General features: G+C 34.4%; 14 protein-coding genes, 6 long non-coding RNA genes and 1 pseudogene across 38 annotated transcripts; 10 read left to right on the top strand and 11 right to left on the bottom strand.

The window, feature by feature from the left end:
• Positions 1–1,471: 1,471 nt before the first annotated feature.
• Positions 1,472–4,481, bottom strand: LOC126759488 (thymosin beta). The gene is made up of 4 exons (XM_050474323.1): positions 4,342–4,481; positions 2,478–2,615; positions 2,294–2,407; positions 1,472–1,769 (listed from the first exon to the last, which is right to left on the bottom strand). The coding sequence occupies exons 2-4, from the start codon at positions 2,605–2,607 to the stop codon at positions 1,630–1,632; spliced, it is 384 nt and encodes a 127-aa protein (XP_050330280.1). The 5' UTR covers positions 2,608–2,615; positions 4,342–4,481; the 3' UTR covers positions 1,472–1,629.
• Positions 4,482–8,923: 4,442 nt separating this feature from the next.
• Positions 8,924–15,589, top strand: LOC126759424 (heat shock protein 60A). The gene is made up of 4 exons (XM_050474215.1): positions 8,924–9,113; positions 13,347–14,717; positions 14,780–14,965; positions 15,027–15,589. The coding sequence occupies exons 2-4, from the start codon at positions 13,347–13,349 to the stop codon at positions 15,189–15,191; spliced, it is 1,722 nt and encodes a 573-aa protein (XP_050330172.1). The 5' UTR covers positions 8,924–9,113; the 3' UTR covers positions 15,192–15,589.
• Positions 15,590–19,052: 3,463 nt separating this feature from the next.
• On the bottom strand, positions 19,053–21,477 carry LOC126759406 (probable ATP-dependent RNA helicase DDX10). Its single transcript, XM_050474190.1, has 2 exons — positions 21,106–21,477; positions 19,053–21,049 (listed from the first exon to the last, which is right to left on the bottom strand). The coding sequence occupies exons 1-2, from the start codon at positions 21,388–21,390 to the stop codon at positions 19,190–19,192; spliced, it is 2,145 nt and encodes a 714-aa protein (XP_050330147.1). The 5' UTR covers positions 21,391–21,477; the 3' UTR covers positions 19,053–19,189.
• Positions 21,478–22,870: 1,393 nt separating this feature from the next.
• Positions 22,871–98,371, top strand: LOC126759396 (syntaxin-binding protein 5). 5 transcript variants are annotated; one of them, XM_050474167.1, is made up of 24 exons: positions 22,871–23,021; positions 33,610–33,789; positions 36,722–36,819; positions 36,878–37,066; positions 37,136–37,270; positions 42,521–42,584; positions 42,641–42,848; positions 43,367–43,442; positions 43,516–43,670; positions 44,985–45,166; positions 47,237–47,401; positions 47,459–47,767; positions 48,518–48,657; positions 52,359–52,536; positions 68,166–69,000; positions 90,740–90,856; positions 91,729–91,851; positions 91,916–92,029; positions 92,397–92,684; positions 92,876–92,984; positions 93,160–93,246; positions 97,596–97,691; positions 97,748–97,872; positions 97,968–98,371. In XM_050474167.1, exons 2-24 carry the CDS (start codon positions 33,667–33,669, stop codon positions 98,222–98,224), a joined length of 4,173 nt encoding a protein of 1,390 aa, XP_050330124.1. In that variant the 5' UTR covers positions 22,871–23,021; positions 33,610–33,666; the 3' UTR covers positions 98,225–98,371. The 5 variants fall into 5 exon arrangements, with proteins under 5 accessions (XP_050330124.1, XP_050330125.1, XP_050330123.1 ...); XM_050474168.1 differs by lacking the exon at positions 22,871–23,021 and adding an exon at positions 23,064–23,182; XM_050474166.1 differs by lacking the exon at positions 22,871–23,021 and adding an exon at positions 27,941–28,356.
• A 3,882-nt stretch (positions 98,372–102,253) lies between these two features.
• LOC126759500 (uncharacterized) lies at positions 102,254–104,483 on the top strand. The gene is made up of 2 exons (XR_007667003.1): positions 102,254–102,430; positions 102,484–104,483. It is a non-coding gene; the product is annotated as an uncharacterized LOC126759500 (long non-coding RNA).
• A 72-nt stretch (positions 104,484–104,555) lies between these two features.
• On the bottom strand, positions 104,556–131,082 carry LOC126759393 (rho GTPase-activating protein 190). 4 transcript variants are annotated; one of them, XM_050474154.1, is made up of 19 exons: positions 130,862–131,082; positions 128,914–129,070; positions 127,725–128,857; positions 127,237–127,530; positions 123,944–124,317; positions 119,484–120,066; positions 119,074–119,252; positions 118,765–119,007; positions 112,323–112,388; positions 111,408–111,533; positions 111,288–111,335; positions 109,913–110,070; positions 109,641–109,845; positions 109,365–109,583; positions 109,251–109,306; positions 108,811–109,195; positions 105,638–105,769; positions 105,425–105,569; positions 104,556–105,354 (listed from the first exon to the last, which is right to left on the bottom strand). In XM_050474154.1, the coding sequence occupies exons 2-19, from the start codon at positions 129,061–129,063 to the stop codon at positions 105,156–105,158; spliced, it is 4,695 nt and encodes a 1,564-aa protein (XP_050330111.1). In that variant the 5' UTR covers positions 129,064–129,070; positions 130,862–131,082; the 3' UTR covers positions 104,556–105,155. The 4 variants fall into 4 exon arrangements, with proteins under 4 accessions (XP_050330111.1, XP_050330113.1, XP_050330114.1 ...); XM_050474156.1 differs by having other exon boundaries at positions 111,288–111,332; XM_050474157.1 differs by lacking the exons at positions 111,288–111,335; positions 111,408–111,533.
• Positions 131,083–136,644: 5,562 nt separating this feature from the next.
• On the bottom strand, positions 136,645–321,537 carry LOC126759608 (uncharacterized). 5 transcript variants are annotated; one of them, XM_050474482.1, is made up of 11 exons: positions 321,478–321,537; positions 316,598–316,624; positions 314,175–315,561; positions 288,990–289,963; positions 188,254–191,895; positions 186,729–187,108; positions 146,400–148,983; positions 146,136–146,272; positions 145,498–146,062; positions 144,504–144,627; positions 136,645–144,434 (listed from the first exon to the last, which is right to left on the bottom strand). In XM_050474482.1, exons 4-11 carry the CDS (start codon positions 289,376–289,378, stop codon positions 142,866–142,868), a joined length of 9,390 nt encoding a protein of 3,129 aa, XP_050330439.1. In that variant the 5' UTR covers positions 289,379–289,963; positions 314,175–315,561; positions 316,598–316,624; positions 321,478–321,537; the 3' UTR covers positions 136,645–142,865. The 5 variants fall into 5 exon arrangements, with proteins under 5 accessions (XP_050330439.1, XP_050330442.1, XP_050330443.1 ...); XM_050474485.1 differs by lacking the exons at positions 288,990–289,963; positions 314,175–315,561; positions 316,598–316,624; positions 321,478–321,537 and adding exons at positions 210,036–210,146; positions 244,731–244,825; XM_050474486.1 differs by lacking the exons at positions 288,990–289,963; positions 314,175–315,561; positions 316,598–316,624; positions 321,478–321,537 and adding exons at positions 210,036–210,146; positions 210,394–210,483.
• Positions 175,401–178,038, top strand: LOC126759609 (uncharacterized). Its single transcript, XM_050474487.1, has 2 exons — positions 175,401–176,174; positions 176,267–178,038. Exons 1-2 carry the CDS (start codon positions 175,684–175,686, stop codon positions 177,801–177,803), a joined length of 2,028 nt encoding a protein of 675 aa, XP_050330444.1. The 5' UTR covers positions 175,401–175,683; the 3' UTR covers positions 177,804–178,038.
• Positions 197,209–199,927, bottom strand: LOC126759611 (uncharacterized). Its single transcript, XM_050474490.1, has 4 exons — positions 199,769–199,927; positions 199,599–199,678; positions 198,505–199,543; positions 197,209–198,444 (listed from the first exon to the last, which is right to left on the bottom strand). The coding sequence occupies exons 3-4, from the start codon at positions 199,431–199,433 to the stop codon at positions 198,288–198,290; spliced, it is 1,086 nt and encodes a 361-aa protein (XP_050330447.1). The 5' UTR covers positions 199,434–199,543; positions 199,599–199,678; positions 199,769–199,927; the 3' UTR covers positions 197,209–198,287.
• LOC126759610 (jerky protein homolog-like) lies at positions 318,736–320,816 on the top strand. 2 transcript variants are annotated; one of them, XM_050474489.1, is made up of 4 exons: positions 318,736–318,802; positions 318,885–319,005; positions 319,060–319,265; positions 319,338–320,816. In XM_050474489.1, the coding sequence occupies exons 2-4, from the start codon at positions 318,994–318,996 to the stop codon at positions 320,761–320,763; spliced, it is 1,644 nt and encodes a 547-aa protein (XP_050330446.1). In that variant the 5' UTR covers positions 318,736–318,802; positions 318,885–318,993; the 3' UTR covers positions 320,764–320,816. The 2 variants fall into 2 exon arrangements, with proteins under 2 accessions (XP_050330446.1, XP_050330445.1); XM_050474488.1 differs by having other exon boundaries at positions 318,741–319,005.
• Positions 321,538–321,984: 447 nt separating the features above from the next.
• On the top strand, positions 321,985–323,031 carry LOC126759612 (uncharacterized). Its single transcript, XR_007667031.1, has 2 exons — positions 321,985–322,316; positions 322,371–323,031. It is a non-coding gene; the product is annotated as an uncharacterized LOC126759612 (long non-coding RNA).
• Positions 323,032–353,742: 30,711 nt separating this feature from the next.
• On the bottom strand, positions 353,743–357,736 carry LOC126758261 (uncharacterized). Its single transcript, XR_007666838.1, has 2 exons — positions 357,235–357,736; positions 353,743–354,144 (listed from the first exon to the last, which is right to left on the bottom strand). It is a non-coding gene; the product is annotated as an uncharacterized LOC126758261 (long non-coding RNA).
• A 7,602-nt stretch (positions 357,737–365,338) lies between these two features.
• On the top strand, positions 365,339–371,303 carry LOC126760777 (uncharacterized). 4 transcript variants are annotated; one of them, XR_007667247.1, is made up of 7 exons: positions 365,339–365,798; positions 366,070–366,245; positions 368,722–369,231; positions 369,286–369,786; positions 369,843–370,386; positions 370,646–370,972; positions 371,062–371,303. It is a non-coding gene; the product is annotated as an uncharacterized LOC126760777 (long non-coding RNA). The 4 variants fall into 4 exon arrangements; XR_007667249.1 differs by having other exon boundaries at positions 365,339–365,697; positions 370,646–371,303; XR_007667246.1 differs by having other exon boundaries at positions 370,646–371,303.
• An 11,324-nt stretch (positions 371,304–382,627) lies between these two features.
• LOC126760667 (uncharacterized) lies at positions 382,628–401,287 on the bottom strand. The gene is made up of 3 exons (XM_050476485.1): positions 401,140–401,287; positions 389,000–389,167; positions 382,628–384,424 (listed from the first exon to the last, which is right to left on the bottom strand). Exons 2-3 carry the CDS (start codon positions 389,145–389,147, stop codon positions 383,862–383,864), a joined length of 711 nt encoding a protein of 236 aa, XP_050332442.1. The 5' UTR covers positions 389,148–389,167; positions 401,140–401,287; the 3' UTR covers positions 382,628–383,861.
• LOC126760668 (uncharacterized) lies at positions 391,144–401,891 on the top strand. 2 transcript variants are annotated; one of them, XR_007667235.1, is made up of 3 exons: positions 391,144–391,325; positions 401,497–401,658; positions 401,732–401,891. It is a non-coding gene; the product is annotated as an uncharacterized LOC126760668 (long non-coding RNA). The 2 variants fall into 2 exon arrangements; XR_007667234.1 differs by lacking the exon at positions 391,144–391,325 and adding an exon at positions 401,345–401,430.
• Positions 393,597–401,144, bottom strand: LOC126760666 (uncharacterized). 3 transcript variants are annotated; one of them, XM_050476481.1, is made up of 2 exons: positions 400,962–401,144; positions 393,597–394,542 (listed from the first exon to the last, which is right to left on the bottom strand). In XM_050476481.1, exons 1-2 carry the CDS (start codon positions 401,113–401,115, stop codon positions 393,899–393,901), a joined length of 798 nt encoding a protein of 265 aa, XP_050332438.1. In that variant the 5' UTR covers positions 401,116–401,144; the 3' UTR covers positions 393,597–393,898. The 3 variants fall into 3 exon arrangements, with proteins under 3 accessions (XP_050332438.1, XP_050332439.1, XP_050332441.1); XM_050476482.1 differs by lacking the exon at positions 400,962–401,144 and adding an exon at positions 398,714–399,116; XM_050476484.1 differs by lacking the exon at positions 400,962–401,144 and adding an exon at positions 398,333–398,697.
• An 8,202-nt stretch (positions 401,892–410,093) lies between the features above and the next one.
• Positions 410,094–410,654, top strand: LOC126759335 (uncharacterized). The gene is made up of 4 exons (XM_050474068.1): positions 410,094–410,168; positions 410,219–410,317; positions 410,383–410,450; positions 410,517–410,654. Exons 1-4 carry the CDS (start codon positions 410,096–410,098, stop codon positions 410,652–410,654), a joined length of 378 nt encoding a protein of 125 aa, XP_050330025.1. The 5' UTR covers positions 410,094–410,095.
• Positions 410,655–412,044: 1,390 nt separating this feature from the next.
• LOC126758657 (bifunctional phosphoribosylaminoimidazole carboxylase/phosphoribosylaminoimidazole succinocarboxamide synthetase) lies at positions 412,045–414,694 on the bottom strand. Its single transcript, XM_050473009.1, has 6 exons — positions 414,455–414,694; positions 414,188–414,391; positions 413,981–414,125; positions 413,136–413,248; positions 412,940–413,065; positions 412,045–412,836 (listed from the first exon to the last, which is right to left on the bottom strand). Exons 1-6 carry the CDS (start codon positions 414,465–414,467, stop codon positions 412,160–412,162), a joined length of 1,278 nt encoding a protein of 425 aa, XP_050328966.1. The 5' UTR covers positions 414,468–414,694; the 3' UTR covers positions 412,045–412,159.
• A 5,594-nt stretch (positions 414,695–420,288) lies between these two features.
• LOC126758658 (uncharacterized) lies at positions 420,289–422,361 on the top strand. Its single transcript, XR_007666869.1, has 3 exons — positions 420,289–420,442; positions 422,073–422,144; positions 422,196–422,361. It is a non-coding gene; the product is annotated as an uncharacterized LOC126758658 (long non-coding RNA).
• Positions 422,362–435,204: 12,843 nt separating this feature from the next.
• On the bottom strand, positions 435,205–437,076 carry LOC126759222 (jerky protein homolog-like). Its single transcript, XM_050473927.1, has 3 exons — positions 436,205–437,076; positions 435,669–436,145; positions 435,205–435,612 (listed from the first exon to the last, which is right to left on the bottom strand). Exons 1-3 carry the CDS (start codon positions 437,006–437,008, stop codon positions 435,313–435,315), a joined length of 1,581 nt encoding a protein of 526 aa, XP_050329884.1. The 5' UTR covers positions 437,009–437,076; the 3' UTR covers positions 435,205–435,312.
• A 2,220-nt stretch (positions 437,077–439,296) lies between these two features.
• On the bottom strand, positions 439,297–439,394 carry LOC126760839 (small nucleolar RNA U3; annotated as a pseudogene).
• Positions 439,395–469,463: the final 30,069 nt, after the last annotated feature.

Below are 469,463 nucleotides of genomic sequence, written 5' to 3'. Positions count from 1 at the left end.
ATAGTAAGAATTCCCAAAAAACATCCATTTAAAAAACACGGCAGTCGGTAAATCCACCCTCTACGGGGAAACATCCCCCAAAGGGGTTGAGCTGATCGATTTCGCCGGGTGCGGAAAAAATTTTTTCGGGATAGATTCCGCACAAGAAAATACATAAAGTACCGGGCTTTTCTGGATCGAAAATCGACCAACCAGATCGATTTTTTGATAGACGGAAGATCAGTCAGAGAATTTAAAAACATAGAGAAGGTGCAAATTGAATTCTGTATGATGTTCGATTACGGAAAGAGCTAAAATTGTGACACGGAATTTCACCATTCCCCAGTTTAGCAGAATTGAGAGGGCAAGGCAGAAATATGGGGCGTCTGAATTAGGGAGAATGAATAAAGAGAAATGTTTTGAAGAAAAATATGAAAGTCAACAAAGAATGTAGAGAAGCATTCTCTAACACATGGGGATTTGTACATATAAACCCTTTTTTTTCGAAAAATTGAAAAATTATAGTATTTTTCTATGTCAAAAAATGGTTAAATCGGACCAATACTTCCCCTAGTCCTCATATAACAGGTGGCGCAAAAATTACCTTCCGATGTTTTTTGGAAAAAGAAAAACTTTTTTAAAAATTTAAAAACTTTGATCTGCTTATGGATTAGTTTCACTTACGTTTTTTAAATATTTTTAATCAAGTCAAGAATATAATGTCATGTAAATGGCCGCCGCCACAGTTGTCATTTGAGCCCTTTTCCATCACTTTGGCCAGAACTTCCGGCGACAGGTCCTCCCACTCTTGACGGATATTGTCTTTAAGAGCTGCAAGAGTCTGAGGCTTGTTGATATAAACCCGCGACTTCAAAAAGGCTACAAAAAAAGTCTGGAGCGGACAACTCAGGCGATCTTGCTGGCCAGAGCAAATCGTAAAAACGGGAGATTAGGCGCCGATGAAATACATCCTTCAGCATATCGATTGTGGCACGCAGTGTAGCGTACCATTGTTTATTTACGTGTATTTCGCATGTGTTAACCACACAAATGTCAAAACAGAACTGACATTAGAGGTCAATTGCAAAATTTATAGCATCTTCTGATCATTTTCTGACTTTTTCGCCACCCTGTACGGAGTGACCTCGTACCGCAAAGCGAGTTACCCCCATGAAAATAAGAAAGCGTGTTTTATTCTTAACAGTTTATCTTTGTACATAAAATAGATAATTTTTTTACGAAAACTTGCTCTAGCCTCTATATAACTAATATCAGGATTTTCGAACACCCAGCATACTTTACTCAATATGATAGATTTTACCCCTTAAAGTAGTTCCCTGGCTTTGATTCTTGCAAGTTGCAAAAGTATAAAATGTTCGGTTGCACCTGAATTTAGCCCTTCCTTTATTGTTCTAAATATATAATTATTTGAAAGTATGTAATATTCTACAGATAACCATTAACCCTTGTTAACCATTCATACACAGATGAATGTTTTTTTTATTATTTTTATCTTTTATTATAAATATGCAAAAATTATAAAATTCTTCTCACAAGGAAGTGTCTCTTTCAATAATATTTTATATTAGGAATGAGTAATAAAATAAGCATTCAATATAAAGTTATATGAATGCTTCATCGGATATTCTTTTAAGCCTTCTTTTCTTCTTCAATGACTTCCTTCGTTGGTAATGGATTTTTCTCGCACGTTTCAGTGTGTTTCAACTTTTTAGAATCAAAATTTTCAATGCCAGCAATGAGTTGATTCTTTTCCTTTTCTTGATCGATTGCTGAAAAGGTTACATCAGATTGTTTGTTATTAATAAATAATAAGTATAAGTAGAATATCAAACACTTGTGTGTTAATTTATGCAATAGTGGAATGTATAAATAAAAAAACTGATTTGTATAAAATAATACTATAAATACTTATAACGCCTTTTTTCGTTCAAACCTAATTCTTCTTCTTTATTGACGTAGACAACGCTAGTCACGAAAAAATTAGAAGTTACAAAACTTGTAAGTCTGAAAACGAATAATTATCAAATCTTTACGAAATAAATAAGAATTGCGACCAACACAACTCATTTACGAGCACTAAACTAATTACATTTTTCGTAATAAAGCAGCCGCAGCCAACAGAAATTATAAAAGTGCTTTGTTTTAACACATTATTTTGAAGGATTGTTACATAATATAAGAATACTAAACTTGCCTTTACCTGCAACATAATTTGTAACCTATGTGCATATGCAAGTGTTATATGATCAACAATTGTAATTAAAATATTTTATGAACCACTTAAATAACTTACCTTCCTTATCCGGTAGGGGGTTCTTTTCATTAGTTTCAGTGTGCTTTAAATTTGATGGATCAAAAGTTGCAATGCCAGAAATTAAAGATTGTTGAGTTTTCTCGGCGGCCACATCTAATAAAAGTGGGACAAAGCAGAAACATAATTAATTTTTCGATTATATATTTGTTTATTAATATTTTACCTTCGGCAGTAGGAAGCACAATTTTTTCATGAGTACTAGCATTCTTTAGTTTATCAGTATTAAAGCCTTCAAGTTGACTTTTTAAATTCTCAGCTACTTTTGGGAGGTCTTTAAGTGCAGGCGATGCCATTTTTTAATCTAAAAATATCAAATTATTCGAGTTGTTTAAGTCTTTAATTCATATTTAAAAATATCGTAATAGAGATTTCAGTATTAACTAGTTATATTCCAGTTAACTGTTATTAATTAAAAACCTATATGGCAGTATACTTTCATTTGATTCTATGATGGAAATAAATTGCTAATGATAAAGTTAAGGTCAAGCAAATAGCACACTTGGTCATAAGCAACAATGAGCGCTTATACAATAGACAAAAATCTTGAACTCCCTCTAAAATGGCTTGGTCGCCCAAATAGCACATTTTTAGAAAGTTAAGATTTGTTTGCATAAAAATTATAAGGAGTGAATTTTTATTCCTAATTAAGGTTGTCTATGATAAAGTGATTTATTTCGAGTGGAAATGGGCAGCGGTAATCACTGTAGTCGGGAAAGACTACTTGAAGACGTTTAAATGAGGCACATTTTAGAGGGAGTTCAAGTTTTTCAAATAATACTAATTATTCGTGAATTTCTATTTGCTATTTTTTTACTTAAATGGATAAATTAATAAACAAGTAATCATATTTCAATCTCTTTTTACTCTTTTAAAGATCTTTGTCATTTATGTACTTATATTAGCGCTTATTGCTTCTTATGAATAAGTGTACTATTTATTTGCGTGACCATGGCTGTATAGTAAATTCCGTTCAATTTTCAAAACTAATTAGCAACTTTTTATTTGAGTTAAATTATATAATTCAGTATTTTTGGCAAACATAATGTCATAAAAAAAGTCTAGGTATAAAACTACCTATTTACAAACTTAGGATACATTTTTCTTAATTCGAGATGAAATTTATAAAAACTAATTATACTGTATATATTTCAACCGAATATTAAAAAAAAATTACGATCCACCATACGAATATGTAATCACCGACTGTTATCAGCATCAACTTCGATAATACGTGCAATTGTGTTTTTCTTCATATTAAATATTGATGACTAAGAATAAGTCACTGCATTTATTTTGCCTTTTACAACAAAACACATACCTAATTATGTATGCATATTTAGTATATACGTATCTACATATGCATGCTGATAGATACATACCTTTTACATACATACATATGAATATGGTAAGCAATAAAAGTTTAGTTATATTTATTTTTCAATTTACTTGATATTTCTGTTTTTTTAAATTACAATAAATGTAACAGTAAAATATAATCTTCAAACTGTTAAGCTGCTTAATACCATGATTATTCGATTTCCTTTGTTTCGAAGAACGTCCGTCCTTCTCTTGAGCTCAACGATTTTTTACACTTTATGAGAAAAAAAAAACACAACAAAGCATATAATTTAATAGACTGTTTCCGTGGTCCAATTGCAATTCCAATTAAATTCTAATTTCGTCGTGATATATGTACATACATACATTTTTGGTAATACTTTGTTTGCGGCTACATATAGCAGATGTACATTTGTATGTAAATACAAATATTTCATAAAAGTACGCTAACAATATAAATGTATGTATGAAGTTTGAATGTATATAACTCAACCTTTGTAATAAATTTTATAAATGAAAATAAAATAATAAATATATTCACTATAAACGTACATTATATATGTATGTAATTCAAGTTACTTATGTTTATACAAAAGCGTTTGTCATTTTAAAGAGAAACTAAAACGCCGGCAATAACTAATTTCTACCTATTTTAAATTACATGAAATATGCTTAATGTAATTACTTACAAATATAATTCACTTGCTGTTTCAAATACTATGACAAATTTGAACAAGTTGTTAACTTTTTGGCCACTCCTTTATTAAAGATTGATTACTCACGTCTCAATACTCCAACTTCAAATTGTACTTTATGAAGAAATTCAAAAAAAAAAAAGCGAAAGCATAAATGGTACTCTTCCTAATGGTAAGGAAACATTCCCCTTCGTCTTATCGGAAAGGCGGCGAAACCCATCACACGCATTTATACAAAACATTTGCATATCTTCTGTGGACATAAGAATTGTATTTGAAATGGAGAGCACTGGCGTCTTTAAAAAGTAATTCTGAAATTACTGTGCTTTTGAAATTTTATTCTCGACAACTTTTCTCTGTGTAGTATAAATTATTAAAATAATTGAATACAGATATAACAAGAAATAACATATAAATTATTTGTATTTTAACCTGTGCTTAGGCAGTTGTTATTGATGACAACTTATTCAGCAAGTTGGGACTAAAACAATGGCATTGAAAAAATATTCTAAATAATAAAAGAATATAAAAAAATATATATAATTTCCGACAACTTAGGGTTTTTGAGATATTTGCATTTAAAGCTCAAAAATTCAACTATTTGAAGTGCGTGTCTCATTTTACACTTGTATTTTTATCTTTTATATTCACTAATACTTCACTAATTCGTTTCTACCCATTTATTTTATATTTAATAGGGCAAAAATAGCTTTTATTTAATATTTAACTTTTGTTCAATTCTTTTTGTTCACACAATAACAAAAGGGTTGCATTCAAACAAATAATCAGTGTTACCTTATCTATATTTTACAAAGGAACCAAAAGAAATTATATACTACCCCAATGGCAGGAAATAATTTACATATTATTAGTTTCCCGCGTAGATTTTCCTCCTGCTTGGAGGCTTTCGACCGCCATTCAAAGAAATAATCCTGGTCGGTTGAACACAGGGATGCCTTCGGTCTTTTCGCATAGAACTCCCTCTTGCGTTGGCGGTCTAAAAAAATAAGCCTGGTCGGCCCACCACCGAGGCGTCTTCAGTTCTTTCGCGCACAAATCCTTTCTGCGTTGGCGGTGCTTTAAAAACAAAACCCTGATTGATCCCTGGAATTATCAAGTGAAAGGAAATTCTGAAAGATTTTGAGTTACTCATAACACGATAATGAATATTGTATCTTCTTATTCTTCTTCTTTATTGCCTCTGCTTCCCTCGGCGGGTACTCCGTCGAATACTTTCAGAGCTGGAGTGTTTTCGTCCATTCGGGCAACATGACCTAGACAGTAGCCGCTGTCTTTTAATTCGCTGAACTATGTCAATATCGTCATATATCTCATACAGCTAATCGTTCCATCGAATGCGATATTCGCCGTGGCCAACGCGCAAAGGACCATAAAACTTTCGCAGAACAAGGCAAGAGTTACCCTGCGTTGGATTTCCAGGCTGGCATTGTTTCCGGTATTTACGCTGGTTCCAAGATAGACGAAATTATCTACGACTTCAAAGTTATGACTGTCAATAATGACGTGAGAGCCAATACGCGAGTGCGACGACTGTTTGTTTGATGATAGGAGCTATTTCGTCTTGCCCTCGTTCACTGCCAGACCCATTTGCTTTGCTTCCTTGTCCAGTCTGGAGAAAGCAGAACTAACGACGCGGGTGTTCAGGCCGATGATATCAATATCATTTGTTGACACACAATACGCTCTATAGAACCTTATACGCGATGTTTAGGAGGCTTATCCCACGCAGATTGTGGGATCTCCCTTTTTGTGGATTGGACAGAGCACACTTAAATTCCAATCGTTTCAGACGGGTATTTGCTATTCGAACTTCTTCATGGTCGGGCATCAACGTCTGCTCCATCGTCACCGATTGTGCACAGTATTCTTCGGTCTTGTAGCCTTCTGTTAGCCGCCGCATTTTTTCGTCGTTGTCAAGCTCTTCATACTCACGCATTTCGGCCTCTCTCTTTTTCTGTTTGCAAATGCGGCTCGCTTCCCTCTTCAACTATCGGTATCGGATAGATCTGATCCTGCACGTGTTGTGGTTGATCGTAACGTTGCGAGATAAGCAGTCTGTTTTCTCTCCGCTGCGACACGGCACTCCTCGACGTACCAGCTGTTCTTTTACATTCTCCGAAAACCAATGGTTTCGGTTGCAGCTGTACGTAAGGAGCCATCCCACAGTTCTCTCGTTCTGAGAAGAACAAGAGTGAAAAACTGTCAAATGGCTTGCAAATTGTAAACAGAAAAGTAAACACTTTTGTAAATTCGCAAAATATTATTAATTCTTTCGATTTTAATGAAAAATTTTAGTGAAGCGATTGAATATTGTTGAGTGAAAAGATTTGAATCATTTCTAAATAAATATATCGGCCTATTGATAATAAAATTGTCTATTAAGTTGTGATTCAAATGGAGAAGACGTTTCTTGTGTTGTATATAAATATATACATATATTATAAATTCAGATGAATCAGATTTATGAAATTATGATAAAAGAATTGTGAAATTATTAATTTAGTATTAAATATATCAATTCTTTTGCAAAATAACACCCATTTTTTGGCAACTTTTAAAATAATTATAACAACAAGCCACTGCACATTTCATTTTAAAAAATTAATATATTTATGCTAAGAAATTTAAATAAATACAACAGTACACTTACACTGGTTTTCTTCATTTGAACAATTTCCACACATGCTACTCTATTTATTGTGGATGTGCCTAAAACTAATTATGTACATATTTTCTCGCAACAATATTCTAAACATTCCACTGAAATTTTTCCTGCAAAGACGAATGAATTAATATTATTTTGGGAATTTCAAAATTTCTGTTTTTCTGTTTACAATTTGTATGCATTTCTATGCTTTTTCTTCTCAACGCAAAACTGTTACGTCACGAAATTGTTGAGCAATGTATTTGTTTTTGTAAGAATTGTCAAGAGCTAAACCGAAAAAAACTAACTGTAAACTAGTGCCGTAATCTTGTATTCTATCATTCTTGGTATCAGGTTATCTATGAAGAAAAGAATTTGTTCAGCTTCATGTACTGAACACATGGAGAGCGACAGACTTCAAGCGACATCTCTTAAATATTAAAATACACACGTTCCTATGGACATAGTTATTTAGACAGCCGCACGACTACGCGACAGCAGGCTCTCAGTTGTCGCTCTCGCTAATTTAAAAATATTTTTAATGGAGAGAGGAGAGAATGCCACTAATATGTAAAATGTAAAATTATTCAAAGCTCTAACAAACCTGACGATAGCTCTGTTTTATCATTTGTAATAACAATTAATAATTTAAAACAAATAAATTTACCTATTACTTATTTTTTGCTTAAAAAATTTCACTTTGAACAAAATATTAAAATTTCATTGAAGTTAGTATGGTTAGTACGATATTGTGTACATACAAAATGGGCAGCTGTGTTGTTTTGTGTACATGCCGGCCATTGTTATGTCGCTGCCCTCTTACAAATGTTTATGTTCTTGCATTCTTCACGACGCCATTTACAGTTCAATGTCGTACAGTCATGTCGTGTCGCTCTCTAAGTGTTCAGCACATCACGATCGAGTAAACGGTATGGTTCAAATCGTATCATGTCAGTTCATCGCCTTGCGACGATTGATTGAATCGAACGAATATGTAACTGTTGGTAAGCTACGAGTACAGTAAATTTTCTGCTGGATTGATTTGAATAATGTGTGGCAAAACATGTATAAAATTTCAATCATTGAAGTATGAGTATGAATCATTTACAGGTGTTTTCTCCTAATGCGAAAAATTCATAATGCGAACATTCATAAGCTGATCGCTAGTGATTCAAAGTTGTTCTCTATAGCTGATTTGTAGACAAACGGTTCGATTCGTGTACATGAATACTCGATTATGAACAAAAATTTATTACTCGTTGCAGATCTCTGATAGATATGTATGTATATTATATCTCATCCGATACAAGGGAAAGCCACATAACGTGACTGGAGTAATGAAGGTAAGTGTATTCATAGCGGATGCGTCTCCCTGGTAAGTAGACTTCTTCTTCGCGGAACCGACAGATACCTTATCGCTGCTATTTTAGCCAGATTGTGATCCTTATCGTTTCCCTCAATACCCTTGCACCAACGGATTTGTTCTGGATTGCAGTACCTTGTAGCTGCAGCATTAAAATTTTCTGTGCACTCCAGTATCATTGCCGATTACATTTAAAGCGATACCTGGAGTGCAGATTGACTGTCGTTATAAATAACAATTCGTTCTCTTAAAAGTTTTAAGCAAATTTTTTAACTCTGCCGATATTGATTAATGACTTCCATAAATACATAATTTTATTTTCACGGTGCTTAAATATTAGCGATTAAAAAAATATATGAGAATTAGCGAACAAAAAATGTGTAAATTAACTCAATTTCATTCATTCTAATATCTTTGGTAATTTGAGTAAATTCCTATAATTAGCAAAAACTGTATTGTATAAGCTCCTTGTAATTGTAAATTTCCATTTTTTATGTTAAGCGAGAGGGTTAAAGTCGATTATTAGTATATAAAGAGTGTGGTTATCTCTAAAAAACTTTACTCCATTCGTCGTACTTTTAATTCGAACGTGGTGTGCTCAGATTTTTCTGGTTGTCTTAGAATTTTAAAGCATTTATTGAGTTTTTGTGTTTTGCACGTTTTAGTGTACTGACATTGGCATTTAATACTTCTTAATAAATACTTTGAAAGCTTATTTACGACAGAAAACAAAACAACGTAAGTAAAATTATCTTATAAGAATTACATAATGTGGACCGGTATTAGCCGGCGAATATCTGGAATATTCTAATTAGTTTATATTCACATGGAAAATATGTATGCATAAGTATATTGTTTATTTAGGAGAAAATATCTTCCATCCATTTAGTGCCGCAAGTTGTAATAAAAATTAAAATTTTTAAACTTGTAATGAAAATAACAAAAAAAAAGAAAAGAAATTGCATATGAGTTGACCTTTGGAAATTTAAAAGATATCGAAATTTTAAATGCATTAGTAAATAACATTCATCTAGTTTCAAAAGTGGGGAGCAAATATGGAAATGTTCAAACTATGTTGTGAAAATATATGTTAGTCATGATTGTAAAAGCACGTGCATATACTTGTTAAACTAGTTGGTCTTAATATATATTATTAGCTTGCGTAAAAATTCTGGCAGAATTTTATATAATTTAAAGTCGGATTTATGGTCAATAAACCAATACATTAGAGAAATAAAATCATAACTATAAATCCGACTGTCTTAACCTCAAAAAATATTGCTTAGATCTTAATTTTCTAGAAAGATTTATTGAATGTATGTGCGTATAATCCTATACTAATATAGAAGGCATAGTTGGTTTCATAATATTTAGTATAAATTTCATTAATTAAAATAATTTTTGGGCATTTAAATTGGCTGCGATTTAGAATAGCATCCCCCTATTTCAGGGTTGAAATGGGTATGTAATTAAAGTTATTTTTGCTGATTGAATATGAGAAATGCACCGCGACCTTTGGTCTATTGTGCCCTCTCCTAACTCTCATAGACTCACCTAGCTCCAGCGCATTGATGAAGTTCAATACACTTCCGGGCGCTAATGAGGCTATGCGATCCCTATCCGGAAACATTGATCCGAGGGCCTTAGTCCTGTGTCTACAGACTGCTGTGCAGTCGATCAGCAGGTGCTCCGGGGTTTCAGGCTCCAAGTCGCAGAACCGGCAGTTAACGCAAGAGAATAGGCCCATGTTGTACAGATGCCTATTCAACCTGCAGTGGCCGGTATACCATGCGACCAGTAGCCTGAGTTTGTTCTTGGGGAGGTTTATTACAACCTTGATTGTGGATATAAAAGTTAAAAATATAACTATAACATTCATTATAAATGGGATAAACACGCATTTTAAATAGTTGAATTTTTGAACTTTAAATGCAAATATTTCAAAATTCTAAAAACAGCGGCAACTATATATGTATATTTTCTAAATCTGGAGGACCTCCTCTATATATACATACCAATTTTAACCCCGAAATCGGATCTAGTGCTAGTATGCAGCTCTAAAGAAATCTAGTACTAATTTTTAATAAATTTTTTCAATAAAATGCGAATATGGCAAACCTGGTTTTGCGAAGAAACATCAAATAAACAATTGTTTCTTGAAGGAAATTCAAAGTAATCGTTAAGCTCATCCCAAAATAGTTAAAACCACCATTATGAAGTATATGCTTAGTATCCAGCTCTCAAGAAATGTAAAAACTTCATATAAAAAACGCTTAAGAAACGGTCAAGAAACTTTTCTGCGATAAATTTACTTGTGCTAGTATGCAGCTCTAAAGAAATTTAGTAGTAATTTTTAATACTTTTTTTTCAATAAAATGCGAATATTACAAACCTGGTTTTGCGAAGAAACATGAAATCAACAATTGTTACTTGAAGGAAATTCAAAGTAATCGTTAAATTCATCCTAAATTAGTTAAAATCATTATGAAGTATATTTCATTTTGAAATGTTGTATAAAACTTACCAATCATCAACAACATTCCTTAAATCGCAATGAAAATATGTATGTTATACAAATACATACATACATACACTAGGCGTCAAATGAAAGTATAAATGTAGTATATATACTGGCAACCTCAGATCATTAATTTACTTCCTACATTTTTGCTTAAGAATAAATTCATAAAGCATTTTATGTAGAAGAACCGTTATGTAAATAAACAGTTGGAGTAATATTTACACGGCTGGGATTTAGAATAGCATCCCCGGATTTCGGGAATAAAATGGGTATCATTGGAAAGTTGCCGCTGACTTATAGTTTTAAAGATATTTGCATTTAAAGTTGAAAAATTTACAACGTTTACATTGATAATTTGTATATTGTGAGTAACTTTTTCACTTATATTATGCACTTTTCACTTACTAACACTTCACTATAACGTTTCTGTATATTAATTTTTTAAATTTTTGTTGTAAATAAAGCTTTATTTTAATTATTTTATTTAAGTTACAATTCTCTGCATTTGCACAATAAGAAAAGGGTTGCCATGGTTATTTTTTTTGGAGCGCGGCGCGAAAAAATTACAAATTATCAATGTAAAAGTTGTCAATTTTTCAACTTTAAAAATGCAAATATCTTTAAAACTATAAGTCAGCGGCAACTATATATATATTTTCGGGATCTGGAGAACGTCACCTTTCCAGTGATACCCATTTTATCCCCGAAATCCGGGGATGCTATTCTAAATTTTAACCATTTACACTTATTATTTAGACGAAAAAAATATTTACTGCATCGGGGGTGATTAGTCTTCGCTGGTGAGACTATGAGTGCGCGTCAAATGAAAGTATAATTTTAGTTTTGGTTAATTTTTTTCAAGGTAAAACGGAATTTTACTATATATTTAATACATTTGTATTTATTAAGGGAATTTATGTTATGGTGGAAAAAATTTTTTTTTCTGTTCTTAGTAAAAAATATAAAAAAATTGAAGAGAATCTGATCTTAATTGTAGAAGATGGGAAGAGGGGTGAAACGTATCAAAAAAATTTATGAAAAAGATTCCATTTCGATCAGAGAGGAAAGAAGAAAGATTTTTGAATAATCCAAGAGAAGAAAGAAGAAGCAAGACTCAATACGGTGGAGGTCCAAAGTCCAAAATTTCTATACACGCTGAGCGACTTGTACGAGAAAAGCTCCTGAAAACCCTGAAATTTTATCACGGCAGTTGATTAAAAGTTTGGGTTTGGATGTTTCCATTAGTACATGAAAAGAAAATTACAAACATCTGGTTTTAAAAACTATATCGCAAACAAATGACCTATGTTGCCCATTTCGAGTAGGAAAAAAGGACTAGAGTTTGCAAAACAATATCCAAATATGCCAACCATATTTTGAGATAAAGTAATTTGGTCCGATTAATTCAAATTCGAGCTAAGGTGTTAAAAAACACGTAAGGGAGTGTGGTGTAAACCTTCAGATCGTTTAAAACCACAGTGCATACAATCATCAGTGAAGCATGGAGGATGTTCTCTCATGGTTTGGGGCTGTTTCTCAAACTTTGGTGTATGTAGTGTACTTAAATTCGATGGACGAATGATAGTTGCTTCATATGTTGACATTCTTAGCGAAAATTTTGAAATAAATGCGGAAAAAGTTAACTTGGGGTCGTTTATCTTCCAATAAGATAAACGCACATCTCGCCTGACTACTCGCTTTTTTGAAGAAGGCTTAAAGAAAAACTGGCCTGGCCAACTCAGTCACCGGATTTAAATCCAATTAAGCATTGTGGTTAATTTTTGATTCAAAAATACCAAAAAGCAGCCGTACAAACTTGGAAGAATTTTTCTTAGAGACGAAGCGTCAACTTGACATTATTCCAATAAAAATATTAAAAAATTTGGTTCGAGGCATGCCAAAACGTCTTCCTGCAGTAATTCAGAATAATAAAGGCAATATTAATTACTAAATTTACTTTTAAACCAAACGTTTCGTATTTTTTCAAAATTTATACTTTCATTTGACCACTTTTATATAAGAGTCCCTTTTTTAAAGTGGAACAAAATTTTTTCCTTTCTATTCCGGAAAAAATTTTTTTTAATATATAATTTCTGAAAGCTAAGCGTTCATTCTGCGCTTCGTTGTTTCAGAATGAATTGTCACGGAAAGCGAGGAAAGTTTTGTGTGAATGGGCTTTTACTCTTTCAATTCAAGTGTCAGGATAGTTGTGCATCTCTATATCTCTGATACCAATCGCCAAAATTAGAGTCGTACTAAATCATTTGTATATTATTGACTTACATTATAAAAATAAAAATATAAAATAAATTGCCAAAAATTTTTTACACAAAATGTAATTTTTATTCATTTCTGTCTTGATTATTTTAAAAGAGTACTGTTAACTGTGTATAGCTAACAAAATGTATGTATATGTATAAATGTTATTGGCTTTTCTTTGTTTTTTTTAGATGCTTCGCTTACCACTCAGACTTGCTCGCGCAAACATTCAGCGGCAATTGTTTGTCCGCAGCTATGCAAAGGATGTGAAATTCGGACCCGAGGTGCGTGCATTGATGTTGCAAGGTGTTGATGTTCTTGCTGATGCTGTGGCTGTTACTATGGGTCCAAAAGGACGTAATGTTATTATTGAGCAATCTTGGGGTTCACCAAAAATAACCAAGGATGGTGTAACTGTTGCTAAATCTATTGAGTTAAAGGATAAATTCCAAAATATTGGTGCAAAGCTGGTTCAAGATGTTGCTAATAATACAAATGAGGAAGCTGGTGATGGTACAACCACAGCTACAGTTTTAGCGCGGGCAATTGCTAAAGAAGGTTTTGAAAAAATCTCCAAGGGAGCTAATCCTGTTGAAATCCGCCGTGGTGTTATGCTGGCTGTAGACAATGTTAAAGATCATTTAAAGGCAATGTCCCGCCCAGTTAGTACACCAGAAGAGATTGCGCAAGTCGCAACTATTTCTGCGAATGGAGACCAAGATGTTGGAAATCTGATTAGCGAGGCTATGAAAAGAGTTGGTCGCGACGGTGTTATCACAGTTAAAGATGGCAAAACATTATCGGATGAATTAGAAGTAATTGAGGGCATGAAATTTGACAGAGGATATATTTCTCCATATTTCATCAACTCCTCTAAGGGAGCTAAAGTAGAATTTCAAGATGCTTTAATTTTGTTGTCTGAAAAGAAAATTTCTTCAGTGCAAAGCATTATCCCCGCACTTGAATTGGCTAATTCTCAACGTAAACCGTTGGTCATAATTGCTGAAGATATTGATGGTGAAGCCTTAAGCACACTTGTTGTGAATCGACTTAAGATTGGTTTGCAAGTAGCTGCCGTCAAAGCACCAGGTTTCGGTGATAACCGCAAATCTACACTTACTGATATGGCAATTGCATCTGGTGGCATCGTTTTTGGTGACGACGCAAATTTGGTTAAACTTGAAGATGTGCAGATAAATGATCTTGGCAAAGTTGGTGAAGTTGTCATAACCAAGGATGACACCCTACTGCTTAAGGGAAAAGGCAAGAAGGAAGACATTAGTCGCCGTGTTGAACAAATTAAGGATCAAATTAATGAAACTACATCTGAATATGAAAAGGAGAAATTGCAGGAACGTTTGGCGCGTCTAGCTTCTGGAGTAGCATTGTTGCGTGTCGGTGGATCAAGTGAAGTAGAAGTAAACGAAAAGAAGGATCGTGTAAATGATGCCCTCAATGCTACTCGCGCTGCTGTAGAAGAAGGTATAGTTCCTGGAGGTGGTACTGCTCTATTGAGATGTATTCCAATTTTGGAGGGACTAAAGGGATCTAACGAAGATCAGGTTAGTAACATATGAAATAATATTATATTTTTAAATTTAAACTAGTATATATAATACCATAGAATATGGGTATCGAGATTGTGCGTCGCGCTCTTCGAATGCCTTGCATGACAATTGCTAAAAACGCTGGCGTTGATGGTGCAATGGTTGTAGCTAAGGTTGAAACAAAAGAAGGAGACTTTGGATATGATGCACTTAAGGCTGAATACGGAAACTTAATCGAGAAGGGCATTATTGATCCAACGAAGGTGTGCCACATATTATAAGTAAAAACTATAAAAAAGTATTTTACACTCTCTCATTTTAAAGGTTGTTCGCACTGCTATCACTGACGCTTCTGGTGTAGCTTCTCTTTTGACCACAGCTGAAGCGGTTGTTACCGAAATTCCAAAGGAAGACGCTGCCCCCGGTCTTGGTGGAATGGGCGGTATGGGCGGCATGGGTGGTATGGGTGGAATGGGAGGAATGATGTAAAATCCCTTCTATTATAATTGATTTCCATTGTTAAATATGTTTACATGTTATATATGTAAAATAATTATAAACTAGTTTTAAATACTGACCAATTATAAATTAGTGTCATCGAATTGCTACTGTTTGTTTATAAGTTGTTCTGAAAATTTATTAAAGGATTTAGAGTGGAAGCAAAGCTGACTAAAATTCCATATGCCTCATATATTGTCGGTAATAAAATGCTTACTTAAGTAGAAGATAAGGTTTTGCGTCTCACCAAAGAAAAATTGAGAAATCGTGTAAATTAAAAATTTTTTTATTGCATTTGGAACCGGCTGATTAATAACTACAAACAAGAATACAACTTGAATTCAATTAAAATAGAGAAAAATAAATAAGAATTGTGAAAATAAATTTAATTCAAGAGTTTTAATATAATACGTATCTACCAGAGAGCTGCAACGAGTATGATTAAATCAGAACAAACAGTCGTGCCAAAAACAATCAAATCAATTCAATTCAAAAACATATTTGATCAACTCGAGTACCCGCCAGCGTCAACTGATTTGATGCAAAATGAACAATCTGTTCTTCGGCAATCACGATCGAGTGGACGGTATGGCTGGCTTCGGTTCAAATCGTATCATGTCTGTTCATAGCATTGCGACGATTGTTTGAATCAATGTGAAACTGCGAGTAAACTACGAGTACAGCAAATTTTCTGCTGGATTGATTTAAATCATGTGTGGCAAAAACTGCTTTCAGCTTTGAAAATATGCGTACGAGTACGTACATACATTTTGTACATATATACATATATTTCAAATCATAAGAATTTGTTCAAAATTCATGTTTATAAGTATCATTTAAATATTTCTTACTTAAAAAAATAATATTAATAATAACAACATATACATAGCTACTGTACAAGTATAGCAATTTGCGTATACATGGATTATACTGATTGTTGCTACTGCACGAAGCGGACGCACCATGTGAAACCGGTAAGGTTTAATATCCCAACAAAAAATCGCATTGACAATTGCATCGTCAAGGAATCGCGGCTACTTTGCAAGCATTCTTAACAAACCAAAACGGTACATTCAACATAAATAGAGGAATAGCTGCAGTGTTGTTAAAAAGTTCAATTATAATTTGAGATGAGTGCAGAACAATGCAAAATTTAAACGGCTATGATGAAATTTTTGGTGGTGCTGTCTTACCGCATCTGATCCAGTCTCAGATATAATACAGTTTCTATAAATTGGGAATGATAGAATAGAACTGCAACCAAATACCCAGTGCATCACGAAAAAATACTTGATTAAGGGAGTATATTCCTGGCTCAATAATCGGGCTAAATTAATATTGGCTAAAAATATAGAAGGTGACGGCATTAATTAATAATTAACAGTTGTCCTCAGGCAAATACTGTTGATGAAAATGAAAATTATGTAGATATATTTCGAAAAGACATCATATAATCATTGGTTGAGAATTGTTCAACTACTATTGTTTAGTGTAATTTCAATACATCTCAATTATGCTACGGCCCAGGTTAAGTAATCAAAAAGATTGAAGTAAATTCTATTTGTTGCAACTATTCTGACTGGAAGTTTTAATGTAGAAATTGTCTCTTTTGCCTCTTAAATTGAATTTGAAAATGATTATAATTAAACTATAAAATATTATCTATAAAATTAAGAAAGATTTACCCTCCGTCATTAAAGTAAGTAATATCAACTAAAAAATTTGAAAATTAATAATTTCTTACAAGTTGAATATGGAATTAATAAAACAAAAAAATCAAAATATATGGCAATATATTTTATGTTTATTTGTGCTCAATCACATATCGAAGAAAATTAGTATAAATTGTTTTCAAATTTGGAAGTAATTCACGGGATTATTCTTACATCGGGCCACACCTGGTTCGGCTGCTGAGGGAGAGCCTCGCAGTGGCGCATATCCCTGTGTTATGGAGGACGGCTGAGGCGATCTTCATACCCAAAGTAGGAAGGAAGGACTATTCTCTGGCCAAATCTTTCAGGCCAATTAGCCTAACTTCCTTCCTATTAAAAAATATGGAAAAGATCATAGACTATGAGATAAGATCGAAGGCGCTGAAGATTGCACGACTGCATGCTGCTCAGAATGCATACAAAGCGGGAAGATCCACCAATACGGCTCTGTACCAGTTAACTTCGGAGATAGAGAGTTCACTGGAAAGTGGGAAAGTGATGCTATGCGCCTTCCTGGACATCGAAGGTGCTTTTGACAACACATCTCACAGGAGTGTAGCCAGGGCACTGGAGAGAAGGAATGTGGTAGCACTAACGGACAATGAAATCCGCTGCCAAGGGTATGCGGACGACATTGTAATTATAGCCAGAGGTAAATTTGAAGACACTCTGCGACCTGGTACAACGAGGTCTAAACTTGGCAAAGGGGTGGTGTAGAGGAGTTGAATTGAGTATCAACCCCTCAAAGACGATCGTAGTTCCGTTTACGAGACGCAGGTCCCTACCCGGTCTCAGGAATCTCACACTTGGTGGTAGAGAGGTCGAGATGACTAGCAGGGTCAAATATCTTGGTCTTACGCTGGATTCAACTTTGCGGTGGAAGCAGCATGTGAACCAGACCCTGGTAAAAGCAACAAAAGCATTAATGGTGTGCAATCGGCTGGCGGGAAAATCCTGGGGCTGTAAGCCAAGGATCGTAAGGTGGTTGCACACCATTATTGTGCGACCGATAATCACGTATGGGGCGGTGTCCTGGGCCTCAATAGCGTCGCAAGCTTCGGTAGGAACCCAACTATCGAAGTTGCAGCCGCTATCTTGTGTCTGTATGACGGGCGCAATGCGTCCTTGCCCAACGGCAGCTCTGGAGGTCCTGATGGAACTCACACCGCTTCATTTGGTGATCGGTCAAGTAGCCAAGCACTCACTTCTGCAAATGACAGCAGAGGGGTGTGGCAAAGGTAAGGTAATCTCGTCCCAGAGGATGGAGGTGATAAGTGGTAATATTCCAATAGCCCTCCTCCCGAAGGACAGCATTACCAAAACAATTAACTTCACGAAGAAGTTCAAGGTTACCCTCGGCAACAAGAATGAGTGGAACGACTCCACTCTTGAGCTAACGCTGAGGGAAAGCACGTTGAAGTGATACACCGACGGCTCGAAAACGTCGGAAGGAGAGGGGCAGGGATCGCGGGTCCACGCACCAAACTCTCCATACCGATGGGTAGCTTTCCGAGCATTTTTCAGCCAGAGGTCTTTGCCATAAGTCGATGTAAAGAGTGGGCAGGGAAAGGAATTGGCAACGAGCGCATGGTATGCGACATGCTAAGTTACTAATTGGGGGATACAACCAGAATAGGTTTAAATCAATAATTAAACTCCCAAGGGGTAAACTCGGGCTACTGGTCGCATTCTACACCGGCCACTGCAAGTTGAATAGACATTTATTTAACATGGGCCTATCATCTTGCGCCAACTGCAGGTTTTGCGACAGGGAGCCTGAAACCCCGGAACACCTGCTAACCGACTGCACAGCAGTATGTAGACGCAGGTTTAAAGGCGCCATGTTTCCGAATAGGGATCACATCGCCTCACTAGCACCCAGTAGGATATTGGACTTTATCAATATACAGGGGCTTAGTGAGTCCCTGTGAGTTAGTAGAGGGTACAATAGACCTAAGGTCGCCGTGCATTCCTCAATTATTTATCTACACCGGGAATAAAGTTTTCGTTTTTATTCATAAATACAATTTTACTGCATTTAGTTGATAGTTCAAGTATACCTTAGCCACAGCAAAGCGTGGACGGGGTAAAAATATATAAAACTTAATAAAAAACGTTCTTTGAAAACAAAACATTTGAGTTGTGGTCTTAATGCAGTTGTTAACAAAATTATATATTTTTTTCATTTGCAGTGGACCATTAATATATTTACAGAAATGTTACGTAAATATGGGTTCATACACATTAAGAGTACTACAATGAAAATGTTTATGCAAATTATACTGTATTTGATAAAAGTTGGGCAACGATTGATTCGGCGTCATTCAAAGTGAGTTTGGAAGTAAATTTTGCTTTTTTACTAGATGGCTCTTCCGAATCATCATCATCACTTAAACTCATTTCAGTTGTTTCGGTTTCGTCTGCCTTACGATTCGAATCATATATTTTATCTGGATCAGGCAACCAGGATAAGTCGACGTCGTCTTCGCTTTCACTTTCAGCGGAATTGCTTTGTAAATTTTCATCTGTATGTTTTTTCAACTTTTCCTTCTGTAATTTGTGGCGTTGCTTAACAAGTTGTCTAAATCTTTCTTTGTCGTATTTATCTTCTTGTGATATAACTTTTTTCGCTATCTCAATGTTTATTCCACCTTCTTTGTTTTCATATTCTTCGGGAAGTTCAGAACGCAACTGTTTCATATTATCAATTATGACGTTTCCATCATCATCGAAATTCATTTTCTCATTTGGAGCTATTTTTTTTCTTATCGCTTTTTTTGCAGCCGCAGCTTTCGTCAAGATTTTGTTTTTCTTGGGCAGTTCCAGAGTAACATCGTCCAAATTGTTACCCAGATCATGGTCGACTCGTTTAACTTTAAGGAAATCGTCATCGTTGTCTGAATCTTCGTGTACAAAATCATTTGATTCATTTACCATTTCAGTCTCCGAACCTTTTTTCTTTAATAGACGCTCCAAAAACCGAACACGGGGCGTAACAATGAGTCCTAATGATTTGGCATAGTTTTCAAGATTTAACTGAAATACATTAAAAATCTGTTTATTCTTCATTAGGAATATGGATTTAATATAGGATACAAAAGCTCGCTGTGCTGATGCTTTTAATTCAGTGTTTTGGGCCAATGCGGCTTCTATCTTCAGTCTGGGCGAAAATAGCTTTTTCGGATCTATATGTATTTTTTTAATATGTATATTCTTGTCCTCCAATTCTTTTATCATACCTTGTTCTTCAGACGGTGTTAGGACCAGGAGACTTTCTCCACGTGCTTTATTTCTAGCAGTTCTTCCCGCTCTATGAATATATTGAACTGAGTCTTCTGGGCAATCCATTTGCACAACCCAATTGACTGTAGGAAAATCTAGCCCTCGCGATGCGATATCAGTGGCAAATAGTACAACATTACTTTTTCGTGTAAAATCATTATATATTGCAATTCTTCGATCCTGATGTAGGGTTCCGTAAAGTGCAAGTAAGCTTGTACCCGGTCGTAGTTTACAAAAAATTTCGAAAACGTATTTTACCTGTTTGCAACTGGTAAAAAAAACGATAATTTTTTGTTTGAGATGATTTTTTATAAATGACCATAACATCGTAATTTTATCCTCCAATTCCATCACAACGTAGTTTTGCTGTAACAACTCTGGGATTATGTCTTCAGATTTTGACTTTTCTCCGATAAAAATTGGATCCAGCAAATTGAGTCTTGCAATATCTTTTACGTTATTTGTTTGTGTGGCAGAAAATAATAAAGTTTGACGGTCGGTTGGAAAATGTTCGATTATTGCATTAATAGTTTCTTCAAATCCCATATCCAAGCATCTATCTGCTTCGTCTAACACTAACATTTCAATGGTAGTTGCATTAAATAAGGGATTTTCATCCATATGCTGCAGCAGTCTACCAGGTGTACATATCAATATATTGCATTGATCCATTCTACTTCGTTCAAACTTCAAGTTCTTTCCACCAATTATCAAGCCAGCCGAGAAATCATGATATCTTCCTATTCGTTTCAATGTCTCGAATATTTGATACGCTAGTTCACGAGTGGGAGAAATAACAATCGCGCATACTCCATCGGTGCGTGACCATTTGTTTAGATATAAGTGTTCGATAACCTGAAGATTTAAATTTGTAATTAAGCCAATTAAAAAATATATATATATTTACTTACTGGTATCAAGAAGGCAAGAGTCTTCCCACTTCCAGTAATCGCAGTTCCCATTAAATCTTTTCCAATTAATGCTGTCAATATACTTTTCCTTTGAATCTCTGTCGGGACAACATATTTGGAGTCCAGTAAGCCCTTTAGTGTTTTTTGAGATAAAGGCATATCCACAAATTTTTTTATTTCATTTTCAAGCGGCATCGATTCATACTTTTGCTTCAATTCTTGTATTTCCCTATCAGTGCGAGCCACGCTGGTAGAACCATCATGCTTTTTAGCTTTGATTTTCATTCTATGTGATTATAGAACTGAAATAGAAGTTACATACGAAATAAACAAAACACCAGAATTATACATAAGTATGTCAACTACATGTGCTTAATGATAACATACTACTTATATCGATTGCAATATACGCTTAATATCGACTCTTAACGATTCCAATACGACATTAACTGCTGAACACATAGAGCGCAACAGACTGCAAGCGACATCTGTTAAATATTAAAATACACACGTTCTTAAGGGCACAGTTATTTAGACAGCAGCACGACTACACGACTGCAGGCCGTCAGTTGTCGCTCTCGCTAACTTGAAATTATTCTTAAATTTGCCGACGACAGTAGGACGACATTAGAGTTGACAGTGGAGAGGAGTGATGCCACTAATATGTAAAATTATTCAAAGTTCTAATAAACCTGACGTTATTTTACAAATAAAAGCATAAAATAGCTCTGTTATATCATTTGTAATAAAAATTTATAATTTAAAACAAAAAATTTACCTATTTACTTATGTTTTGCATAAAAAATTTCACTTTGAACAAAATATTAAAATTTCATTGAAGTGAAAGGTATTAGTAAGGCCACAACGAAATTGTGTACATGCTAAATGAACAGCTGTGTTGTCTTGTGTACAAGCCGGCCATTGTTAGGTCGCTGCCTTCTTACAAATGTTCATGTAGAAGGATTCATGACGTCATTTACAGTTCACTGTCGTGTTGCCATGTCCTGTCGCACTCTATGTGTTCAGCACTTTAATCTATAACTCACCTATCGGCTAATAGGGTCCATACACGACACACATGTGCGTTCGATCTGTGTGAATTCGTTCGTGCGCACTGATCGTAAAAAATCAAACATTTTCGCGAACGTGGATCGGTACGCGCAAAAGTCCATACACGAGTAAACCGCATGCGCACACATACCGATCGAACGCACTTGTGTGTTGTGTATGGGCACTTTAAGTCATCGGTTAGTTACCCAACTACTACAACTGCGTTCCTAGAGATTTACCATGCGATTCTGTACTGTGATACAGTCGCAACTCTCTAAATTTGAGATTTTAAGTTAGAGACAATTTTTGTGACTTGAGATGATTTTTCTATTCTGTAAGTGACAGTCACAAAATCTCTTACATTTCATTATTCAGAGATGTTTTTACACTTGAATGAAAATAAATATGTCGCTAACATATATTAAATTTTTTAACCTGCTAACTATCAAACCTCAAATTTGAGTTAATATTTTGAGACTAACGCTAGAGACTGTTTAGTGAATACCTCAAAGTGTCTCATATAGTGACCAGCGGCTCCTTACAGAATCGCGCTATTACTTTCTAATATATTGATGAAACGTTATATTGCAGTTTTGGTGCGATATGTTCCTTTGTGTGAACTAAACATTGCAATTGGTTATCTGAATACATAGAGTGTGTATTTTTATTGTGAGTGGGTAACTCTGGTAGAGAATATAATTTGACATCATTTTGCAAAAATTAAAAACATTTTTATTAAGAGTTGAATATGTAATTTATTCAAACAAACGTGTTTACAACGTCGAAAACAATAGTTTAAAACAAAATAAATAAGTGCGAAATTAAATTGTATATATGTTCAATATAAAGAAATTTTCGCGAACAAGGTATATGACAAATTAATAAGTTTTCAACAGAATTAATTACAACATACCCCTTTTAATGGCATTATAAATAATATGATTGGTACATACTAGGTTTTTGCCATTTACGAATGACAATGTGTGTTGTAATTTTTGTTATTGGCTTCGGGGCACTAACAAAGCGTGTAAGTTGTAACTATTCCGTCCACGTAAGATTGATTTAAGTAAATAAAAAAGTGGGTGTACTTTTTAAATACAATATGTATGGTGGATAAATGAGATTCTGCAGATTAATAATTTATATATGTACATATTATTACCCGCGCTGACTTAAGGTTTTTAAGATATTTGCATTTACATATATATGAAAAATTCAAGAATTTAAGTAAGTAATTTTTCGATTTATAATGAATATTGTTCACTTTTATATCCACTAACACCTAATCAAATTGTTTATAAATTTATTTCAAATTAAATTGAGCTGAAATAACTTTAAATCATAAATAGACTGCCAGTCAAACGCTAACTTTTCAAATTAAATACAACTGAAATACCTCTAAATCATAATTCGGTTGCTAGTCAAACGTTAACTTTTCCTCTCGTCCCAGCCGGAAGAGTTAAGTGGTGCTCGACTGCTCCGCAGCTTCCGTTAATATGGTAGAACCTGAACCCTTCATAAAAGTCCCCATACCATAAAGGAAGAAGGAGTAGGCAGGGAGAAGCATTGGCATCAACTACATGGCTTGCGGCATGTAAAGTTGCTAATGGGGGGAGATACAATCTCAGCAGGTTTAGATACGCAACTAACCTCCCTAAGGATAAAAACTGACTACTGATCGCATTTTACGCTGTCCACTGCAATCTCAGCAGGTTTAGATACGCAATTAACCTCCCCAAGGATAAAATCTGACTACTGACCGCATTTTACGCTGGCCACTGCAAGCTGAGGAAGCATTTATTAAACATGGGTCTAGCTTCTCGCGTAAATTGCCGGTTCTGCGACAGGGAGCCTGAAACACCGATCACCTACTAATCGACTGCACAGCAGTCTCTAGACGCAGGATTAAGGCCATTGGACCCATGTTTTCAAATAAAGACATCATTGCTTCGCTAGCACCCAGCAGAATATTGGACTTTATCAATATTATCGCGGTGCAATTCTCGTGTAAAAATAAATCATACAATACCAAAAGCTCCCTCAGGATGGGGAAGGACCCATGCGTTCTATACCAAACGAGGTTTCAGACAAGGCGAATTCCCTTTCGTGTGACTTCTTCATTCTACTCTTCGAGAAAATAATTCGAGCTGCAGGACTAAACAGAGAAGGTACCATCTTCTATAAGAGCGTACAACTGCTGGTGTACGCCGATGATATTGATATCATTGGTCTTAACAACATCGCTTTCTGCTTCCTCCAGAATGGATAATGATCGAAGCAAATGGGTATAAACAGTCGCGCGCCGTTGTAAACTCGGCTGTAACCGTAATTCCATTTGGCACGATTCCGATTACTTTGGCGGCGGGGTAAAAAAAACGAATTTCCATATAAATGGGGTATGTGCGGATAGGGTAGCTTCTCCAGAGGAGGAATATCCAAAAATAATGTAAAAATAACTAATATTTTTTGAAATATTCACGTTTAAAAATTCAAAAATTTGCACTAAGAAAACATGTTATTTCTCTATGTTTCTCTAAATTTTTTCACATTTTCCTCTTGTTATATTTAAATATACACTTTAAAGATTGAAATAAGTTCACATTTCACTTTTGATTTGTAATATTTTACCTATATTTATTAATTTAAAAAAAAATATCATCGTTATAAAGTAGCTAATTGTTTACACCCATCTTGCAAATATTCAAACGAGTTTAGATTGTTTTATTATATATAATATTATTATATAATGTATTATGTATACATATATAATATACATATGTATGTATATATAATATGCGATTTATGTTTAATAAAAATAAATAAGCGTTGCCTATAATCTCAAAACCAAATTTGGGAATTGACTTAAGGCTTTCGCGATTTTTCTTTGTTTGTTCTTTTGCGTGATTCTTTTTTCTATACTAAAAAAATAACCCTGGTCGAGCGAATACCCGGGGTGTGACTGAAGTGGCGGCTTTTGCGTTTAATAACTCCGGGGTTGAAGTACTTTCGCGTAAAATACTTGTTTCTGCGTTTTGGCCTTTTTAAAAATAACCCTGGTTAAGGTCGGCCGGGGTTCGGCCGCGCGTTGGCGGCCTTTTTAAAAATAACCCTGGTCGAGCGAATACCCGGGGTGACTGAAGTACTTTCGCATAATACTCCTTTCTGCGTTAAAATAAAAAAATATATTGAGTTTGCGTTATAATATTGAGGTTAAATATTTTTTGGTTATCTTGCACTAATATTCAAACAAAGTTTGAGTTTTCATTATAAAATGGTTAAATATTATTATATAATATTATTATATAATATTAGTATATAATATTACATATTTGTTTATTAAATTAAATAAAGAACATATCCATATGAATGGATAGAGGAATTTTTGGGAAAAAAGGCATTTCAGCGAATTTCCTTATTATCACATGGCAGCGCTCCATTTCGTCGTAATTTTAGCACACACATGATGTTCACTACGAGTGTAAAATGTAATTTTTAAAATAAAGATTTCTTCGGTAAAAAAACTGTTAAAAGTGTAAAATGTGGATTTATTTAAAAGTTTATAGTTTAAATTAATTAATTTGAAGTGAAAAATGTGAGTAAAGTGTGTTTAATGCGGTAAAATAGCTTGTTGAAATGCTCGATTTTTGGGAATTTTTGAACTTTAAGGTCTAATATCTCGTAAACTAAGCGTTTGCGGTACCTATAACCCTATATATTTTTTAATCAGGAGGACTTCCTCTTTCCAACGGTACCTTCAAATCGCGGCGCCAAAGAAATCGGAATTGTGCCTTCCATTTAAGCAAAATGTGAGGCTAACATGAAAATGAAGCAAGGAACACGCTCTAAGTGTCGCGTAGCCGCGCACCTCTGCAAAAATTTTGTGAAAAGGAAGACAGAAAAACTTTAATCGTGTGAACGCACAGAGTAACACCAAAAGAGAAACTGCCGATAATGAGCAACAAAAGAGTCCCCATGTAAACGCCATTTAACTGTTAACTATTTCTAGTCAACAAAGTACTTCTGTAAAAGCGTTACTTAACTCAAAATAACAGAAGAAGAGAGAGTAAAAAGCTGAGATAGCTTCTGGTTTCTGATAGTGAAATTTCTTCTAACTGAAAATAGCTACTGCCATATGAAGAGGCAGCTGTTAAAGCACACGTGTATACAAGCGATGTTTGATGTCGTCGACGTAGTTGAGGAATGATCTCTTGATGTTTCTAGGTGGCGGCTCCAATCCAAGCAGGTGACTGCAGGGATGCTTTCTGCGAAAACACCCCGACAGGAAGAGGAGAAGAGTTCATTATGTTCATTAACTGGGAGCATACAGGCCTCACTATGCAGGTATTCGATAGGAGACATTAAGAGGCATCCTGTGCAGTGTTCTGGAGCTTCCTTGTCTGCGTTCCACTGCATCCAGGCGACCTTATTGGTGCAGCGTAGTTAAGGACCGGTCGGCCGATTGCCTTGTAAGTTGCCAACAATGTTTCTTTGTCCTTTCCCCATGTGCTGCCGGCGAGCGAATTGAGGATTTTGTTGCGACTCTGTTCTTTGGCGATAATCGCGGTCATTCCCGACGCCAATATCGTGCAATTATTAGCGTACGAGGTGGTAGAAATTCCCTCTGGTGGTTGTGGGAGTTTCGCGTTGTGTGATTGATTGTGCCAAAGGCTTTTAACAAGGACGCTAGCTACGAGGATCGTTTTCTCGCAGGGTTGTGTCCATCAAAATCTTCTCTGAAAATATGAATGCATTGAAAGTCAAAGATAATTCCGCTCGGTTATATATTACATAATTCATTACACTTTCCGATAATAATTCTGGAGAGATTTGAGTAAAGTTGCGAAAACTCTTCCTTTAACAACATCAAGATTATCACGTTATTTGTATGTGTTCCTGAAGTTTTTGCTGCCTACAAATTTTTAACTAGTGAATAATACACTGGTAAATTTAAGATTTCACCAAATATCTGAAGTAGATGTTGAAGTAAGCAAATCTCACTTAAAAAAATTCTAGTTTTTTCCTAGCTTCATTAATTCTTAATTTTTTGCATTTGCTTTGTTATTATGTTATGTATATTAGTTAAAAGAAGAAGAAAAAATACAAATCGTAAATAGATGTAAATTGTCCTATTATTATTAAAATCGGTTCAGTAGTTTAGGAGTTTAACCCGGTGAAAACCTGTCACATAATAATATGTACTTATATGTGCATACATATATGTATGTATCCTTATTTATTATTTTTTTATTTTTGAATATTTGCAAAAATTGATTAAAATGTGTTTAAGTTTATACTATATATAATTTTTGTTTTTTGTTTTTCAGTCGGGTATAGCAATTTTAAAACTAAAAAAAATAGTTTTCTAACTTTAGATTGCAGTTAGTCTTTAGTAACAGGAAGTAATAACATTTTCTAGCGCAAAATGCATACTAAAATTTGTAGCTTAAAAATAAACAAAATTTCACATAAAAAACTTAAGTTTGGTTTATATAAATTTCGTATGCATTTAGATATGTACACATTTTATTCAGCAATTCAGTTGGATTAGGAATAACGTTTGAGTTGAAATTTCATATGAAAGCCGAAATAATGCGTCGTAATATTTAGGAAAGCTTTCAGTATTATAAAATCTAAATGTGAATTGGTGGCGATGAAAACGTTGATATACCCCGACGAAGCTATCATGTGACCATAAGCTTACACCACCACGAGAGCTTTTACTCTAAGTCTTCTTGTATATTATTCAACCCCGGACAGTGCCAAGTTGTAAACATGCGCATTCGCTAACACATTCAGCTCCCGTTTTGCAATTGTCCTACAACAGACTTATCCACATTTTCCTACCAGAAGTGTTAATCTAAAAAAATGAAAAATATAGAATTAAATTATTATAACACATACAAATTATGATAGCATGATATTGAAATTAAATGTGCTTGTAAAAAAACAAATACTCACTAAAATAGGAAAGTGTGGTCATTTTCGGAATTTGTTCAGTGCAAAAAAAGATTGCAAGTTATATATTTAGGGGGAAAAATCAATTGAGTATTTGCAAATACTTCATTAACTTTAACCTTGTGCTGTAACTGAAGTTAAGTTTTAAAGTAGATTCGACATTTAAGTTTAAAGTTTTATTACATCGTGACCTAATAATTAAAATCGTTGGGAAAAGTGTTTAGTTTCTTCAATATGTTGCGAAACGTAAGTGCTAAATATAAGATTACAAAACTTGTGTACAAATTTAGGTTCTGCTAGGAATATGTTGATGTAGTTCTTCAGAAAGCGTTAATTCTTCTGAGGATTTCTATGATTGTATGGATGCTAGTACTTTGTAAAGCTATTTCTCAATCAAATTTGTTTACATGTATTCCATGCAGATTTGGCATCTTACTTCGTAATGTCTACAAAATCTGTCAAAAAATCAATAAATTTAAACTAATATATAATATGTTGTGCACTTTTTTACTCTTTTTGTACCTTTTCGCAGGTCGCGTAAAGCAATGTAAAGCTTTGTGCTATTTATACCAAAAATGTTTGAAGTTATAGTTATGTGTTTGTGTATGTATATTAAGGTGTTCGTTATTTCGTAAGAATTTTTTTCAGAAAAGTTTTGAAGTTTAGTTTTTGCTCTAAAAAAGAATCCAACGTAAACATTTTATTTATTTCAATTTAATCTGTGTCTAAATCATTTTACTTTTCAAAAATATTTTATATGTGATTTTTTGATCTTCTGAGATAAATAATTTATCTGCAAAAAAAAATAAACCTCCAATTTTGAAGTAGAAAAGCAGTATTCTAGTATTACATTTTCTTACCAAGTCTTTTGTTTTATAAAAAAATTAGATTAAAAGTTATACGCAATTAAACTTATGCATCAAATGTACTGAGGATTCAGACAAGTGCCTTATCCGTTCTGTATTGTTCATACGACGTGTCAGCTACTGAATTACTGAGCATCCATGTATTTGATGTATAACTTTAACTGCGTATAACTTTTAAAGGAGTGAACAATTTGGTTAAAATATAATTTTTTCATTTTTCATTTTCAAAATATCAGAAAATTATGTGATGTATTGTAACTTATAACCTATATTATATGCATTAAAAGATAAGTATGGTTAAGCCGCGGTTTAAATTTAAAATTAATATTCAATTTACGTTGAATACTTTTTCATTGTAAAAATGAGTATGACAAAAATAAAATTCTTTTGGAAAATAACGGACACCCTAATGTATATAATCACACAAGAAAAAGTATGTATGTTGTGCCCGCATCAGAAATATCCTTGCAGTATCCATCTTTACCTATAGTAATAGTAGTTCAAAACACAATAAATATTCCTTATTTTTAAGTAAGCTCCGTGATAATTCTCGCCAAATAATATCTACTAGCTTTCATACATTATACAGAAAACCAAACAATACTAGAGTGTGGATATGATGTCGATATACACACAAGGTTTTATACGTAAAATAAAATATAGCGAAGCCGTTATATGTACTCTCTTACTAAATCTTTGGTGAACATTCACATGAACTCTTCTTGATTTTTATGTAACCTGTTGTCAGTTAGCACCATCTCAAATATGTACCTTTTGCGATATAAATATTTCTAAATAGTGTTACATATTGGAGGTTTGAGAATTTTCTGTTTTTATAAGCCGATCTAATCGGTGGACTAAATTTATGATAGAAAGGCCTTAGATGCCTTCGGTTTGATTTTGAAAGATAAACATCATATATGAAGCGATTACACAGGTAGTGTTAAAAATATAATATTGCACATAATTACTGTTAATACATTGTTACATTCCTGCAAAAGTCGAACAACACATATTTAACAAAGATAATACCGATAATGAATGAATTCTTTCCAAAGGGACGCTTATAAAACTTTCGCTTGTTTTTTAATAATACTAAATTGTAAAATATGTACCTGAGTATGAAGTAATAGCTCATGTCAGTTATTACACTTCGATTTAAATTTAAAGTTAGTTAGCTGCATTAAAATTTGTTTCACAAAGAATAAGAGTACGCTTTGCAAAATGTAATTTCGGTTATTCATTTAATCCTTTTAGATACATTTTGGTGTAACAAAACTTATTGTTGATAGAGCTATCTCCATAACCATTTCGGTTGTCGAATTATCCGGTAAGAAATGCTGCTTTTACTCAAAATCAATATTTTGTTCTCTCAACAAAAATATTTTCTGTAGTATTGCCAGCCCAAACAATAGTTTTGGGTAAATTTTAGAATAGCATCCCCGGATTTCGGGGTTAAAATGGGTATGTATGTAGGTCCTCCAGATTAAGAAAATATATACATACATATAGTTGCCGCTGACTTATGGTTTTGAGATATTTGCATTCAAAGTTCAAAAATTCAACTATTTAAAATGCGTGTTTCTCCCATTTATAATTTTATAGTTATATTTTTAACCTTTATATCCACTAACACTTCACTAATTCCTTTTTAACTATTTATTTTATATTAAATAATGCAAAAATAACTTTTTTTCAACATTTAACTTTTGTTCAATTATTTTTGTTCAAACAATAACAAAAGGGTTGCATTCTAACTAATAATCAGTGCTACCTTACGTTCATATTTTACAGAAGAACCAAAAGAAATAAAGAAAACAAATAATACCCCAATGACAGGAAATATATAACACATTAGCGCTTCAAAAAAATAACCCCCGGTCGAACCAACACTTGGGCTTGGTCAGTTCTTTTGCGTTGAACTCCTTTTGCGTTGGCTTCAAGAAAAAAATAACCCTGGCCGATCCAACACCGGGATTTATCAAGATAATGAGAATTCTGAAAGGTTTTACATTACGATAATAAATTATGATAATGAATTTAGTTATGACGTCATAATCTTTCTTTTTTCTTATTTTTATTCCATTGCAACATATGGTAACACCAATTTTTTGCTTTTTTACAACCATTTTCTTATTTTATGAATAAATGGATTTTAACTAAAGTTTGATATGGAATTAAAGTTATTTTTGCACTATTTATTATAAAATAAATGATTAGAAACGTATTACTGAAGTGTTAGGGGATATAAAAGTTAAAAATATAAGTGTAAAATGCATTATAATTCGGAGAAGCACGCATTTTAAGTAGTTGATTTTTTGAACTTTAAATGCAATTATCTCAAAAACCATAAGTCAGCGGCAACTGTATATATATATTCTTGATCTGAAAGGCCTCCCCTATCCGTACATACCCATTTTAACCCCGAAATCGAGGGATGCTATTCTAAATCGCAGCCATAGTTTTAATTTACAATTAATTATAATCCCAATTTCTAGATCTTAGGCATCTGAAACTATATTATCACAAAGATGTAACGATTCTATGTTGATAATATTTGATGTGTATAATGGGTATTAATAAGTTTTCGTCAATTTGAAATATAGTCCTTATAGTAAGCAACTGGCACATCCCAAATAAGTGGAGAACTGTCAAACCGATTCGATCAGATTCGATCAGACCGATTAACCTAACTTTTTCATATTTAAAGACTTGGAGAAGCTTGTTGATAACGACATCAGAACAACTGGTTAGCGAAATCGAGAATCTTTTTGTGAGAAGAACAAAGTTTGGAATTTTAATTTCGAAATAGTTCGGATGATTGAATACCGTGTGAATAATACGACTCAGTTAATTCTGGACGAAGCGTATATTTTCCAATGTCTTCTAGTATTCTTGTATGATTGACTGCGTCAAAAACTGTTGACAAGTCCAACGATACCAGAACTGTCGTTTTACAGTGTGGTTTGTGTTGAAATTATCTTGGCGTTTATGACGCGAAATGTTGTACTGTGCGCTTTACGGATTGTACTACAGATGTGGTGTGCTAACGATTAGTTGAGAAAACCTGGGCCTGCAAACCAAACATACTACGCTGGATAATGAAATTCAACCAATATGCAAATATTGAACGGTATATTGGGTCTAAAGGGTTTTTCTTGGAACAGTTGAAAAACAACTGACAACAACTGCATGTGCATTTGCAGGTGTCCCAGCACTGCACTAGAAGTAATTTGGGATCACTACTCTTCCCTGAAGACGATATAACCAAGATGGTATAATTTGAATTAAGCTTCAATATATCTCTGGGCAGTAAAAGTGACAGGGACTCTGAACGATAATATACACAGGACTTACACACTAAACTCTTGATGTCCTTGAGTGGTTTTCCAAGTACGTATGAAGAGATTATATTGCAAAAACTTTCACGGAGAGCGTATCTCGTCCTTTGAATCAAATCAACAATAGTACTGGAGTAATACACTAAGCTTAATAGAGCTTCCGTGAATAAGCAAATATCATTGTCATAGATCCCTTGATATAAAGGCTTTAAGGGTAACGAACCAGCATTAACACCACCAATAATGTCAGTCTGGAAATCCAACGCAGGATTGCTCTTGCCAACAGGTGCTACTTCGGACTGAGTAGGCAATTGAAAAGTAAAGTCCTCTCTCGACGAACGAAAGCTAAACTCTATAAGTCGCTCATAATTCCCGTCCTGCTATATGGTGTAGAGGCTTGGGCGATGACAGCAACCGATGAGTCGACGTTACGAGTTTTCGAGAGAAAAATTCTGCGAAAGATTTATGGTCCTTTGCGCATTGGCCACGACGAATATCGCATCCGATGGAACGATGAGCTGTACGAGATATATGACGACATTGACATAGTTCAGCGAATTAAAAGACAGCGGCTACGCTGGCTAGGTAATGTTGTCCGAATGGATGAAAACACTCCAGCTCTGAAAGTATTCGACGCAGTACCCGCCGGGGGAAGCAGAGGAAGAGGAAGACCTCCACTCCGTTGGAAGGACCAAGTGGAGAAGGACCTGGCTTCGCTTGGAATATCCAAATTGGCGCCACGTAGCGAAAAGAAGAAACGACTGGCGCGCTGTTGTTAACTCGGCTATAATCGCGTAAGCGGTGTCGACGCCAATTAAGAAGAAGGGTAACGAACTTGTCGACCTTCTAGCAAAAGAATCTGCGGCAACCAAGTCAATGGAACAGGATCCTTTCTTCACTGTATGGCCTCATTTATATAGGGAAATACGTACCAATTTTAGAACCCAAAGTATGCTACTTTACTGCAGATATTTTCTTTTTCTTGAGATTGACCTATATAATTTTCTTTACTACTATATTTAAGCTAAGTTTCCGATATGATGTCAACAGTAATTTATTATTCTCGTTTACGAACGTTCAATGCTACAGTTCATTCGTTGAACTGTTTTATCTTATGTAAGTAGTTGATCTGCTATAAACAACATCTCTTAAACTATAAGCTTTCCAAGTGTTCTTATGTTATCGCGGGGTCTTCGGAAAACTTAAGATGATGATTTTCTTATGTGTTGATATATTTAAACATCTGCATGTTTATTTTTAAATTATTTAAGACTTAATTTTTTTTTTTACAGAACTCGAAAATCAAACGGGTCGTTAAAGTTTCGAAGTAAAATTGTACTCACACGAAAATGAAAAAATTCACATTCAAGGGAGTCCTTGATGGTTTTCGACAAAGCGTGCAACCACAGGTTTACCGACAGGAGCAGGAAATACCGGAACATTTAAAGGCGGAACATTTTTCACTTAAAAGGGTAATTATAGTTCTTATATTTTTTGTAAGCATAATCTAAAACTTGGGTTGCAATTGAAAGAATTATATAATGAAATGTTGTAGCTGGCGTTTGTTTTATTTGGTAGCAGTGATTGAAACTATCATAAGACACACGCGGCTATTACATTTTTTTGTTATCAACGCAATTGTAGATTGTTTGTGTTTGTTTGCAAATAACGATAGTTCGCTTAAAACAATTTGTAATTATTTTAATTAAAATAATTATTGAACAGATATGAATGCTAAAAGAAAAGTTAATCAATGTGTCAGAAAAAATAATTTTGAAAAAAGAAATAAATACTTATTTTAGTGAAATTTATATAGTTATATACTAAACTTAATTTATTTGTTCATCCGAGGTTTACATACATACACCACATTACCTCATTCGCCAATTTCCAGCACCAAGTGCAGCCAAGTCCCTTTTCATATACCGTGAAAATGTTACCTATATTCGTTGATTCTTATACATATGGTCTTTATTTCTTACTTGCTTATACGTATTCAGTCCAAAGTACATATATAGCACTTGCTTGGCAAATCTTGATTTTAAACTAGCTTTCAAGTTATCCTTGACTTTTTTCGGTGATTGATACACTCATTTGTCTTATCCTTGCTCACGCAATATATTACTGTTGTAACCAATTAGGATAAATAGTTGTTTAAGCAACGATGCTGTAGTACCCTTCTGTGAAATATTGTAGTTGAGCGGTTTACTTGAAAAAATATTGCTCATATGGATAGCTTGAAATAATATACAAGTAGTACATATCGTCATCTAAAATGCAAAATAATATAAAATATAAAAATATTCAAAATTAAGTTTTTAGTTTATTCCGATTACCTACATTATATTTCATATAGGGTTAAGCTTCTGCTATCAGATAACGGGGTTTTCAATGGCTACGCTACAAAAGTTGACCAATAGGGAGAGCAAACCACGTCATATTTTTTCCACTCTTTCGACATTTCACTTCAGTAAGGTTTGTCATTTCATCATGGAAAGATATACGACCCAACAACGAGTCGAAATATTAAAATTTAGTACCGAAATCCAATGTCAGTGGCCTCAACTTTAAAGAACGGGTTTTTCAATAAGGGCGATACAAAAGAATTTTTTTAATAAAAGAAAAGGATGGCGGCACAAGCTAAGCTGTTCAATACGTAATGGCATTGAATGTACTTTCACAGGAATAAAGAATTTCATTGATATCTCAAACCGTTTTCGTTTTATTAAAAAAAAAAATTTGTAGCGCTCTTATTGAAAAACCCGTTATAACCAAGTTATATTCAAAATAACTTTTTTTTTCAAAATGAGTGAGCAAATTCAGTGAGCTTATGAAACGGATGAACATGTTTCAGCCCGAAAGTATGTATATAAATAAAAAGTTTGCAAAATCTATGGCAAAATTATTTTTATATTAAGGGGTTAGGGGTAGTCAGAGGCACGAAAAAATGAGAGTTTTCAGTATTTTTTTGCTTTAAATCATGTTATTTTACAATAGTAGTAATATGGCATTATTATAGGATGTGTTGACTTGAAGTCACGAAAATTTCAAAAAAAAAAAAATAATAATAATTTCCAAAGTTATAGTTGTTTGTGTTGACCATGTTCCAAAAAAAGGTACTTGCGGTGACAAGCATAAGTCCTTGGAGATTCATCTAAAATCAATCGGACAAAAAAAAATAGTTTTATAAATAGATAATCCTGGGCCTGATCTAAGGATTTTTTTTTTCAAAATTAACAAAATGGCGGCCTCAGGAAATTTTTTTCTAAATTTTTGCGAAAAAATCAACAGTTAATTGGTCTTAAAAAATCGAAATTTTCGAAAAAATAAAAATCCTTCGATCAGGCCCGAGCTTATTATGTATTCTAAAAGCTGCATAAATTTCATTAAAATCTACTGAACGGTTTTCGTGTTGCAGTTGTCACCGGTTCAAAAATAATAGTTTTGAGAAAAACGCGTTTAAAGTTTCACACTAGCGCTTTGAAGTGCACGAGCTCTCTTTGTTATTTGTCGAATAACTTAAAAACTAATTATCGGATCAACGTGAAATTTTCAGGGAATATTTTTAAGATATTACACTTAACGAAAATGCAAAAAATATATATTTTTTTTTGAAAATTCCAACTACCCCTAATACCATGTTCAGACCGAAAATTTAAAAGATTAGATTACATTTAAGCATTTCATAACCCAACAGTGTTCTTACTGCCGTTGAAAAGATTAAAAACAGCTGTTTTTGTCATTCAAGAATTCACATCGCTCAATATTTATCAAAAGAAAACATTGTGATATAGTATTTTGTAATAAAAGCTGTATTCTTTTAAATATTTTCCATATAATGGAAATGATGGACGCATTTTTTCATTTGGGAAGTCGATTTCCAGCAGAAATTAGATTCATTGCTCTAATAAAAATTTGTTTGTTTGCATTTTTTCCTTTTTGTAGTGTCTAAATCAGCTGTGATAATGTAATAGATTTCCAATGCTGCCAAGTAGATGGCGCAAAATCAGAGTCGCACAGAGAGATTTAGCGTGGATCAGTTTCAAATCACTCCGATGAAGTGATTTTGAACTGTCATTTTTGTATAGCGAAATCTTGATAAATTTATAAGATTAGTGGGATAAACCACTCAACAGCCGAAATCGTGTGATTAAGTGTCGGTCTGAACATGGTATAACCCCTTAAGCACCCCTTAAACGGACTCTGTGGTTTAAAGTTTAACAGGCACACTAGATTTTAAGAATCTTGTGTCTTGATTGTTTTAATTTACATACGGCTTATGACTGACAGATATTTTCTTGTTGTTATAGAGAAAACCTCAATATCTTCGAACAACTTCAATCTCATTTTTTATATAATTTCTCTAGTCAGATATAATTATATAATGAAAAAAATTGATTTCAGACTTTTCGGCACGGATTTCCCTACTCCCCAACTGCATTCGCTTTTGACCCCGTGCAGAGACTCCTAGTGATTGGAGATAAATCTGGGTTCATTCGAATGTATGTGGATTTGGTTATGCACTTTAGATTTTTGATAATTATCTATTACTCAAAATAGACTTGGACGTCCAGGTGTAGATGCTCATGCGAAACACGAAGGCGAGTCGGATTGTGCAGTAATATTTGTAGAATTTCTGATCAATGAGGGTGCTTTTGTAACGGTTACAGCGGATGACACATTACATTTGTGGAGTATACGACAGAAAACACCTCAAGTAGTTCAGAGTCTCAAATTTCAAAGAGAGAGGTTAGATTACTAATTTATGATACAAAGAATTATGTTGATATATATTTTTGGAATTTTTAATATTTTCAGGGTAACATGCCTTCACTTACCTGTTGGAAGCAAATGGCTATACGTTGGAACAGAAAGGGGCAATATACATGTGGTACATGTAGAAACATTTAGCCTTAGTGGCTACATAATAAATTGGAACAAGGCTATTGAAGTGTAAGACTCATTAAGTTGTATATTTTGTGCATTATTTTATCACTTATTCAAAAATATTTGCATTTATAATTATGCATCGTTAAGGGGTCCCGGTGGTCTAGAACGCTGAAATTAAGGGTGTTTTCTGAATTTTTTTAAGGCTTAAAAAAAGAGCAATCGATTTAAAATTTTTACAGTTAATTTATACACTTATGAAAAGTACAAAAATATTTTTTTGTTAAATAAAAAAATGTTTTAACAAGATTAAAAATGGCGTCCAAAAAAGCTATCTTAAAAAATGACTCCCGATGCCGTTGTTGATTTTGACTCTTCAGAACATCTGAAACATAAAAACCAAGTAAATTATTATTCACTAGGAGTGCAGCTTTGCTGGAACTACAACAAAAAAAAATTGAAAATTAAAAAAATTTCGCGCTTTTGAAATTCAGATTCTGAAAACAGCTAATTTTGGACCAGTTTTAGATTAAAAAAAAACGAAGTTCTTAAAATTAAAATTTGATCGTAGTCCCGGCGATAGATATTGATCTTATAAACACCATATTAAAATTTTAAGTGATTTGGATGCATAGTTTTTTTTTTCATCAACGGCACGCCGAAAAAAGTACTTTTGAGATAAATGACGTACAAATCATCCATTCATTGAGCCTCTCGACCGCGCGCTACCTGCTAAAACGGCTGTAGAAGCTAAAATAATGTGAATATCCTTCCAAAAATCTTACAGTATATTCTTAAAGGACTATACTTTCGAACTACCAAATAAAAAAAAATCGATTTTTTAACCCTCATCGCGACCCTCGCGTCTGGCCAGGCATATTTTGTTTTAAAATGTTATTTAAATATATTTAGCGTGTAGCAAACGACTTGCGCTTCCAGGTAGCTTCCTTGAATTTTATTGTCTATAGAATTCAGAAAAAAATTCAAGGATATCCTATCGAAAAGGACGAAAAAAGGATATTATAATATTACACCTTAGTGCACCAATGGTGCTTGGCTAGAAACCATATATTTTGTATGAAAATATATGAACTTTGGTATGTTTCTATCACTTCGCACGGTTGATTTATCTGTTTTCATGTTCGTTACATGTCCAAATTGGTTTGTATGTTTATCTGGGTCAAATACCTTAGCCGCTAGAGCTTTTTAAAGGTTAAGAAAAATGTAATTTTTCTCAAAATGTTACATTTTTTGCGAACGCTATTGCCACGCCAAGCATGAACAAGGCAGTCAATTTGATTTCAAGCAAATCGAGAGGTAAGAAATTTCAAAAATGTATCTATATTGTACATATATGAGCGTAAATACCATACGTATTTCCATACAAATGTATGTAAACTAGCCTAGGCCTAGCCAAGCACCATTGGTCTCGACCAGGGTTAAAAATTCTAGACCGCCGGGACCCCTTAAGGGCTTCCTAAGATAACGTCGATGACTTAAGTATTTAAAAATATTAGCTTCAACTTAAATATATATTATTATATTTAAATATCAAAACATACATTTTTCCGTAATATTTTGCATTAAACTAAACTCTAACGCTATAATTTTTTTTTGAATAATTAACGGTCTCATCTAGTGTGAAATATTTTTTTTTTATTTTATATCTTATATACATACATCAAAAAATAACATACATACTAAAATTTTGAATTGAAATCTCAAATAGTACTTCCCTTCTAACGTGTAGCCATTTAGGTCAAGCAGCTCCGTTAGATTATATTTGATTTTCTCAAAACTATATTTTTCAAATATGTTTGGTTGATTACATTAATTTTTTTTACCCTGGATATCTTAGCAAAATCTTATGTTTTTAATCTCCCGACGAATTCATTTATGAAAATCTTGAATGTGCTTTTGTTTTTTTATTTATTGCATTTTCACATATTTTCCCCTTCCCGATCCTGACGGATCTTTTCGTGGCCATGCTTTCGTCCGACTATATTTTACAAAGAAGCTGATGTATGCTCCTTATCAGTTCTTCGCTGCCGTGTTTGAATAGCTCGGTCGGCAATCCATCGGCCCCCGCCGCTTTGTTTTTCAGGCGGGTAATTGGTATGCTCTGGGCATCGGTCACTAGATCACCTTTGGGTGTTCTACAAGAGTATGCTCCGGTCTTGAATCCTTCTGTTAGCCGCCGTATCTTTTCGTAGAATTTTCGAGCATTACCCTGTCGGCCAGCTTATCAAGCTCTTTATACTCAAGCATATTTTTATCCGTTATTTAAATATCAATTATCAATCATAGTTAGTAATGAAATTTATTTTTCCAATCTTGATAAGGATTAATTACTTTAAATTAAAACTTACGAAAGGAAAGGAAAAATGGTAGATTATTTAAAGGTTCTCAAATGCGGCAATTAATGAGATACTTGGAGAGATTGTACAACTGGAAAATCATAAAAGGAATGCTCATTAAAAGAATTTTATTGAAATAGAACATATGTTTTCGACATTTTTTTTTCATTATTCTACTTACTTTGATGAATAATTTTTTTTTTTCAAAACAAAACTGACATAAATATTTCTGTTATTTGGTTGTATGTTTTAAGAATTTTTTTTTTTTATTATATAATTTAAATGAACATTTAAAAATTAAACAAAATTATTAATAGTTTCATGAATTGTTAAAACAAATATACCAAAATCGATCTTTTATCTACTACATGTTCTGTATTCATTTCTCTATACAATGACCTACCAGTTTTTTGAACTTTTCTTTCTTCTAACTGGAAGTTTTAGGCCTGCGTTGAATTTTCAGGCTGACATTGTTGGTTGTTCCAAGATAGACGAAATTATCTACGACTTCAAAGTTATGATTGTCAACAGTGATGGAGAGCCAAGTCGCGAGTGCGACGACTGTTTGTTTAATGACAAGAGATATTTCGTCTTGCCCTCGTTCACTGCCAGACTAATTTGCTTTGCTTCCTTGTCCAGTCTGGAGAAAGCAGAACAAACGGCGCAGGAGTTGAGGTCGATGATATCAATATCAGTCTCATCGGCATACGCCAACAGCTGTACACTCTTATAAAATATTGTACCTGCTCGATTAAGTTCTGCAGCTCGCATTATTTTCTCCAGTAGCAGATTGAAGAAGTCGCACGACAGAGAGTCGCCTTGTCTGAAACCTCGTATCGAACGGCTCGAAGGGGTCCTTCTAGATCCTGACGGAGCTTTTGGTGTTGCTCAACGTCAGTTTACACAGCCGTGTTAGTTTAGCGGGGATACCAAATTCAGGCATCGCGGTATAAAGGCAGCTCCTTTTCGTGCTGTCGAAAGCAGCTTTGAAATCGACGAAGAGGTGGTGGTTGTCGATTTCCATTTCACGGTTGTTTTCCAAAATTTGGCGCATGGTGAATATCTGGTCGGTTGTTGATTTTCCAGGTCTAAAGCCACATTGATAAGGTCCAATCAGTTTGTTAACGGTGGGCTTTAATCTTTCACACAATGCGCTCTATAGAACCTTATACGCGATGTTGAGGAGGCTTATCCCACGGTAGTTGGCGCAGATTGTGGGGCCTCCTTTTTTGTGGATTGGGCAGGACACACTTAAATTCCAATCGTTGGGCATTATTCGGAATTATTGGAATGTCTGCTCCATCGTCATCGATTGGGGAATCGGGTTCGCCTTCTTCTGGCGTTGTACTTTCACTGCCATTCAGCAGGCTGGAGAAGTGTTCCCTCCATAATTTTAGTATGCTCTGGTCTTGAAACCTTCTGTTAGCCGCCGCATCTTTTCGTAGAGTTTTCGAGCATTACCCCTGTCGGCCAGCTTTGTCAAGCTCTTTATACTCACGCATTTCGGCCTCTTTCTTTTTCTGTCTACAAATGCGTCTCGTTTCTCTCTTCAGCTCTCAGTATCTATCCTATCCCACACGTGTTGTGGTCGATCGTAACGTTGCGAGGTAGGCAGTCTGTTTTCTCTCCGCTGCGACACGGCACTCCTCGCCGTACCAGCTGTTCTTTTGGATTTTTCGAAAACCAATGGTTTCGGTTGCAGCTGTAAGTAAGGAGTTTGAAATACCGTCCCACAGTTCCCTTATACCGAGTTGTTGACGAGTACTCTCAGAGAGCAGGAGTGCAAGTCGAGTAGAAAATCGTTCTGCTGTCTTTTGTGGTTGCAGCTTCTCGACGTCGAACCTTCCTTGTGTTTGTTGACTTGCGTTTTTTACTGGACAGAGGCGGGTGCGAATCTTGGCTGCAACAAGGTAGTGGTCCGAGTCGATGTTAGGACCTCGGAGCGCACGCACATCTAAAACACTGGAGACGTGTCTTCCGTTTATCACAACATTATCAATCTGGTTGGTGGTTTTTCGATCCGGAGACAGCCAGGTGGCTTGATGAATTTTCTTATGCTGGAATCTAATACTACAGATAACCATATTTCGGGCCCCGGCGAAGTCGATCAGCCTCGATCCTGATTATTTAGTGATGTTTCGTTGTGGAGGCTGAATTTACCGACCCTAGTGCCAAAAATACCTACTTTGCCCACCCTGGCGTTAAATTGAACACATCGTCCTTCTCTTCCGTCGGGGCGTGGGCGCAAATCAGCGATATGTGGAATAGCCTCGCTTTGATACGAGTTGTGGCTAGACGTTCATCCACCGGGGTGAATGACATTACTCGGCGACGGAGTCTCTCCCACCAAATTTGCGCTCCTTTATATGGCCACTGTTAGTAAATGCCACAAGGACCTACTCGCCTCAGTCCTTGTTCCGTCCATCGCATTTCTGGACGGCGGTGATGTCAGCCTTTATTTTCACGAGGACATCAACCAGCTGGGCAGCGGCACCTTCTCAATTAAGGGACCGGACATTCCAGGTGCATGCCCTCAATTCGTAGTCCTTATTTCGTTTGCCATGGTCGTCATCAAAAGGGGGGTCTCTCATTCGAGGCTGGTTGTTTTTTTTCATTGGGGGTGTTTTTTTTACGTGGCGGGTCCCAAGCTCAGCGCACAACCCGTAGTAGGGATGGTTTACCTTCTCACTTTAACTCGCCTTCAAACGGATGTTCTTATTCTACCCAGAGGATACTTGGTCAAAGACCGGAAGTCGTGGGCTGCTTGAGCCATATGTAAAATAATCGTTTTTAGCCACTTCCAATTGAATGGCGATCAGAGAACTTTTCTCACTCCTCCTCTTACAGCTCTCCAAAATTAACGTTTTGTATTTTTTGCTAGGGGGTATTAAAATAAAATTCGGTATAAGTATGCAAAAAAATTGAATTAAATAATTTATTTGGGTTTAAATATTTTTAGGGTTCGAACTAGTCATCCTGGTGCTGTGATTGCGTTATGTGATAATCCCATAGATGCAAACAAGGTGCGTTAAACAAATTTATATATGAGTGGAAACAATTATTTTTGTTTTGCTTACAGCTACTTATTGCTTTTGAATGTGGTCTTCTTGTGCTGTGGGACTTAAAAAGTAAATGTGCGGAATTTCGTTGGCAAGCTGCCGAACCAGTTAAATCGGTAGCTTGGCACTATGAAGGCAAATACTTTGTTTCCTCTCATACGGATGGTTCCATATGTACATGGCCAACCAAACCTGTAGCAAAACCTCAATCGGTTATTTGCCCTCACGGTAAGTAAACTTATTGTGCTATTCAAGATGATTGAAATATTCTTTATATAATCTCATAACTAAATACATCAACAATATGCGATCAATTTTTATGCAATAGTGAGGTATCAGCGCAATTCATAACTTTTCTAAGGATGCAGTTTTAGTTTTAAACGTTTTTTAATATACAGCTTCCCAGTTTTCAAGAACTACTTTTTTCGGCATCTGACTAATGGAAGCTTATTCGATTTTCTTTTATTACTATTTTACGATTCGAATAAATTCGATACAGCTTTTGTTAAAATATTTTCAGTTAAAAGTTCCAAATTTCCAAGGACACTACTAAATAACATCATTTCCAAAATATAAGTAATACAATTGTAAACTCGAAAAATTAGAGTACTTTTTAAAAATAAATTTCGGAAAACTAAAACGAAACAACAATTATCTTATCATTTTCGAAAGGTTTTAGGTTCAGGTTACATATATACAATTATATGTGTATTTGACTGCTTATTATTAATCGTTTTTTTACACAGCTAAAGTTTCTAAGGAAGGCACACTAGAAAAATGTAAACCTATTTATAAAGTTGATTTAAAAACTTCTCAAATGGGGTGAGTGCTTTTTAATAAAATACTTGATAAAATTTAATATACGTTACAAATGTACATATGCCATTTTTTTCAGTGATACATTTACAATATTTTCTGGTGGAATGCCTACTGAGAAAAGTTCTAAATCAAACTGTATAACCGTTATGGTGGGGAAATCAACAACTGTCTTGGAAATGGAACACGCTGTCGTAGACTTTATTATTCTTTGCGAGAATCCTTGGTTATGCGGTAAGTGGTTTATATGAATTAGGTACCTTATTTACCAGGATTAAAATAACCTTAACAAATAACAATAACCTTTATTACTTTTAACATTTTCGTTATTGTTGCATATTTTGAAAAAAAATAAAAAAATTTCGTCTCTTACTATAGAAATTTAATTTCGTATAATTTTAATATCTGTATAAGAGTTAGTAAGGGTAGAGATTTTGAAAACTAAATACATTTTAATACTCGTAGTATGTATAATCCAAAACTTGCAGGATAAAAAGATCGTCTAAGTATCTAACTAAAAATCTTCTGGTTATCCCATTTGTACGCCGAAAATATCTCTTTCTTTATATATCTTTATATATGTATATCCTAATTCGTATTAATTCGGGAACGGGAATGTGAATGAATAATTATATTCCCTAAAATATGTTCTTTTTCCCCTAGAAGTTAATCAACTTGATTCTTTGTTATCCCGGAACTGTACGTAGTTAACTAAAAAGTACAATATCACTACAACCCTTAGAATTATAAGTGCCATCGCAGCGCCTTTAAAAACTACAGCACATGTATGTATGTACACCTGCGGCCAAGCGTAACTTACCATTAAGTTATTACAAGAATTAGTAATAATGAAATCAAAGACTTGTGTGCAAATAAAAAAAGTTTTCTCAATTTAATTTTACAAATGGGCCAGATTAAAGTCACAGTTAACCAAATATATTCGAGCCATCTATATATTCCCCGTATTCTATTAAATCCATAAAGAAGTTACCCAAAGAACGAAAAAATTGAAAATAGTGAAAAAAATCAAGTGGTAAGTTACGCTTGGCCGCAGGTGTATATAGACAATTGGAACCATTATTACCACCAATTGGTTCGAGAAATTTTATTTACGTTAGAACAACTTCTTCGTTCTGGATATTATAATAGGTTAAAGTCTTACTTAGCCAGATTGATCTCCCCTTCTTTCTATACCAACTTCGCTTTGAGTTTTATTTCTTAAAACTAAAAGGGTGTGCTTGGCCATTAAAAATACAGGTACAATAATAAGTTTATTTCTAATTCTAGGGATTATATAATTAATTAAAATTAACTATATCGAAAATGTCTGCTTTTACAGCTGATTGTAAATACTTATGTATAAACTTAGCAGCTATGGCTTTTATTTAAGTATTTTATAACACCAAAGCAGATGTAATATATTTTCTGATATTTAGAAAATATTGAAATTTTTTTGGTTAATTACAGTATTATAGAAAATTATATAAAACTGAATTATATGCCTATTTAGTCTAAATAAGAGTTGCGTTTTATTGCTTGATTTCCTAGAAACCCAAGAGCCCTATGCGATAGCAGTACTTCTACAATATGACTTAGTTTTAATAGACTTACTCACGCCCGGTTTTCCATGTTTCGAATCGCCTTATCCCATGGACTTACATGAATCACCTGTTACATGTTGCACCTATTTAACTGATTGTCCTTCGGATTTGGTTCCTGCTTTTTATTCCGTAAGAATGACATTTACTGTAACTACTTAGATGATGTACCAGTATTTATAAAAGCGGCTTTTAGACAGAAAGTTGAATGGATTTTAATGACACATTGTCTCATTGCTTTTGGGCAGATAATAAAAAAATCACTGCAGTAAAGTTAAAGCTACGAAATGTCTTAATTTTGTAAACATGAGTTGTCTATAGACAGTGCTAATGAAATTGAATAAAATTAGTGTTAAACAAGTAAGGAAGGGAACGTTTTATACTCTTGCAACTTGCTAGAATTAAAAGCAGGGAAATATTTAAAGTGTAAATCGTCAACCAGAGTATCGAAATCATATAAATTTTATATGTACATATACTTCATATAATAACTCTGAAAATAAATGACCACAATAAGATTTGGTTAATTGAGCCCCAGAAAAACTTTGAAATCGTACCAAATGAGCTTCTTAGACAGATGAGGATGAAAACTTGCAATCGAACAAAAATTATGTAATCAATCAAAGGAAAGAATCTGTAGATTGGTAAACTCTTTGCACGGTGACATCAAATCAGCCAGGATGTTTTAAAATCCTAGCATACGAACTAGGCTACGAGTTTAATTCCTAATTTTATATGTTTAAGCCTGTTGTCTTATTTAGAATTATAATTGTTATTAGTTGTATAGTGCCGATTGGCGTTGAATAAATAAATAAATAAATAACTCATACACAATAAGATTTGTTAGAAAAACGAAAGTACCTCACATACAATCAAGTATACAAGTAAATACAATCATATGGAGTAAAATCAGCCGGATGTTTGAAAATCCTGGTAGTGATTATAAGGAGGCTAGGTCAAGTTTTCGCTCAAATTTCCATTTTAGGCACAAAGATACCCTGTCACGAATAAAACACGTTCTCCCAAATTCATTTAGATAACTAAAATATTGGCTGATATATTCAGCATAAAGCCACCTGGAAGTTCGAAAATCTTTATATTAGGTATATGGGGGCTCCGGAAGTATTGGCTCAATTTTTGACATATAGACATACCATTGTGAGAGGAGGATTATCCCAGAATTTTAATTATAATCTCACACATTGATCGATATTTTTGGTCGAAAGTCAACTATAGATACTGGGGTCCACGTGGTTGGATTTGGACAATTTTTGGTCAAAAGGTGCCATACTTTAAAAGTATTACTGCAAAATTTTATTCCGTTATATTAATTACTTCTTGATTTGTGTACTGGAAAGTGAAAGAATCAAATTGAATTTCAAATTGTGTAATATGGGAAGTAGGCGTGGTTGTAGTCCGATTTTGCATATTTTCACAGCGTAACATAGGGATGTTAGAAAAATGATACTTACTAAATTTAGTCGAAATCGGTTGGTCGGCTCCCGACATATAGGATATTACCAAAAAGTGGGCAGTGCCACGCCCATTGTCCAATTTTAACACCGGCTCTCATAAAGCCTTCTCATACCATCTCGGAGGTAAAATTTAATGTCTCTGGCGTAATTACTTAGTTCTGTATTTATTGGGCTTTTAGTAGTTTTGAACTGTACCGTTATATGGGGAGTGAGCGGGGTTATCTTCCGATTTCATTCATTTTCACACTAAATATTTGAGGAAATATGTACATTAAACATATAAGAGGGCGTGCCCACTCCCACTTTTCCAAAAAATTTTACCCGCAGGTGCCCGTTGCTACTGCAATCCCCTGTGCCAAATTACAATTTTATATCTTAATTTAGAGCATAGTTTTGGCACTTTATATGTTTTCAGTTAATGGTGATTTATGGGTGTGGCAGTGATTTCATTAAGGAACATACATACCAAGTTTCATCGAGATATCTCGATGGACGTCCGGACGGACGGACGGATGGACAGACAGTCAACCGGATTTCAACTTTTCTCGTCATCCTGATCATTTATATATGTATATATAACGCTATATCTATCTCGTTTAGTTTTAAAACAATAATACTCTGTAGCAACAGGTTGCAAGAGTATAAAAAGTGTCGTTATTATACGCTGGTACATCTTGTGTTTTGCACAATAACTTTTTTAGTAACAAAAACGAAAATATTTCAATAGGTTGGTCGCACAACAACTAGTAAGAAAACTGGTTTTTCTGAACGAGAGTGGCCAATTAGTGGCGGGGAATGGTTTCCCGCATCGTGCAGTTATTCGGAAATCGTAATCACAGGACATCAAGATGGCACATTAAAATTTTGGGATTCGGGTGCAGGAACTCTGCAAGTATGTATAATTGTAGACATTTTTAATATGATTTCTTTTATATAATTATAATTCTAGATCCTGTATAAGTTGAAAACTGCAAAAGTTTTTGAAAAGCCGAAAAATTCGCACTCAGATAGTGGTAACGATAATCCACTTGCCATACAGCACATATATCTATGTTCCGAATCACGTCGATTATGTGTAGCTGGTGCTATGGGACAAGTTATGTTGTTTAAATTTCGAAAAGTCGAATCAACGTCTGAGGTTTTGACGTTAGAGATTCCTATACTTTATGAAAATTTCGACGATATTTATGGTACGAGTCCAGAGTGTGATTTTATACCACATCAAGTTCAAAAAACTGAATCAAGTGATTCTGATAAGGTAAATTTTATGTGTGCGTAATTCTTATTATTATTATGGAAATAAATAAGATATATACCAAATGTATAATAATTTTCGATACATTTAAATTTATAAATATATTTTATTATGATTTTAGGGGATCATTTTTGTTTCTGCAATATGTTTTTATACATTATTTACATTTAAATTTTTCTTGGTGAGAAAATTTTTTTTGTATTATTTGATGCAAACTATTGGAATTTTTAAAATTAAATAAAAGTACCTTTAAACATTTGCGTAGACGAATAAAAACATTTTATTATAAAAATAACCAGTAAGCCTAAAGTTTATGATTTTTTCTCAGCTTTCCAATGGGATATTCGTTAAACTAATTCAACTAATTTTTAAAACAAAATGTACAACTTTATAAACAAATAATTTGGAACTATTTTTAATCTGTCCGTCCGTCCCTGCGTTCATATGAAAACATTTATTTATTTGTGGAGATAACCAAATAAATTCCTGTATGGACTCTTATGTAATTGTGATTATTTCGGTGCAGTTTTTTCTTGTTTTTTTCTTTAAAAATGTCAAAAATAAACACTTTATTTTAGTTTTTTATAGTTCTCTATGTTTTATTGTTTGTGTGAAAAATTTAAATAAAAAAAAAATATGTAAGTAAACTGTAAGATTTAGAAAGATTATCAAAACATAACGTTCTAAATAAGTTATTTGTATTTATAATTGAATTAACTTAACTAATTTGTATGTATTTTTAATTACTTGCAGGCCGACTGTTTGTTGAAAGTTAAAATAGGCTCACAACGAAAACCCCCCGGGTTTCAATCGCAACTGGTTTGTCTGACTACTGGTCCAAACAGAAGAAATGTCCAAGTCACATCCTTATGCATTAACTCCAGTTATGGACTGTAAGTGATAATTTTGAAATACAAAATGTTAGTAATTGCTTATTTATAATAGTTGCCGTTCGGCAAGCATATACCATAATATTATAAACTAAACTATATAATTCCTTAAAAATATCATATACGAAGAAGGGCGAAAAGGGAATTCAAGGAATTGTACTTCATTTACTACTCCGTCTGCGAAATTTATAGAATTATATATATATTGCTACCGCTCTCACTTTGACGTGAGCCGTAGCAGAGTCATAGCAGAACAACGAAAAAATATGTGCTCTGCTCCGAGTTTTGCCAGGTGAAAAACTACAGCAGTAGCAATTGCCAAAAATGAAATGCTGGCTCTGCGTAGCTGTAGCAGTAGCAAAAAATTGAGAGCGATATGAGAGCAGAGCTAATTAAATTTTTCATGTGCTAAAACTTTCGCCTGTGTTTGTTGTTTTTTCTGCTATTTTTGCTATTTTCTGCCATATTTATTGTTTCTGAATAAAACAACGCTTTATGCATATTTAAATTATAAATTTAAATACATATGGATATTCATACAAGGTGTGTTCCAAAGTAAACAGGACTTTTTGAATGTAGTGCCCCCTGGGGGCGCCATCTGTATGACGACTGATTCGTTAGAATCTGCTATCCTTATCGATTGTCCAGTGAGAATTTCATGACATTTCATCGATTGGAAGCGAAGTTATTGCGTTATAAGTGTCAGTATGTTTGTGTTATCGGTGCGAAAATGAGCTTCGAACAAAGAGCCGACATTAAATTTTGTTTTAAAATTGGTAAAACTTTTACAGAAACGTTTCAATTGATGAAACAAGTTTATGGCGATGATTGCGTATCCCGTAGCAGAGTACACGAGTGGTTTCAACGTTTTCAAAGTGGTCGTGAGGACATAAATGACACTCAACATGTGGGCCAATCAAAATCCGTGATCAGCGGAAATTCCATCGCTACTGTGCATGAATTCATCAAAAATCAGCCGAAATCATCATTGAAATTCATGGAAATGGAATTTAACATTTCCAAAACATCAATTTATCGCATTTTGACCGAACATTTGTGCTTACGAAAGGTGTGTGCAAGGTTTGTTCCGCACAAATTGACTGACGACAAAATATTACTCAAAATCCAACAATCGAAAGACATCATTGTGACTGATTATTTGACCAAAAATCAAATTTTAACCATTAACCACTCCCCGTATTCACCTGATATGGCACCGTGCGACTTCTTCCTTTTCGGAAAAATGCATTTGCAGACAGAAAATTTGGATGAGGTCAATAAAAGAAGAAAAATGGTGCGTCGTCATTTTTACAACGATACAAATAATTCATCCGAGGCTGTTTTTGACTGTTCATTGGGGCGTTTTTTGCGGGTACCAAACCCAGCACACAACCCTGTGGAGGGGAAGTCGTGAATTGCTTGAGCCATTTGTAAAATAATCGTTTCTCCATCCATCCTCCAACGATTGAAATGTAAGTGTGCTCTTCCCAAGCCACAAAAAGGGAGACGGTAAAATCTGCGACAACTACCGTGAGATACGCCTCCTCAACATCGCGTATAAGGTTCTATAGAGCGTATTGTGTGAAAGGTTAAAGCCCATCGTCAACAAACTGATTGGACCTTATCAGTGTGGCTTTAGATCTGCCAAATCAATAACTGACCAGATATTGACCATGCGCCAAATCTTGTAAAAGACCCGTGAAAAGGGAATCGACCGCACCACCTCTTCGTCGATTTCAAAGCTGCTTTTGACAGCACGAAAAGGAGCTGCCTTTATGCCACGATGTCTGAATTTGGTATCTCCGTAAAACTAATACGGCTGTGTAAACTGACGTTGAGCAACACCAAAGACTCCGTCAGAATCGGGAAGGACGTCTCCGAGCCGTTAGACACCAAACGAAGTTTCAGACAAGGCGACTCCCTGTCGTGAGACTTCTTCAATCTGCTGCTGGAGAAAATAATTCGAGCTGCAGAACTTAATCGAGCAGGTACAATATTTTATAAGAGTGTACAGCTGCTGGCGTATGCCGATGAGATTGATATTGATATCATCGGCCTCAATTCCCGCGCCGTTAGTTCTGCTTTCTCCATACTGGACAAGGAAGCAAAGCAAATGGGTCTGGCAGTGAACGAGGGCAAGACGAAATATCTCCTGTCATCAAACAAAACAGTCGTCGCACTCGCGACTTGGCTTTCACGTCACTGTTGACAGTCATAACTTCGAAGTCGTAGATAATTTCGTCTATCTTGGAACCAGAATCAACACCAACAATAACGTCAGCCTCGAAATCCAACGCAGAATATCACTTTTCAACAGGTGCTACTTCGGTCTAAGTAGGCAATTGATAAGTATAGTACATATTACACGAGTTTTCAAGGGAAAGGTTCTGCGAAAGACTTATAGTCCTTTGAGCCTTGGCCACGGCGAATATTACATTCGATGGAACGATTACCTGTATGAGATATACAACGACATTGACATAGTTCAGCGAATTAAAAGACAGCGACTACGCTGGCTAGGTCATGTCGTTCGAATAGACGAAAACACTCCAGCTCTGAAAGTATTCGACGCAGTATACTCCGGTGTAAGCAGAGGAAGGAAAAGACCTCCACTCCGTTGGAAAGACCAGATGGAGAAGAACCTGGCTTCGTTTGGAATCTCTAATTGGCGCCACATTACGAAAAGAAGAAACGCTGGCACGCTGTTGTTAAGGGGGTATTCTGGTTTAGAAGCCCGAATTTTAGGTTTTTTTTTTGACGCGAAAAAAAAAACAAAAATTATTTTGATTATCCATTTTTTTACATGCTCTTTATTGATATTCTAAGAATACAAAACATAAATAATATAAGAAAAAAATTTAATTTTAAAAAACTGCAGGTCGGCGAAGTAGAGACTGATCAAACAATGGCTTGTCCTGGTATGCAGGATATAAATCCTTGTCGTGACTTAAAATGAAAATTTATGCGAAATCCGTGAAGAGTAAAAGTTATCGCACTACGAAACGTTTTTTGAAAAAAAAAAATTTTACAAAATGGTGGAGGTTTGAAAAAAAAAGTTTCGTATTTTCCCTATTTTTTTGTGGTTCGGAATTTTTTAAAAATAAAAAAATTCTTTCCAATGGGATATTCGTTAAACTAATTCAACTAATTTTTAAAACAAAATGTACAACTTTATAAAGAAATAATTTGGAACTATTTTTAATCTGTCCGTCCGTCCCTGCGTCCATATGAAAACATTTATTTATTTGTGGAGATAACCACGAGATTTGACACGGATGAAATAAATTCCTGTATGGACTCTTATGTAATTGTGATTATTTCGGTGCAGTTTTTTCTTGTTTTTTTCCTTAAAAATGTCAAAAATAAACACTTTATTTTATTTTTTTATAGTTCTCTGTGTCGCCAGAAAAAAAAGAAGACAAACATTTCATAAACCAAGCTCGTACTTTGGAAATATAAAATTTCGTTTTTCGAAGATCCAACTTTGACTTCTTTTATATCAAACTATTCAAGTAGGAGGCAAGGGTAGATTAAAAGAAGTTTAATTTCAAAGGCAATAGTATATAGAATTTAAAGAGTAACTAAAAAATAACTTTTTAACTCATGACTCAATTTATCTAAAAAATTGTTTGGTCCAATACTATATAATATAATAAGCTATAAAATAAGTACTTATTGTAATATATATATTTACTTAATTTCAGTATGGCATATGGAACTGAATATGGGCTTGTTGTTATTGACATTGTACAAAAAATTTGTTTGTTGAGTGTGGCGTGCCCTGACCTGTATGGCGCTAATGATCCTTACTCCAGAAATCCTAAAAGTCCAAAGAAAATTGAAAGTAAGGAAGAGCAAAGTCGGTCGCCTAGTTCAGATCAGGTAAGTGATATCCGTATCTCTAATTGATCATAAATTACAAAGTTATATTCTGTTTCCTAGTATAATAGTATAATTTTAAATTTTGTTTTTTTTTTCACATAACATTGCTTATTAACGCGCAGTTAACGTATTTGTAGTTTAATATTATATGTTTTTTTGTTATTATTTGTTCGCAAACGATATTTTTATGGAAGAGTGTTGTAACCCTGATACATTTTTGAATTTTAGATTGTTTAGTGAATGTGGGAACGTATAAATCATAATTTCAGTCATTCAATATTTGGTCGCATGCACACAGAGAATCGTAGAGTATTAATGTTATGAGTATAGGTAGGATATTTAATCAGCATTCACAATGGTGACGACTACTTGGCGTAATTATTCAAGTGAAATTATTTAATTTTTTTTTAATAATTTAACAAAATTCTGTACAAGTACAAAAATACATTTGCAATTTAACACAATAGGCGTAATTGATACACAGATTAAATCAATGAATATATTTTATTTGCTGGCTGGTCAGTAATTTGTGAAATCTGAGGGTATAAGCAGAAACAATCCGAACAGCTAAGATTAACTAAAATATTAAAATGTTTGAATATCGAGTTGAGTTTTTTTATTCGTGTTTGATTTGTTGTGAAACAACTTTTTTGTAGATAGCTACATCAATGAAATCGGTTTAAATTCAGAACTATAAAAAAACAAAAAATATGCTTTCCTTTGTAACGAATCTTGTTATACGAAAGAGGGAGGCAGGAAGTAGGGAGAAGGAGAAATAAAACATTTACAGTTAAATCGTCTAAACATTTGACGTTTTTTATATTATGTAGGTACCATTACATTGAAAAATTGGCAAATTTTTATTTAGTCTCATCGCGCCCTTACCAAAAGTTACAGTACTGAGGTAAAGTATGGGTGTCTTCATAATAATCACCGCAATGCTGCAATCCTGTTGCCAACTTGATACTCTGTTGCTGATGCTCAGCTGATAGTCCGCTGCAATATTGCAGCTTTTATTTCACGCAGAAAAAGAAAGATATTTATTATATCTGTTTTGCTAGTGATGAGTAGCAGAGTAACAACAATTTACCGCTAGAAGGAATGACGTTGGCAGTGTTGCTAGAAAAAGAGCAGGATGTTTTTTTCATTAAAGGTAATACTGCTGCAATAAAATCATAACGAATACGATGCCCCATATTTTTCATGTAAAGATGTATTTTATGTTTGCATATTAATAACGAAACAAAAAAATCGTTGAAACTAATGTATTGTAGCTTCTTTCGATTTAGAAGAGAAATCCAACATTTTGCTTGGGGCAAAAGTCAAGAGGGTATGTTATGTTCACAGCAAATAACACTTTTAAGGACTTAATTTTTTTAAGCCAGTAATTGTTTACAACAATTTTCTAGCATTTTGAAGTGAATAAAGTAAATATTCGGTAATGCTTCAAACGAAAGAGTAACCATGATAATAATTGGAAATTATGGTATAAATTACATTTGTTCTTCGAAGTTCTTCGTGAGCAAAGGTAAAGTATAAAGTTGTAGTTTTTACTTTACTTATTCATGAATTACAACAAAAAATGTCAAATAAGTGAGATACTTTAGAAAAAAATAATACATACATACACTGCAATCTACTTTAATGGGTAGGTGTAAAGAACAAAAAATGGCAATAATTTCTTTATTTAATTCCATTTTTGTTTTAAATGAATTAAAACTGAAGCACTCCATAAACTCTCATTTAGTATAAATATAATATAAGTAACTGGTGTCCAACATGCTTGGCTAACTCCTTTGTTAACCACCGCCACAAAATCGCTACTACAATTTTGAAATAACAAACACTTACTAAATACTTTAAGCGCTTCAAGTGACGAATGTAATTTAAGCTTAAGGTAACTTCTTCATTTGCATGTAAACATAGCGTTGTAGTTGCGAGAAATAGACTGTAGGAAAAAATCAAATATGAGTATTTTTATACTCTGCAACATGTTACAAAGTATAATTCTTTTGTACATCTAACCTAAAACTAATCTAGACAGAGTTATACAAGGTGCGTTCCAAAGTAAACAGAACTTTTTTTCAAAAAATCGCGCATAGCGAAGTCAAAAGTGAAGACAATGCCGATTTGTTTTTATGATTCCAAGGGTATTGTCCACAAAGAATTTGTTCCACCCGGCCAAAACGTTAATGCGGTATTCTACCTTGGAGTTTTGAAGCGTTTGGTGCGCCGTATTCGACGTGTTCGGCCCGAATATCGCGAAGATGAAAGTTGGCGTTTGTTGCACGATAATGCGCTGTCTCATCGATCGACGTTTGTGACCGATTATTTGAGCAAAAATCACATTTTAACCATTAACCCGGATTTACCTGATATGGCACTGTGCGACTTCTTCCTTTTCGGAAGAATGCATTTGCCCATGAATGAAAAGCGTTATGCAGACGTAGAGGCCATTCAAAAGGCTTGCACCGGCATACTGACGGCCAGGCCAACGAGCTAAAACAGTCGTTCGACATGCTTTTGGACCGTGCAAAAGTTGTATTAAAGCAGAAGGAAACTATTTTGAATAAAATGAATTGATTTTGTCGAAAAAACCATTTGTTCTTTTTTTTAAAGTCCTGTTTACTTTGGAAACCACCTTGTATATATTTAAATGATCAAGATGACGAGAGGTGTTGGAATCCGAGTGACTGTCTGTCGGTCCGTCTGTGCAAGCTGTAACTTGAGTAAAAATTAAGATATCTTGATTACTAACTTAGTACACATATGCCTTGGCATCATAGGAAGTTTGGTATTATAGTTGGGCGTAATCGGATCACTGTCACGCCCATTAATAGTGAACCTATATTTTGTCATAACTTAGTCCTGAATTAAAACTGATATTAAAACTGTAATTTGGTAAAAATAATCGCATTAACGATGGGCAATTGTGGTTGGAAAATATTTAAAAAGTGGGTGTGGCCCGCCCCTGAATAGGTTTGATGTATATATCCTAAATATTTTCATGATATCTTTGACCACTCCCCATATAACAATAACTAAACGCATCTGATAAAAAAAAAAAAAAATTACCCCCGACATGTTACGAAAAGGCTTTATAGGAGTCGGTGTAAAATTTGGATGATGGGCGTGTCACCGCCCACATTTAGGTGAAAACCCATATCTCCGGACCTACTCGACCGATTTCAACCAAATTCGGTTGTCAATAATTCCCTGATATTCCTACATTACCGTGTGAAAATAGGAGAATTGGACTACAACCAGCGTGTACACAATTTATTCCCAATTATTCTTTGACTTTCAAGTATACAAATCAAGACTCAATCAGTCTGGTTTAAAAAGCTATATAAAGTCTCAGAAACCGAATATATGGACCCCAGTTCTTATTGCGAACTTTTTACCAAAAATATCGGTCAGATATAAGTACTACTGCAATTAAAAAAAAAAATGTTCGCGGCTTTGAGCATTGCAAGTTGCAAGAGTTTGAAATGCTCGGTTACACCCGAACTAAGCCCTTCCTGTTTCTCTGTTATTTTCTTAATTCAAAAAAAAAAAAATACTTGATTTGCTTACGCATAGTTGTAATAGGAACAAATAAATCATACCTACGAAATTCAAAGTTTTGTACATCCCTCTCTTTTTTGTAACGTTTTTTTTTTCAAATAAAACCGTGAAAGAACGTAAGAATAAGACAAAACTGTGATTGACATTGTACCCATGTTGTAAACTGGTGAACTGGAATCCTTGAAAATATGTGATTCCTTCTGAAATATGTGATACCACTGGAAATTGCAAACTATACTGTATGTATGAGCACACATGCATACATAATGTGATATTATAGAATTGTTTGGTTCTGACCTTTCTAATTAAGCAGAAAAAGCTTACTAAATATTTGAATCAGAAATATTATTTTGTATGTATTCTAAAAACTTTTAAATTTGACGACAAATTTCTTATAGTTTTTGAGTTCCATATAAAGTTATTCATGTTACAGGGGCAAGCGACAAAAAAATTTCTCAAATAATAATTATGTCTCATCATCAGTTTTGGTCGGATAAAAATCCGGGTATATTGTGGCCACGTAGACACGACTATCGTGAGAACGAATAAAGTTATTCCAACTTTATAATGATATATTTATTATTATACGAAAAATGCTTATGATAAACAAGTCAAGTAATAAGTTCGTAGTATTAGTGAGAAACAATTTATGCAAAAGATTATAGGAATAGTCGCCGTTGATGGTGGTTTCTTTTTGGCGATAGTCCATGAATATTATTCTGTTTACATATCGACGATAGAATTGGATTTTTTTACGGTTTAACAGTGCCAAACACTCCTCTAAAGCTACAATTCGTTATTATTTTTCGTCGACTGCTATGTAGCTCACTCGACAGCCACCCAAACGTTGCGTCAAAATGCAATAACTGAAGAATTAATAGTCAGATTGCTTTATACACTTAGTTTGAAGGTCAGTACTAAATAAAAATCATGTGCAAAATTCGTGCTTAAAATTTCTCATTAAAAATATAAACATGTTTATTAAACTCAACTGGATCATGATCTCTCTATTGATTTCTTTGTACTTGTATTATCATTAGTTGCGTTTCAAATACGTTGGCAATCAGATGAATGTGTGCCCTTCCACAACAGTAGGAATGATCGATTAAATGGATCGAAATGGAATCCATCGAAATGAAATATTCTCGATAATAAGTATTGTTACTTGCTTTTGTGGTTGTGACAATGGTATTATTATGTGAGGTTGTTTCCATTTCTTTGGAATTACGATGTGCAAAGACGTAAAAAAAATACTTCTGAGTGCAAAAAATTGTAAGACTTTTTAATTTAAATTTCGGAATCTGTGGCAAATGTCACATAAAAATAATTATCATTTAGTATACGTTTGTCTTTCTGAAGTACAGGGTGGCTGATGAATTTTGCTACATTAAGAAACTCAAATAATTTTTTTTTTCAGTGTATGGAATTCATTTTTCTTTTATTCATGTTAAAGCTCATTCAATTTTATTTAATATAGCTTAATTAGTTTTAAAAATAATGGAATTTAAATGCCCTCCCTGCTCGTTGATGCATCTTACCAAAAACTTGTTCATTACTGCTTGGAGAGTTGAGACAGGAATAGCCGCAATTGTTTCTCGAATGGATTGCCTTAGTTCATTCAAATTTGTTGGTTTTGCTTTGTAGACTTCCTGTTTGCAATAACCCCACAAGAAAAAGTCAGGTGCAGTAAGGGAGGCGACCTGGGTGGCCAACGGAATGTGGAGTTTCTGGATATCAGCTTATTGGTAAATTTTCGTCGCAATTCTGTCATAACAGGTTGGGCTATGTGAGGAGCTGCACCATCTTGCTGAAACCACACAGAGTTGAAAGAAATTCTCATTCGGCGTAATTCTGGATAGAAAAACTCTCTCAACATGCTCAAGTAACGGTCTCCAGTAACCGTAACAGTGTGACCGTTTTCTTCGAAGAAGTAGGACCCGACAATGCAGCGTGATGAAACTGCACACAGCACTGTGACACGAAGTGGATGCAATTCCGTCTCATGGAGTATCTGTGGGTTGGAAGCACTCCATATTCGACAATTTTGTTTGTTTATGTTGCCGTTTAAATCGAAATGGGCCTCGTCAGACATAAAAAGACAGTTCAACATGTTTCCATCCTCTCCCACCATTTGAAGCATCTTCTGGCAAAATTCCAACCGAATCGGCAAGTCTGCAGCGTTCAGTTTCTTGGCCATTTGAATTTTATATGGGAATAAGTCCAAATCATTGTGCATAATTGACTGTAATGACTGTCTGCTTACACCCATTTGAGCAGATAAGCTTCTTGTCGAAACACGTGGATTGTTTTGTATGGCAGCAGCTACAGCAGCGATTGTTTCCTCCGTTCGAACTGAAGGGTTTCGATGGTACGGTCTTCTGTTGACTGTCCCATGCTCGGTAAAATTGGTCCATCTGCTCTGAGGATTGCCGCCAAACGTGCGCCTATACTCTCTTTGAACCGAAACTACGGACTCCAGTGCGTGATGGCGGCGGACAATCCAAATTTTTGTTTCAGTGTCCCAGTTATCCATTTTTGTTAAATATAAAAGTCAATCTGCAAAATAAAAAAAAAATTCATTAAATAGAAAAAAAGTTATTTAATTTTTTTTTGGTAGCAGCTTTCATCAGACACCCTGTACGATTAGTGAAATTATTCAACAAAGAAGTTCCATTAAATTTTGGGTGCCGAAACGTTCAGAATGTTGCACGATTGGTTCCAAAATCACTCAATTTTTTTCGAACATCTATGAAGCAATGCCGACTACCAGGATGGATGTCATAAAACGTACGACCCGGAAACGGACTATCAATCGGCCTCGTCAAAGCAGGTCAAAAATCAAGTTCTGTTGACAGTTTTCTATCGATTATCGAGTTGTTGTGTATTCCGAATTACTTTCGACCGTCCAAACTGTCAACAAGGAATACTATTTGAAAGTCTTGCGTCGAAAGAAAGCCGGTATTATGGGCCGACAACTCTTGGGGTTTGCACCACGATAATGCACCGTCGCATATTGCATTGATTCTTCGTGAGTTTCAACCAATATCGTGCCGCATACACCGTATTCGCCTGATTTAGCTCCTTGTGACTTATGGCTATTTAGCAAACTCAGACACACTAAACATGAATCGCCACGCGCATTGATTCCGATAATTGACTTTAACAACTGTCTCGAGAATTGGAAAAAACGTTGGCACAAGTATATTGAAGAATAAAGTAAGAATTTTAAAATTATGAACAATATTTGGATTTCTTATTCATATTAGAAATAAGAGGAAATTTAAATTGGTTTGGATCTTCAAAATTTTTGTAATTATTTTATTTTTGCTATTAACTATTTTTCGTTCATAACTAAGGAATTTATTTTGACGACATACACTTCAAAAACAAAAGTAATTGGCTTTATGGTTGTTGCACTAAGTAATGCAATTCTAAACATTTAAAATTATATTTATTTTGTAAGCTTACGTAGTGATTCAGACATTGTCTATAAAGAGTGCGACTTAAAAAATAGGCGTCACGAATTAGTCAAGTATAAAACAAAGTTAGCGATGCACGCTACGAAAATGCGGGAGCCTTAAATGTAGCTTTGTATTACCATCAGAAATATGAAATGCGATTAACAAATTATGATAAATACAATATTAAATAGATTTTGAAGAAGAAATATATTTAATAATGATCTGATAGTTTTAAAAAGTATTAAAACTGAGGCTTAACTCGAAAAATGCCGTGCTAAAAAATTTCGAATGAGATCGATCCTATAAAATCACCCCAACTAACAGAAGTTAGTGCATTTCCATTTCGTGCACTCTAACTGCTTTATAATTCCTTTGATACATACATACATATATGCCAAATCTTGACGGGGAACGTATTGATATTTTGCACTAGAGTTTAAAAAAATATTTTTTTTTTATTCACCGAGCTTTCGTCATATATCAAAGCATGGAGCTAGATTTGGAAGGTACATGCTCTACCGACTGTTTTAGACAAATGCTGTTCATTTCATTTATGCACATTGAACTATGACTACACAGAATTGAGTCCATTTTCATTTACATATTTTTGAAGTGAATTACTTATTTTATTATTACTTATTTCAAACATTAAGTGAATTTGAAAAGAATTGTGACGCTAGTCTTCGACTGTTTTAGGTAAGTAGCTTTCAAATCTTTCAAATAATATTAGTGTGCAGTTATTATATAGGTAATAAATTTCTTAAATAATTAATGATGTGCTGTGGTCAGATTTCCGTAAATAGTTTTTTCCATCACTTTATCAAAATAATCATACAAAAAGCTATTATTTAGCGATACCATAAAATGATTACGCGTAATTGCTGTAAACCCAAAAAAACGTTAACTTCGTCTGCGTCGAAGCTATAATACCCTTCACAAATAAAAAAGTTTCCAAACAAGAACTTGTCTCTTGGACAATAATCTATGCCAAATTTTGTTATATATATATATAGTTATTCGATCTGAACAATTTTTTCAGAAACTATATCGTGGTTTTGGATAGTAACGTATGCCAAATTTCGTGAAAATATCTCACCTAATAAAAAAGTTTTATCAATTTTTAGTTCTATTTCGAAGATAGACGATGAATCTAAATCTAAATTGTTAATTTATATAATAAAATGATCGAAGATAGATAACGGGTTCTGACTAGTAGATTTGGATTTATACTAAATTTTATAAAATTACCAATTTAGATATTAAAGTGATGAAAAATTAAATGATAATACATTTTCTATTGTAATTTATGGTATGCAGTGAAGGTTGGTTTTCAATGATTAATCACACAATTCTCTTTTTTCGGAAACTTGCCAATAATCCACTTTTAGATTATTAATGAATAACACCTATTGACTATTTGGAAATATACATTTATACTATCTCAGAGTGAGAGAAGAATAGTTTGTGAATTGTAGAATATCGATAGGGATGGGTCCAGTTTTCCCTCAGTATATTGCCATTTGGATCCTTGGATTTTTCTCCCATTAATTTCGATTGAGTCAGAACAGGAAATATTGGTTTTGAAACTTCGCAGTTTTGTTGACTATTAATTTGTTTAATGTTTACTAAATAAAAATCTTTGACTTCTGAGATCTTCTAGTTGCTTTCAGAAAATGTATGTAAAGTTTTATTTTGTTTTCTCGCCACAATATACTTGTATGGAACGCAACCTCATTTCCTTCTTAGGTAATACTGATATGTAGAAAAGTCAATACTGAAATGTTAATAGTCGTACACGTGACGATTGTTATTTGAGAATTAATGAATTGTTACGTGGCAAATGAAATAATTTGGAAACTCAAATATTTTTCGGAGACTTTACTGAATAGCAGACTACTTGTATAATCATTTTCTGTATCACCTCTTGATCTCATTGTCTAATTGCAACTCTTTTTATATTCATGCAACTAATTGCTACAGAGTATTACAGTTTTGTTCACCTAACGTATCACCTAAACTAAGAGAGATAGATATAGGGTTATACAGTTACGTACAATAAAATAGAATCAAAGGTTTTGCTTTAAAACAATGGTACAATTTTTTTTTGAAAATTTTCATTTATGTAGTAACTTTTCTGCATAATAACAAAAGCAATAATATGTTCTTTAAAAAAAGAGGAAAATATAGCATTATCAAGTTTTACAGTTAACTGTAATTTAAAAAGTGTAAATAGCGTGCCTTGCGCTTAGTGACAAAATAATAGAATCAATATCGAAATGGTTTCATAAACGAAAATTATTGAATTTAATTAGATCTGTGGATTAAATAATTATATCAATTAAGAATTTATTAAAAAAAATGGGTCAAACAAAACATTGTTCAGAGGAGGAAAGATTGTGCGCCTAAAATTTGCAAGGAATGGGTCATACGTACAGGCAAATTGCAAATATGTATATGGAATATGTCTCAAACATTTGTGTTTGATGCCTTAAAATTTCCGAAAAAAGGTTGAAAAAATAGGCCGACCACAAAAAAATGATTGCGGAAGTCGTCCCGAAACGTGCCAATGCTGAGAAAACGGCATAGATGCAATCGGATTCAGTATGGAAAACGACACGTTAATCAGGGCGGAGATGAAAATTAAAAAAAAATGGTTCGACATTTTATGGTCTGAATGCAAAATTAATATGATAGACAATGATAGGTTGGGGTGAGTCCGACATCCAAAAAACCAAGAAATGTGCGTCCGCGGCAATATAAAAGTTTAGATTTGTTTCTTATATTGAGGTGCGGGACCTATTTTTTTGGATACAAGAAAACATAGACCGCCATATATACATTAAGGATTTAGATAAGGTCATACTCCCATATGCTGAAAGGAAGTCGCTTTGCATTTCGGCATTTCCAACAAAAGAGCGACCTGAAACATACTTCGGGTCTTGCAAAAAATGGTTTTAGATCTTGGTGTTAGCGTAATGGCTTGGCCAGAGTAATCACCAGATCTGAATCCCATCAAAAACTTACGGTAAATTGTTAAGGAAAATATTGCACCCGTTAAACCGAAAAATAAAGCAGAATTCTGAGAGAAGGTACAAAGGTCTGGTGTTCTGTTCCACAGAACGCTTTCTGTAACCTAATTAATTGTATTAGACGATAAAGAATACACTATAATGTACTAACCATTTTTTCTATTAGTTTCCTTAAAATAATAATTTTTTTTAATGTAAAAAATTTTGAATATATTTTTTTGTCCTTAGAATTGTTTAAATATACTTTTTACCTTTGTTTTTGCAATATTTGTGAATTGTTTTTTTTTTTCAAATATTTTTACTGCAACCAATAGCACAAAAGCAATATGAAATACATAATAAAAATATAACTTAGTTGAATTTAAATCAAATTGATATTTTTTTTAGAACGGAAAATTAGTATCATAGGTGATTCTATTTTATTGTCCGTAACTGTATATACATATATATAAATGATGTTCATATGATCATAAGTTAAAGTCCGGTTGACTGTCTGTCCGTCCGTGCAAGCTGTAACTTGAGTAAAAATTGAGATATCTCGATGAAACTTGGAACGTAAGTTCCTTAGGACAAAAAAATTACGAGTTCGTAGATAGGCGTAATCGGATTAAGATATAAAACGTAAGTTTAATGTAAATATCACCTAAACCACTTAAGCTACTATAACCAAATTTGGTGAGTACAAATTTTATAAAAACTTTTAGCGACAGTAACATAACACCCCCACCCACTCCCTATATAATGGTACTGTTAACAAGTAAGGAAGCGCTAAGTTCGGGTGTCACCGAACATTTTATACTCTCGCATGATAAAGTGATAATCGAGATTTCATTATCCGTCATTTACATATTTTTCAAATACCGTATTTGTGTAAAGTTTTATTCCGCTATCATCATTGGTTCCTAATGTATATATTATACAGAGAAGGCATCAGATGGAATTCAAAATAGCGTTATATTGGGAGAAGGTTAGGTTGTAAACCGATTTCAGCCATATTTCGTACATGTCATCAGGGTATTAAGAAAATATTATATACCGAATTTCATTGAAATCGGTAGAGTAGTTCCTGAGATATAGTTTTTGGTCCATAAGTGGGCTACGCCACGCTTATTTTCAATTTTTAAAAAAGCCTGGGTGCAGCTTCCTTCAACCATTTCTTCCGTAAATTTTAGTGTTTCTGACGTCTTTTTTTAATCGGTTAACGCACTTTTAGTGATTTTCAACATAACCTTTGTATGGGAGGTGGGCGTGGTTATTATCCGATTTCTTCCATTTTTGAACTGTATATGGAAATGCCTGAAGGAAACGACTCTATAGAGTTTGGTTGACATAGCTATAGTAGTTTCCGAGATATGTACAAAAAACTTAGTAGGGGGCGGGGTCACGCCCACTTTTCCAAAAAAATTACGTCCAAAAATGCCCCTCCCTAATGCGATCCTTTGTGCCAAATTTCACTTTAATATCTTTATTTATGGCTTAGTTATGACACTTTATAGGTTTTCGGTTTCGCCATTTTGTGGGCGTGGCAGTGGGCCGATTTTGCCCATCTTCGAACTTAACCTTCTTATGGAGCCAAGAAATACGTGTACCAAGTTTCATCATGATATCTCAATTTTTACTCAAATTACAGCTTGCACGGACGGACGGACGGACAGATATCCGGATTTCAACTCTACTCGTCACCCAGATCACTTTGGTATATATAACCCTATATCTGACTCTTTTAGTTTTAGAACTTACAAACAACCGTTATGTGAGCAAAACTATAATACTCTCCTTAGCAACTTTGTTGCGAGAGTATAAAAACTACTAAAAGTGTGATAAATCAATTACTAAATACGCCAGAGACATTAAATTTTACCACCAAGATATGAGAGACCTTTATGAGAGCCAGGCTGAAAATTGGATGATTGGCGTGGGACCGCCCACTTTGTGGTAAAATCCCATATCTCGTGACCCGACTATATCAAGAAGTAATTAATATAAATTGTGACTAAAAACTGTTTAAATCCACTAAAAACTGTTCACGCCCCTAGATACCGAATATTTGGACCCCGGAAGCTATAGTTAACTTTTGAAGGAAAATGTCGGTCAATGTGTGATATATGTATATATGTAACTGAAATTAAGGGATAATCCTCTTATAATGGTATGTCTGTATATTAAAAATGGGTTGAATCGAACCAATACTTCTCTTAGCCGCCATATACTTAATATTCAAGCTTCCGGGTGACATTGTACCGCTTATATCGGTCAATATGTGAGTTATCAAAAAAAAAAACTAAGAAAACGTGTTTCACTCATAATAGTGTATCTTTGTGCCTAAAAGATACAGTTGAGCAAAAACTTGACCTAGCCCCTATACAAGGTGCGTTCCAAAGTAAACAGGACTTTTTGAATCTAGCGCCCTCTGGTGGCGCCATCTATATCTAGACTAGTGCGTTAGAATCTGTTGATCTGATTGAATCTGATTGTACAGTGAGAATTGCATGACATTTCATAGATTGGAAATGAAGTTATTGCGTTTTAAGTATCAGTATGTTTGTGTTATCGGTGCGAAAATGAGCTTCGAACAAAGAGCCAACATTAAATTTTGTTTTAAAATTGGTAAAACTTTTACCGAAACCTTTCTATTAATGAAATAAGTTTATGGCGATGATTGCCTATCCCGTAGCAGAGTGCACGAGTGGTTTCAACGTTTTCAAAGTGGTCGTGAGGACATAAATGACGATCAACATGTGGGCCAATCAAAATTCGTGATCACCGGAAATTCCATCGAAACTGTGCGTGTATTCATCAAAAATCAGCCGAAATCATCATTGAAATTCATGGAAATGGAATTGAACATCTCCAAAACATTAATTTATCGCATTTTGACCGAACATTTGTGCTTACGAAAGGTGTGTGCACGGTTTATTTCGCACAAATTGACTGACGACCAAAAATTGCTCAGAATCCAACATTCGAAGGACATCATTGTGACCGATTATTTGGCCAAAAATCAAATTTTAACCATTAACCACTCCCCATATTCACTTGATATAGCACCGTGCGACTTCTTCCTTTTCGGAAAAATGCATTTGCCCATGAAAGGATAGCGTTATGCAGAGGCCATTCAAAAGGCTTGCATCGGCATACCGGTCAACGAGCTAAAACACTCGTTCGGCATGCTTTTGGACCGTGCAAAAAGCTGTATTGAAGCAGAAGGTGACTATTTTGGATAAAATAAATTGATTTTGCCCAAAAACCATTTGTTCTGTTTTTTGTTTTTTAAAGTTCTGTTTACTTTGGAACGCACCTTGTATAACTAATATTAGGATTTTCGGACTTCCGGCTGACTTTGACTCTATGATTGGTTTTACACCTTAAAGTATTTCCCTGGGTTTGTAAGTTGCAAGAGTATAAAATGTTCGGTTGCTCCTGAACTTAGCCCTTCCTTATTTGTTAAAAATTGGGTTCCGTGGAAAAGTGCGACTAATACTTTTCAATATTTTTCAGTGGTTAAGTGATCTTTTGCAGTAGGAAACGTTGCCATATTCAAAACATCCGTTATTTAAAATCTGGCAGATTACTTACATATAATTGAAATTATTATACAGTTTAGACCTTTTGGTAAGATTAGACCATGCACCATTAAAAATATTCAACTAATTGATATCTTTCCAAATTTGTTTCATTTGTTAAAAAAAAAACTTTTATTGAATGCATGCTATAACCAGCGCATGGAACGAAAGTATGTTGCAAAGATGTAATGCACGTTATTTCCTTGTAATCTACCATTTACAAAGAACTTCGTTCAAACATTTTCCATAGTTTTTAATTTATAAACATTGCTTTTAATATCAACAATTAAACGTTCGTTGTTCATCGGATTTCCTTTAAGAAACTTGGTGTGCATTGTTCAAATCTGAATAACTTATGCGTTTCGGTTTTCTTTGTCAAAGACACGTTTCGTGTTTCTTGAATTTTGTTGTTGCATATCGCAATTAGGACTCAAATTGTTTATGGACTTGGGAAAGTTTTGTTTACAATTGGACCTTTGGTATCATTTATGACGTAGAGTATCACAATATTTTCTATCAGTCTTGAATTGTACCATCTTTTGAATTTCCTAAATCTTTTCTCGGTTTTTTAAGACACATGAAAAAAGGTTAGAAATAATGTTTTGTGAAGTAAGCTGTGGTCACAAAGTTTTCTCTAGTGCTCATTCATAACAATTCAATTATTTTACATTACAACACTCCCTCAAGTCAGATATTCTTTTACCCACCCAGACTCAATTGACTTATTGCTCATTTACTATTATTTTTGGAGCTCCGCAATATTACAGGTTCAATAATAATACTATCTTAAACAAATAAAGAGATTTTATAGGAATTTTGGATCTTAGTAGGCTCCGCTCAGATCATTATAATTAACACAGCATAAGTCTAATAGCAGAAACAGTGGAGAACGTAGAATCGTGGCTCGTGTCAGCTGCCACGACCTATCTTATGGGCGCGCAATGTAACTGCACAGTGAAAAACGCTATTCCCTTCTCTCTTTGACGTGGGATGACGTGAGAATTTGGATTTTTGCCGTGGAAACTTGTAGGCTGATTGCTCTCTCACAACGCAGGGTTGCCAATATCGATACACTGTAGTAATTATCAACTTTTATAATTCAATCTGTTCAATATGTTTCAATATGTTTGAAATTTTCATAAAATAACTCAAAATCAGAGTCGAATGCTATTATTTATAAATATGTAAACTATTTTTAATAGTTTGTTTTCAGTTTTGATATTTTATATTGTAAAAATTTTAATTGAAAACAAAGATGTTCTCAAAACTATATACTTATGCGTATTGGGCAATGGCAACATTGTTCAAATGTAAACAAACAAAGATGGCTGATTTCTGCGTTTTTACCACGTTTTTCACTATGCACACATTTTGCTCGATAAGGAAGGAAAAGGAAGGAAGGGAGTAGCGTTTTTGAATGTTTCTGCTATAATACTAAAATATTTTGTTTACGTAGCGAAACGCATGTATTATATTTTGAACACTTTCTTGAATGAAGTCTTAGTAGACTTAGAGGTAAATTACAATGCCAATAATGCTTTAATGATCCTAAAACACGATTACATAATACATACCCGGATGAAAGTTTATGCCAAAGCCGACCTAAAATAAGCATTAACTGAAACTATTAAGGTCTAAAGAAATACATTTTTTTTGTTTAGTTTTTTCTATGAATTCCTAAAAGAGCTATATAATTATATGTGTTGTAATTTTGTATATAGTTTTTTTACTGAATGTCCTTGCGTAAACCTTTGCTAATAATGTAATAATAATTGTAGTTATTTTTTTCGGGGTTTAATGTTGCCAAACATCTCTGCATTTTTACAATAAAAAACGAACCTTAAGTCTCATCTCCCTAATGCTTATGTTTTAAATATGTCCAACTTGTACCGCACTAAACTACATGAAAAGGACACACAACTTTTCACAAACGCTATATGTTCGTTGTTGAATCCAAAGTATGCAAAATTATCCTCATTTTTTGCTTAAATTATTATAAATTACTATAGCTGAACGACACCACTAGCCCTGACAGCCCATCCATTGAATTTATTCCCGAAACAAATGAGCCTTTTTCATCTTACCAAAATCAGTCAAATTCATCGCGACCTACATCTCCGGAAAATGAAGTTACATCAACGAATGTTGTGACAAAGAGTCCACTTCGCGAGGAAACCGCCGTAGCGCCAAAAGAACTGCAGGACAGAAGAAAGTCAATGTCATGGAAAACTTTTAACCTTAAACGTCAATTATCTAAAGTCAATATGAAAATTGGAATCAATGTGAATACAGAAATCGATTCTATGAAAAACAATTCGGTGTTTTACATGCAAAAAGAATCATCGCCAATTGAAAGTAGTGGTGAAAGTGTATCACCAAAAGACAAAAACATTAGAAGTGAGAGTAAAGATAATACCTATGATTTCAGCAGGGAACCTGATTCCGAACAACGTGATTGTGAAGGCCAACAAATAAGTACTTTTGCTACAAAAGGTAGCATCAATGCAAATTCACATTCAAACGATGATATGACAGATGACGGTGATATTTTTGACATTACAAATGAATTTCAAACAAGCATGAAAAAAGTGGAGTTCGAAAAAGAGACAACTGAGGGTTCACAAACTTCACGACCTAGTGATTTGCCTCTTTCTGCTGCAAGTGATACCAATCAGGGAGATAATGTGTGTGCCAAAACAGCGCGCCAAAATTTTAAAGAAAAGCAAAGAGATCAGCGTCTACTATCTGTTCCGAATATTAAATATCAAACCAGAGATATTCGAGCAAGGACAAGTAAAATTGACTCCTCGCCGTCTCTAAGCGGAAATGTTTCAAAAAAGATATGTAAGTACTTTGCTACCTAAGAAAACCAAACAACACAATTGTACACTTTCACATCTTGAAAATATAAGATTTGTATATGTATATGTAAATAGTAATAAGCTTAGTTAACCAACGTTACCAAAAATCAAGTAAAATAAATATTTGAATCGTGGCATATTTTGAAATAAAAATCCCAGTACTTAAGTTCGTTCTTGACGACGCTTGCCGCTTATCACAAGATAGGAATGAATTGCAATTTTTATTTCTGCTCCAACATTGAAAAAATGATTATGGTGGTTGAAACATTTTATTGTTTTTCAACGTAGTTTCTACGGCAATCAATATACCAATGAAAAAATTCGAAATGGTCGATTAATTTCTCGTTTTGGTCGGAATAAGAATCATTTTGGCAGAGTTAGAACTATTTTGCTGAAGAATCACTCATTTCATCTTATTTCACTCATACTTGTCAGGTTTAAGGTTGCAATAATTTATACGTATAAAAATAGGCGATCATTAATAAATAGCCCCTGAGCCTGATCTTGGGGTCTATTCTTAAGTATGAGGGGATGCAAATATCTCAAAACGTCGGAGAACATTTACAGCAATACATGTAATTTGAAATCAAAGGGGGTTCTAAACGTGCAAAAATATAAAGTTTAAAGTTTGCAATCTACATATATATTCTTATCTTAATTCCAAATTTCTTGGCCTTAATAGCGCATGTCATGTTGTCGGTGGACTGAACTTACGTAAGCTATTTAGGAAGGATTTGCTAGCTTGAATTTAGTTTAGTGAATAATATATTGAAAATAAATTATGTACTTAAGGGTTGAGTAGGGTTAAATCGTATAAAACTATTTGTATGATTTTTTGATGAAACGCTTGAAATCTATTTTTAAAAACCAATGGTACATTATACTATGATATTTAAAGAATATTCTGTTGAATTTTGAAAAATAAGCTAATGGTAGCAATTGTTCTGGAGCGTCTCGGAAAAATGTCGAATTGCGGTGTCTCTCATAACTTGGTGCTGGTTTATTACCATAATATGGAAAGAAATAGCGTTTAAAATTTCAAAAGGATCGGTGCAGTTGTTTGAAAGGGCCGCCCTTTTCCTATCGAAGCACAGAAAGAGAATTCTACTGACTAAGGGTTATGATCCTGAGCGTGTTTGCTGGCCGGAGGGCCTCGAACGAACAACGCCACCTTTGGGATACACTTAAAATACCGAAATTCAAAATGCCAACACATCAAAATACCGACAAAATTTAAATATGCAGCTAAATCAAAATACCGACAAATCAAAACAGCGACAAATCAGAACACCGACAAATCAAAACACCGACAAACCAAAATGCCGAAATGTGAAAAATATTTTATCTTGTCCGCCCTTATTTCTATCGAACCACAGAAAAAGAATTCTACTGACTAAGGGTTATGATTCTGAGCATGTTTGTGGCCGGAGACCGAAGGCCGCAGGGCCTCGAACGAACAACGCCACCTTTCCTTGATTTGTCGGTATTGCGATTTGTCGGGTATTTTGATTTGTCGGTGTTTTGATTTGTCGTTGTTTTGATTTGTCGGTGTTTTGATTTGTCGTTGTTTTGATTTGTCCGGATTCTAAATTTCGAGATTTTGATTGTCGGCATTACGTTATACACCTGCCACCTTTTCTTGATTTGTCGGTGTTTTGATTTTCGGTAATCTAAATTTGATGGGAATCTAAATTTCGAGATTTTGATTGTGTTATTTTTAAGAATGTATTTGTTTAAATATTATGTTATACCAGAAAAACTGAAATTTAAACGTGTAAACTTTTGACACCTAGATAAGAAATTGTTTGTACTTCGTAGGTTGCCTTTCTATTTCGGGATTTGAGAACAAAAACAAATTTTAATCATCGTAAATATGTAACTTTATTGTTTTTCAAAACATTTTTGATTAATATCATAATTTGCTATTGCATGCGTTTGAAGCAATTCGCAAAGCATCAACTGCAACTTTAAGCGTCGAAAAACGTTAACCTATTATTTTAACTTATACGTCTGAAAATGAAAAGAACTCATTCGGTCCCAATCCAGGACTATACGTTGGATGATTCATCAAATTGATGTTTTGAGTACTCAAAAATGCAGTTGTTTCAGTCAATATGTGACAATTGGCATTGTCGTGGTGAAGAGTGATTCGTCTTCTGGCAAACAGATGGTTGTGTATCACTAAGAATTTATTGTTCTGCGTTGTTCCAAAAAAAAACAGGCAACCATTTGCTTAGAAGTGCTTGGTGCGTGAACAACTTTTGTTGGATTCGGCGCATCATGAAACATCCATGGTCTCACGATTTCATAGGCGTAGTATTTCGAAACATAACTATCGTACTTTTATTTCTGACATATAAAAGGAGGGTTTCATTTATATATTCTCAAATGTGTTCTCTTTCATTAATTGAAAAAAAAAACCTAGACTGAAGTATAAGAAATTAATGAATAAATAGAAATAGAATATCTAAAGTAAAATCCTACTAGTTCTGATGATGACATTCATTGGTTGCAATACTGCCACATTTATTACTCATCTCACACGTTGTCAAATTCTATTATTTGAATTATTTTTCTGCCCGGGCTTATGCTAAGGTTTTATTTTCTTGATAATTTTGAAGCTATGAAACACATCATTTTAATCTTATATATAAAAAGAAAACGCTTTTTCGTTATGTACGTCAGCACCACAGCGAGGAAGTCGTGAAAGTTGGCATAGTTATTCGTTTATTCCTTCAGAAGGTCTTAACGGAGCCCTTTTTTGCAAAATCATCGTCGAATTTGCAATTACGTTCGATGAAATAAGTCTCAATTCAACAAATTAATACACAATTTCTGTTTGTAAAGTAAATTTCAAAACTGAAAACATTTATTTCCGCAAAAATTATTGTTTGTCGAAAAGTTTAAAAATTTAGCAAAAAGAAATGCATCAAAAGCGTTAATTAGAAAAAATGTGGATTAACACTACCAACACGAAGATGATCATCGGGGTATAGTATACGCGCACATACTTTATATTTAGAAATTTAGTATTGTAAATAATTTTTGATTTTGACTATCCATTTTTTACATGCTTTTTATTGATATTCTAAGAATACAAAACATTAATAATATAAGAAACAAAATTAAATTTAAAAAAACTGCAGGCGAAGTAGAGACTGATGAAACAATGGCTTGTCCTGGTGTGCAGGATATAAATCCTTTCCGTGACCTAAAATGAAAATTTATGCGAAATCCGTGAAGAGTAAAAGTGTAGTTATCGCACTACGAAACGTTTTTGAAAAAAAAAAAAATTTTACAAAATGGTGGAGGTTTGAAAAAAAATTTCGTATTTTACCTGTTTTTTTGTGGTTCGGAATTAAAAAAAAAAAATCCTTTGAAAGCTCTTCGTAGTGCGATACTATAATGTATAAGAAAGCTTTGTGTAAAATTTCATGTGAATCGGTTGAGTAGAACTTGAGATATCATGCACACCGTTTCTAGAAAAGTAGTTATGAGAAAAACGAGTTAAAAGTTTGAGAACTAGTTGCGCACAGTCGGAGTCGTAGTCGGAGTCACAAAATGAGCTGTAACTCGGAAAATAATTTGAATTTCGAAAAATCCTCTTAGGGACATTTTCTTGAAGGGTTATACTATAAAAATATGCAAAAAAAAAAAATCGATTTTTTCGAATTTCTAAACCAGAATACCCCCTTAATAAAAAAAATTATCTCTAATGAAGTTCTTTATCTTAATGTTGACCTCACAGTTTGTATGGCAGCTACTTATGTATATGTTATAGTAGTTCGATCTGAACAATTTGTTCGCAAATTGAACTGCTTCTTTTTAACAATAATTCGTGTCAAATTTCGTGAAGATAAAAAAGTTTTCCATACAATAACTTAATTGTGATCATACAATTTGTATGACTGCTGTATGCTATAGTAGTTCGATATCGGCGATTCCGGCAAATTGGCAGCTTCTTGTGGAGAAAAAAGTGTTTCTAAAATTTTCGATCGATATTTCAAAACTAAAGGATCGCGTAAAAACAGATGGACACAATTTAATCGACACAGCTCGTCAAGCTGATCATTTACGTATATGCAATGGGTGTTTGCTTTGTAGAAAACTTAATATACCTTTTTCGGGGTATAAAAATGAAAGATACTTGAATATCTTTAATTGAGTCCCAATTAATAAAAGCTTGTTTAAAGTTTTTTGGTAAAAAATTATTTCATTTGAGAAGATTTAATTTGTACAACATTTATTGTGTAAAATATTACTAAATACGAATATAATAAAACTTATAAAATCAAATGCAAATAAAATCAATATTGCAATGGGGGCAACACTCAGTATTAAAAGGCATTTAAATTGGACTGTGAGAAAACTGTTATCTTTCTTGTAGGCTGTAGTTTATCCACCATTTTGTTCTTTTTATCAATTATGGCATGCTTCCGGTCTAACTTATATATTCTTTCAAAAAATATCGCGCGCATATTAAAAAAAAAATATTTTAACAACTTTTTATTTGCTCACAACCTTTCTTCCAACTTCCTTAACACAAAATTCTCCTTCCTACGAAAATATGAAGAAAACATGGCCAAAATTATAGTGCTTCAAATACTTTTTTTACAATTTATTTTACTTCCCAGAGAGCGACACAATCAATGCCAAAGCATTCGATTACTCGTAAAAATGCCTTCCCTCAATTTTGGTATCATGTTATGAAAATTGGATTTCTATCTGGTCTTTGCAGTTTTATTTTGTACCTATGTTGGCAAAAAATGTAAAATTATTTAAGTCGAATGCTTTTACAACAATTGCTTAATTAGTAAAAGACACTCATAATACATTCAATATTGTGATTAAATGTAATTTAGACAGTAGTGTTATTCGCACTTACCTTCACACCAGCAAACATCTGCATACAATTCTATCGCTAAGTAGAGAAACTTTTTCTAATCTGAAACTCTTCTGCTTTCTCTTTCTGGAACTAGGATTCTGATGCAGATCAGTACAACTGTCTTTATGTCATTGTGTGGAGGCTGTTTGGTAATTCATTTATTTCTTTCTAATTTTAGAAGCTTAGTGCTAATTGAATGGTCTGTAAACAAAAAACCTTATGCACTATGCAAACAATTATTGTATACGAATTTGTTAACGTAGTAGTTGCCAATTCACTTAAATACTCGTATTAATGCAAACACCTTTTAGCGGGTGTATTATTGGATAAGCCTTCCACATATCCCGCTTTAAACCTATACCTACTAATCCGTCTTTTGTTTTGTCATATTCCTTAATGGATATGTGTGTATGTTTTTAAGTATGTATGTATATAAATGTTACGTTGCACTCTCCTTTAAATGCAGCAATAGAAATGACAACCCAGTTAGAATTTCATATTTGTGTTGGAATCAACACAGAAAATAGATAAAACAAGATAATTTTAAAAATCAAAATAGTTTGTTTCAATATGGCTTGATAAATAATATAATAGTTATAAATATACATGGACGCTTTCGTTGTATAACGTTTTCGGAAAGAACTATTTTTAATAACACCTAATTTTATTTACTTTTATAACATTAAAATATACAAATTATATTATTTTTAATTAACATATCAATAGTTTAGGAATATGCTTTTATCATTTTACGCAATTCTATTCAACTGTAAACTACAATAACACCAAATTGGATTTAATTTTTATAAGATTAAGAATTTTAATAAGAGCTTAATTTTTATTTTTAATCTTATAATATTTCCATACGGAATATTTCGATGAAAAAAAAAAGTTGAGCTCTTAACTAGCTAAAAAATACTAAATTTCTTCAAATTATTAGTATCAGTAAGGATAATTTATTTTATTTATATATTTGAGCTTCGGCTCCTCACATAATTTTGCTTTTTTAATAATATTGTTAAATGAGCTACATATGTCTACTACTGTGGACAAAAAATAGTAAGACTTTTTAATTTAAATTTCGCGTGAAAACGCATTAGTCGAAATATTTTCTTTTTCTAAGTTGGAATGACTGTCAGTGACATCTGTGCCAAATGCCACATAAAAGTAATCATTATGTTTAGTATACGCTTGTCTTTCGGAAGTACATAAATTTTTCAACATTAAATTTTGGAATCAAATTTCTGGTGCCTAAGCGTTCAGAATGTTGGAAAAGGCTTTCGGGGATAATTATTTGTCGCGAGCAAGTGTTTTTGATTGGTACAAATTATTCAAAGAGAGTCGAGAACGCGTTCAAAACCGCTACAAACATTAGCTGATGATCAACACGTCAATAAAATAAGGAATTTTGTGCTTGAGAGTCGGTGGTTGACAGTCAGAGATCTTAATGGCATCGTTGGAATATCGGAAGGATCACTGAAAACCATTTTGAAAGATCATTTGAACCCAGAAAAGTGAAAGCACCATTGGTTCCAAAATCACTCAAGTTTTTGTCACGTTAACGTCTTTGAAATAATACTCTCCGACTACCAGGATGTCATGAAGCGTATTATTTGCTGGCGATGAGTCTTGAATCTATGCATGCGATCTGGAATCAGACCATCAAACGGCCGAATATCGTGGCAAAGGTGAGCCGAATTCGAAAAAACCACGTCAAAGCAGATCAAAAATCAAGGTTATTTTGACAGTTTTCTTCGATTATTGAGGTGTGGTGCACTCCGAATTCCTTCCGACATATTTGAGAGTTTTGCGGCGTTTGCTATTTGTAAAAAGAGGACGGGATTATGGGCCGACATGTCTTGGTTTTCCTCCTCGATAATGCACCGTCGCATACTGCGCTGATTCTTCGTAAGTTTTCCGCCTAATTTTCAAGCAATATCGTGCCACAACCACCGTATTCGCCTGATTTAGCTTTTTTTTGGCTATTCAGCAAACTCAAACGACCGCTCCAGGGAAACCTCAATTGAAGATATTAAACGTGAATCGTTTCTCGTATTGAAGGCTACTCCGGAAATTGACTTTAACAAGTGTATTGGCGCCAAAGGGAATCACTTTGAGAGGGACGACATATATTTTGAAGAATATAACATTGTATGTGTGAACTAGTGTAGCATATTGCTACATTGCTGGCAACGCATGGGTGGCCTATCTTCCTGATAATAAACGCTGCTAAGCTACCCAAAGCGTTTTAATAGAATATATACACTGATAGGTTAGTGAAAGAGCAATAAAACGGTTTCGGATCCATGGAATTTGGAAATAGAAATACATGAAAAAGCATTCGCATACTCTACATTCCGCCGGTTGTATTTTGCCAAGTTTCTGAAAGTGCGATTGTAAAGAGAGAGAGTCCTTTGATAACCCCTACAACGTTACTTAGACCCCCCTTACCTAAGAGTAGAAGCTTTCTGTTCGCAATCAAAACTATCCCAAAGTAATTTTCTATTTCTATAAAATTAAACGATATTAAACAGCTGTCAGATATCACAGGTACTTAACTTTGCTTTATTTTCCTTTTTATCAAATGTGAAATCACGAGAATTTTTATTTACATTCAACATCATTTGTAGGTAGGTAGAGTGGTTTTCTGACGACGAGCCTAGGCCTTTTGTGGATCTATTGTTAAACCACAGGGACTAAAATACCCTCACTCGCAGTTACCCTCTCTGAAAAACCCAGTGCTTCTGATGATGTTATATACAAGATTTTATTTATGCAACCTCGGATACATCGTCAATAAACCCTAGACCGGTAGTTGCGATTCTTTTCTTATACAAAGCCTTGCATTCATAAAGAAGATAGAGATTCTTCTATCTGCTGACAGCATCGACAATTATCATTGTATGGTGTTCCCAGTACAGGGATGATCGGCATGGACTTTATGACTGCTTGTTGAGCAAGTAAGGGATTGACTCCACCGAGACTCAGCTCTTTTTTACAACATGTTTGTCGTTTAAATATCCACAAGGACATATGAATTCCTTCTTTTTCGGGTTCTAGTTGTGGGATGGTGCCTGCTCTGGCTAGTCTATCTATTTCATCAGGGATATCACTATGTCTGAGACCCATCGAATGTTTATTGTGAAATAAGATGTTAGATTCACCAAAAGATTTTGGCATTATATCACTATCTTTGATGAAACTCTAAAGGGGTTTAGTGATTTCAAAGCCGCTTAGCTATCTGTATATATATATATTTCTTAAGACTTTCTTTAATTGCTGTGATTTCAGTTTGGGAGACGCTGGCCTTGTCTGGTAATTGGAAGCAGATTTTGTTATTTAATTTTGCTGAAAAGAAACCACTTCCTACGTGAATATCTGGACCTATTTCTTTAAACTCTTTTCTGAAAGGCAATATTGCGGACCGAATATAAGTTTAATACTACAGGATTTCGAAATTCGTGATATTGGAAAAGGGAACTCACTTAGTATCTTAAACTACAGACGACTAATAGCAAGGATTCCTTCAGTAACTCAGCTTATCATGACATAGGTGAAACATTGCCATTAAAACTGTTTTAACGGCAGGATAAATTGACTAGTTTAGAGAAACCAGACGTAAATATACATATTCCATTACTTCTGTAGAATTTTATTGATATTTTTAAATTAAATTTTAAATTCCGATTTATTGTAAAGGGTAGTATTTTCGCTAGGTTTATTGAAGAAAAAGTTACGCCATTGTCACCTTGGGAAGTAGTTGAAACAATTCAGATACAAGAAAATAAAATATGTGTAAAAATTCAATAAAACTATTTCAGTTGGTAAAAGTTTTAATTAGTACTAAAACTCGGTAAATGGCAACTACTCTTTTACTTCCGTTCTACAGGACCAACCAATTAAAGCACAGTTCGAAAATAAGTAAATGGAATGCAAGCTATTTTTGGCATTTAGGTTGCGGAAACTCTTTGCTATTTACAATTTCGATTCTGTACAATTGATTTTTTCAAAACAAACGATTCTTCAATGATTGAACGAATGACACACAGAACCGCTTAGCACTTCCTACGAAGAACAAATCATCGAATCATTGGGCTCTCTTGTCTTTTCTTGTTTTTAGTCGTTTTTGTGTTTAATAAACGAGAGCATAGAGAGATCGTTGGATGATAAAATAGTCAAATAAAAACATAATTAGTTCAGTTTTTTCCTTAAACAATAAAATTTAATGAATTCAATGTTTGCCACAGTTGTTGTCTGGCGACTTTCATGGTATCTCTTTTAAAGTATTGAAACATGTCATATACAAGTGGGAACGTGGTTAAATCAAAACTGTTTGCAGAGTGGTTTTCTGGGCTATGTGTTAATCATACTGTTGATCACTGATAACAATACTATCGCTACAATAATGTATTACATAAAATTACTTTCTAAAACATGTTTTAAAGAATTTAGCATTGCCTTAAGTGACTAGTATTAGTTAGTTATTACCCTGATGACCTCTTTCAAAATTTAAAAAAAAAAAAACAAGAAAAAACGTTAACTTCGGCTGCACCGAAGCTAATATAACCTTCACAGGTACATTTCTTTTAATAACTACATATGTATGTGTTTAAGTAAATCTAAAGACGTAACCGGCCAGTGGTTTTCATCCAAAGGAAAACATTTTACTAGTTCTTTTTAGCCAGGTATAACATTGAGGTTATTTAATAAAGAAAATGGATCTTTTATACGTTTATAGTTATTTAAAATTTTAAGAAGATTTATTATTAACGTCAACTTAATGGAAAAAAATTATAATATTTATATATTATTATATATATGTATATGCATATATTTACAGTTGGCTTTATAAAAACACAGAGCAGAGGAGGTTACATTATTTCTATGAACAATAACTCATACCAAATTTCGTGAAGATATATCGTCAAATGACGAAGAAAAAAAAAATTTTCCTTATTTTTGTTTCCCAAAAATCGTGTTGCCCTGTGTTATTTCTATGAACAATAACTCAAGCGTGAAGATATATTTGATTCCGAGCATTCAGTTTGTATGGCAGCTATATGCTATAGTTAACCGATCTGAACAATTTCTTCGGAGATTATATTGTTGCCTTAGAAAATAATCTAACCCAAATTTCGTGAAGATACATTGTCAAATTTGAAGAACTTGATTCCGATCGTTCAGTTTGTATGGCAGCTATAGTGGTCCAATATCGGCAGTTCCAACAAATGAGCAGCTTCTTGAAGACAAAATGACGATTATAAAATTTCTAGTTCGTATATATACAGACAGACAGACAGACGGAAATGGCAAAATCGACTCAGCTCAACATACTGATCATTTAAATACAGTGGCTCACAGCTTATTTCATGCAGAGCTTTTTTTGAACTTTACAGAGTCCTAACACCACAATTGAGTGTTATAAAAAATAAAATTAAATGCTATTTTATTCATATGTAAATTAGTTATTTTTAAAGGGGAATTCAATTGTATTATTTACATATATTTAAACATAAATTTGATATTTAGTGTGGTAGCCTTTGGCTTTAATCACATCATTCAGTCTTTTTGGCATCGAATCTACCAATTTTTGAGTGGTTTCTGGAGGAATTTCATTCCACTCTTCTACAAGGGCTATTTTCAACTGCTCCTTGCTAGATATTTGATGTTTTCTAATGTTATTATCCAAAAGCGCCCATAAATTCTCTATCACGTTCATATCAGGACTCTGTGCTGGCGGCGCCATTAAGTGTGGACAGTTCCAAATTAGCCAAGACTGCACAACTACCGACTTGTGTTTGGGGTCATTATCCTGATAAAAACGGAAGTTATGTCGTATTCCCAATTTTTCGGCGCTTTGAAGCAAATTGTTTTTCAATATGTCCAGGTATACAGACTTATTCATCGTTTCTTCAATAAAAATCAAATTTCCAACGATAGCTGCGGACATACAGGCCCAAACCATGACGCTTCCTCCACCATGCTTTACCGTAGCTTTAAGATTTTGCTTTTGGAACTCGGTATTTGGTTTTCGCCAGACGTAGCTCATTCCATCTGAACCAAAAATATTAAATTTTGACTCGTCTGCTATTCCAGAAGCCCGTTGTGGCGAAGGTGATTCTACTTAGCTGATTTTTTTTGAAGCCATTTACTTTCTAGCAACTCGACCATGCAAATCACGTTGACGTAGCACTCGACGGACAATTTCAGCACAACACGGTTTACCCAAGTAATTCGCAATTTCGCTGGTCAGCTTTGGTATCGATAATTTGGGATTTGCCTCTACTTTACGGACTATATAGCGCTCGTCGGTAGCATTAAAAATTTTGTTGGGAGCAGTTCTGCCTTTATTTTCGATCCGATTTTCTTGAATGAAGCGCTCAATAATTTTTTGGACAGTCGATGCATTTAAATTGACTACTTCAGCAATTTTTCGCTGCGACATTTCACGTTTAAAGTGATGAATTACAAGCTCGCGCTGCTCAATCGTTGTGCGACGACCCATTTCGTAAAAACACGATTATTGACACTTTCACGTGCGCGATAAAATTAATTATTAACGAATAACAATTCCAGGAACACTGTCGCGCACATAGAAATGCAAAAAAAGAACAATAAAAAGAAGAGAAAAAGAAAAGAATTGCGTGCATAAAATAAGCTGTGAGCATTATTCTGTTACTTTGTTTGCTTTTTATCTTCTGGCAGTGAGGGAGTTGAGTTTTTTCCTTTATTTTTTGTTTAACCCTTTTGCTACACATATGTCTTAAAATCTGCATTGAAAATTTTACCGTTTTCATTTTATTTTTTTTTGTTACAGCACTTTAAACACATAAATTCATAGTGCATGAAATAAGCTGTGAGGCACTGTATATACTTTATAGGGTCTCCGACGCTTCCTTCTGGGTGTTACAAACTTCGTGACAAACTTCATATACCCTGTTCAGGGTATAAAAATTAAACTAAAGTAAGCTTTCGTGCAGAATTGTTCCCTTCCTTGTACTTATCTTGTCGAATAAAATCGTTTATTATGCACTTTTACCGATTAATTAAATTTTTTTATGGCTCATCAAGTGACAAATAATGTCTTTGAATTATGCCAATTATTGTTATTGACATTTTGAGCATTTTGATATTACGCTTGGTCGAAATAGAACCATTGTCACTTCTACAAATCGGTGTGCTATTTCGAATATGTAAAAGCATATTAACTTGGCTACCAATTAGGCTTTTACAATTCGTTCTGGCACAGGGGTAATGGTGGAATAAAGATTGTGTTTCGCAGTGTGTTTTACTTATACATTATGTATATATTGAGATATCTGTCTTTCGCAACGTTACGCTAGCACTTGTAACATCTAAGCCTACCTCCCATATACCAGCATGATAGTCTAATGGAATCGATTTGTACGATGTTCTAATATAATTAATGGAAATTCATGATCGAGCCTTTTTACAACATCAACTAATTCCTCCTTAGAGTAAAACTGCCGGCCATATTCGAAAACTTTGCGAGCCAATAGCTACAATACAAAAAATTTGTTGTCTATACGTATTCAAGCAAAACAAAAAAAAAAAAAAAAACAGAAAATAGCAAAAGCCTCACGATAGTACATTTTTTCGCATGATTTCTTTGCCATACAAAGTTGAGAAAATCAGAAAACAATATAGTAGCTGTAAGTTAATAATACAATTTTTAACAAAGTTTTTCAGATTTTTTTATTTTTTGATCTCAAAAACCTCTTACCAGCCTTATTTTCATCGTGACGCTAGCTACCGAAAGGTATCGCTTTGATGATTTGATTTTGAAAATATATTCCTTATGGGAACATGATTTTGAACAGTTAGTTAGTGTAGCAGCTATATGCTATAGGGGTCCGTTATCTGCGGTTCCGACAAATAAGAAGCTTGGGAAGAAAAAAACGTGAATAAAACTTCAGATCGATATCTCAAAAACTAAAGAACTAGTTCTCGCATATACAGACATATGGACATGGCATGGCTCGTCATGTTGATCATTTGTATACATACAAATATACACATATTTTATAGACTTAATTCTGGGTGTTACTAACATCGGAAAACTTAATGTAACCCTGTTCATGGTTTAAAGAAAATTAAACTACCATAACTCTAAATTCATAATATAAAATCAAATAAAAGTCGAGTTAAAATTTTTTAAATTGGATGTGATGCGGGTTGTCTCTTGCCTACTGACTCTTCTGAGGATTACTTCACAAACATACTTCTTTATTAGTGTGCGATATTTACTTGTAATTAAACTGGTTAATATTTAATCGAAAGTCGGCAATTACAAATTTGATATGTTGAAATGAAATATTTGTGTTTATAGCTATAATTAGATTTGTTACGTTTTTAATTTCAAAAATGTGTGTAATTGTTTGTAAAGCGATGCTTCTGAGGAGCTTTGTGTTTTGGAACAATGCATTGAATATAAGAATCTTGTAATTACGCCTTCAAAGATATAAAATTGCTTTTCTGTCTTCAAAGTGACAAAGTTAGGATTTTTACGTTTGGCAATGTTTTGATGAAATAGACGAAAATTTTTTTCAAGTTTACATAAGTTATTTATTATTTAGAAAAAATATAAACATCAAAAGTTTTTCATCAAGATAATAAAATGTTCATTAGTATTCAGGTTGAGCAATCGAAATAAGTGTAGGGATTTTTCTCTTTTCAATATGTTTATTTTTTCATAATTATTTATATGGTATAAATTCGTTACGAGTATATTACATTTTTTAACTCTTATGTTTTGCATCAATTCAAAATGTATCTTAAATAAAGGCCAGCCCATTGTCATATCCATTTATTGTTACCTTCATATTTACCCCAGATAAACGGAGCAGCTGCATCTGTAGCCGGAACTTCGGCATCGTGTCCATCGAGTTATGGTAGCAAAATTGTTGTTTCAGGTAGTTCAAGTGAACGCCGTGCTAACGATGCCTCTGAAGCGGGACCAATCAGTAATATTGATGGCTCATGTGGTGGTGATGTGATTGGCAATACTGTCGCTTCCAAATCATCTATTCACGAACAATTACCATCATCATTACCTGCTGAAAATACTGAAGCAGCTGTTACACAGAGTTGCAGCGAAGTTGGAGCCTCTGCACAACCATCACTTCAGCAACCTGTTCAGCAACAAGTATCAATTCAATCTGAAACTTTAAGAAAGTCAAGATCGCAAGGTGGGACATCTTAAATTGCCTTTTACCATTCACAAATCATACAACTAAAAAAAATCGAGGTTGTGGCACCAACCAACTAACTAATTCAAGGATATATTATAACACTTAAGAAACTATTTATTGCACCGCATTTTACTCATCTTTAATTCATTTTGCTAAATACTCTGTGTCATGTAACATGTATACATATGTACATATATGTATATATTCGCTTTGAAATTGAGTTGAATATCCTCAATGTTTTAAATGTTAAACACACATAAGTTTGAATTGTTATTCAAAGGCTCCGGAACTTTTGGCCGTTCAAATAGGGAGTTTCAAATTAGATTGCACCCTAATTTGAAATTATCATAAGGATAAAAATGTTAATGGCCTCTTTCGTACAAATTGGTAAAAGAGGGTTCAAGTTCGGGTGTACAAACAATTTATACTCTTGCAATTTGCAAAATTCAAAAGCGGTAATTTTTAGGTGTTAACAAGTCTTTATGCTAAAAAATGTACATATTGTTCGATGACAACGTTAATTATTCGACGAAATTATTAGATTACAATAATATTATTGGATGAAGGTTTGAGCAGATAGTATTTAGTTTTAGCATTAACTTTGCAACACCATTAGACTCTAATATAATAACGATAATCATTATGTGTACATAGTACATAAGGTTTATACGTACATACAAGTTTATACGTTAACTTAATTTTGCTAAAGTCGTAAATCGGTCAATATGCATAAGATGGTATAAAGTCAACTGGAAGTGTAAAAAAGTAGTGCAAGGTATGTACATACAAGGTCTGTCGCAAAAGAAACAGAACTTTTTAAATATAACTGTTTCTGGTGGCGCCACCTATTGGTGGGTATATAAAATAAAAAGTTTGATCTCTGGTTGACATTTCGTAAAAATTTAAAGACAATTGGATAACTATAATCGATGTTATCGATCAAAAAGTGACAGCAGCTTTTGGTCATCGGTCGTAAAATGCAAAGAGCAAATATTAAATTTTGTTTTAAACTTGGGAAAACGTTTACTGAAACATTTCAAATTATGAAAAAAGTTTATGGTGATCAATGCCTATCCCGTAGTAATATGCATGAGTGGTTTAAGCGATTCCAAGAAGGGTTTAAGCGATTCCAAGAAGGTCGTGAGGACCTCTGTGACGTTTAGAAGTCGGTCGTCTTCAGAAGTCAAAAATAAAGACAATGCTGATTTGTTTTTACGATTCCGAGGGTATTGTACACCGAGAGTTCGTCCCACCTGGCCAAATGATTAATGCTGCGTTTTACCTTGGTGTTATGAAGCGTCTTTTGTCACGCATTCGTCGTGCTCGACCACAATACCGTGAGGCAGGGTCCTGGCGCCTGTTGCACGATAATGCGCCGTGTCATCGGTCGACGCTTGTCACTGATTTTTTTGACAAAAAACTCCATATTAACCATTAATCACTCAGCCTACTCACCTGATCTGGCATCCTGTGATTTTTACCCATTTGGAAAACTTCATTTGCCCATGAAAGGACACTGGTTTCAGGACATTTCAGCTATCCAAAAGGCGACGACCGATATTGTCAAGAGCATTCCGAAAAATGACCTTAAACACTCATTTGAAATGCTAATTGACCGGGCTAAACGCTGTATCGAAGCACAAGGAAACTAATTTGAATAAAAAAATATAACTTTTGAAAAATACTAATTTTTTGTTGTTTTTTAACAATCCTGTTTCTTTTGCGACAGACCTTGTATATGGGGTCTAGGAGAAGTATGAACGTAATATACTGTAACCAGGGTTGCAAATTTTTTATTCCAAAAATGTTTGGATTAAAAATGAAAACCATAAATTTTAGATTCCTGATATTGGGGTAAAAAAATTCTCAATATTCCCGATGTTGAGGTTAAAAATTGGATTTTCAGTTTTTAATCCAGGTGTTGGAAATAAACATTAAATTTTAATATTTTAATCCAAGTTGTTTGGGATTAAAAAATGAAAACATTGTTTTTTGATGAAGTATACAAGATGTTAATTCTAAAACAAATTATATTTTAATTCATAATTATATGTGTGGGATTAAAAAGATCAGGTTTTTAGGATTAAAATGTTTTTATATTTTATATTATGAATTGTTTTTTGTTTTATATTTTTAATCCCGATTTGTTCGATATCTTCGATGTGGCATTAGTTTTTTATGTTTTCAAACAAAAAAATCTCTGTAAATGTCATAGAAATATACCCAGGGTTTAAAGCTAGAGTGGTCACCACTTCAAAAAAAAAAAAAACATAGTTTTGAGAAACACACATTTGAAGTTTTGCAAACAATTTATGCAAAGCTTGTAGCAGCTGCTAGCTATCCGCTTTCATGCTTTTGTTCATTTATTGTATCGATTACAGCTTTGCTTTAAAATTTATGTAAGTACTTTTCACATAGTCTTTCTTTGAGGCTACGTGATTCTCAATTAATTTCACGCTTTGGTATTTTAGTAGTACACCGATTCTCCGTATAATTGTTCGCTTAAGAGAATTTTGTGGGAGTAGTGTCCGATTTCGACCACCTGCATTACCAACCTCCTAAGGGTACCGAGAAGTACGTATACCACCTTTCATCAATATATATCAACTTTTAGTTAAGCTATCGCTGATACAGATTTCTGAATGGTCGCACAGACTGGTATCCGGAACTCAACTTGTTTCTTCATCCGAATCATATCGGTATATACATATGTACATCACGATTAGTCTTAGATGTTACAAATAACTGTCAGTTGAAAAAATTATCATACTCTGCAACATATTGCGAAAGTATAAATAGATAGCACGGAAATCTTGAAACATAGACATTAGCAAAAGTATTAGATTATTAAGTTTCAATTTTAATTTTTTTAGACTACCAACTATAGAAAACGGTGAGCATAAATAATACCTAATTACGATGTTATATATACTCCTAATTCTATTTTACACGGTCTTTAAAAATAAAACAGTTTTAAATTTTTTCGAAATAATGGAAAAAAGTCTTGCGGTATTTTTATTGAATTTTTTTTTTTTTGTATTGAAATTGAAATGAATTTTTGATGACTCATGCCCAGCTCTTGACCGATGCTACGGCTGCTCCTATGCCGGTCTCTTTCGACCAATTCAGCGATTTTACTGCAATTTTCGACGACAGGCCTTCCGGGGCGGGTCCATAAACTGCACAAATTTTATTGGCGGGTTGAGATGCATTTTTTCCTTTATCGTAGTAGTACTGTAAAATATGCCGTATTTTCTCTTTATTTTGCTCCATGTTTGCGACGCTATAACTCACGAACGACTTAAAAGAAACGACAATCAATCACACACGTGTTAGCGCGTGAAATGAGCTTTCCGAAAAGGTATAGCATGACCCGATGCAACGAATAAAACTAGAACTACGCGCTTTCAGCGCCAACTAGCGAAAATACCGCAAGACTTTTTTGACAACCTATTATGTTCATATCGCAAATTTAGAAGAATTTCATCTAAGGGAATGATCAATTTCTTTTTATACAGTTTTTTCTGGAACCAAAACCAATCTACCGAGTAGAAACAGATTAGGTGCACACGGTTCTCTGAAGCGTTTGATTAAGTCTGTCACTCATTACTTTTTTAACATTCATTCTGCAGTGGATTTCTTCTTGCATGAAATATCTCAAAGTGTAAAACTTAAAAATACATTTTAGGATGCGATCGAGTTCAAAAGTACTCCAAGCTCAACAAATTTCAGTTCTGGTCTCCTTTTTATAAATAATATATCAACTGGCTTTTGACTACCTAAATAACAATGTTTACTCGCGTAAAGTTGATTTAATGCCTCTAACTTGAATAAAATGTAAATTTTGTCGATTTTGGTTTTTGAATTAGATTCCGTGTAGAAGTCAAATTTATTTAGACAGGCTAAAACCTGTTACATTTTTTTTCTTCTTTATCGGGATTCTCTTTACAAGCTTCCTCCTTATACTAGTCCTCTGCTTTTTAGACTTCGTACAGGTGCCAGTTGTAGGTAAACGCTTGACCAAATTCAATCTATACAATCGTTCTGAAGTTTAATTTAGTTCTTAGAGTATCTAGACACTTTTACCCACTAGTAAAACTGATTTGAATATACTTAGATGATAAACAAGAAAGGAAACGGCAATTATTTCAAATTGAATTTAATTATCAACTAATGATCTTATTTCCTTAACTGAACATTTTAGATATCGATACTTAGAATACTACAAGGATTGAATAAGTCTTTGGCCTAACAATTTCGCCTAATTTTGTTTTCAAAGTACAATCGATTCCATAACTAACATTAATACTGTTCATTGTTTGGTTTATCATGTTCGAAGTAGTCGATACAAATAACTCTATGACACCCCAAAAAAGAAAAACAAATACGGGCGAGAACCTTTTTTGTTGTCTTTTTGAGAGCTTTTGACGATTTTCACCGGTCTACGGTCAGAGTATCAGTCGGTTTTAGTTTTATAATGGTGATTTTATGCCTCATCTATCGCCAGAAATCGGCGCAGAAACTCACGGACATTTGAATAGTGATCGTGACATCACCTCTTGTCAATCAAATCCCAAATTTCGTTAGAGATGTGTAATATAATACATATTACGAACATTATATATATATTTTTAATTTATTCTTACAACGCGGTCACTTCTGATCGAACACAACTTCGAAGATGTAAGCGCTTGTTAAAAAATGGTGTTAACCCACTTTTGTAGAGTTTGACAAAATAAAAAACATCGCTACAATTAGTGTGCATATAGTACCTACAGTGGACCAATAAAGTTTACATACACCTAATTCCATTAAATTCCGACACGTTTATTTGTTTCAAAATTAATAAATTTTGTGGTTTTTTTTCTATCCATTTCATGATATGTATATTTAGCATTAAATATAGCATATCAAAATATTTTTTTTTTTACACAAATAAAAAAAATTAAAGTTAAAGCTTAAAATGAGCATAATTTATATCAAAAAAGTTTACGTACACTTATGAATGTTTACATAAAACAAAAGTAATTACAATACTTTTAACGGTTTTTGGCCTACATTTTGTTGCTATTACTGTCCCTAGACATCGTTGTATGCTCCTCACTCAATTTCTAGAATTATTTCCGGATATTTTGACCCACTAAGTCCACGATCCAGCTTTTTGGCCTTATTTTGATGAAATTCGATGTTTTCGAATACGGTTTTCCAAAAAGTTCCAGATATTTTGAATAGGATTAATGTCTAGTGATTGCGGGACCTATGGAGTTCTTTTTATTTCCATAACAACCAAGATAACACATGATAAGACATGTATTTTGGGTCGGTATCCTGTTGGAATTTGGTTTTGCTGCTATGAACAGCCGATTTAAGCACACTTAAAATTTAAATTTTTGTCCTAAAATGTTCAGATACATATGCTTATCCATGTTTTCACTAATAAAGTCCAAATGTCCAACTCTAGATGCAACCATACACCCGCAAACCATAACATTACCCCCACAGTGCTCTACCATTGGCAATACATTTTGTCCTTGCGACTCTTCATTGATCTTTCTCCACACTTTTCGTGATCTTTTCGAACCAAATTTATTAAATTTTGAATCGTCGGTGAACACAATGTTTTCCCCAACCAACACGGTTTGTTTAAATATTGTTTAGCAAACGCCGACATTTTCTTTTTATTAACCTTATGTATGTATGGCTTACGACGCGCGACTCGTCTATGATAACCAGCACTCTTCAACAAATTCCTTACTGTTTGGGGATTTATTTTTTTGTGTACATTTCAAAAATGTATAAGCATATGTATCTGAGCATTTTAAGAAAAAGATTTAAATTTTAAGTGTGCTTAAATCGGCTGTTAATAGCAGCCATTTCTATTTACCACAGGATAACGACCCAAAACACACAACTTATCTTGTACGTGAATGGTTGTTATGGAAATAAAAATAACTCCATAGGTCCCGCAATCGCTAGACATTAATCCTATTCAAAATATCTGGATCTTTTTGGAAAACCGTATTCGAAAACATCGAATTTCATCAAAATAAGGCCAAAAAGCTGGATCGTGGACTTAGTGGGTCAAAATATCCGGAAATAATTCTAGAAATTGAGTGAGGAGCATACAACGATGTCTAGGGACAGTAATAGCAACAAAATGTAGGCCAAAAACCGTTAAAAGTATTGTAATTACTTTTGTTTTATGTAAACATTCATAAGTGTACGTAAACTTTTTTGATATAAATTATGCTCATTTTAAGCTTTAACTTTAATTTTTTTTTATTTGTGTAAAAAAAAAATATTTTGATATGCTATATTTAATGCTAAATATACATATCATAAAGTGGATAGAAAAAAACCACAAAATTTATCCATTTTGAAACAAATAAACGTGTCGAAATTTAATAGAACTAGGTGTATGTAAACTTTATTGGTCCACTGTATGTACGAGGGTTTGCTTTTATATTTCTGAATTTGAGATCAAAAACCAATATTACCCATCGAAAATCGCTTTATTGTTTTTCAAAATATACTCCTTTAAGATCTATACACTTTGCATGCTTTTGAACCAATGTCGAAAAACTTTTGACACTCTGATTGAAGTATGTCCAAAACCCCTCTTCAGGTGTCGAAAAACGTTGACTTCTTAGTTTCATTTTTACGTATTGTGTTTGGAGTGCTCGAAATGCAGTTCTTACAGTCGAAGTGTAAGAGTTCGCATTGCCGTGGTGAAAAGTGATCCGTTTTCTGCGGTTGGTTTTTCCGATCTCAAGAAAGACAAGTGGCTAACAAGTAGTTGTGTACCACTTAGAATTTACTGTGTTGTTATAGTGGCTTGGTTGCCACATAAAAAAATGTAAGATTTGCTAGGAAGTGCTTAGTACTTTTGTTGGATTCGGCTCATCTTGAAACACTCAAACAGTCGAATGCTCTCTACTTTCGGGTTCATATGTGTAAATCCACGATTCATGATCTTTCACGATGATTTAGACGTGTTTCGAAGCACCGCTTTCGTCTTTTTTTTAACATTTCTCTCAACCAATCAAGACGAGCCTTTTTTTACAGTCAAATGTTCATGCAATATTGAATGTTTCCTGGTCGCACTAATGCCTATAATTGTCTCACTATCACGATAGATCTCTTGACGATCTCCAAATAGTTTCCGGCAGAACAACTAATTTTGGACGGCCTTCACAAAACTCGTCTTGTAGTGATCTACGACTGGAATTTGATGGCGTTCCATCGCCAAAAATTGAATTAGGTTCATCGATGAACTGTTGCTGCGTTAATCCACGTCGAAAGTTGTAAAAAATACTCGAGAGAAAATGTTCGCAATTTAATTTCAGTTTTTGACCGAGGTGAATATTTTAAGTAACTGTAAACAACCCAAATAGAGCTTGAGTTCTGAGTATGTACTTATAACAGCACAAACGTCAAACTTTACGAAACAGTTGAGAGTTGCCAGATTCCGAAATATAAAAAGCAACCTAAGTACTATGTATAATTTTTTTTTGTATTATTGTTAGAGTAACGATATTTTCACACCAATATTTATAAGCAAAATACTACACTAAAATTTTATAATGTATGTAAGGAAATTGTTAACGTCAAATTATGTTTCGCAGATAAATTGGACGGCTCATTTTCCAGATCCAGATCATCATCTATGTCCAGCATTGATATGTCTTCCTCTGAATCTGTTACTAGTTTAGCTTTTATTGAAAGTTATGGAAAGAAAAGTGGTATGTAATTTTTCTTATTTTAATATAAATTACACTTATGTCCGAACGTCAAGCTAAAATATGTCTCAGTTCATAGACATTTTAAAGAAAAATGAGGATTTAATATATGTGTTATGTTACGCCAAACAAAAGGTGAACTAATATAAACAATTTCAAAAAATTAAATATCCAACTTTTTCAATATGTTTTCTACATTTTGAACAGTTTCTGAACACTTTAATGTTATAGGGTAACACCTTACCATATGTTTACTAAAACTGTTTGCCATTAGGGCATTTCGTTTATTGGACATTTGCCATTTTCATTATGTCAAATTTACAGTTAAGCAAATTTTGCGAAGTTTTTCGAAATTTTTTGTCAATTAGTGAAATAAATAAAATTTTACTTTTCAATCAATTGTATTTGACAGTTTGTTGAATTGGATATTTTTACTCCGTACTGTGGAAGCACATGTCATCGATTGTTCTATAGTCAACTTATAGCGCAATTCAGTAAGCAGTCTCTAGTCACTATTTGAGACATTTTGAAGTAAAGTCTGAATTTGTCACAAAATGTTGTCTCAAATTTGTCACCTGATTGTCAGCAGGGCACAAATCTAAAATGAACTCTTGTTTGCCATTTTGAATATAATGCCAATTCACTTACAGAGATCATAATAGATATTAATCGATTGTTTGTTTTTTTATATTTTTTAAGCAACTAAAACAACTCTACTCACAAAAATTGTCTCTAATTTAAAATCTCAAATTTAGAGACTTGTAACTGCATCACAGTACAGAATTCCGGAATTAGTCTCTTTAAGTCTTACACTTATTTTAACTGTATATGCCTTTTATGGTTTACTAAGGTAAATATACATTTTAATTTAACAGATAATTTAACACTCGTTCCTACACTTTGGATCGGAACTAGTTTCGGTTCTATTTTAACTCTTCTGATATCTTTACCTGAGAGAGAATCACGGAAAACGCAACCTGTGTTAGTGACAATTAACGGTAAGTTAGTCTTGCACATTTAATATAACTTTTATGAATTGATATCATATGAAATTTCTTGAAGGAGGCCCACTGGTGCGATTAAAGGGTTCAATTACATCAATGTCATTTTTAGACTCATTTGGTTCTTTAATTCCTTATTCGTTTGAAGCTTGGCGTGATGATGGAAAAAAGGACCGTAAGTATTAGTTGTAGGAGTAGGGATTTAATAATTACTTTTTTTTTAAATATCAAAAAATCTCGGGCACTGAATAGATTAATTACTTATCTCTACCCTACTTCAAAAATGTAGAAAATCGTGTTTCGATTTGCTTGCGTATTCACACATTTTATCTCCAAATGATTCTTTTGTTTGAAACGGTTGGAATTTTACGCGAACAACACGAAAACCCTTATTAAAATCGGTTTCATCTTCATTCTCCGCTATGTGGAGCCGGAGCGGAACGCAACCAAAATTTTGTTTGATTTTTCGACGTATGATATTTATAATACTACATTAAAATACATAATATACCTTCATTCAAATCTATTTATATATTTTCAAGGAACCCCAACAAAAAGTAGTAGTAAAACGAGCCCAACTTTTACACCAACAACTGCCAACACAATATCAAGTATTCCGGGTGGAAATAGCAGCAGCGGTAACGCCAGCAGTAGCGGTATAAGTGGAAGCCTTAGCACTGGGCTAGATTCTTTAACAGATAGACAATATATAGTAATCACAAGTGAAAAGCAAACAAAAGTCTTCGATATTGCAAATCAAAGTTGTATTTATCGCATTAATTTATCAGAAATGGATTTTGCAGTCAAAGCGGAAACTATTTCAATGAAAGGTAATCGTAAAGTTTCAATTACTTTAATTACATTTTGAAAAGTTTTTATATTTCTTTGTATACTAAAATTTAAATTACAATGTTAGCACTTTATTAAAAAAACTGATTTGTTTTAAATTCATTAAATATTTACATTTACTTTGATTATTTTTATTTTGAATTATCATTTACAATTTAATATATTTTTCCAGATGGTTCGTGCTTAGCGACGTATCTATCCAATGGACATTTGATGGTTCATAGTCTTCCTAGTCTAAGATTACTAATGGATACCGATTTTTTACCCTTGATGGAATTAAGGTATATACATACATACATATATACCATACATATGTGTACATTTATTTACTAATAATATTACCGTGTAATACTCAAAGCAGAAAATAATATTTCTAAAAAATATTTTATTCAATATACATATTACGTCTAAACAGTAAATTTAATCACAATCACATCTTTGTCATGTCTTGTCTAGTTTTCAAACAAAGTGCAAGCAAGGAATTGTGGATCCAATGCTGTCTATTTGGGGTCAGCAAATTATTGTACACGAAGACACAACTCAGTAAGTAATGGAAAAACTCATTTTTTATTAAACGTGAAATATAAATCTTTTATTCTTCTGATAACACATCCTAATAGTTCCTCAGGCCTGAATATTGTCCTTCTTCTTAACAATCTTAGAGACTCTACTTTTGCGAATTATAGTAAAAAAGGGGGAAGGTCAAAGGCCAGGAAATTGAATATACGAAATATGGATGGAGCCATTGTAAGACCTGTTCAGGCCTTAAGACACATAAGAAGTGGACCACGAGTTACGTGGCCCCATGTTGCCAACGCGCCACTGCGAGATTAGCCTCTACGGCTGTGCAATCTGCACCCAGTTCGCGCACTACGCCGCCACTCACCCCGAGTGGCCAACAGAGGACCTCCACGGTCCCCAGTAGCTCAAACACCTACGCCTTACAGGCAACATAGCTCCCGTTCTGACTTGTCACGTCACGTCAGTCAAGTGAAATTCTTGCACTGGCTGGTGTCACTTCCCGACGTGTTCCGGCCTGCGCACCACGCGTGAGTGATGTTTGGATGTTTGCAACGGACTCCAGAGTAAGATCGAGGAGATATTTGCACTGACGAACCGGGAACGCGTATCGATAGCTGCAGTCCAAGAAACCAAGATAAACAGCCGCCCTGATCTTTTGAGTTGTGCCGGTTTCAACGTTTTACGTAAAGATCGCGAGCGAGATAATGGTGGATAATGAATGACGAAGCCCCCACCAATGTTATGGGCACCTGTAATAGCTCGCCCGATATTACCATTGCTAGTGGTGGTCTGATAAATAGCATCAGACCATCTGCCTATAATTAACTCGATCGAGAAACCTTCCGATTTTGTTTCTGTAGACAACCGTACCTTCGTTAACTTTAGCAAAGCTAACTGGGTCGGCTTCACAGAATTTACTGAGAACACCTTCAACGCTTTACCCATTCCGACGGAAGTATCCGTTGGCGAACGTCGATTCCGCAAGGTGATCGCAGCAGCTACCGCTCGCTTCATCCCGGCTGGAAGATTTGTAGAACTCCGCCCAAATTTCCCAGCCGAAGCAGCCGTTTGAGCAAATGAGCGCGACGCCTTACGCCATGCTGATCCCGGGGATGCCCGATTAAGGGATCTCAATTTGGAGATTCGTCGATTGGTAAACGGACGAAATGGATAGAGCACCGGAAGTCCTGCAACCTCTCCACCATTGTGAGAAAGCTTTGGTCTACTGTCAAAGCTTCGTCTAACCCGAAGAGACACTATGATCGAAGTGAAGTTCAATTCAATGGTCATGCCTCTTCGGACCCGAAGAAATGCGTTTTAGCCGGCAATTCACACTACACCCTTCAAAGGACAAAACCAAGTGATGTGTTACCCGACGGCTGCGCAAAATGCCAAAAGACTGCGCACCACTTACTTTCAACTATGAGGAGGTTCAGAATGCCATCAACAAATCGAAATCATCTAAATCCATTGGCCCTGGTGGAATCAACATGCTAATGCTAAATCATCTAGGCTCGACGGGAGTAAGCTACCTCAGCAAGGTCCTCAACCTGGCGCTGACCACTCTCAAATACCCGATGTGCGGAAAGTCGGAAGAGTGGTCTCACTACTGAAACATGGGAAACCCGCCAACAAAGAGGACTCTCCTATCATCCGATAACTCTCGTCTCCCCAGTAGTAAAGACACTTGAGGCCTTGCCACTCTCGATCTTCACTCACCACCTGAGCCTAGCCAACCACCAGCATGGATTCCGAAAAGTGCACAGTACCACCACAACACTTAGCGTTATAAACGCCGAGATAGTTCGTGGCCTCAACCAGAATCCACCCTGTGTGAGAACGATCCGCGTAGCGTTGGACTTGTCAAAAGCTCTTGACACAGTCAACCACACAACGCTACTGCAGGACATCGAATAAGCTACGCTCCCCCCAGGACTGAAGAGATGGACCATGAATTACCTGAGCGATTGTCAATCATCCGTACTGTTTCGAGAAGAAAATCTAAACTGAGAAGAATTAAACAGGGGATTCCGCAGGGAGGTGTCCTCTCCCCGCTACTGTTTAACTTCTACATCTCGAAACGCCCACAGCCACCAGAGGGAGTTTCCATAACCTCGTACGCTGATTATTGCACGATATGTGTTTAAAAGTAAACAGCTATCTCCGACCTTTCTCGCTTCTTCTCTGCACGGAACCTAATACTCTCCCCCACCAAATTCACAGCGACCATATTGCTTGCAGCGGAACCGCCTCCTAAGAGCAACAAGTGGTCTTTTCTCAATTACGTCGCCGATATCGAACAATACGGCGACCAGACTTCGGACAAGTGCTGACTGCCATTCACCGCGGAGCTATCAACACCTTCACCGACTCTCTGCCAGTGAATGGCGTTCTTGGAGTTAAATCACCCCCATTGAATACGAAGAGCTCGAGTTACCGTGAGAAACGAGAGTGACCCTTGCGCAGCTTACTTCTGGATATTGTAGCAGGTTAAACTCTTACTTGTCCACAATAGACCAGGACATGCGTGTAATGTAATGTAAAGTCTCCGCATGACACTGGCCAACTCTTTGCATGCCCGCCAACCCCACTCATCTAACACCCTTTCCCTTTGGTCCGACCCCGTCGAAACAGCACGTTTCTTGCGCCTCCCAACAGATGACGTCTGGGTGATACGGACTTCATGACAAATTTAACATATCCTTCTCATGGAATAATTAAAGCATTTGGTGAGGGATTGTTTTTTTTCTCGACAAATATCATTTTAATAACCGCTACGTTTCATAAGCATCCATGCAAAACATTTTCTATACAAAATACATTTTCTATCGAGTCCTTATTTACCATAGTCAATAATAAAACTAATTTATTTTCTTAGGTAATTTTAGGATTTATATTTTTTAAAAACAAAATTATTTTTCACGAGGTATAGTTGAGCTCAAGATTTTATGACGTTCATATCCTCATACACTCCATGATATTATATTAGGTTGTCAAATATCTCCCTTCCGCCTTTTTGTCTTTTGAATTTCGCGGCTATGTATAAAGCGCTACAGAGCTCGTATCTGGCAATACTATACATCTTTGAAAGGTCTTGACATAACCTACAAAACGACGCTATGCATGATTAGTTTGGATATTGCTTTCAACAGTTATAGACGTGTAAACACGGAGTTCACTAACGCCGAAATTCGCGCTATTTTAAAGTTTTCCTTCGTTAAAGGCAAATCCGCTAGAGAAACGTTCCGTGAGATTAATGGTGTTTTGGGGGATGGTACTTTATCACTTCGAACTGCGGAGGAATGGTTTCGACGATTCAGAGCGGGTGAAAACGACACCATGCCTGCCGGCGGAAGATCTGTGACGACGAATACCGATCAAATCATGGAAAACATCGAGTTAGACCGGCATGTGGTATCTGTGACATCGCCCAGAAGATGTGAGGTACTCACCAAACCATTTTAAACCATCTGCAGAAGGCTGGATACACAAAAAAGCTTGATGTTTGGATGCCGCAAGATTTGACGCAAAAAAACCTTCTGAACCGAATCAACGCCTGCGATATGCTGCTGAAACGGATGGTGACTGGCGACGAAAAATGGATCACATACGACAATATCAAGCAAAATCGGTCTTGGTCGAAGGCCGGTAAATCGTCGCAAACAGTGGCCAAACCGGGATTGACGGCCAGGAAAGTTTTGCTGTGTGTTTGGTGAGATTGGAAGGAAGTCATCCACCATGAGCTGCTCCCATATGGCCAGACGCTTAATTCTATCATCTACTGCGAACAACTGGACCGCTTGCAGTAGGCGATCGACCAGAAGCGTCCAGAATTGGCCAACAGGAAGGGTGTAGTGTTTCACCAGGACAACGCCAGACCACACATTTCGTTGATGACTCGTCAGAAGCTACGGGAGCTCGAATGGGAGGTTTTATCGCATCCACCATATAGCCCGGACATAGCGCCAAGTGATTACCACCTGTTCTTGTCCATGGCGAACGCCCTTGTTGGTGTAAAGTTGAACTCAAAAGAGACTTGTGAAAAGTGGCTGTCCGAGTTCTTCGCAAATAAGGAGGGGGCTTCTACGAGGGGGTATTATGAAGTTGCCGTCTAGATGGAAACAGATTATCGAACGAAACTGCGCATATTTGAACTAAATCCGATCACTGTAACACTTTTTATAAAGCATTGAATAAAGAGCAAAAGAGCGGAAGGGAGATATTTGACAACCTTATATAAAATTTTGATTTCTTAATTATATACAGAAAATATGTTTTATTCTGATAAAGATAAACCAATTACTAAATTATTAATTAATTTATAAAAAGTATAATAATAATTTATTGACATAATAAATTTTTTATTACAGAATTTCAAAGATATTTTGCTTTAGTCACAAAGGGCATGGATTGTACATGGCAACACCCACCGAAGTTCAGAAATTCACAATATCATCAGAATTCTGGTAAAATCACATAATTTTTCTCAATAAAATGTGCTTGATTGTTAATATAATTTCAGTCAATTTATTTTGGAGATGATGGGTGAATTATACACGTCACATGAAATGCCTGAGCAACCAAAGGAGAGCTTTTTCAAAGGCTTATTTGGAGGAGGAGCGAAAAGTTTGGATAGAGAAGAACTTTGTAAGTGTAGTCAAATTAATCATGAAAATGTTATAATGTATAATATTTTTTACCCCTGTTTATCCTTTTAATTTGATCGGTAATTTCTGTTTTAGTTGGCGAACAAAGTGGGAAAGCAAATAGATCAGTTGCCAAACATATACCAGGTCCGAATTTGGATCAATTAGGACAGCGAGCTTCTACTGCAGCCTCTGAGATAAGTAGAGCGCATCAGTTGGCAATGGAAAGAGGCGAGAAGCTTAACTTACTGGAGGAGAGGGCGGAACGCATGGCCAACACAGCTCAAGACTTCAGTGGAACAGCACATCAATTAATGCTTAAATATAAAGATAAAAAATGGTATCAGTTGTAAAAATCTATTTTAAGATCTAATTCTACCACAGTTATTGTAATATTGCTTTTATAACACTTTCTACTACATCAAGTACACTTATTTAATTTCTGTTTTCAAATAGTAATGTTATTTATAAACTGTTTTTAATAAAAATTTAGACAAACATTTGCTTTTGTCAATTGGATACTGCTATTTCAGATGCCATATTCGAACAATGTTCCGAGAAAAATATCCTTTTCATTTATCGCAATATGGTGAAAGGTTTTGGATTTTTGGTGAATTCGGGTGTTTCATATTTTTGCTCATGCGCTGCTCCGGCTAAAATACTTTATATGATATTTGCTAACTGTTCACGTTAGTTATGAAGTCAACGACACAAAATTGACCCGTTTTGTAATTGTTGTAATGATATAATCATTTCTTCGAGAAATTAAGTGTTTAGTTTGCAAGACAAAATAAAAAAATAAGGGATTAATTTTCAAACTGTATAACTGTACTGCTATCGCCCACGATCGATTCGAACGTGTAGATCTGCGACTACGAGATCATTTGGCTCAGAAAGTAAGAAGTCCTCCGAGCTACTTGCTCTTAGCAAAGTCAATCTCGCTGCAGTTGTAGTATTTGTGGTAAGCTAAAAAAGAGTCGTCGTTTAAATTGCCGCTAAACATAACTCTAGCGCGTAATGATAAAAATTTATGAAATCTGCTCCCTATCGGATTACATTAAACTCAGTTTTTGAAAAAGGTCTATGTAAGTACATCTGTGATTCTTACATTCTGATTACATTTTTGAAGCTCTAGAGTTCTGCAATTCCGTTACAATTTTTACTTTTCAGCCATGGAAATTAAAATATCTATGGGCAGCTGAGCGACGTTATTCCGTAGAATAAATATTGCTCTTTAAATTATATTATATAGAAGTTAACTAAATCCATATCCCATTATAGCACATATGGTTCGTGGTTCTATGTACTTCGACAATCATCGCTCACGCGGACGGCGCCAAAGATCCTGCGAAGAACCTTTCTCTGGAATGCTGCAAGTGCTTTGTCGCCATCGTCCATGTTTCTGCGCCATAAAATAGGACGGAAATAATGAGAGACTTACAGAGCGTAATTTTGGTTCTTAAATGCCTACCAAGCCCTAGTAACACCTGTTGGCCAGAGTTATTCTGCGCTTGATCTCCAGGCTTAGGTTATTGGTGGAATTTATGTTGGTTCCGAGACATACAAAGGCCTTAATTTTTTCAAATTTATAGCTGTCAACAGTGACTTAGTTCCCAAGACGAGAGGAATCTTTGTATGTATCCTCCAGGTAATTTGTCTTGCCCTCGTTCACTACAAGACCAACCTCTTTCGCTTCTTTTTCTAGGCTTGAAAAGGCTGCAATTATGGCTCTGTTGTTAAGGCGTGTGATGTCTATATCATATGCGTACCCCAGTAGCATTGTACTTTTAGAGTAGATAGTGCCACTGCGGTTCAGATTAGCGGCAAAGTCTTACTTTTGAAATTATATTGAAAAATATGCAAGAGAGAGAATCACCATGTCGAAAATTTCGTTTGGCGTAGCGAAGATGCTTCCCGATTTTAATGCTGATGGTTGTGCTCAACGTCATTCTGTATAGCCGTATGAATTTCGAAGGGATACCAAGTTTAGACATTGTGTCGAATAGGCAGCTCCTATCAGTACTGTCAAATGCGGCTTTTGAATTGACAAAAAGCTGATAGATTTCTATCTGGTTGTCAAGAGTCTTCTCTATGATTTGACCTATTGTGAAAATATCGTCTGTGGTGGCCAGGTTTATACCTGGTTTCCCACATTAATAAGGTCCGATCAGTTTATCCATGGTAATGGTCTTAAGTCTTCATAATAAAAATTCTAATTCTGATGGATAGGGTCGAGTACACTGGTATTCCAATCATTGGACGTGTATTCCGACCAAATCATGCTTAGTAGCTGAAACATGCGCCATTCCAGTGCCTCGATACCGCCTTTAAATATCTCAGCCAGTAATCTATCAGCGCATGGGGCTTTGCTGTTCTTAAGTCGCCTTATAGTTGCTTACTGCAGTTTGAGCTGCACATCAGTTTTGTCCTAACATTTTTGTCATAGTAATATTAACCGGAGGATGGAGCCATGTGTAGAAGTTCGCGTAAGTGAGGAAAGTTCTCTGATTGTCATTCACTTGGGAGTAGCCAGAAAAGATTCTTTTACATATGGCTCAAACAGCTCACGACTTCCGATCTTTGACCAAGTATCCTCTGCTTAGCCAGAAAACATTCGTTTGAAGACAAGCTAAAGTGAGAAGGCGAAACATCCCCTCCACAGGGTTGTGCGCTGGGTTTATAACCCGTAAAAAACACTACCAAGGAAAAGAAGAAAATAGCCTCGGATGAGATACCCACGCCCCGACGGAAGAGAAGGACGATGTGAACAAAGATGCCTTCTATGAGCGCTTGGAGCGTACCTATGAGAGCTGTCCCCGCCACAATGTCAAAATCGTGCTTGGTGACTTTAACGACAGGGTGGGCAAGGAATGTATCTTTGGCGCAACAGTCGGTAAATTCATTCTCCTCGAGGAAACATCCCCAAATGATTTGAGGCTGGTCCACTTCGTCGGGTCCCGAAATATGGTTTCCTGTAGTACTAGATTCCAGCATAGAAAAATGCACCAAGCTACCTGGCTGTCTCCGAATCGAAAAGTCAACAACCCGATCGATCATGTTGTGATAGACGGAAGAGATATCTCCAATGTTATAGACATGCGTACGCTCTAAGGTCCTAACATCGACTCGGACCACTATCTTGTTGCAGCCAAGATACGCACCCGCCTCTGTGCAGCAAACGCACATCAACAAACACATGGAAGGTTCGACGTCGAGAAGCTGCAATCACAACAGACAGCCGAACGGTTTTCTTCTGAGAGTACTCATCAGCAACTCGGTATAAGGAAACTGTGGCACGGAATTCCAAGCTCCTTACGTACAGGAGAGAGAAAACAGACCTCGCAACGTTACGATCGACCACAATACGTGTGGGATGGGATAGATAGCGAGAGTTGAAAAGGGAATCGAGACGCATTTGCAGACATAAAAAGAGAGAGGCCGAAATGCGTGAGTTTGAAGAGCTTGACAAGCTGGCTGACAGGGGTAATGCTCGAAAATTCTACGAAAAGATGCGACAACTAACAGAATATTCTTAGACCGGTGCATACTCTTGTAGAACCCAAGGAAGTGATATAGTAACCGATACCCAGAGCATACTAAAATTAAAGAGGTAAAACTTCTCCACCCTGCTGAATGGCAGTGAAAGTATAACGCCAGGAGATTCCCCAATCGGTGACGATGGGGCAGACGTTTTATTGCCCGACCATGAAGAAGTTCGAATAGCAATTACCCATCTGAAGAACAACAAAGCGGCTGGGGCCGATGGGTTGCCGGCCGAGCTATCCAAACACGATGGCGAAAAACTGATAAGGAGCATGCATCAGCTTCTTTGTAAAATATGGTCGGACGAAAGCATGCCCAACGATTGGAATTTAAGTGTGCTAAACCCAATCCACAAAAAGGAAGACCCCACAATCTGTACCAAATACCTTTGGATAATCTCCTAAACATCGCAAATAAGGTTCTATAGATTAAAGCCCAAAGTCAATAAGCTGGGGTCGAATCGTTACATCCGTTAACGTATCACTCGTCACGTAAAAGCCTGTATTTCGTATGACATACGTGATCGCAACGCTTCTATCGTAATCTGGTATGATGACATACGTGAACGAATACCCTGCAAGACGGAGGTAACAAATTGCACAAACACATTGAAACATTTTCAGCTGTTCACTAACGCTGTTACATTTTTTGGAATTTTCAATTGGGTAAAAAACCAGGGGTCGAATCGTTACATCCGTGCACGGATCGGCAAACATACGAAAGAAAATTACGTGATACGTTAATCGTATGCGGTGATTGGCATTATGACATACGATAGCAAACGGATCATAATGTATTTTCAATTCACAATAGTTTTTAAATAGCTTTGCATCGTATTTTTAGGTCACAATAGATGTGGAACTGTCAAAACTGTTGCGAAATTTTCAATAAACTAACAAAAGCTAATTAAATATCAAAATGGATCCAACTTTCTTTTATTATTTGAGCTCTAGTGAAGGTGATGGGGATAAAAAAAATAGTGCGGAGATAGCTAAGAGATCGTAGCAATAGCGTAGGTATAAAAAAAAAAACAAATTATGAATCCTCAATAACAAAATTTTCTTTGTAGATGAATGGTTGAACAAAGCATTGGAATCTTAAAAAGACGGTGGACAATTTTAGGATATAGCAAGAGAGGAAGGAATTACTCCACAAAAGTGGAAGATTTGCTAACGTTTGTGAGGCATTACATAACATCTGCATAAAATATATAATAAGTTAAGACCCTTAAAAAAGCGATTCTTAACACACACAAGAAATGGACACCGGGGTAGCGAACCTCTTCACCGCAATCGACCAAACGATAAGAGATCAAATAAAGTATTATTTAATAAATTTAATTCAAAAATGTATGTGTATGTCCTTAACCTTGTAAATAATTTTATTTTTATTGTCAACTAAAATACAAATAATTTGTTTATATAAATAATTTTTTTTTTTTTTTAATGAGATATTCCATTCATTGGTTTCTTGTTTATGTTCTTTATTACTAAAAATTATAGAACACTTCAAATTTAAAGAAATTTTGCTCACATTTCCATAAATTTGCCTATTACGATTGGTAGTTCGCGTTCGAACGACGATTCAAACGAACGGATACGTTTATATACTCGTTCACGTATGTCGTCATGCCAGATTACGATAGAAGCGCTACGATCACGTATGTCATAATACGAAATACAGGCTTTTACGTGACGAGTGATACGTTCACGGATGTAACGATTCGACCCCAGGTACAATCTTTTATAAGAGTGTACAGCTGCTGGCGTATGCTGATGATATGGATATCATTGGCCTCAACACCCGCGCCGTTAGTCCTGCTTTCTCCACAGGTGCTATTTTGGACTGAGTAGGCAATTGAGAAGTAAAGTCCTCTCTCGACGAACAAAAACCAAACACTATAAGTCACTCATTATTCCCGCCCTGCTATATGGTGCAGAGGCATGGACGATAACGACATCTGATGAGTTGACGTTACGAGTTTTCGAGAGAAAGGTTCTGCGAAAGATTTATGGTCCTTTGCGCATTGGTCACGGTGAATATCGCATTCGATGGAACGATGAGCTGTATGAGATATACGACGACATTGACATAGTTCAGCGAATTAAAAGACAGCGGCTACGCTTGCTAGGTCATGTTGTCCGAATGGACGAAAAAACTCCAGCTCTGAAAGTGTTCGACGCAGTATCCGTCGGGGGAAGCAGGGGAAGAGGAAGACCTCCACTGCGTTGGAAAAACCAGGTGGAGAAGGACCTGCTTTCGTTTGGAATCTCCAATTGGCGTCATGTTGCGAAAAGAAAAACGATTGGCGATTGATTGATCTGAAGTTGAATTGTTTTAATTTCAATTCAACTGAGTGGAGTTGAAGACTGTAATACATGCACGTATGCAGGAATAAAATGTATTCGGATATAAGTGCTAATATTCTCTGGTGATAGATTGGTTTGAAGTATTTGCAGGCATTGTCTATAAGAGAGCAGTACCCCAGATTATAATTAAAAAAAAATGTTTTGCTAGCTCTCGAGTAGAGTATTTTGGAAATCATGATCATGGATAACTTTAAATGAAATTTTTAAAGCTTTTCTAGAAAAAAATTTCCATAGGCCGTCAGTTTTCTTATTTAAAAAAGCGTTATCTATTAATAAAACTATTTTTTTATGATTACCCCATGGAGTTTCGGTTGAAATTGAATCAACACTAATAGCCATTACTTTAAATACTATAATTATTTTTAAATTTATGTCTAGTTGAAACCTAATTTAATGATGTTGTGTTTTTACATTTATAAACTAAAATAATTTACTTAGAAGAAACATATAAAATTGTAATGGTTCATGTCTCGTACACCTCAATCGCTTTATACCATTGTACATTTCATGTAAATAGTTTCCAATCATAAATACTTTCTTAAGCTCTTTCGAGGTTTGTTAAAAGTGTATTTTCCCATTGCAGAATTTATAAAGCAGTTCCACAATTTGACTTACGTTGATTAAATAAGTGATCTAACATAAGCATTAACCGGATACATACAAAGAATTTCAGAAATAAAAAAGCTTTTGAACAGCTACACTGAATTTTGTTTTCTTTTTTCTTTCTTACCTTTTTAAATTATATCCGCAATTTAACCACTAAACAGAAGTGTCGAGTTTGTTTGGAATTATTTTATTTGTTTTTATAATGTTTGTGCTTTAGATTATGACGGATATCCGTATGGATTTCCGTAAATATCATAATTTTAAAAAATATAATTACACCAAATCGCGTTGATTACGAATGCATAATTTTATAAGGTATATCATGAAATAGACACACATTTATACAAATCTTTCCATTATCTATTTTTTTAGGTATATATATGAATGAATTGTTTTTTACATTCACATTGTTAGTACTTGTCAGAAGTGTTCCTTTTGTTCCTTTGATAAAGTTTTTTCAGCCCAATTTATAAGAACAACATCTACAATAATAATACATCCAAATTTAAAAAATATATATATAAGCATACATACACATGGCATAGATATTACTACACAACTCGTTAAACATACATACAAGACATTTAAAACATTTATAGCTTAAATATAATTTAACACATAATATAAATTATTATTTTAGACGCATATTCGAATATTCTTAATTAAACATCACTTCACACAACAAATCCATTAAAACACAGTTTCTTTATATTCTTCCACATAATAACATCTAAAATTAAGCTTTTACGCTGGAATATATGAGTATTTAAACCATAACAAAAGCATCTTTTCCGCAAAACAAATATGGAAACTGGTCAATCATCGTCTGCACAATATCTTCTAAATATGGCCGCAATTGCTCAAAATGGCTCATATCCGTAAAGTCAATAGGAATCAGAGTTGGCCACCAACAAATTGCCAAATTTTTGCTATCCATGCTATTTAGTTTCGAATTCTCGGATACACTACAATAATACAAAAATTGTGCCACATGACCTCCTGCAACTCATTTTGATGAAATAGTTTTATACTTACTGAACAAAGTGCTCGAATATGTACTTCAGGATCATAAAATTCATGGGCGGTAATTTCTGTAATAAAGTCTTCAATAATATCAAACGACAACTCCGATCCGTTTTTACTTCCACATTGATTTTAGATGAACCAATACCTCGAGAACCTTTTAAATGAAAAGTGTAAGTAAATTTGTTAAACTCCACAAAGAAAGAATATGTCAATACACATTACCTGCAATATCTTCAAGCTCCTTAATAATATCTTTGCTAAATAAAGGAGGTAAACGCTTGGAAAAGAAGTCTTTTAATGCTGTTGCTACGGCATTAACTGGAATATCAAGCACATCGATTACAGTGTGTGGATCTGAAAGATAGAAAAGCACAAAATACGACAACGTTTACCAATTCATATAATTTTAATTACAAGAGTTTTATGTTTTGAAACAACCAAAGTATTGCTGAATACAATTTGGAAACAACCCGGAGTTCTTTCAAAAAGAAATCAAAATATTAGTATATCAGTGCAGGAGTAAATTTGCACAAGTGCTTTTTAAGCAACAAGTCGCATATAATTTAACGTTATGACCAATTTTATTATGCTTTAATATACTAAGTGTTTGCCATTATGTTTTAAAAATGATTTCGGGCCAGTCTTTGTCGCGACTAGCAACTGGGACAATATTTCAAAATAATGAATATTCGAGCATCAATCGTTCCGGGCTTATCTGCGTAGACAATCGGCTTCACAATGATTCACTCTACCTATAGAGTACACCAAACAGTGACTTTTTGAAGATGTAACGGCGTCTCAATAATGGCTTTTTGATTACCATCACTCCGAATGCCACAGTTTTGTTTATTAACGTACCCAGCCAACGATTAATGAGCTTCATCGCTGACCAAATGCTCTTCGAGAACCGAACCGGTATTTCCGTAATCAATTTGCAACACTGATCTGGAGTAAGACTGTTCATTAAGAAATGGAACCAAACTGTGTATAAATCAAGTAACAGCTGTCTGAAAAAAGACCAAAGCCTCATTGAAAATCATACGTCTATAAAAAAAACCAACAACTTTATATTAAACAAGTACATTCGGGTATTGCGCAAGTTTTTACCCGATCTTAATCATTCTAAGTACAAATATGCTCTCTCAATTTTATTAAAATAACTCACATATTGGCCGATATATGCGGTTTAAGTCACCCGGAAGTTCGAAAATCGTTGTATTAGGTACATGGGGGCTAAGGGTAGTATTGAGTAATTGTTCTAGGCGAATTTGTTTGTTGTAGCTTTAGCGGTTGAGGAGATATCCCAAGCGATCCCCTGCGCAAAATTACAGTTCTATATCTTAATTTAGTGCTTAGTTATGGTATTTTATAGGGTTTCATTTAATGGCGTTTGGTGGGCGTGGCAGTTGTCCGATTACGCCCATATTTATAACCTAACGTACAAATGTCGAAAAAATGTTATGTACCGTATTTGGTTGAAATAATTCGATTATTTCTTGAGATATAGTATTTCTTCTAAAAGTGTGCGGTGCCACTTACTATTTCTTCTTCTTCTTTATTGGCGTGGACACCGCTTACGCGATTATAGCCGAGTTAACAACAGCGCGCCAGTCGTTTCTTCTTTTCGCTACGTGGCGCCAATTGGATATTCCAAGCGTAGCCAGGTCCTTCCACTTGGTCCATCCAACGGAGTGGAGGTATTCCTCTTCCTCTGCTTTCCCGGCGGGTACTGCGTCGAATACTTTCAGAGCTGGAGTGTTTTCGTCCATTCGAACAACATGACCTAGCCAGCGTAGTCGCTGTCTTTTAATTCGGTGAACTTTGTCAATGTCGTCGTATAACTCATACAGCTCATCGTTTCATCGAATGCGATATTCACCGTGGCCAACGCGCAAAGGACCATAAATCTTTCGCAGAACCTTTCCCTCGAAAACTCGTAACGTCGACTCATCAGATGTTGTCATCGTCCATGCCTCTGCACCATATAGCAGAACGGGAATAATGAGTGACTTATAGAGTTTGGCTTTTGTTCGTCGAGAGAGGACTTTACTTCCCAATTGCCGACTGAGTCGTTGGATTTCGGGTTTGAAATTAAATGTTTCTGACGCAATTATTTGTTGAGTTATCGTCCGTTTTAGCAATTTTCAACATAATCGGTATATGCGGACTGGGCGTGATTGTCATTTGATTTAACCCATTGTTACAGTACATAAAGAAATGGTCAAATGGTTTCCTTTCAGCAAATTTGGTTTTAATAGCTCTAGTGGTTTGTGAAAAATGCTCATTGAACCTATTAAAGTTTAAAGTTTTCAGCCACAAATGCTCCTTTCCACTGCGATACGTTGTATCGATTGATGGTTTTGTATCTTAAGTTGGAGCTTTTTGATGACTTTATTTTGCTACATCTATCTCGATTAGTTTTAGGTGTTACATAACCGGACACCTTCCATAACCGGACACCTCCCATAACCGGACAAATTTCAAATTTCCGGGCGATACCAATTCCCATAACCGGAAATGAAAACATTCCAATGACCGGACACGGACACTATTCTGGTAGTATTTCGTTCAAATTATTTCTATTAACCGAACAAAAACACTGAGACGGTGGGTGTCCGATTATGAGGAATTAATTTATTTTAAAAAGTAGTTATTCGATGTTACGTACGCTTTAAGATTATCGAAGTAAATTAGGCCATAATAAGCAAGAACTTCTGTAAAGATTAAAATTTTACTTTTAATTTATACTTTAGTGAAAAACTATGAATACTATATGACTATGATATGGTTTTATTTTCCAAATTTATCTGTGATTTGAGCCAGTCTCAGGCTCGGTTCTTCAAAACCGAGTAGATTTGTTTTTTGTTGAATCCAGTTTGCGTCATTATTTTATAGGGATCTTTTTCCAATCCCCAAGATTATGGAGCTATGGTCTGACTTGGCTTATTTCGGAAATAAACTGGACATAGTCTTTTAGAACTCGAATTCGAAACATCTCCAATTGCACAAATACGCAGAAGTCAAAGACTTATCCTCAATGAATTTTTTTCTCTTAGGGTTCTTAAAATTCCATTAGAGTAAAAAGGAACTACACATCATTCTCGTCTTAAGGGTGACAGTGAATCCGACAGTTTAGTTTTTTTTGTAATAAATATAAAGGCATATGGGCTCAATTCTAGATCTTGTGCTAAAAATAATGAAACAAAATTAGGGATTTCTATGTTTAGAAATTATTGACCTTATCGTCACTAAAACCGCTAATCTCTTAGGTCAACTCGCCCAAACGCAAATGAAATCGAGTTGAGTTGTAATAGGGTCAAAACATTATGTTGAAAATCCTTAATGCAATGACTCAACACACTCAACATTTTTGTGTTTTGTCCATATTCACTTACCTTCTTCGAATTTTTGGAAAAGCAAGTCAACATGACCTCGACTTCCGGGTACTCTATATATTCCTTCCGAGTCAAGACCCTCTTTCTCAATAAATTCGACACATCTTATAAGGAATGTTGGGATTTCATCTTTGTCCGATATTAGTAATTTTCCAAAATGAGATTCAGTATTGTCTGTTAAGCCTTTGCAAGCTTGCTTCAACTTTCGCTTGTGTTTTTTCTCTTGTTCCTTTTCCTTTTCTTGCAATTTACGTAGTCTTGCATTGTCTTCTTTCAACCGACGTTTTTCCGTCTTTTCGAACTCCTTCAGAGATTTCGGATTAATATTAAATTCTGTCAAATTGTCTGTTCCAAACAAATTGATACTTTCAGGAACCATGGAATACTATACAAACAACTTTAATTAAAAAGAAACTACGTAAAAATTAATATATGCTTACATCTGGTGATTTATCGTTCTTTACAAGCTCATTGGTGCAATGTTCGGCCGATTTTTCTATGGAAAAGTAGATATGTGAATCTATGCATAAATAACTAACAAAAATTTGCCTTACTAGCATCTGACACAGCTCGATGATAATGTTGAGGAATCTCTGGTGGGCTAACATAGGAGCCAAAGAGTGGAACCCTTGGTGTTTGTACGGGGATGGCAACTTTCTTTTTCTTGGTTTTCTTGTTGGTCTGAGGTTTTTTATTAATCTTGTAGTATGAGCTATTCTGCTGACGCACTTTACGTTCGGTTGAACTTGCACAGCTATCCGACTCGGTACAGTCTTAAAAAACACATATTTATTAAAAGTTTAAAGGCACTTTGGAGTCATAGTACAAACCTTCATTTTCATAAATCTGTTCGTATTCAGCCAATTCCTCTGAATCATCTTCGTCACAATCAAGTTGAGTATGATTAAAATGCTGATATCGTTTTGAGCATTTATCAGCATCAGAAACTGGCAAAAATGTGTCACCTCCAAAATTCATTTTAGCTACTGCTTCACTTACGAGTTGAAAGTTTTTCATATTTAATTTACCGGGTTGCTACAATTCAAAATCATAAGCATATTAATTATTGCTCTTTTTGAGTATATATGAAAACACTGCGTACCTTTAATGTTTGACTGGGGCCTTTTGGACGAATTTTATTTAAATTAGAATCAATGTGACGACGACCAGTTGTATAAGCATGGGTGGAACCACTAAAGTTGTTCCAAATGGAATTTTTGTTTAAATTTCTTCGTGGTTCATTTTTATCCTCCAGCCACTCTGCAAAAAAGTAAGTAAATTTATAATATCACAACATTAGAACTATAATAATCGATAGAGAGAGTTTTAAAACTATGACAATAATGTAATATTAAAGAAATAATAATAAAGAACAAACTAAGATCTAAGATATAAAACAGGGTAAATAAATGAAAACATCACAAAAAGTATAATATAAGAAATGAAATCAAATAAATACCGAAATCATTTGCATATAAATTGTAAATTTTTATATTTGATTGTTGCTATTTGGAAATCGTATCTGTCAAAACGTTTCAAGTGAAATAGATAAATTTTAGTGAAATACGATATTGTACATTATAAAGGAAGCAGTGTTCGCAGTGCGTGATTCAGGCGGAATTATTTTTTTTTTATAAGTATAGTTTTACAGTCAAAGCATAAGTTGTAAATACTCAAATTATTTGATAAGATAAAATATGATTGAACATACTCAGTTTGTTTCTCAAGAAGTTAAATTTCTGTAGATGCTGTTGCTTTGATCTTACTCTAAAATTTGTGGCGTAAAAGGAGTTTTATGTTTTATATTTGCTGTTTGTGCTAATCAAAGACGAATCTTTTGAGAAAGCATTCCAAAAATTCCTCCCTCTAATTAACTGATTTTACAGCAATTTTCATAAGAAATGTGAATAATTTTAAGTATTTTGTAAACTATTTTTAAAAGTCCGCTTCTAAAAATATATAAATATATTAAAAATATTTTTATGCCTACATCGATATTTCCAAACATGAAAACCATATTTTACAAATTAAACATACTTTTTTTAATTAAAATTTAATGTTTACTGTATTACCTAACAGTTTAATTATATGAATTTCATTCACAAAAATACCTTTTCGACGAATTTGTATGCTATTATATTTGGGTTTATATTAGAAATTCGCTATATGGTACTTGAAATCAGGATGTTGAAAATAAAATACGAAGTAAATTTGCTTGACGATCAGTGAACTCGAATTTTGGGCACGAAATATTAAATTATCTAGCTTATGGAAATTTTATTTTATCTCTTACAAGAGTATGTATTTTGTGATATCCTCGTTTATATGATTGTGTATGGAGCAAAACTATTTAAACAGTGAAAAACAAAATAGATAAAGGAAAAAATTGTATGAAAAACGGTGAATAAAAACTTTTAAAATTCGCAAAATTATAAGAATCTTTACAACAATGTACAATAAAACAAGCTTAAATCAACCTGCTTCATGTGTGGCCAATGAATCCTTTGATCCACTTACATCAGCTGCTTAATGAAGGCATGAAAAAATAATTAAGAGCATTAAATTTGCACAACTTTCAAATTAATAAAATAGATTACATGTTATTTCTTCCAAACTAGACTCGGAAGCCGATACGAATTGACTCTTATATGTACACGTAATGAGTTGATGATCAGGTGGAGCTGGCTCTGGAGGAGTTGTTGGAGGTGGGAAAATCTGAAACCCTTAATAGCAATTTAATAGTTTACTGAGTTTTCTAAATTACTCATTTTGATTGAATATAAACAGTATAGACTAACATATCGATGAACTTAATATAAAAAAACTAAAACATGTAACTTAAATTAACTAACAGAGACTTCGACATAAACATACATATTTAAATTGATTAATAAGCAAAGTTAGCCACAAATCACAAGATCAGTAATCAGTATGCGTCATTAAAAGTTTTTATTTATTTAAACCAAGTTACATATTGTGGATGGAAATGATTAGCGGATTAAATATAACTATGAATATCAGAATAAAGTGTCATATTTCTTGTGGTTCAGAAAATATTTTCTTATCAAATTAAAAAAGCTGACCGATCATTGGTACATAGCTCGAAATAGTCCCAGCCAAACTGTGTTTTGTTTTAAATAGACACAACACTACACTAATTACTATTAAACACAATTCCAATGTAATGTAATTTTTTTTTTGAAATATTTAAATAAATCATGATGGTTTCAAACAAGAAACCAATGATCCAAATTATGATAATGGTTTACATCTCTCGAAAAAAATAAAACGATATAATTATAGAACATATGGGCACAACTAAAAATTAGTTTTAATATTGAATTCTAATTTTGTATAAATTGGCCATAATACTGAATAATAAATAAAATAAAATTAAATGAAATTATTATAATTTATATGTCTGATATATTCATTGACTTCGATAGTTTTGTGATTTGTGGTGAGCTTTTACTTATCAAATTAATCAAACATATATTCTCAACATCACTTACTTTGGTGATGGTGTTTCGGCTTTTCGTTGTCGTCGTAAATTTCATCTAAAGATATGTCCCTTTCCTCTGTATTAGTAAAAAGAAATATGCAAATCTTATCAATTACGGTAAAACTCAAAAAGTATATTATGTGTACATATTGCTAAAAAAAGATTGTAAAATTTTTTACAGATAAAAATTGCGCCAACGAAATTAATGTCATAATCCATATATGTATCTTTCGAAGAATATTTAACTTCAAAAAAAGAAACGCATACAATTTCAATGTCTGGGGATGTTCGAGTCTCAATCACTGCGGCAATATTGCAAAGCATCATATTCGACGCAAAAATGTAGCGACTTTTGCAAATGTCAAACGTTCGAGCAACTCAAATTTTGACATTTCTTGCGCGCAAATGTGAAAAAAACCGGCATCATCAAAATTTATGATGGAAAAAATGAGGCAACCGAAATCGCTCTTTATTTTTGTTTATAATTAATTATTATCATTAATTGTGTTTCACGAGACATTGAAAATGTGATAAATATACATACATATATCTGGAGGATAAAATCGAATTGTTTTAAAGAAGTTTTGCGATTTTACTATTGCCCTCTTCTTTAAAATTTCGGTCATAAGCCACTTTTTTACGCAGAAAACTTTGTTTCCTTGCTTTTTTGTATTTAAGATAATTATACACCAAGTTATCCACTGTTAAATTGATTAAAAATTCAGTTTTAAGACTTCTTAAACTTCACTTCTTCAATGCACCTGCACACCGCGCAAAATATTTGTTTAAGTATCAGCTGCGCATCTGCAAAAAAAACATCAGTGTTGCAATATTGCCGCAGTTATTTGCTTGCTCGAACATCCCCTCTCTCTTATGTATATTACCAGGCTTTTAAAATACATTTCTGTTCCATATTTAATTTTTTAATATTAACAAATTTGAATTATACGTATATTTCGTGATTTGGCAAACCCAGTGTAACAATCTGGCGACTCACAAGTGAAGTTTGACATTTTTGATACATTTTGACAGTTACTTAAAATATTCATTCCGGCCAAAAAATAGAATTAATTCGAAAAGAATTTTATTGATATGGTTAATCTAATCGAGGCGTTGTGCCATTTTTATTGTTTTTCAAGAAATTAAGGCAACCAAACACCGAACACGTTCACTCTTTAGCACGACAATGCGAGCTCTCACACATCGACTGAAACAACTGCATTTTTGAGCATTTAAAACATTTTTTTGGTGAGTAATCTATCTTAAAATCTTGACTTGGCACCTCAATAACTTAATCCCTTGCAAAAACGAAATAAACTAATACTATGTTTCCACCAAAAATTTTCAGTGATTAGATTACATTTAATCTCTTCACTAATCTAGTTGTTCTAACTGCCATTAAACAGATGTTTTCGCCATTCAAGAATTCACATCGCTTAACATTTATTAAAAGAAAACATTGTTATATAGTATTTTGTTATAAAAGCCGTCTTCTTTTAAATATTTTCTTTATAATGGAAATAATGGACGCGTTATTCAGATGAATTCAGATTCATTGCGTTTAATTCATTTGTTTGCTTAAATTTTTTTCTCCTTGGAGTGTCTAAATCAGCTGTGATAATGGAATAGATTTCCATAGCTGACAAGTATATGGCGGAAAATCAGCGTCGCACCGAGAAATTTAGAGTGGATCAGTTTCAAATCACTTCGATGAAGTGGTTTTGAAGTGTCATTTTTGTATGGCGAAACTTTGTTAAACAGCCGAAATCGTGTGGTTAAGTGTCGGTCTGAACATGGTATAAGAAGTCAAGGTTTTTCCACACCTGAAGAGACGATTAATGCGTTCAGAACGCATATTGTGGAGATATATCAATCAGATTGGAAAAAGTGCTTTATTTCTAACGCTTGTAAAAGTGTAAAGATCGTAATGGAGGATATTTTGACAAAACCGATTATCGAACATATCTTTATATACAAATCATATAACATGCAGCATTAATAAAATACTTTCATCTTCTTTCAAACGCACCTAAATTAATGTAAATCGGCCATAAATTTACAGCCACTTCCAATAAAAGAGATAGTGTAGAATTATTCCATTTTTATAAATAGCAAATAAAAAATTTTGTGTTAAACTTGAAAAAATAATTCTCTGAGACATATGATGAATAAAGGAAACTGGAAATATCGATTTGAAAGAGGTCGTCTAGAAGATAGTAATCGTGCTGAATTGATGGAAAAAGTCCGTGTAATTATTGGTATTAATGCGAACTTTACTACGAGGTTGGTTGTGAGAGATCCTAACTTATTTTCGATTAAATAAGGAATTTTTTTTTTGCTATGAAAGAAGGAATATTTTCACAAACACAATTAACAAACACATTTTGCACAATTCTCCGTTTCCTTGCTGATAGTAGTTATCAAAAATGCAATGGAAATGATTTTTAACTTTGATATGGCACCAAAGAGCATTTGTTGTCGTTAGGAAAGTTCTTATTATTTTTCAACAATGTGTTTATGTGCAATAGATTAAATTCTAAATGACTGAAAAAGACTATAATGCTTCAAAGGTTTCATTGTAAGCGAAAAGAGCATTTCCAGGATTGGTTGATTGTATCGATGGGACTCATATTCGCATCATTTGCTACAATACTTTAATTTTATATTTCTATTTTCAGATTTTGGCTTGATTTCTCTTCAAAAATGTTTTCTTTTTATACATATATACTATATATTTTTCCAAAACCACTATTTAAAATAGTTTATTTACCCATTTCCGAATTCTTTTATTTTTTTTCGTAATAAACTACACGCATTTTCAACTATAACTGCTACGAAATAGTTAACCCAACTGGCACAGGATTGAAAAGCGTAATGTTCATATCGACAATACTAAATTTCAAAACTTCAAATAAACCGCAGTTGAGTTGATAATCTGAATAGGGACTTTTTTAACTGACAAATTCAGAGACTTTCAAGTTTATAATGCGTCGACCGCTTTGGAAAATGAAAAAAATTGTATTTAGGTCGGAATAGTTAAAGAATTCTAGTTCAGTGTCAAAGAGGACACCAAGTATTGCCTCATTTAACAAATACCGTTATTATTGCTTTACGCGGCAGTGCGATGTGAAAATATTATTGCGTCGGTTGGCACTTAGCAGCTGTTATTCATAATATTTGCAAAAAATTATCTGTGACGAGGGCTGTTTGAGAAGTCAGTGGTGAATTGTGGAAAGTATATGAGTTTTACGAAAAAATGATATTCGCTAATTCTTCGAGGTTACGTTTTTCTAATGGGGAATCTTATGTTAGGTTGATGACAATTGGGTCCTAATCCTTCCTAACAGCACGAAGAACTGAAAAAATCAATCCGAAGGTTATTTGTCCTCATGTTTCTAACCTATAAATAAGTACGGAAGGTTCAAGTTCGGGTGTTACCGAACATTTCATTCGAAAATTGCATCTTCCAAGGATCTAAGGGGCTGAAATACCTTCAGGTGCATAAGTTTTGTTAGTTTTATGAAGTCTAGGGTAAGTAACTCATATATTTGCAGTTATATGCGGTATAAAGTCATCCGGAAGTTCGGAAATATTTTTATGAGGCATACGAGGACGCATAATGGAAGTATTAACCCGATTCACACACATATATACCACTATCAAGAAATTATTCTCTCTGAATTTCAATTTTAAATCCGACACTGGAGTCAAATATTCAGTACCTATGGGCTTCAAAGATGGAGAAGTTCTCGCAAGTGAGGAAAATTCTCTGAACGTTATTCACTTAAGAGTGGCCAGAAACGATTCTTTTTCATATATCTCAAGCAGCTCACGACTTATAGTTTTATACCTGGGTAGCCAGAAAAACATACGTTTGAAGGCGAGCTAATGTGAAAAGGCGAAACATCCCTCCATAGAGTTGTGTGCTGGCTTTGGGACCCGCCACGTAAAAAAACCCTTCAATGAAAAGATTTTCTTCTTTCAGCTTCGGATGAGAGAAGATACAATCTTCTATAAGAGTATACAGCTGCTGGCGTACGTCGATGATGTTGACATCATTGGCCTCAACAACCGCGTCGTTAGTTCTGATTTCTCCAGACTGGATAAGGAAACGAAGCAAATGGGTCTGATAGTGAACGGGAGAGCAATGAAATATCTCTTGTAATCAAAAAAAAAAAAGTTATCGCATTCGCGACTAGGCTCCCACTACACTGTTAACAGTCAAAAATTCGAAGTCGTAGATGATTTCGTTTATCTTGGAGCCAGTACCAACAACAATCTCAGCCGCGTAATCCAACGCAGAATCACTCCAGCTCTGAAAGTATTCGACGCAGTATCCGCCGGGGAAGCAAAAAAAGAGGAAGACCTCCACTCTTTTGGAAAGACCAGATGGGAAGGACCTGACTACACTTTGAATTTCTAATTGGCGCCAAACAGCGGAAAAAGAAGAATTGTTGGCGCGCTGTTATAAACTCCGCTATAACCGCGTAAGCGGTGTCTACGCTAATAACGAAAAAGAAGGCGCTTCAATAGTTTTTTTTTGGATTTGGACAATTTTTGGTCATATGGTGGTATACTCTAAAGGAATTATTGGTGCAAAGTTTTATCCAGTTATATTAAAGCACCTTAATGTGTACATCCGAAAGGAAAGTATCGCATGGAATATAAAATTGTGTTATACGGGAAGTAGGGTGGATGTAGTCGGATTTCGCCCATTTTAACACTATAACATATTAGACGGGTCTAAAAAAATGTATTTTCAACTGAGTGTTGGGAGTGCCACGCCCATCCTCAAATTTTTCTCTCGGCTTCATTAAAGCCCTATCATATCATATCGGGGATACAATTTAATGTCTCTAGCGTATTTAGTTATTGATTTATCGCCTGTTTAGTAGTTTTTAACAGTACCGTTTAAGGGGGTATTCTTGTCTAGGATTTTGAAAAAAATCGATTTTTTTTTGCATATCTTGAAAGTTTAGACTTTCAAAAATATGACCCTGGAAGGATTTTTCAAAATTCGACTTATTTTCGGAGATACAGCCGATTTTGTGACGTGGCGTCCGTTTTCACTAGAATTGTCTCCTAACCCACGATTTCTCAGGTTCTACTGGACCGATTTACTTGAAATTTTTATAGAGTCTTCTTTATAGGCTTGTCTATGGTTGGAACTAGCCCCATCCCCAAATTTTTATTTTTACTATTTTTAAAAAATTCGAAATAGTCAGAAAAAGTGATCCAAAAAAACTTTTTTTCAGGCAGTCGCCATTTTGTGAAAAAATTTTTTTTCCACTTTTCCGTAGTTCCGGCCATTGCGACATTATTCCAGATTAATAATCTTTTTTTTTGGTTTCAGATAACTAGGAGGGTTGAAATCATGGGTACGGTCACGTGGAAATTTTTAGAGACCCCCACTTCGTCAGCTCATAATTTTTGAAATTTTTTACTTTTTTTAGTTTTTAATTTTTTTCTGTACTCTTCTAAAATTAACAAATAGCTAATAAAAAAATGGACAGTAAAAATATTAATTTCCTTCTTTTTACGACACTTTAAAAATTACCTAAAAATCATGCTTCTAGACCAGAATATCCCCTTAAAGACGTTGGACAAGGGGAGTCCGATTATATCGATTTTTTGGATTGTAGATGGGAGTGCTAATGGAATTTTCTGATCAATACGTCCCTTAACCACAATATACCTAATTTCGCACTACCAGTTGACTTTTTGTCACATATATCGGCTAATGTGCAGGTTTAATATAAAGTTTTACCAACATCTATATATAAGTACTTCGCGGTTTTGATCCGTACATGTTGCAAGAACATAAAATGTTCGGTTGCACCCGAACGTTGGTCTTCTTGCTTGTTTATCTACCGATTTGGTCTTATCTTAGTTCATCGAAGCACCTTTGTTTAGAGGAGTGGGTCATTGAAAGTTTAGGATGATGTTTCGTTCAGTAATTTAAATGTCTCTTCAGTATAATGGTCCTTACTAATCGATTTAGACCAGGATGAAAGCATTGCTTGATAATTGTTAAAAAATTATTTACGAAATGGTTTACTGCTTAATGCTCAAATTAAAACCGGCAAAAATTAAGATTTAATAATACTATCAATGAATAATGAATGACAAAAATATTTTCGTCTGTTAAGGCGAATAATAAAATTATATTTGGGACGAAGACCTAAGCAGCCTGTTTCCCTTTGTTTTCTAGTCAGCATGAATATTTATTTACAGGTCACATTTAAATAAATTATATTATTTATAAAGCTGGTTATATGAATATATAATAACTCCAGCTTTTATTTTCTCTTATGCCAAATAAACTACTTCAGTCGTATATTAACTAATATAGTTAAATATGTCTTTTGCATGTACTGTTAAAGTTTTAGATTTTTGTTAAAGTTTGTTTATGCCACAATTTTTATATCGCATTCAGGAAAGGAAAGGCTTACCGTTTAGTGAATTCAAAGATCTAGTTGGTAACATTTCATAGTTTTCACTTCCAGATCCATCCGTACCCATAGTGCTAGATAACATATAACTTTCATGTCGTGGTGGTGGTCGTGGAAGCTGATTGACTGAATTCTCTAGCGTGCCTTCTCCAGAATCCAATGTTATTGACTCTTCCACATGCAAATTTTCAACTTCATATTTATTTTCCCAAACATTTTTCAAAAATGGAGTATAGAAAGCGACTAAAATAATAAGCAAATTATTATTAAAAAATACACAAAACCTATATCAGAGCATAATACACTTACACTTAACATACTGATCGGCAGAAAATGTCATGAAATTGCCCTTACACCTGTCAGCTAATGAATTTCCTTCCGTTATTAGAAATTGACAAATTTCACTATTGAAAAATGCATTTGCACCTCCACTTTCCGTTACGGCAATTATTTGTAATGGAATATTCGAGTTTTGTACAGCTAAAACACTAGAAATGCATAGAAGTAGCTATATCAATAATTATAGTAAACATAAAATTCGAAAAAACTTGTTAGCTGAGAAAATGTAATCAAATGTTGTTTACATAGTATTAGTCTTTCTCCAAGAAACACATATTGTTTGTAGTTATTATTATATATATATATTTTTTAATACCATGTTGCATAATTACATTCTTCAGAAAATCACTTTTATTAATTTTGATTAACGAAAAAAGTACCTTAAATTTGAAAGTGATGATCGACGTTTTCCAGAATAAAAATAAATATATCCATGAATTAATTCCTCACGATATTGGTTTATTCCGTGATAAGATGAAAGGATGAATTCAATTCGCTTTTTTGAATCTCCTATAAATACGTCAATCAAAATGGAATGTTCTGACGATTTACAGTTTGTCGATTCGGCTATTAGCGGGTTTATAATATTTTCAATATCATATTGATCTCCACAAAACATACAAACAAGTATTCTTAAATCAATATGATTTGAAGAATACGAATCGAAATTTTTCATCTCTGAAAGTCTTAAGGATAGAATAACAATGTTAAGAATGTCGTAGACATATTTTTGTTGATTTTGTTGATGATCAATAAAATCGCAGTGTAGCATTTCGGATAATCGTAATCCTTCATTACGCAGGTACTCAACTTCGTTTTCTTTCAGATCCTGAGGTTGATACACCAAAACGATAGGCAAGTTCTCAAATTTGTCCTCTAATTCCAAGTTACATAATAAAGTGCGCTCCAAGTTATCTTTCAGCGTTTCAAACGACTGTTGATTTGAGTATACACAAATTAACCCTAAAATCGAAAATAATATATTTATACATACATACATAATGTTACGGACAATAAAATAGAATCATCCATGGTTTTAATTTTCCGTTCAAAAAAAAATATTGATTTAAATTCAGAAATAATATATTTTTATTATTTACTTCATGTCAAGTGATATTGGTAGTAGTAAAAATATTGGAAAAGAACAATTCATAAATATTACAAAAACAAAGGTAAAATACATATTTTAAAAATTCGGAGGAGAAAAAAATAGAATTAAAATATCTTACATTACAAAAAGTATTTTTTTACGAACTAATAGAAAAATTGTTAGTACTTTGTGGTGTACGCTTTATCGTCTAATACAGATGCACATCTTCTATGTATAGACCTAATTAGGCTACGGAAAGTGTGGAACAGAATACCAGACGTCAAAGACCTTTTCTCAGAGTTCCGCCGTATTTTTCGGTTTAACGGGTCTAATATTTTCCATAATTTTTCGATTGGATTCACATCTGATGATTGCGCTGGATAACCCTAACACCAAATTGTCAAAATGCAAGGCGAATTCAATTCAGCGTATGGAAGTATGACCTTATCTAAAATTTTAACGTATACGTATATGGCGTTCATGTTTTCAAATATCCAAAAAATAGGTCCCACGCCACAATATGAGAAAGAGCTGCAAACCATTATATTGGTGCCACGGCGCTTGATGAAAATAATTTTTCATTCAAACCATAGAATGCCGAACCATTTTTATACAGTTGCTACAGAGTATTATAAGTTTTTTCACTTATAGGGTTATACAAAGTGCGTTCCAAAGTAAACAGGACTTTTTGAATCTAGCGGGCCCCCGGATGGCGCCATCTATGTATATGTCGATTGGTGCGTTAGAATCTGCTATCTTTATCGATTGTCCAGTGAGAATTTCATGACATTTCATAGATTGGAAGTGAAGTTATTGCGTTTTAAGTGTCAGTATGTTTGTGTTATCGGTGCGAAAATGAGCTTTGAACAAAGAACCAATAGTAAATTTTGTTTTAAAATTGGTAAAACTTTTACCGAAACGTTTCAATTGATGAAACAAGTTTATGGCGATGATTGCGTATCCCGTAGCAGAGTGCACGAATCAAAATCCGTGATCAGCGGAAATTCCATTGAAACTGTGGGTGAATTCATCAAAAATCAGCCGAAATCATCATTGAAATTCATGGAAATGGAATTTAACATTTCCAAAACATCAATTTATCGCATTTTGACCGAACATTTGTGCTTACGAAAGGTGTGTGCACGGTTTGTTCCGCACAAATTGACTGACGACCAAAAATTGCTCAAAATCCAACATTCGAAGGACGATTATTTGACCAAAAATCACATTTTAACCATTAACCGGTGATCACTCCCCGTATTCACTTGATACAGCACCGTACAACTTCTTCCTTTTCGGAAAAATGCATTTGCCCATGAAAGGAAAGCGTTATGCAGACGTAGAGGCCATTCAAAAGGCTTGCACCGGCATACCGGCGGCCATACCGGCCAACGAGCTAAAACACTCGTTCGACATGCCTTTGGACCGTGCAAAAAGCTGCATTGAAGCAGAAGGAGACTATTTTGAATAAAATTAATTGATTTTGCCGAAAAACCATTTGTTCTGTTTTTTTTTTGTTTTTAAAGTCCTGTTTACTTTGGAAAGCACCTTGTATACATATAAATGATCAGGGTGACGAAAAAAGTTGAAATCCGGTTGAATGCCTGTTTGTCCGTCCTTGCTAGCTGTAACTTGAGTAAAAATTGAGATATCTTGTTGAAACTTAATATGCAGGTTTCTTAGTGCAAAAAAAGTTCGGGTTCGTAGATGGGCGTAATCGGATCACTGCCACGCTTACAAATCGCCATTAACGGAAAACCTATAAACTAAGCACCTAATTAAGGCATAAAACTCATATTTGGCACAGGGGATCACAATGGGAAAGGGCAGCTGTGGGAAACAAGTTTTGGAAAAGTGGGCGTGGCTCCGCCCTCTAATAAGTTTAATGTGTATATCTCCTAAGCCGCTTTAGCTACAACAACCAAACTCCCTCAGCGCAAATACTACAAAAACTTCTACCTATAGTGTGAAAATGGTGGAAATCGGATGAAAATCCCGTTCTCTCCCCATATAACGGTACTGTTCTACTACTACTAAAGGCGCGATAAATCAATAACTATAAGCATCAGAGACGTAAAAATTTCCCGCCGGGATGGTCTGAGGAAGTTTATTAGAGCCGGTATGGAAATTGGACGATGGGCGTGACACCACCGATTTCAACAGAATTTGGTGCGTGGCATTTTTTTATAGTATTATGTCACGTTGTGAAAATAAGCGAAATCGGACAATAACCACTGCACATATAGCCCAATTTTAAATTCCATTTGATTCGTTCAGTTTCCAGTACGCAAATCAAGAAGCAATTAATATAACGCGATTAAACTTGGCACCAAAAATTGTTCAAAGCCAACAAAAACTCCCCTAGGTACCGAATATTTAGAACCCAGTACCTAGAGTTGACTTTTGTTAGAAAATATCGATCAATGTCTGAGATATATAATTGAAATTCAAGGATAGTACTTCTCTGACAATGATATGCCTGTATGTCAAAAATAGGTTAAATCGGATCAATACTTCCCTTAGTCCCAATATATCTAATATAAAGATAATCGAACTTCCGGGTGACTTTGTACCGCATATATCGGCCAATATGTGAGTTATCTCAATGAAAACGAGCTAGCGTGTTTTACTCATAACAGTGTGCCAAAAATAAAAAATAAATTTGACCGAAAACTTGACTTACCAACCATATAACTAATATCCGACTGACTTTACTCTATATGATTAGTTTCTGAGTAAGTGACCTGTTATTAGTATGTGATATTGGGAAAAATAGATAAAATTTGTTTGATAGTACCCCAACTTTAATATACTAAATATAATGGTTTTCGTTTTTCTAACAAACTTTATGTGTCTGTCAGCATATTATATTATTACATATAGTATGTATGTATATGTATATAAAATGCTTGGATTTCGATCCCCAGGTTGACGTTTTACATCTTAAGGTATTTCCCTTGTTTTGATTCCTGAAATTTGTAAGAGTATAAAATGTTCGGTTGCACCCGAAGTTAGACCGTCCTTATTTGTTTTTTCTTTTAGTTTTCAGCTCGAACCTAATTGAAGTGTCGTTTTGCAAACTGAATACTATTTTATCTATGCAGCTGTCTCAGCATGGGCACATTTTTGGGGACACCTAATTCTTATTAAATGCCTGCAGCGGCCTTCAACGGATCGCACATCGACAATTTTGCAACACTTGTATTTGTATCGAGATTTTTTCGGAAATTTTAAGACATGAAACACAGATTTTTGGGACATATTCAATATGTTTGCAATTTCCCTTTACGTGTGACCCATTCCCTGCAAATTTTGGACAATGATTACCTCGATCTATTTTTCTACATAAACTCATAAAGAACACACATATTCATTGCACAGATCTAATTAAGTTAATATAACGCTTTTTAAATTAAGTTTTTCGTTTATGAAACCGTTTCGCTATTGATTCTATTATTTTATCATTAAGCACAAGGCACGCTATTTACACTTTTTAAATTACAGTTAACTGTAAAACTCGACAATGCTATCCTTTTCTATTTTTTAAAAGTACATATGATTGCTTCTGTTATTTTGCAGAAAAGTTGCTTATTTCAAAAAATTGTACCATTGTTCCTAAACAAAACTTTGATTCTATTTTATTGTCCGTAACTGTATATACATTTATATATATCCGTAACTGTATATATATATATATAATTATATAGTGATATATAATACAAGCTAAATATATTTTTTAAGAAGACTTACCACTCGAATGTACATCAATTGACTTAAATGCTTCCATATCTCCATTGGCAATGCGATAATTTAGGTAATAGGTTTGGTTCTCATAAACATATTCCCCTTTAGATCCCGTGCACATTCGAATATCATTGAGCAAATCACTTGCAAGATGTTCGGATCCTACTATTAATAAATTTAAAGTTCTGTCGGAGCTCGAAGACTTCCAGTTGCTGGAATTCTTCTGATTTGGCGACTTATCGACCAAGCATTCATCAACTAAACTATCAACGCAATTATGGAAGAAAGGACAATGCTCGCGTATGGGGCAGTGTATAAAGCCCAAATGTTGAAATAGAATCACCCGTCTCTCCTGATCAAGTCTGTCTAATATTTTATACCTGAAAAATTTGTATATTGAGTAGAAATTTGCAATTATAATTGTGTCAAACCACGTCAAGTGGTCCATGAAAACTTCGCAAAATCTCCGATTTTGAAAATTAGCAGTTCATTATGAAGGGGATCAGACGCATACCCCGTGATATAAATATTTCGTCAAAATTCTTTTTTTTGTTAAAGTTATTGAAGGTTGAAATTTAGTGCTCAATAATATTTAAAAATTATTTTCTCATAAACTATTGGAAATAAATCGATGAAAAGTCAAAGAAAAATGTTCGTGCTACATTAAAGATATTTTTTCACGATCCATTTGTTTAGATAATATTTTACATAATTTTTTGCTAAACAATTTTTCATGTGTTCTTCACGTTAAAATAAACTGAATAGTATGTATGCAGATTATTAAAGGTGAACGCGGCACAACGCGGTGTCACATTCTTCAATAACTTTAACAAAAAAAAAAGAATTATTTATATCACGGGGTATGCGTCTGATAACTCTTCGTAATGAACTGCTAATTTTCAAAATCGGTGATTTTGGGAAATTTTCATGAACCACTTGACTTGGTTTGACCCAATTTATATCAATAATCAATGTAATAAAGTGCTACTAATGACACACAGATACGTATGTATGTATATCTCGTATTGAAAAATGAACTGTAAACCAATATTATTAAATTATTTAAAGCCGAGGTTATATATGTAATAATACAAATGAATTTATTTATATATATATACATATATATAATCTCGAAAATGTTGTTATTATATTTTCTTATTTTTCGCCTTGAAATTGTCATTATTTGGTGAGAAAATAAAAACGTAACAACTAAATATTCATACACACTAATATAATTACATAATTTTATTTTTATGTACTAGTTTTGCATTACATATATGAAATCAATCAGTATTCCTGATTATTAACTAAAATTCACTCATCAATGGCTGTATGGTGCCCGAATGACCCGGATTTTATCAGGCTCTTATTCGAAGATCTAACTCTGCTTGCATCGGTAAATAATAAATTCAATTTGTCAACACCCTATTCTACCAGTGGAATATCCTTCTTATTCAAGCTAGTATTGAATTGAAAAGCCCGGAAGAAATTTTCTGCAATACATGCAGAGAATGGAGCCATCATATAGGGTGTGAATCACAACTATTCAGTCTGATTCGATAAAAAAAAATTAAAGCAACTACGTTTCAGACACTGTAGTAGGTTAAACCACTAACTATCCGGAAAGGGCATACAAAACATATATTCTACAAACATGACACTAATCACCTCTTTGCATACCCTATCAAACCAAGCCACCTAAAACAACTCTATCTAGTGTCGAATCCCATCAAAATATCTCTTTTCCTATAACTTTTGTAAGGTGACTGCGTTGACAGTTAATTTTGAATCTTCTCCCAAGCAAGGCCTAGACATTCGGAGACCACAAAAACAACATTGATCTTTAGCCAAATAACGAAACTGTTCTTTATAATTTAAATATGAATTTATTTCGTTTATGCGGTCTGCACGCCCACATTTGATGAATACTGTGCAAAGTTAAAGTAGACTACGCGAGTATTTCGATAATTATTACCATACAGTAAGGGACTAAACTATTCATGAAATATGAATATGTGTTATAAAAATAATATTGTATGAATATTTTTGTGCTGTCTATGGTGCATGTTATTATTATTAATTAATATTACTCTGACAATCATTTTTCTAGTAATGGCACTTTATAATTTTCGTTGAAGCGAAAATGTGAGGAAATTTGTGTGAAAAATATTATTATTAAGTAAATATTATCTTTCTAGTTCTTTTAAAGAAAATATATACAAAAATTTTTAATTTTTTATTTACGTTTAATGGGAAAAGCTATAAAATCTTCTATCAGGCAGAAGACATTGAAAATGATGTTTCATATGGAAAATTTTTTTCAAAATATAAAATATGACTCGGCTTAATTTACAAAATGAAAAAACAATGTAATTTTTTAGTTCCCTAGAAGACTGGTGGTCGTCCAAAAAGATTATCTCCGACAATAGCAATAGCCAGGCGCCTAATCGTGTCTGGGGGCCTATTCTGTAACTCGATTCGAAAATCAATTTACTCGAATTCGGATTTTTTATATTCTGTAACTCGATTTTCGGATTTTCAACCCAATTTTCGAATAAAATATTCGTTAGCTTTTGAGTTGTAGAAAGCAAAAACGAATATTGTATGTACGTATTTTTTCTGGCACAGGGTGGTACAACTTTCGCATAATGATAAAGTAGATCCGAATTTCGAATAGAATACATTTTCGAATGGAGTTACAGAATAGGCCCCCTGGTGCTCTGCGGTAGATACTAATAAAGTTATTAAGGATGTTCATGAGGTTGATTTCTGTCACAAAACAATTTGAAAATAAATAAACATAATCTGAGTGGCAAGAGTGTTAATAAATGAGCAATTCTTAAGTCAAAAATATCGTAAAGCTGATTTAAAATTCGCTAAAAATTATGAACATTTTACCGTTGATGACTCGATGAAAATCACTTGGTCGGATAGAACTAAAATTAAACGCATAGGGTTAGATGAACGCTGAATCCCAACATATGTCAATCGTTGAAATTTGGTGGAGGATCACCCTTGGCGTGTGGATGTTTTCACGGCAGTGAGCTAGGTCTACCATCCTAGAGGAATAATACTTTCCAAGTCTTGACATATTTTGGTTCGAGCGTGGACAAGGCCATATATTCTTGTAGGCAATGACCTCAAGCGTCCCGCAACATAACTAAATAGTTTTCATGCAATGCGATTTAAACAGCATTATTGGTCTACCGCACGTTAGAGCCTTGTTTGAGATTTTGTGACCGGTTTGGTGCTGTATTTCTATACATATTCTATAACTAGAAGTAATATATATAATTTACCTGGAATCGTCTTGTATAAGATCTGTAATTGCCCGAACATCTTCTTGAGTAATAATATCAACATTTTTAAACTGCTGGAAGAATTGTGCGTTTTCTAACAATAGTTCTATAAAGTTTTGCTTGCTTTTCTCGATAATTTCATCTTGATGAATGTCATAAATTTGTTGGCAATCATGTTCTGATAAAGCTTCAAAGCATTCACGACCCATGAAAAGCACGCGCACCTCTGATAGCTGTTTACCTGGAGTCACAAAGCCAGATTCTTCCAATAATAGTTTAAATTGATGCTTCCATCTAGGACATTAAAAACAAGAGTTTAATATTTAATTAATATATAATAAAAGATAAAATAAAATTAATAATATTACAGATATGGAATATGTACACAATTGTAAATTATCGTTGGAATTGTTGTAAGTAGAATGGAAGCGATCGAAATATTTTGAATATTTCATATTATTTACAATAAACAGTCTTAACGCACTTACCCAATTTTTTTCTTATCTTGCTGCACCGCATTAACATAATTTCGAAATATTGTTTCCGCTTCCGGAGTATCCAATACATCGAATGGAACACGAACTTCGTCTTCGGTTTCTTCCATATCAACTAATTCAGTCCATGAAGCTTGAGGGCACTCAAAAAAATGCCGATCAAAATCAGGATGGCTTCTCAATATGCCTTTGGCATTTCCCCATATATTTTCATCTACTGTACCCAAAGAACTTATGTCGGGTAAAAGATACTCCAATACACTGGCAAACTTATCAATATACTCATTGAGTTTCTTATTTAAATGATCATCACGAAGCTTTTTCATATGACGTCTGAAGAGCTTTTGACCAGCTTCTACACCAAAAATATTTAAGAACTCTGTCCATTCTCTGTACTGTGCTAATATTTTGGATCCCTGCGACCAAAGCACATGGTAATCAATTATTTGGTTACGAATTAGTCTCGTGACAGCTTCAGAACGTGTGTCCAATAGTTCTTTTCGTGATTTCGCAGCCTCATAGTATGAAGTAATTTTTACACGACTTTTTACTTTATCTATAGTTTGAGCAAGAAGTATAAAAGCTAAATCTATATTTATAGATTCATGAGAGGATGTTTCGACCAATTGAACCAAACCCTTATATTCCTTACGCTGGCAAATTTTTTCGGCCTCTCGTATATAAATTTCATTGGAATCGTCATTTTTAGTTGTAACGAGCACAACTGGTTTCTTATTTTTCAATATATTTACTATGACATTGTGAACAAAGTCAACTTGCTTTTCAACCGGTCGATTTGGCACAGGACTCACATCAAATACCACAATGAAACCATCTATACTCAGTCGGCCTTCGGGCATTATTTTTTGTTCATACTCCTTCTCGATCCCCAACTGGTTTTTACATATGTACATAAGCTTTTCCGCTGAAAACACCTTAGTGGCAATACAACGCTTGTAATATGGTTCCATTTTCCCAACCTTAAACGGTTGGAATGTGGAATCATCCATAAACTCCGTCTGTTCAATTATTTGGAAATTATAATCCACTCCATCTTCCGTGGTTTTTCGCACATCTCCCCAATATAAGAAGTGATCATTGTTAACAATTCGTCCACTAAAGTCACTCTACAAATGAAACACATTTATAACATATTTTTATATGCCTTCTTTTGGTTAGCTACCTGACTCAACACTGATATGTGATCAATAAAGTAATCATCGGCCATCGGACGAATGAATCTGTTGCAGAGACATGATTTTCCAACACCAACTTGACCCCTATCCTTTTCAGTCCCCGAAAGACCTATTACGGACACATTAATCTGTTTCATGATTCACCTGTTTAAGAATTATACAACAAATATTTTTAAAAAAATTACGAAATAAATCCGGTTTAAAATAATTTCTATGATGTATACTTATATATTACATATATGTATGTATTTATTAATAAGTAATAATTAGTAATTAATTCATATAAATATTTAGACATTCGAGGAATATTTTGAACTGCATCTGCTTCTTCTATTGCAGTAAAATAGTATATTTTTATAAAAATACATATCTATATATGTATGTGTCCATTCCCACAACCAGCCGAAACAATCCCGAACTCTTTTGGGCCTTAAATTCGACAGTATTTCTCAAAATTATTCGGAAAAATTTTTTGCAGGTGCAAAACAAAAAATAAATAATATAAAGTAAATAAAAATCTTGTGCATTAATGACACGTATGCGACTTTGTATTATTCCTGGTAATTTTTATAAGCATATAAATTTATCCTGCTTTCCACGCCCGCTATCTTCGGCTCAGGCACTAGCAATCATATGGATAATAAAAAAACAAACACTCTAAACCGAATGTTTGGATGTTAAAGTATTTTGCCGACCACTGTTTCATCGATTTATTTTCAAAACCAACATATGTAAAGTTTAAACTCAGATATTTTTAAACTTTTTAAAATCAATGATTACATAGATATGAACAAAACAAAAGCATATGATTTTTGTTTCGTATTAATATAATTTTATAAGCTTATGCTGTCACGCAACATTGTGTTGTATATGGAAAACGTTTTTTGTTATTGAAACTATAAAAGGTTGTATCATTCTTCTACCATTGGGAAATAAAAGCCAATTTAGAACCGAGGCAGGAAAGGGTTGATAATCGCGTTCGTTATCTGGTTTTTAAGAGTAACAAGTAGAAAAATATAAACATAACTGTATTTGTGGCAAAATTGAATAACACCTTTTGAAAATATTAAAGGAAGATCAACATAAAAAAAAATTGCATAAAACCCGGCGTTAACTGTAAGAATATTTTATCCATTAAATGCTCCCAAAATAAAACATAACAAAACAATAAAATTTTGAAAATTTGTTAATAAGTCATATTAGAACCATCAAAATGTTTATGCAAGTAGTTTTATATAATGTCGTAGTTGACGTATTAATAGAGAAAACAATATTTGAAGTGAAGGAATTGAATTGACTTTCGTACTCTAGTATAAAGCAATCCAGCATCCAATTTTTATTACATACATAAGTACTTCGCATATGATAACGAATGGAAGAGCCAGAAGTTGGGCAGAATAAATTGTAGATGGTAAAATAGAAATGCTTTTAATTTCATCAGTATCAAAATCACTGAATTGAAAAGGAGTTTTAGAAAACTACAAATGCCATTGTAGTTGATACATTCGCTAAGAAATTTAATGGTAATTGAAAAAATAAATTTTAATTTATATATATTCATCCATTGTGTACATTAAGCTCAGTTATTAATTGTCTGAAGTACATAATTTTTAATGCTTGTGTGAATAACCATTTATTTCCGAAAAATTCAACAAATATACCAAAAGGAAGTATGCTACAGGTAAATTTATTAAGAGTACATACAAACGAGACCTAATGTGACACCACAGGACAGCCTTTAGCTCAAAGTGAACAATGCATTTTTTTACAAACCCGTTCTTGCGCACAAGTCACAGGTCTTGAACATCCAGACACCAATATCTTTTGCAGATATTTTCCAAGTAATTTTTACTAATTTTCTTCGGCTTACTCAAAGATATATAATTATTGTAATTTTTATCGTTTATATACATAGATTTAAGTATTACTGCTTACACTTATTATAAATTAAATTGCACTATTTACGACTGCTCTCCTTGGACACAGCCTATATAATTACAAATATTTAACACCGCCACTTTTAAAGTATTATTTATAGTAAAATAGACTTTGAGAAATGTTTATAAAATTTTATAAAACCTTCTACCGAACTAATACTCAATTGATGGCATTACAGAATTTTTCACTCTTCATCACATTTACGCCGCCCAGTGAAAACAAATATGTCCGAATTTAATCCGAATAAAAGTACCTGTAAGAGACTTGCCACATTTTTAAACCAATAAAATGTTTAATAAATTTCCACATAGAGATGGCGCCGTACGAGGTAAGTTAACAAAGAGAATGTTAACGAATGGAGCAAAAAATGTTAAATGAGGAATGTTAGCTGTACCAGAGAACTTAAAACATAATCTTATTATGTGTACGCATGTGCGCATTCAGAAATTCAAATCATGTTTTTATCACTTATCAATATATTACATGCGCGCGCATTGATCTGCATGTTCATACATTCATATATATGTATGTACATACTTCCATGAACATATATTTGTATACACTTCCGAACAAATAATGCACAAGCATACAAACATACATATGCGTACAAATGTGAATATGTCACCAACAAAAAATTGAAGCATTGTTCTACAAAAACAACAATTGTCTAAATAGCAGAAGCGTCACAAGTCAATATGGCAGCCAAATTGGCGAAGCTCAAATGTAGTAAATTTTACAACAAAAACAATTTCATTCATAAACGCAGGAGCAAATTCCACAAGCATAAATTCATAAAAACAGCCGCCGTAACATCTCCCCGAGCATGCCTTTGCCCACAAGCGTCTTTTCGCGACGATGGCAAAAGCTAAAAATCATAAATTGAACAACTTTCTGATGCTTCTTCACAGAAAGAAGTGACAAAAGTGGCAACATAGCCGTTGTCGATTTATAATGTTTGTATAAAATATTTTTCCGTGACTCGCAAAAATCTGCGTCGATATGTATGTACGCTCATACATCTTCATACAAATTTACGCTGGTTTGTAGGCGGAGCTGTACAGCGGCAAGGGAAGCGGTGACAAATGGCGGCCATTCGTTTATTTTTTTCGGCACAGCTTGGATTTTCTATCATCACACAAGTGCTGAACACAATGAGCGCGACAGACTGCAAGCGAAATTTGTCAAATACTAGAATACACACGTTCTTAGGGACACATTTATTGAGGCAGCTTCACAACTATATAACTGTGTCCTTAAGAACGTGTGTATTCGCGGTCAATGTGTTCAGCACTTGACTCTTTGACAGTTCTCTGCATATACAGACTTATCATCTGATCATTCTCCCGTACTAATAAAGTTATACGAACTTCCCATGATATTTGAGTCAAAATTTTCTCTAACATCTCATAAAACTAAGTGGTTGAAGTATAGAAAATATATTAGCAGCCATCTCAATATTGATTGTAAAATAAATACAGGAAGAGACATTGATGTAAGACAATTTAATGATGTAATAACTAATGCAGCTGTATTGGCAACACCAAAAAGAAACAAGAAACCAGTTGGTTTTAGAAAGATCACAAATAATGAAATAGAGAAGTTTGTAAATGAGAAAAGGCGAGCTAGACGTGAATGGCAGTTAAGTCGCTCCTCTTCAACTCTGCTTCAACTAAAATTTGCTGTACGTAAGTTAAAGAAAGCGCTTAAACGCGAGGAAGAACACAACCCTGAAAATTGTATAAAGAAACGCTGTCCAAATTCTAGCATTAACTAGAAAAGGTTTTTCAACCTAATTGCCCAAAGAACAAATTTAAGTTGCCAACTTGGCCCAATACCGCTAACGAGTCGCTTGTGTCTATTAGGACTTCTACTTCTGAAGTTACTAGAATCATAAAAGAGCTAAATCCGAAAAAGGCATCAGAACACGATAACATTACTCTCAAAAATGATAATTCAGTTACCAAATATTGCTATAACGGTGCTCTCCTTGCTCTTTATAGCAATTCTTGTTTTCAATTACAATCCAATTTCGTGGAAAAAGTCGCAGATCATCATTATAGATAAACCTCGGAAAGACTTAACACATCCGTCTTCCTATAGACCACCCTGTATTTCTAAGATATAATATTTCAGTACTGCTATTTTTCTAGATGTAGCTTAGGCGTTCGATAAGGTCTGGCATGAAAGCCTTTTATGGAAAATCAAAAACGTAGATAGAGAACTTTACTTCACAATTGCCTACTTAATCCGAAGTAGCACCTGTAGGCAAGAGATATTCTGCGTTAGTTGTCGAGGCTGACGTTGTTGTTTGGTTCCAAGATAGATGAAATTATCTACCACTTCGAAGTTATGACTGTTAACAGTGACATGGGAGCCTAGTGGCGAGTGCGACGACTGTTTGTTTGATAACAGGAGATATTTCGTCTTGACCTCGTTCACTACCAGACCCATTTGCTTCACTTCCTTATCCATTCTGGAAAAAGCAGAACTAACGGCGCGGTTGTTAAGGCCAATAATATCAATATCATCAGCATACGCCAGCAGCTGTACAATCTTATAGAAGATGTCACCTTCTCTGTTTAGTTCTGCAGCTCGAATTATTTTCCCCAAGAGTAAATTGAAGAAGTCACATCAAAGAGTGTTGCCTTTTATGAAACCTCGTTTGGTATCGAACGGCTCGGTAGGTTCTTTCCGATCCTGACGGAGCTTTTGGTGTTGTTCAACGTCAGTTTACACAGCCGTATTAGTTTTGCGAGGATACCAAATTTAGACATCGCAGCTTTGAAATTGACGAAGAGATGGGCGTGTCGAATCTCTTTTCATGGGTCTTTTCGAAGATTTGGCGCATGGCGAATATCTGGTCAGTTGTTGATTTTAAAGGGCTAAAGCCACACTGATCCATGTCCAATCAGTTTGTTGACGGTGGACTTTTGTCTTTCACACAATACGGTCGATGGAACCTTATACGCGATGTTGAGGAGGCGTGATGTCTCCCTTTTTAAATTCCAAATGTCGGGCATGCTTTCGTCCAACCATATTCGACAAAGGAGCTGATGCATGCTCCTTATCTGTTCTTCCCGCCGTGTTTGAATAGCTTGGTTAGCAATCCATCTGTCCCCGCCGCTTCGTTGTTCTTCAGACGAACTTTTTATGGTCGTGCAATGGAACGTCTGCTCCATCGTCATCGATTGGGGAATCGGGTTCGCCATCTCCTGATGTTATGCCTTCACTGCCATTCAGCAGACTGGAGGAGTGTTCCCTCCATAATTTTAGTATGCTCTAGGCATCAGCCGCTAGATCACCTCTGGGAACTTTACAAGAAGCCTTCTGTTAGTCGCCGCATCTTTTCGTAGAATTTTCGAGTATTACTCCTGTCGGCCAGCCTGTCAAGCGTTTCATACTCACGCATTTCGGATTCTCTCTGTTTTGTCTGCAAATGCGTCTAAACACTAAAGACGTGTCTTCCGTCTATCACAACAGGATCGATCTGGTAGCTTCATGACTTTTCTTATACTGGAATCTAGTACTACAGATAACTAATAATCGATTTTGATATCGTGGCGGGGGCAGCTCTCATAGGTGCGCTCCAAGCGCTCATAGGAGGCATCTTTAGTCACAATATCCTTCTTTTCCGTCGGGGCGTGCGCGAAAATCAGCGATATGTTGAAGAACTTCGCTTTGATTTGGTTTGTGGCTAGACGTTCATCTACCGTGATGAATGCCAGTCCAATTAAGGGACCGGACATTCCAGGTGCATGCCCTCTAATCGTAATCCTTAATGCGTTTCCATGGTCGTCATCAAAAGGAGGTCTCTCATCCGGGGCCGTTGATTAGTTTTCATTGGTGGCGTTTTTTCCTTGGCGGGTCCAAAATCTAGCGCGCAACCCTAAGTAGGAATGGAGTATTCTTTGGCTACCCAGAAGATACTTGGTGTAATACCGGAAGTCGTGAGCTACTTCAGCCATATGTGAAAGAATCGTTTCTGGCCACTCATAAGTAAATGTGGATCAGAGAACTTTCCTCATTTGCGTGAATGACTCCATCCTTAATCTTATTCAAATGCTTCTTCAGAAAGAAAATATGTATGATTTTCCAGGAAGCAATTCCAGTAAATACCGCATTACGTGGTAATAAAAGTAAACTTCCAGTAGAATTTCCTTGTTTAGCTTCTGAATGGTTGCTTTCCAATAGACTATAATGGAAAGTGGATACTCCTGATTATAAAAGGATTGCTGTATTCAATGGGTTGAGGGGAGGTCTAATGTATATTAAAAATTGCTTCGTAAGAAAAGATTAGTTTTAATCACTATGTACGTTAGATGACGGCTTTTCACGGCATTTCTTAAGATGACATTTTCTGAAGCTGTTTTTGAATTTCATCCAACCATATCTGACAAAAAAAATTATCTCGTAGAACTTAAACTGAAACTTCTTCGCCATTACCTTTAAAACGACCCTAATGAAGCGGATGTGGTTTCAAAGTTGAGGCATAAACCATTTGTAAAGGGCCTTTCTATAAGATTCACTTTGTTTAAGGGAATGATTTCGTGCGTTGCGTTTTTAAACGTATTCATTAATTTTAGATTTTATTTCCTGTTGTACATAACGACCAAAAAAATAGAACTAACCGTACGAAAATAATGTTTTGAATAACTGACTCGCGTTTAATTAACGAAATCTTTGTTTTTGCAAAGAATGGGAAGCTTAAGTTAAAAATATAACAGCGTTCGCAATATCGAATAATTAAAAATATTTGAGTTCGTAAAACAGAAAAAGCTATAAGATAATCTTAATATTTCGTTAAAATACGCAAAAAATTCAAAAACTGAAGTGATTGAGTGTACAAACAATACATAGGTTAATCACTTAAGCAACGACGGGCTGGTGAAACCAAATAAAAACTAACGGTTGAAAAATATCAACATGACTTTTTACTTTTTCTATAACTTCTGAAGATAAGAATAAATAAAAAATATTCATGTAGCTTATCACTTGAAATATTAGTAAACAAGTAATTTAGTTAAAATTTTTATTCATAAATAAATTTCAAATATTTGGTATGGGCAATTAGCGTCCCATAAGAACTGATGTGAATGTAGACATATATCTGGAGACGCATAAGTAGATACGTATGTATGTACATCCCCTGACTCTGAGGGAATATTTTTTAAGACAAAAGCAGTACCATGCCTTCTCCCAGGTAGTAGTACACACGTTAAAAGTATAGCATATATTTTTATCAGAAGTACCTTTATCGTACCGTATGCTCGTCTAAATGAGTATAGTTTAAGAAAATACATACATATCTTTTTTAACATGTTAGGAGTCCATCAGCATGCATAATAGCGGAGACTTAAAATATCGTGTCACTTGATTCCGATCGTTCAGTTAGTATAACATCTATATGGTATGGTGAACCGATCTGAACAATTTCTCCGGAGATTGCATCATTGCCTTAAACAATAACAAATTTCTCAAAGATATCTCAGCAAATGAAAAAGCTTTCCTTTCCAGCACTTTATTTCGATCGTTTTTCCACATATCAGATCGATATCTGTAAAACTGAATATCTACTTCGCATATATATAGACAGACGGATAGAAAAATATGGCTAAATCGACTCAGCTCGTCATGCTGATCATTTACATAAATATTTTGTAGGGTCTCCTACGTTTTCTTCTGGGTGTTACAAACTTCTTGGCAACATTAATCTTACCTTTTCCAGGGTATAAAAACCTTCTCCCAGACCACTAAATATCACAAACGTACCCCAAAGAATATAAAGTAAAAAAACGTATATGTTTTTATTTTTGTAATTATTTTTCCTTTTAATTTATTTTCTAAATTTATTCTCATTTAAATTTCGCTTTCATCCTGGTTGTCTATATTGTTGTTTTGGTAATAAGTTTAGTTTGGAATCATTAGTTTTATTGTGTTAAGACATCACACATTTGCAAACTTCATTGTGATGGTATTATCTTACATTTCTCATTTATAATTAAATGTTTTACATTAATTAATTTTATATAATCTAGTTAGTTATAATAAATTCAATATATATTATAATTTTATACAATAATATTTTTATCATTACTTCTTCACATATACACTTTTTTGTATGGGCATTTGGATTAATGTAACTGTGAATGTATGCATGCGCACACAAACAGAGAAATTTTATACAGTTTATTCATTAACTAATAAGTGACAGAAAGAAATACATACACAGTACATATTCAAAATAGGTTATAATATATAATTTGGCGTAAATATATACGATTTTTATATTCTGTTTTAGTCTTTTAATGGGTTTTAATAAACACTTGTGATGAAGTTAAGTGATAAATAGTAATAAAAGAAACGCGTACTTTTTAAGAAATGCGATAAAATTTGATTTCTTTATATTGTAACAGAGACATACATACGTAAGTAGCTTGTGCTTGTATATATGTCACGTATATATGTACGTATACATACATGTAATATAATAATCAATGAATTTTTAAAATTAAAATTAACGTATTTAAGTATTTTTTAATAAACATAAATATCCCCAACCCTCTATAGGACCTTACGTTTCAATCTTTGTGTTACCATCTTTTTTCGAACTTAAAATATTACAATCTTATTCAGAAAATTAATATGATAGTGCTGAAATAATTTTGGTAATTGCATTCTAACAATGTTTACGTATAATTTGCTATAATCTTGTCCATAAGTCCGGGCTTTTGCGGTTAATACTGGTAACACTGCGAAGTTTGCAATGTAGATTTTATGATGGCTGATGTCCTTGCATGGAACTACTAAAAACTGCGCATGTGAACAATATGTTTTATTAATACTCTCACAGACAAGTTAGATAGTAAAAATGATCGTGGAAAAAAGAAATTTATTAATTTCGAATAGCTTTAAAGTAAACGGGTTATTCCAAAAATAACTGACGCAATCTCATTAATATAAAATATAGTAAAATATAATAAAATTAATATATAAAGAATCAACAAATATAATATAGTTTTATTTAACATAAATCACTTATAATGACACATTAGCTAGACAAGTGGGTTTTGTTGTTATATTTTGCGCAATAGCTGCGTCAGTGATGCTCTTTCGACCTTTTAATTTTAGCAAAGATGTCAGATTTGTTTTTTCGAACAGTTTACATTACGGAAAACACCCTCATTCTTTATGTATGAATTTATGTCTGCCAAAAGACAAACAAAAGTTTTTCTGACAACACTCAATTTTGAATAAATAAGTCTTTTATTTACTAGATGTAGTGGGTGTCTCCTTTTCGTATTTAACTAAGAAGTCATTCCACAATTATATGATAAAATGTAATTTAAAAAAAAATTACTGTTAAAATATTTGCATAAAGCAAAATTCAGCGCACACAAGAGACAATATTCTGCATTAGGAAGCAAACAGCCAACTCTTGCTTGCCTTCAACTCACTTTAGACTGTTCAGATTCCAAAATTGAAAATCGATTGCAGAACCACTGCTCTTAAATTGTAAGAATATCAATCATTCCTAATTAAATTAACCAAAGCTTTAATCACTGGCACCTATTTAAAAACAAGATTAAACTTACAACGGTGAACATATGCAAAGTCTTTATAAAAACTTGTAGGGGCTACGTGGAGAAAATAGTTTCCCGAAATGAATAAGGACAGAAAATTACACATTTTTAAAGGACACAAAAAACAGAAGTAGAAAAACATGTACAATTAAATCGAAAGAAATAAAAGGCTGAATTTACTTAATATAACACCGTATTTTGTTTTTATTTTTAATATGTTCATTTATTTATTTTATATTTTAGCATTAAAAATTATCATTTCATTGTTTTATTTTTTTTGTTTCCATATATTTTTTTTTTTGCTGTTTTTAATCAATTATAAAATAAAAAGCAAAATGATAATTATAATTATTAATTTAAAAATAAAAATTTAATCTTTTAATAATTCACACAATTGCTAACTAAATTTAATCGATTTAAAATAAATTACAAAATTAATCATAGTAAATTAATTATGTTTAATATAGGTTTTACATTTAAGAACGTTTTAACATTTAATATATAATCATACATAATAATTAAATTTTTTAGAGGTTTATATTTATTTTTGTTTCTAATTTTACATTTTAGTTATAATTAAATATGTATGTTTGTAATTGGTACAAAAAATAAAGAAAACAAAACTCAACGCAAGTTTTCTGTTGCAATTAAATACTAACATTCTTCCATATACCTACACATATACATGTAATATTTATACATATGTACTTTATATATAATGTTAAACCTTAGATACACAAATAAAAAATAATTAAATTATTTTGTAAAAAGACAAAAGTAAACCGGGTTTTCCCAATTGCATGTCTTCATTGTGTTGTTCATTATTGTACAAAGTATTTTGAAATGTTTTTAAATTATTTTCCATGCCTTGATTACTTTGAATTAAGGGATATAAATTTAACAATGAATAATTTAAAAGACGATCGCAATTTGCTGTAAGAAATGCAATAGATAATTTATAATTCACTTTCATGAACAACCAATAGATTAAAAAAGAAATAAAAATAATTGTTTTAGTGCTCACCTAAATATATGGCTCTATGTTATGATTTACAATCCCCCATTGGCAGCAATAAATATGTAAATAATCAGTGACAATTTTGCATTTTACTCACTGCCTGCAAAGATGTAGGTATATTGATTTAACAAATGAAAAAAAATTAAATTCCTTTTTCGTTTTACATATTTTTAAATTAACCAATTTTTCTTTAATAAGCCACCGTTACTTTGAATTTTTGCAAATTGCATGAAAGTAAGATTAAGGAAAACTAATTATAGTATACTATAGTAATTATATTAGCGTAAAAACTTAACATTTTTCAAAAATTTCAGTTCACACTATTTTCATTAATAGGTTTTTTACAGATTGGTTTTAATTATTACATGAGATGTGGTATGGGCGGGCCTGGGGTATATTGATGAATGTGTATTTGTAATGCTAACATTTTACGCCAGTTATGATTTTTATAGTGTTTTTGTTTATAAACTAAATAACTAGTGGCTAATTTTATTTTGCCTTTTTAGAAATTGGTGATTTTTGTGTAAGAAGGGTGTGTATTTCTTAATCTTTGTAAATATTTTTTTTTATATATTTATAGGTTTCATTAATTGTGTTCATTTTTTAGTTATATTTTACCCATATGATTTTTGTTACACAATTTATTTATGGTTTATTTTTTTGTTAATAATATTTATATACCTTTACTTTACTGTGTTTATAATAACGATACATCATTTTATAATTATTATTTATACTCTTACCAATTTTGAATTTAATGTATATTTTCATCATTCACATTTCTTTGTTATTTTTTTTATTTTCTTTTACACGCTGCTTTACTTGTATTATATTCAGCATATTTCCGTAAGCTTACAACTTAAGGCATAATTACAAACTAAATATAATTTAGTCACAAAACTTTTTTATTTTCATTTTATTATTGTAATATTCCTCAAACTTTTTTTCCATTTTTTGCCATACCCTAACGTGATTGGCTATATTTTATGCAGTTCTGCTGGAAACTCATTTTTGTGAATTTCAAGATAACAGACACATATTTATATTCACAATTTCCTTCCTCCTCCAACTTTTTTTTCTTATTTCACTTTCGCTTTGTTTGCTCCTCCGTAAACTAAATATATGAGTCAAAAATTTCAACTTTCACAGCTTTTTTCTCCCTCTCACTCTTTCTGACTACTAATTTGATTCATAAATTCTTTACTTCACGTGGTCAATTTCCGACTTTATTTCAAATTTTTGAATTCTTTACAATCATGCTTTATGCAACACTCATTATATTTTCTTTAACTAAGTAGTATATGTAAATTTTAAATATAATTATTTATTGTATTCTCTTTTTTGTTTTGTATGAATAGCAAAAACTTAAGCGTTTCGTCGTCTCTCATTGTTATTTTTTTATAAATTTATATATACAAATATATATCTTCATTTTCATGTTTACATAATTTAAATTAGATTTACATTTGTATAATTTTTCTTTTATTTAAATATATTGTAGAATAGAAAAGCTTAAATGGTTTATATATATATATATATATGTATGTATATATTTTTAACTCCGCGCAACCACAGCAACGTGCTTTTACTCAAAACCATTTGTTCTCATTTAAATAAGTTAGTTATACTTTATTCTTAAATCAGGCTTATAACTGTAACTCGTTCTTTTTATTTAATCAGCAGTTTTTGCATTCTATTTTTATATTTCTTTACTCTATTTGTTTGTTTTGTTGCATAAGTCTTAGCGTTTTTATAAATAGTTTTTTCATCTCACATACTGTCAATGTTATGTCGAAAATAGCATAAATTAGTCTTGACTGAACATATTTATAAACAAAATGCACATTAATTTTGAGCTAAAGCTATTTAATGATTGATTCTTCACTTTTATCTAATGAGTCTTACAATTTGTAATTCGCCCTCTTTATTCCATGCCAGATCACAATATTTTTTTTTTCGAAAATAAGCAAAAAAACGTCAACATAAAAAATTAAGAGTGCTAAAAATAATGATTTGTTTTTAAACATCGTTACCATCAAAACTGATTTGTATTCTGATGATTTGTATGTGGTGAGTTTAGAGCGTTGATTGTATTATTGCATTTCAATTTGCCGTGCTTTCTAACGTTAAGCATTTTCACAGGATTCCAAATTTATTAGAGCTGGTTAAAGAAGTACACTAAAAATATTTTGTAAACGATTAATATTACCATACGTAACAAAATATCTACTAAATAAACCAAAGTAAAGCGTGATTTTTGGTAACAGCGAACTTATGTGTATTTGAACCGTAAAACAATTTGATTGTTCGTATTACTCTCAAAACTGTGAATTCATTTCGATGTTGTTTTTTAATTTTTGTTCTATTTATAATGACATTTGCAGTATCAAAAGAAAATAAAAGGGATTACAATTCGCTACTCACATAAAATAAATAAAAAAATAAAAAATCCAATTAATTAAATATTTCCAAGTTGCGTCATTTCATGACTGTAAAGAATTGTACTTAACTTTCGTGTTCATTTAACCAGCTCCTTTTTAATCCATAAATTTATACAGTTGTTACGTGTTTAGTTTAATTTTCACATTTATATATTTATATATCGTTTAGTGAATTTGCATTGGTTTGTTAAAATTTCAGGCTCATGTTCATGGGTGTATGTACATACACCCATATAACGGAATGCTACGGTATACAAATTATTTTTATAATACAAAGTTTGTGAGCTCTTGAAAATTTGGTGCTTGTGCAAAAGTATTCCTTGAAACTTTGCTATTATTTTTATGTTGGAACGGTTTAAGAAATTTCAAAACAAAAATATTTGCTTTCTATTTTAGTTCTTATACTTCGGAGTTACAACTGCCTAAAACTGCTAAACGTTTACAATTACTGTTGCCCATTAACCGTAATGTACCGTCTGTATAAAATTAAAATATACTGGTAAAGGCTATTTAATTCTATAATTTCAAATTTTTTCCTGCAGGCGATTACTGGACTATTAAATTGAATTATGCCAAGACAACTGGTATTACATCAGTTACGGCGCTTAGTTTTTAATGCAAATTGAAGTTGGATGACAATGTAGCGTGGACCTGGGCAGACGGCAGAATCTTAGCTGCATACATATATAGTACATTACATTTTTCTCACAATATATCTCTTGCACACTCTCACTCAGTAGGTTTTTCACTTAGTAATAGTGGTTGTTGTTGCTGTTACCATTATTGCAATTGCTCTTGTTGTAATTATTTTGCAACTGGTAATGTTGTTGTTGCAAGTGTTGTTGCTGCTGTCGTATGCGTTCGTGTTCACAATGCCAAATTTGTGGAGCAGGTGGTTGCTGCTGCTGATGTTTCTGTATCGGTTGTTGTTGTGGCGTTCTTCCAGACGCCTGCAGTCACAACTAATCTTCGTCGCTGAGTGCTTCATATTGCGCCGACAACAGCGGCTTCGGCTCAACCACTGGCGCACCACCTGATGCTGCGGCGCCGCTAGAAACTGTCATGGCAACACCTCCACTGCCAGTGATACCTATCGAATGGCTGGATGTTTGTTTGCCAATGTGTGATGTTGGTACCTGATGTCCCAACGATGATAATTGCGATGTTGTCATTTGTGAAGGAGGTGCTAAAGTCGCTACTGAACTCGGAACATTAAGCGCGCTGTACGGATATGCGTACGTCGTTGGGGCAAATGTTGTGACCGGCGGTTGAGGCTGATACGCACCTAATGGTGGCGGCTGCGAAGATACTATGCTGTGATGTGTATCGTTGTTGATGTTACCACTACCAGCGCTATTACCACTGGAGGATACTGTCGACACTCGTCTATTATCGCGCCCATCATCGTACTGATTGGGTGTTTTGCGCATTGTGTTACTAACTGGGCCATCGTGCAGGTCCTTGCCTCCGCGATGATCGTTGTGCGCATGCTGATGCTGCATTTCTTCATCCTCGGTGCGCATCACTTCCACAATGCGATTTTTTACATAATTCATTGTGTCGAATGGATGATTTTGTGTCACTGAACCGCTAGATGGGATAATACCAACACCACTTCCACTACCACTATTGCCCCCTGTCATACGTTGATCATGAGGTGATGGTATCGACGACGAACCACCGCTACCCGCGCTACTGCTACGTGCGTGCATACTCATAGGTGGTGCTACGCTAGACGGTGGGGTTGGACCATGCGAGTGGTAATAATGACTGGCAGCAACTGCAGCTGCATTCTGATCATGTGGTGGCTTCATCATCAGATCATATTTCCGTGGACTCACAGTTTGCTGCATTCGAATAATGTTGCGCTCATCAGCTGGTGTATTGGAACGGCCACTGCCGGTCGCCGACATGCCACTATTACCTTGAAGACCAGAAGCACCACTGGTGCTGACCGTGACTCCACTACTGTTGTTTTGTGTGGTAGCTGCCTTATTTCGTTCGGTAACCGCGGCCACAGCGGCCGCTTCTGCTTCTTTCTGCTGCAGCCGTCTATTATATTTTGTCCAATGTTCAGTCATCACCATCGGTTGCTGTTCCTGAAGGTAGGGCATATAGTTAACATGTGGTCTTAACTGCATCGGGTTCGGACAATAATCATTCGCTATAATAGAATCCGCCAACTCGCCGAATGTGATATTCGTCTTCAGTATTTGCGGCTGCTTTTGTGCCTGGACCTGTGCTTGGGATGTTGGGGGCAATAATGAAACACCTGGTTGAGTAGATAAACTACCAGAGGGACCACCACTCTGAAGACCGCCACGGTTTATATGAGAAACATTACTACCACGCGAATTCACTACACTAACACTTGGCGATTCATGTTGATTACTACTACTGCTGCCACGATCGTTGTCCAAATCGATGTTGATGACACTCGGCGAGTTCGCCTTGCCATTATTCTCTGCTGCGGCCAGTGAGGTAGCACCAGGATGTTGCCGTACTGATGGAGGCAATTCACGCGAATTATACTGTCAAATAAATATTTGCATTGAAATCATTCTAACACTTTTTCAATTTATAGATAATAAAATACTCACATATGATGCTCGATTCATATTGGCTGGATTCGGTTCCGAGCTGCCCTGTATGATCGATTGCTTTATGATTGCATCGATTAAGACCTGTGCTGACAATGTACTGTCCTGTGGTGTCCTATGATATCTGCGCGTTAGTAAGATTACAAACACGTACACAAACACACAGATGAAGATGCCAACGTATGGTCGAGACAGTCATGCGGTCAACGGTGAATGAACGATGGTTTGATGGTTAGCAGTTGATGAATGGGCGAAACATGTTGGTGATGATACATATTCACAAATATTGAAAGAGAAAAAGAAAGAACCATGAGAATATGAGCCGAAGGTTGTTGATGCGAAATATATGTATATGTATGTATTAATAATTTATTAGTATCTAATTGTCTTGCAGAAATATGTATGTAAGCAGCGCAATTAACATAAATCCGTAATAAATCCAAAAAAAATCCTCCGAAACTAGTAAGACCTTCGATTTCATTATATACATATGTATGTATTAGTTATGCAAACACATGTGGGAATGACATAAGACATATTATATGGATGCAATAAAATGAAATTGTTTGAAATATTGTGACCCCACAAAACCTCTCCATCTATCATTGAATTTCAGACGTCGAATATAATTTTCCTAAGTCGAGTCAATGAAACCAAAACCACCCAAATGTGTATAAAAGAAGCACTGACAAAAAAAATTATTTTAACTGACACAATTCTTATTTTTTAATTGCAATATTAATTTGCGGTCCCTTAGCATTATGGATTATTTGCCAATTATTTAAAAGTACTGAAATCATCAGTTTTGCTTCGAGTACATTACATTTGAGTGTAGCTTGTAGCTTTATAGCTTTTATTGAACTGTGTCAATGTTCAAATACCTAGGTGATACTTTTTGCTTCATCCTCCTTGAGTTAGTGATGTTTAATGTACTATGTACTGTTATTATATTATGCTTTATAGTTTCCGTTTGAGGCTTATTGCATTCACTTACATATCTCTTTCTCGATCCGGTATAGCACGCGGTGGTCCGGTTTCGGGACCCCCTCGCATATAATGCTGAGCCGCTGCAACTGCACTCATGCGCTCTGTCATGCGTCGACCCGCTGCATCGCGCTCGTTTGCAGCAATGCATTCCGCCATGCGTTCCCGTTCTCGTTCACGATCACGGTCGCGTTCCCTCTCACGTTCTCTCTGTTCACGTTCTTTTTCACGCTCACGGTCGCGTTTCTGCTGTAAATCACGATCCCGCTCGATAGCATGTATCCTACGCTGGAGATCAGCATTAGCAGCAACGCTCGCCGCAGCCTGTTGTTGGCGATATTGGTGATGCTGTTGAGCCGCTGCGCGTTGCTGCTGATGATAGCTCAACTGCATCATTTGGTACCGTATTTCCTGTTGAGTGGGAGGCGGTTGGTTCGGAGACGAATGTTGTTGATGAGGTGGTGGCTGTGGCGCTTCATGTCGCAGTTGTTTCTCCTCCTTCTGTTGTGATGGCACTGGTAATTGTGGCTGTTGTACGGCAACATCCACAAACGAGGAAAATGCATCATGGCCAGCTAAAGGATGACAGGAAAAAACATTCATAAAATGTTTGAATGGGAAGCGGAAACGTCTTAATAAAGTACTGACCTGGCGGATAGTTATGTGGCATCACATGTAAACGGCTTTGAGGCATTGTTGCAGGTGAGGGTGGCTTTGAACCAGTATTATGGCGTTGTATTACACCTTGTCGTGGGGGAGGCGGTGTGCGATGAGGGCTGGGAGTGCTGTAAGTTAAAAACGTAGATAAATTCCAGGTAAATTCAAATTTGTCAATTCAACTTAATAAAAGCATGTTACAACATGTCAACAATTTATGGTTTATTTAAAATTAAATGTTATACTATTTCTTACCTGTTCACATGTTCAGCGGGTGAGGCACGACTTGAGTACTCAGTTCTTCCACGGTCCTTGTCGTAGAATACCAGTGCGCTGGCTGGACCACTAACACTATTGCGAGGCGATGGAGACTCTTTGTCCGAGCCACCACCTCCTCCACCGGCACTGTTACTGCTGCCACGTGATACGTTTCGCTGTTGACCCTGCATTTGTTGTGACGTTATATAGTCATGCAACACTATCTGACGAGTGCTCAGTACTGACGACTGGTCAACGGAATATGGTGAACGCGCATAAGGCGAGCTGCCACCATAGCCCTGCGGCTGTGGTGCTTGTGGCGATGACTGCTGCGGAGGTGGCAACACACCGGGATGGCCAACCACTGGAATTTGCTGTTGTTGTGCTGGACTTTGACGCTGCGAAGTTTTATAATATTCGTATGAACGTTTGCTCTCCATGTGATGTGAAGGCAAGTGAATAGGTGTGCCCTGGGTTATAGAGCCAATTTTATTGTTTGCATCGACACCAGAAGGAGGAGTCTGTCTCAATATACTCTCAAACTTAGGGCTCAGCGTCGCAGGCGAAGGATGTACTATAATTTGTTGGGCACTATTAACTGGCGTACCATGTGTAATGGAACCTTTCGGACCAACCATTATTTGTTGTTGTTGCTGTTGTTGTGATGGTGATGCTGTTGTTGTGTGGGAAGATGGACCATGTATCAGCTGGGGACTTAATTTGGGCGCCATTTTACCACCCCCTTTGCTACTATTACCTACTACTCCCGATGGTAACTGCATGTGGGTCTGGTGCGTGGACAGAGGCGGCTGTTGCGGTGGCGGTTGTCCGCCGCCCGCTTGAGATCGTGCGCTCACGACACCTTGTGTTATGGGACCAGGTACTTGAGGCATGTAGACGGAACCATGTGGTCCCTTACCCACTGTTGCCGGATGTGGATGATATAAATACGTTGGATTTGAAGGGCCTAGATCTGGGCCACGATATATGGATGCCGCGTTGCCGACATGCTTAACAGCACCTGGTGGTGGTTGATGGCGAGGCCCATTATCAGTGCTCAAAGAACTGGTACCGCTGTTCAATGTATGAGGTGATGGACCATCTCGAGCAGGTTTCTTTATTGAGAGGTCAAGAGTCTGAGGTTCTGGTTCGTTGTTCCGAAGTTGTTGAGCACCAACGCTGGACATTGCATATCGAATTGCATCTGGTGGCTGCTGTTGTGTTGAGGATAGAGTCTTTCCAGATTTCACCACCGGTGTTATAGTGGCCTTGATTTCATGTTGATGTAACATACCATGTGGTGGAAGATGTTGGTGAGACAAATGAGAGTTTACAACAGATATTGTTGCTAAATTTTCGGGGTGCATAATGCCACTAGGAGGGCCTTGGCTACCCGGTGGACCCTGCCCAGCATTTGAAGTCGATGCATTTGATTGACGTGCATTCAGACCTATTGGTTGCCCATGAGCTTGCTGCTTTACTATAGCTCCTTCATTACGGAATTCGCCAACTATTGTAACATCATTATTAGAATTGTTATTATTATTATTACTGAGATCTCCCCGACTGCGTATGGGTTCCATAATCGGTTTCACGCTATGCATAGGCGCCGCATTCGGGATTTGTGTAGGCATTTTCACTGGTGGCGGGCCTTTGGTTTTAAGCGACAGCTCGATTACTGAATATAAAACATCTTGCACATTCGCACCAGTTTGTTCGCGTGGAGGCATTCCCATGACCGGCTGTGGTGGTCCGTTCAGTTGAACAGCGTGAATTTGTTGGGCATTTGCTATTGGCGGTGCGAGTCCAACGTTGCCTTGACTACCCAACCCACTGCTATTTAATATTACTTTGGGACTTTGACGGTTCGCTGGCGAATTCTCGTTTTCCTCGTCTGCAGTCTCAGTAGCTGACGAATCATACTCTTCGGATGTCTTCTGCTTTTTTGGCGCTTGTCCCAGTGGTGGTAGCAAACGTTCATCGGCTTTAATCCCAGCAGATGTTATAGTTACGGTTGTAGTATCCGCCGCATTAGTGGCAACACTAGCTGCAGTCGGCGTCTGTGGCTTTTGTACATCCTTTGTCATCGAGTTATGTCGTTGTGATTCTGGGCTCTCCACAGAAGCAGTATCACTTCCACCAACTTCCCGTTCATCGCACGACGAAGTACTTACATCAGATTCATCACCATCCATTCGACGGTCTTCGTCTGTAAGGTTTATTTGCGGATCAAGATCCAATTTACGCCGTATACGCATTAGACAAGCCGAACAACAACGTGTTGCCTGCGGTGGTATTTGGAACTCTTGAAAGATGGGATCTCGTATATCGGACGCCAAATCGAACAAACGTGCCGGAATGTTGTGTAGACGTTTAGCGCGATCTTTCGGATTCGGACACGTCGGAATGGGGCAATTCGTATAACGATTACGTACCGATTTACATTGACACGAGTTACAGACTCGCGCTCCCACCGGTATTGTGTCATCTGGAATGCCATACTGTTGGCCGCGACCCTTTTTAAGAGGACGTGTACGAGGACAAGCCTCTGCCTTGCAAACGAAGCATGTAGCCAATTTATCTGCATAAAGAGAAAAAACAGTTATTAGTAATGATAACGAAGCTTGTAAATACAAAAAAATGAAAGTGAGTTCGAAATAAGAGAAACTAATATATTTTATTATCTTTATGGTAAGAATAAGAAAATATGGCGACATCAATCAATCGTCTTAAACCTGAATTTCATGGTTTATGCAATTATTTTGTTGTCAACTCAAAAAAAAAAATTAAACTGAAAACTATGACGTGACTTGTAAGTAATTAAGGACTTTAAAAGTGAATAATAATTAATATATAGTACATATTTATGTGCAAAAAATTTTGTAAGTAAGAAATACACAATTCATTAAATATTTCACTATTACATTTACGTATATATACATATGTATATACATACATAAAGTAAAAAGAAACAAAAGAAAATTTGAGTAAATAATGGAACAACTCGAAGAGCCGCATTTAATGCAAAATGAAAACAAAAGAAACTTATGTGAACAGCGCAAACAAGCGAAGATATTAAAAATTTTAAGTTAATTAATTGCATGCCCACCACCTTCATTCTCCTCATTAGCAGTAATATGTTAAGGGCAACAAACAGATGCTCTGCAAAACCAGCCTGAGTTTGCAAAAGCACTTATGCAAAGGTACCAAAAACCAAGGCAAGTAGACATGAAGACTTTTGGATGTAAATTGATATACATAAAGATATTGTTCATGAGAATAAATATGACCGTGACGAATTTCACTACGTGAAAGTTTTACTATTATACTTCTTCCGATTTTTTTTTGTGAATTAGAAGTCGCTAATATGTTAGACTCGCTGCAAGACGGAGGCAAACTATTGCTTTTCAGTAATCCACTCCGTATACAATTTAATTAAAATCGCAAATTCAGTTCAGTTGCACAATTTTTTCGTAAATTTGTAAAACATTTTCAGCGTCAATGTGTCAATTATTTTTTTCAAGAGTTTTATTGTTCCCATTATAGTTATTACTTAAAAATTTTTAATTCTAAACAAACATAACTAATTGAAATATTTTTCTTCCAATTAACTATATCAAAGAAACATAAATATTCGTACCCGTATGTACTCTTGCCGACAATTTGTCTTCAATGGATATCAAGGAGACTTTAGTAAATAATGACTGCCCCTTAGGGACTGTATGGTTTGTGAACATTTAAGGAATTAAATGGAATTACTTTTCGACTTAAAAATAAAAATAAGCAAAATACCAAAGTTATTTAGAGACATAATGGGTTGTCAAAAAAGTCTTGCGGTATTTTTATTGATTTTTTTTTATTGAAATTGAAATGAATTTTTGATGACTCATGCCCAGCTCTTGACCGATGCTACGGCTGCTACTATGCCGGTCTCTTTCGACCAATTCAGCGATTTTATCGCAATTTTCGACGACAGGCCTTCCGTAGGGTGGCGCATCTTCGACCACCTCTACACCAGAACGAAAACGTTGAAACCATCGTTGTGCAGTGGAAATGGAAACTGCGTCGGGTCCATAAACTACACAAATTTTATTGGCGGCTTGAGATGCATTTTTGCCTTTATCGTATTAGTACTGTAAAATATGCCGTATTTTCTCTTTATTTTGCTCCATGTTTGCGAAGCAATAACTCACGAACGACTTAAAAGAAACGACAATCAATCAAACAATCAAATAGCGCGTGAAATGAGCTTTCCAAAAAGGTATAGCATGATCCGATGCGACGAACAAAACTAGAACTACGCGCTAATATGTATATATGCAACAAGATTCATAGAAACAGACAGAGTAATTAAAGTTCGTCACAAAGTTTGTAACAGTCTGAAGGAAAAGTCGGAGATCTTATAAAATATACATAAATGTAAATAAATGATCAGTTCGTACGTCTATCTGCATATACGCGAACTAGCCCCTCATTTTTAGAAATATGGATCTGAAATAAGACTATGGCATTTGCAAATACTTTATGAAATCAAGCATTAAACCGTATGTTGGCACACACAAAATCTAAATCTTTGACAAGAACGAATTAAAATTATTTACCGCTGTCCTATCCTCTCTAATCTGAAATACATTATTAAATTTTTAATACACCCAACGCTCACATTTGTCAATTTGCCAAAACATAGAAGCTGTAAATAATCATTGTTACTTTATAACCAACCATCACTGATCTCTCATGCTCACTCACACTTTCGGCTCATTTCCGTACGCTCAATGCTTATGCAAAAATAGAAGAAAAATCCGACCACTTTAGCTTTGTTTGGCGGGTGTGTGCATTCACCCAAGTGCCAGTTAATTTGCTAATTTGGTGGTTAAATTTTAATAAGCCAACGCAAAAAAGATATAGATGAGGCAGTGTATATTCTCTCGCATATTCATTCATACACAACAGAGAGAAATACAACTGAACCGACAATACTATTGCGAAGTTGAGTGTTGAAAGGTTTTTCCTTTTAAATTCTTCTTCGTCTTTTTATGAGTTCGTAAAATTTTTGTTTTTGCTTTGGACTCACTATGATAGCAGCAAATTATGTACAATTATTTTAATGAAATGTAAAGAAGAGTATGTGGAGCAGTAGCAGACAAGCGTCAAGCGGCAGTGCGTCATTGGGGTGGGGTATTGATGGCGAAGGGGTGAAAATTTTAATTGCATTTAAGAGAAATGCTGATTGCGTTTATTCATTGTGAGGGCGTTGATTTTTAATAATAAATGAGCGGCGGAAAGGATACTAAAGTGACACTAAATGTTTGGGTGAGGGAGGAGTTGAATGAAGAATGAGCACAAAGGCAGTTGAGTCACCATGAAATGTGTTTAACGGGTAGTTAAATTTGGTCTCTAATGCGAACAACTCTGCTCATTTTTTAACGTTTTGCATGGTTGCTTAAATAAAAAGAAATTTTATAAATGTTATATATGTAAGTACATATGTATGTATGTATGTATAATAGGTACATATATAAATCAATAAAAAATGTATAAAATACTTAAAACCAATGTTCATGTGCATATATTTTCGTCCGATTATACAAATTTATATTGTCGGTAATAATATGAAATTATTTTTTGGTTTTATTTACAAAATATCCTTTGAGTACTAGTGCTGCCAGCAAATTTTGCAATAAATTATTTTTATTCCCATAATTTTTCCAAATTGATTCAATCTTGTAAGTGAATATATGCAATATTTATGTTCTCATAATACATATGTATGTATCTTCATACATATGTATGTATGTATGTATGTGTGAAGCACAGGCACATTATGGTAATATGATTAAATATTATTTTTTTATTAAATAATTTTTTGTAAACTCGTACAAAAACTGCTGATTGCTATTTAATTAATTTTATATTTTTTACAAAAAATTAAAATGGCAAGCTAATTACAAAATTATTCAAACCCAAGCAAGAAAATATATGCAAACAAATGCAAGCGCTGATAAACCAGATATGTACATATGTACATTCATCTTATCACCCTTGTTTCAGAAATGGTTGCTGCATTAAAAATTCAGTTGGCATACAATACCCCAAAATCAAACTCTTTACCTATGCACCAGCTTTACCTACATATGTACATGCATCCCACTTCCCTACATTTACTCATCCATCTGCCCATAAGTACATTGGCCATCAATCATGCATTGGTTGGCATTTGTACAATTATCAATGAATTGATTGCATGTTGGGTATTAAATGCTGATATCGGCATAATTGTTTATTCGTATAAATTTACAAATATTAGCTCATGTGTAATTAATTCGCATTAATGGAAAATTGTGTTAATTAAATGTTGTTTAATCGTATTATAGAAAAAATATATTTAAATATGTAAAAAAGTAAACAGAAGCCCATGAACGTATATACATACATATGTATGTAGTTTCATACATATGTATATCAATTCCCGTAAAAATACTGATACATTAATACATACAGATGATGGCGCGCATGATAAAAATGATATTAAAACTGCCCAAACGTTCATCGAAATTGTCCATCGAGCTGCCACCAACCATCGCACACCTCACTTATCTCTCTGCGCATAAATTCATCAATGCCGTCAACGTCACCGCTTACGCCGCACAATTGTAATTAATTACTCGATTTTATTTTAATTCATTACAATATCGCTCTTCGACGTTTTTGTGCGCTTTATTTTATCATCGTTTTGTTTCATGATATTGATGCTTATACACACTTATGTATGTATGTCTTGTTGGCCAAAACTCGAAGCGACCAGTAACAGTTTCAGCTGCACCAGTCGCATTACTAGTTTCTGCCGCAGAGAATAAACATACTAACTATAATATGTTACATTACATTTAAGCTGGAAATATAATTTTATTTTTCTAAGCCACTTCAAATTTTGCTGCAACTACACTCTAGTAAATTAGTGAAAGCTTAGTTGAAAGTGAGTAGTTGCCACACAAGACTTCTAGATTAATGGGACTAGTTGAGACGGGAAATGAACTAGTAGTTTGCTTATAAAAAATGAAAACTTCGCAATTTTGTCTGCCAGGTTCTTGAGAACGCGTGTGTGTCGTTCATTCGCTGACTTCGCTTTGTACGTCAGTATCGAAAAACGGGATTCCGTTGCTGTCAATTGTGATTGTTGGTGTCAATGCAAGTACTCTCACCAATCGGATTGTCGCTGGCGCTCTTTTATCATACTATTTGTTTTTGGTAATAAAAGAATATGGAATTGTGCGGCAGCGATTGCGACACCTTAATGCAACGAGTGGAAAATATCAATTCGAATTATTTACACTTTGCTACATATTTGTATTCGATTTTATATGGGTTTTAACTGTCACTGTTTGCCAGCAAACGGGCGGCAAGCAAAGCGATAGCGGTTGGTTTCTTTAACGATTGAAATGTGAGTTGGAATTAATTGGATAGATTTGGGAACGTTCATATATATATACATATGTATAGGGTATGTCCGGAAAGTAATAGGACTAATTTTCTTCCACCGAGACTGTACTTCGGAGCGTGCGCGCACCGACTTGATTCGGTAGAGGGCGTTCCTAGCTAAAGAACGAGTGGTTGGTCAGTTGACTCCGTGCACCTGGAGAGTCAGAACACACATTTTCGCGCGACGTGTTTCTGCGATAAAATTCTGAGCGAAACTCGGTAAATCTACAACAGAGACGTTTGATATGATCAAGCAGGCTTACAAAGATCTTATTTTAGCAAGAAGTCGTGTGTTTCAATGGCACCAGGCCTTTTTGGAGGGTCGGGCGTCTTCTCACCCAAAAAAGAGAGGAATGAACAAATCCAAAGTGAAAACGATGCTCATTGTCTTTTTTAACATCAAAGGCGTTTTCCACCAAAAATTTGTTCCTCCTGGACAAACCGTCACCCAAGTTTTTCGTGGAAGTCCTCAAGAGACTCAAACGAAGCCGATCGGAAGTTGCACCACGACAACGCCCCGGCTCACATTGCCTTTCTTGTGAACAGCTACATATAGAAATGGGAGTCAGAATTAATTGCACCAATTTCACCTAACTTCATGTAAATCGAATGCAAAACGTTAAAGTTACAGCTATTTCAATCAAATAAGACTATGCAATTATTCTATTTTTACAAAGAGCAAATATAAAATTTTGTGTTAGACTTGAAACAAAAAAACAAGTATGGAAGCATTAAGTTCAGGTGCCAGTAACCAGAGGATCGGAATCTTAGCAAATTTAAAAATACATACTATATGTATATTATACATGGCTCATACACTGACCGACAAACTCGGCATAAGATTTGTTAGAAAAACGAAAATTATTACATGGAGTAAATGGGAGTAGGGGCAGTATCGACCCGTTTTTATCTATGAACTTTTATCATGCCACATACTAAAAAACTTTTCCCTGGGTTTCATTAAGGTACCTCACATGCAACGAACAAGCATATGGAACGAAGTCAGCGGGATGTTCGAAAATCCTGGTAAGAGTTATATGGGGGCTAAGTCAAGTTTTCGCCCAATTGTTTCTATTTTAGGAACAAAGATTTAATATTATGAGTAAAAAATTTTCTGTAATTTTCATTTGGATAACTCAAATATTGGCCTATATAGGCGGTACAAAGTCACTTGGCTTGAACAGTTTTGGCTGGACTTGGCCAGAATGCTACGTACTAAATTTAGTCGAAATCGGTCGGTCGGGTCCCGAGATATCGAATTCCACCAAAAAGTGGGCGGTGCCACGCCCATTGTCTAATTTTCACACCGGCTTTCATAAAGCCCTCTTATACCATCTTGGAGGTAAAATTTAATGTCTCTGGCGTGTTTAGTTATTGAGTTATTGCGCTTTTAGTAGTTTTAAACAGTACCGTTATATGGGGAGTGAACGGGCTTATCCTCTAATTTCATCCATTTTCACACCTTCAGTAGTAGTTCTCATAATATTCGAGTTTAACAAATTTGGTTGTTGTAGCTGTAGTGGTTTATGTGATATATACAATAGACATGCAAATATTAGAGAGCGAAGCCGCAGCCATTTTTTCAAAATTTGTTGCACAAAGGTGTCTCTTGCTACTGCAATCCCTTGTGCAGTTTATAGGTTTTCGGTTCGTGACAGCGGTCCTATTACGCCCATCGTCCCATTTTTACTAAGTTACAGGTTGCACGGGCGGACAGACAGACAGTCACCAGGATTTTAACTTTTCTCGTCATCCTAATCATTTATATAAATACAGGTTGCAAGAGAATAAAAATTCACTGAGAAACGCAAATTTATGCAAAAAGTTAATGGTGATTATTGTATGAGTCATACTTAAGATAATACGTGACTTAAACTATTTAAAAATGGTCGTGGGGACTCAAATGACGACCAGAGAACTGCAACGAGTAATAAATTGTTGTTCATAATCGAGTATTGATCCGTTACTCTGTCTGATTCTGTCAGTTCAATTCATGTACACGAATCGAACGGTTTGTCTTCAAATCAGCGATAGAGAACAACTTTGAATCACTTGCGATCAGCTTATACATGATTTGTTTATGAACGTTCGCATTAGCAGAAAATACCCGTAAATGATTCATAGTCATATTTCAATGATTGAATTGATCCACAGCGTTCGGTTTGTATATCATCCCCTAAACACTGAATTACTCGTGCACTTCTGTTCTATTTCAAATACATATGGAAATATATACTATACATACTTTTGGCCACACATGATTCAAATCAATCCAGAAAGAATGGATTGTTCATGTTGCATCAAATCAGTTGACGCTGGCGGGTACTCGAATTGATCAACAATGTTGTCTATGATGAATTGAATAGATTTGATTGTGTTTTTGGCACGACTGTTTGTTCTGATTTAATCATACTCGTTGCGAATGAATTTAATGAAGAAGCTTTTTATTTCCAATGTAAACATAAATCATTTTACTTTATATGGGACTTTTGGATCTTTTGCTCCTATCTTCAAAGCAAATAAATTAACATAAAGTGACATTCTATTACAAAATTTTCTCTCTAAAAAAATATTCATCAATTGTGTTGTATTCATATGATACACCATGTGATATGTGCAACATAACGAACACCCTAATACATACACATATAGTATGCATGCAAAATCCAGGCGGGGGCAAATGCATGTCAATTGTGAAGGCTAGTATAAATGAGGATGCACACGAATAGATACATACATATGTACATATGATTGCGCCAATTGATTTTGTATACATCACTCAACAGCAAATCTACAATATTTGATTGACTGCAGATCAGATGGACAAACATTTACAGCAAATAGCACATAAATAAACAAACATGAATGTGGAATGCACTATAATATGCGTACAAACACTTAAACATACATATGTAAGCACACAAAATATGAAATGTAAATCCATATTTACACTCATACATACTTATACTCGTACATATATAAGTAATTATGGGCATAGGGAAAGTGTTTTATCACTTAAAGGAGGCTAATTTAATTTCACGCGTTCGAACACACATAACCGGACTTACATACCCAAAAATATGTACATGGATAAGCACATACATTTAATTATATGCTTGTGATTGCGTTAAATAATCGGCTTTCGTTGGTTATACAAATGTGGCAAAATATTAGTGAGGTTATATTAGCTGTGCTCGATATGAAGCCTCCAATTTAGCTAAAAAAATTTAACTTTTAATTGGCATTATTATAATTAATTGTATGTATCATTATACATATATCAACGGAAAACTACCTGCTTGAATTTAAAATAAATATAACTTATTGATGTAATATGTGTCAGATAAGATATATTTGTATATTTTTATAATGAAAAATACTGTTGTGGTACTTAAACTTCTGTGGCATTCGATAAAAGTTTACTAAACCAATTTTTGGCACCTTCGTGTGTCCACTTTTATTGTCATCACAATTTTGATTAAAATTATGCTAATTACAAGAATATTCGACTTATTAAAAAGTCAATTGTCAATCAACATTATAGTATTCAATGTAAAATGACCGTAATCAGAGGACTGCGAAGTCGCATCATTATAAATTCACAAATAGGCAATGAAGTAAGTGGAAGATAAATTATTTAAAAGGTACTCAATACCAAACAGCGCACCAAAGTATGTACGTTTGTTTACTTTACTGGCAACAGACAGTACAAAAAAATTATCTGACCAATATTTTCGATTAACTTTTCCTTAGGAACTAAGGCACGCCCGAGAGACAGCTACACAAGAAACTCGCGGTAAATGTTCTAGCTTTGCATCCCGCACTTCGTCTACCTTCCTACTGTGTTTTGACTCGCATCGCATTGTTTATATTGGATGCGGCCGGTGTTATTTTCATCAATCAAATTCAATCGAAATATCGTCAACTAAAGTCGCAGTTGCAGTCTTTTACTTTCTACTGATTTTATTAATAATTCAATCAGCGAAAATCGTAGCACGCCAAGCGATACCAGTCGGCTGAAGCGTGAGTATAAAGAAAATATGACTTTCGTTTACTTTATATTGTACTTCGAATTAAAATGTGGGTGAGGTTACAGTGGCAAACTAGACCGCCTACTACCTGGGTGCCTGTCCCTTAACTTTGTGTGTTTTATATGTTTCTCTCATTTTTCGACTCTCTTCCTTGATGGCAACGCAGCAGCGCTTCATATTTACACAAGGGAAAAAATTATATAATTCCATTAGTGCGATTTCTTTTTCATCGACAAGGAGTAAATATTAAGTACGCAGCGCCGCGCAAATAATCACCCCGCTGCTACGCGCTCCAAACCAGTGGAGAGTTCCGAATAAAAACACCGTAGAAATAAAAATAAAAGAATTTATGTTTTTGATCTACTTGAAAGAGCTTCGGCCGCCATAGTAGCATCGTAGTCTGCTTCATTTCATCGGCGGCAAACATTTTTATTTCGATGATTTCTGAATTTCGTCTTTTTTTACATATTTTATGTCGTTCTTTCAAAGTTTTGTGCGCACAAGTGCAAGAAAAACCGCAAATAATAAATCATTTGTATCGACATAACCACACAAACGTAAACATAAACTTTTCGAAAATGCTTCAGAAATATTGATAATTGACATGGAAAACTTATCTCACGTTCCGAAATAGAAAAGGCTACTCTAAGGTTTCATACACACTTCACATATTTAGATCAAATTTGCCAGCAGCAACCATTTATAACAAGCAATTAAAAAAAATAGTAAAAATTAAAATTATAGAATAATGAATATTCAAAAGGCATGAGATATCAAATTAACCACCCACTATAATTTCCGGTACGAAATTTAATAGCATATGAAATATAAAATCACAAAGCAAAACTGGCTTCTAAATATTTTCGCAAAAGAAATCACATCAAAATCACATTTCACATTTACAGTGCAAATCGGAACTAATAAGTTAACCGACTACACCTAATCAAATGCAACTAAGTAAGCTTCCCTGCAGGGTTGCTTTTTAATATTTATAGTAACAGCTTATCCTATGTTTGATGCTTGTGCAGTATATGTGTTCCTTTCAACCACACCACCAATTAATTTCTCTAACTTTTGCATAAACAACACTAATTAGCACCGTTGGGAATTGTGCAGTTTAAAAGAGTCTCAGTTAGTGGATGCATGCGTAAACGATGCAGGGGGTGAGGAGTGAGTTTGTTGGATTGTTAAATAGCGCACACCAAGCCAAGCACGTGCAAAACGTAAACTTTGATTAGTCCAAGGACAAACCGTACTAACACCACGATCGTTGCCGTAAAAATTTTAAGGGAGTAAATTTCAATAAAAATGTACAAAATATTAAAACAAAAAGATTTGAAAACAATATTGCTGACATTTATTTAATAACTATTTAATTATGTAGCAATGAGTTATAATTACAAAATCTATTAACTTCAAATACAAGTAATCTTTTTTTTGGGGATAAACGAATATTGTATACTCTTGGAATTTTTGTGGGTGAAAAGTGGTGAAAGATTGTCAAAGATTGTGTTGAAACCAATTAAACAAGAAACCCCGTGAACTTACGTTGCGCCGCAGCTATTATATCTTTCACAAATACAAAAGATACCATACAAGAACTTGAATTTGATCGGTCAGTTTGTATATCAGCTATGTATATGCTATAGTGGTCTCATCTGAACTATTTCGGAGATTGTACCGTTGCTTTGGACAACAATCGATGTCATTCATCACATACTTAAATAAAAAAAAAATTTTCCCTACAAGGACTTAATCTCGTTCGTTCAGTTCTTTGCCAAGTGGTCCGATATCGGCGATAACGACAAATGTTTAGCTTCTTTGTGAGAAAAGGCCATGCAAAAAAATTTCAGATCAATATCTCAAGTTCGTTTAAGGACGGACGGACAAGGCCAAACCGACTCAGCACGTCATGCAATCATTTATATTCAGACTTATTCATATATTTTATAGGGTCTCCGACGCCTCCTTCTGGGTGTTGAAAATCCTTATATTAGGTATAGGGGGCTAGAAGATGCATTTACCCGTTTTGATTCACTTCAGGCACAAGCTTCAATAAGACAACCCACATATCAATATGTGAAATATTTACTATATAGGAGGTATGTATATAGAGAGAGCTAGGAGTAGTTTTGGCCTGATTTTATTCCTTTTTGACTCAAGGTCACACTATTATCATGAAAAAATGCTCTATGTTTCATTAATACATCTCAGAATTTTTATCCTAAGTTTTAAGTAACCTAGCAGTGCTTATACTGATGTCGACGTATACGGTAACGTCATCCTTAATAGTTTTATATATACATATAATATGTATTATCCCGAATTGTTTTAAGTGGTAAAAACACATGTTACACGAACCAAAGTAGTTTTTTTTGTTCAACTAAAGTCCAAAATAGAGCAACTAATTTGTACACAATATTTGCCAATGAAACAGACTTTTTAACTATATGATTGAAGCTAGCGGTTTTACCGAATTGTTACAGTCAATGTTCTTGCTGCTTTCGTTGAGCCGCGATAATCAAAAGGGTGTGCAATTTTAATTGGCCAATTTAATTACCAGTGTAAGCAATATGGCGCAGCAAAATGCCACCAAAAGCGAACTAAGGAGGAGAGCAACAATAAAACGACAGAGAAGAGTACAACAACGAGCAGGAGTTGAGAAATATGTATGTATGTAGTTAAATTCGCCCATATAGTACGCGTGTAGCAAGCAAGAGCAAGCCACGCAGCCACATGTTGACTTGGTAAAAATGTGCACCAACACAATTTCGCCAGCTTCGCGCTACAACGGGGCGACCGACTATGGATAAAGGTGCACTCTCGCGTGGAGTTTGTAATTAGTTGAGTCTGAAACGAAATGCGTTGGTTAGTTTGGGTGTATAGGAGTTGAGGGAGGAGGTGCTGGTAGTTGCGAGATGTTGATTGTAGCGATCCCACACTACTGCAACAAAGCTTGCGTTGCTAGCATTTGCTTACTAAGTAAAATTACAAATATTTTCACAAAGATTAATGGAATGTACTAATGTTTATACAGGCAAACATGCAGTGGGACGTCCTATAAGACTAGTGACAGACACAGCTGGAAAAATTGTGTCAGCGCGTAGAACAAAAATTCGATAATTTCTTAAGGGAAGTGAAGAAATGATATAAACAACTGTATGCGAGTAAGCAGCTTACAACTCTCTTCAAACCGGCATTTGTAATTGATTAACTATAGTTCATACAACTCGCACTGAGATATCGGTCTGAAAATTTGCACACATCTACTTACTACCCAAGAAACTGCTTAATTGTCGGAATTGACGATATCGGACAACTATAGCAAATTGCTGCCATACAAAATGAACGATCAATCAATCAGGTGCTTGTATGGAAAGCTCTTTAATTTAAGGGTATATCTACAAAAACAAATTGTATGGATTATTGTCTAAAACAATATATGAAGGAATTGTACAGATCGGATCACTATAGCATATAACTCCCATAAAAATTAAACGACCAAGACCTTGTGAGGAGTTTTTTATATTTGTGAAGAATATTACAGCTTCGGTGCAACCAATGTTAATGTTTTTTCATTACATTTGTACATATTTAAAGTAATAGTAAGCTTTTGACTTTATGCTTCTCCTCCTATATCCTTTTAATAAGCCTAGTGAAGGTCAATTAATTGCTAACGCAACTAATGTGTATTGGTGAACCCATCAGCAGTTTCTTGTAGGGATGCATCTCGAACCTCATACATACATACATATGAAATAGCGTTGCGGGCTATGCTACGTAATATGCGAGCATATCGTACGTTATACATTTGTTGGCTTTACTGTAATATTTTAATTGCTTAACTTATTTGAGATTTGATTGAGCGTAAGCATAGAGTTTGCATTCATATCAAATATGCGCTGGAGTACAAAACATATAGACAAACGTACGTATTTGAATGCTACACACAAGGGGGAAGTTAAGATATCCTTTGGTTTGTGAAAAGCGTTCTTGTGATTGTAATTAAACTAAAAAAGTTTACTCTCTAGCTGTGTGCAAGAGCAGAGATACATATCTACATATGTAAGTACATACATATACGTTTATGGTGTTTATAGCTAGTTAAAATTAATCAATAATTGTTTGAAGATCATACCGTTTTTATGACGACTTTAGGTTATTGTCAGTGAGTTATAGTTTGTGTCAGTGAGAAGCGCGTAATTAATATCGGGTAGCATAAAATAAGTAACACGTGTTTAATTGATTGTCGATGAGTTCGCAAACATGGAGCAAAATAAAGAAAAGGGGTACGATAAAGGCAAAAATGAATATTTGTGCAGTTTAAATCGTTTCCATTTCGATGGTTTCAACGTTTTCGTTCTGGTGTAGAGGTGGTCGGAGATCGCCACGCTCCGGAAGGCCTGTCGTCGAAAATTGCGATAAAATCGCTGAATTGGTCGAAAAAGACCGGCATAGTAGCAGCCGTAGCATCGGTCAAGCATCGAGATGAGTCATCAAAAATTCATTTCAATTTCTCAATAAAAAACAAGACTTTTTTGACAACCCATTATTAGCATAAAATAAGTATAATTGGATGTTAGTTGAAAAGGGGTTCGAATACAAATCGTTCTTTGTAGTTTCGCCAACCATCGAGTATTGTAGTACCATGTTTAATTAGTAATTTTTTTTTTTTTTGTGTTAAAAACATTGCAATAGCCCTTTATTTTATTTTATCTATAAATGACTATAATTGGTTTTAAGTCTTAAGTTTAAAAATTAAGAAACAAGAAATGTGTATTATCATTTGTCATTTGAACTATTCACAATACTAAAATTGATCTAAAATATGCAAAAAAAATTTGGTAGCATTGAAGATAGCGGCTATATGGCTTTAATTAGCAATGCACAAGCGAGCAGAGAAATGATGAATAGAAAACACCTATTCTCACCTAATTTATAATAAAGAATATTTATACCATAAAATACCAGCAATATAGAAATACTACACAATTTAGAGTTCTTTATTTCGTTACCAAAAAATTTGTGCTAACAATAATACAGCAATGACATATTGTGTCATTGACACATGACACTAATAAATAGTATGAGCACTGACAAAAAAATTTCGTTCTACCCACTCTACTCTCATTTTTCGTTTTTACCTTCCAACGCTCACACTGTCACATCCACTGCACAAAGGACCTGTCCCACTAATCCGTTGAGTGCCTAATTTCGTGATGTTTTACGAAATGACCTCCTCTTCCAACCGCCCACTGCGACCATGCAGGACGGCGATCCTTGTTGTAAAGTTCAGAGTATCCCCCACTCGTTGGCAGCGTCAGTGAAGAGCTGTGTTGGTACTGTGTAAGCGACAACCGCAATACAATCAACTGCTGCTGCGGCACCGCCCCCATGCGCTTTCCGAATTAGTGCACAATCAGCACAAATTCACACGCGTAACGAGCTTGGCGGGAAAACGTTGCTGCTGAGTAGAGAAATACACACGTACGTACATATGTATGACGTTGCACGTAACATGTGCATGTGCAAACTTTATTAATTAGTGCACTTTTCCGCGCGAAACTTACAGCGCTCACATGCAAACAGACATGCATACAAATAAGCAGCGTAATGGAACCAGAAATCCGACAATGCAATAGCACCAAGTCTTGTTTGTCACAATGCTTAGTAGATTGGGAGAAGGTGTGCGCAAGTTGTCAAAAGTGATATTGTTGCACATACTCGCAGCAGCAGCATTGTATTAGCTTGGTAGCAACACAGCATACCATGTAAAGGGTCTAACTCCTTCTTTATGGTTAGATGTTGTTGTATGAATTATAATGCCTGCTTACATACATATGTGTGTCTATGTGGGTGTCATTGCGGCAAACAATTAGCGTAATTTCAATTTTGCTAAAAATTTCATAAACCACACGCCAGCCGAACAAACAATCGAATCCCGCACATACATACAAACATTGGTATGTTGTTATGGATACACTCTCTGACTGCTATACCACCTGCTCGCGGTCAATGAAGTTCTGTGCGAGTGTATAAATTTTTGACTTTCCGCCAAATTTTGCGAAACAAACAGCATAGGAAAGCAAAATATGCTATTGCATATTTTAACAATGTGTGTGTGTGTTTGCATGCCAGAATGTTTGGTCATGCGATTAGCGGTAATTCCCTATATTGTTAGCAAGGATTTGACGACACATGCCGAAGTGTAAATTTTGGTTCCAATAGCAAAAGCTGGCATTTGCCTCAAACCATTGTTTTAGCTTTGGCCATCCAATCAACTTAAAAAGCAATAAACAAATTAATGCCACGAATAGGATGATGTGCCTTACCGAATGTAAAACCTTTGTACAACATATAAGCGAAAATATAAGAATGAATGCAAAACTAATGCCCTATGTGTTAAAAACACCATAAGTGTGTTCGTATGTGGGTATGCATTTACCGAGGCATGAGCAAATTGGATTGTTTATAGTACGAGCAGCAGAGTGCCCGCAAAAAACGGGAGAAACACAATACTTTAACGTCGCAGTGAATAACACTTTGATGGTGTCGGAGATGATGTGAGTTTAGATGAAATTGTGCTGATTTTCACAGCGCAAATAGAATTTTTGAGTAACCTAAATGGATGATACTTTAGGCATTTTTTTTTTGGTTTTAAGTCTGTTAAATTTAGATAAAATAACAGACTTTTATAAAAAAAAACAGTAAACAAATAAAGCATATCGGTTAGTAGGTTGACTTTAATTATATACATATGTATATGCAGGGTTGCGAATTTTTTAATTCAAAATTGTAGGGATTAATGAAAATATAATTTTTGATCCCAATATCTTGGATTAAAAATTAAATTTTTATTTTCATGGATTAAAATTTCAATTTTCATATTTTAATTCCGTCGTTGAGAATCTAAGATGTTCGGTTAAAAAATTAAAAACTGATCCAGTATTCTAGAGCATTGAAGATGATGGCTCAGTGCAAGCTCTAGTTTAAAATAGTAGTACGCATGCGCGAACAATTTCGTTTTTAAACCTTAGTTTATGCTTGGGATCAACATTTTTTTAATTTTAATAACGTATTTGTGTTAAAAATATCTTTTGTTTTCAACCCGGTATTTAAGATAAATATTTTTTTAATTTTTTTAAATCGTGTTTGGGATTACAAAATAAAAAAAAAAATAATTTAAATAATTTTCTATACATTATTTGCAAACCTTCTATGGAGCTTATCAGTGTGGCTTTAGACCTGGCAAATCAACAACTGACCAGATATTCACCATGCGCCAAATCTTGGAAAAGACCCGTGAAAAGAGAATCGACACGCACCACCTCTTCGTCGAATTCAAAGCTGCTTTTGACAGCACGAAAAGGAGCTGCCTTTATGCCGCAATGTCTGAATTTGGTATCCCCGTGAAACTTCTGCGGCTGTGTAAACTGACGTTGAGCAACACTAAAAGCTCCGTCAGGATCGGGAAGGACCTCTCTCTTTCGTGTGACTTTTTCAACCTACTTCTGGAGAAAATAATTCCAGCTGCAGAACTTAATCGAACAGGTACAATCTTTTATAAGAGTGTACAGCTGCTGGCGTAGGTCGATGATATTGACCTTAACAACCGCGCCGTTAGTTCTGCTTTATCCAGAATGGATAAGGAATCGAAGCAGATAGGTATGGCAATGAACGAGGGCAGGACGAAATATCTGCTGTCATCAAAGAAACAGTCATCGCACTCGCGACTTAGGCTCCCACGTCACTGTTTACGGTCATAACTTCTAAGTCATAGATAGCATAAGCAGCAACAAAAATATCAGCCACGAAATCCAACGCAGGATACCTCTTGCCAACAGGTGCTACTTCGGACTCAGTACGCAATTGAGAAGTAAAGTCCTCTCTCGACGAACAAAAGCCAAACTCTATAAGTCACTCATTATTCCCGTCCTGCTATATGGTGCAGAGGCATGGACGATGACAACATCTGATGAGTCGACGTTACGAGTTTTCGAGTGAAATGTTTTGCGAAAGATTTATGGCCCTTTGCGCGTTGTCCACGGCGAATATTGCATTCGACGGAACGATGAGCTGCATGAGATATACGACGACATTGACATAGTTCAGCGAATTAAAGGACAGCGGCTACGCTGGGTAGGTTATGTTGTCCGAATGGACGAAAACACTCCAGCTTTAAACGTATTCGACGCAATACCCACCGGGAGAAGCTGAGGAAGAGGAAGACCTCCACTTCGTTGGAAAGACCAGGTGGAGAAGGACCAGACTTCGCTTGGAATCTCCAATTGGCGCCACCTTGCGAAAAGAAGAAACGACTGGCGCGCTGTTGTTAACTCGGCTATAACCGTGTAAGCGGTTTCTAGGCCAGTAAAGAAGAAAAAGAATTTGCAAATCTGCTTATCAATATTTTTATTAATATGCCACGCTAAATGTTTTCGCGAAATCAACGAAATACCGATATTTTAGAAAGCTCACAGCAGCATTTATTGAAATGATATATATATGTATGTAAATATTCTTCCTCAGCTTAGCCGTAATACAAGTTTTTCGAAATACCCTATGCAACCATTTGTTATGAAAATTACGATAGAGTATTTCGATCTACATAAGTTTACTTTCGACACAATTTTAAGTTATTCTCACGTTATACGTCTTAAATGTTCCCGAAAATACTACTAGGACTATTATACAAAGTGCGTTCCAAAGTAAACAGGACATTTTGAATCTAGCGCCCCCCGGTGGCGCCATCTATATGTCGACTGGTGCGTTAGAATCTGATCTTTATCGACTGTCCAGTGAGAATTTCATGACATTTTATCGATTGGAAGTGAAGTTTTTGCGTTTTAAGTGTCAGTATGTTTGTGTTATCGGTGCGAAAATGAGCTTCGAACAAAGAGCCAACTTTCAATTTCGTTTTAAAATTGGTAAAACTTTTACCGAAACGTTTCAATTGATGAAACAAGTTTATGGCGATGATTGCCTATCCGGTAGCAGAGTGCACGAATCAAAATCCGTGATCAGCGGAAATTCCATCGAAACTGTGCGTGAATTCATCAAAAATCAGCCGAAATCATCATTGAAATTCATGGAAATGGAATTGAACATCTCTAAAACATCGATTTATCGCATTTTGACCGAACATTTGGGCTTACGAAAGGTGTCTGCACGGTTTGTTCCGCACAAATTGACTGACGACCAAAAATTGCTCAGAATCCAACATTCGAAGGACATCATTAAATAGGTCAAAAAGGACAAAACCTTCCTTTACAGTATTGTGACTGGTGATGAAGCGTGGTGTTTTCAATATGATCCCGAAACGAGACGCCAGAGTGCTGAACGGAAGCCACCGGACGAGCCGAAACCCAAAAATTCGCGCATGGAGAAGTAAAAAGTGAAAACAATGTTGTTTTTATGATTCCAAGGGTATTGTCCACAAAGAATTTGTTCCACCCGGCCAAATGGTAATGCGGTATTCTACCTTGTAGGTTTGAAGCGTTTGGTGCGCCGTATTCGACGTATTCGACGTGTTCGGTCCGAATATCGCGAAGATGAAAGTTGGCGTTTGTTGCACGATAATGCGTCGATCGACGCATGTGACCGATTACTTGACCAAAAATCACATTTTAACCATTAACCCCCGCATTCACCTGATATGGCACCGTGCGACTTCTTCCTTTCCGGATAAATGCATTTGCCCATGAAAGGAAAGAGTTATGGTAAAGGCTTGCAGCGGCCATACCGGCCAACTAGCTAAAGCACTCGTTCGACATGCTTTTGGACCGTGCAAAAAGCTGTATTGAAGCAGAAGGCGACTATTTTATATAAAATAAATTGATTTTGCCGAAAAAACCATTTGTTCTGTGTTTTTTTTTAAAGTCCTGTTTACTTTGGAACGCACCTTGTACTATACGTCTAATTCAATTCAAACTTAATTTTTGTTTTATACATGACTTTTTAGACAGACTGTTTTTTGCCTGATGTTTTAACTAACAATTAAGTATTATTCATACGCCGTGTTTCACAAAAAACTTTTGAAAATAAATCCAAAACATTGGACAGCAAATAGATTAGAATTCATACTTCTTGTCAAAATTGGCATATAAAATGTTTAAAAATATTTATTTTCTTACACAGTTTTTAGAATTCGTCAGGATGCATTTATTGTATAACCGACCAACTTCGAGGTTGGTGAAACATTAATTACTTATTTTGGCTATCAAATATAGGCAAAAGCTCACTCAACACCCAGTATTAGCGGCACTTATTTGTTTTTTTTTTTTACATACATATATGATTGTATTGTAGTACCGTAAGAACAGTTTATTTAGAATACATGTTGGGAACACACCACATTGGTTATTAATGTTAACCGTCAATTATATTTTAATTGTCATAAAAGCTTTCACCTCAGCGACGCAACAATATAAAGTTACATACAAACACTAGTGACAATACATATAGATACATATTACATAAACCAGATAAATAATTTTTCAGCTAGATTGATCCACCAGAAGCATCTAGCAACACATTCATATTCAATACTTTGTATACATGTTCTCATATACATATCATACATACCATATTCACACACAAGTAAAATGCCGAGCATGACTGACTGCGAACCTCTCTCCAACGTCCAACAATTTGCACTTTAACCGAAAACGTATGCTATGCCCCCAGCATGAAGCAGAAGCCTGTTGCCGTGCTTGTTTAGCCTTTTGGAAAATGAAAAGTATACTGCATATGTGGAGCGGGTAAGTGCAGGGTTTTTGTTGTCAGCGGATAGTACAAACATTTAAATCCAATGGGATGAACCAATTCTGTGTTGCGTTGTTTTGCAGAGCATGTGTGTATGGTTTGTTGTATTTAATGTTGTAAATATGTAAGGTTTGTACGAATATATTGGTGTTTTTATATTAGGACTGACAGAGGAGTCATAAAAAATGCAAAATATTTCAGCAATTATTAATAAAGTGGACAATATTTGGAAATCGTCATGAAAATGTGAACGCAGTCTGTTATATAATATTACATAACACATTATGCGCCTTATGAGTGTGTGAGTAAAGTAAAAAATATACAAGAAAAAGCATTAACTTCCTTGCACCGATGCTGTGATACCCCTCACAAATACCAAAGATTCAAGCACTTGAATTAGTTTGTTCAGTTTGTTTGGCAGAAATTTGCTTTAGTGATTCGTTCTGTAAAATTTCTTCAGGATAGCAGCGTTGTCTCAGATAATAACTAATGCCGAATTTTGTGAAGATATATTTTCAAGTAAAAAATCTTTCATAAAAGAACTTAATTTTGATAGTTTAGTGTGTATTCCCCAAATGGGGTTGGCTGGTCGACTTCGCCGGGGCCCGAAATGTGGTTATCTGCAGTACTAGATTTCAGCATAAGAAAATACATCAAGCTACCTGGCTGTCTCCCGATCGAAAAGCCACCAACCAGATCGATCATGTTGTGATAGATAGAAGACAAGTCTCCAGTGTTCTAGACGTGCGTACGCTTCGAGGTCCTAACATCGACTCGGACCACTATCTTGTTGCAGCCAAGATTCGAACCTGCCTCTGTGCAGCAAAAACGAACATCAACCAACACAACGTTCGACGTCGAGAAGCTGCAATCACAACCAAGGAGGTGAACTAGCGGCTGATACCTAGAGCATACTAAAATTATGGAGGGAACACTTCTCCAGCCCACTGAATGACAGTGACAGCATAACGTTAGGAGAAGGCGAACCCGACTCCCCAATCGATGACGATGGAGCAAACGTTCCATTGCCCGAGCATGAAGAAGTTCGAATAGCAATTACCCGTCCGATGGATTGCCGGCGAGTTATTCAAACACGGCAGCGAAGAACTGATAAGGAGCATGCATCAGCTTCTTTGTAAAATATGGTCGGACGAAAGCATGTCCAACGATTGGAATTAAAGTGTGCTCTGCCCAATCCACAAAAAGGGAGACCCCACAATCTGCGCCAATTACCGTGGGATTATCAGTGTGGCTTTAGACCTGGCAAATCAACAACTGACCAGATATTCACCTGCGCCAAATTTTGGAAAAGAGAATCGACACTCACCACCTCTTCGTCGATTTCAAAGCTGCTTTTGACAGCACGAAAAGGAGCTGCCTTTATGCCGCGATGTCTGAATTTGGAATGCCCGCAAAACTAATACGGCTGTGTAAACTGACGTTGAGCACATTTGAAACGTTTCGGTAAAAGTTTTACCAATTTTAAAACGAAATTGAATGTTGGCTCTTTGTTCGAAGCTCATTTTCGCACCGATAACACAAACATACTGACACTTAAAACGCAATAACTTCACTTCCGATCGATGAAATGTCATGAAATTCTCACAAGATAGCAAATTCTTACGAACCAGTCGACATATAGATGACGCCACCGGGGGGCGCTAGATTCAAAAAGTCCTGTTTACTTTGGAACGCGCCTTGTATGTAACTTGTTTGCGAGTGTCAAATGCCGTAATTTAGATATTTTTGCAGCGGACGTAAAAATATATACAAATTATTATAGTATAATACTCTGTTGAAATATATTTTAATTTTTGTTGTAGAAAAATATTTCAATATATCTATATATTTTTTCATATATGTAGTCATTTTAAAAAACTATTTTTTTTTAATGTAATGAAGGGATTCATTGCGAGCGAAGCCGCGGATTATACTAGTTTAATATTAGCGGATTCATATAGTCTCACAAAGTTATAACGATCCGAAAACATAACGTTGAGAATTTTAATTGAGTAAACTAATTTTTGTATGTCCTCCAACAAAAAACTTATTCAAAAAGTTTAAAAATTCATTGAAAGAGTGTAAAAATGTATGATTAAGTATAACTATATATTACACCATAGAAAGACTTTATAAAATTTTTTATTCATGCATAATTGTTATGCAAGTTTTATGAAAAACTCTGCAACCGCTTGGGTCAGACCAATATTTGTCTTTGAAAGCTAAAAAATGTCACCCAAAGAGAATGACCTCGTATGCCACAAACCAACAACATGTTAAAGTTGCGACAGTAAGAGTATCATAGTTGCAATTATACTGGCCATGGTTGACAGACGAACCGACGTTGCCGGATGTTGCAACTGCAATCACATTTTTCACAGAATTCACTCAACCTCAATCCGACTACTTCCTGCCACTTCTTGGTGCAACTGGCACTTCGCTACAGCCTTGCTCTTGGTCACCTACCCGAAAACTCACGGGTTGTTTCGCCATGAGCAATATTTTTGCATTTTGTATGCGAGCTTATTATTTATTAAAAGCACCAGTGTTGCCGTTATGTAGAGCGGTGCCCGCGCAATAATTCACTTGAGTGATGGGGCGGTAAGAGGACGCTGAGAGCCGCCAAGGCTGAGCGCAGTAGCGCAGTTAACTCCACTGATTGCTTCAATTAACCAAGCAGCCAAGCAAACAACCGACAAGCCGAACACTAACGACCGCGCATGACAATTGTAAAATATTAAAACTTGTGTTCAATATATAATTTACGAATATTGGCAATTTTAATTAATTTTCACACATGATTGAAATTAAATTAAATAAATAAAAACAATAACAGAAATGCTGGTCCCGCAGTCTGGCGCACAGGACGAAGAATTTGTGATAATACACATAGTATGTATGCCCAAAGAGCGGCAAGTGGGGCAGCCAAACGAAAAAAATTAATGAATGCAGCAATATGAAAAAACACAACACTTTCGCACATAAGAATTATTATCCTATACATATACTCACATATTTGTGTACATATACATACATACATATGTACGATATATACTGTGTTGTTTGTGCAACATGTTAATGGAATTTTGAGGTTTTTCGTCATTTGAATATTATTAACCGTATTTCCCTACGATTACATATATGTAACTGCGAATAATCAGGTCACACATGAACACATGTTCAGAAGACATATTAATTCGCTCGTTTTATACCAATAAAGTCTGTGCTTAAATGTATGCTTTGGCATTTTGGTTGCATTTTCTGCTGACTTGGCGAAATACACGGGCAGTTTTGATTGAATATTATTCATAATCGATTTAATTAAACCCGATTGACAGCGAAAAGCCATTAAAACTGACAACAGACAACAGTGGAGCAGAGTTTGACGACAAAATTATATTGCAGATTTTTTGTTTGTTGCAAAATTTTTAATAAAAACTGTGCATAATAGGAAACAAGAATTCAAATTCAAACATTTAATAAATGTTAATTTAAAAACATATAGCTAAATGTTGTTTTATTGAAAACTAGATGGTTTACTAATGAATCGTTATTTTACTTAAGACAAGGCAGGTCTTTATCAGAGGCATGTCTTAATAACATAATTTTTAGAGTTTTTCAAAAGAAAGTTTTTAAAATAAGAATTCCATAATTGATTAAGGGGTCAGAAGGGTAATCTGGCCTGTTTTTTGACTTTTTTCATAGAAATTTTTATTCTACAATAGAACTTTTTTCACATATCAAAATGTATATCGTGGAGTGTATAAACAAATTTTTTCGGAATTTTTTGATGACATCTTCTCATGTTTGGATCATCTGAAACACAAAAACCCAATTTATTCTTAAAAAGTACGTGAATGGTTATATCGTCCCTACTAGAATCATGAAAAAATGTTGATAAATAAAAAAGTAATTAACATTTTTTTTTTAATTTTTCCCTATTTTTTTACATAAATTTTGTCGTAACATTGTCAATAAATTATAAAAAATATAGGGACAATAGCCAGACGTTTTGTGAATATTAAAAAAAAAATTATGCAAATCGGTTGAGTAGTTCGACCAGAATCAGGTCCGCCAATTTAAAACAGTGTGTTTTGAGAAAAACGCGTTTAAAGTTTGAGGTGTGCACGCCGAGCGCTCCGAACGTCGAGCGGTATTATTATTTTTGAGCCTTTTTCGAAATCTTCCAATGGTAAAGTGGGTTTCTACATTAATTCTACGGGTATAAGGGAAAAGAAAAAATATTTATAAAAAAAACCCTGTACGGACTATTTTGGTTTTGAACATGTTTTTTTCCAATTATTTGAATCGAATTTTAGGTTGAGCAGAGCAGACAACAAACACTACCAATTTTGGTCATGCTAATGGTAAATTAGTTGAATAAAAGCCATAATATTTATACACATGTAGATAACTAAACCAGATAAGACTATTTGAGCTGTCAAATGGGCATGTAAAAGACTAATTTACAAAATATCAAGGATATGTGCATATGACAGTTTTTAAACTCACTGAAACCAACAAATAAAACGTAAACCAACCGTTGAAGAGAAGAAATTCGCTCACATTCTGTCAAGCAATACAAACAAACCAAACCTCAGGCCACAGCAAACGGTAATTAATCAACTCAAATTGATACAAATCACTTGTAAACACAACAAGGAACGAAGGTAAATAGGAATGATGAAAAAATGCGCACACATACATTCATACATAAGTAATAGAACTAGATTTATTTTGAAAAAGAAATAGTAAGTTCCGCAAGGAACCCACAAAGGTTGCGTTAGTCGCAATCGAAAATGCATAAGCATATACCCACTCATACGAGCATAAACGAAAACAAAAAATAAATTTACAACAAATCCAATCACACAGACTATGCAAGCCTGGTATCGTGCCATCAAACTACTTCGATAAGCCGTTTTAGACATTGACACCGATAAACATACAAGCACATTTGCAGCTTGGCTCGATAAGCGATTTTCGATTGCGCACAACAATTCAATTAAGGCAATTGAAAAGCATATCCTCGCCATAGCACTAAGAAACAAGCGCCACACAGAAAGAATCGAAGTGGCAGCAAAAATCTATGTATGTTGCATGACCCACGGCGTTTAACGCACGCTACGAAAAAAATTGCGCGCTCACGCTAATTGGCCAAATGAAAGCACGACACAACACAACAGAGGGCAACAAGGGAGCATAAAAATCTTTGTTGACAAGAGCCGAAAAGTATGCGTTGCAGAAGTTCAGACAAAAATAAGGTGTATGCACACAACCTTCTATTTGTATATACGACGATATACAGCAAAATAGTAAGCTGCGCTAGTGATGTATGGGAAGGTTGGGGTAGAAATCGACAAATCGTCACATCACAGATTGCAGTTGAATGATTATATGCAAATTGGATTAAAGTGATGCAGTTATTTAAGGCAATTAAAAGTAAACAAACTAACTCTGCGTACGTAGTGCGCACTCGAACGAGGAGAAAGCATGCATACTAAATGGTGGTGGATGCAGCGAGAGCTCAGTGCACATGCTCAGCCCTAAGCGATAGCAAAAAATGAGAACACTTAAAATAAACAGAGAGAGAAGAGTATATTTTGGTGCAAAAGCATGGGTAACAAAAAATGGTTGGGTATTCACGAAATCAAAAGAATTAATCACAATAAAGTCAAAGAAGGAAAAAGCTTGTTTTGTGTTAGCAAAAATTTAAAAATCCATTTCAATAAATGTTTTGTTTAAGGTGCAATAACCTAGCCTAAAAAATTCTCCTTTAAGTAATTTTTATGTTTAAGATTCAATATCATTCAAAAATGTATGACATTGTTATGTGTAAGGTTTAATATCATTCAAAAATTCGTCTCAAAGTCAAAGTAAACTCTCTAAATAATTTATAATAAATTAATTTGCACACATTTCAGTGAAAATTATTAAAAAAAAAACTTGTAAGTATTTGTAGTTTCACTTTTACTGTTTCCTTCAAACTGACACTTTCTCTATTTTCATTTGACGACGGCACTTTTCCAAGAACCATTACGGCTTTTCTTACAACTAAAACAGTTTTGAATTATAAAGTTTCTATACATTCAGGTAATAGATTTATATTAGTACTTAACTTTAAGAAGGAAACATTTAAACATAAAATAACCGACCGATTCCGACCACCCCATAGTCAAATATTCTCTCATAAACTCAGCTTGGAATCACTCAACAGACGCTTTCCAATGCCACTCATTCGGCAACGGCTCTCTGTTTACATAGAAGAAACATTGCTCACCCGCAGGCACATTGCCGCACTTGTGTGTACATATGTATGTATATCTTTAGCGATAGACTGCAGTTAATCCCACAAATTGGTCGAAAATATTGAAATCTGCATTCGCGCAAATATATACTTTTGGGAATGAAATGAGTCGTGGCTGCTGAGCAGAAGGTTTGTGAGTAAAAGTCGTGTGCTTATACCTACGTAAATGTGTTTGTGTGCTGTCGTCGCTTAGCATTGTGGAAACCAAAAGAGACACCAATTATAACAGTAAAATATGCGTACTGGCACTGCTACACAAGCACACACACATATTTACAAACACGCACACAACACAAAAGGACGAAAGACTGCACGAATGACTACCGACAGACCGACCAACAGCTGAACGACTGCATGCATGATGATGATCAACTACACTGCCGGTCAAACAGCCCGCCATATGGGCAGGAAGCTTCTTTGTACGCCTGAATGTATGCTTCACTCCATGGGCTATAAATACGCGCGCGCAATTACGGTCATAAATCAGTTTAAAAGAAATTTCGAACGCGTGAGGTACTAGAGTAATAGAGACAGCTGAGACAGAAGAAACAATTTAACTTCAACTAATTGCTCAATTAAAATTTGCATAAATAACATTATAAGCACTGAAGGATTAAAAAACATGTTTTAAATATATTTTTCCTGCACTCATATTTCTCCACGACACACAAAGGGATTACGTGTGCTTGTTGATGAGAATATGTTCACTAATTGGTTAACGGGAACGACTGGTTCAAAAAGTGGCACTGGTAACGGCGGCACACCAACGGCTAGCAGCAACGTTAGTAATGACAATACAGTTTCGGTAAATGCAGAGCCTGTTATGCTGCCGATTGGTACTGTCGCTGCAGCTGCTGGATCTGTGGCGTCTAGCATTATGTCCACGCCGCCTGATGTAGTGCTCGAAGTAGGTCCAGCCGGTCCGACCAGCGTACGCTTTGTAGCACACAGTATAGTGTTGGGCATGCACAGCGGTTATTTGCGCTCTGCAATTCGTCTGGAGGAGAATGCGGCCATTGTTGGCGCGGGCAATGAGTTAGTTTTATATCTGGGCAATGTGACCGCAGAGCAATTCGGCCCATTGCTCACCTATATGTATACCGGATATTTAGATTTGAGTGTGGAAAATATATTTGGTGTGCTTCTGGCTACACATGTACTTCATATGCCACGTGCATTAGAAATTTGTCGGTAAGTAGTGCAACGATGGGTTACCTTATGCGAAAAAAGCTACCAGTTAGAAAATTAAGTGTTTAATGCAATATTTATTTTTTATTTTATAGTTCCTTTTTAGCACGAGCTCAATCCGAAGGCTATTTAGCGAGCAATCCTTTGGCCGCCCAATTATCAAGTGCTGCAAACTCAAGTTCCAAGGTCATACGCCCCATACCCAGTAAGGCTACTCTCCCGAATTTCGGTTTCGTACCCCTCGTCGCGACACATCAGCTTCAACAGTCCCAAACTGCCATAGCATCCAATAACAGCCAAAACTTCAAGCAGTTACCACAAGTATACGAGAACTCTCCCGCACTGGCTGTACGCAACCGTTGTGGTATATTACGTCCACCGAGCAGCATAGAAATTGACATTGACCAAACATCGCCTATGCAACAAGCGGATGTTGACGACGATGACGAAGACGTTGAAGTCTTCATCGACAACAACACAGAGTCTGATGCAGACGGTGAACTGGACTGCACCATTTCAGTGACTTCGCACTCTTCTCAGCGCGATAAAGACACGGCTGACAGAAAGCACGAGTCTAGCGACAACAAAGTGGAGCATGAAATTATCTTAACAGTTGCTGAAGCGCCAGTTACGCTAGCTAAAGCGCGTACCGAACGCGACAAGGAAATAGCGCGTAACAAGTCAAATGCATCGCTTAACGATGGAATAACCGCAAACAACACAAACAAACGTGATCGACGCAAGCACACACGTACATATCACAAGTCAGGAAGCTCTCGCGTGTCTGGTCTACAAGTTGCCAACGCTCCCATACCCGCTTCTCAACTTGATAACAACGAAAGCTCGAAAGTAATCATTGATGTCGCGAGCTGTGATGGCCCAGTGCGTTTCAGACGCATACTCAACACAGCATACGGTCACAAGCCGGAGGACTATGCGGTAATGCCAGAGCGAACTCAACAAAGCGTTTCTCTTTCCTTTCACCAACAAATGGCAAAAGCGATCAGTCAGCACAGACAACTCGCCACGGCCAATGAAGAATCCGAAAATAGTGAATCCAGCGGCGGTGCTGGAAATATCGCGAGTGTTAGTGTTGCTGGTACTGGCAATGGGAAGCACAATAAGAACGCTAACAACGAGATTTATGTGTGTGTCTATTGTAAACACACGTTTAAATCACAATATTGCTACCAGAAGCACGCGAAGCGGCATCTCAATCCGCTCAGTCTCAATTGTGCGGCAGCCGCTTCAGCTGCCACCAATCTCGGAGCCGCAACAGATACCGGTGACAAAGCAACACCATCAGCTAAGTCTACACCATGTGCTGGTGCTGGTTACGATTTAACTGGTGGCGCTGGTATTCCAGTACGGATTGCGACAAATAAACAAGGCGCATGCGAGTTGCTACGCCGCGAAGTGCGTCCGCTAGACATGAATGTGCAATACTACCCATGTAAAACATGTGGCAGCAAATTTCCCAGCTATTATTTCGTCCACAAACACCGGAAGATGTGTCATGCCGAAGAGGAGGCCGCAGCCGCGGCAGAGGCCACGAGCAAACGCGAAAACGGTAATGGGAATGGCGGAGGTGAGAGTAAGCGTGAAAAATCGCCAGAGGTCCCTATGGATTAATATCAACATGTATACAAAGATTCGGGAAAAATATTTCATAATGTAAATATCTGCTGACTAAAAATCAATCAAAATAGCAACGAAATTGGTTGTTGCAGTTATTTATAAGACTATAATAAATGCTAAGCAAAGATCTAAAAAAGGGCAATGTACGAATTTAATTAGCAATTTAAGTAATTAACAAAAAGTGTAATTAAACTTAATTTAGCACAAGTTAAATAAAATATGAAAAATATGTGGAAAAAGGCACTTACAAATGGAATAATACGAACAAAGTAGTTAAACAGCTTAAAAAAAAGTAGTACATTTGCGTTCAAGAGAGGACGCTAATGAATATTGCAATAATATTTGAAATTAATTAAATACTTATTTGCGCTATGCAAATAATTAATGGTGAAAAAGAGTGTGAAAAGAAAAGCATACAATTTGGATAAGAAGACCCTAGCGAAGGTGAAGGGATCAGATATTAGTCAATTGTTCAAATAAGCTTGAAATAAGAGCTAAATGAACCTGAATCAACGAAAAATATTTGCTCTTGTACTCCTTACACAGCGCTCCTATATAATTAATACTCATTACCGCGCCACAATGTGCATGAAAGGCCAATGAAGCAGCATACGGAACATAAATATTTGCATAAATTATGGCATCATAAAAATTGTATCCGTTAATTGGGGATTATTGAGCAGTTGAATGAAAAGAAGAAAAAAGGTGAGCTTCGGTTGCACCGAACTTAAATTACGCTTCACAAAAAAAATTATACATACAAGAAAATGATTTTTATAGTTCAGTTTGTATGGCAGTTATATGCTACAGTGGTCCGATCTGAAAATTTTCTTCAAAATTGATGTGGCGCTGCCTTGAACAATAATTCATGCCAAATTTCGTAGATATCTTTACAAACATAAACGTTTTCCATACAAGAACTTGCTTAGTGATCGCAATTTGTAGGCGACTTATTTTGTAGTAATCGATTATCGGCAGTTCCCACAAATAAGTAGCTTCTTGGGGAGAAAAAGATGTGCGCAAAATTTCAGATCGATATCTCAAAAACTGAGGGACTACTTCACGTAATCAACTCAATTCGTCACGCTGATCATTTATATATTAAATTATATTAAAAATATTAAATTTTTGTTTTCGTTCGTAATTTATTGGACAGGTACTGTACATTGTGTTAAAAAAAAGCACCCGGAAATTGTAATTAAATTTCCCGGGTAAATAATATTTCAAAAAAAATCTATTTTGCTAAGTTGGTAGGACTGCCCTTAATTGTTATGCCAAATATGAGCGCGATCTGTCAACCAGTTTGATTACAGCAGCTGCTTAACTTGCGTTGCAGTTTTTACGATGGATAACAATATCGAACCAAGAATTTGTCTCAAATTTTGTATTTCTAACCAAATATCGTGTGCGGAATCGTTGCGAATGATAGAATTACGAATTGTTAGCCTTACGATGACTCAGTTTTAACAAAAACACAAGCCCACAAGCCTTCAAAGACGGTCGAGAGATCGTTGAAACGCGTTCTTGCTCGACTCGTCCCGTTAAAGCTGAATCATTTTTTTCAAAAAGAGTACGGTTGTGACCAAAAAGTGTTTCGAGGACTAGAAAAATCGTTGGCATAAGTGTATCTGGTTGGGATTACTTTGAAGGCGACAGAATAAATATTGATGCATAATTAAATATTTTGAATTTTATTTACAATTTTTTGTCACAATGTACATCTGTATATGTAATACTATGATCGGACCGACATTGCAAACACATTTGTATGTTGTGGAATCTAAGTCGTTCGGACCGACAATGTGTGTTTTCGATGAGTTTTCACTGACAACTATCAATAGCGGCATTCTTTCTCTTGCTCTTGAAAGATTGCACGATGACACAAAATGCAAAAATCCTATACCGAAATATGCAAGGCCAAGAGAGCACCCATTGTAGAATCTAGTGATATATGACGGCACGAAAATAAACGTGGGGTTTGGTCTGACATATTTATAGCCATAGCAAATAATTTTCTGCGTGTGTTTGTTGTTGTGCCGTTGCACCAAGTCGAAAATTCTGCAATTTCTGCACCGTGCAAGGTTTTGCAAGAGCAAGAGAATCCCCCTAATATGAGAATATCAAGCGACAGCTGTTTTTGTATATGTAAAGTAAGCAAATATCACGTGACAATTTAGGGCCGGCAAAATATGCCTTCCAAAAACATCGATTAAACTAGATCAGGCACCGATTATAATGAGTGAAATGTAAGTTTTCAAGTAGATTTCAGCGAAAACTGTGTTTTCGTTTGACAAATTTTACATGGACGAAAACACAAGTTTTCGTGCGAAAACCAGTTTTTCCCACGAAAACATGTTTTCGTTGTCGGTCCGAACATGGTATAAGCTATAATATTATATATTGAAAACATTTTCATTTAAGACATCTTCTAAAGATACTTGCTTCAATTATTATAAACTTTTGTTTATATCATTTTAATATTATTTATAAAAAGTCCTAATTAATCTATTGTTTGAGCTAAGCTGCATTTCAGTAAAATATTTCAAATATATTATTTTATTTCTCATTAAAATTTAATTTACTATCTTTAACTCTATTTTTTCCAAAAAGCACTGATCCCTTTATTGCAATTACTAAAAATAATTAATTTACCGTAAAGAATGCAGTACATGCAAAAATTATATAATTAAGTTTCAGAGAAAATTAAATTTTGCATTGTTTTCAATTTTCAGCAGTTAAGAACCCACATACAAAAAAGCTAATCAATAAAAATAAAAAATAACACTGGTAAACACTGTTTTTGTCACATGAACTTTGTTATGATTTTTATTTATGTTGGTGTACCCTCATTAAAATATATAACAGTTTTGTTTCTATCACATCCAGTTTTCTTGTGACAGCTACATATTCATTTCTGACCTCAAATACGCTTCTTTGCAACTGCATTTAGTCGACTATGTAACTATTGTGTTTGCTAAATTACATTTTATTTAGATTAGTTAGATCGTAAATATGCCACGAAAGTGTTTGAACAACCCGGACAATTTTTGTTATGGGTGTGGAGAATTAACTCTTACATCTCAGCGTCGAAATTTCACATCACTAATTGAACAGTGCTATTTAGACTATTTTGGTTTTCCTGTGTGGAATCAAGACAAATCCTGGGTTCCACATAAATGTTGTGTAACGTGTGTGAGGCTCCTTTTAGGTTGGACTAAACAAGAACCTAGACATTTGTCATTTGCTATACCAATGATTTGGACGGAACCAAAGGATCTACCATATCCAAACACACTATCCAGTATCCAAACTTATTTTCGGCCGATGCCTCCAAATCGATCAAAAAGTGAGAATTCTAGTCCGGAATTTGTTCTCAGTCAGCATAATAAGGTATCTGAAGATAGTGACTCAAGTTATGAACCGTCAACTTCAAAAGAACCGCACTTATTGCAACAACGTGATTTAAACGATTTTGTACGTGATTTCAATCTGTCTAAAAAACAGACTGAGCTTTTGGGGTCTAGATTAAACGACTGGAATTTACTTTCTCGTGGTACAAAGATTTCTTATTTTCGACGTCGTGACGATGAACCTTAAAAAAAACCTTACTTTTCTGAAGGAGGTGATTTAGTCTATTGTAATAACGTTCCTGTTGTGATGAATTTATTAAATTTCGAATATGATCCAAGTCACTGGCGACTGTTTATTGACTCTTCAAAAACTAGTTTGAAAGCAGTGTTACTGCATAACGGAAACAAACTTCCTTCAGTGCCGATTGCTCATGGTTCTAATATGAAAGAGACTTACGAAAATATGAGATTTATACTTGAAAAAATTGAATACAGTAAACACGCTTGGAAAATTTGTGGTGATTTTAAAGTCATTGCACTTTTACTTGGACTACAGCTTGGTTATACGAAATTTTGCTGTTTTATTTGTGAATAGGACAGTAGAGACAGAAAGTCACTATGCAAAGAAAGCGTGGCCCAAGCGTGAATCACTAACTCCAGGCCATAAAAATGTTAAAAATGATCCTCTAGTGAACCCTGATGACATACTTTTACCACCGTTGCACATAAAGCTTGGCCTGATAAAAAGTTTTGTAAAAGCTGTGCCTAAAGATGGAGATGGATTTTTATATCTTCATTCCCCCAACTCAGCGAGGCGAAAATCAAAGAGGGAATATTTGTAGGCCCACAAATACGGCAATTGATGAAGGATAAGAGCTTTGAAGAAAAACTGAATGATCAGGAAAAACTCGCCTGGAAATGTTTTGTGAATGTTGTTCAAAATTTTCTAGGTAACCATAAAGCGGAAAATTACAAAGATTTAATAAATGAACTTATGATCTCATTTAAAGCTTTGGGGTGTAATATGTCCTTGAAAATACATATGCTGGACTCTCATCTGGATTTCTTTCCGGCAAATTTGGGTGCTGTGAGTGACGAACAAGGTGAGAGGTTCCATCAAGACATTTCCTTAATGGAGAAGCGTTATCAAGGGAAATGGAGTCCAGGAATGCTAGCAGACTATTGTTGGAGACTTAAAAGGGACCTACCGGAAGCCAAATATTCAAGAAAATCATAAGTATCTATTGATATTACGAAATAATTCTGTAAGTGTGGCTGAATTTTGTACTTTTTACGAAAATATATGTTTTGATGTCACAAGAAAACATGATGTGTACATTTTTTTTCATTGATATATTATTATTTGGTGGCCCTAGTATATTCAAAATTTGATATAAATTTTCATGTGACTAAAAAAAATTACAAATTTGTTGACCAGTGTAACTAGCACAGAAAATTTAAGCGGAAATAATAAATTTATTATTCTGAAAAAAAAAAAAAAATATCCAATTAGAATTATAAAAACGCTGATTTTTGCGCAAATTGATATTAAAACTCATTAGCGCCAATAAAAAAAATTCAAATGCCGCACAATACAAGCGAAAAAATATTATTGTGTAAAAACATAGCAATTCAATTGTGGGGGAGTCGTGACACAACAAAAAAAACGCTGAATAATTATGTAAGTAATGCGCTGGCAAAAAATATAATTTTACAAAAAAGCACTTTTTTATGTATACAGATTAAGGTTTGTGCATTTTGGCGTCCAAAAGCGGCAATATGCTGCCGTTTGTAAGGTAAGGCGGAAAGCGAAGAGAGGGGAGCAGCACTTTGGGCCAACGAATACATTTTTAACGAGCGCGGCAAGGCATGCACAAATAGAGTGCAAAATTGATAAAAATTCTAACGGGCCACAGTGAGAATCCCACATTGCTCAGTGCCAGTGTCAGGGCAAAAACAGTCATGAAAAAAAGTCAGTGCGTCGGCGTTTTGCTGCAATACAAACAGTATTAGAAACAGCGCGAGTGTGACAAAATGTTGCAGGCGACAGCAATTAAGCTTGACGCGGGTTTTGATTGTTTGCTGCTGCATTTTATCTTTTTGCTATCGTTGCACTAGAGTAGAATCTGTTAATTAAAATAGTTTTGCCAGCTGGCATGCGCAATATTTTTTGAGGGGGATGATGTGCCTGAAAGTATGTTGCGTTTTTTCGCGCGCTGTTACCGCGCTACCTTCAGTTGTGCATTTATTTTTTATTTAAAGAGGCAATTTAAATTCACTGTTTCCGGTATTGCCTCTAGGCGGCAGCTCCACCAAAGGGGCATATGGGAAATACAGAATGGGGGCGAACTTTTTGCTTCCCTTTTAAAAATATATAAAAGTTTGTCATACTTTTTTCACCTGTGCTGCTACAAGTAGGGAAAGTGAGCTAATTGGTATTTTATATATATACACATACGTATATACATACATATGGATATTTACACCTATATATGTATGTATGTACATTTGTATGTAAGCAAGTGTATATACGAAAGGGTTTTACACTATGCCTTTTTCAGCTTACCAAAACCGCACATACATATACTTGTATGTATAGGTGAATGCATTGTACATGAAGATGTTCATATGTGTTAATGGATAAATTGAATAAAAGCAAGAGCCGCTGGACAATCCCCGCTTACGCTGAGCACGATGCCAAGGGTGAGAAAGATATGACAGCATTTACATCCATACATACATACATATGTACATAGGAATAGGATCTAAAGCAGCACTAACATTTCAAGGATAGTCAATGATAAATTAACCTGAGCGGATAAACTTAAAAAAAAATATACATAGGTGAAAAAATTAAAATCTTAAAAAATATGAAAGTAATCAGTGTGTTTTGGAATCTGATAGTTGTCGGAATCAGAATTGAAACGGACCAAAAAAAGTAGTAGGTGTCATGAATTCAGTTATTATTGGTTTGATATTCGAAACAGAATTTGTATCGGTTTTGGGTGTCACGGAAACCAATTTTATCGGTTTTGCTATCAAAAACAAAGCAAGAATATAGTCGCTCACAGATTTGAAATGTAAGTTAAGAAATCAAGTTATTTTACTATTTCGAATTAATTTTTCTTTATTTCTATAGGAGAAAACATACGTATAAAACACGAAATGTCTTAATTATTGGGTTTTTGGGGGGAAAAATACGGATATTTAAAAATATTAGATTTAAAAAACGTAATAAACGTCATTTAACACCCAAATGCGTCTTTATTCATTCGATAAATGTTATCTCTTAAACTCTTTCTTTAATTCAGAACTCATTAAAAACTTTAATAGGATTGCTACCAAATGTATTCATTCGCAAGTTTTGTCACATTAGTAAACAGCTGATTCGAATATTGGTTTTGCGTATGTGCGAAAAGACGAAAATCCAAACAGATTCTGTGACACCACTGAAAATCAGAATTGGTTTGCAACTCGGACAGCTAAGCAATTCTGCCTTGGATTCCACAACACTCCTGAATATAATCGAAGAGAATCACAGTCACAGCCAAAACGAATAACAAGAAAAAACGTTAACTTCGTCATAACCGTAGCTAAAGTACCCTTCACTGATACATTTTTCATAACAAAAAAGGGTATAATAAAAGACGAATATCCTGATTTCGATGGGTCAATTATCGCATTATATCGCAGCTATGTATGTATATGTTACTGTGTGCCGAACTGGACAATTTCTTCGGAGATTGTACTGTTGTGTTGGTGAATAATCTAAGACAATATTCGTGCATATAACTCGTCAAGTAAACAAAGTTTGAATACAAGGTCTGGATTTAGACCGATCAGTTTGTGACAATAATGTTACGATTTAAATGTTTTCTTTGGAGATTGTACTTTTGTCTTGGTGAATAATCCAAGCCGAATTTCGTGCAGATACCTCACCTCGTCAAATAAAACAGCATATAGTTTAGCCTTCTTTTAGAGAAAAGGACGTGTGCAAGATTCAGATCGATATCTGAAAAACTGAGAGTTTAGTTCGTGTATATACAAACAGGTGGACACGGCTAAATCGACTCAACTCGTCACGGTGCAACTTAATATAACCTTTTAGGGCAAAAAATTAGCGATTATAATAATTTCGAATGGAAAGACTAATGGAAATTATGCTATGAAGTTAAGCTTATAAGGACACTGACTGTCTTTCGATTCTTTAATAGTATCAGCGGCTCTGAGGTATTCGTCTCTTAAATACTTATACTTTATATGTAGTTTTTAGCCCAAAGTTTTTAGGAGCAGCATTTGCAGACAAAAGAAAAAAAAATGTCATTTGTTTATATTTAAGTGTGCATCATGTTTTCATGAGTATTCTTTAAAATGTTAAGCTAAGGAACAAAGTTATGCATGAGCACTTTCATACATATGCGCATGTATGTATATATTTGTACATGTATAAGTAAATCAGCGGCGATCAAAGCACAATTCAACAAAATAAGGCCACATTATTGAGCGGCAAGAAAATGTAAAAAGAGAATAAATTCTCGGTTAATACAAACAAGTGTGTCTGACTGTGTGTGTGGGAGTGGGAACGAGCAGGTCAACAAAGGACCAAAACCATTAGCTTTCGTACATTGCGGTCGAGGTAGAGAGAAAAGCTGCCGTATGCGAGAGTGGGTAATGAGACTGATCGCTTGGCTTGCTGTCAAAAAGTGTCTTTTTAATTAAAAATTTTGTTTAAGTTCGTCACACAAAAGCACGACCACTCACACGCAGACAAACATACATGCACCCTGCAATTAAGCAGTAAACTAGTTACATGCATACGTACATATGCCAGTTCAGGACTAGAAATTTCTGTTTTGAGTTTTATAAGTTAAGAAAAAATCAGCGGAATCGATATATAAATTATTTAATTACTATCTAATGGACCCTTTGCATCTAAATTTCGACAATTATGGTATGACTGGTCATATTTCAAACGAAGTTAGGCAATGATTTTCTTAAACATCAACACGTACAAAATGTCAGTTGCTTGTATGGAAGCAAGACAGTCGACTATCTAGTTCCGCTTGTGATTTATACTAGTCGAAAAGTACCGTAATTTATAACTTGTTGATTTAACTTTAGGGTATATAAGCATATATGTACATACATACATATGTATGTATATGCGATTGACAAACATGAGCATGCACACATGCATACAAACTCGTGTGTCGTTACAAAGCGCTGCTTTATCACAGCACACCCTTGCAGCAGTTTGCTGCTTGTCCTTTTGCTGCACTGTATCCTCGGCAAATTTATCTTTTAACCATGCGCTGTTTTATGAAGCTTCTTAAATATTCACTTTTGGCAATATACATACATAGCTGCTGCGGTTTTGCGTCAATTCAATCGTTTCAAGGTATTTTTCATTACATTTGTATTAATACCATCACATTATAATGCACTTTACTGTTAATTCCATTAATTACAAAAAATCACGATATCAGCTTTTCTTATTTCGCTCACGTTCTTTACTTTTAAAAATAGCTAAGTATAAGGATAAATATGTCAACTTTGCTGTGCCACTTACCTTTGCCGTCGATGGCATTGTTGCCTTCAGTCGTTGTGAATGTTATTGATGTTGCAGTTGCCGGTGTGGCGTTGAGGGTCACACCGCTGCCATTGGAAGCCGGCGTCGCCACAACATTCGTAGTCAATGTTGTTGTGAGCGAAACACCGACGAGTGGTGTGGATATCACCACGCCAGCTCCAGCTAGAACATCCATAGAATTGTTATTGTTATTTGCAGGATTACCGCTAAGAGCGTGTAGATTCGTAGTGGAGTTGGTTAGTGTGGAGGAGGAGGAAGTGTTGTTACTGTTGCTTTTCGTAGTTGTGGAGGAGGAGGAGGAATTTATGGCGGAGCCATCTACGTTCGTCGTGACGTCGAGACGCTTCCGTTTTGGATCACTGTGATGAAAAGAGAGGAATATTAGTAATTTTCTAGAAAGCATGTATTACACATATCTGCAGAAAAACAGATTAAGTCCCGACTTCGGTGACAATTGATAAAACATATTCATTCAATAATATGATCATGTCTAAAACGGAATTATAATTAAAATTTCTCTTAATGTCTATACATATCTTAATCTCACATGGAATACTTTGTGTGGATCTTTTAAACTTTAACACAGCAACGAAGTCTACGAAAATTAAGGCACTAAAATCTCAACTTGAAATAATGGGTTGTCAAAAAAGTCTTGCGGTATTTTTATTGAATTTTTTTTTATTTTTATTGAAATTGAAATGAATTTTTGATGACTCATGCTCAGCTCTTGACCGATGCTACGGCTGCTACTACAATTTTCGACGACAGGCCTTCCGGAGCGTGGCACATCTTCGACCACCTCTACACCAGAACGAAAACGTTGAAACCATCGTTGTGCGGTGGAAATGGAAACTGTATCGGGTCCATAAAACCTCACAAATTTTATTGGCGGCTTGAGATGCATTTTTGCCTTTATCGTAGTAGTACTGTAAAATATGCCGTATTTTCTCTTTATTTTGCTCCATGTTTGCGACGCTATAACTCACGAACGACTTAAAAGAAACGACAATCAATCAAACACGTGTTGAGCTTTCCAAAAAGGTATAGCATGACTCGATGCGACGAATAAAACTAGAACTACGCGCTTTCAGCGCCAACTAGCGAAAATACCGCAATACTTTTTTGACAACCTAATATGTTAAATTACTTAAATTGACTTATGTATATCTGAAATTCATAAAAAACTATTATTGGAAAGTTTAGCTAGTAGATATAAATTGTTTTCAACGATATTTTCCAAATATTAAACCTTGTTCCTTAAATTATTCCTTAAGGGTTTTTGAAAAGAGAGTTAAAACAACTCTTAGTTGTGGACTTTAGAAGGTGAATCGCTAAATTAATATTGTAGCTTTATAAGATTTTTGAAGAACATTATCATATATACGTTATATATAGAAGATCTGCCTTTTTTCACCCTAGTCTAACCTTATTGACCATTACCTACCTTTTTTGCAAATTTTAATAGAAAATATTTCAATGGGTACTTATTTTAGTTGATACTCACCTAACATCTGAGTTGACATCATTACCGGCACCAACGCCTTCCACTTGCGCCGCTTTGAGTTTTTGCCCAAGAAAATTGCCAGCGGTTGTTGAGGTAGTGGGCGTGGCCACACTATTGCCAGCGCTCACCTTAATACCGCTGGCAGCATCTAAGGTGTTTACAGCCGCGACCGTTGCTTCTGTTGCTGCTGCGCCGATCTTATCGGCCACAGCAATCATTTTGACATCTTCATTGGCGCTAGCTGCAGCCACCGCCTGAGCCATTGTGGTAGCATAAATAGTTTTGATGCCATTCGGAACGACACCAGGCGGATGATGTACCATGCCAGGCACGACATTTGTGACGCTGAAGGTGTTCGTGTCCGCTGGTGGAACATTAGTACCACTACCACTGCTGCGAACAACGACACTCTTTTCGTCCATCAGTTTTTTACTATCCACATCCATTTCGCTATTCGCCGCAATTGGTACGAAAGCTGCTAGCGACTTTCTACTATTTTCATCCACATTTGAGGCATTGCTGCTTGCATTGGTGGCTGTGGTAGCTGGCGCCGATGTTGAAATTGTACTTTTTGAATTTGCTTCGCTGGCATTCGTGTCGTCGCTTTTCGCTTTCGCCGCAGTGCCACTCTGTGCGGCATCTGTCGTTGCGGTTATTGCATGTTGACCAGCTGCTGAGCTTTCAGAAGCTTTATCAACCTCGCCAGCTTTTGTAGACGCCGTTGGCGTGGCGGTAGTTACAGTTATGCTGTTGCTGTTATTGGACGTGTTGTTAGATTTTTGAGCTGCAGTGGATGTAGCGTTCGCCTTGCCTTTGGCTACTTCAGTCGAGTCTGCGACGATGGTGGTTTCGGATGCTGCCGCAGTAGCATTGTTACCATTGTCTCCCTTATTAGTGGACTTTGCATGAGCAGTTGCTGCAGCTTTTGCAGCATCCGCTGCTGCGCGTTCCGCGGCACGCTCTGCTCGTTCAACGCGTTCTCGCTCCGCTGCAGCCGAACGCCCGCCTGTCTTCTGTTGCTGTTCACGTTGCAAGCGAGTTGTTACGCCTGTTGTCAGTGAATCAATAATGCACTGTGTCTGTTGCTGTTGTGCCTTTTGCGGGTTTCGTGACGATCGCGTACGTTGCCGTGACTTACGCAGCAGCTGCTTGTAATTCTCCGTTTTCTTGCTGAGGTAGTAGTAGCGTACGCAATCCTGTGCTGACTTGCGATCCAAACTGGCCGCTATGGCGCCAAAATTCTTCGGATGTTGTAAGAATTTTTCTTTAAAAATCTCTTTTTCCCCTGCAGTCCACACATTCAGTGTCTGTCGCTCCTTATGAACCACAACCATATCCTCAATAAAGCCGTTTTCATTGTGGTAGACGCAACGACGTTGGCGAGCATCAAACATCAGTGGTGGTATGACGGCATATGAACGCATCTTTTTATCCTCCATGGCCTGCTCTTGCAGACCGTCCATGATTTCCTCCAAGTCGGCCTCAGATTTGATACGTGAACCAACGCGATTGAATCGCTCCTTATCCTCACGTTGCTTACGCAGCTCCGTGAAGACTTTCTCAAAGAACTCGCGATTCTTAGCCTCCCGTGCCTTTCGCTTCGCACTGCCTTCCGACTTTTCGACGCGTTTTTGCCATTCACTGGACATTTGCGCATATGTTTCCACCAACCCGTTATTGTGCTCCCAACGCTCATGTTTCAGTTTACATATGTGCTCCAGCAGTGGCGTGCGCACTATCGTTTGATGCCGTTTAATTAACGTCGTCAGTAGCTCTACATCCAACGGCTGATTATACAACGGCAATGTGATGCGGTTACCGCAATGGTTGAGTATGGAATGTTGCGCGGCAGCCGTTTTACGGTTCGCCTCGTATATTTTTTGCGCTAATGTTTGCAATCTCCAGGTATGCTCCATTTTTACTGCATCATCGTTCTCAGCAGCAAGTATTTCCTGCTCACGCTTTTGTTTGCTCAGTATGGCCTTGTCATTGAGGCCTTTTTCCTGCTTACGCAACGTCTCCATCGTATTTTCTGCACTCTGTATATCTGCGTCCACCTTCTGTATTTGCGTTAGCAGATCCTCCGTGACGGCGCTGCCACGCTCCTCGACGTTGTCGTTTGGCAGTGTAGGTGAGATGGCTTCAACTTGCGGATGGTATCCCTCAGATGAGGACGAAGATTTCACGGGAGGTGCAACTGTGCCACTACTTGCTATCAAAAAGGATTCGTTTGGCAGAGCATTTAAGACGCCGACACTACCGCCAATGCCAACTCCTCCAATACCACTGCTTCCACCCATCACTGTACTTGTAATACTGCGATTAGTAGGTGGTGTGCCCGCTGATGTTAACATCGGTGGTTGGGTATCCACTTTCAACTGTTGCATCGCTGAGGGCGGTGGTTGGGTATTAACCACGTGGCTGCTTGAAACTACGGTCAAATGCGAATGTGGAACAGACTGGTGCAATATTTGTGATGCACTGTTACGAAAATTACCCCCAGCTATGATCTTCTGCTGTTGTTGTTGCTGCTGTTGGTGCTGATGTTGCTGTTGCGCGACTGCCAGCGATGCAGCAGATGGTGATGTTTGACGTGGCTGTGGTTGCGCGGCGTTCATTACTTTGGGTGGCAGGTGGTTTGAGTTGCTGACTGTATTTGCCGTCGTTTCTGTCAGTCGCATTTTCTTGTAAGGCTGTCCCCCCGGATCGGGTGGAGCCTGTGGCAACTGTTGATGTTGTTGTTGCTGCTGCTGTTGTTGATGTTGCTGCTGGCTGCGCGCATTCGCTGCCGCTACAGCATTAGCGTTCGCCAGATATTCACTGGAATAGTGATGCGCTGGCAGTATTATTCGCTGGCGTATTAAGTTAGCATTGCCTGCTGCGTTGTTTGCATTTAGAGGCGATGCTGCACTACCGCCTCCGCCTCCAACGTTCGCACCGCTGAGCACATGCGCTGCATTGACCGCTTGTTGTCCTGAAGATGGCTGTTGGTGCGCGAAATGTAAAGCTTCAAGGTGGGATCCACTGCCAACACTAGGTGGTGGTGGCTGTAGTCCACCTCCCGGTACTTGCACAACGCTGGTGGGCACTTGCGCGCCGCCACCCGCTGCGGCAACTGCTGCTGCTCGTTGAAAATCGGGTGCCATCTGAGGTATTCGCGTGTAGGGGTTGTCACGATATTGAGCGCCTGGTGGACCAATGCCGTACGAAGTTTGCTGAATGTAGGGATGCGGCGCTTCCCGCACTGCACCGAGTTCCGCAAACTTGGCGTACGTGTTGGCGGCGGCCGCTGAGCCTGGACCGGGTCGTGGTGGTGACAGAGGACTAGCTGCAGAACGGGCGGTCTGCTGTTGCTGTTGCTGCTGATGATGGTGGAGATGATGCTGCTGCTGTTGTTGTTGAGCGGCTTGCTGCTGCTGGTGCTGCTGAGCAGCTTGCTGCTGCTGTTGCTGTTGCTGCTGCTGTTGCTGTTGCTGTTGCTGATGCTGCTGTTGCTGATGTTGCTGATGCATTTGATGCATTTGCTGATGTAGTTGTTGCTGGGCGGCGGCAGCGACTGCAGCTGCTGTTGCGGCCGAGTGAGTAGATTGCTGACCAAGTGCGCCGCCGCCCTTCGTGTACGACTGCGACCCATCGATTGGCCTGTAGAATCAAAATAGGGACGAAAACCAACCGATTATTAGATTTATTTGTAATGAATAAATATAACTAATGCAAATAGATAGAAAACAGATTAAAATTAATAAGGACAAAAGAACATACATATACATATGGGACATATTGGATACTGCGAGTTAAAGCAGCAATTTTTAAAAAAATTATCGGCATCATACCAGAGGCAACTTCATATTTTTATTGGAAAAGTGCTGACTAGCAACTGCACAAATAATTCGGCATTATAGTAGTGTCACTGACATTAAACATGTCTTGAATTATTTTAATTTTTCAAACACTTACACAAATAACACAACGCCAATATTTAAAGTGTGTTGATAATATTGATAGAAACAACATAAATGCCAGCAATAAAATCATAACCTTTAAATACATATGGTAGGTATTTACATAGAAAACCACATTTTTTTTAACAACAAACACAAAAATTTTACCTTGTCTGCTTAACACTATTTGGAACGCTGTAAATGTGTGGAGAGCAAAATAACTTGAGCAAACCCTTACAATACCTAGTCCGATAAATGTTTTAATCACTCTTTTGAATGCCGTCTCTACTAATGAAATGTATTTTAATGATAATAGTATTTTCTTTTCGAGTTTACGAAATAGTAAAATTTTAAAGTAATAAGGATACGCCTTTCTTTGAGATTATATTCATTTGTGATTTGCAAAAAGGTGAATTTTATTTTGCCTATGTATCGAATATAAGTATGTACATATGAATGTATGTATATTTGAAAGTATTCTTTATTTACTTTAAATATTTTGTTCTTTTGTATTTTCAATTTCAGATAATTTTAAACAGCCAAACAATTTTTTTCGGAGCAGTTCCTGGAGATCGGCTTTGGAATCAAGAAAATCCATAATATATGTACATATATTAAAGTTTGTGAATGTATATTATTATAATTTTTATTTAACAAATTCTTCGTGTTTTTCTGACTTGAAAGTGAATAAAAAAAGTCCTTAAAATATACTTAAAATAGGTACCACTAATTTTTCTTTTAAATAACCGAGTTGTTACAAAAATAATTAGGAGATATTTAATTGTATACATTTTTATTTGATATATTAAAAAATCAAACATAAATGTCAAATCAAATGGCATATATAACGTAAATTAATAATAATACGGATAAAAATCTCAAATTCATGTCGTCATTAAAGTATGTACATATAATTATATATTATATAATTATTAATAGAAAATAAAGAAAATTTTTTACAGAAACGTAAAAAATTGGTTGAATTTCATTAAAAACCATTGTTTCTATCATGATTATCAATCACTTCTTGCACTCGGTTTGGCATAGAATTAATAATCCTACGGCAGGTTTCTATGGGAGTGCCATACCGTGTCACATACATATGTACTTGTGTTTGTAGGTTTGCTTCCCGATTCTCTTTTTCCAGTTTATCCAAAGATTTTCAATTGATTTCAGGTGTTGTGATTGGCTTGACTAATCCATAATGTTGTTATGATGAAACCCATTATTTTCTTGCTTTGAGGAGTGTTTGGGGTTGTTATGTTGCATAAATCGCCAACGAAGTGGCATATCCTCCTTAGCAAATGGTGATGGTTACTTCTTCCGGTATGTTTTTGTAATTATACTTGTCCATTTTAGCATTAATAAGATGAATAGGGTCGACTTCATATTAGGAGAAATAACCCCAAACCATTATATTGCCACCCCTATGCTTAACACGTTCTACCCGGGGCATTTTTTGCGGGTTCGTATACAGCGCGTGTACGAGAAAACAGATTGTTCGTTCAACGGAACTCTTCTACTGCGCAATATGCACGCAAAACCAACTTGTTCGTTCGCGGAACTCTTCTACTGCGCAATAGTTTTCGTCATTGTGAGCTGACAATTTTGCGAATTTTGAAGAAGGTATTCGGTTAGTTGAATAGCGATTTCTAAAATATTTTAATAACCACTCTAACTTTTGGATATTTATTCTATTAAAATTTACCAGAGGAATTATGAATTCAGACGATTACTTAGAGAATATACAAAATTCTCGAAGAAAAATTCGTAGAATATATTCATCATCGGAGTCGGAAGATGAGGATTCAGACAAAATTCAGCAAGATTGGAGTCGTGTTATAACAGATTCTGCGCTCTTTGAAGAATACAGTGAAGAAGAACACATCATACTTTTTAAATGCTCATTTTCATTTTAGATACTAAGTTTCAAGAATTATTATTTTTACTTTACTAAATTTTGTTTTGCTTCAGAAAGAACTGCAAAAATAATTTTTTTTTATGTTCAAAACGCCTACAATAAATATAAATTTATAATTTCCAATCTATTTTGTTTTATTTCTTTCTAGTATGGTTCGTCTAGTATGGTTCTTCTAGTATGGTTTTTGAATTAAAAGTATAAACATTTGTGTACCACCGGTGATACACACCGCCAGATAAATGAATTTGCCTGTGTACCACCGGTGGTATACACCGGATAAAACGTGTTAACTGTTTTTACGCATAACGCGATACGAATTCTTATCCTTTTGGTCGTCTGACATTTCTTTATTATCGCATTTTGTTGACAATACTAAGTTTAGAATACGCATTTAAAATCCAGTTAAATTTTGCTGCTCTTTTTTAAAGCTAGTTATTTTTTTATATTTGTTTTCTCCCCAAATACATACAGTCATAGACAGTGGAATAGCACACGTTTAAAATAAATATTCAAATCAGTTTTTCTTCTTCTTCTTTACTGGCCTAAACGCCGCTAACGCGGTTATAGCCGATTTAACAACAGCGCGCCAGCGTTTCTTCTTTTCGTAATGTGGCGCCAATTAGAGATTCCAAACGAAGCCAGGTCCTTCTCCATCTGGTCTTTCCAACGGAGTGGAGGTCTTCCTCTTCCTCTGTTTCCCCCGTCGGGTACTGCATCGAATACTTTCACAGCTGAGGTGTTTTCGTCCATTCGGATGACATGACCTAACCAGCATTCGATCGAACGATGAGCTGTGTGAGAAATACGACGGCATTGACATAGTTCAATGAATTAAAAGACAATGACTTCGCTTGGCTAGGTCAAATCAATCTTTAGTTTTATAAAATAAGTGCATCGTAATAATTTTATATGTTAGTATGTACATGTCTTGAATTTTACAACTTACAACATACTTATATTTTGGTAAAAGTTATCTTAAATTGCTGCAAAATATAATAATCCGCAAAGCTTTTGCACGTAAAACAATGGATAGAGCTAAAATCAGAAAAACAAGACTGCTCCGTTTCAACCTTCGCGATAAATTATGGCTGCAATAAATGAGGAATTTGGGTTTAGTGTGTCCAGTAAACTTGTACGAAGGCATCTCAATGATGCTCAGTTGCTTCAATGAATGAGTCGAAAACCATGGCTGTCCAAAATAAACAAAAGTGCACAGCTGCACATTTAGAAAAGTACGTTAAAATTTTGGGAAAATAGTACTTTGTACCAATCAATCAAAAGTGAATCGTATCCGATAGCAAACCATTTTTCCATCACCCCGGGTGTCAGGCATATAACTCCAGATACACCACAAAAACTGTTAAGCACGACGGTGGTAGCCAGACCATCAATGGAAGGGACGAATTTTTATACTTCAACATTCTCTAAAATACTAAACCATGGAACCTTTCGCGTTTGAATTGATGACTGTGAATTGGATTTTTATGCATGACAACGATCCAAACACGCAGCTTAAAATGTGATAAATTGACTTGCTGCAGAAAGTATTAAAAGCAAAGTCCCAATGCAAACCCCATTAAAAATTTATGGAGCGATGTTAAGGTGCAGATTCCCAAGAAAAAAATTCTGACGAACTTTGGACTGCGATCGAAGAAGCTTGGTACGCAATTCCATAAAGTAGACGCCAGAAGTTAGTGGAGAGTTTGCCCGACGATACCTAGCAAATAGTGGAGAAACTAAAGTATTAACGTTGTGAGTGACTAAAGGCAATAACACTTAAAATATTTCCAGCAAATTTTCTTATATTCCGCAGAAGCCGACTCCTGTGTTATTTATATGTCCAGACCAAAATACGCAATGGAAAATCAATAATCTTTTTAAACAGAATTATTGAAAACAAATTTTTAATTTTTTATACATAACTTAATTATTCCTCAAGTATTGCTGCGCTAATGAATAAATTCAATTTGTTTTATTTTTCTATTAATAATAAATGTCGTTTTATTACATGCTCAAAATGTGCGATTTCTCTTTCCACGGTTGTATGCTTTGCATTATTTCAAGTACCTGTTAGAAATCTATGTATGTCCTAGATTATAAAAAAAAAAGAGTTTTTTAAACTTTTGCATTTCGTGCAATTGTGTAATATTGCAAAAGCAACCGCCCTGGAGTGAATTGTATGATTGTAGCTTTTCCCCTCCTAGAATTATCTTTTAAAATTTCAAATTTAATTTTTTTTTTTCACATGAAGCTGGCTTTCCAAATAAGACTAAGAAAACAACTGCTAGAAAAGCAAATGTTACCAGGAATACCTTGCCGCGTGTTGTTAAAGCGTACAGCAAAGACCTGACTTTCAATAGAAAGCAAGGAAGTGGTAGAACGAAAGGTTTTAAGAACCCTGACGTTGTCATGAATGTAATAGCGCTTTTTACGAAAAATCCCAACACATCCGAGAGAACAATAGCGGAAAAATTAGAGTTCTGAAACTTCCAGAAAGTTCCAAACAGGTATTCTAAAAAAGAGAATATGGCAAAAGAGCAAGCTACCTTGATATCTTTAAAAATATTGACTGCTGCATTATGGATGATGAGACTTGTATGCTTGGGGACTTTTCTCAGCTTCAAGGTGTGAATTTTATGTTGAAGATCAAAGAGGGAAAGTCCAAGAGTAGTTTAAAACACAAAAAAAACAGAGTTTCCAAAGAAATTTTTGGTTTGGGAAGCAATTTGTAGCTGTTGGTTAAAAAAAAAAACAGCTCTTTTGTTAAAACTAGAACTATCAACACTGATTTATACATACAGGAATGCAATTCAACCGCAATTGCTTGGTGATAATTGCAATTTTTTTTGAAATTCCAATCAACCTCATTGGCAGAGTTGAAACCCCTAATACCACAAAATAAATGAAGCTTGACAAACACATCAACGGAAACGTTTTTTGATGGATTGAGTTGATATTGATAATACCGGAAAACATGGGCTTTGGAGCAAAACAAAAAAATAAAATAATTCGCTATTGAAATAAGATATTCCAGTGTTTTCCTTTCTTCTGCAACAATTTGTGGTGTACAAATTATTAATGATAAACCAGTAATGTTTTTAAAATGCACATAAAATATATTTATAATACAAAATGTTTCGTGCTTTTTTCACATGCTTTAACCATCTGATCAATTAGAAAAGATATTAATTTAATTTTGAATTAAGAATTAAATATGATAATACGTCATTTAATTATACATTTTTACATCTGACTATTACTGTGTCCCGTTTTCCTTATATTCTGCAACTTTTTTATTCTAAAATACTATCTTGACTTCTAATAGCTTCATAGCAATGAACTATAAATTAAGCATAATCTTAAAAAACATTTCATAATTAATATAATTAAGAGGATAAAGGCGGTCAGAATTTTCAAAATAAAATCGATTTTTTTTTTTTTTTAAATATTCTTAGAAAATTATAGGTAAATTCGACAAAAGCTTTTTGAATTATTCCATAATTAGTAAACGGTAAAACTTCAAATGAGTTTTTTCAAAACTTGTGACCACTATAACACGAAAACCGCTCAGTAGATATCAATACAATTTATACAATTATACACGAAAAACTAGAGCCTTATCGGGGATTTCTTGTTTAATTCCGATTTTTTTATACACCTAATTTTGTTTTTACTTAAAACACCGTGTAAAAAACATTGATCATTTTGTGCTATTTACAATTACCAGTACTGTATCCACAAAAAGAGGATTCCTCTTAATTTGTGATATGTAAATCTGACAAATAAAATTTATGGCCAAGAAATTTTCAATTGTGCTAAATGAAATAAAATCTTGTAGAAAATTAAAAATTGTTTTATTCTCAGACCGTATTAAACCAAAATCGTGTTAAAAAAGAAATTTAAGTGTAAGAGCTGGTTTTCTGAAAATCAGGAAAAAAAAACAAATTTTTCCGAGGACACAATTTTATAAATTATGATGTATAACGCTCTTTTCGGCTAGTAGCTTTTTTCGCTCTCAACAAGTCCTTTCTTCTGCTAATTTTTGTATTAATAACCGCTTTTCCAGTATAAACTTTGCTAGGTAGTGATAGCAAGCATTTATGAAACAAATTTTGGTGCTATGTGTTTATACTTTTATAAAAGAAAATATATTACTGATTACATCTAACCCCTTAATTTATGCGCTGCCTTTTCACGGCAACACCACGTTGTTGAGTTGTTTGTTGGAGTGCTTTCTGAGCTTGAGGATTCATGGGCATAGCCTCGGCCAACATAGCAACAGTGCGACGCAATTCCGCAAGTTCTGCTTGCATTTTATCAATATTTGATCTATGTGAATAAGAAAATACATTTTAATATATTAAAGTTGGCATTCCAATTAAAACTTACTTATCCGCTGGTTGTGTAGAAATAGAAGGAGCAGGCGAACTCTGCAAATTCGCCAATGGTATGGGCGTGATTAATGGAACAGTAGGTGGAACAGCTGATGAAGCCACTTGTATAGACTGCTGTGTACCAGTATTTGGTTCTACCAATTGTCCAATTGTGTCTCTACTTACCACAGCAGTTATCTTCAAGTTTGGATGCATTCGCATAGGTAATTGTATGGCTGATGACTTTGCAGAGCCATTGGGTGCAGTATTTCCTGTAACTGGTGTAACATTTGTTCGAATATTTGCATTTGTTGCGTTACTGGTCGTAGTTGTTGCAGTTGTCGAAAATGTGTTCGCAGTTACCACACTACGTGCGTTTGACGATGTCGCAGAAGATACTGAGTTCACGCTTGTTGACGCAGGCGAAGCGCTACAGACAATAGGAACGCTAGGACCATGACCTGCCATAAGCTTCTTCAACATTTGATCGGCACTCACCTTTTGCGACTCAAGCAATTTTCGCATTGTAGCCGGATCACCCTCGTTGATTTTACGCAAAGAATCGCCATCAGCATCGACCACAACATAATTCACTATGTGAGCATGTGTATTCGGTACGATACGAAAAATACTTTTCGGTTGGGGTGATGCGGTTGGATTGGGATTTTTCAAATCACTTAATTTTGCAGAACTTCCTTCCACTTGAAAAACAGTTGTAAAACCATTTATAAGCATGGGTTTCTCCATAACAGAAGGCTCTGTTACAAATTGTGTAATTTTGCGTTTCGGCACCATTGACACCAGCTTAATAACATTACAGTCAGCATTTTCACATCGTCGCTCAACATTGTTGTTGTTCCCAGCCCCTGCTGTTGATGAACTACCTCCTACAGTATTGGCAGAATCATTACCGGCTGGGTTGGATAATGTGGCCAATGTAGTCATATTAACAAAACTGTTGTTAGAAGTGCAGAAAAATAAGTATTTGCAGGCTGTCCACTTAATTTGTACACAACGGTTAATGTCCAACTACAAATGTCGATTCAGTGAAATATCTACGATAAAAGATGTTTAGAATATTTTAAATAGAATTTCAACTATTTTATTTACCATTTCATTGATTTAGCAGTGTATACAAATTTTTTAGTTGCACTGTAGTAATGGTCGTTTCTTTAATAATTGTGAAGCCACTAGAAATCATGTCAAATTGCGCCGAACAAATGCATTAACAGCTTGAATAATTCCAAATTATATACTTTTAGAATAGTATATGTAGTCACCTTTATTTTTGTTTTTGTTTTGCGGTTCAACGTTTTTGAGTTAATAATATATTTGTGTTAATGCAATTAATTATTGAATAATTCCAAGCAAAATTATTAACATCTACTTTGCACATCTAAGCCCTCTGCCAAATCGCTTGATACTGATAATGCCGCAACCAACGAGTTGATCAGTGTTGACGCTACTAGTTAAGTATGGTGAATATTTATAAAACGTTTTAACCACATTGGAGTAAAAAAGCAAACCATAGTTTCTATCTTCAAATTGCAAACCGATTCATAAGAGTTCATGAAGCGGCCATTGAATTCCGTCTGTCATCCACAACAAAGCGGCAGAAAGAGAAGTAATGAGTACATTTCTTACATTTGTACTGCTCAGATTCGTGCCAGAGTTAAATTTGTGTGCGAAATCCATGATGGCCGCACAAAACGCCATAGCAACGAAACGGTTCGAAATTGTATGACATACATGCTGGAGTTGTAACTGGTTCTCACTGTTCGAATACAACATGTGTTCAACTTGGAACAAACTGAATCTGAACGCACATGTTTTATAATTTCAAGCACACATGTTTGAAGATTTTATGATTGCAAAATAGGAAATTTTAGATAAATTTGCCTATACATTCATATGAACGTGGTTTTGAAAGCATTTTGTTGAGTTTGGCCTTTAGTACAATAAAGAAATTAAACAAAAACGTTCATCACATACTATAATACAAACTAATTTTATCGACATTTTGCATAAATTTAATACATTATCCTCCTTCCTTTCTCTTTTTATGTTGTTATTTTATCTTTCGTTTCCAAAAGGTTGAAACCAACTTTGAATTTCTTTAACTTTTTACCAATTTCAAAGGCTTCTGCATTGGTCTATATGAACATACATACATATGTACATACATACATACGTATGTATATGTACCTTCCTCCATGTAATGTTTATAATGAAACCTAAATTTATTGCTGAAGCTTTTGTAGATTTGGTAAACGCTATAGGCTATAATATAGATCTAACTATATAATATAGATCTAACTATATAACTCGAGTTTCACTTCATAAATGTACATATGTACATACATACATATGTACATAAATGTGAGTCCGTTCTAAATTCATAAATTCGACTCTCTTGAGTAATCCGAAGTTGATCGGTCATTTCCAAACATGCACTTACATATGTACATACATACATACATACATACGTACATACATATGTAACAAATTTTTGGTCATAATATCCCAATTCAATGCAAAATTGGTACCTATACATTATTAAAAAAAATTATAAGAAATCTTATAAATTTGACTCCGCCATCGTTGTACATATGTACATACTTACATACTTACATACATATGTATGTCAAATTTATAAGATTTCTTATAATTTTTTTTAATAGTTTATACCAATTTTGCATTAAAATTGATATATTATTACCAAAAATTTACTTATGATGGCAAGAATATAACACATTTTCCTCATTTTTATACGCTTTCAAAAATAAAACAATTGCGATATTTAACTTTGCAGAAAAGTGTTCTATAACGTCAAATTATACAACGCATCGTTTTGTCATGTTGTTTGACGTTGCATACCGATACTTGTTAGAATTTGAAAACAATCGTTATGAATATGCAATGCATATGAAATTTACTCTCTCATCCGCATAATATAAAAACATGCTCTAGGACACTTATGCTAGTTATATGCATGTAAACACCACATATGTATGTATGTATGTGTGTAAATAGTTGTTGATAACAGTCGTAGCATGTGTATGTACATATGTGTGGACGGACATCAGCAGCACAATAATGACATATGTATACTATATAAATGTAGATAGATATGTATGTATGTACATATGTATATGCATTAGTACATATTTGCATAAGTGCAGTTCAACGGAAAACAAAAAAGCAACAACAGTGAAGCCTTCCAACAACAAAGCCAGCAGTAGCCATCACAATAAAAAATATATACATACATACTTATGTACATATGTATGTAAATTAAAAGAAAAATGTACTGAACTGAACAAAATCAGCAACGAATTCAATGCAGTGCACTGAAGTGTAGCGGTCGGTAGCAGCAGCAAGCGGATTGTAATAATAGCAACAACAATAACAAATTCATAATGCAGTCACAGAAAAAGTTTGACAGCGACGCAAGCTAGTCTGAAGCCGGCGGCACTTCCCCCCTTTCGAACGTTTTCCCTTGACAATCAACATTATTGTTGTTGTTGTACTGTTTTTAATTTCTCTTTGGTTTTTTCCGTTTTCATGCTATCGGGTACCTGCTCATTTGTACACCCCCTCTCCAATCATGTGTCCAACAACGAACAACAGCAATATAACGACCGCAAAAACGTATGCCCAGAATATAATAATTATAAAAACAACGACAAAAGGTACATATTCGATCACACATATACATATGTATGTATAAGATATGTACTTATATATTATAATTGAACGTGTTCGTATGCGTGCGCTTGTGTTGGTGCATGCGACTACCGACGAAGCAAGAAATGAGAAACACCTCACATTCATACAAACGAATGAGTGAAATAAAATACCCGACAGCTGCTAACTGCAGCAAAAACAATACAGTGAAGGAATACGAACGACGTCAACTTCGCAACAATTTGAAGCGCTGTTTCACAGAGAGAAGAATGTGACGAGCGCCCGAGCAGCCTCAACAACGACGTCAGCACAGGCAGCGAACTTGTTATTACGGCATTTTTTGCCTGACTCTGCTCTCCCGTCCCTACTTTGCTGCTGTTTTATTTGCACATAAAAGATTTATCAACGTACATGCATATACAGACCTCAATAAATATACATACGTCGCGCACGCAGAGGTCGTTCGTTTGTTTGTTCGAACATTCGTCGGTTGGTCTGACATTTCGTCGCTCAACTCGTCTGACCGCTGTTGAGTCGATTTATTTCTATTTTTGCTTGTTCATTATAATTCTACTACAGCGCCGACTCGCAATAACAATAATCTTGTATAATTTGTGTGTGTGTGTGTACGTATGCCCACTGCTATTGCTGTTACTTATGTTGGTCGTCAGCTATACAACCAACAACAACATTACCAAGGGTGCCCACATTCACTCAGCAACTCGAAGAAAATTCCAAATAACTGTGGGCAGTAACACAGCTAAGTACGATACAATACAACGTTGCCAGTTTTCATCACGTTTCTGTTTGGCGCATTTACCCGTAGAATGAGAAGCAAACAACAGAAATGAAAAACACACATACTCAGCACAACTGAATAATACAAAAACAATAAAGAAAAAAAGAATAAATGAGTCAAACAAGAATTGTTTGCATTTAGTTGAGAACACAGAAAAGAAAAGGAATATATGTACATACATATGTATGTATGTGTGTATATGTTAAACTTTTCAACGCGAATACCAAATGAATTTGGCAGCGGAAAAATTAACTTACATATATACCTACATACATACATTTGTATTTCTAGATACTTTGTAGGTGCGTAAACGGAAAAAATTAGTTTTGTTAACCAAAAAATATTAACTTTTAATTTTTATTCTAAATGATAGTTGGGATAGATACTTACATACATATGTACATACATACTTAAGTATGTAAATATTTACCGTATTTGCCTTAATTTAATTTTTGATTCATTTGAATATGTATGTGAAAATAATTATTATTTTATCTCATACAAACATACTCAAAGCCCTGACGTGGAACATACATACATACATATGTATGTATGTACATATGTATGTAAATTCGATAGAAGAACTTTGAACCTTCCTCAAGGATAGACGCCGTAACGCAAAAGCTTTCCTAACAGTCACCTCAAAAGATAATTTTAACGGAAGTTCATGCTTGGAAGCTATAATATTTAGCATTTTATCCCTTAACAGAGATCATACATACATACATATGTATGTACTTATGTATATGTATTCAATTACAAAATATCAGTGTAAGCCATTGTAAAAATCATAAGTGATTTGGTTTGCCATTTGTATGAATACCTAATGATCTTTTTGCAGTTGTATGAGCATGGCTTTTGACAAATGCAGCTGTTAGTAACTGGCCGTTTCGTTCGAGATTTGTAATCCTAACTTCCACTCTTGGTATAGTTAAAAGACTATATCTCCATCTAGATGTATACATTTTACATACATACATACAGTAGCGGACCGTGAAATCCGGACAACCTGTGGGTTTGTATTTAAAACACGATTGTAACCGATAAGTGTAAATTTCTGCCGAAAGGATTATTCTTTTCACATAAATTTGTGTTCTGTAGACGTTTTATAACAACTTTTAGTTTTTATTCAATAGTTTCAAAATTTATTCCGTGCTCGTGCTTCTTTAAAGCTTAAATATGCCAAAATTTAAAACAATGTCCCAATTGCAAAAAAGTTATATTTTGATAAACTAAAAGAAAATCTAACCATTCGGGGAATTAGTGATAGAGTTGGCTTCAGCAAATCTTCCATGGGAGAATTTCTAAAAAAGTTCGATGAAACCAGGTCTTTTAAGAGAAAAATTGGCTCTGGAGCAAAGAAGAAGACAAGTTCTAGCGAAAATCGGGTGATAGAACTGCAAAACTGCTGAGGACATTAAAGTGGAGTTATTTGAAGATGTCGGTACGGAAGTTAGCGCAAGAACTGTTCATCGAAGGCTTCAAGAGGTTGGTTTGAACGCTCGTCGAGCCGCCAAAAAACCACTTTTAACCTCAAAAATGCGTCAAAACCGTTAACCATGGACAAAAGGACATTAAAATTGGACTCAACTTGATTGGCAAAATGAAATCTTCTCAGACGAGTCCCAATTTAAATTTTTTTCAGCGACGGTATGTCCTACGTGACAAAAAGAACTGGTGAGTGGTTCAAAGACGAATGTGTTTAAAGAACTGTTAAGCAGGGAGGCAGCCGAATAGTCTGGGGTTGCTTTTCCTACTATGGCCTTGGGCAACAGGCCCTAATAGAAGGAACCGTCAATGGGTATCAGGAGATACTTGAGACAGATTTAATACCTTCAATGGAAAACCATTTTTCACAAGCGGATGTCCTTATTTTTCAGGATGACTCTGCGCCCTGCCATCGTGCCAAAAAGTAGATATCAATTTTTTTTTATACAACTAGACTTTATTACTACAATTTTAATTACAAATTTTATTCTTGTCCTTTTTTCTTTCTTTAAGGCGAAGAATTTTGTATCAAAAATCGGAGTCGCGACTTTGGAGTGGCCAGGTAACAGTCCGGATCTCAATCCCATTGACAACCTTTGGATTATAATGAAGGCTCAGGTATCACAGAAGATACCCAAGAATTTAGCAGAATTGGATGAAATTCTCGAAGAAGCGTGGTATAACGGTATTGGAGCAGGAACAATAAAAAAAACATGATAAATTCAATTCCCGAGCGTATATGTATAATTACGTTCTAAAATACCTAGCTTACCCCGGGAATTGGTTCGATCAAGATTTTTTTTAAAAGAGTACTACGCGAAAGTACTTCAGTCACCCCAAGTATGGGCTCGATCAGCGTAATTTTTTTAGAGCGCGGCCGAAGGCCGCCAACGCAGAAAGGAGTACTTCGCGAAAGTACTTCAGACACCCCGGGTATTGGTGGGTATTATTCTGCCGAAATTCGTTTTTTTTTACAAGACCGCCAAAGTAATCGGAATGTTGCCAAGAAAATATATACAGTATGCAAAATCTATATTCGTACACCACGTATTTTATAGCAATTTTGCACATAAAAAAATATTGTCAATTAAGTATAAAAAAAGTTGTGTGTTATTTTAAGTATAAACGTATATATACATACATATTTCATTTTATTAAATTAATTAATTTTCCTGAAAAAAATTCACATTTTAAGCAAATTTAACATTTTCTATAAAGCAAAGTTCATATTCGTACATTATTTTAAATACAAAATAAATTGATATTATGTAAAAATTAATATTTGGTTGGATACCCTTTTTGTTTTAAAACAGAATGTAAGCGACGTGACATCGATTTTACCAATTTTCTGGTGAGTTTTGAACATATTTTTCCCATTCTTTTCGTAAAGCTCGTTTAAGGTCCTGAAGATTTCTAATGCTATAATTTTTTAATGAATTTTTCAAAATAGACCATAAGTTCTCAATGGGGTTTATGTCAGGGCTCTGAGGTGAAGTTTTCAGGTATTTTGGACAGTTATATAATATCCAAAGTCTTGTGTCTAATGCCGTATGTTTGGGGTTATTATCCTGCTGGAAAATGAAGCGACTTCCCAAACCCAATTTTTATGCACTTTGGTGTAGATTTCGTTTTAGTATGTCTATGTACTTCTTAGCATTCATTATCCCATCAATAAAGTGCAAATTTCCTACTCCCGAAGCCCTAAAAAATCCCCAAACCTTCACAGATGATACGCCGTGTTTAAACGCGGGCATAAGGTTTTGTTTATACAAGCTAGTTGAAGCTTGAGCATCCTCAAGTTGAATTTTCATTCATCACTGAAAATCACCCTTTTCCAGAAAGGATATTATATATTTCCTTATTTTTATATATTTTTGCAAAAATTATACGTTTTCTTCGATTGATTGCATTGATAACTAGTTTTCTTCGCGTGAGTCTGCTCCGAAATCCGATTTTTTTTGTTATTTCGTACTGTTTGTGCTGTTAAACTTATACCAAAGTTTGAATTCAAAAGAGCAGAAAGCTTCACCGCACTAATATGTAGTCACATCTTTTCTTATTTCTCGTAGAATAAAAGATTGTTGGCGCCTATTTAAAATGCATCTGTTTTGTTTTCTGACCTTTTTATTGATTCTTCCACTTTCTTTATATATTTTAATAATGGATTGAGTAGTGGAGCAGCTCCGTTTCGTAATTTTTCCGATTTCTCGAAGATATTTGACATCTTTATTTAAATTTATAACTAAATTTCTCATTTCATTTGTTAATTCACTTGATTTCCGTCCCATTTTTTACGCTTTTTACTTTTTTCACACAAAATAAAGCACACTTCAAGAAATAGAGCAAACACAAGAAACTTCTTATCGGGAATTCCCAAATTTCGAAGTAACGGTAAATTCTCAGCTTTGTTATTGGGGGATGCCATGCTGTACGAATACGAATTTTGCTTAGAAATTTCGTAATGATTGCCCTAAACTAGAAATTACGTTTTAAATTTTAGAAAACTTTAGGCACTCAGAGAAGTACTTGTAATGTATAATATATTAACACAAAACTAAGTAAATCTTTCAATTAAATGTAGAAGCAGTGGTGATAATATAAAAAACCAGTGGTGTACGCATATGGATTTTGCACATCGTATGTACATATGTATGTGGTATGTAGTTATAAAGGGAAACTTATAGTTTTCGAGATATTTGCGTTTAAATTGAAAATTACCACTATTTCAAGCACGTACTTTTTGATTAAAAATTAATTTTACACTTACTTACATATATGTATGTATTTTGCAACTTTTATATCCACTAACTCTTCACTAATTAGTTTGCACATTTATTTTACATTAGATAGGGCAAAAATAGTTTTAATTCAATATTTAACTTATTGTTCAATTCTATTTATTTAACAGTGTTAGTTTAACATAAATAAAAGAGAAAGTAAGATTAACAAAATGGAGTTTTATGCGAAAAAAACTTGACACACTCCAGTGGCAGAAAGATTTTTTGCAATACTGCGATACTGAAAAAATCCTTTTTTGGGTATAATCTATTTTCTTTATTTCTTTTAGTTCATTTACAAAAGATGTCGATAAAGTAATACCGATTATTTGACAGATTGAAACCTTTAATTGTTGTTAAATAAATAGAATTGAACAATAAGTTTTAATATTGATATAAAACTATTTTTGCGCTATATAATGTAAAATAAATGTGTACAAACTAATTAGTGAAGAGTTAGTGGATATAAAAGTGCAAAATATAAGTGTGAAATTAATTTTTAATCGAAACAAATAAGGAGGGGCTACGTTTGGGTACAACCGAACATATTATACTCAAGCAACTTGCAAGAATCAAAGCTCGGGAAATACTTTAAGGTGTAAAACCAATCATATAGTGTAAGGTCAGCCGGATGTTCGAAAATTCTGATATTAGTTGTATAGGGGCTAGGTCAAGTTTTCGCTCAAATTTATCTATTTTAGGCACAAAGATACACTGTTATGAGTAAAACACGCTCTATTATTTCATTTGGATAATTCACAAATTGGCTGATATATACGGTACAAGGTCACCCCGAAGTTCGAAATTCTTTATATTAAGAAAAGGGGGCTAAAGGAAGTATTGGCCCGATTTTTTTGACATACAGACATACATTATAAGAGAAGGATTATCCCTTAATTTCAGTTATATATATCACATAGTGACAAACATTTTCGATCAAAAGTAAACTTAAAGTACTGGTGTCTAAATATTCGGTACCTAGGGGCTTGAACGGTTTTTATTGGATTTAAACAATTTTTGGTCATAAGGTGGCACACACTGAAGACATTATTCATGTAGAGTTTTATCCCGTTATATTAATTGCTTCTTGATTTGTGCACTGGAAATTGAATGAATCAAGTGGAGTTTAATGTTTATTTTGCTATATGGGAAGTAGGCGGTAGTTGTTATCCGATTTCGTTCATTTTCAGAATGTGACATAAGAATGTAAGAAGACAAAAAGTGGGCGGTGCCATGCCCATCGTCCAATTTTCACACCGGCTTCCATAAAGCATTCTCATACCATCTCGGTGATAAAATTGTATGTCTCTGGCGTATTTAGTTATAGATTTATCGCGCTTTTAGTGGTTTTTAACAGTACCGTTATATAGGCAGTGAGCAAGGTTATCCTTCGATTTCATCCATTTTGAGACTGTCGGTAGAAGTTCTTATAAGATTTGTACTCAGCAAATTTGGTGGGTAAATTTTAGAATAACTACGCCAGATTTCGGAATTAAAATGGATATGTATGGATAAAGGAGGTCTACCAGATATGTATGTACATATACGCGTGTTTCTCCTATTTGAAATGAATTTTACACTTATATTTTTAATTTTTTATATCCACATCACTAACTCGTTTCTACCTTTTATTTTAACTTAAATTGAGCAAAATAACTTTTATTCAATATTTAACTTTTGTTTAACTCTTTTTTTCACACAATAACAAAAGGGTTGCACTCTTATTATTAATCAGTTCAATTACGTACGTACATACATATGTACATATTTTACAAAAGAACCAAAAAATAAAGAAAACAAATAATACCTCAATGACGGGAAATAAATAAATAAGGGGTATTCGTTTTTCGCATAAATCCCTTTCTGAAGTCTGAACTCTGGCCGGGATTTATCAAGATTATCAAAATTCTGAAATGAATTTTGTATCGACGGTATAATCTTTCTTTTTTATTTATTTTTATTCGATTACAAATTTTTTGTTTGTTCGCAACCATTTTCTTATTATAAGAATAAATGGATTTCAACGAAAGTTAAATATGGAATTAAAGGTATTTTTGCACTATTTCATACAAAACAAATTTATAGAACCGAATTATTGAAGTGTTAGTGGATATAAAAGTTAAAGATATTAGTATGAAATGCATTATAAATAGGAGAAACACGCATTTTAAATAGTTGAATTTTTGAACTTTAAATGTAAATATGTAAAACCATAAGTCAGCGGCAATTACATATGTATACATATATGTACATACATATGTATATTTTCTTGATCTGGAGGACCTCACTATCCGTACATTACCCATTTTATTCCCGAAATCCTGGGACAGTATACTAAAGCTTTCCATCTTTTGAAGTCAAATGTAAAAGAAAGTGCTTGAGGGTTGGGAATAGAAGACTAACGACAACAAGCACAAAGCTAACGGCGTCAGCTGTCGGCTCCGGATTTGAACATGATTCAGAACGACTGGAATTATTTGCAACAAAAATTAAATAACCAACAAAACGCACTTGATAACTGTCTTAAAAGAAGAGTGGAACAATATATGTACATACAATATAAAATAAACAATCTCTTTCTGCTGTAAGTTGGTGGACTCAATGCCAAATCGTTTGAGAGTTGTTTTGTGACAAAAACGACTGCCAAGAAAATACTAAAAAAATAATTAAATTTTTTCTGATTTGACTTTTACTTTGAATTCCGTTCCGTCTCGCTCCTATTCTCACTGTTTCATTACTTTAAGCCACTGCAAACTGATTTTATTTAGTTATTAATAAATTGCACAAGAAACTTACAATAAATCTCTTTCAATCAGATTTGAAATATATGAGTCCTTAATAGTGAACTGTTTGCAATATTGTGCAACATCCATACTCTCCGAAAATAAGTTGAAGAAAATGTCTTACCTGCAAATAATGAAAATTAGTTGTAAATTAGATGTAAATAACTTTTAAACTATAAATAATAGCTGTACAAATATATTCTGTATGTTTGCACATACATACATACATACATATGTATATACTACATGTATTTAAATATGTATATTTGGCTGTTTGCACGCATGTACATATGTACATAAGTATGTATGCAAAATTATGTTTAAATAAGTTTCAATAATTACATATTTATATGTACGTACTATATACATACATAGGTATTTTATTTAATTGCGCCTTGTATGATCATAGCTCGTTATCACTATTCACATTTATTTACTAACTACAAAATAAAGTAAAACATTTTACCCTTGTGAATAATCTCGCGTTAGTAGGCCAAATATAGTGATTGTGAGAAGAGTTGATTGAGCGCGCGCAAACCAAATGAAAGAACAGACAATCGACAAATGTCAAAATCAATACTGATAACATGACATGACAAATACAGTTGCTTTTCATATACATATGTATGTATGTCCGTACGCTTATATGAAGTAAGTGGTTGGAAACGAAACTTTTATGTACTATTTGTTGAAAAAAAAATTACAAAGTGACTTAATGCCACAAGAAAGTTACAATATTAAGAATTAAGAGCACTCCACCGCTCATACGTTATAATTGTTGGTGGAATATTTCTAATAATTATAAGGTATGCGCAATCATAAAGGGAGTAAATTAGAAAGTGTACTACATGTGGTATTGTATATATTGTGGCAAAAAAGTACCCCGAAATTGTAAATAAAACGCAAAATATTTTACTATATATATTTATTTTGCCGCCTTAAAAGTAATCCCCACCAGATGTTATACACATATGCGGACGATTTTTCCAGCCCTCGAAACACTTTTCATAAGCATTTTTCGGCATAGCCTTCAGTTTCTCCAGGGAATTTTGTTTTATCTCTTCGGTCAACTGAAAACGGGTTCCATTCCGATGCTTGTTGACTTGTTTGCATGCCAGACTCATAACTCATCGTCAGTTATAATGTTCTCCATGAATGTGGAACAAATTTCTTGTTCGATATTTTTAACCAATATAAAAATCGCAACACACTTCTGTGGTGTACCGACTTAAGCAGCTGTTGTAAACAAACTGGTTGACAGATGCTCATATGTGGCATAGTAATTAAGGACTGTAATGCCAACTTATCAAAATACATTTTTTCGAAATATCATTTACCGTGCGATTCTGTACAGTGATACAGTCTCAAGTCTCTAAATTTGAGATTTTAAGTTAGAGACAATTTTTGAGACTTAGAGGATTTTAACTAAGATTTTAACTACTTGCTAACTATCAGGTCTCAAATTTGAGGCAATATTTTGAGACTAACGCTAAAGACGAGACTAACGCTAGAGACTGTTTAGTGAATAGTAACTAGTCACAAATTGAGACTTTACCACAAAATGTCTCAAATAGAGACTAGAGACTGGTTACAGAATCCCACTATTAACTACAATTCCGGGATGGGTTGTCAAAAAAGTCTTGCGGTATTTTTATTTAATTTTTTTTTTTTTTATTGAAATTGAAATGAATTTTTGATGACTCATGCCCAGCTCTTGACCGATGCGACGGCTGCTACTATGCCGGTCTCTTTCGACCAATTCAGCGATTTTATCGCAATTTTCGACGACAGGCCTTCCGGAGCGTGGCTCATCTTCGACCACCTCTACACCAGAACGAAAACGTTGAAACCATCGTTGTGTGGTGGAAATGGAAACTGTATCGGGTCCATAAACTGCACAAATTTTATTGGCGGCTTGAGATGCATTTTTGCCTTTATCGTAGTAGTACTGTAAAATATGTCGTATTTTCTCTTTATTTTGCTCCATGTTTGCGACGCTATAACTCACGAACGACTTAAAAGAAACGACAATCAATCAAACACGTGAGCGCGTGAAAAGAGCTTTCCAAAAAGGTATAGCATGACCCGATGCGACGAATAAAACTAGAACTACGCGCTTTCAGCGCCAACTAGCGAAACTACCGCAAGACTTTTTTGACAACCTATTATAACTTATATTTAAGTAAAAGTTAAATTGATTTGTTTTAAGTCTTCTTGCAGTGAAATTTTTTTGATTTGTTACAATCAACTAATTAGATGATACTAGATTATATAGGAGTGTTTTTTGTAATTAATTGTGTGCGCCAAGAAGATGATGACCCACGACGGATTCCTGTAAAACTCGCAAAATATGTGGAAAATGATTTTGCAATATCATTCAATGCAAACACTTTACTCCTCTGTTTGTTCTGCAGATATAACTAAGGAATGTAAACAGAACCAAACGTTTGGAATATTCAACTACATGTGAGAAATTCGTAGTGTTCCTGGATGAATATAAATTTAATAATTTCGGAGATGATGCCCACAGAAGTCTGCAAAAATGTTTTTTGAAACGTAAAACTCGTAGTTGTTGTAACGGTATCGTGCTTGGATTTAATACCAGCACGTATCAGGAGAATCCAGGGGTAACAGTGCTGTTAGGTGTTTGTTGCTCCAATAACGACAAACTTAACCTTAAATTTACCGATCGAAACAGGATTAGACCGCCGAAATAACAGCCCATGACCAGATATTAGAGTGAATCCCGCTAACGTAGAGCCGAATCAGTGAGAGGGGGAGGAGTGGGTTCCATGACAGCAACTGGTGTTGGCATGCTACCGTTCAGTGAAGGAATAATGGTTAAGACCATGTCTATAAAGATTTTAAAGGTCAATTATTTTCCAAGTGTACAAAAACTTAATCTAGAGTTAAATCGAACTAAAGATCACCCTCAGCTGTGGCTAGATTTAAATCTCTTGTTTTTTTGTAGGTCAAACTTCGATACTTTACTTCAATAACCACGTTTAAAACAGTTTTACTTGAGGAAGAAACCACTATAGTCTTGGCTCCTTCAATGTCATTGCGACTGCGTGCTTAATTTTTATTTATATTTAAAGCGTATATATCCTTTTATGTGTAAAATCTAATATTTCGTTAATTTGAATTTAATTTATTTAAGTAGGAAAATAGTCTTTCAGATTTTGTTTCATATTACGCATTCCTTAACCCTTTCGCTACAAGTTTTTACTCAGTTGCAAAAAAAATCCAATTATTTGAGTGTTTACTATAGTTGGCCCTAACAACAACAATCAATGCTCGATTTGAAAAAAAAATTTTCACAAATGTGTTTTTTGGACTGTATCCATATGGATACATACTTCGCTTATGGTAAAGAAAAATGCTTATTATATATTCAGAAGTAAAAATGCTAGTGTGTTTTTTGTAAGTTTTTATTTATTTCAGAAGTTATAAAACTTAAAATTCATTTATTACAATAAAAGCAAATACTGAGAAAGCTTACATATGTACTTAAATTATTACAATATAAAAAGAGGCTAAAAGTTACAAGAATATTTTTGAAAATTAGTTCTAATGAAACCCTTTCTAAAACCCGGTTGCATTGAACAGGTTCTGGAAAAGATTCTATTGGAGTTAATTGAAAAATCTTTCTTAATCTTAATATCTTACTAATAATTCATATATTTCATAAATAATGATATTCTTTGAAGCAATTTCTTGATCCGTTGGGAATGCACAGCAAAACATTACACTTTGAGCATCTGTATCTTGTTTGACCCTTACATCCTTTCATTTTGCATCTTCCCTTGTCTGTTGTGTGTTCCGGCCAATGTTGATTTCCGTCATATCGTGAAGAAGTTGAGGCAGTAGTAATACGGTTTTTGTTTGTGGTCGTGGGAGTAATAGGAATATCTTGATTTAGGCTTGACGTTGGGCGTCCTCTTTTACGGGAACATGCATGTTGATTGGACCGAGCTAAAAGCCCATTTGCTATATCGTTGCGAAAGCTCAATAGGTCCATATACTTATTCTTCGGGTTGTTATTTTCGTGGTCCATTCGATACTCTAACCACGAGTTACACACCGCCAAATCAATGAAATGTTCAAAAATCTTAAGAGTCCACTTCCTAGATCTTATCGAAATTCTGTATAAAGAAAGGAGGAAATCCATTTTATCTACTCCTCCCATATTGATATTGTACTCTGATACAATACTTGGTTGTATTATTTCAATATTTTTCTTTTTTTCAGAAGAAAATCGGGAGACTTTACTCACGGGTTCATAGCCATGGATTGATGACACAAGTTGTACAAGGCCCCCATCTAACCATCTGAGAAGAAAAATATTATCTGCTCTTTCGACACGATAGTCAAAACTTCCACGGCCTTCTTTCTTCAGTTCTTTTTCAGATTTTAAATTAATTTTTCCGAATCTATTTCCTCTTATAGTACCTGTAGCCCAAATTCCTTTTTGTCTTAAATGTAATACTAAATTCAAAGTAGTAAAATAATTATCAAAAAATAGCTTATGATTTTTTTCCTCAGGAATAGTTTTTGCTATATGAATCACTATATCAGAACAAAATCCCAGCTTTGAGCCACTCAAAATTGTCCCTTTTCCCTGATATATTTCAAAATCGTAAACTATGCCTTTTGAGCTGCAAAGACAAAATATCTTCATTCCCCATTTGATGGGCTTGTTGGGCATATACTGTCTCAGACAGGTTCTACCTTTAAAGGGGACCATCATTTCATCCACACAAAGATTTTCATCTTTTGGAATAACGCACGCTTTTTTTTAAACATGTTTATAATAGGGCGAATTTTGTAAAGTTTGTCTCCCTCTTGTGGGTCTGTTGTAAACTTTAAATTATTTCGTACAAAATGGAATCTTTGCCTGGACATATTTTCCGGGAATGACGGTATTACGGTACCAATTGTCCAATACATTTCCAAACGCGGATAACTAATGGTACCAATCATTATTTGTAGACCTAGATATTTCAGAAATTCTTCTTTAGTTAAATTAACGCCTTTTCCATTTTTAATAATTGAAGCCTGGTTTGTTGAAAATACCACTTGTTGAAGAAATTCTTCTGTAAAGTACTCTAAAAAATACTCCATAGGTAATTTTGTATTTTTCTTTGGGTATGTTCCAGAAAAAGATGTCTCTGGACTAGTCCAGGATGCTCTTTTCCAACGAAATTCTTGAACTTTTTTAAATGGAACCTGTGGAGTGTTAAAAATTATTGGACTCTTCTGAACTGCCCCATCAACTACGTTACTGTCTACTATATCAAAAATCCTATCATCTTCATCGTTATTGTCTACATCAATATCTTCTATGTTGATCTCATATGGATCTTCCCTAGAAAGTTCTTCTAATATAAAGCTGTTATTTCTATCGAGTGCACCAAATAAATTGTTAATAACTTCAGATTCTTCTGGTTCGTCCAAATCAGAAACATCGGAATTGACAAAATTAGTTAAAATTTTTTCAATTTCAGCGTCCTTTAATTTTCTTGGCATTTTTTAATTAAATAGATGATAACAGAGCTAAAACAAGAACGTCTGTATCATAGCAGCATCATACGTAAAATGATTTTATTTGTATTGTGTGGTATCATTTGCAACCACAACTTGTGTTTGTATCCATATGTTGAGTGTATTTTTCTTTTAAAAATATGCAATTATATGAATGTTATTTGTAAAATAAAAACACATCTTTCCCAAAAAAAAAAAAAAAAATAAGTCAATTTTTAAAAATGCTATATTATTCTCAGTTTTATAAATATCCCAATGTTTTTTATGTAGAATGATTCATAAGTTCTAAAAAAACGGTATAATGTCGAAATGTAAGTCAATTCTTTGACTTGGCGTATTTTTAAATGCTTGCAAAGTTGAGTGTATCCATATGGATACAATATAGCGAAAGGGTTAAACAAAAAAACATAGTTTTCTGCTATTTTCTACACACATCTTCAAAAAATGCGTGGCGTATGCATGCACACATACTTACTTTAGTGAGCCTGTATATATGTATGTGCATATGTTTGTATATGCATATATGTACATACATATGTATGTATAAACAAGTAACGTATGTATGAATGTGCATACTTAAGTATGTACCATAAGTGAGCAAGTTCAATAAATAAAATTAGTAATAAATTGCAATAATAAAATGCGTTTTATACATGTGCTCAACAAACATACATACGTATGTATGTATGTGAACAATTTAGCATGTAAATATAAGCTCACATATTCATACGTATGTTTGCCGTGTCCACAGGTATTTAAATACATACATACATACATATATACTTATGTATGTATGTATGTATAATCATATTTACAAATTCATTTCAGCTATACGGTGTAGGCGTTTCTCGCATGTCTACTTAACCAGCTCTGATCGGTGCGGCACACAAAACAGTCATAGTTTATACAAACTTAAAAAGTGGACAAATAACAACAAAAAACACATATTGAAGCAATAAAACACGCGAAGAAGCATTCACTTACTCACTATTCACTTTGGCTCGGCGTAGCTAAAGCTTTGTTGCCATGTTTCGCGCTTTTTACCGATTAGCGGCTGAACGTTAATGACGTATACACGGAAATGCGACAACGTTGCTTGTGACGACCGCTCACCATGTGGGTTTAATAATTTGTTTGATGATGGAAAAAAATTACAACTTTCGCGCGCACTCGCGCCATTTCCGACCTCAAAAGCAATGTACTAGAGCACATGGTTAAGTGTGAGCGTATTGTGAACAACATTGAAAAATATAATATACAAACATACAAATGTTGTTGGTAGATGTGTGTGTGTAACTATTTTATGACTGTCTCAGAATAAGCGAATATTACATATTACTAAGAAAGCTGCACAATATACATACATACATATATACATACTTATGTACATACATATGTATATGCATGTAAATTATGTTTTGCGCGAACGCGGGGTAGTTTTTAAAAAGATCACGAAAAACGGTTAAGGTACTAAACAGAAATATCTTTATTTCATATTCTTTTATACAATTATTTTCTTAAGTCTGGATACAAAGTTTCATCTTACATTTTAAAAAGCGCAGAGTTTGTGTCCCAGATGATGTGCTCTCTAATTCTGCTTAAAGCGTGCCATAAGTTAAGAAATATTTGACACATTCGTTTAATAAAGAAACTATATACATACATACATACATACATATTTATTGCTTATTTTATACAAATGTACATATGTATGTATGTAAGTGCTGTTATAGCCTTGACAGACGGCAGTGTTAATTTGCGTTAACTGCGCATTTAATCAGATCCAAATTTGTAGGTCACAGACGGCAGCTTTGCGAGTTTGAAACTCTCGTAAACTGCTGATTGTAATTTTTATAATATTTTCAATAAATATGGATAGAAGATAAACATTGCAGTTGTTAGCCGACCAATTTTTACAAAAACATATCAACATGTCATTTTTAAAACTGCATCATAACAAATATCATAACATACAATTTCTTGTTTTATTATTGAAAATTTGAAAAACAGCTGTCAGTGTTGCTTGTTTTTCATTCACAATAGATTAAAATTGACCATTTCAACAATGTTGCCAACGAAAATGCAGCTAACTCTCTAAAATTTTGATGAGTTAGCAACGGAGTTATCTTCACTAACCCCTGAATTAATTCGGATTAATACATTTAATCTGGATTGACGCTGCCGTCTGTCAATGCTATTTATTAGCTATTGGTGGCGTTAACTTGTACATACATACATACATATGTATGTACTTATGCATAGAAAATGGTTATCCAACGCTTTGAAGGGCATATTTGAAAATCGGCATAGTTTCAATGAATGGCAATTTTAATTGCATTCGTTTTAGGGTTTTTAAAATTTTTCGAATAACCTCAAAACCCATTATTCGAATAGACATTTTGTAACCGTTCGTATGAACATTAACCAATTACGAATAGTCCTTTTACTGCGACGACGACGACGACGATATTGATAATTTTGAAAGCACAGACATGGACTTTTTATTTGCTATCAAATGGTTTTATATAGTATATGGCCGAATTACAAATTGACCATAATATACATAAGTCATTAATATGACGGAAATATCGGAATAGGATATTTCCCATCTTAACCTTTGCATTGCAGTCACCTCATCTGAATCAGAGAGCACTTAAAAATGTTAACCTTTTAACTTAAATTAAAAATACTGATTTAATACGATGTTTAAACGTTCTTCCGTCATTTTTCCATTTTGTTAGTTGCGTCTTATTACTCAATGGCTCCAATGAAATTCATGTTATTTGTAAATTTTTATTTTTGTTTTTGCTAGATTTCCCTTTTAAAGACACATGTGAATTTTATTTGGAGTTCCGACATGTTTCCCTTTATTGAAAAAATGTTTCATTCATAGTACCTGCTTGGATTTGATTAGGTAGTAATGCAAATTGAATTATGATTGATTAGTAGGTATGGATTAATTTTGTATATGCAGATTTTGGCTTTATGCAGCTTATAACAAAGTAAACTAAAGTTAGATTTCATTATTACATAATAAAAAATATGGAATCGTTGTATTTAAGTGTGATAATTTAGTTAACATTAATGCTTTTACATTTCTAAAACGTTTTATGCATAATTCCATAAGTTCATTCAAATAATTAAAAATTCTGCGTTGTAATTAATTAAACTACAAAGAAATTTATCGAATTATGAAAAATTTAGTTTTTTAGTATTTTCTTTAGTAGAACTTACGCGAATGACGAGAGTGTTTTGAATATGATCATCGCAAATACTACTAACTTTCGTTAAAATTAGTATGGTGACTATTATTTGAGTAAAATATTCTATTAAACTCATGCTTGCAATATTTCTGTGTTAATATAAGTACATTGAACAGGGTAGAATAAAACTCAATTCTGAAAGCAGTCTATAGTCACTATTGGAGACATTTCGAAGTAAAGTCTCCAACTTACTATTCACAAAACAGTCTTTAGTTTTTAGTCACACATTATTGTCTCAAATTTGTCACCTGATAGTTGGCAGGTCACAAAACTAAAAAATCCATGTTTGCCATTTTGAATATACTGATACTTCACTAACAGCCATCATGGTATGAATGTGAAAGAATGCATTTGCACCGAATATTAAGCTGGCTACACTTTGCTAAAATATAATTTCTGATGTATGAGCAGACCTATTATTTATTCCACTTTTACCCAGTTTTTCAACCCCTTTTTCACAGAAGTGAAGACGTTTCTTTCCTTTATAGGAGGCTCTCCCCCAAAACATTACAGCAGCTGGATGGTGACCACGTTGAACCCTTTTTGCGTCTTTGAAGGTTTTTACTTAGATAAACTTTTTTTAAATTTTGACTATGATATACATAGCTATAATACTCTTCAGAGATGCAATTTTTATTGCTTAAAGGGCATAAAAAATCTTTATCTTTTGATAGGTCAGTTTAAATTTCAGCTATACGCTATAGTGATATCTCAAGAACTGAGGGACTAGACTGCATATACTTACTTATGTACATATACAAGTATAGAGAGGCTCAGCTAGACACGCTGATCATTTACATATATGCACTATATGTATACTTTATAGGTTCTACCGACGTTTCTTTTTGGAGATATAAAACCAGGGAATAAAAATAGATTTCCCATTCATTGTTAAAGGTGCAGTATGCACCTGGTGCGTTTATATGATTGCTGCTTTATGATTGCTGTGCATCTGAAGTGTGATCAACGACAGATGGACGATGTACATGTGAAAGCTTAGAAGCTCGCTCTGCTTGCGAGCTCAAGGCGTGGGCATAGCTGACGTACACACATATGTATGAACATATGTATGTACATACATATATAAGTACGCATACATGTGATGCATTAAAACATTTTTAACTCTTCCTCTATCTCTTTGTTTGAACTTTTTCGCTGAAAGAAAAGCATACATATTTGCAACACCAAAGCGACGCTGCCCTCTGTCCTATGTTTTCTATATGTATGTACTAAGTATGTCTAAAAAATAGTACTTTTATCTAACAAATACATAGCGAGTTAAATGCGGCAATAGCGTGTCTCAGTGTGCTGCACATCGGCTGTTATTCTACCGTGGCATAAATATACTCGTATGCCTTTTACAAATGCAATGCACTAGCGGCCTTACATTCGTTGCCCTGCTGCAACCAACAACATTGTGGAAATGAAAGCCGCTTTAGAATTGCAGTAAAATAAGGCGAATTATGAAAAAAATTCCAAACAATCTACAATCCATATAATTTTACACTTTTTTGCTAGTCCTCTAGCGCCGTTGTTTTTAGACTTCCACAATTTAATGGCATTGAGCGCCAAGTGGGAGACAGCTAGAGGCCGCATTCATTTTATGCAAACGGATAGTATAGTTTTGTTTTATTTGTAAAAAAACGGATATAGCAAATAAAGGTATATAACAGTTACATGAATTGTTAAATAAAATAAAATATATTAAATAGAAATGCGAGAGAGAAAATATATAACTTGCAGCCTAATGATGTCTTACAAAATAACTTGGTATTTGTAGTTCCCTAATAGTTATCGAATAATTCCGTCCGTCTTGCTTATATTTAATTAATTTCAGACGTCATTCCAAAATGTGTATGTTACATTTTAATATCGGAAACCAATAATAACCACGGAATAGAATTAAATGGAAGTCTAACCTTATTCGTGACATCTCATTGGTTACCGGGACTGAAATCATCTGTACTTATAAGATTGTATTTGTTTTACAAATTCCTAACTTATACTGAGAAAAATATTAAGATTCTAAACGAACTCTTTGCAGAAGAGATACTACTACTAGATGAAGTAGAAATGTATATGTTTCAATATAAAATTGAGTTTATGTCCGGACCACGGCTCTCTTACAATTTAGCACAAATATCTGTACACATGGAGGACTGTAAATTTAGTGAGCTAAGAATAAAATTGTAGCCACTAATTTAAGAATATTGGAATGCCAAATGTCAAAGGTGGAGCAGCAAAGGTGCGATTTAGAGCTCATTGAAGCAAATTGCGGTTACGACCGTGCAATTTAAGCAATTTCATTAAATAAACTAGAACGTCAATGAGGATTAACTTGGAACATGTATGGTCAACAGTAAATAAGGCGCTTTCGAGGGCGTTTTCTTGCGAGAATATGCCAAAAAAATACATACTGAGTAATGAAAATAAGAGCACGCCCTGATTTAGGCATAAAAAATGTGGGTGTAAAGTTGAAAGAGCAAAAATGTAACAACGTTGTAAGTATATACTACTTGTATGTACATACCCAGGAATGTAACACTCTTATAGAGCAAGAAGCAATGAAAGTGCGCTACTTACAAAAATAATGCGTGTGAGAAGCCTAAAAAATTATCTAAAAATATGCAGTTAAAACGACGAATGTGTTAAGAGCAAGAGTAACAAGAAAAAACGTTAACTTTGGTTGCGCCTTAGCTAAGTACAATATACTTCACAAATACAAGAGATTACCATATATGCAAGAACTTCTTTTGGTCGTTGCGCTGACTAAAACAATAATTCGTGTAAAATTTCCAATGAAAAAGTTGTCATCTAGTTTGGTTAGCAACTATAAAATTTCAAATCGATATCTCGAAAATTGAGGGATTTTCTCGCGCTTATACAGACATGGCTAAATCGACTCAGCTCATCTTGCTTGTCATTTACGTGCCTATATATTATACAATATAGGACCGACGTCCTTCTAGGTGTTACAAATATCATGGCAAACTGTTCAGGGTATAAAAATTATAACTCATGTATTGACATAATTTGTACAAAAAATATCGCGAATTTTGACTTTTCGCGGGCTACGGATATTCGATTTTCGATTGTTTTGTTGCATTATGTTGGTACTCATATTCCTTACATATGCTGACAAGGTCGGCCATTTTGAATGTTTAGTTAATTTTTGACAGCTGTTTTTTTTCTTGGTCCATTTGGTTGTTTTTCGATTTTTATATAGTCCAAAAATGGATCTAAAAATCTGTCTAACATTTTGTGTGAAAAACAAAATTAAATGCGAGGAGGCATTCAGAAAGTTGACTGTATCAATAGAGAGAAGCTACCTTGGACAAACGCAATGTTTATCGTCTCACGAGGGTCGAGAAGATATGAACGACGAAAAGCGTGCCGGACGTGACCGAGCATGTCAAGAAAAGATAAAAACATTAATTAAATTAAGAAAAAAAAAGTGAGCGCGAAATCTGGGAAAAGTTCGCTTTGTCAAGAACATTTTATACTTCGCACGATAAAGTGATAAAAGATTTCAATATTAGTCATTTACATATATACACGTATTTGTGTAAAGTTTTATTCCGCTATCATCATTGGTTCCTAAAATATATATTAAGAGAAATAAATAAACGTTATATTGGAAGAATACAAAATTTGCGATTTACATCTTTTGTACATATCATCAGGGTGTTAAGAGAATATTACATACCGAATTTCATTGAATTCGGTCGAGTAGTTCCCGAGATATGGTTTTTGGTCCATAAGTGGGCAACGCCACGCCCATTTTCAATTTTTAAAAAAAGCCTGGGTGCAGCTTCCTTCTGCCATTTCTTCCGTAAAATTTAGTGTTTCTGACGTTTTTTGCTAGTCGGTTAACGCACTTTTAGTGATTTTCAACATAACCTTTGTATGGGAGGTGGGCGAGGTTATTATCCGATTTCTTCCATTTTTGAACTGTATGGAAGGAAACGACTCTATATTGATTTGGTTGACATAGCTATAGTAGTTTCCGAGATATGTACAAAAAACTTAGTAAACGGGGTGTAAAGACTTTTATAAAAATACGCAAATATGGCCCTCCCTAATGCGATCCTTTGTGCCAAATTTCACTTTAATATCTTTATTTATGGCTTAGTTATGACACTTTATAGGTTTTCGGTTTCCGCCATTTTGTGGGCGTAGCAGTGGGCCGATTTTGCCCATCTTCGAGCTTAACCTTCTTATAGAGCCAAGAAATACGTGTACCAAGTTTCATCATGATATCTCAATTTTTACTCAAGTTACAGCTTGCACGGACGGACAGACGTACGGACAGACGGACGGACGGACGGACAGACGGACAGACGGACGGACGGACGGACAGACAGACATCCGGATTTCAACTCTACTCGTCATCCTGATCACTTTGGTATATATAACTCCTATATCTGACTCTTTTAGTTTTAGGACTTACAAACAACCGTTATGTGAACAAAACTATAATACTCTCCTTAGCAACTTTTTTGCGAGAGTATAAAAATTGGGTATGAGCGCGAAGTAATCTGTCGGAAAAGCCCCGCTTTGTGGAAGAACATAAATTGACCATGATAACGGTCCTGAAAAAAAGGTCAATAAACATATGTACATACATACACATATTAATGTGGGAGTGATTACTTATAAAGCCAAAAAAATATATTAATGAATAAATAAACACTTTGCTAAGGAATACAAAATTTGCGATACTTTTTGAACAAACCTCGTAAATCGAAAGTAAATAATAAATATTTCAAACTAAGACATACAAGAACATTCAAACAATACCGGAATTGCTAAACAAAAGTGGACATAACAACTGCGATTTCTAGTCACAGTTGTTGTTATCAATACACTTGTACATACACTGCCCAGGCAAAAGTTCTGAGCACAGCTTGGATAATTGTTCAACATTTAAAAACTTTTTGAAGAGTAAATTGATTATTTTTACTGCAACTTTTGCTAAGACTTCATGAAAGTTTATAGTTGTTGTTGGTTTTTTACATTGAGTCAAACTTGAATTTAAACACAAAACTTCGCTTAAAATTTCAAACGAAACAAACGTAAACGGGGTGTAAAGACTTTTAGGGGAGAGCAAAGCTTTTTTCAAAAATCAATAACTTTTTACTGCGCCAACCTGCAGACAGACAACATGTATCCACGTACATGCGCCACTTATTTGTATGTGTTTGCAATACACAAGCTCATTTGCCACTTGCGTTTATTTGCAGCAATGTCAGCGAAGGGAATCAGCAATAAATGTTCGCTATGTACTCGTGAGTACATACTATATATACATACTTATGTACGAGCATATACGCATGTGCTATATGTGCATGTAATCAATAATGCCGGCATGTGGCAACAATGTATGTACATACATATGTATATGCTCTATATTCGCTGTATAAAAAGGTTGTATATAATATAAAACGGCACGTAAAAATTAGTGTATATGTACATACGCACATATGTATATATTACATATGTAAATATGTATATGGACATCTTTACTGGGTATTATATTTACCTCCGAGTTATCAAAATACAATTTCATGCTTTATTCACTTCGCCAACTCGGCTTCTTTTTTCGGTCTCTCGCTAACGATCTACAAAAGTTTGTTGTTGGCGGCTGACACTGTCGTTTTACTCGTATTTAGCCCGTTTTCGTGCATTATAGATTTCCACACCCTTCCACAACTTTTTGCCGAGTCGTGTTATAAGTATATCTATCTGAGTACATAGTATGTACATTTTTTTTACGAAGTAGTAGTGATAACAACAACAGAAACGAGGACGGGATGGTTGGATACAAAGTGTAGCATGCATGTATGTATGTACTATATAATAAAGGGACAACGACGTCTTGGAAACACAATGACTGTCTGCTAGGGGGCTATATCATTCACAATCAGACATTGCTATCAGATCTAATATACATATGTATGCACATATACATATGTATGTATGTATGTATATGTAATATATGTATTATATGCAAAGAAGCAAAACAAGTCTTTATACATACATATGTATGTATGTACATTATTTATTAGAACAAGTTACAAACGTCAATACACTTGTACATACACTGCCCAGGCAAAAGTAAATCTGAGCACAGCTGAGCTTAAATATAGAGTTGTTAAACCGAAGAGACTGTCAAATTGTCAGAGAGTAAAATCTCATAACTGCCGAATGAAGATTGGATGTTGGATGGAGCAAACAGTATTGCAAGTGCAATAAAAAATTAAGTTGTAGATTTTAGAGCTGACTTTAATCCAAAGAAGGAACAAAATTTATAAATTACATACATAGTATGTATGTACATATATAGGCTGGCATAATCAAATAGATATAGAATAGACAACGGTTATTACCCTTTAATAATGAATCGACAGACTTGTAATGAAACCAACTGGAAAATATGGTTCTCCACGTGTCAATTTAATATCAGCACATTTCAATATTCTGACCAAATAAATATTTTCTTATTTAAGTCCAAGATGGATTGTTAAGTCAGAGGTTCCAAATAAGGGTATTTTCACTACTTTGTATTTAAAAATATACAATCTTTTATATATATACATATGTACATATTTTATTTAAACACTTCAACATATCAAAGACCCTTATTTAAACAGTACTTTCTTTTCTTTTTTTAGTTCCGAAAACTTAAGACGTTGGTGCCTCATCATACTTGACACTTAAAAAACTGCTTACACTGCGGACAGCATAAATCATTATTGGTTTTTTGAAAATGATAAATTAGTTCGCTATTAGACGTTGGAAAAAAAAAAACACGAAAAAACGTTAACTTCGGCTGCACCGAAGCTAATATACCCTTCACAGGTGCATTTGTTTTAGTAACTATGTGTTCAGTTTGTATGGCAGCTATATGCTATAGTTAGCCGATCTGAACATTTTCTTCGGAGATTACATTGTTGCCTTAGAAAATAAACTGTGCCAACTTTTGTGAAGATACATTGTCAAATGTGAAAGTTTTCCATACAAGAACTTGTTTCCGATCGTTCAGTTTGTATGGCAGCTATATGTTATAGTGGTCTGATATCGGCCGTTCCGACAAATGAGCAACTTCTTGAAGAGAAAATGACGTTTGCAAAATTTCAAAAGGATATCTTAAAAACTGAGGGACTAGTTCGTATATATACAGACAGACGGACGGACAGACAGCCAGACGGACATGGCTAAACTGACTCAGCTCAACATACTGATCATTTATATATATACATACATACATACATATACATATGTATGTATATTCTTTATAGGGTCTCCGAAGCTTCCTTCTGGGTGTTACAAACTTCGTGACAAACTTAATATACCCTGTTTAGGGTATAATAAAGTTGAATTTTTGACAGACATTGAACACATTCTTTTTGTAAAATTTTCGTCCCGTAATGGCTCTAAAACACTAGTTGTAATAATAAAATCCTGCATTCAATAACAATGGAGTGGGGAGCAAGTGGCCATCATTTTAAGCTTTAGGATTAATTTTTTTTATTTGTGTAAAAAAAAGTATTTTCATATGCGACATTTAATGCTAAATACATATAGTACATATTTTGAAATAGATAGAAAAAAAAAAACAAAAAATATATTAATTTTAAAACAAATAAATGTGTCGTAGATTAATGGAACTAGATGTACATATGTAAACTTTATTAATTGTATTTGAAATTTTAAAAAAAAATTTTGTACAATGGGAATTTTGCTTTTATATATAGGAACATATGTATATGCATGTACATATACATACATATGTATATATGTATATTCGAACATACATTCATACATACAGAATACTCTTCTATCATCATTAGTTTGTATAAGATAACTGAGAGCAAAACAATTTCGTGATATAATGAAATAGTAGACGACGTTCACGACCCGGAAAGCATTGCTCCACCGTCCTCTACCATTTCTATTTTATTGTATTTGCTTTTATATTTTGTTTTATTGTTGACTTGGATGGAATTTGCACTGTTTACCCTAAAGTTCTGCTCGCTGCTGGGCGGCTCCACCCCAGAGAGTAAACGATGAATTACGCAAGTAAACTAACGGAAATTCAATATGCACGCACAGTGACCTAAAGTGATGATATACATATATGTAACTATTTAAAAAAAAGATATGTATGTAATAAAAGATGAATTGAAAATATTTTAATTCATAGTCCACTTAAGGTTTCTAAGTTTACAGGATACTCCTAGAGAAATAAGAAAATATTATTTTTCGATATTGTAGTTGAAGTCATTAAATTTGTTCGAAAATTGCAAAAAAAAAATGTGTGATTGTTTTCATCATCTGACCTGTGGTTTGCAGAATAGTGACATCCGATTCGTTTTGTTTATTGTTTTCTCATACGTTTGAAGCTCATACTCATGATGAAAACCTCAAAGTGGTTGATTACGCGGAAGTTAATCTAAGTTAATAATCCAAAGTGGTATTAAAAAATATTACAGATAATATACATACATAAGTTAAACTCCACCATATCAATTTTTTTCTTATATTTTATTCTAAGTCTTCTTAATATTTTATTCTGAGAGAAATTTTTGTCTATTAAGACAATTGATTGAGACACTGTATGTATATTCAAACGAAGTTCAGTGCATGTGAGTGCTCGACAAACTCATCCGTCTCATTTCTACGTCTTCCAACAACACGTTAGTTAGCATTAATACGTAAACAAAGTAAAAACTTAGCATTGGGAAGTTGCTATCATTAATTGGTATCAGACCGGCCACACGATAGATATTTAACAAATCTAAAGAACAAAGCTATAAAAATAGAACATTTAAGTAAACCCCCAAGTCTCACTACAAAATTCCACCGGAAGCCGGTACATAGTCGTTCCTCCACCATTAGCAATTCTCTCGTCGCTCTCAGTTAGCTTTATGTACCAATATATAAAATACATATGCATATACAAAAAGTTGTGTCTTCCTGGCACTCTTTTCGCTTGTATGTATTATATTTTGCTGTTATTGTTACACAGTGTTGTTGCAAGGTTTCTGCTTTGTGCTTTTGTTTGCCTAACGAGGGCCATTCATTTTGTTGATGCCTTTATATTTTTGTAAAATAGTTTCGTAATTTATTGCGCATTTTGTTTTCTGTTCCATTCTATGTCTTATTACTATTTTCCACCCATCTCTGTAGCAGCCCTTCTGTTCCATCAATATTGTCGTACAATTTAAGCTTTGTTAATGGCCTGAACGCATACAGACTGTATTTATTGCTCAGGATATCAAAAAGTTTGAATCGAACTTGTAGAAATTCTTAGAATTCACAAACAGAATCATTTTGAATTTGCTATTCTCTTTTTTAGTTAGTTGGAAAATAATCAGATTCCATATTTATTTATAGAAGTTCTTCGGTTAAGCTCAGTTTTAGTTTTGCTTTAAACTTCTTTCCATCTTTGGCAACCAAAAATGTTTCACTTCACTTCACTTGTGAATTTTGTGTTCGCATTTAACTTGATATGTATTTAGAGTAACTACAACATAATAATAAAAATAAAATATTAATTACTTTTCGGAACAAATATGCAAAGATAAATAGATTTTCCCGAGATATAGCGGCATTAACGTAGGTAAAAGAATGATTTTTTTCGCTTGGTACTCTAAAAAGTAGTTTCATAGACACCCCTCAGAAAGTCTCTCCAAGTATAACCTCTTAATTGGAAAGGCAAGGCCCTCCACCTTACGGTTTTCTTTTTTTATTATCAGATAAAAAATTTCAAATCTCGCAATATTTATTATGCATGCTGTCAGTTCACAATGGTAGTAGGTGGAACGTCGGAAGCAAAAAAAAATATATATTAAAAAAAAACAACCTTGACTGTATACATAGGAGTTGTGACTAAATGTTAGTAAAGTTGCACTACGAAGAAAACAATAAAAGGTAAATAAAAATTAATAAAGGATGAAACTTCTCGACCGCAGCAGCTGGAGGACTGCAGAGCAGACCTACAACATGAAAAGCACCCTCAAACAAGAGAGGAGAACAACAGGGGACATACAGTAGTCAGCCAGGCACATTATATGTATGCATATGTACCGTTGTTGAGAGTTGAGCCTTCGAGAAGACTACACTCACTCACTCACGAGAGCGGAGCTGAGCGCGATATTGATGTCACGGTATAAACAACACACCCTGTGGTGCTGAGGGGTTGATGTGCATATGTAAATATAATTATACATATACATAAGTACATACCTACCTACATGAGTTTTAAAAAATATGGATATGTACATATGTAACGAGCACAAACCCTTCGACCAACCTGTCGCATTCGCTGCACACATTCGCCACATTTAATCAATAAAGGATCTTTAGAACATTTCTGAATTGCCTGTAAAAGAAGGCACCCCGCATAGAACACATATGTATGTACATATAGTATATACACATAAAAAGGTGTGGTTGTGTGTTCACAATGGCTGGAATAGGCTACGGTTGACGTTGGTTAGTAAGGAGTTAAGCAACCTTATTGCTTTCAACGTCCTTTAAATGTCAAAAGTTCTTTTCTATGCAAAACCTGGTGGCCAACACAAAACGCCAACGCCAACGTCAACTTTAGCGTGCGTAGCTAAGGCTGGTGGTATTTTATTGCTGCAGTAAAGGGCTGGTTTTGACTTGTTAATGACTCGGTAGCTGTGTTTGTAGATCTGTTTTGGCTTTATTTTTTACGGTAACCAAGTTGCTATTTTTGTAGAAGCTGTCTGCAGCCACGTTTTGAGTGACTACCGCTGGGCGCTGCCTGAAACCTTCCTTTGTGCTTGGCTTTTTAAATTTAACTTCAGCTGAAATGGGGTGACACGACAGGCAACAACAAAATTCGTAATGTAGTAAGGTTGTTCTGCAATGAAACCATATGCGACGCTGTTGCAACATTTCATTTTTCATTAGGCATTTTCAATTAGGCATAACATGCTGATGAAGATGTCGGGGATTGTTTGTGTTGATCACGAAAATATATACATTTTTTTTCAAACCCTTTTCATGAACTAAAATAAAATAATTAAAATAAAGCTTTATTTACAACAAATATTAAAAAAATTATACCGAAACAATACATACGAGTCATTCACAATTTAAAAGCTCCTGGAAATTGGCAACAAAGAAAACTTTTTCAAACTTAATTTCTAATTCTATGAAAAAAGAAATAGGTTGATATGTATGAAATGAAACTGAAGGAGAGAGAGAGAGAGTATAAGTTGTGAAACAAGAAGTTATTGAATTAATGTTACACCTGCCCTTGTAAATAGAAAATCAAAAAGTAAGTTTCTACCTTTATCAGTAGTACAATACAGCAAAGAAAATAATCACTGTTAGAACTGCGGGTGACAAACACCAATTGAGAATATTCATTAAACGAGCTTGTGTGTGCAAAAAGCTTTACTGAAACTGAAAAGACTGTAAAGAAAATAAAGAGCGGCCAAAAATTGCGAAGAGGCAATGGAAAAAACAGAGCCTAAATATATCGGTACAACGGTATTAAATAATATTTAAAAATAATATAATATTTAAAATAAAACTTTAAAAGTATTAGAAAACCCGTTTTTGTGGGCAAAAGTAGCAAGAAAAAAGTGCATCGAGGCTATAATACACCTTTAAAGGGGCATTTCTTATAGCAACATACATATGTATGTAGAACAAAGTCGTAAACGCAATCCGATTTCAACAAATCGTTCGGGGACTGTAGTCTTGTTTTGGACAATAAACTTTTCCCACTTTCGTAAAGATATCTTGTCAAAAACAGGTTTCCAATAAGGACTTGATTTTGATGGGTCAGTATGATATACATATATACAAATGTTTATGGTATGCTAAAGAGGTTCGATCAAAAAAATATGTTCGGAGATTGTAGCATTGCTTTGGACAATGTTCCATACCAAATTTTGTTAAGATTTATTGTCAAATAAAAAGAGTTTCCATACAAAGACTTGATTTTTATTGATCTGCTAGTATGTCATCTAATATGAAAAGGACGTAGTATCGATATCTTTAACACTGAGGGATCAGTTATGTTTTCTTCTGGGGGTTACAAACTTCAAGGGTATAAAAATTGCAGCAATCTAACAAAAACACAAATAAATCGATATTGAAATTAGAATAGAAAAACAACAAATATAAAAGTTGACAATTTTAAAAATAGGGCTAAAATGAAAATAAAAGTGTGTGTAAAATAATTGCGTTGCGACATAATTATTTGACTAAGAATATCAAGAAGAGTAAGGAAAAGCAGAATGTTAACTGAAACTTGGGTTAAAATAAAATTTCAAGGACTTCAAAACAAAATCCTAAAAGAATGTAATCCAATAATCAGAGCTCTCAAGAAAAAATGATGGTTTAAGTAATGAAAAATGCAAATATCTAGTATTACCTAAGAACATAGCAACACTTCCATAGCTTACAACAGAGAATTAAAATAACTGGGCGTTAAGAATTCAACGAATAGTTAAAATCAGCGCGTGGGCCGTTCACCATTCCGATAACAATGAAATTTTATGATTTGATCGAGGTTGGAGAAGTACATACATAAGTATGTACAAAGGTGCTTACTCACTTTGCACTTCTGCGCGCCACATCTGAAACTTGCATTCTAGACACCTTTGAATGTTTGTATAAGTATAAATGTAGAGGGTATGCGTATGTGGTGTAGAAATGCGCCGGTGGAAAATTTCCTACTAAATATTTGCCGTAATACAAAATTTGAAAAGGGAAAATATTGGTATAAAATAGTTTTAGAATGTCATGCTGGAACTTATGTGTGCCTACAAATGTGGGGCAATACGGGTGCTACAAAAGTGATGGCAAATAAGTAGAAACGGAAGGTATGTAAATTGAAAGCACTGGCTGTGCTATTCGGTGTGGTGTACAAGCAGTCAAAAATAATTGGACACTGCTGAATGTGTTTGTGTGCAATTTATTACGCATGAAATACAAAGTGCGTTCCAAAGTAAACTGGACTTTTTGCATCTAGCGCCCCCTGGTGGCGCCATCTACATATACATATGTATGCCGATTGGTGCGTTAGAATCTGCTATTTTTATCGATTGCTCAGTCAGACATTCCATGACATTGCATCGATTGGAAGTGAAGTTATTGCGTTTTAAGTGTCAGTATGTTTGTGTTATCGGTGCGAAAATGAGCTTCGAACAAAGAGCCAACATTCAATTTCGTTTTAAAATTGGTAAAACTTTAACCGAAACGTTTCAATTGATGAAACAAGTTTTCGGCGATGATTGCCTTTCCCGTAGCAGAGTGCACGAGTGGTTTCGACGTTTTCAAACTGGTCGTGAGGACATAAATGAGGATGAACATGTGGGCCAATCAAAATCCGTGCTCACCGGAAATTCCATCGAAACTGTGCGTGAATTCATCAAAAACCAGCCGAAATCATTATTGAAATTCATGGAAATGGAATTGAACATCTCCAAAACATTTATTTATCGCATTTTGATCGAACATTTGGGCTTACGAAAGGTGTGTGCACGGTTTGTTCCGCACAAATTGGCTGACGACCAAAAATTGCTCAGAATCCAACATTCGAAGGACGATTATTTGACTAAAAATCACATTTTAACCATTAACCACTCCCCTGAAAGGAAAGCGTTATGCAGACGTAGAGGCCATTCAAAAGGCTTGCACCGGCATACTGGCGGCCATACCGGTCAATGAGCTAAAACCCTCGTTCGACATTTGGACCGTGCAAAAATCTGTATTGAAGAAGAAGGAGACTATTTTGAATAAAATAAATTGATTTTGCCGAAAAAACCATTTGTTCTGTTTTTTTTTAAGTCCTGTGTACTTTGGAACACACCTTGTATAAGTATATAAATTTAGCTACATGTTGAATAATTAAGCGTGAATGATTTGGCAAATACAAAGAGGCGAAACAACACTTGTGTTGAGCTGAGTGACAAATGCACATTCTAATTGCTATGGAAAATAGCACGTTAAAGATATATGTATAATATATAAGTTCTTTTCTACAACTTTTCATTAAGAATCTTATGACTTCGCAAATATATGTCAGTGTATGTTCGAGGGAGCGAATAAATAAATGTATTAAGATATATTATTAAAAAAAAATATACATCTTACTTAAAATGTCGCTGACAAAAATGGTTTAAAAACTATTATAAATTTAAATCATTTAGAATAGTGTATGCAAACATTTCTTTGTTCAATTACAAAGCAAAAATATTGATTTGATTTTTTTTATTTTATGGTGAATAAACAGGATTAGAATAAACGATTTTACTTTTACATCACAACTATAGAAAACCGGATTTGAGCTCGTCAGACATAACAGTCACTATAAATATTTCTTGAAGGCTAGAACGCATTAACTTAATAAGTTTTCATAGATCTCAAACTTTTGTAATCAATAGTCAATTACAATGTCATTTGTTAAGTAGGTGGACACGAAAAGTTATAAAGTTATTTTGTCTAAATTTTACACACAAGTGATTTCATTTTGAAATAACAGTATCTAGTCATTGAACAAAGGAATTTTATTTTTTTATTGCATTATTAGCAAAACCTACAAACATTCAATAATTCTTCCCGTACCTCTTCAAAACATAGTAGACTTTTCAAACTCTTGCTATGAAGTGAAATTTGTTTGTTCACCTAACGGTCGAGACCATTCGACTTTTTTTTTGTATAGTAGGGGGAAGCATCGAAAGCCGGAGTGCGGAACTTTAATCCGCTAAACCTAACCTACTCCCAACTCAAGACTCTCCCACGGAACCACCGGTTAAGTATTACTTCGTGGGAACCATTCGACTGACTATCTGTCCGTCTGTGCAAGCCAAAATTTGACTAAAGACATCATTTAAGTGGGGAGCCTGATTTAGAAGCTTCAAAAAGTAGATTTTTTTTACTTAAATCTTTTTAAAAATTATCTAAGAACATGTCTCCAAAGCTATAGATGGGCATTCGAAGTATTGTCGAAGCTTGATGGGATATAGTGGGCGCGCGTTTCGCAGATATATGAGCGCTTGTACAGAAAGCGAAAACTTTGACGCGCGATTTTTCGGTTTTTAATTTTTAAGATTTTTTTAATTGGCGGCCAGGATAGAAAAAAACTAAACGTCGTATGGAATTGGGGCACAGTTTATTATCTTTGGCATTAAATTATTTTCTATTTTAACTAAAAAAAACTAGGAAAAGTCAAGTTTGATTATATTTTTAAACAACATAAAGAAAATTTTTTGTGGTCAAAACACTTTTTTTATTCTTTTTAAATTTTAGAGTTTTTCTGGAATTTTCTTAGTTTAACTAGAAGATAAGTTATTAACAAATTTGAATTTTTTGTTGCCGTCCGACAAATGCACATGCGAGATGCGTAGGGCAATTGCTTGCCAAATGTAGAATATCAAAGATTTCGTATCCAAAAAATTTACGGATGGTATTTAAATATATAACTAGAAATTTCGTTTCTTTAATAATAATAACGGCTCACTTTACTTCATATAGATTGGTGTTGGTATGTGCGGTACGTAACTTAATGAAACTCAGGGAGCATTATTTTATTTGTATGTGGTATGTTAATAGCACTATGTATTGGCAAAAAGAGATAAAATCGTGTCAATACTACCCTAAACTCCCATCTAATGATTTTGGATTTTCCAACAAGTTTAATGCTGAATATGTCATTCAGTGTGTGAGTTACATATCGTCACCTGAAATGCAAAATAACGTAATAACATTTTCGGAAATTTACAGTGGCATGAATGAAACACGCAATAAAATGGAACATATGAAACAAAATTTGATATTGGTTAAAATAGCTTATATCTATCGCAGAGATAAAATGTTGTCATGTATTATTATGTATGTAATTTGAAGTAGTGAATCGTAATCAATAAGACACTCAATTTCGAATTTTTTGATGATACGTTATTTTGCATTTCAGGTGACGATATATATTTAAAAAATTGCGCGAAAATAAAGCAATAAAACTAAGTTTAATTTAATAGCCTTTAATATAATTAAGTAGACATCAAATTTGATGTAATTCATAATAATTTTTAACATAAAGTTTTACCAGCACCTGGGATTTGATTCTTGTAAGTTGTAAGGGTATAAAACGTTCGCTTACACCCGAACTTAGTCCTTCTTTACTTGTTTCACCATATGTTTACCGCATATATTATCTTTCCTCGATAACAAAATGCACAATGTGTCATTAGTGTATATTATTAATTACTATTCCAATTCATCACTTGACAAATATTCTTCCTCAATTTATAGTTATACTATATAACTATAGTTACAAACAGACGAATTGTTAATTGTTTCGATAAAAATTATTTGCGCAGAGTGTATATGAAAAGCAGCTATTAATTTCATGATGTCAGACTTTTTATTGGCACACAAAAACTTTTTCAATATTAGCTAAATGATTAACACTATACATCAGCTGATAACGGAGTGCTTTACTTCTGCTGCGTGACTCAGGAAATAGTTTGTAATGCATTATAAAAAAGACATTTGTAGATAAATATGTTTTGCTGCTGCATTTCTCTTTTTATACCCTGAACAGGGTATATTAAGTTTGTCACGAAGTTTGTAACACCCATAAGGAATCGTCGGAGACCCTATAAAGTATATATATAAATGATCAGTATGTCGAGCTGATTCCATTTAGCCATGTCCGTCTGTCCGTCTGTCTGTATATATACGAACTAGTCTCTCAGTTTTTAAGATATCGTTTTGAAATTTTGCAAACGTCATTTTCTCTTCAAGAAGCTGCTCATTTGTCGGAACGGCCGATATCGGACCACTATAACATATAGCTGCCATACAAACTGAACGATCGGAATCAAGTTCTTGTATGGACAACTTTCACATTTGACAAGATATATTCAAGAAATTTGGATATATGTTATTTTCTAAGGCAACAATGTAATCTCCGAAGAAATTGTTCAGATCGGTTAGCTATAGCATATAGCTGCCATACAAACTGAACGCTCGGAATCAAGTTCTTGTATGGACAACTTTCACATTTGACAAGATATATTCACGAAATTTGGTATATGTTATTTTTTAAAAAACTTGTTTAGAACGGATTACTATAGCATATAGCTTCCATACAAACTGAACACATAGTTACTAAAAGAAATGCACCTGTGAAGGGTATTTAGCTTTCTTGTTTCTGAAAAATCTCATCAGCTAGAGTATTTATTATTAGTATTTTTTGTTTAATTATTCTGATATCTTACCCTAAGATGTCATTAAAATATTTTGAATGCTAATCTTATTATCGTGTGAAACTTTTGCTTTGTTCTTGGCCTTGAATGACACCGCGTCATTTATTAAAAGATGGTGATACTTTTACCGCAAGGGCTCGAAATTTAAGTTAATGTCAACGAGATAAACATTGGTAAAAGAAGGCTAAAATTAATGTTAAAGCTTCAATATATGTTTTAAGTAACAGTTGAACTATATTTGTTACTCTGAAGCGAACAGCTGTTGTCAAATAACATAAAATAGCGTAAAGGAACATATTTTCGCTGAAAACTTTTATCAGTTTTTTGATCAATGCAGAATATACTATTCTTTTATTTAGCGATTTCACCCTGAGCTGGAATTAAGACTTATAAGGCTATTATGTCTCTTCTAAGCTTCTACAGATAGATACAAGGTCTAACAGATATACTCGACTTTGAGGACTGGGCTGTGTCTGGTACCTAAACTTGTTTTTTTTTAATTCTATAAACAAATATTATCTAAATTACCACTTTACTAACGCAAATCATAGTCCACAAAAGCACTAACATTCAGTACAGTTAGAGGTAATGAAAAATCCTTTTTTATAGCCACTTTTAGGGTACAGTGCAAAAAACTGACGGTAAGACCATTACGATGATGAATGTATTCAAATAAATGCGTGAATGCATGGAGTTTGACGATATTTGCACGAAATCTGAGTATTTGGATGTTATCTCTATATACATATGTATATGTATATGTTTGTACCCGCACTGCACTGTGGCTTGCAAGTTGTGAGAAATGGAAACAGCTAAAGCTAAAGGACATTACCTGACAAGTGAGGAACAGAATTAATAGCATTAATGCATTTGCAATGTTGCCAACAAAACTAGTCAGACAAGCGTGGTCACACCAACTAGTAACTGCGTCAAAAACACGAATGACAGTGAGACGTCGTCAACGTTAAGCATACAGACAACATGTGGACCATAGTTTCGTGTGTTCTACCTACTGTCGCCAGCGGCATTAACCACATCAGCAACGACAAGACAACTTTACATGCATACAAGCACGAGTATGACAGTAACAACATAAAGAACGTGTTAAACCAGAAAACAAGTGCAGCTTCTTTGAATTTATGGGGTAATACGTAAATATATACCTGTTTGTAGGTATGTATGTACTCGTCACTTGAATATTGTTGATGATGTCGATCATGATAGTCACAGCAACGTCGGATGTCGATGATTAACCAACAACGGGCCACTGCCGTCAACCAACGCTCACGGACATTAGATCTACATATGTACATACGCAGATGAGTCGCGATATGTCTGCGACGTCTGTGAGCTTTAACTACGTTTTGATAGGAGCGGAGTTGCGTCGAAGCAGTGGGGGGGGGGATTCTTTGAGAAAAAATAAAGCTTCAGCGACAGCGTAAATATATATAAATAAATTCAAAGAAAGAAAAAAAGACTTAAAAGCAGCAAAAATAAGATAATGTATTCCTCAACCGGTTTTATTGCTGCTTTATCTGTAAAAATGTATTTCTTTCATTTTCATTTTTATTTAATTTACAGGCTTGGTTTGGCTTGGTTTTTTCCTTCAACATTTAATCAGCTTAAAACGTGTGTGCAGCTCGAGAAATACGGAGCAGACGTAATGAGAAGAAAAACCAAATAAAGCAAAGTCAAAATGTAACAAGCCACTACCTCGTATGGGTCAAACAAAGTCTCCGCACTAAATACATATGTAAACATATATGTATGTGTGCATATGTATGTACTTATATAGGGTATTACGAATCAAGCTGGTCTCTGCTTTAGTCGTTCGATATATCTTGTCGAACTTGTGTTTTTCACGTAAGCCGATTTGTAATCAAATCACATGAATTTCTACTCTTAAAACCTTTGCTTTGCGCACAGCGCATGTAACGTTTGAAATTAAGGGGCTATACCAGTGGAACGCATGAAAAATTAGGCGATTTTCGTGAATTTTTTTAACAGAAAGTACGCGATTGAGCCTTTGGAATTTCTTTGAACGCAAAGGTGCAAAAAAAAAAGTAGCTGAAACAAATAAATTCAAAATGTTTTTTAAACTTAAATTTATTTTCTATGCAATGAACTACGATCTTTGTAAAACATCAAAAATGAACCAAATGGCGTATTTTTGAAAAAAAAAATCGTTTTTTTAGGTAAAAAATGATAGTTTTTTTCATGTCAAATTGACAATTTTAAACCAATCAAAAAGATCGTCCGTCATTGTATAGTAAATGCACTCAATAATACTCAGTAGTCATTTGAAGTAGATCGGTTAATTTCTCGTTGAGATATGATGTCAGCAATTTTGAAAAAGTCGTTTCGAGAAAAACGCGTTTAAAGTTTCACTCTTATATGATTATATATGTACATGCGAGCGGTCGCTTTTTAGAACGCTGCCAACCAAAAACTATTCAAGATACGACCTTGCCGATTTCTCAGGATATTTTTGGAAATATAAACTATCGAAAAAGCAAATAAAACAATTTTTTTTTTTGAAAGTGTCACACTGGTATAGCCACTTAAGAATGTGTACAATTGTTTTTTTTTTTTTTGCAAACTCCCCAAGTTAAATTTTTTGTCACAAAAACAATGTTTCAATGTACGCAAGTTCTTTATTTTCAATTTAAACTGTCGAAATATTTGGATTTTTGACATTTTGCGTTAAGCAAGTAATTCTACTACTTTGAGAAAGTGATATTCTAATATAAAAAAGATCGTTCTGTAAAAATATATATAAATCTTAATGATTTTTTCCCATAAAAATATTCCTTAATTAAATTATTCATACATATGTACATAAGTATATGTGATTCCTTCTGAAAGTTGATGGTTGTCGATTTTCTTAAGACCATTTTCAGGTTAGAGAGATTTAACAGTAAAAATAAATTATAAACAAAAATATAAAAACAAAACAGAAACAATTCTCCATATTTTCTGACAAATACAAACAAAAATTTTGCTTTGAATCATTTTAATTAGTTATAGCCTTAAGAAATGCTAATGCGCATTCAAATTTTATGGTGCGAAAAAGTTAAGAATATTGGAAAAATGGATAGCAAAGTGTGCGTTGTTAATTTTCTGTCATCTAAAAATATTAAAATTTGTTCTTGTTAATATACTTGCAAAAACTGTTTACCTCTGATGCAGTAAACACAAAAAAGGCGGCAGACTTCAAGTGACATCTGTCAAACATTAGCAAAAACTGGCCATTTTTGGGCATTGTTGCCTACTCAAATTTGGTAAATTCAGCTAAATGCACGAAATTTTTGTGCATTACTAATTTGCATTAACAAGGGTCAAATGAGCAAGCTAATGCAAATTAAGCCCGCTAAAGCAAATTAGCGCTGTCGTCTGTCAGGGCTATTATTTATTTGACATGAGGAAGACATGAATTACAGCTATTTAAAATGAAAACTCTCTTCTTACAATTAGCTTTATTATACTCTGATCAGGGTATATTCAGTTTGTCAGAACATAAGCAAACATCGGAGAAAATATAAAATATATATATAAATCATCAGCATGATAAGCTGAGTCGATTTATTTATGTCTGTCCGTCTTTCTTGTATATGCGAACTAGTCTCTCAGTTTTTAAGATATATTTTTTATTTTATTTTGAGATCTGAAATTTTTCACACGTCCTTCTCTCTTCAAGAAGCTGCTCATTTGTCGGAATCGCCGAAATGGGACCTCCATAGGATATAGCTACTATAAAAACTCACCAAAATCAAGTCTTTGCATGGCCAAATTGTCACCATACAAAAATTCCACAATATTATGTATAAATGTGCTAATTTACCCTATAAAAGTAGTTTATAAATAACGAATGTTATAAAGAATTACTTTAGAAGATAACAAGTACACTAGAGCCTATAATGACTCGCAACTAACCTCAATAACACATATTAAATAGTATAATGGCTTATTATTGGGGTTAGTGTGTTTGCGGAAGTGAAGAGTGGTTAATGAGTTCCAAGCATTAAAATATGTAACCAACTATTTAAAACTTTATTACTTCAATATTTATAATAACTAATTACTTTATGTCGAACATTTAATCAGTTAAGCCATTGGACACGCCGCGCCACGTCAGTACATAAAGATTTTCCACAACAACCAAAAACATACTTTGAATAGCAATTTGGGATGTGTGTGCTTCGATACACACACTCTACACTAAATGTAATAAAGATATATAGTAGTATGTATGTACATGTATATACATGGGTGAGTTATGGTATATAATAATCAGTTTTTTTGCGACGCAAAATAAATAGAATGCCAGTAAACGATTCAGAGTGCGATAAGAGTAACGTGTATATAGGAGGAAAAGTGTCATTATCTAGAGTGGCAAACAAGTAATTGTTATGAAAAAATAGTTGATAAAACAACAATTCTGAATCACGCATCTTGTATATTTATATAACCTAAATAAGAATATAAATAAGCCTTATCTACGTAAGTTATGATAAACCAGAATATTATATGAGGATAGCTTAATATATTTAACTAAAATTTAAATGCTATTTATATAATGGCAGCAGCTGCTCTGATTGGCGCTTTTCCCCAATATGTAACTAATAATTAAAATCATTCTTATTGACAAAAATCGTATTTGTTACACTGTATCACATTTCAAATTACGATATGGACGTAAAAATTGTTATTTCTTGTGGTTATTATAGTTAAATACTCATTAAAGCAGCTTGTTAAAACTTAAAATTTATTTTGATTTCATTTATTTTTAATATTTGTACAATTTCTTTAAATTCCACATTTTTACAGTTTTTTTATAAAAAAAAATAATAATAATCTACTACGGCACAAAGCAAATTCTACTTTTTTTTCATTTCTTATTATATCTCTTCCTCTTCACTATGTGAAGCAATTAATCACAATTTTATCGCAATGTTCTTGAACTTCAGCATTTTTGCACATTTATACTTGAATAAAATTCAATGAAGGCTGTAGATTAGATAGCCAACGTGCTGAAGTTGTTTAAGATTACTTACTGCTTAAAACAACAAACAAGTGCAATTCTATTTCAATCCGCAAGTATTATTACAACTACTTGGACATTTAAAATGTATGTACTTATGTACATACATAAACATACTATATGGGTATTCAAAATTTTCTCATTGAGATTATCAATAGCGCCAACAAACAAAGCTGAAATAAAACAGTGAATATTTAGGTTATCACCAACATATTTCATAATTCTTTTCTTACGAAATAAATGCATCAGAAAGCACTAATAAGTCATGTGATAGTTCAGTTACTCAAATATCGCATTAGCGTTATTTAATGCTTCTAGCAAGAAAAATACATACATATGTATCTGAAAATAGTCGTGTAATGCTATGAGAGAGATAGAGGTACTAATTTCAATAGCCTTTTTTTTGGCAGATCGCGCGCGAGTCGTGTCAAGCTGTTCTGATATTTTTGATTCAGTATTGTTTGATTTTCATCACTGGAAGACTAAGACTTGAACAACGTTTACAAATCGTTCAACTTTATTACGAAAATTCACGTTCTGTAAAGACTGTTTTTCGCGCGCTTCACTCAACTTATGGTCAACATAATCGGTGTACTATTTACACCACCATCACCCATCCTGAGACTCAGCATTCATTATTGGATAATATTCGACCGAATAGGCCACGTGAAGAGCAAACTGAAAAGACTCAAGAGCTGTTATTTCATCCAGAAAAAATAACTGTTTGGTGTGGTTTGTGAGCCGGTGGAATCATCGGTCACGCGTGTCATTCGCCAGTTACCAGTCGAAATTCAAATGCTTGACTATTTGACGAAATAATGTAAATATTTACTTATAAATTTTATTTCATCAACTTATATTTGTTGTTTACATATTGTATTGTAACGTTTTTCATGTACTTACTTGATTGTAAATATGAACGCAGTAGAATTTAGCCGCAAATCTTACTTTTATGCATACCCTAGTATCGAAGAATTCTACATACAATTTTCTTCGGAGCATTCTTCAAAGAAAAATGTAAGCGGTGAACCATTATCCCGCTGGGAACTATCAGTATCATCCTTACACATATGCAAACAAAAATTACTGTACCCACCCAGTACCTGTTTTAAGAAAAACGCGTTTAAAGTTTCGCGTGGGGCAAATAAACAAGCGAAGACAATGTTAACTCAATGTTTAGTACGTAGGCGTATTGGTCTCTGTATTAGCGGCCAATACGAATCGTGCATACCGTCCGGAAAAATGACGGTATCTTTTGAAGATTCCTCCTCCAATATCAAAAAAAAAACCCAGTACCTGTGTGATGTTATTATTTGTTTTTTGAAGCAAAAAGAATTCGAATGATTCTTACATGAGAATTGAACACATGCTTTATGATTTGTATGTATAGTATATTAATTTTTGTGTCTTTGAATGCCCGTTCCGAGGTCCCAAGCTACCTCCTCCCCAATTTTCCATAATATGGGTTGATTTGTAATAGTTGAACCGTTGTTCGGTTATAATTTCTCTAATGGAAATTTTTATTTTTGCAAGTAAATACCACGGTAATGAACTGTGAGAAATCAGTGAGAGAGGAATGTACAAAGGAAATTAATATACATATGTACATACATACATATGTATTACAGCTTAAGGGGGTATTCTGGTCTAGAAGCATGAATTTCAGGTAATTTGTAAAGTGTCGGAAAAAAAAGGCAATTAATACTTTTACCATCCATTTTTTTATTAGTTATTTGTTAATTTTAGAAGAGTACAGAAAAAAATTAAAAACTAAAAAAGGAAAAAAATTTCAAAAATTATGAGCTGACGAAGTGGGTGGTCCCTAAAAATTCCCACGTGACAATACCCATGGTTTCAACCCTCCTAGTTATCTGAAACCAAAAAAAAAAGATTATTAATCTCGAATAATGTCGCAATGGCCGGAACTACGGAAAAGTGGGAAATTTTTTTTTTCACAAAATGGCGACTGCCTGAAAAAAAGTTTTTTTGGATCACTTTTTCTGACTATTTCGAATTTTTTTAAATAATAAAAATAAAAATTTGGGGATGGGGCTAGTTCCAACCATAGACAAGCCTATAAAGAAGACTCTATAAAAATTTCAAGTAAATCGCTCCAGTAGAACCTGAGAAATCGTGGGTATCGTTCAGAAAAAGTCAGTTTAGAGAAAAACGCGTTTAAAGTTTCGCGTAATGTCTTTTGTTCGATTAGTTCCGGCCGAACCAGTTTGGATGCCGGGTCAGAAAAATGCCTATAACTCCGAAAATAATTTGAATTTTGAAAAATCCCCTTGTACACATATTCTTGAATAGTTAAACTTTGAAAATGTAAAAAAAAAAAATTTGGATTTTTTTAAATTTCTAGACCACCTACCTACTTTTTAAGTCTAGTTTCTTTATTTTGTTATTCCTATACCCCCTTAAAAAGTTGTTATTCCTTAAGGGGTATAGGAATAACAAAATAAAGAAACTAGACTTAAAAAGTAGGTGCCGTTGAGTGATTAGGCAGGAGGTAGGACGGGAGAATAAGACGATTCAAACTCGAGTTTCTCTTTTTTCGAGTTACTTTTCATATTTCAATTTACATGTCGTTAATACATTTTGGCATTTGTGCCAAAACATGTAAGTATTCATAAAACTACACACTGACAACACCATATTCATGTAAATTAAAACAGCTGATCTTTACAAAGCCGTTAGACTGCAGTAAACGTCTAGGCTGACTAATTACACCATTCATTACACCTAAATATTCAACACTGCAGCAATGTACTTGTAAGTAGAGAGGGGTGTGTAGCAGTGTTGTAGTCGTTAAACTCACAAAAAAAAAAAAAAAAAAACAAATAAATAATAATAATGATTACCATTAATTTATTACAGACGACGAGTCAAGTGTAGTGTTATATGGTAAAGTATGTTATTTAGATTTCAAGGTTAAAGGCACCACTAACTCTAAAGCTACATAGCAGCTGATAGTTTGTATGCTAACCGGTTCAGTCTAAAAGCAAAACTTGGCTGCAGAGTTTACATGCAAGAACAATTCAAAAATATTTGAATTAAAATAAACATAACGAGAAACAAACGTAGTTAGGTGAACGGTATATTCTTATACTACTATAAGGAGTATAATATATACACGTTCGATTTTAATAATAAAACATTTTAAGAAAGCGCAAGAATATATGTATCTAAGACATATCTAATGCACACAATTATTTACATATAAATATGTTTAGAACAATTCAGAAAAAAAATATTTATTACACTACTCAACAAATCTGAGAGAGAATTTGCGACAGATATTCTAAGAGGTTTGTGGGCTATTTGATTTGTCCTAATTACTAATTTGAGTTTAAAAAATTTTCCATTACTTACAGATATTTTTTATTCATATTCAGTTAAGTAAATGGTTGTGGTTTGACTCCTACAACCTTTGACTGCAACACAATTCTTTCGTGTTATGAAATTTTTACTATTTAGTTTTTATCAACTCAAAATTAGCTATAAACAACCTCTCACATCATAGTCGCAAAATGAGTATAAACTAGTGTTACAGTGTAGTATAGTATAGGTTATTAATAAATACGTACACATATACTTACAAATCTAAGTCTTCAATGGCCGGCAATTACTTTTGTGGTGTATCACCGGCCAAATGACCACTGTTGGCAGCCAGTAGAATAATGTGGTTTGGACAAGAGTGCTTACCTGGAATTATACGTAAAAAAAAGGTTGGTTAAAGTGGTTTCGCTATATAATTATAGCTAACATTTAATGCTTCGATGTTAACAAGCAAAAGTACATAACCTTAAAATAAATATACAGTATACATAAAGTTAACATATTTTATCTATACTGTTCGCAAGGCATGCTGATAACTTCCTTGGGAACCAGAACAGATTTTGTAGTTAATTGAACTCTAACATTTATTCATAAGTATTAAATGCAACAAGACATGTATTATTTTGTCAGCTGTAATGCTGCGATGTTGACAGTAGCATATTTCACAAAATGCAAAAGATCACCTAGAAACTCCTGTGAAAGAAAAGCATGTGTGAAAGTTTTCCATAAAAAAACTTGATTCCGATCGTTATGTTTGTATGGCAGCTATACGCTGTAATGCTGCGATGTTGACGGTTCCGACAGCTCCTTGAGAAGAAAAGCATGTGTGACTTCCGCCCATCTTTAGATACTGACAAACCCTTGAACTGAATGGATGTGGAGAAACAACTTCACAAAGAAGGCATATTTCGGAACCCTTAACTAAAAACATTTCTTCTTCTTTATCGGCGTAGACACCGCTTACAGCTTTTAGTCGAGTTTACAACAGTGCGCCAGTCGTTTCTTCTTGTGGCAAGTTTGCGCCAATTCGAGATATTAAGTGCAGCCAGGTCCTTCTCCACTTAATCTCTCCAATGGAGTGGAAGTCTTCCTCTTCCTCTGCTTCCTCCGGCCTTATACCTTATAATTTATATATATTTGAATATCAGAAGCCACTTCGGTGATATCGTAGACAGTTATTATAAGAAGAAATGTGAAAACAGTTTGCATATGCATAAACCTATTTACTTGTATGTATGAGCAAGAATGGAGAACGTGTTTACATATGTTTACATACATATGTATGTCTATGCAAACAGTGTGAGAATTACGTCAATGAGCCAAAACGAAAAGCGAAAATTTCGTTAAAATTTTCAATGATGTTACTTGTCGATCTGCCTGTTGGAGTTTACATTTGACACAACGGGAATAAAAAAAACAACATGACTGAAAAGGCAAAATGCATGCTTCCATACAACGAGTAGTACGTATGTATGTACTATGTGGTGCAGTTGTTTGTCAATAAGTGCAAATAAGTATTTAAAATGCACAGCGGCAGCGGTTAGTGAATGAGCAAGTACTCTGCTGCCTATTAGGTACAATGACTCATTCAAGCATATTACAATAGGTTCAGAGCAACAACTTTATTTTTATTGTATATAACATATTCATGTGCACATACATATGTACATACATATACTTATTCATAGCTAGGTACGGCAAACGCCATTTTCCGTGTTTATAATTTAGCAGCACACCGCATTAGGTAATTAAAGCCAAGTAATAACTACTGTCTAAAAAAGAAAGTACGGGCAGTTGCTGTATATTTATAATGTAGGTATGTACATGCCATACTGTATCTAAACACAAAGCTCGTTTATGATTAAAACGTGAATGCAAAATCTTTTGCAAAAAAAAAAAACAAATGTTGCAAGTATACAATGTAATATAGACTTCTATTTCTATACCCTGTACAGCTTTATTTATGGAAAATAATGGATATAATGACTCATTTTGCATCGAAATAGATATGGAAATAATTTTTAGCTTTACCACAAAAGAAACCTGTTTTTTTAATAGTTATTTGTTCTTCAAGTAGACGAATTGCTTTTGCTTTGTGAGTCTTGTCTGAGAGTTAAATTAATTTTGAATTTGAGGCTGTTGCAGGTATCATATCAGAAATTCTTGTTGCAGTTAGTGGTGTACATCCCAAAGTTCGAATGCCTTTTAATCCCTCAACTTTTATATATAGAGGTAAAGTATAACGCTGCATTCTTTTCAATGGAACTTTTAATTACTTGTTTAAGGTATCCATCATCTATTCCAGAAATCACTTATTTTTTAAATCGATCCAAACCTATAAGGTAATGAAAATGTGTTCTTTATGAAAATCTCTTAGCTATGTCTGGGTAGAACTTCATTATGTTCACAAGTACCTCAAATGAATTTTTGTCGGTGCAGTTTTGCCAGTTGGCTCTAAAATTCACCTTTATAACCGAATTTAGTGCTCAATCGCATTTTTGTTTAGTGCTAAATTTATCCACTTAATTTCATTTAAATATCACACATTTTGAACAACCTATACAGTTTAAATTCGTCAATATATGAGGTATATTGGGAACAGAGAAAGTTCTGGGCATTAACCTTTGACATTTCTCAGGTATATTTAAGAACATATGTATTTATTTATATAACTCGCACACTGATCGAAATATTCTGCATAAGCGCTTTAAAAAAAATATATAAAAAATTCATTATATACCAGCTGACCCCGCAGCCGTTGTCCTGCGTGAAATTATGTGTTTTGAAATCAAAAGAAAGATGAATTTATATTGTGTTGACAATCATTAATTTGCGATTTTTCTACATTTTTTTAATGTAGTTTGATAAAAAAACATTTTTTGGTTTCTGTTCTGGTGCGTAAATGTACAGAGAAGATGGGTTTCCAGCTCGTGAACACGCCTCGTATATCTGGCCGTGTGAAAAACATAGCATTTCCAGATTTATGCCACACTCTTCCTGTTGTGATGAATTTATTGAATTTCGAATATGATTCAAGTCACTGGCGACTGTTTATTGACTCTTCAAAAACTAGTTTGAAAGCAGTGTTACTGCATAACGGAAACAAACTTCCTTCAGTGCCGATTGCTCATGGTTCTAATATGAAAGAGACTTACGAAAATATGAGATTTATACTTGAAATAATTGAATAGAGTAAACACGCTTGGAAAATTTGTGGTGATTTTAAAGTCATTGCACTTTTACTTGGACTACAGCTTGGTTATACGAAATTTTGCTGTTAATTTTTGTGAATGTGACAGTAGAGACAGAAAAAGATCCTCTAATGAACCCTGATGACATACCACCGTTGCACATAAAGATTGGCCTGATAAAAAAATTTTGTAAAAGCTATGCCTAAAGAGAGAGATGGATTTTTATATCTAAAAGAGAAATTCCCTAAACTCAGCGAGGCGGAAATCAAAGAGGGAATATTTGTAGGCCCACAAATACGGCAATTGATGAAGGATAAGAGCTTTGAAGAAAAACTGAATGATCAGGAAAAACTCGCCTGGAAATGTTTTGTGAATGTTGTTCAAAATTTTCTAGGTAATCATAAAGCGGAAAATTACAAAGATTTAATAAATGAACTTATGATATCATTTAAAGCTTTGAAAATACATATGCTGGACTCTCATCTGGATTTCTTTCCGGCAAATTTGGGTGCTGTGAGTGACGAACAAGGTGAGAGGTTCCATCAAGACATTTCCTTAATGGAGAAGCGTTATCAAGGGAAATGGAGTCCAGGAATGCTAGCAGACTATTGTTGGAGACTTAAAAGGGACCTACGGAAGCCAAATATTCAAGAAAATCATTATCACAATATTATAATTGGTATAATAGAGATAGTGTAGTACTAACTTAGTACCATATTTATTTATTTTAGGCACAAAGATACTCTGTTGTTAGTAAAACATGCTCTATTAATTTCAATAAGATAACTCAAATATTGGCTATTATATGAAGCAATTAATTACATTTTCCATTAACTGCTACAAACTCTACTTCTTGTGTTTTCAATCAATACCAAACTTAACACACCAAGTAACTGGTGATTGCGTATTGCTTACATAATATAACAATTTCCATAATATATGTATGTATGCATAGGTAAAGGCAAGTGTAAAAATTAGTTAAATAAATTTTACACGTGTAAGCTTGCTTGCAAAAATTACGACACCTGTTTAATTTTTCATAGAAATTGGTGGGTCTTTTGCTGATTCATTGTACTGAGAGTATTCACCCTTTCTGCGGTTCCCAAAGGTATAGTTAAAAACGTTAGAATAGTTGAACGTGGCACGTGGCAGCAGATGTAGTTTTTCGCTCAGTGGACCCAATCTTTAATTTGTTAAATGACTGTTTGTGAATACTCGGCCTTGCTATTTCGACGCGTGTTGGATTGCTCACAGTGTTGTGTTTATTTTCAACTTATCTTGGAGTTGATGATTTTGTTTTTGTGAGTGATTGGAATTTATAAATTTTTCATTCAAATTGCAGATACGTATATTTCAGCTTTTTATTCTGAAGTAAAAAAATAAAGCCATTATAAGAACCAGTTATATATTTAGATGTACATATGTATAGAAATATACCGGGTATTTCACACTGCCTCTACTTAAATAGCATATTAAGATCAAAATACATAAAATAAAAATCGCAACTATCCGTAGAGGGCTTCTTTACGGTGTCGCGGAGGTTGTGCAAATAAAACTTTTTTGTATTGACGAACTTTATTAACAGCAAATTGTTTTTCAAACAGAGCATAATAAAGTGAGGGCATTTTAATTTCGGTAGTTTCATAACATGACTTTGAAAAGCTCAGCTGCTTCGTCGGACATCTGTCTACCTAAGTACAATGCCCCAAGCAAAAAATGTAAAAATTAATTTAATTAATTAAAATCTATTACGACGAGTTTATAATAAGTAAAGTGTAGCAATTGCTAAATAGAAATTTCGTAAAAGAGAATTATTTGAATTTTGTACAACTTCACTAGTAATTTTAAGTAAAATTCGTTTGTCGTTGTTCATGCTTTCATGCGAGCATCCCACGCTATTTTCACAATAATACACGAATTTTTGGTTCATTATTAGTGTTAGCTTATACTAAGAATTATTTTTCACTTTTTAGTTTCACGGGCTTAAAATCATGTTTTTTTAGTTTTTTAAGCTATATTTATTTTTTGTTTAAAAAGGAGCAAAAATATGTGATGAATGGCAGTTAACTTTGTATCAGCTAATATATCAATTCATCACAAGTTTTCGTATTAGCAATTACGAAAACGCCAAAACCTCTTAAACTTTAATAATTTTGTGAAAAATGAGATATACTACATATACAAACATAAAAGAGGAAACCCAAGAAATGGGAAATTTGCGTACGAAAGATGCAAACAGAAAAATTATTCAAAAAAAAGGCACCAAAGAATGGTAGACATAGGAAATGAATGCGTGGGTGCAGCTGCGGAACAGGAGTACTCATTTTGTAAAGTTTTCGGAGCTGCTTTTGACATGCATGCATGCTTAAGTACCTTAGAAAGTGTGAATACTTAAGGGGCGGGTGCGTTTGAGTGTGCTGCTATGTAAGCCCACCTACTGCTCCACTTTTAGAGCATTCACTTGAGGCAGCTGCATAACTCAGAAAATGTGGCTGGTGGAAACTTCTGCTGTTGGCTGTGGTTGCTACATATGTACATACATAGCAAAATACAAACAGTACGGCACTAGGCTGCGGTCGGTCGGAACTAAGCCAATGCGTTTACTGCCATTTTATGGCATCTAAATACTGAGTTATTTAGTAAAAGCATTGGTTAGGAACTCTTTGGTTTGCGTTTTTATTTAAATAGATCTTTATAAAAGCAGCTGCATGACAGGCAGTGAATGTATGTGAGCATGTACAAAAATATGTTGCCAATAGTGGTGTAATTTGCGAATATTTCTAATCCTAATTGAAAGTAGAACAAATTAAAAAGAAAACCAGCATTGTAAAAGGTTAAGCTAGTTAGGAAGTGGGTTAACGACAAAACTGAAATGAAAACATAGAGATAATTGTATACAGCAATATAATGCTGGTATAGATATTGACGAGAATTAAAATTAAATTTAGAAATTCAATAAATATTTGTATTTTTAAATGGATTGTCCTGATTTTCAATAACTTAACTCAAACTAATTAGCAGAAGGAAACTGTAATATTTATTTTACAGACCAGGCTTGCAAATAATTAAAAAATAATTGAATTTAATGAATTAATTTTTTTTCTTTTGTAATCCCGAAAATCTTAATAAAATATAAATATCACATATCACAGACTGAAAAAAGGTAATGCAAATTTATATCCAAATACATGATTAAAATAAAATTTAATAGCAAATGCCGTATTAAAAACCCAATCAGAAAGAACCAAAATAATTAAAAAAGAAATTGTTCTAGAATTGACATTTTCGCATTTGCGTACTTAGTGTTCTAGCATTTTGAACTCGCACAGACTTCTTTATCACTTTTAATATCCTAGAATACTCACTGGTCAATAAGCTTACACGAAATATACATATATTAACAATTTTTAATTCTTTTTTTAGGATTAAAAATTAAATTTTTGTCAATAAATTCAAAACTAAATTCGTTTATTTTTTATTCCCATACAAAATCGGAAAGTTAATTTTTAAAGCTACTATCTTGTATTAAAAATTGAATCAAATGGAATTAAAATTTTAATTTCTAATCCAAAAATTTTTCAATTGTTAATCTTGCTTTAGACGTATACTGGCATATAGTATGAACGTGTGTATGTTACATAAGGTTAAAATGAAACATTTTCACTTCCTTTTTGCAAATAAAAATAGTTCACACACCTTTAAATTTATAACTTTTCAATTGGTTTAGTTTTTATATGCGGAATATGACTAACATTTATTTATAAAATATGTAAATGTTTTTATTATGAACTTGGCTTTTCCGCCAAAACGACGCAAATAATAAGTCGGTTAAAATAATAAAAAATAAATAAACATTCTTTTAAACTCTTTTAATTTGGCAATGAGTTCAAGTTATTAAAAAGCAAATCAAATATATGTATTTTGCTTATATATTTGAGAGTGGGTGTATGTGCTATTTCAAGACTCAAAAATAATTTAGAAAAAATCACTTAATAGCATAAAATATGTAATATACATACGCTTTTAGGCTATTACGTACGTTAAGCTAAAAAATAACAACAAATTAATATTTGAAATTACTTTTTCCACTCTACAACAAGTCTGTTCTATATATTTCTTTTTTAAATGCCACAAATATTTTATTTAATTTTCGCTTAATTTTTTTTTTCTGTTGCTACCGACGTTCAACACATGTATCTACATGGGTACATACATCAGTATTTGTTGTTGGCGACAAGGTCACTCAATGACGTTGTTTGCGCGGTAGTAGTAGCTAGTGTCACATACATATGCATTTTGAACAAGATTTGTATATTTTTTGTTTTTCATTATTATTTAATTGTTCTATCGTACTTTATTGTATATGTTGATTTTATTTTATTTGCATTGTTTTATAGCTATCGTTCTGTGGTATTTTTACGGTTGTTGTTGTTGTTGCTGCTGATTTTATTATTACTATTGAACACTTAATTATGCATACAAGTGTTTATCTTGTCGCATTTGTTTTGATTTTTATACACTTTTTTGTTATGTTTTTTTTTTTTTGCACTTGATCACGCCGTTTTAGTTTTTTCTTGGAAAAAAGTTGTCTAAACTTTTATATTTTCTTTTTAATTTCCTTAGAGGAAAGAAATGCAAAATCTTAACACGTTTCAATTAAATGTTGCTACGTTAAAAATTCTGTTTCAAACTTCCAAAATTTAGTTAAAACCGATTAAACACTTCGTTTTTCCTTCTTCTAGTTTCGGATTTTTTTACGTGATGAAATGATATTAATTATTTCCTTTATAATTTTCTTCTTTTTTACTATCATAAAAACCGCGACATAAAGGCAGCTCTTTTTCGTGCTGTCAAAAGTGGTGTGTGTCGATTCTCTTTTCACGGGTCCAAGATTTGGCACATGGTGAATATCTGGTCGATTGTTGATTTTCCAGGTACAAATATGTATATTTTAATCAGTTTGTTGACGGTGGGCTGTAATCTTTCACACAATACGCTTGATAGAACCTTATATGCCATGACTTATCCCACGGTAGTTGGCGCAGATTTTATGTGTGTGCCTCCTTTTTTGTGGCTTGGGCAGAGCGTACTTAAATTCCAATCGTTCGACCATATTTTACAAAGAGCTGCTCCTTATCAGTTCTTCGCCGCCCTGTTTGGCTGGCAATCCATCGGCCCCCGCCGCTTTGTTGTTTTTCAGGCGGGTAATTGCTATTCGAACTTCTTCATGGTCGGGCAATGGACCGTCTGCTCCATTTATAATTTTCACTTAGTATATTTTAACATCATTCGCGTTTCAAAAGCGTTACAATACGCGACTCATATTTTACTTTCCTTAAATTTTTCTTAAATTACAGCTCAAGATTATTATTTGTTATTAATGTATCCAAATTATTTACAGAAAATGCAATAACCACAAAGTATTGTTATCAAGCCTGCGTAGTGCCTAGTTATTCAACACAATCTTAATAAAAGGTTTATTTGGGGCCACCAGTGGTCAGCTGACTGATGTATGCTGCATTTTCAAATTGAAAACTGTGAATGGTACTTGCTGACTTGCTGTACATTGCCGATACGAGAAGAATGAAAAACTTGATCAATACACATGCTTAAGTGAACTGCGTCAACTGCTGCAGCTGCCATGCATACAAATGAGTGATGGCGGCGTAGAGAAATGTGCAAGAATAGGATTGAAGGATACAGGAAACTCAATGACATGCTGTGAGAAAAAAATTATTTTACAATGCATATAGAAATACTTGGAAAACTTTTAACCGACAAATCCAAATCACGTCCGATAATCACAGCACGTTTTAGCTTCGAATTTATACAACACTTTTGCATTTTCATCGAAAAAAAAAAAAACAAAAGAGAAGAAACGTTAACTTCGGTTGTACCAAATCTATAATACCCTTCACAATTTCAATTTCACAATAATCTATGAAAAATTTCTTGACGTTATAAGTACTTGAAGCTGATCGCAGCAGCTTCTTTGAAAGAAAAATCGTGTCCCAAATTTCAGATCGATATCTCAAGAACTAAGGAACTAGTTCGCGTATATACAGACCGACAGACGTGGCAAGCTCGTCATGCTCCCAGTTTTCTTCTGGGTGTTGCAAACATCGTGGCGAACTTAATATAGTACTTTGCTCAAAATAGTATATAATAAAATGAAAGTAAATGGAATTCACCAAATTTGGTATCATTACATGTTTTGTTCTCTAGAAAAAAATTAAGATACAAATAAGTAATTTTGTAAACTTAAACTTTCCAATTTTTTGTATGAAACCCCCACTTTTGAATCCTAAATTGTGCTGGAAATTTGTTAAACTTGATTTTTTTAACATCTCACTAATACATGATTTGTAGGTATAGCACATCTCTAATTAATCGCGTTGTTGTTTGTACATTCATTAAATTCTATTAACTTGTCTCTAATTATTATAGGCGTTGCATTAAAATTCCCCGAAATTCGAGTGAAAAATTAGCATGTGAAAATTGTATAGAGAATTCTGAGAAATCAGTGATAATTATCATCAAATGGTTCACAGAACCTTTATTTAGAAAGTTACAGCTCCGTTGCAGGTAATCCTATTACAATAAAATAGTAAACAGAAGCTGTTATTACAATACTATTATTTTTAACTAAACAAATACAGAACAAATTATAAACTAAATAAATATTGTCTTATAAGCTATTCTATAGAAACCTATAAGTGTTGCGAAAGTTTTTATAAACACATTATTTACAGCCACAATCGACTCTCAATACATAGCGAAATGCACAAAGTCATCCGCCTGACATCAAAATTAGTTATCACGAAACTGGCCTAGCGCATTTTAAACCTACATATATGTATATATAGTATATACCCGTATTATGTACATTTGTCAATGGCGTTGTATAGTAATTTATATACATTTTGTAATAAATTTGTCAAAACTCGTACTAAATTATTGTACCCTGAACAAGTAACAGTTTGCCTTCCTTGATGCTTGTAAACGTTGGAAACATAAAAACAAATAAGGAAAGGCTAAGTTCGGGTGCAAGTGAACATTTTATAATCTTGCAACTTGCAGGAAACAAAGCCAGGGAAATATGTACCTTAAGGTGTAAACCAATCACATAGAATAAAGTCAGCCGTATGTTCGAAAATCTTAATATTAGTTATATGTATACAGGCTAGGCAGAGTTTTCGCTCAAATTTATCTATTTAGGTACAAAGATACACTGTTATGAATAAAACACGCTCTTTTTTTTCATTGGGATAACTCACTTATTGGCCGATATATACGATACGAAGTCACCCCGAATTTCGAAAATCTTTATAATAAGTATATGGGGGCTATGGGAAGTATGGGTTCAATTCAACCCATTTTGACATATAAACATATCATTATAAGAGGAGGATTATCCTTTAATTTCAGTTACATATATCACACATTGACCGACATTTTCGATCAAAAGTCAACTATAGGTTCCGGGGTCTAAATATTCGGTACCAGGAGCTTGAACAGTTTTTATTGGATTTAAACAATTTTTGATCATAAAATGACACACACTAAAGACATTATTTGTGCAAAGTTGTATCCCTTTAAATTAATTGCTTCTTGATTTGTGTACTGGAGACTGACCTAATCTATATCATATCTATATGGGAAGTAGGAGTGGTTGTTGTCCGATTTCGTACATTTTCACAATGTGACATAACAATATAAGAAAAATGCCACGTACTAAAATTTGGTTGGGTCCCGAGATATGGGATTTCTCCTAAATGTGGGCCCATCGTCCGATTTTCACACCGGCTCCCATTAAGCTCACTCATGCCATCTCGGTGGTAAAATTTAATGTGTCTGGCATAGACATGGAGTCATGTGTAGAAGTTCACGCATGTGAGGAAAGTTCTCTGATTACCATTCACTTGGAAGTGGTCAGAAACGATTCTTTTACATATGGTTCAAGCAGCACACGACTTCCGGTCCTAGAACAAGTATCCTCTGGGTAGCCAAAGAACATCCGTTTGAAGGCGAGCTAAAGTGAGAAGGCGAAACATCCTCTCCACAGGGTTGTGCGCTGAGTTTGGGACCCGCCACGTCAAAACCGCTTCCAATGAAAAGTTAATTCGGCTATAACCACGTGAGCGGTTTCCACGCCAGTGAAGAAGAAGATAATTAGTTATTGATTTATTTCGCTTTTAGTAGTTTTTAACAGTACCTTTACATGGGGAGTCATCCATTTTCACAGTGTCGGTAGAAGTTCTTATTGATATGTACTCAGCAAATTTTCTTGTTGTAGCTTGAGGGGTTTAGGAGATATGTACATTAAACTTGTTAGAGGGTGGGGCCACGCCCACTTAAAAAAAAATTGCCTACATTTGCTCCTTGCTACTATGATCCTCTGTACCAAATAACAGCTTTATAACTTACTTTAGTGCTTAGTTATAGCACTTTATATGCAGTGGTCCGATTACGCCCATCTACGAACTCGACATTTTTTTGTACTAACGAACCCACATGGCAAGACGGACAGACGGACAGTCACCCGGATTTCAACTTTTTTCGTCATCCTGATCATTTATATATACATAACCAAATAGCTATCTCGCTTAGGTTTCGTTAAAGCCGTTAGAAGAACAAAACTAAAAACAAAACTATAATACTTTGTAGCAACTGGTTGCAAGAGTATATACATATATATAAGATTAAATGATCAGGATGACGAGCTGAATCGATTTAGCCATGTCTGGCTGTCTGTAGGCATACGCGCACTATTCCGTCAGTTTTTGAAATATCGGTCTGAAATTCGTCACACGTCGTTTTCTATTCAAGAAGCTGTTCATTTGTCGAAACAGCCTTTATCGGAGGACTATTGCCTATAGCTCCCATATAAACTAAACGATCAAGTGCAATTCCTTGTATGGAAAACTACTTATTTTGACGACATAACATCACGAAATTGAGCATGGATTATTATCTATTCAGATTAGGCCACTATAGCATATAGCTGACATACAAACGCGATTCAAATTCAGTTCTTCTATCAAAAACCATTCACAATCGGGATATAGAAGATCTTCATATTCGAAGTAAACAAATTTATTGAACCGATCGTTACAATTCTTTAAAAACTTTCAAAACAGGCTCCTTCTGCGTCGATGCAGCGCTGCCAGCGCGATTTCCGAGCATTGAAGGCGTCACGGAAAGCATTCTCCGGAATAGCTTTGAAGGCCGAGATGCATGCTCTGCTTGGATCCCCTCTGTCATCTAAAAATGCTTGCTCTCTCTTGTCAGGTGACTCGTCACTTGTGATTACGTTATTCAAAAATTGTGGGTCACTTTCACACCTGTTCAAATTTTCTTGGCACACTTCCACTCGCCTCAATTCCTGGTCGTCAGTGAGCACTTTTGGGACCATCTTTGCGCACACCTTGCGCATGTTCAAGTGCTCCATCACAATGTCATGAGCCACAGATTTTGATAAATTTAACCGCACGGTCTTCATCAGCGACCTCTTCCCGGCCCTCCAAAAAGGCCTGGTGCCTTCGAGACACATCACTTCTTGCAAAAGCAACATCTTGGTAAGCCTGCTTGATCATATCAAGCATCTCTGTCGCAGATTTAATCGCGTACCTCTGTATCAGACCTATTACTTTCCGGGCAAACCATGTACTCTGAAGTTCCGCTCTGTAAAAAAATATTAACATTTTACATATTAAATTGTGAATAATGATCAACGGCGTCCAGTCGCTGTGAGTGCCTCAACTGAAGCACCTCCTACATTTGACAAATACGACAGCGGCGTATATAACATCCCACTTACGGCGTCAAATTTATTTAAATTGAGGTGCAGCTGCTAACTATACACATTGCAATATATAGTATTTATGCATTATACTATTATTTTATTTTATATAATTTATATTATACGAGTACCATATGCATATGCCATAAAATAAAACGAATCAACTTTGCACAAGCAATTGGTTGTAGTCCAGTGTCATCAATTATTGCATAGTTTTAATACTCTTGAAACATTTTCCCCCAGAGTATAATAAATTTGTTCACCTAACGGTTGTTTGTAACATCTATAACTAATCGCGATAGATATAGGGTTAAATATATAAATGACGAAGTTGAAAACCGGGAAACCTTCTGACTGTCCGTGAAAGTTGTAACTTGAGTAAAAATTAAGATATATTTCCGAAATTTGGCACACATGGTCTTTGGAAGAGTTCCTAGATGACCGAACTAGAACTAGAGAACTCAAATTTAGCACAACGAATCACACCTCTAATAAGTTTAATGTATATATCTGCCAAACTAATAAAGCAGTATCAACCAAATTTGAACAGGAAATTTTTTTCAACCCTTCTAATGATGAAAGAAAATCGGTGAAACCCTGCCTACTCTCTATAAATAAGTTTTGTTAAAAACTACTAAAAGTGCGATAAATTAATTAAACTTAATGTGTCAGAGACAATAAATTTAACATTCAGGATGGCACAACAGGGAGCAGGTGTCAAAACTGGACGATGGGCGTGGCACGGTTCACTTTTAGGGGAATTCACGTGTATATCTCGGGACCTACCCGGCTGATACAAATTCGGTACATAATATTCTAATTGGTGAAATCCCATATCTTGGGATCCGCCCTACCTATTTCGTCTAATTTAGTACGTAGCATTATTTTCACATTCCTGTGTCACAGCGCGCAGATGGGGATTTACAACCACGCCAACTTCATAATATAACACAATTTTCAAATTCCATCTGATTCTCTCACATTCCAGAATATAAAGCAACAATTAATATAAAGGCATAAAACTTGAACCTCATGACCAAAAATGGTACTAATCGAGCCAAAACTGTTCAAACCCCTAGGTACCGAATATGTGGACCCCAGTTGACCTTTTACTGAAACTGTATACGATTGAATAGGATCAATACTTCCATTACCCCCATATACCTAGTATACAGATTTCCGAACTTCTGGGTGACTTTATACCTCCTATAACGGTTTACTAATCGTATTAACGTAATTGTGAGAGCTTGTTTTTCTAATACATAGCAGTGCATCTTTGTGTCTAAAACGGATAAATCGAACATTTTATCCAACTAATATTAGAATTTTCGATCCGGCTTACTTTACCCCGCATAGATTTGTGATGGTACCTCACATACATACCTTAATGAATTCAGGGAGTACTTTATTAGAAATAAATAAAATTGAGTCAATACTACTCCCAAATCCCATATACTACATATACAAGTAATAATTTTCGTTTTTATAAGAAATTTTATGCCAATCTTCGGGCATCTTCAGTCGGGCATCTCATTATATTTAGCCTCTTCGAGTTTGTATCACATTTCAGGATGATTTTAATATAATTTTAGCTGATATTTATGAATTCAAATATAGCAATAAAATTAAAGCTAAGTTAATGACCTTCAATATGAAACAAAAATATATCAAATTTGAATAATGATCGTTGAATTTTTTCGCAACATTTTTAAAGGGTTTACATGGGTTTTCTCGGGTTAAAAACAGCCTTCTCAACAATTTTTTTTCTCATATAAAAATTAAATATTTTATTACAATTTTTTATTGGTACAAACAAACACTATTATAACAAAGAAATTCTGAAACTTTTGAAAAAAAAATTATTTTAAACTCGGCCATTACGCCACCATGCGCTCGCGTTGACAGGATAACTCCTTACAGGATTATCTAAACTGAAAAAAATATGTTTTGGTTAAAACCTTAACTTAAAACTTGGACAAAGGAAAAAAAAAAAAAAAATAAAATTTCGCGACATTTTTTTCAAATAGTTGTAATCGAAAAAAATCGTTCGTCCAAATCGTTAAGAATTGTATCTCAAAGACCTGTGTAAAATTTCATGAAGATCGGTTGAGTAGTTCTCGAGAAATCTTACCAATCGACTTCAAAAACACAGATTCGAGAAAAAAACACGTTAAAGACGACGCAGTTAGCCTATCTAGCCTCGAGCTCACAAGTTCTCAAGGCTTTATCTCCGAAACTATTACTCGGATCAACTTGAATTTAGGCCAATATTGTAGAGCTGTTGTAGAATTAAATAAGACAATAAAAAAATAGATTTTTTGAAACCCGTAAACCCATGTAACCCCTAAATATAAAGCAATTATAGGAATTTCACGGACTTTTATTGCAAGAGTATAAAATGTTTGGTTTCATCCGAACTTAGCCCTTCCTTTCTTGTTAATTTCATTTTTTGCTCTATTGCCAGAATATATTTTTACTGCCACGTTTGATTGTATTAAATTAAGCATACAAAATTTCATATAAATTTTTCACATATGTATGTATATTTGTGCAGGTTTGCATTGTAGTCAAATAATTTCATCTGTGCTTCCAGTCCATATCCACCGCCAATTGCATCACAAGTGAATAAGTACGGATGGTTTTATGACATTGTTAACAATTTTATTTGACGACGCTGTTGGTATGTTTGTAATTCACTTTTATTTAGTTATGTTTAACTTTTTTGTTTCTCACAATTCACTTTTATTCGTGTGCTTATTTTTTGCTACAATTTTCCAATCTCAGTACAATGCAAAATTTGCATAATATTTGTGCCGCTGCTTTTTGGTGTTCATTATTCTTGTTGTAGTGGTTGTCAAATTTTCATAGCACAGCAACAATTCTACAATCTTACAGTTTCTAATTTATAAATTGTAATCTAAACATTGCGTTGTGTTTGCACCTTTTTATTGCTGTTGTTTTTATACTCAGAACAGGATAGATTAAATTTGCCACGACGTTTGTAACACCCAAAAAGAAAGGTCGTAATAAAAAGCAAATAGACTTTTTTCAAACATTTCGTCTTTTCTTAAAAAGCCATCCTTTAAACTATTAAAAAGCTCTAGAAGATTTAGTTAAGCTTGTGATACAGTTGTGGTAGCTGGAGCTTATTTTTGAGCACCACTTGATAAATTGTTGGACAATTTCGTAAAAGCAGGTCTCCTCACCGTAATGATACTTTTGATAAATGTGGTAACATTTCGGTTATGGCCGCGATCGGCACTCGAAGAGTTTAGCACTGACATGCTTGATACCCGAAACTTAACCAAAATGTTTCGTTGACTTCACGATCTTCCACTGAATATTTTGTGCCACTCAAACGATTGTATTCGTCATAAAGTAGACTGCCCAAAAACACTTCTGCACATTTTCAACAACTCTGTGTCCGTGATTCCACTGGAAACACAAATTTTCAAGTTTTTTAAAACGTTTCAAAATTTTTGGTAGTAATATTATTTTCATAACTTTCTAAAACTGTTTTAAAATGACGATGAAGTCAGTCAACGATGATTGAAAGTTTGCGATAGAATCAACGAAACATAGAAACATAGCATCAAACGAATAAGTAGGCCATAGTGCTTACACTGAACTATGTACAACATCTTCACACCTCAGACTAGACAGTTTGACAACGATATTTAAATGATGATATAATCAAGTCCAATTAGAACAGATAGGCTGTTCACGGTAAGGTGGTTATCGGGGTATGTGATTATTAGATTAAAAATAACCACTATGCTTCGTGAATATCCTATATATGGTTATTTGCTTATTTTTACACAAACAGCTGTGCATTGTTTACAATTTTAGTTCAATGAATTCCTACTTATAAAATGCCTAAACAAAGTTTAAAAAGCAAAATAATCGAATTTAAAATAAGTTCTGCTATTCAGGAAATGGACTTTATTGAAGGTGTGTGCTTATTAAATAATCCGAATTTTAAGGGTTCAAAAAATTCTTTGTATAAATAATAATTTTTGATAATTATTGATGATTTTTGATGCTTTGTGATGCTTTTTATTTCGGTTTTAATTTGCTGATTGTACACACAAAGCAGCTGTTAATAGCAGATTTTCCAATAAGAAAATCTAAATGGAAATGCATTCGCTTAGTTTTATTTATTTTTTGTGCCGCCATTTGGTAAAATTCCAACGACTTTCTAACACTAGAAATAAGCAAACAACCACATAATCTGTAAACAAGGGCCTAGGTTGGTCAAAGTAGGTTATTTTGTCATACCGCATTTTGTTGTTGTTTACTTAATCACATAACCACATAACCCGATAACCACCTTATCGTGAACAGCCTAAGAGTGTTTAAAGATCTCGAAAAAATATGCCAAAGTCAGTTAAGAAAACTACTGAGGTAAAGGAAACTCCCCAAACGGAGAATCAATTCCCTCCATTGCATGACCGCAGCAGCGAATTATTAATTGCAATCAAGTGCGCCAAATTCGCTTTATTTTCACTTGGATTCGTCATGGATATGGGCATAGCGGAACAATCTGAACAAAATAGGCTAACAAATAAAAGCCAAATAATAAATTTGAATTTCAGTAATCAAATGCACCGACTTATAAAAGAGCTGCTTTTAGACAGCGGATGTACAATAACAATAGAAAACATGTAGTGACGATAAAAAATACAATAATTGAATCGATAATAAAATGTAAAGAGTGCAAGTACGGAAGGGTTAAGTTCAAGTCTAACAGAACATTTAATGCAATTGCAAAGGGGTTACTTTTGAGAAGAAGCTGCGAAATAGCTTCCAAAGAGATGGTCATAAAGGCTAGAGGAAATAGCCCAAACCCAATAAAATGATAGACCTCATAGAGCAGGCAATTGAAAAAAGAGCGGAAAAAATTCGATTTATAATTGCAGAGGCAAATATAAATATAAATACTGGAGACGAAACTGAAATAGAATTTTACCAAGACCGTCTCAAGAATTTATGGAGCTACATGGAAAGAAATATCCATGGAATGTCAACCATTAGAACAATTCTTATTTTAATGTTGAGATAGAAGATTTATCCTGTGATGTTACGCACATTATGAAAAGACTAAAAAAACAAAAAAGCTGTTTTTTAATTTAAAAAATAGAAAAGTCAATTTGCGCGTAGAAGATATATGTAATATGTACATATGAATTAATTTTTTCGAAACTCTTCAGTCTTTGGATTTGTCTTATATCTTTTGGCTTAAATAGTGATAGAACTTAAAGATGCACTTTTCTAGCTTTGATCGCTGCAAAATCACATATCATATCATTGCAATTTAAAGTGGAAGCAGTTTCACATTCTATTGAGAGAATCCCAAGATTGGACAGTCTACTCTGACTCATGGTCGATCTCAAGTAAGATTTGAAAAAGTTTACTAAAAGCTCTTTTACAACTACAGGTATAGCTAGTATTCTTAAAGCTGTTGCTAACGTCTTGTATATTTCATAATTGAAGAAATGTATAATAAAACTTTTTTAACCAAATAGATATTTTGTAAAAATCACTTATTTCGAACCACCTCATGAAACTTGAGGAGGTAAATAAAACCAGAGAAGCCATTCATTATAATATTATATATTGTGCTGAAGCCAACATAAAGGTCAGACAGCTGGAAAATTGAAAATCACTTATCGGGTATAAACTTTTAGCATTATACTCAACAATATGTGCCTACGAAATTTTATAAAGGTAACTACACACTAAATAATAATATTTGGCGATTTCAATTCTTATATCTAATTATAGTATAATAAATGAAACTATCATACACACACACACATATACATTTGTTCACAGTAAATACTTATGAGAAATCATTCCCTCCAAACACGTTATATGTCCATTTTTCCGTTGGTTCATTGTTAAGACTTGCTTTTGCATTGAATGACAGCCAACTAAAAAACTAACACAAATAACCACAATTACCTACTATGCGCGCATCAGCGAGCACTGTCAACGCCAGCAGCACCGCTGTCGGGTCGTTGTAGTGTGGCGCACTAGTTGAAGGTGATTTCATAATGAGTGCAACGGCACAATTGCATGTACCACCATGCCCCCCTTAGCGGCCCCACCAAAAGCTAAGAGTATTGTGCCCTCTTTTCGGTTTAGTTTTGTTTTTCGTAATAAACAAAACGAAAACTACATTCGTTGCATTGATGAGTTGGTAAGACGTTCAACGAACAGCAGATTTTTAAAAATAGCGTAATTATATCTTATTGTCTGAGCTGTAAAAATGTATATGCCTGCATGTATGTAGCAGCATTCGCATATTTATGTACTCTTCCGCGCGCTTTTCTACACTTTTTAATTGCAGTTACTGAAAAACTCTTTATTTTCTTTGTTTCGCTTAAATTTTAATCTTAATCTATTGAAATCACCGCAAAGAACAGTAGTTTGCTTCCTTTGATGACAACAAATCTGCTGATTGATACAGTGAATCAATAATGTTTACATACACCTAGTTCTATTAAATTACGACACGTTTATTTGATATAAAATGAATAAATTTTCTTTCCATTTCAAAAGTTGTATATTTAACATTAAATATAGCATATCAAAGTATTTTTTTTGTTTACACAAATAAAAAAAAATTAATGTAAAGCTTAAAATGCGTCTAATTCATATCGAAAAAGTTTACACACACTAATGATTATTTATATAAGTACATCAAAAGTAATTACAATAGTTTTAGATGTATAAAGAAAGGAGGGGACGGACTTAGATCAGTATACAAATGCTATTATAAAGCTTAGTAATATCGTTAAGCGACCATGGCAAACGAAAGAAGGGCTATGATTTAAGGGCAAGCACCTGGAATGTCCACTCTCTTAATTGGGAAGGTGTCGCTGCCCAGCTGGTTGATGTCCTCGTTAGAGTGAAGGCTGACATTACCGCCGTCCAAGAAATGCGATAGACGGGTCAAGGAGTGAGGCGAGTAGGTCTTTGTGGTATTTACTACAGTGGCCATATAAAGGAGCGCAAATTAGGATTGGGATTGGTGGTGGGAGAGAGACTCCGTCGCCGAGTACTGTTCGGTGGATTCTAGCCACTTCCGCATCAAAGCGAGGTTATTCAACATATCGCTGATTTGCGCCCACGCCCCGACGGAAGAGAAGGACGATATGACCAAAGATGCCTTCTATGAGCGCTTGGAGCGCACCTATGAGAGCTGCCCCCGCCACGATATCAAAATCGTGCTTGGCGACTTTAACGGCAGGGTGGGCAAAGAAAGTATCTTTGGCACGACGGTCGGTAATTAATGGATCGAGGCTGATCGACTTCGCCCGAAATATGATTATCTGTAACACTAGATTCCAACATAAGAAAATTCATCAAGCCACCTGGCTGTCTCCGGATCGAAGAACCACCAACTAGATCGATCTTGTTGTGATAGACGGAAGACACGTCTCCACTGTTTTAGATGTGCGAGCGCTCCGAGGTCCTAACATCGACTCCGTCTCTGTGCAGCAAAAAACGCACGTCAACAAACACAAGGAAGGTTCGACGTCGAGAAGCTGCAATCACAACAGACAGCGGAACGATTTTCTACTCGACTTGCACTCCTGCTCTCTGAGGGCACAGGTCAAGAACTCGGTATAAGGGAACTGTGGGACGGCATCTCAAACTCCTTACGTACAGCTGCAACCGAAACCATTGGTTTTCGGAAAGCGCAAAAGAACAGCTGGTACGACGAGGAGTGCCGTGTCGTAGCAGAGAGAAAACAGACTGCCTACTTCACAACGTTACGATCGACCACAACACGTGCGCGATGAGATACTGAGAGTTGAAGAGGGATGCGAGACGCATTTCCAGACAGAAAAAGAAAGAGGCCAAAATGCGTGAGTATGAAGAGCTTGATAAGCTGGCCGACAGGGGTAATGCTTGAAATTTCTAAGAAAAAATGCGGCGGCTAACCGAAGGTTTCAAGACCGGAGCATACTTTTGTAGAACCCCCAAAGGTAATCTAGTGACCCATGCCCAGAGCATACTTAAATTATGGGGGGAACACTTCTCCAGCCTGCTGAATGGCAGTGAACGTACATCGCCACAAGGCGAACCCGATTCCCCAATCGATGACGATGACGCAGACGTTCCATTGCCTGACCATGAGGAAGTTCGAATAGCAATTACCCATCTGAAGAACAACAAAGCAGCGGGGGCCGATGGATTGCCGGCCGAGCTATTCAAACACGGCGGCGAAGAACTGATAAGTAGCATGCATTAGCTTCTTTGTAAAATATGGTCGAATGAAAGAATGCCCAACGATTGGAATTTAAGTGTGCTCTGCCCAATTCATAAAAAGGGAGACCCCACAATCTGCGCTAACTACCGTGGGATAAGCCGTCTCAACATCGCGTATAAGGTTCTATCGAGCGTATTGTGTGAAAGATTAAAACCCACCGTCAACAAACTGATTGGACCTTATCAATGTGGCTTTAGACCTGGCAAATCAACAACCGACCAGATATTCACCATACGCCAAATTTTGGAAAATACCCGTGAAAGGAGAATCGACACACACCACCTCGTCGTCGATTTCAAAACTGCTTTCGACAGCACGAAAATGAGCTGCCTTTATGCCGCGATTTCTGAATTTGGTATCCCCACAAAACTAATACGGCTGTGTAAACTGACGTTGAGCAACACCACAAGCTCCGTCAGTATCGGGAAGGACCACTCCGAGCCGTTCGATACCAAACGAGCTTTCAGACAAGACATCGTTTTATCAAATGCGATATTCGTCGTGGCCAATGCCCAAAAGACCATAGATCTTCCGAGAACATTCATCAGATGTTGCCATCGTCCATGCCTCTGCACCATATAGCAGGACGGGAATAATGAGTGATTTATAGAGTTCGGTGTTTGTTTGTCGAGAGGATTTTACTTATCAATTGCCTACTCATTCCGAAGTAGCCCCTCTTGGCAAGAGTTATTCTGCGTTTGATTTCAAAGCTGACATTGTTGTTGTTGTCAATATTGGTTCAACGATAGACGAAATTATCTACGTCTTCGACGTTATGACATGTCAGCAGTGACAAAGGAGCCAGTTGCGAGTGCGACGACTTGTGACTGATAAAATATAATGTGATAACACCGAAATGTGTAACCCTTTACATTTTTGTCTGAAGTTGAATTCGATGTAATTGAGAAAAACCTCTTGATGTTCCTAGAAGGCGGTTCCGGCCATAATTGTGCGGCGTAGTTGAGGACCGGCCGGCCGATTGCCTTGTTGCCAACATCGTTTTTTTGTCTTTTCTTTTCCCCATGCCGGCTGCTGGCTTTCGACTTGAGGATTTTGTTGCGGCTCTGTACCTTGGCGATAATCGTGCTCGTATGAGGTGCAAAGGAGCATAGACTATCAAATGTTACACCTAAAATCTTAGGGTCGAGTCTATATGATCGCTGTGGATTTGGTGGGGGAGAGTGTTAGGTTCCGTGCAGAGAAGAGGCGAGAAAGGTCGGAGATAAATAGCTGTTTACCTTTGAACACATACCATCGGTTCCATTGCCCGACGTCAACATCGTGCAATCATTAGCGTACGAGGTTATGGAAACTCCCTCTGGTGGCTGTTTAATTTTTCCCAGTTTAGATTTTTCTCCTCGAAATAGTCCACCTTTTCAGTCCTGGAGGGAACGTAGTTTGTTCGATGTTCTGCAGTAGCGTTGTGTGATTGACAGTGTCAAGAGCTTTTGACAAGTTTATGACGCTAACTGCTGTGGTGGTGCTGTGCTCTTTTCGGAATCCATGCTGGTGGTGGGCTAGGCTCAGCTGGTGAGCGAAGGTCGGGAGAAGCAAGGCCTCAAGTATCTTCACTACTGGGTAGAGGAGAGTTATCGAGCGATAGAACACCCCTTTGTTGGCGGGTTTCCCAGGTTTCAGTAGTGGGACCACTCTTCCGATTTTCCGCATATCGGGTATTTGAAGAGTGATCAGCGACAGGTTGAGGACTTTGGTGAGATATTTTACTCCCGTCGAACCCAGACGCTTTAGCATGAGCATGTTGTTTCCATCAGGGCCAAAGGATTTAGGTGATTTCGATTTGTTGATGACATTTTGAACCTTCTCATCGGTGAAAGTAAGTGGCGCGGAGTCTTTTTTCATTTTGCGCAGCCATCGTGTAACACATTGCTTGGTTTTGTCCTTTGAAGGGTGCGGTGTGAATTGCCGACTAAAGTAGTTCCCGCATTACTTCGGGTCCGAAGAGGCATGACCAATTAATTGAACTTCAATTCGGTCATCATGCCTCTTCGGGTTAGACAAAGCCTTGACAATAGACCAAAGCTTACTCACACCGGTGGAAAGGTTGCAGGACTTCAGGTGCTAAGTCTATTTCTTCCGCTTATGTTGGTTTACCAATCGCCGAATCTTCAAATTGAGATCCCTTATTCGGGGATGCCCGTGATCGTCATGGTGAAAGTTTCCGCTTTTCTTCCAACCCGTTTCTATTATTAATCTCTGCCTCTTCATTTAATTTTGAAAATTTTCGTTGTTCAATATAATATGAGTTAAAAAAAATGTACTAATACATAGCTGACAGTATCAATTTATAATAACAGTGTGAATTATTTAATACTTAGCCAAAGTGAGCTTAATACACTACTAAGCCGCCGATAACTATAGATTGAAATGTTTTATTATCTCAAATCTGTAAACTTTTGCTTTCAAATAAATATTTTGCAATAAATTTAATACTTACATGGACAAATGTGCATACAGTGGAAGAAAAGTTGAGTGAACAATATTTACCTGAAAAGAAAAAAATATATTAGTGTTTTCATGTACAGAAAGTATATAGTATAAACTTAATTCATATTAATAAACACTAATCTACCTACTTTTATTTCAGAGCAGTGTCGACCGATTGGCAAAAATTAAGGAATAATTCCATGCACCACTGCCGATAACATTTGCTGTGAACCTCCGATAGGTACGAGTGCGAACAATTGGTAAGTGAGCGATTCTCATATTTGGCAATTAATCGATGGCAGAACATCACAGGCATTAAACATTTGCATATTTCAATATTTGTAGCAATAACGACAACAAGATCAATACTGCCAATAACACACACGCTTATTCATTTAGCTAATAGACGCTTCAAAGGCAACAAAGTAGCAACCTTGACCGTGGGAAGACGATTATTTTTGTCGAATAACACAGACGTTTGCCTGGCCGAGTAGATGAATGGGACGTAAAACAGGGCGAGATAAGAAAGCAGACAGGAAAATAAATAACTACGTATAGCCTCGCAACGCAGAATGAAATTTTTACTAATTTTTATACCCTGAACAGGGAAACGTCGCAGACTCTATAAAATATATTCAAAAATATACAAATTAAATAAAGCGTGTCCTATTGAGTCGACGCCTGTCTGTCCGTCTGTTTGTATATAAGCGAATAGTCCCTTAGCAACACATCCGTCTCTCCTCAAGGAGCTGTTTATTTGCCGAATTTACCGATATCGGACCACGATAGAACATAGCTGCCATTCAAAATGACCGTTCAGAATCATGATACAGATGTTCATAATTTTTTTCCTTATTAAGTACAGTCGAACTTCGCTATTATAAACTTTTGTGCAAGTTTACCTTATAACGAATTAATTTCCAGAAACGCAAATATGTTTGCATATGTATTTTAAACCTTTAACAAAGGCTAATTTTGTTTATCCAACTGTGCTTAAAAGTTTTGCTACGAACAAGCATTTGGTAAAGTCAACCTTAATCTCGGTTGTTCGCGCAGTGTCAGTCATACGAGTACAACCATCATTGTACGTTGTAGAGATATTTTGTGTCAATATTTGTAAAGCAAACACTAAATGTAAACCAAACAAATAGACGTGATCTGCTTTGTGGTACCTAACAATGTAAAGCAAAATGAAAACTATTAACACCATACGTCAATGTGTGCGAATTAACCGCAACCGTCCGGAGATTTTGTATATAATCTTGGAATTAGCAATATACTGCACGATCATTTCGTTCGTTAGTTTTATTTCTAGCTTTTTATGCTTCCTCTACACACCAATCGTGATGCGAAATCTGGTAAAGTCATTCAGAAACCAAAAAAAATACAGTCAAAAATACAGTCGTATTTAAGTAAATATTTTTTCTAAAATCGACAAAAACTCGCAACGTCGACTCATCAGTTGTTAAAATTTTTTAAAACGCTGGTTCCAATAAGCATTATCTACGACCTCGTTTGGTTCAAAGTTATGACTGTCAACAAGTGACGAAATTAAGATTTTGTAACTCTTGAGTAAAAATTAAGAATCATGATACTTGATAGACATGGCAAAAAAGTAAAGACGAGTTCAAAGATAGGCGTATTCGGATCACTGTCACGCTAACAAAAGGCATCACGTAGCACTTAAATTATAACTGTAATTTGTCACAAGAGATCGCAGTAGCAAGGGGCACCTGTAGGTTAAAGATTTTGAAAAAATTACCGTGGCTCGCCCTCTAATTGGTTTAATCTACATATCTAGAATTAGAGCGTACAAAATGTTCTGTTTTACTCAATGAAAATCTTGCTTTCCTTACTATTACTCAGAAACAAGGGTGAAGCAGCTACAGCAAGCAAAGTTATTTTCTCAAAATGAACTCAGCGATTTAATACATGATGAACAAATTAGGAATAATAAAATGAAGGAAGTATATTATATTGGTGATATTAGTAAGGCAAAGTTGAAAGGTAGTACATTTGATGATCCTCAAATACGGAAAGATACAGATTATGTCTTGCATTGATAGTCCAAAATATTCTTGGCAACCACTAAGTACCAAATTATAAAGAAGTTGTGCAAAATATGCTGACGAACTGTAGCTACATAAGTATGTATATCTAGGAACAAATTTAGGAATCAAGTAAGACAATCTCCATAATTATCTGGAGACATTTTCCGATAATTTTAGAAATTATTGTAAACAAAGGGGTTCAACATATGCATGTATGTATGTACATACATATATGTATACATTTTTTTTAAATCGGAAGAGCGCAATAACATCAATTATGGTTGCTAACAGCACAAAAGCAAAATAAGTCAGACGGTAACAAACCCAGAATTCACACAAAACACAGAGCAAAGGAGAAACATATAGAATGTACCTACATATGTATATACAGGAATCTATGAGAAGTGAGTAAAGTGCACAAGTAAGCACAGTCATCTACAATGAGGTCGCAAATATTATTTCGCAAACTTATTTGCATGTGTACGTTTATATAATACACATACATATGTACATATTTTGTATAATGTTATGAACAAGAAAAAAAATGCTGAAACTTGCAAGTAATAGAAGTAAAGTGAAGTCGTCTATAAATTTTCATATTTTAGCTGTCAAAAATGCTTTTTCAGCAATTCTCTGGTGAACTTTGCATTACCGCGAGCTGGCAACATGCCAATTGACTTACAATGAACAAAATAAAATACTAAAAAATATGTACATGCACATATACAAACAAAAATCACAAAGTATGCATTTCCAGCATGAAGATGTAAGTTCATGGTGATCCAAACTACTTCACCTTATTCTTTCTTTCTCTGTCACTTCGAATTGTACGTGGCTTGTACGTTTGCCTCCTTTGGAATTTAATAGTCATTTTCGGTCTTGGGCGCAGTCAAGTGGAAAATGCTGCTGGTTGAAAGAGGAGGCATACGATTTTTGCAGCAGTCATAAGTGAAAAAATATGGGATCTTTGTATAATTAATTTCTGTGCTGTCAAGACTACGAGCAGAATTTATATTTTCAGACGCACCGTACTTTTGTGTTCATGTACAAATACAAATTTTTGGCAACTTAAGGGGCTATACCAGTGTGACGCATGAAAAATTAGGCGATTTTCGTGAATTTTTTTAAAAGAAAGTACTAGATTGAATGTTTCGACATTCTATGGACGTAAAAAAGTTTATTTTTATCTATATTAAAATTTTTTTTTTTTTACAAAAATATTGAAAAATAAAGGAGTTATGTGCAGTCTGCGGAAGTGCCGAAAAAAAGGTGCTTCAACTGCTGGCATGATTCCGGTCGAATGAGTAGTTGAAACAAAAAAATTCAAAATGTTGATAAACTTAAATATATTTTCTATACAATCAACTACGATCTTTGAAAAATATCAAAAATTAAGAAAATGGCGTAATTTTGAAAAAAAAAATAGTTTTTTTACGAAAAAAATGGTCGTTTTTTTAATGCCAAATTGACAATTTTCAACCAATCAAAAAGATCGTAGTCCATTGTATAGCAAATGTAATCAACTATACCCAGTTTTAATTTGAAGTCGATCGGTCAATTTCTCGTTGAGTTATGATGTCAGCAATTTTGAAAAATGTTCGAGAAAAACGGGTTAAAATTTCACTTAAATATGTTTGCACCTCTGAGCGGTCGCTGACACGCTCCGATTTCACAGGATATTTTTGAATATATAAACTATCGAAAAAGCAAGAAAAAAATTTTTTTTTGAAAGTGTCACACTGGTATAGCCCCTTAGGGGTTATATACTTTGCGATCGGTCAAAAAATCGAACATTTTTTTATTGTTCCATCAGAATGTATAAGTCGTAGAGAATGTTCTCCCAAATTTTCATAAAGATACAGTCATGTGAAAAATAATAGGGACACTTGCTTGAAAATAGGTAAAAAATAAAATCTGATTAATTTTAAAAAAATTATCAAAAATGTAACATGCAATTTTTTGCTGGGATGTCAGTGAAGTAAAGAACCGTTATGAAAGAAAAAATATTTGGCCTCGTTTCGCAGTTATTGATCATTTTGTGAAGTAAGATCGTTTTTGAGTGTGCGAAATAATAGGGGCGGGAATATTAAATTGGTGTTAGTTTTGAAATATTGGGATTCTTAAAAATTTTTAAGCAATAAAGGTATTGTATATGAGATTTTATATAATCATAAATTGGGAAAGTTAACATATAATTTAATTTAGTAATTTAAAATGGGCAGAGGACAACACTGAGCTGAGCTGCGTATCCTGTGGTCAGATGAGACCAAATGCAATCTTTTTCACCCTGACTGCGGTACTCAACATATGCGCAGGCCAGTGAACACAGCTTTTAACCCGCAATATACAGTTAAAACTGTAAAACACGGAGGAGGATCAATTATGATGTGGGGATGCTTCTCTTACCAAGGAGTTGTTCCAATATATCGAATTGAGGACACAATGACAGCGGTGACTTATTGCAATATATTAAATGAGGTTATGCTGCCTTATGCTGAGGAAAACATGCCCCTTCGATGGGTGTTCCAGCAAGACAACGACCCAAAACACACATCGGAGCTAGCAAAAAAATGGTTCTCGGATAACAATATAAACGTGTTAACTGGCCTGCTCAATCACCGGACTTAAATCCCATCGAGAACTTATGGCAACAAGTGAAAGTAGCTTTGAAGGGTAAAAAAGCAACAAACAAAGATGCACTTTGGCTACTGATAGAGGAAGCGTGGAAAGCTATTCCCCGGGCCAGGTGCCAAAAAATAATTGACTCATTACCTCGCTGATGTCTGGCTGTCATTCAAAATAAAGGATTTGCAACGAAGTATTGAAGAATCAAATTCTAAAAGTCAAAAGAATTTTGTAAAAAAAATTAATTGAACATTTTTACGATTAACGATTTTGAAAATTAGCAGTTCATTAGGAAGGGGACCAGATGCATACCCCGTGTTATAAATATTTCGTTAAAATTCTTTACTTTTGTTAAAGAAAAATGTTCGTGCTATATTATAAATATTTTTTCATGATCCATTTGTTTAAATAACAATATTTTACATAATTTTTTGTTAAACAATTGAAATTTTTTAAAATAATTGAAACGTATGTAACACAACGCGGAAAATATTCACCTTTAATAATCTGCAAAAAAAAAATGTTTGTTCATTCATACCATTCCAAAGATATTGAATTTTTTGTCCCCCTACCGCTCTTAAAACGTATAGAGCATCGATCGTTGCATAGTGCGCTCGTAAGCTCCCGACATCTGTGCCGCAAGAAAAGCATAAGCGCTGTGATCAAGTTACATATATACAAGTGATGCAAATTGCTCATTTGCTTTTACACATTTCTTTTTCAAATTATCTATTAATATATTTACTACTTTATTTTTCCTAGGCAATTATTTAATTATCTATTTTTTAAACTAAAATTTTATATTAACAGCTGGATCAACACAAGTTATACTTTCGAATGTGTTATATACACCTTAATATTTTGAACTCAAAACTCAATTTTACATTTTTAAACCCAGATACTGAATTAGGAAACTATAACATACATATTTTATACCGCAATCTTGGATTTAATAAGTAAATTTTTAACTCAAAACGTTGAAATTTTAAGTAAATTTTTTTAATTTTTGAATAAAAATTGAAAACTGAAATTTTTTAATTTGAATGTGTAAGTTTGCCGATCATATAGGCACACTATATGTAGTATTGAAGATGGCTACGTGCGAACTTCAAAGTAGTAGAACACGAAATGCGCAAACGTGAAAAAATGTTAATTCCAAAACGATTTCTCTTTTTAATTCTTAATTATATATTTCCCATTTTTAATTTTTTTTCAACGGTACTTATTTTTAATATTTATCCGGTTTGTATTATTAATATTTTTTAATCCGGTTTGAAGAATTATTTTTTATTGTTGAACCCCGTATATGCAGTCAGTAGGGTAATCTTTAAAATTGTTTTTTTGGTTTTTGCATTTTCTGTTCCCTTATACCCATAGAATTAATGTAGAAACCAGCTTTACCATAGGAAGGTTTCGAAAAAGGCCCAAAAATAATAATACCGCTCGACGTTCGGAGCGCTCGGAGTGCACTCCTCAAACTTTAAACGCGTTTTTCTCAAAACACACTTTTTAAACTGGCGGACATGATTCCGGTCGAACTACTCAACCGCTTTGCTTAAATTTTTTTTTTTTTGTTAATGTTCACAAAACGCCTAGCTATCGTCCCTACTAGATTCATAATTTTTTATAATTTATTGACAATGTTATGACAAAATTTATATAAAAAAAACATGGAAAGAAATAAAAAAAAAACGTTAATTACTTTTTTATTTATCAACATTTTTTCATGAGTATATTTTAAGCATAAATTGGGTTTTTGTGTTTCAGATGATCCAAACATGAGAAATCGTGTCCGCCCGTGAAAAAATGCGTCTCATTCATCCAGCCATTTCTCCGATAGATGTCATCAAGAAATTCCGAAAAAATTTGTTTATACGCTCATATTTATAAGTACATACTTTTGTACACATTTTACTTCGCCATTTATCACTCCCCATAATTTGGGTGCAGCGTATGAAACCTAAACTATTAGTATTGCGGCCAAAAATTACTGCCAAACAGAGAGCGCCACATCACGACCAACGGTGAGGTGAGGCGCTGTTTTTAATTGTTTTTGTATTTATTAATAGCTTCGTTACTTCATGATACACACAAGCTGGCCAAATAAGTGTGTGTGCGCATTATTTTTTTCCTGTTAAAGAGACCACCACAATCTGCACCGATATACTACGCTTTCCATTCCAATTAGTATTCGTCGTACATTCGCTTATGAGCATACTATAGTATAGTCTTGTATACATATACGCAGGAATTTAAATGTGGCTCTGGCTAACCAGCCTGACGTGGACGTAAAATAAATTTTTGTGAAATTTTAATAGTTGTCTAACGGTAGCAATTTTTGCATATAAATAAGTGATGAGTAAACTTCACCGAGGATATTATCGCATTTAATTTATTATTCAACAATAAATGGCACATTTTCATTTAATATGCGTGTGCACCACCATACCGTCACTATACACACGTATAATTTCGATTAATTGTACGTATGTTTGTTCTGTTTAGTACATACAAACATAACTATAGGTAGTTTGGACACACAAATCATGGGCACAGCGAACTCGGCAAAAACAAAATGAACAATAATTGTTGTTTTATGTCATTTAAAGACAAGCAGCTTGTGTGTTTTTTGTTATTTGTATACAAAGCGACCAAAAGGCAATGAACCATTTTTCACATTGAGCATTTAAAATTATTATGAATATTTGAAATAAGACACGCACAAACAAAAAATATTGTGTCAAAAGCTTCGGAAACTATAAAAGTTAAAATATTTGGCCATGACAACTATTCGAGCTAATTTAAAAATTTAGAGGTCAAAAAATAATACGTACAACAAAATAATTTAATTTTTGACTTTTTTTTTTGAATAAAATACAAACCAGACTTTGATGATGAGCGAAAGAAATTGGGCTTAAGACGTTCTTTAGCTCAAGATCTTAAAGAAACAAGAACAAAGAAAAACTGATAATTTTTATTGATTAAATTTATTTAAAATGTGTCTAACACATTGACTGCCCAGCCAAATTTGTTAAATCCATAGTTTTTATCATAAAACCTTACCACTTTTTTTTTGCAGCGATTTAACTTATAAAACATTTTTAATAATTAAAATATGTATATACAGAATAGGATATAATACTCAATAAATGAGTAGTTTCGTGACGAAATAATTTTAATTTTTATACTATTTGTTATAAGGAAGCTATGAAAATAATTTTTCTCTTTCTTTTTCATGGCATGCCAAAGATTCTCGAACGGGAGAATTTCCTAGCCATATTTTCTTGATTAAAAGCGGTTTAGCTCCTGGTTTAGGCGCATTCTCCTCTAAGTGCCGTCTTACCGCTATAGAGTTTTTAAAGCGATCATTTAAAGATGGTCTATGGATAACACCATCTGTTCGAAGAGATGTCTTCCTCCTAGTCCCAACTCTACTGTAACACTCCAAACCATGGTCCTGGTTCATTTTTTAATAAATTGATTGTTGTTGAATGGCTACATCCTTTTTTCTCATTTCTTTTCTTTAACGTAAAAGTAATCAATTTTTTATCACGCGTTAATTGCTTATATTTAGCGCACATTTTGAAAAACGTTCTATTTACTGTAATATTTTCCACAAACTATTCAAATATATTTGTCAACATTTTACTATCAAATAACGGTTCTTGCCCAGATAACAACAAAATTTATTCAATTTTCAACATAACATACAATACACTTTTCATATACCATATATGAACAGGATATACAGTCGAACTTCCATAACTCGAATCACTATTATCCCAAAAAAAACTTCGACTTAGGGAGACTTCGAGTTATAGAAAAATTTTTTTTTTTTTAAAGAAACTCAATTGCTACTTTAGAGTATATTAAATGATGAATATGTATTTGTTGTTTAAAACACACATTACAGAAAACTGTAATAAGTTACAGTGAAGTGAAGTATTCAGAAATTAGTGACTGAAAATTTTCTTTTTTTTTGTATTTTCAGTAAAAAATGACTCTAATTTGTTTAAAGCCGTATAGTGCTCATCAGTTGTAGTGTCATTTGTTTGCAAATATAAACTCAATGTTCGGAAAGCATTTGGAGGCTGGTGAATAGTTTCTTCTACCGATCCCTCGCCGTCACTCTCCGTTCCGCTTAATATTGGATCATCTAATTCAGGGCAGTAATTCTCAACAATATCAGCATCTGTAGGAAAGCCAGTTGTGCAAAGGTCATTATCTACTGCAATATAATCCTGAAGAGTAGCACTGCAAGTTATTTTGTTTGCTTTTAACCATGCTTCGTAATCAGCTTCAATTACATTTCGATATTCATCAGTAGTACTTAAAAACTCAGAGGTATGTCATCTTCCTCTTCCCATTCAGAGTATTGACCAAATCCAGCTTTTTTGAAGCAATTCGCTATGGTTTGATTTTTGACGTCAATATCCCAAGCTTTTGTTACATGATTGATGCAATCCGTAAGTGTAATATCTTGTTTTTCGTTTGCCTCTATACGCTTTAGTGCTTCTTTTACTATTCTGGTACGATAAAAAACTTTCAAGTTTTGAATTACTCCCTGATCCAACGGTTGTAATTTAGAGGTCATATTCGGTGGAAAAAATGCCAGTTCAATGGCTTTCAGTTTACTTTGTACGTCTTTAGAATGTGCTGGGCAATTTTCAATAAACAATAAAATTTTTCGGCCAGTACTTTGAAAGCGCTTATCCAAATTTAGAACCCATTCTTCAAAAATTTGGCCAGTCATCCAGGCCTTGGAGTTATAGGCCAGGATACTGCGAGTTGTAGAATAAGAGTTATAGAAGTCATAATTATGTATTTTCGTTCGAGTTATGGAGAACTTCGAGTTATGGAAGTTCGAGTTACGGAAGGAAATTTATATGTTAATTACTCTCTTAATGCTACTGCCAACCCATTTAGTTCGAGTTAGAGAAAATTCGAGTTAAAGAAGTTCGAGTTATGGAAGTTCGACTGTATTTGCTAGTTTATAAGATAGTACATACTAAGTGTTCAAACCTACATTTACCAAATAAGGAAGCGTTAATTTCAGGTGCAACCGAACGTTTTATACTCTTGCAATCAAAGCCAGGTAAATACCTTAACAGGTTGTACCAGTGTGACACTTTCAAAACATTTTTTTTTACTTCTTCAATAGCTTATATATCCAAAAATATCCTGTGAAATCGGCAAGATCGTATCTTGGAAAGGTTTTTTAATGGCAGCGTATATAAACATATAAGTGAAAAATTAAACGCGTTTTTCTCGAAATGACATTTTTCAAAATTGCTCACATCACAAAAAATTTAGCGATCAAATTAAAACTGCGTAATGTAGAATAAATTTACTATAAAATGACCTATGATCTTTTTGATTGGTTAAAATTTGTCAATTTGGCATTAAAAAAACGAAAATTGTTTACCTAAAAATATATAAAATATACCTTATTATGTCCCCAAAGAACTTCGAAATAATCGATCGGGTACCATCTTTGCGCATATCTTGCGCATGTTCAAGTGCTCCGTCGCAATAGCATGAACCACAGATTTTATAAATTTAACATCTGGGCAATTAAACGAATACTTAGTCGACGGTTTAAGTTCAAAACTTTGCGCACACGAGTCACATTGTCGGTGTTTGTCAAAGGTCGTTATATGTATGAGGGCTGGATCAAGTTTTCGCCCAATTTTCGCAATTGACCGATATACATATGCAGTATAAAGTCACCTGGAAGTTTTTCTTGCAAAGTTTTATACTGTTATAATAAGTGCTTCTTGATTTGTGTACTGGAAACTGAACGAATAAAGTGGTATTAGTCGGAATCGGGTCCCGAGATATGGAATTTCTAACTCATACCATCTCGGTGCTAAAATTTAATGTCTCTGGCGTATTTAGGAGGGGGGTAGGGTTTTCACTTTCGAAAAATCGATATTTTTTTGTCTTATCTTATTTTTTAACATTTCAAGAATATGTCCTTAAAATTTTAAGTCGATAGAAGTAATATTCTTTGAGTTATCGTCTTATTAGTCTCCTGGCATTTAACGCTCAAACTCTAACAGCTGAGGGCGGTCGGGATAGAAGTGCATAAACTTTAGACGCGTTTTTCTCAAAACTACTTTTTCAAAGTCTGTGTTCACTGTCATTTCAAAACTACTTGATCGATTCATTTCAAACTTTGAACACATTTTTAACATATAAAATACCGCCCCCAACGTATATTAAATAATGTTTTTTTTTTCATTAAGGGTGTTTTCCACCCACAAAATGGCGGAATTTTTAGTGGAAAATAACAGTTTACACTTTAGATGGCCGCCAAAATTTTTGAATGCAAAAAAAATTATCAGAGAACGTTGGGGGGAAGATTTGATTATAGTTTAAATAATTTTTCTTTATTTTTTATTTTCAGTTACTTTCCGGCCGAGTTATAGTGAACACCGCAAATTCTTTTTTCTCAAGACGTTCTGGGGAAAGCACTGTTACCGGCTTATGCCTCAATATTCCTGCATGAAAAAATTATCTTACATTGTCAAAAGTGTGCTCTAATGTACAAAAGGTCCGAATAAAATCACTCAATTCAGATTTGAGGAATAAATTCACAAACAAAGTATTTTTTTACCTTGAAACAAAAAGTTACCTCCTATTCAAGCATGTAACTTCCTATTTTTGGGCAACGTTTAAGAAAGGCATATAATAATTAATTGAATCGCAACTAGCCATAATAATTAGAAAATAAATAAACACATTCGCTCAAAAATATAAATTCGCTCGCAATCAAATTGGGTCATCGAAACATACGTCGACATATTTGAACATTCCACAAATTTGAAAATTTGTAAAAGTTTTCGAACATTCCTGCTTATTTCGAACAGCAAATAAATGAAAATGTTTTAAACAGAATACCGAAATTTAATATATAAAAATAAATTTAACGAGTGCCAAGAAATCGCGTCATTAAGTTTTCTTTAATACGAAATTCTAAGAGCAACAAAAGAAAAAGTTACGAGATTTCAGTGTGATTATTTTTAGAAGACAGAAACGCAATTCTACGAAATACATAAAGGTGCAGGCAAACAAAAAGAAACACAGAGAAAAGAAAGAAAACGTTTAATTTGCATCTTGTTTTTACTGCATTAAAGAGGAAGAAACCCAAAAACAAAGCAGGTGCCCGGCCACGTATTTTTGGAAATAAAAAGTAAATCCGACGTTGAAATAAGATAAGCAACACAGACACAGGAAGGTTCAGGTAGGAGCAAAGGCTTTTAACGAAACGTCATATGAAATATTGCCAAAACAAAGGCGAAAGCGATGTATTCTCCGATTTACTCAATTTTCACACTGCTAGTAGTCTTTATAATATTCGAGCATAACAAATTTGGTTGTTGGAGCTTTAGTGTTTTAGAAGATGTGCACATTAATTATATTAGAAGGCGGGCCACGCCCACTATTTTTTAATTTTATTCGAAGGTGAAACGTACAACCGTTAGGTGAACAAAACTATAATACTCTGTAGCAACAGTTTGCAAGAGTATAAAAAAAACTAAAAAAGGAAGAACGAATGCGTGTGTTATGTTTAAAAATTAATATAACAGTAGGTCCGTAAATGTATGCGCAAGAGTCGTGCAAAGGTGACACGAAACGGCGAAGAGTGCAGTAACAATATGTTAAATGCATTTCTAGCCACTGCGCAAAACTACAACCGCTGCCAGCTCATAAAAATATTACATGAATGAGGATAAAAAAACCTTTCATATTTAACCTCACGTTGCTGAACCTGAAAATTTTGTTTGAATGACCTTATTTTGTATTGTTTCACCAGATGTGTCTTAGCTTCGCAAGTTTGCAATTTGAAACATTAAGGGGGTGTTCTGGTTTAGAAGCCCGAATTTTAGGTATTTTTTTGACGCGATAAAAAAAATCAAAAATTATTTTGACTATCCATTTTTTTACATGCTTTTTATTGATATTCTAAGAATACAAAACATAAATAATATAAGAAAAAAAATTAAATTTAAAAAAACTGCAGGTCGGCGAAGTAGAGACTGATGAAACAATGGCTTGTCCTGGTGTGCAGGATATAAATCCTTTCCGTGACCTAAAATGAAAATTTATGCGAAATCCGTGAAGAGTAAAAGTATAGTTATCGCACTACGAAACGTTTTTGGCAAAAAAAAATTTTACAAAATGGTGGAGATTTGAAAAAAAAGTTTCGTCTTTTCCCTGTTTTTTTGTGGTTCGGAATTTTTTAAAAATAAAAAAAAATCTTTCGAAAACTCTTCGTAGTGCGATACTATAATGTATAAGAAAGCTCTGTGTAAAATTTCATGTGAATCGGTTGAGTAGAACTTGTGATATGATGCACACCGTTTCTAGAAAAGTAGTTATGAGAAAAACGAGTTTAAAGCTCCGAGCCGGCTGCGAAACGGTTTTGTCGGCGCGTCACAAAATGAGCTGTAACTCGGAAAATAATTTGAATTTCGAAAAATCCTCTTAGGGACATTTTCTTGAAGGGTTATACTATAAAAATATGCAAAAAAATCGATTTTTTCGAATTTCTAAACCAGAATTCCCCCTTAAGTATACCCTATTTCTTTTACTTTTAGCTGTTCTTCTAACTGGTAGCTGAATAAATACATTCATAATTCAATAAATCTTCCGCACATCCCAACTTTAAAGATTAGTTTAAATTTAAGGCTTAGGTGTTATAAAGAAACACATACAAAAAAAAACAAAAACAAAAACAAATAAAAAAAGGAAGTTGGCGCTCTCAAGAATTTTTTTTTCAAGTTTGGGGGGAACGCAACAATTGTTTATTAAAACTCTAAATTAAAAACAGCCTTGGATCATGTTTTCAAAGGCTGTATATGTTTATTCCATTACAATCTTCTGAGCTCATTTCAAGCTGCAGTGGTCACCAGTTCAGAAAACATAGATTTGGAAAACGAATTTGTAGTTTTCCAGAACGAACGAGAATAAATAACCCCACTTCTGGTTAATTCCCTTCTTGGAAAGTAAGTAATAGAACATGATAATAAACAGCAGAAGCTCCGGCAGCTGAAGGAAAAGATTAAATATTGTGTCCGTTCCTACGACAGTCGGATCTACGTAACCGGGACGGACCCGGATTTGTATACTGTGGTAGTTTTCACACAATCGGCTTTGCTCGGAAGTAGAAGGATGACAGATCTCAGATATTTCAAAAGTCACAAGGTCTACACATATGTAAATACAAACGGTGGAAGAAATTGCTGCTACGTCTCTTGGAAATGGAGAAAATGTGGCATACCGAAATTAGGCAAAAATCTGAAAAAGAATAGTATGGAAGAAGTAATTTGGCAAGAATGCAAAATAAAGAAAGTATACAAAAAAAACTAAATCTGAGGAAATACAAGCGCGCGGAGAGCGGATATGCAATAGCACCACAAACAAACAGCGCAGGTAGGATTTCAGCCATAAAGCTATAGATTATTTTATTACACTGGTAAACAAAAGTCCACTTGTTTTTTGTGACATGAACAGAACAAAGTGTTTATTATGTAAAAATTGCCACAAAATGCAGGAAATAACTACAGATTTCTTCTATCACCTATAGTTTTTTTGCTATGAGGATTTTTGATAGATATATTAATGTTATATTATTTTATTAACCAAAGAGTTCCTTAAAATGTTACTGTCGAAGCTTTTCGGCGATATTTTGTTTTTGGACTATCCCTTAACATTGTCCAGCAGTAATCGGCAAGCAAACTGACACTCCACTTCCCTTGATACCGTTTCTCCACAGCAGAAAAGTCTTTTTGAAACCGTTCCTTATGTTCGTCACTTACGGTCCCTAAATTTTCGGCGAAAAAATCCAAATGGGAGTCCAGAAAGTAAAATTTAAGGAACATGTTGCAACCCATTTTTTTATAGGCAGTAAGTAGTTCAGTCACAAGATCTTTGTAATCTTGTCAGCTTTCACATTTGTAAGAAATTTTTAACAACGCTTTTAAAGGCACACCAGGCTCTTATTTCAGTTTCATTTAGCATTTCCTCAAATGTTTCTCTTTCATTAGTTCTCTTATTTGCGAACCCACAAATATGCCCTCTTTAATTTTTGCTTAACTGACTCTTGGATATTTTTTTCAGATACAAGAGCCCTCTTCGATTTCTGTCCATTGCCTTAACAAAATTTTTCATTAAACCCAATTTATAATACCTTTTTGGGATCAACTAGAGCCTGTCGTACTGGCCACTGCTTCTGTACATAATGAGAGTCTCTATCAATAGTCTATATTTTGTATATCCTATTTGCATCCCAAAAAGAAGGGCTAGTACTTTTAGGTCTCCACATATTGCCCAACCATAATCATGATAACGGATGTGCTCTACAGGAACTCTCATATTCTAATATGATACCTTCATATGAACCGCATGAGTTAAGGGCACAGATGGATATTTGTTACCGTTATGAACCAATACCGCCTTTAAACCAAGTTTAGAGGAATCAAGGAATAAACGCCAATCACGTGGATCATGTTTCTGTCCTAGTGCATTATACAAAAGGTTAACTTCTGAACAGTATTCTAGATCCCCTTCTTGAAGAAAGAAATTTGTGAGGTCTTTCTGCCTTTTTCTATAAAAAGTAATATTTACATCACTTTGGAGAAGGTTTCAACCTTTTAGTCTGACTGCGATTTTGAAAGGCTTAGATCTCGAACTAAGTCATTAAGTTCACCCTGTGAAATTAGATGCGGCACTGTTGAACATTCTGGTAAATCAAATAAAGGATCGGTTGTCATTTCCTTTGCGGTTTCTGTAACATCATTTGAAGAGCTAGTCGATTCTAGTTCCTCATCGAGACTCCAAGATTCTGGTGCTTTTGAAATAGGAAGTTATTCACTATGTTTGACAGGTCTTAAAGCTTATGGTAAATTACAGTACTTAACCGTATGTTTAGACTTCGGTCCAATACCTTTAATATTCGTGAGGCAAAAATAGCAGTCTGTAACATGGTCTTTAGGTTCTCTCCAAACCATTGGCACTGCAAAGGGCATTTTACGATTTAGACCTTTTAACCAAGCTGTTAACATTGTTACACAAGTTTTACAACAGATGTGAGAAAGCCATGCTTTGTCTTGGTCTCCAACTTTAACACCAAAACTTTTAGCACGAGCGGAGTAAAATTACGTGTTTGCGATTTAAAAGTTAGTTCTCCGCACACATAACAAAAATTGTTGGCACTATTTACGCATTGCCTAGGCATTGTACCTAAAAATCTCAAACACAGTAATTTCAAAAACGTAAAAGAATGTGAACTCAAAAACGTTTTGCTATCCAAACCTAGAACACATAACCGATTCGGACACTGTTGTTCTACTGATAAATTTTGTAAAACAAAATGATCGTAAAATACGCTATTTACTTCAATCAAGCCGGCAGAACCGGTCTAACCGGATCGTATGAAAATATGAGATGATGCAATATAATTAGAGGTTTCGCATACTCTCATAAAGTTATAAGTTATAACGATCAGATTTGTATTTGCGTAAACTTATTTTAGTTTTTTTTTTTTAAAAACACCATTCTGAGAAAAACGCGCTTAACGATTGGAGTCACCATGTTCCCCACACTGTTCCCTTTCTACAAGAAACGCTGTAGCGATCTTAATAATTTGAATTTCGATTTCAAAATTTGATAGAATGTTTTTTACAGTGTATACTACCCGATAATGCAACAAAAGATATAGATTTTTCGAAAATTTCACACTGAGACGATTCCTTAAAACTGATTGATCAAAATCAGAATAAAGCTCTTTTTATACCCTTTTATACTATAAAAAACAACTTAAGTACAGCCAAGTTAAAGTTTTTTCTTGTTGTTTATTAAAAAAAAAGATAAACAACCTTATCATTATTACATGATATGTACTATGCGTCAAATCTTTACGATATTGTCCTAATTTTTAGTTAAAAATTCGAAAACGATTTTCAGAGGCTTTCCTTTTCAAAAATATATTATTTAACAACATGCTTAATTCTATCACACAGTAACCTTCTCGATGACTTTTTATTTCTCTGTTATCCATATGTACAGTACGTTTGTATAAGTTGGTGCTTTGACGCTTTAAATTTTCCACTTACAATTATTAACTACAGCCTGAGCATGTGTTTTGGGTCGACTATCTTGGCATCCATTTCAATCTACAGTTTCTTCAGAGTAAACGCTTTTTCTGCGCTCTCTTTTCACTTATCAAAATTTTAGTATTTCGATATTTTGCTGCCGTCTGTCCTGCTCGCTTTGCTTTGATACTTCTCGCATTCACTGCCGTTATGTCAGCAAAATTATGTCGTTACTGAGTTTCAGTTTTGTATAAAAAATTTGAGAAATTACCATAAGCTCCAGTCAGCGGTTAGTAACATACAACCAAAGCTCCAACAACGTCGACCGCCTAACCACAATCAAATTTAACACCCAACAAAGAACGCAACCAAAGTTCCGTGCGCCCGCCTCCATCACATTGTGAGTTAAATTGCTGGTACGTCATGGCAAGCAATTTTCAACTTTGCCATCATCCATTTACATAATTTCTCGGGATTCATAGTGAGCTTATCTTCTTCGTTTACTTTTCACCAGCTGCCTGGCTTGTCGCCGTTGGATATTAAATGGATGTGGAAAAAATCGTATGTGAGTATAAATTTATATATGTACACACACATATGTACATATATTAAATTTTATATAATATTTTATAAAACACGCACAGTCACATTTAGTTATTACTTGAGGAGCGAGGTAATAGCAGCATCGCGGATTAGCTTACACATTGTATTAAATGGTCTGAAGTAAGAAAGCAGAAGAAGCGGAAAAATTGTACTAGAATTGAAATTCTTGAAATCTCTGTGATTTTATCACGATTTCGTAAATTGTTACGATTCTGAGTTGTTTTGCTTATTCTTTGACTTTAATGGCGGATGAAGCAATAAAAGCTCAGGCTATTGTATTAAGCCGGTTTGCACTGCTTTGCTAAGCTTCGCCTTTTCTTTTCTTTTCTTTTTTTTACACCACACTTTTGTTATAACGTATGATTTTATTTTCGATGTCCATGTCAAATGATTTTTTACGCTTGCACAGATGTAGATAAGTAGGTACAACGAACAAATATCGACAATAAAAAGACGTCGTCAACTCTAATTTCGACTTCAGCTCAACTTTTTTGATTTGGATTTTCGCCTTATTCATTTAAGGGGGTATTCTGGTTTAGAAGCACGAATTTTAGGTATTTTTTTGACGTGATAAAAAAAATTAAAAATTATTTTGACTATCCATTTTTTACATGCTTTTTATTGATATTCTAAGGATACAAAACATAAATAATATAAGAAAAAAATTAAATTTAAAAAAACTGCAGGTCGGCGAAGTAGAGACTGATTAAACAATGGCTTGTACTGGTGTGCAGGATATAAATCCTTTCCGTGACCTGAAATGAAAATTTATGCGAAATTCGTGAAGAGTAAAAGTGTAGTTATCGCACTACGAAACGTTTTTGAAAAAAAAAATTTTTACAAAATGGTGGAGGTTTGAAAAAAAAAGTTTCGTATTTTCCCTGTTTTTTTTTTGTGGTTCGGAATTTTTTAAAAATAAAAAAAAATCTTTCGAAAGCTCTTCGTAGTGCGATACTATAATGTATAAGAAAGCTCTGTGTAAAATTTCATGTGAATCGGTTGAGTAGAACTTGTGATATCATGCACACCGTTTCTAGAAAAGTAGTTATGAGAAAAACGAGTTTAAAGTTTGAGAACTAGTCGCGCGCAGTTGGAGTCGGAGTCACAAAGTGAGCTGTAACTCGGAAAATAATTTGAATTTCGAAAAATTCTCTTAGGGACATTTTCTTGAAGGGTTATACTATAAAAATATGCAAAAAAAATTGATTTTTTTTTTCGAATTTCTAAACCAGAATACACCCTTAATTAAATGAAAGACTCGATATGTCAGTATCTCCCTATATATAGTAAGATGTTAAGATGCTTACCTTAAAATTTAACACAAGGAGGAACGTTAGAATAACCTTCTCAAATGAAAAGTTTCCACCAAGAACTTGATATTATCGTTCATTTTGTAGGCTATAGCAGCTATATAGTACGATACAGCGGTCCGATATTGGTAGTTCCGACGTTCAGCTTCTTGGAGAAAAGAACATATCGATATCTCAAAAACTAAGGAACGAATACGAACTAGTATACATATAGACAGACGGACATAGCTAAATATACTCCGCTAGTCACGCTGATCATTTATATATACATTTAATAAGGTCTCTGACGTTGCCTTCTGCATGTTACAAACTACGTAGGAAACTTAAAATACCGTGTTAAAGGTATAAACTCTACAACTTGGGCCATTTTGAATCCAATTGTTTATTTTTAACTATGATTTTACTCATAAGTATGTAAATGTAGTTATATTTTTTTTGGTTTCTTTGACTTGTTTTTGTAATGATAAAATATGCAAAGTAAGTTTGATTTAAATTTCCAAAATTGGTTTCATTGTCTTTGAAGAAAATATTTCTCATTTACTTGAGGCTATGGGCTGCTAAATCACAATCTCGCAAATGGAGGATGGTGAGGTGAGGATGGGATCATGTGTAGAAGTTCACGCAAGTGAGGAAAGTTCTCTGATCGCCATTCACTTGGGAGTGGCCAGAAACGATTCTTTACATATGGCTCAAGCAGCACACGACTTCCGGTTTTTGACCAAGTATCCTCTGGGTAGCCTAAGAACATCCGTTTGAAGGCGAGCTAAAGTGAGAAAGCGAAACATCCCCTACATAGGGTTGTGCGCTGGGTTTGGGACCCGCCACGTAAAAAAAACACCCCAATGAAAAGACGCAACAAGCCTCGGATGATGACCGCCCTTTTGATGACGACCATGGCAAACGAAATAAGGACTACGGTACCTCTTGCCAACAGGCGCTACTTCGGACTGAGTAGGCAATTGAGAAGCAAAGTCCTCTCTCGACGAACAAAAACCAAACTCTATAAGTCACTCATAATTCCCGTCCTGCTATATGGTGCAGAGGCCTGGACGATGATGAGTCGACGTTGCGAGTTTTCGAGAGAAAAGTTCTGCGAAAGATTTATGGTCCTTTGCGCATTGGCCACGGCGAATATCGCATTCGATTTAACGATGAGCTGTACGAGATATACGATTTGCACTGGCCAGCAAGACCGCCTGATTTCACCGCTCCAGACTTCTTTTTGTGCGGCTTTTTGAAATCGCGCGTTTATGTCAACAAGCCTCAGACTCTTGCAGCTCTTAAAGACAATATCCGTTAAGAATGTGAGGACCTATCGCCGGAAGTTCTGGCCAAAGTGATGGAAAATGCCATGAAAAGGGCTCAAATGACAATCAACTGTGGCGGCGGCCATTTACATCATATCATATTCTCGACTTGATGTAAAGCAAATTTAAAAGTTCAAATAAAAATAATCCAAAAGCAGAATCAAAGTTTTTCATTTTTTAAAAAAGTTTTTAATTTTCCCAAAAACATCGGAAGGTAATTTTTGCGCCACCTGTTACAAGAGATACAGATCCTCTTATTATTTGGAAAGTAAGTATATTTCATGTTTTACAGAAACTAAGATTGAGATTAATGAATATACCCTCTTTCTTTCACAGATTTCAGCAGACGACTTAAAAACCACTACGGAAGATGATGACAAGGTATTTCTGCACGCCATCGACGTCAGTATATTCCGAGAGGATGTTCAGCAATATTGGACCGCAGGTCAAGATTAAAACCTAAGTATGTGGATATGATGCTATTTTTAAATAAAAAGTGCTTTTTATTATAAATATGTTTGTGTTTGCATTATCGAAAACTATCGATAGTCAATCGATGTTTGCCAAATACTATCGCACACTATCGATAGTTTCAGACCTCTAGGTCTATTCATACATATACAGTTTATAAAGGAGGTAATTTTTGCACAATGTTACCAGTACTAATTTTTTGCGTTTTCGTATTAGAAAAAAATGTTTTTACTGAGGGAAGGAGTCGTGGTTAAATTAACCAGAACTTAACTAACAGATGGCTGCTAATCAGACATTGAGAAAACGGCCTTAACATATATTAAACGTTCACTCACCTGTGAATCTGCGACGGACCAGACGCCATGCGCTGTTGATAAGCTGACATATTAGCCTGTTGTTGATGCTGCTGTTGTGTACTGTTACTACCGTTATTGCTATTTTGTTGTTGTTGCTGTGCAGCTGATTGCTGCGCTTGCGGTAGTTGGTGATGTTGATGATGGTGTGTGGGTAGATTGCTAAGTTGTTGATGATACTGCTGCTGCTGCTGATGCTGTTGTTGTTGTGGCGATGGTCCATTATCATGCAAGTGCAATTGTTGCTGGGGATTACCGCCACGTTGCTGCGGCTGCTGCTGCTGTTGTTGGTGGTGGTGCTGTTGCTGTTGACCACCTGATGTGGGTGGTGGACCACCAACCTGCACTGATGAGCGTATGGCCGCTTCCATTTCATGCCGAACTTCTGCTCCCGCTACTTCTGCTGCTGCCGGTTTCGGTGCTGCTGCTGCTTGTGCTGCCGCAAACAAAGGCACACCTCATTACGGCGATAGCGGGAAATGTATGAATTCGATGGCACTCACTAAAATAGCTCGTTATGGATTTCAAAATCAACAATCACACACAAACACAAACGATTTTTTTATGGGGACCAAGGCAATTCCACGGCGCTTATTAAAGGACTCAAACGTCGTAACAACCTGAATAAACTATATCAAGTTGATTAGAACGGAAACGACGCGATTAAACTATATCGGAGCGACGGAACACTCTTCTACCTGCGCAGTACAGACCGCTGTATACACTCACGAATATCGGACACGCATGCGCCAAAGCCTCTGCCCCGAAGCCCCCAATTGCTGGTAACTTGCACAATTCTAAAATTAATTTTTGTACAACATCATTGCCATATTATAAGAAATTTTGTATTTTTAACACTTATAATTTGTTTACTCAAACTGCAAACTTTTAACCACACCTTATAAGAAGCTATGCACTTTTTCAAACTGACCAGATCTTGATGCTTGCTGTGGCTGCTAAAGACAATTATTTATAATTATGTATTTCTCAAAATTTTATTTTATTACTAAAGCTTTGAGCTTAGCCACTATATTATAATTTTCGTATGATATTTGAAATTCACTTTAACTTTTCCATAAAACCACTTGCGATTAAAATTGATATTATTAAATTTTAATTTTTATAAATAATATAATAGAATAATTTACTCTTTATAGCTTATTTATTTTTATATTATCGGAATATTTTTTATGGATTTTGAATTAAGTTTTATTTTTAGATTTTATTATGAATTATTTTTGCAAGAACACAAGTTTTCTCCAAAAATATGTATGATATTTTTTAAATATATATTTAAGCGGAGAAAAACATTTTATTTTATTTCCTCACATCCTGTAGAAAAAAAGAAAAAATATAAATTAAAATTTGGTTTATTAATATTAAAATAATACGTGATGGGATTTTAATAATAACGATTTTTAATTTTTCATTTAATTCTACGCAAACGGAAATCGCCTGGTGAAAAGGCGGATACGAGGCCAAGTGCGTAAATTAGGCCCATTGTCTTTAGCTGATTGCGTTTGTTGGTACACCGGCGACACGTTAAAGGGTAGGATGTCTATGACAGTTACACATAACGAAGTTTAAATATTAAATCGTTGAACAAACTTTCAAACACACACAAGCCATAATTTATATCAATTTTATCATTCGCATTTAATTCGTATCCTTATTTTATTCGTATGTACTTTGTGATTTCACATTATATTAAATTTCACATTTTACTGGTTATTGGACACCCAAAGTCTAAATTGCTACAGCGCTGAAAAAGAAGAAGTAAGACATAATTAGTAAGTAATATATTATATTGTTAACAAAATCATTATTTATTTAATATAAATAGTAATTACTGGTAAGAATATCATAATGTTAACAATTATTAATATTTATTTTTATACCTACATATGTATAAAAAAAATTCATATTAAAAATCATACTCTCGAATTTATAACGAGCCTTTCACAAGCGATTGACAGTATTTTAATATTTTACCATAGAAAGTTATGTTTTAGAAATTATATGTTAATTTTAGTGAGAAGTGACAATTTTTTAAGAAAATAATTCTAATAAAAAAAATCATAAAAACAAACACTAAATAAATTTAAATAAGCACTTTAGATATTTGTAGATTATAGAACTAACGCAAAAGCAATGATGTTCACAATGCAGAGAAAGTTGTTTTATTATATATAATATATTATCAATAAACAGCTAAGAACTTCAGTCGCACGCTAGTATTTCGAAGAAACGCTCGCTTAAATTAAGTGTTTCTACAAAATGTATAGTGAATGTAACGATGCCTCTTGACACTTAAGTAACAACATACATATACATATGTAACTCGTGTTGAGAAATATAAAATGAAGTTTGGCTATTAAAAAGTTCAGATACGAACCATGGTAAGCTAAATATGTGCACGAAAAAAACTGGTCACATAGAAATCCGCACAACTTAGAAATTTCTAACGTCAAAAACAAAATTCAAATTTACACGCAAAGTTTACTATATTATTTACATAATTGCATTATACTATTTTTTACAAAAATATGGTTAGTGTAAAATTTGTCAGCAATGTATATACACGTTCGGGAATCGCTTTTGCGCAAGAAGCTGGAAAATCCAGGCATGTCTCACAGCGACATCGCCAAAAAATTAAAAATTGCAAAATCTTCGGTATCTTTCGTACTTAAGAGATACAGTAACTCCTGATCATTGAATAGAAAGGCCGTAGTGGCAAAAAACAAGGATTTGAATCTCCACTTATAGCAAAAAAAGTGTTGACCTATTTGATCTTGGACTTTCAGTACAAGATGTCGCCAAAAAAGTGCAAGTGTCAGCTTCATACTTATGTACAGAAAGTACGCAAACGAATTGGATGACGTTCGTTCAAAGTGAATGCAGCACGAAACCGCAATGACAACCAACATGTTTTGGCAAAACGACGTGCTCGACAATTATTGAAAAGTTAATGCCTAATTTTAGCTGCGTTGTAATAGACGATGAATCCTGTGTAAAAGCGGACTTTAAACCAATTCGAAGGCGACAATGATTTACTTGACAAATTCCCAAAAAAATGTCTAGTATGGCAGGCCATTTGCCAGTGTGGCTTTAAAAGTGAACCTTTTAGAGGTTATGAAACAATAAATCAAGAAATTTATGTTAATGAGTGCTTACAGAAACGTTTTTTGCCTTTAATTAAGCTTCATAAGGATGCAGTACTCTTTTGGCCGGATCTTGCGACATGTCATTACGGAAAAACCGCTTTAAAGTTGTACCAAGACAATAGAGTGGTTGGTGTTCCCAAAGAGGTGAACCCTCCGAATTGCCCAGAGCTCAGGCCGATTGAGACTTATTGGGCCATTATTAAAGCGAAACTGCTAAAGACGCAATATACAGTGAAAAATGAGAGGGAATTTAGGAATAAGTGGCGAAACGTCACTAAAGACTTCAATAAGGATTCTGTGCAAGCGCTTATGAAGGATGTTAAGTCTAAATTACGTTTATTCGCTTATAAAAAAATATCCTGAACATTAAACATTGAATTCATATAAATCTATATATAAACTATAAATTGTATAAATATTTCTGAAATTGAATAATAAACATAAGTTTTATAACGTTATATGTTCGACCAATTTTTTTCGTGCACATACTTTAGATAAATTGAAATTTACTTATTTAGTATAAATAAGTATGTAAATACATTCACTTAGTTTTTAATTCAAATAGTTTATTAATACACAACAATATTACTTAAGTTGTGAAAGCAATATTTCGTTAAATTCAGAAATACAGGGTGGCGCACGAATCGTGCTACAAAAACAAACCGTAATAACTTTTTTACTGTGGTAGTAATCGACTAACTTTTTTATTTGACAGGTTATTATTTAAATTTTTAAAAAGTATCGCAGACCGTACCATAGAGATCCGTATGTTGGTATTCAAGAAAATAACGTGGCCGTTGCATCGTCAATTCAGGCAATTCCAAGAGTTTTGCTTACAACTTGGCAGTTAGCAGACGGTCATTACAACAGATGGCCGGCCAGTTAAACCTTCTAGAATTGCCTATTCGTCTGGGATTTGCCAAAATTATTGAAATAGCCGAAGAAGACAATAATTGATAAATTGCTTGTTTATGTTTGATTTTGGTTAAACGGAAATGTAAACAAGCAAAATTGCCATATATGGAGTAAATCAAATCCGGGAATAATCCAGGAGACGGAACTTTACCACTGCGTGGTGCGTAATTTCATCAAGGTTTATTGTCGGGTCATACTTCTAATGCCAAAAAAGCTTTTCGAATTTTAAATTTTGTATTTTTTTTAACTTTTTGAACGAAAAAATCGGCTATTTTGTTAAGTTATGTAAAACACTCATAAGTGAACCAAATTTACGATTCGACGTACTCAATACACTTTCATAAGTTTACTGGCAGCGACGATATTATATGAATATGTACATAATATTATGTACAATAACGAAATAATTCTGAAAGTATGGAAATGACATGAAGCGGGAAGCTTTCACAACATTTGTCGACAATGTATATACCTAAATATTTATGTTTAAACGTACATATTATATACATACATATATGTATACATATCAATGTGCTTACTTGTCAACGAGTGTTGAATTATATTCCACTCCAGTCAACTGATCTCAATGCATTGAATTGAATGTGAAAATTAAATTGGTTTGAATTGAAGCGAAACTGAAACTGTAATTGTAGACGAAATATATGAGTGTAGCACAACGATGACAGCGAAACGAAAAATGAAAATAACACTGAGAAATACTGAAGCAAATTAATTTAATTGGCAACTGTAGGTTTTTTTTCATTTTCTTTAATATTTTCCCTTTTTGATTCTTATGGCCTAAACTTCTATTTTTTTCTTACTTCTGTTTTTATGGCGTCTCTAATTAGACAACGCCGAGTGCCAGTTAAGCTTTTGAAATTAAATTGAACTTGTGAACTTTTGGCAAAAAAAATATGTTTACCTATATTAAACCAAATAAGAAAACCCGTTAACTTTGGTTGCATATCTTCTTTACAGACGTAGAAACCGCTTACGCGGTTATAGTTAACAACAGCGCGCCAGTCCTTCCTTCTTTTTGCAATGTGGCGCCAATGGGAGATTCCAAGCGAAGCCAGGTCCTTCTCCACCTGGTCTTTCCAATGGAGTGGAGGTCTTCCTCTTCCTCTGCTTCCCCCGGCGGGTACTGCGTCGAATACATGACCTAGCCCGGGTAGCCGCTTTCTTTAAATTCGCTGAACTATGTCAATGTCGTCGTATATCTCATCGTTCCATCGAATGCAATATTCGCCGTGGCCAACGCGCAAGGGACCATACATCGTTCGCAGAACCTTTCTTTCGTCAGTTGTTGATTTTCTAGGTCTAATGCCATAATCTTTCACACAGTGCGCTCGATAGACCCTTATATGCGATGTTGAAGAGGCTTATCCCACGGTAGATGGCGCAGATTGTGGCATTTCCCTTTTTGTGGATTGGGCAAAGCACACTTAAATTCCAATCGTGGGAAATGCTTTCGTCCGAACATAATCTACAAAGAAGCTGATGCATGCTCCTTGTCAGTTCTCCGCCGCCGTGATTGCCGTATTTCGGTTACAACAACCCTTCACAAAAACAAAAAGTTCCCTACCAAAACCTTATTTTTATCGGTCAGTTTGCACGTTGTTTGTACAAAATGTGTTGAGAATTTTTAAATAACACGATGTTCGACTTTTGAATGTCATATCCTTTACTTACGCTGACAAGGTCCGTAGGTCTGTTAAGGTTCGTCTTCGATTTTTGCTTATTCCAAAAATTAATCAAATAATCTGTGTAAAACTTTGTGTGAAAAATAAAACTAAGTGCACGGACGCAATACGAATTTTGAGTGTGACATATGTGAACGACGAAGAGCGTGCCGGACACCCGCACACGTCAAAAAAAGGCAAAAGCATTCATGAAGTGAATCAAATTTGCCCGCAATTCGATTTTAACCAATGATTTGGGAATGAGCTAGAAGCAATCCGTCAGAAATACTGGGATTTGTGGGGAAAAAAATTACTTTTGAATATTTGAATTTTGCGAATAATTGACCAAAAACAACACATTAATGGTGCCAAAGTCACCGTATTTCGCAGACCTGGCCCCCCTTTTTTTATTCAGAAAACTGAAGACGCCCATGAAAGAACGACTCTATGCTACGATTGAGGAGATAAAAACTGCATCGAAGTATGTAGCTCCTTCTCCAAGATCATAAAAAATATTTTTTAAGAGCTCTAAGGATTAGAAAAAACGCTGGCAGAAGTGCAATATACATATGTATGTATCTAGATTACATTACTTTGAAGGGGACAAAATAGAGATTCAGGAATAAACACTTTCTTATGAAATACAAAATTCGCAAGTCCCGATATATGTGTCACCTTATTTCCCCCGTCTTTCAAAAAGCGGTCTCAAACTATCTCGGAGGTAAAACTTAATACCTCTGACGTATTTACTTATTGATTTATCGCGCTTTTAGTAATTTTTAACAGTACCGTTATGTGGGGAGTAAGAGAGGTTATAATCCGATTTCAGATATCATCACACTTTCGTTAGGAATTGTTGTAGGATTTTTTGAGCGAATAAAATATCCTTTTAAAATTATATTGTCAACGGGAACACTTAACAGATTGTGAAATTTAACCAGAGAACTGCAACGAGTAATAAATTGTTGTTCATAATCGAGTATTGATCCGTTACTCTGTCTGATTCTGTCAGTTCGATTGATGTACACGAATCGAACCCTTTGTCTTCAGCGATAGAGAACAACTTTGATTAACTAGCGATCAGCTTATACATGATTTGTTTATGAACGTTCGCATTAGCAGAAAATACCCGAAATGATCCCTACTCATATTTCAACGTTTGAAATGATCGACAGCGTTCATTTTGTATATTTATCATCATCTAAACACTGATTTTAACAGTTTGTTCATGTTGCATCAAAGCAGTTGACGCTGGCGGGTACTCGAATTGATCAACTATGTTGTCTATGATGAACTGAATTGACTTGATTTGATTTGATTTTAACTTAACTCAAATTTTTCGAAAATATAGACGAATAATTATTATACACATTCATATGTATGTACATACAATTATGGACAAAATAATAGGGTCCCCATCTTAGTCTTCATTAAAAACGTAAAAGAAACTTTAAATTAAAACTCCAAAAGGAACATCTGACCTATTTGGAATTTGATTGGGTACAAAATAAGGTCAAAACCAAAACTTATTTTTATAAAAAAAAACAAATTTCAAAATTAGATTGAATATTTTAAAGCAATTATGTCCATAAAACGTTCGGCAACAGAATCTACTAACTCCTGGCATTTCTTTTACAAGATCGAGTACCGTCCAGACTTTACTTTTTTGAAAACTTCAGCCTTGGTTTTTACTTTTCATTGGACCTCTGCGCTTCATCACTACTTTTCACAAATTTTTTATGTAATTTAAGTCTGCAGGTTGCGCAGCCCAATTCATACCTTCAACTGTACTATCAGAAAGACGTGTGTGGGATCAATGTTTCGCTGATATACCAATTTTAAAAGCATTTCTCACTGAACAAAAGATGGCTTAAATTCTTTAAGCATTTGGACGTTAATTTCTTCCACACTTACGACAATACTGACCCAACGCCAGGCAAGGAAAAACAACCCACACTCCAATGCTCTCATCTCTCTCAATTTTCTAAAAGAAATAATTGGAATTATAGCTCAGATGCTCTTGCATCATACTTATCTTTTAAGATGATAAGCGTTAAAGCTATTTTTTTATAATCAACAAACATACTTATATTTCTGCAGTTTTTCGTGACCATTCTTTTCGGAATGCTTGATATATTCACTTCTAAGTTACAATAAAATAATCAAAATGTGCTTTAATTTAGTTTCGCATCTTGTATATACAGTATCGGACAAAACGTTTGCAACTAGAGCGAAGCCCTAGATTTTTTTGTTACAATGCTACTTTTCCTTCGAATTGCCTTTTGTTTCTTGTTTTTAAATTTACAGCTTTGAAGTTAGATATTTTGCAATGTTTGTCGTGATCTTTTTTTATTTTGCTAGTTATATTTAAAATGTATGGCAATCCGCCGCGACAAAACAATTGCAACTCTGTTTTGTTCGTTTCATTTCTCCTTTGTTCGATTCTTTTTCTAATTAAATTGATTAGAACTTTTACTGAGCATAATTCTGCGCTAATTTTTTTGCAAAAACACGTTTTTATTTTAAATTTTTTACAAAAAAAAGTAATGGCTGCAAATAAATTCGGTGAAGGACTTCGAGCAGGTGTTATTGATGATTATAATAACGGAACTTCTCAAAAAGAAATTTCTATAAAGTACAAAACACACAAGTCATAAATCTCACGAATAATTTCGAACTTTATTAGGAACAAAACTGTCGCAGTAGGTCATCGTGGAGGTTGACAAAGATAAACTGATGAAAAAACTGACAGCTCCGCAATTGCTAAAGAAGCTTGGGTTACCAAGCGCTGATTTACGCAGTTACCGATCAGCGAAGAAACCGCTTATTAGCTAACGTAACCAACTAGAACAATTTCAGCTCGCTAAAAATCATATAGAATGGCCGACATGCAAGTGGAAAACTGTTCTTTTTAGTGATGAGTCCAAATTTAATTTGGTATGAAGTGATGGCGACAGTCAATCATAGTTGCTATGTTAGGGTCTGGGGAAGCTTTTCTGCTTATCTTTTGGAGCTACCTCATCGTATTAATGATACCATGGATAGGTACTTTTAGAGAGACATTATGGAATTCGTAATGTTGCCACATGCTGAGTGGGAAATGCCACTTAAATGGATCTTCCAACAGGACAACGACACGAGTCATACGGTAAAGGTCCTAAAATTATGGTTCCACAGGAATAAAGTGGATGTAATGGAGTGGCCTCCACACTCCCCTGACCTTAATCACATAGAAAATTTATGGGAAATTGTAAAAAAAAAAATTGATCGCAGTAATGTGGCAAATACAGATCGGAGGCATGGAGAAATAGACCCCAAACCTTATAGATTCAATGCAGTGGCGTTGCAAAGTAGTTATTGAGAGTAATGGGTTTGCAACAAAATACTTAGTTTTTCTTTCATTTTATTAAAAATAATGTACCGTTTTCTTTGAGTTGCATTTGTTGAGTTTAGTCTTATTGAATATAGATGTTATATCGTTCTTTTATATACATTAAACAAATAAGCTAAAAATATTTAAAATAAAATTAGAATAGTAGGTCTCCGGCAATTATTATCTGTGTAATGGATTTCAGTTGCAAATGATTTGTCAGTAAGTACACACCTGGTCAAAATAAATTCTCTTTTATTCATGTTTAAAGAGAAATAATATCATATTTCATTTAATTCATATATGACTTATATAACAAAAAAAAGATATTTGTAGTAATAGTTGATATAGGACCTTAAATTTCTAGCAAATAATTAAAAGACTAAACAAAATTGCTGGACAAAATGTACTTATTATTTTGTATCAGGTACACATATGCATGTGAATGAAAAAATGTATTAGATTAAGTTTTCTGTCTCCTATTTGATTTTTATTTACTTATTTCATCTCTAGTTTAGCCGCCATTATTTTCAATTCCTTTTGAAAATCGTGTTGGCATACTGAAGATAATTGGAATCTCTTACAAGGTTTTTTCAACAAAATTCCCTACCTGGTCCTTATTTTGAAACGATTGCTTCCCAATCCGTTGCCTTAGCTCCCCCCAATTTCAATTAGATTTAAGTCGGGAGATTGACATGGCCATATAAGAGAACTAACATCATTGTCCTGGATCCAATCTTTTACCAACCTCGAAGTGTGCATAGGATCATTATCTTTCAGAAATTTCCATATTAGTGGCATACTTTCCTCAATATATGGCAGCATCGTGTTTTCCAAAATATCTTTATATTGGAACCTATTCATTATGCCTGAAATACGATGTATTGATCCTACGCCATACCACGAAAAGCAGCCACAGACCATTATGCTGCCACCACCGTGTTTAACGTTCTTTGTTGTAGACTGTGAATGCAATTATTTGCCTTTCGGACGACGAACATTCCATCAGGCACCATTTCCGCACCAATTAATTTTTGTTTCGTCGCTCCACAAGACGTTGCGCCTACTTTTTCTCACCATTTGGGTCGGACAAATTTGCATGATTTTTCGCGCATTGTAATCTTATCTTTACATTTTTTTTGCAACAATGGTATTCTTCTGGCTATTCTGCCATGTAACGATGTAACCTGCGTCGGTCCATTCGGAAAGATATTATGCTACTAATATCGGCTGATATTATTATTGAAGATATAAATGGGTCCTTTTTACCAAGAGTGACGATACGGTTGTCCATTATTGTTGATATATTTTTTGCTCGACCGCGATTTCATGCAATGAACGGCCTAATGTTTTAGGTATGTATGTTCGTAAGACTAATGTTTTAGCGATATTCGTAAGACTTTGGCCTTCTTTTCTGAGGTTTAAAACGATTTCCTTCTTCTCCGCACTGCAATGCATTTTTCTACCCATCTATACAATTTTTTAGTTTTTAATGGGTTTTAAACATGGATGCAACCGAAAAAGCAAACCAATACAATAAATAGTCCGATTTGCTGAAAATCTTAAAATAATTAAATTGCCACGCCCACTTCAAAGAGGGGATTCAGCATTTTTTTTTTTTCACTATAAAAGGTAATACCATATCGAATTTAATAAAACCAACCCGTAGTTGCATTCGTGTACTTCACCAAACATTTAAAATTCAATCATGACTGCAGCCTAAAGCAATGTACTTATTATTTTTACCATACATACATATGAACATATGTATGTACGTATGCATTCACCTTCTTTTAACTTTTTTCTATATTTTTTTAATGCAAAGCGACACAAATATTTTCCAACTTGACCTACATATGTACATGCAAATTATTTGATTTTTCGCAAAGAATGCCTTTCTTGATATTTCACAATTTTCCAAAAATTGGGTTTTGGAAACATTGATAGAAAGAATGATCTTCATACTTATAGTATTTATGGCAAACATAAGCATATTAATTTTCTTTTAATTAAATATTAATCAACGTACATATACAGTGTCTGACAAAACATATTGGACTCATACTTACGAATTACATTATCGTTCCCTATTCTCGCAATTATCATTTTAAATATAAACAAATCACTCATATATGAAGAATAACTATTTATTTTATGAAAACATACAAAACCGTAGAAATTATTTGACTCCATGCCATTTTATACGAAAAAAATTAAGCATATTCAATATTCAGTGCGACAAAACATATTGGAATAATTATTGTTATTTAATATTTTGTAGCATAACCATTATTTTTAATTACTTCTCTGCATCTATTTGGCATAGAAGCTATTAGATTGTTAATAACTTCTTGTGGAGTGCTTAACCAGGCTTGTTTTGCAACTTCGAAGAATTTGTTTATATCTCCATTCACTCCTTCTCTGTCTATCCTCTATTTATTATCTCCCAAAGATTCTCAATAGGATTGAGATCCGGCGATTGAGCTGGCCACTTTAGGACATTAATATTTTGAGCTACGGTCCAATTTCCAACTAGTTTCTACGTGTGCTTTGGGTCTTTGTCGTGTTGAAACGACCGTGAAAGTGGCATATACCAATCGGCATGGGGAAGCATCACGTTCTCAAGGATATCCTTGTACATGAATCGATCCATAATACCATTGATTCGATGAAGAGGTCCAATACCAAACCCGGAAAAACATCCCCATACCATAATGCCACCTCCTCCATGCTTAACCGTGCCTTGACAGTATCGGGGATCCAACCTCTTATTTTTTGGTCGGCGAACTCTTCTCATTCCGTCTGAATATTTCATATTAAATTTTGATTCATCTGAGAAAAGTATTGTTTTGGCACAATTCCGATTTCTTTGGCGCCGCGATTTGAAGGTACCGTTGGAAAGAGGAAGTCCTCCTGATTAAAAAATATATAGGGTTATAGGTACCGCAAACGCTTAGTTTACGAGATATTCGACCTTAAAGTTCAAAAATTGCCAAAATTCGAGCATTTCAACAAGCTATTTTACCGCATTAAACACACTTTACTCACATTTTTCACTTCAAATTAATTAATTTAAACTATAAACTTTTAAATAAATCCACATTTTACACTTTTAACAGTTTTTTTACCGAAGAAATCTTTATTTTAAAAATTACATTTTACACTCGTAGTGAACATCATGTGTGTGCTAAAATTACGACGAAATGGAGCGCTGCCATGTGATAATAAGGAAATTCGCTGAAATGCCTTTTTTCCCAAAAATTCCTCTATCCATTCATATGGATATGTTCTTTATTTAATTTAATAAACAAATATGTAATATTATATACTAATATTATATAATAATATTTAACCATTTTGTAATGAAAACTCAAACTTTGTTTGAATTTATTTTGGGTTATTTTTTTAAAGCGCGGCCGAAGGCCGCCAACGCAGAAAGGAGTACTACGCGAAAGTACTTCAGTCACCCCGATATGATATAAATTTTACAATATTATTATAGATTTTTACTTATTTATTTTTATTAAACATAAATCGCATATTATACATATACATACATATGTATATATACATATGTATATAAACAAAGAAAAATCGTTAAGAATCCTATAAATTTGGTGTTTGAGATGTGGCAACGCTCGTTTTCCTCATAATTGTAAACAATCTAGCCTTTGCAACGATGAGTGTTCTAAGTGATTTTTAAATTAATAAATATAGGTAAAATATTACAAAATAAAAGTGAAATGTGAACTTATTTCAATCTCTAAAGTGTATATTTAAATATAACAAGACAAAAATGTGAAAAAATTTAGAGAAACATAGAGACATAACATGTTTTCTTAGTGCAAATTTTTGAATTTTTAAACGTGAATATTTCAAAAAATATTAGTTATTTTTACATTATTTTCGGATATTCCTCCTCTGGAGAAGCTACCCTATCCGCACATACCCCATTTATATGGAAATTCGTTTTTTTTACCCCGCCGCCAAAGTAATCGGAATCGTGCCATTGTTTTCCATCGTTTCACTGACCAGTTTATGTGTTCCCGAGCAAATTGTAATCGTTTTATTCGATTTTTTTTTTATATAAAAGGTTTTTTAGCTGCCCTATAACTTGTCAGCCCACCTGCACACGCTCTTCTTTGTACTGTACGGCTGCTAACTTCCAAATTTAAGGCTTTAACCACACTCGCTGCCGACTTATCAGGAAACTTTTTTAGTTCTCTAAGTATTCTAGAATCGTCATATCGTGTTGTAGCTTTGGGTCGTCCTCCACGATTGGAAGTTTTCACAGATCCACTGTCCCTAAATTTCTTTGTAATAAAGCTCACTGTTGATTTATTCACATCAAATTTGTTACAAATGTTTTTTTTGTGATAATCCATTCTTGTAGTCTTTAATAATTAATTGTTTTAATTGAATTGAATGTTTATTTCCAGCCATGGCCACTTTTTGTTATTAATTTCTTCGAAGAAAGTAAAATTTTTATCGCGTCACAACCTTTTATGTGAATATACTTGGTACAACTAAAATCATGTTGAATTTTTATGTCGTTGTTTAATTTGCGCAAAGAATGCAAAATCGTCAGAAAATAACGGGATTTTCGACAGTCATCACGAAAAACTGCGACTAGTCCAATATGTTTTGTCGCGGTGAATATTGGGTACTTGTAATTTTTTTCGTATAAAATGTAAAATATTAAAAAAATTTACAAGGTTTTTCATGGTTTCACTAAATAAACAATATCCCTTTATATTTAAGTACTTTTTTTTATATCTAAAATTGTAATTTGGAGTATACGTCAAGTTTTAAGCAATAATAGCCATCACTCCAATATGTTTTGTCCGACACTGTATATGTACATACATATGTATGTATGTGTGTACATACATATTTGTGTTGCGAACGAATTTTCATTGAAAATGTTGCAGAAGACTTTTGACGAATCTGCTCCATCAAAAACGCGCACTTATGTACGAATGGATACCGTCGAAGACATGCCTCGTTCTGAACGGCCTTCAACGAGTGTTACCGATGATAACGTTGAAAAATTTAAGGAAATTGTTGCCGAAAATAGCTTTGTGAGCTTGAGAGATATTGCCGATAAATTGGAGATGTCACACGAGAGCGTACGTACGATTATGCATGAAAAATTGGGCATGCACGCGTTGCTGCAAGACTTCTTTCGATTGAGCTGAATTTCCTTCAAAAAACGTATCGAGAGCAAGTACTTAGCTGCAGACATGCTGGATCGAGCCAGTTCGGATCCCACCTTCATGGAACGCATAATTACTGGTGACGAGACATGGGTCTACGAATATGTCACACTTACGAAACAGCAATCATTCGAATAGCGGCACAAAAGGCGCGCCAAAGCCGAAAAAACCACCACCAACCATGCTCACTGTTTTCTTCGATATTCGTGGTGTCGTCCACTATGAATACGTTCCAACTGGTCAAACCGTCAACAAAGAGTATCTTGGTGTTAAGAGGCGCTTACGAGACGCTATCCATCGTAAACGTCATCATGATAACGCACCATCGCACAAAGCCATCATTGTGAATGAATTTTTGGCCAAACATTCAAAAAATATCATTGAGCAATCACCCTATTCACCTGATATGGCCCCCTGCGACTTTTTCTTATTCTACACACTGAAATATCCACTTCGGGGAACACGCTTCGACTCAATTGAAGACATCAAATGGATGCTACTTTGAAGGCGATAAAATAAATTTGGATGATTGAAACATTTTCGTTTTATTTATAAATTCCCAATATTTTCTTGACAGAGTGTAATAACAATTTATTTTATTTTTTTTAAGCATTAATTACAATTTTCTAAGCACACAGGCTTACTTAAGTTTGTATACAAATATGTACATACATATGTATGTATGTATGTACATATGTATATAAGCATTTGCTCTTACTTGTCAATAAAAACGCAAAATGGAATAGTAAAACTTTCAAAAAGGAAGAAAGTGGAATTTAATTAATTACGATTAAAATACAGGAAGAACAAGAGAACAAATAAAACAGCGCCGGAATCAATTGTTTAGAGAAAATGAAAATAAAACACTGGAAATGCAAAAAAAGAACCACATGAAACCGTTCATTCAGCTGTTGGCGATGACTTTGAGAGGGGCAACAGTTGATGCACAGACAAAACAACAACGCCAAGAGCAGCAATGTGTGTCGAATGACTAAATCGGAATTAAATCAACGAACAAAAAATTAATACTGAACAAAATATACAAATATAAAATAATACATACATACATGCATACATAAAACAAGTATAATCTAAATACAGAATAAAAAATGAGAACAAAAAATATATGTACAAGTATCAGTAGCAGCAGCAAGAAAAAAATTACATGAAATCAAAATATCAATCGCAACGTTGCCAAGTTTACATCCAACACTCATGCGAACACCCATACAACGCGCAATAGTGAAAAGATAATGACATATAGACGCGTGCTTTAAAGGGAACGAGTGAACGTAAACGAGTGCGGCAGAAACGTATAAACATACGAACATGTATGCATAACAATTCATAGATACCCGTTTAAACATATACGCAAATATACATATAACCGTAACAACTCATGCTGGCATGCAAGCAGTCCGGCAATCGACGTCATACCCAACGTTGCCACATTTCACCACACGACTACCAACGGCAACAGACATCGGCAGCTCAGTGAAGTAGGCGCATAAACTTTGAGAACAACGAGCGTGCTTGTGCCAACAAATACACAATCGTAATATGTATAAACAAGCACATAGCATACACTCACGAATAGACATTGCCATGTGTGCAAGCGATGTAGGTACTCGAATGTGCTTATATACCGATATGCATGAATGTACGTACATATATAGAAAAAACAACCACAATAAAAGACAACAGACAGTGAGCGAGTATATGGCGGCAAAAATATACGATTTAATGATAGCACAGCAACATAAAAACAAGACACAACCAAACTGAACGTCCAAACCGGCAGCGACAACAAAATCAAAGAATACAAAAAAAGCAAGTTCACAATTCAAAAGAACAAATAGAAAGATATAAAAGAAGTAGGATATAGAGAAATAAAAAAATAGAAGAGAAAAATGTTGCCGGGCCACATGTTTAAATAATGGCATGTCCACTGATGTGGAGACGCGATGGGACGGGCCGGTACGGCATGCGTTAAGCACACATATACATAATATACATATGTATATACATTTAAGTATATATGTGTGTACATATTTACAAACCCCTATAAACTCACTGAGAAACTTGACCGGGATGAGAAAGGTGAAGACAAGTTAAGGTAAAAACAGAAATAAAAAAAACTGAATCAAGGCAAGCGGACAACACGGCAGAAGTGAAGATGCAGGAAAAATCAGCGCCACATGACGATAGACATAATAACTATGTGATGACGATGAAGCCGACGACGGCAGTGACTATTGTGACGATAAATGCTAACGGACGGACAATAGAACGAAGGCGAAATGTGGCAACGTGGCTACTGACACTGGATAAAATGACAGGAGGAAGGAATGTAACGAACGACAGGCAAAACAAGTATAAGCGAGAGACTGAGGCTTTCGATAGGAAGCGGGCGGTAGTGTACAGCAAGTGTATCTACACAGATGCTGTATTTGCACTATCGAGCCAAGACCATAGGATGTGAATGCATGTGGTGCAGCAGGCAAGAACGACAACGACTGGCCCTAAAACGGGTAAAATACAAAAATAAAAAACAAATAAGACTTGAAAGGGGTAAATAAATGTGAACTGTTTGAGAATTAACAAACAGGCGACTGCCAGGCAGTCAGACGCACCATACAAAGAGAAGTAAATGTTTTGAAAAGCTGTCAGGTCAGAAATTAATAGGGAAACGTAAAGTTGCGTACTATGTATGTACATATGTATGCGTGTATACATCAGCAGACATCTCCAATTTTTCACGATATAAGTATATATTTATTTATATACATCAAAAGTAATTACAGTAATTTTAGATGTATTTATTATTTAGTCGATGAGGCAGCTTTTAGGCACTATTTTGATGAAATTCGATTAATGTCTGGTTATTGCGAGGGCGTATGGAGTTGTTTGCAATTATACATACATATAACAACCATTCACGTACAAGATAAGATCTATATTTTGGTTCGTTATCCTGTTGGAAATAGAAGTGGCTACTATAACGACCCAATTTAAGGTAAATAAATGGAAATAAATTATTTTTTAAAATGTTCAAATACGTATGTACATGTGCTTATACATTTTTGAAATGTATACAGAAAAAATAAATCCCCAAACGGTAAAAAAACCGTATTCGAAAACTTGAATTTCATCAAAAGAGTGCCTAAAAACTGGCTTATCAACTTAATGGGTCAAAATGTCCGGAAATAATACGAGAAATCGGGGAGCAAGCGTCCACATGGGACAATAATTGCAACAAAATAAAGACCAAAAAAGTATAAATACATCTAAAACTATTGTAATTACTTTTGATTTATATAAATAATCATTAGTGTGTGTAAAGTTTTTGATATGAATTAGGAGCTTTTTAAACTTTAGCATTAATTTTTCTTATTTATGTAAAAAAAATATTTTCATATGTTATATTTAATTTTAAATACATATATTTTGAAGAAGATAGAAAAACAAAATACATAAGTATATTCATTTTAAAACAAATAAACGTGTCGATGAGGAATAGAACTATGTGTATGTAAACTTTATTGATTTACTTTATATAGTTTCTGACAGACGCGACCTCAATATCCGTGAAAAGAAGCAACAACCGTAGCCACAACCAACCAAAGTAATACTTTTTATGTGTACGCCTTTATTTTTTGTACATCTGCAAATAACAGAGAAAATTCCCAGAGAATCGTGATGGATGCACAATAAGGCCTGGGTGATTTTGCAGTTTTGGGGGCCTTCCGCAAGCGAAAACATAACAAATACGTATGATACAAATGTGCAGATACTTACATATGTATGTATACACACAGAATGTAAGTTCTCCCAAGTAGAAGATACTGGTTAACTCTATAACTCATATAATTATATTGCTTTAATGTAAAATTAAGAAAAAATACTAGGAAACAAGAAACTACTTTCATTTCAGAACTGCTAAAACATATATTTTTTGAAGAACAAATTTTCGTGAAACAGTTTACTTCAAACCACTGGTTTAATCACCAGACCATCGACTTCCATCTCTATTTAAGTAATTATGAATTATGGATACATATTTGAAATAGTTCGTTTTATATGTATGATCCGTAATTACGCACTGAGTTCATTCCGTCTATATAACATTTTATCCTACAAGGGCTGAATTTTGACAAACTCGGCGGCGATCCTTTATCTCTAATTACGTTATATTAATCGTGATCGACTGATAATAATGTGGCGGAGAAATCATTGATTTTGGATGCAAAATTTCAATTTAAAAAATTCGTTCCACGAACAATGTTTTCCACTTTTTAAACTTTAAATAATGCTGATTTATGAATGTATGCAGTATTTTTTGTCCGGATCGATTTTAGCTTTTAATGATAGAAATCTCGAAATTTAGACCCACGTATCGTACTTGGACGGTTCTATTTGTATGCATACCTATTGAACTCCGATTCAGAAACCGAAAATTTATTAGATTATGTATATAAATAGCATTTAACAACTTATTTAGTTTAGCAGTTGAAATATACTAACTTCAGAAACTTTTATTTTGTACTAACACAACTCAGACCACTTTTCTATTAAGGGGTCAGTAGGGTAATCTGGGCTGTTTTTTTGACATTTTTTTCATAAAAATTTTTATTCTACAATAGAAATTTTTTCAGATATCATGAAGTACATATGTATGTATATCGTGGAGTGTATACATAAATTTTTTCGGAATTTTTTGTTGACATCTGTCGGAGAAATAGCTGGGTAACTGAGATGCGTTTTTTCACTGGCGGACACGATTTCTCATGTTTGGATCATCTGAAACACAAAACCCCAATTTTTCTTAAGATATACGTGAATGGTTATCGTCCCTGCCAGATTCATGAAAAAATTTTGAAAAATAAAAAAGTAATTCACGTTCTTTTTTTAATTTTTTCCCATGTTTTTTACATACATATATTTTGTCATAACATTGTCGGCAATATTACGATTCTTGCGACGGTATTTGTCATGACATGTAAAGGAAAACAAAACAAAACAAAATAAGAGTGAATTGCATGTAAAATTGTGGAACTTTAACTGAGGACGTGTATATATTTTTTAATCCTGAGGACCTCCTCTATCCATCGGTACCATCAAATCGCGGCGCCGCAAGAATCGTAATCGTGCCACATTGTCAATAAATTACAAAAAATTATGAATCTAGTAGGGACGAACGAACTTGGAATGTTTTGTGAACATTAAAAAAAAATTAAGCAAATCGGTTGAGTAGTTCGACCGGAATCATGTCCGTCAGTTTAAAAAAGTGTGTTTTGAGAAAAACGCGTTTAAAGTTTGAGGTGTGCACTACGAGCGCTCCGAACGTCGAGCGATATTATTATTTTTGGGCCTTTTACGAAACCTTCCAATGGTAAAGTGGGTTTCAATATTAATTCTAAGAGTATAAGGGAACAGAAAATGCAAAAAAAAAATTAAAGAATACCCTACTGACCCCTTAACGTTAATGAGAATGCAGCAAAAACCGATAAGACTTCAACATCACTCAATTAGCGTGAGAGCGTGGAATTCATCAACCAACAATTTTAGCATAATGTTAATATTAATATGATAGGCATTTAGTTTTATATTTTCAGTTTACCAATTTCATGGATAGAAGTTTTATGATACGCTATGAATAAATACATTTTTACTTTTATCTCTCCCTAAAACATACTTGTTTTTTATTAAGAGCGCTTCAAAAGTTTTTTAAATAAAATAAATTTGAGATATCAAAGAACTTCTTTATTCCTGTGGAAGTACATTCGATGCCATTATGTATGGAACTCGATTTCTTTTGCATGGCTACCACGGGCACGGTTGCAGAAGTCCAAACTCTGAACCAAATTTTCGATGGTTTTCAAGCATACATAAATCGGCCAGTATTGCTGCAAACTCTTAATATACATATGTATATACTACTAGACTAAACGGATTTTTATCTACTTATCTTTTAACGACTGTCAATGTAATTTTGAAAGTAGTCGCACAATTGTTGAGTAATGCTCCATAGTTGACAATCCACGGGTTGCTAAAAGCCCAGGTCTGTTCCGGTTATGCAAATTCAATTATAGCACGTTAAACTTACTTACGAATGAAATTTTCATTTTGATTTCACATACATAAGTATGTACATAAATCTTTCAGATTTTAATTGAGAACGGCGGCATTTTGAAGCAAATTAATTAATAATTGATTATTTTGTTAAAATTAATTTAAAATAATTACATAGAACTCGTTTCACATTAGTCTGACTAAATTTAGATTTGACCACAAGAGACAAATAAAAAAATTTAACAAAACAAATACTCAGTTAATATATTTTAATTTTTGAAACTAAACTCACTTGAGAACACCTATTAAAATATATTATCTTTGTAAATTGTAGAAACATATTTGTGTTTTGATAAACTTTCAAAACAATGTCCAAAGATTCTTTTTGGCGATTTGAATAACCATATCCATAATCCATACAAAAAAATATGTTCATTTATTTCTTATTATTATTTTTTATTTTGAAAATAGCTAATGTACATACTTACTATTAAATAATAATAAAATTAATGGGTAAAATTCTTTTCAAAAATAGCTTCATCTGACCATAGGATATTGCACCTTTCTCCACTGGCCAATTGGCATGCTCCTGACGAAAGAGTAGATTTTAGAAACATTTTGTTTTGACAGACAAGCTACTTTTCTCTCTTTTTCGATTTTAAATCTTCTGTAAAAAGCTTTTTTCTCGAATGGTGAAAGTATCAACGTTTAAAAAAAATCGTTTTTTTTTCCTTTGTAGTTGCAAAAGCGTTTTATCACAAATTTCCTATATCCTTTCCAATAGTGGTGAAATTTCTAGTTTTCGTTCACGTGCTTCCCTGCTGCAATTTATATATTATTATACTTTCTACCATTTTCTTATTTTATTTCTTCTCGTAGCTGAACGCTATTTTATTGCGGTCTTCCTCCCAGTTTGAATCACTAAACCATAATATTTCCTTAATCGTTTAATGTATAATTATTTTTCATAATAGCTTTAATACTTTTACCGATTATGAAAAATTAAAATCCAAAATATATAAAAAAAAATATTTAGTCTTAGTTCTTTGATAACGGGTTTTTCGACATTCCAGCGGAAAATAAGTATTTAATTTCTAAGCAGTTTTTTCATTTCTACCCAGAGTAGGGTTTTAAAATGTTTTAATATAATTTTCGCTATTAATTTTCACATGTCTGTATGTATAACATATTATTAAATAATATATAATCCATATGTATGATACATTTGTTATTTTTGAGGCACGATTCTGATTACTTTGGCGGTCGGGAAAAAAACACGAATTTTGGTATAAATGGGTATGTACGGATAGGGGAGCTTCTCCAGAGGAGGAATAAGCAAAAATAACGTTGCTAACACTTATATAATTTAAAATATTCCCGATTAAAAATTCAAAAATTTGTATTAATAACACTTAGTATTTCACAATGTTTCACTTTGTTTATTTAAATATACTTTCTAAACATTGAAATAAGTTAACATTTCACTTTTATTTTCTTATATTTTAGCTAAATTTATTAATTTAAAAATCATTTAGAACACTCATCGTTGAAAAGATTAGATTGTTTACAATTATGAAGAAACACATCTTAAACACCAAATATGTAGGATTTTCAACGTTTTTTCTTTGTTTGTATTTTCGCGCCATTCTTCTTTCTATATTAACTATAATAAAAAATTCTTTCCAATTTTTCAAGTTACAATTTAGTTAACACTTTTTCCATATACATATATAGGTATGTATTTGTATAATAACGACTTTCACTTTTATTTTTCTTATATTTTAGCTAAATTTATTAATTTAAAATCTAATTTTAGAACACTCATCGTTAATCTTTCACGAAGGAAACACATCTTATGTGTTTTATATTTAATAAACACAAATAAGTTATATCAAATCGGTGTGACTAAAGTACTTTCGCGTAGTACTCCTTTTTGCTTTGGCGGCCTTCGGACGCACTTTAAAAAAATAACCCTGGTCGAGTTTTTGATAATATGTACGTTGTTTTGTATTTTAGGTGACAATATACATATATAATATTATTATATAATATGACTATATAATATTATTTATTTGTTTATTAAATTAAATAAAGAACATATACATACATATGTACATGTGCATGGAAAGAGTGTTTATACTGCATACTTTACACTTAATTAGCCAATACCCGGGGTAAACTAAGATTTTTATTATTTTATTACGTAATATTATTATATAATATTACCTAGTAGTTTATTAAATTCAAATAAGAAAAAATTCTTATGCATGGAAAGATTGTTTATACTCATTTCAATTTGAAATATAATTTATAGACACAGTTGTTTTTATTGGAACTAAGATTGCTAAATAAAGAAACAGGAATTATATCGAAATGGATATGGCAGCGCTCCATATCCTCATAATTGTTAGCACATCCATATGTAAATGATGCTCACTACGAGTGTAAAAACTAATTTTTAAAATAAAAATTTCTTAGGGAAAAAACCTGCAAAAGGTGAAAAATGTGGATGTATTAAATGTTTACACTTTATTTTAATTAATTTGAAGTAAAAAATGTGCGAAAAGTGTGGTGAAATAGCTTGTTGAAATGTTCGAATTTTGGGAATTTTTGAACTTTGAAGTTGAATATCTCGTAAACTAAGCGTTTGCGGTACCTATAACCCTTATATTTTTTAATCAGGGGGACTTCCTCTTTCCAACGGTATCGCGGTGCAAAATCGGTATTGCGCCATTTTTGAACCATTGTCTCTTTATTCGGAAAACATAACATTTTTATAATTTTTTTATAAGAAATACATATTTCTGATTTCATATAATTAGAAGGATGTCAATTGAGTTGTTGGTTTTTTTTCTTTTCTCTCATATTTTCTAATAATAATTGTTTAATTTTTATCTTTTGTTTTTCTGAACTTGGAAATAACTGCACTTTATCAAAAACATATGTATGTATATACATATATATAAAAAATTGCATCAATTAAGGTAAAATATTGATCTTAAAAAATTGGTCTTTTGAATTTATGCATGGGTTATTTTTTTGAATCGACAAAATTTTAATTTTCTTTATTTATAATAATAATAGTCGAATTAAATGTATCTTTATTTTAAATAAAAACAAACCATAAAAAATGCGTTTGCATTTTGTATTATTTTTGACATGTTTCGAAACAAGATTAAATTTTTGAAGGTTCTTTCGATACGGAGACTACCTCTTACGAGGTAGTGAATTTCTATACATAATGTTAAAATCAGCTGTTTTTTATTTAACTCATAAATTTTCGGTATAAATTTAGATGATTCTGTGTTACTTATAATCTATTCGTATTCAGTTATTACTCAAAAAACGCATTTGCATTAGTCGAAATATTTGAAAGTTTTATTTCTGAATTATAAAAACAAAACAACACGAAAACTGTCTTTGACCTGGAAACTGGAAGCTGGAAATAGCTTGTTTCTTCAACTTGTCAATATAAGAGGCATAGATTAATTCACAATTAATTCTTAAAATTTTAAAAACTGTGTGATAACTGAACTTGAAGTTATATGTTTCATATAGTATATAACTAGAAACACATATTATTCAGAAACTATAAAATACTACTCACCTTTACATGTAGAAGTAACCTAAATTAAACTTATAACATCTTCTGCATTCCCGTAAGTTCGGAGTATTAAACAAAACGTATTTAATATACGTTCATTGAACATTGCACTTTTAAAATTTTTTTATAACATTTTATTATTTAAGGCACCGAGTTACACCTTTTTTTTATCAAAGCACAAACACATAAGTGTGTTACTTTTAAGTTAATTTCATTTTTTACAATTTATTTCTTTACGTTTTAAGAATATCATATAGTTAACCATTCATGTAGAGAATGAGCTTACTATATCTATAAATTATTAATAACTTTCTGTTAGTTTTTATTTAAAACTGTAGACTTTCAAATAGCAGTACTTCGATTTTTTTTAATGTACATATCTGAAATACTGTATACACAAATGATTAGATAGGTTTTTAAAGCTTCAGGACTTTTCCAAAAGTCTGCCTCTTATGCTATATAAAATACATATACTAAGTAGTGATAAGATTGCTTTCAAATTATGAGTTACTATTCATTTAATCACTTGACCTTAAGCTCATTTTCCGTATTTACTCATTCTATTACTTTTTAGACTTTGTTTTTTGCGTTTTACTTTATTAGACACAACCATTACACAATTGATTTTATGCCTCGCTTTCGACATTAGCTCTTTTATTTGGCATTTCTTTAAGCACTTTCACAACTTTTCACTAAACCATCAATATTTTGGAGGCTATATTTCACATAAAAAGATTTTCATATATTATACATATTTAAACTTGCACATCTCCATTCCATTTACTTATTTACACCACACCGACCATTCAGTCACTCACTTCACGATTTATTGCATCAATCTTCATACATATATTCACAAACACGTATGTACTTATACAAGAAAATCTCCGAAATATATTGAATATAACAAATTAAATAATTTTTGAATTTTAGAAACATTGTTCCAAAAAGCCAGGCTCAGCTGGCTGTTCTTCATATAAAAAGGGAATGCCGACATGCGGAGTTCAGTGTGGGGGGCGTGCCGTTAGATGACGTAGTAGTGAAATTCAGAAAAAAAAACACTTTAAATCGTCAATGAGGGGTACCAGCCAAACGCAACCACCTCCCGTTGATTCATATACACTTTAGATTTATCTATTTTTACCTTTTTACAATAAATTCTGCAATTTTTACGAAATTTTCGCAATTTCTTCATCCGGATCACAAAACGCACCGCCGACGAAGAAACTTGCTAAAAAATTTTATTCCACATCTTCTATGTTGCTTCTTCTTCTTCTACATTGCTCACACGCTCGCTCACTCACGAGACCAGAGCGAACGAGAGAACTTCAAAATACAAGACTGAACGACATCGAACATCCAACAAATAGGTCGAACGTGCCCTTGTTCGATTGCGCACAATACAACATAAAATAACATAAAACATTAAAAATATACCCGCATATTTACAAATTTGTTGAAAATATTTTTATCCTATGTGAGTACTAAGTTTTGATTTCACATAACCAACCAATAAACTGGAAAATAGTCTTTTTTGTGTTCTCACAGCAGTTGGACGGACATCACACACATTTTGTAACATATTTACAGAGTTCGAAAGAAAAATTCTTTGGTTTACACCACAGTTCACCACAACGAACATTCCTTTCTCTGCATTCTTTTTGAGTTCTGCGATAGACCGACCAAAGACCACTTCTGGTGTTGCCATTCAAGCGTGTTTATACATTTTGTTTGAGTAGTTTTTGCATTCTGCATCTCCTTTACTTCGTGTCTTTTACTTTACTTTACTTTACTTTATCATGCGCAGCCAAGGATTTATCAGCGCTGCTGTTCTCTTTCGACCCGACTTATTGAGGCATATACGCTCATTAACAAGCTCAGGTACAAATATTTGTGTATACGCATGTGTAAGCATGAAACTTTGTGCTCGCCTGCCCCTTCGCAATCTCCTTCGTTAATAAAATTCTCTTTCTTGGTTTTGTGTTTGATTGTGTAGCCGTAGCCGCGGTCGCTGCCAACGCCGCTGTCGCTGCCGGCGCAGGATGAGTTTTCAGTTTTTATTTCCTTCGCTCTGCCACTATGTTGATTCTTCTCCAACAATGTCTTTTTCTTCCATCATATCAGGGGATATTTATGTACGTACGTAGCATATATGTAAGTATACATGTGCGTATACTCCCTGTTATTTTTCGAGTACAGTGGTTTGCGTTATATTACCCCATAGTCTTCAGTATGTATACATATCCATACATATGTACATACATGAAGATATAATATTTTGTGTGTATGTGTTATTTTCGTTATATTTTGGCTTTGCTTCTTGTTTCTTTATTCATTTATTTTGGCCATTTTAATGGATGTGAAATAAATTTCGCTAATGCAGCTTTTGCAACTTTTTATTTTTCCATTCACATTCGTTGGCTCCTCTCCATGTCAGCTCCCTGGTGTGCTAGTTGGGCATATCCGATGTTGCCGAGTTTCCCACGTTGAAAATATGTATGTAAGTATAACCGAAATTTAAGCTTCAAGTTCTGCAAAAAATCAGCAATTTTGCATAATATTCTTCAATATTGTGTAAAGTAAGAAATACATTTTGTATATAATTTTAGGTCTACCGGACATTTATGGCATATTTATCTTCATATGTGTATGTATGTATGTACATATATACATAAAATTAATATCTTCTGGTATAAAGTTGTTTATACTACATACTATGTATATACACACATACATATGTAAGTATGTATAAATTTAAATTAGTTAGATATCGTGGCAATTTGGTACTATTACATTTTTATTGTGAGACACATACTTATGTATGTATGTACATATGTACATACATCATAGTTGTAATAGATTCTTTTGTATATATATTTACATGTGTGTATGTAGATACATACATATGTACATATGTATTTATTTATGCTTGAGCTTCCAAAAAATCGTTTATCATAAGTATTTCGTCACAATTTTCATTGATTCTGTTTTCTAAAACAGTTTTCAAGATGACTTTCCAAAGCTTTGGCGTACTGGAATCAGTGACGATTTTTTTTAATCTTTCGGAATATGATTCAATTTGACTCACATTCTGGTTACATACTCCTTCATTTATGTCTTCGGTTTCTCAATCATTGTAATTCCTCAGTATTTCAGACCACAAAGTCAATTTCAATTTTACGTCTTCTGAATTTCATTTAAAGGCTTTATCCAAGCCGATAACATCGATACCTCTACATTTATTTCAATTATTGATCTTCGTTGTCCGCAAATAAGAGTTTCGCTTCAGTTTATCATACATATGTATGTATGCACATACATACTTATGTACATATAGTCATATTAAAAATGATTCATTCTTAAATTCTAGTTTAGAAGCTTAAATGTCAAGAAGTTTTCGAAGTGTCGTAAAAAGGAACTTCATATTTTTCCATCTATTTTCTTAGTTAGCTCATTACTTATTTATTAACAATACAAGAATACAAAAAAAATAAAAAAGTTAAAAATTTTAAAAACTTGAAACTGATGTAGTAGGGGTCTCGTAAAATTGACAGTTACTATACTTACGATTTCAAACATCCTAGCAATCTGAAACTAAAAAACAAAACAAATTATTAATCTATAATAATATGGTAATGTTCTGGAGCTACGAAAAAGTTAAAAACAAAAATTTCATGAAATAGTGACTGCCTGAAAAATAAGTTTTATTACTGTTTCGAAATTTTTAAAAATAGTAAAACTTGATATTTGAGAATATGGCTTGTTCCCGATATAGACAAGTCTATAGGAAGACTCTCTTAAAATTTCAGGTAAATCGGTTCAGTAGAACCTGGAAAATCGTTTTTAAAAAGACAGTTTCGAGAAACAAGCGCTTAAAGTTTTAAGTTAAAATTAAACCAAGCAAGTCGAACTACACTAAAACTAAATAAGTAATTTGAATTTAAAAAAATCGTTTCAGAAAGATATTTTTCAATATATATATGTAAACTATTAAAATATGTGAGAAAAAAATTAAAATTTCCGGAATAGAATACCTCCTGATTTTACTCGAAAAACTATTTTTATATCTTCAATGTCACAAAAGAATATTAAATAAATAAACTCGGAGCATCTGATTTGAGCATACCAAACGGTAGAGAGTAAGTAGTCAAACAATGAGCCGAATTTAGTGAGGGTGAAAAGTAAATTGGAGGTTGGAGTCATGAGAAGTTTACGCAAGTAAAAAAAGTTCTCTGATTGTCATTCACTTGGGAGTGTCTTTTACATATGGCTCAAGCAGTTCACTTCTTCCGGTTCTAGACAAAGTATCCTCTGGGTAGCCAAAGAACTTCAGTTTGAAAGCAAAACATCCCCTCCACAGGGTTGCCCGCTTGGTTTGAGATCCGCCACTTGAATACATATGGAACGCCAATGATGTAAAACACAAACAGCCTTGGATGAGAAACCCCCCTTTTGATGACGACTACGGCAAATGCATTTAGGATAACGATTTGAGAGCATGCACCTATAAAGTCCGGTCCCTTAATTTGGTAGTTGCCCAGCTGGTTGATGTCCTCGGTAGAGTAAAGGCTGACATCACCGCCGTCCAAGAAATGCGATGGACGGGACAAGGACTGAGGCGATATAAAGGAGCGCAAATTCGGTGTGAGATTCGTTCACTCCGGTGGATGAACCTCTAGCCACAATTCGCATCAAAGCGAAGTTCCTCAATTTATCGCTGATTTGCGCTTACGCCCCGACGGAAGAGAAGGACGATGTTACCAAAGATGCCTTCTATGATGCCACCTAACAGAGCTACCCCGCCACGATGTCAAAATCATGCTTGGCGACTTTACAGGGTGAGCAAGGAAATTATCTTTGGCACAACACGGGGAAACATGACTGAAATATAGTTATCGGTAGAACTAGATTCCAGCATAGAAAAATTCACCACGCTACCTGGTTGTCTCCGTACCGAAAAGCCATTAACCCGACGGGTACTGCGTCGAATGCTTTCAGAGCTGGAGTGTTTTCGTCCATTCGGACGACATGACCTAGTCAGCGTAACCGCTATCTTTTAATTCGCTGAACTATGTCAATGTCGTCGTATATCTCATAGAGCTCATCGTTCCATCGAATGCGATATTCGCCGTGGCCAACGCGCAAAGGGCCATAAAACTTTCGCAGAACTTCTCTCTCCAAAACCATCCATCGTCCATGCCTCTGCACAATGTAGCAGGACTTATAGAGTTTGGTTTTTGTTCGTCGACAGAGGACTTTACTTCTCAATTTCCTACTTAGTCCGAAGTAGCACCTGTTGGCAAGAGATATCCTGCGTTGGATTTCGAGGCTGACGTTGTTGTTGGTCTTGTTGCTGGTTTCTAAATAGACGAAATTATCTACAACTTCGAAGTTATGATTGTCAACAGTGATGTGGGTGCCTAGTCGTGAGTGCGACGACAGTTTGTGTGATTACAGGAGATATTTCGTCTTGCGCTCGTTCACCACCAGACCCATTTGATTCGCTCTTATAAAAGATTGTACCTTCTCGGTTTAGTTCTGCACCTCGAATTATAAGCTTAATAGGTATTAATATATGTAAAAACTATCTTAACTTTAAAAATAATTCGAATTATTTTTATAATTCAATTTAATTTATTTTATATCATGCAAAAAACAAGTTTAACTTAATTTGCTGTTTGATTGTTTGCAAAACAATTTTTTTATACAGTGAAAGCTCGCTAATCCGAACGGTGTGTAATCCGAATTATCCAGTAATCCGAATTGAATAAAGTACGCGTTGCATACTCTATAGTCCGCATTGATTGCCGCTCTCTAATCCGAATTTTAATTTTTCTATCCTTTTGTAGCGTAGGTGCACATATTTGTTTTGACATACATAAGTGCAAACAACGTAGAAAGCCTGTTTCAACGTGTTCTCGAAGTGTGAATGGAATTTTACAACTAACGGGACATCATTTGATATGCATACACATGTATGTATGTACAAATGAATGCATATTCAATGATTTATTTTGTTATTATTTTAGTTCTGGAATAGCATTACACGCGACGACATCAATTTAAATTCCAATATGGCAAAAAGACGTGCACATAAAACATTATCACTAGCTGATAAAATTAAAATAATACAAGAGATAAACCGCGGACAATCTGGAAAACTTTTAGCAGATAAATATGGTGTAGGAACTTCTACAATTTGTGACATAAAAAAAAATTCCGAAAATATTAGGAGGTATAGAATCCGTATTATGTACTAAAGTATTTTACAAAAATGAGTTAATTGTATACATACCTATTTTATAAGATTTGCTGAGAATTCTGATGAAAAACTTTTGAAGCAGCGCAAGACACTCAAAACGGGTGAGTACGAAGAGTTTGAGCAAAAATTATATGCTTGGTTTGAAGAGAAGCGGTCACGACATCAAACCATTTCAGCGGGAGTTTTACGACAAAAGGCAAAATCACTTTATCAGAAAATGTATAACAATGAATCGTTTAAAGCTAGCGATGGATGGTTTCAAAAGTTTAAGAAACGATTTTCTGTGCGAAACTTAAAAATATGCGGAGAGTCTTTATCTGCTAAACCAGATCTTGTTCCTGCTTTTCAAAATGAGCTCTACAATGTAATTGAAGCTGAAAATTTGTTGGACGACCAAATTTATAATGCTGATGAGTCTGGACTTTTTTGGAAAATGTTTCCAGACAAAACTTTAGTGCATTTTAAAGAAAAATCAGCTCCAGGCACCAAAATGAGCAAAGAGAGAATCACCTTCTTATGTTGTGCTAACAAGACTGGAAGTCACAAGCTACAGATTGCAGTGGTTGGTAAATCAAAAAACCCTCGGTCATTTAAAAAACAAAGGGTGATTGAATATTACTCATCAAAAAATGCATGGATGACAACATACATTTTTACTGAATGGTTTTTCAAATCGTTTATACCACAGGTAAAAAACTATCAGACTGAAAATAATTTGCCGAAAAAAGGTCTATTGATATTGGATAATGCAACATGTCATGGGGAGCCGTTGGCATCTGAATGTGGAAAATATAGAATTATGTTTCTCCCTCCAAATTGTACAAGCATTATCCAACCTATGGATCAAAATGTGATACGCCTGACTAAACTTTATTACAAAAAATACCGCTTGTGTGAATTGGTCAATTCTGAATCAGACAGTACTGACATTTTTTTGAAACAATTCAGTATGTACGACGCTTGTGAATTGCTTAAGCGATCTTGGAACAGGGTATCGGATTCCACTCTAAAGTCCTGTTGGAAAAACATTCATACCCAGAGATGGGCTTCAGAAGATAACATTCCATTGTCAGTCTTACAACAAGAACTACCGGAGAGTGACTTTTCGGCTCGTTTTGAAGAAAGTGAAGAATTTCGTGCAATCACAAATTTATTTCGCCGCAATACTGACGTGGAACTTTCTGAAGATGAAGTTCTTGCCTGGATTAATGACTCTGGCAGTAGTGTGGTTGCATGTAGTAGCTCAGAATTGGTTACAGAAGACGAAGAAGCAGAATCTAATATGATTAAGCGCGTTAAAAATCGTGAAGCTGTACAAGCTTTAAATATAAGTATAGATTGGGCAAAGCAACGAGGCATAGACACTGATCAAATATTAGTACTCAAGGAAATGCGTAATAAAGCTTTAGAAGCATGTGTATTGAATCAGAAACAAACTTGCATCACAAATTTCGTTAAAAAAACATCATAATAAATAAGGTGTAAGCAATATTCTTTCTTAAAAATATAATAATAAATAAAATACTTTCCCGAGTTTTATTTTCGAATGGCGTCATCTTATGTGAAATAAAATACATAAATATAGCCTATCCACTAATCCGAATATTTCGCTAATCCGAACTGGGGTGTGCAATCATTAATTCGGATTAGCGAGCTTTCACTGTATTATACTTTCAGTAAAAGTGATGCCAAGTCAAGTATCTCCGCTATGTTTCTATGAATAAAAAATTTATGTTTTTTTAAATGTGCATCCATACCCTAAGTTTTCAAGTTTGGTCTCATTAATATCCATTTCGATTTATTAAGAACAATAAATTTAGATGCAATACTCAAAAATACATGAATGTATAATGTTTCTATCAAATTTGAATAGACTTAAGAGCATACTTACAAATGTATTATGTACTTAAGTACATACATATGTACATACTTACAAGTACATACATACATACATATGTATGTACATATATACATATAAGTACCAACTTGTTCTGTACTTCTAATTATAGTGTTTATATAACTTTATTTTTTTTTATCTATGGTTGAGTTTTGTGTACATCTAATGCATACATACATATGTATGTATGTAAAATCTTTCCGTTTGTTAAACATTCAAACTATTTATCATATTAAAGTATCTTAATCTCAACCAGCCCAAAAATAAAGTTTTATTTTAAGACCTCACCCATCGGCCACTGATAGTCAAAAGCAAATCCGCTATATTTTTGATGGAACACAACTTTTTGCTTGACACGTGCAAAATCGTTGGCGAATTAGTGTACAAATTTCCAACAATATTTAATTCAATTCAAGTATAAAATGAATTTCGGCTACTCGAAGTAGAAAAGCCGAAGCAAAAAGGTTATAAAAATTATGTTAAAAGAGTAAAGTTTGCCAACTACGCGCCACATAAAAATGTATATAGTTTGTATGTACATATGTATGTATGTACATGTATTTACATCCGCATGTATCTACAATGTTTAAACATAATAGCGACGACTGCTCTTCAGAAAATTTGTTCCAGCCATGCGAGTGGGCCAGCAACTCAGTCAGCAGGTAAGTAAAATAATAAGTAAGAGAGCAACGTGGCGTGAGGGTCGCTGAGCGAAACATAAGCAGAAATGAAGTCGATGGCAACGTAGTCGACGCAGTTGAAATTTGGCAACATGGTGCAATTTATTTTATTCACCTCATCTGCAATTTATATTAAATAAAAATAAAAACCGACATTGCAAGCAACGGCGTTGTGAGCTGGGGCAGTGGCGACAAAGTAAGCGGTGGCAGCGCCAAAGCCCGCCATCCCGTCGCAAAAACAACTGGCACTAACTTGTTTCACCGGCAAAACGAGCCACACACAAATCTGAGTACATAAATATACAATTCGTGCGCATATACATATGTATCTGTAACTTTGAAGTGTTTAGATGAATGTATATACATAAGTACATAAGCAAATCTTCACACAAATGGCTATGCAAGAGGGTAGACACATGTATCTATGACGGAATGATTGTTACGAAGGTATATACATACTTATGTACATACATATATATGTATTTTTAATTTGTACTTAAGACCACATGCACCCGTCCGCAGCAGCAGAGAGCCGAGCGAGTCAGTGCGACGAACTGTCTGAGAGAGTGACGCAGAAATGAAATAAAAAAACTCTGAAGTAAAAAAAACAGCCAAATATTCAAAAGAGAGGAAAAGAAAGACAGAGAAAAAACAACAACGCAACTTATCAAGAATACGTATCGTAGCTATCTGCGTTAAGACTGTTTATTGTTTTTGGTTGGTGCATTATGTGCTGAACACATAGAGAGCGACAGACTTCAAGCCCCCAACTGTCAAATATTACAATACGCACGTTCTTATGGACATAGTTATTTAGACAGCTGCACGACTACATAACTGTGACCATCAGAAAGTGTGTATTTTAACATTTGACAGATTTTGCTTGAAGTCTTTCGCTTTCTATCTGTTCAGCACATTTTATAGCAAATTTTTGCCAACAAGAGCATCGTTACCGCGCAGCGGACAGTGCCGACATCGGCAGCGGTGCAAATGAGTTTCGAATAAAATCATAGCATTCGCATAACCCAGTGAGTGGTGAGTTGTCTATGAGAAACGATTCTCTCGAGCAGTGTTGAGAGGGGAAAAAGTGGGAAATATACATCCATACACACATACAATATAAATATATTGCTTTGTCAAAACGCTTAAGGAACAAAAACAACTAGTAACCTCTCATTTAACCGGTTTGTGAGTTTGTATGTTTGTAGTATGTATGCTTGTACGTCTGTAAAAGGTTTGCTAAATTTGAAACTTTTCTTTATTCTATGGATCTTCCACGTTACGATACGTGTACATGCGTTTGTACATGTGAATATTTTTTTATAGTAATTTATTTACACATACTTATGTACATACATATTTATCTAGCATTTTGTACATATGTACATAATTTATAATACGTTTTCGCAATATAGCACAGTGGTGGACCACTAAATATAAACAAAAACAAATATTTTTAAGGCAGCTACTGATCGACCAACTAAATGCGTTCCATATGTACATAGGTGAGCACAAAAGTTAAATGTTATGCTTTAAATCTGTTTACGTTCTCTTAAAAATCGGGTCTAGCAAAAGCTACATTTATGTATATACGTACATATATGTACATACATACATATATTTACATATGTACTAGAGCAGGTCCCAATTAAATCAGAAGACAGTGCATTTTTGTTCTAATTTGAAGTAGATTTAGATTTTCCAAAGGCATGTACGTCAATTATTTAAAAATAATATAGAACTATGCTATATTTCAATATTTAAATTTTATATTATAAAGTTGATCGTTCTTTCTAAATTATTTTAACCTTTATTAATTATATAATTACATACTTAAATTCCAAACTCGAAGATTCATAAGAAAGTACTTACTTAAAAAAGAAAACTTTACGGAAAACATTTCCCAACAATATCCCACAGTGTTGTTGGCTTTGTGGCGTTTTGTATATTATTTTATTTTTATTTTTTATTGCCAGCTACTGTAGTACTGGAAAGATATTAACTCTGCTCACGTCTTTTGTGCCTCTCCATTGCTTATCTTAGCGACAGTTATTTTGTTGCTACAGTGGTCCGCCAGATATTATTATTTTTTTGAGAATAACTTTTACTCCACCTTATAATGGTTTTTCGATGTTTGGACGCAGTTCACACACGAACTCTTTTGTCGCTCAACCTGGGTTTTCGTAGGCGAGAGGAGGGCGAGAAGAAACGAAAGGACCGTGCCGCTCGTGCTCGGGACACGCTTTGTGTTCTTGTTCGTAAAAGTTCGCTTCTACGCAATTTTCATTTTAAAATTAAGTCCTTTGTTACATTGACGATCGGTTTCAAATTAGTATTTGCAATCTGACATATTTTGTTAATGTAATGATAAATCTAGTAATTAATTGAAGAATAAGCAATAAAAAAATGTTGATAACGATTTTTGACTAAAATTTCGGACTTAAATTGTTTATAAAAAAATTGATTGGTTTAAACAATTTTTTATATTCTTCTTCTTCTTAATTGGCGTAGACACCGCTTACGCGATTATAGCCGAGTTAACAACAGCGCGCCAATCGTTTCTTCTTTTCGCTACGTGGCGCCAATTGGATATTCCAAGCGTAGCCAGGTCTTTCTCCACCTGGTCCTTCCAACGGAGTGGAGGTCTTCCTCTTCCTCTGCTTCCCCCGGCGGGTCGAATACTTTCAGAGCTGGAGTGTTTTCGTCCATGCGGACAACATGACCGAGCCAGCGTAGCCGCTGTCTTTTAATTCGCTGAACTATGTCAAAGTCGTCATATAGCTCATCCGAGGCTGGTTGCTACTTTTCATTGGGGGTGTTTTTTTACGTGGCGGGTCCCAAACCCAGCGCACAACCCTATGTAGGGGATGTTTCGCCTTCTCACTTTAGCTCGTCTTCAAACGGATGTTCTTAGGCTACCCAGAGGATACTTGGTCAAAGACCGGAAGTCGTGAGCTGCTTGAGTCATATGTAAAAGAATCGTTTCTGGGCACTCCCAAGTGAATGGCGATCAGAGAACTTTCCTCACTTGCGTGAACTTCTACACATGACTCCATCCTTATCTTATATTAATTACTAAAAAATATATTTAAAAGCTCGTGTTAAAATTTGAGACTAATCGGTTTGGCCGATTTCGAGTAGTGCTGGCCACCGATTTAGAAAGCACTATTTTGAGTAAAACGCGTTTAAATTTTGGTCTGAAACGCCTTTCCAAATTTATGTGCAACTTCGAAAATATTCACCGAAAAGAAGATCAAATTTTCTATGTGTATTCTGAAATATGTGTACATTAGAAAACTGATTTTTGAAATTTTTAACTGTATATAACCCCTTAATATAATAGAAATATTTTAGATAAGGGGGAATAAGGTAATCAAATATCGGGTGATTTTTTAAGAGCTTGATAACTTTTTAAAAAAAAAAAAAAACGCATAAAATTTGCAAAATCTCATCGGTTCTTTATTTGAAACGTTAGATTGGTTCATGACATTTACTTTTTGAAGATAATTTCATTTAAATGTTGACTCATGTGGTTTCAACAAGATGGCGCTACATGCCACACAGCTCGCGATTCTATGGCCATTTTGAGGGAAAACTTCGGAGAACAATTCATCTCAAGAAATGGACCCGTAAGTTGGCCACCAAGATCATGCGATTTAACGCCTTTAGACTATTTTTTGTGGGGCTACGTCAAGTCTAAAGTCTACAGAAATAAGCCAGCAACTATTCCAGCTTTGGAAGACAACATTTCCGAAGAAATTCGGGCTATTCCGGCCGAAATGCTCGAAAAAGTTGCCCAAAATTGGACTTTCCGAATGGACCACCTAAGACGCAGCCGCGGTCAACATTTAAATGAAATTATCTTCAAAAAGTAAATGTCATTAACCAATCTAACGTTTCAAATAAAGAACCGATGAGATTTTGCAAATTTTATGCGTTTTTTTTTTAAAAAAGTTATCAAGCTCTTAAAAAATCACCCGATATAATATTTTTTCTCACCACGTAATGAGCGGCGCCAAAAGAGAATTTGCCGATAATGAGCTACGAAAGAGTGTGTAGTATGTGAACCGGCCGAATGTGTTGCTCTTTATTTTTAATTACCCCTTCACACCCTTCACGAAAGTTGTGTTACGTACATTGGTACCAGTATTAATGTACATACAGAAATGAATATAGTACAAGTCACAAGCAGTCCGTCGTTATTATCTGTCTGCCCCTCTGTTCTTCGTACATACATATGTATGCCGTATGTACATACATACATAGTATGTAGATATCAATTTATACGGCCGAGTGTTTGTCTATATGACTGACTGTTCGTCTTTATGGTTTGATGCAAATACATATGTACATACTACAATACTACATGCAATGTATGTCCAGTTATGTGAAAAATAATAAGGACAGTGGCCTGCTGTTAATGAAGTGAATGTGCATCCAGAAATGTGGGGAAATAAACAGCAAATAACTAATCAAATTTATTGAGAACAAATTAAAAATAAGTTTTTTTTTCAGCATTTTCATTATTTTGCAAAGTTTTGCATTTTCGTGATAGTAGTACTATAAAATATACAATATCAAATAAAAAAGTAACTAGTTTTCATTCAGATGTGATAATATTAATTTCTAATTTGTTTAATATTTTGTTGAAAACACCTCGTTATTTAAAATTGATCAACACTGCTTTGGCAAAGAATCAACTAGGTTTTGGCAGACGGAAACTGGAATTGCATTCCATGAATTTTGAAGTTAAAAAAAGCTCTACATTATTACTTCGGCACTTTTCTCTTAACGACGCTTTCACTCTATTCCACAAATTTACAATGGATTTTAGATCTGGGGACTCCATTGCTCCACTCTATTGCTAACTCTATATCACTCTTTTGTATACTTAGCCGTGTTTTTAGGGTCGTTGTCCTGCATAAATATCCACCTAGGTGGCATATTGTCTTCAGGGTACCGTAGTATAAATTCTTGTTGTATTGCCACATAATTGGTAGCCTTCATAGTCCCCTGTATCGTATGCAGTGAGCCTAGACCATTGTATTAAAACTATCCCCAAACCATAATGTTTCCGTTACCATTTTTAATGGTCTTCATCGACTTAAAGTTATAGGTTGCATTCTTCGGTCTTCTTACATAATGAATACCTCGATCAGAATTAAATAAGTCGACTTTGGTTCGTCAATGTTACGCCATTGCTCTTTAGGCCAAAGAACATGTCCTTCAGCAAATTTAAGCCTTTGTTGCACCTTCAACATAGGCACTTTTCTCGGACTTCGGCTCTTCAGATTTTCTTTTATAAGTACTTTGCAGATATTTGATGGATCAAACTTAATATTCAAATCACATTTTTAAGTATATTTTTTTGACAGACATTGTTATTTTTGACAGTGCTGGGAAGAATAATAATGCAATGTGATGCGGAAAATCATTATACATATTTACATATGTATGTACATATGTACATATGCATTTATACAAGTTAACACCAAAGATGTTAGTAACCCCACAGCCAACTTCCGGCACGTGTCTTAAGAATAGTTAACATTCAAATTCCCGGAATTAATTGCAATATTGGTTGTGCCAATTTTTATGCAACGGAAATCAATAATATTGCATTATTGCAGAAATATTAACTTTCCAAAGAATAGCTTGGGCAAAGCGCAAGCTGAAACAATATTGCTATTGCAGCAGTCTGCTCAGTACAATAAACTGGTGATGCAAATAATTAAGTGCATAGCCCTAGCTTTAATATAAATATAAGTACTTGTAAACTAGATCAGTTGGGCAGTTGTTAATTTAAACTCAATAAACGCGGAATCGCTGTCCGCCTAAAACTAAAATTGTATTTTTTTCGCTCTCACGAAAGTGATTGCGTAACTGGCGCCCGAGCTAAATACAAAACGTAAAGTTTTGTATAATATACCGCGTAAAGCGTGAAATCAAAAAAAAAAAAAAAATTTTTTTGTAACGCGTAAAGCATAGAACGTCGTATACCTAAAAGTACCGGTAGTGCGCGAGTGGCAAAATCTGTGGTAAAATCAAGTGAAATACAGTAAAAACGTTAACTTTGTGCTGTGACCTTTAAGTGATAAACTAGTGACAGTGTGCTAGTGCCACCCTGCAGCAAATTACCCAAAACTGAAGAAGCAAAAAACCGCAGTTGTGAAGGCCCCTTAGTAGCTTCGGCAAAAAGGTGGTATTATGTACCAGCCTACACTCTAGGAAAAAAAAAAATTAAAACTGATAGTTAAAATAACGAAGATAACTAATTAAATTTATCGTCACCATAAAAAAAAAAAAAAAAAAAAAGCCTGAAAAGCGACAAGCAAAGTAACAATATAAACAATTAAAATACATTCTAAAACAAACCATTTAAAGCTAAAAAAGGCTTCAAAATCAAACTCCTAAGGGAAACAGTGAGAAAAAATTAGTACAATAAAAAGTACTAAAATCACCTATAGCCAACAATTGTACTATCCCCAGCGACTACAACCGTTATATCTATACCAAGAATTGCATCAATCAACATCTCAAGAGGACACCAGCCCTGAGAAGAACATCAGCATCCAGGAAGCAGGATCAATATTAAAGTAAGAAAAATTTTAAAGTAACAATATTATATTAACAATTATAAGATGGCAAATCCAGACAATCTTGTTCGCCCCTCAATTCTCCAAAATAATGCAACACCTACTCCTCAGGCGGCGCGAAACGCTCAATTGAGCATTGACGACTTAACGACTCTCATAGGAAACATAGCAACAGACATTTTTAGGCAACAAGGACCACAAATAGTACAGTCAGCTCTTAACCCAAATGCTAGTTTGTCTTTAGCAACTGACCAAACTATAGAAGAAACCCACAGGACAAATTTAATAGACTTAGATAGGATACCCGACGTCGTTAAATGTTTGAAAGAATTTTCCGGTCACGCAGGCGAATTTAATTCATGGAGGAAAAGCGTAGATCGGATCCTAAAAATATACGAACCCCTAAGAGGAACCCCAAAGTATTACGGTATTCTTAGCGTGGTTAGGAATAAAATAGTGGGCAACGCAGACATGGCGCTAGAATCTTATAACACGCCTCTCGACTGGTCTGCTATAACAAAATGTCTTTCCATGCATTACGCCGACAAACGCGACCTGTCCACACTAGAATACCAAATGACCACTCTTATACAGGGACGAAATACAGTCGCAGAATTTTACCAGCTAGTTTACAAACATCTGTCCTTAATTTTAGATAAAGTAGGTTGTCTCGAAATGAGTAATGAATCCTTGCGGATGATGACACAATCCTACAGGGACAGAGCATTAGATACCTTCATAAGAGGGCTGAATGGCGACCTCCCAAGGCTGCTAGGAATAAGGGAACCTGTTGACCTGCCCCAGGCCCTTCACCTATGTCTTAAGTTGGACAACCAAAATTTCCGCACGACTCATGCGCATACCTTAAAAAGAACGTACCAAAATAATCAAACCTTTTCAAGAAGGTACCCAATACAAGCTCAAAGGCAAGAGTTTTACCCTCAATTGGCACATATGCCACAAATATACCAATTGGACAGGCAACAACCGCCTGTACAAATCCCAAATATAAACGCTCCCCCCAGGCCACCTAAGCCTCAACCAAGGCCAGAGCCTATGGAAGTTGACCAGAGTATACACTCGCGTAGAATTAATTATATGAATAGGTCACATCGGAACCAACTCCAAGGCAAGAGACCGCCATCGGTCACTAATTATCAGCCAAACAAAAATCAGAGGACTTTCCACATAGATACAACGGCGGTCGAGCAAAGCGAAGATGGAAGTGTTCAATACGGGGAACCAAGTGACATCCATTTTTTAGCATGAGTAGCTCTTCGCTCCCTTATTTCGAAGTGAAGACGGAGAGCGGTAACATTCTGAAGTTTTTAGTCGATACAGGATCTTCTAAAAATTATGTTAAGCCCGAATTAGTAAAAAAACGCATAGAAAACGAGAGTCCCTTCTATGCTAGATCTATTATTGGTGATATAAAAATCAGCGAGCATACATACGTGAAACTTTTCAAAATCGAGGATAAAATAAGATTTTATCTAATGCCTTCATTGAAAACATTTGATGGTATTTTAGGGAACGATACGCTTAGAGCACTAAAAGCAATAATACACACCGACAAAAATTATATGGTATTAAGAAACGGTTTTACTGTTAGCCTTAAACAGCTTCCTTCGCAAAGTGTCAACGTTATTAACATAAAAGAAGAAAATTTGTCTCCTAAACAGAGAGATGTTATGAGAAAAATCGTGAATACACATCCCAAGCTCTTCTCCGAGCCCGACGAGAAACTTACTTATACGACTAAAGTCGTTGGACAAATCCGGACTATCAATGACTCTCCTGTTTACACGAGATTCTATCCCTATCCAGCATCATTAAAAAGTGAGGTAGAATCGCAAGTAGAAAAACTTTTAAAGGATGGTATTATAAGACCCTCTAGGTCACCGTACAACTCCCCTGTGTGGATTGTACCTAAGAAAGCAGATTCAGCGGGAAACAAACAGTACCGCATGGTCATAGATTTTAGGAAACTAAATGCTGTCACAACCGCGGACAGATATCCAATACCTGAGATATCAGAAGTTATATCTCAACTGGGAAACAGCAATTTCTTTACTGTTCTCGACTTAAAAAGTGGTTTTCACCAGATTCCACTAAAAAAATCTGATATAGAGAAAACTGCATTCTCTATTAACAATGGCAAATATGAGTTTACAAGGTTACCATTTGGCTTAAAAAACGCCCCATCTATCTTCCAACGAGCGCTGGATGATATACTCCGAGAACACATTGGAAAATGTTGTTATGTCTATATCGACGACATCATCATTTTTAGTAAAACCCAAGAAGAACACTTTAATCACATAAAAATAATATTTAAAACCTTGGAAGAAGCCAACATGAAGGTCCAGTTGGACAAGTGTAATTTTTTAAAAAAGAAGCAGAATTTCTTGGCGGATGGAGTAAAAATCAATCCTGCAAAAGTTGCGGCAATTGACAAATTCCCACAGCCCACAACTTTGAAAGATCTTCGTAGTTTCCTCGGTATGTCAGGATACTACCGAAAGTTTATCAAGGATTATGCGAAATTAGCGAAACCCCTAACAACCCTTTTAAGAGGGGAAGAGGGTAGAATTTCAAAAAACAAATCCTCGCAAGTAAAAATAAATTTGAGCAAAGAAGCGATACAAGCCTTTAATAATATCAAGCGCTCACTTACTTCAAAGGATGTTGTACTCGCATACCCCGATTACAATAAAAAATTTGAGCTGGTAACAGATGCTTCCAATTTCGCTATTGGAGCTGTTCTATCCCAAGATTCGAAGCCCCTGGCATTTATCTCAAGGACATTAAATAAAGCCGAAGAGCACTATGCAGCCAACGAAAAGGAAATGCTAGCCATAATTTGGGCTTTAAATTCATTCAGAAACTATTTGTATGGATCTGCCAAGGTCCAAATCTTTACTGATCACCAGCCGCTAACATATGCGCTGAGCAATAAAAATAATAATTCAAAAATGAAGAGGTGGAAAGCCACTTTGGAGGAATACTCATATGAACTTTTTTACAAACCGGGCAATCAAAACGTAGTGGCGGACGCATTATCGAGGATTCCACCAAATGAGGTGCACATTAACACTTTGTCTATAGCAACAAATTCGGATGATAGCTCATTCCATAATTTAATATATAGTATCGAAGCCCCTATTAACGCTTTCAAAAATCAAATCTTCTTAAAGAGATGCGAAACCTCTACTTACCAATTTAAAATAGTATTCCCAACGTATCATCGCCATATAATAACGGAACCAGAATATTCTCAAGCAAATCTGATTTCAATCCTAAAAAGATACCTCAACCCTTCGGTAATAAATTGTATTAAAACAGAAGAATCCACAATGGGGAAAATACAGGAACTATACCCCTTGCACTTTAGTAAGTATCGCATTAGATTCACTCAAGCAGAAGTCGAAGATGTAACTAGTGAACAAGAACAGGAGGAACTCATAATTAGAACACATAACAGAGCTCATAGAAACAGCAAAGAGAATAGGACACAGATTTTGGAAAAATACTACTTTCCCGGAATGGCAAATAAAATCAAGAAAATTATTAAAATATGCGCCACTTGTAAAGAGAACAAATACGAACGACACCCACCCAAACCCCAACTACAAAATACGCCCATCCCAAAATTTCCAGGACAAATAGTCCACATAGACATATTCTTGGTCGGTAAAGAACTAATTTTAACTGCTGTAGACAAATTTTCGAAATATGCAGTAGCAAAACCCATTCGGTCTAGAGCAGCAGAAGATATCAGACAACCAATGAGGGATATTCTTTTCACTTTAGTACCGGAAACAATAGTAATGGACAACGAAAAATCCTTTAACTCAGAGACACTAAATTTTATGATTGAAAATGAGTTTGGTATTGAAATACATCGAACACCCCCATATACGAGTTGTTCAAATGGACAGGTAGAGCGGTTTCACTCAACCCTTCAAGAAATAATGCGTTGCCTTCAGGTCGAAAAAACGCATCGAACATTTTATGAACTTTTAGAAAAATCGGTAAAAGAATATAATAATTCTATACACTCTACCACTGGAATAGGAAACCGATAGAAATATTTTTCGGAAGACGCGTTAGTAGCGATCCCAAACTGCTAGATATTGATAGGCAAGAAATAATTAAAAAACTAAAAGACAAGCAAACCGCCGACCTTTCTTTCCATAATAAAAACAGATTGACACCGAAACAATATTCGGAAGGCGATGAGATTTTCGTAAAGATAAATCGTAGATTAGGAAATAAATTATCAGCTAGATACAAGAAAGAAATCGTAGTACAAAATTATAACACTACAGTCAAAACAAAGTCAGGGAGAATAATTCATAAAAATAATATTTTCAAGCAAACTCGGAATAATTCCCACCGATATTTTAACAGAGACAGAACTCAACTTGATTAATGACTTTGACAGCTACTCTAACATCAAAGTTTCCGTCGCCGTACAAGAACAGAATATTATCATAATCCTTAAAATTCCTAACTATTCACGAGATATCCTATCCAAAATCCTGTTCGAGCCTATCCCTAATGCCAAAAATAAAACAATCATATTGAAAAATTATGAAATACTAGTGGATAATATGAACAATATTTTTAATGTAAATGTAAAGGAAAATCTGAAACAAAATTTGAAAAAAATTGTAGATGATTGTTTAAAGAATATACTAAACTTCGAAGAAGCATACTGCGATATGCAAACCTTTGAAGAAACCGTTGTAAACGAAATTTTACCTGGTATACTAATATTTAAGAATTTCTATTCTGAAATTGTACACAATTGTAATAAAATGAAAATAAAAATTAAAGGAAATTTTCTTATTAAATTTGAGAACTGTGAAATTAGAGTAATGAATAAAACCTTTTCTAATGTAAAAATGAAAGCATTCGATCAATTTATTTTGCCAAATATGATAACAAAAATTAAATACCAAAATACATCTTTTCCAAATCTAAAGTTGAAATCTTTGTACTTAAAACAATTAAATCAAGATGATCACATTAAACTCTTAGTGAATGAAAACTATAAAACGCATATAATTAGTCTAAGCACTGATGTCGCACTAGTATTTATTATAGTACTAGTGGTATTCATTTTGGTATTCATAATTAAGCACAAGCACAAGCTATATGTATCACCAGTATCGCAAGGAAAAACTGAAGACGTTTCAAATTTAAAAAACGGTCCATTTTTACAAGTCGCAATATCTTAGAATATTTTACAAAAACACCGATTGGGGACAATCGATTTAAGAGGGGAAGAGTTAACACCAAAGATGTTAGTAACCCCACAGCCAACTTCCGGCACGTGTCTTAAGAATAGTTAACATTCAAATTCCCGGAATTAATTGCAATATTGGTTGTGCCAATTTTTATGCAACGGAAATCAATAATATTGCATTATTGCAGAAATATTAACTTTCCAAAGAATAGCTTGCGCAAAGCGCAAGCTGAAACAATATTGCTATTGCAGCAGTCTGCTCAGTACAATAAACTGGTGATGCAAATAATTAAGTGCATAGCCCTAGCTTTAATATAAATATAAGTACTTGTAAACTAGATCAGTTGGGCAGTTGTTAATTTAAACTCAATAAACGCGGAATCGCTGTCCGCCTAAAACTAAAATTGTATTTTTTTTCGCTCTCACGAAAGTGATTGCGTAACTTACATATGTAGGTAAAAGGTGATATTTTATATACATACATACGTGGCTTTTAAGAAGAAATAAAATACATATGTACATATGTATGTAAATAATTTCGGGCAAGTGACCGGCGCGGTTGGCTCGAATAAACTCCAACCAATTCTACTTTTTGCAGCAACTGGGGCCGTACGTCAAAGTGCCTTATATTCCCATTCAAGGTGTCAATCTTCTCGGGCATATCTGTGTAGAAAAGCAACTTAACATAACTCCACCAAAATAGTCTAGCGGTGTTAAATCGCACCATCTTGGAGGCCACGCCACAAGTCCACGGCGAGAAATAATCGGTTCGCCAAAAGTTCCCGACAATAAATTGATGGTTTCGATGGCTTCATTATTACCGAAATATAGACCAATAATTCCCTCTGCCCTGAGAGCACGTGGTCACTGTCAGACTTCTTGTGACAATTTTGTTTGTGAAGATACCATTCAACCAAAAGTGAGTTTGATATGTATATGTGCATACATATGTACATATGTATGTAGTTAGTTAGATTATTAATAAATTCTATGATTTTGAAGTTTTACACATTCATGAGCCAAGGTCATTAGAGCACAATATGATTATAACCGATTGCATTCATTATTACTGCAGGTGTTTCAGGTTTTTACTTCTTAATAAAGGTGAAAGTAAGTGAAGAATGATTACTGTAGGTCCTCGCCAATTTTCTCTTATTGTTTACATGAGCAGATGCCCGCATAACTGGAAATGTTAATTTTGTTGCTGGCGGTGTTTCCACTGGCTGTACTGTATTCTCTGCGTTGAAAAACACACACAGGGCGACCTCTTCATGACTTCGTAACAAATTTCAATCTGCAATTGATCTCTTTGTGTGAAACACACGTTAAGTTTTCACTGAATAATTTTCAATAATATTTCTTTGAATAGCCGGAATAAAAAAGCAAGCGACCGAAATAGAACGATTCAAATAATTTACAAATCAAAATATTGAAAAACAAAACAAACAAAAGTTGAAAAAAAATTTTATGGGGAAATGTTACTTTTTGGAACTATCCAATTTTCCGACTTTTCCACATGAAAAGTATAAGGTATTTTAATTTCGAAACCTTCCTTGATCCACAACGAACAACCTCTGAAATTTTGATCAAGATTGGTGTAGCCGTTCTCTTAGCGTTACTAACAAACAAACATTCGTTCGTTTGTATGGAAAAAAAGGGCTGTTTTTAGGGTTTTCCGGCAATTATTCGAAAAAGCAAAAAAAAAAAAAATTTGTTTTGAAAGTGTCACACTGGTATAGCCCCTTAAATGTTAATTTAGAAACTAATATTACTCCTAAATACTTCAGCTGCGGCTGTGAAGTAATATCGACATACAGAAACATGATTTTTTGCTCTGGGTAATTGCCGACTTCAGGATTCTTCTCTAAAGCGATTTCCGTTCGTTTCACCCTTGTTACGCTGTGGACGCCGTCTAGTGAGTGACAAACCTTTTTAACGGGGAAATTTCTTCATTCCACCAATATACAGGCCTCCGTTTGTTGTGATGTGTTATTGTATCGCATACTGCGATCAGTTCCTTTTGCACTGCCGATACCAAATAAGCGGTGTCGTTACCTTATGCTTTTGATGTTCTCCAGACTAGCTCAAACAGGTCTGAGTCAAACTCCTGTTGCTTCCAGCTTCGCTTTCGGAAAGTGTTTCTGCTAAGGAGTTCCGGCTCTCGGGAGCACGAAATTTGAGCTATAATCGCCATATGGAAATTCCCGCGAAAAAATTATTATTCTCAGAAACTTTTTTTATTTTTATTGAAAACATTCCAAATTTCAAATCACTATGTTTAATCGCGATGAATGGGAACCGTTTGTCAATAACTAACATTTGAGGGGGTAAGAGTTGAAAAAAAAATTCAACTTTTTTTTTTTGAAGCACCCTAATGTACATATACTTATGTATATTGATGCATCTCCCGCTTTCCTTAGTTGCAATTTTTCAGATTCGATTTAAATTATTTTATAAATTTTATGCTCTCTGCTTTGTCTTTCTTAAAATTTACATTTTTTTCTTCTGAGAACATCTCCAATACTTAAGTCACTAATAAAATCACAATTGCCGCTTAGAAAGTCTAACCAGGTCCTTGTTTTTTTTGCTGCACCATGCATAATAATGAATAGTTGGATAACGGACTCGAGGTACGAATGTTTTTTTGTTTAGCTATTCGTTTTCTATAAGTTGACTACACATAACAGTGGCGTAGCTACAACTTCGGGCACCCGGGGCCAAGGATGTTCTGCCGCCCCCTTTATCTACCTACCTACAAGTTTCATGAGGTGGTTCGAACAAAAGTGAATTTTTACAAAATATCTTCGATATTAAGTATATAAAATTTAGGAACTAGAAGCCACGCTAATTCTGAAGTTCCACAATTTTCACAATACGGTTTGTTTTTACAAGACATCTTATTAAAAGCCATAGAAAAAACTCATTTTCTCCCTATATCTTGAACACTTCTGACACAATTTGCAGGAATTTTTGCCCGAATTGGAGTTTTTAAATACCATTTTGCCGCCCATAGGAGTCGAAAGTGGCAGCGGAGTTTTTATATCGCACTATCGAAAGTTATATTAAGGGGTTAGAGGTAGTCAGAATTTTCAAAAAATTGCATTTTGCATTTTCGTTAAGTGTAATATCCTAAAAATATTTCTGAAAATTTCACGTTGATCCGATAATTAGTTTTTGAGTTACTCGACATATAACAAAGAGAGCTCGGGCACTTCAAAGCGCTAGTGTGAAACTTGAAACGCGTTTTTCTCAAAACAATGTTTTTTGAACTGGTGACAACTGTAACTCGAAAACCGCAAAAAAATAAAAACCGCTCAGTAGATTTTAATGAAATTTATACAGCTTTTAGAATAACACATTCTATAATAATGTCATATTACTACTTCTGTAAGTAAAATAACACGATTTAATAGCAAAAAAAAAATACAGAAAATTCTCATTTTTTCGTGCCTCTGACCACCCCTAGCCTCTTAAAGTATCTCAACTTTATTCGCTGGGATGTCTATGGATGTAAAATATTAATATTTATTTCGGAAAATGTAAATATGGTTTTCAGTGTGCAGACGTTATCCGAGAAGTAGAACCTTAAGGTCGCCGAGAAAACTTGTTTTTTAAGTTAACCGAGAATTTAAGTGTTTGTGCTGTGTAGTTTTATGACTCACATTCATTTATTCCAAAAGGTCCAGGTTTGCTGGCTCTGTTTACATTTTCGATCCGACATTGATTTGTGACTTGCATTTCATAAAATAAATTTTAGCTCCTTATCTGGGCATTTCAGGAGTTTAGTTGGTGTTAGTCGCTGAATTCGATATAGGATGGTTGAGTCAACTGTGTTGTGGCATAGCACAGATACTTATGTATTTATGTAAGTAAAAGACCTTATAAAATATGTACATTGAAGCACCGGGAATCAAGAATACAGAGCCAATTAGGAAAAACATATAAAGTAGTTACATACATACATATGTACTACTGTGCCCAAAAAATAAGGTGACATTTTATTTATTTTGAAAATTCTTTATTTATTCTTCCAAATCAATTTCATCCCCTTCAAAGTAATCCCCTCCCGATGCAAAGCACTTATGCCAACGGATTTTCCAATTTTCGAAACACTGGTTGTAGTCACTTTCCGGGATGGCCTTCAGTTCCGTGTTCGCTGCGGCTTGAATCTCCTCTATCGTATAAAAACGGTGTCCCCGGAGCGGTCTTTTGAGCTTGGTGAACAGCCAAAAGTCGCACGGCGCCAGATCAGTTGAATACGGTGGTTGCGGAACGATATGGGTTGAGTTTTTGGCGAAATGATCACGAATTACGAGGGCAGTATGGGATTGTGCATTATTTGTGGTGTAAAAACAAAGAATTGTCTTTCCACAATTCCGGCCTTTTTAGGCGGATAGCGTTACGCAAACGACGCATAACGTTCAAATAATATTCCTTGTTGACTGTTTGAACGGTTGGAAGGAATTCATAATGCACACGATAATCAAAGAAAACAGTCAACATGACCTTGATTTTTGGCGCGATTATTTTGGTCACGGCTCTCTTTTGGCACGATATTCGCTCGATTGATCGGTTGTTTCGGGGTCGTAAGCATAGATCCAAGTCGCCTCGCCAGTTATAATGCGTTTCATGACACCCTGGTAGTCGGAAAGCATCGTTTCACACACTTCAACGCGACGCCTTTTTTTCCAAAAAATTCAATGTTTTCGGTACCAGTCGAGATTTGACGCGCTTGAGGCCCAAAACATCCTTCAAAATGGTATTGGCTGAGCCTTTCGATATGCCAACTTCATCAGCAAGGTCTCTAATTGTTAATCGACGGTTTTTCAACACCAAATCTTTGATTTGTTGAACGTGAGCTTCGTCGGTTGAGGTTGATGGTCGCCCTGGACGCTCTTCGTCTTCGACACGTTCACGGCCGGCTTGGAACTCACTATACCACTTGTAAACATTTTTTTTAGACATACTTAGCCTCATCACCAAAGGCTTTCTGCACCATCCTCAACGTATCCGCAGCAGAAAATTGATTCCGTAAACAAAATTTAATGCAAATTCTTTGCTCAACAAATTTCGACATCGCAAAAAACGAAAAACTCACTTTTAGCAGCTCACAAAACGACACGTATCTCAAACACTAATGAATATTTTGACATAAATGTGACTGATAGTACTACTCGTATTAACCTAAAAAAAATAATAATTCTCCAAATCCTTCGACGCGCGCAGTTTAAATTAAGATATTTATATATATTTAATTATATTTATTTATTTTTTGGGCACAGTAGTATATTTATATACTTACGTATTAATATTAATTTAATTTTCTTTTAAAAGCAATGTACAAAATATATGCACATACATACATATGTATTGTAACAAATTTTTTTTTTGATGCCGATACGAGCATTGTGTTCACTTGTCTTTCTTTGACCCCTTATGTACGTAAATATGTATGTACATAGTATGTTTTCGTAAGTTTGTGCTTTCGTTTCCATGCATAGATTAAGCCATATACATACATACATATGTATGTACATACTTGCACGTTAACTTGAATGCTTGAGAATAAATTTATGTGCTTACGTGTTATTTACGCAACATTGTATGCAGAGAGATAATGTATATTAGGGTGCCCGTTATTTCTGAATTTGATTTACACAGTTTCAGTTTTTGCCCTAAAAAGATCCAACGTAAAAGAATTCTTTATTTTAACTTTTATTGATGCCTAAATCATCTTTTTTACCATATACATATGTACATATGTATGTATATAACATGGTATTTTTTGCATTAAAGAAGTAAATATACAGACTTACATATATTCCTGTTCAAATATTTTTTCATATACATACATATGAACAAATGGGAAAACTAAAATGACTTATGCACAGTTTAAATTAAAACAAAAAAAACGTTAACTTCGGCCGCACCGAAGCTAATTTACCCTTCACAGTTGCATTTCTTTTAGTAACTATGTGTTCAGTTTGTATGGAAGCTATATGCTATAGTCAACCGATCTGAACAATTTTTTCCGATATTACCTTAAGATATATCGTCAAATGATTAAGTTTCCCATACCAGCACTAGTTTCCGATCATTCAGTTTGTATGGCAGCTATATCCTATAGTTAACCGATCTGAACAATTTCTTCGTATATTACATTATTATCTTAGAAAACAACCTGTGCCAACTTTTGTGAAGATACATTGTCAAATGCGAAAGTTTTCCATACAACCCCTTGATTCCGATCGTTCAGTTTGTATGGCAGCTATATGTTATAGTGGTCCGATATCGGTCCTTCCGACAAATGAGCAGCTTCTTTAAGGGAAAATGACGTTTGCAAAATTTCAAAACGATATCCTAAAAACTGAGGGACTAGTTTGTATATATACAGACAGACAGACGGACATGGCTAAATCGACTCAACTCAACATACTGCTCATTTATATATGTATGTATATACATATGTATGTTCTTTATAGGGTCTCCGACGCTTCCTTCTAAGTGTTACAAACTTCGTTGCAAACTTAATATACCCTGTTCAGGGTATAAATATAATTCAACGTTTGCAAAAAATTTTGATATAATGAATGCCCTAATATATATATATATGTATATATACATACATTCGTGTTTATTTCCTTTGTTTGTACGCCAACCACCCACTCGTCCCCAACACCCTTACCAGAAATGAGCTGAGTTGTTGGACTGGTTTTGTATAAAAGTACACACATACATATGTACATATATAGTGTAGCGTTGCCAATTGACTGTTTTAAAACGCGAAATTCCTCAAAAAACACCGCGTTATTTTATCATTTTCAAAATAAGTTCTTTTTTGAAATATTCACTACGCTTATGTAAGAGCTGCGTTTAGCATAAAAAAGTTCGATAGGTAATAGCAATTGACCGAGGAAAATATTTCTGATGTAAAAATTTCGATCAAATTGATTAATTCAATTAAAACATGTAGACAACTAATCCATTAACAAAGCAGCAATTGTGTTTGATATTATTGAGTTCGATTAAAGAAAGATGTTCATTCAAAGGAAATCACTGCTTTGTTCAATGGTACTAGGTTTTAGTACTTTTAAAAACTCAAATATCAAAAAATATTAATAATAACAATTCAGAGTGTTTTATTAAAAAATTGTATTACATTTTTTATTTAAACAACTTTTAAAAGTTGAATTAAAATATAATTTCGAAACTGATGCTTTTGTAATCCCAAAAACGGGATTTAAAAAAAAATTAATCACACAAAATTAAAAATAAATTCTAATTCCAATTGAAAAAAATTTTAATCCTAAATTAAAAATACAATTTTCAATTGTTTTCCCAAACATCTTGGACGGCAAAGTAAAAATTGTTGAATTAAAAAAATCGAAATTCTGATTTTCATAGTTTTTGAAATTTATATCAAAATAGTATTCACATTATGGTCTTTATATGGCTACCCACAAGCATAAATCCCACTCGCCCTTATGTGTATGGATATAATATCAGCCACTCCGTAAGGGTGGGGGTATAGCATTAATTATTGTTGTTACTTTATTGGTATGACGTTATATTCAAAGGAGTGGCGTCTGGCGACGCTGACGTGCTCAGCGTACGGCGTTCTTTGCATGGGAGTGAACAGTGTGGGACACACGTGCGTGTTGTAACAGCAGCGCAGCGTCAGCTGTAACAGCGAAAGCAACAGCGACAAAAAAATGGAATGTTCTATTATATCATGCCTCCAATAACAAGAAATAGAAAATAGCCATTATAACAAGCAAAGTGCTGAACACAATGAGCGCGACAGACTGCAAACGACATCTGTCAAATCTTAAAATACACACGTTCTTATGGACACAGTTATTTTGACAGCTGCACCACTACACGACTACACGACTGCAGGCCGACAGTTGTCGCTCTCGCTAACTTTAATATATCTTTATATTTGCCAACGGCAGTCTGACGACAGTAGAGTTGACAGTAGAGAGATGAGGTAGAGTGGTGATGCCACTAATAAGTAAAATGTAAAATTATTTAAAGCTTTAACAAACCTGACGTTATTATACAAATAAAAGCATAAAATAGCTATATTATAGCTCTATTATATCATTTGTAATAACAATTGATAACTTAAAGCAAATAAATTTACCTATTTACTTATTTTTTGCATAAAAAATTTCAGTTTGAACAAAATATTAAAATTTCATTGAAGTGAAGGGTATTAGTATGGCCACAACGAAATTGTGTACATGCAAAATGGAGAGCTGTGTTGTCTTGTCTACATGCCGGCCATTGCTATGTCGCTGCCTTCTTACAAATGTTCATGTAGTAGGATTCACGACGCCATTTTCAGTTCACTGTCGTGCTGCTGCAGTCTGTCGCGCTCATTGTGTTCAGCACTCAAAGCGTCGTTTTGGGCCACGTTGTGGCAGTCAGTCGTTTGTCATCGTCGGCGATGGTGGCCGATTTTTGAACTTTACTATTACTATTTTCAGCCTTTTCAGCCTTTTCTCCAGACTTTTGCTTTCTCTGCCATGGTGTTGTGTACGCGAAACGTTTACGAACGTATACATACATACTTATGTACGTGCATACACTATTGTTATTAATTCTTTTGCTGTAATTATTTAGCTTTGCATTTCTTTCCTGTACCGGCTTTCTTGATCGTTTTGTGGTCGCGCCTTTTTGTTGGTTAGGTCGCGTTTCAACAATTACATTTTTGTAATAATTATGTATGTATGTATGTATTTATACTAGCAGAGTGAAATCTTCAAATGATTTTCGGAATGTTGCTAATTACTAGATATTATGTATAAGGATACTGCATAATGCAGTAAATACTGGCAAAACTTCGCAGTTTGTACTGCTGATTTTATGCTGTGACTTGTAATTGCATGAAACAGCTGAAAACTTCGCATTTAAAAATTTCCTTTTTAAACTGAGAATGTGCGAAATATTTCTTATTAATACTCTCACTGAAGGACAAATAGCAAAAACGATCGACTTCTATTTGAAAGGCACAAAAAGAAAATGAATCGTGTCAAAAATTTGCAAATGGCTTTAAATCAAACGGATTATTCCAAAAGTGATAGCTGTAATGCACTTGACGCAATCTCTTCCTACTTGATCCTATAAAATAAAAAAAAAATCGCAAATATAATGAAATTTTTTTCTAAATATCGATATATTAGAAACATAATGAAACACAATGAGGATGGATTATAATAAGATGACATCAAATAAATTAAAACAAGAAAAAACGTTAACTTCGGTTGCACCGAAGCTAAATACCCTTCACAGGTGCATTTCTGTTAGTAACTATGTGTTCAGTTTGTATGGAAGCTACATATATACATATATGCTATAATAATCTGAACTGTGAATTTTTTCGGAGATTATATTATTACCTACCTTAAGCAGTAATTCATGTCACATTTCGTGAAGATACCACGGTAAATGCGAAAGTTTCCCATACAAGCCCTTGAGATCGTTCGGTTTTATGGCAGCTATATGCTATAGTTAACCGATCTGAACAATTTCTTCCGATATTACCTTATTTCTATGAACAATAACTCATACCAAATTTCGTGAAGATATATCATCAAATGAGAAAGTTTCCCATACGAGCACTACTTTCCGATCGTTCTTCGTATATTACATTGCTATCTTAGAAAACAACCTGTGCCAACTTTTGTGAAGATATGTACATTGTCAAATGCGAAAGTTTTCCATACAACCCCTTGATTCCGATCGTTCAGTTTGTATGGCAGCTATGTACATATATATACGTACTATAGGGGTCCGATATCGGTTCCGACAAATGAGCAGCTTTAAGAGAAAATGACGTTTGCAAAATTTCAAAACGATATCTTAAGAACTGAGGGACTAGTTCGTATATATACAGACAGACAGACAGATGGACATCGCTAAATAGACTCAGCTCGACATACTGATCATTTATATATATACTTTATTAGGAGCGAAAAAAAATGTATATCAACGTTTAAGGCACTAATAACAAATATTTTTTGTAGGAAAGAAAATATATTAAAAAATTGGAAATTATTAAAGAAAAACATAATAATAAGCGGGGAAAAAGTCTACATACAGCAACTCTTAACATCAAACAGAAAATTAAAAGGAAAGAAAGCCTAATAACAGTCATCATTGATCTCCATATTTTAAATTACATGCAATGCAATTATTTAAGTGGACAAAGCGATAATTATAGTGGAGTTTATTTTACTTTCGTCAATGAAAATAGATAATCGAATAGAAATACACGTTTCAGTTAGAAATATTGGGGTTAATCTCCGAAAAGAAATCAAATCGTATGGAGAAATGCTAAGCCCGTGAGATTAAGTCGTGCTACTGTGCAAACGATCATTAAGAAATTATAATAATACCAATAGTACCGAAAATAAGTCCCGAACTGGTAGACCTAAGAAACCTTCAAGACTCGACTACTAACAGTATTATTAAAGTAGTCAACCAGGATCCAAAAATAAGTGCCCCAAAATTAGCGGAACACATCGAAAATTGTTCCAATATAACTGTTATTCCTCGAACAATAAGAAATGTACTACATGACAATGTAGAGTAGCACGAAGAAAACCACAAATTTCTGCCAAGAATCGTAAACTTCGCCTTGAGTTTACTAAACCAAAATATTTTTGGTTATCAATACAAAACCATATTGGAACAAAATCTGAAGCTATCTGTTGATAACTTGAGTTGGGGAAAACAATGGATTTTCCAACAAGATAACGACCCGAAGCATACTGCTCACGTTGTTTGAGACTGGCTTCTATACTATGCTCCAAGACAGCTGAAGTCACCACCCCAGTCACCAGATTTAAGCCCAATAGAACACATTTGGGACGTTTTGGAAAAATCAATTAGGGTTTTCAGAAGTCTTATAAAGTTATAAGTTATAACGATTCGAAAACATAGCATTGAGAATTGTAAATGTGTAAACTCATTTTTGTATGAAATCCAACAACAATTTTTTTAAACAAGTGTAAAAATTTATAATTTTACGATTTTACGATGCTTTTGTTGTGAGGTTGTGAGTACCCCAAATACGAAAATTTGCTATTAGTAGCCGCGAAAACTAAGTTTTTTGTGGCTGTATGTACACTTTTTTCCCATAAATTTGTAATGTTTTTGTTATTGTTGGCTTTATTATGTAAGTGAATTCCTTTCTTATTTTATAAATAAACTAACTTAAAAGTGCCTTAAATATTGCCATAATTTTTTTTTATTTTTTTCGCAAACTTCATAAAACTCATGAATTAAGGGGTGTATATAGACTTTTGACTGTATATTTTCATGATGCTCCAAACGGAACGTCTGTTAAATTCTTCGATTGTTTCCTGTACCGTAAACAACTTTAGATTCCAGTGGAGGACATCGTTTCTCTATGGTGCGCAGAACTTTATTTTGAAAAGCTTAAATTACATTTAAATTTGAAATCGCTGCACTACCCCAGATTTTAATGCCAGACAGCCGGATCGGCTCATGTAAAACTTTTTAATTAGTAACTTATTCTTCAGACTAAGGCGGGATCTTGACGGGACCAAGTGCCCCAAATATTTTCGCATGTATTTGTTTGCAACAACTGACCATATAAAGCCATTTGAGGGCAATTTTTGTGCTGGAGGTATATTACTTTTACAGACTTTTCGGTGTTGATGCCAATGTTCCATTTGGTGATCACGGTTCCAGAGCATTCAATTGTATCTGCATTTTTCGCCATCAGCTGATGTTGCCGTATAAAGTATATAAAGTACAGGGGTGAATACATTACCTTGGGGCACGCCAATACAAACAGATCTCAAATTCGACGCTAATGATGCTAAATCACGGCATTTAAAGTAGATCGTCCGATTGTGCAAATAAGACTTTAGCAGCAAATGATATGGCATTGGTAGAATTTCATTTAATTTGAATAATAGGCCTAGTTGCCAGTTGCCATATCAATATACACAGCAAAGCAGTATTTCTTATTTTCCATAGCATCAGTTATAAAGTGTTCTACCCTATTACATTGTTCAATTGTGCCATGAAATTTTCTGAAGCCAAACTGATCATTCGGAATAACCTCTTTGTCTTCCAACACCGGCAAAAGCCTGCATAAAAATATTTTTTCGAATATTTTCGAGATAATTACCAATAGGCTTATTGGTCGATAAGAATTAACCAGATATTCAGGTTATTCGGGCTTATGAATTAAAATAACCTCAGCACATTTCCACTGCGAAGGCAAATGACAAAGTGTGAGCATTCGTTAAAAAGCTTGGCGATCATGGTGATTACGTTTTTGGTTAACGCTTTAAGTGCAAACTCATTAATTCTATAATGACCTGGTAACTTTTTGTTTGCTAATGCTTTGATCTTCTTTTGTACTTTTACATTGATTCTATTTCAGTAATACGAAATTCGATTTAAGAAGAAACATCAAAAAAGTTGCTGACTGCCCTATTGCTAGATGCATCATTAAACTCATTATAGTTCAGTTATTTAAGCTTAAATTAGGTAAGAATCTCGGAATTCGATATACCCATTTATATGTCTGTAAATACTTGTATATTGACACCCTAAAGTTGTCTCAAAACCTACATATGGTAGGTATAATCATTTAGATTAAAACACCTAACATTTAGTACGAATAAAAAGTACTATATAGTGGTTATTTATTATATGGAGAAATTATTTAAATCTTTGTCGAGTATATTAGAACAACTGACTTTTGACCTTTCATTTAAGCTTGTTAGCTCTCAATCATTAAATATTTTGAATCATTTTCCATTGAAAATAAAACTATGATGCTTCAAATTACAAAACGTTTCATCAAATACCTTTAAAACCTTTAAATTTCACAAATTTATTTAATTTTCATTGTTTTACTTTTTTTATAAGTGGTCTTGAACGATGCAACAAATCCCTCCGTTTACATATTTCTTTGGTAAGATTTCAATCTGGCAATCGCTCGTTTCCAATTGATAAACGTCAAAACCTACTGAACTCGATTAGCTGTCAAATTGCTCTCTCACTTCCAGTGGTTATTAAGTTGTTCCAAATATGGTATTATCTGGAATATTGTACTTTTAGGAATGTTGATAGCAGAGATAAAGAGATGTTTAACTCCTCTCTCACTGGAAGTGAGTAGCAATTGCTAAACGTCAAAACCACCTAAACTTTGACAGTTGATCGAGTTCAGAAGGTTTTGACGTTTAGCAATTGGAAACGAGCGATGGCCAGATTGAAATCTTACCAAAAAAATATGTAAACGGAGGGATTTGTTGCATCGTTCAAGACCACTTATAAAAATGAAAATTAAATAAATTTGTAAAATTTAAAGATATTTGATGAAACGTTTTGTAATTTGAAGCATCATAGTTTTATTTTCAATGAAAAATGATTAAAAACGTTTAATGATTGAGAGCTAACAAGCTTAAATCCAATTATTGGGCATTGAAAGGACAAAAGTCAGTTGTTATAATATTATTTCAAAAGATTTAAATAGTTTCTCCATATAATAAATAACCGCTATATAGTAATTTTTATTCATACTAAATGTTGGGTGTTTGAATTTAAATGCCCAAAAATTGTAATTTTGTTCAATCTGGCCATAATGGAAAATGTTATAAAAAACGCTAATTTTGAGGCGCTCTCACACTGGAATAAGTTTAACAACCCTTTATTCCTGGCTATGGTATAATCACATTCGATGGTTTAGTTATATTTTTGATTTTTTGTGCTCCTTTTTTCATTTAACTTATTTGAATACGAGTGGAAATCATGAATACGCTTTATATTTCATTAATTTCTAAAATTTCCTAGTCGCTTAAAATCTAAAATTAGTACAAAAGACATGAAATGCAAAACGAATTAATTTATTAATTCTTCAACTTTACTCCTTAACGCGTTTATTTAGGTTTGTACCACACAAAATCTATGGACATAAGGAGTTTTTAGACTATTTTGCCTCTTTCCAAAAGTACCTTCAACTCAAATAGGTTGTCAAAAAAGTCTTGCGGTATTTTCGCTAGTTGACGCTGAAAGCGCGTAGTTCTAGTTTTATTCGTCGCATCGGGTCATGCTATACCTTTTTGGAAAGCTCATTTCACGCGCTAACACGTGTTTGATTGATTGTCGTTTCTTTTGTCTCTATTTGTCGTTCGTGAGTTATAGCGTCGCAAACATGGAGCAAAATAAAGAGAAAATACGGCATATTTTACAGTACTACTACGATAAAGGCAAAAATGCATCTCAAGCCGCCAATAAAATTTGTGTAGTTTATGGACCCGATACAGTTTCCATTTCCACCGCACAACGATGTTTCAACGTTTGCGTTCTGGTGTAGAGGTAGTCGAAGATGCACCACGCTCCGAAGGCCTGTCGTCGAAAATTGCGATAAATTCGCTGAATTGGTCGAAAGAGACCGGCATAGTAGCAGCCGTAGCATCGGTCAAGAGCTGGGCATGAGTCATCAAAAATTCATTTCAATTTCAATAAAAAAAAAATTCAATAAAAATACCGCAAGACTTTTTTGACAACCCATTATATAATTTGAATTTAATGGTCATGGAAAGTACACCTGATCCACATGAATTAATCCAGAAATGAATTTGAAGTATACGATGCACAAACCTAAGATCATGCTTAAAACAAATAAAGGACGCGCTGAGCCTGAATCCAAATATCCAACTTATTAGCCGACTGTTAACGGATAATAATTAAATAGCATACAACGAGAAAAATCCTTTACATACAAATAAAAACCTAGTACCACGGATTCAATTTCCAAATCGACACTAAACTTTGAAAGACGGTGAGACAGTTCCCCCACAAAGATATCAAAAAAGTGTGGAATCAAAGCCAAGGCGCAAAGCTGAAGTTTTATGTCACAAAATATGAATTTATTCTTATTAAGACATTTTCGCCTAAAACTAATATATTAAAAGAACCGTTGACAATTTTTTTTTTAATTTTCAAATTTTAATAATTTTCTAGGGCATAATAGGAGTGCCCTAGGAAGCTATATCCTGAAGTTGCTCATATTTTTGCTAACACTAATTATGTAAGATAAAAATAGATTCGAAACATTTTGCATTATTTTATTTGTATTATATTTTAAGCCAATGTTGCAAGCTGTTTTTAAACAAATGTACAGATGTGTTCACGAAAATAATAGTGCCGGTGGCTACTACCTATTTAACAGTCAAATCACATGATAAGAACAATATTCAATCAAAAAGTTATAAAAAAGACTAATTTTTAATTAATGTATGATGAATTTACAGTTTTATCCACCAAAAAATTTTTTAGTTTACATACAGTTATTAGAAAATAGTTTTAATAGCCACAACTATTTTCTAATAACTAAAGGCGATAAAACTGAGAATATGAAAGTAAAAGTAAATATTTCATATTTAATATGTTTTCCTTAGGTCTAATATTTTGATGTAAATCCGTTGTTGTTTATAACGGCTAGGCATCGGCGTGGCATGGAATCAATAAGATCCCTACAATGCTTTACAGAGATTTGAACCCATGCTTCCTTAAACACTTGCCAAAGCTCTGTACTTTTCGATGGTTTTGCTGTTGTTTAAGTTTTCGATGGGTTTAGGTCCGGATATTGTGCTGGCCATGGTATCACGTTGATGTTTTCAGATGCAAACCACTGATCAGCTAGTTTGCTCGTATGTTTAGGATCATTATCCTGCTGAAATGTCCATTTTAACGAGATTTTCCAACTAGCATACGGTAGCATTACATCTTTCAATGTATTAATGTGATCCATAATGCCACTGATCAAAGAGATTGGACCAACGCCAGCATACGAGAAACAAGCCCACACCATAGTCTTTACCCCGCCATACTTGAGTGTCTTTGTGGTGCACCTTGGCTGGTATTCTGTGTTTGGGGGACAACGAACACACTGCCTGGAGCCTATACCACTAAACAAAACAATTTTGATCTCATCTGTAAATAAAATATTGCGCCACTTTTCGGCGGGCCAATACATATGGTCTTTCGCATTTTTTATTCTTGCATTGACGTGCTTCTTCGTCAAAAGGGGTACTTTTCTCGGACTCTTTGTACATAATTTAGCTTCTATTAGCCTTCGGCTAACTGTAACAGCATTGACCATTAGATTCAATTCATTATACCCTGAACAGGGTATATTAAGTTTGTCACGATGTTTGTATATATGTAAATATATAAATAATAATATATTTGTTATATATATAAATGATCAGTATGTTGAGCTGAGTCGATTTAACCATGTCCGTCCGTCCGTCTGTATATATACGAACTAGTCCCTCAGTTTTAAGATATCCTTTTGAAATTTTGCAAACGTCATTTTCTCTTAAAGAAGCTGCTCATTTGTCGGAACGGCCGATATTGGACCACTATAACATATAGCTGCCATACAAACTGAACGATCGGAATCAAGGGCGTGTATGAAAAATTTCGCATTTGTCAAGATATATTCACTAAATTTGGTATAGATTATTTTCTAAGGCAACAATGTAATATCGGAAAAAATTGTTCAGATCGGATTACTATAGCATATAGCTTCCATACAAACTGAACACATAGTTACTAAAAGAAATGCACCTGTGAAGGGTATATTAGCTTCGGTGCAGCCGAAGTTAACGTTTGTTTTTAATTAGTTTTGATGACACCGAAGGCTTCGCTTTGCTGTATCGCACAATTCAACGGTTCTCTAGAAATGTAGTCTTGCGCTTACCACCACGAGTTTCCGGCTTAATAGTATGATGAATAGAATTAAATATCATCGGAGCAGTGCAACCAACCATTTCTTCGATCTTAACTATTAACTCTCGCTTTTCGATTGAGCAATGCTTTCAACCCACTAAACAAGAAATAAAAAGCGATTTCAATAAATGTATGTATATCACACAATTACTACATTATTTGAATACACTTACTGATGGCAGTTAAAATTAAATTTTTTTTTTTTTTTTTTCAACTATTCCCGTCAAGCACTACTATTTTAGCAATAAGTTTGGAGTGTTATGTGCTGTCGCACTATTATTTTCGTGAACACAACTGTATGTAGTATAGATATTATAATTAACCTTTAATTGTCTCCTGAATAATTTCACATTCTAATGATTATCAGCTCGCACATACAAGTCACAAAAGAATTATATGGTGGTAAATATTTTCCCATAGTTGGGATCACCTGACTGAAAATTGCGTTTTTTCGGGATGGAGCTTTAAATAAAAGCTTTTCTTGTTTGCATGTACTTTTAATCGCTCATATTAATGTAAAATTAATTCTACTTTGAAAATTTAAAAGACCTCTTCTAAACTATGAAAACATAGTGGCAAAATATATGAAAATTACCAAACACATACTTTTTTACTTACATACAGTAAAAATTCCTATACCGGGAATGGAACGGAACAAAATATTTTTTTTATTAACTCGTATTCACCAGAATATTTCAATATTTATAAAAATGAAATGTATCGCGTTTCTTCGGTAATGAATTTGGACGTCAATTCGGGAAACGATGTAAAAAAATATCAATCGATATCAGTCGAAAGAGCTCATACTTTTCCTGTTATACAAGCATTTTTTAAGTTTTGTGTGTCATTAATAGCAAAGGCAATTGGCGTGAAGTATTTAGAAGGGTTTTCAGCACCATCAAGTTTGAACACGCTATTTGCAAAAATTCGGAATACAAAAAAGCTCGGAAATTGTTAAAAAACTGATGCGAATTGATTACTTCTTTTGTTAAAAATAAAAAAGTTTTAAAATTTTGTTATCGTTATATTAATTTATATATGTATACATAGGGTTACCATATTGGACTCAGTCAAAGTCGGTGCATGTTGTCCTCTGATATTTCTCGGTCCTCTTTTTTCGATTTCAAGAAATTTGCCAACTGATCGATCAATTTGTTGTCGTCAATATGAACATTTTTCGAGTCTTAAAACCGAATCGTCTCAACAACTTGTTCATATTTCACTTTTGATTCAGGTTCAGATGAAAATTGCAACCAAAGAAATTCGGAAAGTGATGCAGTCCACTTCAGGAAATAGCCCAACGATTCTCGATAAACCATGAAAACATTTTCTGGAAAGTTCGCACATTCTTCACATTTCCCTTAGCATTCAAAGCATTGAGTTTGGTGGTTAAAGTGAAAAGAATGAAATTTTGTTCAATTCTCTCTTGCAAAGCGTTGACAGCTTTATTAATTATAGAATTGATTTTCAAAATGCTATTTTTTTCTTTCTTGATCTATGCCAAGTAGACCAAAATGCTGTGAAGCTCACTTTTTTCACGCACTCGCTCAAAAATTATAATAATTAAAAAAAATCGCCGATTCAGGAGGAAACCAGGGAATCACAAAATTTACAAACATCAGTGATAGTGTAAATACAATGGCTACGACAGACTGCAAACTACATCTGTCAAATATTAAAATACACACGTTCTTATGGGCAGTGTTATTTTGACAGCTGCACAACTACACGACTGCAGGCCGACAGTTGTCGTTCTCGCTAACTTCAATTTGCTCCTATTTTTGCCAACGACAGTAGGACGACAGTAGAGTTGACAGTAGAATGGAAGACAGAAAGAGGAGGTAGAGTGGTGATGCCACTAATATGTAAAATGTAAAATTATTCACAGCTTCAACAAACTTGACGTTATTTTACAAATAAAAGCATAAAATAGCTATATTATAGCTCTATTATATCATTTGTAATAACAATTGATAATTTAAAGCAAAAATATTGACCTATTTACTTTTTTTTTGCATAAAAAATTTCACTTTGAACAAAATATTAAAATTTCATTGAAGTGAAAGGAATTAGTATGGCCACAACGAAATTGTGTACATACAAAATGGACAACTGCGTTGTTTTGTGTACATGCCGGCCATTGTGTTGTTGTTGCTTCTCAAAATGTACATGTAGTAATATGAACAACGACGTTTTCAGTTCACTGTCGTGCCGCTGCAGTCTGTCGTAGCCATTGTGTTTACACTATGAATCAGTGCTGAACTTCAAAATTTCCTGACAAATCAGGGAATATGGTAACCCTATGTATACAGTACATCATAAATATAAGTATTCACTATGTTTATATTCAATTAATCATTTCTCAAATTTGGGAAAAAAAATTTTAAATTGCTAAATATTACATCACTAAAGTACATACATATGTACGTATGAACTAAGAATACGTTCCAAAAAATTGCAAAGGGTTTATTTTTGAGCTTTTTTAATTGCACTCTATTTGGATGGCAAGTACTTTGCAATTTTTGGTCACTGAAGGTGAGTTTTGCCCCATTCTTCGATTAAAGCAGCTTCCAAAGAATCTTTGCTGGTTATTTGGTGTATTCTGATTTTTCTCCCTAAATAATCCCACAAATGTTTGATAGGGTTCACAGCAGGAGATTGTGCCGGTGTTTTTAAATGTTTGGGTGTCTTGTAATGTAGCCATTCCATAACAATGTGAACGGTGTGTTTTGGATCATTGTAGTGTTGGAAGACAAATGCTTCTTCAAGTACCAATTTGGGCGCATTTTTGTTTAAATTCGATTTTAAAATATTAAGGTAATAATTTTTGTTCATTGTATGCTCAATGAATACATACGACTGCCTACTCCAATTGGTGTCATACACCCCCATAGCATGAGCGATCGACTACCATGTTTTACCGTGTCAGTCATATTCCGAGGATCAAGCTCTTAATTACTTTTTTCTATAATTTTTTATGTCCATCTGAACCAAAAATATTATATTTACTTTCATCCGAGAATATAACAGAATTCCAGAAATGTTCACCTTTACTTTCTCATTTCTGTACGCACTTTTGATACCCTTTTCTTCGGGTTAGCCTGTATCTTGTGTGATAATACGCCGCTCCTTAAAATAAAATATTTTTGGCCGTCTAATTTTCTGTGCTCCTCTCTTTTTTTGTATTTTTATTCTGTTTTTTGAATAGTAGAATAACAAAAAAAAACAACAACAATTCTTTGTTATACATGAACACTGTGTATTAATCGAAAACATATTGAAATGGTAAATTGCATACAGGGTTTGTCCGAAAAGTAATAGGACTGAGTCGATTTAAAAAAAAAGTATTGAACCAATCGTAATAATTCTCTAAAAACTTTCAAAATAGGCTCCTTCTACGTCGATGCAGCATTGAAGGCGTCACGGAAGGCATTAGCCTTGAGAGCCGGGGTGCATGCTGCTTGGATTCTGTTGTCTCAAAATGCCTCTTTGTCTCGGTATTATACTCAAAGATCTATGACTCGCCACCTGTGATTACGTTATTCAATTGGGGACCACTTTCGCACCTGTTCAAATTTTCTTGGCATACTTCCACTCGCCGCAATTTCTGGTCGTCAAATTGAACGTTCTAATTTCTCTGAAATTAAAAAAAAAAATCAAAATATTTTTTGCATACATATATATTTGCAAAAATTAAAATATTTTTTTTCGAAATATATTTTTTTTTAGTCAGTCAGTGATATCTGTGTCAAATTTCACATCAAAAACTTTCAACTTTGACGGCAGTAATTTTTTTGAAAAATATCAGAGAAACTTTTTGTAGAACGTTCAATTTCCTACAAAAATAATTCGGTGCCGCAGCAATGTATCAATTGGTTTCGCAAAGAAAAAATTAATTGCAAAAAGTACGAAAACCCCATGTTATTTAAATGGGAAATAAATCGTCGCTGCGGCACGGGTTTTTATCAATATTAAGAGCTCATATGGGTTTCATAGTTTTTTTAGGGCATTTACTAAAAATTTTGAGGGCGCTGCAGACTCAAAAATAAATTTGGGAAATAACGGACACCCTAATGTATATGTACTTGTAACACACAAACCCTGCGCGTCATCAAAAGCAATTTGGAAAGCTGGAGTATTCTGCGAAATAAAGATATATAGGAAAAGAACTTCAAGGACGGCAATAATAGCAGACTGGTCGTTCATACCCAGAGAAGCTTCCAATTCCCACGACTGTTGGTATTAAAACTAGTAAATCAACTGAAGGGTGAATATTTAAAAAAGCAAGTTGCAAAAATGAATTCGCCTAAATTTTCCCAAAATTAAAATTATTAAGATTCACTCTTAGTATTAAGAAATGACGTTAGAATAGAGGGCCCAATTTTTTGTTCGCAAATTTTTGTAATCTTTTCGATCTCAGGTAGCCACTGGCTGTCTCCAGATCGAAAAGTCACTAACCAGATCGATCATGTTGTGATAGACGGAAGACATGTCTATAGTGTTTTAGACGAGCGTAAGCTCCGAGGTCCTAACATTGACTCGGTCTACTATTTTGTTGCGACTAAGATACGCACCCGTCTCTGTGCAGCAAAAAACACATGTCAAGAAACACAAGGAACGATTTTATACTCGGCTTGCACTCTTGCTCTCTGAGAGCACTCATCAGCAAATCGGTATAAGGGAACTGTGGGACGGCATTTCAAGCTATTTACGTACAGCTGCAAACGAAACCATTGGTTTTCGGAAAAGACAAAAGAACAGCTGGTCCAATGAGGAGTGTCGTGTCGCAGCGGAGAAAAAACAGACTGCCTACCTCGCAACGTTATGATCGACCACAATACGTGCGGGATGGGATAGATACCGAGACTTGAAGAGGGAAGCGAGACAGAAAAAGTGAGAAGTCAAAATGCGCGAGTATGAAGAGCATAACATACTCTTGTAGAACCCCCAGAGGTGATCTAGTAACCGATGCTCAGAGCATACTAAAATTGTGGAGGGACCACTTCTCCAGCCTACTGAATGGCAGTGAAGTATAACGTCAGGAGGAAATGAACTCGATTCCCCAATCGATTACGATGGAGCAGATCTCCCATTGTCCGACCATGAAGAAGTTTGAATAGCAATTACTCGTCTGAAGAATAACAAAGTGGCGGGGGTCGAGGGATTACCGGCAGAGCTTTTCAAACACAGCGGCGAAGAACTGATAAGAAGCATGAATCCGATTCTTTGTAAAATATGTGCCCAGCCCAATCCACAAAAACGGAGACCCCACAATCTGCGCCAACTACCGTGAGAAAAGTCTTCTAAACATCGCATATAGGGTTCTATTAAGTGTATTGTCTGAAAGATTAAAACCCAACGGCAACATACTGATTGGACCTTACCAGTGTGGTCTTAGACCTGGAAAAGCAACAACCGACCAGATATTCACCATGCGCCAAATCTTGGAAAAAAACCCTGAGAAGAGAATCGACACACACCATCTCTTCATCTGCCTTTATGCCGGTTTTGGCAGTGAACGAGAGCAAGACGAAATATCTCCTGTCATCAAGTTACAGTCGTCGCACCCGCGACAGTCACTGTTCACAGTTATAACTTCGAAGTTGTAGATAATTTCGTGAAACCAGCATTAATAACAACAACAATGTCAGCCTCGAAATCCAACGCAGAATAATTCTTACCAACAGGTACTACTTTGGACTCAGTAGGCAATTGAGAAGTAAAGTCCTCTTTCGACGCACATAAACCAAACTCTGTAAGTCACTCATTATTCGCGTCCTGCTAAATGGTGCAAAGGCATGGACGATGACAACATCTGATGAGTCCACGTTACGAGTTTTCGAGAGAAAACCAGGTGGAGAAGGATCTGGCTTCGCTTGGATTTTCCAATTGTCGCCAAAACAAATGGCGCGCTGTTGCTAACTCAGATGTAATCGCGTAAGCAGTGTCTATGCCAGTAAAGAAGAAGAAGAAATGGTTGTAATGTTTTGCTTTTTAATACAATATAGTATTATCTATAGCTTATTTTGAGGAAAATTGGTTAAATAAAGTAAAAAAAAATGGCTCTAATATTATGATTATTGTTCAAAATTGAACATGTTCATTGCTTCAAAGAGGCGGAATGTATTATGTTTGACATCATCCAAGCAAGCTAGGGTATGATGACGCGCAGTGTATGTATATTATACATCTACATACATATGTATGTACATATATATTTATGAATATTTCAATTGATGGATGTGTTTTTGCATGTGCCTAAGAAATTGTTTTCTTTGCCACCGAAGTAAACAACACAAAAGTAGTGACCCCATGCAGTGGCGCCATTATTAGTTTACTTGTTTACTTGAGTTTGTTATTGTTTCCACAGCAATTTCTCAATTTCTCGAATTCGTCGAGGAAATACATACATAAGTATCTGCGAATATTCCCACACATTTGTCTACATTGCCATGCTTATATACTTACGGATGTTGCCAACACATATTTATGTACATACGCCTTTTATACTTATGTAAATATATACCTATACGTTTGAATGTACTAACCCTAATACCCTACAAGAAAGACCTCCCCAAAAGAACAGTGACAATCACTTACTCGTGCGTTTATCTTGATATGGTACATACATAAATAAGTATTCATTAAAGCTGAAAATTGCCAGTTGTGTAAAATTATAGTAAGCATTTGTAAGTCGCAGGTGTTTCTTTTCATAATCACCACTGACCTGTGAGTATAGTATATGATATATTTCTTATTAAGGAGAAACAGCCGATTCCGCTCCTCCCTTCCACAGTTGCCGACCGTAGCATGGATAATATCATGGATAATATGATACGAGACTCTCGCATTGGCTCTCATTTTTCCCTCAAACGCGTTCCCTGATTATTTGACAGCCAAGGAGATCAGGGAATTTTTGACAGTTGATTTCAGAAAAGGCGGGATGCCAGAAGTAAAGCGTTATAATTACTTGACGATATTAGTGTGAAATGAAATTTCATTGAACTGTGCGAACATATTTTGGCAAAATAAATGTTTATGTAAATTTATTAATGATTTTGCATTTTAGCTTTTATATACTTATGTATGCATTTTCAAAGTGTTTTATTTAGTGTTTTGTATAATTTATTACATACTCAATATAATGTTTTTCAGCAGTGGCATCATTGACAAATATTAGGTTGGGCATTCTATAAATAACTTTTGAGCATTTTGCAATTTGCACTACCGCTGAGTGTTTATTTTTTTTTTCTTAGTTACCATGAAAATCTCATCCGACATGACTAAAAACAGGTTCTGGTAAGGCCTGAGCTCTTAATATTAATATTAAGAGGTGCCTCATCGACATTTTCGATTTCCCATATAAATAACACAGGAAATTTTATTTTTTTTGTTTGGAGTTTTAATGTACACAAACAAATAATTGGTAAGCGAGAATCAACACTTATTCTTATAGGAAATTTAACGACCTACAAAAAAGATCTAGAACATTTTTTGGCTGAGTCAACTCATTCAAAGCTATTCGTAGCTAAAGTCCAACAAAAAATTATAAAAAATGATTTCCACAATTTTTCATCTTATATTACAAATTTATGGCTAAGAAACATAACAAATCATATTTTTTCGATTTATCTCATTTTTATTTAATTAATTCATAAAAGAAATTCATGCAATCTTGTCATGCTGAACTTAATTGTTAATTTTCATTACTATTTTTGTGCGGTAAAATCTTAAGTCATTGTAATTATCGATCCTAGCGACACCTATATGGCAATATAAGTAAATATTATTCAAGGTTACGTCAATCTCTCCAACTTTGTTTATAGCAGGAACAGCCAAAAACGCTACTCCCTTCCCTCCTTTGTTTTCAAGCTTTGTATAAAAAAGAAATAAACACTGATCCAGAAAAAACAAGTAAGGAAGGGCTAAGTTCGGGTGTCACCGAACATTTTATACTCTCGCACGATAAGTGATAATCGAGATTTCATTATCTGTCATTTACATATTTTTCAAATACCGTATTTGTGTAAACTTTTATTCCGTTATCATCATTGGTTCCTCATCTATATATACAGAGAAGGCATCAGATGGAATTCAAAATAGCGTTATATTGGAAGAAGGCCATTGGTTGTTAACCGATTTCACCCATATTTCGTACATGTTATCAAGGTGTTAAGAAAATATTATATACCGAATTGCATTGAAATCGGTCTAGTAGTTTTTGAGATATGGTTTTTGGTCCATAAGTGGGTGACGCCACGCCCATTTTCAATTTTTAAAAAAAGCCTGGGTGCGACTTCCTTCTGCAATTTCTTCCGTAAAATTTAGTGTTTCTGACGTTTTTCGTTTAGTCGGTTAACGCACTTAACTTTTCAACATAACCTTTGTATGGGAGGTGGGCGTGGTTATTATCCGATTTCTTCCATTTTTGAACTGTATATGGAAATACCTGAAGAAAACGACTTTGTAGAGTTTGGTTGACATATCTATAGTAGTTTCCGAGATATGTACAAAAAATTTTCGGGGCCACTATTTTTGTACGTCCAACTTTACCCCTCCCTAATGCGATCCTTTGTGCCAAATTTTACTTTAATATCTTTATTTATGGCTTAGTTATGACACTTTATATGTTTCCGCCATTTTGTGGGCCGATTTTGCCCATCTTCGACCTTAACCTTCTTATGGAGCCAAGGAATACGTGTACAAGTTTCATCGATATCTCAATTTTTACTCAAGTTTACGGACGGACAGACGGACGGACGGGCAGAGCCAGAAAAACGCTGTCTCCCTTCACTTTGGTATATATAACCCTATATCTGGCTCTTTTAGTTTTAGGACTTACAAACAACCGTTATGTGAACAAAACTATAATACTCTCCTTAGCAACATTGTTGCGAGAGTAAAAAAAAAATGAAATTGAGCCAGGAAATTCAGACCAATTCTTATCAGTAGATCTGAGTGACTTTATTTCGAAAAAGTACTTTATTTCAAACATTCGATTTACCTACTGACTTCTTTGACAAAAATGTGGAATCTTGGTCACAGGATGAAAGCTATCAAGAGAATCAGGAGAATCAGAATTAAGCGTCTCAGCGTGTGGTGCTCAAATAGAGGAGTACAATGTCTTACTAAAAATTAAGAACAATTGCGATTTTTATTGCAAGTTGTTAAAAATCACCGACAAAAATTTCCCGATTGTAACAAAAAAGACTTTAGTTTAATTTTGAAATAAACAATATGTGAGAGATATGAAATAAAAAGTTAATGAATAAGTAATGCAATCGAAAAATTACTGAAAAATGGCTATTATTAATTTACATTTCCCGAGAGTCAGGAGCAAATAGGACACATTATTTTTTCAGGCAACGATTAAGGTTTCTAAGTCATCACTCACACAGAGTAGAGTTCAAAGTTTTTGTTTAAATTAAGTACTTAAAAAATTGATTTTATTACACGATTATCGATATTTTGTGAAAATTCTATGGTTACATCGCTAAACACTAGATAAGTTTTACGAAAAATATGATTTGTTATATTTCTTAGCCATCAATTTGTAATATAAGATGAAAAATTGTGGAAATCATTTTTTTTAAACTTTAAATGAGTTGACTGAGTTGACTCAGCCAAAAAATCTTCTAGACCTTTTTTGTAGATCGTTAAATTTCCTAAGGGAATAAGTGTTGATTCTCAAAAAAACAAAATTTCATGTATTATTTCAGGAAATCGAAAATCGATGAGGCACCTCTAATATTAATATTAAGAGCTCAGGCCTTACCAAAACTTATTTTTAGTCATGTCGGATGAGATTTTCATGGTAACTAAGAAAAAAAATAAAAATTTTTTTTTAAATATATACATATATATATAAAAAATGGCTGATACATAGATTATACAACTACTACATATATGTTTTCTATTAGTTAGTTAATAAGATATAGCATTTTTGTGAATCAACTTGTGTTAGTTTATAAAAAAAATGGATCATAAAGCATTTCGTGTGTTAATAAAGCATTGTTTTTTTGGGGAAAATACTGTTGAATTTGGGCTCAGGGAAATCCACGGTTGAAAAGATATTTGCTAAGCTGGAAACATGTGAAATGAGCAAATCTATTTTTTTGTAGAGCATTCAATTTCCCACAAAATCTAAGAAACAAGATATTTTTTTTAAGTAGTTGGAAGCGAGATATAAATGTTTCTATCTGATAATAAGAAAAAATAGAAAATATAAGGATGTTACAATTAAAAATTGTTTGAGAGGCTTTCTTAGAGGTGTCTAGGAACCTATTTTTCCGAGTACGAAACGAAAAAAAAAAATTTTTTTTTTTGAATCACTCTAATGTACTTAGATTAGTAAATTACATATTTTTAAGAACTACTGTATTAACTCTATAAATTATCATGCACAAAGTTTACTTTTGGCATTTTCACTAAATTCTACAAAAATACTAAATTAATCGCTTTTAAAATGCATACATATGTATATAAATATTAAAATGCAAAATCATTAATACACTTAATACAAAAAAATTTCTTTACCATATACATACATATGCACACACTTCAATGAAATTCACACTGATTTTGTCAGTTAATTATAGCGGTTTATTTCTGGCATCCCGCCTTTTCTGAAATCAGCTAATAGAAATTCCCTGATCTCCATCGCTGTCAAATAATCAGAGAACGCGTTTGAGAGAAAAAGAGAGCCAATGCTAAAGTTCGTATCATCTTATCCATGGTTAAATTATAAGCAGCGATGCTATCAGCGGCCAATGACATTCAGCGAACGACTGCTGATCATTGTAGAAACATACAAGTAACAAAAGAATCATATGGTCGTCAACAGCTGAGATCACCTCATCGAAATAGTTGATTTTTCGGCACAGAGATTTAAATAAAAGGACTTAAAAATAGTAAAGAGGTTGCGGTATAGGCGCGTTACCGATATTCTTTGGCTGTTAGGTTCCCCCGGAGGTCTGTTTTCACCCATATAATATATACAATACTAAACAAAACTATTTGTAATAATTTAAACAAAAAAATATATATTTTTTAAATATTTTTAATAAAATAGAAAAGATTTACCAATATTTTGATACAATAAATAAAATTTTAATCAAAACTGGGTAAATTTAATCTTTATGAATTTGAATAATCGAATTATATTTCAAAATTGAACAAAAACGTACTTAAAGTAATAAATTGTATAGCATAACACGGCAACACACATTTGCCTTTTTTAAGGCATTTGGCCGTTTTAGTAGTAGAATATTTAGGAAACCCTAATGAACTGCCTGGCCTTTTGCCCTGAGTCTCCCTCATTCTATAGCATTCTTAATGTAATTTCTGTCATTCTATAAGCTTTCGCTTGCGTATGTATGGGTGAAAATGATAGGATTTGTTACTTGTAGGTTTATACAATGCTGCTGATGACGAACCGACTGCCACAAATAAAGGCCAGTAGAGCGATATTATTCAACACCCAGAGAAGAATGATAACGTATATAAGTATGTACCTACATACATATGTATATATTCATTCACATATGTAAGTATGTATGTATGTAGTTTTAATTATCGCACAAGTCATAAGAAGTGTAAAAAAGAAGCTATAAGAATCACGTCAGTTATAAATTGCTGAGAATAAGAAATCATGAGTATAAAAACAAGAAAAAACGTGAACTTCGGTTGCACCGATACTATACACAAATAAGGAAGTTTCCATACAGGTACTGGATTTTCATCTTTCAGTTTGTTTGGCAGCTATGTACATACATACTTACATATGTACATATATGATGTAGTGGTCCGTTATGAAAAATTCCTTCAAATGTTGTAGCAGTTTAAATACAAGAACTTCTGATGGATCAGTTGTATGACAGCTTTGTATGTACTACTGTGATCAAATTGAAAGAAAACTATGTCCATTCTCCTTCAAAGTAATCCCCTCCCGCTGCATTACACTTATACCAACGAAATTTCCAGTCATCAGAGCACTTGGAAAAAACCTCCGTCGTGATGGCCATCAGAGCCTTCTTCGATTCAGCTTTTATATTATACGTAAGTATATCCTCAATTAACGGTGTCCTCTGAGTGGTCCTGTGAATTTGCTGAAAACCAGAAGTTACACGAAGATAAATTAGGCGAATGCGGTGGTACTAACAGTACTACCAACTACAGAAAAAAATTTACCTTTCAATTTGATCTTTAAGTCTTTTCGTATTTTGTCAATAAATTTCTTTGCAGTCATACATATACATATCTGCAGTGCTGCCAATCACTTTGTGTCATACCATATAGTATTGGAAAGGTGAGATATTAAGCTTCATTAAATTCTGGGAAGTTAAAAAAAAGTTACAGCTATTCAAAAATGAGTGAAAATAATGAAGAAATTCGCTACATTTTGAAAATTTTTGTGTAAAAAAATGAAGAACAGCAAGGCACCAATGAAATTTGGCAAGTTTACGGAGACGATGCTGTATCAGTTCGTGTAGCACAACAAAGGTTCGGCAGCTTCCGTTCTGGAAATTTCGATTTACACTGATGGAAATATATGTAGATGAAAAATGACAAAAAGAAATCGAACAAAATGATACATACATAAGTACATATGCATTTGTTTATTTTATTTATTACTAGCTGACCCGGCGAACTTCTTACCGCCCTATAATCAAGAAATATCTGTTACCTTTTTATCCGAATGAAGTTAATTTCTTTATTTAGTATATCTGACCCGAAAGACAATGTTCTGCCTTCTTAACTGTGATTATTGAATTCTAATTGGTATATTAATAAATCAAAATTATTCCAAAAACAAAGTGTTTATTATTCTAATGCTTTATGATACACAATATTCTTAGTTTTATTTTCTGGTGCGTATGTACATACTATAAATAGTGTTGTTGGTATTCCGATACGGGAACAGACGACATACTTATAACATGTGAAAACATGAATTTTCAAGATTAATGCCACAAACACTTAGCGACAGCCCTTGTGATTTATTTATCGACATTGCAAATGCTAGCCGCACTGGAAATTGTAACCGTTTAAAGTCGAACGGCATGTCGTTCGGAATTAGATGAATCCGTGGAATTAACACGTTTTCGCCTTTGTACTTCCCTTTCAAAATTGTGACTTCTATCACGTTATTCATTAATCTCTTCACCGCAATTCGGGTGCCATTGCAAATACGTGGCTGATTTATGTATATTCCGCAACATGATTACTTCCGATCCGATTTTTAATTGCAGATTATGAGGTTTTAATCCGGGTAATTCCAGCGAATTTAAGAATTCCGTTGGATAGTTAACAATGTCATCTTGGTTAGTGACTGAATCAATCGATTTGTATATAATCAATTGACCAGTTATCTTCTTTTGAATTTGAAAATTCATTCATTGACGTTTTTATTTCATTAATGTTCTATATAATTTTGTGCAATATTTGGGAAAACCGTTTCAATCAGTTCTATCTTAGATTTGTATATAATCAATTGACCAGTTATCTTCTTTTGAATTTGAAAATATGAAATATCGAGCAATTGGTTTGAAAAAGTTTCTCCAGATTGGTCATCCTGCAGTTCGACTCGCATGTTCATACTTAATTTGAGTGTTTTAACATATTTCCATAAAATGGATGACTTTAAGCATGCATTAAGTTCATCGGCTGGCGTTGATCGTTGTATTACTGGTAATGTTTGTCGAAAATCACCTGTCAATAATAACACTTCACTACCAAACCGGTTTTGGTTCTTTCGCAAATCTTGCAAAGTATGGTCTAATGCTTCTAAAGATTTTTTGTGTGCCATTGTGCACTCATCCCAAACTATTAATCTGCATTGCTGCAACACTTTGGCCATTGCTGAATTTCTCGAAAGGTTGCAGGTTGGAGTGTCATTTATTTGCATGTTCAAGGGCAACTTGAGTGCGGAATGAGCTCTCCGACTGCCTTCCTACAACTTGTCTGCAATACCTGACGAAGCAAGTGCAAGTGCAATACCATTTTGGGATCTAATCGTTGCCAAAATCAGTGGTATCAAAAATGTTTTTCCAGTCCCACCAGGAGCATCTAAAAAAAAAATCCACCTGTTCCATTGTTCAAAGAGTATCGTGGGCATATTTTTGTTGCGGTTTTTTTTATGCCTCGGAATCATATTGAGTTTCGCATTAAATACCTCATGCATCGAGCGATTGGGCGTTGTCATTCCTAATTGTATTATTAATTTTTAGACTTAAATGCCTTGCAAACAGCGTTTGATGGTTATTTTTGAGAAACGAAAATTATTTGGTGAAATTTTAGTTTGAATGAAAAAACGTAAATTCCTATGGTAAATGTATGGGAATCTAAAAAAAAAATAGCGACCTCTTAGAGTTAAGCTACAGCGCCTGGCTTGAGGGAGGATTTTTTGTTTGTCAATCACTAACATTTGAGGGGGCAAGAGTTGAAAAAAAAATTAAAATATTTTTTTTGAAGCACTCTACTGACCACAGACCAACTCCGACCGGTATGTTTGCAAAGAGCATGAAAACTACGTTTCTTTGTTTTAATGTGTAACGTGGCTTTTACCACCTTACAATAATTTACGTCAACTTCGCTCCACAGTACATCATGTACCCTCACCATACCTCAACATAGAGCTTTCCACCATACGTACTAAACTTCACCGCATTGACTACGCACATAACTTACCTCACTACGATGATGAAAGCTACTAGAGCTTTCCACCATACGTACTAACGCACCATACGTATACAACTTACCTCGCTACGGTGACGAAAGCTGCGCTATGCTGCTATAAAAGCAAGCACTTCACACCAAATGTGATCATTTGCTCCAGCTCGCCGAACAGGACGGTCGCCCAGCAAATAATAGCAGTAAGCAGGGGTAAGTGCACACCATAGAAATAGGTATTCCGCAGCCATTGCGCAGAAAAGGCATCACACTTCGGTGTGATGCCAGTGCTCGCAATGACTCTGCCGTAGAAGTGTAGTGCATACCGTAGAAGTAGGTATTCCGCAGGCATTGCGCAGAAAAGGCGTCACACTTCGGTGTGATGCCAGTGCTCGCAATGACTGCCTATACCGTAGAGGGTACTTCGCAGGCATTGCGCAGAAAAGGCGTCACACTTCGGTGTGATGCCAGTGCTCGCAATGACTCTGCCGTAGAAGTGTAGTGCATACCGTAGAAGTAGGTATTCCGCAGGCATTGCGCAGAAAAGGCGTCACACTTCGGTGTGATGCCAGTGCTCGCAATGACTCTGCCGTAGAAGTGTAGTGCATACCGTAGAAGTAGGTATTCCGCAGGCATTGCGCAGAAAAGGCGTCACACTTCGGTGTGATGCCAGTGCTCGCAATGACTGCCTATACCGTAGAGGGTACTTCGCAGGCATTGCGCAGAAAAGGCATCACATTTCGGTGTGGTGCCAGTGCTCGCAATGACTGCCATACTTCGCAGGCATTGGGGTACTTCGCAGGCATTGCGCAGAAAAGGCATCACATTTCGGTGTGGTGCCAGTGCTCGCAATGACTCTGCCGTAGAAGTGTAGTGCATACCGTAGAAGTAGGTATTCCGCTGGCATTGCGCAGAAAAGGCATCACACTTCGGTGTGATGCCAGTGCTCCCAATGACTGCCATAGAGTGGGGTACTTCGCAGGCATTGCGCAGAAAAGGCATCACATTTCAGTGTGGTGCCAGTGCTCGCAATGACTCTGCCGTAGAAGTGTAGTGCATACCGTAGAAGTAGGTATTCCGCAGGCATTGCGCAGAAAAGGCATCACACTTCGGTGTGGTGCCAGTGCTCGCAATGACTGCCTATACCGTAGAGGGTACTTCGCAGGCATTGCGCAGAAAAGGCATCACACTTCGGTGTGATGCCAGTGCTCGCAATGACTGGCATATAATGGGGTACTTCGCAGGCATTGCGCAGAAAAGGCATCACATTTCGGTGTGGTGCCAGTGCTCGCAATGACTGCCATAGAATGGGGTACTTCGCAGGCATTGCGCAGAAAAGGCATCACACTTCGGTGTGGTGCCAGTGCTCCAATGACTGCCATAGAATGGGGTACTTCGCAGGCATTGCGCAGAAAAGGCATCACATTTCGGTGTGGTGCCAGTGCTCGCTATGACTGCCTATACCGTAGAGGGTACTTCGCAGGCATTGCGCAGAAAAGGCATCACACTTCGGTGTGATGCGAGTGCTCGCAATGACTGCCTATACTGTAGAGGGTACTTCGCAGGCATTGCGCAGAAAAGGCATCACACTTCGGTGTGGTGCCAGTGCTCGCAATGACTGCCATAGAATGGGGTACTTCGCAGGCATTGCGCAGAAAAGGCATCACATTTCGGTGTGGTGCCAGTGCTCGCAATGACTGCCATATAATGGGGTACTTCGCAGGCATTGCGCAGAAAAGGCATCACACTTCGGTGTGGTGCCAGTGCTCGCAATGACTGCCATATAATGGGGTACTTCGCAGGCATTGCGCAGAAAAGGCATCACATTTCGGTGTGGTGGCAGTGCTCGCTATGACTGCCTATACCGTAGAGGGTACTTCGCAGGCATTGCGCAGAAAAGGCATCACACTTCGGTGTGGTGCCAGTGCTCGCAATGACTGCCATAGAATGGGGTACTTCGCAGGCATTGCGCAGAAAAGGCATCACACTTCGGTGTGGTGCCAGTGCTGCTAGAATGGCATCACACTTGTGTGCAAGGCATTGCGCAGAAAAGGCATCACACTTCGGTGTGGTGCCAGTGCTCGCAATGACTGCCATAGAATGGGGTTCTTCGCAGGCATTGCGCAGAAAAGGCATCACACTTCGGTGTGCTCATCACACTTCGGTGTGATGCCAGTGCTCGAAATGACTCTGCCGTAGAAAAGGGTACTTCGCAGGCATTGCGCAGAAAAGGCATCACACTTCGGTGTGATGCCAGTGCTCCCAATGACTGCCATAGAATGGGGTACTTCGCAGGCATTGCGCAGAAAAGGCATCACATTTCAGTGTGGTGCCAGTGCTCGCAATGACTGCCATAGAATGGGGTTCTTCGCAGGCATTGCGCAGAAAAGGCATCACATTTCGGTGTGGTGCCAGTGCTCGCAATGACTGCCATAGAATGGGGTACTTCGCAGGCATTGCGCAGAAAAGGCATCACACTTCGGTGTGGTGCCAGTGCTCGCAATGACTGCCATAGAATGGGGTACTTCGCAGGCATTGCGCAGAAAAGGCATCACATTTCGGTGTGGTGCCAGTGCTCGCAATGACTGCCTATACCGTAGAGGGTACTTCGCAGGCATTGCGCAGAAAAGGCATCACACTTCGGTGTGGTGCCAGTGCTCGCAATGACTGCCATAGAATGGGGTACTTCGCAGGCATTGCGCAGAAAAGGCATCACATTTCGGTGTGATGCCAGTGCTCGCAATGACTCTGCCTTATACCGTAGAAGTGGGTACTTCGCAGGCATTGCGCAGAAAAGGCATCACACTTCGGTGTGATGCCAGTGCTCGCAATGACTGCCAGTGCTCGCAATGACTGCCATATAATGGGGTACTTCGCAGGCATTGCGCAGAAAAGGCATCACACTTCGGTGTGGTGCCAGTGCTCGCAATGACTGCCTATACCGTAGAGGGTACTTCGCAGGCATTGCGCAGAAAAGGCATCACACTTCGGTGTGATGCAGTGCTCGCAATGACTGCCTATACCGTAGAGGGTACTTCGCAGGCATTGCGCAGAAAAGGCATCACACTTCGGTGTGATGCCAGTGCTCGCAATGACTCTGCCGTAGAAGTGTAGTGCATACCGTAGAAGTAGGTATTCCGCAGGCATTGCGCAGAAAAGGCGTCACACTTCGGTGTGATGCCAGTGCTCGCAATGACTGCCATATAATGGGGTACTTCGCAGGCATTGCGCAGAAAAGGCATCACATTTCGGTGTGATGCCAGTGCTCGCAAGGACTGCCATATAATGGGGTACTGCGCAGGCATTGCGCAGAAAAGCCATCACACTTCGGTGTGATGCGAGTGCTCGCAATGACTGCCTATACCGTAGAGGGTACTTCGCAGGCATTGCGCAGAAAAGGCATCACATTTCGGTGTGATGCCAGTGCTCGCAATGACTGCCATATAATGGGGTACTTCGCAGGCATTGCGCAGAAAAGGCATCACATTTCGGTGTGGTGCCAGTGCTCGCAATGACTGCCTATACAGTAGAGGGTGCTTCGCAGGCATTGCGCAGAAAAGGCATCACGCTTCGGTGTGGTGCCAGTGCTCGCAATGATTGAATACTCTCCTCACTGAAAACGCGGCAGTATTCTCGACGATCACCGGCCCCAGCACAGTCACCGAACACATAATTCGCCTTAAACACGACCGGCCATTAAAGCAGAGGTATTATCCACGCAACCCAGCGATGCAAGAAGTAATCAATCAAGAGGTGAACGAATTGATTGCAACCGGCCGCATCGAAGCACGTTCTCATAGCACGTTCACATATAAGCAGGTTATGGTTAACAAAAATTAACCTCGAAGCTAACCTTGTTGCGTTCACATATACACACAATAAATATCTAGCTGCATTAAATTCCTGTAGCCGAGAATATAAAGTTGCTATCCAACAAAGTGAGCAGGAATTACGGATACGAAGAGCTCGAGTAATATCGATTTATTATGAAATATTAATGTTGACAACAATACCTCTTTGTAAGGAAATAAACCCAAGAAGTATTTGGGCATACGTAAGTAAAAAAAGCACAATAAATTATAAACACATTTAAATACATATACTTTAGAAGCGACATGGGAACTTCTGGGAAAAGGATGTTCCATCAATGAACGACCGCGTTTTTAAGGAAACCTTTCGCATGAGCAGGGCAACCTTTGAAATATTGTGTGAATATGTCAAAGGTATTACCAAACAGGATTCATGCTATAGGAAGTGCATCCCATTGCAGAAAATGGTAGCTGTTGCCGTCTACACATTAAAATCTTCGGCGGAGTATGAAACTGTTGCACGACTATTCGGTGTTTCGAAAGCAATCGTCAGCGAAATATTTCTTGCTTTTTGCCAAGAAGTGTGGCAATCATTGCGTCCCATTTATTTGACAGAACAATTAAGGAACAGTGAAAACGTGGATGAGTGTGTTCATGGGTTTGAGAAGCTTGGCTTTCCGCAATGTCTTGGTGCCATAGACGGTTGCCACATTAAAGTTCGGCCAAGGATTGGATTGCACGGCCTATTACAATTCTAAGGGGTGGTACTCCACAGTTTTATTTGCCCTTGTAGATTATAGGTTAGAGGTATAATGAATTTTCACTTGATATTTTCATTAATTTCTTTTTTATCCAGATATCGCTTCCTCTACATTAATGTTGGCTGCCCAGGTCGATGCAATGACTCAAAAATTTTTCAATGTAGCAAACTAAATACTGCATTGAAGGACCCAATCTTCACTGCAAAAAGCAAAACTATTAATGGCGTGTATGTTCCTGTGGGCGTTATGGGTGATTCGGCTTTCCGATTTGCCAACAATCTAATGAAGCCCTATCCATTCCAAGTACATCCTCCAGAGCATGAAAAAATTTTTAATTACCAATTGTCCAAATGCCGAAGAGTGGTGGAAAATGCGTTTGAACACCTAAAGGCTCGTTTTAGGAGAATAGGAAAAGGAGTCGACAACCACATCAAAAATGTTCCTCTTATAATTAAAGCAGCCTGTACATTGCATAACTTTTTAAATTGTCATAATGATGTCATCAATCACAAATGGATAGAAGAACAAACCACTTACGAAAGTAATGTACGCCTGGAACAGCCCGAGCAGCAACAGATGCTGTAGCAGATTTTGAAGCAGAACCTGAAACAATTAGAAGAGCGATTGCGAATTCATTTTGTAAGTTTGTTCTACATTTGTAATTATTTTTATTTTTCATTTAACAAATTAATAAGGTCTTTATACAAATTTTTCGTATTTTCACTCATTTCTTTTAAAATATCATTCCTTTTCTCTTCCGAAAGAACTGCTTTTTCGGTTAGTTCCACCATTCTTTCTTGCACCCCTCTCATGGACTCCATTTCTTTCTCAAACATATCTGAAGTTTTTTCCAAATTCTCTATTAAACGCTCATGGGTTAATTTCCTTCTTTTTGCAGACTCCGGAGTCGTCGAAAGTCCTGCAAGCTCATCGCTTGAAATGAATTGGGATTGGCTGCTCGTCGAAGGGTAGATAGCAGCGCAACCAATGTTGTCTTCTGGTTCCACATCTTGAATTAAAATAAAATAATAAATAAAAGAGCAAACAAAAGTTTCATTTTTATATTACCTATACTCTCTTGCATGAGTTCTTTGAAATTTACTGCCTTATTACCACTGAGTATTTCTTCCACCTCCTTGTTGTGGATCCAAGAGGAAGGCGAACCACCAGTCATACCCACCGCATTCTTTTCTAATCTATAAAATAAAATACATATTATAATGCTGTGAGTATGCAGCAAAATATACTTTTTTAATTTTAAATGTACTTACTTGTATCGATTGGTAAAAATATGCACTTTTTCCTTTATTTCAGCTGCACTGTAGTTCATCTGCCTTTTTGAAAATTCCTTTTCCAAACGCGCAAAGATATGAACATTCTTTTTCGCGCTTCGTAATTCTTCTATACTATCTGCCCAGTGCAATAGCAGCAATTTCTCTGCATCTACTGTCCATCTGGCACGGTTTTTCCTTTTCTTAATTACAATTTAATAAAATTATTATATATAAGTATATTTGAATGCATAAAAAATAAAAATATATAAATTAAAATTTATACTTACCGGCTTATTTGATCCATTTTTTAAATTCCTGCGAATTTTTTGTCAGTTGCTGTCAAATTTAAGCAAAAATATAAACAATAGATACTGAAGTGTCGCAATTTCGAGTATATTTCGACTGCTTTCCAATGCAACAATGCATATTTTAGTAGGTTATAAAATAACCGCGTTGGTTATAGAGCAGACCGAGGTTATCTTTTCATACAAATTATATGGCTAGCCTCGCATTTTATGGGTAGGTTACAAGATAACCTAGTTAACCTAGCTAACCTGGCTAACCTGCTTATATGTGAACATAGTATAACAGCGCATATAGCTCGCCCATTGGCCTAGTGCGAAAGAAACAAGGAAGTTGGCGAATGTGTATAGACTACCGGCAACTTAACGCAGCGAGCATACCAGACGCATACCCACTTCCGCAAATAAACACAATCCTAGACCAACTCAAGGAAGCTCGATTCATTTCAACCATCGACCTGAAAAACGGTTACTGGCAAATCCCGCTACACCCCCGCTCACGCCAGTATACCGAATTTACCGTACCGGGGAGAGGTTTATTCCAATGCCTTTTGGGCTGCATTCGGCGCCGGCAACATTCCAGCGAGCCCTAGACATCGTTCTGGGATCAGAACTACAGCCGAAGGTCTTTGCCTACCTAGACGACATCATTGTATTGGGAACCACTTTTGAAGAGCACTTAGACAACTTGCGAACGGTGTTCACGCGCCTCCAGCAAAACCAAATGCAGATCAACTTTGAAAAGGGTAAGTTCGTTCAGCAACGCCTCCATTACTTGGGCCACGTAGTCAGCACCGAGGGTATTCACACAGACCCGGCTAAAGTCGCAGCCATTAGCGATATGGCCGCACCAACCACCATCAGAGAATTACGCGGCTTACTAGAAGCAGCCTCGTGGTACCGACGTTTCCTTGCAGACTTTGCCACAATATCAGCACCGCTGAACCGCTTATTAAAGAAGAACCAGCGTTGGATATGGGGTTCCGAACAAGATGAAGCATTCCAAGTGTTAAAGGAAAAACTAACTAGTGCACCCACCCTGGGTTGCCCCGACTTCGAGATGCCCTTCCTTCTGCAGACCGACGCCAGCTGAGAAGGACTAGGCGTAGTGTTATTTCAGCGCCATTCTGACCAAGAACGGGTCGTAGCATACGCCAGTCGCAGCTTGACGGAGTTGGAGAAGCGGTACTCTGCCACCGAACAGGAGTGCCTAGCCGTATTGTGGGGTATAAGGAAAATGCGACTATACCTGTAGGGCTATCATTTCACCGTAATCACCGACCATCATTCACTAAAATGGCTTCACACCCTGCAGAACCCATCCGGAAGACTTGCAAGGTGGGCACTAGAGCTACAGCAGTTTGACTTCGAAATAGAGTATCGTAAAGGTACCCTCAACGTAGTCGCCGATGCGCTATCCAGATGCCCACTGAAAGACCAAGGAGGCGATGCGGAACTTTTGCATGCCGTCCATGATCAACCGGATAGATGGTATGAAAGACGTATGCGCCAGGTACGCGATCAACCGAAGAAACACCCCGATTACCAACTTATCGATGGCCGGCTCTTTCGACACCATGCTGGAAACTATGCGTACCAGAGCACCGTCGACTCGAGGTCCTGAGAGAAAATCACGACGCTAGTACCGGCGGTCACATGGGTGTACACAAAACACTCAAACGCACACAAGAAGGGTATTATTGGCCTGGGATGCCACTGAACAACAAGAAGAGACTCGCCAACTATGAAGAATGCAACCCTTCGACTTACCATTAAGATTTTAAGTTCAACTTGAATGATAAAATTGTACAGTGCAATTATGCGAATTGTATTACCATATACAGTGGACCAATAAAGTTTACATACACCAAGTTCTATTAAATTACGACATGTTTGTTTGTTATAAAATGAATAAATTTTGTGTTTTTTTTCTATCCATTTCAAAAGATGTATATTTAACCTTAAATTTAGCATATCAAAAAAAAAATTTTTACACAAATAAAAAAAATTAATGTTAAAGCTTAAAATGAGCATAATTTACATAAAAAAAGTTTACGTACACTATTATTTATAGAAATCAAAAATAATTACAATAGTTTTAGCGGTTTTTGGCCTACATTTTGTTGCTATTATTGTCCCTAGACATCGATGTATGCTCCCCACTCCATTTCTAGTATTATTTATGGATATTTTAACCCGCTAAGTCCATGATCCAGCTTTTTGGCCTTATTTTGATGAAATTCGATGTTTTCGAATACGATTTTCCAAAAAGTTCCAGATGTTTTAAATAGGATTAATGTCTAGTGATTGCAGAACCTATGGAGCTATTTTTATTTCCATAACAACCCTGCACGCACAAGATAATATGGGTGTTTTGGGTCGTTATCCTGTTGTAAATAGAAGTGGCCACTATTAACAGCCGATTTAGGCACACTTAAAATTAATTTTTTTTTCTTAAAATGTTCAGATATTCATAAAGTTGGCTTTTCAAACTTAGAAAATTCTCCCGATAAAATTATTAATCTCAGAAACTTTTTTTATTTTTATTGAAAAAATTCCAAATTTCAATCACTATGTTCAATCGTCTAATTGAGATAATCAAACTTTGTCGCGGGAATTTTTAAAGTTTGAAAAGTGAACTTTCTGAATATGTGATGGTTATTTTTGAGAAACGAAAATTAGTCGGTGATATTTTAGTTTGACTGAAAAAACCAAAATTTCTATATTAAATGTATGGGAACCTAAAGAAAAAAATAGCGACCCCTTAGAGTTAAGGGGCTATACCAGTGTGACGCATGAAAAATTAGGCGATTTTCGTGAATTTTTTTAAAAGAAAGTACTAGATTGAATGTTTCGACGTTCTATGGACGTAATAAAGTATATTTTTAGCTATATTAAAAAAAAAAAATTTTACAAAAATATTGAAAAATAACGGAGTAATGTGCTGTCTGCGGAAGTGCCAAAAAAAAAAGTTCCTCAACTGCTGGCATGATTCCGGTCGATTGAGTAGCTGAAACAAAAAAATTCAAAATGTTTATTAAACTTAAATATATTTTCTATACAATGGACTACGATCTTTGAAAAATATCAAAAATTAAGAAAATGGCGCCATTTTGAAAAAAAAATCGTTTTTTTACGAAAAAAATTGTCGTTTTTTTAATGCCAAATTGACAATTTTCAGCCAATTAAAAAGATCGTAGTCTATTGTATAGCAAATGTATTCAACTATATCCAGTTTTAATTTGAAGTCGATCGGTTAATTTCTCGTTGAGTTATAAGGTCAGCAAATTTGAAAAATGTCGTTTCGAAAAAAACGCGTTTAAAGTTTCACTTATATATGTTTGCACCTCTGAGCGGTCGCTATTTAGAACGCTGCCATTCAAAAACTATTTAAAATACGACCTCGCCGATTTCACAGGATATTTTTGAATATATAAGCTATCGAAAAAGCAAAAAAAAAAATTTTTTTTTTGAAAGTGTCACACTGGTATAGCCCCTTAAGCTACAGCGCCGGGCTGGAGGGAGGATTTTTTGTTTGTCAATCACTAACATTTGAGGGGGTAAGAGTTGAAAAAAAATCTCAAAAATTTTTTTGAAGCGCCCTAATGCACATATTACATACATACATATTAATGAATTACATCTTTTGTTCATCAGCTGTCTCAGAGTTCCCTGATTTGATATTGGCTGCACTTAGACAGAAGTAGCGTACATTTTAATTAATTTAAAAAGTAAAGTAAAGGAAAAATTTATTACTGATTCATTAAGTAATTATATCTACCTTTATGTTAAAAAGTTACAAAAAATTCATTCGTGTTAAAAATATGACAAATCATATAATATTTGCAACGATGTTTTAAAATATAAAATTATATATGTATGTATATATATACATACATATATTAAGTTTTTTATCATACATATAATATTTCATATTTTTATTACGATGTTTTAATAAAGTGACCGTCACTGTAGTATACATAGCATACCTTTATGGAAGGCATACACACAACAATTAGTTGGTTGATTGAGTTGGGCTAGAAATTGCCCTTGTCGCTACATACGACACAACTTTTAATACAATTTTGAGGCCAACTTCATTTTGAATATTCACTTCGTTGCTTAAACATGAGTTCGGAAGTTGTTGCTTTACTTATTATATATGACGCACTCTCTTCGACAGTCGAAATAAAATGGCGAAATCGTTTGAAATCGCACGACCAACCCAAACACGATCCAACTAACACAACCAACTTGACAAAATATCAAAAAATTTTGATTTTTATCCAATCAGTTGGTACAACTCATACAACTGCCGTGTATGCCTTCCATTAGTTATAGATATTTGCACAGTACATACCAAGAATGATAGAATATAAGATTACGACACTAGTTTACCGTTAGTTTTTTTCGGTTTAGCTCGTGACAATTCTTACAAAACCAAATACATTGTGCAACAATTTCGTGACGTAACAGTTTTTCGTTGAGAAGAACAAGCATAGAAATGCATACAAATTGTAAACAGAAAAGTAAACACTTTTGGAAATTCCCAAAATAATATTAATTCATTCGTCCTTGCAGGAAAAATTTCAGTGGAATGTTTAGAATATTGTTGCGAGAAAAGATATAAGTAGTTTTAGGCACATCCACAATAAATAGAGTAGCATGTGTGGAAATTGTTCAAATGAAGAAACCCAGTGAAAGTGTACTGTTGTATTTATTTAAATTTCTAAGCATAAATATATTAATTTTTTAAAATGAAATGTGCAGTGGCTTGTTGTAATAATTATTATGCAATTAAAGGATCGAAAACGAGTTTTTTCAGTTTTCCGGCCGATTTAAAAGTTGCCAAAAAATGGGTGTTATTTTGCAAAAGAAATGATATATTTAATACTAAATCCTCTTTAATATGCAGAGATCACTTTAGAGATGAAGATTCTTTTATCATAATTTCATACATCTGATACATCTGAACTTATAATATATGTATAGATTTATATACAACACAAGAAACGTCTTCTCCATTTGAATCACAACTTAATAGACAATTTTATTATCAATAGGCCGATATATTTCTTTAGAAATGATTCAAATCTTTTCACTCAACAATATTCAACCGCTTCACTAAAACTTTTCATCAAAATCGAAAGAATTAATAATATTTTGCGAATTTACAAAAGTGTTTACTTTTCTGTTTACAATTTGCAAGCCATTTGACAGTTTTTCACTCTTGTTCTTCTCAACACGGAACTATGACGTTTCGTAATGGCGGTCGTCGTAATCTTGTATTCTATCATTCTTGAGTACATACTAAATATTTATAAATGTACGGGTAAATATGCACATGCTAACGGCACAACCATATGTACACATTGACTTATATATGTACCTACATAGACGTAAATATGTACATATGAATATACTCTTCGTGCCGTTAATTTCTCTCGTATTTAAGCAAATTTTGGCACATTTTTTCGCTTCACAATACTAATAGCGGGATTCTGTAACCAGTCTCTAGTCTCTATTTGAGACATTTTGAGGTAAAGTCTCAATTTGTGACTAGTTACTATTCACTAAACAGTCGCTAAAGTTAGTCTCAAAATATTGCCTCGAATTTGAGACCTGATAGCTAGCAGGTCACAAAACTAATAAGAAATCTTGTCTGTAATTTTCAATGTACTGAATAGAGATCATCATAGATATTAATCGATTGTCGTTTTTTTATATTTTGTAAGCAACTCAAACTCGAAAAGGTTAAAATTAAATCAATTTTACATAAACTTCGTAAATATTGTGAAACAAAGTGAACATATATTTTTATTTTTATTGATAATTATGTTTGTTATAGAAAATTTAATATTTGTTATCGACATATTTATTTTCATTCAAGTGTAAAGCTTAGTACGCAGCTCTCAAGAAACGTAAAAACTTCATATAAAAAAACGCTTAAGAAACGGTCAAGAAACTTTCCTGCGATAAATTTACTTGTGCTAGTACGCAGCTCTCAAGAATTGTGGTACTAATTTTTGATACTTTTTTGCAGTAAAATGTGAATATGACAAACCTGGTTTTGCGAACAAACATCAAATCAACAATTGTTTTGTGGCGAATGAAACACCACAATTATTAAAACGTTACAAATTGTTTATTTAAAAGCACTTCTATTCTTGATGGCGTCTATACAATGAGTGACGCTTCTAATAATTCAAAACTAAGAATTAGGAATTCGGTGGAAATTGAAATTCCAAGAATGTACAGAGAATGAAATAACTGACAAAACAGTGTTGCCAGATGTGTTACGTCTTGTCTGTGTGCCCACAGAATAACTGACAAACAGGGTTGCCATATGTGAGTGCCCACAGTTTCTTGAAGGAAATTCGAAGTAATCGTCAAATTCATCCTAAATTGAGAGCTGCGTACCAACCTTAAAAACTGAATAATGAAATGTAATAGATTTTATGACTGTCACTTACAGAATAGAAACATCGTCTCAAGTCTCAAAAATTGTCTCTAACTTAAAATCTCAAATTTAGAGACTGTTTCATAGTACAGAATCGCACGGTAAGTGCTGCTTAGCCTTTCCATTAGGAAAGTTTTTGTCTGCTTTAAATTTTATGACAGACTTCAGTACTCGATAGAGATGAGCGATATTGCGATTAATCGATATCTGTGATTTCAGTGATTTTATATTGCTATTGCGATCGCAACTAAGTCAGCATTCAAACGGAGACCTTTTGTTGTTGAATAAAAGTCCGGATCCGTTCCAGTTACGTAGACCCGACTGTTGTGGGAACGACGGAAACCTTTTGTCGTTATTGGCGACAAATTCTCTTTTGGGTCCTGTAACTCTAGTCAAGTTTTTCCGCCTTTCTTTTCACTACATTTTCGCAAATGTTGGAGCGGTTCGGCTACCTGACACTTAAGCGCTGAACACATAGAGCGCGACAGACTGCAAACTACATCTGTCAAATATTAAAATACACACTCTCTTATGGACACTGTTATTTTGACAGCTGCACGACTACATGACTGCAGGCCGACAGTTGTCGTTCTCGCTAACTTCAATATCCTCCTATATTTGCCAACGACAGTAGAGTTGACAGTAGAATGGAAGATAGAAAGAGAAGGTAGAGGGTGATGCCACTAATATGTGAAATGTAAAATTATTCACAGCTCTAACAAACTTGAAGTTATTTTGCAACTAAAAGCATAAAATAGCTCTAATATATCATTTGTAATAACAATTGATAATTTAAAACAAAAATATTTACCTATTTACTTATTTTTTGCATAAAAATTTCACTTTGAACAAAATATTAAAATTTCATTGAAGTGAAAGGTATTAGTATGGCCACAACGAAATTGTGTACATGCAAAATGGAGAGCTGTGTTGTCTTGTCTACATGCCGGCCATTGCTATATCGCTGCCTTCTTACAAATGATCATGTAGTAGGATTCACGACGCCATTTTCAGTTCACTGTCGTGCTGCTGCAGTCTGTCGCTGTCATTGTGTTCACCACTTTAGAGTGTATTGCATAGTTCATTTGTATGTTGGTATGATGGTTTCACACATTTCTTAGAAGGAATTACCATTAGTGTGGTTGATCATTTGTTTGTTTATTGTTTATAATACCCGCTTTTAATATTTTCAAAAAAAAAAAACTAATGACGGGAATTCCATAATCCAAATCCAAATTAATTACGGGAGTTTGGGAAAATATTAAAAACACGTAATTCTTTATTCCATAATTTTTTCTTAAATTAAATAATTACAATTCTTGTTTTAAATTAAATGATATTCGGTTAAACGAAATAATTATAAGAGCATCTTAATAAAAGAATAAATAAATATAAAACAGTAAAAGTAACTCCATTTTTATTAAAATTCATATAATTTATTACTAAGTGTTATTAAAAACTTAAATTAAATATTTATGAATATTGCAACCATGAAAAGAGTTTCAATTTGTACTCTAAACTAATTTTTTAAAAGTAAAATTAAATATTTAATTAAATTAAATTAAAATATTCCATAAGCAGTTGAAACTTCTGGTTGTATCTAAAAATAACTAAACGTATATAACTACGACATGTTTTTAACATTAGTATTTAAAAATATTAGCATTTTAGCCTTTTCATCGTCTAAACGCGTTCGCCTTTCACTTGTTATCATTCCAGCCGTAGAAAATAACCTTCGCAAAGCACTGATGATGCTAAGCATCCTAATTTTTCCCGCGCAATTGGTGACAGATATGGGTACTTATAACTGTTTGTTTTCCACCATTGTAACGAATTTTCTGTTCGGCCGATGACTTCGTCTTCCAAATACCTCTGAATTTCTATAATAGCTCTCGAAGTAGTAGTACCTTTAGGTTTGTTTGTGGCAATGTTTGTATCCAATTTACTCCATATTAAGAGTTTCGAGGCAGAAGGTACAAGGGTACCATTACCTCGGCAGTAATGCGGTTTTTTACAATATCTCCTCCTGTTCCCTCAGAAAGGCAAATGTTTTAAATTTCGGATCTAAAAACGTAGCCATTGTCAGCGTATTGTTCTTTTCCGTGTTTCCCAGTCGTTCGGTTAAACCTCTTAACAACGCAGATATAACCGTTTTTATAATATCCGGATATTTATTATCATTTGATAAATCAGTCAAAACTTGCAAAAGCCCATTTACTATAGGGACCACCATAGAAGCAGTGCAATATTTGTGACCGCTTATTTCAATTGTTGCAGATTCGAACGGCTTTAGGATAGTGACCAGATGCTTCAGGAGTAGCCATTCGTCCGAAGTAATTAGTGGCAAGTCTTTTTCAATAAGTGCAATTGTACTTTTAACAGCATCTTCGACTCGCACGAAACGCTCAATCATATTAAGAATAGAATTCCATCTGGTTTCAACACTTTGAATAAGTTTTATTGGCTGTTCCCCAGCATTGCGTTGAAATGTTAAAAATTTCTCATTTGCAACTACACTTTTCTTAAAGTAACCAACGATTTGTTTCACTTTTTGAAATGTTATACACACTTGATCGTTATTTAACGCAGTTTTTACTGTCAGATTGAGCGTATATGCAAAACATCCAAGATGCCGCCACTTTAAATCGTTCTGAATCGGATTTTTAATATTGGAGGCATTGTCAGAGACCGCTAGCAAAATTTTATTAGTGATCCCCCATTCCTCAGTAACTCTCAATAATTCACCTGCCAAATTTTTTGAAGTATGCAATTCAGTCATTGGACTGCATTCCAATAGAATACTGCACATATCAAATTTTGCATTGAGAAAATGAACTGTGATGGCAATAAAGGCAATGTTTGTAAATGCATCATGACGATTGCATAACAAACAGAACGTTCAGAAATGCCAATATTGCAGCACTGCAATAATCAAGCGTTCAAAAAGACAACACTTCTATCAGCTGTCACTCATAATTTCTATCAAAAAATTGTTTACTGCATTTAACTACGATGTCTGACGAAAAGTAAGTGCAAAACTGTTTTATTTTAATTTTTGTATTGAAATTTAGTTAAATTATGTTAATAATAATTGTATAAATTATTATTTTTAAATTTTTAGTGAAAATCTCAGTAATGGGGAGACACAGTTATTGCTAAGAGTACGGTTGAATATGGAGGACGAGTTTAAATCGGGTAGAAGGAAAAAAAATGTATTGTGGAAGAAAGTTGTGACCGAAGTTAAAAATGTAAATGAAAACAATAAAAATTTAAATGAAGTTTATCAGAAAAAGTAATACAAAAATTATTCAAATAAAGGAAGGTGAGGTAAAGTAAATTTTTTATGATGAAAACAGAGTGGTAAAATAGTTTCTTCTATCGATTCCATTGATATCATCTGAATCAACACGGCGAATGGGGGCATCTTGAATTCCATCGATTTCATTGTTGGTTTCCATATCGGCATATGTTATTGTATCGTTAATATGTTCAAAATAACCTCCCTTCTTTATGATAAAATTGTGTTAGATAACGCAAGCGAGTATTACATTAGATGTGGCTTTAATGCTCGACGCTTCAATATAATTTAAAATTTTAAACTGTTTCTTAAAACTCCCGAAAGTTTGTTCTATAAATACTTTGTCTTTTAAAAGACAAACATTTGCGCCTATAAATTTTTCTTTTTGACTTCAATACCCTTCTTTTTCTTAAATTTAAAGAAAATCTATCATTTCTTTGCTCACAAATTTCGTCTAGTGTTAGATTCAGCAAAATTTTCATTTTAGTATTACACGCGTTCAAAAATGCAAACAAATGTATCTGCAAATTGTCAAAAATTGTATAAGAAGTATCAAACGTCAAACTTGCAGTGTTGCTACCGTTGCTTATGCTGCAAGTCATGAAGCATTTACGAACATAGGCAAAGCTAACGGTACTACGCGATGTCCAACAATCTGTTGTTATGCAGAATTTGGAACCTTCACATATTTTTTCTTTCATTTGTTCAAGGCATGTTTCATACAATACAGGTATTATTGTATTAGAAACTGAATGCCTACTAGGCAACTGATAATCTGGCCTTAATGCTTTTTCAAATTCGCGGAATCCATCACCTTGGATTGGTGTAAAGAAATTCTTATGATGCTTTCTTTTCTCTTATAATTTAGTTTTTAATTAGCGTAAATTTTCTAGTATTCAACAACAACTTACCTTTTTGGCTTGCTTTGTTTTCGGTGTCTTTCTTTGGAATAATTGGCTGTGTTATTCCATCATTTAACAATTACTGAATTTTTTCTTTGACAAAGTCGATCCACGTCCATTGGGACTGATCGATGTTGTCGTTGTTGAAATTGGTTTAAAAGATTTTTTTTTGATATTAGTTTCCTCTTTCCCATCCTTTAATTTTGTATGTAGTGATGCTGGTGTCTGCTGTTGATGGGAATGTGGTATTTTTGTTTTATTTTCTCCAGGATTCAACGTTGTCCGCCGTTTCAGTATGTATTGAGCGTCTTGGTAAAAGTACTATCCACGATTTCAAAACCTGTACTTTTTTACCTTGTTCCACATTTTCAGGAATTGTTGCTGTCCGCTGTCTCTTGTGAATCTTACTGAATTCGCCGCTGTTCGTTTTTTCAGAATTTGCTGATGATTCATTCTGGAAGTATTGTCCTACAGGGTTTATACTTATATCCATTGCCATTTGTTTCTGCACTTTTGCCAAGCACTTAGTGCTACTTCCGTGGAATTTTTTTGATTTATTCCTTTCGGAATAAAATCTGGCTTTTTACCATCCCAGTTGAGCCCCCAGTTAATTTTTGCGAGAAGCAAAAAATTAGTCAAAAGAATATATGTGTACTCTTTATTTATACTCTTAAGACTAACTTATTACATGGTTCTTACTTCTACTTATACCAACTAGTGCGTTTACTTATTACTAGTTGATAGTTTGTTAAGATACAGATTATATTATTTGTTTAGGTTTGTTTACATATATGTATGTATATTGTTTGCTTAGATACATTTGCTTTGTTTTAAGATAAGGTTGTTGTGGTATTCAAACTCAAGGTTGTTTGGATGCTTGTTACTATTATAAGGAGTACGTTTCTTACCTCGGGCAATCCTTAATGTTTCGGCAAAAAAGAATTCGTCGTTGAAATATAAAATGAAAACCAAGTAAATTTTCATACTTATTTAACTTTTGCCAAATTGGTTTGCTTTCATTTTTCGTTATTAAAGCAACTGTCAAACTGATACTTTTACAGTCCTTAGGTAAGCAACATGAATACAATTTCAACTGAAATTAATTTTAATTCGTTATGTTGGAAAATAATTCAGTTGTTTCGTTTTCTATTCAACTGGGTTCAGTTGTTAACACCTCTATTGCGGAAGGCTAGTAGTTTACAGTTACCGTTATGCGTTGGATACTCAAACAGGCTATAGAAAACGATCTACTGGAAATGCAGACAACAATCCTGAGTTAGAAGGTCACTTTTATTTACCTTAATGATATTCAATATAATGAAATTTTAAAATTCTGAAAACTAAGTAGCCAACAGCAGTTTCTTGATTTTGACAGTTGTACCTATTATAATAGCATGGTTGAGTGGTAGTGTACGATAATATGCACAATTGTGATAGGTGGACGATATTCTCGCCTAAAGTATATGTAAATAGTATTCTATATTACATATACATATATGTACATATACATATATATCACAATGACATTATGACTTTCCAATGTAAGTAAAAGTAATAAAAGGAATATTCAAAGCTTGTGTTGGTTGTAGAAGAAAGACAATATTGATCTCAAATTAATGAATAAAGTGAAATAGTACTGAAGCTTTAGTAATGGTTCAACCTTACTTTGCCATATTTACAAATATTCAAAAAACGTATAAATATGTGTACATATTCCAAAACATCTGAAATCAAGTTTATCTTTTCTATGCTTTTTGACATCAATATTCTAACAATATATTTGTATTGGTATTACTAAATTGGGTGAGCGTACAACAGTGAGTAAAATAATTCTATACATTTAAATGCAATATTTTAAATGTTATAATAATTATTAATTTATTCGTTATTAATAATATTATTTATGATCGTGGTAACTTTGATTTTAAATTTACGCATTTGTGTGTTACTCATTTCTTCAAGATCTGGCAGTAAGCTTAATATAAATAGGCGTTTATAGTCTTCATCGTCTGTGGCCTCCAGATCTTGTTGATGTGAAGAAACTTCGCTGATTTTGAATTCATTAATTCGGTATTTGTAGGAAAAAGAGTGATTATTCGCATTCGAAGTACGTACTCGCTTATAATCGTTACATGAATATTGCGGCATATCAGCAAGATACACTGAATTGATATCCTCTTGGTCTAATGTGTTTGAATTTTCACAACTGCTATTTGAATACTTATTTTCTTTTGGATTTTTGGGGGTAACACGACTTTCGCTTTCCTCCAATAATATTTTGTTACAACATTCAGGATCCCACGATTTACGTAAATATGGACGTAAAAACTGCATGTGTTCGTGTAGGTAATATGGCTTAATTAGTTCTCCCATATGCATTTTTCTCAGCCTTCTCACGAAAATGGAGCGAAAAACTTTCCATTTGTCCTTAACCACATCCGCTGAAAAACAACGAAACAATGTCATTTATGAAGATTAGTAATTCCAGTAAGACCACAGTTTTACTAAAGTGAGATATTTATGTATATGGTGGAATCTAATTAAGTCTAAGTAGAAAAGAGTTTAATTTTTTACAATCGTCATTGTATGGTGTTTCCAATCTGCTGCCATGCCTGCTAATTAGGCAGGGACTTGTAACCACTTCTACTGTTCTTATGTCATTCCATTTTTGCGACCCATATTCCTTTCATGCCAGTTTTGCTGCTTGTGCAAGTTAGGGATTGACTCCTCCAAGACTGACCTACATATTTGTCGATTAAATCGTGAAATTTAGTCGTGAAATAGAAGATATACTAAGAGATCAAAACATTATTTATTTTATTATTATATATAGGAGTGGACCACGCGTTGACATATCATATATAAATCGATAGCTGCGGTTCAAGAAACTAAGATAAAACGTCACTCAGATCTTCTAAGTCGTGTAGGTTTCAACGTAATACATGAAGATCGCAATCAAGATAATGGTGTAAACTTAGCCATGTCTAATCGACGCCAACATAGAGCGCAGGGACACTATCCTTGAATGTCAGGGCATAGTTATCCGGAATCTAGTCCGTTTGGTACTTAGCGACTTTAACGCATTCGCATTCCCTCCTGTCAATAGGATGGAAAACACGGACGATTCGACATTTTGCTAAATGAATCCATCAGAATCATGGATACCTACAACAACTCACCATATATAACCATCGTTGGTTGTGATCTGATAATTAGCATAATATGGCGATCTATGCTTATCTTCGCAACAGATTTTCTTCCCATAATTATCTCGATCGGGAAACCTCTCGACTTTATTTCTGTTAGCAACCGCACCTTTGTTAACTTACAAAGCTAACGTAATCGTTGGCCGTTGACCTTACGTCCTGCCGATCACTGTGATCGCCGCATAAGTGATCGATTCTCCATCGAAGGGCCTTATAAACTTGCTATCCCACTTCAGCGCTGCGCTCAAGGCAATTGTTGTTCTCTATGAAACTACTTGTATACTATATATCTGTTATGCTTTTTGTGGACAAATATTCAAAGTTTGGTGTCAGATGGTATTTTATGTCGAGTTTGTGATAGTGCTGGACATTCACAGAGAAAGTGGAGAACTGTTTCCCTATTCCTTTCTAGCTTGCAACTGCAGCTCTACAAAAGGCCAGTGGTCCCGTTATAGTAACTGAGAGTCTGTATATACTACTTCTGGACATGCATAGTAGATCTTCGGTTCTATTCCTGTATTATTTGAGCCAGATTTGCTTGGTTATATTGCATATTGTTATTGAGTTCCATCTGCTCTGAACTGTGTATTTGTTCAAAATGCATTTAAAGCTCAGATGCCCAACCTCCTAATTCCTATATTCTTATTACAGAACTTGACATAGAATTGATAATTGTGCTTATTTCGAAGTGGTTAAAAGCTCCTACAATGTCAAGAAAAGCAGCCATTGCGTACTTTTTATGTAGTTGCTTTCCAATAATATTTATCACTTCGTGTAAGACTTTCTTTGGATGGACCCTTTGTGTATGCATGTTGCGTATTCGATAATGTATTAGCTACTATTGATCTTATGTGTAAGTCCTTTGGCCTTTCTAGAATTTTCAGCATGAATGGGGTGAGGCTTAAGGGTCTTTTGCTCGATTTAGTCAGGAACATAATTTTGATTCTTTTCTAGCTTCTTGGAAAGTAAGATCCAATATAATTGAGGGCATGTGCTCAAAAGTAAAAAGCTATCACCGATCTTTCTCGCTACTTCTCTGCAAGGAGCGTGACACTCCCCCACACCACCCTAAGGTTTTTCCTACTTATTCAAAATCGACCGCGACATTCCATTAGATAACCGCTACGATAACAACAGCAACGACTCTTTATAAGTAGCAATTATGCAATGCCAATACGATTTTTTAAAAGAGCGATTAAAATCTGACTTAACGGTACTTTGCACTTGTAGCTATCTTCTATGTATAAATTCATTCATGTTTTGTTTTTAACATTATTTATATATTTCTGTCCATCAATCTTCTACTTATAAACATTTTACTTTAAGAAACATGCCATAAATAAAAAAGAAATTGTTGAGCAATAGAATTAAAGTAAAAGAAAGAGCGTTATCTTTCAAAATTTCTTGAATATATGTATCTCCTCAAATGAAAAAGTTTTGCATACAGGTATGTACTTCATTTCGATAGTTTAGTTGGCATGGCGCTGTATGCAACAGTAGTCCGATATCGTCCGTTCTAGATCGAACATAATAGCTTTATAACTTTTTTTTAACCTTTACTTCGCATAAATTATACCATAAAAAATATATGTATATTATAAAATGAAAAAGTTTTCGGCCCCACATACACATGTATTTATAATAGTGCATTTATGTATATTTACATCGCAAAACCAGAGAACAAAAAGATTCATTCATAAAAACATCTCCCCGAGCATGCCTTGCCTACAAGCGACTTTTCTTTCTTCAAAGCATTTCTGTTTATTCGTTCTCGCATGAATTTAGTCGTTTTACATATATTTCTACCATTGAACGTGCTCAATTCTGCTAAATAGCAGCGAGAATAGTGAATTCCTTACTTCAATTCTATCAGCTCTGTTATAGCAGAAACAGTTAAAAACGCTACTCCCTTCCTTCCTTTTCCTTCCTTAGCGCGCAAAATGTGTTAAAAGTTGAGCCCGTGGTAAAAACGCAGAAATCAGCCATCTTTGTTTGTTTTCATTTGAACAATGTTGCCATTGCTCAATACGCATATATAGTTTTGTACACATCTATGTTTTCAATTACAATCTCTTATGATATAAAATATCAAAACTGAAAACAAACTATTAAAAATAGTTTATATATTTATAAATAATAGCATTCGACTCTGATTTTGAGTTATTTTAAGAAAATATCAAACATATTGAAGACAACATTTATAATTACTACAGTATATCGAGATTGGCAACCCTGCGTTGTGAGAGAGCAATCAGCTGACACGTTTCCACGGCAAAAATCCAAATGCCGTGGATTCCTACGGCATCCTACGGCAAAGAGAGAAGGGAGTAGAGTTTTTCACTGTTCACTTACGCTGCGCGCCCATAAGATAGGTCGTATTAGCTGACACGGGCCACGATTCTACGTTTTTGACTGTTCCTGCTATTAGCCGTCAAATCGAACATCATACAGAATTCAATTTGCACCTTCTCTATGTTTTTACATTGTCTGTATGGGATACCAAGCTTCTTGGAAATGTCTTCATTATTCCTTTTCGACATGAGGCTTTCAATATTTTCTTTGACAATTCTCCACCAGTTCTCTATTGCATTTGGGTGCGTTTGGGAAGGCCAAATTAAAATGTATATTTTTTTATGCAGAAACTGATTTCGTGGAAGGGGTGACGTTTGTTTGTGTTCGTCTTGGAACTTTCTCTTTAAAGATTTTTTCACTTACAAAAGAGCGCATGACTTCATTATTAACCGTGCGATTATGTACTGTGAAACAGTTACAAATCTCTAAATTTGAGATTTTAAGTTAGAGACAATTTTTGTGGCTTTTGACGATTTTGCTATTCTGTAAGTGGAACTCACAAAATCTATTACATTTGATTAATCAGAGATGTTTTTACACTCGAATGAAAATAAATATGTCGATAACAAATATTAAATTTTCTATAACATAGTTAAAAACAAATAATTACCAATAAAAATAGAAATATATGTTGACTTTGTTTCATAACATTTACGAAATTTATGTAAAATTGATTTATTTTTAACAATTCGTGTTTGACTTGCTTACAAAATATAAAAAAACAATAATCGATTAATATCTATGATGATCTCTATTCAGTACATTCAAAATAGCAAACAAGAGTTCTTTTTAGTTTTGTGACCTGCTATCAGGTCTCAAATTTGAGACAATATTTTGAGACTAACGCTAAAGACTCTTTAGTGAATAGTAACTAGTCACAAATTGAGACTTTACCTCAAAATGTCTCAAATAGTGACTAAAACTGCTTACAGAATCGGGCTATAAGTCTTCTTATTTTTGATATACATATGTACATAAGTATGTACAGTAGAGGCCCGCTAATCCGGACACGGCCTAATCCGGATTCCACTGTAATCCGGACAGGGTTAAAAAATTCAAAATTTCTATTATGTCCCTTGTAATCCGGACCGACATTCTCTATGCGTATTCTCTAATCCGGATCACATGTTTATTATTCACTACATTCGCTTTTATGCTTTATTGTTTTAAGTTTTTTGTATTTTTTTTTTTTTTGAACATATGTATTATTTTTATAATAAACAAACAGAAATTTATAAATACTTTTTCTTAATACATAGTTCTGATATGTCTTTGGTAATCCGGATTCCCTCATATTCCGGATAGGGGCCGGTTTTAATTGATCCGGATTAGCGGGCCTCTACTGTATGTATGCATTTGGTATTTTCAAACGCATTGTATTCTTATCTTTATACATAAAATATGTACATACATATGTATGTATGTATATGCCGTTAAAAATATGTTATATTTACTCACGTGTACTGGAAAGCTCCTCTGCTACCTCTACCCATGCCGCTTCTATGCAATTTCTGTTAGAATACTCTTTGATCGTATTGTTGTACAAACATGGATACTTTTCTACAGTCTCCACCAATCGTATATTAATTTTTTTGTTTACATCCATTGTCGAAATTCAGTTCAAAACTAAAAGTAAAATTTGTAAAACACAAACGACAATAACAAGCTCGGGACGAATGGAAACGTCGACATACGTACATATACGCAACTGCACAACTTGTTTACTCTCATGTGCTGAACACATAGAGCGCGACAGATTGCAAGCAACATCTGTCAAATATTAAAATACACACGTTCTTATGGACACAGTACTTTAGACAGCTGCACGACTGCAGCCTCTCAGTTGTCGTTCTCGCTAACTTGAAAGTATTTTTAAATTTGCCGACGACAGTAGAGAGGAGTGATGCCACTAATATGTAAAATGTAGAATTATTCTAACAAACCTGACGTTATTTTACAAAGAGAAGCATAAAATAGCTCTGTTATATCATTTGTAATAACAATTGACAATAATAAAACAAATAAATTTAACTATTTACTTATGTTTTGCATAAAAAATTTCACTTTGAACAAAATATTAAAATTTCATTGAAGGGAAAGGTATTAGTATGCCAACAACGAAATTGTGTACATACAAAATGTACAGCTGAGTTGTTTTGTGTACATGCCGCTGTCTTCTTACAAATGTTCATGTAGTGGGCTTCACGACGCTATTTACAGTTCACTGTCGGGCAGTCATGTCGTGTCACTTTCTATGTGTTCAGCAGATCAAGTGCCGTTATCGTCCAAGAGAAAAACGTAAAGTAGTACAACGACATGTGAGACGCTATGGATGATTGAGACGACTGTGGATGATGTGAATGGCTATTTTTGCAGCCCTATTACCACCGTCACTATTGTGAGGTTGTTATGAGTTGTGAGGTTTTCCGTATGATGAGGTGATTTCAAAAAAGGGCATGTAAATGAGAAGAAGAAGCATAGAATATCATGTAAATTGTAGACAAAAAACTAAAACAAAATAATATCCCATTAAGTGAATGATTAAAAGCGTTTGTGATTGCGACGTAATAGTCCTTTTCCGTAACAGTTCGCTGCTACGAAATTCGACATTCCTTTTCAAATCTAAATTTGGAAGTTCCTTTCATGGTTGGAATAGAGCTAGTTTTCAAAGGTACTTATATTATATTCGGAAATATATCAAAGAGACCCATCTCCACGCCGTCTATGCAGCTGATTTTTCTTATAGATCTTTTCTTATAAACCAAGACTCGTTCTATAAGTAAAGTTTTCTAGAATTCCGCTCCTCCCTTCATTAGTTAGTTGAGCCTGTAGAAATCAGCCACTCTTTTTTGTTTTCATTTGAACAATGCTCAATACGCATATATACATAGTTGTATACACATGTAATATTTCAATTACAATTTTCATAATATAAAATGTCAAAACTGAAATCAAACTATTAAAAATAGTTTATATATTTATAAATAATTGCATTCGACTCTGATTTTGAGTTAGTTTAAGAAAATTTCAAACTTATTGTGGATAATTTTTATAATTACTACAGTATATCGAGACCGGCAATCTGGGAAAAATCATTTATATTGCGTTCTCATATGATAGGTCGTATCAGCTGACTCGGGCTGCGGTTTTCGTTGTTCTCTGTTTATGTTATTAGTGAGAATCCGTGTGTATATACATATGTACGATCACTTCCGCCCTTTAAGCACTTTTTAAAACATTAAGACGACAAGCAACAGGCAGAATCGGTAATATATTAAAATAGTACACACGTTCTTCTTACAGACTTCAACGCAGTGTTGCTACAATTATGTGAAATGTAAAATTATACAAAGCTTTAACTTTATTTTACCAATAGAAAATGCTCTAATATATCATTTAAAGTAACAATTGATAATTTAAAAGAAATGATTCGACTTATTACACAAAATTTCACTTTGAACCAAATATTTAAATTTGATTCAAATTAACAGTTTTGGAATGTCAACAACGACGTTGAGTACATCAGCTGTTTGATATGTCGTCTTCTTCAAAATGTGCAAATGTTCGACATTTGCAGACAAGAAAATTTCGTTATAGTGAAGTCGTCTTTGTGGTCAAAGCATAAACTCTCCCAATCCCTGCACATGACATACAACAAAGAGAATTAACTAAATATAATATTATGATGAAGACGGATGATGGAATAAAATCGACTCGACGATATATTGCTAGTTAATGAAATTCGAAATTGCCAGAATGTTCGAGTGCCGAAGTTTGGTCAAAGGTGAGTTAGCAACTCATATCAAGGAATATGTCTTTCAATTAAAATTAGAGAAATAGACAACGAAAATTGAAGAAAAGGAAGAGATTCAATGCTCTTCCAACATTATGGACATATGTAAATATAATTTTGACTGCAAAGTCACAGATATCAATGCATATGTCAACGCAAATATGAACACAGGTGACCTCACAAATGGCAGAGAAGTCATCACAAATGTTAGCGTAGTTGGATGAGCACATAGAGCGCGACACGACATGGCAGTACGACAGTGAGCTGTAAATGGCGTCGTGAATCCTTCTACATAAACATTTGTAAGAAGGCAGCAACATAACAATGGCCGGCATGTAGACAAAGGATGTAGAGCAGGATGTTCGAGTCTCAATCACTGCGGCAGTATAACAAGGCATCATATTCGACGCAAAAATTTTGCAATATAAGTATCAGCTGAGTATCTGCAGAAAAACAACACTGTCGCAATATTGCTGCAGTTATTTGCTTGCTCGAACATCCCCAAAACAACGCAGTTGTCCATTTTGTGTGTACACAATTTCGTTGTGGCCATACTAATACCTTTCACATCAATGAAATTTTAATATTTTGTTCAAAATGAATTTTTTTATGCAAAAAATAAGTAAATAGGTAAATATTTTTGCTTTAAATTATCAATTGTTATTACAAATGATATAATAGAGCTATTTTATGCTTTTATTTGTAAAATAACGTCAAGTTTGTTAGAGCTGTGAATAATTTTACATTTTACATATTAGTGGCATCACCACTTTACCTCCTCTTTCTATCTTTCATTCTACTGTCAACTCTACTGTCGTCCTATTGTCGTTGGCAAAAATAGGAGGATATTGAAGTTAGCGAGAACGACAACTGTCGGCCTGCAGTCGTGTAGTCGAGCAGCTGTCAAAATAACAGTGTCCATAAGAACGTGTGTATTTTAATATTTGACAGATGTAGTTTGCAGTCTGTCGCAGTCATTGTGTTTATACTTTCATTGTGTTCAGCACACGAGATAACACTACACGCTTCGCTGCGTTAGCATGTCCAAAATAACGTTTGCCGAAACCATTTCGTGTACTCTGACACAGGAATCTGCATCTCTCTTCGAACATTTAAAACTCATCAAATAAAGTTAGATCACACCTTGAATCAATTACTTGAAAAAAGATGCAGAAATTACTGGAATAATCTGCAGATGTGCGTAAGAAAAATGATGGCTATTTCAACTGTGGAAAAGGTTCAGATATGATAACAAAGTTAGACGAGTGATAATAAAATATAGCCAACAAATTCCACCAAAACCAGAAGCAGTTTTTTTTTGGGTAGAAATAGATTAAGACTATGGGACAAATAACTTGTGGATTGTTGAAGTCACAGAAGAATCTATCCAAACTTACTTATAAGCGAAACTGTGGTTATGACAGGACAAGATAAACGCGTTCCAGTAAAAGTACTTAATGAGTTCAAGTCACCAATCGAACTTTCCAGAGGAGCTATATTAGGACAGTGTCAAAAGATTGAGACCATGATGCATTTTGAAATACTTCTTGAAAAGTGTTTCATTGACGGAAAACGTCAAAATAGGGCTAAACACTCATTCTTAAATGCTCAACCATTTTTGATAATGACGATTTGTTGTTTGTTGTGATTTGTAAACCAGACCATAACCGATGCTATCAGCGAGTCCATGGAGTTACCTGTGGTACTTGCGAAGAAGAAAGACAATTATCCATTACCCAGTATCGATGAAACTTCGGAATCGTTATTACGTACAAAACGGTCTCAACACTTGATTTGAAAAGTGGTTAATGGCAAGTGGAGATAAAGGAAGAAGACAAAGAAAATACGGCTTTTAGCATTGGGGATGGTCTATGACAATTGTCCGTAATGCCTTTTGGATTATCAAACCAGGTATTAAAGCCTCGACGACATCAACGAGTTGGGTAAAAGTTTCGATGGAAGAAGCTTTTCAAAAGATAGCTAGCCCTAGTCTAATGTTCGGGAAGTGTTCCCTTTCAAAAAGAAAGTAAGCTACTTAGGACACGGAGGGCATTTGCACAGCTATGAAAAGATAGAAACAGTAAAAGATTGGCATACTCCTAAAAATATACATGAATTAAACGAATAATGAAATAAGTAACAATTTTCTAGGCTATGAAACGACAATGGGAGACGCGTTGTGTCGTGAACGTTACTGTTCGCTTTACGAAATTCGACATTCCTACTATAGTTTTAAATAAGCGTTCGGAATTAAAAGAATACTTACCATCTGTTAAAAAATTTTAATGTTATTAAAAAAGAAATGTTTTAGAATAGGGTAGATAAAAATTAAGTAATAAAAATATTTTTGTTCGCCGCGTACACGAAGCGTACAAGAATTTGGAAATGCGATATGGAAGAAAATGTAGAAAATTGTCTTGTCAAGTTGCCGGACTCGTGTTGCTTGTGTGAAAACAATGAGCGACAACTTACGAAAATGTGTAACGTGACAATGTGTTAAAATAATGGAAGCGTCGCAATAACTTCACAACTTTTCGAAATCTACTAATTGGTAGTTAATTAAATCAGGTGTTGTTTTCATTTAATATTTCATCAATTAATTGCAGAACTCTGAACTTAAATTGGCGCATTTGTGAGTTGGTCATTTCGTTAAGATCTGGCAATAAGCTTAATACAAATTGTCTTTTCGGAGTTTCTCTAGACATGGTTTGGTCGCGTTGCTCACTATATGTCACGGGTGTGGAAGCAGCATGCATTAATGTAGAATTCGTCATTTTATTGTTAACCATAATATTCTCCCTGAGTTCACTTTGCGGAGAATTAGACACCACATCATTATCGAATTCTGGTCCACCTTCGTCCTCTGAGCTCACTGCTACCTTAATTTTTTTTAGAGCATATTTTTCATTTGGTTCATTATTTTCGAGATAAATTGGGTCATGACTGTCCACTGTCAGGTCTTCATTGATTTCAATATTTTCAGTACTATGCTCCGATCCAGTCCCATATTCCGCATCTGGCTCTACATCTATTTGTCTAACTGTTCTCTTTAATGCTCCAGGTTCATATGTTTTCTTCAAATATGGTATTATATATTTCATGTGATCGTATAAGTAATACTGTTGTACGGATTCGCCCATTTGCATTTGCTTTAGTTTTCTCACTAAAATACTCCTGAAATTTTGCCATTTTTTCTGTGCGGCTTTTGCTAAAATAAAGAGAAAAATTCAAATAATTTATTTTTGTCATATATGTAGAAGTGAATATCTTTTTTTGTAATGCAAACAGCTTAACGCTTTACTATTTACTATCCGAATTAACAACTTCTTAATACGAATATCACTGACTTGTTAATTCTGGCAATTTATCGCCGTTTCTATTTTGTTCTCGTATCCGTGTTCGTCACATCAAATATGTTCTTCATTAGGACGGTGATAAAAATGAAAAAATGCTTATTTATAATTAAGCTATTAAAAGTTACTTTAAAAAGGTAGGAATGTCTTAGGTAGAAAAAATTGCACTTTCCGTGTAAGGTTAATGCCCCTATTGCGGTTTTCAACCCAACTGCATTTCAGTCGAAGTTTAAAAATTCGGTATTGCCAACTTCAACTCAATCCGTCAAAAAAAATTGCGGTTGAAGTATGATCGAATTTCAACTTTTTTTGGTATTGCGGTTTTCAACTCTGTGCAAGTGGGGTTGACTAGTATATAAATAAACTTCAAGTGCTTAATAGCAGTTGAAGTTCAACATTCGTGCAGTGAAATACAAAAAAATATTAAAGAAAAATGGAGGACGGGTAAAATAACTATTTTAATTAATGTTAAATTAATTTTAATTAATATTTTTTATAAATTTTTAGAAAAAATAAAGTTGCAACAAAAAAGCAATTCGAAAAATTGTTAATGGAGAAGTTTCCAGAAGTAGGAAGAGGAAAGCCACAATTTGGAAACAATAAACAATCTTCGCAAAGATTTTAATTTTTTTTGGTTATTTAAGACACAAAGTAATATTTTTTTATTTTATTTTTAATTATTCTGGAATGAAGTGATATTATTATTTAATGAATTTATTTAAATAAAATTTAAATATATGCCTGAATAAATAGCACATTAGAAATAATAAATGAAATTTAATATTTTAATTATTTAGAGGGAAGTCATAATATTATTGCGAATTATTCGAGCCGTATCCTCTTCTTCTCTTTCTATGTCCAAAATATCATTGGTCATTGTAGTATGTGAAGTAGATGGTATTTCTTCCGGAGATTCCACTTGAAAGTGTTGACAAATATTGTGCAATGCGCAACAAGCATTCACAAATTGCGTAACCTTTTCGGGAGTGTAATGTAAACCTCGTACAGATAAAAGACATCGAAATCTACTCCTGAGTACACCAATTGTCCGCTCTACAATATTCCGGGCTTTTGAGTGTACTGTATTGTAGCGTGCTTGGGGTGAAGAAGCTTCCGCCAAGCGATAAGGCGTCATTAAAAATTTGTGCAGAGGATAGCCAGCGTCGCCTAAGAAATTACATTACTCTAATTATTTAGCAATAAATACGATAAAGTCTTACCCAAGATCCAAGTGTTATTCTGTATGTTGTTCTGCAAATGCACTTTCAAATCGCTAACATTGAAAACAAAAGAGTCATGATTTGCGCCTGCATGCCTAGCATCCACATACCGAATAGACATTTTATAATCACAAAGGTAAAAATTTTAAGAAATTATACCATTTTGTTTCTAATATAATTCAGATTTTATACATACAATCATCACGTTTAAACAGTAGTAGCCCTTTCTGTTAAGTAAAGATGTTGCACTTCTTTTCTTGGTGAAATTATGCGAACATGAGTCCCGTTGATGCAACCAACTACTCCCGGGAAAGCACTTTTTGAATAAAATGAAACTTTTGAAGCGTTTTGCTCCTCCTCAGTCATTTGAATTTTAATCCATTGGGCACAAATACGTTGTTCAATTATATTTAGAACCTCTTTAATTACTAAAGATATCGTAGGTTGCGCCAACCCAATGTTAAATAGTTTTAATATAGGAGGTATGGCCGTTCCTCGCACAAGTTTGTGGAAATGTTCCTTCATCTCATTCAGTAAAAAACAAAATGCTTCTTTATTTAATCGAAAATAACTTATGAATCTGCAACAAACATTATTAAAAAGCAATTCAATTGTGAAAAAACTATGGCTTATTTGCATTTGGAAGCTCCAATGGATTTGAGTGATCACGAAGGCTTTTTCGTATACGTAGCACATCAATTTTGCCCTCAGTATTTTCGTCATTGTAATATAAATCAAAACTTATATCCATTTTTTATTTATTGTTTATTATATATGTTTATTCACTTTTTCGCGAGCGACAACTGAATTTAATTGTTTAAATATGTCGTTTACAAAATTTTAGCTGTTTCACTATCTGTCAAATTTCCCTTTCTTAGATTGGCAACACCAATCATATTTCGACTGAACTTAGTTGAAGTTCGCAATACCGAAAAAGAGTTTGGTTGATCTGAAGTTGAGTTGCCTTAACTTCAATTCCACCAAGTCGGGTTGAAAACCGCAATAGGGGCATAAATCAAATACTTGATTATGATATGCACATGGCGCAAAAAAAAATACAGAAACCGTAAATTTTGTCATATCTTTAATATCTATTGCAAGAGTCCATGCCTAAGAACATAGGGCAATTCCGAATCTTGTGCATCTGAGTGTGCGAAATTATGCAATTGCAAATATTTACCATCAACAATGAACGGCTTTTTTTGTGGTTTCTGTGTAACCCTTACAAAAAGACCATTAATTCACAGCTGATCGGTGAAGAAAAACATTGTTTGTAAACAAAATTTTCGCACAAATTGGAAAATATGCCGAAAAAAAGTTTTAGGAAAAAATTGACTGACGCATTATTTGATGAAGCTGCTGAAGAAATTATGGACAATCCTGGAGCTTCCCGCAAGAAATCCAGTAAACTCTGGATTTCTTTTTCGATCCATTTTTTATTCGACTTTTCGTGTTTTAGCCTTATTTTATTCAAACCGGTTTGCTCCATTTCTTCTCTTTGTTTACAATGTTTTTGTTTTTGACAGCAGCTGATAATTTGAAAACCAGTGTTGCAAATAATACAATGTCGTTTTAGTGTTGCTTATTTCAAGGGTGTATCAGGTACATCGCTATACATTTTGTTAGTGTAAAAGCAAAAATATGCTTCCTAATTTGCAATTGCAAAGATGCAAGACCATTTGCACCAGATTCTGAATTGCCCTTATGTAATTTAAATCCCTTTTGATTTATTTATGCATATATTCCGATATCTTTGCCGCCCCAATCTGAAGGTACCGATGGAAAGAGAAAGTTTTCCTGATTAAAAAATATAGTAAAAATATTACGCTTAGTTTACGACATATTCGACTTCTGACAACTAGTTATTTCACTACATTTAATACTCTTTACTCAAATTTTTCACTTCACATTAATTAAATTGTAAACATTTAATCAAATTCACATTTTACACTTTTCGCACATTTTTAGGTAAAAAAATTAGTAAAAACATTAATTACATGAATGAATATGAATATTCTCTCATTTAAATTATTACAAATAAGTAATATTATTATGTGTAATAATATTACGTACAAAAGTGTAATTCAGAGAAAGGAGTACTACGCGAAAGTACTTTAGTCACCCCGGGTATTGGCTTGCCTAAGGTTATTCTTTTAGACCGCGACCGAAGGTCTCCAACGGAGAAAGCAGTTCTAAGCGAAGGCACATCAGTCACGCAGTACTTTGAACGCAATTCCAAGTTATTATATAACATTATAATAAACTATTAATAATATTGTGACTTGATTTTATTATAATATCAAATTGTCATATATAAAAATGTTATATTAAAACCATATACATTTTATAAAATAGTTTTACTTATCTGTGTTTATTAAATATAAATCAGAAATTATTCATATTTTTGGAAAAAGTGTTTACATACTCATTTACAGCTTGAAAAATGTTGGAATATTAATTTTTATAGTTAATGAAAAAAATGAAGAAAGTACAAATAATGAAAAATCCTTCATATTTGGTTTTTAAGATGTGGCTACGCTCGTTTTCCTCATAATTGTAATCTAACCTTTTCAACTATTAGTGTGCTAAGTGATTTTTAAATAAATAAATTTAGCTAAAAGAAAACAAATTAAAAGTGAGATGTGAACTAATAAAAATTTTTAAAGTGTATATTTCAATATAAAGCGAAATTTTGAAAAAATTTTCTTAAACATTGTTTTTGTACATTGTATCTGTTATTTATACAAATTTTTAAAAGCGAATATTCAAAAAATATATATGTATGTTTTAGCAACATTATTCTTACATATTCCTCCTCTGCAGAAGCCCCTATCAGTACACACCCCATTTATACCGAAATATGTATAAGACCTCTTCTCATACACATAGTACTTATACATTTTTGATGGTGTTTAAAAATTATAGATTCCAAACATTGTCATGATAAGTCGGACTGCGTAAGTAAGTAAATATTTTCAGTTGTCAAGTGCATGTTTCTGTCAAACACACTTCGGGGTAATGAAACAAAACTGTCATACTTGCATACATACATATGTATATCATTGTTGGGCACGATTCCGATTACTTTGGCAGAGGGGTAAAAAAACCGAATTTCCGTATTAATGGGGTATGTGCGGATAGGGGAGCTTCTCCAGAGAAGAAATATCCAAAAATAATATAAAAATAACTTTTATTTTTTAAAATATTCACAATTAAAAGTTCGGGGAATGTTTAGTTTAGTATCTCATTTTGAAGAGGTTTTGCGCAAAGGGGGAGGGGGCTGGGGGCTTGCTACCCCCCTCATTTGAAAGGTAATGAATGGAGCTTTTGAATAATAGCACCCTTCCCCCCCTAGGACCACGGGGGGCTCTAGGGCAGCCTCCTCAAAATGGTGTAAAATCGCAGTTTTTCCATACAATTTTCACTAATTATTATAAAATGTATGTATTTTTACGCATAGAGTGACTCTATGTTTATTATTTTTATTATTTCAATGAATTAAAGTGGAAATCCACTTTATTTAAATAATAAAAACACTGAAAATTAAAAATTGTATATGTATCGGTAATACCAAGATAACCCAACCAACCATTTATACAAGACCCTGAAAAGTGGGCAATATATTTCGTCCATATAACGAAAATTTTGAATAAAAAATCGCGCGATTTTCAATATAATATATTACATTGAAACAAGCGCCGCAGGCGAAAATTTGGAATAAAAAATCGCGCGATTTTTTAATCAAAATTTTCATTATATTTTCAGTATAATATGGAATAAAAAATCGCGCGATTTTTTAATCAAAATTTTCATTATATTTTCAGTATAATATATTACATTGAAACAAGCGCCGCAGGCGAAAATTTGGAATAAAAAATCGCGCGATTTTTTATTCCAAATTTTCGTTACATGGACGTATTTTGTTGATAATTTCAACCCTCGATCCGAAACGAGTCCTATGTAAAGTAACCCAAATGTATATAAGACCTACCATTTTGATTCGTTGGGTTATTACTGTCTTCATTTTGTGCTTATTTTCTTCGTCGTTTGACAGTTCAAATTCAGTAATTTTGCTTACATTTAAAGGAACAGTATTTTTAATTTAAAGCTGTTTTATTTATTAAATTGTACATAAAATTGCAACTTAAAATTCATAATTTATCATTAATTCAATTAAATATATTTCAAAGAATGTATGTGTGTTAAATTGGTTAAATTTTTTGCAAGCAGTGCAACAAAAACTTCAAAAGAAGAGAGCCATTGTTTGAGCAAATGTGAAAATGTGCGTTTGTTGCTTACTTATATCTAAAAAACCAATTAACATTTAACAATAAATTTACATTTAAACCAAAGTTTAATTTATTGGCTATCCGTGCTATATAAATTAAAAAAAAATCCGTGCACGCATTTAAGAGGAATAAGCAATGAAAATGAGATACTAAAGTAAACCCAACCCAAAAGTTCAAAAATTTGCACTAATAACACATGGTATTTCTCTATGTTTCACTAAATTTTTTCACGTTTTTCACACTGTATAATTCAATATACACTCTAAACATTGAAATAAGTTCACATTTCACTTTTATTTTGCTATATTTTACCTAAATTTATTAATTTAAAAATCACTTAGCACACTCATCGTCGAAAAGGTCAGATTGTTTACAATTATAAGGAAAACGGGCCTTGCCACATCTTAAACAGCAAATATGTAGGATTTTTAACAATTTTTCTTTGTTTGTTTTTTCGCGTGATTCTTTTTTCTATATTAATTAATTTGAAGTGAAAAATGTGAGTAAAGTGTGTTTAATGTGGTAAAATGGCTTGTTGAAATGTTCGAATTTTGGGAATTTTTGAACTTTAAGGTCGAATATCCCGTAAACTAAGGGTTTGCGGTACCTATAACCCTACATATTTTTTTAATCAGGAGGACTTCCTCTTTCCAACGGTACCTTCAAATCGCGGCGCCAAAAAAATCGGAATTGGGCCCATTGTTGGACTATCACCATCTTTACAACTTAAGAAGTTGAATAACATATACATACATATGTACTTACGATCACAGTCTAACTCTTCTGCCACATCTATCCAAGCTCTTTCTCGGCAATCTCTTCTTGTATATTCTTTTAAATCAGTGTTGTACAGAAGAGGATATTTTTTCACACATTTTACTAATCTAATATTAAATTTGTTATCTTGTAGTCCATCCATATTGATAACCAAAATAAAACATACACTTTCCAAAATAGAGCACGAATATATTCAACTGAACTCAGCAATGACTAAGAGACTACACGACAAACTGCATTCGTCTATTTCAACAATCGTACAACCCTCAGTCGGACACAAACGTAGCGAGACATGCGCCATTATGTTCCGATTGTGTGTTCTGTAAATGTACACTGAAGTTTTACACTTGCAGTTACAGAAGTTTCCTAATGGAATTTGTAGAACATTAAAGTATTTTCATGTGAAAACTGTCCAAAATTTACAAATGCACGCACTTAATTATTTTGTTGCCATTCTGTAAGAATTCGTTTTGTGACATCTATCGTACAAAATACGTAAATCGTATTTGTTTTTGTGTTTCAGAGTCACTCTGTACAACTGTTATCTAATTATTCATGCTTTCAACAAAAAGACAATTGCTCGACACGTCGCCCTATTCTGAAAGAACCTCACAAGAAAAAAGCACAAAACACTCACCACATGAGTTGAAAAGCACTTTGCTGAAGAAATGGAACACCAAGAAAAGTAAGGAATTTCGCAAATTTATCAAATTGGGTGCATATATATACATACATATATTAATTTAATTTATTTTTAGGATTTCAAAATGTGAAAGAACAACTTAGGAGCAGCTGCAGCATTATAGTATATAATTGAAACTTAAATATATTTTTATTCGCACATGTATTAAATAATACATATGTACATACATATTTACAAATAAAATCTTGTCCAAATTATTTAAACATAAATATGTATATTCCTTTTTATTCATACTCAGAATGAAGTAAAATGTACAAAGACTGGAAGTTACATATTTATTGTAATAGACAAATGCTTAAAATGTTACTGTCGATGTTTTTCGGCGATATTTTGTTTTTGAAGTATCCCTTAACAATGTCCAGCAGTAATCGGCAAGCAAACTGGCACTCCACTTGCCTTGGTATTGTTTCTCCATAGCAGAAATGTCTTGGTGGATCCGTTCACCGTGTTCGTCAATTACGGCCCCTAAATTTTCGGGGAAAAATCCAGATGGGAGTCCAGAATGTGAAAGAAATTTTAAACAACGCTTTTATAATCACTCCAGGCTCATATTTCAGTTTCATTGAGCATTTCTTCAAAGGTTTTATCTATCACTAGTTCTCTAATTTGCGGACCCACAAATATGCCCTCCTTAATTTTTGCTTCACTCACTCATCCAAATTTTTGTTTCAGATACAAGAACCCTCTTCCATTTCTGTCCTTTGCCTTAACAAAATTCTTCATTAAACCCAATTTAATATGCAAAGATGGTAGTAATACCTTTGGGATCAACTAGAGGTTCACTGGTAATGTTTTTTGTCTTTAACTGCTGAATAAATTCAGACATTACAGCCTCACAAAACGACGCGTATCTCAAATACAAATGCATAGTTTCACATGAAATTTATCTTAGATGTCACTCTGTACTAGCAACTTACAGAAGAAAAAATTTACCGATTCGAAAAACAAGCATAACAAGTATAAATTAATTCAAATTATTCACCTTTCAATTTGATCACTAAAGCAGCCGGTTACAGAATATCTGTGGGGAAAAATTTTGTTTTCAAATTTAACTTCAGGATATCAAACTGCATTAGAATACACACACCTAAGAATTTTCATGTCACAAATTATGTGTCTACCCGTGTTATTAGCGGATTTCGCCAACATTTAACATCAGGTGACTCGAAATAGCAGTATTGATCATTTTCAGTGTTTGATTAGAAAAAGTATGCTAATTTCAACGTTTAGAAATGTACGCTTACTGATTCGCATATTTACATTGCGCAAACGACTATGGATATATATTCTCTATATATTTGATATCGCAAATATATACGTACAAAATAGACTATATTCTGAAGAACTTTATAAAATCTGTTTAAATGTATAATAAAGATATTTATTTGCTTTGGGCATTAGAAGTTTTAATAACATCTCAAAAAACCAAGCGGTCGCACATATTTACATACACATGTATATAATTATGTGTGCATGTAACTGTATTTACAATATATGCATGCGCCCTCCCAGCCAAGAGCGGTTAAAAAACCAGTGAAACAGTAGGTAGAAAAATAGATTCTAACCACTTTTCCCTTCACACGTATGTACGTATATATCTCTGTTGACCTCATTCAGCAGTGTCATATAAAAAAGTATATCAGTCCTGCTTTAATATCCCCAATCGAGAGCTAATGCAGGGTTGCATTTTCTCTTTCTTGATTTAAAATATTTTTAAAATTCTAAACATTTTAAATTTAAATTTTGTTTATTTTTCTTTATTAATAAACATTTTTTACAGAATTATAAATATCTACATATGTATGTTCAATAAAAAAATTATTAATATCTGAAAGAAAAGATTATTATTATTATTATCTGAAAAAACAACAAAATATATTAAATACAAATAGAATTGACTGTGAAAGAAAGATTATTCATATAAAAATCATAATAATATCTGAAAGGAAAGAATAATATTATCGATTATTTAAAATATAAAGCAAGCATTAAACGCCTTAAACGCATAAAATACATACATATGTACATATGTAATTATTTTTGTGTATTATATTGGACTGCGCAATCCAATTTCAAACAACACACACTTATTTTCACATACTTAACAATTTATATTTGCTGCTTCTGCTATTTCCAATTCATTCTGATTTCCAAAAAGTGTGCGTACTTTGAAATTGGACTGCGCAGTCCAATATAATACACAAAAATAACTACATATGTACATATGTATGTATTTTATGCGTGTAAGGCGGCCTGCACAATCCAATATAATAAAAAATGTTTGTTTTATATTTTAAATGATCAAATAATATTTATCTTTTCTTTCAGATGTTATTATTATTTTTATTTAATTAATCTTTGCTTTCAGAGTAAATTCTATTTGTATTTAATATATTTTATTTGTTCTTTAATTTAACTGGCGTAGACACCGCTTTCGCGATTATAGCCGAGTTAACAACAGCGCGCCAGTCGTTTCTTCTTTTCGCTACGTGGCGCCAATTGGATATTCCAAGCGTAGCCAGGTCTTTCTCCATCTGGTCCTTCCAACGGAGTGGAGGTCTTCCTCTTCCTCTGCTTCCCCCGGCGGGTACTGCGTCGAATACTTTCAGAGCTGGAGTGTTTTCGTCCATTCGGACAACATGACCTAGCCAGCGTAACCGCTGTCTTTTAATTCGCTGAACTATGTCAATGTCGTCGTATATCTCGTACAGCTCATCGTTCCATCGAATGCGATATTCGCCGTGGTCAATGCGCAAAGGACCTTTCTCTCGAAAACTCGTAACGTCGACTCATCGGTTGCTGTCATCGTCCAAGCCTCTGCACCATATAGTAGGACGGGAATTATGAGCGACTTATAGAGTTTGGCTTTTGTTCGTCGAGAGAGGACTTTACTTTTCAATTGCCTACTCAGTCCAAAGTAGCACCTGTTGGCAAGAGCAATCCTGCGTTGGATTTCCAGGCTGACATTGTTGGTGGTGTTAATACTGGTTCCTAAATAGACGAAATTATCTACAACTTGAAAGTTATGACTGTCAACAGTGACGTGAGAGCCAAGTCGAGAGTGCGACGACTGTTTGTTTGATGACAGGAGATATTTCGTTTTGCCCTCGTTCACTACCAGACCCATTTTCTGTGTTTCCTTGTCCAGCCTGGAGAAAGCAGAACTAACAGCGCGGGTGTTGAGGGCGATGATATCAATATCGTCGGCATACGCCAGCAGTTGTACACTCTTATAAAAGATTGTACCTGCTCGATTAAGTTCTGCAGTTCGAATAATTTTCTCCAGCAGCAGATTGAAGAAGTCGCACGATAGGGAGTCGCCTTATCTGAAACCTCGTTTGGTATCGAACGGCTCGGAGAGGTCCGTCCCGATCCTGACGAAGCTTTTCGTGTTGCTCAACGTCAGTTTACACAGCCGTATTAGTTTTGCGGGGATACCAAATTCAGACATTGCGGCATAAAGGCAGCTCCTTTTCATGCTGTCGAAAGCAGCTTCGAAATCGACGAAGAGGTGGTGCGTGTCGATTCTCATTTCACGGGTCTTTTCCAAGATTTGGCGCATGGTGAATATCTGGTCGGTTGTTGATTTGCCAGGTCTAAAGCCACACTGATAAGGTCCAATCAGTTTGTTGACGGTGGCTTTAATCTTTCACACAATACGCTCGAAAGAACCTTACGATAGTTGACGCAGATTGGGGGTTTCCTTTTTTATGGATTGGGCAGAGCACACTTAAATTCCAATCGTTGGGCATGCTTTCGTCCGACCATATTTTACAAAGAAGCTGATGCATGCTCCTTATCAGTTCTTCGCCGCCGTGTTTGAATAGCTTGACGGGTAATCCATCGGCCCCCGCCGCTTAGTTGTTCTTCAGGCGTGTAATTGCTATTCGAACTTCTTCGTGGTCGGACAATGGAACATCTGCTCCATCGTCATCGATTGGGGAATCGGGTTCGCCTCCTCCTGGTGCTGTACGTTCACTGCCATTCAGCAGGCTGGAGAAGTGTTCCCTCCATAATTTAAGTATGCTCTGGGCATCGGTGACTAGATCACCTTCGGGGGTTCTACAAGAGTATGCTCCGGTCTTGAAACCTTCTGTAAGCTGCCGCATTTTTTCGTAGATTTTTCGAGCATTTCCCCTTCCGGCCAGCTTATCAAGCTCTTCGTACTCACGCATTTCGGGCTCTTTCTTCTTCTGTCTGCAAATGCGTCTCGCTTCCCTCTTCAACTCTCGGTATCTATCCCATCCCGCATGTTTTGTGGTCTATTGTATCGTTGCGAGGTAGGCAGTCTGTTTTCTCTCCGCTGCGACATGGCACTCCTCGTCGTACCAGCTGTTCTTTTGCACTTTCCGAAAACCAATGGTTTCGGTTGCAGCTGTACGTAAGGAGTTTGAAATGCCGTCTCACAGTTCCCTTATACCGAGTTGTTGACAAGTGCTCTCAGAGAGCAGGAGTGCAAGCCGAGTAGAAAATCGTTCGGCTGTCTGTTGTGATTGCAGCTACTCGACGTCGAACCTTCCTTGTGTTTGTTGACGTGCGTTTTTTGCTGCACAGAGGCGGGTGCGAATCTTGGCTGCAACAAGATAGTGGTCCGAGTCGACGTTAGGACCTCGGAGTGTACGCACGTCTAGAACGCTGGAGACGTGTCTTCCGTCTATCACAACATGATGGATCTGATTGGTGGCTTTTCGATCCGGAGACAGCCAGGTAGCTTGATGCATCTTCTTGTGCTGGAATCTAGTACCACAGATAACCATATTTCGGGCCCCGGCGAAGTCAATCAGCCTCAACCCATTTGGGGATGTTTCGTCGTGGAGGCTAAATTTACCAGCGATATGTTGAAGAACCTTTGATGCGGATTTTGGCTAGACGTTCATTCACCGGAGTGAATAATAGTACTCGGCGACGGAATCTCTCTCCCATCACGCATCCCACACCAAATTTGCGCTGTTTTATATGGCCACTGTAGTAAATGTCACAAGGACCTACTCGTCTCCGTCCTTGTCCCATCCATCACATTTCTTGGACGGCGGTGATGTCAGCCTTTATTTTCACGAGGACATCAACCAGCTGGGCAGCGGCACTTTCCCAATTAAGGGTCCGGACATTCCAGGTGCATGCCCTAATATCGTAGTCCCTATTTAGTTTGCCATGGTCGACATCAAAAGGGGGGTCTCTCATCCGAGGCAGTTGGTAATCTTTCATTGGGGGTGCTTTTTTCGTGGCGGGTCCCAAACCCAGCGCACAACCCTATGTAGGTGATTTTCGCCTTCTCACTTTAGCTCGCCTTTGAACGGATGTTTTTAGGCTATCCAGAGGATACGTGGTCAAAGACCGGAAGTTGTGAGCTGCTTGAGCCATGTGTAAAAGAATCGTTTCTGACTACTCCCAAGTGAATGGCGATCAGAGAACTTTCCTCACTTGCGTGAACTTCTACACATGACTCCATCCTCCTTTTATTTTTTCAGATAATATTAATCTTTTCTTTCAGATATGAATATCATTTTATACAACTAATCTTTCTTTTTCTTTTAGATATTACAAATTCAATGTAATTTTTATTTTTTAATTAAATATATTGTGTAAATAACAATGTTAGCTTTAATTTATTTAATTATAATAATATTTATATAAATATGTATTAAAAATAATATTTTAAAAATTAAAAAGTTTTGTTTGAAATTTTTAAAGTAGGAATCAAAAAATGCAACCCTACATCAGCTGATTAAAATGCAACCCTGCAGCAGCCGTCGATTGGGGATATTAGAGGAGGACAGATATACTTTTTTATATGACACTGCTGAATGAGCGCAACAGAGATGTATGATCACATGTATACGTACGTGTGAGGGGAAAACTGTGTAGAATCTTCACGTGGCCTATGGCAATCTATCCACATTTTTACACACTTTACTACCTACTGATTTTACTGTTTTTTTACCCGCTCATGGTTGGCAGGGAAATTAAGTAATTATTTGCAAATTATTAAAAATCACGTAAAAATCATTCCCTTACCTTCTTGTTGTACAAGCCTCCTTTACGATGGTACGATCACGAATGACATGCGTCTTTCAATCGTTTTTTATTACCCTTTTTGGGATTTTCTTTTGGCACTATTGACAATTATGTTTTCTCCTTCGCACTCATTCAAATAAATCAAGAAATGAAAGAAACTTTTTTCATCGCATTTAGGTAAACAAAAAATAACCCGAAAATATGCGTTGGTGTTAGTGCATAGAGAAAAAATGTGTAGTTATATTGAAATATTTGAGAAAAATGGTTAGCCGTGGCTGGCAGGGTTTTTGCTTTCATTTGCATATTAAATTTTTTTGATGCATGTTTTAATGGATTTGATTATGTTTTTGTGTGAAAATTGCTCATAACCAACATTAACAAGTAAGGAAGTTCGGGTACAACCGAACATTTTATACTCATGCAACTTGCAAGAATCAAAGCCAGAGAAATACTTTAAGGTGTAAAACCAATCATATAGAGTAAAATCAGCCGGAAAATCCTGATATTAGTTATGTAGGGGCTTGGCCAAGTTTTCGCTCAAATTTATCTATATTAGGCACAAAGATATTCTGTTTCTGGAAGTATTGGTCCGATTTCACCCATTTTTGACTTACAGACATACTATTATAAGTGATGGATTATCCCTCAATTTCAATTTTATATATCACATTGATCGACATTTGCGATTAAAAGTCAACTATAGGTACCGGGATCTATTCGGTACCGGGATCTATTCGGTTTTAGTTTTATTTAGATTTTGAAAATTTTTTCAAAAGGTGGCACACGCTAAAGACAATTCCTGCAAAATTGTATATCGTTATATCAATTGCTCCTTGTTTTGTGTACTGGAAACTAAACTAATCACGTGGAATTTAAAAATCTGCTGTATGGAAAGAAGGCGTGGTTGTTGTCCGATTCCGTTCACTTTCACATAAGAATGTAAGAAGAATGACACGTACCAAATTTCGTCGAAATCAATTGGTCGGGTCCCGAGATATGGGATTCCTTGGGAGATTTGTTTTTAAATAAATAAACAAATTTCACAATCAGCTGTCTAAACTCACAAGTTTGCCGTCTGTCAGCATAAAATTTCAATGCGCATTAACGTTGCTTAATGCGTATTAATTTTGCTCGTCTGTCAGGGCTATTAGTCGTAATTCGGTAGCTTTTTACGTGCATTTTGTTCTTGTAAAATTAACAGATTATAGTTCTGCCAAGTAACGAACTATCCCTGCAAGACGGAGGTAACAGATTGCACAAACACATTGAAACATTTTCAGCCGTTCACTAACACTGTTAAATTTTCTGGGATTTTCAATTGAATGGGAGAATACGTAAGTAAGAAAGAGATAAACTCTATCGACATTTTAAACATATTGTAATGTTAACTTGCTAGAATAGGAAAGACGAATACCCAATTTTTCAAGAAGAAGAAAACGAAAAGCGCAGTTTATTTTGGATTTTAAAGAGGCAAGTTCGTTACTTGATAATTTGATATTTCATAATTAATTTCTATTATATTTCTATTATATATATATATATATGTATATATATATATACATATAATTAATTTCTTTTATATAAAGGAAAAAGTTTAATATTACAGAAATCATTTGGAGCATTTGGAGAATTCAAATATATTGCGTAAAACAAACAAAAAAGGGAGTAAGTTTTAAATTATTAAAGTTAAATAGTGCATATTTAATTCAAATGGTTGTTATAGATTGAGCATTTTGAGAATACCGTCCCAGGATTTCGGGAATAAAATGGATATGGTCGGATAGAGGACGTTCTTCATATCGATTTTGTAATCCTTTAGTTGATGTTAAATAAATATAGTTGAACAATAAGTTTAATATTAAAAAAAATGCACACGAATTAGTGAAGTGCTAGTGGACTAAAAATGCGAAATATAAGTGTAAAATTTATTTTAAATCGAAAAATACGTTCTTCAAATAGTGGTAATTTTCAGCTTTAAACGCAAATGTCTCGAATATTCCAGCGAGTATAACTATATATATTCTTGAACTGGAGAACCTCCTCTATAACTAAAAATGTCCATTTGTTCGTCCAAGATATCTGTTCGTATACAGAATATCTAAAATTGTTTAAAAGAAAAACAACATTAGTGTTTCATAATGAATAAAAGTGAACATAGTTCGAATATACATATACGTATTTCTGCTCCGAAGCAGGATTTTAAAAATTAAATTAAAATTAAACTTTTTCAAGCTAACTAATAGCAAATGAGGAGTGTCTTTTCAAAAAAGGATATTTACATTTTAATTTTTTTAAACTATTTATATAGTCTGCAGATTTAGGCTTACTTGTAGAATTGATAAAATTGATGATCAAATTCTTTTAGTTCCACTCATTCATCACCTTTTTTATGTTTTTTCATAGAATGAATATCGATGACCTCGTGGAAGAAATGGATTCCGAAGTGGAATGCTCACAACCGTTGAGCCTCCATAGAGGTTGTATTTAACATAAATATTATTAATTTTTTAATAATATTTTTTTACAGATAAAGTGTTTAAAAAAATATCTTACAATCACGTTTGCGCTCCTCCAGTAGAATCATCACAAATTGTGGTACCGTCACCATCGTCTGGCGGCCATGCAGGTATAACGTATTAATATATAAATATATTAGTATTTGCTTTATAAAAATACATTTATGTTTTTCAGATATAATCCAGAAGCTGGATGCCATTGAGACCCGTCTCACGGCCATTGAAAAGTATCTAAAAGACAAAGTAAGTAACGCAGTATTACATTACCAAATTAAAACAGAAGCTAATTTTTATATTTTAATTTTCTAGATGCCAGAAAAGGCCGAGGTGCAGGCACAAAGTAAATTATTGCGCGAATGCCGCGTCATAGCGGCAAAGAGGCACCATTCAATTAGCCGCATCACCGGTGACTTAAGGCCACAAATCTCCGGAGCTCCCTACATATAGTGTTTTTATCCTTGTCAGGAAATATATCTAAAATGAAACGTTATAAGTTAAGGCATTCAAATATATACCAGTAAAAAACCCACCAAAAACTAACCCTACGCACTTTAGCTTTCTGTAAGTGAAAGTCACAAAATCTATTACATCTTATTATTCAGAGATGTTTTTACACTTGAATGAAAATTAAGATGTCGATAACAAATATTAAATTTTCTATAACATAGTCAAAAAAATTATCAATAAAAATAAAAATACAGTAGGTAGAAAAAATAAGTTATCAAAACAGCTAGTACTGTTTGAAACGCTCTATACTTTTTCGCTTAATTGAATATAATTTTTTTTGTATATGTTCGGAAAGTACCGTTATCAAAGTACCGCAATTGATGATTTTAGTGGCAACCGCTTATCTGGTAAGAATTTTTCGTGGCTTTCTATACAAATGCTCAGTGACAAAGCGTGGAAAAAGTAAGTTATCAAGTGCAGTAATTAGTGTTTTTCATATTAAAACTTGAAAATAAATTACAAAAAAGCATTAAACGTGCAAGAATTGTTTATTCAATAAATTTTGAAATTGAATTGGTAACTAAAGTTTTCGTTTTTTTAGTTAATTTTTTGAAATATTAAGGCGATTTTTTACGGTAAATTAAAAAAAATCTGAAATGGTGAATTTTAAACAATTAACCAATAAGGAATGTTCAACCATAATAAATTTGCATAAAAATGGTCACAAGCAGCGTTATATTACTGAAAAATTTAATAAAAGCCAGGTCGCAGTACGGAAAGTTTTTGCTGGCTACAACAAAGAAAATCGAGTCAGCAGGAATAAGAAGCAAGGGCGCCCGAAAATGACAACGGGAGAGTGGATAAACGAATATTAGATATTTCCAATTCTGATCCCTTTAAATCAGTTTCAAAAATTCGCGCACAGCTTATAAAAGAAGGCAAGAATGCCCCATTAGTGCACACTGTCCGTAACAGATTGCACCAAACCAATATTCACAGCCGCGTTGGAAGAAAGTTACTCTACCTAAATGAGGCAAATAAAAAAACGACAAGCATTTTATAAAGAGCACATATTAAAATCTTAAAATTTTTGGCATAAAGTGCTGTGGACTGATGAATCGATGATTTGTCTTCGTTATTCCCACTGTATGGTTTACGTTTGGTGCCCACGACAGCCGGTTCTACGCACCGGAATTGACCCGGATTTTATCCGGCCAAGGGCTGTTTTTTCGGCAGTCTAACCCCGTTTTGATCGGTAAGTGTTACCAATCTCTCTAAACCACAACAATGCATACATAGCCAACTTAGCCAACTTGTTTTTTATGGGAATAAATTTCCCCTCTTAGATTTTTTGGGACTCACCGGAAACGGTTATAATTATATAAATATATTTAGGTTTTTATATACGTATATGTTTTATTAGCGGCAATCAACAAAATGCATGGCTTTAAAAGCCGATTTTATACAGAAATATGATTCTCATGATTCAGTTCTGCACACGTAATCTAAGCATTACGCACTCCGCGCACCAGCTTATCAGCCTTCTTTAAAGTAATAAAGTTATTGAGTTGTTTGACGCGTAGCTTGGACCAAATTATGTAATTTGAAAGGGCCAAAATTTGTGCCGCATGAAGCGCAGCTGCCTCAGGATATAACACAGTTGGGCAACCAAGACCGGAAGGCACATTTAAACTAGACCAAACATCAACTTGAAGATTCTCTGCTTTTAAAGGTGGGCAATTAATCACTGGATATGTGGTGCTACCAGATAAAACTGGACCTAATCCATTAGAACGACCTGCTACGGCAATAAATATCAAATTATTGATAACACTTTCGTATTCGCGCATAATGCGCAAGGTCTCTTCTGGTCCTTTGTGCGCTGACGTAACGCGTAGCTCAGTATTTACTCCTAATTGTTGCAAAGGTGTGGAGATTTTCTCACAATGAGCTTTATCGGAAGCGCTACCCATTATAATAACCACTAGATGATCCTTAGCTGGTATTATGTCCTTAAGTTGCTTACTAACCCAAATAAAATTACGTTTCACTGTGTCCAGATCACTATCGGTGACTGTGGAGAGATTACGATATACTTGTTTATCGACCATTAAACGTTTGTCGCCAGACGGCCACAGACGCCACGAGTCTGAATCGATAATGTCGGCGAGCACAATGTTTCCTACGAAAAGACAGAAGACAACGGCGCATTAGCGGTATGCAAAAACAAATCGTGAATAAATTTAAAAACAAATGAGACTTTGTAAGTTATCAAAATTAAGTACCTTCAGAATCGATGCCAAATTCTACTTTCATATCAATAAGAGCACAATTCCTGGTGGCCCAAGCTTTCTCTAAAATTTCAAACACTAGTACAGTGGTTCGCTTCATAATGTCCAACTCATCTTGCCCTATTTGAGAACGAATTAAGCATATTAAATCACATTATTCTAAAATATGTATGTTATATTTGTAACTGACCTATTAGGACACCGTTAAAATTGAATTTCGCTGAGATAATTTGTTCATCAGACCATTGAGGATCGTGATTGGCATCATCCTTAAAGAACGTTTCCTGTTTTGGCGGTGAAAACCTTGCAAGAGAAAAAAGTTCACAAAACCACTTTTTAAGATTTCTGCTATACATAAGTATACATATGTAGCTAAATTTGATTTTGTGCTTATTTGTGAGATTAGTATTACTTCGTAATTCAGTATGTACATCAAAGTTATATTATTAAATGTATAAATTTTTATTTTTCTATTTTGTTTGATTCAGGTTGAGAAAATCTAGATTATAATAGCAATCAACATACAAAGTACTACTCAAATGCATACAAACAATATGTACGTACATACATATATGTAAATATGTACACATGTACACACAAATGTTGATATGGTTGAAGGTCAGTTCAAAATAACCGTATATCAAATGATCATATATGTAACTGGAAAAGTATTGATGGTTGAAGATTCTTATCACTATCACCAATAACAAAAGTGACGAATTTCTAAACATTTAAATTTAATCATTTTAATTAATATTTCAAAAAATAGTTTTTTTAGTCGGGATTTTTTTACAAAATAAATAGTTGACACAATGAGCAATTAATAACTGAGTTTAAAGTGCCATAATATAATATGCCATACAAACATTTAACACAAGTCAATATAAATTATTTTACTTCTTATACCCGAAACAGGGTACATATGTATGTATATTAACTTTGCCACGAAATTATTATCATTTAATACCCTTTCATGCTTTAACGTTTTTTCTTGTTTCCACATACATATGTGCATACAATTTTGTGAAAGCTTACCTGTATCCTTCCGGCACACCGGTATTACGTTTCAAAAACGAACCAGTAGCTAAACGTCTGGTGACCCACTCGATGGGTATCATTTCACATTTCTTAGCAATGAAGGCATTGCCCGAGCAAGGTTTGACGTAGGCCGTATTTATTCCTACATGTACACAACACAGATTAGTAATTTGCTTTCGTGCACTCAAAACTTGCTGTGCTTACCCGCTTCGTTTAGAATGCCGAAAACTAGTCCATTTGTTGTGTTAGAAATCTCCGCTTTGCCTTGCAGATCGTGTGCCTTCACACCATCACCAGCTGTAATACGGTCTTTGCTCAGCAACAGGCACAACCCTTGATGTTCAGGGAGATCGTAAACCTGTTTAGTTTTACCCTCAATGAGGATTTTACCCAATTTGTAGTCCCCAACTGTGACGAAATAAAAATGTTACTTGTATAATGTAAACAAAAGGTAATACTCTTCACACTTACTAGTAGTAGCCATTTTAATGTACTTATTGTTGCAATTGTCGCACGTGCTTTTGAATTTTAATATAATATTTAAAATAAGATTCGACAACAAATGTTTAATTCGATCGTCTGTTGTGTACTGATTGCGGCAAATGAATTGTGGTTCTCTTTAAGTCTTTGCATGGAATCGTTCCAACATGGTAGTGCTGTTTCGTTCATTTCAGTCACACACAAAGGAAAATAGGCTTTTAAGTGTGTTTGTATATACTTATGTATGTTTATACAAAATAATTTTACTCTTTTGGTTTTACAGTGAGATATTTATGTATTTTTGTTTACAAATATTTTTCTTAGAGCCTTATTACACACGGCAACTTTTGTTGCGGCAACTCTTAGTTTATAGGCGAGGGGGCGACGAGGAGAGGAGAATCGCTCCGAGTTTCCAGTGTTCAGCAACTCGCTTTGTGTTCTTATTCGTAACAGTTCGCTGCGACGTTTTTCGGCATTCGTGTTCTTTCTTTCGTAGTACATAGTTGCATTTGCGTATATTTTTTTGAAATTAATATTTTGAATATATATATTTAAAAAATTTAATTTAATTTTTGGTAAGTAATTTGCAAAAATGTATACAAATATACATAATATAATATAAACATTTTAGAAAATGGAAATTAATTAAAGATATTGTGAAATGTATGGAGGAAGCCATACAAATTGATTCAGACGATAGTAAAAAGGGTGATATATCTTTGTTTTAATAAATAAAATGTATTTCTTAATTGACAGAGCTGATTAATATATGTGATAGAGTGGCCCAAATACCTATAAGGAAAAAGGAGAGACAATGGGTTAAAGTAAAGTGAAAGAGAATGAGAAAAAAACTCGAGCAGAGTTGCGCAACACAAGTTGCTCGTGTGAAGGTAATGGGCGACAGCAAAAGAGAATCGCCCGAGAATTAGCAACTAAAGTTGCCCCATGTAATCGCAAACTTATATGAATAGAAATACTTTTTCAGTAAATTTAAATGAATTGTTGGCATAAGATAAAGATGGGTTGTTCAGACCGATACTTAATCACACGATTTTGGCTGTTGAGTGGTTTATCCCACTAATCTTATAAATTTATCAAGATATCGCCATACAAAAATGACAGTTCGAAATCACTTCATCGGAGTGATTTGAAACTGATCCACGCTAAATCTTTCTGTGCGACTCTGATTTTGCCCCATCTACTTGTCAGCATTGGAAATCTATTACGTTATCACAGCTGATTTAGACACTACAAAGGAAAAAAATGTAAACAATCAAATTTTTTTTAAAGCAATGAATCTAATTTCACTCGAAAATCGACTTAACAAATGAAAAAATGCGTCCATTATTTCCATTATATGGAAAATATTTGAAAGAAGACGGCTTTTATTTCAAAATACTATATGAAAATGTTTTTTTTTTTTAATAAATATTAAGCGATGTGAATTCTTGAAGGGCAAAAACAGTTCTTTTTTCATCTTTCCAACGGCAGTGAGAACGGGCTAAGTAGTGAATGTAATTAAATGTAATCTAATCCCTTTAAATTTTCGGTCTGAACATGGTATATGGGACTCAATTAGTCTCAAGTCTCAAAATTTGAGATTTTAAGTCAGAGACAATTTTTGAGACTTGAGACGATTTTGCTATTCTGTAAGTGACAGTCACAAAATCTATTACATTTCATTATTCAGAGATGTTTTTAAACTTGAATGAAAATAAATATGTCGATAACAAATATTAAATTTTCTATAACATAGTCAAAAAACATAATTATCAATAAAAATAAAAATATATGTTCACTTTGTTTCATAATATTTACGAAGTTTATGTAAAATTGATTTATTTTTAACCTTTTCGTGTTTGAGTTGCTTACAAAATATAAAAAAACGACAATCGATTAATATCTAAGATTATCTCTATTTTTTAGTTTTGTGACCTGCTAACTATCAGGTCTCAAATTTGAGTCAATATTTTGAGACTAACGCCAGAGACTGTTTAGTGAATAGTAACTAGTCTACAAATTGAGACTTTGCCTCAAAATGTCTCAAATAGAGACTAGAGACTTTTTACAGAATCCGCTATAAATGTAATCTAATCCCTTTAAATTTTCGGTCTGAACATATCAGTCTCAAGTCTCAAAATTTGAGATTTTAAGTCAGAGAAATTTTTTTGATTTTGGCATTTCATTATTCAGAGATTAAACTTGAATGAAAATAAACTAACAAATATTAGATGGTCAAAAAACATAATTATCAATAAAAATAAAAATATAGTTTAGTGTTTAAGCTTACAAAATATAACTAGATCTCTATTCAAATTCAAAATTGAGACTTTTTACCTCAAAATGTCAAATTTCAATATTTTGAAAAAGAGACTGTTTAGTGTGTAGTAACTAGTCACAAATTGAGACTTTACCTCAAAATGTCTCAAAAAGAGACTGGCTACAGAATCCCGCTATATATGTAATCTAATCCCTTTAAATTTTCGGTCTGAACATGTAAGGGACTCAATTAGATTAAGCCGTCTATTCATGAATGCGGTATCTAATGTATTATTTCTGTTGAAATACTATACAGATGAATAAGCAAGATCTAATTAAAATTGTTCGCCTTGTGAACTATTCCAATTTTTTGTGAAAAAAATCCCTTTATGTGAATAAATGAATCTTCCGATAATGTATCATATTTGCTTTTACCCCGCATTTTGACAGGTTAAAGTGTACGGGGCATCTCGACAGGATAAAATTTATGTTATACTAACTGAATTGGCGTGCCGCGAAGTTTTCATTTCTATGACAAATTTTAAGAGGCAAAATATCTCACTTACACACAAGCCGACGGCATTTTCATTTCGGTTATATTAAATTTAGTAGAGTGAGTATTAAGACGGTTGTGTTATATTATAAAAATAAAGTTCATTTTCATAATAAAATTTTTCCAACAAATTAATATTAAGTTTTATATTGTTAATTTACAGAAAAATTATGGAAAATGCGTTGGGTATGAGCGAAGTCTTAAATTTTATAAACTTATAAAAACATAAATCAAAATATCATTGCTCATATTAAATTTATTATTTGAATTGGTATATAGTACAAAATTTATTCCTCAATTATTATATAGTAGTCCAAAATATGAATTCTTATTTTTCCCAGAAATACATTTATAAAAAAAGGATATTTCTCCTTTTTTTATTATATTTTCCTCATAAAAGATTTAAACAGTTCAGGAGCTCAAAACATGCGGTACATCAGCTAAATCTTTTTATAGTATGTTAGAACAATTGATTTTTGACCTTTCAATACCCAATAAAAGGATTTAAGCTTGTTAGCTCTCAATCATTAAATGTTTTTAATCAGTTTCCAATGAAAATAATACTATGATGCTTCAAATTACAAAACGTTTCAGCAAATACCTTTATATTTCACAAATTTATTTACTTTTCATTGTTTTACATTTCTTATAAGAGGTCTTGAACGATGCAACAAATCCCTCCATTTACATATTTTTTTGGTAAGATTTCAATCTGGCCATCGTTCGTTTCCAATTGCTAAACGTCAAAACCTGCTGAGTCGATCAACTGTCAAAGTTCAAGAGGTTTTGACGTTTAGCAATTGTTCTCTCATTTCCAGTGAGAGAGGAGTTGGACATCTCTTTATCTCTGCCTTTGGGCAAATGATTATTTTATGAAAACAAATACCCACATAGTATGCCATACATTTTTGCCGGTCGAGATGCCCCGTTATACTTGGTACATTATGAGCTGAACACGTAGAAAGCGACAGACTTCAAGCGACATCTGTCAAGTATTAAAATACACACGTTCTTACTGAGACAGTTATTTAGGCTGCTCTCGCTCTTGTCGCTCTCTCTAAATGAAAAATATTTCTAGTTTTGCCGACGACACAAGAGAGGAGTAATGCCACTAATATGTAAAATTAGTCAATGCTCTACCGAGGAGCGTAAAATAGCTCTCTTATATCATTTTTAATAACAACTGATAATTTAAAACAAATAAATTTACGTATTCACTTTGAACAAAATATTAAAATTTCATTGAAGATATTAGTATGGCAATAACGAAATTGTGTACAAAAAAATGGACATACATATGTTCATGTAGTAGGTTTCACGACGCCATTCACAGTTCACTGTCGTGTACGTGTGTTCATCACATTAATATGTACATAAGTATGTATAACAAAAAATCCCGTTTTTCATGAGCTCGTTTAAAAAAGTTGTTGATAAGAGAACGCTCTCATCAAACCATAACGAATGTTGCACTCATTTGTAGGAATACACATGTGTTAACGCATAAAAGAAAATATACATGCATACATATGGTTGAATTTATGAATATTGAATCCGGTGCAGTGCGTCAACAAGTTGTTTTCATTTTGAATAATTGTATTACAGTATTAAAAGTTTGCTTACAAAATAATAATGAGCCAAATATTTTTGTACTTATTACAATATTGTTAATTATTATGGGCATGCCGTAAATTTCTTTGCATTTATGTTTAATTTATTAATCTGCCCTTTTTATATTTTGACCTAACGTAAAAACTTTATATTCGATTCGAACTTTTCTACCACATTTGGTTCATTATAGCAAATTTTCCGTTCTTCAATTTTATTGCTTACTTTTGAAGAAAAAAAAATAATATTCAAGGTGGTCTGTAATGAATGAGGTTTATTTATTCTACTAAAGACTGTGATCTCAGCTGCATTGCATTATTAAGAATTTGGTGAGGAATATTTTCTATTGAAAGAACAGTACCTTGATCTCAATCTTCCTCGAGAGTTTTTGATATTCTAGTAATTATCAAAACTTGTTAATTGGGCCAAAAAAATCAAGATATGATAACCTCTAAACATCTACACATATTTGTAAAATAAAAGAATCCAAAATGTTCACTGCGCATAGATATGAAAGTGCCGACGACAAAACGTATTTCTATCGCTACAAGTCATGTAATTTTTAAGTAACTGGTCATCGATAGGTTATCAGTAATTAATGCCTTCATTATCCGTTAGGTTATTTTTGTTTTAAAGTAACCATTTCTCCACTTTGAGCGCTATTACACGAGGCAACTTTTGTTGCGGCAACTCTTGGTTTATAGGCGAGGGGGCGACGAGGAGAGGAGAATCGCGCCGAGTTTCCAGTGTTCAGCAACTCGCTTTGTGTTCTTATTTGTAACAGTTCGCTGCGACGTTTTTCGGCATTCGTGTTCTTTCTTTAGTAGTACATAGTTGCATTTGCGTATCTTTTTTTTAAATTAATATTTTGAATACATATATTTAAAAAATTTAATTTCATTTTTGGTAAGTAATTTGCAAATATGTATACAAATATATATAATATAATATAAATATTTTAGAAAATGGAGTATGACGAAAAAATCGAATTAATTAAAGATATTGCGAAATGTATGGAGGAAGCCATACAAATTGATTCAGACGATAGTAAAAAGGGTGATATATCTTTGTTTTAATAAATAAAATGTATTTCTTAATTGACAGAGCTGATTAATATATGTGATAAGTGGTCCAAATACCTATAAGGAAAAAGAAACGACAATGGGTTAAAGTAAAGTGAAAGAGAATGAGAAAAAAACTCGAACAGAGTTGCGCAACACAAGTTGCTGGTGTGAAGGTAATGGGCGACAGCAAAAGAGAATCGCCCGAGAATTAGCAACAAAAGTTGCCTCATGTAATCGCGGAATTTCACTATACGTCGCCCTTCGAAACGGGTGTAACCAATTCACAAATACATTTGTAAAGTTTCATCTCTTATATTAATCCATATGTATATGTTACTTTTGAAATGGAAAACTCTATTGTAAGAGTAGCAACATTCATCATGCGAAATTTTTGAATGAGTAAAAATGAGGTGCACATAAGTATTTACAATGAATCCGTTAAAAATGCCGCCATTCGAAGAAGAATTTGAAGCATCGTAAATGTTTGAATAGCGTCAGGTAAATGGGTCGCCTTTAGAATACCGTCCAAGGATTTACGAAAAAAAATGTGTATGGTCGGATAGAGGATGTTCTCCAGATCAAGAATATGTATAGTTATAGCCGCAGGAAAAGGATAAAGTTGAAAATTATCACTATTTGAATTACGTATTTTTTAGATTTAAAATTAATTTTACACTTATATTTTTAATTTTTATGTTTATTAACAATTCACTAATTCGTTTGTACACATTTAATTTACATTATATAGTGCAAAAATAGTTTTAATTCAATATTTAACTTATTGTTCAACTCTATTTACTTAACAATAATGAAAGAGCTACGAACTGTGAAATAATCAGTGTTACCATACTAATATATTTGAACAAACTAACAAAAATACAATAGGTAGAAAGATTAATAGAAAGAAATTTAACGCAAAAAAAAAATTACAAAGTCCGGTGTTGGAACGACCAGGAGATTTTTTTGAAACGATCAATTTGTGACTAGTTACTATTCACTAAACAGTCTCTAGCGTTAGTCTCAAAATATTTTCTCAAATTTGAGCAGGTCACAAACTAAAAAGAACTCTTGCTGCCATTTTGAATATACTGAATAGAGAGCATTATAGATATTAATCGATTGTCGTTTTTTTATATTTTGTAAGCAACTCAAACACGAAACGGTTAAAAATAAATCAATTTTACAAACATTTTTTAAATATTATGAAACAAAGTCAACATATAAATTTATTTTTATTGATAATTATGTTTTTTGACTATGTTATAGAAAATTTGGCTGGGATTTAGAATAGCATCCCCGGATTTCGGGAATAAAATGGGTATCACTGGAAAGGTGACGTTCTCCAGATCACGAAAATATATATATATAGTTGCCGCTGACTTATAGTTTTAAAGATATTTGCATTTAAAGTTGAAAAATTGACAGCTTTTACATTGATAATTTGTATATTGTGAGTAACTTTTTCACTTATATTATGCACTTTTCACGTACTAGCACTTCACTCTAACGTTTCTGCATATTAATTTTTTTAATATTTGTTGTAAATACAGCTTTATTTTAATTATTTTATTTTAGTTACAATTCTCTGCATTTGCACAATAAGAAAAGGGTTGCCATGGTTATTTTTTTTGAAGCGCGGCGCGATAAGGTAACACTGATTATATGACAGTTTGTAATTCCTTTGTTATTCTTAAATAATCAAATTCAACAATAATTTAAATGTTTATTAAAAGCTATTTTTGCACTATATTATATAAAATAAATGTGTGCAAATGAATAAGTGATGTGTTAGCGTATATAAAAGTGAAAAATATAAGTGCAAAATTAATTTTATATATCGAAAATATGTAATTAAAATATTGCAAATTTTCAACTTAAAACGCGAATAACTCGAAAACTATAAGCTTCCTGCTACTATAACCATATATATTCGTGATCTGGAGAATCTCCTCTATCCGACCATACCCATTTTATTCCCGAAATCCTGGGATGGTATACTAAACCCGACCCATGATTTTAACTAATTTAGGATGAACTTAACGATTACTTTGAATTTCCTTCAAGAAACAATTGTTGATTTGATGTTCCTTCGCAAACTAAACCCGACCCATGATTTTAACTAATTTAGGACGAACTTAACGATTACTTTGAATTTCCTTCAAGAAACAATTGTTGATTTGATGTTCCTTCGCAAAACCAGGTTTGCCATATTCGCATTTTATTGAAAAAATGTATTAAAAATTCGTACTAGATTTCTTTACAGCTTCATACCAGCACAAGAAATGTACCGCAGGAAATTTTCTTGACCATTTCTAAACCGTTTTTTATATGAAGTTTTTACATTTCTTGAGAGCTGGATACTAAGTTATAATGTAAAAAACATGTGTACAAACGATTTAATGAAGTGTTAGTAAATATAAAAATCAAAAATATAAGTCAAATAAAGGAAATTTTAAACTTTAAACGCAAATATCTCGAAAACTATTGGTTTCTTGTGGCTATAACAATGGGTATAATTGGCACAAATAATCAGGTCATTGCGACAAGTGTGTCGGCGGAATGCGTGAAAAAAGAGCGATAGAGCGATTTACTGATGCCTGAAGGTGATAAAACAAAACTTCAAAAACAACAATTTTACATTTACAATAAAGAGGGAGAATGTAAGTTAACAACAAATAATTAATAGGGAAATTTACTATTAATATTCCAGACGGAAACATGTGTATTCACTAAAGTCGCGGGTGAACTTATCAACATTGAGGGTGCTGGACTTTATCTAATTCAAAGCAAGATTAATCACAGTTGTGTACCAAACGCTTATTCGACATTTCCTTATACAAACGACATAATTGTGTTGAAAGAGGTAGCACCTATACAAGTTGGTGAAGAAATTTGTATACCTTACTTGCGTGAATAAATTTGTAGAAATAACTGTTTAATTTTCTAAGCTGTAATCACAACTCTTTTGTATGTTTTTGTAGAAAGATTTCTTTATATTAAGAATTACCATAAAATAGTTTGGTTACTAAAAAGCATATATTTAAGTTATTATATGTGCATGCACTATCTGAACTTGCGGGCTATAAGTGGTGTGTACTGTTTTAAAGTGGTGTACTCGATAAAGATTGCTAAAAACAAAAGAAACCCTCACAGAATCTTTGGGAGTCACTAAGGCAGCCATACCATCGCATTGCTTGGACGGCGGATATTCCAGGTGCATGCCCTCAGTTCGTAGCCCTTATTTTGTTTACTATAGTCGTCATCAAAAGGGGGGTCTTTCATCCGAGGCTGATTGTTAATTTTCACTAGGGGTGTTTATTTACGTGGCGGGTCCCAAACCTAGTGCACATGTAATAGTTGTAAATTTAATATTATTATTATTTATTATGTAAATGAGTTGTGTTGCCTCTTCGAAATTTTCATAGAAATGAAAACTGATCTGTCGAACTGTCGAAGTGACAGCTCATTGCTTTCAAAATATGGCATACAAATTAGTATTCCCTAAACAATATGAGCCTCCACAGGCAGCATGAACAGCAATACAGTTAGTATACAATAAATTTTTGCCTGTCGAGATACCCGTAAAAATAAAGTACATTTTCAAAATAATTGAATAAATTTACCCAATAAATTAATATTTAGTTTAATGCTGTTAATTTGCAGAAAAATTATACAAAATAGATTGGCGAAAGAGCGAAGTTTTAAATTTAACACGTTCTACTCGGCGCGAACCACTGGTGGTCCACGGGCACTGCGCTTATCTGGTTTCCTGGCCCACCAGTGGTTCACAGGCAAATTCATTTATCTGGCGTCGTGTACCGGAAATAAATTAGGTTGGGGAGTTATCTAATACATAAAATTTCCCAATTTTATTTGCCGTACTCCTCCGAAAAGGCTTTACCGAGTTTTTCAAATTTTATATGTGTATTCAGTAGGTCTGAGCATCGGCTACTATCTATTTTCCATACCTCTAAGCGATAAGGGTTGACCACCCTTAAAATTTTTTTTTAAATTTGGACGACATTTCGGTAATATTAAATTTAGTAGAGCGAGTATTAAGACGGTTGTGTTAAATTATAAAAATAAATTTTCAAAATAATTTAATAAATTTTTCCAAAAAATTAATAAATCAGAATATCATTGCTTTTATTAAATTTAAATCTTGAAAAAAAGATTTCATATTTTCGGACTATAAAAACTATAGCATAAATCGTATATACAAATTAAAATGTATATACAATTTATGCTATAGTTTTTATAGTCCGAAAATATGAAATCTTTTTTTCAAGAAATACATTTGCAGAATAAAGCATATTTCTCCTTATTTATACATTATCGGTTTAATTAACACTTTTTATTATAATTTCTTTCAAATCACTTAATTTATTACATTTTTTCTGCGCACTTTCCTTTTCAATAGGAGCGATCAACTGTTTGTTTGTATGTTCGCAATCGGTAAACGCAAATATCATGCAACTATTGGAGACGAAGTCATCTGCAGTCATTGAAATAATAAGATCTTTTCTATCAGGACACATATTTTGTCCACTTGTAACAAAAATGCAATAAATGCAAATTACTTCGGTAGTGCCAGTTTCAAATTATGCTGCGTTTACCGATTGCGCGTATACGAAGAACAATAGCAGGTGCTCAGTCAACTCCGCGAATATTCAATGCCGTTATGGCAAATTGTTTAATTTTTTGAAGTTAATTTTTTCAGTCGATTTCGATACGGATTGCTCTATGGGTATACAAGGTCTGTCGCAAAAGAAACAGAACCTTTTAAATATAACTGTTTCTGGTGGCGCCACCTATTGATGGGTATATGAAATAAAAAGTTTGATCTCTTGTTGACATTTCGTAAAAATTTTAAGACAATTGGATAACTACAAACGATGTTATCGATCAAAAAGTGACAGCAGCTTTTGGTCATCGGTCGTAAAATGCAAAGAGCAAATATTAAATTTTGTTTTAAATTTGGGAAAACGTTTACTGAAACATTTCAAATGATGAAAAAAGTTTATGGTGATCAGTGCCTATCCTGTAGTAATGTGCATGAGTGGTTTAAGCGTTTCCAAGAAGGTCGTGAGGACCTCTGTGACATCAGAAGTCGGTCGTCTTCAGAAGTCAAAAATAAAGACAATGCTGATTTGTTTTTACGATTCCGAGGGTATTGTACACCGAGAGTTCGTCCCACCTGGCCAAACGATTAATGCTGTGTTTTACCTTGGTGTTATGAAGCGTCTTTTGTCACGCATTCGTCGTGCTCGACCACAATACCGTTAGGCAGGGTCCTGGCGCCTGTTGCACGATAATGCCTGTTGCACGATAATGTCATCGGTCGACGCTTGTCACTGATTTTTTGACAAAAAACTCCATATTAACCATTAATCACTCACCCTGTGATTTTTACCTATTTGGAAAACTTCATTTGCCCATGAAAGGACACTGGTTTCAGGACATTTCAGCTGTCCAAAAGGCGACGACCGATATTCTCAAGAGCATTCCGAAAAACGACCTTAAACACTCATTTGAAATGCTAATTGACCGGGCTAAACGCTGTATCGAAGCACAAGGAAACTACTTTGAATAAAAAAATATAACTTTTGAAAAATATTAATTTTTTGTTGTTTTTTTAACAGTCCTGTTTCTTTTGCGAGAGACCTTGTATACAAAAAAACATCGGCCAACATGAATGTTTAGTTTAGTAAACCTGTTCAAACACTTCATCTTGTCTTTTACATTATTCACTTAAATATTATATTACTTAATATCTCAGAATTTTTACATTTTTTACTAGAGTTTCACTTTTTATTAGAATTTGCTTAGACGAGATTAGTATTATTTTCTCTTTTCACATCATTGATATAACATTTTTGCCAATTTTCGCATTTTTTACAATAATTTTCACATTACATATGTTTACTATACATATCCGTGTAACACCTTTTATTAGAATTTGCTAAGAAGAACTTAATATTATTTAAATTTTTTCACTACACACTTTTTAAGGGGTCCTGGTGGTCTAGAATTTTCAAAAAATCTATTTTTTTTGATAGTTCGAAAGTATAGTCCTTTAAGAATATACTGTAAAAGGATATTCACATTATTTTAGGTTCTACAGCCGTTTTAGCAGGTAGCGTGCGGTCGAGGGGCTCGATGAATGGATGCTTTGTACGTCATTTATCTCAAAACTAAAAAAAAGAAAAAAAAAAACAATCCATCCGAATCACTTGAAATTTTAATATGGTGTTTATAAGATCAATATCTATTGCTGGGACTACGATCAAATTTTAATTTTAAAAACTTCGATTTTTTTTTCGATCTAAAACTGGTCCAAAAATACCTGTTTTCAGAATCTGAACTTCAAAAGCGCGAAATTTTTTATATTTTCAATTTTTTTTGGTTTTTTTAGTAGGTTGTATAGCTGCACTCCTACTGATTAATAATCTATTTGGTTTTTATGTTTCAGATGTTCAGAAGAGACAAAATCAACAACGGCACCGGGAGTTATCTTTTAAGATAGCTTTTTTGGACGCCATTTTTAGTGTTGTTAAACATTTTTTTATTTAACAAAAAAATATTTTTGTACTTTTCATAAGTGTATAAATAAACTGTAAAAATGTTAAATTGATTGCTCAAACAAAACGTTTTAATCTGTAAGGTACTCACCGCTCTTGTTCGATTTTGTTGTTATTTTTTATATCATGCAACATCTGCACCGTTCTCTATATAATAATTAATTAAATTATTATTGGGGTACTCTAAACGTGTCATAAAGCATCGTAAAATCATAAATTTTTATACTAGTTTAAAACATTTGTTGTTGGATTGCATGCTAAAATAAGTTTATGCAAAGTACAACTTTGAACGCTATGTTTTCTGATCGTTATAACTTATAAGGGTTTCAACCCCTTTATATCATTGCAAATTTCACATTTTCTACAATTTTCACATTATACATGAGTATGTATATATACACACATATATGTAAAACCTTTTATTAGAATATGCTTAGGAAACATAATATTATTTAATTTTTCCACTGCACATTTTTTAATATGAGAATTGCCGATTCGCGCGGAGTTGACTGAGCACCTGCTATTGTTCTTCGTATACGCGCAATATTTCGTACACGTACAATATATGTATGTACAATGTGTATTTTTGGTCCGTATTCTGTTGGAAATTGATTTTTTTGCTATTAACAGCCGATCTAAGCACATTTAAAACTTAAATTTTTTTTCTTAAAATATTCAGATACATATGCTTATCCAACTTTTTACTAAAAACATCCAAATGTCCAAATCCAGATGCATCCATATACCCCCAAACCATAAAATTACTCCTACCTTGCTTTACTGTTGGCAATAAATTTTTTTCCTTTCGACTTTTCATTAATCTGTCTCCACACTTTTCGTGATCTATTCGAACCAAATACATTTATTAAATTTTGAGTCGTCGGTGAACACAACCTTTTCCCAATGCAATACGGTTTGTTTAAATATTGTTTAGCAACCGCCGACCTCTTCTTGTTATTAAGCTTACTTATGTATGGCTAACAAAGTGCGATTGATGAAAACCAGCACAATTCAACACATTCCCTACTGTTTGGGGATTTATTTTTATACCCTGAACAGGGTAAATTAAGTTTGTCACGAAGTTTGTAACACCCAGAAGGAAGCGTCGGAGACCATATAAGGTATATATATAAATGATCAGTATGTTGAGCTGAGTCGATTTAGCCATGCCCGTCTGTCTGTCTGTCCGTCTGTCTGTCTGTATATATACGAACTAGTCCCTCAGTTTTTAAGATATCGTTTTGAAATTTTGCAAACGTCATTTTCTCTTCAAGAAGCTGCTCATTTGTAGGAACTGCCGATATCGGAAGACTATAACATATAGTTGCCATACAAACTGAACGATCGGAATCAAGTTCTTGTATGGAAAACTTTCACATTTTACGTGGTATCTTCACGAAATTTGACATGGATTACTGGTTAAGGTAATAACATAATCTCCAAAAAAATTGTTCAGATCGGATTACTATAGCATATAGCTTCCATACAAACTGGACACATAGTTACTAAAAGAAATGCACCTGTGAGGGGTATATTAGCTTCGGTGCAGCCGAAGTTAACGTTTTCGGCTATATTTCAAAAATGTATAAACAAATGTATCTGAACATTTTAACAAAATAATTTAAAATTTAAGTGTGCTTAAATCGGTCCCGCAATCACTAGACATTAATCCTATTCAAAATGTCTGGAACTTTTTGGAAAATTGTATTCGAAAACATCGAATTTCTTAAAAATAAGGCCAAAAAACTGGATCATCGACTTCTTCTTCCTCTTCTTCTTAATTGGCGTAGACACCGCTTACGCGATTATAGCCGAGTTAACAACAGCGTGCCAGTCGTTTCTTCTTTTCGCTACGTGGCCGAGGCTGTTGGTAGTTTTTCATTGGGGTGAGCTTTTTACGTGGCGGGTCCCAAACCCAGCGCACAACCCTATGGGGATGTTTCGCCTTCTCACTTTAGCTCACCTTTAAACGGATGTTCTTAGGCTACCCAGAGGATACTTGGTCAAAGACCGGAAGTCGTGAGCTGCTTGAGTCATATGTAAAAGAATCGTTTCTGGCCACTCCCAAGTGAATGGCGATCAGAGAACTTTCCTCACTTGCGTGAACTTCTACACATGACTCCATCATCCCATTATCGACTTAGTGGGTCAAAATATCCGGAAATAATACTAGAAATCGAGTGGGAGCATACGAATTAATTCCCGTGACGAGAGAATTTTGAAAAAAATATATATTTTACATCCGCGAACGGGCGGTTCTAGTGGATTGCAAGATACAAATCAAATTTTTATTTCAGAAATACTAATATTTATACATTTTGGTCTTATTTACTTAAAATTAAAGCTAAAGCTGAAGTGTAAGCATCAGCCTGATTGAAGCCAGAACAAAGAAAGAGTTATTTACAATATTTGCTGTTTCAGCATATTCCAGCAGAACGTTAAGCATTCTGTTTTCTTTACAATTGTCATTGTTATTCCTTCTTGTGAGAGCAAGCGATATTGTTAATTATCAAAAACGTTAATTATGATTTTAATTTATGAGACAGTGTATTTGCAAAATGCAAAGATTCAATTTTATTTACAGTTATGGTAAGGTTGCTATGCGGAGGCTGTCGTTAACTCCCCCCTTCCTAAAATGAATCGTCACCGATTCACTATTATTTTGAGTTAATTTATATATTTGATCCAAAAGAACATTATAAGTGATTGCTTGAAATTGCGTATTTTCGATTGGTTTGGGAATTTCGCGCGATTTTTTTAATTTTAGTATTAAGTAAGTTATGAAAAGTATTCCCAAGATTAAAATTACACTGGCCTACAAAAAAATTTTTTGGTTTGGTGCAGCTCTGTGCGCATCAGTAGTCGGTATTGTAGGTAGGATGAACCACATTCCCGCTACTAGATGTCAGCTGACAGCTCTAGTTTACCAACAATTCTCATTTTAATTTCCCCGTATACTATGTATGCAAGCACTTGCCAGCCACCGCATCGCGCATCACTCATACGCCCTGGCATACACTAAGTAATGTAAGCTTGTATGGTACTGTCCTGCATGAGGTCAGCCGTTTCAAATATTGGCTTCTGGCAATTTATGTGAATAAACCAATTTTACTGGCCTACAAAAAAAAATTTTTTGGTTTGGTGCAGCTCTGTGCGCATCAGTAGTCGGTATAGTAGGTAGGATGAACCACATTCCCGCTACTAGATGTTTTTTTCTTTTTTCTTATGAACAAGAGCTGATATGGAAAATGTGACTTGTTTTCTCGTATCAACTCACAAAATACATCCAAAATCAGGTATAAAATCTTAGGCACCAAAATGAGTGTAAGCCAGTGTTATGTACCAAAAATATGAATGGACTGTGATGTTCTTGTTCCGTTCTGCTAGAATATTTAAATTATCTAATTTTAACAGTTTATTAGTTGTTTCAATATATTCTAAAATTTCAAAATTATTTATATGGTTATTTTTAAGATAATTCCAAATTTTTATTCCAATGTTGTCATAAGTTTGATTATTTATGACAGTATAATTTTCAAATGTTATTAAATATGTTCCATTCAATGTTTGATTGTCTACAACATTTTTTCCTGAAACTAATATCGCTCCTGGTTTAATTTCTTCAATTTGCAAGTTTTTTTCTTTTAATTTATTACAATATCCTTGGTTTTTGTTTAAAATTTCTAACAATCATGTGCTTTTTTATTTAGTTTACAATAGGTTTTTGAAATTTCTGTTACAATTTTGAATATTAAAAAATTGATTGCTACAATATATTATGTTCTGGTCAATAATAAGCTTACCATCTAATTGAGCTATGGCTCTTACATCATATTACTTCCATGTTAGTTCTATTTTAAGGTACTTTATACAAATTATAATTGTCTTTTTTTTTGGGCTATTTTAAATTTAGAAATGTCCATCAAATCTGTTATGGTCATTATACCGTGTTGGTAATATGTTATGTTTTTTAGTTCATCAAAACGTAAAATTGTTGGATTTTAAATTCCAATTTTACCAAAAGTTATTGCATTTATTAAATTTTGCAGTTCGTGCATAACATATTGATTTCGTTTTCTTTTAATTTTCCTGTTTGTGGTATCACCTTTAATATTATTTACTGTGTCAGTTAATTCTGTTATTATTTTAAAATTTTCAAAATTTGTTGAGAATTGTTTATTGTTATTTATTACTAGTTCGTCCAATTTGTCATTAATTTTTACAAAGTCGGCATGGTCTGGTGTTCCAGCTATCCATTTCCAAAGTGTTCCTTATTCATTTATACCTCTTTTTTGCCTAAAATGGGTTTGTTTTAATTGTTCTAATACGGTTTTAATTATTAAAATTTCTGATTCTGTTTCCTGTGCAATAATTCCTAGGCTGTCGTGATTTTATTCGTTATTACTGTAAAAATTTATATATTCGCCTGCTACTATATTTTCAAAATAAGACAAATTCTTCTTCTTATTAATTGGCGTAGACACCGCTTACGCGATTATAGCCGAGTTAACAACAGCGCGCCAGTAGTTTCTTCTTTTCGCTACGTGGCGCCAATTGGACATTCCAAGCGAAGCCAGGTCCTTCTCCACCTGGTCCTTCCGACGGAGTGCAGGTCTTCCTCTTCCTCTGCTTCCCCCGGCAGGTACTGCGTCGGATACTTTCAGAGCTGGTGTGTTTTCGTCCATCATGACATGACCTAGCCAGCGTAGCCGCTGTCTCTTGATTCGCTGAACTTCTTACATACTTATGTTAATGTCGTCCTATATCTGGTACAGCTCATCGTTCCAACGAATGCGATATTCGCCGTGGCCAATGCGCAAAGCACCATAAATCTTTGGCAGAACTTTTCTCTCGAAAACTCTCAACGTCGACTCATCAGTTGATGTCATCGTCCAAGCCTCTGCACCATATAGCAGGACGGGAATTATGAGCTACTTATAGAGTTTGGTTTTTGTTCGCCGAGAGAGAACTTTACTTTTCAATTGCCTACTCAATCCGAAGTAGCACCTGTTGGCAAGAGTTATCCTGCATTGGATTTCCAGGCTGACATTGTTGGTTCGATTTATGCTGTTTCCCAAATATACGAAACTATCTACAACTTCAAAGTTATGACTGTCAACAGTGACTCTTTGTTTGATGATATTTCCTTCCCGTTCACTGACAGACCCATTTGCTTTGTGTTGTTCTCAACTAACGGCGCAGTTTACACAGCCGATGATATCAATTTTCGTGCTGTCAAAAGCAGCAGGTTGAAAGGGAGTCGCCTTATCTCAAAACCTCGTTTGGTATCAAATGGCTCAGAGAGGTCCTTCCCGATCCTGACGGAGCCTTTTGTGTTGCTCGACGTCAGTTTACACAGCCCCTTTTCGTGCTATCAAAAGCAGCATTGAAATCGACAAAGAGGTAGTTCGTTGGGCATGCTTTCGTCCGACCATATTTTAGAAAGAAGCTGATGCATGCTCCTTATCAGTTCTTCGCCGCCGTGTTTGAATAGCTCAGCCGGTAATCCATCGGCCTCCGCCGCTTTGTTGTTCTTCAGGCGGGTAATCGCTATACGAACTTCTTCTTGGTCGGGCATTGGAACGTCTGCTCCATCGTCATCGATTGGGGAATCGGGTTCGCTTTCTCCTGGCGTTGTACTTTCACTGCCATTCAGCAGGCTGGAGAAGTGTTCCCTCCATAATTTAAGTATGCTCTGGGCATGTTCTTAAATTCATATATATTTATATGTACATATATTTGTATACATCGCCGGACAAATAATGCACAAGCACACAAACAGACGTATGCGTACACATGTGAATATTTCACCAACAAAAAAAATGAATTTTTGTTCTACAAAAACAACATCTCAAATAGCATAAGCATCACAAGTCAATATGGCAGACGAATTGGCGAAGCCCGAATGTTGTAAATTTTATAACAAAAACGATTTCATTCTTAAACGCAGGCGCATATTCCACAAGCGACCTCTCTTCATTCATAAAAACAGACGCTGTAACATCTCCCCGAGCATGCCTCTGCCAACAACCGTCTTTTCGCGACGATGGCAAAAGCTAAAAATCATAAATTGAACAACTTTCTGGTGTTTGTTCTAAGAAAGTAGTGAGAAAAGTGGCAACATACATAGCTGTTGTCGATTTATAATATTTGTCAATTCTAAAATATTTTTCCATGGCTCACAAAAATCTGCGTCGATATGTATGCAAGCTCATATAAAAACATACATATTTACGCTAGTTTGTAGGCGAAGCTGTTACAGCGGCGTTTTTTTTCGGCACAGCTTGCATTTTCTACCAGCAACACAATGTTGTGACGCTTTGTCGTCGCGTCAGTGCTTCGACACACTGACTCTTTGACAAAACGTGAGTTTCGGCCATGCGAAAGATGCGTGCGACACTTGTTATTATGAATGTATGTACATATGTACATATGTGGCTCGCATTTTCTTTCGTAAACATACAGATAAATGTGCCAAAGAAATAATATACATATGTATATATGTATATGCCATAGAAATTCTATTGACACAAATATGGAAATGATAACGAAATAATGCGAATATGCATATTTCATGAAGGCCATCAATTTTCTTTGAAGAAATGAAGTTCATTTGGCACATCTTTACTATCTAATAGTCGAAATAAATATAATTTATTTGAAATATTAATTTATTTCAAAATTAAAAAATTAAATTAAAGAGAAATAAAATTAAAATTATTTTTAGCTAATTTTTCCCGATTTTGAAAAAAAAATTAAATTTTTACCATTTTTCGGAAAAAAATGGTTCATATAATACAAAGTAATCACGCATATGTGACTCAGAGAATGCTTTTTTACATTCTCTGTGTGACTTAGTATATTTTTCTTCAAAGAATTTCTCTTTACATATATTTCTGCCATTGAACGTGCTCATTTCTGCTAAATAGCAGCGAGAATGGTGAATCCTTACTACAATTCTATCAGCTCTGTCAGCCGTCAAATCGAACATCATACAGAATTCAATTTGCACCTTCTCTATGCTTTAAGTTCTCTGGTTTAGTAACATAGACTGTATACTTTACACTTTATTACGTAATATTATTATATAATATTACTAATACATGTATATAATATTAATTATTTGTCTAATAAATTTAAAAAAGAAATGTCCATATGCATGGTAGAGGAATTTTCGAGAAAAATAAGAATTTCAGCAAATTGCCTTCTCATAACATGGCAACGCTCCATTTTCTCGTAATTGTTAGTACATAAATGATGTTCAGTACGAGTGTAAAATGTAATTTTTAAAATAAGGGTTTCTTATGTAAAAAACCTGCCAAAAGTGTAAAATATGGATTTATTTAAATGTTTATGGTTTAATTTATTTAATTTGAATTAGAAAATGTGAGTAAAGTGTGTTTAATGTGGTGAAATGATTCTTTAAATAATCGAATTTTGGGAAATTTTGAGGTCGAATATCTGCTGTACCTATAACCCTATATATTTTTTAATCAGGAGGGCTTCTTCTTTCCAACGATACCTTCAAATTTCTGACGGTTAGTGTTTTTACGCAAATCGGTATCGAAATGCTCATTGTGTATATAAAAGTAACAAAAAAATCGATTTTGAAACAAAATATAAGATTGTGAAATTTTTCAAAATGAAAAGCCGGTATTTGTATTGTTTTATTTCAACTCCAATAACACGAAAAAGTAAATAAGCTTGAATATGTGATGTTAATGTTTTTACGCAAATCGATATCGATTGCTAAATGTGTTTCCAAAAAATCTACTTTACACCTACAAATAAGATTATGGAGTTTTTCCAAATGGTGAGCTTTGTCACAGCTCCAATAACGTCGAAAAGTTACAAGTTGGAAGAACATCGAGCTTACACCTAAGTTAGCTCGTTTCCGTTTTCGGAAGGCACTAGGTATTATATGTTAAAATCGATTTTCTTGTTTCGAAATTCCGTGAAAAAATATCTTCACAAGTTCCAGCAAATTTATTTTTTTCATTTCACAGTTCAGTAGGCAATAACGCCAGTGCATTTGAGAAACATCCATAATCTTATATTTTGTTTTAAAATCGATATTGGAATTAAGTGAAAACATTAACTTCACAAATTCAACATAATTTACATTTTTCACATGATTTGCGAATTTAAAATATCATAACGAAAGTGCGTTTGGAAAATTTCGCAATTGAGCAATAGAAACTGAGTGAAAAATTTATATAAAAAAATTGTTTTAGTTTAATTTTGAAATTTGTTTAGTAACATACTAAAATTTATAGTTTCAGTGCAATAAATCGCTGAAGCGACATTTTAGGTTACAACATATTTACAATTTACAACATATTGTAATCTTAGGTTTAGTAATATACTAAAATAATTTTTTGTGAGTATCAGTTGATTAAAAAATATGTATATACCAGGTAATAGTTGTTTTTAGAAACACGAAATTTGATTTAAAAAATTTATATTGAATTAACAAGAAACGTAAATGTATGCGGTTTAGAAGTAGTTAATATTATAATATCTACAAGTAAAAAAAAAACTGGTGCGTGGAGTCCCTACGCGCGGAAGAAGTTATACAGTAGACTCGCGGTAACGTGAACTATTAAAAACCGAGCGTGTTTACGTTTGCGAGGTTGTTCACGTTTTCGAAGGTATAATTTTTAAAATTTTTCAAATAAATTAAACATGTGTTTTAACTCAAATTCATTTATTTTTATTTTATTTCAGATTGTAAAAACATGTAATTTATATGTTTAGGTTTTGTTAAGAAAAAAATACCCATTGAAATTATTGGAAAAAATGGGTTATCTTTTTTTGGATTTTCTTTTTTTGCAAATTGCTGAACACGGCTTTTTCGCGGAGACGTTTAAGTACGCTGATATCTGTTGGACTTATATTTTCATCTTCCGCCCATTCCAAAGCTTTATTAAAAATGTTGATTGCTTCACTAGGCTCTATTCTAGTATGTGGTCTTTCCAGATTACTATCCTCGCTTTCACTTTCATCACTAGTTAAAACCTCGTTCGTTTCGGTTGAGTTAGGAAAATCTTCAGTCCATTCATTGATATCAGCAATTGAAAAACTAACCTGCAAATACACAATTTAAATCAAATGAGTTATTGGATGGAAGAAAAGGTTCAAACCTCTGGATTAATTGAATGAAGCAGTTCTATTGCGCGTTCTTGTTGGCTGTTAATTGGTAAACAAATCCTTTCTCTCAAAGTAGCTAATGGAATATCCTCATCACAGTCTTTTTCATCTTCTATAGAGCTTAAAATGTTCGTCCAGCATTTTGCTATTGTTTCCTTTTCAAGACGTTGCCAAGCTAAATCTAAATAGCCAATAGCGTCTCTTAACGTCAATTTCTTTAGGGCTTCAATAACATCAGTCCCTGTGGCTACAATTGATGCCAAAAGACTGTTTCTGTAGAAAAGTTTTGTAAGTCGTATGGCATTTTGATCCATTGGCTGTATGAGTGGAGTGACATTTGGTGGCATAAACATTGCAGTTATTAACTCGTCATCTGATCTCAATTCATTTTCGGGAGGATGAGATGGAGCATTGTCTATCAACAGCAGAGCTTTATTGGGCAATCCTTGATCTTTTAAAAATTTCCTGACCTACAATAATAAGAAATACACATGTAAAAGTTTGAAATCACTAAAACTGATTTTTTAACCTGTGGTACAAACGAATGGTGAAACCAATGTTTAAAAATGGCAGCCGTCATCCATGACGACTTGGAGCAATTGTAGTCAACAGGAGAATCAAAATTTTTAAAAGAGCGAGGATTTTTGGCCTTTCCAATAACAAGAAGTTTAACTTTATGCACCCCTGTTGCGTTTGTACAAGCCAGAAAAGTGACACGCTGTTTTTCCGTTTTTCTTCCAGGAGCATTTTTTTCTTGTGAGGATACGTATGTTCTGTCAGGTAGCAGCTTCCAAAATAGTCCCGATTCGTCTGCATTATATATTTGATCGTGCGACAGACCTAGCTCTTTAATTTTGGCTTGCAACTTGTTTTTGAAAGGGTCCACAAGTTCAGGTCTAGAAGATAACTTTTCTCCACTTATTTTAATAAAACGCACACCATAACGCTTCTTAAAGCGTTGCAACCATCCATCACTCGCATTAAAATCACTTTGAGTTTCTTTAATTATTGAATGAAAAAATTTAGCTTTTTCTTTAACTATCAATCCATTGACAGGGTAATTTTTTTCTCGCTGTTTAAGGAACCAACGGTAAAGCGCTTTTTCCATTTTAGGAAGTTCAGAACACTTCAAAGTCTTCCGCTTTCTAGGCCCAGAAAATGTACTGTTAACACATTTTAAAATGTTCTCTTTTTTTTTGTTGATAGCGCAAATTGTTGATTTTGCAACACTGTACTGTTTTGCTAAGCTGGTTACGCTTGATCCTCCTTTTAATTTTTCTATTACATCAACTTTTTCCTTTAAAGACAAGTATTTTGGTCGTTTTTGCGACATTTTTCACGAATAACTTTAGATTAGATCATGCAAAGTCAGCAACGCGCACTAATTTTAATGCCAATCCACATCGATCCATCCCAGTATACTCATAAGCAATAATTTACGGGTATTCCCCGTTTTATAAAAACGATTCGCATAATTAACAAACATATGTATGCATGTAGAAAAGAAAATAACGTTTTAAAAGCATTTTAAATTTGTTCACGTTATAGGGCTTTCTCACTGTGTTCACGCTACCGAGTAGTCAGTGTAAAAAAAATTATGTTCATGTTAGCCGGTGTTCACACAAGGCGGTGTTTTTGTTACCGCGAGTCTGCTGTACTTCTTAGTGACATTCTAAGAGATGCATATCATTTTGTATGAAAGAAAACTAGAGAGAAGGAAAGGATAAGATATGGTGGAGTGACCAACACTTTCTTAAATTCACATTTTATAAATTTATTATGCACTTTTTATAAAGCAAAGTCTAAATCAATTATCATTTCTGGGTTCTGACGGATTGATATCTACATTTTATATTTACAATTGGGTTATGATAACTAAAATACGATATAAAATGTCTTACATCTATTTTATCTATATTTTTCGCGAATACCGCATCAATAGTCGTACCTCCTTTTGTCATAGGATCATTTCTTCTATTGATCATTTCTCCCTGAGGAATGCCAGTAATGGTTCAGCTTCACTCTACTGGTTCTCCGATAATATCTGCAAAAGCTTGCGAACCTGCAGTTGACAACGGTAATGAAGCTTTACCGATGAACAATTTTATATCTCTCATCGATGAATTTGGTGATATATAAATGGCAATTAAATTCAATTTTTTACTATTATGATTATCGATAGGGTTCATTTTGCATTCTACCGCACACAAATCGCCAATTCTTGTTGATGTTGATATCGTCACATCAGCATCACTCGCGTACGGAGCCTTTATATCTAAATGAGGAGCGAGAATATGACATTTGTCTTGCTCATTATGATAAATAGCAACGCCTGAATTTCTTTTTTCATTGCGTTGAAATCTTACAATGAAATCAAAATTTGGCACGGATACAGGAGGCTCGTTGTCGTTCATAAATGTTTCTGATAACATCCAGATGTTTGACTGTTTAAACACTCTATTCTAAAATTGAATGATTTTATTGACAAACATTTTCTTGTGCTAAGAAACTCGAATAATTCTTTTTCTAAGGTGATAATTGGATTTTGACGTAATTTTATCATTTCAATTTCGCTGTATATTTTGTTAGTGTAAAAGCAACAAATATGCCTCGCTCATTTGCAATTGCAAATATGCAAGACCATTTGCACCAGATTGTGAATTGCCCTACTGTACTTATTGACTGCATTATTATATATAATTATTTGTATAAAACCTTGGAATTTATTCATTAAAATTACCACTCAGAAGTCGTTTTATCCGTTGTAACCGAAGGATCATGGAAGAAACATCATTTCTAATATGCCACAAGACAAAATTAGAAATGAAGTTCATAAACCTCACGCTGTCAGATAAAACGAAATGTGTACTAGTGATGAGCGATATTTCACCACCGGTGATTTTATCACAGTGATTGAAAAATCGCTTATAGTCACTGCTATTGCTAGCCCAAAATATCAGTGAATGGTGATTTTTCTTCATGCCAATATTTCACTGTGAATGAAATTTAAAATTGGCACTAGCTTATGAACAATAATTGTATGTGGTGATTTTTTTGGTGTTAGAAGTAGAAATTGTGATTTTGAATACTTCTTTATTCACTGTGAATATATACAATGTATGTGGTGATTGTTTGTGGTTAGCCGCAGAAATTTTGATTTTGAATGCTTTTTCACTGTGAAAATATATGTGCATTGCGTTTTATTTAATTCCGTTGAACGATTGCTTAAAATAAATATTTTGAATTCGATTTTTTTTTTAATTTATTGAATATTATAAAATATCTTTTAAAATTAATAAAACACGAAGTGAAATGTGGCAATTTTTCGAAGCAGTAAGTGAAACTCATGCAAAATGCAAAATTTTTTTAAAAAAGATATATCATATTTTGTTGTTGAATATACAAATTATTCTGTTTTAATTTATGGAAAATTCAAGGAATTGCATTAAAATTAATTCCTTTTATTTAAGACTATATTTTTTTGTTTTGGCTTAATTGCAGGTTAGAACTACTTAAAATATCTGTGTTATTAAGAAAAGTAGCGATCGCAATAGCTGTAAAAAAGTCACAGTGATTTAAAAATCGCAAACACTCTTTTCACTGAAACTAAAAAATCGCTACTTCGCTCATCACTAATATTTACCTCGCCATCGCGGGTCGATTTGCAAAGAAAGAAAATGAAAACTGACTACAGAAATGATACTGTGAAGTATAGTCTCAACTCTTCAAGGCCAACACAGAGTATTTCAACCAAAAGTCACACAAAATAGTTGAGAATTCGCTCAAATGAAACACAAACGAAAGAAATAACGCACAAGCATACAAACATATATATGCGCACACATGTGAATATGTCACCAACCAAAAATTGAAACATTGTTCTACAAAAACAACAATAGCATAAGCATGGCAACATTGTGTGGTTGGTAGAAAATCTGAGCTGTGCCGAAAGAAACGATCGCCTATTGTCACCGCTTCCCTTGCTACTCGAACATCTTCGCAGACAAGGTTGCGTAATATGAATCTATCGCAGCCTTTTCCGAACTCGTATAAGAAGTCTAACTTCCAAAATACTTTATAGTACTTGTTTTTATATTTAAGATTAGTAATCAAAAAAGAAAAAAAGATAAAAAATAAATGGAATTGAAAAATATAGATGAAAAATATCATTGTTTCTTTGATAAAGAACTATAGAATTTTTAAAGGATGTGATTTGTGTATTACAACCATAACAGTCATAATATAAACTATATTGTTATCGACAAATGATGATATCAACTATGTAAACACAAGTGCATGTCATAATTTCTATATACCATATAAAACAGCTGTAAAATTATTTCATTTATATAATATTGTTTTAATAATTAAAACCATATGAGTTTTTTTAATAAAAATAATTTATTTTCTTTCATATATACACAAATATACTTATTGGTTTGACAGACAACAGCCTTAATTTGCATTATCAGGCTCAATTTGCATTTGAGAGTGTCCCAAAACGATTCGTATCTCAAATAATAATGAATATTTGAAATTAAGCATTGATGTCATTTCCAACTCACATAAAACGGTTCGAAAAACACAGGTAGTATAAATCAAAAATTCACCTTTCAATTTGATCACACACACATATCGGAATTATCGTGAACAAATTAAAACTAATTGTACCGTACAAACCATAACGGCAGTGAATTTGGAAACATTCTACAAACTTATATTTAGGTTTAAAGTCGATTTTCTTCTTACTATTATTCATAGCCCTGACAGACGAGCAAAATTAATGCGTATTAAGCAACGCTATGCGCATTGAAATTTTATGGTGACAGACGGCAGACTTGTGCATTTAGACAGCTGATTGTGGAATTTGTTTATTTATTAAAAAAAAATGAATAAGATAATTATGAATGAATAATGAATGAAATAAAAATGAATAAGATAATTATTAATTAAAATTTTGGTATTTTGGAAAATCAATATAAATTTTACGAAAAAAATTGTTTATTATTAACTAAGTTCAAAGATAATAGAGTGAAATTAAAAGCGATAATTGATTGTAATGCGAAAAAAGTGTGCGAAAAAGTTAAGAATATTGGAAAAGTAGATAGCAAACTGCGTGTGTTGTTTATTTTCTGCCATCTAAAAATATTGAAATTTGTTTTTGTTAATATACTTTAATATATAATTTAATTATCAATATAAAACCGCTTACCTCTGATGCTGCAAACGCAAAGGAGGCGGCAGACTTCAAGCAACCCCTGTCAAAAAATAGCAAAAAGTCGGCCATTTTTGAGCAGTGTTACCTACTCAAATTTGGGCTTAATTTCCATTTACTTGCGCATTTGACGCATGTTAATGCGAATTAGTATTGCACAAAAATTTCGTGCATTTAGCTGAATTTACCAAAATTGATTAGGCAACACTGCCCAAAAATATGCGGTTTTTGCTAATGTTCAACAGATGTCGCTTGAAGTCTGCCGCTTCCTTTGTGTTTAGAGTATCAGTGGTCAGCGGTCTTTACAGGGTCCAGCACTCGAAGTGTAACCAACTTCAGACCGTTCGCGCAGCTGTCGCACTGAAATCATCTGTTTAAAAGTTTGCTGAATGACAGTTCGGAGTATTGTTCACAAGTGTACAGAAGCGTTTTGCCGAAAGTGAACGCAAAAAAAGTGATCAGCGATATATCGGTCGCAAACCATGAACGTTTCAACAAAACTCAGGACCGTCTCACAAAGCGCGAGTGAACCAAGAATGACTGAAAAACAACGTTCCGAACTTCAATACGACCACACAATGGCTCTCGAATTCATCAGACGCGAATCTAATGGATCATTCTCTGTGGGCCATTTTGGAGAGCAAGGTCCGAAGTAAAAAATACACCAGTCGCGAGATGCTGAAGAAAGCCATTGTCCGTGAGTGGGCCAAAATACCAGCAAGTCACATTCGGGCTGCTTGCGATTATTACAATATACCCTGTATATTGTTAATTAAATAAATTTAAAAAAAAATTAATATTTTTAGAGGGCAGAAAATAAAAAATCCGCACATTTTTTCAATGTTCTTAAATTTTTCGCACACTTTTTTCGCGTTTCAATCAAGTATTGCTTTTAATTGCACTTTATTATATTTTAACGTATTTAATAATAAACGAATTTTGTCCTTAAATTTATATTGATTTTCCAAAAATACCAGTAAAAATCTCTTATTCATTTTTATTTCACTTTTTTAAATAAATATTATTAAAACATAATTAATTTTTTTAGTTCCACATGCATTATTTAAACATTAATATGTCTTCCATATTTAGATAATGCATATTCTTACTTATTTCAGGATTGCTTTCAGACATAACAAATATATGAGGAAATTGTCAGCATTTCTGCTTTTGAAATCTCCTCAGCAGACGGAAAACACCCTACCTATTGCGATGTTTTTGCTATTTGTGAGGACATTATAATTGGGTTGTTAACCATACTAACCATAACTGTATTGCATTTGAAAAATTTCCACAATCCTACTTTTCGATTTTCTTGTTACTTGTATATACTCATTAAGCAATCAATATCGAGATTGTGTGAAAAAATTAACTTCTGAAATTCAAACAAATTTATTTTTTTTTTACGTTATTTGCGGGTTCAGAAAGCAATAAAGGTAGTGCATCCGGAAAAATTCTAAATATTTCTTTCTTTCTTAGATCAAAATCGATTTTCTTTTTATTTATATTTTCGTTAAAATTCGATTTTCTTATTACTTGTATATACACAGTAAGCAATCGATATAGGAATTGCGTGAAAAAATTAAAACCATAATGGCATTTCAAAAGTTCCACAAACTTATATTGAGGTTCAGAGTTCTTTTTTGGTTACTTGTATACACATTGAGTAAGCGATATCGAAATTGCGTGAAAAATTAATGTTAGAAATTCATGCAAATTTACTTTTCTCACGTTATTTGCGAGTTTGTGAATCCGTAACTGCAGTGCATTTGGAAAAATTCCACAATCTTTTTTTGGTTCAAAATCCATAACTGGTATATACACATTGAAGAATCGATATCGGAATTGCGTGAAAAAATAACATCACAAATTTAAGTAAATTTATCTTACCAAGAATAACGGCAATGTATTTGGAAATATTCCACATTCTTATATTTAAAGTGCCCATACACGAGCACACAAGTGCGTTCGATCGGTATGAATTCGTTTGCCCACACACGACACACAAATCCATTTTGCGTTCGTTCTTCACAGAGTTAACATGTGCGACAGGGAAGCGAAACATTTCTTCGAATTTATTTCTAATGTAGCACTTTTATCTATTTCTTTGTATTTCGTTAACAAGTTATTCCAACTTTTATTTTTCTCAATTTTATTTTCATATTTATCACTTTTCATTTTTTATAAGATCAATAAATTCTGATACGAAATCTTTATTAAGGGGGGAGCCTGCTTTAGAAGCTTCAAACAATCGATTTTTTTTTTTTTGCTTAAATTTTCTTAAAAATTATTTAAGAATATGTCCCAAAGTTATAGATGGGAATTCTAAATATTATCGAAGCTAGAAGGGAAGTGACCGAGCGTCTAGCAGATATATGTATGAGCGCTTAGGCAAAAAGCGAAAACTTTGAAGCGTGATTTCTCGGTTTCTCATTTTTACGATTATTCTTAATTGGCGGGCAGGATAGAAAGAAAACTAAACGTCGTATGGAATTAGGGCAAAGTTTATTATCATTGGCATAAAATTATCTTCTATTTAAACTAAAAAAACTTTTGAGAAAAGTCTAGTTTTAAAATACTTTTAAACAGCATAAAGTAAAATTTTTTTGGTCAAAAGCCACTATTTATTCAATTTAAAAAAAAAAATTTAAAATTTTACACTTTTTTTGGAATTTTCTTAGTTTAACAAGAAGATAAATTCATAAAAAATATGAATCTCTTTGAATTTTTTGTTTCCAATAGAAATTGCGACCTGCATTCTGCCCGCCGTCCGAAAAATGCACATGCGAGATGTATCGGGCATTGCTTCCCAAAGGCAGAATATCAAAGATTTCGTATCCAAAAAATTTTTACAAATATATAACTATAAAACCTAGAAATTTGGCTTGAATCAATTATTTTTTCCCCTCCCAAAAAATCCTCGAAAAAATCGATTTTTTGAAGCCTCGAAAGCAGGCTCTCCCCTTAACACTTGCAATTGTCCGCGATCTTCACTGTTCGGCGACACGAGAGAAATGAGATTTTGTGAGCAGACAACGCCGTACACGATACACATGTTAGCGCACCGATCGTAAAAAATCAATCATTTTCGCGAAAATGGATCGGTACGCGAACAAGCCCATTCACGATAAACCGCAAGCGCACACATACCGATCGAACGCACTTGTGTGCTCGTGTATGATCACTTTTAGCCTTAAAATCGATTTTCTTGTTACACTCGGAGCAATCGATATCAGATTTGCGTGAAAAAATCACTTCACAAATTCATGTTAACTAAACTTTTTTTTCTCCGGAAAGCATTTGGAAAAATTCCACATTCTGATATTTTGGTTCAAAATCCATTTTCTTGATAGTTGTATATACGCATTGAGCAATCGATTTCGAAATTGCGTGAAAAAAATAACTTCACAAATTCAACCTAATCTACTTTTCTCATAAAACCATAACGGCAGTGCATTTGGAAAAATTCCATTTTCGAGTTTATTTGTATATACACATTGAGCAATCAATATCGGAATTTGGTGAAATAAGTAACTTCAAAAATTCCAATTTACCTTTTAACCTATTTTGAGAATGCAGTGTATGTGGAAAAACTCCACAACCTTATAATTTAGGTTTAAAATCAATTTTCTTTTTCCTTGTATATATGTACATTTTAAACAATCGATATCGGAAATGCGTCAACAAAGTAACATAACAAACCTAAGCTAACTCGTTTGGTGAGCTTTTATTTACGTGGAAACAGCAACAGTGCTCAAATGAGTACAACAATAATTATTTTGTCACTATGGAAAGGCGGCACGTGTAGACTTAATTTGGATTAATTGTATGTTTTGAAGGAACCTCTTCTTCTTGCCTGCCAACAGTGACGTAGATCCCATAACGCGAGGAATTTCTGTTTGTGTCAGGTGCTTTGTATTGTTCTCGTTCCCCACACGTTTTTTCTAGGCTTGCAAAGGCTGCGCTGATGAAAAGTGGCATTGTGGCGTAGATCGGGCAACTGAGCACAGTGGTTCTGAATAAAGATGTATGTTATATAACAAAGTGCTTTTTATGTAAAATATGTTGTTTTATTGTTTTAGGACTATTGTTTTACAAGTGATGTTTTGAGTGGTATGTTTGCTTTATACATAGTTTTAAGTTATACAAAAAGTTGTTAGATAATGCTTTCAAGTAGATATATGTATGTTTTTGATTTCAGCTATTTGTTATTCGTATTATTCTACCAAGCATGCGATTTTTTGCGTGTTATTTTTCATAATTTTTAGTACTTAAGTGTATGTTTTATAAGTTTTTTTCATAATATCCAGCTCTTAAAAAATGTAAAAACTTCATATAAAAAAACGCTTAAGAAATTGTCCTGCGGTAAATGCTAGTATGCAGCTCTGAAGAAATCTAGTATTAATTTTTAATACATTTTTTCAATAAAATGCTTATATGGCAATCCTCTTTTTGCGAAGAAACAATTAAAGGTCCGTATCCAGCTCTTAAGGAGGTATTCTCATGTAATCACTTCGAAAAATCGATTTTTTTTTTTTATATTTTGACAGTAAAACCTATTGAAAACATGCTGTGAAATATTCAGACCGAAATTCATAGTATTTGACAAGTTACAGCTCATAGTCGCCGACGTGTCGTAAGCGACTGTCTACCAGGCGCCAAGACAAGTCTGCAGCTGCTACGTTTCTAAACGCATTTTTCTCGAATCATCATTTTCTAAAACTGTCATTATTACATATGTTCTTCTACTCATTTATAGTTATCGTCCCTACCAGAATTGTTTATTTTCGAAAATATTTTCATATTTTTTTAAAAAGATTTTTAACGAAAAAACAAGATTTTCGTGAATTTTTTTTTGAAGTTCGACATTTTTTTTTAATGAAATTGATTATATTTGGTAGGGACGACAGCCGCAGAACTACTGAATAATAATCCATTCGATTTTTTTATTTCAGACAACATGAACAGCCGCTATCACCATGACCATGAACTACTTCTTTTTGTTGGGGACTACTTTGATTTAAAAAAAATATATATTAAAAATGTAAAAAACGAATTTTTTTTTGTGTACATTTCAAAACAAATAAAAATATATTAAAAAATTATTAAAAAATTAAAATGATTGAATTTTGTTGTCGCATAAAAAAAAATTTCCTAAAAAGTGGTAAAATGTTTGCGTTCACTACTCTCATGTGATTGCTCAAGAAAAAAAATACATTATTTCTTCAAGTAATTTTGACAGCTGGTTACGCATTGTGAATGATCCACATTAGAAGGGCAAGAGAGAATAAACAAAGAAAATAAACTTTGTGCGCAATATGTATGTATTTTTGTAGTAATAAAAATTTTTTCATTGCGATTTAAGGAATAGGTAAGTTTCATACAACATTTCAAAATGAAATATACTTCATAATAATGATTTTAACTAATTTAGGATGAATTTAACGGTTACTTTGAATTTCCTTCAAGAAACAATAAACTCTCACGCCTATATACATATTTTCTAATTGTGATGTTTGGAAAAATTGTAAAGTGATATCACTTATCACAGAAGCAAGTTTATTAAAGCACCGGTATCTTCTTATTAGTAGCTTCGTTAGCAAAAAACTTGATATTAATTTTTTATCCTGCTAATGATGGCATAAAGGAAAAAAAAGTTATCCTGGGCATAAAAGTCTCAGAATCTGACGCCGAAATTGAGCTTAAAAATTAATTTCGTCACGAATTTTAGAGTTGCCAACAATTTAATTAATGAACTCAATGAGTGTTCTTAATACCTAACATTAATAGGAAAATGTGGCTTTGATGGCAGTTCTGGGAAAAATAGTGAAAGAGGCGGGATGTCAGAAAAATAGCGCTATAACGAACTGCCAAAATCAGTGCGTTTTTGAAAATTCTGTAGAATTAAATATCGGTAGTTTGTAAAATTTTTATAGACCTACTGGGGAACCGAGCACCCAAAAATATATGGTTAACTCGATATTTGCGTACCTAAGTGGTAGAGTGGAAATTGCAAAATACCCAAAAGTTATTTATAAAATACCTAATTCAATATTATTCAGCCTGTCCTGTTCTAGGTCAATTGCAAAAGGAACCAGTTTAATCAACCCTAAATGCAATAGATATGCGCTAGATACTGCAAGGGAATTAACGCAAAATATTCCTGGTTTATCCTAAATCGTCAGTCCATAAAAGTTTAACCCTTCGTTGCATAGCTTTGCATATATGAAATGTTAACTTCTCGTTGATCTGGCAGCTACATCGTTTCTTAATTTATAGTTATTTTTTCGCCAAATAAAAATTATACTTTATCACTATTCTCCTTTGGTAGAGTTTCGCAAATATTGTTCAGTTTGTGTGAATATACGTAGTAAAGAGTAAACTTCTTTCTGATATATTGAAAATGCAGTGTTAAATTTTTATTATTTTTGTGAATTATTGAGAATGTATAATAAAATGTAAGTTCCTCCTTAACCCTTTCTCATTAATTTGGAGAGTTTCTTGTCCAAATAACAAATTGGGTCTTCACCAAAATTATTTTTGCAAGAGTTATAATGTGCAATACCATATATTTAAGCCTAAATTTTTACTTGTAGGGCGCTTACTAATAATGATAGCGCACGAATAATAGAAATCTGGGTTGAAAGAAAAGATGATGAAGAATCAAGCCAATCAATACATAATTTCAAAGAAGTTAATGTTATAATAGACGCAGGATGATCAGATGATCTCATGGAAATTTATGCACTTGGCAAAAAGAGCAAAAATTACTGATGTAGACAAACAAGATCTGAAAAAGTTTTTACGGATATGTATTGTGATGTCTATTGCTCAAATCCCTAATATTCAGTGAATAAATAAAAAAAAAAGACAAAAGTTGTATGTTTTGACTGGTATATCTGGATACAATTGCAACTTCAAAATATATACTGGGCAAGAAAACAACAGCATTTCTGAGGAAATTGATTTGGGATCAAGTCCCAACATAGTTATCAGATTACTAAGGGATATACCCCCATAAAAGAACTAAAAAGTTTTTTTTTGATAATTACTACACATCTTTTGCTACCTAAGTATGTAAACGTGGAATTTACTCACTGGGAACAGTTCGTCAGATCCGAATTCCCAATTTAAAGCTTCTAGACGAGAAATTACGACGAAGAAACCACACGAAAAATTCCTTGAATATGCAAACGTAGATAACTTTCATATATCTGTAGTTTCCTAAAGAGATAATACAATCGTTACTTTCATGAAGGGTGTTGATTTGCCAGATTCCTTTATAGGCCGATACAAAATCGAAAAACGGTCTAAGAAGTGGTATTTTCGACATATAAGTATGCTTCTTATACTTTATTTCTATAGAAAGCACCAGAGGAGTGGTCCTATCACTGAAAATGAAGTACGGTTGAACCACATGGATCACTGGCCAACATGGGTGGACACTCGAGTCACTTGTAAATTACCAAGTTGTGACGGATATATGTACATAAGTATGTATGTAAGGTGTAAAAACGTGAAATTAATTTATGTTTCAGCAAATCAAGAAATTTAAAAAAAAAAATTTGCATATAGAATAAACTTAATTTATCGTAAAAGTAATGAATTTGCTTCAGTCCACTTTTATTCAATAAAATAAAGAGCATATCCATTCAGTAACCTCCTTGTAATTTTATTAGATTTGCTGCATGATTTATGTATGTATATGCAATGTTACGTAACTCTGTTGCTAGAAACACGGCAATCATAAAATTTCAAATTTGTCATCTTATAATAGCCCACATTATAGCTGCTGAGTCAACGAATAAGGACGATGTATCATATACGAAATAACTAACAGGTAGCTACAAATCAGGTCTTGTTAAACCGATTGCTTTTGAGCTCAGACTTTTTCATCACCGGTCAAAGAAAACTATAATCCAAAAGTAAATAAATTTGAATAAAATCACTTTTGATTTAGTGGAATAATATTTAAAAAAATGCTTTTTTCTTTTATCAACTTTTTAAATTTATATAATTAATTAAAAGAGAGGGCTTTGGGGCGGTTTATTTATTTTAATATACATAATTGTTTATTACTTATTATGATTTTAAAAAGATTTATTAAAAATTTCACTGGAAGTATTTTTAGCCACTGATTCCATACTAGACCGATCACTGTGCTGCGGTCTAGATTAGCAGCCCTTATTAATTTCAAAGTATAGGAGAATCACACTGTCTAAAACCACATTTGGTATCGAAGGTTCAGGTTTTTTTATGTGAGTTCTGAAAGCTAACGAGTTATAGAAAGGAAAGTTTTTATACTTTACTAATGTAATATGAGATTGAAAAATGTGTACTTAAGCTACATTTCGGTTCTTCCTTCTTGTGGATTGGGCATGTTCTAGCGAAATGTATTTTAAGTTTTTCAATCTCATATTACATTAGTAAAGTATAAAAACTTTCCTTTTTATAACTCGTCAGCTCCCAGCCCTCACATAAAAAATTATATTCATTACTTTATTAATTTTTTGTGTTTTCCGTTATTGTCATGTTTTGTTTTATACATAAATCGAAAGATTATTTCATATAAATAACATGGCTCGCATTGGCTCTCATTTTTCTCTCAAACGCGTTTCCTGATTATTTATTATTATGTTGGAGCGATCAGGAAATTTCGAACAGCTGATTTCAGAAAAGGCGGCATGCCAGAAGTAAACCGCTATAATTACCTGACAAAATCAGTGTGAAATGAAATTTCATTAAACTGTGCGAACATATTTTGGTAAAATAAATATTTATGTAAATTAATGATCGAAAATGTCAAAAATAAATAAATGTGTGATCGGAGTATATATCAAATATATATGCAAATATTATTTTAAGTTATAGCATATAAGTAAATAAATGTATTGAATACATTTCTCTTGAATATGTGACGTTTTTTATGAACTGTTTTGTTTTTCTGTTCATTTGTTATTTTAAATTATTACATTAATTATAAAAAATATAATTACTTATCTACGTATTAGTATTAGTACTAGCATACAAATTGTGATATTTTTTGTTAATTGTTTTGCTTTCTCATGTTTATTTATATAGTAGTGTGAAAATTGCGAAATACCTAAAAATGATTTGTAAAATACCTAATCTAATGGTTTTCAGCAGTGGCATCATTGGCAAATGTTATAAAAAATGCTAGTTTTGACAGCTCTCTCTCGAATCAAAGAGTTTCGTATCTCCTTATCCATGTAAATGAAGTGTACAAAGGCAATGTCTCTTAATTCCAATCAGCGAAATGTTCGCAGATTTCAAAAGTAAAAATTATCGATACTTATATTTTCATAACAATCCATGAATGAATCGATCTTTTATATTGCCGTCAAATGGATGTCATTTTATTACAAAACTATGTTCTCAGCTGTTTTAACTTGATCGTCAGCTTATCGCACGACTGGAATGGAAAAATTTATATCAAGACAGTGTTTAAGTTCGTGCGTGTATTGCATTCTAAAACAATTTCTTGATCGTGTGACGTCCGAGTTGCTGGCAATGCTTTACTTGGATGTGTGGCCGCCACGTAAGATGAGGAGTCTGTTATCGATTTTAGTCACACATCTCCGTTCCTGTGTTGGAATAAGGAAATGAGTCGTGGTGTTGTTGTTTGTATCGCAAACATATTTGTTATTATAATATCAGGATGGGCTTTAAAGATGGTTAATGTCGCCGCATCGTATTGCCGGGGGATGTTTCCGGTGCTTCTGGTGTTTGGAATTGTCGGTAGTTTTACTTTTACTACACCTAATAGTTTCCTCTCCAACGCAATAATTTGGAATATGATGTTGATTTTCCAACTTAATGTTATTCCTATATGCGTTATCAGAGATGCTTATGGAATTCTGAATATGTGTCCTGGGGTATTATTTTATGGGGCATTGATTTGCGCATTCATTTCCTCATTTGCTCAATGGAAAAATGTTAAACTGAGTAACATAATATCTGGCATATCAGTTATATATACCGCTTCGTTTTTGGTGTACTTTTATATTTCCGTAAATGAGGGATATTGGATATTTGGATTTGTAACGCTAATAATTTTCAATCAAATTGTATTGAACCGAGTCTTAACCCGCTACGAAATAACTTATCTTGAATTTAGAAATATCGCGCTATGTTTTTATGAAATTTTTGCATTGAATGCAATTGGCGAAATTACTTCTAGGTCAATATGAGGAAATTATGTAGTAATATCATGTAACTTTCTCTCTTTAATTTAAAAAAAACTGTATGCTTACTATAAATAAATAATTTATGTTCTATATATTGAGTTAATACATTGAATGAACTGAAATGCATAAAACAGACCATTTAGCTAAGAATATTATTTAAATTGATATCCGCTAAAAAAGTATTCCAATGGTATGGAATTTTTGCGCCGCGTTATCATCTATAGTTGTTGTTTGGCAAAGGTTTTCTTAAGTTAAAAACGAGTGATTTATGTTTCAGAACATGTACTTTCGTTGGCACAATTCCGATTTCTTTGGCGCCGCGATTTGAAGGTACCGTGGGAAAGAGGAAGTCGTGATGAAAAATATGGCACAATTCCGATTTCTTTGGCGCCGCGATTTGAAGGTACCGTTGGAAAAAGTCCTCCTGATTAAAAAATATATGGGGTTAAAGGTACCGCAAACGCTTAGTTTACGAGATATTCGACCTTAAAGTTCAAAAATTCGCAAAATTCGAACATTTCAAGAAGCTATTTTACCACGTTAAACCCACTTTATTCACATTCTTCAAATTAATTAAATTACACTATAATCTTTTAAATAAATCCACATTTTACACTTTTAGCATGCTTTTTTATTTAAAAAATCTTTATTATAAAAATTACATTTTACACTCGTTTGAACCTCATTTGTTTACCAAAAATTACGAAGAAATGGAGCGCTGCCATGTGATGACAAGGCAATTCGCTGAAATTCCTCTTTTTCACAAAAATTCCTCTATTCATGCATGTGGATATTTTCTTTTTTAAATTTATTAAGCAAATAAGTATATTATATATGTACATGTATTAGTAATATTATATAATAATATTATATATACATATGTACAAGTAATATTATATAATAATTTTACGTAATAAAATGTAAGGTTACAGTACAGTACGAAAACTCAAATTTTGTTTCAATATGAGTGCATGATAACCGTAAAATATAACCACTTTATATCCAAAACTCATATTTTAAATATAATAATATATACATCGTCACCTAAAATACAAACCAATGTATCATAAAAAATAAATTGAAATCGCTGACAGATGTAATAACCAAAATGTATAAATTTTATAATGAAAACTTAAATTTTGTTTGAATATTGGATATAAAGTGGTTATATTTTTTGGTTATCTGGCACTCATATTGAAACAAAATTTGAATTTGGATATATAGTAGTTATATATTATATATATAAATAATATCAATTTATATATTATATATATATATTCTTATGCTCTCGTTAATATACATACAAACCAAGCACAACCGAAAAATCAACTCTCTCGAAATCGCTCTGAGCAAGAGAATAAAAATCTTCATTTATGTTTTCTGTTGAGCGCTTTTCGTTGAGCTCTTTCTATTTCGGTCTTTCAATGAGCAGTGCGTAAAGAGCGGAACGAGAAACGCTCGCACAAAGAGAGTCAGCAAAATACCGATTGACCGAAAAACTCAACGCAAACGGTCTTCACATTTACTTTTGTTGTAGGGCATTTAGATTTTCTGCACTAATCGAACTTCTTCGTTCACTTAATATAAAGTGTAGGGCTGAGAATGCCCGTTGGACGGACACTTGCGTTGCAGGTGTAGCCAGCACAACCTGCGCTAGTGCACTTACATATATGCGGAATCTTGAGCTGCAAAAAAATAAAAGTTATTCCAATATATTTTTGATATTTAATGGCAAGCGACCAAATGTTACGTCAAAGTTTTCGATGTCAGCATAAATTTTGATAAGTTTTGCAGAAACAGGAATTCGGTTTTGACACTGTCTGCAACAAATATCTCACAACTTAACACACTCAATTCACGATCGCAATTAATATATTTCGTCTGCAAAACAGACGTTTAACGATTTGCTTGCCTATGCGTGTGAATGTATACAATACATACGCAAAAAGTTTTGCTCCAATGAACACGACAAAAATAGTTTGGAACAACCAGAACAAAGCAAAGAAAAAAACGGTTTCGCTCTGAGTTAGAAAAAAACGGTTTCGCTCTGCTAAACACTTATATTTTAAAATATTCCCGATTAAAAATTAATCACGCGAAAAAAAGCAAACAAAAAAAAAATGTATTAATAACACATAGTATTTCACAATGTTTGACTAAAATTTCTCATATTTTTCATTTTGTTTATTTAAATATACACTCTAAACATTGAAATAAGTTAACATTTCAATTTAATTTTCTTATATTTTACTTAAATTTATTAATTTGAAAATCACTTAGCACACTCATAGTTGTCCCAAAAAATTAGGGGATTGCTTTACAATTATGAAGAAAGTGAGTGATTGTCAAAATTAATAAATTTGAGCCATGTGTAAAAAATACCAAAATATATGTGAGGATTTTCAACGATTTTCTTTGTTTGTATATTTTTACAGAGTGATTTCTTCTTCTTGAATTATTAACATGAAATAAAAAAAAAAGTTATTTTTATATTAGCACATTTTTCAAAGCCTATCAGCACATACCCCATATACGAAAGGCTGTGTTTTTATTTATGCCAAAGTAATCGGATGTATATTTAATGGCGGGTCACAAATCACGCCAAAGCGCACAAAACTCTATAACTCAAAATTATAGATTTAATTGTCAGTTTTCCAAAAGTTAGTCCGTTTTCGCTTGCTAACACTTATATTTTTTAAAATATTCCCGATTAAAAATTAAAAAAAATGTATTAATAACACATAGTATTTCACAATGTTTGACTAAAATTTCTCATATTTTTCATTTTGTTTATTTAAATATACACTCTAAACATTGAAATAAGTTAACATTTCAATTTAATTTTCTTATATTTTACTTAAATTTATTATATTTGAAAATACTTAGCACACTCATCGTTGAAAAAATTTACAATTATGAAGAAAAATGCCACATTTTAAATACAATATATGAGGATGGAAAAGATTGTTTGTATTTTACGTGATTCTTCTTTCTTTTAATTTAAAAATAATTTTACACACAAATTTGTTTTTATAGTAACTGTGATGTATATTGCTAAACACAAATAAAGAAACTATGAAAATATAAAATTATATCGAAATAGAGGAATTCAGCGAATTACTCATATTTGCTTATTATCATATGGCAGCGCTCCATCTCTCATAATTGTTAGTACATAAATGATGCTCACTACGAGTGTAAAAAGTGATTTTTAAAATATAGATTTAAATGACGTTTGAAAATCCTGATATTAGTTATATGGGGGCCAAGTCAAGTTTTTGCTCAATTTTATCTATTATAGGCACAAAGATTCACTGTTATGTTCCTTTACACTGGCTGATGTATGTAGTATAAAGGTCAACTTTTCGGTACCAATGGGCCTCAACAGTTTTGGGCCGACTTGGATAATTTCTGAAATTAAGGTGGCATACTTCAAAAGTAGTATTGGTGAAAAGTTTTATATCGTTATATTAAGTTGATTTATATACTAGAAAGTGAAGTAATCAAATGGAATATAAAATAGTGTTGTAAGGGAAGGAGGCGTGGTTGTAGTCCGATTTTGTCCATTTTCGCACTGTAACAATTTCAGAAGAATGGCTATGTTCGTAAATGCATCATGACGCGCATCATGACGATTGCATAACAAACAGAACGTTCAGAAATGCAATATTGCAACACTGCAATAATCAAGCGTTCAAAAAGCAACATTCTATCAACTGTCATACATAATTTCTATCAAAAAATTGTTTACTGCATTTAACTACGATGTGACTGACGGAAAGTGCAAAACAGTTTTATTTTAATTTTTGTATTGGAATTTAGTTAAATTATGTTAATAATAATTGTATAAATTATTATTTTTAAATTTTTAGTGCAAATCTCAGTAATGCGGAGACGCAGTTATTGCTGAGAGTACGGTTGAATATGTCCTCGGGAAACGACTTTATTGTTTTAATAAATGATTTGTTTTTAGGTATTTTTCTTTTTAAAGACAAACATTTGTACCTACAAATTTTTCTATTTGACTTCAATACCCTTCTTTTTCTTAAATTTAAAGAAAATCTATCATTTCTTCGCTCACAATTTTCGTGTAAGATTCAGCAAAATTTCCATTTTAGTACTATACGCGTTCAAAAATGCAAACAAATGTATCTGCAAATTGTCAAAAATTTTATAAGAAGTATCAAACGTCAAACTTGCAGTGTTGCTACTGTTGCTTATGCTGCAAGTCATGATGCATTTACGAACATAGCCAATGTTACATACCGTATTTGGCTGAAATCGGTCCTGAGATAAGTGATTTTACCTATTTTCACGCTGAGACTAAGAGTTCCAATAAGAATTGTCTTAAGCGAATTTGGCCGCTGTGGCTTTATTGGTCTGGGAGATATGTACATTAAACTTATTTAAAGGCGGGACCTCATCCACTTATTCAAGATTTTTAGCCCACAGGTGCCCCTTGGTACTCCAATCCCCTGTTCCAAATTATAGGTTAATATCTCCACACATGGCATATTATAGGTTTTCGTTTAATGCCGTTTTATGGGCGTGGCAGTGGTCCGATTACACCCATCAACAAACTCCACCTTACTTTTTGCCAAGGGACATGTGTACCAATTTTCATCTAGATATCAGTATTTGTACTCAAGTTACAGCTTTCACAAACGAACAGGCAGGCAGACAGTCACCCGGATTTCTACTCCGCTTGTCACCTGATCACTTTTTTATACTTTTCGGAGGGGCGGAAAGAAGGCAATACAATAACAGAAATGTAATACTTGAGATTCGTTAGCTTTTTGCCTTTATAAGAGGGATACAAAAATTATTTCAAATTTTAAGAAAAAAATTAAAAATCGTCAATAATCAAATATAATGATTAATTATGACTTATATTTTTTTGCTAAAAAATAATGATTACACTGGTCAACAAATTTGTAATTTTTTCGTCACATGAAAATTTATGTCAAATTATGAATACACTAGGGCCACCAAATAATAATATATCAATGAAAAAAATGTACACATCATGTTTTCTTGTGACATCAAAACATATATTTTCGTAAAAAGTACAAAATTCAGCCACACTTACAGAATTATTTCCTAATATCTAATAGATACTTATGATTTGGCTTCTGGTAGGTTCCTTTTAAGTCTCCAACAATAGTCTGCTAGCATTCCTGGACTCCATTTCCCTTGATAACGCTTCTCCATTAAGGAAATGTCTTGATGGAACCTCTCACGTTGTTCGTCACTCACAGCACCCAAATTTGCCGGAAAGAAATCCAGATGAGAGTCCAGCATATGTGTTTTCAAGGACATATTACACCCCAAAGCTTTAAATGATATCATAAGTTCATTTATTATATCTTTGTAATTTTCGGCTTTATGGTTATCTAGAAAATTTTGAACAACATTCACAAAAATTTCCAATTTCCAGGCGAGTTTTTCCGGATCATTCAGTTTTTCTTCAAAGCTCTTATCCTTCATCAATTGCCGTATTTGTGGGCCTACAAATATTCCCTCTTTGATTTTCGCCTCGCTGAGTTTAGGGAATTTGTTTTTAGATATAAAAATCCATCTCCATCTTTAGGCATAGCTTTTACAAAATTTTTTATCAGGCCAAGCTTTATGTGTAACGGTGGTAAAAGTATGTCATCAGGGTCCACTAGAGAATCATTTTTAACATTTTTATGGTCTGGAGCTAGTGATTCACGGTTGGGCCACACTTTCTTTGTATTGTGACTTTTTCTGTCTCTACTGTCCCATTCACAAATAAAACAGCAAAGTTTTGTATAACCAAGCTGTAGTCCAAGTAACACTGCTTTCAAACTAGTTTTTGAAGAGTCAATAAACAGTCGCCAGTGATTTGGATCATATTCGAAATTTAATAAATTCATCACAACAGGAACGTTATTACAATAGACTAAATCACCTCCTTCAGAAAAGTAAGGTTTTATTTCATCGTCACGACGTCAAAAGTAAGAAATCTTTGTACCACTAGAAAGTCATTTCCAGTCGTTTAATCTAGACCCCAAAAGCTCAGCCTGTTTTTTAGACAGATTTAAATCACGTACTAAATCGTTTAAATCACGTTGTGTCAATAAGTGCGGTTCTTTTGAAGTTGACGGTTCATAACTTGAGTCACTATCTTCAGATACCTTATTATGCTGACTGAGAACAAATTCCGGACTAGAATTCTCACTTTTTGATCGATTTGGAGGCATCGGCACAGGCAGTTCGGCACTATGTAGGATGAGTCTCTTGGCCGAAGACAAGTTTGGATACTGGATAGTGTGTTTGGATTTGGTAGTAATACCTTTTGTTTGGGTCAAACAAAAATAACAATCACTTACATGATCCTTTGGTTAAGTCCAAATCATGAGTATAGCAAATGACAAATGTCTAGGCTTGTTTAGCCCAACCTAAAAGGAGCTTCACACACGTCACACTACATTTATGTGGAACCCAGGATTTGTCTTGATTCCTCACAGGAAAACCAAAATAGTCTAAATAGCACTGTTCAATTAGTGATGTGAAATTTCGACGCTGAGACGTAAAATTTAATTCCCCACACCCATAACAAAAATTGACCGGGTTGTTCAAACACTTTCGTGGCATATTTACGATCTAACTAATGTAAATAAAATGTAATTTAGCAAACACAATAGTTACACAGTCGACTAAATGCAGTTATGTAAACAAAGAAACGTATATGAGGTCAGAAATGAATATGTAGCTGTTACAAGAAAACTGGATGTGATAGAAACAAAACTGTTATATATTTTTAATGAGGGTACACTAACATAAATAAAAATCATAACAAAGTTCATGTGACAAAAACAGTGTTTACCAGTGTTATTTATGATTCTTTATAAAATTAATCTTTATCGGTGAACGAAATTATAAAACTTCGAAAATAAAAAATCATCACAGAAATGCTGAGATCATAGAAAAAGGATTAACGTGGTATTATCTGTTTTTTATGTAAGTTAATTGATTTGATTTTTTCGAATTTGATGGCAACAATAATCATTATTTACGATCCCTGATTAAAAGGCTTTTAAAAGTAAAATTACCTTTTTCGGCAAGGATCTTTTCTATCATATTGAACCGTGTGTCAATTTTTAGGATGGCATCCGTAATGACCTTTGGTCGACGCTTTTGAGTTATTCAGGGGTGTTGTGGAATCTGATAGTTGTCGGAAAAAGCAGTAGGTGTCATGAATTCAGTATTATTGGTTTGATATTCGAAATAGAATTTGTATCGATTTTGGGTGTCACGGAAACCAATCGGTTTTGCTTTATCAAAGATTTGAAATGTTTGAAATCAAGTTATTTTATTATTTCGAAAAAATCTTTATTTCTCAGCAAGAAGATAGCCGGATATTTAAAGATATTAGATTTACAAAACGTAATAAACGTAATTTAACACCCGTCTTTATTCATTCGATAAATTTAATCTCTTAAAATCTTGCTTTAATTTGGAACTTATTAAAAACTTTAATAGGATTGCTTCCAAATGTATTCATTTACAAGTTTTGTCACATTAGTAAACAGCTTTTTCGAATATTGGTTTTGCGTATGTTCGAAAAGACAAAAATCCAATCAGATTCTGTGACGCCATTGAAAATCAGAATTGGTTTGCAATTCTGTCTTGGATTCCACAACACCCCAGATTATCTCTGCAAAAAATATATTAAAAATTTTAATACAATTGATTACCTTCCAGGACGATTGAGCCTTGTACAGATTGATTATCCGATATTTCATCGAAAATGTCTTCCGTATCTATTACGTCCAGAAAATAAAGGGATTTTAAAATCTCACGGGTTTGAAGGTCCAATTTTCAAAATTTTTTATTAAATAATATTATTCCTTTTTATGGCACAATTCCGATTTCTTTAGCGCCGCGATCTGAAGGTACGGTTGGAAAGAGGAAGTCCTCCTGATTAAAAAATACTTATATTAGCTATAGGTACCGCAAACGCTTAGTTTACGAACAAAACTCGAACATTTCAACAAGCTATTTCAGTACATTTAAGGCACTTTATGCACATTTTTCACTTCAAATTCATTTAATTAAACTGTAAAGATTTAAACAAATTCATAATTTACTCTTTTTGCAGGTTTTATAAGTAAAAATTTATATTTTAAAAATTACTTTTTGCACTCGTAGTGAGCATCATTTATGTGCTAACAATTATGAGGAAATGGAGCGCTGCCATATGATAATAGCAAAAATGAGCAATGTGCTGAAATTTCTCTTTTTCGCTATAATTCCTCTTTCTTTATTTATTTAGCAATCTTAGATCTAATAAAAATAAGCGTCTATAAATTAGAAAGGAGTACTACGCGAAAGTACTTCAAACACCCCGATATGATACAAATTTTATAATATCATCATAGTTTTACTTATTTGTGTATATTAAATATAAATCCCATACTATACATATACATATACACATGTACATATATATATATATATAAGGAAAAAGTGTTTACAACTAAATTATAGCTTGAAAAATGTTGGAAAGTATTTTTTTATAGCTTATATAGAAAAAAGAATCACGTGGAATTACAAACAAAGAAAAATCGTTGAAAATCCTACATATTTGGTGTTTAAGATGTGGCAACGCTCGTTTTCCTCATAATTGTAAACAATCTAACCTTTGCAACGATGAGTGTGCTAAGTGATTTTTAAATTAAATATACCAAAATAATAGTGAAATGTGAACTTATTTCAATGTTTAGAGTGTATATTTAAATATACAAAGTGAAAAAATGCGAAAAAAATTTAGTGAAACATTGTGAAATACTAAGTGTTTTTTATACAAATGTTTGAATTTTTAATCGGGAATATTTTAAAAAATAAAAGTTAAGCAAAATTATTTTTGCATATTCCTCCTATGGAGAAGCTGCCAAAGTAATCGGAATCGTGCCCATAATGTGAAAGAATAACTTAGGAGAATAAACATAAATATATTTTTATTCGCACATGTATTAAATAATACATACATACATATTTTCAAATAAACCTTGTCCAAATTATTTAAACATAAATATGTATATTTCTTTTCATTGATACTCAGAAAGGCACATATTTATCAGGGGTGTTGTGGAATCTGATAGTTGTCGGAATCAGAATCGAAACCGATCAAAACAAGCAGTAGGTCTCATGAATTCAGATACTATTGGTTTGATATTCGAAACAGAATTTGTATCGGTTTTGCTGTCAGAAACAAATCAAGAAGATAGTCGCACACAGATTTGAAATGTAAGTTAAGAAATCAAGTTATTTTATTGTTACGAATTGGTTTATCTTTATTTCTATAGGAGAAAACGTAAGAATAAAACACGAAATGTCTTAATTATTGAGTTTTGGTAAAAAATGCGGATATTTAAGAGGGGAGCCTGCTCTAGAGGCTTAAAAAAATGGAATTTTGGAGTTTTTTTTGGTAGGGAAAGAAATAATTGATTATAGCGAAGTTTCTAGGGTTTATAGTTATATCTTCAAACATCATCCGCAAATTTTTTTTATACGAAACCTTTAAAGGCTTGCCTTTGGGAAGCAATTGCCAGATGCTTTTCGCATATGCATATGCCGGGCAAGATGCAGGTTCTAAAATTTGAAAAAAGTGGTTTTTGACTAAAAAAATTTTACTTTAACATATGTATGTTCAAACTAAACTTTTCTTAGTTCTTTTAGTTTAAATAGAAAATAATTTAATGCCAAAGATTTGCCCCAATTCCATACGACATTTAGTTTTTTTCTATCCTGCCCGCCAATTAAGAAAAATCTGCCCTATCGCTCATATATCTGCTAGGCGCTCGGTCACTATTTCCCTTCTAGCTTCGACAATATTTCGAATACCCATCTATAACTTTGGGGAAATATTATATTTTATATTTAAATAATTTTTAAAGAGATTTAAGCAGCTTTTAAAGCAGGTTCACCCTTAAGGAAGATTTACAAAACATAATAAACGTAATCTTAAAATCTTTCTTTAATTCAGAACTCATTAAAAACTTGAATAGGATTGCTTCCAAATGTATCCCTTTGCAGGTTTTGTCACATTAGTGAACAGCTTATTCGAATATTGGTTTTGGGTATGTTCGAAAATACGAAAATCCAATCAGATTCTGTGACACCATTGAAAACAGAATTTGTTTGCAATTCTGACAGCTAAGTAATTCTGTCTTGGATTCCACAACACCCCTGTATAATAGATAAAGCCTTTGAAATACTTCCTTCATTCTATTTAAATAAAATAATTGCAAATTTCTTTAAAAATATTGAAATTAACTAAACAAATACAACCGATTTCGCATTGTAAAATTTGCTTTCATACATCACAAATTTGTGAGGTTATTGTGAGCATTTGTGCTTTTGAAATCACCTCAGCCAGTGAACATTGTCGAAACGCTCCTCTTTTTTGAGGGTTACTCGTTTCTATTAGAGGATTTCACCACAAAAAATTTATTAGCGGATTTGAGGATATAATTTATAGATATTCTCAATATATATGTATATTTGATATCAAAGCATATACGTACATATACGATATGTGTACATTTACATATGGGAAATTTTACCTATTGGATGATGAATTCCATTAAATCTGTTGAAATGTATAATATAGTCATATTTGTAGTCATACTTTAATATTTACATATATACACATATGGTCAAAATAATAAGTACATTCCTTTACGAGTAGGCTGCAGTCATGATTGAATTTTGAATGTTTGGTGAAGTACACGAATACAACTATGGGTTGATTTTATTAAATTCGATATGGTAGTACTTTTTATAGTGAAAAGAAAATGCTGAATCCACTCTTTGTAGTGGGCGTGGCAATTGATTGTTGATGTTCGTTTTCTAAGTGGTCAAAATAATAAGTACATTGTTAATTATTTTCAGATTTTCATAAAATCGAGTGATTTATTTTAATGGTTTGCTCCTTAGGTTGTATAGCTCCATGTTTAAGACTCATTAAAAACTAAAAAAAATTTTATATGGGTAGAAAAAAGCATTGCAGGGCGGAGGAAAAGGACATCGTCTTAATCCCTATAAAAGAGGGCCAAAGTCTTAGGAATACCGCTAAAACATTAGGCAGTTCATTGTATTTCGTGCAGAATGCCCTAAGGTTGAAAATGAATGTTGAAACTCGCGGTCGACCAAAAAAGACATAGGACAACCGTATCGTCACACCATTGGTATCTTCAAGGATAATATCAGCCGATAATGGTAGCATAATATCTTCCCGAATGGTTCGACGAATACTATATCGAGCTAATTTATCTGCCCGGATAGCCAGAAGAATACCATTATTGCAAAAAAAAAAAAATTATAGATAAGATTACAATTCGCCCAAGTGGTCAGAAAAAGTGAGCGCAATATCTTGTGGAACGACGAAACAAAAATTAATTTGTTTGGAAATGATGCCTAACGGAATGTTCGTCGTCCCAAAGGCAAAGAATTGCATTCACAGTCTACAAAAAAGACCGTTAAACACGGTGGCGGCAACATAATGGTCTGGGGCTGCTTTTCGTGATATGGAGTAGGACCAGTACATCGTATTTCAGGCACCATGGATAGGTTTCAATATAAAGATGGAAAACACGATGCTGCCATATACTGAGGAAAGTATGCCACTAATATGCAAATTTCAGCAGGATAATGATCCTTATCATACTTCGACGTTGGTAAAAGATTGGTTGAAAACCTTTGAGGGGAGCTAAAGCAACAGATTGGGAAGCAATCGTTCCAAAATAAGGATCAAATCAGAGAATTTTGTTGAAAAAACCTGGTATGAGATTACAATTGATACGTACCGCAAACTTATCTCCAGTATGCCAAAACGAATCTCAAAAGGAATTGAAAATAATGGCAGATATACTAGATACTGATGAAAGAAGTAAATAAAAGTCAAATAGAAGACAGAAAACTCAAACTAATATGTACATTTTTTCATTCACATATACCTGATGTACTTATTATTTTGTCCAACAATTTTTTTAGTCTTTTTATTATTTGCTAGAAATTTAAGTTTCTATTTCAACTATTATTACAAATATCTTTATTTTTATTATTTAAGTCATATATGAAATGAAAGATGATATTATTTCTCTTTAAACATGAATAAAAGAAAATTTATTAGTCATTGAATGCTACACGGGCGTATGTACTTATTATTTTTACCATGTGTGTACCAGAGAACTGCAACGAGTAATAAATTTTTGTTTATACTTAAGTACTGATCCGTTACTCTATCTGATTCTGCCAGTTCAGTTCATGTACACGAAGCGAACTGTTTTCTTCAAATCAGCGATAGAGAACAACTTTGTATCACTAGCGATCGGCTTATACCTGATTTGTTTATGAACGTTCGTATCAGCAGAAAATACCCAAAGTGATGCAAACTCATGCTTCAATGATTGAAATGATCGACAGGGACAAATGTATGTATATATGTATGTATGTACATACATATGTACGTATTCGATGCAATATCCATTGTTTACGCTTCGAAAATTTGTAACACGCGCACATTTTCAAAGCTGATACATTTTTTGCCACACATGATTCAAATCAGTGTCATGATACGATTGCAACCGAAACCAGCTATACGTTTACACGATCGTGATTGCCGAAGAACAGGTTGTTCGTGTTGCATCAGGTCAGTTGACGCTGGAAGATACACGAATTGATTAACAATGTTGTCTATGCTGAACTGAATTAATTTGATTGTGTTTTTGGCACGACTGTTTGATCTGATTTTATCATACTCGTTGCAGCTCTCTGGTGTGTACATATAAATTTATTTGCTTTGGGCATTAGAAGTTTTGATAACATGACCATGCCGTCGCACAGATTCACATATGTATGTAATTCCGTCTGCACGTAAACAAATTTAAAAGAATCATTCGCATAAAGCTTGTAAGTTTGTCTACATATAACTTTGTATGTAGATATATACACCCATTGTTTCATACAAAAACTCCGTTGTCACAGACAACCAATGGCCGAACTTCAAGTTTTGTCAAAAAGTCAATGTGTCGAATGACTGACGCGACGACAAAGCATCACAGCATTGTGTTGTTGCTAGAAAATTCGGGCTGTGCCGAAAAAAATAAACGAACGGACGTCGATTGACACCGCTTCCTTTGCCGCTGTAACAGTTTCGCCTACAAACCAGCGTAAATATGTGAGCGAGCCGCGCAAAAATATTTCAGAAATACAAAATATTTTTTACATTCCTTGAATCAAAGATACAGATTTTTGTGATTTGTTAAAAATAAAAATATAATATGGTACATAAGCGATTGCGGATACTTAGCGAGAGGCACCTGGGAGAGGGATTGGCACTTAAGCGGAATACTACTTAACCGGGATTGACTGTACACATAAATCAAAGGAATATTGAATATTTTCTTTGAAACATTTCTTGACTTGAAAATCGAAAAATAAACTATGTTGTCAATTTTATTCTAATATATTTGTATACTTATAATTGCAGGGTTGTCACTTTTCCCTTCTCATACAATTTTCAGAAATATATTCAATTTATGATTTTTAGCTTCTGCCGTCGTGTAGGTGTGATGGATATTGGTTTTATGAATGAATCGAATCTGCTTTTTGAAAGTACGTTTGCGTTCAAGAATGAAAATTGTGTTGTTGAAATTTACTATAAATTTTGAAATGATATTCATTTGTAATTTTGCGGATGGCATATCTACATGTGAATGTATGTTGTGTAGGAATGTCATACGCACATATTTACATGTGTATACAGATATGTACATATATATGTAGGTTTGTGTGGGCATTATTTGTGTGGGAACGTCATACGCATGTATGTACATATAGAGCAGCGCGCGCATATTATAGTTTTTACTGATGAAATCACTGAATTGTATGCTCTGTTACTAATTTCGTTCTTTGACAAATTTCTCCTTCAAACGGAAAAGCCGATAGGGTGGTGATTTTTCCAGGGCACGAGAAAATTCATCGCTCTTGACAGTTCACGTTAATGACCTAAAAAGTCGCAATATTTATTGTATTTTACTCACCATTTCTCGAATAATGAATGTTTAATTATTTCACAAAATTTTTTTTTAATATGAAGTTTTAGCAGTGCTTGAAGTAATTTCTGGAGCTTTGGTTCCTGCGAGTTACAAAAGTAATACTATGTTCGGACCGACATTGAAAACATTTTGAAAACACATTGGTATGTTGTGGAATCTAAGTCGTTCGGACCGACAATGTGTGTTTTCGATGAGTTTTCACTGACAACTATCAATAGCGGCATTCTCTTGCTCTTGCAAGATTGCACGATGACACAAAATGCAAAAATCCTATACCGAAATATGCAAGGCCAAGAGAGCACCCAATGCAGAATCTAGTGATATATGACGGCAGGAAAATAAACGTGGGTTTTGGTCTGACATATTTATAGCCATTGCAAATAATTTTCTGCGTGTGTTTGTTGTTGTGCCGTTGCACCAAGAGGAAAATTCTGCAATGTGCAAGGTTTTGCAAGAGCAAGAGAATCCCCCTAATATGACAATACCAGAGGACAGCTGTTTTTGTATATGGAATGTAAACACAATTTAGGACCGGCAAAATATGTCTTCCAAAAACATCGATTAAACTAGAGCAGGCACCGATTATAATGAGCGGAATGTAAACAAGCTAAGGTTCAGACACAAAACAAACTTTTGCGTAAAAAAGTGCGACGCCATAAGCTTAAAATCCTTTGATTGCATCACCGGTGATATGGAGACTTCTGTCTGTGAAACTGTAGTTGAAAACGTGCACCATTGGTGATGAAATAGAAGTTATATTGATATAAGAATGCAGATATTTTTTAAATGGTTTTCCAGAACGAGCAAAGAGCAAATACATTTATAATGAAAACATTTTACAGCATTCAGCCTTAATTGAAATAAGCAGCATAAACATATGTTAAAGATTGAGTTTCGTTAAGTAATATATATACTTACGAATATATTAGCTTGTAAATATTTAAAGTTGTAGCAAACACGGCCAGCCCGACCATAAAGGCAAGTTATACAATTGCTTATAACGTATAAAATTTTGGGCGGCTTTTTGGCTAATTTTCTTTACTTATTTTATTTTTTTATTTACTTATTTTATTCAAAACTCTAAATTTAAAGTTGTCAATATGGTCGGACGAAAGCATGACCAACGATTAGAATTTAAGTGTGCTCTGCCTAATCCCACAATCTGCGCCAACTACCAGGGATAAGCCTCCTCAACATGGTGTATAAGGTTCTATCGAGCGTATTGTCCCACCGTCAACAAACCGATTGGACCTTATCAGTGTGGCTTTAGACCTGGCAAATCAACAACCAACCAGATATTCACCATGCGCGAAATCTTGAAACAGACCCGTAAAAGGAGAACCGACACCACCACCTCTTCGTTGATTTCAAAGCTTCTTTCGACAGCACGAAAAGGAGCTGCCTTTATGCCGCGATGTCTGAATTTGGTATCCCCACAAAACTAATACGGCTGTGTAAACTGACGTTGAGCAATACCAAAAAGTCAGGATCGGGAAGGACTTCTCCGAGCCGTTCGATACCAAACGAGGTTTCAGACAAGGCGACTCCATATCGTGCGACATCTTCAATCTGCTGCCGGAGAAAATAATTCAAGCTGCAGAACTTCATCGAGCAGCACAATCTTTTATAAGAGTGTACAGCTGCTGGCGTATGCCGATAATATTGATCAAGAGGTGCTACTTCGGACTGAGTAGGCAATTGAGGAGTAAAGTCCTCTCTCGACGAACAAAAACCAAACTCTGTAAGTCCCTCATTATTCCCGTCCTGTTATATGGTGCAGAGGCTTGGACGATGACAACAACTGCTGAGTCGACGTTGCGAGTTTTCGAGAGAAAAATTCTATAAGTCTCTCTCTCTATAAGTACCTCATTATTCCCGTCCTGTTATATGGGGCAGAGGCTTGGACGATGACAACAACTGATGAGTCGACGTTGCGAGTTTTCGAGAGAAAGATTTATGGTCCTTTACGCATTGGCCACGCCGAATATCGTATTCGATGGAACGATGAGCTGTATGAGATATACGACGGCATTGACATATGTAGTTCAGCGAATTACAAGACAGCGGCTACGCTGCCTAGGTCATGTTGTCTGAATGGACGAAAACACTCCATCCATGAAAGCATTCGACAGAGTACCCGCCGGGAAAAGCAGAGGAAGACGTCCACTCCGTTGGTAGGACCAAGTGGAGAAGGACCTGGCTTGGAATATCCAATTGGCGCCACGTAGCGAAAAGAAGAAACGAGTGGCGCGCTGTTGTTAACTGGGCTATAATCGCGTAAGTGGTGTCTACGCCAGTAAAGAAGATTGTTCCGAAAGTAAAAAATTTCCAAAGTTCTCAACGAACTGCACAACGGTCCAAGTGGAGAATACATGGGAATGTATTTAATTGGGTTGGTTGTCGGCAGACAGTTACAAAGTAGATAACGAATTATGGTGAGTGCATTGCAGATAAAAGGACGAGGTCAAGAAGTCATGGCCAGATGACACAGTACAATTCGGGTGCGCTGTTTTTGCGAATTGCCATGGACGTAGTTGGTCCATTCCCTAACAGTACATTAGAAAGCAAATATGTTTTGGTAGTCCTGGATTATTATAGTAAATGGCCAGAGGTATACTCAATTTCTAACCAAACAAAAACAAAGCAAATATTGCAGTAAGGGAGGACTTTTGAATCATCTCTAATTCAGATGTGTCTGAAACGGGGTCTCCGGTATTCGATGGTGATTCAATCGAACTTTGGAAGAATATTTGAGAAAAGTTGTGGACAAGTATCAAAAAGATTGTGATAACCATGTCTTTGTTTCTGATTGTATACCGGTCTGCTGTACATAAAACAACGGTACACACTCCAGCAAGAATGTTGTTGGTATTAATCCTTGGAAGTTTGGAATTAACGCCATCACCGGACTGTGCAAAGACACAATTCAAATTAGAGTGCTGCTAATGAATAATAAGCGTTATGTTGTTTAAATTAGAATAAATATAAGTGTGTAAACAGTAAATATGAACTTTTATTGAACAATCCAGTGATCGAACTCAAGAGTAAGTTACAAGGTAGACGATTTATCGAGAAATCTGTTAAAATTTGATATACATACATATTTCTATGTAGCAAAATGATACACTTCGTTACCAGTTATAAGTTATCTACTGTAATTCAACAGGTCCTAGCATACATACATGTAAGTATGTATGTAATAATGGATATGATGCGAAACTCTTATTTTGTGGTTGAAGTTGGTGACAGTGCAAGTTCATGAACTACAGAATAGGTGACAAACCACTAAAAAAAAAATCCGCAGAAATGTGAGATGAAATTAATTTATGTTGTTTTAATCCATCATTTTTTCAATTATTTCATTACTGTTTTTTAAAAGCTTTTATTAGATCAAACAACGTGCGTAAAAGGGTTGTCCAGAATGTACAAAGTAAAAGTCTGGTGCGGAGCGTGTGAAGACGGTTTTTATATTGGAATAGTAAATTTTGGACATATCTACGACAATGGAGATCGTGGAAGGTGTCGAAGGTTGCAGGATTTTTGATCAGCAGGCAACTAACATAACTGATGGCAAGGAGTGTGAAACTAGCAAGAATGAAGAACGGAGTGAGGCTGTCGAACCCGATCTAAGAGTTGTGGCGAGAAAATGCCACAGCTTCGATCGGCTATCAAAACAAGTGTTTTATAAATCTCCAACGGCAGTGAGAACAGTGTAAATTAGTGACTACTATTATTGTTATTATATTATAGCAGATAGGACTGTCAAAACCAGGAGGCCAAGAGCAGTTGTCTACTATACATTCTATTCCGAATTTTAAGGTTTAATTAAATTGAATAATTTCTACAAAAAAATTTATTTTATTTTTGTACTCTCGCAACAAGGTTCAACAGAGAGTACATTAGTTTTTTTATTTACTTACGAACGATTCTAGATGTATTATTTACTAAAATTGCTTAAAAAATCGTTATTCTTTAAAAAGTTTTTAAATTTTGAATTTGAAGTTTATGAATTTTGAAGTTTCACTCTACCACTCTCTTAATCTATAGATACATTATTATGATTAATATTTTAATAATTGTGCTGAAAGGCTACGTTCTTGAAGATTGATAGTTATTATTTAAATTTTAAGATTCTGTTAAACGGGGTAAACGTAGAAAAATTTAGTAATTCTCGACGAACGTAAAAATTAGTTCAATTCTACCAAACATAACTAGTTTAAATTCTATTCAATATTATTGTTATCCTTTTATTTATTGATTGCTTCCCTTTGCAAAAGG

The sequence above is a fragment of the Bactrocera neohumeralis genome, chromosome 5 (assembly GCF_024586455.1).
Source record: "Bactrocera neohumeralis isolate Rockhampton chromosome 5, APGP_CSIRO_Bneo_wtdbg2-racon-allhic-juicebox.fasta_v2, whole genome shotgun sequence".
NCBI lineage: Eukaryota > Metazoa > Arthropoda > Insecta > Diptera > Tephritidae > Bactrocera > Bactrocera neohumeralis.
The sequence above is the reverse complement of the archived record's forward strand: the minus strand, read 5'-3'. Positions and strand labels throughout refer to the sequence as shown.

Bases quoted from the DNA above. Each gene is read 5' to 3' on its own strand.
- LOC126759609 (XM_050474487.1), top strand. From the start codon at position 175,684: ATGTTCACTAATTGGTTAACGGGAACGACTGGTTCAAAAAGTGGCACT. The intron at 176,175-176,266 runs GTAAGTAGTGCA...TTTATTTTATAG, and splicing joins CGTGCATTAGAAATTTGTCG to TTCCTTTTTAGCACGAGCTC.
- LOC126759406 (XM_050474190.1), bottom strand. From the start codon at position 21,390: ATGAAAATCAAAGCTAAAAAGCATGATGGTTCTACCAGCGTGGCTCGC. The intron at 21,050-21,105 runs GTAAGTAAATAT...TTAAATCTTCAG, and splicing joins CTCTTGCCTTCTTGATACCA to GTTATCGAACACTTATATCT.
- LOC126759611 (XM_050474490.1), bottom strand. From the start codon at position 199,433: ATGACTACATTGGCCACATTATCCAACCCAGCCGGTAATGATTCTGCC. The intron at 198,445-198,504 runs GTAAGTTTTAAT...TTATTCACATAG, and splicing joins TCTACACAACCAGCGGATAA to ATCAAATATTGATAAAATGC.
- LOC126758657 (XM_050473009.1), bottom strand. The intron at 414,126-414,187 runs GTAAGCACAGCA...GTGTACATGTAG, and splicing joins CGGCATTCTAAACGAAGCGG to GAATAAATACGGCCTACGTC. The intron at 412,837-412,939 runs GTACTTAATTTT...GTCTTTTCGTAG, and splicing joins ATTTGGCATCGATTCTGAAG to GAAACATTGTGCTCGCCGAC.
- LOC126759396 (XM_050474167.1), top strand. From the start codon at position 33,667: ATGAAAAAATTCACATTCAAGGGAGTCCTTGATGGTTTTCGACAAAGC. The intron at 90,857-91,728 runs GTATGTAATTTT...TTAATTTAACAG, and splicing joins AAGTTATGGAAAGAAAAGTG to ATAATTTAACACTCGTTCCT. The intron at 93,247-97,595 runs GTAAGTAATGGA...TTTTTATTACAG, and splicing joins GTACACGAAGACACAACTCA to AATTTCAAAGATATTTTGCT.
- LOC126759424 (XM_050474215.1), top strand. From the start codon at position 13,347: ATGCTTCGCTTACCACTCAGACTTGCTCGCGCAAACATTCAGCGGCAA. The intron at 14,718-14,779 runs GTTAGTAACATA...ATAATACCATAG, and splicing joins AGGGATCTAACGAAGATCAG to AATATGGGTATCGAGATTGT. The intron at 14,966-15,026 runs GTGTGCCACATA...CTCATTTTAAAG, and splicing joins GCATTATTGATCCAACGAAG to GTTGTTCGCACTGCTATCAC.
- LOC126759608 (XM_050474482.1), bottom strand. From the start codon at position 289,378: ATGGAAGCGGCCATACGCTCATCAGTGCAGGTTGGTGGTCCACCACCC. The intron at 146,273-146,399 runs GTAAGAAATAGT...TTTAACTTACAG, and splicing joins CCCGCTGAACATGTGAACAG to CACTCCCAGCCCTCATCGCA. The intron at 146,063-146,135 runs GTCAGTACTTTA...GTCATCCTTTAG, and splicing joins GCCACATAACTATCCGCCAG to CTGGCCATGATGCATTTTCC.
- LOC126759393 (XM_050474154.1), bottom strand. From the start codon at position 129,063: ATGAAACAGATTAATGTGTCCGTAATAGGTCTTTCGGGGACTGAAAAG. The intron at 128,858-128,913 runs GTAGCTAACCAA...TTTCATTTGTAG, and splicing joins ACATATCAGTGTTGAGTCAG to AGTGACTTTAGTGGACGAAT. The intron at 124,318-127,236 runs GTAAATTATATA...CAAATTTTTCAG, and splicing joins CTTATACAAGACGATTCCAG to GTATAAAATATTAGACAGAC.
- LOC126760666 (XM_050476481.1), bottom strand. From the start codon at position 401,115: ATGGATGGACTACAAGATAACAAATTTAATATTAGATTAGTAAAATGT. The intron at 394,543-400,961 runs GTAAGTACATAT...TCTTTATTTTAG, and splicing joins AGAAGAGTTAGACTGTGATC to CAAAAGCCGCACAGAAAAAA.
- LOC126760667 (XM_050476485.1), bottom strand. From the start codon at position 389,147: ATGGATGTAAACAAAAAAATTAATATACGATTGGTGGAGACTGTAGAA. The intron at 384,425-388,999 runs GTGAGTAAATAT...GTTGTTTTTCAG, and splicing joins AGAGGAGCTTTCCAGTACAC to CGGATGTGGTTAAGGACAAA.
- LOC126759335 (XM_050474068.1), top strand. From the start codon at position 410,096: ATGAATATCGATGACCTCGTGGAAGAAATGGATTCCGAAGTGGAATGC. The intron at 410,169-410,218 runs GTTGTATTTAAC...ATTTTTTTACAG, and splicing joins ACCGTTGAGCCTCCATAGAG to ATAAAGTGTTTAAAAAAATA. The intron at 410,318-410,382 runs GTATAACGTATT...TATGTTTTTCAG, and splicing joins ATCGTCTGGCGGCCATGCAG to ATATAATCCAGAAGCTGGAT.
- LOC126759610 (XM_050474489.1), top strand. The intron at 319,266-319,337 runs GTATAGAATCCG...CTATTTTATAAG, and splicing joins AATTCCGAAAATATTAGGAG to ATTTGCTGAGAATTCTGATG.
- LOC126759222 (XM_050473927.1), bottom strand. From the start codon at position 437,008: ATGTCGCAAAAACGACCAAAATACTTGTCTTTAAAGGAAAAAGTTGAT. The intron at 436,146-436,204 runs GTTAAAAAATCA...TTATTATTGTAG, and splicing joins ACCATTCGTTTGTACCACAG to GTCAGGAAATTTTTAAAAGA. The intron at 435,613-435,668 runs GTTTGAACCTTT...GTGTATTTGCAG, and splicing joins TTCATTCAATTAATCCAGAG to GTTAGTTTTTCAATTGCTGA.
- LOC126759488 (XM_050474323.1), bottom strand. From the start codon at position 2,607: ATGGCATCGCCTGCACTTAAAGACCTCCCAAAAGTAGCTGAGAATTTA. The intron at 2,408-2,477 runs GTAAAATATTAA...CACTTTTATTAG, and splicing joins TGTGCTTCCTACTGCCGAAG to ATGTGGCCGCCGAGAAAACT. The intron at 1,770-2,293 runs GTAAGTTATTTA...TAACCTTTTCAG, and splicing joins CCCCCTACCGGATAAGGAAG to CAATCGATCAAGAAAAGGAA.